The sequence below is a fragment of the Heterocephalus glaber genome, unplaced genomic scaffold (assembly GCF_053883595.1).
Source record: "Heterocephalus glaber isolate CG9 unplaced genomic scaffold, H.glaber_assembly_v1.0 deba00001444, whole genome shotgun sequence".
NCBI classification, from domain to species: Eukaryota; Metazoa; Chordata; class Mammalia; order Rodentia; family Bathyergidae; genus Heterocephalus; species Heterocephalus glaber.
Genome location: NW_028258297.1, coordinates 21,958,199 through 22,479,295, shown reverse-complemented (window position 1 = coordinate 22,479,295; position 521,097 = coordinate 21,958,199). Strand labels below are relative to the sequence as shown.

Below are 521,097 nucleotides of genomic sequence, written 5' to 3'. Positions count from 1 at the left end.
AGGGTAAGATTTAATAAAATATCTATGAATATATGACATATACATATATACACACTATGTATACTATCAATGTAGCATGTTATATCTGTGTACACAGATGATTTAAAAAGTGTAAATAGTATATATCTATATATACAGAATATATCTATATACATAGTACTTATACATTGTGTTTTAAATTGGAATTCCCATTTTATCATTCTTATCAAACAGATATTATTGAAGAGGGAATAACAAGTCACCTCTTCAATAAGGAACAGGTCTTAGGGATCTTATATAGCTAGGGAAGCTGTTTCTCTCTACTTTCCTGGTTAGCCCACATAAGAGGAATGCCAGCCCTCTTCTCTCAAAAGCAGCAAAAGGGACCACTCTCCCTTATGTTACCTTCTTCATGGCTCAATAGCAAGGGCAAAGGACACTTTGCACTTCTGATTCCACAATATATGCCCATTGGACAGAATTCTGGGGAGAAGTTGAATCACACTCCAAGGATTCAGGCTTAAGATAAAACTTCTAACACAAAACTAGTAGATGAGCCAAAGCATATTAAAAACTAAAATTGTGAAGGTGTGTGTTTTTGTGTGTATGGGTAGCTGTTAATCATATTCATTGTAAATAATTTAAACAGTAGAAGAAATGCAAAGAACTAGAAAACTGCCTTAAAATCACACTATCCAGAAATAACCATCATTACCATAAGAGATAACACTGCATCTCAGGCATCATAGAACAGAGACATATTAGCAGATATATGAAATGCCATACAGATATGCTAGTGCTATCATATTGTAAATGTCATTTTAATTTAAAAATACACTTAATTAAGCAGAAGATTGAGAAATCTAAGTGAACCTTAAAAAAAATGGATGGACTTTAGATGTTTACTCACTTTATGAGATATTTCATCCTAATGATTCCTCTAAAGTCAAAATTATTACATGAAACCAGATCTGAATTCATTATGCTTAAACATACGTTTGCTTTATTCAATATCAAATGGATTATTGCTATTTGAAAGAAGAGGAAATGAACTCTCTTATTATACTTCTCATTTTTCCTTCCCACCTCTATATTTTTACTTAAGTATTATTTGCTTATTGTCAAGATTTATAACATTTGCATTTTACTGGTAACTTTTATTCTCAATGTAAATTTAGTTCTACATTTAAATGGAAGTTCATTTAATTAAATCTTTTGCCATGGTTCTTGTATTACTGGTTCTTTATTATGATTCATCCTTTGATTTCTTCATTAAGTAGCATTTCCAAGGAAGCCCTGCAGCTGGCCTGTTGTATAATTGAGAATACCTGTCTTTTCTTTTCTTGTTGGTTTTAATTTATTTTGGTATTAGTCTATTTTTACTTACAATGATCCTTCCCTCCTTTTTTCTTGCATAGCATATTTTCTTATTCATTATGTTATTTCTTTTAAAACCAGACATCATATTTAGTATGATGCATAATAAATGAATTCTACTTGGCTCCAGTCCTATTTTATCTGAGACCTGTTTGCCTTCTCTATGAAGAAATGGTTTGAATGTGAGCACTGCTTTCTGCCTACTGTCCTGGGATGAGAAGAGAAAAGATAAAGGAGGGGTCATTTGAGAATCTGTGTAGGCTGTTAGAAGTTTTGTGCTCTGCTTTTCTTGGGAGGCTGTACTAAAAACCCTGCCTAGGATTTAGTGCGGGCATTCAGCATCAGTTTTTGTGAGAAAGACACAAAGAAATGTTTTTCTCGGGTTTGAGATTGCTTTCTCCATTCATTCTTGGAACCCCCTACTCCCTCTCCTTTGCTGCTTCAACTATGACCATTCATTCCCTTCCTCCCATCAGAGAAAGGGAATGACAGCTCCGCAGCTCCTCTTACTTCAGGTTTGGAGGTTTCAACTGATGAAAGAGAGAATATGCAGGCTGTGATGAGTCATCAATGCTGCTTCTGGAAAGCCAGGGCTCTCTGTACCCCGATCTTCTGTTTCTAAAGATCTGTTTTGAAATTCTGTGGCAAGATATTACATCTCTCTCCTTATTCCTTGCCTTGAGTAGTTATTTTATCATTATTGTTTATTTAGTTAGTTGTTAGCATAGATAAGTTTTGCTTTAACCGTGATTAGACTTCCCTGCTTACTGAGAACAACTGTTTAAAAAAACCAAAATATACATAATAGCTGTTTGGAAGCATTAGTAAACAACCAAGGCAAGGCTTCAAATCTTGATTGTACTTGAATTAGCCCCAGATTCATCCATATTTGCTCCCCGGGGGTGCCACAAGAGCCTTCATCCATGAAAGTACAGCCAAGACCACAGTAAGAAATTATAGTTAAGGATGACCAAGGCAGCTAGGCCTAAAGGGAAAATGCAGAGAGGACAGTCTCAGAGAGACAGCCCTGGATATTTGCGTGCAAATGCCTCTGGGAGCTTGGACAATGCCTGGGGGGCTCTTTGTGCTTCAGAAAGTGGCAAAAACCATAGCGCAAATGTATTCAAAGAGAAGGGGGGCATTTTGATGGAGATATTAATCTCCTAAGTGTCTTTTACTAATCTTTTTTAAAAATACAGTGGACCTTTGACTTAAGGAACTTGATCAGTTCCCAAGGGTTGGTTGTAAGTCAAGTTGGCTGTAAGTCAATACAGCTGAGATCTGGATGTTTACCTGGGTACACGCTATCAACAACAAAGGGCAGATGAATCTTCCATTAATCTAATTAACCCAAGTTGCTTGTATGCCAGACTGATCTTAACTTGAGGGTCCACTGTATTTAGACACACACTGTAATTTTTATCAGCTCTTGTATGTGGCCACACGAACAAGTTTCTTTTTTTTTTAATTCACTATGTGAATTTATTTATAGAGTGAAAAATTCCAGTGTATTAAATTTAGAGCTTTTCCCCATTTTCCTGATCACTTGGAACTATTAAAGAAGATTATGTTAAAAGATTTATTTATTTTTAATTTTATTTTTCTTGGTACCGGGGATTGAACTCAGGACTTTGCCCTTGCCAGGCAGGCATGGTGCCATTGAGCTACATCCCCAGCCCAAGTTAAAAGATTGAAAAGACTATTCTTTTTTTTTTGAACAAGTTTCTAATTGAGTAGATCTTTGAGCCATAATTCTTGCATCAAATTTAGCTATTTAGGAGTCCATCTCTATTTTAACTATTTTTTCCAGATCACTAGAGATTAGATTTTATTAATATTCAATTTCTTATTGAATTCTTAATGTTATTGCTTTTACTAATTTCTCTTTTTGGGACAGAGTCTTGCTATTTCATTCAGGCTGGTCTTGAACTCACTATGGAGCCCAAACTAGCCTCGAACTCACAGTGATCCTCCTGCCTCAGCCTCCCAGGGGCTGAGATTACAGACATGTCCCATCACACCCAGCCCAGTTTTTACGTGTGCAGTAGAACAGTTTTAAAATTACCTGATCACCCCGCTGCAGACAGGCAGGTCTGTGCATGCCCTACTGAGGTGCTGAGTCGCACAGAACACGCCAAATCAGCCTGCTGCAGATAGGCAGGTCTGTGCATGCCCTACCCAGGTCCCCAGTCACATAGAAGACTCCGAGTCGCACAGAAGACTCCGAATCACCCCGCTGCAGACAGGCAGCCACCTGATTCCACACTACAAAGACGCAGAGGACACCAGAGCACCAGACCAAGGTACTGAGTCCCGCTGCTCCTGGTCCAGAGGTAGGGGCTTCTGAGCCGCTGTCCCACTAGTCCTGGTCCAGAGGAAGGGGCTTCCAGGTCACCATCGCTCCTGCTGCTCCCAGCCCACAGGAAAGGACTTTTGGGTCACCATCCCTACCCCTGCTCCGGGCCCCTGTCCCACCTCTCCCAGCTCAGAGGAGGTAATCCATGCAGGTGCTAACAGCCCCCCCCCCGCACCAGTCAAAATAAGAAAACACATAAATAAGTGTCAAAACCAGACTTCCAGATCACCTACAGCAACCCCAAAGGGAAATGAGATGGAACACTCTGATACTCAACCACCTGGACCCACTGAACTGGCAACAAAAGGGGATCTGGAAAAAATGAAATCAGAAATAATTTCTTAGATAACAGGAGAAATTGTGCTCCTAGTACAAGACATGATTAATAAATCTAGAGAGGAGCTCAGGAACATGATGGAATAACAACATAAGAAACAAATGGAATCCATAAAGCGGATGCAAATAGATTCCCAGGAGATTAAAAACTCCATTGAAAGTCTACACAGCAGAATGAGCCAATGTGAGGACAGAATTTCAGATATAGAAGGTAAGATAGCAATTAGTGACCAGGAAAAGAAAAATTCCTTTAAAATTATAAGGGAACGTGAGAAATCAATCCAGCAGCTGCTAGATGATGCAAAGAAGAATAACATAAGACTGATTGGAGTTAATGAAGAAACAGGACAGAGTGGAGATGACACAAAAAATCTCTTCACAGAAATAATGGCAGAAAACTTCCCAAGCAGGGGAAAAGAGCTTGACATACAGATAAGTGAGGCATATAGGACTCCAAATAGCCTTGATCAAAAAAAATCTACACATAGGCATATAATTGTTAAGATTCCAGAAACTCAACAGAAGAACAAAGTTCTACAAGCAGTCAGAGAAAAGAAACAAATCACATACAAAGGAAAGCCCATCAGACTTCTCAACACAAACCATCAAGGCAAGAAGAGCTTGGAGTGACATATTCCAAGCCCTAAAAGAAAACAGCCTCCAACCCAGATTGATGTACCCTGCAAAACTATCTTTCAAAATGGATGGAGAAATGAGATACTTTCATGACAAAGAGCACCTTGGGAACTTTGTGAATACCAAACCAGCACTCCAAAGAATTTTACACAATATCCTAGGAACAGACATTGAGGATCACAACCCCAGGAAGCAAAGCAGAATGAACCCATCTGGCATGACAAGAAATTAAATGGAAAGGGGGAGAACCCAACAAAAAGAAAAAGGCATGGCAATGACAAGTCAATATGTTTCAGTTATAACCATCAATGTTAATGGTCTCAATTCACCAATCAAAAGAAATAGAATGGCAGAATGGGTCAAGAAGCAAAATCCAACAATATGCTGCATACAAGAAACACACTTCATTCAAAATGAAACTCATAGACTGAAAGGTAAAGGGTAGAAAACAATACTCCATGCGAAAGGAACCTGAAAAAAAGCAGGAGTAGCTATCCTCTTTGCAGATCAAGTAGATTTCAAACCAACACTGATTAAGAGAGATGAAGAAGGACACTATATTCTTGTAAAGGGAAGAATCCAAGAGGAAGAGATGACAATCATAAACATCTATGCACCCAACACTAGTGCACCCAACTATATATAACAAATACTAACAGACATGAAAAGTCATATATGCACTAATACAATTGTAGTGGGGGACCTCAACACCCCACTGTCACAAATAGATAGATTAACTAGACAAAAAATAAGTAATGGAGTATTAGAACTCAATCAAACTCTTGAACAAATGAACTTAACAGATGTTTACAGAGTCTTCCACCCCACAAAATCAGAATACACATTCTTCTCAGCTGCACATGGGTCATTCTCCAAAATAGACCACATACGCACACATAAAACATGTTTAAGTAAGTGCAAAGGAACTGAAGTTATCCCCTGTATATTAACAGACCATAGTGCGATGAAACTGGAGATCCATAGCAAAAGAAACTCAAAAAATTTCATAAACACATGGAAATTGAACAACACACTTCTGAATAACCAATGGGTCACAGAGGAAATTAAAGAAGAAATCAGACAGTTCCTTCAATTAAATGACAATGACAATACAACATATCGGAATCTATGGGACACAATGAAAGCAGTCTTACGAGGGAAATTCATAGCAGTTAATACGCATATTAGGAAAACAGAATGAGCCCAATTAAACAACCTCATGCTGAACCTCAAGCTTCTAGAAAAAGAAGAGCAGGACAACCCCCAAAGCACATACAAGGGAGGAAATTATAAAGATCAGAGGAGAAATCAATGCAATGGAGACTAAGAGAATGATACAAAAAATCAATGAAGCCAAGAGTTGGTTCTTCGAAAGAATCAACAAAATTGACAAACCTTTAGCCAACCTTGTCAGAAAAAGGAAAGAAAAGGCTCAAATCCATGCAATTAAGAATGAAAAGGGTGAAATTACAACAGACCCAGCAGAAATCCAGAGGATCATCAATACCTACTTCCAGAACCTATAAGCCAATAAGATGGACAACACAGAAGAAATGGACAGATTCCTAGATACATATGATTTACTAAAGTTGAACAAAGAAGACCTAAAAATTCTGAGCAACCCTATATCAGCCAATGAAATTGAAAACGTAATTAAAAATTTATCAACTAAGAAAAGCCTGGGCCCTGATGGCTTCACTGCTGAATTCTACAAGACATTTAGAGAGGAACTGCTGCCGCTACTGTTTAAACTCTTCAATGAAATTGAAAGGGAAGCAATACTCCCAAATTCATTCCTGGAAGCAAGCATCACCTTGATCCCCAAAGGAGAGAAAGACCCAACCGAAAAGGAGAACTACAGGTCAATCTCACTAATGAACATAGTTGCAAAAATCCTTAATAAGATAATGGCAAACAGAATGCAGAAGATCATCAAGAAGATCATACAGCCTGATCAAGTGGGATTCAGCCCAGGGATGCAGGGATGGCCCAATATATGAAAATCAATCAGTGTAATACACTATATCAATAGAATCAAGGACAAAAACCATATGATTATCTCCATAGACACAGAAAAGGCATTTGACAAAATCCAACATGCATTTATGATAAAAACCCCACAAAAAACTGGAATAGATGGTCTCTATCTCAAACTGATAGAAGCTATCTATGAAAAACCAACAGCCAATATCATACTAAATGGTCAAAAACTGAAATCCTTCACACTAACATCAGGAACAAGACAAAGATGTCCACTATTACCACTCTTGTTCAATATAGTTCTGGAAACATTACCCATGACAATTAGACAAGAGGAGAAAATAAAAGGAATAAAGATAGGAAATGAAGAAGTCAAATTGTCATTATTTGCAGATGACATGATACTCTACATAGAAGACCCCAAGAACTCCACCAAAAGTCTTCTAGACTTAATAACCAAATTCAGTCAAATAGCTGGTTACAAGATCAACACACAAAAATCAATAGCTTTCCTCTACATGAATGACAGACTCACTAAGAGAGAAATAGGGCAAATAATTCCTTTTGCAATAGCATCCAAAAAACTGAAATATCTAGGAATCATCCTAATGAAAGAAATCAAAGACCTCCTCTCTGAAAACTATGGCACTCTGAAAAGAGAGATGGAAGATGATATCAGAAAACAGACAGACATCCCCTGCTCCTGGGTAGGAAGGATTAATATAGTGAAAATGGCCATACTTCCAAAACTACTATATAGATTTAATGCAATTCCAAATGAGATCCCAGCAGCATACTTCCTGGACCTTGAGAAAACAATCCAAAAATTTATTTGGAACAAGAAGAGACCCAGAATAGCAAAAGCAATTTTAGGTAACAGAGACATGGCAGGGGGTATCACAATCCCCAACCTGCAACTCTACTACAAAGCTACTGTGATTAAAAACAGCATGGTACTGGCAAAGAAACAGACCTGAGGACCAGTGGAACAGATTAGAAGATGCAGAAACAACACCAGACACACTCAGCCATCTCATCTTTGATAAAGGAGCCAAACACCCTCACTGGAGGAAAGATAGCTTCTTTAAGAAATGGGGCTGGAAAAATTGGGCTTCAACTTGCCAAAGATTAAAACTAGACCTATATCTCTCACCATGAACTAAACTAAAATCAAAATGGATTAGAGATCTAAATATTAAAATAGAAACTCTGAACCAGTTGGAACAGAGGTTAGGTAGAACCCTTGAAGACATCGGTGTAGGAAAAGATTTTATGAACAAAACCTCAGTTGCCCATGAACTAGCACAAACAATCAACAAGTGGGATCTCTTCTTATTAAAAGGCTTCTGTACAGGAAGAGAAGCCACCAGCAGTGTGAAGAGACAACCCACAATGTGGGCAAAAATCTTCACCTGCTCTTCCTCAGACAAAGGTCTACTATCTCGAATCTATAAAGAACTTAAAAACATCAGACCTTCCAAATTTAAAGACCCAATCCAAAAATGGGCATCTGAAATGAACAGACATTTCTCAGACAAAGAAGTAGAAATAGAAAATAAATACATGAAAAAATGTTCAACATCACTGGTCATTCGAGAGATGCAAATGAAAACAACGCTGAGATTCCACTTCACTCCAGAAAGAATGGCTGCTATCATGAAAACAACCAATAACAAATGCTGATGGAGCTGTGGGGAAAGAGGAACCCTGCTCCACTGCTGATGGGTGTGTAGACTGGTGCAACCACTGTGGAAATTAGTATGGAGATACCTCCAAGAACTAGGACTGGAAGTCCCATTTGACCCCTCTATTCCACTGCTGGGGATCTTCCCCAAAGAATTAAAAGAATCATACCACAGTGATATATGTGTGCCCATGTTCATAGCAGCATATTTTGTAATAGCTAAAACTTGGAAACAGCCCAAATGTCAGTCAACTGGAGACTGGATAAAGAAAATGTGTTTTTTTATAAAATGGAGTACTACTCAGTCATAAAAAATGAGAAATTAGAGACATTTATAGCTAAGTGGATGCACATTGAGGCAATACTCTTAAGTGAAATAAATAGGACACACATGAATAAATTCCGAATAGTTTCTCTGGTGTGAGAAACTGAAAGTGTAAATAAGTACTAAATGTATAATAGGTAATGTGAAATAGGAAGAAAAGGGGCAAAGGGGAAGGAAGCGGGAGGGCTAGAGGAAAGGATAGAAGGGAATGGGATTAATATGAGAAAATGGAAAAATAGGAACAAAATCTTTATAAATAGGGAGGAATGGAGGGGTTGAAGGGAGGGCTGAGCAAGGGTGAAAAATAAGAACCAAGAGAGACTATGTAAAGGTGCAAATTTCCAATGATGAATGTCATTATATTGTATACCTAAAATGTACCAATGTTTAAAATGAATAATTGAAAATGTAAAATAGGAAGAAAAGGTCCAAAAGGGTAGGGGTAGTGGGAGGGGCAGGGCCAAGGAAAGAAGGGAAAGGAAAAATGATGAGAAATGGAAAAACTGGAAATAAAGTCTTTGTAAATAGGGAAGGGTGGAGGGCGTGAAGGGAGGGCTAGGAATGGGGAAAAAATAAGAACCAAGATGCATTATGTAAAGGTACAATTCCCAATGAGAAATGTAATTGTGTTGTATACCTACAATGTACCAATAAAAGAATTTAATAAAAAAAAAATTACCTGTGTGTGTGTGTGTATACATCTGTATGTGTATGTTAGTAGTGTACAAGAAAAAGAGAGTAACAAATTCAGTTTCATAATCGCAATAATTATATAAACACTATAGTTACATAATAGGGAATCTTGAAAAAATTAATTCAAATGGAATTGTAGAAAATTTTATTGGAGTATTCTGCTCAGATGATATTGGATGATCTTTACATAAGAAACTAGGAAACAATCTCAAAGTTTTGACAATTCACAGGACTTGAAATAGTACATTAAAAATAAAATTCAGCCTACCACAGGATCAATATAAAGAACTGAATTTATTTATATAGGAAAGTCTGTGTGCTTTCGCACCTCCTCAACCTGTGCTAATTATATGTGAAAAATATCCCAAATTGGAACTTTTAAAAAAAATTTACAAAATTTGACTTATCTATGGTTTAAAAAAGTTAGGAAATTCTATGAATCAGGGTGATTTCCTAGCTATTCTGTTTCCTATTCAGGATTGAAAGATGTAGGTTTGTTTTGCCGATGAAATGTGATTTAATGATTCCATCTGATATGGTTGTGCAATCAGAAGACAGTGAAGTAGGAGAATGGCTGGGAAGGGGTGGAAGGCTTAAGGCTATTTTCCAGCAAACAGAGACTTTAAAGCTTAATGATGACCACCAACTGATGTGGATCAGCAACAAACTCAGCGAAAACGTCAAGTAGAAATCATTACAGTTTTACTCATAATTTTTTGTCAGAGTGTCTGACACAGAGGTGGAGATCAGTTGGATGTCAGTATTGTTGAATGAAACACAGTAAAAATATGTGTAACCTTTGAATAATTAAACATCAATAAGTACATGATAATTCTAGTTTAATATTTCATCTGCCTGGCTGTCTGTGGTTAAATTTCTCCAAAATGTAACTAAAATACACAAAAGTCTCTTCAAAATGTAATGAAAGTACATGAAAATGCAAACTCAAATCAACCTCCAAATGGAAAGTGGACATTAAAATAAAACCAAGCACTCTAATAGTGTAGGATATACTCATTCACCTTTCCTACATGTTCACACACACACTGTACACTCACACACACACAAACCCATAGACATACTTTGAAAAATTGTTTCATATGTTGGACCATAACCTACAAATTGTTCTTTTTCTCACTCACTATGTTCTAGAGACCTTTTCACTTCACTACCTCTAGATGTAATTCATTGTTTTCAATTATGTTATGGTATTGAGAAGCTATGTATCAGGCACAATTTACTTAATTTTTTAACCATCCAAAGAAGAAGAATAATATATATTATTCATCATTTAAATGCAATAAATCCATACATACTAACATGAAAATATTTCCAACATAAAAACAAGATGAAATACATAAAATCTGATGCCATTTATGTGAAAAAAATCAATATAATTTCTACGTGGAGAAGCATATGACTTCCTAGTAAATGTTTAAAGATACAAAGCAAACGGGAGATGTCTAGGGTTGGTATTAGTTGGTGTGATGAGTGTTGGACTGATCCGTAATGTTTTAGCCTGTGTCACTTAGTTTATCTAATAATGAACACGTGCACTGTGCTTTTTAGAAAATAAGAATCATATTACCCTTGAAAAATAAAAAAATAAACTATAATGTTAATGTATGTATTCTGAAAATGATTGGAAAAGCTTTTCCAGGAAAGTTGACCCATCTGTAGCAAAGGGACAAGTGCAAAAATGTAAAATGGTTGATTCCACAGTGATCTCCTCCAATGAACGATGCCAAGATGCACATACACTTTTCTCTGGTCGTAAATAATATTTTAGCCAGCTTGTTCATGAAGGGTGATGATGGGAAGGCATGAAAGAGAACTAAAAGATGCTGTCACTCATGTCACACTGTGAGACTGAGGATGGAGTCACGCTGCTGTCAAGCTGGTTCGTGGTGTATCTGAGGCATCACAGGGCTGAATGCACAAATGGCTCATCCCACGGAAGCCAGACTCCAGTGCAGTCACTGTCGGGCTGTCTTCCTGTCAATATTCTTCCCAGATTTCACAGGCAGCTTATCTTTATTTGTATTTTCCCTTTAATTTTATTGTTTTCCCTTTTAGCTAGATGATAAAATCAGGAAAGAGTGTTGCTAGAGTTTATTTCAAAGCAAACACAAAAATTTACAATTAACTTTTAAATTTTGCATAGGCAAAACAAACAAAAAGCGATTTCCAGGTTTGTACTGAAACTGTTGAAAGAAATCAATTTCCCTTAGCTTAAATATGCTTCATTAAAGTGAACGCTTAACAAATACAAAACTTGGGGATTCTTCAATGCTGATATGCACAAAAATTGTCAGAGCTGAAAATGGAATAAGGATAACCTTGGACGAGTGAAAAAACACCACTAGAAGCTGGATTGTAGAAGAAAATAAATCTGGAGCCAAAGAGCAGAGAACTCGCTCTCCCTGCCAAACTTCCAGTAAAACTTTTACTGGTTCTCTGGCAGGGTTAACTTGTAAAGAATTGTCAAAGGACTACTGTGCAATATATGCAAATAGTTTGAATTACTCCTGACCTCATAACGTATACAGATTCCATGCTTCTGTTTTCAATACAAAATCTCAAGTTAAAGAATCTCCTCAAAAGATATGGATTAAACTCCACCTATCCATAATGTTAAGATTCTGCAAATCAAGTTAGCAGATCTGTTATTGAAATTATTCTTAAATTTAAAAAATTTTGTATTGTACATTGTATCATCTGCTGAATATACAGAAAAAAAAATCAAATGAGGCTTCCTGTGTGCTGACTGTGGCTTACAGACGAAAAGACTTCATTCCTGATATATTCTTACAGCATACTACAAAAACATATAGAAATACTTGCCTAATATTAACTGACTGTTCACTTCAAGCGGAAAGCTTGGAAAGGACTAGGGTTACATGGTCCTGTCAGGACAAGCCACGTTGAACATACGCAGATATCAAAACCTAGGAAGTTTCCAAGTTGCAAAAGTGCAGAGATGTAGATGTACTGAAAGTCAAAATACAGAAGTAAAACTCTGGAATCAGGAGGCAGGCAGAAGTAAAAGCAGAATGGAACTAGCTAAATAATCAGCTGGACAGTTATTTACTCTAGGAATTCCACTTTCTTTTCTACCTCTTTCTCGATGCCCAAAACCACCATGCTCTCCACTGTAATATCTCAAGCCTACGTCCTCTGGGTAACATGCCATAGCACACATCTCTTTCCACCCTTCCCTGACTATAGCCCTCTACCAAATGTGCCTGTCTGGTGTCACATTCCCTTAGACCATGGCTGAGTGACAGAAACTGTTAAATTAACTTCCAGACATTAATTAAGGTGATAGCATCATGAATAAGATCAGGATCCAGATTTTGCCCCTTAATAGTTCCGTGTCACTGATACAGGTACTTACGCCTGTAAAATGAAGGTAATTATACTTGTTTTATAAAATGACTGTGAGGATTACATTAGGGAAGTTATAAAATGGGACTCTGGGCAGTGATCAGAATGCAGCTTTTTTGAGAGGTAGAAACTGGGGATAACATTTAAAGTTACTGTTTTCTGTTTCCAGAGATGGAAACATCAGTGGATAAATCCCTTCCATTCTTGAAAAAAACTAGTTAAGAGGCCTTTTGGGGATAGTTTGATAGAAACAAAGGCTTGTTTTAGGTAAAGAATATAAGGAGAAGAGTTTGTTGTATGTTTGTCTGGTTCTGCTTGTCAAGAGCCCAAGATTCAGTTATGGTCCTTTGTGAAGAGGATTCTTCCCTCCACGTCTGTTTCTGCACATATGACTAGCAGTAAAGAGGACAGAGAGACCTTCAGGGCAGAGTTGGCAGTATGAACCCAATAACAGTCTTTCCGAAATGCAGTTACTGAGTCTGATGGGTTGGGGTGATCTCGCAGAGACCACCAGATACAAAGGCAAAGAGGAATCATCGGTCTCTTGGGAAGACATGATAAAGGGCGGGAAAAATCAAGTCTAAATCCTGAACTCAAAACTAGCATCTCAGAAACAAAATGAGAAAGTGCTTTAACAGGTGATGAGTGTTATTAAACAAATTCAAGTTTTCAATACACTTTCTCTGTGGCTGGCTGGTTGGCCACAGATACATTGTGACACCGTTCTACTGCCTTCCACGTTCTGCAACATCCTGGCAGACACAGAAACATTCCTCATTAGTTGAGTAGTAACTTCTTTAAGAGAACCAAGGCCCAACTGGGCATGATGATGGATACCTGTAATCTCAAAACTATGCGAGACTGAGGCAGGAAGATGGCAAGTTTGAGCCCAACCTAGGCAACATAAGAGACCCTATGTCAAAATAAAAATATAAAAAATAGTTCAGTGTCAATACTCCAGATTCAATCTCTAGTATTAGAAAAAAACCCAAAAGATTCACTCTGCTCACAAAAAGAATGCCGGTGCTTGGGTTTGTTCAGGAAATAGGGATAAAAATCAAATTTTATAGAGGCTCAGTGAATTGGATAGCTCCTGAGACTGAATGCCAACGAAAAGGCTTAGATAGGAGAATATGAACAAATATACAAGCCTTGAAATTTCCCAGTTCAGAAAAGGGAGGAGTATGTTGTTAGGATGAAAGTCAGGTGTTGGAACAAAGTGTGTAAGTCCCATTCTATTGAAGAGGACAAAGGGTGGCCAAGCCAGAAGCAAATCTCACAATTAATCTCAGAGGACAGTTGTGTGTAGAAGGTGGGTAAGGTGGCAGATACCGTCTTTCAGCGATCACTGAAGATTTCCCTCAATACCTTCTTCAAGGAACTGTATTTTAGGTGGAGAGAATAGTGCCCGTCCAGAATCCATCTCCTTAATGCAACTATGAATCAAGTGGAGAGCCATTTCAAATTTCCAGTGAAATTAGTGGAGACAGCAGAGTTTATTTTTCAAAGACAAAAATCACCTTTTAGGTATGGACTCTACTTTTGTTAGGTGAGTATTTTGCTAACGTAACTGAATAAGAGCTTCAAAAGGCAAGTTGAATAACAACTGGTTGTTGACTAATTTCCCATTAAAGATGGTAGGTTCAGTTAACCTGAGTAGCTCTTCAAGTGGTATCATTTAAGATTTGGATGAATGTGGATTTGTTAGGACAACAGAGACTAATCTAGCAATTTCTGGCAAAAAAAAAAAAAAGAAAATCAAGAAAGTGAAACATCTACCAGCTGGTAGGTAAACAGTCACTCAGGGAAGAAAAAAAGTACAATGGAGATTGTTACTAATTTTTTGTTGTGAAGTATGTAATGAAAATTCACACTTTTATTTCTCCAACTAAAATCTGCAGTTTCCTTAATACTTCTATGACTTACATTGGACTTTGGAGCATGTGACCAAATTCTGAGTTCTCATTAAAGCTGATATAAGAAAAACTATGGGCTATTCATGTAAAGAGCCATGTATAGGTTATAATATAAATGACTATAGATACAACTTGCTATGTCCAGTTGTAGTGAAAATAGACCATCTTTTAGTGCACAACCTGCCCCCAGGTGCTGAATCTGTCCCAGATACTGCATAACAAGATCATTGGTCATTTCTACTGGACAATGTTTACTGAGACCAGCGGAGTTTCCTGATAAGGGTGGGCTGGGAGTGAAGTACACACAAGGTCTCCTAAGGACCCTTCTTGCTTTTGATTCTACTTTTACTGTTTAACACAGTGTCCTCTAAAACCAGCAGCCTACCATAGGGAGTTGGCTGGCAACTTCAGTGGTGCTGGAGCCTGCAAGTCACCTGCTGCTCTGTAAAGAAGCCCTAAAAAACTCGTTTACTCACCAAGCTGGACTTAACCAAATCATTCTTTGTTCTGTCAGCCCCCTTGCAGTTCAGAGGCAAATGTTTCTTTTATAAATCTCTGGAGAATTTATGCAACATATGGAACCCAAACAGGGACCCACAGATCCAGTGATGAATCAGGGAAGGGTGTCTGCAGGGGAAATCCTGGCACGGTCCTCCTCATCCATATGGTATGGGGGAAGCACTTCCTGAATGATTGCGGTCCACCACTGCAGTACAGGAATACATCAAAAATGCCTAACAGACTGAAGAGCATTCTGCAATTCCTAAAGACAGTTTTTTGTGGGATGGGGTTGTAGGAAAGCTGTCACCACTGTGGCACAGCCTCTGTTGTGGGTGGTAAGGTAGACTACTAAATCTGAGTTGTCTGCTCACTGGGAGCTCCTGGGATGGCCATCTACCTTCATGTTTCAAGAGATGATAACTATGAGGGATGTCTGGGATCCACCATTTGAATACAGGGATGCCTTGAAAGCATCACAAGGATTGGAAGAGATATTACCACTTGTTAATGAACAATATGATTTAAGGCGGAAAAGAGAACTGTGTAAGATCACAGCACCATGGGGCAGCTCCTCCTCATGGCAGCAACAGCAGAGGCAGAGCTGGTGCCAAGCAAGTGCAAAAAATAGAAGTGAAATAAACCTGTTTAGGTGCCAGTGATAGTAGCAAATGCCACCAAAAAAGTGGAGATAGCAGAAGACCTAGGCCACCTGACTGAGCTCAAGCTGGAATACAAATCCAAGAAAGAAGGTATGGAGAACAGGTCCAGCCACAAAGCCAGGTATCAAAAGATGAAAACGGCTCTTGGATCATGTTCAGGCTGGATTGAGTACTGGTGGGTAGCAAAGCTGGGGTTGGCTCCTCTCTAGGGATAATAGGGGATGGGGATGAACCTTCCTGGCAACCTGTGAGGAGTCAACAAAAGCCCATGAGCATCTTGGCTGATTGGTAAATTTACTTTTGGATCCCCATTAAAATTGATATTCTTGTTCTCATTGACAGGTCCTTAACATTTCTTGTAGATAGCTTTGGGATGGTTTTCAAATTAAAATTACAGGTAAAAAGACTTTGCTTAGATTAGGGGTGAGCAATTATGCCCCCCAACCTCCCCCAAAGAGAACATACTAAAGGTGAGTGTGTTGTGGGCCCACCCTACACACAACAATAAAAACATTCCATCTGAAAGAACAGACTGGAAAGGAGGTGATGCATGGCTGAACAGAATGAGAGCCAATAAACACTGCTCTGTGCCAGGTAATTAATACCAGACAGTAGAGACTACCAGATGGGCATATAAATTATCTGCCTAGCCCTCAGTCCTTTTAACAGTTCAACAGGGCAAGTAACAAAGCCAGGTGGCTCTTACAAAATAATTGCAGATTACAAAGTGGCAACTAAGGCAGTGTCCCCCTCCCTCAGCTCATGCTGCTGGGCCCACCATTGCTCTCATGACCGAATGGCTGAGGCAGGCTATAGAATCTTAGCATGTTGTTCTGGATCCTTCTAGTGCTTTCTTAGGAATCCCCTAGCTGCTGAGTCCCAGGGTCACTTTACACTCATCTGGAATGGACAGCAACAGACTTTTCAAGAGCTTTCTCAGGGCCTCTTCCACAGACTCATCATTTCCCACAGGAAGGTGGCCCAGATCTTCTTCCATTGCCTCGTCCACCCACTGTAAGAATGTTGCATTGTATAGATGGCACCATGCTAACCTCTGAGTGTCTTACTGATTTAAAAAAAAATTTGGAGTTTATTAAGAAAAAACACCTACAGGGGTAGGTATAGGAAATCAATACCCACAAGGTACAAGGGCTTGAAATACTGTACAGTTTTTGGAGGCTTACAGTTGGATGAAACATACTTGATACTTAAAAAGTTAATTTAAAAAACTTTGACAGCAGCCTGTAGCAGTGAATGCAAGCAATTGCAAGTGTTCTTAGTCCTATTGGGGTATTGGGATAATTTCATACTTCGTTTCCAATAGGCCTTGGTCTCAGTCATATAAAGGGACAGAAACCTGGTACACAGCACTAGAGCAAAAGTTGCTGGCTGTATATGAAGCCCTGCAGCAGGTGGAATCGCCAATGGATCTGCCACAGTGACACTAAAACCAGCACAGTGTATCTAATAAAGGGCTGGGTTGAAGGCCTTTTGGCAAAGACCCTTTCTAGGGTGGTACAAAACTAGACTTTGCAAAACTAGCAGGCACACTTGCAGTATCTTGGAGTCTTCTCTGCTAGCCCTGTGACAAATGCCATGTAAGCCGTGCTGGGGCCAGTGTCATTCCAAGCTACTAAACCACCTCAAGTGAAGTGACTGAACCAAGAGCTTAACCAGATAAGTATCTGAAAAACATAGCGCAGATTCCTGAGGATGCTTGTTACACTGATCACAGTAGTCTGGCACAAATGGACAGCTGTAGCAATTCAGACAAATGCAGGTTCCATATGGGGAAAAAAACAACAAAAAGAAAGCTAAGAGCAGTCAGTAGACTGAGCTAAGAGCAATATAGATGATGATGACTCATAAAAGATAACCACTATCTGCACAGTTACTTGGGTGCTATTTAGAGTTCTAATCTATGAATGATTCAGTAGATAAAGGAACACTTACAGTGCTTGGTAGACAGTATTCAAACAGCATATATGAAAGGAGATATATTAAAAAATACAAAATAAGTCAGAGCCACTAACAATCTTCCTGCAGCTGCCCACAGCCCTCTAAGTCCTCCAGATAATCAAGAAGCTAATTCCTTCACAAGGGTACAATCTGTTTGTCCCCAAACACCTGGAAAAGCAGCCAATTGGGTGCATGTTGAGTCTAGACACAGTGGGACCAACATCAGCTAGACAGTTACAAAAGCTCAGGCATCCCCATAAAGTATCCTGACGATTTTACATGCTACACAGACAGGTGAGGCCTGCTCTCAGTTATGACCTTGAAGGGTGAATGTTATGCCCCATGCACAAGTTAACATTCCCAACACTAGATTGGCAGGTGGATTATATCAGGCCATGCCTGTGAATGAAAGTTATAAATACAGTGGACCCTCGAGTTATGACCAGCCTCACACATGAACAACTTGGGCTATGACCGGAATTTTAGTTTTAACTTACAACCAAAGTTTTGAGTTACGATCTAAATGCCGTTTGAGACCCAGTTAGCCAGAAGCAGGTCCCAGAAGGTGACAGACTCTCCCAAGGAGAGAAAGGGCTTGTCTTAAGAGAGCCAGATTCCTGGTGTTCTTATGGGAGGGGCCTCTCCTTCCAAAGCATAACCACCTTCCATTCATCCTCCCTTCCTGCAAGCCAAAGATGTCCACTTGAATAGTGAGCACAGCATGAAATTGTTGTTTCTGGTAAACGAGGCACATTTTATAACTTCTTGGTTAATACACTAAGAAAATTATTGGTGTTTCTGGCAAATTACACACATTATACAACTCTTTTTTTATTATGAAAATGTTAGTTAAGGGGTGCTTTGGGAGGCTGAGAATGCATTATGAGTATTTCCGTGATTTCTTATGTGAAAAATAGTCTTGACTTACAACCAATTTGAGTTACAACCAGCCACTGCAAAGGAATTGAGTTCATAAGTCAAGAGTCCACTGTATGGGCTGATCTGTGTAGATACTGCCATGGGCCTTTTGCAAACATTCCCAATAAACAGACCACTGAGGAAGCTACTATTAAGGGTGTTACTCGGCTCCGTGTAATGCATGGGTACCCACAAAAAATTTGACAGTGATGGGACAATTATTTCATCAGCACTGAGGTGCAAAACTGACTGAGGATAATCAAGTACATGGGTAATTTCACCTACTTTAGAACCCCAAGAGGTCTAGCTTAATATTTTAAAAAAGGTTGTTATAGCAACAGTTAACAGATTTAAATAAAGTCATTCTACATTAGTAAAAAGTTACTCCAAAAGTCAAAATGTTGTTCAATAAAAACCCCAGTGCCAGTAGTGAGCTGCCTCTCTATGAGGTGCAGACCAGGGAAGCTCTTGAGGCCCCCTGTACCACACAGGTATTTGCTAATGTAGTTGATACACACTAAAACTGGGCAGTAAATCCCTATTGCTAAACATACCACATGCTTGGCTCCAGGTCATAAAAAAATCAAGCTGGAACTAAGCTAGAAACTTCCTCCCTTCTGGCCAGCACTCATAGTACCAGAGGGTACTATGTGAGCTGCTAGAGGAGAATCATCACTAAAGGTCCTGCTTGGCTGTGGGCCTCTATGTTAGACTACTACCACGCCAGGCAAGATGTGCCTGCCAGTGCAGCGGTAACATGATCGGTGTGGGTGCAACCAACCACTTTCTGATTGGACCTTAAGCTTGCTCCGAGTGAGGGAACACACATTTGGTACCACAAACCCAGACAAAAGCATGTGACTGGGGAAGACATAGGCCCCAGAGGAGAAGCCAGTGCTGCTGTTTTGTTAAGTGGATGTGATGTGCCCATGAAACCGCCACCTAAATATTTGTGGCTGCACCCATAGATTACTGCTGTTTTGGGCAACTGCCACGGGGAACCTCTTCTTGCAGTGGGCAGCAACTCACAGTAAGTCCAGCTGCTGGATATGTGGTAAATTTCCCTTCTCCAGGTACTTCCCCTGAAACTGGACTAACTTCATCAGAACCCCACAACCAAGATGGTACACTCCTTTGAGTAACATAGATGAAAGTTAAATGCATACCTTGGCAGTCCTGGTTCAGTGATGAACACTTTGTTGTGGTTACTTTCTCATTGCTGAGATAAAATACGAAACACCCAAAGTTAAAGGAGGAAAGGTTTATTTAGCTCACAGTTTGTAGAGGTTTCAGTCCATAGTTGGCCAGCTCCAAGGCAGAATGGCATAGCAGAGGGGCATCACAGAGAGGCATTACAGAGGAGAAACAGTCCATGACAAAGCAGCAAGAGGGCAGCAAGCAGCAGTCAGTAGCCTGCCTTTCCCTTTTATCCCATTCAGGCTAGATGCCTTAATTCAAATACAAGCTCTTGCCAACTCTATTCCCAAAGCACTAAGCTACACACTTGAGGACAACTTCTTGCTTACGCAGAGCTCAACACAGATACAAAGAGTAATACTGCAAAACAAAATGGCCTTGGACATTAACTGCTAACCCTGTGCCCTCACTGGTAAAGCTTACTGTGCTTCTATCTCAAGTAATGGGGCTAATATAACAGATACTTTAAACCAGAGGATGATTCATATTCATGATGTAGATCACTTAAATATCTATAATGCCTTTACACATCAGGCAGGTTCTCTACCTGGCTACTGGGAACATACACTCTTAATTGCTGTTTTTATCATTCTAGGAGTGAGCATCTGCTGATATATGTACTGTTGTTTTGGCAAAACAGCCCAGTGCTCAGCTTAGTCAAAGAGTTAACACCTCCTCCAAGGCTCAGAAAACATCACAAAGAGGGACAAAAAGATTATAAGAGCAAAAGAAAAAAAAGGGAGGGTGGAATGTGTAGTGAAAATTGTCCTCCGAACCCTAGACAAAGTAACTGCATCTTGTAGTGTACACTGTCCTTCCCCCACCACTGCCAGGTGCTGAGGCTGCAGCAGCTCATTTGTCATTGCAACCGGACAGTGTGTTCTGGGATCAGTGGGATTTCCTGATGAGGAGGTGCTTGGAGTGGAGTACACTCAACACTCAACTTTTCCCCAAGACCTTTCTTACTTCTGCTGTTTTAATCATTGTCCTATAAAACAGTAGCCCAGCCCAGGGGTGCAGCGACATCAGTGGTGCTGCGGCCCTCAAGTCATCCACTTCCCTGTGGGTAGCTCCTAATAAACTCGTTTGTTTACCCCGCTGGACATATCTGAGTTGTTATTAGGTTTGCTGGCCCCTTCGTGGTTCAATGACAGATACTTCTACGTCTCCCTCAGAAATTTATGCAACACTGATCTTTTCTTATATTGTTTTAATTTAATCTTCACCCTAATTATACAGTTTAGTGTATAGTTAGGATTTTAATTGCCTTGGGTTTGAACTGACCCATATTACTACTACATCTCATCTTTCCTTGGTAAAATGTATGGTAACCCTAGGTATAAAGGGATCTTTTAAATATAGTCACTAGCTAGACAGTCTTGCCCTAGAAACAACTCTTCAGGGACAGCTAGCATATTGGCTCTATCAGTAAGGAAGATCATTGATCCCATTATACAGATAAGAAAACTGAGGCTTAGGGAAATCAACTTCCTCAATGCCACACAAATAGTAGTGGAAGGCCCTGCATTGTGATATTTTCTAGATGTTTAATGCATATAATCTAATTTAAATGGAAGCAAAGCTTCTTAAGTGAATGGAATTAGATGAAGTAAGAGTTAAGCTTACAGTTCCAACCACTGGGATGAAAAGTCAATAGAAGCCATTATAAAGAATGTACATGGAGCCAGGGATTTAGCTCAGTGGCACCGCACCTGGCTCACAAGTGAAAGGTCCTGAGTTTGATCCCTGGTACCACAAAAAAAAAAGAAAAAGAAAAAAGAATCTACATGGTCTTTCTGTACTGGTAAGGAATGAACCCAATGACATATTGTTGAATAGCAATGGAGGGAAAAGCTCACATGGTATAATTTGTGTATTTAAAAATTGCACTGACAAACATGCATACATACATACCTACCTACATACATACATACGTACATAGAGCACTCTGGAGGAAAGATACACAGCTGCTGGTCCAGTGAATTCTACTCAGGAAGAGAACTGAGGGCTGGAGAGGGACTTCTCTTTTATCATAGATAGGTCCATTTGTATCTTTTGAATATTTTATTATGTGCTATAACTACTTAGGCAAGCTCTAATATTTAAAACTACAAAAAAGCGACGAGAAGACGTCACAGCTCCTTAAGAATTACCATTCTTTCTCCAGTTTGGAGAGAATTCTTATTACTGACTTTTCTACCCAATTTTTTGGCTCCCATGGAGCCTGCAAGGATGCCATTCCTGATTCCCAAAACTTTAGGCAACACTGACCCTGGTGCCATTGTCAATAAGCAACTGGTCCTGCTCCCCGGTTCCTGGCAACTGAATCCTCTAGGTTAAGCACTAACCATGCCCCGCTTCAAATGTACCACGTGTGCTTGGATCTACTCTCGCAATACTGAAAGTCAGCCAGGTTTTCCGGGTGACTGGCCCCGATGCAACACGCATGTAGAAAATCAGCAAAAAAATCCAAAATGCTTGGTTGCCAAAAGAGGGACTTGAGAACAAAGGATACTAAAATTTTGAATGTGAATTTCCTATGGTTAAGGCTTTGAAAGAAAACAGGAATCATTTTTTTCTGTTCACGTTTATTGAAGCAAATCGCTAGTGATTTTTATACCAGCTATCAAGTTAGGTCAAGCTTTACCATGGCCAGAACTGATTTTCAACAAACACGAAAGCAGGTGCAAAGAAGTTAAAAATAGCCTTGAATGGAAATAATTACTATTTTATCTGATCAAGAAAGCAACTCTTGGTGCCAGAAAGCCCCTTTCCTACTTGGCCAAGTCCTTATTACCGCTGCTCACAGAGTTGATATTTTAGTTGAAATTCCCAGGTGCTAATGTTTAAAATTATTTACTAAAATTTAGAAAATGCTAGAAATTATTTTTCAGTCCAAAGTAGCTTTACTTCACATACAATAATGGTTGTTTCAGTGATGCAAAAAATATTGTTCAGGGTTTTTTTCTTTTTGTCTTACTTTTGAGCCCTTTAAGGGATAAAATGCAATTAAACAAATATGGAAATTAATCCTTAATTTTAACAGCTAAATCTGTCTTTAAAATTATGTATACAATTGTTATACTCACTAGAAGTTAAAACAAATCGGACAGCTACAAATCCACAATAAAACTTATCATTAAAATATTAGTTCATAGCATATGTTAAGCTAAGCTATACCACATTTCATAACTAGAATACAATGCCCTTCCTGGAATGCAGGTGGAAAAATATAGATTTGACTTTTCTACATTCTTAAATTGTTTATGTTGTTTAGGGTACGGGCATATTGCATACATTCCTTAATTTACTTATATATTCACTGATACCAAACAAACATTTCTACGATTATTCATCTTAAACTTATTTGGGCAGTGAAAATGTCAGGATACAATATACTCATTCTACTTCAGCCTAGCAATGGATGTTTCAGCTCAAATGTCAACTTTTAAACCAAATAAAAGAGCCAGCAATGTTGTAACATTTAGATATGAGAGTGCAAATGAATACTGGCTATTCTCCTACTAGTTTTTGTTTTTATTTTCATTTCAGTTCTTCTCCCTGCTCTGAAAACTTTTAAAACTGAAATGTGCCGATTTCCATTTGTAATTCTTTGTTGCTGCTTAACTGATATAAAACAATTTACTTGTATTTAAAAGGTCAGTTCATGGTATTGTGGATCACCAATGTTTTCAATCTCATTATAAAATCATAGTGCATTCCAACACTAACTAATGCATTTACATCTCCCAAGGAGCAATACCTCTCCTCTGGTGGGGAAGACTCTATCACTGTATTGCTTTAATTTTTACTCTTCAAAATGCTGTGATGCCAACCATACATTTCTCTTCTCTTCTTTCCTCTCCTCTTCTCTTCTCTTCTCTGTGATCATCTTTCTTAAACTTCTTTGCAAAGGTCTTCCTGTACTTCCCTTTGAATATTGGACCCCTTGGAGCCACTGGATGTGATATTCTTTCCTTTTTCTCTCTTCCTACATAGTGCTCTCAGTAAGTCCTTTAGCTTAAATGCTATCTCTATGCAGATGATCCCTACATTTACATTAGACTGTGATAACTATGAACTTCCCTGTATTTGGCAGGGGGAGGTTCTAAGGGCTAGCTCAACACAATATACTATGCTAGTGTTATGCCTTGGATCTTAAATGTCTCCCAAAGGCCCATGTGTTAAAGGCTTCACCACTAGCCCATGACCTTACTGGGAGATGGTGGGGCCTAATGAGAAAAAGTTAGGTCATGAGGGACATGTCACTGAAGAGAATATTAGGACTCTGACTCTTTCCCCTCTATTCTTGCTTCCTGTCTGCCATGAGATGAATAGCTTTTGTCTGTCACATTTGGGGGCAAAGTGACCATAGACTGAACTCTCTGAAACTATGAGCCAAATTAAGTTGGTTTTCTCAGGTATTTCTTTCACAGCAATGGAAAACTGACTAAGACAGCTAGTCCCTCCACATGCTAGAGAAGATGCTAACCTGCGTGGATGGGTGGTCACACTAAGGGATCATGAAACCAGCTCTACCAGCATTAGCCATCTCCTGCCTTCAGACTCTACAAAGGAAGTCACAGATCCATTGGGAATTGAAACAGTCCTTATAGGAAGGATTTCCTTGAAGACATTTTCAGTGTACTATTCTCCACCAGACATGGAGGAGGAAAGTGGGTAGTACCCTCGCATCTTAAACCATGCAAGTCCGAATTTGTGAAAATAAGTTATAGTTTAGCCCACAAATTTGAAAGCACACAAACACTGATGCCAAAATCTCCTATAGGCACCTGAAAGTGAGAGTCACCAAAGCATCAGAAACAGAGCAAATGAGGCTATGTTGGGGTGTGCTGCAATGTCACACTGTGAGCGTAAAGTTGTGTGTTTTCTAGTATCTAAGGATGGACTACAAAGAACTACCATGAAAAAGGTCCCTGAGACTTTGTTCTCAGCGAGTCGTCCTGCCAGTGATGAACGACCTCTTTAGGAGCTGGTTAGGAGCACACACGCTGCTCACTTTTGTCCTCATCCCAGGGCACTCATCCCACATTTCAATCATACCAATTACTTCTCTGTTCTTTGCATCCATGGGAGCCTCCAGAGAGTCAGAACAAGCCTGAGGTTCCGGAAGAGTCTCAGAGTCAAACACAGGACAGGCAAAGGAGAGAAGAGGGGAGGCTCTCAAATGGATGGAAGTAATAGTTGGGAACTATAGTGGATTTTTGCTTGCTTGATACTGATTTCAAAAACCACAAAATTTTCTTATTCAAGGGGAGAGAAAGAACAATTCAATGGAGGGCTAGGAATTTAGTTCAGTGGTGCCACACCTGCCTTGCAAGCGCAAGGTCCTGAGTTGGATCCCTGGTACTGGGGGGGGGGGGGAACAGTTCAATGGAAAGAAATTAAAAAATTAAAAGGACAAGTTGGATAAAGTATCAGGCCATTTGCTAATTACAGTTTACTAGATGCAAGTACTCCCAAATAATGGTTGCAATTTCATGTTACACCCAGGATTTTCTCTGAACTCTAAAATGAAAGAGACCACTGAACACTTACTATTTACTTTTAATGCTTTGTAGGCATCTCTCAGTCCAACACTGGATTCAGCGCCTCCCGATGGTGACCTGATTCTTCCTCCAGCCTAACAAGGCCTTTCATCCACTCTTTCTTCCGCAAGGCCACAGCCATCTCCCTGTTTGCTTGGAAGCTGCTGTTCAGCCTGTAATGCAGGACCTGCCAAAGACAGGTGGGGGTGCTCTCCCGGACACTGCCAGTCCCTTTTATCACGCAGCCACATCTTAGAGCTGAGGCCCTGCTGCAGGAGCCCCACACCATTTCCTGATGCCGCATACACTTCCTGTTCTACACCACTGCCCTAACAAGCTTCCAAGTCATCCTTGAAAAACTCTGCAAGGAGAAGCAAGATCCTACTCATCATACCCAGAAACTGTGACTGCCAGGTCCCTGGAGGCCTCAGCACACATTTCTCTCTGAATCTTTCTTTCCTCAGGAGCACAGAGGCAGGCTGAGTGCTGGCCAAGTCCTCACCTATCCAAATCCTGACTGTCAAATTCTCCCTGTTGCACTCACTTTCTCTTTCTGAATAAACTCTAAGCCTTGTTTAGAAAGGATGAGGAAAAGCAAATGGAGATTATGCAATAACCACATTGTCACGTTCTAAGAATCTCTGAAATCTATTTTTCCTGGGGCCTATGTAAACTAATACACTTCCTAATTAAATCAATTTAGTTAGATTTCTATCACCTACAAGGCAGTAAATAGTGACTCCTACTGTATATAAAGCACAAGGATTTATACAAATCCAAACAAAGCCAAGGACCAAGAACAAGAGCAAATTTGGTAGGAACACTTTGTCTTTTAATATGTGGCTTTTCGGGCTCTGTGGCTTATTTTCTGTTGTTTGGTTGCTTTATTTTTTTAATGCATGTTTGAATGGTAGACTGCTATGAAAAGCATAGTGCATGACAAAATAAATACAGAAAGTATATAGAATTGAGAGCAATTTGGCATTGCCATGGCATCCGACCATGTAATTGGCAAACTCATATTACTAAAGAAGGAATAGACTGGTTTGTTTCCTTTTTATGTAATTTTGCTAATAATTCATTCTTATTGATTCCTTTTTCAGAAGAATCACTCTATGATGGAGGTGGGAAAACAAGAAAAAAAGAGAGAATAAGAAAGATGGAAAAAAGCAAATAATTTTAAGAATTACTGCACCAGTTTTTATTATATTTTCTTTGTACACTGCCTAAATTTTTTTTTATATAAAGCGGAGAAGAATCAAATAAGTACATAAACACTCAACTCCACAACTGTGTCTCTCTTTGCTGATAATTTACCTTCCCTCCTACTGATGTTCTCTTTCCCACCCTCACCCCATCTAACTATATGCACCTAATCTTCCCCACCTACCTGGCCGATTTTCTCATCACCACACTTCCAACCACTTCAGTTTTCCTGAATTATAGTGCTTGAAATGCTGTTGGAACTAAAATGAATGTACAATAATGCCTACATGCAAATGCTTTTGTGATCCACAACGGATCGTGATTCTCAACAACTTTTTAATGGCTTATTGATTTGTTCCAAAATTGTTTTATGATTTATAATAAAGTTGCATTCCAATCTTTTCATATTATATACTTCATGGTTCATGTAAGAACTGTCTTCAAAAAATTATTCAGAAAGATTAATGAATCTGTATTAGGAGAGCAAGCATTAAGATGAACAGAAATAAGATATTTTTGTAGTGCTGATATTACATATTTTTCTAAGTGCAATCTAATGTAAACTCTATTGCTAATTAAAAACTAAAGATAAACAAATTAAAATGGGTCAAGATTATCTCAGTTCGATCATTGTGGTTCAATATGTAATAAGAAAATGCTCTCTGTTAAGGTTCAGTTGAGGGACTCTTTCTCAAAATCACATTTGGCTTTATGGCAATGTTAGTTAGGGTTATTTTTCTCCTCAACACGGAGAAAATGGGCCAATTTATATATCTACAGGACAGTAAAACAGAAATCAGACATGTTGAGTCCTTATACCTATTCCAATTGCTTAAATATTTTGTTAGAACAAAATTATAGACTATAGAAAATGTATTTAGAATTCTACAAGCTTAAGAAAATATATATTTTATTTAATGGTAAATATATAACAATGAAAGCAAAATACCTAACCCACATGAGAAGTTCCAGAAATCAGGGGAGATAGAGGCAGCTAACAGTGGAAAAAGGAACATGAGCAAAATTGTGTGTGTGTGTGTGTGTGTGTGTCTACGTGACTTTGTAGGAGACCAAAAAAATAAAGAGAAGAAAGAGAGAAAAATGGGAGCAGGAAGAGGAGGCTACAGAGAGAGACAGCTTGTCATTTTAAAAGTAAGATTTAGAGATCAAAATGTGTTTTTTTCTTTTAAATTCTTTTATTGGTACATTTTAGGTATGCAATACGTTTACATTTATCATTGGGTGCTTGTACCTGTACATGATGTATCTTGATTCTTATTTTTTCCCCATTACCTGTGCGCCCTTCATCCCCTCCACCCTTCCCTATTTACATAGACTTCATTTCCATTTTTTTTCTTTTCTCATAATTTTTCCTTTCCCTTCTTTTCTTTCCCTATCCCTTCCTGCCACCCCTACCCATTTGGACCTTTTAATATTTCAAATTATCAATTATTCATTTTAATCATTTTAATCCTTATTTACTCTTTCACTTTCTCACACTAGAGGAACTATTCAGTATTTACACGTGTGTCCTATTTATTTCATTTAAGAGTATGGCCTCAATATGCATCCATTTAGCTCTAAATGACTCTAGTTTCTCATTCTTTATGGCTGAGTAGTACTCTATTTTATAAAAAAAAACAACAAAAAAAACCCCACATCTTCTTTATCCAGTTTCCAGTTCATGGGTACTTGGGCTGTTTCCAAGCTTTAGCTATTACAAACTGTGCTGCTATAAACATGGGTGCACATATATCGTTGTGGTATGGTTCTTTTAATTCTTTGGGGAAGATACCCAGCAGGGAAGTAGCGGGGTCAAATGGGACCTCTAGCCCTAGTTCTTTGAGGTATCTCCACACTGATTTCCACAGTGGTTGCAGCAGTCTGCACTCCCGCCAACAATGGAGAAGGGTTCTTTTCTCTCCACAGCCCCGCCAGCATTTGTTATTGGTTGATTTCATGACAGCAGCCATTCTTTCTGGGGTGAGGTGGAATCTCAGTGTTGTTTGCATCTACATTTCTCAAATGACCAGTGATGTTGAACATTTTTTCATATATTTATTTTCTGCTTTTACTTCTTTGTCTGAGAAATGTCTGTTCATTTCAGGTGCCCATTTTTTAATTGAGTCTTTGAATTTGGGGGATTTGATTTTTTCAGTTCTTTACAGATTCTAGATAGTAGACCTTTGTCTGCGGTACAGCTGCTAAAATTTTTTTCCCACATTGTAGGTTGTCTCTTAGCTTAGAGATCAAAATATTATCTCCCAGGGTCCTAATTGTATCTTTGCCATTTTCTCCATTTCTCTCTCAATTCTTACTGTTTATCACCTGAAAAGGTAATACTAAAGCAGAAATGCAAGTAAGCTTTCTAAGCTCACTGCCACCACAGTGGACTTCTGAGATTTTGTTAGCACAGTACATAATTTCCAGCCTTCCTCTTCCTTCTCTCAAACTCACTTATGACCTCCTTGCAGTCCTTCCTTTCTGTCTTTCTCCATACTTTATAACCTCCACAAACAAATACACAAACAAACAAACAAAATAAAGCAGACAGTTAAAGAGCCAGCTATAGTAAAAGTCACTATGAAGGGAATTAATAAAAATGAACAAACTTAAAATCATCCAGTCTGGACCTAACTGGTGTAATCTTTTTATTCTCATATTCTAACCAAACCTTTCCGGAGCATCTGATACACTGGACATGCAATATTCTCCTCTTCTCTACCTTAAAACTGTGGCAGTCAGTCTCTCCACCCCCAAGCTGGCAGTTTGTAATTGAACTGTTGGGTGAACTGAGAGAAATCATTCTTGTAATTAAAAAAGCTTCAGCTCATGGAAAAGAACCAGAGCATGCTTCCAGGATGTGGTCAAGAAAGACAGCAAGGGACAGGACACAGCATCTCCTCGGCATGGGAAAAGGGTGGAATACAGCAGGCAAGAGAAACAAAACTCACTGGTTTCCAGCAGTGCGCTGGGGTTGGAAAAAGGACTTTAGCCACCAACAAAGATGAATCTACAAAGGAGCACCAAGCTCCAGAACTCTTCAACTTCAAAGGATTATGAACTCTTGTAAACAACAAGTATCTGAGCAAAGACTAGAGTAGATTCCATACTCGATGAGTCTCCTCAAATATTTACTTTGCATAAAACTGCAGGACCTTTGCACAATCCTGGAGGAATGTTAGGGATTTAGTGTGACAGCCAAGCTTAGAGCTGGACTTAAATTAGTTTCAGTTAATGAAAAACTGTGGTATTTCATGTACTTCCAACTCACTCGCTATCCATATTGCTAATATGAAAAACAGGCAAAAATATAATCATGATGATATATATAATTATGCAGTCATCATAAACATGTATCTGAATATTCCAAGTGAAAATTAAGAAACTTTTAAACAAATACCTCTTTCTCCTTCAAGTGTCATGTGCACCTCATAAGGGAAGAACTTCTTTTTCCTCATTGTTCCCCCACTGAATAGTCCCTTCCTGCAGAAGCCCAGTACCAATGATCCTAATTCTCCAATTAATTAGAAACAAAAGAGAGTTCTTTACTCTCATCTTTATATAGTGGAATTCCATCTAAAAGAGTTGCTACCTTCATTCTCTGGGAAGACTACAAGCCTGTGCAAACCTGATCAGCACCTTAGGGTCTAATTAGTCACATTGCAACAACTGGACAGGTCCTCGATATGTATTTCTCTCTAACTCAATTCTTTATTCTCTTTATGCAGTGGAAATAGCGCACACGCATGTGTGTATGTGTGCGTGAGTGTGTGTCTGATGGAAGGATATTATTGTTATTTTTCTATAGCTTTATCATTTCTCATTTTAAAATATTCCTTCTTGTTACTGACCCCTCCATTCCAAAAATGCATGGCCTGCTCTCTCTGTACCGCAGAAACTTAGTCAGAAATTTATCATGGTGATTGGATGACTCTTACAAATATCTTGTTTATAACCTAGGAACATAAATGTATTTTTATGTATGTCTCTGACAAAATGTCCTTCCCATATCTGATGGCCATTAATTTAGACTTAAGTAGTTTCTTGTAAAGATACATTGTGGGGAAACAGGGAAGAATAGTATGTGTTTGAGAAATATCCTCTGCCTGCTATAAACATTAAATTAAATTTATAATCTAATTGTGGCAATAATGGCCCTTTGGATGATCCTACATTACAAGCATCAAGTGAAATGAAGTCCTTAGTTATCACTGCAAACATCAAAAGGATCTTAGTTTGAGGAGTAAATATGTGATTATAGTGATTATGTGTGAATTGTGATTATATTCTTCAATAAAGAAAACATGCTGAGATATACAGCTTTCCTATGAGAATCAGTCAATGCATTAACATGAATTGAACACCCACAGAGTTCCTGGAGCTGAACAAACAAATTTCTTCATCAACCTGGAAAACATCAGTTGCTGGCCCAAGGTGCACAGACAGCATGGCCGAGCATGGCCCCAAGCAGAACCACTGAGCAGGGGATGAATTTTTATTGTAGATGGTGTCTCCGTTGCACATTCTCATGCACTAAACAGTTTTGATGAGAAATTTAAACTACATTCTGTTCCCAGCTTTGTTGCTGCTCTCTGCATAATAATATGCAAAACACTGCACCCTTCCTGAGTTACAAAATGTAAAACCATTGCTTTGTCTTAAGCAGAGCTTTAAAAGGAACAAGAAAAACCAAGGGGGAATGTACTTTTCAAATCATTAAACGCTCTACAGTCAGACAATACCATTTCTCCTTTTCATTTTCTTCTTGACCCCACCCCCCAGATTTTGTTCTCATGATCTCTAATTCCTTTCCTCTTTTGCCTTCTGAGTCTTCTCTCCAGTACTCTCCCTATTGCCAAATCAAACAACAGCTGATTCTCAGTTTTCATCTTGTTTATTAGCAGCATTTGATACAATTCACAGATTAGTTTATCTTCCCTAAAATACTTTTTTCCACTGGTATTCTGATACACCAACACTTTCTTTCCTCCAAAAAACTCGAGAGGCATATTTTCTCAGAGTGATTCTTCCTCTTGTTCTGAATTTTTACCCTTACAGTCTGTGTTAGTCTTTCCCATGGCTGGAACACAATACCCGACACTCTCAATTTAAAGGAAGAGAGGTTTATTTTGGCTCACTGTTTTCAGAGGATTCAGCTCCTGGTTGGCTGGCTACAAGGCAGGAATAGCATGGCAGAAAGGTGTGGCAGAGGTAAACAGTCCATGGCAGCCAGGAAGCAGAGAGAGAAGGGAGGAGCAAAGGACAAAACACACCCTCCAGGTCACCCCAGTGACTCCCCTGTAACCAGGCCCCACTTCCTGACAGCACATTTAGCCGTGAACTCATCAACAGATTAATCTACTGCCGAGATGAATATAGACCTTCTGTGATCCAATCACTTCCCAAAAATACCGTCTCTGAATACATAAGACTTTGGGAGACACTTTAGATCTAAACCATGACAGTGATGGGATTGAGATCTCAGACCTTCTCTCTTTTCACTAACAAGCAACCTTTCCTTCTCTGTTCTCAGTGCTCTCATCAAGGCCCAGTTCTATAAACCCTATCTATTTTAATTATTCTCTCATTGGTCCAGACCTCCCTTGCAAACTCTAGAATCTGAGGTCATAAGTTTTAATAAAAATGTGTCCAATGTCTACCTACTCATTTCTCCCCCTGTATGTCCTCCACCCACAATCTTCCCTTCCTTATTAGATGACAACATCTTTCCATTCACAGTAGCCAAAATTCTAGTCAACCCTGACTCCTCCCTTTTTCTCATATTCCATAAACAGTTCCTCTCTAACAGACCCCACAGCAATCCTGCTGGCACTGACTCCAATATCTGTCCACCAATTAGCACTTCTTTCACCATGACCCTGGTTTAGATGCCTTAGGTCAGGGATGGTGAACCTTCTAGAGCTTTCAACCATAATAGCCCGCCGTGGCACATGTGCTATAGGTTCACCACCAGGTCATTACAGACCTTCCTAACCATTTTCCTGCCAGCCTATAACTTATTCTCAATAAAGAAGCCAGAGTGGTCCTCCTCAGAACATATCCATGGTGTTGCTTCTTTGTCAAACCCTCCAATGGCTTCCCATCTAACTATGCTAAAACTCGAGATCCTCATAATGATAAACAATCTTACATGATCCAACACACATACATACCCACACAAACACATCATTATCTTTGATCTCATCTCTTACTCATTTTCTTCTCATTCTGCCCTAGGTATCATAGCCTCTGCTCCTTAAAAATTCCGGCTTTCTGCCTCAGGGCCCTTCCTTTATTCGCACTGTGCTGGGAGAAGGTATTTCCCTAAGATAGGTATGACTTGCTCATTCAGCTATTTCAAGTTCTTACCCAAATTTCACTTTCCCATTAAGACATTTTCTGACCTTTCCACTAAGCCATATTTTGTAAGTTCAAAACTATCCTACCACCAATTCTCCACTGTCATTCCAACATACGGTATGTTGTCAACATACGGTATATTGGCATTCTATATATATAGCAATTACTTTTTTATTACTATCTGTGCATTAAAATGTTTGTATGAATCAGTACTTTGTACCCCAAGCAATGAAAACAATACATGTCAGAAAATAAGAAGACTGTAATTTTAAAAGACTGTAAATTTTAAATGTCAATAAATGAACATCATTATCACTCAGTCTGTTTATAAAATTAGCCCTTAAAAACTTCCCATTCTAGAAAAACAGCATTTTAGAAGAAAAGTAATATGACCCCTACTATAGATTGTTTTATAGTGATCAGAATGCACATTTTGATTATTTATGCCTACACTTATTTTTGCAGCTGCGTATCAGTTATTTGTCCACTTGCATATATTTGGAATAACTGCAAGACCCAGATGAAGGAGAATTTGTATGCTAGCTGTTTCCCGTGACCCTCTACTGGGGACTCATAGTGCAGATTAAGGGAAAGAGAAGAAATTGGAAAGAGTCTTTGCTTAGTAACACATGTGTGAGGAGGTGATTGGATACTGGGTGGCTGAGAAAATTATTGCTCACTTTCTTCGAGTCTTCTCTCCCATGAAGCAAAATATTCAAGCCACCAATGAAGGAGTAGAAAATTCTTTTACCTCACGACACAGGAAAAGATTATTATATTCCTCTATAATTGCTTTAATCACATTATTCTTAAATGAGAAAATGCTGCATTTCTAAGAATCCTTTATGCCAGTTTGTGCATAGATTTTTTTGTCACTTTCATTTAACTCCCTCTTAAAGCAGCAGAATGCTATAGCACTTTGTTCAGGATTTCAGCAACTTCAAGGGATAGGCTCCAGTTGCCATCATTTCTAATATTCAGCAGAGAGATTGGATCTATATAAATGAGTCAAATAAGACAGCTGAGTTTTTTTTTCAAGTCATGATTTCAGCGTTGAAGAATTCCTTTGTACAGCAGATCAATAGACTTGAAGAAATAATATGAAAAGAGAAAAAATAATGTCAGTGTACAGATAGCCCAATAAAAATTATCAAAAATAAAATACAGACTGCTAAATGGAAGAAAACAACAAAAAGAAGCACCCAAGAACTGTGAGACATTTATCAGCCTAACATGTATAAAATCGGTGTTCTAGGAAGAGAAAAATGGCACAAAGCAGGAAAACATGAGGTGAAATAATTGCAAAGAATATAAGAAAAATGAAGAAATAAATATATCAAACTATAGACCCAGAAACTCAAAAAATACCAAAGGCAATAATTTTTTTAAAAACACAAACATCTGGATGTATCAATCTGTTCAGAACAAAAATTAAAAATAAAATACCAAAGGCACAAGAAATAAACACTGCAAACAAGAATAAAGATGAGAATTATAGCAAATTCTCATCAGAAATATATTATACTACTCCAGTGTAACTTAATATACTACGTAGTACACCAGAAGACAATGGAGTAACTTTAAAATGCTGTCAAATAAAAATTCTACATTCTGATATTGTATAGAAAAAAATTAAAGTTAAAAATGTTAAAAATGAAAAAAAATGTTAAAAATGAAATAACAGCTTTCAGGGAAATATACTCTTTTATGTTTGTTTGTTTTTTGCAGTACCAGGGATCAAACTCAGGACCTTAGGCTTGTGAGGCAGGTGGTGGCACCACTGAGCTAAATCCCTGGCCCCCAGAAAAATATATTTTTGAAAATTGATTAGCAGTAGAAGAGTATGTTTTTAAAAATGCTAATAGTGAGTCTTAGGCATAAGGACTGTGTAATCAGTTCAAACCTTAGATCTACACTAGAAAATAAAGAGTACAATAAAAGCTAAAACTGAAAATCAATGAGATGTTTTTATTTCACTTTTAATAATATTAAAAGATAATTGAATATTTAAAATATTAGCAATATATTCTGGGGTTTAAAACCCAAATAACATAATTCTTCATCCAAAAATCCCGTTCAGATAATCAAATGGACAAAAATAGTAGAATAAAGGATGAGAGGAAAAAACTGAGATCAAACTATTGTAAGAGTCTTACACATTATGAATGAACAGTTATAATATTAAAAGATGGTCATGTTTATGATTAATCTATAGAGAAAGAACTAAAAGACATATAATTAATACATTAATAGTGAAGAAAAACTAAAATCATTTTAAAATACTCAATCCAAAAGAATCCATAAAAACATAAATGAACAAATGTTTCAATTCATGTGATAGCAAATGTTAATACAATAATATTAAGAATCATATCAAATGCAAATTATCTAAACATTGAGACTAAATGGCAGAGATCAACAGATTAATTCTTTTAAAAATTCAACTGCTGACTCTATAAGAAATTCAATTTAATTATAGAGATGTTATTTAAAGGACAGAAAAGAATATGATATGGAAGCACTAATCAAACATGGCTAGAATTATTACTTATAAAAGGTAAAGCAGATTTCAAAGCAAGGAATAGTGTTGAGGGAAAAAAATAACAATAACATTCAATTCATCAATGAAGGCTAACAACAATTCTATGTGTATTTGAACCAAATTATACAGTTTTTAAATGTGTGGAAGTAAAAATTGATAGAATTGCAAAGAGAGATAGAATGATGCACAATTATATTGGAGACGTCAATAAGCCTATATTAGTAGTTGAAAGAATAAGTTGACAGAAAACTGGTGATGATATAGAAAACTTTGATAAAACTAAAAATAACTTGGCTAAATTAATATAACATGAACCAAATACTTATCTTTTGCATAAGCACATGAAACTTTTCTGAAGATAGACTATGTCTAAGCTATAAAGAAATATCTACAAATTTTTTTAATTGAAATCAGGCAGTATTTGTTATCTGACAAAATGGAAGAAAAGTAAAAATCAATAACAGAAAGAAATTTGGAAATGCCCAAATATTTGAAACTAAATAAAATACTTGAATGGTCCATGGGTCAAAGACCAAGTAGCAATAGAAATTTTCAAATATTCTGTAACAAATGAAAATGAAAACATAACATAAGAATGAAATACTCAAAGCAGTGCTCAGATAGAAATGTCTGTAGTATTAAATGCCAATCCCAGAAAATAAGAATGTTTTAGACAAGAGTGTGAGCTTTTAAGAAAAGGAGTAAGAGAGAAAAGTAAGGTCAAATCAAGCAGACAGAATAAAATAATAAAAATAAAAGTAGAGCTTAATGAAATTTAAAACAGAAAAATAATAGAACTAAAATCAAGTTATTTGAAAACAATTATAAAAATGTGGCAAAAATTCCCAAGGAAAAGTCTAGGACCTGATTGCTTCACAGCTGAATTCTACCAAACATTAAAGAATGAATGCCAATCCTTCTCAAACACTTCCAAAAAATCAAGGAGGAAGGAATAATTCCAAGCTCATTTTACAAGGCCAGCTTTACTCTGGGACTAAAGCCAGAAAAGGATACTATACAAAAAAAAAAAAAAAAAAAAAAAAAAATGCTAGCACACCAAATTCAACAGCACATTAAGAGGATTATCCTCCAAAATTCAGTGAGAGGCATTACCGGGGTATCAAGATGGCCTAACTCATCAATGAATGTAATAAACCACATTAACAAAATGAAAGAGGCAGCTTATTTGATCATATCTCAGTTGATGCCAAAAGTATTTGGCAAAATGCAACACCTTTATACGGTCAAAAAGCTAACCAAATCTCTCTTCTTCTTTTCCACTTCCTGGCCATGAATGAGTAGCTCTGCCTTGCCAAGCATGCCTCTGCCGTGATTTGCTGCCCCATCACAGGCCAGTGGAAACAGAGCCAGTCATGGACTGGAACTTCCCAGCGAGCCAAAAGACACCTTCTCTCTTTCTAAGCTGATTATCCCAAGTATTTTGATACAGTGCCAGAAAGCTGGCTAACACATGCTTGCTTCATGGTCATTCATTGAACCAAACATGCACATTATATCTTCTCAATTTAGTAATTCAGTCATTTCACAATAAAAATTCAAATTATTATTTTTTTATTGGGGGGAAGTTTCACCCAGTGGCTTCAGTCTTTAGTTATAAATGAGTCACTTGGCCTTCCCTAAGTGTACAGGGTCTGGACATAAGAATAATAATGAGGTCCTGTTTAAGAAAGCAGATGACTATGGGGTAAGGACCTAGTAGCATCTGCTGCACAGAATGTAATTCTCTGAGATATTCAAGTATAATTATAATCTCAAAGGTATATATACTTTAATACAACAACATATGTAAATGAAAGAACTACTTCATCTGGATGTCAGGGGAAAAAATAAAGAAAGAAATCTGCTCCATAACTTGAAGTCCACACTTGCTACATTGAACTTATAGAGAATGAGTACGTCCTTTAGCTTGATGCATTTCTAAAGGACTGAAGAGAAAGCCCACAGGCTTGAGAGCTAACCCCCAAGGAGAGAGATGTGAACGTTCCCTCCCCTGCCGATTTGCTTCTTCCTCAACTGACCATCATCTTCTAGAGGTTGACAGGCTCTGAATTACCTACTGGTCCTGCTGAAATTTGAGGGTATGAGCACATAATGTTTTTTAGGGTTCATCATTGCATTTAACTCCCGCTTTGCTCTTCTTTCTGAACTTCAGAGGTTTGGGGTAGCTTCTGGGGGTCGTCTGAGCTACTTTGATTCTCATTCATCTCCTTAGTCCATGGGTTTCCAGCTTTTTGATCAGACTAGGCAACACTGAGTGAAGAGAAAGTCTTGGGCCTTATATAAAATAGATATTATGTAAAATATATATATATATACTATGTATATGATGAGAAAACATCTATAAAAATTTTTGTTATAACTATTAAACTCAGGCTTGTGTAATTTTATAAAATAATTTAATATTTTAAGCATTAAAGCTATCATTTTATAAGATAACATAAGCTTGTTTAATAATTTTAAAAGACTTCTATCTCCTTTAATAACAATAAATATCTGTTTTCACAGAAACACAGTAATCACAACAAGTCACACAAGCACATGTAGCATCTTACACACACAGGTGTGAAACTGCGGGTGGACTCAGGAGGTAGAATTTACATTGCAATGAGCCCTCCCCTGGAGAGCATTCTGTTGTGGTCTGTGTAGTCCGGGCTTGAGCACCTGGCAATAGTCATGAAAAATATCACTAAAATCACATAATGATGTTAAAAGTTTATGACCTTGTAGGTCCACATCACTGGCTGTGCAGGGCTGCATGCAGTCCATGGGCCATGTGTGGGACACATATGCCCCGGTCTTCTATCTAAGAGGCAAGCCCATGTGGGAGAGAGACACAGCAGGTGGGACTTCTTAGAAAGCTTTGGTTTTCTTGATGCGAAGCAACCTCCTCCTTGGACAGACAGATGCTGTCAAGATGCACTCAGCTGTATTCATCCATGGCAGGGCAGCAAGCATGAGAAGAGCCAACACGCTCTGGATCGTGGAGCAGAAACTTGGACAAGATTTGTTTTCCAATCAGCACTGTGACATTAGCCCAAAAATTCCCACCCAGGATTGCTTATAATCCATACTGCTGATCCCAGAGTACCTCCACAACATATTTTCAGAAGTATTAGAGTATCATTATTTTTCACTGCATGCATGCAAACAGATACTGTTATTGTAGAGCCCCTTAGAGAGGTCTAATTCATATAAATCACCAGATGACAGTCATGTGAAATTTGACTTAAAAATCAGTAGAATACCTAGATGAGAAATGATAATTCCTGGTTCTCTACAGGTCCTTGTATACGGGATGCAGGCTTATCACGGGTGCCATCTGCCTTATGAAGGTCCTGGGTTCCAGATCCAGCTCTGCCATTGCCCAGCTGTTTGACTGTCTTCAAGTCAGCTGAGGAGCTACAGATCCTTCTGTGTACAAGCATAAAGTATGAGCTCTAACCTTATTGGTACCAAATAAAAGTCTCCGATATCTATGGTCACAGTGAGCAAATAGGCAATGTGAACATGAATGCAGGAGTAGATTCAAGGTTAAAGGAGTTCATTTGGCTTTCACCACATTCCACAGTCAACTGCTGGGCCTCAACGGACAGGAACAATTTTGATCAAAGGCTCCAATCTGCATAGCTTGACGCTGGTTTCTATTTCAGATGAAGGTGCTTGTCTTGCTCTAGGATAAAAGGAAGTGTCAGGTTGATGTTCATGAGCTGCCTATAAAGTGGAGGTGGTGAGCCATGGATATACAGTGAAGAGATGTAGAGCAGCCCAAGAAAGGTGTTCTGAATCCCATCAAGACCCATGAAGCCTCAGTGAAGAGACAAAATAATCATTACAGAAAACAAGTTGCAAGCACCAGGCCCTAAAAGTTGTCTTTGAATTAGGGGACTGATTACTTAGCAGGAAGGCACTAGGATGCAAACACAGAAGCATAATTAATGAACCATTTAATTTCCAAGGAAAAGATTTTCCAAGGAAAGTTTTAGAAAGGCACTGCTCCCATGGCAGTCAACAATGTGCTTGTGGGAAGAAGCCACATCAGCATGGCCTGCCCAGTCTAGTCAGTGGGGCCCCACTGTTGTGCATGGGGTCTGTGTCACAATCTCAAATGCTTAAGAGAATTTGATCTGCTCTACTTGTAAGTCTGACTTATTTGATTTACAAGACAAGTACTTACCAAGGTGTTATGAGATCTGTGTTTGGATATTTAAAATAAAAACGGTATCTTGGGCATTTAAACATTTGAAATAATACAGATGTCCTAAAATTGTCCCCGTAGTTTTTAAACATTTCGAGTCAATTTGATTAGATATACAATGCTGTCCGTTGTTTGAAAAAAGTTTGATCTGAAATAGTCAATTCAAAAAACTTTTCAAATTACTGAATGAAAAGAATACAATGAGATCTATTAGTTTGAAATTTTAATTTTAAAATTCTAACTTTAATCAAAGAAAAATGGATTAAAACTTAAGTATTACCTAGAATTCCAATTCCAGCACAAAATTCCCACCTATTTTATGACCCCAAGTATGAACCTTTTTTCTGCTCTGGCTAACCCAGGAAAACTGTAGCAGAAGTACGATAATCCCTTCCAGCGTAGGTACAGCTGACAAAAGTCTGTGCTCATGCCTGCGTTTATGGTGCCACCTAGCGTTAGAGAGGGAGAGTGACAGCTTCAGCAGTCTAGCGCAGGAGTGGCGTGAAATTGAAAATATTCAGATATTACTATCAATGTTAAGCGCTTAAAGTGTGAAACATATAGATATCATGGTGTGTGTAGCTTTTGGCTCCCTACTATTTTAAAGCTTTTTGTATTTCCTTTTTTACATAGGTAGTATTCATATTACTGGGTGTATTTCTTGACTTTGGAATTAGAGAAACCTCTGGCTTTTGTAGCATTTCTGTTCCAGCTGGATTTTCACCTCTATCATGGCATTTATCACAGCTATTCAACATCAGATTATTTATATGCATCGGCCTCTCCCACTGCCTGTGAGCAGAACCCCTCTAGGATGCTTCACCACCAAGGAGGGCTTTGCATAATCAGTGTTCAATAAATTATGTGGAATTAAATAGGTATACAAAAATAATGTTGAGCAAAATTTACAAACCAATTTTATAGCTTTAATGTTCCTTTTCTCTTAAGATATTTAGTCCACAATTATTCTCTTTGTCCATTCTGTCCTGGAATTTACAGTGCTGTATACTTTTCTCACTATAATAAGACAATGGAATTTCTTTTCCTTTGCATGAAAACTAGATGCTTATAAAAGAAATTTCAAATGTGTGATTTAAAAAAAGTAATTTAGGTCATCATTTCTATTGCATTCCATTCCTTAAAGTTTAAAATGTTATGCTCCATATGAGAAAAGATATTTAAGTTTCTCCATATGATAAAGTATATTTGTTTTTAGCAAACAACATTGTGCAAAAACATAATCTTGAATTTTTAAAGAGATATATCAATTGATAATCTCAATTCTACACACCTACAGTCCCAAAACTTGTACATGACTATGTTTTACATCTACCTGATAAAAGATGTTTTTCACAATAGCAGCGATTCATATTTTCACTTATTATCTGTTGAAATAAAAGTGAAAAGTGCTACAGGGTAAATGCAGTGAGGAGCAATGTGTTTGAAACATAATTATCTGATACAAGAGAAAAAAGTTAGCCCTTATTTCAGATCATTACTAAATTTGGGACAGTTTAAATGCATATATTGTAGGGCCGGGGATATAGCTCAGCTGTGCAGTGCCTGCCTGGCAAGCATGAGGCTGTGAATTTGATTCCTGGTACCAAGAAAGAAAGAAAGAAAGAAAGAAAGAAAGAAAGAAAGAAAGAAAGAAAGAAAGAAAGAAAGAAAGAAAGCAAGAAAGCCAGTCCTTTGATAGAGAATTAACTTCTTTTATGCCCTCTCATTTAAAAAAACTCTTCTGATAACTTAGTTGATGGATGATTAATCATCAGCAATGACACTGTGAATCTATGAGCTGTTATTGATTTTACTATGAGCCTGAAGTACACGTTTTTACACTTTCATGGCAAGGGGTTGGAAGAGCTTATGTCTTTGCTCATCATCAGTCATTCATAAAGTAGAGTCTTCTTAGTGAGTTAAAATGGAAAGAAACAAACCCTAATAGGATGGATTGGTAGGATTTATTCATTTCAGTTGTTTGGGAAGGTGATTCATATCTGAAATTTTAGATGTAAACCATCAAAAAGGCAATGCCAACACTTTGGTTTCTTCCAATTAATTAGCAGTTATAGAGAAAAGTATTAAAAAGCAATTATTTATGCTTATTATGACTGCACTGAATTTCTTAGTGATGAACTTACCTGAGAGATGATATAAATAGGGGAAATTAAAAATAGAATGTTTATAAAGTTCTCCTTTAAATATAAAACTTATCATTTCAGTTTCTTTAAATTTTGCTTTAATAACTTTTAGCTAAATTATGATTGCTTTTAATTCTGGAAAATTTCTCACTTTCTACTTATCAAATCTTGATCAAGTACAGAGAACTCTAGACTAGGAAAAAAGAAACTTAGCATCAGCTCTGATATCAATTAACTTTGGGACTTGGGCAAAGTTACAAAAACATTGGGGTCTCTGGTCTTATATAAGAAGGAAAGAATAACCCCTGGCTGAACTACCACACAAATTTATACAAAAAAAAAATTAAGCCATCATTTATTGAGTGCCAAAGATTCACAGAACATTTGCTCCTCCCTCTTCCTTTGCGTTGTGTGAAGGACCACGCTGCCCAGGCGGATGAGCAGGGCTGTGTCTGGTAGTAGAGATGGGGCCCCTGGATCCACGTCTGCCGCACACTCGCCTCAGGAACTGTGTAGCTGGCATCTGGACACTTGTCAAGTGTCCTCTGGATTCCAGAGGCTGACACAAGAGTGCTTCCTATGCAACCATGGCCTTCATGTCTTCAGCAACCTCTTTCACATTATTGTTTTGGTCTTTGTCCCACTTAACTGAGGCCACCATTGCCTACAGCCACTGGGATCAGATTTTTAGGGCTTTCATTCCTTGGCTGTCACTAGGATGCAGAAAGGAAGAGATCAATAAGACAGCTTCAACGTTAAATCTGTATCTTATGTTCTTCCCTATGGGAGCATCTTCAAGAATTACAAAGCTTTCATTCTGAATTAGGGATGTTTATTATCCTAGATGGAATTTATTGAGTTTTATTCCAGACAATTTCATTGGAATGTGAGTTCTATGAGAGCAAGGGCTTGTTTACTGTTATTTTCTCAAGAACTTGAACATGGCCTGGCTCGTAGTGGGCATACTATAAATAATGGATTCATGAGTTTTTTGATAGTGAGTTATGTAGTAAGAATTGCTCCTAGAAGAGGGAAGTTTTAATCTTTTGTTATCTATTTTCTGTCCCTGTCAAAGAAAAAAATATGTATATATAGTCCACCAAAAAATATATACACACTTCAGCAGTTCTCTGTACTAATAAACGTCTGGAAATTAATGGCCTTCATTTTGGGCATCTTTTGTAATTGTAGAAGCCAAAGGTAACTTGTAAAAATTAATATTTTAAAACATTTTACCATTTACACTGGGAAACTAACAAGTGAGGACTGGGCCGGCTACTGGGAAAAACCAGATGAGTTAGACCAGGTCATTGACATGTTTAAGGACATGTACCCAGGTGAAATACCATTTCATGCTGCTGAGTGCTACCAGGAAAGGATGTGTTAGCCAGAACTAATATTACTGGAAAATACAAGAGTTTAGCTTCTTCCTGTACGGATCCAAGTGCTCTATATTTGTTTTGATTTTTCTATGTTCACTTTACTTAGACACACATTATCTTTATGGCAACACAATGATTGCCAATAACTTCATGCTTTCAGAAACTACAGCAGGATAAAAAGAATAGACTTTGTAAAATGCTTCAGTAAAAGTCCCCCAATTAGTTCTATTGGCCCTGATTGAATCCTGTGTCCCATTCCTAAAACAATCACTGTGTCCATGGAAATATGAAGCTCTTATTAGACAGCCTGATTCCTACCTCCCTGTGATTAGGGTAGAGTTAACTCCATCATAAATCCATATGGAATAGAGGAAGTTCACTGGTGTCATTGAGAGTGTTATTGGCGTTTATCTTTCTGAAAGGAGAGGATAGACTCCTCACATACCACCACGAGCCCAGTGAGAAGAATCACCAGCGAGGAGAGTGTTTGCAACAAGCCTCCAGCTGGACTCCAGACACCCTGCAAAATCCCAGGCCTGCTTCTGTCTCATACCAGACTGGGGCTTAGTGAGAGAGTTCCTGGGGGAAAATTGGCATTCACGTCCCTGATTATAGGTGACAAAGTGGGTGGGTCCTTCCTCTTGCTCGGAGAAGCTTGAAGCCTGGAGGGTCAGAGATTCCCTCTGATGACAAGGCAGCCCTGTGGGCATCAGCAGATGGTCAAATTGAATTTCAACCTTTTCCCAAGGCTAGGAGGCCATATTTTCCTGTGGATTGATGAGATGCTTTGGAACATTAAACAGAACCCCGCTCAGAAGGACTTTCTCTTAGAATGAAAGAACAGCGGGCGGAGCCAGGCTGAGGATGTCCTGAGGCAGGGGGCTGGGGGCTGGGGACATGCGGAGCATGCATCAGCTCAGTCAGCATCTTCAGAGAATAGTGCTGTTGGAATTATGTACAAAGAGCCTTAAGGCATCCAAAAAATTCACCAAAACCCCACTCAAAAAGGCAGAATTTAGACTTAAAAGGCACAGAGGGCACCATCAGCTAATTCCACTTTTCTGGAAATAAGCCACCCACTTTCCCTCTACTCAGAGGATCCAGAAACAAAAGAGAAAAATGGAAAAGAAGAAATACAAGATCCAGGACAAATAATAACAAGAACCACACTCCAGACGACCGCAAGCAGCTGCATATATTTTTCTGAACAAGGTGCCTGGGCCTGGGGTCCACACAGTGGCAGAAACCCAGCCAACCCTTTTTTTTTTTTTTTCAAAATTATTTTATTGGTACATTATAGGTATACAACACAATTACATTTCTCATTGGGAATTTTACCTTTACATGATACATCTTGGTTCTTATTTTTTCCCCATTTCTAGTCCTCCCTTCACCCCCTCCACCCTTCCCTATTTACAAAGACTTTATTTCCAGTTTTTCCATTTCTCATCATTTTTCCTTTCCCTTCTTTCCTTTCCCCTGCCCCTCCCACTACTCCTACCCCTTTGGACCTTTTCTTCCTATTTTACATTATCGATTATTCATTCTAATAATTGGTACATTTTAGGTATACAATATAATGACATTCATCACTGGAAATTTGCACCTTTACATAGTCTCTCTTGGTTCTTATTTTTCACCCTTGCCCAGCCCTCCCTTCAACCCCTCTATTCCTCCCTATTTACAAAGATTTTGTTCCTATTTTTCCATTTTCTCATATTAATCCCATTCCCTTCTATCCTTTCCCCTAGCCCTCCCACTTCCTTCCCCTTTGCCCCTTTTCTTCCTATTTCACATTACCTATGATACATTTAGTCCTTATTTACACTTTCAGTTTCTCACACCAGAGAAACTATTCGGTATTTATTCATGTGTGTCCTATTTATTTCACTTAAGAGTATGGCCTCAATGTGCATCCACTTAGCTACAAATGTCTCTAATTTCTCATTTTTTATGGCCAAGTAGTACTCCATTTTATTAAAAAACTCACATTTTCTTTATCCAGTCTCCAGTTGATGGGCATTTCCTCTTAGGGGCCTAAAGCTATAAGAGGTCTTTTGGATTAGGTGTGGCTCCAACCACGTGTCCTTCTCCACTGCTTATCGCCATCTCGGGGTAAGTTGAGAGAAGACAAACTTTGACCCGAAAGAATGATTAAAGGGGTTTTTCTTAATAGCTGACTAGGCATTTGAATACATTAAAAATAATAATAGCCTTATAGTAGGTAAAAGCAGTTGGAAAACTTGGGTCAGCCAGGATATATTGAGAGACGAAGAAAGATAAGACACCAAACCTCAAGTTAGTGGTTGGAATGAAAACCTAAAGCTGCATTTAGGTTGGGCCTTTTAAGGTCAGGTCTTTCATTAAGCTGGTTACTTGTAGGCATTGTGGTCTCTTTCGACCTCGCTGGCTTTAAGTAGTTTTGTAAACAATATATTTGTCACCAAGCACGTAATACGGGAAAAGTTTTATTTCTCTCAAAAATTAGAAAAGAAGGCTCAGAGAGGGAGCTAATATTTAGCGATACATAGTATAAATGTGGTACTTTACCTTTTTTTGTCTCCTTTATTGCTCCCATTAGTACTGAGGCATATTTATGTTTTGCAGTTGAGGAAACTGAAGCTTAGATAAGTGGTTTGGCCCAAATCAAAGGAATTGTAAATAGTAGATGGGAGATGCAAATTCAGTCCTATTTTGGCTATGTGACCTCTTAATTTCTGCTGTAATGTGAACCTAGAATGTCCCCCCAAAGGCCCCATGTTAAAACCCCGATCCTCAGCCTAGGGCCATTGGAAGGCGGTAGGACCTTTAGGAGGTGGGATGTATTGGGAGGGCTTCTGGTTCTTGGGAGCAGGCGCATAAAGGCAGGTGATAGTAGGAACCCAGCCCCTTCCTCTATTTTCTTCTAGGACACAAGGTAAGCGGTTTGCTTCACCACATGCTCTAAAGGTTCAAGGGAAAGGGCCAACCAATCGAGAAATGAAACTTCTAAAACAGTAAGCCGAAATAAATCTCTTTTCTATTTTTTTATCTCTTTTCTATATAAGCTGATTATCTCAGATATTTGTTGTAGTGATGTAAGAGTAATAAACACAATTTCTAATTACCTCTTCTGGAAAAGTGATATTGTTGTAGTCAGGGTTTCCAAGGGAATAGATTTAATATGAGACACATAATTTATAGGACTATTTTATAATATTCACCTAAAAAGTCAAATGCAGAGGAGTCAAAGAGATCTATCCAAGCACTAGAGACCTGAAGAATCCAATCGAGGGCCTGGATCTCACGACAATGTCCCGCACAAGTCCAGCTGAAGGGCTAGCTAAGCCCATAGCAAGGTCTCATGCAAGTCTGTACCAAACATCTGCACTGGGAAGGCCCAAAGGCCGGTGGTGGCAGCTACAAAGTCTGCAACAGCGGGGTGAAGGGTCTGCACCACCAAGCTGAGGGATCTGCACAGCAGCCGGGAAGCGATGCTCAAGGCGAAGACCAGGGCTCCTCTGGAAAGAACAATAGCCACCCCCAGCAACAGCAAGAACTCAAGCTCCTCCAACGGTAACAGCCGAGTTTGCATCAGGAAAACCAACAGTATACAATCTTCCCCGCCCGCTCTTCTTTTATGCCATTGGCAACAATCCTCAGGTGGGTCTTCCACGCCCAGAGCCGTGCTGACCCAGTTCCGCTGGACATCCCAAGTTGACTATTAGTTATTGCACCACAGATAGCAACTGAAAAACTGGCCCCATCGAAATCTCCATGCTGGTTTAGCATTTATACTGGAGCACACATGTGGGTTCTTCCAACCTTAATCTGCCTGGAATCACTGTGCAGCTTTGACCTAGGTCAAAGTAAACTAAAACTTTGGGTTTTGTATGGTTCGGTTTCTAATCCAAACAGCTGAAGATTAGAGAATGTGTTTGCTCATTAAACCATAAACCACTGAACTTTACAACAGTTTTAAATGTGGAAGCTGTGAATTTCTTTCATACTTGTGGAGAAAAAAATATTTTCAAGCTAAATCACTGCATGCAAATTCCTTCTTCATTTCTGGGGAATGTGTCCCCAGGTGTAGGCATTCACCTTTCCTCCTTGATCCATTGGAATAATTATGACATGTAAAACAGTGACTCTCCAAAAATCCTCTTTTATTTCCTGTCCCCCTGATAGTTATGGGATATTTCCTAGGAGACAGGAATTACAGTTTTTCAGAGAAAATTTTTTCTTCTCTCACAAGCATTTTGCCAAAAATTCCTCTATTGGGCAATAGGACACTTTACTCAATTCCTAAAGTAACAATATTTTCTCATTTCTATTTTCAGTGAGTTTGATTTTTTAATAATTTGCTTCTATTATTTGAGTTAGAATTATGAGACATTAGGAGTTTAGAAATCTTTTGCACTACCTCAATTAATAGATAAAGAAACAGGAGAGTTAGTGGCTGTACCCATACTGCAGTTAGTAAGTGTCCTTTTAGTGTTGCGTTAAGATTCTGAAGTTATTTGTAGACATCGTGGCTAGGATACCTCAACTTATTGGACATCTGCTGTGAGTGCAGTGCACACAGTGTGAGAGAATATATCCTCACTCTACTATCCTGGCTCCCAAAGCAGTGCTCCCCAAATTTTAACGCACACATATTACAAAATGCGTGATGTGATTCAGTAGGCCTGAACTGGGTCTTAAGACAAGCCTGAGAACAGTAGTCTGCAAAGTCCAGCCTGCAGGACAGACCCAGCCTGCCACCTATTATTGCAAATAATATTTTCTTGGAACAGAGTGTACACCCATTTGTTTACATATGGTCTGTGGCTGCTTTCAAGTTAGCGCAGCACAGCACTTGCTGCAAAGCCTCAATTATTTACTGCCTGGGCTTCATAGGAAAAAATAATCCCAACCCCGGTCCCAGAACATAAGTTGTCAAATGTAGTTGCACATTACAATTGCCTGGGTAATTTTAAAATTCCAGATGTGCAAGCCACATCTAGACCAATTAATTCAGAATCACAAGAAGAGGCACCAGGCATTATTTTGAAAAGATTTCTACAAATGGGAACTGCTTTTCTTGAGCAATGGTTCTCAGAAGTTGGCCTGCCCAAGAATCACCTGATCTGATTTAAGAAGGCAGAGTCCCAGACTGCATTTCCAAAAACTGTGATCTCACTGGACTGGTATGGGGTTTAGGAATCTACATATATACACCTAGCTCCTGATACAGAAGCCCTAGGAGCTTGGTTCAGGAAAAGAAACTGTACTTTTATTAATTTCTTGGAAACATTTTTTATTCTTTTTAAAGACATGGTCTGTTCTGTGTAGTTCAGACTGGCCTTGAACTCATGGCGATACTCCTGCCTCAGCCTCTTGAGTGCTGGGATAACAGACTTGCCCCTCCAGGCCTGGCTGAACTTTATTTCTTGAAAGTTCTGCATCAGCTCAGATGTTTACAGAATTATGATTCCCAAAAATGAATCATGATCACAAAGTACAACCAGTACAGTAACTAGACTCCTTCTAACATCAGACAAGATCTGACTCCTTTGGGATATATGGATGTAGACCAGACTCCTTACCAGTGAAAATGATCTTGCTTGGCACACACAAATCTTCAACCTCCAGGGGTAGTGAGGGATCCCTGTAATTCCAGCACTGTGGGAGGCTGAGGAAGGAGGATTACCAGTTCAAGCCCAGCCTGGGCAATTTAGTGACTTAGACTCTTCTTCTTCTTCTTTGGACAAAACAAAAGGACAAATGGGATTAAAGCAGTAAATGAGATGATCATTAAGCCTGGCTTTCTCTGCTCCTGAGATCAATGATGTATGTAAGTCTCCCGTGGTTCCATTGAAAATCATCATCTCAACACTATTATCTGTCATCTCCCTTCTTTATGCCTGCTAACGGCTCTTTAGGGTCCTGGTTGATGTCTGTGTGCTTGGAAATATGTTCAGACCGAGAGAGCCATCTGGCAGTGGGATGAAAAGTGAAACAAAGTACATGTTAAATACTTGATTGTTTGCTAAAATTCAAAATGACCCAAATATGCAAAGCATTTCTTAAAACAAAATCATAGCACATACTTTCTGGCAGCAGAGTCATTTGGCTACGTGAGTTATAAATCTTACCTTCCACAAGACAAAAGTATTTTTGGAAAGCAGGAACTTTTTTAAAAAGAGGAGATGCTGAGCACTGAAGAGAAGAGTAGAGGAGAGGCGATAGATCAGTTGGTCCCACTGAAGTGAAGAAGGCAGATTCCAAATCAACTTGCAGTTGACCTTTTCGGAGAAGATAGAAAATTAACAAATGTCATGTCTCAGTTGGCCACTAGATGGCAGAACTTCAACAGATTCCTACAGCTAGAGTAATGGCATTCTATCCCGGTTCCAGGGTAAATGGATGGCAGTAATTTAAGTGTTAAACTTGATTATTAAATCTCCTCTCAAGAGACTTCATAAATAAAATACAAATATGACCCGGAGACTTATGTTTTATAGCTTTGAAATATCAAAAGTCAGCCATTCCCATTACATAGTTGGCATCCACAAATACAGTTATGGAACAGGTTCTGGTTTTATTGGCTGAGACCTGGGGAACCACCTTGGCTAAGGGTTTCTGAGAAGGGATAAATAATTCTGCCACTGTGAACCCACAACTTTTGGAACTCCCACAGGCCACTTGAGGAGAAAGCACGGCAAATTTTACAGTACAAATTTGTTTAAAGAGGTTGTGAGGGAGAGTGTTTTAATTTCGAGAGAAAGATGGAAGAAGATCTGTTAAGTAGGGTATAGTCTACTAGTAAACCATAGACAGTGCCCCAGCTTTGTCACGCTCATTTTTCTGTCCAATCCTTTGAGTACTGAATGGTGGCCTCTCAGAATGGAGATATGACCAAAGTATGCCTCTTCCTTCAAAGCACTGGTCTATTCAAATACATCTAGAGATCACTGATAAAAAGAGAATCTCCACAGACAATGACAACAGAACAAAACTACAAGATGATTGGGAACAAATCATCCAAATCACAAAGTCTGTGAAGAACGAAGGGCAGCATGCAGGAATGAAGGAGAAGGGAAAACAGGGCAATGAGATAAGATGGAGGATTAGAAAATGGAGTGATACTGGGAGGAGAACAAACACCTGGGTTTCGACCGTGACTCAGAACTGGTGAACTGTATGATCCTGAACAGTTAGACAACACTTTCCCAGCAGCTTCACTGTGATCATCTGAAAATGGAGGCCACAGTGACTAACAAGGCTGACAAGTGCCTATCAGGGAGTTACTGGGGCTCTCAAAGGGGAAGACATAAGAGAACACAGTTGCTCATTACATAAGGTTGGTTACTTTTCATTCCTGTCACACTGGCTACAAAAGTTATCTGAAAATAGAGAGAGATCAGGGACCTCCCTCAAGCACCCAGACTAGGCACACTATCATCCTAGCTCCTGCTCAGGACTCGTCACACAGGAGGGCAACTATGATACCCCAGGTTCAAAATCCTGAGATAGACATGTGGAAGTCCTAGATAGCTTTTTATCAAGGAGGGATAGCAACAGCTTGGAAAGAGAGTGTAAACTGTGAACCCTTTTTACCTAAGGCAATCTCTCCTCAGATCACACGAGTCTGGGATGTATTCTTCCAGGCTGAGACTGAGGTGTGTACATGTGGGTGGGGTGTGCGTATGCACGTGTGTGTGAGTGTGAATCCCCCTATGTATGTGTCTCTGAATATGTGTACCTATAACTCAGACACTGGCTGTCTGCAGTGACAGCCCCATCTCTTCCCCTTTCCAATCTGGAGGCTGAACATGGTGGTGACATTGTCTGTAGTCTACACAAAGGAAGTTAGTTCTCTGTACCAAGCACTAGGAAGCTATGTAGAGTTTACCAAAAGAGTGCTCACCCAAAGCATTTGTTTCCTCATTGAAGTCTTCTTCCACCACCTCCAGCAGCAACTAGGGGCTCCTTTCCTTAAAACTGTGCTGACCCTGCAGCTGCACTCTCTCCCCATTTATCACACTGAGCAAACCCATGAACTCGACCCCAGGCAACCACATTCTTCAAATGCACAAGCATGTTTTCAAGGCTTCTTTTCAACAGAGATGGTCCTTTCCCACAGAATGATTTTTGTACTAATTATCATGAATATTAATGATTTTCTCCACATTATGTAGATGTGCATATAGACACAACTACACACATAAACGTTTTAAACATAAAATGGAATCATACAATCGTGTTATACATGTTGTCTTGTGATGTTCAGTTGCTTCTCAATTGTGTCTTCTTTCTTTCCAAGTCATTAGAAATAAACCAAACTCATTCTTTTCCATCCCTGCATCTAATTACAACCTAATGTGAGACAATGTAAATTCCTTTGTGCTGTACTTTTGTTATTGGAAAGATAGAACATAATAATTCAGGGTTATGATGAGAATTCATCAGATAAGATAGTGGAGACTTTTCAATTGCTTACAAAAAGAGTGTTACATACATAATACAGTTTTTATTAGCTATATAAATAATGCTAATGAAAATCACTAATCATGCATCAGCAATTTTCTGTGTACCAGAAACTGTTTCTATTCATTCAGATATATGAATGTATTCAGTACTCATATTAATGCTATGGACCAGGTCCTCTTATTATTCCTGTCTTACACATGATTTTTCTGAGGCAGAGAAACTAAATACATTTCTGAAGGAAACTCAGCCCCCAAGTGACGCGAGTTCCAAAATGGCTATGTCACTGATCACTAATCCATGTACCATCATCTCCAGCAGGAACTGCTTTGTATGTGTTTGGTGTCCGGGGACCTGAACTGGCTGTCACTGATCAAATTTAATAAATGGCCTCACTGCAAGGTGAGCTCCAGCTGACCCTGGCATGGGGCTAACTACGTGGCTCTCTATTAGGCACCCATTCCAGAAGACAATACAGGGCACTGACATCCATCAGGAGGAAAGCATGGTGGTCGGCAGAGTAAGTCAGGATTAGAAGGGAAAGGCAGAAGAGCACAGCAGCTAGAAGGGAAAGAATGGAATAATGAAGGGGAACACTGCCAGGCACCTGGCCCGGCTGAGGGAGCCTCTGAGATGAGCATGCCAAACCCCTGCAGCTCCAAGCCCGAGCCCAGAATAGCTGGAAGGAGGCAGGCTGCCAGGAAGTCAATTATTATAGCCGCATTGGAGCACTTAATCAGACACATCCGGTTTGTATTCACATGATATTAGGCAGAAATATGCGGTCAACTGCAATGAATTGGCCTGTCCTGAAGTGGGCCAGCCATCCCGGAAGCCAGGCCTTTTGAAGGTTGAAACCCAATCTCTCTGTCCTCAGAGTGCTTGTTCTACATCTAATTGATTCTGTGTATTTTATCCCTATTTGATATGCTGTCTAATGAAGGAGAACTATTTCTTTATTGCAATGACCAAATAGAAATTGAGTCCAAAACTACAAGAACCAAAGCCCTTGGATACTTGGGGCCTTTACTCATTGTCAAAGCCAGTCCCCAATTACCACATGTTGCTACACTGCTCATGCCATCTGACCCATCAGGCCCAGAGAGGCTGTTCTAGCAACACGACACCAGAATGGAGAAGAGATCAAGATGACCCTGAACATTGATGAGCTTCCTTTCCTGTCCAGAATTCCCATAAATATTGCACTGTCATGGCCGTGAGTTCCATTCCAGGTCTTCCTGGGGTTAGCTTACCAGTTAGCTATCTCAGTGCACTTGAGGTATTTACTACTGTTTTGATCATCTTTTTCTTCTAAGCTTGGTGGCAGATGCCCTTGGTGTCCCATCTAGAGTCCCTTGACCAGGCCAGTGCTCCTACCTGCCAGTTGCTCTACGTTCCTCTTCCTCAAAGGAAATTGTGCTAGTCCCATATCTATGGCCAACAAAATTTCTGGTCAGATCAGTCTGAAGCTAAGATTCTTCTAAAAGTATGATTTGTCCAGTTTTTCTCTTGCCCTACTTTGCTTCCCTTCCTCCTTTAGCCCTTCTGGTAAACACATAGTATCACATAGCATCAAATGGCTTTTGTAAAGCTTTTTGTTTGTTCTCATGGGTGGTTCTGGATTGGAGATCACAGAAACCTGTATGCCTGAAGTATATAGGAAGCAATAAGAAAGACCAGGAAATCACTCCCTCAAGTCTCAGGGCCCCTCAGAAACTTTTCCCCATATTCCAGATGTTTTTGTATGTTTTTAGTGTCATGGTAGAGATTTTAGTTGGAAGAAGAAAGAACTGGAGCAATGAGGCTACTCCATCTTAAACGTAAACGTGCAATGTTCATCAAACATTAGATATTCACATACTGCCTGTGTTATTTTGCATATTTGTGTATTACTGTACTTATGTAACTATTTACCTAATGGTTGTTTAAAATTTTTGAAGCCAATGTTTCTTTCTAAAAAACTAACTTTGCCCTAAATATATTTCTGAGATCACAAGTTTGAGTGGCCAAGTTTTTCAATGCGGAGTAAAATAAATATATGTATGTTTATATATTTGGACCCACCTCTGCTAACTACAAACCTTTCCACCTACAGGGCCAGGGATTTAGCTCAGTGGTGCCACTAACTGTCTCGAAAGAAAAAGGTTTGATCCCCGGTACAAAACAAAAAAATCCTTTCCACCTACTACCTGTTTCATATTTATGTGAACCGTATCTTTCAAAACAGTGTAACACAAGAAATGTGACTGGTAAAATGTTTTATTGCTTTATAGTTCCACTCCAGAACTCTGCTCATATTGGATGTGAAGTTAATTCTTGTTGATATTTTTAAATCCATTAGCACTTTTTTATTTCCTCTTAACTCCTAATCTTGCCAATACTCTTTTTACTCATGGTATGGAGTAAAAAGAGAAGAGAAGTACTAATTTTTTGAATAATTCAGAAATCCTTTGGCATCTGCATTCTTTCTTCAATGTTTAGATTTGGAGAGAATCATCTGTCAATTTGCTTCTGTCACATAGAAACATTTGCTCGATGCTTCAATTGGGGTTTGCTTATAAGGAAAAATGAGCTTCTCCAACCCTTAAACTTGTGTTGCTAAGATGGCTGCCTAACATCATGAAGCTCAGATGTACTTCTCAGAGTCACTGGTGCTCATATGCTCAGATTCCTGGGTAGCACGGGAACTCCTGTCATGATGCCTTCTCCACCATACTGCAGCAGTGAGGTTAGAACACAAGTTGGGTACCGGGATCCTTGAACATGAAGGCTGTTGTCAAGGATACAGTGTTAAGAGAGAGATGGGTATGGATCACTGTATCACAAGTGTGCAGAGAGCAAGACTACACACACAATACAGAGGCTGAAGGAAGTGCAGGAGGTCTTCATCTCTGCTGATGTAGCCCATCTTGACTCTTGGTTTTAGGTTTTTAAATGGCTTCTGTGAAGAAACAAAGAGTTTTTCAGTGTGGAAAGTGGCAAGCCAGTTGTCAACACAATACTTTGGGATCAAGCTCTTATATTTCACCTCTAGCATAATGGTCTTTCTGACTTATTCCACAGCACATTTTTTTCAGGACCAATTTAGTATTGAGGAGATAGAAGTCTGAGGACCACTATATCTTGAAAAGCAAGCTTGGTGCCGCTGCAAAACTTGCCAGAGTGCATTTTGAGCCTTATGGAACAAGTTTATAATTAGAGACTGGAAAAACTAGCACATATAAGACAGATAAATGATTAAAGTCTTGGAAAAAAGTTTCTACCTAAGTCAATCCTAAAATTCTTCCCCAAACTAAAACATACATTTAAAAAGTAATTCTTGGTGTTTTTATACATCTGCACATGGTTAATTGAGTTCTGTTGACATAATTTTAACTCCATTAATATAATGATTAATATCTTTACTTTATACAGTAGTTCTAGTTTGTTTTTGTTTTTGTACCAGGGATCGAACTCAGGACCTTGTGCTTGAGAGGCAGGCAGAGGCGCCACTGAGCTAAATCCCCAGCCCTAGTTTTTTTAAAAAGAAACTTCATGCTGTTTTTATATGGCTGCACTGATTTACATTTCTACCAACCATATATAAAAGTTTCCCTTTCTTCTCATTCTCACCAGTATTTGTTATTTTTTGCCTTTTGCCTGCACTCCAATGTTTATTGCAGCACTATTCACAATTGGCTGGATATAGAGTTAACCTAAATGCCAAACAATGGATAAATAGATAAAGCATGATATATACAAACACAAAAGGATGAAAACTGTAATTTGCCACAGTACAGATGGACCAGAAGGATAGTATGTTAAGTAAAATGTATACATCTCAGAAAAACAAACACATGATTTCACTCATATGTGGATCTCATAGAAGTTGAGAGTACAATTTGAGAGTGTAGAGGAACGAGGGGTATGTGAAGGTTGGTCAATGAATATAGGGTTTTATTGTAGTTAGAGGGAATGAGTTCTGGTGTTATATGGTTAACAATAATGCATGGGTGATCTCAAAACAGTTAGAAGAGAGATTTTGAATGTATTCATCTGATAAAAGTTTAAGGTAAGGGATATGCTAATCACTCTGATTTGATTATTACCCCATTTGAATCAAAGCATCACATTATACCTTGTAAGTGTGTAAGTCAGTATATGTCAACAGAAATAGAATAAAAATTAAATGTGCCTATAACTCTGTACAGGGTTTCCCTGCTGCAGGAGAGTACATCATTTTGGTCTTACTCATAAAGCGGCAAGGAGTCTTCACTTACAAGAGATTTGTTTTTATTTTCCAATAGTTACATAAACTTATTTTTTAGTACTGTCTCTTCATACTCTTTCACTTTCAGAAGTGTCCTCAGGATTAAGGCTTCAGTTCTGGGAAAATTTTTCTTTCTAGGAAATTTTCATTCTCTGCAGGCTCTTATATCATTGCAATCAGTTATTTGAGAGGCCTGTCTTTGCTCTAGAATATCAGTCAATGGTTACAGCCTTGTGAACCAGATTCTTTCCTTTCTAGTGGCCTTCTCATTTGGATGAATATTATCAACAACAGGCGCTGTGCCCTAAAGTCATGCCAGTCCTTTCTGGGTCATGCACTGTGAACTAAAACTCAAGAACTTTTAATTATACATGTTAAATTTTTTAATAGGAAACTAACCCTTACTAACATATCATATATGGATTAATACTGATGTTCTACTTTGCTCTTATGTAAGTAAGACAGGTTATGTGTTGCATATGATAACTGAGTTATCTCAGAGGAAGGCAGAGGTGGAAGAGCAGAGTAAATGACAGTGATGGAAGTTATACTGCAGACCTTAAGCTAGCATTTGAAAGAAAAAGCGAAACAAAAATTTTTAAAAACTAGACTAGGGCCAGGGATTTAGCTCAGTGGTTCTGCCACCTGTCTCACAAGCAAAAGGACCTGAGTTCAATCCCTGGTACCAAAATAAACAAACAAAAAAATAGACTAAACACAAATACCAATTTACAGGCAAACAATGGAAATTGGTGGATGCTGGTCCTAGTTTGAGCCTTTTCTCAAGTACAAGAAGAGATTAAAAAGAATGAAAATATAATTGGATATGGAAGAAGTTAGGCAATATAATCCAAAATTATCTAGGTGTTGGAGTCCTGTGCTAGATGTCTTTTCTGCTCCGGAATGTCAGTCATGTGGAATCATCATAGTGAAACATTTAGAATCTAAACATCCAGAAAACGCAGACAAATCTTTATAATTTTTTTCCAATGAAGTTTCAATCAAATGAAACCCATTTTCTAAACTTTTTGGTGAGAATAGGAGACTCCAGTCATCTGCTACCCAGAAAATATGTCAAAATAAACTATTTTAATCTGGTTCATCAGATTTTAACAAAGACTAAGAACCTAGCCAATTCATTGTCTGCAGAACACATTTTGATAACTGTCATTAGCTAATAGTTGCATTGCTATGTAATTTTATTGGTGAAAATAATACACATGTTACTTTTTTTAAACTGTCATATTTGCACATTTAAAAATATAGCCACAGATTTATTCAACTTGTACAAAAAAATCTAAGGAAATTTTTGATGGATTTTGAATCTTACATTTAAAAATAAAAATGAAACATTTTCATTTTTGAAGAACAATGATTGACATTTGGGAAGATAGAAATAGAATAGCTGCATTTCAATGAAAACCTTTGTTTAATTGTAGGTGAGATAAAAATCAGCACCATGATATAATAAGCATGGATAACTATGCATTTTAATCATTAAAATCTCTGTATATATTTGAAAATATCTTTTCAGATATGACAAGCATTTAAAGAAATATTCAAATTAAATTGAATTTAGAAGCTTCCATTTTTGCTGAGATGAAGTAATAGGAACCATATTTAACCTTTAGCCTGAAGCAGCAAAAATAAAAATTATAAAGTAAGCTGCAATAAATAAAACCATGGTTTTTGTGACCTGGAATATCAGACAACAAAAAACAATGATCCACGACAAATCAGAACAAATAAGATAAGCCTAAGTTTGTTCTAGCTTAGAGAGTTTCCAGGCAGCAGCTCATGGAGGGGAAATCTCAGTAGAGACAAGTGAACTACCCAAGTTGAGGGAAGAAGCTGAGAGTCTAGGGACTAAATGTACAGGACAGACAACCAGAGAAAAGAGAGCTGTTAAGTGAGAGGACATGAGAGATGTATAGAGGATGTATCCTTCATTGATCAATAGAATTACTAATTTGTACATGCATGTGAAGAGACCACCCACTTCCAGCAAAGAACCACTTGAAAGGAATAGAAAGAAAAATAGTTGATGATCACAGGGGGCTGGGAATAGGAATACATCTCACCAGGATGTCTGAAATACCTCACAATTACCAAGATTTTGGGCAGAATATTCATAAAAGTCTTGACTCTAATGGAGAATAAATTAGCCTACCCCAGGTCCTATTTAGAAAAAGCAAAACATTCTCAACAGGATGAAATATTTTCAAGTAACTTAACTGCTTCCTAGAACTAACCTCAAGAATACCTAGAGGGACCTTGCTTCTAAGATGGCAAAAGAAGGAACAATGATCCTGTCAAAAAGAACAATGGCCATGTGCAGCCTACGTGCTGCATGTGCTGCACCTTTGTGCATGCCTGAGGACAAAGCCATTAAGAAATTCATCATCGAAACATAGTCAAGTCTGCAGCCATCAGAGATATTTCCAAAACCAGTGACCTCAAAGCCTGTGTACTTCTTGAGCTCTATGTGAAGCTGCATTGCTGTGTGAATTGTACGATTCATAGGAAGGTGGTTAGCAATAAATCATATGCAGTCCAGAAAGCATGAAGACCTCCTCCCTGATTCAGACCTGTTGGGTGCTGCCCCATGACCTCTTCCAAAGCCCATGTAAGGAGCTGGCTCCTTAAGGACTAAGGAAAACTATCTTCTGGGAAAAGATAATACAATAGAAATTATAATTACAAAAGGAATATCTTTAGAAATATAAAACATAGAGCACCCAGCAATGTAAAATTCAGTTTTTGCACATAATAAAAAATTAACCAGCACAAAAAGAAGCAAGATTCAAACCAAAAAAAAGAAAAAAATAAGATTTACTGAAACTGACCGAGAAGTATGAGAGACGTTAGAGTTGGCAGACAATACCAGTTACTATAACTGTGTTCCATGTACTAAAATGTTAAGAAGCATGGAAGATAAAAATAATAGTCAAACTTTTGGAGATGGAAACAATAACACGTGCAAAGAAAAATAAATATATTGTATAAACAATAAATTATAAATTGCAGAAAAATTGGTCATTTTAAGACATACAACATTGATAAAGCACTTCCCTAGCATACATAAGGCCCTACATTCAATCCTCAATACTAGGATAATAAATAATAAACAGCAATAAAAAGTACATAGCAATAGCAATTACTCAAAATAAAAGACAGTGAGGGGGAGAAAAGCATCTTGATCATCGGACAACTTCAAGTAACCTTATACACATATAGTCCCCATAGGAGATAGGAGGAAGAAGAGAAATAAATATTGTGAAATATTTCTTCCAACTTTGAGAAAAAATAGATATTTGCACATCCATTAATTATCATAAATATGTTTCAGTTATTTTCTGAAAATTATAAAGAAAATCACATCAAGGCATCTCACATTCAAATTGCTCAAAATCAGTGATAGAGTCCTAAAAACAGCTAGAGAAATGATCCAAGTTAGGTAGAAAAAATGAGGACTACAGCCTATCTGTCATTACAGACAGGGTGAGGAGAGAGTGGAACACAACATTTGAAATACTGAAAAAAATCATTACTAGTTTATAATTCCATACTCAGTAGAAACATATTTTGAAAGTGAAGGAAAGATACTTCAGTTATAAAAATAGAAATTATAGCTTCTTAAGATTTAATAAATATTTATGCAAAAGCAAAGTTATACCAGATGACAATGTGGATCTATACAAGGTATAAAGCACATGTACATGGTATTTATATAGGTAAATATGTGTGCTTTTTAAATTTAAATTTCCTTAAAGGATAACAGACTGATAAAAGAAAAATAATAAGAATATAGTATTGGGCTTATAAGAAATGTACAAATAAAATGTATGACAATAATAGCACAAAGAATAGGAGAGGAAAAATGAAAAGTATACAACTGCAGTAAGTTTTTAAAACTATATGTGAAGTTTTCAATATGGGGAAAAGACCATATTAGCATAAAGATGTGTACTATACACTCCAAATCAATGCTTCAAACAACACAAGAGTTACACAGCTAAAAAAAAAAATCAAAAGATAGTTAAACTAAAACTCTAAATACATTTGTGTGGTTTGTCCAAATACACATAGGAAAAGAAAGAAGAAAAAAAACCAAATATGATAAAGAGAAAATAAGATCATATATTAAACCAACCAAATGAATAATCTTATTGAGAATAATATAAATATGGAATTAAAATGCAGAGATTGGCAAGTTAATTAAGTAAGGAAAACCTGTTACATTTCTATGAGAAAATTACTTTTAAAAATAAAGACATAAATAGGTTAAAACTAAAAGGATACAAAAATATAATACTTAAATTCTTTAATCTTCAAAGAAACTGGAATGGCTATGTTACTATCAAACAAATAAGATTTAAGAGAAAAGAATATTACCGGGGATAAAGAGTTCAATTCACTGAGAGCACATAAAAGTCTTAAATCTTTTGCCACTAATAACAGAGCTTTTATATACATAAAGGTAAAAAAGAATAATAGAACTGTAAGGAAAGGTAAACAAACCTATAATTACTATTAGAGATTTCATCACCCTTCTTTCCATAACTGATAGAGGTATATGACAAATCAGTAAGGACATACCCATCACTTTTCCATAAGTCTTTTACATTCCTGCAATTACCATGAGAAAGCCCTGCTAAGTACAGAAGACCTATGAATGTTTTCAATTAGGCTAGTGAGGTGTCATAATAAATACATTTTTGAGCATGGCTATTGGTTCATACAGAATGTTTTACTTGTATTTCATCATTTATGTATTTCACAACATCTTGTAACCTTTTGTTTGTTACAAACAATTTCCAACATTGAATGGCAGTGCTGGCATTCCATCCAATAGGTTTCATCCCTGCCAAGATCCTCACTGTAGTTTCAGACTTAGTTCTAACATTGGATCATTCCATTTTGTTGTGTGACAATTTTGTACCATTTCTACTAGTCAAATATATACTCACATTGCTGGTTTTTTTATCATCTGAATCAAGAAGGTCTGCTTTCCCTGTGCCTGTATTGGTCAATTCTTGCTCCATTTCACTGTCACATTTTGGCTCACATGGCTAAAATCAAAGTCATTATCATCTTCATCATCCATGGATGATGACTCACTTTCAGCCACTTCTAAAACTTGCAAATCTGGTTTTTCATGTGATATTGTACTGAACTGGGCTATTTCTACCAGAAAAAAAAACAAAAGAAAACTTTTTAAAAAGCAAACCCTAAATGCACAGAAATTAGCAATGAGCATGTTGTGGATAAAACTCACCTGTTGCTGCTTTGGAGCTCCTGTACACACCTTGCCATTCATCTCTCAAGTGAACAAATGTACAGATGCATTTTTGCTTTCCCCAGTTGCAGCTACAGTGAGTCATATCCACATTCCATTATGATAAAATATATGTTTTCATAACAGAACAGTGGTGTAGGTGTATTTTACCCCCTGTGATGCTCAGGTAAACATATGAAAAACCTGCTAGATGGAGCATTATGTGGGTGAAAATTCCATGCGCACACCTTGCCATTAATTTTACCAAGTAGGTAAACACAAAGATTGCTTCCTGAATCCCCCAGGCACAGCTATTAAGATGCACAGCCAGCTACTACTGTGCTAAAGTACAAATTTACAGTAGAAAAGTATGGGATGGGTTGTTGTAACCCAATTTAAGAGCCACAAACAGGAACCAATCCATATGTCCCTAGGGGAACTGATAAACAAATTCTATCATATCTATGCAATGGAATTCTATTTAGTAGTGAACTTTTTTTTTATCCTGAGGATTGAACCTAAGGCTTTTCATATGCTAAGCACACACTTACTGCTGACCCATGCCCATCCCCAGCCATGAACTATTGATAGATACAACATTATAGATGAATGTTAAATGATTATTCTGAGTGAAAGAAACTAGACCAAAAAAAAAAAAAAAACACAAGCTATATGATTCCATTTATATAATATTTTAGAAAATGCAAAGGAACCATGACAGTAAACAGACAGTATTTGTTATGGATCCGAGGGAAGGAGAGGAGAAAGAGTTTACAAAGAGGAACATTTCTGTGTGATGCATATCTTTATTATCTTGATTACAGTGATGGTTTCATGAAAAACACACTTGTCAAAACTCAGTATATTGTGTATTTTAAATATTACAATTTATGTATATTAATTATACTCCAATTAAGTATTAAAATACCCTTAAACTAAATCTTAAACTAGACTTTTAATCACTAAGTATAGTAGGCTCTCTTGTTCTGGTTTGAATTTTCCTACGAAAACTCATATTGAAATTTAATCCTCACTGTGAGATATGAATACAGTAGAAAATTAGTCTCACCATAGTTATTTGGAGGTAGGGCCCTTGGGAAGTAATTAAGGCTAAATGAGGCCATAAGGGTGAGGTTCAACTCCATAGGACTGTGGCTTTAAAGAAGAGAGACCTGAGTAGAGACTTTGTCTCACCACATGATGCACTGTGTCACGTTGGGACTCTCTGGAGAACCCCACCAGTAAGAAGACCCTCACCAGGGGTGGCTGCTGTCTGAACTTCCCTTCCTTCAGAACTGTGAGCTGAATAAACCTCAGTTCTTCATAAATTACTCAGTCTGTGGTATTCAGTTATAGTGAAAGAATGTAAACTATGACACCTCTTTCCCCTTTGGGGGTATGTTCCAAGACCCCCAATGCATGCCTGAAGCTTTGCATAGCACCATATATTATTCTTTTTCCTGTCCATACATATGTATGGTAAAATTTGATAAATTAGGCACAATAGTAGATAACAGTGACAACAATAAAACAGAACAATGACTATAATATACAATAATAAAAGTTATATGAATGTGGACTCTCTTTTTCAAAATATCTTGCTGTATTATACTCACCCTTCTGTTGCCTGGGATGCTAGGAGATGATATAATGTCTGTGTGATGACAGTAAGGTGAATGATGGAAACATTGTGACATAGCATTGGGCTGCTACTTCAGGGTTATTTGCACACAAGCACTGTGATACTATGACAGTGGATTTGATAACCCAGATGGCTACTAAGGGACTAGCTCTGAGTATAGTCCAGGTCACCTAAACAGCATAAATATGCCAGGCAAAAGCATGATCCACATCCCTGGTGGGAAGGAGCACAAGATATGAGATTTCATCATGTTACTAGGGATGACACACAATTTAAAGCTTATGAATTGTTTATTTCTGTAATTTGCCATTGAGTACTTTTGGACCATAGTTAACTAGAGGTAACTGACACCATAAAAAGTGAAACGGCAGATAAGGTGACTAAGATTTTTAATGTTAATGAAACTTTTTCATTGGCTTTGTTCTCACTACAAATTATTGTTTGTAATATTTTTCACTGAGCAGTAAAAGTTTTTATTTTGTTAAAAATGAAATTAAATGCTTAAAATATGCTTTCTTTAGCTCTATCTCATCCTTGAAGTGGATGGTAGTATATATTTAATAAAATACATATTGTATTAGTATAATTATACACCTATATAGTTCGTAAATTGGGAAAATGCTCATATATTAGTGTTGCAGCATTTTTTTAACTAGTGAAAGTGAGAATTGAAGAGGTTTAAAGGCTACTGCTTTACCAATGCAAAGTTACTGTATTCAGGCCAGGAAATACATGAGGTTTGAAAGGATGTGCTAGTGGACAAATATGGTCCATAGGCTAGAAACAGGTTTAATGACTGTCAATAGCCAATCTGACTCTAAAAGCAGATGCTTTTTAACACCTACTGCAAGCCAGCCTGTTCCTCATTTTGCTCATCCCCAAAACTCTATATTTTGGTTTAAAGTTACCTGGAAATTTTATGTTCAACCACACAGGGTTTTTTCATTCATTTTGTTTTGCTTTTTACCCAACAAAATCTGTTCCTGGTATAGTTTATATTACATAGTGCTGCTTCTCCTTCTTGTCTTCTATTGTGTTCTCTTTCTTGACTAGGAATCTATCTCTAAAATGTAAACTTAGCTTGGTTTTAAAATAGTTCAGTTTGAGCTAGATATCTTTTATTTGCCTCTTAATTTTTTCTCTCTATTCAGGAAGCTAGCCCATATAGATTATATCACCAAGCTCCTTTTCCTTTGGCTTAGTCTGGAATGAGATCCTTGGAAGCAAACTAAAAGTTATGAGTGAGCTAGAGGTTGTGCTAACATTGAAGGGATCCTTTCATCCTACAGATGCAGATGGATATGGCTAAAGACAAATGTAATGTTTGCAGAATTCAGGCTCTGAGTAAATGTTCATCCATACCACTTCTCTGTAGTTTAAATATGGTGGAAATCAATTTGGGCTTGAGTCATTTGGTTAGATATTTGTATTACACCCGGCAAGAAAGAATCAACCAGAGACTGATATTAAATCCACACAGAAGTTTATTACTCGAGCCCCGACTGGGGGGAAACAAACATGTTTTATACACCTCTGAGGCCAATAGTTTCTAGGCCCCGCCATGGGATAGAACTAGCAAAGCAAAGCAAGTGAAAGGTACAGAAGGGGAGCGTCCTGCCGTTAGAACATTTGTAAAACAATAGTTGATTGTTTCTAAAGACAGTTTCTAAGGGGAGGAGGCTTCTAAACTTCCTCCTTCTGAGTTCATCTAAAGGGCAAGCAGTTGGGTCAAGCAGCAATATGGAGTTTGTTTTGCTAACTAGGGTCCTTCAGTCTGCTCGGTTGGAAAATTGATGCTTGGATTTATCAGTGCTCTACATTTAATGAAATAAAAATGGCAGTAATCTCAAATAAATCTATTAGAATGGATGTTTTGTGTAGGAAAGAATGAAAGGAATGAGTACCCTGATCAGTGGCAACACCCTTGAATAAAAGTGGTCCTCTGAGGGCTAGCATGGTATGAAGAATCAGTGGAAGTCCCTCCAACCAGGCCGACTCTCAGCCTCCTTGCCAAGACAGAAGCAACGCTACATTGCTAGGCTATTATAGAGATCAATGTTACAATCAAAAACCTTAAAGTTTCTGGGGGATAATTTGCACCCTTTAACTTGCCTATTTGGCTGATGCAGAAGCCAGATAGATTCTAACAGAATGAAAGTAAATTATTACAAACTTAACCAGAAGGTAATATTAAACACAGCTTTGGCTTAGAATATTGTCTCTTTATTAGAGAAAACTATTATAGCTATGGGCTTCTAGCATGTTTCTGTTCAGGATATGGAAATGCCTTTCCTGACACTAGGGTATCTATCCAATAACTTGCTAAACTTATAGAAAATCATGTTCACTTTTGTAGTATACTACCCAAAATCGTGTCCATGAGAATGTTTATTGCCTAGAGGGAAAAAAAGCAATTCTCGGGCTGAGAATTTAGCTCAGTGGTTCTGCTGTCTGCCTGGCAACCGCAAGGACCTGAGTTTGATTCTCGGTACCAAACAAACAAAAAAAAAAGCAATTCTCTGATACTTGGTAAATCCCATCACCTAGAAAATCAAGCAGTAGAATAGTACTGAGGACTAATTGTGGTAACAGCTGGCATGCAAAGACCTTATATTTTGCATTGCTCTGCTAATAGATATGGCATATCTCTTTACCCAACCAATGGAGAATATATGGAATAGTTTCCACGTCATAGTTGGAGGGGATTGCTGGCCTCATAACCCAGACATCCCTTCACCATGATTGATCTGGCTATTGCAATACTGAGGACCCAGCCTTCCAATAACCTGAGGACAATTCTGGGTCCCTCAAATGGCACCCTTACTCAATATTTGAGCTTGCTTCCTGGTCGTAATGTTGGTTACATTGGAACTCCCCCATCGTGAAGTAAGGGCAAGTATTTTTTTTTCCAATATTGGCTTTTATTCTGAAATTAATGTTCACTATCTTGTTTTTAAAATTTTCTTCTTTGTATCTTTTCCAGCATCCTTTCTACTTTGTAGAAGGAAGGTTTTCTATAATATTGAAGTGAAGCAGGAACAAATGTGTTTGACTCCTTTTGATGAAAAGGGTAACTTCTTTGGAGATCAGTCGAAAAGCTGGTCCATTTTAGGTGTGTAGCTTCATGCTACATCTTATTATTTTCATTACCTAGCTCCCTAGCAATGGCAGCTTGCGCATTAGTTTAGCTCATACCTGGTAGCCCTGAAAGCAATTTCAAAATAGTAGTACACATAAACATTTTCAGTAAAAAAAACCAAACAAACCTAAGGAAAGGTCTATATTTAAAACCATTCCTGGCATTAGTGGTGATTGCTATTAATTTAAAAAGCACATCACCAGAAAGAGATACCACATGGCACATTCACATCTACAAGCACAAACACCTGTGGGGTTTGAAAATCCTTCAAATCAGACTCCGCAAAGTGGAAGGAGAGAATTTTATCTTTAGGAATTTGTTAAAAATGAATGTTCCCTCCTGCCAGAAGTTTTTAAATGTAGCATATACAGTTCTAACATACTTTTTAATCCTTTTTAAGGAAATTGAACAAAATGGAATAAAAATTTCTGTGTGTTGAGGGCCCAAACAAAACCACACCTATAAAGTGAATATGTATCAGAAACGTTTTATATATGCAAAATATTTCTAATAAAGTATAAATTCTAATCAAGTAGCTGGAGGAAAAACTAAATTACATTTATACTCTAGTGGAAATGATACTGCAATATTGCTTTGGAACAAAGAGGCATTAGAGTACAAACCAAAAATTGAAGGAAAAAATGTATAATAAAGATACAGCACATAAAAATGTCAGTTATTTTCTTAGGTTTTTATGATGTTTGTGGTATTTATTAATTTTTAAAATTTTGCAATTTCTTGTGATTTCTTTTCTCCTTGTAAATAACTATTTGATTCACCACTTAATTTACTATTTTCAGTCTTGTATTCTTGTTTTAAAAGGTCCCTGAAGGTCTGGGATTTATCTCAGTGGCATTGCACCTGCCTCACCAGTGCAAGGTCCTAAGTTCGATGCCCAGTACCAGAAAAAAAAGGTCCGCAAATTGTATAAACTTTAAGGTCCTGGATCTACTTTTGCCCCTGAAGTTGCTTAATATATTTTCCTGGTCATATTAGAAAGGACTAGTGACAAAATAAAATGCTCTAGTATGAAAATGTGTGCCTATTTGAATCAGAAATATGAAAGGCATTTTATTTCTGTATGTTATGAAATCAAGTCATGTGTAGCTTTCGGTGGGTGTATGTGTGCATGTGTGAAAGGAAGTAACCAAAATATATTTCTTATTTTTCTATCATCTTTACATCTACCACAGTAGGTTAATGGAGATATCTTACTGACTCTATTATTTCAATATAGATGTCACTAACTTCTCTCAGACATAGCTTAATGAGTGTTAGTTTCTAATGAAATTTATAATCCTGAGGGAAAGTTAAACTCATTGAAGGATCTTCCTAGCTAGTTGTAGAATACTAAGCAGCACAAATGTCTGACAGTAACATAATTAATAAACCTGAGAAGAAATGTATTCTAAAGAAGTGGAAAATAAAATATTAGGTATTATACTGAATACCTTTTACTAGATTATCACTAATGTAATGTAATATGCTGTAATGATAGTGATTTTTCTCAAAACATGGACTAAGAATAGCTTATTTGAAACTCAAACATTCATAATCATTCCTACAGTTGTATTTTGTCATGGAAATCAAAGTAAAATTTTGCCAACTAAGATGCTGGCATTGTTCTTGGTTAGATGAAACTATTTTGGGTGACTTTTCCAACAGATGCTTATTCTGATAATATAGTAGGTTAATCTTATTCTGTTTCAAATGTATTCCTTGTGCTCCCAGTTATACCACCAATATTTCCAGAGTAAGCATTTCATCATCAATTTTAAATTATTCTATAATATTCTAAGTCTTTTAATTGGTGGGCTTTCTATATATTACAATTTTATGTAATTCTTCATATTCACTAAAGCTCATGGGTTCATCAAACACATTCACAATCTAACTATGTATAACATAAGATGAAAAAACTTCCTTTATTCTCAGGATTATACTGCTCTCTTCCAAGAGTAACACTCTCAGCAATTTTTTTCCATCCATTTATATAGTTGATTTGCAACAAAGATGTCAAGAACATATAGTGGGAAAGGGCAATTTCATCAATAAATGGTATTGGGAAAACTGAACATCCACAAGCAGACAAATGAACTGGACCCTTATCTCATACCATGTATAAAAGCAAACTCAAAATGGATTAACAATTTAGAGATGGACACCCACAACTGTGAAACTACTACAGTAAAGTAAAATGAAAAGCTCAGTGATGATAATGTTCTAGGCCAGTGATGGCAAACTTTTCAGAGCTTTCTCCGATACAACCTGCTGTGGCTGGGTGCCATAGGTTCGCTACCATTCTATGTAGGCAATGGCTTTCTAACACATGATGCTGAAAGCACCAGCAACAGAAGGAACTAGATAAAGGCAATTCTATTAACCTGCAGAACCTCTGCACAGCTAAGGAAACAATCAATATGGCAAAGTGACAACCTGCAGGATGGGAGAAAACATTTTCAAATGATACATCTGTTAGGAAGTTAGTATCCAAACTATGTAAAGACCACAACTAGATAGTAAGAAAATAAATAATCCAACTAAATGACAAACAAATGTCTTCAGTAGACATTTGTCCAAAGAAGATATGCAAATGGGCAACAGATATGCAAAAAGAGTTCAACATCACTAATCATCAGAGAAAAACAAATTAAAACATGGATGAGATACTACTTCACACATGTCAGAATAGCTATTATCAAAAAGCAGAGATAACAAGTGTTGGGGAGGACCAGCAAAAAAGAGAATCTCTGCATGTTAATGATGGAAGTGGAAAACAGTACAGCTATTATGAAAAGCAGTCAGAAGCTTCTCGAAAAAAAATTTAAAGACCTACTATATGATTGGCCAATCTCACTGTGGGCTCTATGCCCCCCAAAATGAAATTGTTGTGTCAGAGACATAGCTACACGTCCATGTTCATTGCAGCAATGTGACATAGAAGCAACTTGAGTGCTCATTAACAGATAAATGGATTAAGAAAATGTGGTGTGCACACAATGGCCTACTACACAGCATAAAAGTGAATGGAATCCTGTCCTAGGCAGATTATGGACAAACCTTGAGGGTATTAGGAAAAATGAAAAAAAGGTAGATACAGAAAGACAAAAACTATATGATCTCCCTTCTATGTGAAATGTAAAAGAATTGATCTCATAGAATCAGAGTAGGATGGTAATTACCAGAGGCTGAGGCTAGGAGTTGAAGTGGGATGAAAGGGATTTTGGTCACAGGATATGAGATTTCAGTTGGACAGAAGGAGCATGTTCAAGAGCTCTACTGTACAACATAGTGACTACAGGGAACAATAGTGTATGGTAGACTTGAAAAAATTACTGAAAGTAGATTTTAAATGTTCTCACCACACTACATATAAAAGTGAGATAATACATATGTACATTAGCTCTACTTAGCCATTTCACAAAGCATTCATATTTGAAAACATGAGATTTTACATAATAAATATATAGTTTTGTCAACTAAATAATAAAATAAATTGTGGGAGATGGTAAATACCTGTAATCCTCACATTCTAGGGGTCTGAGGCAGAGGATCACAAGTTCAAGCCCAGCATGGGCCACTTAACAACTTAGCAAGATTCTGTATCAAAAGTAAAATAAATAGAGCCGTGGATGCAGCTCTGTGTGAAGGCTCTTTGTTCAATTCTCAGTACTAAAAATAATAAACAAACAAATAAATGAGTAAACAGATAATAAATACATTTAGAAAAAATATAATTCACATAAATTCCACAGTCTAAGTCATAAAGAAGATTAGCAATTGTTTTGATTTTAATGATATAACAATTAGTGAAGCACCTTTAAATCAGAGAGAAATTTATAATATAATATGGAAAAATATACCAGAAAATTAAAAGGAAGACAATATTGTATCTAAGTTTTAAAATGGAATATATATTTCTATTATCCTCTATCATTTAAAAAATATAGACATCAAGAACTGTGCCTCATTTTAAAATTTTTTATATTTTTGTCTTCATTTTATTTTAGTACAATTTACAAAATCTTGATTCTTTTATTAGTCCTTTCAAAACATCAGCATGCATCTGGTCAGGTCATGCTATTACGGTATGATTTTTGTGCATAATTTTTGGAACATTAGAGTATATATTTGCTGCTTGTTTGCTTGTTACTTACTATCTTTTTTCAGTTTTCCTTGGTTTTATTTTATTATTTAATTTTGTTATTTTACATTTGCTGACCTTTAAAGTTATACATATTAGTCATTTATTTCCTAAGTTTGTGGAAAAGTTCAGATCAACAAATTCCAGGCCATCCCTTATTTTCTGCAGTGCAGTGGATAGTTGCAAATTTTATGAACTTTCATGGAAAGCTTGACATTTAGTTACTGATCCCTCAGCATTCCTAAGTATGTCTTTCTTGTTGATTGAAGGTAATGACATTTAATTTTTTTTTTTTTTTTTGGTTTGAAGTTGATTTGCATTCTCAGTAGCAGAAATTTCCTATCTTAATACTTTCTAAACTTCATTACTCATAAGCATGAAGCTTCTATTTCTTAGCTGTGCTGCTTTGGCCCTCTCTCAAGGCCTGGCATATGTTGGAACCTTCCTTTGCATATCTGTAAATAGACCAATGTTCTCCATGTTGATATGGATTTGAAACTTTATTCTCTAGTTCTGTTTCATGACTTGGTAACAGGACACAGTTTCATGCCTTGTGAAGAACTTTGAATGGTTTGGGATGTTTTGTTTTTAAGAAATGGAAGTGCAAATTGAGTAGTTGTTACTGTTATAAACATAATGGAACATGCAATTCAAAGTCAACTTAATTTTTCTGCCATTGAAAGTTAAAAGGTGATGAGGGATATTTAAATGGGGCTCATATTACCAAAGCAAATGAGTCACTTTTCATCAGGTCATCATCAACAAGGTTTATTCATTTGCAGAAATCTAGAGTTGAGGAATCCATCTTCTATGGAATTTTTTTCTAGATATTTAACTCATCTTGTTGTTATGATCTGAAAAATTATTCTAACACTAAGGTTTCATATTTAGGCAAATGAAATTAATAAGGATCCTTGATATGAAAGGCAGCATATTTAATTTAGGATCAAAAGCCCAACAGTAGTTGATATAGATCAGTGGAGATCTACAAGAATTGGTAGCTTCAAAAGTAAGCAGGGAGATTCCCAGGACATCCTTCAGTAATTCAAAGTCATTACTTAAAGACCTCATGGTGCTGGTATTTAATTGGCTTCTCAAACTCAAAGTAACTTCATTCACTTTGTTTTATAAAATCCTTCAAAGTCCCACTAGTGAAAATTTCTTAAAATAATTTTCTTATAATAGTTTCTCAACATGAAATTTTGTTGATATTGCTGAGGTTATAAAAAAAGTAGATGTGTGTATTTAATTTTTTTCATATCTAATGTCAACTCTAAAATAGCAATATTCACATGCAATTTTTGCGAAAATAAATCCAAAGGAGAAATGGAAAAATAATAAAATCAACAATGTTTATAGTCACAAGGCTAGCAAAAAACACTTGTCACATATTAATCACTTAAACACTCATCAAGTAAAAGAATATACAAGTGAGAGATTTTGCTGGAGAATTAAGTATTGATAAAAGAAACAAAGACAATAGGACTGAAATACTGTTGACAAAATGTTTGATAAATCATTTATACACATAAAAAGTTTTAGTTTTGGTACTTAGTTATATTTATATAGATTGCTCTGTTAAATTAGATTATGATATTTACTTTATAAGCAGATTATACTATCACAGATATTGAAAAGAAGTCTTGGAGAGACTTCTGTGTAGGAGGACTATTTGTATCATTCAGGGTTCACTAGAGGATACATTTTGAATGGACTCAGGACATCAAGGCAGCCACCCCAACACAACTGAAGACACTCACGAAAAGAGTTCCAGAAGTGCTTCACGAAGTGGCAAGAACGATAGAATAAGTGTGTTGGAAGTGGGTGGGAGAATTCTGAAGGGGATTCATGGCAATGTGTCTTTTACTGTAAGTTTTTTTTTAAATTTAAACATTCACCATATTTTCTCATCACATCTCTTATGATAACTGCTTACCTTATCATTTCAGCTCTTTATCAAATACCAAACAAAGCTGATGGGATCTCACCAGTCCACTTCTCCTAAATTGCTCCTCTTGCAAATATTCACAGTATGCAAGCACACCTAGAAATGTGTAACTAAGCTGTTTTTCCTTTTCTTTTGACATTTTTTATTATGAGACTGTTTTAGTCTTCCTCTGAGTGCTAGAATTTTCTGTAGAATATCCATTCCTTCTGTAAAATTTTCTTCTAGATCCTTCTGCTAAGACAGATAATAACATCAGTGTTTTAGTACCAACCCTTCCTCTCTCTCAGGACAATATATATAGTCATCTATATGTAGATTTGGAAATCTTATTTGCTTTGTAATGAAAGCATAAAAATTAATTTTATGTGGTTGATTTGAAGTATAAATGTCAACACAATATTATTATTCCAATTGGTAAAATCCTCACTAATTAAGGGAGTGCATTTTCAAAATATATGATTAATGGTTTCATAGATTTTTATACAGCATCTAAAATGACAGTCTCCACATTGTTCATAACTACAACTTGCAGTCATTTTTTAAGGTATATACACACACAGACCCTATATGTGTCACAGAGCACACTATAAATTTGGCTTTGCATTTTTAATTTGAAAGGAATTAAGGAAGGAAGGAAGGGAAGGAGTAGCAGAGACCATCTCCACTTAGCAAACAGTATGTCTTGCTTTAGCTATAAATTATATTTAAATTTCATTCTTACTTTTTGCTGAACTAAAATGGATCCTCCATGTAGGATACTTACTAATTAAATTATAATTATTCGAGGATCTTAGGCATGAAGAGAAGCTAAGTGAATAGAAGACAGCATGCCTGGAACGCTCAGAAAAAGCAGTTTAGAAGTTCATGTTTAGAAATATTTAGAAGGCATCACATATAAGCAAAATATAGGTGAAAACATAACAATGCTGTTTAGTGTTTTTTTATTAACAGTTTAGGGTACTTTAATGAAATGTCAACAAACAGAAATCAGTATATGACTGAAAGAAGGATGAGTACCTAAAAAATGACGATCTGCTTTCCTACTTTTAGATTTATTCTGTAGCCTCTAGTTGGTGTCCGATGACACCAAGCAGATAATTTGCTCAAGCAAATGCTCAAGCAGATAATTTTGTGTTATAAGAACTGTACCTTCTAAAATAATATTCTTATTTGGCTCTCTTTAAAACTGTGTAAGAATAGTGTTTTTTTAAAAAAAAAAAAAAAAAGAAAGACGTCATAGGAGTAATTTGGGAAAAACTGGTTAGCAATAGGAAACGAGTCTCCATGTGAACCCACAGATGACCTTCTGTAGTGTATTCCACTGCTTTTCAAGTGAGGCAAGGTAATACATCTTGGGAGTTGGAACATGCTGTTCACCTGAGAGCTGTCAATCATTCTCATTTTGAAAGACACAGGGTTTATGAATTGTCAACACGTCTTTTAGGCGAGAAAGCAGCACTCATCAAGAGGAAAAACTAAAACAAATGCTTGAATAAATTGAAAATCAAAATGCTGCCTGGTGTTCCTAGCTTAACATATTCCACATAATGTGCAGTTCATATGCTGTAAAAATTGGAATATGTGACACATAGGTGCAAACTGAATGACTATTACTGTGCATTTTGAGTGCAATCCAGTCTGGAGAGCAATGATTTCAGGGTGTTTTTTCTTACAATCCATATAAAATAAAATTATTTGTCATTGAGAAGCCCCCATAAATACGGCTATCTAATACCAAAACTGCTAACAGCCTCGCAGGCTATTTCAGTGGTGGAAGCTGGGGCTGAACACACTGCACTGCATTAGAGTCGCTCCCCGGAGGGCAGATCGAGCTTCATTGGCATCGGCACCACAAGAGCTCAATCTGACTGCTCATTAAGCCTCTCCCAGGGATTCCAGCTACTTCTCATTGCTGACCTTACTTCTCTTTCTGTAGAAGAGAAGCGGTACAGGCTGTGGATCTATCCTAGGTAAAGACACATTTCTACGTATTTAGGAAAACATTGTAGCTCCTGACTGAAAACAAAGCAAGTCTCTTACAGACTTAACAAAGATTTTCCTGTTATTCCATCATTAGCCACCTATTATTATTCTCAAAGAAAATAGAGCATTTTGTTTTGACTGGCAAAGCTTCATTTTTAAATGCTTGTCTTAGAGCATTTAACTGTTTTTCCTGTTTATCTTTTCTCTGGGAAAAGCAACATTAGGGGAAAGTAGTTGTCGATAATGATCTCAGCTTTCTTTACCAAACAGTATGGTTGTGATAATGAAACCAAAAAAAAAAAAAATGTTAAAGCAATTGTTGACAAATCGCTATATGCACTATAGTTGCCTATGGCCATTTTTGTTGATTTGGGATTTTGAAAATAGTAAAAAGTGATTTACCATCTGTTGGGGATTCTGCACTGGAAAACCCAGTCAAGAATCCAAGGAACTGCACAACATGCTCGCTGGGGTGATAACCCCACACTGCCAATGACACAGCGCTGGGATTCTTCATAGAAGTCTCCTGTAGGAAATTCATGAGACTCTTATTAAATGCAATGAAACTACTTTATCCTGCAATAAATATATTGAATACTTTGCTCTGGAGAGGAGAAATTTTGGTTATTATGAGATAATACATTTAGTCCTTTGGTCACCTAGTTACAGGGTTGCTAATGGAATATGAATAATGCTTATTTCTAATGCTATGCTGGGTAATGCTTTACTTACTGTTTAATCTTGCTGTTCCCTCAATATGGTGCACGTATATATCTTTCTAAGAGCAGAAAGAGCTGAGAAAAATAGTGATATAAGTGACTAAGAAGAAAATAGAAAGACATAGCAAAATATGATTATTTAATAGTATTCATTATTGTAAAAGTTCTTCTTGCATTTACAAGATGAATGTATGACCAAATTTATTGCTTCTGATGCTGGAGATACAGCAGGCAAGCCTGTCATCATTTGTATATCACACACACACACACACACACACACATACACACACACGGCTTCATGTAAATCCATAATTCACATACAGCCACTTACTTCAAAACCAAACTATTTATAAGCGGTATTGTTGGCATCTTGTGAGTGTAATTTTGCCACTGGCTTAAACATTTTTGTAGTGCTAGAAATTAGATCTACTTTAAATTTTTTTTTTTTTTTGGTACCGGGGATCGAACTTGGGTCCTTGTTAGATCTACTTTAGATCCACTTTGGGAATAAATGGGAATAGAATGCTTCCTTCAGAAGCTTCAAAATAAAAAGAAAATATATATATTTTTTTAAATTTTATTTTATTGGTACATTTTAGTTATACAATATAATGACATTCATCATTGGAATTTTGCACCTTTACATAATCTCTCTTGGTTCTTATTTTTCCCCCTTCCCCTGCCCTCCCTTCAAACCCTTTATCCCTCCCTATTTACGAAGACTTTGTTTCTATTCTTTCTTTTTCTCATATTAATTCCATTCCCTTCTTTCTTTTCCCCTACCCCTCCCACTTCCCCTTTCCCTTTGTTCCTTTTCTTCCTATTTCACATTATCTGTTATGCCTTTTAGTCCTTATCTACACTTTCAGTTTCTCACACTAGAGAAACTACTCAGTATATACACGTGTGTGTCCTATTTATTTCACTTAAGAGTATGGCCTCAATGTGCATACATTCAGCGATAAATATCTCTAATTTCTCATTTTTTATGGCTGAGTAGTACTCCATTTTATAAAAAACTCCACATTTTCTTTATCCAGTCTCCAGTTGATGGGCATTTGGGCTGTTCCCAAGTTTTAGCTATTACAAACTGTGCTGCTATGAACATGGGTGTACATATATCACTGTGGTATGATTCTTTTAATTCTTTGGGGAAGATCCCCAGCAGGGGAATGGCTAGGTCACATGGGAATTCCAGTCCTAGTTCTTTGAGGTATCTCCATACTGATTTCCACAGTGGTTGCACCAGTTTACACTCCCACCAGCAGTGGAGCAGGGTTCCTCTTTCCCCACAGCCCTGCCAGCATTTGTTATTGGTTGATTTCTTGATAGCAGCCATTCTTTCTGGAGTGAAGTGGAATCTCAGCGTTGTTTTCATTTACATCTCTCGAATGACCAGTGATGTTGAACATTTTTTCATGTATTTATTTGCTATTTCTACTTCTTTGTGTGAGAAATGTCTGTTCATTTCAGATGCCCATTTTTGGATTGGGTTTTTAAATTTGGGGGGGGTTGATTTTTTTTAAATTAAAAGAAAATATATTAAGCTAAAGGCTCTACAAGCCCAGGCCTAAAGATAAAACATTCAGAAAGTCCTCAAGTCTAAAATCCAGAAAGAGAGAGAAGTAGCTAATGTTTTCCAAGAGGAAGGAAAGATGCAGGCAGGAGGACACTATTGTGCACTTTTGAGAAGGAGCAAGGTGAAAAGAGAGGAAGCTTCTAAAAGAAGTCCTCCAAATATTCTCACACAAATTCAAGCCATCATTCTATGCTGTACATGTGTGGACGTTGGTACATGAATAGTCATGTAGATATGCTCAATCTAAAACTTTCTTAGAGAATTAGTCTAGGGCCACTGTTCAGTAGCGAAAGACTGGGTAAACATTGCTCCAAGGTCATTATTCCTTCGCTGTGTCTCTGAGCCAAAGCTCGTGCCTGAACTCCGCCTACATATACGACCGAGGTGACCCTTCCTGTCTCCTGGGGCCAAGCCTGTTTTAAGGATAAATAGGAAGTTGGTTTCTTGCTGTCCACAGAAAGGCTACTTTACATGATAATAAGAAAATTGCTTATGTCTGAACATTGCTCACCACAGTTTGTTTTGACAGACTTAGCGTTCAATAAATACACAGAACAACCAAAAGGACTGGTAAGTAGACGGGGCTCACACACCATAGAAGTCGTTGCTTGTTATTCTATAGCGTCTTGGCTTAATTATTCATCGATGAATTTTTAGAAAATATGTACCTTTTTGTCAATGTGGATAAAATATTGTGATTTTTCTCTTCTATATTCAGCTTCAGGTGAGAATAGACTTTGGTAAAGGGGCAGTCTGAAATGCGCAGGAAGTCTTAATTCCAAAAGAAAAGGTACGGAATTGCGTTATTTCCTTCTAGGCGACTACGGGATGGAGAGAATTAAAGCAGGTGGGAAGAGGATGGGATGGGCGAATGCCTTGCCCGCCACACACACACACACACACACACACACACACACACACACACACACACACACACCCCGCCTCATCTCTATCACAAGGCGCCCCAGTGCTACTCTTCCTTTATATTAGGGCACAGGTGGAAAGATTTCGAGGGGACAGGGAAGGCCCCCGGATTTCTCAGAGGAATCAGTGTGGAACCCCAGAGAAGTCCTGACTGGACGGTTGAGGCGGAGCCTGGGCAGGGGGCTGTCCCGCAAGAAGGGGCTGCGGGCGGACCCTGGTGGGAGGGCTGGAGGCTGCAGCCACTCTGTGGCTCCGCGGCCCGGCGCGAGCGTGTCGCCGTGGCTGGAGGGCACGGCCGGCGGGAGGCAGGGCCCCGCCTCTCCCTCGCCAAGCGGACCTCGCGCCTCCCCTGGCAGCGCAGAGCCGAGACGCAGAGCCTCGCCCACCCCAGTCCCCACCCTCTGCATCCTTAGCCGTTAAAGCGCGGCGGCGCCGGGAGGACCCCGGGCGCGGAAGAGGAACGGAGGCAGGCGCGGGGCCGGCAGGCAGCATGCGCCCGCGCGGAGCTGCCTCGGCGGCGCCCGGCGTCTGAGCCGCAGCCCGCTCGCCCGTGTGCGGAGCCCGGGTCCCCGCGCTGCGATGGGGCAGCTGCCCGGGAGGGCGCGCGGGGGCCGCCGCCTGCTGCCTCTGCTCTGGCTCTTTGTGCTGCTCAAGGTAGGGTCCCCGTCCTCGGAGGGCGCGTCCCGGCCGGCGGGGAGCGGCGCGCTGGGCAGCCGCGAAGTTCGCTTCCGCTGCGGCCGCTCTTTGTGCCCTGGGGCCGCTGATGCCCACCCCGAGGCGGGCTCCTGGGACGGAGCTTTCCTGGACACAAGGAGGCCACTTTCCCCCGCTCGCCCGCTCCCCCGGCTCCCTAACCTCTCCGCCCTGCCTCGCGGAGCCGCGGCTGCTTTGTCTAAATTCGCCTTCCGCGGGCCCCGCGCGGGCTGCGGTCCCGGGCCACGCACGCAGCGCAGCGCGGGCCGGGACGATTTGCCTTGAACGTGGGATGGGAGGTTGAGCCCGGCGGTTTCCCTCCCCGTCTGATCTCCACCCTGCGGATTCCTTGCCAAAGCTCTCCAGACTTTCTTCACTGTATTTACAGAGGACCCCAACTCTAATTTTATAAATGGGAGGGGGAAAATGTGTAACTCACTTCTTTTCGGTCCTCTTTGGAAGGAACTGCCTCAGGATTTTACTTTGGGAAAAAGGGAAAGGAAAAGCCTGTTTTGTTTTGTTTTTTTTAAATCTTAGCTTAATACCTTTATCATCTATATCTATATCTATATCTATTAAAAATCAGCTAAATGTTTGCTTGAAAGGTGGTGTGAAGTTAGGAACCAGTTATCTACCGTTCGGGACTTCAGCGGGTGTTCGTAAGCTCTGTCATTAGTCCTTTCTTGGCTTCTCCTTTTTGGAAACGGGATTGTGGACAGGTGAGCGGGAGCTAGCCTTTCAGCACCACAGCGAAGTCAACCCTAGAAACGGATGGCTGCAACACTAGCGGCTGCAAATGTTTTCTTATTAAGGAGTCACTTCTTGCTTGTATGCACCATTAATTATGAATGCCTGACAAGGATATAGTGGAACAAGACCAAAGAAATGAGAATGGCTTTGATTTTCAGTACTCTTTATCTTCATCTATCTTCATGGAAAATAGGGGAAAGTATTTCAAGGAACAATACCAAGAGTATATAAGTAAAACTATAAATTCTATTTAATATGTTTTAAGTATTTTGTTAAGTTGTGGATAAACATTTTATCTTAAAATCTGGCAAATAGTAAGTTCAGTTGTGTTTTCCCTCTAGGAGGTGGCTCTTTACTACACATGACAAATAGACTTGCTAGGGTTTTTATTATTAGTATTTCCCTATGTCAAACTGCCACCAATATTCAATCTATACAACACTCTTTATGAAATTAAATGAGAAAGTGAGCCACCGTAGGTTACTGAATAACAGCTAAGACTTACACATCCACTCTGTAACATAGGTTCCAGACCTCTGGAACAGCTGCAGGTTTTTCCTTGAGTTCTTCGGAATGGATGAGAACTCCAGAAATGGCATGCTTAGTTTTGGAGTAGGGCTTGAGTGCTGCAAAGAAGATGTAGAAAAAAATATGGCAGAAGGTTGAAGTCAAAAGTCAATAATGGAATGAGAAAATGTAGTCATTTATGGCATAATGGTCATCTTAGCGGCTGTAATAAAAGTTCGCCCTGTTTCACATAATGAGTATATTTCTTAAAGTTTGAAGGTAAATGTCAATTATAGTAAACTCCATAATATAGTAAATCCATCAACAGACCTCGTCATCTAAAGAAATGTTACTGTAATTAGACAGTTTTTAAACTTTATTTTATGTAAGTGCAATATTTCTTTCATCTTAATGTAAGATATAGAGGAATGATGTATTTATATATAAATATACAGAATACTCAGTATGTGCCAGTCTTCCAAGTATTTTGTGTTATTTAATTTAGTCTTGTTTTGTTATACTTACCAAGTGATGTTCAAAGTGGTAAACTGTACACATAGTATAACATCTTACATTTTAGAGGTTATTATATTACATGGCGCATTGGACATATAGTAAAACTTTTTATAATTTGGAGATACTTTGGATTTCAAATTCCCTGAATAAGTGCCAGTCAAATAGACCTAACTGTACAAGAACATTTAAAAAGTACAGTATTAAACACCAAATTATCAACTGAATCTCAGTGATAAAAATCTTCCTTAAAGAAGATGTGTGCTGAGTCAGAAACAAGCTATTCCTCAAACTCTCCCTCAGAAATATCCATAGTTTTCATTATGGCCAACCATTTTTTTCATATGGATATCCAGCACTGGATTCCTAAGGATTGTCAGTCAAAGAAATTCAATTCTGGGGTTAACTTATAGTTTTACATTTTCCACGATTCAGAAATGAGCGGCTGGATATAACAGCGAGAAAGTGGAAATGTTTAAATCTGTGAATGGCTAAAACCAGTTTTACTGAGGGAACCTAAATGTCACAGACATAGAAGGTTTTGTGCATCATTCTTCATTCATGGTTTGGTTGTTGCATATTTAGTCACCTTGCATTATCTAATACTATCCGATGTACATTATGAGGCTAATGGCTGCATAATCAAAGTTGCATAGGCACAATGTTGGTGAAGAAACTTTTAATTTCATTTCAATATTGATGGTATATTTATAAAATGAGAAACAAAAATGGAGCCCTATGAAATAGGAGCCTACCAATCTCAGAGTCTTCCATCTAGGAATGCAAATGGAGTATTTATCTACTGAGTCTTTCTCTTGTGCATTTTCTCATAATGCCCAGTGAGAACAAAGTCACCTTCTTTGCCTTTTCTAACTTTACTGACCTCTCCCAGGAAATGGCTTCCTGCATCCATTCACTCAATGCCAGTTCTTTGTCAACTAAGATGGAAGTTGTAAAATATGACATCATAGAAGTCTGCTTTTCCTGAAATGTTAACTATTAATGATGAACTGGAATGTTCCCCAAATTGATAGGCTTGGATGTCATTTGATCTTCTTTCTTTCTTCATCGCCTCTCTGTATTTCCTTATTTCAGCCCTTGCCTAAGATGTCATCAAAGAACATTAACATTGAAAGGGGCCTGAACATTGTATTTTTAAAAAGAGGTTCTTGTTTAAGTCTATAAAGCATGAATGTTATGATACTGGTCATATTACTCTTTTCCTAGGTGAAATATCCACTTTTCAAAGTCTGTCTTTTTTCCGCTTCTTTGGGTTTCTTTCTCCTGTGTGTGTGTTGGGATGGGGGGAGGAGAAAGGTCCCTCTTTCCTTCACATTACAATCCTATACTCAACAGTGATGTCAAATGACCATCATCCTTTGCTTTTTCTGGAGGAACCTAGACTATCTTCCTCCCAATGAAGTTTGCTGCCCATAACTCCTAATCAACCAACTCCATTGATAACTGATGTTGTCAGACTTTTAGAGGAACACTTTTACCTGTGACATCCCCAGGAAATTGGAGAAGGCTCAGTGGCTGTGCTTTTATAACTGCTGGCATGATAATCCTCCCCACTCTGGGCACATATCTGCTTTAGTTCTTTGTTGTAGGAAAGACTATTGTCTTGTGAAAAAAAATTCACACTATCCTTCTGCCTTGCTTTTGCCCAAAGAAAATGCTGATCCAAATGCATAAGTGATAAAAGACAATACAAGATTTGTACTTCAAAATGTAGTACTGTTTCTAGTGTCTAAATATCCAACTTCAAAGTGTTTAAATTTTTAGTATATTGACTCCCAAGTCTTATAAATAACATTCCAGTTTGAGTCTTAAGGGTTTGCAAAGGATCTTGAGTGTTGGATATATTTGGTGCACCTGAATAAAACATTGTAGTTGGTAGCAGAGTGGCACAATAAAAGATCTGACAACAATGACCACACATATCTATTTTTAAGTTTTTTCTCAGTTTACTGGATTCAGGTATAATGTTCTAGTGATGTTCATTCTCAGAACAGCCCAACGCAATGATGAGGTTTACTGTAAAACACTTAGTGTTTTCATTTAATTACTCCAACTATGTCATAAGTATTTTTTGAAGCAAAACATTTACTGGTACATTTTAGATTTACATAATGATAACATTCATCATAGGGAATTTGTGCCTGTACATGGTATATCTTGCTTCTTCTTTTTTCCTATCCCCCCTTCCTTCAACCTCTCTTCCCTTCCTTATTTACAAAAGCTTCGTTTCCATTTTTTCCTTCTATTCAGTTCTTTTGAAGTAAAGAAATGTCTATTATAATTTTATTTCTTGTATTATACCTAGTATCTGGTGTTAGTATTATGTTAAAAATTTAACAAATAGGGTGAAAGTGTCCTGCATTATATTCATAGCTTCTGACTGAGAATTGTGAAATATTGTAATATTGACTTGTGAATATATCTTTAAAGAAAACATGAGGTAACTGTCATTATGTGAGTGTACTCATTATACTAAAACTCATACTCATTATAGTAAAAAAAGTTACCAATTTACACTAATAGCGCATTAACACCATATATCAAAATACTGATGTGTTTCCCCCCGCCAAGATGTAATACTTCCAGTTGTTCATTTCAGTTGTTCATTTATTCATCAATGCTGCCTTATCTGCTGTTTGGTGTCACCAATTAAAAAGTAGCCACTCACATCCTGGGACAAATGATTCCCTTACCGGATCTGTAATCTACAACTTCAGCCAATATCCAGATATGCACAATGTTGTTGGTTTCTCTTTCACATCACTACTGTAAATCCACTATCATCCAGAACTGACCATAATTTCTGCATTCCTAGTGGTAGAAGACCTTCTAATTTTTGCCAGAAATTGCCCTCAAAAGACAATCCCTTTTCTATAATCTGGTCTTGGTTATATTGAGGCTGATGTTTACTCCAGAGTCATAATCCTATGACTTTAAGAACCTTTCTATAGTGCCATAGGAGACCCATTGATTTCAACATTTTCTGCTTAAATAAATGAGAACTTCTTTGTGCAAAAGTGTCATTGATTTCAGGAGCCAAGCCAAAGTAATGTGGCCCGAGTAACTGAACAAGAGTGCAGATGAAGTGGATGAGGCATGAGGCACAGTCTCAACCTGGCACCTGCTGTCATAGCTACCCAGCTGGCTCCGTATGCTTCCTCCTAGCCATGAAGAAGAGTGTGTACAAGAACCTTACATGTCTTTTATGTTATCTGTGGTCACTCTGACTGCTCCCAGTGTTTTCCTTCCCAAGCTTATCCCAGGGCTCCAGAAGACCAGCCTTTACATTTTCTCCCTCTGCCCATAGTAATTTCAAGTTTATTTCTATAAGTTGCACTGTATCTATCCCTAGTCAAAAAATCATCCTCAACACGTTGGAATCTAGTTCTCCAGCAAAAGATTTCTTCTTTCATTAGGCACTGTAGGTGCTTAAAAACCAGCTCCTTTTCCTTCTGTAGTTTAAAACCAAACAAATAGATACTGTTTAAGACATGGTTGAAGAGACTTCTTTCAAAAAAATTAAGTTTATTGGTGCATTTTAGGTATACATTATGATGACATTCATCATTGGGAATTTGTACTGCTACATGATGTATCTTGGTTCTCCTTTTTTCCCCATTCCCCTGCCCTCCCTTCCACCCCACCCCTCCCTATTTGCAAAGACTTTGTTTCCATTTTTTCCTTCTTTTCTCATCATTTTTTTCTTTCCTTTCCTTTCCCCTACCCCCCCCCCCACCACACACACACACTTCCCCTTCCCCTTTGGACTTTTTCTCTTTATTTCACATTATCTATTATATATTTTGGTCCTCATTTACACTTTCAGTTTCTCACACTAGGGAACTATTTGGTATTCACACATGTGTGTCCTATTTATTTCACTTTAGAGTTATGGCCTCAATGTTCATACATTTAGCTATAAATGTCTCTAGGTTATCATTTTTTTATGGCTGAGAAGCACTGCATTTTATGTATTTACTTTTTTATTTTGGTACCAGGGATCAAACTCAGGACCTTGTGCTCATTAGGCAGGTGGTGGCTTAGGTATTACAAGCTGTGCTGCTATGAACATGGGTGCACATATATTGCTGTGGTATGATTCTTTTAATTCTTTGGGGAAGATCCCTAGCAGGGGAATAGTGGGGTCGAATGGGACTTCCAGTCCTAGTTTTTTGAGGTATCTCCATACTGATTTCCACGGTGTTTGCACCAGCCTACACTCCCACCAGCAGTGGAGGAGGATTCTTCTTTCCCCACAGCCCTGCCAGCATTTGTTATTGGTTGACTTCATGATAGCAGCCATTCTTTCTGGAGTGAGGTGGAATCTCAGCATTGTTTTCATTTGCATCTCTCAAATGACCAGTGATGTTGAACATTTTTTCATATGTTTATTTGCTATTTCTACTTCTTTGTGTGAGAAATGTCTGTTCATTTCAGATGCCCATGTTTGGATTGAGTCTTTAAATGTGGGAGGTCTGATTTGTTTAAGTTCTTTATATATTCTAGATAGTAGACCTTTGTCTGAGGAACGGCAGGTGGAAATTTTTCCCACATTGTGGTTTGTCTTTTCACACTGTTGGTGGTTTCTCTTGCTGTGCAGAAGCTTTTTAGTAAGAAGAGACCCCACTTGTTGATTGTTTGTGCTGAAGAGAAATGCTGTGAATTTGCTTCTTTTCTAACAAAACTATTCCTATCTAAAACTAAATTAAAAACAAATGAGCTGGGGATTTAGCTCAGCGGCACAGCGCCTGCCTGGCAAGTGTGAGGTCCTGAGTTCAAGCCCTGGTACCAAAAAAACAAAAACAAAAATTAAACAAATGAACCTATCTTTATACATTTTTATTAGCAAATTTTAAATGTAGGACCACTATTTATCTAAAATGTTGGGTCCAAAATCAGTTCATAATAATATCTATATAAGTTTCTAATGATGCATCTTTCCTTTTGTGTGTTGTCTCATTTAGCTGTTTTCAGGTAACTGACACTCTTGTTTTGTTCTGTTTTTGTCCTTCTGACCACTGATTTTTTTTAAATCAGTGATTTGTACATTGGTAAGAAAATATTATCATGAATCTACAATGCTTTTTAAATACTGTTCCTTCATTATTACCCCCTATATACCAAATTAAGTACAGAGAGATGTCTGTCCTTGGTTCTCTTTACCCTTAACCAAACCAGAAACCAACTATGGGCTGGTATCGTGATCCACATTGTCATTCTCTCTCTATTGTACCACCAGGAGATTGTGGCTGGCATGTACAAACTGTCAGAAAATTCCAAGTTCTAAAGAATTCCAAAGTACCCTTGAAATCTTTGTTCTTATCTGAAGTTTAGCTCCTAACTCCTTGTACTTAATTTCTAAATATAGATTTTATTTTGATTATTTGTAGCATTTCTGCTTTTGGAACCTGGCTTTAATTTCTAGCTAATCTCTCCTTGTTCTTTAGTTTACTTAAAAGAGCATTGTTGGCTGACCAATCTTTTCCCAAAGCCAAGATGGTAACATTGAGAAATTACTTTTTTTCCTCAATACTAAGTCTGTCTTTTGGATTTCAGGATAATGATTTACTGCCCAATACTATTCAGTCAATCAAATATTTATTGAGCATTTATTTATTATGCACCAGGAATTAAACTAGATGTTGCAGGTACATAAATGGATAACATTCAGTTGAATCCTAGCAATAACATAGTGAGAACATAGTCACAGGGAAAAAAAAGTATTAAAATGTGGTCAGATATTTTTAAGTACAAAGAAAATATAAGGGTTTTAGTAGAAAGCACTTAACTACCAAGTGGTTTAAGATAATGCATGATTTCAACCCTAAGCACAGGCATTTCATTTTGCAGCATGGACAGTGCGTTTAACATGCTGAATAACTTTAAAGTCATCACCAAAATGTTAGTATATATGCCCCTAAAGCCTAGATTATCAAGATTTTTTCAAGATTTTTAAATGATTAAAATATGAAAAAAGGCTTAAAATAAATACTATCACTGAGTTGAAAAGTATTACATGATCTTATAATACACTAATCTATTACCATAGTCTATGATTGTAATCAGAATGTGCTGAAGTTTAGGTCAACTGTAATTTTTTTCTACAACTTTATTTCCAAATCAGAGCCAGAAATAGGGGAGAAATTGGGATGAAATTACGTATCCTTTCACATACATGACTGAAAGAAATTTTTCCCACCACTCCATGACTTTATGATAAGGAAAATTCCATCCAAAGAGTTTAAAAGTAATGTTAATAATTCCTCAATGAGTGAATTATTTTATTAAATTTAATAATTTTCTTTATATGAAACCTAAATTTCTGGAAATGCCGGAAAAAAAAAATATATATATATATACACATAAGTCTCTTTCTGTCCCTGGAGTGGTTTCATGTGGATTAATCTTGCCATACACCATTATTTCTCTAAGATAATCCAGAAATTTCCAACTTAAGTTGGTGATTAATAAAGTAGATTTTCTAGTAACATTGCTATGACATTTCAATTTACTTTTATATTTACTGAGAACTAAACTTTAATCACAAAACTGAGTGTTCTTACCAAATACCACAAAGTTGTGTTTACAAGAGTAAGTGCCAATATCAGCAGTAGAAAAAAATACACTTTATTTGAATATATGTAAAATTCTTAGATTTTTCTTTATCTAGGAAGGAAAACTGGTTTCTAAAGTTTCTGAATCTTAACTTGATTAATAAGGTGAATAATGAGAGGCTAAGGGAATTGTATATTGTCTGTAATGAATAAAACATTGAGTTCTGTGGTTCTCCTTCAAAGGATTATAGGGAAAACAGGTAATTATACATTGAAATGCATTGGTACAGTACTGTTATTTACATATAAATATGTGATGCAGTGTGGCCAAGTTTATTTTGAATTATCATTGGGAATTTTCTCTGCTATTTTCCCTAACCATGTTATACTTTTTATTACTGTCTCAGAAATGACTATCAGTCTTACTCAAAATGGTTAGATTCTTGGGATTTGTAATATGGAAATTCTCATATGGTCAGAGCCTTGGTAAAATTATTGCAAGGTTTAAGAACTAAATACTTTGGATTTATTCTGAAAATCACACTTAGGAGGTTTGGTTTGGTTTTGTTTTTAATTAGCAAAATCTGCTCAAACTCAGCCACCCTTTGAGAGCCCAAGGTTGCTTCTTTAGAATCCCTTTTTATGCATTTGGTACTAATAAGAGACACCTGTGTCTTAAAACTTTTTTTTTTCATCTGTGTACAATTACCCTGCTAGTTTCAATTGCTTGATTGATGCAGCTTCTTTCTTTCTGAAGGTTCTTTGAGAACCCAGTAGGAATCTTTCTATTGAAATTCTTGTTACTATACTTGAGGTCTTCACTTAGCCTTTTTGCTCTATGGCTTCTTGTTGTTCTGAAGTAGGAAATTCTTAGATTTGAAATCTATTAAGTCTGAATCAGATGTGCATCTTCTTAAATGATAATTTCACAATAACATATTAAGAGCTGGGAAACTAATGTATGTTTATCATGGAAAAAGTATAAAATGCAATAGATTAAAAAAGAAGAAAGTAGTCTATATTTTATGACACTATGTCATAGGTCTTTGAGTCAGTTGTATGCAATTCCCAGATGAATTTTTATTAATGAAGGACATAGAAAATTATAAATACTGACAATAACCATGAAGTGTATGGGTATGGGAAGCTGCTTACCAAGAGGATCGTCTCCTATATGTGTACCTTCCATTAGTGTGAATAGTTAAGAATGAATCGCATAGAAAGGCTTTAAGATACTGCATTGATAGGTATTTATTTCCAACTTTTCCACAGTTAAATATTATGCATAAGAAACTTGAGAATATGGGATTTCTATCTTTTAAAAAATGACATAGGACTGAATTCTGGCTGTGCTCCTTGCTAGCTGTGAGCTATCTGGCAGTATACTGACCTTTCCATGGAAGACAAATTACAGTGGCTGCCTTCAGTGGCCAAGTTGGCCATTTCTCCATCCCCAGTTGCTTTCCTGCTATCCAGGGAAGAAAATGACTCTTCCTTTTTGATCCAGATGGTTTGAAGGGGGGGATACTGTCCTCCTACTTGACTTCAATGCCCTGAGCAGAGTAATCAGCCTAGGGGTGAAGACCCTGACTAAGCTAAGCTCATTGGAGGACCTCATTCCATTGAGCAATGTCTTGGAGACTGGCATGGTGATCTAAGCCAGAATAGTTAGCTTCTAGCCCTAAATTCTTTTCAAACTATCAGTGGTTGTAGAGCTTTGACATGAGCTCAAACATACAGAGCTTGGAAGTTGTCCTTGGCCATAACACTGACAGGAAGAAAGCAGGAGGCAAGCAGAGTTGAGCTTCAGCTACACTCTCCTTCACTGCAAGAAGACCATCTCATGTCTCAGAGCCACTCACCAGCTGCACAGAACAATCACCAAGCAGCCATCTACTAAACTTCAGCCCCGAAAGAGCTGAATAGGCATGACAGTGACGTTTGGTGTCACTAAGCAATCTGAATGTGATATAAGTTATCATACCAACTCGGATCATTATCCCAGGACAGCAGACACAAATCGACCTGTTCTAGGAAACCCAGGACAGAGAGCTTCTTTTCCTGAATATGCTAACAAACATGTTTTATGCCATGTGTAGTCATCAGCCCCTCACCCATGTCACTCATCTCTGAATCTCTCTTCCCTAAACAAGAACTACCTGTGTAAGGGAAATTGTGTTTATCTTTAGCTAAAACTAAAACCTGTGCACAAATGTTCATAAACATTTACTTCTGTTAACCAGACATGGCAGGCAACCAAAGTGTTCTTCAGTGTGTGAATGGTTCAAAAGCCATGGCACCTCCATACCATGTAATGCTAGTTGGCAATAAGCAGAAGTGAACTCCTGATACTCACAGCAATTTAATTAAACCTTAAGAAAATTATGCTGAATAAACATACAAAAAATGTTCAACGTCACTGGTCATTCAAGAGATTCAAATGAAAACAACACTGAGATTCTACCTCACCCAAGAAAGAATGGCTGCTATCATGAAATCAACCAATAACAAATGCTAGTGGAGCTGTGGGGAAAGAGGAAAACTGCTCCACTGCTGGTGGGAGTGCAGACTGGTGCAACCACTGTGGAAATCAGTATGGAGAAAAAATCTAGAATTAAAGATCCATTTGACCCAGCTATTCCCCTGCTGGGCATCTTCCCCAAAGAATTAAAAGAATCGTACCACAGCGATATATGTGCACCCATGTTCATAGCAGCACAATTTGTAATAGTTAAAACTTGGAAACATCCCAATTGCCCATCAAGTGGAGACTGGATAAAGAAAATGTGGTTTTTAAAAAAATAAAACGGAGTACTACTCAGCCATAAAAAATGAGAAATTAGAGAGATTTATAGCTAAATGGATGCACATTGAGGCAATACTCTTCAGTGAAATAAATAGGACACACTTGTGTAAATACCGAATAGTTTCTCTAGTGTGAGAAACTGAAAGTGTAAATAAGGACTAAAAGGTATAGTAGATAATGTGAAATGGAAGAAAAGGGACAAAGGGAAAGGGGAAGTGGGAGGGGTAGGGGAAAGGAAAGAAAGGAATGGAATTAATAGGAGAAAATGAAAAAATGGAAACAAAGTCTTTGTAAATAGGGAGTGGTGGAGGGTTTGAAGGGAGGGCAGGGGAAGGGGGAAAAAATAAGAACCAAGAGAGATTATGTAAAGGTGCAAATTTCCAATGATGAATGTCATTATATTGCATACCTAAAATGTACCAATAAAATTAATTAAAAAATTATGCTACATGAAAAAGCCAATCTCAAAAGGCTGCATATTATGAGATTCCACTTATATAATATTTTCAAAATAACTAAGTTATAGGGCTGGAGAACAAATTCAGATTCCCTAGGATTAGGGATTGGGGAATGGAAAGGAGATATATGTGGCTATAAAGGGGAAGGACTGGAGATTAGTAATAATAATGTGACACTTATGTATCTTGGTCATAGTAGAAATTACCTTAAGTTTTACTTGTGATAAAATTGTAAGATCTGTATACACACACACACACACACAAACACACAAACAAGCACATATACAATTGGCAAAATCTGAATGAGTTCTATGATCACTTTCAGAGTTTGGGTATTTCCTTGTTTTGATAGGCAAGATTCCAGCATTGAGAAAGGCAAGTTGAAGGGTACATGGACCTTCCTGTACATTTTTTTGCAAATTCCTATCATTTTTCAAAGTCTATAATTACTTCAAAGGAAAAAATTTTAAAATTATTGCTTATTTTATGTTGTTCTCTGTGAGGGGGCACTCTGTGAAGTATTTAAATTATAGTCTGTGGCTTATAAGTATTGTCTCAGAAAGACAATAATTCAGAAACTAAGGATATCTAAGAAAATTGAAATAATTTCAGAAATATACAAAATATACAAAAATCTTAGTAAACCACTAATAGCCACAAACTCAAATTTATTATGTGGCAGGTTATATATTGAGCTCTATTGTTAAGAAATTTATCTCATAAATTCTTTTTTTTTTTCTTTTGGTACCAGGGATCAAACTCGGGTCCTTGTGCTTGCAAGGCAGGCGGCGGAACCACTGAGCTAAATCCCTGGCCTTTATCTCATGAATTCTTAAAGGGACCAAGTGTTAGGCATGCCCATTCATAATCACCACAGAACCAACAATTCAAGACACATCCTAATGAGTTTTGGAAGAATCAGATAAAAATAGAGTCATGGAAATTACCATTGTAGGAGCAAAACACAAAACAAATTATTGATTGAGCAAGCAATATTCTTCCATACTTTTAGTAATTATTAAATAGCATATCTGGAAATAATATGAAATAAATTGGAACAAAATAGTATAAGCCTACAAGTTTTGAGTAAAATGAGGAGGATGGATGGAGGATTTATGAGGATGAGTACGTGCTTAAACATTTCAATCAGTCAATCATCAAATATGGGTTAAATTATACGTATATAAAGAGCAACGTGTTCATCATTTTCAAGAGTGTAACACAAAATTCCGTCCCCTAGAAAGTCCATGATATAAGAGAGAATAATATGAGCACGGCAATATGTGACCTAATATTGTAAGAGAATCCCTGAAGTGGTAACCTATGAATTTTCAAGTAAGTGAGAGACCTAGAGTCAAACAAATGTCTTCGTATTCAGGCAAAGGAGGAAGTAGTTGGGCTTCCAGGTATTAGTTTCATGAAGGAAGACAAATTTTCATTTAAGTCTTATCCAGTAGTCTATAAGACAGATAGAATGAGTTAAGGACAACCTTTTAGATTGGAGGAACCAAGTAACAGTAGCAGAAACATGAGAAAATGTGGATCTTTTAATGAACTTGAGTGAAATATTGTGGATGGATTCGAGTCCTGAGAAGTAGTTGGAAGTGAAATTGTAAAGGTGATTTTGCCTAACCATGAGCTTCTGTTCATAACCTTCTTTTCAATAGTGCAACACAGGCAAACATTAAAATGCACTTTAGCTCAGCAGCAGCAGTGTGCAGGAAAAAAATTATCATACCTCATTTTAGCTTTAATTGCTTTTATAATTCTGAATTTGCTGTTATAGGCAAATGCTTAATTCTAGAGACTCGTGCTCTGTCTTAATTAGATAAAATAATCCTTTGTTGCTTGGGTAGTTCAGTAAATTAGTCCCTAGACTTAAACTCCCCTGGATCCTGTTGTTTATGCCTTAATCTGAATGCACTCTTAGAGATAAATGGAAAATAAATGGATTTTTAAAAAGACAAGTGGTAACTGTCAGCATGCTTTCAAATTTGTAACCTTTGCATGTGACTAAAAATTTCCCATGGTGACTATAATAATTATAATTCACATACATATGCTCTGATACATGCAGAATTCCTTCTATAGGGTATAATTTATTTAAAACTACAAGTTAAAATTACCTTTTATTAGCCTAAACTAAATAGATAATCTAAACCCTGCTATTAGTACTCTATCAGCCTTCTGTATCTGTGGGTTCCAGTCTACGGATTCTACCAACCAAGAGTCAGAAATATTCAGATAAAAAATGTGTGCCCATACTGAACATGTACAGACTTTTTGTCATTATTCCCTAAAACACTTCAGTATAACAAATATTTACATGGCATTTACACTGTGTTAGGAGGTGGTGTGCACATTACATATAGGTACTACACTACTTAATATAAGGGACTTGAGTATTCATGGATTTTGTAACCTTAGGGATTTTGGTGCTAATTTCACTCAGATACCAAGGGGCAACCATGTGCATCAAGGTGCTACCAATCCAACAGTTAAGATCCTGCCACTAGTGCCATATTTGTATGTACCTTACATCCCAAAAGAACCAATCTATATGAGTAACTTGAGAGGAGGTTAGATGATAAATTGTTCGTAACCACACTGTCTTATTGATAATGATGGCAATAATACTGATGGTAACTTCTGTTTATTGAGTGGCTACTGTTTATCAGACACTCTACCAGGAACTTTACATAATCATTCCATCCTTATATAGTTTTGAACATTATTATCAGTATTTCAGTAATGGGGAAACTGAGTTTAGAGGAAACTAAAGCAGTTAGAATGACCTCCTGGACTGTTTGACCATAGAACCTATGCACTCTATACTGTACTGTTTTGTGTGAAAATTCTGACATAGCTTTTATTCTCTCTCTCTCTCTCTCTCTCTCTCTCTCTCTCTCTCTCTGTCTCTGTCTCTATTGAAATATCTCAAGACATAGATTCTTAATCTTTTTTTAAGTCCTTGATTGAGACTGTCAGTTGGAGAAAAGTGAGGTAGAGGTCACTCCTGGAAACAGGTGGTTCCTGCTCATCCAAAACCTTCCTTGCAGTTTCTTCTTTCTGCCAATCAATCTCTCAATCACATGTTCCTAGACTAGTGATGGTGAACCTTTTAGAGATTTCAAGATAACAAAGAGCTCACTGTGGCATACGTGCTGTAGGTTCACCACCACTGTCCTAGACCAAAGCCTCCTGCCAGATTCCTATAAATGAACAAATATTGGATTTATATCTTCATTTATCACCCTCTTCAATTTAATGTATCTGATACTTCTTCACTTTGTTAGATAATTGCATGGAGATGAATGTAAGAATGTGTTTATGTGGAGAACGCATGCTTTCAATTCTTGTATACTCAGAGTTTTGTGGTTAATGATATGAAGACCCAGACAATCTTGTGCTGTGACTTTAGAAGCTCCTGTATTTCCTGGCTTGTTGGTTTTATGCACCTTCAACATCTCAAATGGGCCTTTTCCTTTAAGAAGGATTCCACCTGGACAACAACAATTTTAACACTGATGCCTTCCTTTTGATTGCATTAGATTTGCAAATTAAACACATTAATGGTAGTGTTCTGTGTTTCTCTCAGCTCTTCTGTTTAATACTCTTATCTGACAAAGTGTAAATAGGAGACATAATTAATTACTCATGACTTGCATGTCAAGTTGCATAAAAAGTTACATCCCCGAGAGGCCCATTATTGCATGTCTGACTATTCTGTGAAATTAGTTTTACAAAGAAAAAAAGCATACCTGAAGATAAGGGTTTTGTTTGTTTTTCTTTTCTTTTTATTTAATTTATTAGAGTATCTGCAAAAAGATGTGAAAGAATAACACTAATGGTTAACACAATTGTAAAGTGCTTATTGCATTTGCCCAAGGGCAGTTATTTTTCCTTATTTTTCAATTTATCTATGAGATAGGAAACTCTGTATGTGAAAGTTATAAATTGGTAATGCTTTCACAGGACAGTCCCAGAATATGACCATTGCCTCTTTGGAATATATCCTGCCAGGGAAGCCATTAGCCAAGCATGCTGTGTTGTGCCATCCCCTCTGTAAATTGCCTCAAGTTTGAGCTGGGAAGAGCACTACCATCACTGAAAAAATAAGCCAGATTTTCAGCCATTTCTTCTGTCTCATCTGTCTAGAGTTGATGTGAAAGAAATGAGGTCTCTGCTTAACTGGAGAGCTCTGCATTTCATATATAGCTCTCAAGCTGTTTCATGATAATTTCTGGAGGAACAAAAGGCTTATGGCAAAATGTGCTGTCCTATTATTAAAAGCGCATCGCCTTAGTAGATTTCTGTCACTTTGAAGGAAAGTCATGGCTGGGAAGAATTTTTGAATGAGCATGCCTTCTGAGATTTTAATAGATATTTAATAAAATGTCGTGTGTCCTGCAGGTTAGACAAAAGCAAATACCTGATTTAAAATGAGGGTAGGGTTGTCAGGTCAGCAAGGCAGTGGAAAGGAAGGATGATTCTGCCACAATCACTCAAGTCACTTCACCTCGCACGAAAAATGAAAATCACAATCACTTCTACCTCACGGGATTACTATGAGGTCTAAATGAGATCATCTGTGAAAGCATTTTGTAAACTGTAAAGTGTAATTTATCTTACTAAGGATGATTGCATCACTGTTTCATTGACCTTAATAGAGAGGTGCTGTCTTGCTCACATTTGTGCGTATCCATGCTTATGTGCCGTGAGTGCCATGGAAGTGTATAATTAACATAATGATACATTCTTTTTCTTTGTAAAAAGTTTGCCATACTCAAGTTAACTTTGTGTCACCTGCAGTCACAGCTGAATTATCTGACTGAAATGAATTAATATATAAAAGCTATAAGATATTTTTATCTAGTAGCAATGTATTCATGTCAGCTCTATCTCTTATCTAGTGACTGGGTCATTGCCCACTAAGAGAAGTGTTCACCTTGCTGACTACCTATAATACTGGCAAGAATTCTGTTTGTGCACTTTTGTTGTTATGTGTATGATCACCAGTCATCTTCCGTATGTTATGGTTAACCATAATTCATTCATTCTTTCTATGAACATTTATTGAATACCTATTGTGTGCCAAATACTACTGTGCTAATTATTCAGTTTCCCTAAGCTTCACTTGTCCATGGGTATAAGTGGGCACATGTCTACAATAACAACCCCAGTTACAGAGCAGTTGGTCCCACTAGTACACCTGAGGCATTAACATCTTTCCTATAAAGAGCCCCTTAGATGCTGGTCAGTGTCCAGTGGAGCAGTTGCTATGGAATCTTATGCATCTGGGTACCACCTCTGTTTTTCCAGGCTCTACGTTTTGCTACTAGACAACTCCCCCAGCTCTACCTCTGTCAGTTCAAGCTCCTTTCCTGATACATTCTAAATTTACCCTCCCTTTGAAAGCAAAGTCTTTCTTTCTGGGTCAAGCTTAGGTATTATGTTTTGATTTTCCCATTGGGACTTCTAAAGCTGCAGCTCAATCAGTTCTGTAATTCTTGTGTCTTTGATTATTCAAGCATATCTGAATTCCCTGTAGACAAAAGTTAGGATCTACACCCCGTCTCCCTGCCAACACCCCTCTACATTAACAACGGTAAAAATTACTTATCTTCCTCTTCTTTCATTTTGTCTACTTTCTAGTAGAGTTAAATTAACTAGGGGAGAGTGGAAGAATGAAATGCTTGACAGCATGCGAAAAGATGGAAAAACATGAACATAATTTAAAAACAACAACAACTTTAGCTTCTGCCAAATACATGCTGTTTTGTGGCTTTTGTAAAAGTTTGACATTTTAATTGAATAGATACAAGGTTAGATTTTGTTTATGTTTGATATTCCTCCTCATGTATTCAGTTCCACAGTGGTTCAGCTCTTACATATTTTTGAAAGGCCAATTTATCACAAAAGTATTTGTGACAAATAGGCAGCTATTTAATATGAATCAAAACCTAACATTTTGAAAACTAAGCTTCATTATTCATATGAATACATCCTAAGTTGAAGGAGAATTTTTTATGTGAATCTGTATAAATAATCATTATTGGGGTCTAAATAAAATAGAAAGTAAGTATAAAATCAAGCTTTCTGTTTTATAAAAACAGGAAATAAGAAATATGAATCTTTTCAAAACTCCCATTTTTGAACATCATTAATATTAAAATCCCAGAATTGTGAGAAATATGTCACACTGTGAGAATAATGCTTGCTGATCACATCATTTTCAGAATCAATAGTATCATCCAAATAGTTCTAGAATATATGTTTTCAGAAATTTAAATTCAAAGAGCAGATCATTTGCACATAATATGATGTATTCACAAACATAGTAATGACTCTTCAGAATACTCTTTTCCAAAGGCATAATTCAGGATAGCCAAGTTCTACTAGACCTCCAAATAAATATATCAGAAGTCTGATAAAAGTTGAATAAGTGCTAATAAATAAAAGGAATATCACCGTATTCCTCCTAATTCAACAGCTTCAGGTTAATAGGATGCTTATTAAAAAAGTGGAGGCAACTATGGTGTACATTATTAAAACTGTTCCATATTACATATTAAAACTTTTATATATGACCTTTCAGATTATATAAACCCATATAAAATTTACTTTGTGAAGTTTTCAAAATACTACACAGGAAAAAAAGATTCTAAGTTTGTGATTCATGGCTCTTTTCATATGCTGATCTCGATTCAATATCAAGTCTCTCTCTTTTCACAAACCATCTGGGAAATTGACAAGCTATATCCTACCAGATGGTTTAGCATACCGACCTCTCACTTCTATGGCACCACACCTCCATGATACCTCCTGGAATGCTTTCATACAGTGTTCCTGCTTAGGAAGAGTTCCACAGTGCATGACGCTGAAAACCACTTCATTGTTGTCCACTTCGTTTCCCAAGGTTGAAATTGGTTATTGTTTTCACTGGGAAGGATCAGAGGAATTAAGTGATTCCAACTGAGGAAACCCACCAACTCTTACCATCCTATCTTTGCATAATTTTTTTCTTACTCTGTCTTTCCTTCTCTCCTCTCTGGCCTCTACTTTTCTTATTTCCACTTTATCTGTGGAATATCATCTTCTTTTCTCCTCTTTTTTTCTGATACATAAGTCATTGGGACACATCAGAAGGCAAATATACAATTTTGAGCTCTGCATGGGAAATCATACCTTCCTGATGCTGATGGTTTATATCATGCAACACAAAATTCAATTTCCTGTGTCAATTATTTTGCAGGGTAGCTACATATTTTGAAGTTACTGCCTGTGAAAAGAATCTTAAAGCTTTTGCTTCTTCCTTTTGCCTTTATAAATGTCAAGAAGGCACTTGAAAACTCATGAAGGACAGGGACATGAAAAAGGCCCTTTTCCCCCAGCTCAGAAACAGTTCTAAACTCATTTCCTCTCTTTCCATTCTCTCCTTTCCTGCCCCCTTCTTAACCCCTCTCAGAAATTTTATACATTCTTCTAGTCATTTAGTGTTCAAGAAGAAAATGTGAATCAGAAACTAACAAATATGATTGGCCTTATTTCTCTGGACCCTTGAGCATTTTTCTTTTAACATCTTGAATTTTGTAAGCTTCTGAGTTTCTGCTTTCTTATCTCTTCCTTGACTTTGAAACTTTGGTCCCTCTTGCCAAACATATAATCTCTGCATCTCCTCAAACTCTTGTGTTGAACATCAAGCTAAAGTTCCTGCAAAGTTTTTCTTCTCATTTAGCAGTAACTTGCTGCCATGAAAATGTACTACCGTAGGAAGAACAAGCCATAGTACACAGAACCTTGTTCCAAGAACTTTATTTCAAATTTCCTTTTTACTGACATTTTCAAAAATGCTTCCTTCATTATGTATAATTTTAGTTCTATTGCATCCCCAGGTCGGAGCTGAGAACAGTACACCCGCATCCTCTCTGTACATGGAAGTCCACTTCTGCTTCCCATTCACCCTGATTCAGAGCCAGAGGAAAGTGTCCACAGTTTTCCAGAAACAGGGGAGTGTAGAGGAACACCTTCTGCTCCTTCCAGTGTGACGCTGGTCTCAGAGAGTTCAGCTCCTCCCTCAGGTGTTATTCTGTAGACTGGAAGAGCATCCAGCACTCTTCCCAAGAATCCCGCATGGTCTGTTTGGTGTAGATCAAAAAAGAAATTGGATAATCAATGAAAGAGGCATTTCTTGATATAAAAAGAAAGAAATACTGCTGACTTGGAGGATGAGGACCAGCAGATAATTCAGTTAGCTAAAGGATGATGGAATAGAGCAAGATGAAAGCCTGTCAGCTCACTTCCCTGATTAAAATGCCTAAATGGCTTTGCGTGGTTGTTCTGAAAAGATTCTTTAGCAATCTGGTTTATGCAGGGTTCTCTCCTCCATCCTTCATTATTTATGCTGTAGTCATTTGAAGTTTCCTCAGCTCCTCAATTACTTTTTCCTTTTTCTTTCTTTTCTTTTTGTGGAGATTGAACCCATTGTACTGGGGATTGTACACGCTAGGAATGTGCACTGTCACTGAGCTACATGCGCAGCTCTTTCTTTAAAGATTATTTTATTTTGAGATGGAGTCTTGTTACATTGCCCCGCCTGGCCTTGACCCTGGAATACTGCTGCCTCAGCCTCTCAGGTAGCTGGGGTTACAGATGTGTGCCCCATACCTAGCTCTCATTTCCATTTGCCACCCTCTCTGCCTAGAAAAGTCTTTCTCCTATTCTGCCCCCTTAACCTAACAATTGCCTGTTCATCCCCCAGGTTTTAGCCAAGTGGGCATTATTCACAAATGCATTCCTGATCTCCTCTCCTCTAAATCTGGAAGCACCTAAGTTTCCCACCAAAACGTACTTTTATTCCTCAAGACACAACTTTAAAATCTTCTCTTCTTAGGAATTGTCACACTTTAACTCCATGCTAGCAGATACCTTCCTCTTCCTCCATCAGTGTATCATGAAGATAGGTTTATTAGTTGTTTAGTTATGCTGTGAAGGCAATGTTTGTTTGTGCATGTATTCGAATTCCAGAATAGCCTGTAATAGTAATTCCTTGAAGAAAGAGACTATCTCAGAGTATAACATGTCTTTAATTATCTTTGAATCGCAAAACATGGCCTTTTCTCACAAAAAAAGAACATAATGTAATAAATCCTATCTTAAAACTGCATAAGTTTTACACTTCAAAAAATAGTGATGGAATCAAGAAAGGACTCAAATCCATTTGCAGTGAGATCAGGAAAAATTTCAACATTGAGACAATTTTGAGACTGTTCTTTAGTGATAAATGTTGGTTTTCCACAGGGATAAATGTCTTTGCAAAGAGGAGGAAGAGGAAGAGGAGGAGAGTAATGGAGTAAGGGGGAGAGAGATAGAAAGAGACAGAGAATGAAAGAAAGAAAAAGAAAGCAAGCAAACAATTTAGTACAATGTTGAACTAAGAAGGAGTGATAGGAAATAAATAAGTGAGAGACATAGGAACTGTGTATTATACAAAATATATCTGGACGTAAAATGTAGAAGGAATTATATCTAGTGGCCATGTGTAGTGCAGAGAAAAGGGAAGTCTGGGAATAGGGAGACTCTTGCAGTAGTCAAAGTGAGAAAAGATGAAGTCATTCTACAATAGCTACTTGATTATGGCTCAACAACTATATCAACACTTTGCATATGTTATTTCACTGACCCCCCAATAATCATTAATTCAAAGGAGGTAACATTTCCATTCACATATTAGGAAACTGAAGCTTTGACAGATGTGTCTAAGCTGTGCCCTACAAAAGTCTAACAAAAATAGGATTCAAACCCAGGTGTTGCTGATATTAAAATCTGCACTCTAATCTACTCTATCATGCAGGAGCAGAGGACCCAAATAAGAGGGTGAAATAGAGGAAAAGTCAATTGGGCTTGTTGCTGATTAGATATGCCAAGAAACATGAGGCATTTTGTCTTGTTACTTATTTTCTGCTGTCAGAGATGGTACTGTTAGCTGGGATGGAGACCATGGGAGAATTTTGTGGATTGGAGGAGTGCAGGAAGGAAGACAAGTTTTCTATGAATCTAAGATCTTTATAGCATATGCAGGTAGAGATGTCCCACCACCAGTTAGATATGAGCCTGGAGTTTGAAACCAGGGTATGGATTGACAGATTTGAAAGCCGTCTGCCTATAGGTAACATTCATAATCTGAAACGTTTCATCTGAAAATCACAAAGAAATCTGTTTCTAATGGAAAGTGAGGGTCTACCCGTAACTGTGCTCTAAAGAAACTCTTTGGAGGCTACAGGAAAAGATGGCTTAGCCTGACACTGACATGCTGAGCACCAAACTGGGGCTGCTGGCAGAATGGCAGTCAGTCAAGGATGCGGGGGACCCTACCTGCATCCTGCGGATGGGGTCAGTGCTCAGAAAGACCCACTATGTCATGTAGCCACCTCACATGCAAGCTCTTTGCTTTAGAAACCTTTGTCAAGCCTGTAATTAGTATATAACTTCCAACCCCACTGCCCAGATAGCTGCATATCAGGCAATCAATTAGCAGATTGACAGCTTAGCCAAGGGAACAATGAAAGCTGGTGTCGCCACCAATTGTTAAATCTGGCTTGAGTTTGATATTGGACAGTGGGAGAAGTTTAGACAAATACTGTTCCCAGCACCCCTGAATGAAATCTTTTAGATGAAATAATTACCATCAAATATTCTGAGATAGGATTTCTTAAAATTGTTTAGATACTTTACTGGAGTGAGAAGCAGCCACTAACTGCAAAAGACTACCTCTGTTGTACCAGACGCACAAGAAGAGATTCTCACCATTGCATTGCTATTTATACACAGCCAACTTCTGTCCTCAGTTCACACACACACACACACACACACACACACACACACACACACACACACCCCTCCCATTGATAGCGATGCAAGCTGCCGGCATGTGGCTGAGAACAGAACTTGGCCCGCTGAGCTGCAAGGTTTGGCATTCCTTTCCTCACTGACAACTTCAGAACTGGATCCCTGAGCACATGAGATTTTTTAGAGGAAGAGTTCTTGCTTTAGTTTCTTCTTTCCCCCTTTTTATCTTGGCCTTGAAATACAAAATAGAAACTTGAAAAACTACTGACAGCATTGGGTTGCTTGCATGGAATCAACTGTGTGGGGGATTGGGAAGAACAGATAAATTACATGTTTCTGGATTCAAAAACTTGACAAAATACTTTCATGCAAGTGTGTTGCAGTCCTTAGTGAAGACTAACAGCTTGGCTTCACAATCAAATAGGAAATAAAAGCAAAGGATGCCTTCAGAGCGTCTTCTGAACCTACAAAAATGGGCCAGTCCAGTGTTTAATTTACCAAGGTCCTATTGCAGACAATGTTTGAAATCTTTGTATGTTCAGTTCTGTCTTATATGAGTCATCCTTTCTCCAATCCAAGAGATGCCGGCGGGGCTGTGAGCAAGACTTCCGACTCCTTTGTAAAGGCACATGTCACGCTGTACAATCAGGGTAACGGGGTCCAGCAGCAGGTATATGAACCAAGGAAAGCAAATCAGCATGTGCCATTTCAAAACTTATAAGCGAATGAGGAACTGAGATGATTTTAGTTGTTGAGACCATTTTTCTACCACTTGCAAAAATTGTCAAATAATGAGAGCCAGTAGAAAGGAAAGATTGTAGAAGAAAAAGATTTTGAATGTATTTAAATACCTGAATCCAGCCTTGCTTTACTGCATTTCACTATCATGACAGAAAACAGATCCCTTTCATTCTGAAAATGGTTTGAGTTGAATCTATAAGGACTTATAACTTGTAGAGATTTAACAACAATAACAACAAAACCCTTCATTTTTTCATACACTCTGGAGATTCTCTCCCCCCCAAATATATTTTTTAATACCACATGCAAACACTGCTATTTCACGAACTGTATACATATTGAAACTTTCCTAGATAAATAACCTTGGGGGACACATGTCATTTGCAAATCATTGTGGATTCTTCACATGCTAAAAAGATAGAAAAATTGTTGTAGAGAATGCAAAACATGCAGTGTTTCAAAGTCTGCTCCAGGAGTAGGGGCTCTCTTTGGATATATTTTCAGGGAGAATCCAATTATCTTGGCCCTTGGCTCTTGTCCAGGGAGGCGCCCTGAGGGGATCTAAGCCAGCATGCAGCCCTGGCAATAGATCCGGGGTCCAGTAGAGCATGTTACAGTACTCATTCCCTCGACCAGATGCCACCGCCACTGCAGCTCTCCCCAAGCTCTTTGGGTGCCACGTTTAGGCACTGAGAGGAAGAAGCTGCTCATGGTTGATAGCTATAGAAACTACTATTTTTGAAGAAGCGAGTATCAAGAATGGAGATGTAGGAGGTGGATTTTCAGAAGTCCAACGGCTCAAGCTAATGTTCAGGCCTTCCTAAAGATAGGAGAATGTGATTCAGCATTGATATATGAATTGGAAGGATGACTTACAAAAAATAGATTTATTTGCTTTTATTTAACCTAGCGGTGACTCCACACAAAACTTGAAGGGTTTTGCAGTACTGTACATATCATATCCATCATTCATCCAGAAAATATACATGTTAGGAATAAATAGCTATAGCTGTTATTTACTTGTGGGGAATTTTTTGTGGATGAAATTGTTTGCTGTCATTGTGGTCTAATTTCTGGCATTATTATCAATGTGTATTCTTCTTACAAGTAATAGATCATTTTGTAAACATTCTCCTCAATACTCCTTCTCATGCGTAGCTTACAATATCCATTAGAGGTAGAAGTCCTCTTCCCCACACATGCAAACACACACACACACACACACACACACACCCCATAAAGGTAAAAGTTTAAATAGCTTCACTCATGTAAGAGAATTGCTAAGTATTTACTTTCATAGTACTAAAAAAACATTTTTAATCATTTATTGTTTATTGAGCATGAAAAGAGGAGCCATTTAAAGGGGGCTCCTATATGAGAATAAGCACCTTACATACACTGTCTGGCTGAGAATTCACAGCAGCCCTCTGAGAGAAGGCAGCCCCAATTTTACATGTGAGAAAAATGAGTTTGACTCCACAGACTGTTCTCAAAACTAGTATGCAAATTTCAAGACCTTGTTGCATATTTAGCTGAATTTTATAAGCTTCTCTGAAGACCAAAGTCTTTTGTGCATTCAGGTACGAACACAACCATCCCACCACTCCGCATTTCCCCCTCAATACATTTTTCTTTAGTCCACACTGATCTCAATTTTATTATTTTTGAAATTCTGAGTAGTAAGGAAATTTAGGAGAGGAGGAAGAGAGAAAGGAAGGAAAAACATATGGATTAGAATGAATTCACAAACTTAAGACACCAGGGACTTATGTCAGTGACATTTCCCTCGGCTTCCTTCTAATGTCTCGTCTGAGAGGGGTCTTTTTAAGGTGACCTGAGTACCTGTTCCATAGTTATTGCTGCTTTGTCCCAACTCTTTTACAAAGCATGGAAGACAGTGAGTGGAAATACTCTTTCTCATCATTAGTCACATGTTGCTTTGGGGTTCTTGTAAAAAACCAATTCTATAGTAATACCGTAGTGTCCCTGTCCCACTAATTTCCATGTTCTCCTCATGTCCTTAGTCCAGTGTCTCAGCTGCAAGTGTTCTTCATCCATGAACAACCCAGTATGGAATACAATAACTGCTGAGACCATTCGGAAAGCGTCATTGCTCTTACATAAAAGGAGGGTGTAAGAATTGACTTGTAATCTCTACTCTATTACAAAGGTGAATCAAAGTCCTAATTCCATTTTCTTCTCATCTAAAGTTTTAAAAGCATTTGAAATTTAGCCCGCTCAATAAAACATTTTGCTCAGAACTTTATACTATGATATTCATATATCTTCATTAAGTACTTATGCTTATTAGACAGAAGTCTTAATGGTTATTAGACAGAAGTCTTAGGTTTAAAACTCCTTGTAGTTATAAACTGAAATTCTTATTAGGATATAAAACATAACAAGAAAGTACTTATATTCAGTTGAGGAGGTAGCTGATATTTGCTAGCAAAGGAGAACTGGCATATAATTAACTGTGTCAAAATGTTTTCTTTGTTCACAGTTAAATCTAACTGCAGCTGCTAGGAAGTAGAATGCATAAATATGACTGTGTACTTTTAATTACAGAAAATGACAGGCGTAAGTTGTGACTGGAGCCTTGCCTGAGATTGTTACAGGCAAAAAATGTTGCTCAGAGACTCATTGAATTAATGAGTAGCCTTTTATATTTTTGGAATCATAATTTTATAGATGTTAATAGCCACCAAAATAGAATTAAAAACCAAAGATTTTTCCTGGTACCTAAAAAAACCCCCTAAAAACCAAAGATTTAATCAGCCCAACGAAATTTAAAGTGATGTAGCTTATTTAGAGAAATCATGGTACACAGTACAATTTTATATTGACCACTACAACCACTAATATTTCACACATGTGACTTATCTTAAAGGAAAAAAATGCTTCATGTATGAATTTTCTGTAGATATCCTTAACAATTACATTCTTTCTCCTGACTTTTCTGTTCATTCCCCTTGAAGAAGCCAGTATCAATTTTAATTACTCTCCTACGTGGTCTTTTAATGAGGAGGAAGTGTTTCATATTTGCTGCCATTTATGTCCTCAGTAGTATGTTGTAATGCTTGAAGTTGAGAGATGGTGACCCTGGGTCCTGAGCTGATTCCTTATGCCTGTGAGGTCATAATAGTTTTAAAGAGAAATAAAGCAGCACCTCTTTATTTTGGTCCTTCCATTTTATTTGATCTCTTCTCCTTTTCTCTTCCACTTATGATAACTGAATGGTAGAGCAGAATGTTCACCAGACTTTGTACCAGAGAACAGGTCTCTACTCTTGGTAACACTGAGCAAAGTACTTAGCCTCTCTACCTATCAGTCTACTGCTTTATGAGGATGAACTCGGGTAAGCAATATTGCAATCTTACCTATGTTAATTTTTCTTTTTCGGTTTGTTGTCTCTATGGTTATTTTTAATCACTTATTTTATTCTTGTACATCTTTTATACTGTGCCATGCTAGACATAGAAGCAGTGGGCTTTAGGTTAGAGGTGTTTGAAGGCTCACGGTCAAAGCTGTAGGTAAGTGCTGTCTTCAGCTGCCTGTTTGCCTCCCTTCTAGTGTTTATCACTCTGTGCAGTCACCATGGGGGTGGCTGTCACCTTGGTGACAGCAGTTTTGTGCAGAGCCTGCAGTGCAAAGGCTGGATTAGTGCAGAGAATAAACAGGTCTTGCTGCTCTGAGTAATTCACGGTAACCAGACAGGCTATTCTCTTTGTTCTCTTAGCAACTCTGTGGCTGAAACGCACTAATAATAGAACATGTTAGTTGAAATTGTGCCTCTCTCTCTCTAATTACTGCATGCCAAAGTATTCTGACTGCGAATATCACTCCCCAGCAACTGACGGCTGTGGGTGATTGTTTTAGATTGTGCTCCAGGGAGTTCTTCCTCTCATCCTGCCTTCGTCCCGCTACAGAGTGTGTTCAGTATCTTGACTGATTCATTTCAATATGTTGAGTGGTTTGAACTAAATAGAAATGAACGTCAAGAAAATATTTTCAAATCAGCAGATGTACACTGTGGGCTTGCTTTCGGTAAAGGAAGGTGGAACTGTTATAGAGATTGTTAAGACAATCTAGCAGTTCCTAAGTCCAGCTTTCCTGATCCTGGGGAACAGAACTATTCAACCGCACTCCAAATCCTACCTGACTCCCCTCAAGACTCTACAACAGACCACCCTTAACCCACAATCTGTCTCCTTCCTGCTTCAGACATCTGATTGGTCAGTCGGGTTCTGTATCCTAAAGATTCAAATCTAGTTTTAAATCTTGCAAAATGAAGAAATTCAACCCTAAATGAACTATCCAAGATCTCACAGTAGTTGAAACAAACAGAGCAAGAATAGAGCTTTTCCATCTGTTGATCCTACATGCTTTCTACTTCACTTTGATGTCTGCATCATTTACCTGTTAGTTTATGCAACAGATATTACTGATAAAATGTGAACAGCAGTTGTCAGTGGCAGGTACAAATTCAACGCCAAAATGGAAAGTTTGTCACTGCCAGAAGTTCTGTTTAGTTTTAGTTATATCTGCTAGGGATTCTAATCTCAGTGTACATAAATCTCCCAAAAAGCTCCTGGCATTTGTACAAATATTTCTTTTCTCTTGCCTGATGCATTTTATGGAGTGAGCCCAAAATGACCAAGACATGTACAGTTTACATATTTTTACACTGAAAAATGAATTTTAGATATAGAATTTGATCTAATTCTGTATTAGAAAACCTCAGGTAGAACTAGGTTATACACAAAGCAAGTTTGATATAAGTGAGGTGTAGAATTGCCATCTATTTTTCAGATAATCTAAACTGCTATTTTTGAGAGAGTACATTACCTCCTGGAACCCTGAAGGCAAATTATATTTTGATGCATAGATTTGAAGGAGAAAGTAAAATTAACATCTATAATAATATTGATTCTCACCTCTGCAATAATATAGAAGTGCCTTTTCATTTATTCAGGTATTCTTTTGGTGTTTCACTATTATTTTATTGATTTTTAGTATCCTTGTTAGATTTATTCTCAGATACAATGTTTTAGTTGCTATTATATATGAATAAATTTTTCTATTGTGGTTTTCTAATTTGTTTTTGTGGACTTACTGAAATGGAGTTGATTTTTTTTATGTTGATCATGTATCCAGCACTGGATACAAGAACTTTCTTATTAGTTCAAATAGTTTATCATTCCACTGTCCTAATCTCATCTTGTACAGCCTCCATAGCTTTGCCTCAACCACATTGACCTTCAAAGCAGTCCTAGAATTCTCTTTGTTTTTCTTTTCTTTTTTCCTATATCTCCAATTCTCTTCAGCTCTTTAAGAATTTAGCTCTTTTTCTCTATCTTTCAAGACTCTATGTAAAAAATAAGGGATTTTTCTTTCATTAAGTTTATTGGTACATTTTAGGTATAAAATATAGTTACATTCATCATTGAGATATTGTACCTTCACATGATGTATCTTAGTTCTTATTTTCTTCCCATTTCCCTGGCCTCCCTTCACCCCCTCTACCCTTCCTTATTTACAGAGACTTTGTTTCCATTTTTTCTTTTTCTCATATTTTTTTATTTTCCCTTGTTTCCTTTCCCCAACTCCTTTAGACCTTTTCTTCCTATTTCACATTATCTGTTATACCATTTGAACATTATTTACACTTTTAGTTTTTCACACCAGAGAAACTATTTGGTATTTACACATGTGTGCCCTATTTACTTCACTTAAGAGTATAGCCTCAATGTGCATCCATTTAGCTATAAATGACTCTAGTTTCTCATTCTTTATGGCTGAGTAGTACTCCATTTTATAGAAAAACCACATTTTCTTTATCCAGTCTCCAGTTGATGGGCACTTGGGCTGTTTCCAAGTTATAGCTACTACAAACTGTGCTGCTATAAACATGGGTGCACATATAGAAAGTGTTCCTAAGTATGCTGTCAAATATGGGCTCTCCTCTATTTCACTTTATCAAAATCATCAGCACTGCATTTGTATCCCTCATAAACTTTATCACAAGCAAGAAATATTTTTATTTACTCATATGTTTACTCGAAAGTATGAGATTCATTAGGGAAAGGGCTTATCAGTGTGGTTCTGTGCTATTTTCTCAGCACCATACAACAGCCTGACAAAGAGCAAAAGTTAATAAAATATAGAAATACAAGAAGACTGATCTGAGATTAATGGTTGAAGATCTCTGGTATAGGGTAGAAGATACATTTTCAATGCACAGCATTACATACTTTATCTCTGTTGTAAAAGAACACAAAGAATACATAATCATAAATATACATGCCAAAGAAAAATTTGAGATTTTCTGTTCCAATTACTGTCTCTAAGTGCTATGTAGGAACAGAAAAGAGCAGTATGGTAAGAACCACATGAATATAAGCACATTAGAATTAAGTTAGACATATACATGTCTTTTAACCTATACCATATATGTTGAAAACATAAAAGAATGCAAGAAAAAATACACTAAATATTCAATAAATAGCTCAGGAGTCATTGCTTCAGGGATTCAGAACATGTGTGCAACATCTAGTGCATCAGAAAAACAGAGCTTATTTAGTCAAGAGTCACAGTCAGGTTGTCAATTTGATTGTTTTGGGAGCTGCCTTGGAGATTAGGAAAGCACACTTCTCAGTGTGTTCAGGTGGGTCGTAGAGGTGTGACCTTATGGTTTATATCTGGTCCCTGGCCCCTTCCTCTCTGCTGCTGTTCCCCTGGTCAGCTTCCTGGCCACCATGAACCAAGCCACTTTGCATTGCTACACCGTTCCACCATTTTGTTTCTTCTTTCAAGTCAGCTGACCATGGACTGAAACCTCTGGAACTGTGAGCCAAATGAAATGTCTCCTCCTTTAAGTTACAGGTATCAAGTACTTTATTCCAGAAATCAAAAATCTGGCCAATACAGTCATTCATTGTGTTCTGTTCATGAACCTTACATCAGGCAAAAAAAAAAAGTTATCCTGGCCTATGAGATAAGTGCCAGCAAATATTTAGTATATCCAACAAAACACTTGATTTTATGGAACAGCATGAAAACCACATGAATGAATGAGTTTTAAAGAAATCCTTACAGTTTTGTCGCCACTTGGATGTTATGGTATGTTATAATTTGCTATATAGCCTATAACGTTCAATATTAAATTAAACTAATGTATACAAGGACCTTAAATTTCTTTTAATATGACTTTGATTAATTTTATAAATTATTTGCAATATAAGTCGAGAGTTGTCTTACATTATAAGTTTAGACTGGTCAGCTCTTTGAGATAAATTTGCCCAGTATACTGTAGATGAAGTTCATTTTCTAAATCACGAATCAGAGAGTTTAATCACAAAAACCAATGAGAAATTAATATATGGAAGAAAATATCTTCCCTTTCTCTGTCCCTATTCTCATATCAAGCTCCTCTGAAGCAGGATGGCCTATTAGCATGTTATCCTGTGGCTACCATGGAAAAGAATGTTTTCGTGGTTGTTGCTGTTGAAACCCACACCACAGTGCATCTGCTGTGTATTCCATTGTCCCAGATTCTGAAGCATCCATTCAAATCACTGAGGACTCTGGATTCAGCAGCACTTATGAAAGCCAATAGGAACAACTGAGAAAGAAATGCAAATGGACTATAGTCTTGGCTGGAAAAACAATAAGGAATTTTGTCTTGAGTTCATATGCATTTTTCTTGGTGAAAAACATCAGTATTAGATATCAGGTTTTATGTAGTAGTTGTCATATTGCTTTTATCTTCACAAATGCAATATAGTTCCAATATTACATGTTTGTGTATTCTTAAATATTTTGAAATACATTTTATCTAAGTATCATTGTATATTCAATTTACATTGAATATACCAGGCCTTTATATGGAAAGCAACAAATAAGAAATACATTATATTTACAGAGTATTTTCCAGATCAAGGTATTTTTTTATTACTGCCCTTTCTTCTATGGTATAGATTATGAAGTTAAATTCATTACAAGTGAATTGAGAACTATTAACTTAGTCCAGTAAAATATGAACCAATATACCAAAAAGAATTATCTAATTTAGAAGTGACTTAAACTATAATATAAATCCTCATTCAAAACAATGTAAATCAGGGCTGGGGATTTAGCTCAATGGCACTGCGCCTGCCTTGCAAGTGGCAAGGTCCTGAGTTTGATCCCCGGTACCACAAAAAAAGAAAGAAAAAGAAAAGCAATGTAAATCTGAGTTGTGTTCTATCACAGGCTAAACCACACAAAACTTTCTAGTTCCAAATTGGAAAAGCTAAACCTGTATACTAAAATATGTTCCACTAAGACATTTTAAAGCATTATATTTTTTCTGTTATAACTTAACTTTAAGTTAATCATTGAAACTAATCTTGGAACACTTGCAAAATGTGATTGGGATGAAATACAGAAATATAAGCTATAAATTCAAGATGGCACAAATTTAATTTCTACACTGACCTTGAGAATGTCTAGGGAGGAAAAATGGCACTCTTTTAACAAAACAAACCAGAGGTTAGTTTCTGTATGGAACAAAGTTTGAAATGAGTATGAAATGAAAGTAAATATTTGGAAGATTAATTCCTTGAGCTTCCTCAATATCTTAGTTTTGCAAGAGTTTGAAACCATCTTCTCCAGGGACAAAAGAAAGTAATTACCTCTCCTCCACATGGTGTTTAATCATGCTCTATTTTTCCAAGAACAGCTGTGTGATACTGGCTGGGCTACAAATTAAACATACCTCCTTTGACTTGCCTAGATTTAAAAGATAATGAACATGTTAGGTGACAGAATCTGAATTCGAAAAGATTTTAATAGACTGGGGCTACAGGCTGGAAACAAGATGAAAGTAATCAAAGATAAAGGTGAGGTCTTATACTTGGGTCCAAAAACCAAGCAAGCAAACATAAGACAGAGAAAGATGCGGCAAGACTAACAGAGCAATTAGCACAACACAAAACGTAGAAGCTTCATTTCACAAGAGGCTAAATATGAATGAGTGGCATGATCTAATTAACAAAAAAAAAATGAGTGTGCCACATGCTAGGTCAGTAAGAAAATTCGTGGTTCAAGACCAAACTTAGGTTGACATGATGTAAAATAATTGGAAAGGACATAAGGCTCTTTGTAACCAATTACTCTTTAGTATGTCCAAGCAGAGATCAAATGCCTGATAATGCTCATTTTGCTAGTTTTACTAAAACTCCAGGAGTTTCTACTATGATCAAACTTATAAATGGTTAAATATGGGTATTCTTATAATATTGTCTGTTAATATTATAAGCATATATGTGCACCATACATAACTCAATGAAAGAAGGTATACCCAAATGAGATCACACTTATAAAATATATATTACTTTCATAATTCTAGCAAATACTGACAACTGTCTGTTATACAATGTAGAAGGAAAAATATGATCTACATAAAAATCACAGAGGGTCTGCAAATCTGACTTAGAAAACACTTTGAGGTTCAGACCCGAGTATAAAGAGTGCAACATAGCACATTTACCAGGAAATAAAATAAATCTCTAAACATAAGTAAAAGAGAGAGGTTCTTATTATCTTTGTGAATATTCATTATTGCAGAATTGGTACATTTCCCAGGTGGAAAAGAGTGTTTTCTTGGCTTTTCTTTCTACAAATAAATTACGGCAGTAAAAACTCTCAAAGGAATGTCAGGTGGGTTTTCTGGAAATGTTTACCATAATAGATTGCCATGGATTTCTAAATGTTATAGTCCAAAACCTCATTTATCAACTTTCTGTCTCTTTCATTGTAATTGCAGAGTTTTCTATTACTATATTGTGAAGCAGTGCTGTAACAGGAACCCCTGTGTTAGGAGAGAAGCACATTCCATCATCCAGTCCATTTTAATTCTTGACTGTAATTAGACTCACAGGGGAGTTAGTCTTGTTTGACAAGGAAAGAGTTTAAATGATTTGCAGAACTTATTAAGTCTTAGCAATAAAGCTGTACACTTGCCCCAAAACTTTCTCTGAATTTTTGCAGTGTATATGCACATTTGGCTAAATAAGAAAAAGACTGAATCATTTTGTTATGCAAGAGAATAGTACACATTTATAGAGCTGAGATACACACTGATCATAAAGTCATTGGTCTTATAAAATGAATGATATGAATATGATTCATGAAGAAATTGAGGTGTCAAATTTTGTTGTTCTCATATCAGTTCACTGCAGTCAGAAACTTCTGGCTAGGAATTCAGAAACAATACCATTTTAATGGGTTGGCTGGTAGATTTCTTGCTTTCTGCATTTTGACCCATTCTCTAGATCATCCTTTATCTTTTCTCTTTCTGAACTTGATTCATTTTTCTTTTCGTGATTAAGCTTTGTCCCAATTCTGTAACACTTCATCAGCTTTGACAGTCTTATATTATTGTCAAGAATCCTGAATCTAATTTTGATTGCCCTGATTTTACAATGCTGGACATACAATGCTTGATCTTTCATTCTGTGAAGGTCCTACATTCTGGTTGGCCTGGTTTCTCTCTTCTCTCCACCCACCTGCCTCCCTTTTCCCTTGTAAATCTGGCCAATCCACATGATCATCCAATTTATGTGTGTGAAATTCAAAGAAAAAATATAGAAAACTTTGTTTTTGAAAAATGAAAACCATTCAGTCTTTTAGATGCATTCAGGTTCTTTGGAATTCAAAACTTTATTCATTGCCACATGGCCTTTCTATTGCCTAAGAGGAGGAAGTAGTGATAGAACAGCTGAAAAGCTAGTTTAGTATTTGTCTCTTGCAAAAGTAAGACTTTCCCTTAGGTATACTGGAGCAGATGGAAGTTATATTTTACCTAAATAATACATTTACATTACAGAGAAAGAGCACTTAAGGACAGTTCATTAAGATGAGCTAAATACAACTAAAAGAGCTGCAAGTAGCTGTCCAAATTCTTAGAAAAAAATTCTTAAGTTTGTTGATTGAAATGTTTTATTTTTCACCTTCTATAAATAACTATTTAGTGATCAATTAGAAAATGGTATAAACTAATAAATGTCAAATAAAGGTCAGAAAAGAGACTACATACCCAGTTCAGGTAGTGCCATTTGAATATTTTAGTTAACCAACTACCCATTTATTTCCAATCAACCAAAGATTTTGGAATTAAAAACTAAGGTGATCAAAGGGGTGACAAAGGAAAGATCACTCATTAATGACAAAATATAATGAAGGAAGTAAAAAAAGAACTCCATTCTAGAATACAAACAAGATAGACACTATTACTGTAAGCAGAAGGAAGTGGCAATGACTCATTTTTGAAAAATAGCACAAAAATGTGATCACAGCTAAATTAAATCAGTATGTATTTCTGAGCATCCTTTTTAAGCAAAACAAGGCTCTGACTCCTGAAGGATCAAAATATGTACAACCCTTGGTCTCATCCCTTCAAGAGAGAAAAATCTACAGAGAAATTACTCTAGGGCAAGAATCAAATCACAATGCAAGATAGAAAGCATTGCACAAGGGTTCAAACCCCAGTCTAGGTTGACAGAGGAAATCCTGACATAGAAGGAAGGCGTTCAAAACTGGGTAGGAGTCTGATGAGTAGAAAGAAGAATGAAGAAATTTCTAGAATAGTGTGAGCCAAGTTAGATGCAGTAAAACAGTCTTCAGAACAGTTAATACATCACATTGACAAGTAGTGTTATAAATTTAAGCCAAGGCTAAAATAGGGCCATGTTGAAAGTTATGGGGTTCTTTCTAAGTTAATATTTTCAGGCTTGGACTCTCATGAAACTCTAGATTCACATATACAACTTATATTTAGACTCTCCGACTGGGTGTCTAATAGGTGCCTCTCATGTAACACGCCTGAAGCTAGGCTCCTCATTTTCTCCTCTCAAGCTTGTTCTCTTGCAGTCTTCCCTGTCTCTGATTGAGAGGATTCCACTCTGTCAGCTGATAGGGTCAAAAGCTGTGAATAATCCTGGCACTTTCCTTTCCCTCACACCCATAAGCTTACCCCTAATGAGATGAGGTGGACAGAAGGCCCCTTGAACCTGAAGGGCTGCTGTGGGTCCATCACCATGATTCTGATTTTATCCTACCCTGGGCAACACTGCCTGGCCTTCCTCTCTTTCTGGGTCTAACAATGATGGAGGAGGCAAGAAAGACCACTTGCTTTACTCAGTTAATCAACAATAATGGATCAACCATGTGAATATTTCTCAGTCTTTGGTAGCTTCACTTCTTATTCAGCAGCAAAGTCGTTACAACAAGGTTCCTGGCTTTTCATAGTCTGACTCTGTTTTCCTAGCCTACACCTAATCTACTCTCTTCTAGCCAAAGCCTGACTCTTCTCTCTCTCTGGGCAACTCCTCATGCCCACACCATTCCCAGTATCATTCCCTCACCAAAACTGGCTGTTTACTCAAATGTGACCTTTTCAATGAACTTTTTATACCCGCTTTACATAAAGGTTTAATCAAACTACTCCACATAGCTTGCAACGCTTTCTAGCACCATTTCATGCTTTATTTCCCTCCTCAGCATTTTTTATTATTGAAATACTGTTCATTTGTTTATTTATCTATCCTTGTTGACTATCTTCAACAAAGATACAGTATAAGTAGAGGTTTTGTGCCTGTTCCAAAAATGACTGCATTCTTAACATCTAGGAACTAAACTAAAAAAAAAAATTGACATGTCTATGACAAGTGAAAGGAATAAAAGAGCAATAAGAAGTGTAGATAAATATGAAGTTTATTGATGAACTCTGCATTTATCTTCTAAGCAATTTTCTTAAAAATCTTTACTGTCTGTTTTTTCTGTCTCCCAAATTTCCTTATTAAATTGAGTGCTGAGAAAGCTGTATAATCCATGTTGAGGATCAAATCCAGGACCATACACATGCTATGAAAGTACTCTACTACTAAGTTACATCCCTTGAACCATAGTTGTAAATTAAAATTTTAAAATAATTAAAGGAAACTAAAATTGATCCTTGAATATCTCATGGATTAGGAGCATAGAACACTGTATAGATTAAATTTCGCGTATAACTTTTTTTTCTTTAAGCAGGGTCTTGCTATGTAGTTCAGGCTGGCCTTAAACTCACTATGTAGCTCAGGTTGACCTTGAATTCACAGCAATCCTGCTGACTTAGCCTCCCAAGTGTTTGGATTACAGGCATCCACCACCACACCTGGCTGCATATAACTTTTGACTCCTTTCAAAACTTTACTAGTGGACTGATATTGATGAGAAGCCTTACTGGTAATATAAACAGTTGATTAGCACATATTTTGTATTTTATATGTATTATATATGGAGAAAAATAAGAACTTCAAGAAATGACTTTTTACTGTAGTTCACAATGTTCTAAGGACAGGAATTCCTCACATAGAGATCAATAGGGTCCCACAGCTTTCTAAATAGTAACATTCAACTTTTGATCTCACCCTGATAGAAATAGAAGGTGGCTATAAAACTATTACAGTAGTACAGTATGTATTATAGTTAGTTTTATGCAGTCATGATTTAATACTGGATCTGTGTCTTTATTTCCATTTCTCTAGACAGAGAAGTGTGCCTTGCACAGTCTGTTCATGTGCATTGGATTTTATAAATTTTAGCCTTTTATAATAAGTTCATATGTATTGTGTATTAATCAGTTTCCCACCACTGGGACTAAATACTCATCACCAACAACTTAAGGAGTAGAGGTTTATTTGGCTCATGGTTTCAGAGGGTTCAGTCCATGCATAATAAGCTGGTTCTAAGGTAGAATCAACATCGCAGAAGGGCATGATGAAAGACAACTGCTCAACCCATGGAAGCCAGGAAGCAGAGAGAAGAGGAATGAGCAGGAGTCAAGAATATGCCCTTACAGGTAACACTGTTAGTGACCTATTTCTTCTCACCAGACTCATCTTCTGACAGCATAGTTGTCAGATGATTGTGAATGCATTGTGAATGCATCAATGGATTAATCTACTGATAAATATAGAACTCCATAATCCTACCACTTCCCAAACTCCCCACCACGGAACATATGAGACTTTTGAGGGACATTTTAGATCTAAACCATAACATATTGTATGGTAGACAAGGATAAAGAAGGCTATTATCTACATATATTTCATATACTCCTGACATACCTATAACTTTCCTTATATTTTTCAGTATTTCAAAGCTACCTGGTTCCTTTGCAAGTTTTTTCAAATTTTTATAAATTTACAAAAACATAATTTGTGCATAAGTACATCCATGTTGTTCAAGCTTGTGTTATTTAAAGGTCAACTCTGTTTATGAATATTAATTTTAGTAGGTAGTAATCCTCTACAAGCACAATCTTCTTCATAAAGACATAGAAGTTTAAACTTTTGATTTGTTTTATTCATTTTAAGTAAATTTAAAGTCCATGAAAAAGAAAAAGAAAAAGAAAATTGCAATATATGTATAATAGGTGTTTTGATTATTATACTATTAGTATTCTTAAAATGTAAAGCATTTTTGCAAGTCAATACAAAAGAATACTCAATAGGAAAATAAGCAAGGAAACTCATGAGTAATTCCAAAATAGAAAGTACAAATGGTCAAGAAGCATGAAAAAATCAGTAAATATTATATAAAATAATGAATTTTTTTGCCTTTCAGAATCACAAAAATAAAAATAAAAATAAATCACAATTCTCTTTGTTCAAAGTGATCCAGAAAACTTCCATAAGATTCTCAATAACAATGATATTACAAATTAAAAACCTTGAAAATGTGTATACATTAATCCAATAATTATACTTACAAATCAAAGATGATAAAAAGCTTTTGTAAAGATGAATCCAGTCATATGTATGAGGAAAGTCCATTGAAATATTACTTAGAATATTAAAAAAACTGAAGCAGCCTAAATTACCAATAACTAGAGTTTATAAATTATAAATTATGCACATTTGCACTTTGCAAACCAAAATAATCATGATACATAATATATACAGCAACTTGAAATGTTAGTGATTTATTGCTAAGTAAAAATAAATGGATTGCATAATGTTGTCATGCAAGTTATAATCTGGAAAGATCTTCACCAAACTATTCATGTCAGCTTTTCATAGTTGGTAGAATTAATGATTTTCCAAATTTTTGACAATGAGAAAGTAGTATATTTGTAATTAGAAAAATGAAGATACTTATATGTTACAGAGCTTTACAACCCACAAGTAATCTCTTAATGTCAAATAAATAGCAAAACCTCAGGCTCATATTTTAAATGTAAGCACTAAACACAGGAGAATAATAATCCTTAAGCACTCACAATTGCCATATATGTGTTGTAATTTGCTTATGTATGTATCTTTCTAAAAATATTGTGCAAATTATGATTGTCTTAGTGAAACTGGCAATTTCACTTTGAGAAAGTTTTTAAATTGTGATTTCCTCTAAAACTTCTATTCACTAAATGTTGCCTAAGAATTCTTATGACTACCAACTATTTGTGGTATAGTAATGGTTGTATATATCCCCAATGAATCACTTGTTTATGTATGCCAATAATGTTTTCTGCCTTCATAGCATGTTGAGATGCAATTTAAAACTTGAGATACTTGCTTAATATAAATCTTAGTGGCTAAAGAGTATGAAGTAGGAAGAGCTTTTCTTTAGACTATCTATAATAGGGACAATTTATTTGTTCAATATCTACCACTCTCTAATTCATAAAGCTTCTATCAAAAAGATGCTAAAGTACATTATGAAAATAATTGCAATTCATACAAAATTTAATTTTAATTTTAATTTAATTTGAAAACTCAGACCACACATACTATGTGGCTGTGGAAAGGAAATTTGCCAGTTTCTTGTTTTTCTTAAGAAGAACATCTCTAATTAAAACCACTATGATTTAGTAGGATTTTATTTTTCTTTAAAAGGGAGGACAGTATAATTACACAGACTGGAATGCGGCCAGAACATTAAGGCAAAATTACTTCCTGAAAGTGAAATATCATTCAGGAATAGCCCACATTAATAACCTGTTGGTAGTTTGGTGGGGCCCATAAGAAGGATACCCCAAGGATATTTGGGACACTCCCAGTTTGCTCCTGAATTGAACCAACCACTAAAGAAAAGCTAGATAATGATTTTGAAATGTGGTAATACTCAGTTTTCCTCTGTAATTTAGCCTGAGAAATAAATAGACTGTCTTACTTAGTGCCTAGAATCTTCACAGACAATGCTACTGAGGATGTTGTTTTGTAGTAGGTTCAGATTAAATTGGTGCTGGCAGGTGGACCATCTATATTTGTCTTCTGATTAATTAGAACTTGGTTCTGAGTCAGTTAATGACACAACTGTCACAAGGGCAATTGGGGTGTAGGTTTATAGGACAGGTGGTAATTAGTGCCTCCAGATGTTTTACACGGAATGTAGTTGAAATACATGGAAAAATGAAAGTAGAAGTAATTACAATACCTAAGAGATGCTTTTACCATATCCAGCCATATTTAAAGCACTCATTTAAACTGGGCATAGAGTTTGATGGAAACCAATGTAATTATGGAGTCGCAGAATTACATGTAAGCTTTGGCCTCTTGGTCCATTAATGCTGGGATGCTACTGGTAAAGTGTCCTATGAAACACATAATAGAACAGGAAAAGGAAGCAGTTTGAGTGCTGAGATCGGTATCAAAATTGAGGCCTTTAAGAACAACTGTCCATCAGTTGTTTTATGTAGTTTCATACTGAAGAAACTTTGGGTGAGGCAAATCATAGGACTGGTGGGAATTGAGAGATTGCTTGTTTCCAAATGTCTGTTCTGAATCTATTCTTAATTTCAGCAGTACTTTTTCATCTTTTTCTTCACCCACTCTTGCCTACTATTCTAGTTCTTTATGGAGAGAAAATTTTAACTGTCAAAAGTTAAGAAAATAAAACATGGTCATTGTTTGACTTGATTCCAAACTCAAAAGCCCCATGTCCAAGGCATTTGTTGAAAACAATCAGCAGCAATTATTTAAATCATAGGTGATTAAATACCAGTTGGGATATATACGAGTGCCTGGACAAAAGCTTATCAGGAAGATTTGCCAGTGAGATGTCCATAGGGGTCTTTGAAAGGCTCTGACATATTCTTGGGGATTTAGAAACCACATGTATAGTCATGTGTTGTAAATGTATTCAAAGGACAAGGAGGAATTCTGTCTAAAGAATTAAAGGAATGTATGGTAATGATGCTTCAGCAAATAAAGAATATCAGTAAAGAGTCAGAAATTATTTTTTAAAAAAATAGATGCTGGAGTTGTAAAGCATAAAAACTAAACTGGAAATGTCGCTCGAGAAGCTCAAAAACAGAGCTTGCAGAAAAACCAATGAACTTGAAGATAGGTCAATTGAGATTACCCAGACTAAGAAACAGAAAGAAAAATGTATGGAGACAAAAAGTATCTGAAAGTATTGGGGACCTGTGGGAAGCCATCATGTATGGTATACCAATTCCCAAAATACACTTGATGGAAATGCCAGGAGCAGAGGAGAGAAACAAAAGATCAGAAAAGTATTTGAAGAAATCCTAGCTGTAAAATTTCCAAATATGATAAAGATATTAATTCATACAGGGCCGGGGATTTAGCTCAGTGGTTCTGCTGCCTTCCTTGCAAGTGCAAGGTCCCGAGTTCAATCCCCAGTACCAAAAAACAAACAACAAACAAACAAAAAAGATGTTAATTCATACAACTGAGAGGTTCAATTAACTCAAAGCAAGATTAAGTCAGAAACTCACAGCTACTCAGACTGTCATAGAAAGAAGCTTGTAAATAGCAAATGAAAAATCATCAGTCAAAGGAGATACTAAATGAGGTTAAAATCTATCTCCTCTTCAGAAACCAGGAAGACAAAAGGACAGATGAATAGAATTTCAAAATGCTGACAGAAAATGTTGGTCATCAAGAATTCTGTATCTAGCAAAAACTGTCTTTCAAAAATGAAGACATTGGGAGATAGTCCCAGATAAATAAAAACTGAGAATCTATTATAGTAAATCTTTCCTATAAGACTTTTCTAATGGGATTCTTTTCAGCTGGAATGAAAATATACTTAGCAGTTTCTCTAATATAACAGACTCAAAATATAAATAATTAAAATAGCAAAGGAAAAGAGAGATGGTAGAAAACAGAGAAGTAGACTCTGGGGAAATGAGAAGGTGTCTGGGCAAGAAAGAGGGGAGGACAGTGAAAGGGGAGGGAAAGTAAAAATGATCAAGATACAATATGAATTTCCCAAGATGAATGTCATTATTATGTATCACAAACATATGTTCATAAAAGTAAAAGAAACAGAAAGAAAATACGCTAGTCAGAAACTCAAATACACATGGCAAAATCAAGAGCTTCCATTGAGATAACTATATAGGTGTCTTAGGCCATTCAGAATTCTTTAACAAAAATGTCATAATATTATAAAATTTATCAGTGATTGGGAGTAGGTTATCTAGGATTTACAATCAGTTAATTATGTATCTTTCCAGTTTACACAAATTGAACATTCTAGGATTCATTTACTTAACTTAGTAGCTAAATAATTCATTTGGTTAACTTAGTAATTTAATGGACTGAATACACTCATTGTAACTTTGAAAGAGTTTTGTATCAGGCAGTATGGCAGATTAAAACACCTAGAATCCTCTGATACCATTTGCTTTAGATGTACCATTAAAATAAATGGATGACCTAAGGAAATTACTGGAGTTGAGAAATAAGCAAGTGAGGGAACTGAGAAGAAATGTCACACTGAAGCCTCTTCACAACTTAAGGACAACTATGCATCCAGACACCTGCAATGTGACACCAGCACAGGACACAGAACCAGGTGAGAACCAAGATACACACAGCCAGGACACAGAAAGTGTGCCTTTAAACTTACAAGAAAAAAATAAGCAGGAGTGATGCACAGCATAAGCGCACAGGAGAGAGTTGCCATTATTTTCTCTTAGCCTTGGTTGTGTTTATTCCTTTAAGATTTTGTAAATACAAATAAATCACGTTTAAGAGGTTGAAGCTATGTATTACATTAGAGTTCATAAAATGGCAAAGAGTATTTTGTTCATGGTGAATCTAGATCTCTCAAGTATCTGAAATGACAGATTCTTCACTCAAGTCTTCCAGACTTCATAGATACCAGCTCAACCTGACTCACACAAACAAAGAAATAAGCCTCCAGGTCAAATATTAATTCCTTAACTCAGTGTTCAGAATCTATCTGTGCTTAGCCCTCATTTACAATCTTACACTCTAGTGACTTTACTTCAAAAGCAAATTGGTCTTTGATCTCTTCTAGGAAAAAAAAAGTTATTTTCTGCAGGAAAAAGTCCAAACTCCCTAATACATTGTTTAAACAAAGCAAAAGCGGCAGAAGTGGTGGGTAGGAGAGGGGCAGGGGAACAAATTGCCTAGATATGTTCAGGTGCTCCAGAGCTCCATACTTTCCTTCTTGCTGGTTCTTTGTTTACAAAGCTGTTCTCATGCACCTGTTCTACACCTCCTCAGTGAATCCCTCTGCGTTATTCACCCTTGCATTATTGTAACAACGTGCCTGAGACAATCAACTTATAAGGAAGAAAGGTCTACTTTGGCTCATGATTTCAGAGGTCACTTTCTCCCAATCCTTCTGAGCCTGTGATGAGCCAGCAACCATGGCAGAGAGCATGTGTGGAGAAAGCCACTTAACTATGGCAGCCAAGCAGTAATGAAAGAGGAAAAGCCCAGGGCCCCAAGACCCTTCAAGGGCATGCCTTTGGAGGCCTAATTTCCCTCGTAGGCCCTAGATCCTAAAGACTCCTCCACTCCCAGCAGCACCATATACAGGCCTTCGGTGGACATTTAAGATCCAAAATATAGCACCCTCCCCGAGTGCTGAAGTCCTTGGCAGACTTTAATGCCTTTCCCCTTCCAATCTTGTATTTCCTTATTCATATCTTCTCAATAGACTATAAATTCACTTTTGTCAGGGCCATGCTAACTTAGTACAACATAACCTGGGTGTGTAGATGTCTGCTAACAATGAATGAACTAACAAATAAGTAAAAGGTCAGTAAAGCAAGATATTTAAGTGAGAGAAATAATGTGGGAACACTAATATTTTACTGTACAACAATCTGAAGTGGTGATTTTTGAACTCAAATGTATTTCCCTGATGATCCCAGCCTTAGAACAGTTTTATGTTACTTTTATCATGCCTGAATTCAAAGGATTTTTCTTGGTCCCTACAGAGACTACAGCTGTACATCTACAAAGCTAATTATTCTCTATGGTTTGATTTATGTACATTGTGATATTCTATAAAGAAAGCAAAAAGGAAACCACCTAGCTATAATAATTCTCATTACATAGAGCAACCTCCATCCAGGCCAATGCAGAAGGCTTCAGGAAACACTAAAAGAGACAGCAAATTTCTTCTTAGGGGTACAAATTATTTTACTATAAAAAGTAAGGGCCAGGGATTTAGCTCAGTGGCTCCGCCACCTGCCTCGCCAGTACAAGGACCCGAGTTTGATCCCCGGTACCAAAAAATACTATAAAAAGCAGTGTATAGTTTTGTTTTCTTAGTGAAAGTACAATTAATTCCTGTCATGTTATAAAACAATATATGTATTACCCAAAAATGTTTTGAATTTTTAAAAAATGCCAAGAAAAATTATGCAAATGCAAGAATAATATTTATTGCATATGAATTTTATGTAATTCCTTAGAATAATGTAGAGAAGATAGCCACCCACCCTGTTTTCTTATGAAACTTTGTTTTTGTATTAAAATACAATGAGGTTTTTTCTTTTCATGTTTTAAATTATTCTGAAATTATAAGATTTGAAAGGTCTTTGTGAATAGCCAGAAAGTCCTACCATTACTAATTTCCAAAAGAATAATGAAATACCTAAAATGATAATGTGCTAAGCTGTATAAGTCTTTAATTGGAAAAAAGTTCACCTATTAATATTCAACATTAAGCAGTGACTAATAGATACAGTAGGTGTAATTTTTTTTCAGTAGGATAGATAACAACATGTTTAATTTCGATGTAAATTAAATGGCAATTTTAGTGTGTTACTCTAAAATGTTTCATCTAATTATTTTCAGAAGAATAATAATTTTATTCTCTGAAATTGTTATATTAGCTAGCTGGGAGATTTGTATATTCAGTTACTATATGCTATATCTATTTAGTTTGGTATTGTTTTTTAATTAAATCCAAATAAAGTGTTCTTTTCTCTATTCTACAAAATATCTATCATTGCCTTCTTTCCTTTCTATGACTAATCAAAGAAAGGGGAGCTTTTTTCTATCTTTTTAAAGGAAGATGTATTTTGACAGCATTTTTTCCCTCCAGCGACTCTTTAAATAGCCAGGTAACAAGCACACTCAGAATAAGTGATACATTGAATGTGAATGTGAAGATAATTTTCAGGACAGTTTTTTACTTGTTTTACATACAGACAGTTCAGCTCATTAATGAAGACATTCTGTCTAACCATGTTCCCCAAATATTGCTGTCACATTTAGTAAACTGTTATTGTATGTTTAATATAAAAATCTCATTCTTTGGCACAGCTTTATCTATCAACGAATTCCCTCCTTTCCCCTTAAATCCAGACTTTTAATGCTGAGTATCTGCTAGATGAATTCCAAATTCAACTTCATAATCTGAGATTATATTTCAATCTCTCCAAATCAAGTAACTCCCCTTTTAATGTTGTCTCTGTGTTGGTCAGCTTTTTGTTGCTATAACCAAAATAACTGAGTATGTCAAATTAAAGAAGGAGAGATGTAATTTGGGTTATGGTTTTGGAGGTTTCAGTCCATGGTAAGCTGGCTCCAAAGCAGAAACATCATGACAAAGGGGGCATGGTAGAGGAAAGCTGCTCACCTCATGATGGCCAGGAAGCAGAGAACAGGGAAAGATCCAGAGAGGAAGGGGCCAAAGACTAGATATAGTCACTAAGATCATACCCTCATTACCTACCCAGGAACAACTAAAAGTGTGCTTTACTAATCTGCTAGGCATCTCCAAGCCAAATCAAATTGACCCTCAACCATCACAGCCTGTTTTTCATTAATGCAACCAGCAACTTACCAAGGCTCAACAAACTGAGAGAAAGCCTGGACTTCTTCTCTCCACTTCATGTTTCCATAGAACCTTCAAATAAAAGTTCCTCTCAAAAACTTTCTCGAGCCTTGCATCATACTAGACTACCCCAAAAAGTAGAGCCAGAGACCAAGATTTGAAATAAAGTAGTAGTTTATTTGAGAATATAAGCTTGGAGAACAAGCATATGGAGCAATGATTTTGACCACAGAAAAAGGAAAAGATGAACCAAAAATGTGCTGTAGATGAGCTACTATAAAGGATCTTTCAGTATCTGAGGAGCTTCATGAAACATTCTTGTGAAGTGCTAGCTTGGAACAAATAGGTTAAGCATTTGTCTATTGGTCCACACTCCCATTACTTAAACTTGGAATTTAAGTATCACTCCTGGTTGAGGGCCAGGTGTGGTTCCATGAGTATCCCATACCAAGGTGCCAGAGAATTCCCACAGCACAAAATAAAATTTGAAGAAATCTAGGCCTAACAGTCACACCAGGGTGGAGTTGATTGAAGACTTTAATAAAACTCGACAACATCATAGTGCCTGAGGTTAAAGAAGGGCTGAGAACACTTGAAGGCCTATATAGCCTGTCTTAGCCTGCTCTAGCTGATATAACAAAATACCAAAGACTAGGTGATTTAAATAATAAAAATTTATTTCTCACCATCATGGAGGCTGGGAAGCCCAAGATCAAGGTGCTGGCCAATTCTATTTCTGATAAGGGCCTTTCTGATTTTCTGACATCTATCTTCTAGCTGTATGATGGCAGAGAAAGAGAACAAGCTCTTTAATTTCCTCTTATGAGGTCACCAATCCCATCATGAAGATTCCACCCTCATGATCTTATCTAACCTTAATTACCTCTTGAAGGTACCAACTTCTAAAAGTACTGTATGGTATTTGGGATTAAGATTTAACATACAGATTTTGAGTTCATAGCATTCAATCTGTAGCAGAGGCCAACCTTTGCACTATGGGGACCCAGCATGCTCTTTGTTTAGTGCAACTTGTAACAAGAGTTGCCTTCAAACTAGTGATCAGTCATAATCTCCAGAAAGACTTAAATCAAATGTTATCACAACAAACCCCAGCCTTTACCACTGCAGCTCATCCACAAGTCATAACTGATAGTCATAATCTCCTTGACTGTTCTATTCATTTCTCTCACCCTTGGCAACACTTTGGCTGGCCTATGTTTCTTGTCTGCCAGAGTGACCTAGATTATTACCAATGAGAGATTTGAGCTTTCATCTGGTTTACATTTCCTATAATTCACCTTTCACATTATCCCTGGACCAAGAAATACAAATATCCATTCTTCGTGAATACTATGATTCCACACTTCCCATTCCTATGATGTGTCACCAATCCTAGCTCTCCATAGAAACTAGAATTATTTATTTCCATCAGTGTAAATTACTCCTTACTTTGCCTGCTACAATGGCAATGGCAGCCCAAACACAAATAATAGCTATAATATTAAATCAAAGTGAATTATAGTAAGGGTTCCACTTTGCCTTCTGGTGAAAACAGCTCCTTTCCAGATATCAACACTGCTAATCCTGCAGAACCTGTGTGGGGGGCAGGGAAGGACAAATTCTACACGGAGGCTACAAGGAATTGTGGTGAGTGAGCAATTCCACTTCCATTCCTTGGTTCTGGGACCCATGGTTAGCTACAATAGATAGCACTGTACATCAGCCATTTCATTGCATATACCACATCCTAGAAGACAGCAACCCAACCCAATGAAAGTTACATCTAGGGTTATGTTTTTATTAGGCCTGTAAGTAATCAGTCATTCCACTATCCCACTTCTAGGTGAAATATATATACACACACACACACACACACACACACACATATATTCATTCAAAGTACTTGTATGATTAGGTGCCCATTCTTCAACCTTCTGCATCATAAAGTTAGTCCCTTAGATTAAGACAATTTATGTAAGAAACTATCCTGTAGTTTGAGGTGATGACGATGTTAGAGGTGATGTTTTTATTAGTTATATTCTTATTGCTAAGATACAATACCAGTGTCCACAAGGAGGAAAGGTTTGTTTGGACTCATAGTTTGTAGAGGTTTCAGTTCATAGTCAGCTGGCTCCCAAGCAGGGTGGCATGGCAGAGGAAAAACAGCTCATGGCATGGTGATGGGAAGCAGAGAGAGAGAGATCAAGGGAGGAGAAGTGGAGATGGAGATAAACACTTCCAGGCCATGCCCCTAGTGAACCACCTCCTCCAACCAGGCTTCACCTCCCAATACACATTTAACTATAAATGTGGACTAATTCACTGATGACTATCACATCTCCATGATCCAAGCACCTCCCAAAAGCCCCACCTATGAGTGCATGAGGCTCCAAGGGGGACATCTAGATATAAACCATAACGACGTTAGAGGAACAGAAAACTAATGCATACCCAGAGAAAGTGTCAATTTATGAAAGGGTGAATTTCTGCTCTTTCCAGGGGAACCAAGTCTTGCATAAACAACCTTCTGGAAAATGGCTATGGTCATTCCTTGCAGGATGGAATCATAATGAGGACTCAACATCATTCTGGGCTGCTGGGTAGTTGAGAGTAGCTAAATAACCTTTAAAGAAAAGGAGCATAGCTATATTTCTACCACTGTGGTCACTCAATTCATGGCTTCATGCTACTGGCACCGGAGTTGCAAAGGAAGAGGCCAGTTGACATCCATGGGACAAATCCTACCTTTTTGTTTTTCCTGTGCCTCTTCTGAGGTGTGCTTATTGGTGGATATTGAGATGAACCCACTCGCATAGATCCAATTGCATCTATCTTTCCTTGATTTCATTGATCCTTATCTTCTACCTGTCTTTCTTCTGAGTCTTGGCAACTAGCTAAATTATTCACTCTTCTCAAGAGCCCAAAACTTAATTCATTTTCCTTCCATTCAAAGTGAACTCCTAAATGTTATCTTGGAAGATCTAGCCCCTTCACTGTTTCCTTCAGAGCTTTCCCTAAGTGAACCTGTAATGTAATGATTGTCATGTAAAACTGACATGAATAAACCATGCCAACTTATCTGTGAATCAGGCACCATTTTGTGCCTCTTTTGTCATTTAGTCATAGGAAAACCATGAGGCTGTAGCTATAAGTAGTAGGACAGGGAATGGTAATCCACATGTAGCTTGTAAAATTGCCACCTATTTATTTAGTGTGCTTTTTAGCGTTTCTCGGGCCCAATCCTCAATTGTACATGAATTGGATCTATGAAATACATGCAGTTAGATCCATGCATTTCTCTTTCTGTTCACTTGTGTGATGCAGTGGATTTCACAGTATCCAACTCCAATCCCATAGTCAATTGGTATCCCAAAGCTGGGCATTTAATCTTACTAGGAGCTAGTAGAGTGTCATGAATTATTTTTCTAATATAACATATTATTTCTCTGGTACAGAAGGAATGACCTTGCTCTAGTGTCCCAGGATGTTTTGGTGGGATTCTTGAGGTTTTTCCTCTGTCACATAGACATCTTACTAGGATATATAGAATATTGATCACTTTCTGGCAATTGATCACTTTTTGATAATTACTATTTATGTCACAAATATAATGATCCAACATGATGTGTTGCAGAATATTAAAATGACCAGACCAAGGTCCTGTAGACTATATAATAACAGAGAATGGGAGATTTAACATATCTGCAACAATACAATAAATGTGTACTACTGACTTTTCCACATAAGAGAGAGCTGTTTTTATTTTTCTTACTGAGAAGGAGTCAGGAGAACAACATGCTGTGTGCTGGAGGATGAGTTAATCTGTTGGAGGAGAGTTCACCATCATATGCCCTGATATATTTTTTTCCATTGGCAAGAAAAATTAATTAAATGCCATTATGAGGGAATTTGTAACTTATACCACTATTAATTAGCAACAGATGTTTTAATCTTTGGATTTCCTTTTCCATGAACCTCCTTTTTATTATTAACTGCTGGAAGAAGACAGAGGATGCAGTTTAAAGGTGTTTGTTTTCCCTTTCCTACAGTATTACTGCTGTGTCCTAATTAATTAATGCAAAGACTCTTCCATCTACAGAGTACATATGTATCCAAATCGTACATTCAGGAGCCTAAAAACATAGCTACAGGGTTTGTCCATCCATTAGATTCACTTGAGATAGAAATATTAAAAAAAGAAGCAAAGGAAAATACAAGAGACAATAAATAAAAGAGACAAAGGAAGAGGGATTGGAAAGAAAAGAAAGTGAGAGCAGTCTTCATCAAAACTAGGGAAGAAAATGTTTTAAGGAGAAAGAAATGGTCAATCAAAGTGAAATATTGCTATGTGTCACAAGGGCATAAAGAATGAAAGGGAACAAATAGATATGGAAGAAAGGAAACATTATTTCCCTATGCTAGAGCAACTGAAACAAAAGAGCAAGGGCAGATAACAGACCACAGGAGACTGACAAATGTATGGAAACTGAGGAAATTTAGGCAATGAGTTTTAGCTACTCTTTCACTGTCACTGAACTTTGAGAAAACAGTCTGAGAAAGGTGTTGTTAGGCTGTAATGTACTTACGAAAACAGTGTGATGGTTAAGCTGGTTTGTCAATGTGATTGGATTGGCAGTCACCCAGGAGATTAGTAAAGTGCACTCTGGGTGTGTCTGCATGAGTGACAGGAGTGATTTTAGGATTTAGATCTGGTTCCTGATTCCTTCCTCTCTAGCTCTGTTCTCCTCCTCTACATCCCAGCTACCGTGAAATAAGCAACTTTTCACCATCATACCAGTGTGCCTTGATATTCTTGCCTTGGAGCCCACCAAACATGTACCATAGATTCAGTGAGTCCTCTGAAACTGCAAGGCACATTAATTTGTTCTCCTTTAAGTTGTAGTTGTCCAGCAATAGAAATGACAAATACACACACACACACACACACACACACACACACACACACACACACACAAAGGTACTAAGAGGGGGTGTTTCCAAAGATGATTGGCATGTGGACCAGCAAACCAAGAGGGATGGACCTGCCCTAATTGGGGGTTGGGACCAGCCAATGGGTTTACACCCCTGAGGAATGAAAGGGACAAATTGTGACCATTAATTATGATATGTCAACTTGACTGGATTAAGAAACACCTAAAGGATTAGTAAAGGGCACTTCTGGATGTTCTTGGCTGGGTCCAGGAGCCATGGCACTAGGGATTATATTTGGTCCTCAGTTCTTTCTTCTCTGGCACTGTTCCCCTGCTCTGCTGTCTGGCTGTCATGAAATAAGCAGCTTTGTTCCGCCACAACCTTCCACAATGACATTCCTGCCCTGGACCCTGCCGATCATGAACTGAATCCCTTGAAACCATGAGCCAGAATAAAACTCTCCTCCTTTAAGTTGTGGACATTGGTTATTATGTACCAGTGATGGTAAAGCTGACTAATATGAACAGTGATGACATCTCTAGGCAGTGTCATCTTATGAGCCTATCTTTGGCTGAATAGTCATTTTCTGGTACATAATGTTACCTCAATAAGTAGATCTTTGAAAACAGAGTGAAAAGAAAATGACCTGAAGGGGAGGAAGAAATAGAGCAAGGAAGAAGTGGTTGTAGTTGCTACTGCTGCTTAGGATTAGAACAGAACAAACATTAGATGACAGAGAGAAACCAAAGATATAAAAAGGTTCAAAGATATTCTCCCTCTCTATACTCCCAAAAGCCTGCATTCTTCCACTTCCAATGTAAATAATAAAAAATCTTCCCATAGTCTGCTCATGGAATAGAATCTTTAGGTGCTTATAGTGGCTAATTTTATGACCAACATTTTAATTTTATTTTCTGATTGCTGGTAGCTTAGTGCAGTAAGATTTGCAAAATTATTGAATTCTAGACTACAATATTGAAAGAAGAAGTATTTATATAATTGCCTTGACTAAATTGAAGCTCTCCATACTTGAATTGCTGTGGCTTTTGATGAGATAACAACCTATTTTATTTTATTATCTTTAAGTATGTGACAGCAATGAGGCATTAAAGGTCACATACAATCCAATGATGAAAGTTCTTGTATTGTAATACAAAATATTCTGAGGTGTCTGAAAAGATTGATTAAGCAATGAACCCCAGAACTCCAAACGATGTATGGTTATTTAAAAATAATCAGACCTTTGGGATTACTTAACGTTATAAACAGAAGCAAGTGTCTAATTCCTTATGAGTGCATTTGCCATCGGGAATACAGATTACCCGTGGGTGTGTGAGTGTGTGTGTATGTGTGTGTGAGTGTGTGAATGTGGCACATTTTTAGAAGGTCATATATCTGTAGTAATTCATCTTATTTATTTCTTTTTATATGTATGGTGCCTGTTTAGCTTTCTTTGTAAAGGAATATCTTTGAATATATGTGATGTGCCAAGTACAAATATGTGAGTGAATTTGTACAGAAACACAAAGGCTTAGAAATGCACATGAATGTACTTGGATCTATATATGTGTATTTGCATGTGAAAATTCGACTTAACAATAGGTGTGACACTAGAATCATACTTCTGTCTTCAAATGCAATAAAAATTTTGTTAAAGAGTGGGAAGACAATTCAGGTAGGCATGTAACTTTGAGGAAAAACACAAGTACTACATGTCGCCTTAAAGTTACTGAATTACTTTTTAAAAATTTTAAGTGAGATTATTGGAAAGTGTTTTGAGTTAGCATTCTTTTTAGGGTGAAAAATTAACTATGGAACATTTAGATCCAACATATGATTCTTTTTTTTTTTTTGGTTCTCGGGATCAAACTCAGGTCTTTGTGCTTGCAAGGCAGGTGGCAGAACCACTGAGCTAAATCCCTGGCCTGAACATATGATTCTTAACATGATGTTATAATAATACATGATAATATATAATAATGAAAAAATTAAAAGGAAATTATTCACTAACCAAAAAAGTCCAAAAACAGAAATTCATAGATCCACACTGTCTACAATCTTCTTTTTCCATCTACAAGGCCAGTCTTCAGCATTGTATGAGTTCATAGAGGAAGATTCTGTAGAGGAGAAAACTAAAATGCAAATCAAGGAAGTATTTTATTGGACTCTTAACATAGTCTTTCCCTTTGAGCATTTACTATAAAATGGTCTTAATCTTTTGCTTCCTATGGGAAGTCTAACAGAAGAAAATAAGAAAATGGAATTGTGAAAAAACCACACATAATATAGGCAGAGTATTTTTAGAACATGTTTTCTCAGGAAATGGCTAAGCTCTATGGCTAATACAATTAAGTCAATTTCAGGGATATTCACCACTTTTTGGATATCCAGGAGCTTGGCTTTAGCATCAGTTGTTGGATATTTTTTCTTTGCTTAAGTGTCACTAAAATTCTAAGAGTGTTCAAAATTTGTCCTCAATAAAATGGTACTGTGATACACTGAAATAGTACAACATTTTAGCCATTGGTCTATCATTAAAAAAAACTGTAACTCACAGACTACATATTTTTCTAATTAGATTTCTTTCCCTAGCCACCAAAATTTAAGCAATGAATAATATTTATATCTCTAACAACTGTGTTTTATTTATACAAAGGAACAACAGAAGTAAGCTTTCATCAAACTACAGCTATGTGCCTGACACAATGAAATACGCCTCGTGTGTTTCTTCCATGCAATAACCCTAAAAGATTATTGTCATTATCCTCATTTTATAGCCAATACAACAAAGAATTTAGATTCCAAGCCAAATATTTCTGATAGAAAACCCTCTATATAGGATTGACACAGAAAAGGACTGACACTGACAAGCTTACTTCAGTTAGCTTGTTTTGAATTCATTAGATTATTCAGTTTTCTTCAAAACAGCCAGATTTCAACAAACTCAGATTTCCCAAGCTCATTTCTCCTCTAGCTAAAGGAGAATATGATGATACATAAACCTCAGTCCCCGCCCTTGAGAAGTTCAAATGGCCCACAGAAGGTGGGGTTTGTGGCTTTAATCCTCATCCATTCATCCATCAGCCAACATTTACTGAGCCATCTATTATTTTAGGGGATAGTAATAAAATTGAAAGTTTCAGTCCTTGGGTAGCTTATATTCTATCAGGTTTTTATGTGGTTGGGAGTGAAGAGAGTATGCAGATAAATGTACAAATAATGCTCTGAATATGAATTGACAAATATAACAAAACAAAAAATACCTATTTAAGATATTAAAATTTTCTAAAGTGGATCTTGTTAGAGTTGGGGACATGGATTATTATGGTAAGAGATTAACACTTCCTGTGATTCCAAACCTTTTTTTTAGTTACCTTGAAGAATTTAAGAGTAAAAGGAATATACCTCAAGTCAAATATCCACAGAGCAGGCAGCATGGGGCAAGCAACAGTTTACTGATGGTCCCAACACAATGTTACTCCCATCTTTAAGGTAAAGATAAATATGTGAAAGAAAAGAAGAATTCCATAGTGGTCAACAGGGCAGATTTGAATGAGTGATGAGCCACTGTACATACTAACACCATTAGAGGCAAACAGATGGGCTGTTTATTTTACTGGTGAAATCTATTATTCATAGAAGCACAGTATTGGTCTAATATCCAGAAATAATCTTATAATCCCCCACCCATCTTCTTTCTTGATGTTGTTTACTGTTTTAAAGTTACAATTCTTTGGCACTCTGAATTTAAGACTTGTTTGTGTGTTCATTTTTACTTTCTTGTATTTTTGGCCTTTGATCCTTTGGGTATTGTTATGGTTTGTGTTTAGATGTCCCCTCAAAGCCTCATGCAGATGAGGTGGGACTTTCTTTTTCAGAGGTAGTTGAATCTGGAGTGTGTGATGCTGGGCTTAAAGGTATGTGATTACTAAACCACTGCACATGAGTGATTAGTTTGGCAACTCCCTAATCCCAGTAGTCTGAATAAGATAAAGGAGATGGAAATATGCTGTTAAACTCTCTTGTTGCCATTGCTACTTTGTACACACCATGTTGTTTCTCCTCTGAAATGTTTGTTTGCCATCCCTGTCTTAGAGCCATCCAACTATGGACGGAAACCTCTATGAACTAAGGCAAATAAACCTCTTCCCCTCTAACTTTGGGTGTTGGGTATTTTGTCTCACTAACAAGAGAAAAGTAACTAACACAGAAATTTGGTACCAGGAGTGGGGTCAATGCCATGACATTACCTGGCCATGTGGCTCAAAAGCATTGGAACTGGGTTGTGGGAAGGGGAAGAGCTAGGAAAGATTTGGAGATGTTGGCTACAGAAGTAGCACTGGAACACCTTAGGCTGTTTTGTATGGGAGATTCTGGTCAGAGCTCAAAAGATTAGAAAGCTTATAAAGACCAGGCTAGGGAAGTTTCTGCTAGGCAAAAGGACTGCATTTGCTGTTGGACTCCAGATGATGTATGTTATGACTTGACATAAAGTTTGTCTGCATTTTGTTCATGTCTAGAGACTTTGCCTGAGACTCAGAGTACGGGCTGTGGACTAACTAATCTTGCAGAAGAAATTTCAAGGCAGTCAAATACTGAGGCAGTGGCATGGCTACTGTTGGGGGCTTTTAGTCAGATCTATACTGAGAATCAAGAGCAAAAAGCCCAGCAGAATGATTTAAAACATTTTGAGTTTGGCCAGAAAGGAAGCTCCAGTAAAGCTATGGACTGCAAAGACAGACTAGAGGAGATCTTGATTGCTGAGAAAGAACAGAAGAATAGAAAAGATGGCCTGAAGGCATCACAGGAAGCAGCAGAACTCCACTCTCTGCAGCCTCAGAGTTGTAAAGGTAAAAGATTTTGCTTTGAGGAGAAAGCCCCAGAGCACCATGTTCTAGAATGGTAGCAGCCATACCATGTTTCAGAATGGCAGCAGGCTACAGAAGTTGTTTCAGAATGGCAACAGGCTACAGAAGTTGTTCCAAAGTGGCAATGGCCTAGGGAAGTTGTTCCAAAATGGCAATGGCCTAGGGAAGTTGTTCCAAAATGGTAGTGGCCTAAGGAAGTTGCTCCAAAATGGTGGATTAGGGAAGTTGTTCCTTAGGATTTGGTTCATAGACACTGGACCCCTACACCCAAGAGCAAAGGAAGCCTGGCTAGTGTTCCAGCTGGCAGCAGACCTTGGTATCATCTACTCGGTGCTTGTTTTAGGTGCATGCAGAATGCAAGAGTTGTGGGTCAGGAAGGCTTCTGCCCAGATTTTAGAAGAAGGCCTGGGAGGCCAGGCAGTGTGCCTGAGAGGGCAGTGTGTGAAGCTGTGAGTGTGAAGCCAAACGTGCAGGGGAGACCCGAGAAGTTTGAAACCAGGAGCATGGATCCTCTGAGGAAAACGGTGAGGAGGCAGTAGAGCTTGCCCAAGAAGGAAGCCATGGGAGCTCCAACCACCAGAAGTGCCACAGGGACAGAGCCACATAAGCCCTTTGGAGTTCACAACTTGCCACAGATTGCCTCAAATGCTGGAAGTGGAACTGTGGAATGTAATGTTTGGTTTGCTGGATTTTGGACTTACTTTGGTCCCAATCCTTTGCTTCCTACTGTTTGTATCTTTTGAAATAGTAATGTCTATCTTGTGCCATTGAATGTTGGAAGTGTTTGACTTTCTTTTCGTTTGTACAGGGGCTCACAGCTAACAGTTTGCCTTAAATCTCAGAGAACTTGGGACGGACTTTTTATCAATGCTGAAACAGTTGGGACTTTGGCAACCCTTAGAAAAGGACTAAATGCTTTTTTTGCATAAAGAGATATGCATGAGCCTTTGGGAGGCCAGGGGCAGAATGTTATGGTTTGTGTTTAGATATCTTCCCAAAGCCTCATGTGGATGAGGTGGGACTTTCTTTTTCAGAGGCAGTTGAATCTGAATGTGTGATGCTGGGGTTAAAGGTGTGTGATTACTAAACCACTACGCGTGAGTGATTAGTTTGGCACCACCCTAATCCCAGTAGTTTGAATAAGATAAAAAGGACAGAAATATGCTGTTAAACTCTCTTGTTGCCTTTGTTACCTTTTGCACACCATGTTGTTTCTCCTGTGCAATGTTTGTTTGCCATCCTTGTCTTGAAGTGTAAGACAATAAAGTAACTTCCCAAGATCAAGTAAGTAGGAGAGAGGTGGGACCCATGTCCAGACATTCCAGCCTTAAAGCTTACTGACAAAATACCAAAGGCTTCGTGTCATATGCTTTCATTTCTCATAGATCCAGTTTTTGTCTCTCTAAAATAATACACTCTTGAAGGCAGGATCATTACCAGTTCTTAGACACCACTCTACCTCTAAAATCAGAAGCATACTAGGTAACCAATGAATGATTTTCTAATGTGTAAAGATTATCTGGTTCTTATTTTTCAGGTCTTTCAAAAAGTATTCATAGAAAAGTGAGTTGTGTAGCCTTAATATTAAGATCATTTACTCAGCTAGAGGTAAAACATGGTTCAGAAATGCTTGTTGATTCTACACTTTTATCAAAAACCTTTGAGGTGATACAGCATGAATACATACACATGCCAGGATGACCTAAATCAGGAGTAACAAAAAACAGAAGACAAAAACAATGGCGGAAACATGTCATGGATACAGATTAATACAAATACACATGTTATCCTGTATAGTTCTTTCAAGTGGGTCACACATTTGTCCTGAACTCAGCAGCCACAGGAGAAAAGGAAAATTGATCAACTTCTAGCTTTACCTGTCTATGAAATATTAAAAAAAATGTCTTGGGAGAAGAAAATATATTCTTAGCCAGAAAGAAGCTTCTTCCAAGAATCTTCAAAAGAGACCCTAGAAAATAACCCAAAAAATAGTGTTTGATGCAACATTCTGTGTCCACAATCTTTACACTGTCTCTTTTTGTGAGACCAAGGCATCATACCAAGTGTCATTAGTAAGGAGGGGCACCGCAGTGAACCGGTTCCCCTCTGTTATAAGTCAGTCTTTAATTTTAGCCGGACCATTTGGGGTAAATTGCTAAGCCCCGAATCACCATGTTTAATTTTGAGTTCAAGGTAGCAGTAAGTTGAAACAACACCCTGTATAAAACTATCTGCTCTGTTCTCATCAAAGCAACCTGAGTGCACATGCCAGGCCATTTCCTTGGAACATACTCTCCCCTCCTCTACTGCTATATTTACCTAGTTAATCTCCACTTTCTGACAAGTACATCACTTCTGCTCCCCACAGCCGGACTAGGCTCGTTGCAGCTCCTCATCACACTATTCCACATTTCCATTGTGGGAAGCTTCAGTATTTTAATTAGCTCATTCAATTTCTTATTCATTTTTTCCACAGGATGCTTGTAGATGCCCATATCCTTAGCAATGGATACTTGTTTATTCATAAGGTACAGTCATAAACAAAATACACAGAAATCCCTACCTTCATGTAGTTTTCCTTCTAGTGTGGAACACTAAGTGTCTTCACTAAAATATATACTACCCATGTTCAGTGACATTTTCTGTCTTGTTCGTCTGCACTGCACCTATGACAAAATATTACAGATGATCAATATCAATGAGAAACAACCCAATAATTTTAGTGTCTTAAAGCAACATAGGTTTATCATTGGTCACTCCATATGCCCATCAGGTTAACTGATAACTTTTTCCATCTTTCCATCACAGTTGTTCAGGTCCATGGGCTGATGGAACAGCCATTCAGTCAAAAATGGGCATTTTTGAGTTTCCTTGTAGCACAGAGAGATATTTCTCCAGAGTTTCAACCGGAAGTTAAATGGTTGCCCAGGTTTTTAACCAAAACTTAAACACTATTTGAGAACTGTACAAGACATTTCCACTTACAAATCACTGGCCAAATTGAATCACCTGCCAATACCTAACTACAAGCAGCCACAGGGAAGAACTAGAATTATTTGACATCCATGTTACTGGCTATAACAGAGAAAACTTAACAAATATTTAAGGAAAAGGTAGCTGAATCATCGATGCAGAGCTTGGGCCTGGTGCCTTAGAGTACTGGGCCACACATTGAAGAATAGCTGTGACGTAGATAAAAGCCATGAGTCTTTCTCTGTGAAATATATGTGTTCAGATGATGTGCACCGTGTGTATAGATTAGGCTAAAGACAAAATGGGCTTGCATTGATATAGCTTACTAAATCTACTCATAGCTTGATTACACTCAGTCAGAAATGCCAAATTTGCTGTACAAAATATGAGAAGTAGATGTTCTACAGAAAAATAACTGAAAATTCATTATATATTAAAAATAAATTCCCTAAAATAAACTGCAAAATATTTCACCTATCGGATTTCATTAGACTGGTTTGCATGGCTGTTCAAAGACTGAATCTCCAGGGTTGATTGCAAAAGATTATTTACTGCACATTCTGTTTTTCTTGCTGACTATAATTTTGTGTTTTGCCTGAACATTCAATTTTCTATATTTAATTAAAAATTAATTAAAATCCATTAGAGTGTAAATTGCATCTAGTCATTTCATTGAATTGTAACTGTAGGTCATGCCTCTTAAACATGGAAATGGCCTTGCATTTTATTTCAATACAAAGTGGAAGAATCGTTTGGATTTTTGGTACCCAGAAGGGAACATGAAGTGAATTCTTCTTTAATCTGGGGTAGAAAGAAGCTTCTGGAACTTCACTTGGAAAGTTTAGCCAGAGTAATAAGAAAACCCAAAAAGAATTATTTCTTAAGGGAGAATATTTTTTGTGAAATTTGTTTGGCTCTGCTTGGGATTTTCAACTACAAAATGCTGTTGATAATCAGGTCCTGCAAAAGAAATCTACATCATTGTGCCTTAGGTCAGTGTTCCCATCTAAGTTCCACAGATAGAGTCTCAAGGGTCGGAGAGTTCTCTGTGTAAATTGTTAAATGTTATGTTTCTACTCGATAACAATCTAAATACAAACACACACATGCGCGCGCGCACATACCCACACATACACATTCTGCATAATTAGGATGACAAATGTTGGCATTTGGTTTTTCATATGTGTTATTTCACTGACATTAAGCAGTAGTTTAGTTATGCTAACTATTGACTATATGGGGTACAATATGAAAATAGTAGATTCAAGCTAAGTAACACATAAATAATAAAGCAACTAAAAGTAGTTTCAAAATATCTAAGATAGGAAGGTTGGTGCTAACACAAGTATGTATAACTAAACACAATGTTCACTGTCACAGAGAGTACTAAATATGCTCCTCAAATACAATGAAGTGACAGCAAAGATCATCTGCTATGTGGAATCAACATTAACAATTTAAATCTGTAGTTTTATTTGATTGGTAAAGTTTATATTATATTCTATATGCATAAGAAACATTTGATGACTTATTCATTTAACAGTTTATCTATGATTTGACTTCACTAAGAATAAAATTCATAGCCATTACAATGGTCTCTGAGGCCCTGAATGACCTAGCCTTTTCCCCAGGCCTGTTTCCACATGGCTGTCCTAGCCTTTGACCATTGTGCGGCAAACCCATTGGCATTTCTAGCAGTTCTTTATGTATGTGATGTTTCCTGTCTGAACACTTTCTGGGCCTCTTAACAAAGCTAGTTGTTTCTTAATTGTCCTTCTTCCCTAACCTCCCTACAAAAAGCCCCATCACCACAACCATTATTTTCTAACAGTCTTCTCCTATTAATTTCCTTCATGGTACCTAGTTCAATTTATAATTTTTAAATTTATTTTGATTACCTAATTATTTCTAGATTCCTCCAAATACCAAATACAGATACATTCACAAATGTGTACACACACACACACACACACACACACACACACACAGAGGAATGTAGGGTCCATGAGTACAGTGATCCATCATTTTCTCCTTCATTCTATTACCATTTCTTAAAAGCACATGTTATACACACAGTACATAGTGTTTGATTGAATAATAAAATGTGTCCTTCACTAAAACTTTGCTAATTACACCAGTGGAAAATAGCATATTATTATTCTAGTTTCCCACTGCAATTACTCATGGGATTGGATACTTTTGTGTATTTATTAGCCACAAATACTTTACTTAATAAACTTCATATCCTATATAGTGTCTGTTTGTCTATTAAGAATCTTGTTATTGATTTCTAAATGATATAAATATAATCAGGACATAAATCTTTTAACTAATTTACATATTACAAAAATGTCCCCAGACTGCTGCTAGCTTTCAATATTTTATGAATTTATTTCTTTTTTAAAATTAATTTTATTGGTACATTTTAGGTATACAATATAATGACATTCGTCATTAGAAATTTGCACCTTTACATAATCTCCCTTAGTTCTTATTTTTTTTCCCCTTCCCCTGCCCTCCCTTCAACCCTTCCATCCCTCCCTATTTACAAAGACTTTGTTTCCATTTTTTCATTTTCTCATATTAATTCCATTCCCTTCTTTCTTTTCCCCTACCCCTCCCACTTCCCCTTCCCTTTTGCCCCTTTTTCTTCCTATTTCACATTATCTATTTTGCCTTTTAGTCCTTATTTACACTTTCAGTTTCTCACACTAGAGACATTATTCAGTATTTGCACGTGTCCTATTTATTTCACTGAAGAGTATCGCCTCAATGTGCATCCATTTAGCTGTAAATGTCTCTAATTTCTCATTTTTTATGGCTGAGCAGTACTCCATTTTATGAAAAAAACACATCACATTTTCTTTATCCAGTCACAACTTGTTGGGCAATTGGGCTGCTTCAAAGTTTTAGCTATTGCAAATTGTGCTGCTATGAACGGGGGTGCACATATATCACTGTGGTATGATTCTTTTAATTCTTTGGGGAAGATAGCCAGCAGGGGAATAGCTGGGTCAAATAGAACTTCCAGTCCTAGTTCTTTGAGGTATCTCCATACTGATTTCCACAGTGGTTGCACCAGTCTACACTCCCACCAGCAGTGGAGCAGGGTTCCTCTTTCCCCACAGCCCTGCCAGCCTTTGTTATTGCTTGATTTCATTATAGCAGCCATTCTTTCTGGGGTGAGGTGGAATCTCAATGTTGTCTTCATTTGCATCTCTCGAATGACCAGGGATGTTGAACATATTTTCATATGTTTATTTGCTATTTCTACTTCTTTGTCTGAGAAATGTCTTTTCATTTCAGATGCCCATTTTTGGATTGGGTCTTTAAATGTAGGAGGTCTGATTTTTTTAAAGTTCTTTATAGTTTCTAGATAGTAGACCTTTGTCTGAAGAGCAGTAGGTGAAAATTTTGTCCCACATCACGGGTTGTCTCTTTACACTGTTGGTGGTTTCTCTTGGTGTGCAGAAGCTTTTTAATAAGAAGAGATCCCACTTGTTGATTGTTTGTGCTAGTTCACAGGCAACTGAGGTTTTGTTCATAAAATCTTTTCCTACACCAATGTCTTCAAGAGTTCTACCTAACCTCTGTTCCAGCCGGTTCAGTGTTTCTGTTTTAATATTTATATCTTTAATCCATGTCGATTTTAGTTTAGTTCATGGTGAGAAATATAGGTCTAGTTTTAATCTTTGGCCAGTTGAAACCCAATTTTTCCAGCACCATTTATTAAAGAGGCTATCTTTCCTCCAGTGAGGGTGTTTGGCTCCTTTGTCAAAGATGAGGTGGCTAAGTGTGTGTGGAGTTGTTTCGGCATCTTCTAATCTGTTCCACTGGTCCTCAGGTCTGTTTCTTTGCCAGTACCATGTTGTGTTTATCACAGTAGCTTTGTAGTATAGTTTCAAGTTGGGGGTTGTGATACTCCCTGCTGTGTCTCTGTTGCCTAGAATTGCTTTTTCTATTCTAGACCTTTTTTGTTCCAAATGAATTTTTGGATTGTTTTCTCAAGGTCCATGAAGTACGCTGCTGGAATTTCAATTGGGATTGCATTGAATCTATACAGCAGTTTTGGAAGTATGGCCATTTTCACTATATTAATCCTTCCCAACCAGGAGCAGGGGATGTCTGTCTATTTTCTGATATCATCTTCAATCTCTGTTTTCAGAGTGCTATAGTTTTCAGGGAAGAGGTCTTTGATTTAGTTCATTAGGTTGATTCCTAGGAATTTCAGTTTTTTGGATGCTGCTGTGAACGGAATTGTTTGCCCTATTTCTCTCTCAGTGAGTCTGTTGTTCGTGTAAAGGAAAGCTATTGATTTTTGTGTGTTGACCTTGTATCCAGCTACTTGACTGAATTTGGTTATTAAGTCTAGAAGACTTTGGGGGGAGTTCTTGGGATCTTCTATATAGAGTGTCACGTCATCTACAAATTATGACAATTTGACTTCTTCATTTCCTATCTTTATTCCTTTAATTTCTTTCTCTTGTCTAATTGCTGTGACTAATGTTTCCAACATTATATTGAAGAGGAGTGGTGATAGTGGACATCCTTGTCTTGTTCCTGATTTTAGTGTGAAGGATTTCAGTTTTTAACCATTTACTATGATATTGGCTATTGGTTTTTCATAGATGGCTTTTATCAGATTGAGATAGAGACTGTCTACTCCAATTTTTTGTAGGGTTTTTATCCTAAATACGTGTTTGATTTTGTCAAATGCTTTTTCTGCATCAGTTGAGACGATCATATGGTTTTTGTCCTTGGCTCTATTGATATAGTGTATTACACTTACTGATTTGCATATGTTGAACCATCCCTGCATCCCTGGCATGAATCCCACTTGGTCAGGGTGTATGATCTTCTTGATGATCTTCTGCATTCTATTTGCCAGTATCTTATTAAGGATTTTTGCATCTATGTTCATTAGTGAGATTGGCCTGTAGTTCTCTTTTCAGTTGAGTCTTTCTCTGCTTTGGGGGTCAAGGTGATGCTTGCTTCCAGGAATGAATTTGGGAGTATTGCTTCCCTTTCAATTTCCTTGAAGAGTTTAAACAGTAGTGGTAGTAGTTCCTCTCTAAATGTCTTGTAGAATTCAGCAGTGAAGCCATCAGGGCCCGGGCTTTTCTTGGTAAGTTTTTAATAACATTTTCAATTTCATTGATTGATATTGGGTTTTTTAGAATTTTTAGGTCTTCTTCATTCAATTTTGGTAATTCATACGTATCTAGGAATCTGTACATTTCTTCTGTGTTTTCCATCTTCTCATATAGGTTCTCAATGTAGGTATTTATGATTCTCTGAATTTCTGCTGGGTGCATTGTAATTTCATCCTTTTCATTCCTAATTGCATGGATTTGGGCCTTTTCTGTCATTTTTCTGATAAGGTTGGCTAAGGGTTTGTCAATTTTGTTTATTCTTTCAAGGAACCAACTCTTGGCATCATTGATTTTTTGTATCATTCTCTTATTATCCATTGCATTGATTTCTACTCTGAGTTTTATAATTTCCTCCCTTGTATGAGCTTTGGATGTGTCCTGCTCTTCTTTTTCTAGAAGCTTGAGGTTCAGCATCAGGTTGTTTAACTGGGCTCCGTCTGTTTCCTAATATGATTATTCACTGCTAAGATTTTCCCTTTTAAGACTGCTTTCATTGTGTCCCATAGATTCTGATATGTTGTATTGTTATTGTCATTTAATTGTAGGAACTGTCTGATTTCTTCTTTAATTTCCTCTGTGACCCATTGGTTATTCAGAAGTGTGTTGTACAATTTCCATGTGTGTATGAAATTCTTGTGGTTTCTTTTGCTATTGATCTCCAATTTCATCACCCTATGGTCTGATAATATACAGGGGATAACTTCAATTCCTTTGCACTTACTTAAACATGTTCTATGAGAGAGTATGTTGTATATTTTGGAAAATGACCCATGTGCAGCTGAAAAGAATATATATTCTGATTTTGTGGGGTAGAACACTCTGTAAACATCTGTTAAGTTCATTTGTTCAAGAGTTTGATTGAGTTCTAGTATTTTATTGCTTTTTTTGTCTGGTTGATCTATCTATTTGTGACAGTGGGGTACTGAGTTCCCCCACTACTATTGTAGTAGTGCTTATTTGATTTTTTATGTCCATTAGTATTTGTTTTATATAGTTGGCACACTGTGTTTGGTGCATATGTATTTATGATTTTCATCTCTTTCTCTTGGATTGTTCCCTTTACAAGGATGTAATATCCTTCTTTGTCTCTCTTAATCAGTGTTGGTTTGAAATCCACTTTATCTGCAAAGAGGATAGCTACTCCTGCTTTTTTTCGGGTTCCTGTCACATGGAGTATTGTTTTCCACCCTTTGACTTTCAGTCTATGAGTTTCTTTTTGAATTAAGTATGTTTCTTGTATGCAGCATATTGTTGGGTTTTGCTTCTTGACCCATTCTGCCATTCTATTTCTTTTGATTGGTGAATTGAGACCATTAATGTTGATGGTTATAACTGAAACGTATTGACTTGTCATTGCCATGACTTTTTCTTTTTGTTGGGTTCTCTCCCTTTCCATTTAATTTCTTGTCATGCCAGATGGGTTCATTCTGCTTTGCTTCCTGGGGTTGTGATCCTCAATGTCTGTTCCTAGGATATTGTCTAAAATTCTTTGGAGTGCTGGTTTGGTATTCACGAAGTTCCTAAGGTGCTCTTTGTCATGAAAGTATCTTATTTCTCCATCCATTTTGAAAGATAGTTTTGCAGGGTACATCAATCTGGGTTGGAGGCTGTTTTCCTTTGGGGCTTGGAATATGCCAGTCCATGCTCTTCTTGCCTTGAGGGTTTGTGTTGAGAAGTCTGCTGTGATTCTGATGGGCTTTCCTTTGCATGTGATTTGTTTCTTTTCTCTAACTGCTCGTCAAATTTTGTTCTTCTGTTGGGTTTCTGGAATCTTAACTATTATATGTCTATATGTAGATTTTTTTGACCAAGTCTATTTGGAGTCCTATATGCCTCACTTATCTGTATGTCAAGTTGTTTTCCCCTTCTTGGGAAGTTTTCTTCCATCACTTCTGTGAAAAGATTTTTTTTATGTTGACTCTACTCTCTCCTGTATCTTCACGGACTCCCATCAGTCTTATGTTATTCTTCTTTGTATCATCTGGCAGCTGCTAGATTGATTTCTGATGATCCCTTACTATTTTTTTGAAATTTTTCTTTTCCTGGTTAGCAATTACAATCCCGTCTTCTATGTCTGAAATTCTGTCCTCACATTGGCTCAGTCTGCTGTGTAAACTTTCAGTGGAGTTTTTAAGCTCCTGAAAATCTGTTTCCATCTGTTTTATGGATTCCATTTGTTTCCTATGTTGGGATTCCATCATGTTCCTCAGCTCCTCTATTTTTTTTTTATCTGTGTCTTCCCTGGATTTATTAATCATGTCTTACACTATGGGTACAATCTCTGGTTTTATCTGAGAAATCATTTCTGATTTCATTTTTTCCAGATCTTCTTTTGTTGCCGGTTCAGGGAGTCCAGGTGGTTGATTATCAGATTGTGCCATCTTGTTTCCCTTTGGGGTTTCTTTAGGTGATCTGGAAGTCTGTTTTTGAGACTTGTTTATGTGTCTTCTCCTTTCAATGGGGTGGGGGGTGCTGCTGGGGCCCGAGCAGCTCACCTCCTCATCATGGTGGGCAGCTCTGCTCCTTGGTGCTGGGAGTGGTGGTACATCAGCCCAGAAGGCTCCTCCTCAGCACTGGGGCCAGCTGTGGTCCTTGGTGCTGGGAGCAGTGGTATGGTGGCCCAGGAGGTTCCTCCTCTGTGCTGGCGGTGGCTGTATGAATTTTTTTCATACCCAATCATTTCCTTTTATTACCTGAAAGCTGTTGATATTTTTCCCATGGATGTTATTAGCCATATTTTACAGATGAATGATCTAAGATTAAGAGAAAAATTTACAAATAAGTCATGTTTGCTTAGACCTAACTCCCAAATCCATATTCTTTTTACTCTGTCACCTGGCTGCTTTATCTTCAGAGAGGCACTGTGTCTCCATGCTTGCCAGCAATCAGCTATCTTGATCAGTTTGGTCTGATATGCCAAAAATATCATTGACTGGGTGTCTGAAAGGACAGGTATTTATTACTCACAGTTCTAGAGAATGAGAAGTCAAGGTATGGCAATTTTGGTTCCTGGTGAAGGCTCTTTTCCTGGTTTGCAGATGGATATCTTCTTGCTGTTTCAGATGGGGGGAGAGAGAGAGAGAAAGAAAGTCAGAGAGAGAGAGTCAGAGAGAGAAGATGGATCAGAGAGACAGAGAATGTGAGAGACAGAGTGAGACAGAGAGAAAGAGAGAAATCCTCTCTCATATCTCCTCTTCAAAGGGCACTTACCCCATTCATGAAGGCTCCACTCTCATAACCTAATCACCTCCCAAAGACTCTCACCTCCAAATACTATCACATGGGGGTTAGGCTTCAACATGAATTTTGAATGTCACAAAATCTAGTCCATGCCAAACACAGTAGTCAAGGAAATCTATATTTTAATGTGTATACACTTAAGAGAGAAAGTAACTCTGCCATATTGTCATACTCACATGAATGTATCATGAATGTGATTTAATAAAACTCTTCTAAGGATTTAGGGACCTTGCATTGTAGAAATATTGTCCTGCAGTTTGTAATGGAAATTACTGGTCTGCCTGAATGAAGACTGTGTGAAATAAATAAAATTTTGTTTCTGAGATTTAGAACAAATTTTTATAGTTTTGTGGTTATAATTTCTATCTGGTATGTCATATTAATTTAAACTCTGATAGTTCTGCATTCTTTTGCTTAGGACAATTGGAAAAATATTATTTCCTAGTTATCTATTATCTATTAGATAGATAAAAAGTTATCTATTAGATAGATAAAAATCTTTTGTAATATAGAATCTATGGGAGGAGAATAAATTGATATTTTTTGTGGAAAGAAACATAAGCCATTAGATAAAATTATCTTTATTCTCTTTTATTGTACAAAATCTTAGACTTGAAGAAAATGAAGACTTTTAAATATACATATTAATTTTACATGTTAATTGTATTCAGTGTGATATTTTCGTAGCATACAACTTGTATTGATCAAGTCCAACCACTTTTTTCCCATCCTCTCCCACACCCTTCCCAATCTGTAGTAATCACTTCTATTTTCAGGTCAACATTTTTAGCTTCCCCTTATGATAAAGAACATGCAGTACTTGTCTTTCTGTTTCTGGATTATTTCACTTAACATAATGCCTTCTAGTTCCATTCATTTAGCTGTAAAGGACAGAATTTCAGAAAATGAAGGACTTCAACATAACCAATCGTAATGTATTTGAAATGAATTAATTGTTATGACTCTAAATAATACACCCCAAGCCACAATCTTATTTCATACTAGAAATGCGTTAATAACAAACAACTCTATTTTATCAAGATTGATGGAAGTACATATTGTCTGGAACCAAAGGAGCAAGTCTGAGATACCATGGGAAAAAAGTGAATGATGTATGATATTTGTACTTATAAGGTCAAGTGAAAACTCAAAATATTTTTGTGTTATCGCTAAAGGAAGCTGTGTTTCAGGTTAAGTTGTTTAAGTCATTAAGTTTAACTATATTATCTACTTTAATTATTTTATTTAAATTTGCACTTTGATTAAGTTGTCTTTTGCCTACATACTGTAAGAAATTGTTGGCAGTCTTGGGACCACAATTCAGAGGTCACCTGAATCCATTATGATCCTAGTAATGGGTATTGAAATTATCACAATTATATGCACAATTTATGTTTTGCTGGCCACTGTGTTTCCCGACACTGCACATGGATACTGTTAAAGTACGCAGCACATGTAAAGTTTCATGCAGGGAAATGATTTCTGCAAGCCCAGAGAACACAAAAAAAGTCACAAAAATCACATAGAGACTCACATTTCCAGAGAAGCCATTCATCCATAAACCCAGCTAGAGCATGCTTGGGCCAGCAGCGATCTTTCCTATAGTTTTACATACAATAACCACCTTGAAATATTGCCATTTTAAATTAATCCAATGACTAATTTTAAGCATCTTTTGGTATTGAAAGATTTACTTCTATAATATATAGATTTTTAAAAATTTCTTTCTGATTAGGCTTTTTTATATGCATTTTCCTCTGGTGATCTTGTTTGGCTAAATAAAAATGATGGTCTTTGATTAGGTACATTTATGGCTGTCTCCTCAAGTATCTGAAATCTCGTCACAGAAAAAGATAAATGGTACGAATGCAAAGCATCCTGATATAATTGTGCTTATAAAGAAAGCAAAAAGTGTTAGATAAATAAGGCTCAGAAAGAATCATTATAATATTTTGTTAACTTTCTGACCATCAATTTCCATTGACAAAGTATAAAAAAGACTGTACAACAATGATAGGGGAACAATTTCACATCAAAATGAAGTGCAGTAGGAATTTTCCCAATAATTTTTATCTCAAGTAATATTATGCTGATTAAAATAAAAGTAAAAGCAAAGATATAGAGTCAGTGGTTTTTATAGTATTTATAGCAATAGTTTATTTGCCCTATTTAATTTCTGAAATTCAGTGATTTACCTGAGTTTCAGGATCATAGGAATAAAAATGTCACTGATCCTCTATCTACTTCAAGGCCCCTCCTTTAGAAAATTTACCTCAAGAAAAGCTTCATCACTGTGAAGGTATTAGGTGCTATACACCATTGTATGTACTCTCATTTACCTTAAGAAAAGCTTCACAATGTAGTCTGACTTCCAGTCTACTGCTTTTTTTGACAGCATCATTTAGAAAAACACAAGAAATATCAGTCTGAACCCCACTGTGGCATCTACTTGGAATTCAGTTTAGTAGAAAGCTCATTGAAATTCTTTTTGTACATAAACAAAAAAATACTGGATTTTTTTCCCTGCAAGTCAATTGATCATGAACTCTTAAAGTGATCAATTGAACCCCTGGAATCTAGTGCAGTGCCTAACCTAGAAAGCCCTCCAAAATAATCAGTCTTGTACCAATTCTGGGTCCTGTGAGAGACATTTTATTTTTCCTCTTCAAGTAGCTTACCATTTACTTAGGAGTGCTAAAGCAGAGCAACTAGCTATATAGATATAGTTATAATCTTTATGTCATAGGTAGCTTATGTATTTTGATTCATAAGTAACATGCAACTACAGCTGGGATCTCTAATTTTTTCTCTCACAATAGCCCAAATGTTTATTTCTCTTCATCTTTAATATAATGAAAATTAGACTTAGACAATGTAAGATTTTGAAAATGAGCAGAGAAAGAAAAACTAGAAAGGAGAAGCATACAGATGACAATTCTTTCACATTTTTCTACAATCTCTGTCTGAGAAACTTGAAATAGTTAGGTTCATACAATTGCCTTCCTAGTAATTTCAAAGTTGACTACTTCTACAAGATAAGGAAATTAAATGATGAGAGAGAGAGGAGGCACTGAAGGGATGAGATGGGGATTTGGCTTTAAGGACTGATTTGATCTTCTTAAAATCCTAGGCTGTAGCTCAAGATTATTGTTTTAAATATTCTCTTTCATCATCATTCAATTTTGGTCTCTAGGATTGAAACACTTAGGTTCCAAGAAAGAATACATATTTTCTATTACCATATACACATTCCCTCATTTAGATACTTTTCTCTGAGGTCTACAGGTTGCTTTTCACTGGTCTATTTTACTGGCCTTTGCTAGAATCATCATTTTTCTTTTTAAATTTTTTTCCTATTATGCTACAAAAGTAAAACAAAAGCAACTGAATATTTTAACTTTAACATTCTCTGAATGACTGTATTATGAAGTATCTCCCCAAGTAAGATCAAGGATATGCTGTTTTGATGGAATAGTTGGTCAAATTGGAGAGTGACGTGGTCTTGTGCAATTGCATTTTTCAATGGAATATAATCCTCATATTGTCTCTGATTTACCACAAGGACTCAGGGGGTTATTTTACTTTATGTATCCTAGCCCTACCACAGTTTAAGGGGAAATAAATTATATTGGTCAAGCAGCATGCTTCAAGCAGTCTAAATACAATCTAATTACCACTAAATAAGAAAAAAGAGAGCCATCACACATCACAGTGAGAGGCATGTTGGATAATCTAACAGCCTCATTTACTACTGTATCCATCATTTCTACTCACCCGGGTCCTTCCCACCTCCCTCAGACCAACATGTCAGCAAAATTCTAAAATGTCTTTAAGGTCGTTTATGCATGACTGAAACCATGAAGCTTTAATCTGGAAATTCCAAATTTTCTTGAAAGAAGAGTAGTTTTAGAATGCCTAACAATACTTTAAAATGTACAATGTTTTTATTATTTTCTGCCATAAGAGATGCTGTGCATTTTGAAAACCAATCTTCAGATATTAGAAATTGTTTAAAATTGGTTTAAAGTCCTTAAACCAATATAGTGTCAGCTACAATGTTTTACTTGTATTTCAAGACAGTTAAACTGTTTTATTAGTAGTTCTGTGTCTGGCTCTTAAGATTCTGTAAAATAGGGCCGGGGATTTAGCTCAGTGGTTTTGCCGCCTACTGCGCAAGTGCAAGAACCCGAGTTCGATCCCTGGTATCAAAAAAAAAAAAAGATTCTGTAAAATAAAATGCTTCTGTGAGAAAGTCTATCATGGGATCGCCGAAGCAGTCATCTAAAATGTTTTTCTGTCAAGATATCTTAAGTTTAGCTGCTGCTGCTATTCAAATGAAGAAATCCCTTAACATCCCTGTAACCTGTTTTATCATTATTTATAACTAGCTGAGTCACTAAAAGAAAGCAACTATAATAAACAAACCTGGCAGTTGTTTTAGATAACATTTCATTTTGTGCCTTATAAATGAACATTTGGTATTCTTTAAATTCTTTAAATACCTTACTTAGATTCTCTTGAAAGACTTACAAGTCCTAGCCATTTAGTGGAAGCAGTACAACATAACAACATTTTAGAATGTTGTACTCATAGAAAAATTTGTGCCTCAGTTTGTAATAGCTAAAGTTTGGAAACAGCCCAAGTGCCCATCGACTGGAAACTGGATAAAGAAGATGTGTTTTTTTTATAAAATGGAGTACTACTCAGCCATAAAGGATGAGAAACTAGAGACATTTATAGCTAAATGGATGCATATTGAGGCCATACCCTTAAGTGAAATAAATAGGACACACATGTGTAAATACAGAATAGTTTCTCTAGTGTGAGAAATTGAAAGTGCAAATAAGGATTAAAATGATTAAAATGAATAATTGGTAATTTGAAATAAGAAAAGGCCCAACAGTTTGGGGATGGTGGGAGGGGAAGGGGAAAGGGAAAAAGGGAAAGGAAAAATTATGAGAAAGAAAAAAAAATGGAATCAAACTCTGTAAATAGGGAAGGGTGGAAGGGGTGAAGGGTGCACAGGTAATGGGAGAAAAAAATAAGAACTAAGATACATCATGTTCTGGTACAAACACCTAATGATAAATGTAAATGTATTTTATACCTAAAATGTACCAATAAATATACATAAATTTAAAAAAAGAAAAATTTTTGCTGATAGAGGTTCTCTGCAATTAATAATTGGGTGTGATTTTTTATAATTTATAAAACCATTCTTATTTTTTAAAGCAAAGATGTGAAAGACTCAAAATTTGGTATGTTGTTTACCTTAACAGGTGGAGGAGAAGTGTGTAAGTTAGATTAGACACACAGGTGTTCATTACATTATGATTGATAAATTCATACATGTCATACTGTGTTATTTTGATGTATTCTATATAGGAAACATAATAATGCAAAGAAAAAAGGTCTGAAGGAAAAAAGTCAGAATATTAATATGTAATCACGGGGTTGTATATATATATATATGTATATATGTATACTTTTACTAGTACATGTTTGCAGTACATAATGATTACAGTCACTGTTGGGATTGGTACATGTATAAAACACATTTCAATTCCCTTCTTTACCCCCTTCCTCCACTCCCCTTTTTTCTCCAGCATCAGATTCATTTATTTATCTTATAAGACCTTATAAAATTAATTATCACATACACAAATTGAAAACCAGAGTAATAGGCCAAAGAATATATATTACACATGAGACAGTTGTACTAAGTCAAGGTACACTTTTAGATACATTGTCTACACTGGATTACAATACATTTAAAAAATTTTTATACTGAACGATATGATACTTTAAGAATACACTCAGGTTTTTAAATCACACTATTTTCAAAATTTAAAAAAAGATTTTTAAAGATCAAAATGTTCTTTTAAGTTAAAAAATATTTTATTTGAACACAGGTTTCCATGGCTAAAAAACGAAGTTTTAAACTGGGTGTGGTGATGCATGCCTGTAACCTCAGCACTCCAGCAGTTTAGGCAGGAGGATCACTATGAGTTCAAGGCCAACCCTGGGCTACATAGGGAGCTCAAGGAAAGCCTACACTACAAAGTGAGAGTCTGTCACAAACAAACAAAACCAAAATCCAGTTTTAGAACTTCTGACTTCGGAACAAAGTAAATATATTTATTAAAAATAAAATCTATGTCAATATGCTGAATAAATAAGTGCAAATCATAAATTACAAAGGTATTAGAAGGGAAGCTCTTCATCTTCAGCCCATCTGTGTTTGTACAGATATTTTAGTTCAATATTTACCAGACTTGTCTGATCATAAGAATCTCCTGGGATCTATGTTAGAATAGTGATTCCCAGAAGTAATTTAGCATGTCATGACATCTGTTTAGGAAATACTGATCTCCTGTTTGCATTAGAGGAGTATTCTGAAACTTTAACTTACATATGAATAATAGTCATAACATTTGGGGCCATATTAAAATGCAGATTTAGATTCATTTACCAAAACCTTCTGGGTGATGCTAATATTTCAAGCCACGCCTTGAGGAGCAGAGCATTTGAAAAGCATTTGAGGCCCTAGCACAGGACTCTTCTTGTTGAAGGTCCTCAGTAAATGTTTATTACTCGTTGAAAATCTAGCTGTGTGAATTGGCATAAAGCATCTTGTTTTCTTTCCTCCTTTATTCTCTCTTCCCCACTCAATCTTTTGCATAAAAGCTATTTTCTGTTCCCCTAGTAAATTGATCACTTGTATTTGTTCTGTGGAGGACTGACCTTTCTGCTAAGTGTCATTGTAAAAGTTACTGTGCTCTGATTCATCTTTTAGACAGTACTTCTTTCAAGTTTTAATTTATTTAGCTACTTTGAGCACAATTACAAGCTACCTTTTAGAATGACTTTTCTCCATCACATTTACCTTGCCTATTAACTTAATTAACTGAATATTTGCAAGAGAACTAAGAAAGTATTGACTAACATTTTATTTATTTATTAGTTTGTGTTTTGTTTTGTTTTGTACCGGTGATCAAACTCAGGACCTTGTGCTTGCGAGGAGGCATGGTGCCACTGAGCTAAATCCCCGGCCCTAGAATTTTATTTTTGAAAAGCACAAAGAAGGAAAAAATGGATGTGATTTACTTTTTTTTTGAAAAAAAAGAATTTAATTACCTGATGTAGTTGCTTTAAAAAGTATCATTCCCAAATCTGTAATTAATTTTGAATGCTAAATTGGCCTAAATATACCCAATTATTTTTTAAATCTTTTTGGTTACCATGGAGAGTTATCAGGCCAATATTGTCTATTAATTTGCTCAAGAATAAGCTCAAAAGATAGCTCCACCTAAATGATCTGGAATATAGAAAGCATTTTGTGCATGAGGAGGTCAAGTGAGGAACATGATGAAGAGCTGGTGTAGCTAAGAAGGAGACACAAACAATGAACCAAGGCAGAGAACAGCATGCCAGGCACACTTCCCAAGAAAACACTCAAAAGTTCTGAAAAATCCATAAATAACTAATTTGTTTTCTTTCCCAGTTCATCCAGCTGGCCAAAACCAAAATGCCTACAAGTAGTCTCTTTGCTATGCTATACCCTCTTTCATCAGCATCTCACTGAAGAAAGTATAAATAAATTTTACTCTTTCAAACTCCTCCCAGTTCCCCCTTCTTCCCTGACCCCACTTTCTCATTTATAAACCAGGGACTTTATTAGGCTAAATGCATTTGTTATAAACTGCATTGATAAGATAAGTAATATGTCTTTTGATTATTCCATGAAAAAAAGAAATAAGTAATTAATTATGAGAGCCAGGCTCAACTATTAAAAAAAAAAAAACTATCCTGAGGAGAACAAACATTTTCTTTGTGCTACAGAAAGCCAAAATTATATCAGAAGATAACAGTCTCAAGGACAAACCTCTTTGCCTAACATGATACTGGGTTTTCTTGTGATCAGAATTCCAATAGTTTCCCGTGGAAGTTCAGAGACTGTGTAATTCAGGCGTGGTACCAATAGTACTTCTTGTATATTTTAATCCTTAACTTATTCAGTGGTGCTGAACTTATGGCATGTATGCTATTTGTTTTTCTTTTAAAACAAAATGTTAATATATGAGTTGCTTTCTTCAAACAGAAACCTCAGTATTCAGGTTCAGTTGCAGTGTTGGTGTTTTGCAAGTAAATCGGTTTGGGGTTGCAATTTGGGCACTCATCTCTAAAAGGTTCGCCATCCCTGGTCTGTATGGATCACTTGAGGACAGGGAGTATTTTTTATTTATCAGCTCATACTCACTGAACTAAAAGTTATAGACTGTAGGCTTTGGAGCTTTTCCCAGTGCCACACCCTTGTCATGCTGAATGAATGAATGATGAGTTTCAAGCTTACTTAATGTTAACCCCATGCCATGATTAATGGTTAAGCTAAATCTCCACTGCTCTCTGTTAATTCACCTTCCCAGTGTATTTATTGACTGTCTTCTATTAGGAAATGAGTAGTTTCTTTATGCCCTGGCAGTGGCTTTGCCACTTCCTCTTTTCTTGGCATGATCCTCTCTGTCACTCAGCAGAGCTATGCAGATTTTTCTCTGTGTTGTAAAGAATTTGAGTTCCCTGGCCTTTTCTCCATTACTTTTATGAATTTGCTTTTGTGCCACTGGCTGGACAGAGAAAGATAGTAATAGGAAATCAATATACAGTATGAGGAAAGTTGACAGAGTGACTGGAATCTACACTTTACAATAAGGTTCTATCTATATGCACTTATGCAGTTTGGAATTAATTGAAAGATTCTCTTACTCCTATTTACCCAGACCCTATTTGTGCCTTGAAAGTCCCACACAATTTCAGATTCCTGTGCTTTCTGCAACCATCTGTACACCTTTCTGGGAATGATCAGCTCCTTTATTCCTACACAGACCAACTGTATGCAAAGGCACCCAGCACCTGGCTAAAGAATCATAACTAATCACACCTGTACAAACATAAGATATCAAGACAGAGAGAAGAGTGGATTCTACATGTATTTCTTAGGAGCTTTTAATAATTCTGAACACAAGAATCTTGAAAATGACATTTGGAGGAAAGATCATTAATACATGTCCTTATGAAAATGGCAAAAGAATATATGGAGAACAACAGAAGAAAATTGGGCCTAATGATGCAAGCTGCAAATGCCATGAACACATAGCCTCCTTCTCAATGTGACCCACTGACCAGGAGCCTTGCAGTTAGCAATATAGAAGCTAGGGCCTGCCGCAGAGTTAGTAAATCAGAGTCTGCATTTCTAACAAGATCCCCCAGGAGATCTGTATGCACATGATGTTCGGGAGCGAGCTACTCTAATGCAGTGCACGATACATATTGATCACATTCCAGTTTCTTCTCACAAAGGAACTGATGGGAGAGTGTAACTACTGTGACTAAAGCAGTCATCTCAATTGGGGTCTGTCCTAAGCTCCCCTTTGTATCTGTGCTGTCCCTGAAGTCTACTTTGAACTGGGATTCTTCAGAACCTGGAATGCTAAGATGTAGTCTTTCTTCATGCGTGCACTTAAATGACAGCTTTTGTGAGCTGAACCTATTCTCAGCAAGGATGGGCATATGGCAAAGCAATCCAGTCAAAGGTGAGGTCAGCAGACAGGGTACCCACATGCATATTGTTTGTTACATGTCTGGATAAGACAAAGACCTTGGTAGGATGAGATAAGATGGTAGCAAAATGTTACCAGAATCAGTAAGCACGCTCTTAATTTCAACTGGCATTTTTCTCTACATAGAATGGATCACCATGGAGAAAGCAGTGCACTGATTGCTATTTAGGCACAAGTTTGTTACCTCCTTGTACCTAACAATTTGGAGTAGTATCAGCAAAGAGATTGAAGGCAGCAAGCGGATCTGTGCTTGTTACAATGTGAACATGCCTAGTCATCACTATGCATAGCAGATCTTTATATGAGAACACAAGTAAATTACTACTATTAGTAGTAATTTTGGATTAGTAATTTTGTAAAGACTGTAACTTCTATTATGTCCGCTGCTAGATTCCTGGGACCCAGCGCAGAGATGGCTTTTAATGTCTGTTGAATGAATGAACTGCCCAGCTCAGCTCTTAGGTTGGTGTTATTTTCTTCTTTTCTCTTTCCAACCTGTTCTTCCTGAAGTATGGTAATTTCACTTAAGAGTTTTAGCAGAAGTGAGGGGAGGGAGCAATCACACAGAAACTAGAAATGATGAGGATGGTTTTCTAAAGGAAATGTGATTCCTCCAGAACTTTAAGGAACAAACAGAAATTCTAGGCAAGAAGCACAGTATGCACAAAATCTAAGAGATAGTAATAGGTGATTCAAGAAGTTGGATGCCCAGTGTAGGTCCCCAGAGACATAAGCAAAAGGACACTAGGAGAAAAGTAAGGAGAATTATGGATGGATCAGATTCTCATTTTAACATCTTTGTTCTAAACCTAATGTGCCTCCAATTTTGTCTCTTCCATTAAACAACATTCATACTGACAGCAACATTCAAGTTCTCATCTGTTTCCCATAGACACTCACAATTAAATATTTTAATAAAAGTAGAAAAATTGTGATAATTGTAAAAGCTTCAAGAGTAAGATCTTGCATGTCAGCTGACACATTTTCTACAGTGTAAAATTTAGAGCATCACTAATACATATTAAATATTAAATAAGTCTTTCAAGTTGAACACACAAAAGATCAAAATAGATGCAATTTGGAAAGGACAAAGGTGTTTGATGCATAAAGGGAACAGGCACAGGTCAGCTACAGTTTTAGAACATATTCATGTGCTTGTTGAGAAAAGATTATTTTTCCTTCATTCACACCAACAAGCTCATGTATCCTTTTTAAGATATTGCAGTAATGATAAGGAAAGGGGTTAACTGATATGATCTAATTTTTCAGACTCAGGAGTTTTGGAGAAAGGTTAATGTAACAGTGAAGCTGCCCATTAAAAATAACATCTATAAACTGTCAGGAAAAATAGTAAATTCCAAAGGATGAAGCAATTGAAATTGCTTTCCTCCTTTCCAAACATTCCTGGAAATACATATTTTCTTTGTATATAAGAAGGGTAGTCAAATTTTAGACTACAACTAAAACAAAATCATTTTTTTAATAGTCAGGTGAACCATCAAAGCCATAGAGCAGTGATGACCTCCACATTTGACCTATGGACATTTTTTTCTTCTAATTAATAGACTTCAATAAGAAAATTACTTGGTATATTACATTTACTTAATGCCGTTTGAAAGCATAACATTTAAGTGGAATTGTGCCTGTCAGAAAAATAGCAGAAGATAAAGTGAAGCTGATTTTTTTTTCAGAGAAAAGAGACATAACCCAATGTCGAGTGAAATTTATCAAAATTAATAGCCGTGGGTATAATGCATCCGTTCATCAAACCAATTGAATCAGTTCTGTAGAGGACACTGTCCCCTCTGACTCACACTCTTCAGGCAGGGCCCTTTGAATGCCTTTCTAAAATTTAACCCTAATATTGTCATTTTCTTTCTTACACTAGGTACTGATTCCTAACTTCATGGACAGTGCCCAGTTCCTTAGTCTGGCATGAGAATCTACAGGTCCATGTTCTGCCCAATTAGCCAACCTTATCCAGCTGTCAAACCTACAGTTTTGTGACCCACCCACTTCCATGGCAAGCTGTCTGAACACACCTCACTCTGGCACCTCTGCCATGATTCCCACTGCCTCCGGAAGACAGCCTTTTGGTAACGGAAGCTCAGCCTACTGACCCACACCATTGCTGAATGGATCCCTAAGGCTTACATCCTCTTTTTTTGGAAGATATTAAGAGAAATACTCTATGTAAATTACTTAGCATATCTGAAAGTAGTAGATAACTATCATTATACAATATGTTATAATTACCCTATGCTGAAATACAGCATAATGTTGTGTTTAAACAAATAAAACCTAGAGTCAGACTGCTCAGCTACACTGGTCACTAGTTCCCTGAACCTGGTCAAGTTACCAGATTCCTCTGTGTCAGTTTATTCACCTGGAAAATGTGCATGATCATAGTTGCTACCTCACTGGTGTTTTTGAGAGTTGAATGAGTTATCACAGAAAAAAAGCGTCTAGTACCTACCACATTGTAAGTACTCAGCCAGTGCCAACTATGCTGATATGGCTGGTACATTTTTCAAATAGTTTATGGAAAATTTCAACAATGCACAAAATTAGAGACAACAGTATCATGAAGGCCCATGTCCTGCACACCCAGCCTTAGTAATTATCAAAATTGCATCATTATTGTTTCACTTATCTATTCCTTTTTATCCACTTGTTACTAGAGTATTTCTAGACATCATTATCAGTTTGCTGTTAAATGGTTCAATAAAAACAATGACTTTAAAAATAAAACAACAATCCCTTTTTCCTTATCTATGTATATTTATCTATCTACCTATGACTGGTCTTTGAACTTATTTATTTTCTATCTTTCCTCTTAGGTTCTGAATTTTCTTCAGCAATAGTTGTATTTAACTTGTCTAAACCTCTAGCTTACTGGATAGAGTATGGCAGGAGTATAATAATAGTGTGCTTTTTTATTCCATTAAGTTTATTGGTACAGTTTAGGTATACATTATGATCACATTCGTCATTGGGAATTTGTACCTGTACATGATGTATCTGGGCTCTTCTTTTTTCCCCATTCCCTTTCCTTCTCTTCAACCCCTCCATCCCTCCCTATTTACATGTGTTTCCATTTTTTCCTTCCTTCTTTCCTTTCCCCCACCCCCTCCCTACTTCCCCTTCCCTTTTGGACTTTTTCTTTTTTTTCCTGTTTTACATTAGTTATTATACATTTTGGTCCTCATTTACTCTTGCAATTTCTCACACCAGAGAAACTATTTGGTATCTACACATGTGTGTCCTATTTATTTCACTCGAGTATGGCCTCAATGTGCATCCATATAGCTATAAATGCCTCTAGTTTATAATTCTTTATGGCTGTGAAGTACTCCATTTTATTAAAAAAAAAAAAAAGCCACATCTTCTTTATCCACTCACCAGTTGATGGGGAATTGGGCTATTTTCAAGATTTAGCTATTACAAACTATGCCGCTATAAACATGGGTGGGCATGTATCACTGTGTTATGATGCTTTTAAATCTTTTGGGAAGATAGCAATATAGCACAACTATAAGACAGTTGATAGAATAAGACAATTGGCATTAAAATAAATATAACATACAACTAGTTCCTAAGTGGCAGGAAGGACCAAACAGTGTGATTCTAAAAAGGTAACTTGGAAGCCTATGTTTAGCAGGGATTAATTTGCCAGTAGGTAGATATTTCATTGTCTGTGCCAGGTAGGGAAGAAAACAACAGGAATAAATGAGCGTGTCACTGTCTATCACAGTTGTGTTAATGCTTTCATTTTAAACTCTGTATTGTTTCCCACCCCCAATAGTATAGGATAATATTTATCTTTCTTAAAAGACTGTGATGTTTAAAGCCCAGTGATACCTAAGTGACTGGTTCTCTGCCTGTCAGTTCATCTGTAAAATGCTAGCACCACTCCGTAGAACTGTTGACAGTATTGATGTGCTTAAAGCAATTCCAGATAAATAGAAATTTTTAATGTTGTATCTCTTATTATTATCTAGCAATATGACAGTAAAATAAAACAAGTGTGAAGCTTTTCTATTTAAGGAGAGAGAGAGAGAGAGAGAGAGAGAGTGGTAATAATATTCTCACTTTTCAGAGGGGAAATTAGGGATTAGAGAGATTAGGTGATGCATAAACCACGGGGCTACCAAACAGCAGCATAAGATATGGGCCCAGGTTTTCAGGCTCATCTCATTAGTGGCTAACTCCTTCCTGGTCATGTAAATAATACAGTATGTAAGAAATATTTCCTTTAATAAATAAGAAATTGGACTATAACACAATAAATATTTAAAATAGGGTATTTAATGATTAAGCAAAGGCTTACAACCCATCTGCTGTTTAAGCGGAAGATAGGCATTAAAGCTGCATCCCATAAAACCAGAGAGCACTTGTCTTCCATATAATAGTGAGATAATTGCTGTGTATGAATTTCTGTGCATCCCCTTGTACTTCCCCCCCTCTAAATTCTAAAAAGTTATGATCATACTGATATGCAAAGGGAATTGATTTGCTTAACTTTTAAAGGGAAGATGAGGGGTAGTAGAAATTGCGTATTCAGGGAGAGAATCATTTTGGAGAAATGGAAACAAAGACTGGGAGAAAGACACAGTCACCTGGTAGAAATGCCTCAAGCTGGCAGAGAGGAGAATTGAGCTCATGACCTACTTTCCACTAATTGCTGGGAAACTTGGGTGAATCCCTTACCCTTCCTGGGCCCCAGCTTCCTCGGTGTAAAATGAGATGACTGAGCTAGAGGCTTGCCACTCTTTTTATAATTTATCGATTGCATTGAATTAGACCATTAATTGTCTTTTCAATGTATGTTTTGTCAAATATCAAGGTAGAAGAAATACACTGTCAAAAATATGAAGTAGCTGTAATGGAAAATGTCTTTTTTGGGCCAGGGATTTAGCTCAGTGGTTCTAGTGCCTGCCTCACAAGCACAAGGTCCCAAGTTTGATCCCTGGTACAAAAAAAAAAAAAAAAAAAGTCTTTTTTAAAAGTATAGCATATCTCTCATAAAAGTATAAATGGAGATAAATTATAGTTAAATCAACATTGAGCCAAAATTTGTAAAACCAATAGCTGGAAATTGCTAAGCAATATGCATTGTCAGGTAATTAGATATAATTCACTATTCTGTGTATAAAACAATATTGCTAATCACTTAATCTTAAGATGAATGCACATATTTTAATTCATTCAGATCTAGAAGATAATTTCAGAGACCTAGAATTTTGTTTGTTTTTACATTTGTGCAATTACATTTTAGGATTGTTTGGATTATAGAGCTGCTCCTTTGCTTTCAATGTCTCTGAGAAAAGCACTTGCTTTTCCTGTTACTTAACAAGATAAATCATAGGTTCACTCCAGTCCACTGTTTCTGCCTGTCAATATCCTAATTACTTCTCTAATCCATTTAGATGACTCAGTCAGTGTCATAAATATTGGTGATAAGAGACAATGCAGGGAACAGAACTTACTGTAGTTCCATCCTCTCTTTCTACTTTTACTATCTCTCCAGCTGAGATCTAAGGGCACAAGTTATAGAAGAGTCTGGTCATCAAAAGAAAATTCATTAGCCTTTTAAAATACGGCAGACTAATAAGACAGGCATCCTAGGAGAAGTATCTCTGACACGTAGGACAGCATTTCTAATTATCAGTTTCTTTCCAGCACTTGAAATTATAGCAGAATATTCTCAAGTAAATGTTGCAAACATAGGAAATGTAGCACATGTAAAATATTTTCAGTAAAATATACTCTTTTTTATGTAGACAGAGCACATCCTATTTTAAATCTTGAATTTGTGGAACACCAAAATCCATACATTTTACAAGATTTTTTTTCCCCTGAAGAAGGTTCTCCATAGGAAGATGAAAAGTTTAAAAATGAAATTAGTGAATTCTGAAGATATCCTATAATATTTTAAAATGTATGATTTTGGTTTTAGCCAGAATGTATCTATTAAAGACTGTAGAATCAATTTATAAATTATGCATAAAAACCAAGGGGAGGTATCTTAAAACAAATATTCACCATTCATTTAAAAAGATTCATGAAGTTTACTATGTGCCAGTCCCAGAGAAATAAATGACAGTCTTAGTCCTTAAGAGCTTACAGTCTTTGGGGAGATATAGACCCAGAATGATAAAAACCAATCAAGAGGTGGTGATACCATAGCTGATACATAAAAAAATGAGGGCCTGAAGAGTGGACCTTATCTCTTCTCAGAAGGCAAGGAAGATACCCTAGAAGAGAGCACCTGAGCTGAAAATGGAAGAAACAGAGAATATTTCCAGATGAGGCAGAGGAGCAGGGCATTTCAGGTAGAGGAGATAACGACAGACTTTTAGGAGGTGCAGTGGTCAGGGACTCGTTGCTAGGCTAATGCACCTCAACCATAAATGGTGAAAGTGACTCAGGTGGAATCAAGAAGACCCTTCAGTGAGACGGGAAGATGCTGCCATTGCATCTGGGAGACTGGGCACTGGATCTTTCTTTCCTTGGGGATCCGGTGCTTCCATCCTAAAGCTGCAGTTCATTATTTCACAGGGCTTAAATTTGTGTTTTCCCAATTATTAGAGACCAAAGTAAGATGGAGTGGGAGACTGCCCTGTTGAGTATGCTATCTTGGATTTCAGTTTTCTTTGATTTACCCATTTATATATCTCACCTATTTTCACATAATTTGTTGTTTGCTTTATGACTTTTAGAGGCCTTTCCCACTTACGAGTAGCCATGCTTTGTCAGTTTTTATGCTATGCTTATGCTTCTACAAAATTTTGCTTGTTTCTTTTTCCTAAGATTTGACCCAATGTGAAGCTTTATTTTTTTAAAGTTTCTTTACACCTGCTTGATTCTACTTCATCACTCAGTTTGTTCATTCTTTCACTAACACCACATTATTCTAATTACTATTACTTTATAGCATTGATGTTAATGTTACGATGTTCTCTTTTATTTTTCACAACTCTCATTTATTTGTATGCTTTTCAAAGAAGTAGAGTCATTTTTTCAACTTCTCTAAAGTTGTGGGAGGTTGGTGAGAGTTGAGGATAAAGGTGAATTTTGACTTGGAATAGAATGTGCTTATAAATTAATTTGAATAAAACTGATATCATCAATTGGCTATCTTTATACTATACATCATATATCTTTCCATTTATTTAAATCTTTCTTCTACTTAATTTTCACAGTTTCCTTCTTAAAACTCTTACTTAGTATTTGCTAAGCTTATTAGCATTGTTTTCTACTTCTAATGAGATCTCAAATTCCATTAAAATTTCTAATTGGATCCTGCAAATATACAGAAATTATTAATGTTTACATGTCTATCTGGTGTACATTTGCTTATTAAGGTCTTTATTAGTTCTAGTGGCTGTTTAATTAGTTATCTTGGAATTTTTCTTAGGCAGTAATATCCATGAAAATTGCTAGCTTTATCTCTGCCTTTGCATTGTTTATTTGGTTTAATTATATTATGTCATTCCATATAAATGTACCTATAATGGAAACTATTGGTGATAATATTTTAATTTTCTAGCTGGTTTTAATTAAAATTCTTCCTATATTTCAACACTGAGATTATTCTTACAGAAGTTTGATTTCGGTTCCTAATGTCATTATTTCATCCTTACATTTAAATACCACTTTGGCTAGCACAGGGCTTTAGATCACTATTCCTTTTGTCTCAGAACTTTCTAACATGGGTCCAGAACATCTTGCATTTCAGAGTAGAAGCCTGTTGTCAAATCTAGGAATCATTCGTTGTAATACCTTATTGTCTTCGTCCTTGGAGTCCAAAGAATTCATCTGAATGTATATAAATTTAAAGTTGCCAGGTAAAACTTCAGACACCTAATTAAATCCAATTAAGATAAGCAACAAATAAAAATCATGCCCAATGTGTATTTTTATTTACTAAATCTGATAATCCAAATCAATATTCATTATTGTCATTATCATTTTGACTGCCATTCAGCAGGCTCTTTTGAACTAAAGTCTTTTTTTTTCAGCACAGAGAAATATTTGCTATTTATTTCTTTGACATATCGTACTGGATCTGAAAACTGGATCTTAAAATCATTGGGCATATTGAATATGGTGTCCTTTATCCTTAGGAGAAGCTGTTCTTAAGTTAGTGGTGCACTTTTGGCTTTTCAGCTTTTAGATGTTCATGAGCTAGAAAAGAAAAAAATTGATCATTCTTTTTTTCTCTTTATTCTTGTTTTTTGAAGATAGGTATTGGATAGTCTGAATCTAGTCCCAATATTTCCTAATTTTTCCATTAAATTTATATATTTTTGTCTTTACATTTTGTCTTACATTTTGGGAGTTACTTTCAGACACATTAATTTTATTATTTAGAAAACATTCACTAAAATTAAAATTTTTAGCTATCATGGTTTTAATTTCCAATTTTTTCCAGGTCTCAGGTTATTTCTTTTTCATAGCAACTTTCTAATATAACTTTTAAATTCTTTTCTGGTTTTGAATTTTCTTGGATATCTGTATGAGCTTTCTGATACTATATAGCAAAATACCTAAGATAATCAACTTAAAAAGAGGAAAAGTCTATCTTGCCTTATGGTTCTAGGAGTTTCAGTTCAAGGTTGGTTGTACCCTTTGCTTTGGGCCCGTGGTGAGAGAGAGCACCATGGTGAGAATATGTTGTACAGGTTGCTCATTCACTTCTGGACCAGGAGGTAAGAAGAGAGAGTAGAAGAAGCCAGTCCTCCTAGAGAGCCTTCCCCAAATGACCTAAGATCTCTCAGTAGCTTCCCACCTCTTAAAGGTTGCACCCCCTCCCAAGAGTGCCACAGGTTGGGGACCAAGCCCTTAACACATGGGCTGTGGGGGACATTCAAGATCCATACTATAGCAATTCTTCTAAGATTAGTTCTATTTGCTCAGCTTTCTCCTTTTACATAAAGGGTTTCATTTTCCTAAATACGTGGTTATGCTTGGTTGTCTATTCTTACTTACATATTACAACAAAAGATTGGTTTATGAAAACAGAACTATAGTGCTTTTGTTTTTTAAGCTTTCCTCTACACAGATTTATTGAACATAAAATTCTGTATACAAAGTAACCTGGACCAGTTGCCTCAAAACATGATCTTTTCCTACTAATATCCTGAGAGGTTGGTTTAAAGCAACTTACTCAAAAATAACTAGAAATATGCCCAATGTACATCAGATGAATGGCCTAATAACTGGAACTGTATAGTTTTATAAGATAATTAATAGGTGGGGCTGAATCCCAGTGAAAGGGTGCTGAAAAACTGACAGGAGACATCAAGAGGCCATTTTGTGCACGGCCGCCATGATGCTATCATGTTTTTGGATCATAATGTTCCCATTATCTGATTCTAGACTCACCACAGGGATATCAGTGGGGTCAGAGATCAGTTTAGCTACTTGCTGAGCCAGAACACATATCACTCCTGAATGCTCATCTGATAGAGTCCCACAGCAACCCAGATTAAGTCCTGTGAATCTGTACACAGGACTCCAACAACAGACAACTTCTTCATTCTACCCTCCAAGTATTGCTCTAAAGTCGCCTCCATCCTACCGGCCATCCATCCTAACCCCCAAAATCTATTCTTTTTTAGCAATTTAAAGACAAAAGATACCTTATTATTAACTATGTTTACTATTCAATGTAATATATCACTTATTCCTCCAGTCTCACTGAGACTTCCTACTCTTTTACCAACATCTTCCCTTTCCTCTGCCCTCCTTCCCCAACATTGGTAACTCTGAGGCTGAGTTTTTTAGACTCTGTTTCAAAGTGAAATCATACAGTAGTTGTCTGTGCCTGGATTATTTCGTTTAGCATGAGGTTAATGTTTTTGAAAGTCCTCCATCCTGACTAGGAGAGGAAAATTTGAAGATGCTGGTCCTCTTTTGTTGTACAAGCAAGAAGAGGTAGAAAAGAAGGACACTTTCATGGCTGCCAAAGCAAGTGCTCCCTGGGTAGTGCTGTGAAGATCAAATGCTTTCACAAAGGACGATGTAAAATTTAAATACATCACTCTTTTTAGAATTTGAGTCAGAGCCAATACTACTAATGGTTCCCATACAAGGGTGTTTAATACTTAAAATAATATTATAATTCTTAGCACGCTCACTCTACCGTCAGCATTGTCTGCCAAAAGCAGGGGAAGACGTGTAGATCAGCCATGGTATTATTTTCCAACAGTGGAATGAGACCTTTTTCTTATTTTGATAGTCAACTTCAACTTAGGAGAAATTAGTGATCAAAATTGAAAATTTAGAGGTTTACTGAATTATAGTTTAATTTCTTAAGGTTTGGATATTAAAGTTGACCCAAAGTATTTTGCATTATGCTTGCAGCTTATTTCATAATAGGAGTTTTTGTTTTCCTTTAAAAATCAAGTGCTCTAAAGACAGACTATTTCATTTTGATTTAGGTTTGATTTAAAGTGACAAAAAATGCGAAATACTAGTGCTTCAATAAGATGGGAGTTTATATCTTGCTCAGATAATTTAAAAATGGTCATCCAGGAATAGAATTGTGCTTCTTGGGGCCAGGAACTCGGGCTTCTGTCTTGCTGCTTCTCCATGAAAAGTTCCCATTTTCACAACCATCTCATGGTCTAAGACAAATGCTGGAACTGCAGCATTTCTACCCACATTCCAGCCAGCAGGAAGGAGAAAAGGATTAAAGAAAGGCACATTTCTTTCCTCTAGAAATTCTTTGTAAAAGCCACACTATTTTCTTACATACCAGTTGTTACCAGAGTCCTTGGCCAGAGGCCTGAGCCTAAGAATATCAGATCTGTTCACTTGTCACCTGTAGAGTCTATTTAACAAAGAGAGAGAAATGATGACAGAGCAGGAAGAAATTTATTTTTGGTATAACCAAACAGGGAAGACAGCTAATCTAGAAAACTATCTTCTCTGTACTGATAGCAGCTTTAGGATTACACAGGGAAAGAATGTAGGCAAAGAGCCAAGAGGTTACATATGCATAGCAGTGTTGATCAGGCTGTGGGGCCTATGAGCTGAGAGGTACATATATATGTGTTGTCAGCTTCTGGGGTCTAATGGGGCTAGGGTTTGGTGGTTGGAGGGAGAGTTTCCATTCCCTCCCATGGAATGAAACTGGGAAAGAAAAAAAAACCAGAAAGAGATGGGTTAGAAGGACAAAATGGAGTCAAACAATGACTAGGTGTTTCTTTAAACCCCCCACTGTAAAGGAGGCTTTACCACACAGTGACTAGGGCCTGGTTACATAACCAAATTTAGCTGCAAAGAAAGCTGGTAAATATAATTTTATTGTTGACATTCTTGCACCCATTAAAAATTAAAAATTATCATAAATTGAATATTGAGGACAACAAGAAGTATTTGTAACACCATCTGAACAGAGCAGTGTTTTCTGGATCTCATAAAACTCATACGTATTCACTCATTTCATTTGTTCCAAAGATTCCCTTGAATGTTCACCATTACTAAGCACTCAGGTAGGACTTGAGATTAAAAATGATGAGAACTGCATACATGGTCCCTGTACTGATAGAATTTTAGACCAGTGCATAAGGTAGGTGTTAGTAAAATAATAAAACATATCAGAACATCAATACAAGCTGAATGACTATTATGAGAGAAGACACCAAATGCTAGGGAAATATTTCACAGGACTTTGCCAGGCTAAGGCAGGGTGATAGCAATCTAGGGAAAGCTTCCTGAGGTGGGGATCCATGTACTCATACCCAACGGATGAATGGGAGTCAGCCACTCAAAAGGGCTGCTGGAGCAGGAATATCATTTAGAGAAAAGACAGATAGAAATGCAGAGATGGGAAGGAGATTACTCCACTTAAGAAACTGACAAATCAGCCAATGGCTGGAGTAAAACTTTAACTGATGTATCACTGGAGTAGAAAAAGCAAAAGGGAAAGTGGTGGGAAATGAGACCAGCAAGATTCTCAAGGTTAAAATGATGTGGTACCCAAGGCGGGCACATGAAGTTCTTTGCATCTTTATCCCAAGTGCAACAGGAACAGCTTCCTCAATTGAATGGCTTGAGACAGACAGCAACATGACTAGTTCTGTACATTGAAAAGAACTTCTGAATGCAGTGTGGAAAGCAACTATAAAAAGTAGGAGAGACTGCAGCAGGAGTTCAGACAAGATGGCAGAGAGAGAAATGTGGAGAGGCTCGAGAGACAGTAAGGAGATAAAAAACATTAGGGCTCACTTATTTGTGGCAAGAGAGGGCACAGATGAAAGTGGAGTTGAAGGAGATTCCCATGTTTTCAGGTTGTAGCAATGGATGGAGAGTGGTCTGTCTGCTAACAGAGGAGCATACAAATAATGATATTTAGGGCAAGGTGATGATTTTTTAGTTGATGCTTAAGAGCCTTGAGGGTGAAGTGCCTTTCCAATATTCAAGTGGATATTTTGGCTAAGCAGCTAAATATATAGGTCTGGAGATAAGAGGAACTAGCAGGGCTAGAGATCCAGGGTAGGGAGTTTGTGGCAGGTAGTTGCTAACTACAACACAGTGCCAGACAAGGTCCCCTACAAGGATGGTAGAGATAGACAAGAAAAGATGAGAACATGGGACTTAAATATAAAAGATGAGCAGGAGAAGGCAACAAAGGAGACCGATAGGTCTGGCTAGGAGGGCATGGCCACATGAGAAGGTTTATTGTAATAGAAGCCAAGGGACAAGCATTCAAGATCACCAAACGGAAGACGATTCTACAGGGAAGTCAAAGAAGGGGAAAGCTGGAAGAAAAGCTTGAGACTACAAAGTGTTATGACATGTTATTGCACGGGTGGGGTGTGATAAATACTCTCCAATGTGATGGTGTGTGTGAGGGGGTGTACGGGTGTGTGTATTGTGCATTAGTATTTGGGCCATTTGGGAGATGTTAGTCAAAGGATATAAAATTTTCTTTAGGCAAGAGAAGTAAGCTCAAGAGATCTGTTATACATCATGGTGACCACAGTTAGTAACAGTATATTTTGTACTTGATGTGGATCCTAATCCATAGGATAAATGATGGAGAGAGAGCAGGGTAGAGATAGGTGGGTAGATAGATAGATAGATAGATAGATAGATAGATAGATATAGATAGATAGATAGATATAGATATAGATAGATATAGATAGACAGACAGACAGACAGACGTTTATTAAGAGAATTGGCTCCTGAGATCATGGAGGCTGAGAAGTCCCACCATTACGCATCTGCAAAATGAATCTTCTGAATGGTTTAGTTCATGTCAAAAGCCTCAGAGTCTGGGAAACCAATGGTGAAATTTTCAGCGTAAGGCCAAAGGTCTGAGGACACATGGCCACACTGTTGCAAGGAGTACAAACCTCATAAAACCTGGGGTTTTGATGTCCAAAGGCAGGGGAAGAGTGTCGCAGCTCTAGAAGAGAGATAGAGAGAAGAAACCACCTTTCTGCTGACTTTTTTGCTCTGTCCAGGCCCCTGACCAACTGGCTGCTACTTGCCCACAGGAAGGTGGATCTTCCACACTCTGTCCACTGACTAACACCAGTGCTCTGGATACACCCTGTCAGATACGTCCAGAAGTAAGGCTTTGCCGGTTCTCTTGGCATGCACTAATCCAGAGGAGGTGACACCTACAATTCAAAATCACACTTAAAAATCTCTGAGAGTAGATTTCAAGTGTTCTTGTCCCCAAAATAACCACGTAAGGTAACATATATGTTAAATCACATGATTTAGCCATTCCATACTGCATCCGTGTGTCAAAATATGTTGTATAACATAAATGAGCAAAATGTCAATTTTCAATTAAAAATTAAATTAATAAATTAATTAAAATATTTGAACCAAACTAAAACTGAATTCCCAAACTATGCTAACATGGTTTATCTTTGGTAAGGACATAATTTCAATAGAACATATGGAGACAGTAAAGGTGTTATTTTGATGTTGACCTCATTTTAAAACCAGTAATCAATTTATGAACTTCCAGTCACTCCAAGGACAGAAGTTATTGTTTCCAGTACTAGAGCAAGGGTGCCTAACGGGATTGGCTCGGGAACACCTATTTGGTCTTGGTCCTTGACTGAAAAACTAGGTATTTAAAAAAAAAAAAATAACAGAATTGCAGCCCACTATGACTCTACCTATTTTCCTTGGAAAATAAACCTAAGATTGAGAGAGGATAGAGTGAGTGGAAATTCTCTTCATCTGAGAAAGGAGTAATCAGGTATTTCATGCACTTTTAAAAGAATTTGCCTTCAAACATTGTATCTTTTGAAAAACCAAGCCACATAATAATTTCTATCTCCTTGAAATACCATTATTTAATTTTTCTCTCAGTTCTGTTGTTCATATGCCTCACAAGAAGGGACTATGTTAGATTATCTCCAATTGTAATTAAAGCATCTTAATGGGTAAGCACCCAAATTGTCAAATTAAGACAAACTCAGCTATTTTAAAATAAAATTTTAATTTATTGATTCTAATAACAGTTATAATTCAATGGAATAAATTATTTATGAATCCAATTATCAAAGCAAATGAAAACAATAAAAAACTCATGGTTTATCTATACTGTTGCAAATTTGGATCATTTCAAGGTGATTATTTCTCTTATATTTGACCTTTCACCATGGAAAATGTTAATGTTAGAAAAATTATGTGAAAGGCTTTGAAATCTTAAAAAAATAATAGTTTAATGTAAATAACTATTTATTACTCTTAATCATTTTTTAAAGCATTTTCTCAACATAGAGTTAAGTTTCAAAATCCTTTAAAATTTTCTGTCCTTTTAATGAATATACAGTTAGTCTTTGGGTTACATGCAATAATTGATTCTGTATCTCAGATTATATGTATCAGATATATGTATTAATTACATGTATCAGATATATATAATTAATACCTGTATCTCAGATCCTTTTTCTCCAGTATGCACAGAAATTGGTTCCATGAGAACATGTAGTCTGATGAAATGTCCTTTGTAAATTATTTACTGTTTCTAGTACATATTGTACCAAACGGTCACACAACTTCAAACACTTCAAACCATTTTTAAACTATGGCTTTATTAGTTGAAAGCATATGTAAACCTGGATGAAATACCTTAAGTTCAATTGCTGTGCTAGATTTCCATTTCATATCAAATTTAAAAATACATTGAGGTCTCTATTCATCTCTTTGATTTTGATCCATAAGCAACAAAGTAAATTCATTTTGGCCGCATTCTTCCCATAAAAGTAAATAAAAAGAAGCTGATGGAAAATAAGTGTTTTATGTGCTCTTACAATGAGCAGTAAAACAGTAAAGATGGTTTTTCCTGAAAAGGAAAAATTGAATACCTTTGCCAGGAGCCCACAAATCCATTTAAGCACCAAGCATTATTCACAGATGATATAAAAAGTATCTCACATATATACAGGAGATTTTCTTACACAACTTTTATGCTGTCATGTTTAATTTGTGTTTGTTTGTTTGAGATTACTTACTATGTAATTCAGACTGGCCTTAAACAGACTATGTAGCCCAGGCTAGCCTCAAGGCAATCCTCCTGTCTCACCCTACTGATTACTGGGATTACAGATGTTCACCAACATGCCCACCTTTATCCTGTTTAATAAAATGCAGACCCACTTAAATATCACTTAATTCAAAATAGTCTTTTTGACAAGCTGACCAAATGGGGTTGATTTTTTTCAATAATTACTAACATTTCAATGAAGTGAATGTCTATGAAAGATTTTCAGAGCTATTGAGTGCAAACATTCAGCTACAGAGATGTCCAGCAGTGGAAATATGAAATAGGCTAAACACAAATAGGAATTCGATCAAATAAATTATAATATGTTCATAGTAATTTGGTTATTTTTAATCACAAACACAGTTAGACAATTTCAAAATAATGGATGTTGCTGCAAGGAAGCATTAGTGGCTCTGCCAAAGGACATAGCTCTAGCTCTTATCCCTCTCTTAAAGTGTCTCTGTTGCTGTAATTCCTGGAGATACTGGTATTCCTTATTTCTGTCTAAATCAGCTATTACAATTAAAGACATTCTGTTCAGATTATTTAGTCATTATCATATATGAAGCATCCCCCATTAGCAGAACATGAGCAAGAGGCTGTGATCAGTTAAAAGACTTCCTCATCAAAGGAACAAGGGAAATCTTAATTATAAAAAAGAGGACAGATTTTTAAAATGTGAAATGATTCATTCAAATCATGACACAAATTTTGTGATTTTAGATTATTTGGTAGAGTTTCACAGAACTTGTGTGTGGTCAGCTTTCTTGTTGCTGGGACAAAATACCTAAGATCAGCAATTTAAAGGAGGGGAGGTTTATTTTTGCTCCCAGATTCAGAGGTGTTAGTCCATGGTCGGCTGGCTCCGAGGAGAACGTCATGGTAGAAGGGCCTGGTGGAGCAAAGCTGCTCACCTCACGGTGGTCAGGAATCAGAGCACAGGGGAGGAGCCCTAAAAAGGAAAGGACCAGGAGCCAGATATAATCTGATAATGCCAGATATTGCAGCCCACCCATGTACCATGAAAGTGTGCTTCACTCATCTTCTAAGAATGTCTCATGCCAATCAAGTTGACAGTCAAGTGCAACCATCACAATTCAATTTCTGTATATTAGGAAAACTAAAGAAAAACAAAATGATAAACATCTTTGTGTAACTGAACTGACATGACACATCAGTCAAGAAAGCTGTGCTCGGTTAGCATTTTGTCATTCTTTCAAAATGAATGTAATTTATTAGTGTCAATGCTGGTGCTGCTTTGCATGGAACAGAATATAAATCTGTTGTTCTTTTAGTATTTTGGCTAAGCTTAGCTTTATACTTTAGTAAATGAATTACCAAGGCATCTCTTTTTTTCTTTTTAGCGGTCTCTAATGACTCTCTACTTGTATGTATTTTTTTCTCTCCTCATAATTTCCACTCTGTATCATCACTGTTTCTCCTCTCTATGGATTCAGAATTTCTGAGAAAGGTTGACTTAGTTACTACTAGTTTTTAAAGGTTACAAGAAATAATCAAATCCTAGTGAGAAATGTGGCTCTGTACTATGGATAGCAGGACACTTGTTTCTGGGTTATGTTTCTTAACCTATATGTGGTAAAGGACCCAGGCTTTTCCCCTCCCAATCTCTTCTGAATCAGTCTTTTCATAAAAAATATATTTATGGAAAAATTAAATTTAAAAGGCAAACATACAAAATACGAACACTAATTTTACTATTATTATTATTACATGAAAACAGAGAACTAGAAAAAGTTGGTACTAAGTTTTAAATGATAACCCTCCACTGATACACTCAGTTACCTATAATGCCCTGAACATGTCCCCTGAAAATTTATATGTTGAATCCTATTCCCCACTGTGAGAGGATTTGAAGGCAGAGCCTTTGGGAGGTGATTATATCTGCAGTACTCATAAATAGGATCCGTGCTCTTATAAAAGGTACCCCAGAGAGATCCTTGTCCCCTTCCATCATGTGAAGACACAATGAACTGATGGCCATCTATGAACTAGGACCCTCATCAGACACTGAAGCTGATAGTGTCTTGATCTTTGACTTCCTAGCCTGCAGAAGTGTGAAAAATAAATTTCCATTCTCTATAAGTCACTCTTTCTATAGTATTTTGTTATAGCAGCCTGAGCAGACAACAAAAGATGATGATTAATAAAGTTTTCAGATTGCTCTTGCCCCACAGACCACTCTTTGAATTGTAATACTATGGCTTGAAAGCCCCCTCTGCATCTCATGCCAAAGTTTGATTGTCATTGTAACCATACTGAGAGATGGGATTTTAATGGGCAATTAATTCATAAGGATTCTGCCACCATGAATTGATTAATGATGTTATTGAAGGAGCAGGTAAGTTATTATCTTGGGAATGAGTTCCTGACAAAAAGGATGAACTTGGCCCCATTTCCTCTATTTGTGTGACATGTTCTCCGTCGTCCCTCTGTCATGCTCAGACACAGGAAGGAGGCCCTCACCAGATACGGCTCCTCAGCCTTGGGCTTCCCAATCTCCAGAAATGTGAGCCAAATAAACATCTATTATTTATAATTTTCACAATCTGTGGTAATTTGCACAGCAGAAAATGAGCTAAGACAATTACTAGGAAAAATAGGATTCCTTACTTCACTATGGCCCCTGTAATTGACATATACCATATATTTCAAGTACCCAAAAAGTAGAGTACTGAAGAATCATGTAAAATGAATATAGCCAAAAAGCACTTACAGAGATTTTCCCCCTATATTAATTAAGAAAAGCATGTTAGAAAACAAAATGATCCTATTTTTGTTAAGGAGCAACAGCACATTGAAAGAGCCTGAAAATGTAACTGTGGTTATATCTGGATAATGGGATTATGAAGGATTTTATCCCTTTGTTGTTAATATTTTATAATCCATGTATCCTGATTTTCTACAGTGATCCCATTTGCATTAATATATTATACTCGTGGAAATGGATTCTTATTTTTAAATTGATTATTCAGTCATCAATATTTTTCAATCTATGCTCCATTACTGTGTCCCTTTGTGCCTTGATAAGTGGCCGGATTGTCCCTTCTAAAAACAAAGTACACAGCCAAACAATCTGCTCCAGGCAAGCCATCTATTGGCTTTGGCTACTGTATGAAAATGGAAGAATTAGAATTATTTGGTTTTTCTTTCAAGCTAAAATCAGGAACAAGACAAGGATGCCCACTACCACCACTCCTCTTCAATATAGTTCTGGAAACATTAGCCACAGCAATTAGAAAAAAGAAAGAAAGAAAAGGAATAAAGATAGGAAAGGAAGAAGTTAAACTGTCATTATTTGATGATGATATGATACTTTACATAGAAGACCCAAAAAACTTCGCAAATTGACAGATTCAGTAGAGTAGCTGGATACAAGGTCAACACTCAAAAAACAATAGCTTTCTTGTACACAAATAAGAGACTCACTGAGAGAGAAATTGGGGAAACAATTCCTTTTACAATAGCATCCATAAAAATGAAGTATCTAGGAATCAATCTAACAAAGGAAGCAAAAGACCTCTACACAGAAAACTACAGCACTCTGAAAAAAGACGTTGAAGAGGATATAAGAAAATGGAAAGACATCCCTTGTTCCTGGATAGGAAGAACCAATATAGTGAAAATGGCCATACTTCCAAAACTGCTATATAGATTTCATGCAATGCTGATTGAAATTCCAACAATATATTTCACAGAACTAGAGAAAACAATCCAAAAATTCATTTGGAGCCAGAAGAGACCTAGAATAGCAAATGCAATTCTAGGCAACAGAGACATGGTGGGGGATATCACAATCCCCAACTTGAAACTATACTACAAAGCTACTGTGATAAAAACAGCATGGTACTGGCAAAGAAACAGACCTGAGGATCAGTGGAATAGATTAGAAGATGTAGAAACAACTCCAGACATACTCAGCCACCTCATCTTTGACAAAGGAGCCAACCACCCTCAGTGGAGGAAAGATAGCCTATTTAATAAATGGTGCTGGAAAAACTGGATTTCAACCTGCCAAAGATTAAAACTACACTCATATCTATCACCATGCACTAAACTAAGATCAAAGTGGATTAAAGATCTCAATATTAAGACAGAAACACTAAACTTACTGGAAGATAAGTTAGGTAGAACTCTTGAAGACATTGGCATAGGAAAAGACTTTATGAACAAAACCTCAGTAGTACGGGAACTAGCACAAAGAATAAACAACTGGGATCTCATCTTATTAAAAAGCTTCTGCACTGCAAGAGAAACCACCAACAGAGCAAAGAGACAACCTACAATGTGGGAAAAAAAAATTTATCAGCTGTACCCCAGACAAAGGACTACTATCTAGACTATATAGAGAACTGAAAAATATCAGACCCCCCAAATTTAAAGACCCAATTCAAAAATGGGCATCTGAAATCAACATACATTTTTCAGACAAAGAAGTAAAAGCAGCAAATAAACATATAAAAAAATGTTCAACATCACTGGTCATTCAAGTGATGCAGATGAAAACAACACTGAGATTCTACCTCACCCCAGAAAGAATGGCTGCTATTAAGAAATTGTCCAATAACAAATGCTGGCAGGGGTGTGGGGAGAAAGGAACCTTTCTCCATTGTTGGTGGGAGTGCAGACTGCTGCAACCACTGTGGAAATCAGTATGGAGACACCTCAAAGAGTTAGGACTAGAGGTCCCATTTGACCCAGCTATTCCCCTGCTGGGTATCTTTCCAAAAGAATTAAAAGAATCATACCACAGTGATATATGCTCACCCATGTTTATAGTGGCACAGTTTATAATAGCGAAAGCTTGGAAACAGCCCAAGTGCCCATCAATGGGAAACTGGATAAAGAAGATGTGGTTTTTTTATAAAATGGAGTACTACTCAGCCATAAAGAACAAGAAACTAGAGTCATTTATAGCTAAATGGATGCATATTGAGGCCATACTCTTAAGTGAAATAAATAGGACACACGTGTAAATACTGAATAGTTTCTCTAATGTGAGAAACTGAAAGTGTGAATAAGGATTAAAATGAATAATTGATAATTTGAAATAGGAAGAAAAAGTCCAAAGGGGTAAGGGAAGTGGGAGAGGAAGGAGAAAGGAAAGAAGGGAAAGGAAAAATTATGAGAAAAGGAAAAAATGGAAACAAAGTCTTTGTAAATAGGGAAGGGTGGAGGGGGTGAAGGACGCACAGGGAATGGGGAAAAAATAAGAACCAAGATACATCATGTACAGGTACAAATACCCAATGACAAACGTAAACGTATTGTTTACCTAAAATGTAGCAATAAAAAAATTTAAGCAAAAAAAAAGAGAGAATTATTTGGTTTTTATTTTCAAAGCATTTAGTTTCAAAGATATATTTGGTTGAGTGTCATGAATTCCACGTGACAAAATAATATGAAATGAGGTTATACCTAAGGAAGATTTGCTGTGACAGCTAGCAACAAGTCATACACCCATGACAAATGGGTAATCATTACTTTATTTTACAAAAATTTTTTTTGTATCTCCAGTTAGGGGGAAAAAACCCCCACTTTACTAAAATAAACCAACATGAATTGAGATGAGCTTGTTATTGAAAATTTCTGCTTGATTTTGTATTGTAAATCATTTTCAATAAATTCATCCTTATCTTCCTAAGCCAGGCCTTTAACATGTCTGGAACAAGACTCAGCCAAATATCAAAATAGGAGGATAGAACTAGTTCAAAGGAAACACATTAGCCAAATCTAAATTAGATGCATCTATGCCCTCTGGGATGGAAAGCACTTATAAAATTGTTATTTGTAAAGTATTATTTGCAGCATATTAATAAAAAGTTAAATATGTAAGGTTTTAAAATAGTGTATCACTAGAACTCTAATGCCTCATTAAGATGGTACCAGTCTATTTAGAACAATGCATAATAGCAGTGCATTTCTCCAGTAGATTATTCTATTGTTCTTCAATTTGAAAAGGAATAATTAATCTCAAGCCTTTACCTTAAGTTTTGGGGTTTTATATTTCAAATTATATATTTTACGATACTTGAGGCTTAAGTTGTACTAATATACTCACATCTCTGTAACAAAAATCTCATGGTCACAGGAAATAGAGTCAGTACAGGAGGCTGAATCGGAAGTGCCTGCAAGCGAAGAGGTCCCCATCAGCAGCACAGAGCCACAGTGGATGCAGCAGCTGTATTAAGGGGGCGATCATCCAGACCTCCCTTACTGACCTGGGACCTACGAGAAAAGCAGGAAGTGATAGCTTCACGTGATACCTAGATCCATCTCATTCTGCCAGCAGAGAGTGTTTGAGGAAAGGACTGCCTCAGTTCATAAGCTCTGTAAGGACAGGCCATGTTGTACTTTCCTCTTATTCTTATCACCAGAAAGAGAAAAACAAATCAAGAAAAGAAACTGCTGAAAGCCCACATTCCTTATGTTGGGGACAATTGCCATACCAGGAGCACACCCACTTTCAGTGACTTCTTTGGTATTTAGCCTACTGATACTGACAGTCAATGCATGAATCATCGAGCTCTCCCAGAGGTCTGCCTGGAAAAAGTAGGAATTCAATTAGAAAACCGGCCCTCCCTATGTGCTGACCACTGGGCCTTCTCATGCACATATGTGACAAATGCAAGAGAACAACAAAAGGTCATGATTTTGTCTTTCTTGGATATCAGGGCAGAAAGGAGGTAGAGAGTATAAACGTCATAAAAGAATGAATATTCAGCTCCAACACTGTGCTTAAGTAAATTTGGAAACAAAGAACAGAACAGTTTTTTATTGCTCAATTCCAGCCCATTGGTGGAGAATCAAAAGGTGAAGCAGAGTGGGTGAAAAACAAAAAAGTAAGCCCAGTAGGAACTTGCTGCCTTGGCTTTCAATGCTACTACAATTGTGGTTAACTATTTGTCACCAACCTTCAAGGACCTCAGTCAGTCTAGCATGGTGGTTCATGATTGTAGTCCCAAGACTCTGGGAGGCTGAAGCAGGAGGATTCCAAATTTGAACCCAGCCCAGCCAACCTAGCTACTTAGCAAGACCCTCTCTCAAAATAAAAAATGATAAGGGCTGGGGGTAGAGCTCAATGCAAAGGCTTTGGATTCAATATCAAGTACCAGGAAAAAAAATGGAGATAATTTTGATGATCAAGACAATAATGACACAAAATCAAATCTAGAAATAAGAAAATGCATTCTATGCTCTAAGGAATTACTATACTTAAAGACAATTGATGAATTCCTGGGCAAGTCAGATGGAAGCATATCAAAGTAGATTCTCAAATTTACCACAGACCTGTCTTGTCACTACTACTTTACACCAAGAAGCAAATTTTTGAGAGCCAAATGTCCCAGTTAAATAAGCATCTATTGCCTTCAAACCAAAAGGACTATTACAGGTACATTGAATTGCTGGCTTTGCTTAAAGTATATCTTTCATTCTCTGTAGAAAAATGGTTCAATATCTAATGCTGGACTCGTTTCAAAAAGATTTCCCTTTATAAGTGTAATTGTGGATTTTATGTTAGGCTTCTTAGGAAACATTTATTTTACTTTGAAATATAATTTCAGGTGAGTGCCTGCCTAGCAGGAACAACTGAAAATTGCTTTGTTGTCATTGAGATTGAGTTGTTTCAGTTTTCAGAAATTTCAAATTGTTTTTACTTGTGGTGACTGTAAGAGTAGTTCTGGAAGTCCTCTTTTATTAGTGTCTGTGAGATATGATAAAAAATACAGTGAACACTGCTGCCAAGTACCATCCGAAGGAAGAGCGGGCTTGTAAAAACATGACAGTGGGTCCTCATCCACCTTACTCTTTGGCTCTGGCACGATGTGACTTCTGGCTCTTCCCCAAAGTCAAAATGACTGTGAAAGGCAAACATTGAACACATTCTGGGCAACAAGGCAGCCACAATGAAACAAGAGAGAACTTGCACAACTGCTGCCGGAAGTGGACAGAATGATGTATGTTTGAAGCTAGAGGGAGTTCTTTTGAGGGAAATTAATACCACTGTGTCTTTTTTACTGTGCCAATTTTTTTAAAACTTCAGACATTCATTGTATTCTAATCACACCTCATATGCTGTATATTTCACTTCTTTAACCTATTAGATGGTCAACCATTACAGGTCCAATTCTTTTTAGCACATCCCAAAGAAACTTAATCACAATGTAATTTTAAAGTATTTCTTCTAATACTGGTAACTTTCCCTATGGAAATTTTTCCTAAAGAAACCACTCAGCATCATAGTTTTGCCTGCTTCCATATTTTATCTTTCCCTGCCTAGCAAAAAGGATGGACTGTGAAGGAAAATTGATAGGAATGGCAAATTACATTATCTACCTGCCTGCACTTGCAGAAAAACCTGTACAAATTTGTGTTAGTTACTTTTCTCATTGCTGAGACAAAATACCCAGCACCCAAAGTTAAAGGAAGAAAAGATTATTTGGCTTACAGTTTGTAGAGGTTTCAGTCCATAACTGGCTGGCTCCAAGGCAGGTGACTTGGCAAAGGAGAAACACTTTATGATGGCCAAAAGGTAGCAAAGCAATAGGGACTTTAACAGCTTCTTTCTGCCCCTTTTATCTTTCCCAGCTACTTAGGGCAGGTAACACTCACACCCTTAATCCTAGTGCCCTTGAGCCTAGAATCATAAATCATTTCCAGCATCACACACTCTAGATCCAGCCACCTCTGAGAAAGCATGAGGCTTTGGTAGGGCCATCTAAGCACAAGCCATAACGAATATGCACTCATCAGACATTTGATTAGGATGGCTATTATCAAAATGTCATAAGAAGTATCAGTGATGGTGTGGAGAAAATAAAAGTTTGTACGCTCCTGGTGGGGATGTAAATTGGTACAGGTATTATGGAAAACAGTGTAGAGGTTACTAAAAAGATTAAAACCTAGAGCTGTCTATGACATAACAGCCCCTCTTCTGGATATATTTGCAAAGGACATGAAATCAGTAACTCAGATAACTGCACTCACATGTTCTTGCAGCATTTCATGATAGTTACAGTATGAAACAACCTGTTATGGTTTATATCTAGATGTCCCCTCAAAACCTCATGAAAGCATAGATGGGAGGGAATTGGATCGTGAGGGTGTGATCCACTGATGAATTTATGGCTAAATGTGATGTTAGGAGGTGAAGCCTGGCTGAGGAGGTGGTCACTGGGGGCATGGCTTGGAAGGCTATTTCTCCCTCCTCCTTGGATCCATCTCCACTTCCTGTCTGCCATGTCACGAGCTCTTCTCTTCTGCCATGCACCATTGCTATGCAACCCTGCCTTGGAGCCACCAACTATGGACAAACTACGAGCCAAAATAAATCTCTCCTCCTTTAACTTGTAGGTATCAGGCATTTTATCCCAGCAAGGAGAAAGTAACTAAGACATACTATTGGTAGATAAATGGATAAATCATAGTGTGTATAGACACACACACAATAGAATGTTTATAAGCCTTAAGGAAGAAGGAGATCTTGCCATTTGAGACAACATGGATGAAACTGTAGTACATTATGCTAAGCAAAAAAAGCCAGACACAAAGACATGAGCTCACCTGTGTGTGGAATTTCATATACAAATCCAGTTTTCCCACCACCATTTATTGAAGAGTCTATTTCCTCATTGTGTGGTCTTGGCAGCCTTGTCTATGATAGGTTGACTACGTATACTTGGGCTTCTTTTTGGGCTACTCTCTGTTCTATTTATCTGTATGTCTGTTTTAATTATTATAGCTTTATATTTTGGAGTCAGGAAATACAATGTCTCTAGTTTTGTCTTCTTTCTTAAAATTGGGTTGGCTATTCTTGGCCCTTTGTGATTCCATGGGAGATTTAAGATTTTTTTTTTATTTCTGTAAAAAATGCTGTTAGAATTTTGATAGGAATTATGTTTGAGTCTGTAGAAAAATTTGGTAGTAGGGATATTGTAACAACACTAAGCTTCCAGTTGATGAGCATGGTATGCCTTTCCACTTATTTGTGTCTTTTTTAATTTCTGTAATCAGTTTTGTGTAGGTTTTTTTGTTTTGTTTTGTTTTTGGTACCAGGGATCAAACTCGGGACCTTGCACTTGTGAGGCAGGCGGCAGAACCACTGAGCTAAACCCCCAGCCCTAGTTTTGTATAGTTTTAAGTACATGTAATTCACCTCTTCAGTTTATTCCTAAGAATTTGTTGTTTTTGATGTTGTTGTAAATGGAATTATTTTCTTAATTTCATTTTCAAATATTAACAGTGGTTTATTGTTAGTGTATAAAAATGCAAATGATTTTTGTATGTTGATTTTGTATTCAATGACTTTAGTGAACTCATTTTTCACTACTATCAGTTTGGTGGTTAGAGTCTTTAGGGTTTTCTACATCTACATATAGGATCGTGTCATGTACAAATAGGCTTAATTTTATTTCTTCTTTCATTGAATTTCTTTTGTTTCTTTTTCTTGCTTAATTGCTCTGGCTAGGATTTGTGCTACTATGTTGAATAAAAGTGACAAGAGTTGGCATCCTTGTGCTCCTGATCTCAGAGAAAACGTTTCTTGTTAGCTTCGGGAATTTTGTGTATGACTTTTATTATGTTGAGATCATCTCTTTCTAGTCCTAGTTTGTTCACTGTTTCTCTTCAAAAAGGTGTTGAGGGCCGGGGATTTAGCTGCCTGGCCAGCACAAGGTCCCGAGTTCAGTCCCCAGTATCAAAAAAAAAAAAAAAGGTGTTGAATTGTGTTACGTTCTTTTTCTGTATTTATTGAGATCATCGTGTGGTCTTTATCACTCATTCTGTTAATGTGTATATCACATTAATTGATTTTCATATGTTGAACCACCCTTGCATCCAAAGAATAAATCCCACTTGGTCATGGTATATGATCCTTTTAATGTGCTGTTGATATTTATTTCCTAATATTTTTGAAGGACTTTTGTGTCTACTTTATCAGAGATATTGGCCTGTGGTTTTCCTTCCTGCCCATGTCTTTGTTTGGCTTTGGTATCAGGACAGTACCAGCCTAATAAAATGAGCTTGGGAGAATTCCCCCCTCTTCAATTGTTTGAAAGAGACAAAGAAGGCTTGGAGTTAATTCTTCATTAAATGTTTGGCAGAAGTCACCAGTGCAAGCTCTTGATCCTTGGCTTTTCTTTATTGGAAAGGTTTTGATTACTGATTTAATCTCCTTAGCAGTTACAGGTCTATTCAAATTGCAAGCTTTGATGGGTTGTATATTTTTAGGACTTTTTTCATTTTTTCTAGGTTACTTAACTTATTAGCATAGAATTGTTCATCATAGTCTCATCATTCTTTTTATTTCTGTGGCATCAATAGTAATGTCTCCTGGACTGAGGATTTAGCTCAGTGGCACCATGCCTGCCTTGCAACCGCAAGGTCCCGAGTTCGATCCCCAGTACCAAAAATAATAATAACAATAATAATAATAATAATAATAATAGTGTCTCCTCTTTCAGTTGTTTTCATTTATGTACATTTTCTCCTTTTTCCCTTAGTTATGCTAGTTTTATCTCCAAAAAATACCCCAACTCTTACTTGGGTTTGTAAATAGTTTTTAATGCAATATTTTACTTACTTCTGCTCTGATCTTTATTATTTTATTTCTTCTGCTAATTTTGAGCTAAGTTTGTTATTTTTCTTTTTCCTTGAAATATAAGATTCAGTTGTTTACTTAACATTTTTATTTTTCATTTTCAACATAAGTGTTTCTCACTGTAAGTTTCTCTCAGTATTGTTTTGGTATCATGCAACAAATTTTGGTTGTGTTTTCATTTATCTAAATATCTCTTCTAATTTCTTTTTTGAATTCTTTGACTCTGGTTATTTAAGACTGTATTGTTTAATTTATACAAAATTTTTTTATTTTCCATTTTTTGTGTGTGTGCCGCTGGTATCTAACTTCATTTCACTATGGTCAGATAAGATACCTGTTACTTGAATGATTTAGAAATTCTCAAATTGATTAAGCTTTTCTTTATGAATGAAGATATGTTTTATCCTAGAGGAAGATTCATGTCACTGGAGAAGAAATCATATCCTGCTGTTAAGTGGGAGAATGTTTTGTGTATGTCTGTTAGTTTCATTTGTTCTATAGTGTTATTCATAGCCACTGCTTTTTTATTGATTTTTCTGTCTGGAAGATCTGTCCATTACTGAAGTCCTCAATTATTATTGTATAGCTGCCCATGTTTTATTGCCTCCTGGAAAACAATTACCTTTTTACAAAAATAGCCTCATTAGTCCAACATTTATTCAGGTACGCAGTTTGCCTTGCACCTTTGCAGCATGCACAGAAAATCCTAAGTAAACTTCATTTCTTATGGCAAAGAGGAAAAATACACGAATTGATTTGTAGGTTTGGAAATTGTAACAGAGAATCACTGGACTGAGTTGAAGAAAACCTATAGTTAAGTAGATCTCCCTCTAAAATAGCCTTGGATGGGGTCTTCCCTCCCCTGGGCCTTGGGCTTGCTTGCTTGCACTATTAAGCTTCAATCATATGCTTTCCAAAGCCCCTTCCTGTTCTGAATACTTGTCAGGCCTTTTGATGCTTCCTTAGTACTGTACTCCTCTCACTAATTTCCTTATCACCTTTGCCACTGTGGCTTCCTAGTCTTGCTTCAGTTACTGCTACAGCTGGGCTTTTTAACTGATCTCTTGCTTTCTGCTTTCCCACTCTCCTGCCTTCCCCAATTCAGGCTCCACACTACCATTTGTTCCTTTGTTATCCAGAGAAAGCTGACCGTGTACATCTCATGTGTAGAACATTCTAACAGCCCAGAGAAATGTCCAAATATCTAAACATGACTTGTAAGGCCTTGCCTTTTCCCTAAAAGTGCTGTCCCTAGCACACTGCCATTTCCTTGCCTGAAATATCTACCCACACCACCCTTTTAACCAGCTGAGTCCTGTTCATCTTTCAATTAATAACCATCACTAAACTAATAACGCATTCTTGCTATCACAATAGTCTGTATATCTAGTCATAATACTCATTGTTTATTACTGATGTTGCTTATTTGGAATTAAACCTCGAAAGAGCCAAGACCAGTCTCTTTGGTTCAAATCATGCTCTTGTCGCTAACATCAAATGAGCACTTTAAATTATTGTTTGAATTACTTCTATTTGAATTCCTTGTTTTCTACTTCCCAGTTTTTGATCAGATAATAATAGCTCTAAACATGATTTTTAAGGAAGAGTTATAACTCATCTAGAAACACCTAGAAAAATCTCTGGCATATATTAAGCACATAATATATGCTAGCTATTACTATTGTTAACACTCTTTTCTCTCTTTAATTATAGCAGTCAGTATGGGCTTAATTATAATTACCTGATAGCTAAAAATGTCTTTTACACTTGAATGCTAAATAGAAAACACGAAAAATAGACACATTAATCAACTAAACAAATGCATCAGGCTAATGGTATTTAACGTGCTAATGAAATGGAGAATCATATTGTTATGTGCTAAGTGCATATAATTAATCAGTTTATTACAAATAATGTACCCATATATTTGGAAAATATTAGTTTTAATCATTATAAAGTATTACTAAATTCTGGCAGCAAATGGTCCATGATCGGTTTCCTCATACCTTAAGCTAATGGAAAAGTCTTGGGAGAAATCATCATTTTGAAGAAAACAGATACTGAATACTTATGGCCTAAAAGGAAATCTGGCATGTATCTCTTAATATTCTTAGAAATTACTCATAGGTTTAGCTTTTATTAATTCATAACTCTTCAAAGTTATGAAATGAAAAAGGTCCTAAAGTCCAATTTCCCGTCTAGTATTTGACTTTCCACAGTGCCTTCTCTGCCAGGTGATCGGACAGCCAGTGCGTGGGCAGTTAGATGATTCAATCTCTGTTTGTTTCCATAGTAACATATGATTTATTAATGGTTTACCTATGAGTTTTCAAGGATACAGTCTCCCAACATTATATAGCCGAGGCAAATTACATCTTAGTCAAAGATGATAAAAGGAGAGTGAACAATGGGTAAGAAAACAAGTGAGATATTAATCAATGTTCAGCTGGATTTTCTCTCTGTCAAGTAGTAAATAATAATGCAGATAGGAGTCATGAGTAGCAAAGATAGAGTATCAGTGTTTTTGTCACTGTTTGTGTTCACTATTGCTCTAACTCTTAATTTACAAGCTTTTTTCATTGTCTCCCACCTATCTAGTTATTCATTCATTACATTTCTTTCTTTTTCATATGATTCCCTCTTACACTCCACTTACTTCTGCATTTTCTTATCTTTCTTTGTTTGTCCAAGTATTATTTTATTTCTATGATACAATGATAGTGTTTTCCCTTAATGATCCAGAAATTCAGCTATAATAATAAATACTTTGACACGTGAGGAATATTGCCGGGTAGCAACTTTAAAAAAATGCAGTTAAGGGCTCAATAAGTATAGGGCAGATAGCTTTAATTTTACAAATATTTAAGTTCCAAATAGCAAATCACGATGCCAGATTCTGTGATAGATAATAAGTAAGATCTGGTTCTCTTTCCTTTGAGGTGTAAATGTACCAGGAAATTTATAAGCCAAACTAACCAAAAGTGGCATGAAGCTAACTATGAGAAGCAAATACAGAGAGGAAGGAGTAAGGGAGGGAGAATAGGTGTAGAAAGGAAGAAGGAGAATATTACACAAGGAGAAGTAAATAAAAATAAAGTAGTTAGCAAAGAGAAAATTACTGTTGTTTACAAATGTTATGCTTCAGGGAATTCAAGGGTATTCAAGATACATTTCTGAGATTCTAGGTCCTTGACCCTGGTTTCAGAAATCTGGACTTCAGCTATGGCTGAAAGGATAGTATGTATGACTCTAGCAAGTCCTTATTATGACTTGAATGAAAACTCTGTAAATGGAGATATTTTGTTTCACCTAAATAGTGTAGACTATTATAAATTGGCATAGTCAGCCCAAAAACAGCTGTCTTTATAAACAGAGGCTTTGAAATAATTTTAAAAATGTGTGAAAAGAGATTAAAATATTTCTGTGAAAAAAATTTATCATTTCCACTAGATTTGCTACCATCCAAATACTTAATGGTAAACTATTCTTTTAAATTATTTCAGCAATGCAAAATCTCTAGTTTCCACCTTCTATAATATGTATTATAAGAAAATATTTAATCATGAAATGCAAGTTCAGTGTGTCAAGTAAATGTAATGATATTTTCTTAACACCAAATACACAGAGCATGATTTATATAAATCCTCATCCTTCCAAAGAATGGAATCCTTTCACTTGGTTCAGTAAAGTGCATACTGTCTTTTTACAGCTGTTCCCAAAGACAAAGATATTTTTGAACTTCATTTAGAAAACATAAATATCAGATTGTTGTCCCAGCCCTCTTGTAATTCAAAATAGCATCAGAGCTGGCTAAACATATTACTCGTGCATTGGTGACAATTTAAAGTTAACATTGCAAAATGAAGATGAAAGTGCAAAATGTCCTACTTTTTTATTTGAAAAATGTGAACATATTTCCTCTTTATATATAGATTTAAGTAGATGTTATAAATACCTAACTTGGGGATAAAAGGGTTTCGGTAACAGCAAAAAGACATTTTAAATTCTTTCTACCTCTCACTATAACAGCAATCTGCCTGCTACTAGACTATAAGATCCCACATAGAGAGTAATCTGTCCTGAGACAGGATTCCACAGAGGGCTGTAAGATTCTATAGCAAGTAAAAGGCTGTTTCTTCCTACAGTGTCATGAATGTGGTATAGAGAAGGTGACATTTCAATAGTAACACAGTGTTAGACATTTGAAGTGAGAGAAAGGATATTTCAGTTTGAAGGAACCATGGAGACAGAAGCACCAGGGACATTCAGGAACAGCAAGTTTGGCTGTTTAATGGAGTTCTTGGAGTCTATGACAGAGAAGGAGCCATAGAAAAGATGCAGTGGAACACTGGGGACAAATTGTGACGAATTTTGAGTGACAGTGTAAGGAATGTAGTTTGCATTTGGTAATAAATAAATCTAGGAAGGTCAGATGATCAGAGTTAGGTATTTATTGGATATTTAGGAAATACCCAGCTCTACTAGATAGTTTACAAAAATTATCCACTATAGTTATCATAGTTAGGTTTCTGTTCATGTAACAAAATACTTGAGACTTGACAATTAACAAGGACAAAAGTTTATTTGCCTCTTGTTCTGAAGGCTGGAAGTCCAGGATCAGGTGGCAGAATACTATGTCATAACAAGGCAAGAAAGCAGAGGACCAGTGGGGGGTATGGAAGAGACAGAACAGCCTCCTCTTATGCTCACTCTCCCAGCACAGCGAGTTCTCACTCCCATGAAAAAGCCATTAATCTCTCTTAACGACCTAATCTCCTCTTAAATCACCCCACTTCTGAACACCACCATAATGGCAATTTCAATGTGAGTACTAGAAGAGACAAAATGTATTCAAAACACAGCAGTAGTTGTCACAAAAATATTGTTAAAAGAAATATTCACTTCATTTTCCAGCTGAGAAATCCGAGTCCCCAATAGTCTATAGACTATGCCCCTGTTCTAAGAAGCAAACGAACTTTTTATCAAAAGGGTGATGCTCATTTCCCTTCATAATCCTGTAGCTTTCATAATCCTATTGTTTTCCCAAGATCGTGTTACTTCATAATCCTGTTACTTTTCATAACCTAGTATTTTGAAGAAGGGAGAAAGGCATGAAAGAGAGACTAGTTTAGAGACTATTTTAATGGGAAATAAGAAGTAACATTTCTGATTCAATTATGCTTGTCACTAGTTAAATAACAGCAAATTTGAGCTATCATTGTTCTTTACAAAATGCACATCATAAAATTGCATGATAGTTTAATTTTGGATTCTTTTGCAGGTGAAAATTTAGATTTGTTTTATTGTCTGTTGGATTTCTTTTATGTTATTCAGGAGGGTTTCCAGATGCTTCTAACAAGAGCTTTCCCAGTAAGAGCCATTAAGTCTAATTTCCACTTTTTCAAACCATCAAAATTAAGCACAGTAAGTGCATAGCAAAAAATACGGCAAGCACATTTTCTTTTCATTTTAATCTCACAACAACTTTGTAAGGTAGGCATTCTTTTGCCATAAAGCCTAAAAAGCGCTTAATAAAAGTAGGCTCTTAATAAAAAGGAAGCTCTACCTGCATGCCAGGCTTCAATCTTCTTGATTCCCATAGCTTCAGCCACCTTTAAGTCTAACACTTCCAAATACTAGGCCCAAGTCTCTCTTTTGAATTCAGGATGCATATATTGAACATCCTATTTGGCATCTGCATGTGGATGCCCAGAGGCAAGTCGTACTCCTTATGTATCAAACTGAACAGACTCATGGTACTTGTCACTCTCTTCCTTCCCTGCCAAGTTTGCTTGCCTGCAGCGTTTCCTGTTTTTGATGGTGAAGTGTGTGTGAGTGTGTGTGTGTGCGTGTATGTAAAATCAACCACAACCAGCCCACAACCAATCCATTCTCAAGTCACAAAATTCAGAGCGCTACACCCTCCACATTTCTGCTGACATCACCCTGATTCCAGCACCGTCATTTCCCTCCTAAGCTACTTCCATCATACCCACTTCTGCCCATGCTCCCAACTAGCTCATGTTATAACCGGCAAGATCTGCCTGCCCCTTAAAATCTAAATAAAAAATTGACCTTAAACTCTACTCCACTTTGGTGGAAGTCAAAACCCCTTTGGCAGTTTTGCTAATTTGGCTGAATCTTTCATTCTCACCAATTCCTCTTCCCTCAGGCATCAATTTCCACAAATGCTGCTGCTGTGCCCCAACTTATCAATGTGAAACTCAGTCCCTCCAGCATGTTCCACAGATGATCCAGTCATGCTACACATTTGTGAGGGTAGCAGACTTTAGTAAGGATAGGGATTCCAGGAGAGTGAGAAGTGTTTACTATGAAAAATGCTCATTTCAGATGGAACATTAGGCATTTCCAGTTTCAAATGACCTTGGGCTCCCTCACCGTCTGCATATTTCCATTGGCTGACTGCCTGTCCTAATTCCCAGCATCGCACCATCTTGTAGGCTCTTCTTCATGTTTTCTATTCCTTTCCTTCATATCTTTCCCCATACTTTCTGGAACGAAGCCATTTTGTGTAACTTGAATATTAGTTTGGCTGTTTGTGTTTTGTTTTTGTTTGTTTGCCTAGGATCTTCTACTCACACCATGAGCACATTCCCTTCTATCTCAAGTGGCTCATTACCAAATATTTGCCCAAGAAAGTGCTCCCCCAATAGGAATTCTGAAGCCAGCAGGTAACATCACAAGCTTTTTACTTCTATTACAGAATGCAAATCTGGTTATTTCACTCTTCTGCTTTATAATTTATAAGTAGATTCCTGTTGCACTTAGCAGTACATTTCATGTTGTTTTAGAACATTCTACTGTTTCTCATGTTCTAATTCCACTTTCAGCCATCCTGGTGATTTTTGGTTTCTCAAAAATCTTGTGCTTTCTCCCGGACTCCAGTCTTCATATACATTCTTCTTCATGGATCCTGTTCTTTCTACAATTAATCATCAGATCAACACTTACTGTCCCATAGATTGTAGATCTCAGCTTAAATCCGCCTTAGACTAGATTAGATCTTCATCATGGAACTCTGTCATCACTATGTACTTCTTGAAAATCCTTTTTCCACTTACAAGTATTTAGTTGTTTGAAATACCTTATTTCCTTTCTTCTTCTGTAGATCCCAAATACCCCTAGGACATGGACCAGATTTCTTTTCTTGACCATCCTGTCCTCAGCACCAGTTATCCAGTAGGCACTCAATTTTTAACCATTATCTGTAATTAAGCATTGAGCAAAGCATTTCTTTTAACTTCTGGTCTTTAATTAATCCTGCATGTAGTGACCAGAGCCATGGTGATGGTGGGGGACACATGAAACAGTTTACTTTAAACTTCTGACACTTTTGTTTTGCCCAAAAAAGAGGGTTATTAAAGAGCAGTGCTTACAAAAAATCACAAGGGTCCCATCTAAATATGTTGCAAACTTGGTAAGTAGGCTACACTGTTAGCTATCTTCATGATTTAATTAACTGGAATCACAGTTGCAAAGACATTTTATGCCTGTGGGGAAATTTGACACTAAAATAAATGATTAGCACTGCCATGTTTCACATTACCCTTCAATAACTGGGACAGCTACATTTTTACAAGTGTCTTTCTGAGGTAAAGCCATTTTCAAACTATAAGTATTAGCAAAGATAAAAGGAAGGATGGGGAATTTAAAAGTCAGGCTCAATTTTATAAAAAATAACATTTGCTTCCCTGGCAGAATTAACCTGTCAAGGGCTTCTACTTTCCATAACACATTAAGCCAGAACATTGCATATCCAGTACTAACAATTTGCCTGATGTTTGAACAGTTGATAACAAATGTCCTTTGTGTCTTTCCGGTTTGTGTACCCACCTCCTCCCCGATCTGTCATCAGCCCAGCAGTTTCCAGGTCTCTGAACTTCTCAGCACAGTAGGCTCTAAAACCGTTCCCATGGTTACCCTCTGTCACATAGGTGAGCTTATGCTGTCACGCACAGCATGTGAGAAAAGGAATACTGGCTGCTGTTGTTCACGCTGTCACAAAGGAGTAGAACTGATGATTGAATAAATAGATTAAAAGGCAAAATGATTATTGAGCCACAGGTGACTCGCGGTGTTTGGTTCTGCAAAATGATACAACTTTTAAAATTTATGTGTCCCAAAGAAAATCAAGAAGAAAACAGAACAGAAATTTTGTGATATTGATTAGTATTTGTTTTTGGAAGAGCTACTAGATATCTAGTCTAGGCTAGATAATATGTACATAGAATGTCATTTGTTCTCCTCCCTAAAAGCTAATTGTAATAGATTTTAGTATTTCTATAACTTACCTGACATAACTAAAGCCTAAAGAATTAAAATAAGTGGCTATCAATTAAGTGGAATTTGAACCCAGGTCTGTCTGTCTTTAAAACTTTTTCTTTTTTCATATGACACTTTTGATAACCTAACAAGCATAATTTAGAGGAATAAATCATGATCTGTACCGAGGCAATTCACCACCAATTAAATACAGCTCTGAAAGGTAGTATTTGGGAAATCATTTTGGCTCCAGGATTTCACAGTCTGGGGATGGTAGGATAATAGAGTCACAAAATGTGTAGTTAAAAGAGCTGCCTTGAGTGCCAGCTCCCCCATATAATAATAGAGAAGCCTGAAAAAATCCATTTAAAGTTTCTGAGTCTCAGTGTCGTCACCTGTGAATTGAGATAATAGCCTAATGGGGTGTTTTGAGGATCAAACGAGAAAATGCATTTGAAAGTGCTTTATAAAATGGAAAATGGGGTACATGGTATCATTATTATCCTATATACCCCATAAAATCTTTGCATATCTCTCCAGCATAACAGTTTCTTTACACTTAAAAATGTCAGGCTGAACCCTTTCCACAAATATTTTTCATTTAATCTCCAAAGTTAAGAGGTCTGCAGAGCTTCTCCTCTTAGTCCATGTTGGAAGTCATGAAATAAATTAGCTGCACTATTATATACAATAAACTACCATTTTACACACACACCCTACATGGATGGCAACTTGTGTTTTTTAATTAATGCTTAATGAGCAACACAATTTAATTATCATTATCCACTGAGGTTGGGCAAGGCAAATAGAGTCAGATCAGAAACTAGGGGGCCAAAAGTGGGCAATTATGGGAAACAGCAGAGGGAGAAATTCAGGAGTTGTAATCTGGTAGCCTGTCCTGCATGTATTATCTTTTGCAGGAATAATTTTATTTTATTGTAATTGTGCTTTTGACTGCAGCTCTGAGTGTCCTCAGAGATGAGGCCTCTGTATTTTGAAATCATAAAGAACTGAATGCATCTGAACATGTGAAACTTAAGAAGGAGAAGCAGAGCTGGGGTGAATTTGGGCTCAGGCACAGAAATCCCACCTAAGTAGAGAGCACCAATATGCTTAAGACACGTATCGTGACGTCTGCTACACACAGCAGATTGCAAATATATTCATTCAGTGAGCATTTACTAAGCCACTGCTGTATGGGCTTCGGAACAGGTTCTGATACAAAGAAGCACTGTGCAAGTTAATGCTATTTATTACATTATCACCAACTTCTTTATCATTGTTATTGCTGTTACCAATCAGACACAATTCTAGGAAGGGCAAAGACATAAACCTGTATTCTTTACCTCTAAATATAGTGTTCTCACAGTGTTCTGGTCAGTTTCTAATACATGGTCACTGCTCAAAATATATCTAAAGAATAATTGAATAAATAATGAAATGTTGAGGGAAGGCCACCCTTCATCTTTGAGAATAACATCCAAATGAAAGTCTGAAAATTTCTAACAGAAAGGTGTGAATAATTCTAGGAAAGTGTCAGCGAAGGCCCTGGAAGGGCAGCCCTGAGACTTTGATCTTCCTGAAGAAGCTGAAAGGAAAGTATCTAGCTGGAAAATGTTCCCTAGGAACTGGTCCGGATGTTAAATGGATGGATTACATAATGTACACAGAGAATCATGGCTTAAGTGCTATTAAGCACAGAACATCATTAATGTTACTGTTTAAAAGAGCAGAAAATCCTGTTGCTTTCTAGGTGGTAACCCTAGCACAGCAGAATTTTCCTCTCGGTCTGGTCGTGGATTGGGGTATTGGCTGGACTACCCATCGTGTCCTAGATGCATGTCACGTGGCCAGATGTGGTGCAGCCAGGGCATGCTTGGCTCCTCTTCATGCCTCATCAGAACTGGGGCAACAGAGTCCTTCCTATCCACTGATCTTAGATTGGCCCACGCAACCAGTGATTCCCCATACTTCTGACTTGTGTTGGTCTTTCTGCATTGTGATGCAATCATGTCACTTTTATGCATTAAAACTGTTTGTGATTACCTTTGGCTTAAAAAATATCCAAACTCCTTAGCAAGATGCATCTTGAACTTAGGCTGTCCACCCTCTCTTCTGATTATCCCAGCATCTATGAAGACCCTAAAGGACTTAGGGACCTTTCCACTTCAGCAAAAGGCTTTTCTGAAGTGTGTTCCCCTGATAAACTTCTGAGCCTTTGCAAGCATAACCTCATCCTTGAAGCCTCTCTTTTCTCCCATCTGCAGAAGCCCACACCATGTCTTCCTTGTCTGTATGTCCGTATCACTGAATGATTTTCCTCTATTAACCAGGACATTTGGCTTGCAGTCTTGGGAGTCCAGCTGAAGCAACTTAAGTAACAAACTGGATTTATTCATTCATGTTACCAAACTACATAGTGACTAGGCCTTAGGATGACTGCATTCGAAGTGTCGGACCAAATCAGGAACTCTCTCTCAAGCCACTAGCTTCCTGAGACAGAAACTACAAATGCTGACTTCACCATGTTTGCATCTATATCTACTTGAAACCAGAGAGGGGAAGCAAGCTCTTTCTATTAATCCCAGAAGGAGCATGGCCTGGCTTAGCTCCTCTATGCATCATGGAGACGGGGAGGATACACGGATGTACCCAGGCTGAGTCGAGGCGCCTGCTTGGACCTGAGAGTGGGATGCCATAATTAATGACACTCATCAGCACCTTATTAGCTTTGTAGTGGGAACAAAAACAATGCACCTGAAGAAGAGGATACAACCTAAGAAGGGATTCAAGCCAGCCAGAAAAACAGGTGTTAAGTGCACTGCTTTTTAGTGTGTAACTAATGATGCTTCAGTTAAGATTATAACTGAATTTTATGTACCTCTCATTAGACTTTGAGCTCCTGGAGTTCAAGTACTTGTTTTACTTATTTGCCTATCGAAAGCACCTAGCATGATGCCTGCCGCCAAGTTGGTACTTAGGTAATGTTTGTTTTTGAATGGATAAATGGATGGCTCTCCAGTGCTCTGTGAATAAAACACCCCATGAACACAGTGACAGAATACACTAGTGTTTTGAAGTAAGTTAAACAAATGTTTGTAAAGCCTCTATAATTTGAAGGTCATTGAATGATTCAAAACCAAGCTAAAACACAATGACCTTTGAAATGCAACCAGTATTGAGTTCATAGCATTAATGTTTTTACAAAAGACATGTAATCCTCACAAAAATCCCGTAGTTTTCAGTATTATTCCTAGTTTGGAAATTAAAAAGATGAAGTTAAGAGATCTTGGGGCTTCCCTGAGCTTTCACCGGTGATAAATCACAGAGCAAGAATACAAACTCAAGCCCTCTGATCTCAACTCTAGGCTGTTGTCTTTTTTTCCCCAATTCTCATATGTGTTTTTAAAATTTTATTTCATTTGTACCTGTTTGCAGTTTATGTAGTTTATAGTCGTCATGGTTACATGTACATATTACAGCATATTTCTTTCTTTTTGTTATTCCCCTTCCCTTTCCCTCCCTCCCCCCTCCCTCCAACTCCAGTTCCTCTATCCCGTTTTTCATTCCTGGTAATGTTGTCATAGATTGTGTTATGGCCTATAATCTTTACATTAGTTGGGGTTATTAGGTTCCTGTACATGGCATATCTCTGTCCTTATTTCCCCATCCCCTCCTCCTCTCCCCTTGTCTTGTTCCCTTAGACCACTTCCCTATTGCAAGAGATCCATCACCTTGTACCTTTCTATCCATCCTTTATCACTTTCTTTGGTTGTACTTCGCCTCACTTAAATGACAGATACCAAAAAACAGTAGTTAAATGCCTCCAAGTAGATGGCAGTGCCTTAACTGTATGTGGGTTGTCAGGCCTGAGGGCCTCTTCCATCTTTATCAAGGGAAGTGCTAACCTTCTCTCCTTTCATACAACCCTAGTGCTGTGCTCCTCAGCAAATTATTTAACACCTCCTGGCAAAATAAGGGTAATAACACTTATGTCCAGAGATTGCTATGAGGAGTAAGACCAGGCACAAAGCCTGGTCCAGGTTAGAGACCTGGTGGATAGTAGATGCTACATTTGTCTGCAACAATGAGAGCTGCCTATCTCAGCCAGTCCTTGTCCTTGTCCCAGTCCCACACCCAGGAAATGCTCAGTGTTCTTCTCCTCTCTAGCAGCGGCCCCCACTCTGTCTGCAGCAGCACCTCACCCCCAGAACTAGCTATAAATTGGTTAAGTCTCCTGAGCTCCCCCTTCCTAACTAAAGCCAACCATCCAGGCCCCTCTTGCTGCCTCAGATAGCTGACTTCTAGGAGCATGAGGAGACGTGAATCCTAGAGCTTGCTCCAACATTAGTTAGCATTGTTCTCTAGAGCATAAAATCAGAGTGTTGGGCCAGAGAAATCATTACATTAAATTCTGTGATTGAAATGTCAGCGAAAATATTCTTACTGAAGAGTAAAGCAATACTATTACTCAGTCTCCAAAAACATAAAGGTCATGTACCTTTACAGTCATCATATATACACCAGCATTGGCATTGCCTGAGTTTATCTGATCAATTTCTATTACTTTTCACCATTTCTGCTTGCTCTACTTCTCTGCAGGGATTTCATGCCTGCAGCGTACTTTCAGAATTTTTTCCTGAACATAGATTTTTGGGATGGCTGAGATAGAAGGACAGAGAAGGAAGCAATAGCACAGATGACATTTCTTTTAGGCTTACTGCCTAGATCTCAGTTGGCCCACTGCCACCTTCTCATTAGTGCTACCAACTGAATCTGATTAGCCACTCTGATTTATTTTTGGCAACCTGGAGGAGCAAGGGCCAATGCTTATTTTCATGGCTGATACAGTCATCCCCAAAGCTGTCGTTAGCATTTGGAAGATGAGTCCCTTCTCTGGAACATCTCTCTGTCTTTGAAGCATCATGACATGTTAGACATACACTTCTTACACACTTTACAAAATTGAGTCTGTTTATTCCTATTCTTATTATCACAACCACCTTCAGTTATTGGCTACTAAAGCATACAGTAAAATGTTCTTAATAATTATGAATTTGATGTTTGTAAACTTATGATTTTCTGAGTTAGTGTATCAATTTCTATAATCCTAAAAAAAATTAAAGCCAGATTTCAGTGCTATTGTATATTTATTGCTTGATTTGTCTAGATTTTGGTTAATAGGTTTTTCTGCTAAGTATTAAACACTACGATTTATGTGAAAGGGATGAGTAATAAGGAAAAAGAAACAATATTTTCTTCCAAAAATGAAATTTTTAGATATTGATCCCAATTATCTCATGTGCACAATATATATATTGTGGACTATATATTTGTGGACAATAGGGTTTAATTTTTTTAGGTCACTGGGATACTAAAATTCTGATACTCCAGGTAAATTCTAAAGTATGTTTGTTCTTTACAAAATCATCATGAAAAAAACACATTTTGTCAATTTTTTCAATAAGTTATTTACTCATCACTAGAATTTCCCATTCGATAAGCATTTCATGACCAGCACCAAACTAAAGCTCCTGCTAAGTTGGATTCCTCAGCACTCAGCGCTGTGTGCTTGCTACTTAATGAAAATACCAGTTAATAACCTCTATCGATATGGGTGTTATTACTCTTTCTTTTCCTCTTTCTTGAGTCTTTCCTGTCCAGGAGGACATTCTTGCTATTTCCAGTCAGCTTCTTATAAAGTTTGTCTATAGAGAATTCTAAGGAAAGCAAAACAGATAAAAGTTTTCATCTGCATCTCTCAAATGACCAATGATGTTGAATATTTATTCATATGTTTATTTGCTGCTTTTACTTCTTTGTCTGAGAAATGTCTATTCCACCTCACCCCAGAAAGAATGGCTGCTATCAAGAAATCAACCAACAATGAATAAATCAACCAGTAACAAATTCTGGTGGGGCTGTGGGGAGAAAGGAACCCTTCTCCATTGTTGGTGCGAGTGCAGACTGATGCAACCACTGTGGAAATCAGTATGGAGATACCTCAAAGAACTAGGGTTAGCGGTCCCATTTGACCCAGCTATTCCCCTGCTGGAGATCTTCCCAAAAGAATTAAAAGAACCATACCACAGCGATATATGTACACCCCAGTTTACAGCAGCACAGTCTGTAATAGCAAAAGCTTGGAAACAGCCCAAATGCCCATCAGCTGGAAACTGGATAAAGAAGATGTGGTTTTTTAATAAAATGGAGTAGTACTCAGCCATAAAGAATGAGAAACTAGAGACACTTACAGCTGAATGGATGCATATTGAGGCCATCCTCTTAAGTGAAATAAATAGGACACACATGAGTAAATGCCAAATAGTTTCTCTAGTGTGAGAAACTGAAAGTGTAAATAAGGACTAAAATGTATAATAGATAATGTGAAATAGGAAGAAATGGTTCAAAGGGAAATGGGTAGTAGGAGGGGAAGGGGAAAGGGAAGAAGGGAAAGGAAAAATTATGAGAAAAAATAGGAATGAAGTGTTTGTAAATAGGGAAGGGTGGAGGGGGTGAAGGGCACACAGGTAATGGGGGAAAAAATAAGAACCAAGATACATCATGTACAGGTACAAGCACCCAATGATAAATGTAAACGTATTGTATACCTAAAATGTACCAATAAAAGAATTTAAGCAAAAAAAACAAATAGAAGTTAAAATTTGCAGGGAGTGTCTGGCATGGTGGTGTAGACCTGTAATCTTAGCCCTCTGGAAGGCAGGAGGATCAGGACTTCAAGGCCAGCTGAGACAACTTAGCAACTTAGAGAGACCCTGTCTCAAAATTTTGAATAAACAGAGGGCTTGGAATATAGCTCAGTGTGAAGGCCTCAGGTTCAATCCCCAGTGCCACAAAAAAAAAAAAAGTTAAGGAGAATGTTTTAAAGAGAGAAGGATGCTATGCTTGGCGGGGGTGGGGGGGGTAGTTTAAGAAGTATTGCTTGAGACCCTGGATAAAATAGTTATTTAGGTTTAGTTGTGTTGTTGCTTTAATGCCACAGTCTTAATCAGAAATATGCTAACACTTATTATTTTCTTTAAAAGGAAAGGTAGAGGGTGAGGCAGGAGATGTGGAAGCCAACCTACATATTAGTTGTTTTCCCCCTCTGAAGTCCTAGCAGGAGCAGAAGTGAGAGCTCTTTGTTTTGATCTAAAAATGCAACTTAAGACAAGCCACCAGGACAGGGTGAGGAGGACCCCTCCCCCCAGGCAGGCGCACCAGCTGACGGCTGGGCCAAACGGAGCCAGTGGCGCCAAGTGGGTCCAAACGGAGCCAGTGGCGCCAAGTGGGTCCAAGCGGAGCCAGTGGGGCCAAGTGGGTCCAAGCAGTTGCAGGCTGACCGGGACCTGCTTGCTCTGGCTTGTTCCACCAGCTTTCCAGCAGCCACCAGGACAGGCTACTTGGTTACACACTGCAGAGGCACAGGGGGACAAAAGCCATTGTCCTGAGCTCCAGAAGTGAACAACAGAGAGAGTGCCTGTGTCAGGCTCCCTGATGAAAACAAGCCCACTGGAAAAGTTAAGGGAATCTCTGCAATAAAGGTACACCACCATGATTGGTAAGTTGGAGGGATTATCAGCTCCCATTGGAAACTAGACTTTCTTCAGGGGAAAAGCAGCTGAAACTTGCAGTAGAAACTTGCAGAGTGCAACCCTGCAGGAGAACAGAGAGCTCAGCTTGGGACTTGCAACCAGAAATCTGCCTGAATCTCACGGGTCTGGGACTAGCTTACTGAGACTCATTGACTTATAACTGCACACTGCTGCCCACGTCTATTGTGACAGCAGAGACACACCTTGAAGGAGGCCCTTTATTTTTTAAAGGTGATAGATTAATAACTACCACAGATTGTCATTCTTTAAGAGGTATTTGATGCTATGGTGTTGCTGATTGTATGACTTGGACTAAGGTGTCGTGATTGATCTAAACAGTTTTCCTTCCTGTTATAAAGAAAATGAGATAGCCTCAGAGTCATTAAAGACTCAAAACCTAAAGACCAGCTATATCTGGTAGACACCTCTGAGAAGCAATCATTCCATAAGGGTTTTAAATAGATCAACAAAGATACTTACAATAAACAACTTCATAATATCAACCCAGGAACTAAACCAGGGACAGTACCAAAAACAAAAATGAGAAGGCATTTAAACAAGTCACAAACCTAGACTTCCACCCCACAAAAGGCAATTTCTGGGGAAAATGAGGTGTAAAAGTCTGATAATCAACCACCTGGACACCCTGAACTGACAGCACAGGAAGTAACAAAAGAGATGAATGAGGCTCTAGAAAAATTCAAAGCAGAAATAATCTCCCAGATAACTAGAGAGATGGTGAGCAGAGTGAAAGACATGATTAGAACAGAAACTGATAAAAAAAATAGATGAGCTCAGAAACATGCTGGAAGCCAGGAATGCCCAGCATAAGAAAGAAATGGAAACCATGATTGCCCAACATAAGAAAGAAATGGAATACATGAAACAGATTCAAACAGATATTCAGGAGATTAAAAACTCCATTGAAAGCATGCAGAGCAGATTAAGAGAATCTGAAGATAGAATATCAGATATAGAAGACAGGATTGTGGTGAAGGACCATGAAAACAGGAATTTCTTAAAAATAGTAAGGGACCATGAGTAATCAATTCAACAGCTGCTAGATGATGCAAAGAAGAATAGCATAAGACTGATAGGACTCCACGAAAAAACAGGAGAAAGTACAATTGACATAAAAAAATCTGTTCACAGAAGTAATAATAGAAAACTTCCCAGACAGAGGAGGAGAATTGGACATATAGATAAATGAGACATATAGAACTTTACCCAGCCATGATCAAAAAAAATCTACACCTAGACGTATAATAGTCAAGATCCCAGAAACCCAACAGAAGAACAAAATCCTACAGGCAGTTAGAGAAAAGAAACAAATCACCTATAAAGGAAAGCCCATCAGAATCACGGCAGACTTCTCAACACAAACCCTCAAATCAAGGAGAGCCTGGAGTGAAGTATTTCAAGCCCTAAAAGAAAATAACTTCCAACCTAGACTGTTGTATCCTGCAAAATTATCTTTCAAAATTGATGGGGAAATTAGATACTTCCATGACAAAGAACACCTGAGAAATTTCATGAACACCAAACCAGCACTCCAAACAGTTCTAAGCAATATCCTAGAAAAAGGCAACGAAGGTCACAACTCCATGAGGCTCAACAGAGGGAAGCCACCAGACAAGGTAAGAAACTAAAGGGAAAGGGGGGAAAAGAAATAAGAGCCAACAACAGTAAAACATCATGACAAGGATGAGTCAATATCTCTCAATTATAACTATCAATGTTAATGGCCTCAATTCACCAATCAAAAGAAGTAGACTGGGCCGGGGATTTAGCTCAGTGGTTTCGTCACCTGCTGTGCAAGCACAAGGACCTGAGTTCAATCTCTGGCACCAAAAACAAAAACAAAAGAAGTAGACTGACAGAATGGATTAAGAAGCAAAATCCAGCATTATGCTGTATACAAGAAACACACCTAACTCAAAAAGAAATTCAGGGCCAGGGATTTAGCTCAGTGGTTTCACTGCCTGCTGTGCAAGCTCAAGGACCTGAGTTCGATCCCTGGTACCAAAAAAAAAAAAAAAAGAAAAATTCATAGACTGAAAGTAAAAGGATGGAAAATGACTCTCCATGCAACAGGAACCCAGAAAAAAGCAGAGGTAGCAATCTTATTTGCAGACAAAGTAGATTTCAAACCAAAACTAATTAAGAGAGCCAAAGATGGTCATTACATCCTTGTGAAGGGAACAATCCAAGAGGAAGAGATGACAATCCTAAATATATATGCACCAAATAAGAATGCCCCCAACTATACAAAACAAATATTAATGGACATGAAAAACCAAATAAGCACTAATGCAGTTGTAGTGGGGGACCTCAATACCCCCCTATCACAAATAGACAGATCATCTAGACAAAAAATTAACAACAAAATTCTAGAACTGAACCAAGCTATTGAACAAATGGACTTAATAGATATTTACAGAGTGTTCCACCCACAAAATCAGAATACACATTGTTTTCAGCTGCACACGGGTCATTCACCAAAATAGACCACATGCTAGCTCATAGGACATGTCTAAGTCAATGTAAAAGAATTAAAATTACTCCCTGTATATTATCAGACCACAGTGCAATAAAATTGGAGATCAGTAACATGAGAAACTGCAAAACTCCCACAAACACCTGGAAATTGAATAACACCTTCCTGAACAACCAATAGGTCACAGAGGAAATTAAAGAAGAAATTAGACAGTTTCTACAAGTAAATGATGATGCCAGTACAACAATAAAAGTTGGGACACAATAAAAGCAGTTCTATGCAGGAAATTCATAGCAGTGAATGCCCATATTAGGAAAACAGAGAGAACTCAGATAAATAATCTAATGCAGAACCTCAAACTCCTAGAAAAAGAAGAGAATAACAAACCCAAAGCCCGCATAACAGAGGAAATTATAAAGATCAGAGCAGAAATCAATGCAATGGAGACTAAGAGAATGATACAAAAAATTAATGAATCAAAGAGTTGGTTTTTTGAAAGAATAAATAAAATCGATAAACCTTTAACCAACCTTATCAAAAAAAGGAAAGAAAAGACTCAAATCCATGCAATTAAGAATGAAAAAGGGGAAGTCACAACAGAACCAGCAGAAATCCAGAGGATCATCAATACCTACTTCGAGAACCTCTACTCTAATAAAATGGAAAACACAGAAAAAATGGACAGATTCCTAGATACATATGAAATACCAAAGTTAAATGAAGAAGATATAGAAATTCTAAACACCCCAATTACAATGAGTGAAATTGAAAATGTAATAGAAAATTTACCAACAAAGAAAAGCCCAGGTCCTGATGGCTTCACTGCTAAATTCTACAAGACATTTAAAGAAAAGCTAGTGCCATTACTCTTTAAACTCATCAAGGAAATTGAAAAGGGGCTGGAGATTTAGCTCAGTGGTTCTGCTGCCTGCCTTGCAAGCACAAGGTACTGAGTTTGATCCCCAGTACCAAAAAAAAAAAAAAGGAAAATGAATGGGGCCAGGGATTTAGCTCAGTGGTTTTGCCACCTGCTGCACAAGCGCAAGGACCTGAGTTCGATCCCCAGTGCCAAAAAAAAAAAAGAGAGAGAGAGTACCAAAGGAAATTGAAAGGGAAGCAAGGCTTCCAAACTCATTCCTGGAAGCAAGTGTGACTTTGATTCCAAAACCAGGAAAAGACCCAACCCAAAAAGAGAACTACAGGCCAATCTCCCTAATGAACATGGATGCAAAAATCCTTAACAAGATACTGGCAAACAGAATACAGAGGGTCATCAAGAAGATCATACACCCTAACCAAGTCGGATTTATCCCAGGGATGTAAGGATGGTTCAACATACATAAATCAATAAATGTAATACACTATATTAACAGAATCAAGGTCAAAAACCATATGATCATCTCAATAGATGCAGAAAAGGCATTCCACAAAATCCAATACCCATTCATGATAAAAATCCTACAGAAAATTGGAATAGAAGGTCTTTATCTTAACCTGATTAAGGCTACCTATGAAAAAACCAACAGCCAACATCATACTAAATGGTCAAAAACTGAAAACTTTCACACTAAAATCAGAAACAAGACAAGGATGCTCACTATCACCACTCCCGTTCAATATAGTTCTGGAAACATTAGCCACAGCAATTAGAAAAGAGAAAGAAATAAAAGGAATAAAGATAGGAAAGGAAGAAGTTAAATTGTCATTATTTGCTGATGATATGATACTTTACATAGAAGACCCAAAAAACTCTACCAAAAGACTTCTGGACTTAATTGACAGATTCAGTAGAGTAGCTGGATATAAGGTCAACACTCAAAAAACAATAGCCTTCTTATACACAAATAGCAGACTCATTGAGAAATTAGGGAAACAATTCCTTTTACAATAGCATCCATAAAAATGAAATATCTAGGAATCAATCTAACAAAGGAAGCAAAAAACCTCTACACTGAAAACTACAGCACCCTGAAAGAGGAGATCAAGAAAGATATAAGAAAATGGAACGGCATCCCTTGTTCCTTGGTAGGAAGAATCAATATTGTGAAAATGGCCATACTTCCGAAACTGCTATATAGATTTAATGCAATGCCAATTGAAATTCCAACAATGTACTTCACAGAGCTAGAGAAAACAATCCAAAAATTCCTTTGGAACCATAAGAGACCTAGAATAGCAAAAGCAATTCTGGGCAACAGAGAGACAGCTGGGGGTATCACAATACCCAACTTGAAGCTATACTACAAAGCTACTGTGATAAAAACATCATGGTACTGACAAAGAAACAGACCTGAGGATCAGTAGAATAGATTAGAAGATGCAGAAACAACTCCAGACATACTCAGCCACCTCATCTTTGACAAAGGAGCCAACCACCCTCATTGGTGGAAAGATAGCCTATTTAATAAATGGTGCTGGAAAAACTGGATTTCAACCTGCCAAGATTAAAACTAAACCCATACCTATCACCATGCACTAAACTAAGATCAAAGTGGATTAAAGATCTAAATATTAAAACAGAAACACTAAACTTACTGGAAGATAAGTTAGGTAGAACTCTTGAAGATATTGGCATAGGAAAAGACTTTATGAACAAAACCTCAGTAGCACGGGAACTAGCACAAAGAATCAACAACTGGGATTTCATCTTATTGAAAAGCTTCTGCACTGCAAGAGAAACCACCAACAGAGCTAACAGACAACCTACAATGTGGGAAAAAAATTTTAGCACCTGTAACTCAGACAAAGGGCTACTATCTAGAATATATAAAGAACTGAAAAAAATCAGAGCCCCCAAATTCAAAGACCCAATTCAAAAATGGGCATCTGAAATGAACAGACATTTCTCAGACAAAGAAGTAAAAGCAGCAAATAAACATATGAAAAAATGTTCAACATCACTGGTCATTTGAGAGATGCAGATGAAAACACCACTGAGATTCCACCTCACCCCAGAAAGAATGGCTGCTATCAAGAAATCAACCAATAACAAATGCTGGCGGGGTTGTACGGAGAAAGGAACTCTTCCCCATTGTTGGTGGGAGTGCAGACTGGTGCAGCCACTATGGAAATCAGTGTGGAGATACCTCAAAGAACTAGGGCTGGAGGTCCTATTTGTCCCACCTATTTCCCTGCTGGGTATTTTCCCAAAAGAATTAAAAGAATCATACCACAAAGATATATGTGTACCCATGTTTATGGTGGCACAGTTTGTAATAGCTAAAGCTTGGAAACAGCCTAAGGGCCCAACAACTGGAAACTGGATAAAGAAGATGTGGTTTTTTTATAAAGTGGAGTACTACTCAGCCATAAAGAATGAGAAACTAGGGTCATTTATAGCTAAATGGATGCATATTGAGGCCATACTCTTAAGTGAAATAAATAAGATACACATGTGTAAATATCAAATAGTTTCTCTAGTGTGAGAAACTGAGAGTGTAAATAAGGACTAAAAAGATTAATAACTAATAATTGATACTTTGAAATAGGAAAATGTCCAAAGGGGTAGGGGTGGTAGGAGGGGAAGGGGAAAGGAAAGAATGGAAAGGAAAAATTATGAGAAAAGAAAAAAAAATGGAAACGAAGTATGTAAATAGGGAAGGGTTTAGAGGTGAAGGGCACACAGTTAATGGGGAAAAAATAAGAACCAAGACACATCATGTACAGGTACAAGCACCCAAAGATAAATCTAAATGTATTGTATACCTAAAATGTACCAATAAAATAATTTAAGAAAAAAAATAAAAAATAAACAAAAAATAAAAAATGAAAATGCAACTTAATAATTCACACTAGGAGGTCCTGAGTCATGCGGAAGATGCCGAATCACCCCGCTGCAGACAGGCAGGTCTGTCCATGCCCTGCTGAGGTCCTGAGTCGCACAGAACACACAGAATCAGCCCACTGCAGACAGGCAGGTCTGTGCACGCCCTACTGAGGTCCTGAGTCACGCGGAAGAAGCTGAATCACCCCACTGCAAACAGGCAGATCCACCCATGCCCTGCTGAGGTCCTGAGTCTCACAGAACATGCTGAATCAGCCCGCTGCAGACAAGCAGGTCTGTGCACTCCCTACCGAGGTCCTGAGTTGCACAGAACACACCGAATCAGCCTGCTGCAGACAGGCAGGTCTGCCCACACCTTACCGAGGTCCCCACTCACACGGAATATGCCGAATCAGCCCACTGCACACAGGAAGGTCTGTGCACGACCTGCCGAGGTCCTGAGTCAAGCGGAAGACACCGAGTCACCCCGCTGCAGACAGGAAGCCACCTGGTTCCACACTACAAAGACACAGAAGACATCAGACCACCAGACCAAGGTACTGAGTCCTGCTGTTCCCGGCCCAGAGGGAGGGGCTTCTGAGCCACCATCCCATTGCTCCTGGTCCAGAGGAAGGGGCTTCCCGGCCACCATCCCTCCCGCTGCTCCCAGCCAATAGAAAAGGGCTTTTGGGTCACCATCCCTACCGCTGCTCCCCACCCCTGTCCCACCTCACCCAGCTCAGAGGAGATAATCTGTGCAGGTGCTAACAGCCCCCCGCCCCAATCAAAATGAGAAAACACATAAATAAGTCTCAAAACCAGACTTCCAGATCACCTACAGCAACCACAAAGGGAAATGAGATGGACCATTCTGATACTCAACCACCTGGACCCACTGAACTGGCAACAAAAGGAGATCTGGAAAAATGAAATCAGAAATAATTTCCCAGATAACAGGCGAAATTGTGCCCCTAGTGCAAGACATGATTGATAAATCTAGAGAGGAGCTCAGGAACATGATGGAATCCCAACATAGGAAACAAATGGAAACCATAAAAGAGATGCAAATAGATTTGCAGGAGATGAAAAACTCCATTGAAAGTCTACACAGCAGAATGAGCCAATGTGAGGACAGAATTTCAGATATAGAAGATAAGATTGCAATTAGTGACCAGGAAAAGAAAAATTGCTTCAAAATTATAAGGGAACATGAGAAATCAATCCAGCAGCTGCTAGATGATGCAAAAAAGAATAACATAAGACTGATTGGGCTCAATGAAGAAACAGGACAGAGTGGAGATGACATAAAAAAATCTCTTCACAGAAATAATGGCAGAAAACTTCCCAAGCAGGGGAAAAGAGCTTGACATACAGATAAGTGAGGCATATAGGACTCCAAATAGTCTTGATCAAAAAAAGTCTACACAAAGGCATGTAATTGTTAAGATTCCAGAAACTCAACAGAAGAACAAAGTTCTACAAGCAGTCAGAGAAAAGAAACAAATCACATACAAAGGAAAGCCCATCAGAATCACAGCAGACTTCTCAACACAAACCATCAAGGCAAGAAGAGCTTGGAGTGATGTATTCGAAGCCCTAAAAGAAAACAGCTTCCAACCCAGATTGATGTACCCTGCAAAACTATCTTTCAAAATGGATGGAGAAATAAGATACTTTCATGACAAAGAGCACCTTAGGAAATTTGTGAATACCAAACCAGCACTCCAAAGAATTTTAGACAATATCCTAGGAACAGACATTGAGGATCACAACCCCAGGAAGCAAAGCAGAATGAACCCATCTGGCATGACAAGAAATTAAATGTAAAGGGGGAGAACCCAATAAAAAGAAAAAGTCATGGCAATGACAAGTCAGTACGTTTCAGTTATAACCATCAACGTTAATGGTCTCAATTCACCAATCAAAAGAAATAAACTGGCAGAATGGGTCAAGAAGCAAAACCCAACAATATGCTGCATACAAGAAACACACTTCATTCAAAAAGAAACTCATAGACTGAAAGTTAAAGGGTGGAAAACAATACTCCATGTGACAGGAACCTGAAAAAAAGCAGGAGTAGCTATCCTCTTGGCAGATCAAGTCGATTTCAAACCAACACTGATTAAGAGAGATGAAGAAGGACACTACATCCTTGTAAAGGGAAGAATCCAAGAGGAAGAGATGACAATCATAAATATCCATGCACCAAACACTAGTGCACTCAACTATATAAAACAAATACTAAGGGACATGAAAAGTCATATATACACTCATACAATTGTAGTGGGGGACCTCAACACCCCACTGTCACAAATAGATAGATCAACTAGACTAAAAATAAGTAATGAAATACTAGAACTCAATTGAACTCTTGAACAAATGAACTTAACAGATGTTTCCAGAGTCTTCCACCCCACAAAATCAGAATACACATTCTTCTCAGCTGCACATGGGTCATTCTCCAAAATAGACCATATACTCACACATAGAACATGTTTAAGTAAGTGCAAAGGAATTGAAGTTATCCCCTGTATATTATCAGATCATAGTGCGATGAAATTGGAGATCCATAGCAAAAGAAACTCAAAAAATTTCATAAACACATGGAAATTGAACAACACACTTCTGAATAAACAATGGGTCACGGAGGAAATTAAAGAAGAAATCAGACAGTTCCTTTAATTAAATGACAATGACAATACAACATATCAGAATCTATGGGACACAATGAAAGCAGTCTTATGAGGGAAATTCATAGCAGTGAATACGCATATTAGGAAAACAGAACAAGCCCAATTAAACAACCTGATGCTGAACCTCAAGCTTCTAGAAAAAGAAGAGCAGGACAACCCCAAAGCTCATACAAGGGAGGAAATTATAAAGATCAGAGGCGAAATCAATGCAATGGAGACTAAGAGAACGATACAAAAAATCAATGAAGCCAAGAGTTGGTTCTTCGAAAGAATCAACAAAATTGATAAACCTTTATCCAACCTTGTCAGAAAAAGGAAAGAAAATGCCCAAATCCATGCAATTAGGAATGAAAAGGGTGAAATGACAACAGACCCAGCAGAAATCCAGAGGATCATCAATACCTATTTCCAGAACCCATATGCCAATAAGATGGACAACACAGAAGAAATGGACAGATTCCTAGATACATATGAATTACCAAAGTTGAACAAAGAAGACCTAAAAACTCTGAACAACCCAATATCAACAAATGAAATTGAAAATGTAATTAAAAACTTATCAACTAAGAAAAGCCTGGGCCCTGATGGCTTCACTCCTGAATTCTACAAGACATTTAGAGAGGAACTGCTGCCACTACTGTTTAAACTCTTCAGTGAAATTGAAAGGGAAGCAATACTCCCAAATTCATTCCTGGAAGCAAGCATCACCTTGATCCCCAAAGCAGAGAAAGAGCCAACTGAAAAGAGAACTGTAGGCCAATGTCACTAATGAACATAGATGCAGAAATCCTTAATAAGATACTGGCAAACAGAATGCAGAAGATCATCAAGAAGATCATACACCCTGATCAAGTGGGATTCATCCCAGGGATGCAGGGATGGTTCAATATATGAAAATCAATCAATGTAATACACTATATCAATAGACCCAAGGACAAAAGCCATATGATTCTCTCCATAGATGCAGAAAAAGCATTTGACAAAATCCAACATGAATTTATGATAAAAACCCTACAAAAATTGGAATAGATGGTCTCTACCTCAAACTTATAGAAGCCATCTATGAAAAACCAACAGCCAATATCATACTAAATGGTCAAAAACTGAAATCCTTCACACTAAAATCAGGAACAAGACAAGGATGTCCACTATCACCACTCTTGTTCAATATAGTTTTGGAAACATTAGCCATGGCAATTAGACAAGAGAAAGAAATAAAAGGAATAAAGATAGGTAATAAAGAAGTCAAATTGTCATTATTTGCAGATGACATGATACTCTATATAGAAGACCCCAAGAACTCCACCAAAAGTCTTCTAGACTTAATAACCAAATTCAGTCAAGCAGCTGGTTACAAGGTCAACACACAAAAATCAATAGCTTTCCTCTACACCAATGACAGACTCACTGAGAGAGAAATAGGGCAAATAATTCCTTTTGCAATAGCATCCAAAAAACTGAAATATCTAGGAATCATCCTAATGAAAGAAATCAAAGACCTCTTCTCTGAAAACTATGGCACTCTGAAAAGAGAGATTGAAGATGATATCAGAAAATGGACAGACATCCCCTGCTCCTGGGTAGGAAGGATTAATATAGTGAAAATGGCCATACTTCCAAAATTGCTATATAGATTTAATGCAATTCCAATTGAGATCCCAGCAGCATACTTCATAGACCTCAAGAAAACAATCCAAAAATTCATTTGGAACAGGAAGAGACCCAGAATAGCAAAAGCAATTCTGGGTAACAGAGACATGGCAGGGGGTATCACAATCCCCAACCTGCAACTCTACTACAAAGCTACTGTGATAAAAACAGCATGGTACTCTCAAAGAAACAGACTTGAGGACCAGTGGAACAGATTAGAAGATGCAGAAACAACACCAGACACACTCAGCCATCTCATCTTTGATAAAGGAGCCAAACACCCTCACTGGAGGAAAGATAGCCTCTTTGATAAATGGTGCTGGAAAAATTGGGCTTCAACTTGCCAAAGATTAAAACTAGACCCATACCTCTCACCGTGCACTAAAGTAAAATCAAAATGGATTAAAGATCTAAATATTAAAATAGAAACTCTGAACCAGTTGGAACAGAGGTTAGGTAGAACTCTTGAAGACTTTGGTATAGGAAAAGATTTTATGAACAAAACCTCAGTTGCCCGTGAACTAGCACAAACAATCAACAAGTGGGATCTCTTCTTATTAAAAGGCTTCTGCACAGCAAGAGAAACCACCAGCAGTGTGAAGAGACAACCTACCATGTGGGAAAAAATCTTCACCTGCTCTTCCTCAGACAAAGGTCTACTATCTTGAATCTATGAAGAACTTAAAAAGATGAGACCTCTCAAATTTAAAGACCCAATCCGAAAATGAGCATCTGAAATGAACAGACATTTCTCACACAAAGAAGTAGAAATAGCAAATAAATACATGAAAAAATGTTCAACATCACTGGTCATTTGAGAGATGCAAATGAAAACAATGCTGAGATTCCACCTCACTCCATCAAGAATGGTTGCTATCATGAAATCAACCAATAAGAAATGCTGGCGGGGCTGTGGGGAAAGAGGAACCCTGCTCCACTGCTGGTGGGAGTGTAGACTGGTGCAACCACTGTGGAAATCAGTATGGAGATACCTCAAAGAACTAGGACTGGACATCTCATTTGACCCCGCTATTCCACTGCTGGGGATCTTCCCCAAAGAATTAAAAGAATCATACCACAGTGATATATGTGCACCCATGTTCATAGCAGCGCAGTTTGTAATAGCTAAAACTTGGAAACAGCCCAAATGCCCATCAACTGGAGACTGGATAAAGAAAATGTGGTTTTTTAATAAAATGGAGTACTACTCAGCCATAAAAAATGAGAAATTAGAGACATTTATAGCTAAGTGGATGCACATTGAGGCAATGCTGTTAAGTGAAATAAATAGGACACACATGTGTAAATACCGAATAGTTTGTCTGATGTGAGAAACTGAAAGTGTAAATAAGGACTAAATGTATAATAGGTAATGTGAAATAGGAAGAAAAGGGGCAAAAGGGAAGGAAGTTGGAGGGCTAGGGGAAAGGATAGAAGGGAATGGGATTAATATGAGAAAATGGAAAAATAGGAACAAAATCTTTGTAAATAGGGAGGACTGGAGGGGTTGAAGGGAGAGCTGGGCAAGGGTGAAAAATAAGAACCAAGAGAGAATATGTAAAGGTGCAAATTTCCAATGATGAATGTCATTATATCGTATACCTAAAATGTACCAATGGTTAGAATGAATAATTGATAATGTAAAATAGGAAGAAAAGGTCCAAAAGGGTAGGGGTAATGGGAGGGGCAAGGGAAAGGAAAGAAGGGAAAGGACAAATGATGAGAAATGGAAAAAATGGAAATAAAGTCTTTGTAAATAGGGAAGGGTGGAGGGGGTGACGGGAGGATAGGAATGGGGAAAAAATAAGAACCAAGATGCATTATGTAAAGGTACAATTCCCAATGAGAAATGTAATTGTGTTGTATACCTACAGTGTACCAATAAAAGAATTTAATACATTTAAAAAAAAATAACCCACACTAATGGAGCTGGTACTGCTAGAGGAAGACCCAGTTCCCTGGGTGAAGAAAGGATCTGGCCCTGTAGAGGTAGCAACAGCAGAAGGCAGGAGCAAGAGTTAGTCTTCAGAGTATGGGAGGAAGGAGGAGGTAAGAACAAGTTCAACCTTGGACAAAGGACTCCACCCAGATAGATGCCAAATGACTTCCCCAGAACCCTATCTTCATCTTGGGGCCATGCAGCCTGAGGATAAACTGTGCCAATGCCCTTCATGGCACAATCATAGGATGGGAGGGCATCACCATACTCTTGAGGCCTGGATCTTCTGCTTGTATTTTCATGTCTTGCACATCTGTGATCCACTGCCACTCTATACTTGGGTCAACACATATTCCTTCTACTCACAGCATCCAGGGCTTGGACCTCTGGTGGCCACTGGCACTGTCCTCCACTGAGCAAGGAACTGCCATGACTCAGCTGTTCTAAGAGTCTGATGGCCAAAACATTGTTCCAACACTCTTGACACATTTTGTACACCCACTCTTGATTCAGCAGCACCTCAGGATGCTGACAGAGCCAAGCTGGAGGGCATGGTTACAACGTGGGAGGACACATATGGCTTTTTCATAGAGTCTCAACTGCCTTCATTGAAGGAACCTGGTTCCCTGATATTTCCGTCTTTCATTTCCAACTTTCCCCTAGAAGAAGTGGGGTGGGACCAATGCTAGAGGAAGGAAGGTTAGGTGGGGCAAAGCCAGTCATCCAGTCTTCTAAGTCAGTATATCTGTCCTTCCAAGAGGAACTTTGAAGGGAAGTGCTCTACATTATTGGCAGATTTCTTCCTCCAAAGTAGGGGCAAGATGTAGATAGTTCAGTCCACAATGCAGTGGTCCTGATGGGCAATGCCATTAGTACTCAACAGCAAGGAGGAAGACTTGGAAAGCAGAAAGCTCGAGCATGTCTGAGCTAGCCTGCATTACCCTTCCCTTTGGATAAATATGATTGTCGCCACCCAGCAGTCTTGCTCATGGTCAGTGTGTGTGGACTAGGCACCCACAAAACAAGAATCTTCTGTCCTACATCTGAGAATGACAGACAGGAGGATGAATGGACATTTTAAATTTAATCCATAATGACCATCTCATATTCCAGAACTCCACCCAGGACTGCCCACCTCAAGAAGCACCTAGAGCATGTCAGGCACTGAACCTGGAGCTGCAGGTGAAACAAGATATGGTCCTGATTGGAAAGGACTTATAATCTAGTATGGTTAGAAGCTCAGTACAATTTAGTATGCTTAATGTTACTATAGAATTAAATTTTGATTAATGTCAGGTATTCTTTGTAAGTACAACAATGCATAAACACTAGATTTCTAAAAAATAAAAGAAGAAAAATGAATCAGTACATTTATAGGAATACAAAGCCTCTTTGGGAGGCATTGATGTGTACCGTGTACCTGAACAATATGTCAACCAATAACTAAAATAAGTCTTGAAAGTTGGATGCCCACATGCAATGAACAGATTCAACTGATACTTTTTAGTTAGGTACTATGTGACAGACTCAGTGTTAGGAAAATGAGTCAAGAGGGGAAGACAGACATGTAGAAGCTCATTTTGTTTTTGTTCTCTTGACTTTGGGCAAGTGACCTGTCTTTCTGAACCTCAGTCTTCTCATCTACAAAATTAGGTTAGAAAATAACATGAATTTCACAAGGTCATTTTGAATATTAGGTGAGTTCATTTGCAGATGACTTATAGATAATTTGATTAATGATACACATTTTATTTGAAGAGTGCCTAACACAGTAGCTGGATCTTTGTAGATAGTTTACCATTTCAGCAATTCTTTAGCCCCTCTACTATAAAAGGGGAATCTGAGGCTCCAAGCAGGACACCACGTGCCCAGAAGATAAATTAAAAACAAAACAATAGGTTGTAGAAGCACACGAGTCTTGATTAAGAGTAGAGAGTATTTCTGCATATGGAGTCTGAAACAGAATCCGGAAGAAAGGTTTAAACCTACTTCACAAACACTGCTTATAAACTTTTATCTGGAGACTTGAAGCAAAGTTTTCAGTACACGGACAGCTGGTTTTCCCACAGGTGCCTGATATCTTCATTGTGGTCCATATTCTCTTCTTAGCTTCTCTTCATAAGAGCTGGTTAAACTTTAAAGAATAGGACTTTTACAGGTATCTCGATTCACATGTTTTTCATCACTTTTGTAACTGACAGTTGAAAAGTGAGAGAGGAAATAATTATCTTGAAATGTTCTCCTAGAATTTTCCCAGTGGTGCCACAGCCTCACTCCTAAAGTGGAAGTAGTGGTTGTTCCTTCAAACCATGTCTCTTCTCCAGCATAGCAGAACCCAAGGACTTCCCTGGGTGCGGAGTGTCATGATGATTTCACTCCTTGATATTTCTTTTGTGTCTATCACATGACAGTCTATCAACTAGATGCAGCTTTTCATCTAGTTGAGAAAAATCCTCAACTAAAATCCTGGGAAAATCATTCATCAGAAGACGAATAATCTCTTTTTTCTGATTTTTCTCCTGTTACTAAAATACCTACATAACTCTATTAAAAAAACAATGCTTACCATAAACATTAGTTTTACCATTTTGTTCCTGCTTTCTGCAGTACTGGAGACTGAACCCTGGCCCTTGCACTGAGTTATGTACCAAGTCCCTTTTATATTTTTTAAATTTTGGGACAAGGTCTCACTAAGTTGTCCAGCTGGGCCTGAACTTGCAGTGCTCCTGCCTCAGCTCCTCAAGAGTGCTGGGATTAGGCTGGGGATTTAGCTCAGTGGTTTCACCGCCTGCTGCACAAGCACAAGGACCCAAGTTCTATCCCTGGTACCAAAAAAAAAAACAACAAAAAAAAAGAGTGCTGGGATTACAGGTGTGCGGCGTCCCACCCAGTGAGCCAAAGTTTTAGAAAAATAATCTCAGTATAATTTTACTACTCATAATCTGAATTTGACTTGCATTTCTTTTCTTTCTTTTTTCTTCAACAGAATACTACAACTTTCCATGTGACTGTCCAAGATGATAATAACATCGTTGTCTCTTTGGACACTTCAGATGTTGCCAGTCCTGCATCTGTGTATGTCGTTAAGATAACTGGTGAATCTAAAAATTATTTCTTCGAATTCGAGGAATTCAACAGCACTTTGCCTCCTCCTGTTACCTTTAAAGCCAGTTATCATGGCCTTTATTATATAATCACTCTTGTAGTGGTAAATGGAAATGTGGTCACCAAACCATCCAGATCCATCACCGTGTTAACAAGTAAGCACCGTGTGTGACACTGTGCTCTGCTCCTTCTCTGAATGTGTTCTCCTGGGGTCTCTCATTAGAAGACCATCCCAGAACCCAAATCACTTGCCTTGAAATCAAGTGATATATATTCAAAGTTCTGCAATGTATCAAGAATACAGCTTCTTACCAGAGTTTGGTTATGTTGTCTGTTTAGCTGTTAAAATGTTTTAAACCAAAAACGTCAACCTCATTGAGGTAACGAACTTTGAGACTGAATAACAGTTTCAGATTAATGATTGGGCTGTGTGATTCTCAGCTATTTCACTTAATAGCATGATCATGACTTGTCTGGTTTTCACCAGCATATATATTCTCATATTAAGCAATTTGGGTTTTGAGATAATGAATTTATCATCATATGTAGCCTATTCAAATTTAACTGTATGTTCAAAACTGAGAGAAAGATAAAAAGATATGTTTATCAGCCATTACTGCCCATCTCAGCTTCAAAATTGCTCTGACTTTACCCAAGAAAATAAATACACAGGCATTTTATCTTTCAGTCTTAAAGAGTTAATGCTGGTGTTAGGAAGTCTTTAGGTATATTTCTAACTATAGCTGATTTTTACTCTACTCTCTAACTTTAACATCTAATCTCAAGTGAAATGCAGTGCTTCTGTGTATGTTGCAGAATGTAAGAAAACTCGATATCTGCATGACACAGTTTATCAGTAGAGCAATTTAATGGCTCAGCAAAGTTCTTCTTACTCATATTCTTTGGGAGAAGCTTTCCAGTGGCTATAACCAATAAAAAGCCAGGTGGATGGGATCATTGTGGCCACGATTAAGAAAAAGGGCATGGTGATAGTGTCTATTGAGTTAAATGGAGAAAGAAACAAGAAGCAAGTACTCAGAACCAAGCTAGAGGACATATTCTTACCATGACTGTCAAAAGAATGAAGTACAGTCTCCACTGACAGAGTCCAAGGATTAACAATGAGTCCTAAAAATTAACAATGGCACCAGACTCAAGACCTTCAAAATTTATAGACATAATATCTAGGAACTAGTTGAATTAAAAGATCTCACCTGGGCCGGGTATTTAGCTCAATGGTTCTGTCACCTGCCTTGCAAGTGCAAGGTCCCAAATTCGATCCCCGCTACCAAAAAAAAAAAAGAGTTAGATTCAGGCAATAGGTCTAAACATATAATGCTTACAATATAAACTCTTTGAAATCAAAAGCTCTGGTTCATTTTCATAATTTCATAAGTATCAACCCCAAGTATTATGGTTAATAGTTCTAGTTAATTGAGCAAAAAGACCAGGAAAAAAATACCAAAACATAAAGCAAAGTAAAATATAGAACTGTAATGACTGTTGCTGACCCAACATTTATTAATTTGCCCTGGGCCACTCCTAATCAGACACAGCTGGAACAGGCAGCCCTGTAACCGATGGTTCTTAAGGAAATCTGCTAAGTAAATGCTGAAAGCTTTCTGGACTACCTCACGGATATTTTAACATTTCCAGTGAGCTATGTTCAAAATATCTACTATTTTCTCCTATGAACTCTTCTTTCACCTCTGGGCTTAGAAGTGTGTTGAGTGTCCAAAACTTTGGAAATTTTTAGGAGGTCTTTTCTTTTTATGGATTTCTAGGTAAATGCTGCTGTGATTGTGGAATATATTTCTTATGATCTCAAGTTCTTGAAAATGATTAAGATTTTTTTATGAGCCCAAGTCAGGTCTATCTTGCTATTTATTCTGTGAGCACCTATTGGGTGAAGGTTCAGTAAATAGTAGGTCAAGTCTGTTGCTTTAATTTCAATTTATTCTTACTGATTTTCTTTGTATTTGTTCTGTTAAGAACTGTTAGAGGAGTATAAAATCCTCCACCTATGACTGTAGGTTTGTTTATATCGCCATTCTTTTCTTTTAGTTTATTCTTTGCATGCTTTGAAGCTCCGTTGTTATGCTGCTGGCTGCAAACACTCTTAAGATTTGCAATGTTTTGTTAATGAACTGACCCTTCACCCACTTGTGATGTTCCTTCTTATCCTATTAAGCCTTGTGCTGAAGTCTTTCTTGTCTGATATTAATATGTCAATTTTGGTTTTCTTTTGGTATATATTTACATAGAATATTTGTCCCATCTTTCAACTTTCAATTTCCTTATGCCTTCACATGTAGCTATACTTTCTATAGACAGCATAGAGCTTGATCTTGCTTTTTTTCCTGCCTTTTGAATGTTAACAGCTATACTATCCAATAAAAGTTCACTATTAACCACATTCTATAATATTAAATTTCTTGAAAGAAACAGTAAAAAATATTTGACACAGTGAAAATTAATAGCATGGCTAATCCATTTCATTCAAAACTTATTTCAACATATAATTGATACCAACATTTATGTTACTTTTTACTTTTGAACATAAGCTAATTAAAATTAAATAAAATTTAAAATTCAATCCTTTAGCTTTATTAGCCTCAGTTTTAAGTGCTCAATAGCCATATGTAGTTCATGACTGTCAATTTAGTGAGGTGGAGCCCATTTATACAGAAGTATGATAAAAATACATTGAATTTTTAAATTAAAAAATGTATCACACTGAAAAACACATTGGCATGAATCCCCTTCAAAATATGCCCCTCACTTAGAACTCACTTATCCATCCCATCATTTCTGCCACTTTCTGAGACAGTTCTGGAAGTCCTCTTTTGTGTCTTTACTTGCATTGTGGTTGCCTGAGTGCCCTGAATCAATTCGAAATGTCTAGCTTTCATGGTCTCCTTGACCTTGGGGAAGAGTCCGGGGAAGTCACATGGCACCAGATCCGGTGAATGAGGTCATGATGACACACCATACTTTTAGGACCCTGCCTTCCCCTTGGATGGCATGTGGTGGCAACATTCACCAAACTTTTGAGCACATCTCATATAGACACTCATGAAAGAGGACTTCCGGAAGTGACTGCTTCATAAAGAGTCAGAAATGATGGTTTAAGTATGTTCGTAGCAAAGGGAGTATTTAGGGAGGGGGCCTGTTAATGGCAATGTGTCTTTTACTGTAATAATTTTGTTAATTATACATTTACCATATATTTTGATCATGCCCCATATAATATAATTATATCATTGAATTTAAATTTACCATTTTGCTAGACCATTTGTTGGGGATATGAGCTGGATTTATGGTGTTAGACACCTTTGTTCCATCACAGATTCAGTTCCACTCTCAGGGTTCAGGCCTCCTCAGCAACAGACTGCTGCTGCTTTCTACAGTGTCAAGGTTTGGGGGGGGGGAACATGGAGGGTCCTGGTTGTCCTGGCTCAGCACCAGTCTTAAGCAGACCCTGTCGTCCTAGGTGGGGCATTCTTAACATTCCCACCCCTGGCCATTGATGGCCACATCCTACTTTCAATCTCTGGCTCAGAGAGTCTCTTGCCTTTTTTCTCCAGTGGTAGCAGCACTCTACTTTGTATCAGTGTAGGATCCTGCCCCTCTCACAGGGATCTTTTATTTCTCTCCGTCTCTCAAGGTGAGAGAGGGGGTGGTCCCAAGAATTGGGAAGGAAAGATTTTTCTACTTTGGGCTTCTGCTTTGTATTTAAGAACAAGGTGGGAAAGTAACTTTCCTTGCTGGTCTCTTGGTAGATTAGCTCCAATTCTCATCTGCAACCCAGTGTCCCTAAGAGGGAATTTGGCCCACTACCCAGCCTTCAGTAGTTCTCTTGAGCACCTAGTGGAGACCCAGGAAAGGACCTAGAGGACATTGACCTTGTCTTTGTCTAGGTCTCCCAATAATTCTAGACCAACCCTCTCCCATCAGTTTCAGATGAAGCAAACATTCTGTATCTGCATTGTCCAGTACAGTAGCCACCAATTTTAATTTAATCTCAAATCATTTTTTTATTTGATATAAACAGCTACATGTAGCTAGTAGCTTCCATATTGGACAGAGTAGTTTTAAACTGTCATTTAGACCACACTCCCCCTTCTTGAATTCATTATCATCTTGGCTGCTTTCTCCTTACCTGCTTTCACAGCCACCTCCTCTTTCTGGCACGCTGTGCACAGATGAAACGGTGTCCTCCCTTCCAAGGAGCTTGTCTCTCCTGGAATTTCTTTCAGCTGATGGCTTTATGATCTCACCTTTCCAATGAACATAAGAGAACTCGCTTATGATTTCCTCAAATATGTGGCTTTTTCTTGTTGGAGGTGAAGCTGACAGGGAAGATGTGATGCTATATGAAAGCTTTTTGCATCTTAGGGGAAGAGAAAACTTACACACTGATTTCTAAAGAATAAAATTAATTAGTGACAGTCTGGTGTATCTCATCCTCTATCCCATTTTTAAGGGCTCAAGTACATTATCCCACATTTCAGAAATAATAATAGGTTGAGAATATAAAATCTGAAGATCCAAAAATATTTCTGACATTAGACATGAGATAGCATCAAGTGACATTCGAGTTCCAGCACCTCCTTTAAAAGGAATCAAAGAACACGATAACTGATTAATTTTGAGTCTCAAAACTACCTGAATTTTTCAGTTAGTGGTATATCTTTTCTATCTTTATTTTTCTAGTGGAAAGGTGTTTTTTTTTTTTTAAAGCAAGCAAGCGTTCCTTGCAGTCATTGACTGTCAAATGCTCCTGTTGACAAAATAAGCAATGACAAAGCAGGTGGCCCAGGGGCTGTCCTTTGATTTTTCCCCTGTCATGTTCAGAGCCTGGCACCTCCACAGAAAACTGAGAAACACAGTAAAGAATAAATTCAGCACAACAGAGTCCTTTGGCCAGTTCAAAAGAATTTCACAACCCTCTGACATCTGATTAATATTTAATTGACTGAGAGCCTTCAGTATAATGTGTACTCTTCAGAGGGAACGAGTACTTTCTCTGTAGAGAAAATAATACCTAAGAACGATGGCTTAGAAATTAGGGAAGTGTAACATATACATTGCTCTCTCCATGTCAGTAAACACAGCAGAACACACATGGAGACAAATAACTACAAATATATTGTTCTTTGTAAATTTATTATAAATAATCATGAGCTTTAACATCATTTAGTAGGTACATTCTCTGTGTGATATCCTAGATGCCAGAGAAATAAAGATACATAAAAACACTTCTAATAAGAGATGGAATGCTATACTAGAAAAGAAAAATGAAAGACTCTTACCAAAAAATACGGTAAATGCTACATATAAGAGTGTCTCACCTCCTTAAGAACATTGGGAAGGCACTGCAGAAGAAATAACCAGTAAAAAATTAATGAATATTTGGCAACAGAATAAAGAAGAGAAAGGGTTAAGATCGGTGAAAGGGAATCATATGTGCAAAAGAATGGAGCCATGGGCATCACCACACAAATTGGTTCATACTTGGTTCAACTTTAGGCTGCAAGTGTGGGTTATTTCAGAAAATCTCAGGAAAGGTAGCTAGAGCTATTGGAGGAACTTTAACTACCTTGCAAGGGAATTTAGACCTTAACCTGATGAGCAATGAAGACAGATTAAAGAAATGATATAAGATTGATTGGGGGAAATCTCCCTCTTATAGGAGAGCTGGAAGCCACAGATCCTGAGTCTTGCATTGGAATGGACCAGGTAGCAAGTGTGTACGTGGGGCAGTGGTTCAAAGTCTGAACTTTATAGTCAAAGAAATCTGAAAATCATAGAGGTAGCCTAGTACAGATGATAACTTTCTCTAAATCTTAGTTTTCAGATTTGTAACCTGTTCTGGAAGCTAGCAATTTTTTTTTCTGTAAAGGCCTAGACAATGAATATGTAATGCTTATGGTCACACCATCTATTTTGCAACTACTTTGCAACAAAGTATTTTGCAACTACTTTGTCTGCACTGCAAGACAAAGACAGCCATGGACAATACAAAGCAAATGAGCATGGCTGTGCTCTCATAAAACATTAAAGGCACCAAAACTTGAAATTCATATCATTTTCCTGTGCTATGAAATACTATTCTCCATTCAATTCTTGTCAACACTTAAAAATGCAAAGCCTACTCTCCGCTCGAAAGTCAACCAAAATCAAGTTACAGTGCAGATTTCATGGCATGTAGTTTGCTGAAGTGATCTGTCGTGTAATTATCATGTTGGGATAATTTGTAGTTTCTACTTGGTAGGGGGTGTTATAAAATAATGTAAATATGTTTGTAATATATATAAAACATAACATAAATTCCTTAGCAAAGTGAAAAACATGTAGTATATGGTGAATAAATACAAGTAGTACCATTAGCATTAAATAGGGAATTACCCAGAGCATCAGGGACAGAGGAGCATCGAAACAGATTAGGAAGGGAAACCTCAGTGGGGTGAGGGTGACCGATTCAAGACAAAGATACTGACTAAAGTGATGGTGTCTACAAGCACCCTACAAGTTCAGATGTTTTGACCAGAAACAAGAAAACTGAAGGTGAGATTGGAGGCAGAAAAGTAAAACTTATCTTAAAAACTTTTAAGAGTAAAACTTAAAATGTTCGAGGAAAAAAATAGTGAAGAGAGTCCATGTGAGGGTCAGCACCCCTCCTAAGCTAGGGGTAGCTGCTGCCTGCCCACTTCTGTGGTCTTCTTAAACCTGTGTGGCTATGATGGCAGGTCAGGTCTCAAATCATCTTCTACACGTAAGGCAGTGCTCTGACCTGCATGCAGGACTTTTCCTTTCTTCCTTCTCCTGCCATCAGAACCGAGTGTCTAGGGCCGGGGATTTAGCTCAGTGGTTCCGGCGCCTGCCTCGCAAGTGCAAGGTCCCGAGTTCGATCCCCGGTACCAAAAAAAAAAACCCACCACCAACAACAAAAAAAACCGAGTGTCTAATCTCAAGTTCCCATTCCTCAAAAGAGTTGTGTTGGGAGAGACATATTCTTAGGTCAGTCACAGTAGCAAAGACTGCTGGTTCCTACTCAATTGCTTCTTCAGTTTCTAGTTCAGCAAAGCTGCAGCCTCAGATACATGTCTTAGCAGATACTACCAAATATCAAATATTTCAGCACATGCACGTGCGCATGCTCACACACACACACAAAATGGTGACTCCAAAGGAAAACATAGGACAAGACAGTAAGAATGCAGTTTGTGACAAAGATTGTATCACAAGTTAGCAGGAAAAGGTTGAAAAACAACAAGCAAATAATGAAACAATTCTAAAGAAAGAGAGTCTGAATGGCCAATAAGCATATTAAAAAATCTCATGAGTAGGAAATGAAAATAATGAGACAAAATTTCACACACCTCAGGGTGGCAAAAATAAGAAAAATGAATGTACTGCAGAAAAATATGGAGAAACAAGAACTGTCACATTGCTGAGAGGTATGTGAACTGGAAAATCATTAGGAAACACGTGTCTTGCTTGGTTGAAGAGCTGCATACCCTGCCATACAGGACTTCTAATCTAAGACATGTCACATATATTTATTGTGCAGTACTCATAAGAATGGGTGTTTGAAAGCAACCTCTCTACCAAATGAGTAACAGATAAATTATACAGTTTATATAAGGGTAAAATAGACACTAAAGTTTCCAAAGATGATTGCATCAAGATGGATAAATCTTAAGGCAATATTAGGTTATAAAAGAAAGCTGCAGAATGATATGTGTGATATGACACTATTAACAAAATGTATCAAGCCATGTATACATTTGTATACATATATAAAAAATATATTTGGGACAGGGATTTAGTTCAGTGGTTTCACCACCTGCTGTGCAAGTGCAAGGACCCAAGTTTGATCCCCGGTACCAAAAAAAAAAAAAAAAAAATATATATATATATATATATATATATACATACAAATATTTTTTAAAAACCTAAGAATATGCATGAGAAGTTAACACCAAAGTCAGAATAATAACAGGTCAAATAAGCTGTGTGAAGATGTTTTGACTGTATTTTATCATGTTTTATTTCTTTGAAAAATTTAAAAAAATCCGAGATAAGAGAAAGTAATTAATAAACAATGATAAGTGATTCACATTTTCTAGAAACTTCAGTTCTCTTCCAGTCTGGCTCCCCAAATAAAGACAGAAAATACAATGGGAGTAGCTGGCAGGGAAATAGCATTGAATTTATGTTAGCACTTAACCTTGTCATCATTGAAATATAGGTAGGTAATAACAGCTCTAATTAATGCCACATCTCTTAATTTCTTAAAAGAAAAATAATGAGGCACATAACTGGAGAGCTAGTAGAATATTTTAGACCATTTTTTGCACGTGAGTTTTACTAAAAGTAGTAATTCTTGGATAGAGCAGGCCTCAGTAAAGCCAGCACAGAGTTTAGGATTCATAGCTAGCCTGAGTCATTTACCTTGAGTGGAGAGAAATATATAAAACAAACCTGTGAGCAGGCATTTTAGAAATTCTCTTAGTTTAAAGTTTAAGTAGTTTGTAGCAGAAAAAAAATAAATACTTCCTCATATATGGCTTGAATTTCAAAGTTTGGCTGTGGCTTTGATGTCCAGACTTCAGGCCTCGGGGCAAACTGACTTGTCTTCTAACTTCTCTTTTCAGTCTAGGGAACCCTGGTATTTCCTAGGGTGTGGAACAGGACAGCAGCAGTAAAGACAAAAAGTAACTGCTTTGCTGTTGGCTTTCATTCTCCTTCTCCTACATCCAGAGTCAGTAGCTGGATTTTGTAGTGTCCCCGGATTCGTGATTAGGCTGGTTTGGAAAAAAGACTTTCAAATCATTCCAAACTTAGGGAGATTTGAACTCAAACCTCAGCGTCTTCAGAGTGGACTGGTTTGTTCACGTTGCATATAAGTGAGTTCACTCTGAAATGGGACCTTTCTGTAGGAAGTCCAGTTTGCTGAACCATTATCACATGCTACCATCAGAAGGCCCCCTTAACTTTTTCATAAATTTTGGCTTGGTTTTATCAAAAAATTCCAGAAAAAAAATCAAAGCTTTAACATGTAACTTTATCTCTCATCCAATCTCTTCATCAAAAGCAAAACTAGGTTAGGATGTTGAGAAAGTGAAATACGTTCAGTTACAGATTGAGACAAATTCCGTTGTCAATAATTACTTGTTCAATGGATTAAGTCAAATTTTGATTTTTTACATTAGTGCAACTGAAATTTTAAAAGGTAATATTTAAAGATTTTGCTTTAGTTCAAGCTTAGATGTTGTCCAAGAAAATTCTCCATTTGAAAACTTTGAATCAAAATTATTTTTTCAATAATACAATATTTGACTCCAAGCTAAATTATTTAAAGTATTTTTAATAAAATTAATATAGGTAAAATGTATTCAATTAACATAGGTAAAATTTTATTCAAAATTTATTCAATTAATACAGGTAAAATTTATTCAATTTATTATTAGCTCCTTCAGGAGGGCAGGGAAGTGTGAGTATTTTATAAAAATTTTGCCAAAGGATGGGATGTGCAAGAGATACAGATATATCAATCTTTTGTGAGTGTTTTAAAAATTTTATGGTAAATTAACAACTTGTGCAAATCAGAAATATATTTCTAAGCTTCTGTAGAGTGGTTTGATAACCATATAGACTGTCATTTTCAGAGCCCTGAATGATTTGTAATTTTGTATAGAACATAGGAAATAAATGCTAAGTTTGCATTTATTGGCCAGAGCCAATAAATTGACCAGAGCCAAAGCATATTTTGTTACTGGTTTGTTATTAATAACAAATTTTCTTGGTAAGAGGAAAAGAAAAATGAACTAGGAATCCAAGGATATAGACCCTGCCACAAACTTGTTAAATTGCTCATGTCGAGTAATTTAAAGTCTCTGATTACATCAGGTCTATCTTGACAGGGATTTAATATTTGCTCTTCCTACATCTCAGGGTTGTTGCAAGTGGAAAAATGAATATGAAAGTTCTTAGAAAAGCAGAAAGCACCATAGAAAATGTACTTTATTAGTTATTCCTAAAGAGAACACTCACATCATGAGAACTGACAAGTCTATACTTAGAGAACATTAAAATATGAATAAAGTTTCCTTAGTGAAATGCTTGGTACTTCCAAGAATTGATGATAGCCTTTCTCTCTCTTTTCCTTTTCCCCATTTCTGCATTTTCTTCCCTTCTGTAGAACCTCTGCCTGTGACCAGTGTTTCAATATATGACTACAAACCTTCTCCTGAAACAGGAGTCCTGTTTGAAATTCATTATCCAGAAAAATATAATGTTTTCACAAGAGTAAATATAAGTTACTGGGAAGGTAAAGACTTCCGGACAATGCTTTATAAAGGTAAGAGGCAAAAGGAATGGTGAATAAATGATGATGATTAACTTTTACATGACATTTTCCAAATGATTTCTTCCCTCACTCCAAAGAGATTCTATAATTCACTACTTGACCCGCAAATGAGCCATTAAAAATAGTTACTGATTCATGGAAATCTTGTTATGAGGAGTATTAAAACATCTGGCTCATTAGTTGAGAATCACAAGTCATGCATACCATAAGAGAAATACTCAAATTATTTTCAGTCATACGTTATTTTTGCCAAAGGCAGCATATCTGTTGCAGGAAATAAATTCAAAGAAGTTTAAAAGCAACCTCATCTAGGGCAATAGAAGGACATTTGTAAGATTAGGTATCAAGAGGGCTGCTTCCCACCAAGTTTCTTTTTTTTTCTTAAGTAGGAAGATATTTATGGATAGGAAAGTTCCTGAGGGGGAGGAGCGGTCCCGAGTGGGGAGCCCAAGGACTCCTCTTTACAGAGAAGTTTTATATGGTGAAACCCACATGGGTACAACATGGGCCACAGCCATGAACTTCCAATAAGGTTACAAGTACAGTCATTTAGGTAATGGCGGTCCAGTCGGGAAGCGAATCACGTAACAAGCATAGAAGGACTTTCAGTAAGGGTGGGGGTCAGGGATATTTCCTGGAGAGGCTGGGTTAAGACCTTGACAACTCCCCCACCCAGATGATTGATACCTATTTAGAATATCAATCACTGCTATTTATCCCCAGGGGAAGCATAAGGGTGTATAATTTCTCTCCTTTTACAATTCTTTCTTTTTTTTTTTTTTTTTTTTTTTTTTTTTTTTTGGTACCAGGGATCAAACTTGGGTCCTTGCACTTACGCAGCAGGCAATGAAACCACTGAGCTAAATCCCTGGCCCTCCTTTTATAATTCTGGCCTTCAGTGAATGTGCCTTGGGCCACAATTGTCCTCTGTGCAGAAGGCCCAGCCCTGTATAACCAGCTGTAATATTTATAACTAACTGAGCTGTCTACAATACCAAGAGCCCCCAATAACCTTCCAGCAAATCCCCTTGGCTTAGCTTGGTCTGTCCCTTTCTGTGTGTACAGCCAGGAAGTCTGGTTGATGTGGTGCTGTGATTTGTTTCACCTTTGTCCTGGCCTTCTTGAGAACTTAGCCCTATCTGACTGCCTATAATATTTCTATCTAGCTCATCTATCTACAATATTTCCCCCTCTGAAAAAGTATCCCGAACTGCCATGAGAGGGCAAGGGGTGATGACCGCTCAAGCTACTTCAGGCTGAAGGGGGTTGTAGTTGTGGTTGGCAGTCAGGGATACCCTTCAGATGGTCTATCTAAAGGTCCTCAATAGGCATCATGCGTTTTTATCATGGGCAGGAGTATAGCTTTGAGTCTGGAGGAGACAAGGCCAGAAAGACAGTTAAGCATACATGGGCCAAACAATATGATTAACAGGAATATTATGAGTATAGCCAACAGATATTTCCTCCAGGAAGAGTTAGTAATAGCCTTCCACAGGCAGGATAAGGAGAAGTCTCAGGGAACTTCAGAATCCATCATCAGTTATGAGTTGTTTACAAGGTCAATCTGGTGGATCCTGGGAAAAGAATTCTACCACTTTTGTTGTTGGTTCCATTTGTATGACTGGAGTATGGCAGCCTCTAGGCAAGAAAAAACACAACTTTTAAGAAATTACAGCATATATAATCTAAGCATGAGTACACTAGAATGAAAGGGCAGGTTGGGAAGAAAATCACACTTAGAAATTGAAATAGTGACTGTGACCTACTGGCTCTTATAGATTCTACCATAGTTTTTTCCTAATGATCAATAACTGTGGTCAGCTACTGGTGTAGCTAGAAACTACCAGAAGGGGACAGTGACTGGAGTGACCTTTATTACTATGGCATTATTTTATACCTCTTTTGATTATTCTTTCCTCCTCGGTGTTTAAGACCAAGTTAAAGTGAGACCTGTGTTGATTAATATGAACCTCTTGCTGTCTATCAAGGTCAGTTAAGTCTCCTCAGGCATTACTTTGGAACCATGCATAGAGCTTCTCAGCTCCTGTGTCAGTGTCAGTGGTCAGGATGGGTCACGGCCTTGCTTGACCATGTTGCTTTCAGTGAAAGCATGGGAGCCTTTTCCCTCTTTGTGACCCTCCTATGGCACACGGTACATTTGTCCTCTTGTGCCCAGCAATCTCCTTGCTCAGGAGGTTGAGTGACTTACAAAAGATGTAGGATCCTGTAGGAAAGGCTCCTTTGTATCCTGGATCTTTGTTGACCTTGAGGGACCTGGGCCAAAATATTGGCTGTCCTCTTATCCCAGTTACCTTTTTAGTTTTGGTCTCCAAACTTTAGTTGTTGAACACCCAGAAGAGAAGATCAGTGACATAAGTATTTCAGTAGGAGCAGTGACCGTAACTATTATAATAGTTAAAACCTCAAGCACTTTTGAAGTATAAAGCACAGTTAGAGGGCTGTTATTTCTTACCAACCATGGTTGTTTTAGTAGTTGAATCCCTGCAGAATGTTAACAGACAACAGTTATATATTATAGAGAAACTTAAGAGCAAGAGCTACACATAGTATTTTAGCATGACAGTCATGATGACATTTTCTTTGTAACACATGTCCATCTTAGTATGGAATAGTCTTTTAGTCAAACACCTCCGTCTGATCACAAGACATGAAATGGCATAAATAAAACTCTCACTTGTTATCCTTTACTAGGATGCCATCTAAAGAGAACACAGATATTGGCCTATAAATGTATCTTAGGAGTTCATAATGTCTAGCCTCTAATTTTACTGTGTGACATTGTTTCAGCTGTTTGACCGAACATGCCTGAGTGTGGTGACACATACAACATACATCACTTAAGTTTTTAAGAAGACTATTATTTGACTGGTTATCTCATTTTGGCTTGACATGTACCTCTTATCACAAGTAGCTAGAGTGCTAGGGAAAGGCAGATACCTGAGTCAAAAAAGATCATTACCATAAACAATATCTTAGAGGACCTGTACACCCAGAAGGCATGGATGTATATACCATGAAATAACATAAGTATCAGTTACATGAAACCCTTTGTCCCTTAATTTTGTTTTGTACCAAGAACATTTTAAATAAAACTTTTTTTCCCACAGAAAACTTAGACTAATGTATACATATCACAATAATATGTTTAGCAATGTATTTCCCATGAGGCTATGGAAATTATTGGGGTCCCCTTTGTGAACAAAGGCTGGAATAAATTTTTCCAGGCAGCTGCTCCTTTATTTGCCAAGAGGAGTCCTGTCCAGTAGTTTTCCTAAGCCCAAGAGTCTTTATTTAATTATCTTAAAAAATTTTTAGATGATCTGTGAGAGCCAGATCATAACAATCAACACATTATTTTGACCAATGAAAGATTACCAAATTATACATAGAAAACAATATGTACTGTATTTGTAAAACCAGTTGACATTATTTGGATAATCTGGCAACCTGGGGGAAGCACGTCTTTAATTATATTTATGTATAAACCAACTTGAGTTACAGGCAGACACCCAAAAAGCCAAAAGAAAAAAACTCAAATGTAACACCTGTACTCATTTTAACAAATTGAACAGACAGACAGACAGACAGACACACACACACACACACACACACACACACACACACACATAAGACAATTTGTTTATAAACAAAAGTGCACTCAGATGTATTTGGCCAAGTTGAATTATAATAATTTTTATAATTTTTAGGTTTATAACGATGAATAAGACTAGTCAGAACTTTGTAAATTAACAGAGATCTCTTGCAATAAGAATTAAAAGAAATAAAAATCTTCTACACCTGTGAAAGGAAAAATGGTTTTAAGACAAGCCTGATGCTGGCAGTGTATCCAACTGGAATACCCGGCTACACAGGCTTCTCATTGTTGTTTTTATAGCCATAGTTGTTCGATAGCCACATGTAATTGTTTCCTTTAAAGGGACAAACTGTTAAATATCTCCAGGCAGTGTGCTCAGGCCAGGTTTTGGTGAAGAAGAAATGAGGTGACACTCTTTGAAGCTAAGTATGAATTCTAAACAGTGAGGGAAGAAGGCCTGTCAAGGCTCCAAACTGCTGTTCTGCAGATGTCTACCTATGACAGTTTTTTTTCCATTTTGAAAAAAAAAACAAAGGAAAAGAAGGCATCCCTGCCTATCCCTCTTGTTCTGTGCCCAAACTAAGGTGCTCCTTAGACTTTATCTCATCCAGTGCCAGTGGCAGCTGACTAGAGGTGTGGAAGTGGCCAGAGCCAGGTTAGCTGTTCTTACCATTCTCTAATTTTGCCTAAGGGCTGAAAGGCAGCTAAATCTGGACTAAAACTTTATATTTATTTCTTGAAAGCTTCAGGATTAAACCTAGACCAGTTTTCTATATGGCCCAGAAATAAATGAAGGCCAGCTTTACTCTGGAAAGATTCCAGGGAGGGGAGACTCACAATTCTGGAAGCTTTGTCTTGAAATCCAGCAGCCACAGAAGAGGGAAGTGCCTCAAACCAAACACTGTTGAGAACTGTTATTTCTCAGGGGCAGGGCAGTGGAGAAAGGACAGAAGAGTGCCTTTAAGTATGGCACAAGAACTAAATCTTAACCTTCTCGGGTGTAGAGGACATTTAGGATCAGGAACTTTTCCAGAGTGGATCTGCAATCTTTAGCAAAACATGTCTCTAGAGACAAAAGCTGATTGACTCCAACTGAATTATCAAGCAGGAAAATCAAACCAATAATCAAAGAACTCAAATGGCTGCTTTTTGCCCCTTGAAAGAGAATAAAGGTGTCCTAACTATATTGTTTAGGGATTTTTAAAGTTAATTATTTTGAATCTATAATATCTAATTTATGATTGAAATACCCTACAGGCTGTTGAGCAGCTCCCTGATGTTGTAGAAGCACTCCCAAAGCCATGTCCCACCTTTCATTGACATACAAACTGAAACAGTGTCCTGTAGTTAGGTACTTAGAAGTGCTTGTTTGAACTTCTGGAATGCAGTCTGGGACTGAGGTTCCCAGGTGTTTGTCTGTTGGGTTTCTCTACAAGCTAATAGAGGGGTCACACAATCTCACTATATCCTGCTATCTGAAGGCCACAAAGCCCTGTAATTTCTAGAAATCTCCTTAGCTGTTTTAGAGTCATGGGCTATAGAAAGGAAAGAATTGGCTTAATTCTTTCTTCCCCGAGTCTTTGGGTTCCCTTAGATATAATAAGGCCTAAATATTTTATCTCAAGGCTGCAAAGTTGTGCCTTAGATCTAGAAACATTATAACCCCTGTCAGAAAATTCAGCAGAGCCAAAGTCTTGGCTAGAAAGCTCTTCTGAGGGGGCACATAACAGCATACCATCTACATATTGCAAGACTGATTGGAAAAAACTATAATATTTCCTTTTATCAAATCAGGATCTAGGAATGTCCTCATCTTTTTCCTGATAAAAACAGTTGACATTTTAAAATAATTGAAGGGCTTAGTTCTTATCTTTCTTAGATCTTCCAGAAAACATGCCTGAAAATGTCTTCTATTTTAATTGACAGACCAGTAGGGTCTTGTATAGAAACTGCTTGTGTTCCAGTAGGAACCAGTTGTTTCCTTGGCTGCATGTCTTTTGAGCTTCCAAAATTAAGATAATATTTGTCTCTATATGTAGTAGCAGCTTGTAATACTACTTGTCTCTCAATGTTTGATTTAAGAGCAACATTACATCTTTCTAATCTAGTCCATACGTCTGAGTAAGTTCTTCAAAGACCTCAATGTACATATCAGGGTCATCTGAAAACTTTTAGATCTCATTTGACCTGTCTTAGATCACTGAGAGAAAAAGACACATGAACACAGGTAGTCCCATATTTGCCATTTACTTTCTGGCAGGGATATTGTCTTTGAGGGGTGTGAACAATATTAGCTATGGGTGGATATAGTTCTGTAGAGGTTTTAATAACAGTTGGCTTGGGAATTTCACCCTTAGATTCTAAAGGATAAGGGGGAGGGATCTCAGGCTCTAAAGGGAAAATGGGAAAAACTTCAAGTTTGGCCGGTAGGTGGAGCTTTCGTGGGGATTGCCTCAGAAACTTTGTCCTCAGGGTCCAAAAGGTGAGGGCAGAAAACCTCAGGTTTAGTGACAAGGACCAGGGGAGTCTGGTCTTCCTGCAGCTTATATTTACACTTTGAACACAAATCAGTATTATGTCTTAATGCAAAAAAAAGTTCTGGACATAAGGCAATTCTGACCATCTTCCCTCTTTTTTACAGTATAATTCTAGTTGTGAAATGGCATCATAATTAATACTTCCTTCTACATTCCATCCTGGCTCTAGAGGATAGGCAGGCCATGCATGGGTGCAGAAGAATGTTAGGCTGTTCTTCCTCGGTATGTGAGAATCGAACTTCTGCCAGTGTTTAAGAATATATTCCAAAGGAGTCAGAGACTTTGACTTGGCATTCCCACACTGTGGAAAAAACAAACAGAAACAAGGCATCCCTATGATTCTGATTGATTCCTTATGCTCCTAGAGTGTCCTCTAGGATCACAGCTCCATGGCAGGTGGCTGCTGTCTAGAGAGAGCCCAGAAGATAAATTGGACTGGAGGAGCCACCCTTTACCAAGTGCAATCTTACCTTCCCCAGGGAACTTGTGTTTTTACTCCCATATGAATTTCAAAAGCCCAAGATACAATTGATTTTAGTTGTAAAATCATGTCTTTTTGAAGGAAACATTATTAGCCAAACCAATAATCAAAAGTATCTAAGTCACTGTTTTCTAAATCTTTGAGAGAGAATGAGGCAGATAGATTAAAGGGCTGTGCCTTTTTCCTGCAAAAGAGATCGCTTTTAGAGACAAAAGCAGACCAAAGCCCCAGTGGATCTTCACCCTCACCCTCAAAGGAAATTGCCAAGACAGCTGTGCTGTCTGATCACCTAGGTAACCTCCAGCAGCAAGACAAAGACTACACCTTGTTCAAAGTTCACAAGGCACATTCATCAGGTCTCTATAAGCACATAGAAGAAGAGAAAAGCTGGCTGAGATCCCTTTTATTCCTAGTTAGCAAAGCACAAATGCAAACCATTTCTCTGATAGCTGTTCCATCTAAGGCCTCCTAGAGAGGTGTGGTGTAATAGTCAAGCAGCCAAAGAGTTCTAAAGTTAATTCTCAAGAGCTTCAGAGTTTCTAGCCTATTAAAGATTTGTCAAACAACCTCTACTGAGTTACTGTTTTCTATTTGTGTCTATCTTACTAGCATATAGAGAACAGTCCCATCCTCTAGCTCAACTCTTAGTGGAGGCTTCAGAAAGGGCCCTACCAGAATCGTTTCAGGTCGCTCTGAGACAGAGAATATCTGATGATCACTAAAAGGGTTACCTTTCACCTCACTGAGGAGTCCAGCTAGGGGACAATAGTTATGCAGAGATTTTTCTACTGATTACCCATTTGGGCTGTCAGGATCCAGTTTCCACTGGGGGACCTTCAAGAATCTGCCAGAGAGTGGCCCTGGCCATGACCTCTCAGTTGTCACTCCAGTTTTCACTAGTTCCACACAATCAGAGATCTGTCTCCTGAAAGGAATCTAGCTGCCTGTCTTGCCAGCATTTAGTCTATAATTTATTAGCCCAAGTGTTTTCTCATACATAAATGATAAGATCCAGACCTATGAAGAGAGAGAGAAGATTCTTCCTTAAACTAAATGTGTTTTGGTCCCTTAAGTGTTGTGCTTATGGAAATAGCTCCTTCTGGTTTCACCCAGAAGTCAGTTCTTTCCACGGGGTCTCAGGTGCAGTCTCCCCAGGAAGACTGTTGCCCAGAGCACTAAGCGGGGACATCATGTTCATGTGCTCTCCTGGATGGACAAAACCTCGATGTCTCATCTAACCCAGAGACAGGGTATGATACCTGATCTAAAATGACTTCCCTATCTTTGGCGTTGGGAGGAATGCTCATTTTCTAAGGACTTAACTTGAAGGTTCTTAGGAGAAAGACATTGAGTACTTCAGAGATCCTTTCTGACTTTACATGCCTTTGTAAAGGAGAGTATAAGATTGGCAGGAGAGATTGGAAATGAGACCAGGAAAGGTCTTTTCTTCTCATGCTCTCAGTGAGTTATTGAGACAACTTGCCCCTGAGTCGTCACTCAGCCTGGAAAAGCAAGCGTGGGGAATCTCAGGAGCTAAGACTGCCTCCCCACCAGTGGAAGATCAGACTCAGGTTTTACTTCCTTCCTTTAGTCTCCACTTAGAAAATTAAAACAAAAGCATGTTTAAAAAACAATCCATATCAAAGAAAATGAAGGAAAGAAACTAACAGCACCCTAAGAACTTGACTTGGTTCTTTTGAATACTTTGAATGATTTATTACTATAGGTTCTCTTTGCTTTCTCCTTTCCCCACAGGTTGCCATCAAACCAGTAACAGCAAGAAACCAAAAAATAGTTTTCATTTGCATTTGAAAATAATCTTGAACTATCTTCAAATGAAACTTGGTGGGGCTACCCACTCGGGACCCGAGTCTTGTTGTATATATTTACCTATATGGCCAACTTAACAAGAACATTAAATATACCAGACTTGGTTTCATTATTTTTACTGGTTTGACTCTAAAGTTTTACTTCCTTCTTTGAGCAGGTCCTGTCTGCATTGGCAGATAAAACACTATACTTAAAGTTAGTTTCCATACAGGAAAATATTTCCTGTAAAATTACTATTTCTTATGTCATAAAGTGACACAATACTTTGGTTTTTCATCTTTAAATCAGTGGCTAACATAAACCTAATCTCTATAGTTTCTGTATACACTAAAATTTTTATAATAAAAATGTAACCCCAATGTTGCAATTCCTTTCAAAATTCTAGCAGAAAAAGGGCTTTCAGGATTGAGTGTAAAGATTCAAAATTTCATCTCTAGCTTTCTAATTATTTTTTATGATCATGCTAGAAATTGAAAAAAATATTAATTTATAGATATTTAATTGCAATTGCTTAGAACTTTCTACAAGTGTGTGACATTTAGAAGATCCTTCTTTTAATGTAATTGATTTTTCTCTTCACAGATTTCTTTAAGGGAAAAACAGTATTTAATCATTGGCTGCCAGGAATATGTTACAGTAACATCACCTTTCAGCTGGTGTCGGAGGCAACTTTTAATAAAAGTACCCTCGTGGAATATAGTGGTGTCAGTCACGAACCCAAACAGCACAGAACTGGTAGGTCTTCTGAAAAATTGAATTTAGTGAAAAAAGATAATTAAGTTGTATATTGCCATATTTATCTTCTGTTTTTCTAAAAATATTCTTCAGCAAAGCTAAGAAAAAATAAATACATATTACCAATGATGTAAAAAATAGTTTCTATCACTGTAAGAGGAATGGAGCAAAATATTCAATGAGAAAAATCTAAAATGAATCAGTATAATCAGATGTATAATCTTTGAATTAAAGGGTTTATAATATTAACAAAAGTTGTATTAAGTAGCTTAACTGGATAGATAAGACATTTGTTATTCTATAACCTGACAAATTTCCAATAGCAGAAAAACAGAGAAGAGACATCCTAATACAGGTCATCAGATTATTAAAAGAAAATAGTGGAATTCTGATCTGTCTAAAACGTGCAGCGGTTAATTTTAGTAGCATCATTACTAAGAATTATTATAGTATGGATGGATGCATAAAATAAATATCTACTTACTTAACAGCCATTACCAACATAAGCAACAGTGATTGCTCCAGTGTGCACAACTGTAGATTATGATAGGTCACTCCTGACGCCCTTACCCTTCGAAAGTCTAAATTGTCAAGATTCTCATTCATTAGGCTAAGATGTGGAAATCATTTCAACTAAATAACTAAAGTCATCTCATGCCAACATAGAAGGTTCTATTTGTGCTTTTTCTTACTCAATTCAAGCAAAGACATATTTATTAACTGACACTGGTGAGACACAGGACCTCTGTCCTCAAAAACTGATACAAAAATTGTACAAACAGCAAAAATACAAGGCAGAATAAGATAAATGTGATAAAAGGAGTACAAAGATATTTAACAGTACAAAAGGAGAGATTAATTTTCATTAGAAGTTTGTGGAGAAGCTGGTATTTGAGCTGCTATGTGAAAGACTGTTAGAAACTAGTGCAGGCAGAAATTATTCAGTGTGTACTTGTTTCCATAATTTGTAAATTTGTTTTGTGCTCATAGTTTCATTTTAGAGAAGTGAAGAGTGAAGCCATATTTCCAACATAGATGCTAACATCTCTAAAGGCAATTCATGTCTGTAATGCTTCTAGATGCCCTATGAGCTTGTCACATGAAGTGTTCTTGTCCTTATAGTTAGAACTAAATTATTCGGTGTGCTTTTTTTTTTAAATAAAGATCCAGGGACAGAGACACATTTTTTTAAAAGTGAGATTATGGTAAACTGAAGATTATTTACTTAACTTTGCTTTAGACTTGGTTAAATTGCCACTTCAGCAAGCATAATAAATATCACAGTGGCTGAATGGTGACTGGTATTATGCTAACATGTACTCATCTTCCCCTGAAGTGTATATACTTAAAACCACAGCTGTTCTTCATGTAAATTTCCTATTTATTAAAAGTAAAATTAAACTCTATTTTGTAAACCTGCTTGTGTATTTGACTCTTTGATAGAGTAGTCAATATAATAGTGTTAAAATTATCTAAAAAAAGAAAATTCTCTATTTTACAGCCCCATATCCACCTCGAAATATTTCTGTTCATTTTGTAAACTTGAACAAAAACAACTGGGAAGAACAGAGTGGCAGTTTCCCAGAAGAATCATTCATAAAATCACAAGATTCACCAGGAAAAGACAAACTCTTCCACTTCACAGACGACTCTCCAGAAATTCCCTCCGGCAACACTTCTTCCGGGTGGCCTGATTTTAACAGCAGTGACTATGAGACCACCTCTCAGCCCTATTGGTGGGACAGTGCATCCGCAACTCCTGAAAACAAAGATGAACTTGTGGGCGTCCTGCCCACGGAATATGGAAACCACAGCACACTCAGTGAGATGGAGAAGTTCACATCTGGCTCTTTTGCTTTCTTCCCTGTTCAAATGATACTGAGCTGGTTGCCACCCAAACCGCCAACTGCCTTTGATGGTTTCCATATTCTCATAGAAAGAGAAGGTAAAGCAGTAAGAAATCAGAGGAGATAAGAAATGACACAAAGGAAAGGAAATTCAAGTATTTTAAAATTTGAGTTTGGGAAGGAAGACAGAGTAGACAGTTACTATCTGAAGAAAAATGGTGAGAGAGCGAGAGAGAGAATTTAATTGAATATCCAATGAAGGCTAAGAACAGAAAGCCAAAAGGAAAACGTTAGGTCAGAGTGATTCACCAGTTGCAATTACTGGCAGTTGTACGTATTTCACTGCCCAACATTTCACATACCCAGGCCACTGATGAAAATCTATGTACACTGGTGCCTCGGTTCACAAATGCTTTGATTCACAAATACAAATGTTTGCCAACTTCACAAATGCAAACTCTGCATTGGGTGACAAACACAACTGTTGCCATGTTTCCCACAGAAATACAAGTGTGGTCTTTTCCAAAATCATAGATCGAACTATCATAGAATATTGCTGAATCTGCTGGAGAAATTTTGTTTTTTTATATGCAAATTTGTGAAGCATGCAGCAACAGAATCTCTCTGATAAAGTGATTATTCCTCCAAGGCTCTGAGACCTGCTCTTGCCTCTGCTTGCCTGGCTGTTCTTCATCTCCCTAGGATGCACCCCTTTGCATGCACCCCTCAAATTTTCCCAAAGAGGAGCTGCAAGTAAAATGGAAACTAGGCAGCAACTGATGTTACAGTGGACCTTTGACTTACAAACTTGATCGGATCCCAAGGGTTGGTTGTAACTTAAGTCAGTTGTAAGTCAATACAGTTGAGATCTGGATGTTTACCTGGGTACACACTATAGATAGCTAGAGGCAGATGAATCTTCCATTAACCTAATTAACCTAAGTTGTTCATATGTCAGGCCAATTGTAACTTGAGGGTCCATTGTACTATGATAGCTATTGCATAATAGGTTGTATTCACTTATCCAGCCTTTGAGATTCATTCTTTATGTTTGAGCCCATTAATTCATGAAAACAGAGCCATGCCACACCTTCATTGTTGTTTGGTAGATTTTTATGGTTATATTTGTTTGTTTTGCTTTTACAATAACATACTTCATTTTGTATTTCCCAGTCTAGTAATTTGGGTGCCAAAAGTTGTCAAATTGTCAAAATTTGAAATTAAAATGGCAGCCTTATTTTGATGATAGGACATTAGGATTATATAGTCACATATTTGTTTGCTCTATTTTATTTACTAGAATGAGATACATTTATGGATTCTTTTATACTAGATGATCGAGTAATCAACCATACCCAAATATTATATAAAATTGAAATCCTTTATCATTTCCAATTATCTGAGTAAAAACTCATTTGTGTGAAATTGCTTATTTTTAAAATCTGTCTCATTTGTCTATTCTTCAATTTATTCTATGAAAAATTGTACCTTGTAAGTCAGAATTTTTTTTTACTGCTGTTTTCCATGAAGGTTCAATCATGCTTTTGTCTCACTACAGTGGGTTCTTTCAAATATTCTTACAGTTACCAACTGATAATAATGACTTCAGCTAAAACAATATGCAGCAGGATATAGGCACTGAAGTAATGTAAAAGAAAATAATCCTTATTTTATAAAAGTTCTGGAAGCAAAAAGATAAAGGAAAATATGACATGCCATATTTCTCTGACTAAAAATAATTTGGTATATTTTAAATCATTTCTGAATATTTAACGCTACAACAAAGAGCTCATAAGACATTTGGTGTTAGTTACTTCTTATCTCTTACATTAGATGAAAAAGTTAATAATGGTTACCTTCTCCTAACATTTTATTTCTATCCTACATATAGTTTTATTGGGTAAAAGACATAAGAACATGCAATAGACCCATCCCTAGTTTTGTCGATTTGAATACTATATTTTAGCTTTGATATTTTAAAGTATTTGAGAAGAAGTTTGAACTCTTTTTCATCTTTTTTATACTTGTAGCATCTTTAGTTGATGAGGCTTAATTGAACTTGAAAGAACAAAGGAGCTATTGTGATAAAAACCTATATTTGTAATTAATCAGTTTGTCTATACCCAGGGCCCTCCCAGGTAAGAATTTACATTATATTCTTTTATATTATTTAGAGAACTTTACTGAATATCTGACAGTGGATGAAGAAGCACACGAGTTTATTGCAGAACTGAAGGAGCCTGGGAAATACAAGTTATCTGTGACAACCTTTAGTTCCGCAGGATCTTGTGAAACTCGAAAAAGCCAGTCAGCAAAATCACTCAGCTTTTATATCAGTAAGTAGCAAAGCAATTATTTTGCATTATAGTGGAGCTGGAACAATGAAAGAGGTGAGATTAATGATGCTTGGATGTCAATTATCCACAACCCTTAGGGATCTTGACAATTCTTCGAGGTCAGGAGAGGCCGAGATCCATGAGCTTTTGACAGCAGAAGAAATACATATATATGTTTAATGGTAACAAACTACCCAGGGATTTAACTTGAAGACTTTTTTTTTTGCTATTGTGATAATTGAACATTTATCAAACTGACCTTCCACACTGCCCATAACAAACTCTTCAATAACAAGGACACATAGTTTGGGAAATAGGACTTTTATTTGAGGCCATAATGAAATGTGATATTATAGAACTGTGTGGAAATCTCATTATAGTATTGAACTTGTCGAGCTCAGAAGACAAAGATTTAGGTGTAGTTACACTTGGGTGGTCTCCACGCAATTAACAGAAGAAAAACCTGGAGAATCCTAAAAGCCCCATTGACAAGTCTTAAGATGGCTTCTACTGATTCTATGTGGGGTAATCACAGAACAATGCTCAGCATCTCCAGCCTCAATTTATTTGAGCCTTATATGTCTGTAGCTCAACTCTATTTACTGGAAGTTTAGAGGCTAAATATCAGTGAGCAACTTATCAATAATTCAGTATTCCTCTTGATCAGCAAAGAGAAAAATAAAAAAACAGAAATTTCTCTCAGAAAAATATCTATCTTCTTTAACAGAATGTACCACTGTGCCTCCAGTAATCCTCCAAAGATGGACAGAAGAGGGAAAACAGGGACTGAGACAGATCAGTTTATGAAAAAGCTTAAAATGTTGAAACTGAGCCAAGGGTGATGGAACATGCCTATCATGGAAAGTTCAGGAATGTAGCTCTGTGGTACAGCATTTGCCTAGCATGTGCAAGCTGCTGGATTCAAAACCTAGGACTACCAAAAAGAAAAGGTTGAAAATGTCTCCATATAACATTTTTTCACTTCAAAAACCAAAAACAAATCCAAGTATGATAGTTCGTGCACTCTGGGAGGCTGAAGCAGGAGGATCAAAAGTTCAACCTCAGCCTGGGCACCATAGTAACTTAGCAAGACCTTGTCTGGAAATTAAATATTAAGAGGGGGGAGAGGGATATAGGTCAGTGCAAAGAAGCTAAGTTCAATCCTTAATGCCAGAAAGAAAAAAAGTCACCACTAGTGAAAAGCCTGAAATATCCAGCAGACATACAGAAAGGATTTTGGTAATTACCTTGCATGAATTTCAAGTATGAGAGATCTTTGATGTGAGATCACTTGGAAAAAAAGAACAAAGCTGAATATTCACTTCTTCCCATGAGACTACAAAGGCTTTGCTGACCAAGAAATCTCCTCTTGTTCCAGTGCAGACCAGCTCAAGTTAATGTCTCCCATTAAAACTGCTCTATGAGGGCAGGGATTTAGCTCAGTGGCGCCGCCACCTGCCTCCCAAGCGCAAGGTCCTGAGTTCCATCCCCTAAAACAAAAAAACTTGCTGTATATGGCTTTTCTCTTCTCTGAATTGCATTTCATAGCATAAACACAGAACTTTGTGTGGATTATTTTTCTAGACTTAGTTCATTTGTGTACATCTTGCTTCTCACACCAAATTATGAAATCCTAGGCTGGGGTTATACTATTTGTGTATTTATTCCTTCTTTTATACATTTGACAACTATTTATTGAGTCACTTCTATCTGTCAAACATTCTTCTCTTCTTGAGTATCCAGAGTAACTAGTAAAATTCAGAATATGTCAGAATTGCTCAAATATATGATTATGTTGAAGACATTCATCTTAATATCACCAAGAGAAATACGGGCCACTAGAAATCTTTCTCTGTGCCAATAAAAAAAATGATATTTTAAGTGCTTAAAATATTCCATTCAATGGTAATGAGCTGTCAAGTTTACAATATACATATATTCTTGGTTATAAAAATATGTTGTAGATATGAATGCTTATACTTAACTAGGTAGGTGAGCAACAAATTAGGATGATTTAATTTCATTCTATATAGTGTGGTCATGCAACAGCTAACATTTGCAGCCCCTTTCCTGACCAAGCTCTTTCAGTCAATCCACTGTTGAGTTGCATTACAATTTACGTGTCAAGCATAATGGCGCACGCCTGTAACTCCAGCACTCAGGAGACTGAGGCAGGAGTATTGCCACATGTCCAAAGCCAGCCTGGGCTACATAGTGAGTTCAAGGGCAGCCTGAATCCTCTCTCAAAAAAGAAATGACATGTATGTATTGCACTATAATTTTTAATTACTCAGCATTGAAGTCTTTCCCAGAGATGAGAATTAAGTAGGTACAATAGTCTCAGACAGTCTTATGAATGGAACATTTTATTATCCGCATTTTTAATGTGAAAAAAACTGAGTCACAGAAGATTCAATGGCTTTCCCACATGTGAGAATGGGGAGTAGACTTTAGGAATATTTGACGATGAAGCCCATTCCGATGCACCTTGCCAAGCACTTGTCTTTGTGACAGTGGGCAGGTCACTCAAGTCTCTGAACCTCAGTTTCCTCATCAGTCAAGTTATTTTCTATCCTAAAACCTCATGATTTGTCCATTTGACAGATGCAGTTTCTGAGATTCAGACATTAAATCATTTGACCAAGATTTGCCTATGAGCAAATTTGAGTCTTGAGCCAATTTTTCTATTTCCAAGCCAGTGCTTTTCACTATTTCATCTGCCCCGGGAAGCCCCAGGCAGGCTTGAGAGCATGGATTTTGGAATCAGACTTCCTGTGTGTGTGAATCCCAGCTCTATTTCTCCTAACTGTATTGAGATTTAATAGACTTACAAGACTTAAAGGATTAAAATATGCACATATATATAAATGTAGAGCCTAGTATATAATGCATGCTACATCTCTTTGTCCTCATTGTTAACATTTGTTACTGTTACCCTCTTACACCATTTAGAGCAAACCAGCCTGAGTCTGCTCTCCCCGACCAAAACACTGGCTCCTTTCCTCTCCTGGGTTTGAGAAATGCAGCTTTCTAATAAGGGATGGAAAAATGCGTCCTGAGCAAATAGGAGAAAGTTGTGTGCTTGTATTTCTTGAGTCCTTGCTATACATCAGGCACTGTTCTAAGCAACACTTCAGAAACCTAAGATAACAGGGCCTATAATAAACACTTCTATGGAGATATTAGGAATCCACCTTGTCTCCCAAATATAGCCCAGGTTTTAGCCAGCGTATTTAATTGATCCAGCCTGTTGCCTGGTTCTTGGCTCATGTAGTCACAGCCTACCTCTTTGTTCCCATTGCTACCACCTTTAATTTTTTTCACAGGATTGTAGCAGAGGCTAATTTGACTCTCAAACCCATCATTTCTAGAAACCAAAGCTCCTTATAACAAAGGAGTCAGGAACACCCATGTGCCATACCCACTGTGTTAAAAGAGAAGTAAATGCTCTCTAGTGAAGATTTTACCAGAATACTCCCAGACAGCTGAAGTGGAGCTTGTCTCTCAGCAAAACCATTCCATTGTTGTTGCTGTGGATGCTTCTGTTGTTTTGTTCAATGAGGAGATGTGGGACCGAGTAAGGTAGCTGGGCAGAGGATCAAAGGAGTCACTGGTGTGACACCAGTCTTCCTTTGAATATCTTTGCAAAGACTATCAGAAAACAACACAGCTTTAAAAACTGGACTTTTATCTGAATCAGCTCAGAGTGACCTTCCCTTGTGTTCTGATTGCAAATGTTCAGGTCCTAATGGAGAGTGGATTGAAGAATTGACTGAGAAGCCCCAGCATGTGAGCGTTCATGTTTTAAGTTCCACCACTGCCTTGATGTCCTGGACGTCCCCCCAGGAGAATTACAATAGTACCATTGTGTCTGTGGTGTCCTTGACCTGCCAGAAACAGAAGGAGAGCCAGAGGCTTGAAAAGCAGTACTGCACCCAGGTAAGGGACGACCCCACTGAGTTACAGCCTCCTGGGAGATGCAAGGAGACCACTGCTGAGTACTGAGCAGAAGCTAGATCCTGGTGTCCACTGGACAGGGTCCAAAGGAGGTTTCCCCAACTCAGAGACGGGGAACCCGGATTCATCCTGTCCATAAGGCAGGTTGCAGATTCGCCAACTGTGGTCACAGAAAAAGAATTTTCAGGACACATCTGTCAGAGGCATAAAGGGATTTATTATGCAAAATTTAAAGTACACACTCAGAGAAAATGGTGTGGACCTTTGAGACAGGTACATTATAGTCTGAAGCTAGGAGTATTTATTTATGTGTTTGTGGCAGTAGGAATCTGTTCAATGTGTGAATCTACAGGAAGTCTGGGCGAGGCTAATAAGAGAAAAGCAATGGGCCACCCACAGAAAGATAATGGCTCATTTTAGGGGTGAAAGGATGGTCCATTTTTATAGAAAAAAAGCATGAGCTCAGTCTACTGCTTGGTTTTTTTTTCCATTTAGTTTATTGTTATATTTTAGGTATACAATAGTTACATTCAACATTGGGATCTTGAACCTTTACATGACATATCTTGGTTCTTATTTTTTCCCCATTCTCCTGCCCTCCCTTCACCCCTCCACCATTCCCTATTTACAAAGGTTTTGTTTCCATGTTTTTCCTTTTCTCATATTTTTTCCTTTTCCCTTCTTTCCTTTCCCCTACCCCTCCCACTTCCCCTACTCCTTTAAACATATTCTTCCTATTTCACAATATCAGTTATACGTTTTTATTCTTATTTACACTATTGCTCGTTTACTTTTCTTTTCTTTTTTTTAAGATCAGTGATCTAAGATATTTTGCCTTAAAAAATTCTTTGAAACCTTTGCATGTTTCTCTTAAGGTCCGGTCTCTGCCCTTTATCTTATCAACTAAGCTAGTTTTATCGACTTATACTATCTTTAAGGGATTTTGAATATGATGGTCTTAGAAGAAAGGAGGTATAAACAAGGATGGATAACTTTCTGAGTGTGTCCTGAAGGTGAGATCATATGAGTCCGCAAAAGAAATTGCATAGGGACTGAGGGTGAAGAGGATTTTACAAACTGCCTGGGAAAACTTGCCAGGGGAGGAGAGAGACAACCAAGAAGAGGGTTGAGGTTTTATCTTTTCTATTCTGTTTCTTTTACAAAAAAACAGTTTCCTTTTTAAAAAACTATAAAAGTAATGCATGCTTGCTAAAAAGAATAATTTGGAAGTTAAACCCTTATACAGTAACCCCCCCTCACAAGTGATAAAAGTTTTGAAGGACAATGGGAGTGAACCAATCACAGGGACGACTAGGGGGCAGGTGAAGGAAGACTGTATAAATCAGCAGATAAATCCACAGTGCCTGCCGTGAGGGGCCTGAATGAACGCACACACCCCATCTCCATTCCCGAACCACAGGGTACAAAGTGAGCCGAGAGCAGACCTTAACTTCAGACAGATGCCCTAAGAATGTAGAGCCCAGTCCTATTTTCCTAAAATTTGGTTTTCTTTTTCCATAAAGCAACATTTTTGTGTCTTATAAACACATTGTTGTCTTCCCTAAAGGAAAAAAAACTGAATTATTTATTCATGTGCAGAATGTTTAGATATTTCCATTTCTTCCATGGAAATTAGGCATTGATGATGCTTTTTAGTGAGTGATGTTAAGTCGGTAAGATAGGTGCAGGAATCATGGCCTTTGCAGCAATGAAAACTGTAGAGTGCTGAGATAAACTCTGGCTTGAGGGTGAAGCCACCACCTGACTTGAATGAAATTAAGCAGTAAACACTCTAAATCAATTAACTAATAATCAGTTCATTGTGCAGCTCATTGTCTTCCTGCCCTACCATTCCCAGGATAACTGCCTCATTACACTGACAGAAAAATGTTTGTTGCAGAGACAACGACCCAGAACTGAAATGACCAAGGTTCATGGCTTTCCTGCCCCATCTCATGTACAAAATGTGTATCTTTGGCAGAGAAGCCAAGAGCTACAGGCCCAGCAAGATCTTAAAAATTATATGTGAGCCAGGAAAAGGCTAATCTGTGTTCACTTTATCAATGCCCTCTCAAAATGCAAACATGAAACTGGTAAGGTGTACAGATGGGCAAAGGGGCTAATATTTAAAGTGAATTGTGGGAACTAGAATACCATGAGTGTCATTGCAGTGACCACAACACTTTTTTGAAGATTGTATTATTGCATTATTTTATTGTTATGCTACTCTTACTCATAGCACCACTACACACACACACACACACACACACACACACACACACACTCTTCAAATGTGGAAGAAATGGTTTGAAGGGAAGCAAAGGAAAGGGAAGAAGAAAAGAATCGTGTACAGGTACAAATTCCTTATGATGAATGTCATCACATTGTACATCTAAAATGTACCCAAAAAATTAGTTTGAAAAAATAATAAAATTGCCAGATAAAAAAGAACCAGCCCAGAGTTATGTGCCCATTAAACAAAGAAATGTATAAGATGATCTTGCCAGGATAGCTCAAACTAGAGCTAGGGGACTAAGCCCTAAAGAAATCACTAGCTAACAGGAAAATAATAATGATATTTCTTTAGTTCTATATTCAGTGGTACTGTATTTATATAAAACAGAAAACCCAAAATGTAGCTCTAAAATAAAGGTGATTCTGAAGCCAAATACCTGTTAATACAGGTTGAGCATCCCTTATTGAAAATTGAATTTTTGGGCCCAGGATTTAGCTCAGTGGTTCCACCGCCTGCCTTGCAAGAGTAAGGACCCGAGTTCGATGCCCAGTACCAAAAAAAAAAAAAAAAGAAAAGAAAATTGAATTTTTTGATTTTATAATATTTGAATATTATGACGAGAGAGACAGAGACACAGAAGAGAGCCAGGGATAGAGACTGGGATAGAATGTAAGTTTATAAACAAAATGTATTGATGCTTCTTTTTTAAATCAATTTTGTAGGTACATTTTAGGTATACAATGTGATGACATTCATCATTGGAAATTTGCACCTTTACATAATCTCTCTTGGTTCTTATTTTTTCAACATTCCCTGCCCTCCTTTCAACCTCTCCATCCCTCCCTATTTACAAAGACTTTGTTTCCATTTTTTCATTTTCTCATATTAATTCCATTCCCTTCTTTCCTTTCCCCTACCCCTCCCACGTACCTTCCCCTTTGCCCCTTTTCTTCCTATTTCACATTATCTATTATACTTTTTAGTCATTATTTACACTTTCAGTTTCTCACAGTAGAGAAACTATTTGGTATTTACACGTGTGTCCTATTTATTTCACATAAGAGTATCACCTCAATGTGCATCCATTTAGCTATAAATGTCTCTGATTTCTCATTTTTTATGGCTAAGTAATACTCCATTTTATTAAAAAGAAACACATTTTCTTTATCCAGTCTCCAGTTGATGGGCATTTGGGCTGCCTCCAAGCTTTAGCTATTGCAAATTGTGCTGCCATGAACATGGGTGCACACATATTACTGTGGTATGATTCTTTTAATTCTTTGGGGAAGATACTCAGCAGGGGAATAGCTGGGTCAAATGGGACTTCCAGTCCTAGTTCTTTGAGGTATCTCCATACTGATTTCCACAGTGGTTGAATCAGTCTACAGTCTCAGCAGCAGAGGAGCAGGGTTCCTCTTTCCCCACAGCCCTGCCAGCCTTTGTTATTGGTTGATTTCATGATAGCAGCCATTCTTTCTGGGGTGAGGTGGAATCTCAATGTTGTTTTCATTTACATCTCTAGAATGACCAGTGATGTTGAACATATTTTCACATGTTTATTTGCTATTTCTACTTCTTTGTGTGAGAAATGTCTTCATTTCAGATGCCCATTTTTGGATTGGGTTTTTTAATTTCAGAGGTCTGATTTTTTAAATTCTTTATAGGTTCTAGATAGTAGACCTTTGTCTGAGGAACAGCAGGTGAAAATTTTTTCCCACATTGTGGGTTGTCTCTTCACACTGTTGATGGTTTCTCTTGCTGTGCAGAAGCTTTTTAATAAGAAGAGATCCCACTTGTTGATTGTTTGTGCTAGTTCACAGGCAACTGAGGTTTTGTTCATAAAATCTTTTCCTATGCCAGTGTCTTCAAGAGTTCTACCTAACCTCTGCTCCAGCCAGTTCAGCGTTTCTATTTTAATATTTAGATCTTTCACTCATTTTGATTTTAGTTTAGTGCTTGGTGAGAGATATAGGTGTAGTTTTAATCTTTGGCAAGTTGAAACCCAATTTTTCCAGCACCATTTATTAAAGAGGCTATCTTTCCTCCAGTGAGGGTGGTTGGCTCCTTTGTCAAAGATGAGGTGGCTGAGTGTGTCTGGAGTTGTTTCTGCATCTTCTAATCTGTTCCACTGGTACTCAGGTCTGTTTCTTTGCCAGTACCATGCTGTTTTTATCACAGTAGCTTTGTAGTATAGTTTCAAGTTGGAGGTTGTGATACTCCCTGCCATGTCTCTGTTGCCTAGAATTGCATTTGCTATTCTGGGTCTCTTCTTGTTCCAAATGAATTTTTGGATTGTTTTCTCAAGGTTCAAAAGTATGCTCTTGGGATTTCAGTTGGGATTGCATTGAATCTATATAGCAGTTTTGAAAGTGTGGCCATTTTCACTATGTTGATCCTTCCTACCCAGGAGCAGGGGATGTCTTTCCATTTTCTGATATCATCTTCAATCTCTCTTTTCAGAGTGCTATAGTTTTCAGAGAAAAGGTCTTGGATTTCTTTTGTTAGGTTGATTCCTAGGTATTTCCGTTTTTTGGATGCTATTGTGAAAGGAATTGTTTGCCTTATTTCTCTCTCAGTGAGTCTGTCATTCATGTAGAGGAAAGCTATTGATTTTTGTGTGTTGACCTTGTAAGCAGCTACTTGACTGAATTTGGTTATTAAGTCTAGAAGACTTTTGGTGGAGTTCTTGGGGTCTTCTATATACGGTATCATGTCATCTGCAAATAATGACAATTTGACCTCTTCATTTCCTATCTTTATTCCTTTTATTTCTTTCTCTTATCTAATTGCCGTGGCTAATGTTTCCAAGACTATATTGAACAGGAGTGGTGATAGTGGACATCCTTGTCTTGTTCCTGATGTTAGTGTGAAGGATTTCAGTTTTTGAGCATTTAGTATGATATTGGCTGTTGGTTTTTCATAGATGGCTTTTATCAGATTGAGGTAGAGGCTGTCTATTCCAATTTCTTGTAGGGTTTTTATTATAAATGCCTGTTGGATTTTGTCAAATGCTTTTTTTGAATCTATTGAGAAGATCATATGGTTTTTGTCCTTGGCTCTATTGATATAGTGTATTACATTGATTGATTTGAGTATTTTGAACCATCCCTGCATCCCTGGGATGAATCCCACTTTGTCAAGGGTGTATGAGCTTCTGTATTCTAATTGCCAGTATCTTATTAAAGATTTTTGCATCTATGTTCATTAGTGAGATTGGCCTATAGTTCTTTTTTTCAGTTGGGTCTTTCTCTCCTTTGGGGATCAAGGTGATGCTTGCTTCCAGGAATGAATTTGGGAGTATTGCTTCCCTTTCAATCTCATTGAAGAGTTTAAACAGTAGTGGCAGCAGTTCCTCTCTAAATGTCTTGTAGAATTCAGCAGTGAAGCCATCGGGGCCTGGGCTTTTCTTAGTTGGTAAGTTTTTAATTATGTTTTCAATTTTATTGATTGATATTGGGTAGTTTAGAATTTTTAGGTCTTCTTCTTCTTTCAACTTTGGTAATTCATACGTATCTAGGAATCTGTCCATTTCTTCTGTGTTTTCCATCTTATTGGCATATAGGTTCTGGAAGTAGGTATTGATGATCCTCTGGATTTCTGCTGGGTCCATTGGAATTTCATCCTTTTCATTCTTAATTGCATGGATTTGGGCCTTTTCTTTCCTTTTTCTGATAAGGTTGGCTAAGGGTTTGTCAATTTTGTTGATTCTTTCAAAGAACCAACTCTTGGATTCATTGGTTTTTTTGTGTTGTTCTCTTAGTCTCCATTGCATTGATTTCTGCCCTAATCTAATCTTTATTTCCTCCCTTGTATGAGCTCTGGGCTTTTCCTGCTCTTCTTTTTCTAGAAGCCTGAGGTTCAGCATCAGGTTTTTTAATTGGGCTCTCTTTGTTTTCCTAATATGGGCATTCACTGTGATGAATTACCCTTGTAAGACTGCTTTCATTGTGTCCCATAGATTCTGATATGTTGTATTATCATTGTTATTGAATTGTAGGAACTGTCTGATTTCTTCTTTAATTTCCTCTGTGACCCATTGGTTATTTAGAAGTGTGTTGTTCAATTTCCATGTGTTTATGAAATTCTTGTGGTTTCTTTTGCTATTGATCTCCAATTCCATTGCAATATACAGGGGATAACTTCAATTCCTTTGCACTCACTTAAACATGTTCTATGAGTGAGTATGTGGTCTATTTTGGTGGACAACCTGTGTGCAGCTGAAAAGAATGTGTATTCTGATTTTTGGGGGTGGAACACTCTGTAAACATCTGTTATGTGCATTTGTTCAAGAGTTTGATTGAGTTCTAGTATTTTGTTGCTTTTTTTTTTTGGTCTAGTTGATCTATCTGTTTATGACAGTGGGGTATTGAGGTCCCCCAAGACTATTGTATTAGTACTTTTTTTATTTTTTTCGTGTCTGTTAGTATTTGTTTTATATAGTTGGGCACACTAGTGTTTGGTGCATATATATTTATGATTGTTATCTCTTCCTCTTGGATTGTTCCCTTTACCAAATATAATGTCCTACTTTATCTCTCTTACTCAGTAGTGGTTTAAAATCCACTTGATCTGCAAAGAGGATAGCTATTCTTCCTTTTTTTAGGGTTCCTGTTACATGGAGTATTGTTTTCCACCCTTTAACTTTCAGTCTATGAGTTTCTTTTTTAATTATGTGTGTTTCTTGTATGCAGCATATTGTTGGATCTTGCTTCTTGATTCATTCTGCCAGTCTATTTGTTTTGATTGGTGAATTGAGATCATTAACATTAATGGTTATAACTGATACATATTGACTTATCATTGTCATGACTGTTTCTTTTTGTTGGATTCTCCCTCTTTGCATTTAATTTCTCATCGTACCTGATGGATTCATTCTGCTGGGCTTCCTTGGGTTGTGATCCTCATGGTCTTTTCCTAGGATATTGTCTAAAATTTTTTGGAGTGCTGGTTTGGTATTCATGAAGTTCCTAAGGTGCTCTTTGTCATGAAAGAATCTTATTTCTCCATCAATTTTGAAAGATAGTTTTGCAGGGTACATCAATCTGAGTTGGAGGCTGTTTTCCTTTAAGGCTTGCAATATGTCACTCCAAGCTCTTCTTGCCTTGAGGGTTGTGTTGAGAAGTCTGCTGTGATTCTGATGGGCTTTCCTTTGTATGTTATTTCTTTCTTTCCTCTAACTGCTTGTAGAATTTTGTCCTTCTGCTGGGTTTCTGGAATCTTAACTATTATATGCCTATGTGTAGATTTTTTTGATCAAGGGTAGTTGGTGTCCTATATGTCTCACTTATCTGTATGTCAAGTTCTTTTCTCCTGCTTGGGAAGTTTTGTTTCATCACTTCTCTGAACAGTTTTTTTATGTCATCTGCACTCTCACCTGTTTCTTCATTAACTCTGATCAGTCTTATGTTATTCTTCTTTGCATCATCTAGCAGCTGCTGGGTTGATTTCTTTTCTTTCTTTCTTTTTTTTTTTTTTTTTGGTACCGGGGATCAAACTCGGGTCCTTGCACTTGCACAGCAGGCAGCAAAACCACTGAGCTAAATCTCCAGCCCTGCTGGATTGATTTCTAATGGTCCCTTACTATTTTTTTATTTATTTATTTATTTATTTATTTATTTATTTATTTATTTGTACTGAGGATTGAATTCAAAGGTCCCTTACTATTTTAAAGAAATTTTTCTTTTCCTGGTCACTAATTGCAATCTTATCTTCTATATCTGAAATTCCATCCTCACATTGGTTCATTCTGCTGTGTAGACTTTCAATGGAGTTTTTAATCTCCTGGAAATCTGTTTGCATCTGTTTTATGGATTCCATTTGTTTCCTATGTTGATATTCCATTATGCTCTTCAGAGCCTCTATTTTTTTTTATCTGTGTCTCCTTTAGATTTATTAATCATGTCTTGAACTATGGACACAGTCTCTGGTGATAGCTGAGAAATTATTTCTGATTTCATTTTTTCCAGATCCTCTTTTGTTGCCAGTTCAAGGAGTTCAGTTGGTTGAGTATTAGATTGTTCCATCTTGTTTCCCTTTGGAGTTGCTTTAGATGATCTGGAACTCTGGTTTTGAGACTTGTTTATGTGTCTTCTCATTTCAACAGGGAGGGGGGACGATGTGTGCTGCTGGCACCCATGTGGCTCACCTCCTCAGTGCTGGGCCCAGTGGTATGGTATCCTGGAAGGTTCGTCTCCTCTGGGCTGGGGGCAGCTCTGCTCCTCTGTACTCGGGGCAGTGGTATGGTAGCCCAGAATGTTCACCTCCTCTACCTGAATCTGTTAAAGCTATTTATGACAAAGTGTCTTAATTACTTTTCTCGTTGCTGAGACAAAATACCTGACACCCAAAGTTAGAGGAGGAAAGGTTTATTTTAGCTCAGATTTTATAGAAGTTTCAGTCCATCATTAGTTGGCTCCAAGAGCAGCATGGCAGAGGCCTATTCATGCTTCTTATACATTTACCTCTGAAGGTAATTTTATGTAAGAAATTTAATAGTCATGGAATACAGGAAACAAAGTTTCTTGATGTGAAATTTTCCACTGCAGGCATCACATTGGTGCTCAAAAGTTTCAGATTCTAAGCATTTCAGATTTGGGGCTTTTAGACTAGGGATGCTCATGCCATCACTGATCATAATGATTTCATTGTTCTCTAGTCTCACTCCTTCTACTTGCCTCTATCACTGACTGCGCCATAACATCATCTCTTTATGTTACCTTGATGATCCATGAGAATCACTGCTAATGTCCTAATTTAAATATATCCTCATCATATATAATCATAGATATTGTAATATCGTATATATCATATATATCATATGTATATATATATATATACTCAAGGTATGTTCATAAAATACTGTTCACAGATACATTGCTATTAATCTTCCTCAAAGTAATCCCCCTTTGCTTTGAACACCCTTATCCTATTATTCTTGCCCCTTTCTGAAGCAGCTCTGGAAGTACTCATTTGTGTCTTTAGTTACACCATCAAGGCTGCCCCGATATCCTGAATCAATTCAAAACCTTTACCTCTCATGGTCATTTTGACTTTGGGGAAGAGCCAAAAGTCACACAGTGCCAGATCCTGTGAACAAGGTGTATAAGCACACACCTCAGTGTTTTTATTTGACAGAAATTGATGCAAACAGTTGGTTATTGCAGGGTAATCAAAACATATGGAGAATATTTCTTTAAAATGTATTACAGTAAAAGACATATTGTACTAGTCTCCCTCAAGATACTCATATTACTCCCCCCTCCCTTCAAACACACTTATTTCATAGTTCTTGACAATGTGTCTTTTACTGTAATAAGCTTTATGAATTTATGCAAATGTTCTCGGGAAAGAGTTTTGTAATACATCCCTCCCAATAACCATGGTAGTGCTACTCCTTTATAAACATATGCTGAACATACAATCAGAGTCAAATTGGTGTTATATTTTTTTAAACTCAGATAATTCTTCAAAGTAAATGTGTCCTCAGTATTCTCTCCAAAGATACGCAATCATAAATTTCAGACTTGGAAAGAGTCACATAACATATGCATGTGTATTTGCTCTTATTTGTGATCTGACTTGGTTCCTTTTTCTGACAATGTACTATACATTAGGAATGTATCAGAACTAATTAGCAAAATCAGACAAAGACAAATCAGCCTTTTAGCTTTCAAATGAAGATGTGGTATAACTAAGAGACTGAATATTTAAGGGACCTCCCCAAAGTCACACAACTGGTTAGTATCAGAGCTGTGACCAGGGCCCAAAAATCTGAGTTCCCAGCCAGTGCTATGTCTGTGTATTACATGTGCTGCCCAGCCACCATCCTGACAGAATCCAGATGGTAGTGTCCACCAGCAGACAGCAGACAAATATGGGCTTCAGATATGACCTCAGTAGCTACCAGCTGTGAGAACCTGAGCAACTCTCTCACCTCTGTAAGTTGTAGGGTTTTCGTCTGTGCTATAGGAGAAGCCAAAGCTACCTTAGAGCTGGTAATAAAGACAAAATGACTTGATGTTTAGCGCAATGCCTGGAACATAGTGATAATAAGTGCATTTTTAAATGTGTTAGCTTTTATTATTGTCTCGACTAAGCAGGGTGTTTTTTTGGTTTAAGGGAGAAGGGTAGAGCAGCTCCAGAGGCCCTCCACAGAAAAGCTAAGTAACTAGAGTAAAGGTACAGCAAGAGCTAGTGGAGAAAGGATGACAGAAAGTGGACATAGAAACATTTCAGACTTAAAAAAACCTTCACTATTAGCTTGTTCAACCCGACTATTTCACAGTCTATCTTATATTTCTTTCAGTTCTTCTCTCTGGTACATCTTTGCTCTCACTTCTTTAGCTGAGGTGGGTAGGACTGGCGCTTATTTGGAGTGACAGTGAATTCAATTGAATTCTTGGGATTGAAGATTAAACTAATCAGAAAAAAATATTAGAAAGTTAAAATGAGCAGAAATTGAGAGAAGTGTGGAATGGTCTTGTAGAAAACAAAGCATGTATTACTTAACAAAATGCAGGAGAATGTTTGTCTCACTTTCAAAACATCTGCACAGAACTCAAGAATAAATAAAATGATGTGAATATAGAAGAGACATCTACACCCCTGATGTTCATTTCTGAGGGCAAAATATGGAAGCAACCTAAGTGACCATCAATACCCAAATGCATACATATAATGAAATATGATACACCTTTTTAAAAAAGAAAACTTTGTCATTTGCAACAATATCATTGGACATGGAAGATATTATGCTAAGTTAAATAAGCCAGACACACAAAGACAAATATGGCATTATCTACATATATGTGCAACCTACAAAAGTCAATCTCATAGAAATAGGGAAATGTGGTTACCAGAGGCTGAAACTATAGGAAGAGGAGAGAAAGGAAAGGGATGAGATCAATCAAAGGGTATGGTTTAACTAGAGGGGTGAGTTTTAATGAGCTGTTGGACTACATCATGACCCCAGGTAATAATCATGTGCTATGTATTTCAAAATTGCTAAAACAGACTTTTAATGTTCTCATCACAAAAATAAAATGATAAAATGATGAGATGGCAGATATGTTAATCACCTTGCTGTAATCTTTCTATAATGCATACATAGATCAAATCATCATATTGTACCCCATAAATATACACAGTTATTTGTCATAGACAGACACATAGACAGACAGACAAGCACAGTGGGATGATAGTGTAAATACAATATAAATTGGCAGCTCAGCAGATATTCAGAGATTGAAGGGAAATTGGTGTTCATAATTTGTTGCCAATGCAAGTATTTTGCAATACCATTGCTCTCTTTAAATAATAAATATAGCTGCTTCTTTTAATAAAATTAAAATTTCTCTAATATGAATTTTTAAATTTAGGGTACAGTATTTAAGTGGCTATGATTCCAAGTATTCATGTGAATAGCTAGACTCAACTACTGACTAAAATAGTATAAACTAAAGAAACTTTAACATTATTCTAAAACAATCTATACTCTGTATGCCCTGGGTTATTCTAAATATTCTAAATAGGCAAAATTAGTGGTAGGTGAGTTAAGTTAGCATTTACTGGTATGGTAGGATGTCTGCAAAGTGTTAAGTATTGGTGATCTAAAGCATGTATGGTGAGTAGCATGTTATTTATGTATATCTGTTAGAGGAAGGGCTAGAAGAACTCCCACCAAAATGCCAAGACCTGTGGAAAGAGAACAGAAGACTTCCAGTTTACTTCATTTGCTCTTCTTTTTTGTGAACAATTTTTAAATGACCGTGTGCTAGTTTTGTCACTTAGAATGTATTTTATTTTAGTTACTTTTTGGGAGGTGATAATGGTGGTGAACTGGAGATTTAACCCATGGAGTGCTGAGCTTCAGCCCCAGATATTATTATTATTATTATTATTATTATTATTATTATTGTTTTAAGACAGATTTTTGCTAAGTGCCTAGGTTTGCCTTGAGCTTGCCATCCTCCTGTCTCAGCCTCCCAAGCACACCACTGTACCTGGCTTAGAAAATATTCTAAAAGGATAAGAGGAAGTCCTGCTTAGTTGTGCATAACAAACACATTCACTCAGTTCTCCACTCAGCTTGGGTCTTGAGGGATTCCATCAGAAGAGGATATCTTGTTGACAGTCTTATAAGGATCCTAGTAGAATTAAAAGTGTAAAACTTGGACAAGAAAATCTTATGTGAATGTGTAAATAGAAAAAAAGGAATGGAAATGCTAATTTATTAATTCAATTTAATTTTTACTTTGTTCAAGCCAATGGAAAAGAAATATTGCTATGCTGCTCCTACTTTTACGTAGAGCAAGTTGTAGCAAACAAATTATATAATTCCTATTTGGTATAATCAGTTTAAATCTCATATCATATTACCAGTACTGTTTATCCTTAAAACCTTAGTAACACTTTAAAAAAAAACTTATAGCATAAGTTAATGTCAATAGTATTGTTCTCCATCGATTTGTGTTCCTTCCTGCAACAATTCTGCAATTTTATGTATTCTAGAGGCCAAAATTTGATCAAAGGATTTAACATTTCTTGATACTCAGGTTTTAGGGTTCTCAAAACTCTGTGAGGTATTGTTACTTACATTTTAGCAAGAAGTACACCAAAATAAAATTTTTAAATGAATTATTAATATATCCTCAGTCTTATACAAAGTATACTCAGGATTTGATTTCAGGCAGTTCAAATAAAGAACATGTGTTCTTTCCACTAAGCAAAACTCTTAAATATTAGAAGCACCAAAAGGCAAACCAGCTCACTTCTTAAGCTTTAGCTGTATCATCAATACTTGTGCACACCAACATTCAATTTTAACACATTGTTTTTATTTATCTATATATTCTCACTGTTTCTCTCTATATAGTATTTGTACATAACCTACAGTTTTTTTAAAGAACAGTAAAGAAGAGCTCATCTAAATGAGAAATGTTCTCTCTCACATTAATTTTAAGGTTACAACAGACTTCCAAAAGTGTTTACAGGTGCAGAATATCTTGATGCTTCACTCAGCAACTTGCCCGTAGTAGATTAGAGGTCACAATGCCAGGATTCTAGTCCCAACAGTGAATTTAAATACGTGACCTTGGCTGCTTTCTGGCTTTACTTTCTCAATTTATTAAATGAGAGATTTGAACTAAATAATCTCTGAGGTCATTTCCATCTCTATAATTAGATATTATATGCTTCTAAGTGATGAGAGACTAAAGACATTTCTGCACTGATCTTTGCATGTAATCAGCTGAAACTACAGTTTAGGATGTCAGAGTATCCTTATGGTATTGCTGATTTGATTATGGTTAGAAGCTTATATGTCTCTAGTGTGTGGAGTTACAATTGACGTTGATGCATACAGAGCAGTTCATGGGGCTTATTAAATCAAGCCATAGAATTGAATGCTCTGGGTTCCCTTCAGGGTCCACATAAACTATAATTATTCTTAATTTTAAAATCTGACCTTCCCTAGCATGATTAAAGGCTTCTGGATTTCAAAGTCAACTGTGATTTGACAAAAAAATCCTTGAATACTATGTCAGCCCCTGTCTCCCACTCAGAAAGCCCCACTCTAAATAAAACTTCTTGGGTTTTTGGTTTAAAGGTGAATTCAAGCAAACCTATTATTGAAAATCTAGTTCCTGGTGCCCAGTACCAGGTTGTGGTGTACCTAAGAAAAGGACCTTTGATTGGACCACCTTCAGATCCTGTGACATTCGCCATTGGTAAGTTGCTAGCCATAAAAGGGGTGCTATATACAAGTTCAACTTATTTTCATCTTACGTTCAACTTATTATCATCTTACATGAAAGTGCTATATGAGGTCAACCAGTAGTCTACCTTCAGCATACAGTAGTTTCTTAGGATCCATGAGGGGATTGCTTCCTGGAACCATCCCATAAAAATACACATCCACACATGCGTGCTCTCCCCCCGACAGATATCAAAATCCATGGATGATCTAGTCCCTTAATATAAAATGTCATGGTATATGCACATAATCTTCACACACCATCCCAATGCCTTCAGCCATCACTAGATTAATCATTTATAAAACCTAACACAAATTAAATGCTATGTAAATAGTTGTTATATTATATTATTTAAAGAATAATAACAAGAAAGCAGTATGCACATGTTCAATACATAGGTGGAGAAATATTTTCTATCCACAATTCATTGAGTTCACAGATGTGGAGCTTGCTAATATGAAGGGCTGATTCTAATAAATAACTAGAATTATGTATTTAGGAAACATCCTTAGCATTTCCTACTTGGGAAAAAGGTAGAAGCAAATATATTTACCTTGGTTTCCAATGGTTATATCAGAAGAATGAAAATGGATAATGAAACAGAAGTTTAAAGTCCTTAGTCATTGCTAAGATATTAACCATTGTTTCTTGATTTGTTTTCCTCGATCCCCATCCTTTTCTTTATAGTTCCCACGGGAATAAAGGATTTAATGCTCTATCCCTTGGGTCCAACAGCGGTAGTCCTGAGCTGGACCAGACCTTACTTAGGAGTATTTAGAAAATATGTAGTTGAAATGTTTTATTTCAACCCTGTGACAATGACTTCAGAGTGGACAACCTACTATGAAATAGCAGCAACCGTCTCCTTAACAGCATCCGTGGTAATCCTGCCTCACAAACTGCCTCCTTACCTGTGGAAACTGATGAAATGTCCCTGTTACCAAATGTGTCAGAATAAGTTATCTGTAAATTAAATCATTTTGTAAATACACATATGTAGCTTTCTACTTTCAAGATGTTTTTAGTTACTTTTGCTGTAGTTGTGTTTGGATTTCTTTGCTTCTGATTTTGTCTTTCAAGAGAGAAAGTTGTGAGAAACTAGCTTTCACCCTGAAGTGAAAGTATCTGTTCATCAACCATTTTTTCCTAGTGAATTTCCTCAATGCAGAGTAGAGTTATCAAGTGCTTATTATTCCTCTCAGCCCGGAAGAAAACACAAGGGATTTCCCTTCGGCCTTCAGCAGTGAATTGACACTGTCTCTTGTGGTGATTGATTCTTCTGGATAGCTATAGATCAGTTAAATATCTATATTTTTAGGTCATTACAGTATGGTTTTTAAGGGCATAGATACTGATTGTTCTTTCTGAATCTGGAATAATTTTTAAAAGTGTAGGCCACCCATGGGTTGTATATGAAGTACACAATAGTTCTCTACCCAGTTGGTGAGCCTGGTAATTACTACCCAACATCCCTCCTGCTCACAGTCTATGTTGGAAGAATACAAAGTTGTGAGGGCCACTTGTCATAGAAATAAGGTGATGTATTTCATGTATAGTCACTTAAAAATAACTCCCATTTCATTGTGTAATATAATTTAAGAGCTTACAAAGTGAGGCCAAAATTAGAAATAATTTTTTCTGTATCTTTGAATCATTTTTGAACATTCCATCTTTTGCATTTCATTTTATGGCTTACTTCATTTCAGAAAAAATTGAAATACGAGACATAAAAGAACAAAAATTGTTTATTGATCTTTTGATAACCTCATGAAAGTAAACGCACTGCAAAAATATTATTTTCTCCTTAGTCTTTTGTCTCCTTGCTTTTTTATTTTTTCTTCCCCTCATTCAGAGAATAGCTAATCTGTTGCCAGCCTGGTACTACAACTTTCGGGTAACCATGGTGACGTGGGGAGATCCGGAGTTGAGCTGCTGTGACAGCTCCACCATAAGTTTTATAACAGGTAAGTGGCATGTGGGAATGGTTGAGAGAGAGAACATTCTTTTGAGCAGACACCAAGGAGTTTCATCTCCAGAAAGGACCATTCACCTACCCCTGATCGAGCATTGGTCGTGAAAGATAGGATCATTCATTATTTGTTTAGTGGATAATCTTTAAAAATTAAAATATCATTGTTATTTTAAGTTACTGCCCCTCAGCTTTAACCTGAGTCACTGTCCTTGAGCTCCCCCATTGGGACTGACTGGAATAGAGATGCGGCAGGCTCCATACTTTGGCTCCGTACTGCACACAATTGACTTCACCCGTGTGTTAATTATGTGTGCTAGAGATTCTCCACTTCTGATTCTTTATTAATTAAGCCTTTTCCCTTGTAATAGCGGGGAATGAACCCAGGGCCACATCCCCAGTGCTTTTATTTATTTATTTATTCATTTATATTTTTATTTTGAGACAGGGTCTCAAAAGTGACTAAGTTGCCTAGATTGAGTTCAAACTTCTAATCCTCCTGACTCAGCCTCCCAAAGTGCCGGAATGACAGTCATGCACCACAATGCCCCACTAATTAATAATTTTTAAAGTCACAGGCAGACTGTAATACAGCCTATTGCAGAAGATTTAAAAAAGGCTTTGGAGACAAAAAGACTTAGATCTGAGTCACGACTCTGCCCCAAATCATATCTTTTCTAAAGCTCAGTTTTCTTCATGTGTAAAATGGGGACGAGAATGGTATCAATGATCTACTATTATTATCTATCTTTATTTCTCTATTGAATAAGCTACTTAGCAAAATACATAGCATAGAGTTTAGGTACTTAAATAACTATGGGTCTTAGATCCTCAAGAGCCTCAAATTATGTAATTACATCATCATCTATCAGAGAAAGCGATGAAAAGAGGACATTGATCAAAGAAATACTCACCCTGGTTGTTTGAATAAGATTTTCAAGAACTTTTTGTTAGACAGAGAAAACAGAACAGAAAATATTTTTCAGATGATGAATTATTTTGGCAAAATCCTTTCCTCACTGGTCATCTAGCTTAACTTTGTAGAAATTTATCAATAAAACAAATAAAATTAATCTGAGGTGAATTTTTACACAATTAACTTACATAATATCTCACTTTTCTTTACTAATATCCTGAGCACTTTTGCACTAGAAGTTAACTAGTAAGATTAGAGTAGATAAGTAAAAGAATAGCAGAAGAAGAGAAAATAGCAATCATTTGACATGCACTGCATTAAGCTCTTGGCTATATTAATAATCACATATTTAATTATAATTAAATTTGACTATATCAGTAATTCTTACAGTTTAATTTTATTGAGATTAACTTTAGAGATTATGCTTTCCTTCTCAATCAGGACAGCTCTCTAAAAAAGACATAGCATCTGAGCCTGGATCTGCTCATTGCTAGCTGTGGAATTTTGAGCAAATTATCTTTCTGATCTTGAGTTTCCCTCAACAACAGCACTCTCCAAAATTTTGCCTTTGTCTATTAGCACCCCCAGACCCAGTCTTTGCATGGCCTCAGCATGGGGCCATCAGAGATAAGACATTAAAAGGAGTCAGTGCCCTGGCTGAAGCGGTACAGGTCTTATCCTTCAAGGTGGGAGCTGACTAAAGTGGGATTAAGTGTGTTCAGGGAAACATAGCAAGTCTGGATAACCATGGTTAATAAATGAGCTGTTTGCCTTGGTGAGCAGTCTACTATGTTCAGTTCATCTTCTGTTGACACAGATAGTGTTCATTCCCACTTCTATGGAATGGGTGCAGCAATGCCTCACAGTGCAGTGTCAGAATTAAATTATATAATATAAATAACTGTTAAAATATATGTATTTATGCTTGTTTTTAAAACCACTTGACATTCTAGCTTTTTGGGGGTCTTTCCCACATCATTCCAAGTAAGGATCTTATTTAAAACAAATAAGCATCTCGCACATTCCTTTTCTGTGCTTTGCATCTTAATGCAAATTGCCCAATTGTGTAGTATAAAAGGAAATAGGAACATGGAATTGTGACTTATCGGGATCTCAAGTCTACTATCTTTCTTAGGTGACTTTGCAAACCAAGTTCATAGAAAGTATGCTATATACCAAGTAATGATTAACAAATAGTGACATCTTGTGGCCTTTTAGCAATAAACGAGATTTTTAAAGCGGTAACATGGAGTACAAAAGTCTAAAGACAAGACGTAGTGCTTCTGGGAGGGAGATAAGTACTTCTCGGTTTTTTCATTTTTAAAATGTTTCTTGTCCTTGCTAAAATTAGACGTGAGAAAATATCTTTTGGAGAAATGTATGCATAAGTGGTATGAGAAAGTACATTTGGAATATATTAAGTAATTATAAAGAAACCATAGCTTTTTTTAATTAGAGTATTCCAAAATGTGCTGTCAGCATTGTTGATATTTCAAGGCTTTATTGTAAAACAATGCTAGAAATGTTACTCCTATTTCACACCAACCAGGATGTGCTTTTTACTCTATGTACAGGTATTACAAATTCTTCAGTGAAACATAATCAATTATGAATGTTTGCCATAAATATTAGCAGCAGATTAGAAAAAATAATTCTCTATGATTTATACAAATTTTCTTCCAAATATTTCAGTTAGTTTTGTGGTGCATCTCAGACTCAACTTTAAATTCAATCATGTATTTTTTTTCTTCAGATCTCTAGAATTATCAATTACTTTTAAAAATAAAATATGCTCTCAGAGCTCATGTATTATAAAGCTTGTGATGAACTCTCCTCAGTTAGCAGGATTTTTAAAATTTAAATGTGTTAAATACAAAATAAAGGAATGTGTTCAATGTTAGAATTTAGCTTTGTGGCATGATAAAAAAATCCCTTCTTTCCTTATTACTTCAGCAACATTTAGTAAGAACCTACTTTCTGCAAAGTATGAGGTGTGACACTGTCCATGATATAGTCTTGTTATCTTATGGAAATAACATTTGTCTTCTACTTACGGTGCTATTGTTTTCTATTACCTACCCTATTTCCTAATGAGAGAGATTTAATATTACAGAGCCCCAAGTTTTCCAGTACTGCTTGTACAATAACCTCAGCAATATCTTTAATTATAATTGTTTAATGTACCAAATATGAGATGTGATCAAAAATACAGTGAATGCTAAAATTTTTTAATGTATTACGATAAAAGGAACACTGCCATTAATCCCCCTCAAAGCATTCCCCTCACTTCCCACACACTTATCACATCATTCTTTCTACTTTCTGAAGCACTCTGGAAGTCCCCTCTTGTGAGTAATTTTAATTGTTCCATCATGGCTGCCTGGATGTCCCAAATCCATTCAAGATGTTTCCCTTACACGATAATTTTGACTTTGGTGAAGAACTAGAAGTGACAAGGTGCCAGATCCGGGGAATAGGGTAGGTGAGGATGCACCGCAATGTCTTTATGAACCTGCTTTTCAACTTTTATGAGCAGTAGTCACCATATTCTTTATCATACCTGATAAATATTTTCACTAAAGAGGACTTCCAAAACTACTTCAGAAAGTGGCAAGAATGATGGAATAAGTGTGCCCAAAGCAAGGAAGAAAATGTTGAAGGTGATTAGTATCAACATGTCTTTTACTATAATAAACTTTTAATAAAAGGGGTAGATTTATACGATCTGAAGAGAAAACAGATATATATATAATAAACTTTTTGATTTAAAATACACAATATATTTCAATCACATCTTGAATAACTCAAACCAGCAAATATTTTAGGAATCTTGTTCGCTGTGATTCGTATACAAGAACTTGATATCTTGAGATACAGATGGGTCTGGCTGTCTTGTGTCTGAGATGCACAGTGTGGGGTTCCATGAACTAAGTGCCCATCCTGTGCCCCCCAAGCTCCATTTTGTTCCTAAGGGGTCCAGGCAATCCAGAGCTGCCCTGTGGTGTGAGCTTCAGTTCCTTAAATTAATTCCATATGGGATTCCATGCCCTCCTGATAAAAACTTTAATTCATAGTCTCTTATTCTTTTTTTTTTTGGTACCGGGGTCGAACTCGGGGCATTGCCCTTGCAAAGCAGGCCGTGAAACCACCGAGCTAAATCCCCAGCCCAATAGTCCCTTATTCTAAGTGGTACCTCTTTTCTCCCTTGTAGCCCCTGTGGCTCCAGAAATCACTTCCGTGGAATATTTCAACAGTCTTCTGTACATCAGCTGGACGTATGGGGATGACACAACTGACCTGTCCCACTCGAGAATGTTGCACTGGATGGTTGTCGCGGAAGGAAAGAAGAAAATTAAAAAGAGCGTAAGTGTCTTTGAATCCCAGTATTGGGCATCTGAACATGGAGTTGGATGAACTGTTGAAAACCATTAAGCAAACATTGGTAGAGACATTTAAACAAATGTTGCCGTGTGGCACTAGTTTTGGTTCTGGACATAAATTGACCCCCCGCAAATTAAATTTGTCTTTTCATAGAGCTTACCTTTGAATCTTAAACAGAAAACTCTAATATTTGAAAGTTTGATTTCAGTCATATTTATAGTTGTGATTTGGGGCTTTCCTTCAGGAAGCCAAACACTGTCAAGAAAACTACAATTAACATGTTTCAGTGTTTTCTCCATGTATCACCAGAGTATTACTTTCTTTTTTCCTGGTTCATTAAATTTTTTTTTCCGGTACTGGAGACTGAACCCAGGGTCCCTTGACCACTGAGCTACATCCAAACCCTTTTCATTTTTTATTTTGCGACTCACTAAGTTGCCCAGGGTAACTTTGAACTTTTGATCCTGCTACCTCAGCCTCCTGAGTAGCTAGGATTACAGGCATGTGCCACCATGGGTAGCTTATTAAGCTTTTTAACATTAGGATACAGGCTAAACAACTATAATACAAACAAACAAAAAAAGCATAAATCAAACAATATAGTTTATGTCCTTTTCCTGATATAGGACTAACAGACACATCTGCTGTAAAAGTTATTCAGGTCCTCTCTACTTTCTTGCTTTGTCTGCCTCTATGTAGAGTTCTCATCTGCATAGGGAAAGCTTTAACATCATTACATTAGCACTCCAGCCTGAAGAATGAGAAAAGAAAGCACATGGAAACCCAGTCCTTCCAAGATAGGAACTGAACTGAACTTACCCATGTGACTTCTGCTTAGAATCCATTGGTCAGAGTTGCATCACGTGGTCCCCTCTAGCTGTTGGGAAGATGGGAAATACAGTCTTTCTGTGGAAAGTCAAGTATCTATTAACACAGCTAGGTTTCTTCCGAGTGTCGCAGAATGCATGTAATGTTAATCACCCAGCAATCGTCTTTGTATTTTTAAAATCTGTTGTACATAGGAAAATATAGTAACATCTATTCCAAATAAGGGAACGAATTACAAAATTGTTCTATTTGATATATGTTATGAATTTTTAAGTCACTTTGCATTTGGCCCAGTTGAGGAATTTATGTGATTTTCAGACACTATAACTTATTCATGATCTAATCGATGGATTGCAGCATGGAGCAGAAACAGGACGACAGTCATAGCCCTGTAGTTATGTAAAGTGGTATGCCTGCTCTTTCATTGGAATTTCAAGTCCTCGATTTTGATGATCTTGCAGGTGACACGCAATGTCATGACTGCATTTCTCAGCCTGCCTCCAGGGGACATCTACAATCTCTCAGTCACAGCGTGCACTGAAAGAGGAAGTAACACCTCCTCGCCCCACCTTGTCAAGTTAGGTAAGAAGAATGCACAGATGGGGATGTGCAGACAACTGTGCTGGGAGAACCAGTGTTTGCATCACTTGGTTCAGAAAGGGCTCTTCAGCTTAATGAAATAATAACAGTAAAACAGTTAATTGACCCTTATAAATAGAAAATGGACATTTATACAAAAAGTATATTATACCAAAAGACTACATTTGACTTGGTATAAGTTTTTGTGAGTAGAATGTCTACTGTGTTGGGAGCCACAGGTGTTCGATATTCTTAGTTAAATCAGAGAGACCAAGTAATTTAAGAATTTTAGAGACGGAAGGACCTCAGAGAATACGTAGTACAGTGTTTTAACCCTGTCGGACACCATTTCCTTTGCAAATAAATATTATGTAATACCCTCTTTAGTATCTTAAATAGAAATTCATAGGTAAAATATCTCATTTACTGCTTTTAACATTGGAAGTAACCTCATAACTCTGATATGAAATCAAGATGAAAGAAAAATAATTTATTAAAAAATGATACAGATTCCCTATGTATATGTCAAGACACAACTATTCTGAAAGACATAATGAAATTGCCTGATGCCTATGACATGGCTAAAATGACTAAGTCTGGGTTTATGAGAAATTACTAGATCAATAACCCTTAGGAGTATAAAAATAAATGAAGGAATGAGCAAGTTAAGATTAAATAATAAGGGGCCAGGAATTTAGCTCAGTGGTTCCGACACTTGCCTTGCAAGCGCAAGGTCCTGAGTTCAATCCCCGGTACCAAAAAAAAAAAAAGATTAAATAATAAATAAATGAGCAAGAATAGATACAGTATCTCCTAAAATAGAATTAGAGTTAGGATAAATAATAAGAAAGTAGAAATATCTGCAAATATGATGGTACAATGAGGGAAATGACCTTAATTAATGTAGGGAGAGCATCCCAGGGGAAACAATAGGCTGTGGATGAGGGAAAAAATGAAGAAAGTACTATATTCTTATAAATAAGATGAAAATTATTTGTATAGTATAATGTCAGAATAATTCTTTATGACATGTAATTTGTAAGTGACACTGTGTAACACAAAACATATCTCCTAGAGTAAATTAATGACTTCTACTAGGTGGTAGAAGTCATCATTCCCTAAGGGGGTAGGAATAAAAGAGGTGAGATAATGATACAAGATACAGGTAGATAGGTAGAGTAAGTTCTAGTGTTCTCTACCGTAGTCGGGTGACTATCGTTTGCAATAAGTATTATGTTTGGTCAAAAACTAGAGAAGAGAAGCTCTAAGGCTTTAACATAAAGAAATGATAAGGGGATGGGAATGCTAAGTAGTCCCATTTAATCATTATACATTATATTCAAGTGTTGGAATATAACAGTGTGCTCCATGAATATGTGAAATTAAACTAATAAGTCACGTCTTCAGCATTCAAAAATCTACCGTGCATTAAGGTATACATACGTTTGTTTCTGCTACTTGAAAGGAAGTCTTGGAGATGGTATCCTGTAGTTGGCAGCAGGCATCAGTGGAAGGGTTGGCACAAAGTTGTGTGGTCAGCTTCTTGGAGCAGTACAAATGTAAAAGTATTTACTCAAAAGTAGTATGTAACGCGTCAATATGTAATGTTCACAGCAGTGAGCTCTCATCATTTTCATATCTCAAAAATTAAAATATACGAACAGCATGTTTGCTAATTTATAGCATTTGCTTCAATCTGTTTCTAAGAATCTCATGACATCTCTGTTATTCTGTACTTTCATATGTGCAGCTATGAGTAAAGACTCACACACGGGTGTTTTATTAGTAGCATAAGTACCATTAATAGCATTGCTGCCAGTGAAACACATTTATAAAACACTTCGATAATTTTAAATGAACAAAACACTAGTGCATTCCTCTCCAACTCAATGCACGTGGCACCAAATCTTAAACCCTTTCTGACTCATATTTGCCATGTCAAAAACTAAATTCTTATACTGAAACCCTTCAAAATTATACAGATAGTTGAAAATACATGATATTTTTGAATAGACACTATGGGCTGAGAAAGTAAATTATTGAGTGATTTTTAATGGCTTAATGACCCATTTAAGTATCCTTCTTCATGACAACTTTCTTCTAAATTATTTTACTTAGTTTCTTAAAAAGCTTCCTATATCATGTAAGCGTACATGTAATTTATACTGATGGTGTACTTATCTTTCTGTGATACTTGAAAGTCATGTAGAATGAGAGATACTGAACAATATTTTCTTTGAAATACTTTTGGTCATTATAGGATAGGGAGCATTTTTAACTCCCTCTGTTGTGGCTAAAGTATTCCAGTAAATTTCCAAATACCCTCAAGGGGGCAGTACTGCTTCTGTTGAGAACCAAGGGTAGAGTCCAGTCATTCAGGCACTGTAAATAATCTGCTCTTCTTCTCCAATCTGCCCCTGAGTTCTATGACTATACAAAGCACCAGCTCCCAATGTTGCATCAATCTTTTTATTTGGAAAAAAAATTACCTTCCTGTCATTTCCAGCCAGGATCTCTAATTTTGGCCTTCTTGGGCAAAAAGGTCAGTTTAAACTCTTTTCTTTTAAAGAGTACATTCAACATCTCCAGGAAAAGAAGTCTAAGATTTCTTTTGGAATTACCTTGAGATTACACTGATGTTCTCCACATCTTCCTTTTCCAAAGCAGTGTTATTACATGTAACTCTAAGTGTTCCTCAGGCCCTGACTGCTTTTTTCAACTCATTTGGCTTTTTATTCTCTCCTAAGATGAAGTTCAAAGGTGGTCCTACCATAGAAGCACTTTCAGTGGACTTATTGCCTGTTTCACTGACATTTTATGTGACACTGTGGTTGATTTATGGAGCCTCAGGAATATGGGTTAATGTCTGAATATGTACAAGTACGTCTGCATAGGATTATGAGTTAAAACCCGTCATGGTTTCTCAACATCACAAGGTTTTAAGCCTCCATATTTCCCTGATAAATAGGACTATAAAAACCAGACAAGAAGGTGTCTTTAAACTTTTCAGGATGGAAAGACAAGTTCCCAGAGAAATTATTTCTACTGAATTATTTCCCTTAGAATCAATAAGTTTTACCATATTTGTGTCTTCATATCTAATGGAATAGTCTCTACCTTGTTCCTCCCTGAAAGCAAGACAATCTATATATAATGTGTCTCTCTTTTGTTCCTGACAACTAAATAATCTTTTTATCCTTTAGTTAAAAAGTCTGTTCTAGCTACTGAACATGTTATTGTGTTATACAAATTCTTTCAATTTTCTGTTAACACCACCTATAACTGCTCGATAGAAGTTGTTGAACTGAGTTGGAATCGCAGACTTCAAAGCTGAAAAATAACAATCTAGTTAATATTTTTATCAGTGCATATTTATAATACATAGTGTTTACCTTCAGTTTAGGGATTATACATAATCCCCATCTCTACAGAGTCTATCTCCCTGTTTTTTAACATTGCTCTTTATTTTGTGATTTAAATTGTTTGTGTTTTGGATTTTGCTCTAGTTAGTATATAATCAAGCTAAGTTTCACCTTTAAGAGAAGAGAAATGACATTTTACTTTTGTAATAACTGTATTAGGAGTTATTTTAGTTTCATAAAACTTCCTCTCTGGTCATTTTTTACTTCTTGACAGCATTCATTTCGATGTACACAGAAGTCATATTCATTCTACTTTACCCAAAAATGCACTTTGGTGCATAGATTTACCAGGGCTTATTCAAGTAAGCATGGCATTGTTAAACTCAGTCAAAAACTAGTTGAATAACCTCAGTTCTGCTTCTCTGTGACAGAGGCTTCTGTAAATGGGTCTGTCTGGTGTCATGGAAGGCAGTTTCTAACTCTGGAAAGAAATCAAACTACCAATGAGTCTGGTGTAATAAAAGTTAATCCAAGATAGCATGTGAAGGGTAGAGAAACCTTTTTTAAATGAATTTTTGAGAACATCCACTCAAAGATGTAGATTTTTTTTTTTTTTTTTTTTTTTTTTTTTGGTACCGGGGATCGAACTCAGGACCTTGCGCTTGAGAGGCAGGCGCCGGAACCACTGAGCTAACGAAGATGTAGATTAATAGTGGTCTGTTTGCATGACATTGGCTTAGTCGTTCATCGAGAGTTTTGGTTGCCTTCAGCTCCACGGCACTGGGGTAGTGTGTGATGCCAGGTCCCGTTGGTAGTCAGTACGATCAAATCCATACCCAAGGCTTGTCATCTTACGAGAACTCTTGGTGCGTGTGTGACTGGCTTCAAGCAGTCATATGGTCTAATCTTGGTGAACTGTGGGCCAAGTTAAGGAGAACTTGATAAGTTTATTTCAGAGAATTTGTTTTGGAACCCTAAAATTAAAAGAAAGGAAGAAAGGCAGAAAAAGAAACAGGAATGGGGGTTTTGGTTTTGTTAAATATTTTTGTACCGGGAATCAAACTCAGACCCTAGTGCTTGCCAGGCAGGTGCTGTGCTGCTGAGCTACAGGAATGAGGGTTTGGAGGAATACCACAAAAAATCTCTGTGGTAATAGAGTAGATTAATTTATTTTCCAAATAGATACTGAGGAGTTTCTAAGCACAGCTCAGATGCCAGACCACTCACAGCAATGAACCCAAGGACTGCTTTCATTTCTGCCCATGAGGAGCTTCTGATGAGGGGCGAGAGACTAAAAAGTCCTCACTGAGTTCTGACAGCACTTTGGAGGGATCCAGAATGAGCTCTGAATAACAGAAAAGTCATGGAAAAGATTGGGGAAGCATGCTAGACAGAGGCCAGGGTATGTAGATCTTTTAAGGCATGGAGGTGCGATTTTATTTTTACAGCAATGAGAAATCACTTAGGGAACTTAAAATAATCTGACTTACAGGTTTTTTTTTATCAATTTATTGGTACATTTTAGGTACACAATATAATGACATTTATCATTGGAAATTTGCACCTTTACATAATTTCTCTTGGTTCTTATTTTCCCCCCTTCCCCTGCCCTCCCTTCAACCCTCCATCCCTCCCTATTTACAAAGACTTTGTTTCCTTTTTTCCATTTTCTCATATTAATTCCATTCCCTTCTAGCCTTTCCCCTACCCCTCCCACTTCCCCTTCCCCTTTGCCCCTTTTCTTCCTATTTCACATTATCTATTACACCCCTTAGTCCTTATTTACACTTTCAGTTTCTCACACTAGAGAAACTATTCGGTATTTACACATGTGTGTCCTGTTTATTTCACTGAAGAGTAGCACCTCAATGTGCATCCACTTAGCTATAAATGTCTCTGATTTCTCATGTTTTACCTGACTTACATTTAAAGCAATCCTTATTGTGGCTTGAGGGAGAAAGTGCAATGTGTCAACAATGAAAGAAGGACCAATTATTTGTCAGTTTAAAAAAAACAGCATTCAAATTCAAATAAAACTCATGAGAAATGGTGATAACATTGGACTAAAGTCATTGTAAAGGAGATGAAGAGAACTGGACAGATCCCAGGAGTTATTTTGAAAGTTGTTTGCGTCCTTGGGATTTTTTTATTGGGACAGAGAAGTAAGAAAAAGAGAAATTAAGAATGACTTCTCCTGGTGGTATGAGCCTGTAATCCCAGCACTCAGGGAGGCCAGCAAGTGTGAGCTCAATCTGGGTAATTTAGCAATTTGGCAAGACTTTGTCTCCAAACGAGAGGGGGAGAGGGAGGGGGAGGGGGAGAGGGGAGGAGGAGGGAGAGGGGGAGGGAGAGGGAGAGGATGAATTCAGGGAGGGAGGGGACAAAGGAAGGAAGGAAGGTGTAATCCCACTACCAGAAAAAGAAAAAAACTGACTTGTCACCTTCTCTTTGGCTCTTGAGCAACAAGGGTGGATAGTGGTGCAATTCACTGAGATTGGAAAGACTAGAAAAACTAAAAACTAGAACATAGGAGAGATGGTCAGTCCGGTAGCACGTACTTGTAATCTGTCATTTGGAAGGCTGAAGCAGGAGGATTGCAAGTTCAAAAATAGCCTGGGAAACTTATAGAGACCCTGTTTCAAAATAAAATATAAAGGGCTATGGATGTAGCTCAGGGGTAGGGCACTCCTAGGTTCAATCCCTGGGAAAATACACATGAACAGGAACACACACACAAACTATATACTTCGTTGGGCATAAAAATTTGAGATGACTCTGTGACATCGAAGTACAGATGTCAAGCAAAGCATTTATTGATGTGTCTGAAGATCAAGGGAGAATTTCTGGGCTGGAAATATAAATTTAGGGGTGTCTGGATGAGATCACCAAATAGTAAGTAGAGGTAGAGAAGCCTCAGATCTAGGCCAGAGAAATGCATCAGCATGTAGAATGTGAGCAGAGGAGGAGAAGCCAACAAAAGAGATTGGGTAGGAACAGCCAAGGAGGTGAGAGAAAACCAGAACACAGAATTTGCCCCATGAACCACGGTTGTGAAACTTCCACTTTGTCCTGACCACAGACGTGGCTGGGCAGGTTCAAGGTGAGGAATCATAGAACTTCAGGGCAAGGCAAGTGTTTGGAGACAAAGTAGTACAGTCCTCCTCTGAGCAAGCTGGAGCCTGGAGAGATTGGACTCACTTTGCACGCTCTTGGGCCTGGGTTCAAAAATAGTGATCAGTACTTTTCTCCATCTGCTGCTTATGTTTTCCTGGATTGTGTCTATTTTTCCCTAAAACTTTCATTTTCTTATTAATACATGTAACAGATTGAGTAAGGAGCCTCATACTCTGTGGTTTTTTGTTCCCTTTTTGAAACTAGGATTTTAGGGCATCGGTTACACTTTCTTCATCTCAGTCATGAAAGTTTTCATATAAAGTAAAAATTGTTTAAACATAGCTTGGCCATAGAGAAGAAAGAACCAAAACATTTCGGGATGTTAGGAATTTAGGGAGGATTAGATCTGTATTCTCTCTGCCTTCTCTCTTCAGTAGAGTATAAATAATTACAGACATTGGTAAAATGTGATTTCTGATTTTATAAAGCCCAGCCACTCTGGTCTTATCTCCGTTTGAGAACATTTGTCTATTATTTCTTTGAGTATTTTGGAAATAGTCGCTTAGATGTATGCAGTCCTTATTTATGCTAAGTGAATTCAGTGCTATGAGTCATAGCTTAGTGAAACCTAAAGTACTTTTTCCTACACACCCACCCTTTCTTGGAATCTTCCCCTGGCAGGTGACTAATGTGTTAGCTTCCTTATCCTTCCCTACTCCCCACCAAAAAAGAAAAAGTTCAACAAGATGAGAGTGTGAATAAATGCTGTCAATATAACACAGAAAGAAAAAAATTTTTAAGTTGGATAAATGGATGGAGGAGGAGAGAGGATGAATAGCCATACCACTTCCATGTATACAGGTATAGTACATATGAGATATACATATACGTATAGCACATACATAAATATATATAGCCCTTCAATGAGTATGAAGCTAATAAAATAATTGAGGCTCTATGTTTTTAAAAAAATTCACTCATTCTGTCAGTCAAAAAATATTTATTCAACATTTAAAACATACCATATAGTGTTCTAGCTTCCTAGGATACAAAAAAATAAGAAAACTAACAAAGCATTCTGGCCTTAACCTAGTAGGGAAAAAGACATGGTAAGTATAACTCCAAGGATGTTCAGTAGTGATGTATTATGGAGAAAAACGAAGCAGGAAAGAGGATGGGGCACAGTGAGTTTGGGGGATGGAGGTGGGTAGAGTAAGCATCAGTGTGAAGGTGATATTTGGACTCACACCTGAAGGAGGTGATGAAGTGAAGCAGGATTAAGTAGGAGGTTATTAGGTGGGCAGAGGGAATCTCCGATGAGAAGCTTAGAGGTAGCAGTGTGCCCAGAAATTTTAGACAAAAGTCAGGAAGGCCAGAGTGGAGTAAGAAAGAGGAGTGAGTGGTAGATGCTTGGGCAGAGAGATAACAAGGTAAGAAACTGTGTAGGAGCATTGAAAGGTGTCTTCCTCTGAGGAGATATTCCATCAGATGGGTTAAGAAGAGGAGTCGCATGACTGGCACACTTCACAGGGCCTTACTCGGCGGGAACAGACTATTTGGGGCAAGGACAAAAACAGGTGACAAGTTAGGGAAGATGACCACAGTATCACTTTATACCTGTTGTGGATCAGTTCAAAGCCAGTCATCCTCTTTAGTAATCCTTTTCTTCTCCCAAGTATTCCAACTCGGACACCTTAAAGTGAGGAGACCACTCAACACACAAAAATCAATAGCTTTCCTCTACACCAATGACAGACTCACTGAGAGAGAAATAGGGCAAATAATTCCTTTCACAATAGCATCCAAAAAACTGAAATACCTAGGAATCATCCTAACAAAAGAAATCAAAGACCTCTTCTCTGAAAACTATGGCACTCTGAAAAGAGAGATTGAAGATGATATCAGAAAATGGACAGACATCCCCTGCTCCTGGGTAGGAAGGATTAATATAGTGAAAATGGCCATACTTCCAAAATTGCTATATAGATTTAATGCAATCACAATTGAGATCCCAGCAGCATACTTCATAGACCTCGAGAAAACAATCCAAAAATTCATTTGGAGCAAGAAGAGACCCAGAATAGCAAAAGCAATTCTAGGTAACAGAGACATGGCAGGGGGTATCACAATCCCCAACCTGCAACTCTACTACAAAGCTACTGTGATAAAAACAGCATGGTACTGGCAAAGAAACAGGCTTGAGGACCAGTGGAACAGATTAGAAGATGCAGAAACAACGCCAGACACACTCAGCCATCTCATCTTCGACAAAGGAGCCAAACACCCTCACTGGAGGAAAGATAGCCTCTTTAATAAATGGTGCTGGAAAAATTGGGCTTCAACTTGCCAAAGATTAAAACTAGACCTGTATCTCTCACCATGCACTAAAGTAAAATCAAAATGGATTAAAGATCTAAATATTAAAATAGAAACTCTGAACCAGTTGGAACAGAGGTTAGGTAGAACCCTTGAAGACATCGGTGTAGGAAAAGATTATATGAACAAAACCTCAGTTGCCCGTGAACTAGCACAAACAATCAACAAATGGGATCTCTTTTTATTAAAAAGCTTCTGCACAGCAAGAGAAACCACCAGCAGTGTGAAGAGACAATCCACAATGTGGGAAAAAATCTTCACCTGCTCTTCCTCAGACAAAGGTCTACTATCTCGAATCTATAAAGAACTTAAAAAGATCAGACCTCCCAAATTTAAAGACCCAATCCAAAAATGGGCATCTGAAATGAACAGACATTTCTCACATAAAGAAGTAGAAATAGCAAATAAATACATGAAAAAATGTTCCACGTCACTGGTCATTGGAGAGATGCAAATGAAAACAACATTGAGATTCCACCTCACCCCAGAAAGAATGGCTGCTATCATGAAATCAACCAATAACAAAGGCTGGCAGGGCTGTGGGGAAAGAGGAACCCTGCTCCTCTGCTGCTGAGACTGTAGACTGATTCAACCACTGTGGAAATCAGTATGGAGATACCTGAAAGAACTAGGACTGGAAGTCCCATTTGACCCCGCTATTCCACTGCTGGGGATCTTCCCCAAAGAATTAAAGGAATCATACCACAGTGATATATATGCACCCATGTTCATAGCAGCGCAGTTTGTAATAGCTAAAACTTGGAAACAGCCCAAATGCCCATCAACCGGAGACTGGATAAAGAAAATGTGGTTTTTTAATAAAATGGAGTACTACTCAGCCATAAAAAATGAGAAATTAGAGACATTTATAGCTAAGTGGATGCACATTGAGGCAATACTCTTAAGTGAAATAAATAGGACACAGATGTGTAAATACCGAATAGTTTCTCTGGTGTGAGAAACTGAAAGTGTAAATAAGGACTAAATGTATAATAGGTCATGTGAAATAGGAAGAAAAGGGGCAAAGGGGAAGGAAGTGGGAGGGCTAAGGGAAAGGATAGAAGGGAATGGGATTAATATGAGAAAACGGAAAAATAGGAACAAAATTTTTGTAAATAGGGAGGACTGGAGGGGTTGAAGGGAGGGCTGGGCAAGGGTGAAAAACAAGAACCAAGAGAGACTATGTAAAGGTGCAAATTTCCAATGATCAATGTCATTATATTGTATACCTAAATTGTACCAATGATTAGAATGAATAATCAATAATGTAAAATTGGAATAAAAGGTCCAAAGGGGTAGGGGTAGTGGGAGGCACAGGGGAAAGGAAAGAAGGGAAAGGAAAAAATGATGAGAAATGGAAAAAATGGAAATAAAGCCTTTGTAAATAGGGAAGGGTGGAGGGGTTGAAGGGAGGGCTAGGAATGGGGAAAAAATAAGAACCAAGATGCATTATATAAAGGTACAATTCCCAATGGAAAAAAAAAAAGTGAGGAGACCACTGTGTACCCAGATTAAAAAGTACTTGCCTAGATTAGGCTTGTAGCTGCACAGGTGGTGAAAACTGATCAAATCCAAAATTTATTGTGGACATAGTGCTGATAGAATCTGTTGATGAATCCAGATGCCTTTGAATGAGTAAAAGCAACCTAGGGGGACATCCGAATCTGAGGCCTATGCAACAGAAATATGGTGGTGGAAACTATTATGGAAGAGGCTGGTTTAGAGAAAAGATGGGAAGTTTTGGTTTAGATGTATCAACATTTGAAGGTGCCTCTTAAGTATTAAAGAAGAAATGCTGCGCTGAATAGGTTGTTAGATTAAGGAGCCTGGATTCAGGTCTGTAAAAATAAATGTAGGAATGGGACACAGCTGAGGTTATGAAGGAAAGAATAAAGAAAAAGTAATTATATTCATAGACTAAGCCCTCGGCCACTCCAACTTTAAGGGGAAATCACCCAAAGAGGAGGAGGGGCCCGTGAGTAAGCAGGCACACAAGAAAATGTGAGGTCCTCGGGTCCTAGGATCCAAGTGAAGGAGGAGTCTCGGTGAGTAGATTGACCGCTTTGGCTTGCCACCTGCAGATGAGTCCGGTAGGATGAAGAAGGAGAATTGACCAACAATGATCTGATTGATGTAGAAATCAAATCGCTAGAGATTTTGAGAAACAAATGGTGAGGGGGAAAAACATCTAATTAAAATGTGCTTAAAGAGAGGGCAAGGAGGAAATCTCAAGACAGGTGGAATGGCAAAACTTTCAAGGAGCTGTTGATAAAAGAAAAGAGAAATAGTGAACAGAAGATGAAGGATGCAAGGACCAAGAATCTGTATTTGTTTGTTTCTCTAAGTTTGGGAAAAGACCTTGAATACAGGCTTATCAGATTATACAAAAGACCAGAGAAAACCAATGATGCAGGATGATTAGACATGAAACTGGTTGAAAAGATGTCCTTGTGTGGGCTGGAAGAGGCAGCATGCAAGGGATGGGTTGGTTTCTGCATGAACCTGCAGAAAGCAATGCTGCCACTGCCAGGGTAGTTAGCAGGGTGAAAGGATGAGGCAGCTTGTCAAAGTTCAGGACTTCTTAGAAGAAGAATGCAGACGTGTCACTTTGGTCTGCAGAAGATCAAAATGGCTATGCATAGAACTTCACGACCAGCAGCCTGTGCAAACATTGCTTTCTGGTTTCCGTTTCCAGTGACACCATCCTGTCACTCTGGTCCAAGACTAGACAGTGTCTCTCTTCAAGTCGCCTGTCCCCATTTCTCATCACATTCTTCTGAGTCACTGCAGTGTGGCACATCATAGCCTTGCCACACAACCTTAGTACTTCTTGAAAAATTTTTCTCCTGCATGCCATTCAGTGACTGCATGCTTTCAGGTGCCTTATTCTCTTCACTACATTGGAAGAATTTTTATAGTGGACTAATAGGGCAGTGACTATAAAGTTTAGCACTGATTTAAATACAAAAGCAAGTTCCCACTCTGCAAAAGTGTATCTTCTGGGCAAAGGAAATTTTCAGGATACTTTTCTATCCTAAGTTATATGGAAATGAGTGGAAAAACTCACATTTTTAGAAAGAAGCCTAATGTAGTAAGAGAGATCCTTAACTAGGAGTATGGAGATTTGGATCTCAGATCTCACTGTCATGATTATGTTACCTTAGAAAAGTGACTGAGGTCTTGTGCATTTCAATTTCCAATACCTAAGATGAAAATCTGAACTAGACGGTCTTTATGTTGCATCAAGTTTTAGACTTTAATTCAACCTGAGTTCAGAGTAAAGCCAAGAAGGTTAATGATACAATGAAAGTAGTAGTCTTTTCCTAACAATTTTGTGATCTACATAATTCCTAACCAAATAAAAATGGTAAGTGAAAATATATTCCTGGGAAAATTAAAAAGGGAGAAGTCAGATATTTTGTTTTGAAATTAAGTAATGGTAATGAATGCTTTCTCTGAAAACTCTCATTAGGTTTAGAAGTTACAGTACTTGTGTTGGAAACTATAAACCCAGCTCGTGATTCACAGAAAAGGGATATGATACTCGCTATCAGTAAACCATAATGAATATACTTTAAAACTAATGTAAATGATGTATTTCGAACTCCTACAAAAATTTTTTTGAATATGAAAAAGGCCTAATTATAATTTAATACGTTTTCAAATGCTAAATATTTGCCTAAAGGTTTTTTACATTTCTCAATACTACTTTTAAAACTTCAAATTACTGAATAAATGTATTTAGGAAAAGAAGTCAATGAGAAAAGGCCTAATACATTTTAAATCTGACAAATGCTATGTTATTTAATATAAGTATTCCTCTTCTTAATTTTATTACATTTCAATTTTAATCCACCCCAAATAATTCCAGTAACCTTAACAAAATATATGCAGTTTTCACTGCTTAAAACTTGCAATTGTTTGCCAAGGTGAATATGTTATATGATTTATAGTGCTTAAGGCAGAGCTGTTTAAATTGAGGAAAACGAAAATAAACTTTAAAGACTTACTGTACTACAGATGATAAAGACTTCCAATTCAAATCTTTATAGATGAGGAGTGTAGAAAATTATTGCCAGTGAGGCTGAAGATGAAGAGAGGGAGGAGAGAGGGGACAGAAAGGGGACACAGAAAGAATTAAGGCATGTCATTACAAGTGCCAACTCCCCATGATGAATGCAATCGTGTACTGCAAATATGTATTAATAAAAGTAAAAATTAGAAAGAAAGAGAGGAAGGAAGCAAGGAAGGAAAGAAGGAAAGAAAGACAGACAGGAAGGAAGGAAGAAAGAAAGAAAAAGAAAGAAAGAAAGAAAGAAAGAAAGAAAGAAAGAAAGAAAGAGAAAGAAAGAAGGAAGGAAGGAAGGAAAGACAAGAGAGACAGACTTTTGTCATGTTGGCCATAGATTAAGACGACTTATATAAAAAGGATAGCATAGGTAAAGTGCTAAGTTTGGAAAATGAATGCATTCTTGCTTTTGTTTCAATTTTTATTTTTTATTAATACACGTTTGCAGTACATAATGAGTACACTCCTTGTGGGGAGGTGGTACGTGTACATAACACATCTTCATTCTTTCTTCACCCCTTTCACCTCTCTACATCTCTTGGTCTTCCTCTCTTTTGCAAAGATCCAGCTCACTATTTCCTATTACCTGTCTTTTATTTTGCTCTTTATTTACATTTTGGGTTTCTCATATGAGAGAAACTTTCATACTTAAGCTTGTATTCCGATTTATTTCACTTAACATTATGGTCTCAAGGTGCATCCATTCTTCTGACATATAATGTTTCAGGGTATCTAGGAAAGTTAACAGCAATTCAATCTAATCTAACTTTAGTATGTAATTATGTAAATTTTAAACTAACATAAGTAATCAGGTCTTACTTATATATTTTATTTGGTAGTAGAAAAGACTTTAAATTTGCTAATGTTTGCAAATTAAATATCTATACAGGGCACTTTATCGAGGCTTTTTCTACTTAAGTCTCTATCACAAACATTTCAATAAGTTTCTGCTGAGACCAAATTAAATGCGAATATTTTCAATTTTTAATATAAGGATAAAATGTAAAGTTGATTCTTTAAAAATACAAAAAAGAATCATATGATAAGAAAAGATGACTTTTGCAGTGTTTTTCTACTGAATTTCACTGATTACCAGTGGCCCGCCTTTGTGAAATGATTCACCAAGCTTAGAGATAGAAAATGTAGACAGAATGACACTGACTGGCCCTTGTGGATATAATGGTGGCCTCATAAACATCATTCAATAGGCAGCTAAATCAATGGGTCACATTAAAATAAGAAATAATATAATAAGTAGCAGAGAAAAATGGATTTTAGACAAAAAATTTGTTACATTCTGCTCCAAGGCTAAATATTACACCTGACTATTCCCTTTGAAATTTCTGAGGGAAAAAAAAGATTTGCTGCCAGAGCACAAAATAAGAATCAGACACCAGCTAGTACTTCACAGGTCACTTTCACTCTCCCCAGAGATCTGAGGCAACAGCTGGAGCCTCTCATAATCCGGTCTAAATTAAATGGTAGCACTGCAGCCTTCCATTTTGCTCATGCTCTGTGCATGGTACTTGATTTTCTTATAAAATTAGATTGGATTCCCAAATGGAACCTGAAGTGGGACTGAAGGGGAGAGAAGAGGAAAGAGAGAAGGCCAAATAGCTGAAAACAACACTATTTTTAGAAAGTTTTTAGAGTGTTTAAAAGCATGTAAGCATGTATCTGTATCTTATTTTGTGAAAAAAAGTATGTCTATCTCCTTTCTCCTGTACATACACACTAACGATGAATATCACGGACTCTGAAATTACTTTAAACAAAAGGAAATTTGACATTTTGGACCATAGGGACACTGAAGAAGTTTAAGATTTGCAAAATGATAACTGGAGATGGTCTATAATTATTATCTATAATTATTATCCACTATCTTTTATATTATCAATTATATAAATGTGTGTACATTGTCCTAAACCTTATTTACTCTATACATCATTATTGGAATTATCTTAATCCTTCTGCTTTATGAACTAGACAATATTTGATATTTTTAATAATAAGAGACTGTATTGGTTATCTAAAGTTGTCATAACACAATATGACAGATCAAGTGGTTGAAGCAATAGAAGTTTGTTTTCTCCAGGTTCTGGAGGCTGCAAGTCCGAGATCAAGGTATCTGCAGGGTTGATTTCTCCTGGAGCTTCTCTGCTTGGCTGTCAGATGACCACCTTCTCACTGTGTCCTCACATGGTCTTTGTGTCCCTGGCATCCAAGTTTCCTCTTCTTTTAAGGCTACCAGTCAGATTGGATTTCAGCCCAACCTCATAACATTATTTTAACTTCATTCCTGCTGGGAAAACTCTATCTTGAAATATAGTTGCATTCTGAGGTGCTGGAGGTTAAGAATTCAACATAGGAAATTTGAGGAATGTACATTTCAGATCATAACACACACAGAGATCAATCAAAATGCATGTTGCTGTATTCCCCTTCACATTGCAATGGCCTAACCAATATTTAGCCATTAACCCCTTGAATACAATGCCTGGAGATGGGGAACATAAATCCCCTAAAACAGCATAGGCTGCCTACGGATGGCTAGTTCAAGGTGAAGACAAAGTAATTTATAACACATTGCCCCTGTTCTTAAGAAATCTAGTAGGATCTAGTGGAATCAGGACTTCACTCACAGAGATCAAATAGGTAATAATTAAGAGCAACAGAGGATGTGAAGGGGGACAGATCATCAGAAGACAAAGTCATCAGATAAGGTTTCGGGGAAGAGCTGAGACTTTTTCTTGATCTCAGAGTGTGCAGAATAAAGAAGGGAAATGTGAGTTGAGAAAGCACAGTTTGGTAAAGGTCAGTGGAAAGATTGGCTTTACCAGTGGGAAGCCTGCCTGAGGAAGTAGGGATGTTGGTGAAGCTAGATGCCTGGGGGGCATGTAGCCAATTTGAGTAGATCTTTAAAACGTGGTATATTTAGATAAGATACAACAGACGATGGATAGGATTCACATAAACCAAGTGACAATTTGATCTGACTTAAATTCTCATTAATAAAATGAGAAGCTATTAAGGGCACAGGAAAAGGGCTAAAGGACTTGGTAATGATCAATGTTGTGTGATGACAAAAGTCTGGACAGGCAATATAATTTAAAAATAAATACAAGGAAGCTATGGGAAGACTTGTTAAAAGACATGCCAGGACTGAGAAGTAAGAGCACAGCCTCAAATCTTTTCATTTGGACAACTAAAGAATGTTTATGTTCCTAAAAGCATCAGGAGTAGTTGGAAGGTAAAATAGATTTATGAGATAGTGAGATTGCCAGATTCACCTCTGAACACATGGAGCTTAAGGTAACAGTGAGATATTAGAGTAGGCACAGATGATAAGTGATTGAAAATGCAGGTGAAAAAATTGGATCCAGAGATTAGGATTTGGCAATGTTCTTATTGGATAGCTAAACTTAATCTACTTATCAGAAGGGAAAATATAGACATCCTGATCCTGATCAGGGAGCCTGATCACAGTCTAAGAGACTCACTCTGAGAAGCAATTCTATAATGTGCATTTTAAAAACAGCAAAAGCCCAGCCTCGCCTAACAAATCATTCAACTCTGCCCAACAACCTCATACTTGCTTCCAAAGACCCAGTTCTACACAAGTCAGAACCATTTCCATTTGTGCTGTCTGAAAACTCTAATCCAATTGGCAATAACAATTATGAAGGGTGTGGAGAGTGGAAACTGGCCTGTTCTTTATCAGAAACTCAGTTTTATCAGCTTTTCTTCCTTGGAAGAGAAATGAGATAGCTCAACATCTGAAGGAGGGGATAATTCATTGCACATGAAAAAAAGGGATCCTGACATCAATGGGGAATTTGGCTTCTCCAAGACTAACTTATTTCTTTCTTCCTTTAACTCACCTTCCAGGCTTTGTCAAGTTGCCTCTGGGAAAAAAAAAATATCCTTTTTAGTTAGACTTAATTTTAGATTACCCTCAATAAGTCATATCAAGAATGATTTTGGACATACTTCTGGTTTCTGGACTGAGCCATGATGATGATATTCTAGAAGGAAGTTCAAATTTTCTTGCAAAAGACATATATGCTTATAAAAAGAGTGAACTGATTTATGGAACTTTTTCAACCACTGTTAAAAGCCAGGATCTTGGGTCCAGTCTTGGAAGAGGGGGTGGAAAGTGAACAGAAATCCAAGCAACAGCAGTGGGTAGTTGGTTGACAGAGGCATGCAGGTGGCAGAATCTGCTGTTGTGTGAATGAAGCAACAAGAAACAATATACCCAAGCAAGCCTTGTCAAGGGGGTCTGGCAATAGGTAACAGGGACCCAAGCTTCAGGCCTTGCATTGGAACCAGAGGAAAAGGCCACATCCAAAGGACATGGTCAGAGAAGACAACAGGGGAAATTCAGGAACAGGGGATGGGAGAGCAGATGACTTAATAGAACTGAGAAACAGGCAGGTATTAGTTCCCAGCCAAATGAGCCAGTGACACAGTTCTGGAAATGAGCATGACTTCCTTGAGCATGGCTTCCTTGACTAATGGATTGATTTATTGATCAAGGTAAAATGTCGAGGGTAAAAAAATCATCTCTAATGTTTTATTAATCATCCAGTCCCCTCCCGTCAATTATTTTCTTTAAAGAAATCGCATTATTTGTTTAGGCTTATCCCTCTTAACTGTGACTAACTTTTCATGAAGTAATTCCTCTGACTGAATTATTCCAAATAGTCTCCAGAGAACAAAGACTGATTGCTGGCCAAGAAGCGATCCGAATCTCTTCATTAGAAAGAAGCACACTACTTTCATTTGCCTGGCCTTTTCCGAGTACAGACCCTTGTGTCTCCTCCAAAAGGTCTGTATTATTAGGGCAGTGCTAACTCCAGGAGGGATGACACAAAAACTGTTAATAGATTAGGGTTAAAATAAAGCCGAAGTAGAAAACAGAAGTGTTCCAAAAAAGAGAAGTATAACATAGAAAGCGGAAAAAAGGCAAAGTATTTTGCTTCTGAGTCAGTAACTGTCTTTGTGAAGCATGTATTTCAAAAGCAATGTATGGTAAAACTTTTATGGGCTCTTACTACCTACATGTGGAGTTTTGGGATCTTTTACTGTCTTACTAATAAAAGAAGAAGGAATACATTAAGTCAAATTAATTTTTTACAAAAAAACATTGTATTTCCTCAGAGCCAGCTCCTCCCAAATCACTCTTCGCAGTGAACAAAACGCAGACCTCGGTGACTTTGCTGTGGGTGGAGGAGGGAGTAGCAGATTTCTTCGAAGTCTTCTGTCAACAGATTGGCTCTAGTCAAGGATCCCAACTCCAGGTATGTACAGTTTGACTTTACTTTTCTGGGTTAATTTCAATTAATGCTAAATATCTAAACAAAACAAAGATCTTCTATCTTTGGACTATAAGAAGTGCAAACTGTTTTCTTGTTTGTGTTTCAGTGATAGAAATAATATTGTTCTTAGAATAAGACCGTGACAACTTTTGCATTTGTGTTATCTTTTGCCACTGATCTTTGGCCGCTCTAGGACATACAAAGAAATAAAGAAACTGGTTCACTAAGTTGATCAACAAATGAACCAATATAAAACAAAACTTAACAAATAAATTATATTTTCACTCCCAGCCATACAAAATAAGTATAAAATATAATTGCAAATATAAAGTATAATTTAACAAATATGAGCCAATTGGCACTTTTCTGTAGAACACAAATAGTAGAATCAACATTTGTCTTCAAAATTTTTTGTATAGTTTTTTGTATAGTTGTTTATAAACAAATAAGTAAAGCAAAATAGAAATACCACAAGAAAGAGTCATACTACAAAGAGAAATTAAAGGAAACATACATTTCTAGTTTATAAGGAGAACAATTTTCTTGGCAACGAAGTTTAAGAAATGGTTATTTCTAATGCTTTGGAATCACAAATAGCAAGAAGTGTGAGTATTGTGCTGAGTCATCTTTTTACATTATACAGTAGTATTTATTAGTCTGGCCATTGGTTCACCAAATTAGCAACTTGCTGTTCTCAACAACAACAACAACAACAAAAAACAACCAAAAAAAGAGGCAAATATTAACTGTTTCTGAGCCCACAAAGTTGCTGAAAGCTGAAAATGCAGGTAAAAGATTTTAAGATTTAAATAGCTGCTTCAAGTCAGAAAGATAAAGACCAACAACCTCTAAAAAATATTTCCTGAAAAGATAAATACAAAATATTCTTGAGCACATGAAAAATTGATCAGCTTCACTCATAAGAAATGCAAAATAAAACTACAAGATAAAAGTTTCACTGATACTATTGAAAAAGCTCACCTTGAAAATATACTGTGTTGGGAAAAAAATGTAAGAAAACAGGCACTGTCATACATAGGTAATAGGTGGGTAAATTGAGAAATGTTTGTGGAAGGCTACTTTTAATAGCTTTTGATATTTATTAAAAATGCACCCTTTTTTGAGCAAGCAATTAGCTGCTAATATACAAGTGTGTGTGCACTCGTGTGTGCATATTTACATAGCTTTTATGTGTACCTATGTGTGCATGTATATATATTGTGTATATTTATATAGCTTCTCAACATTTATGAAATGATGTTCACTGTAGCATTGTTTGCAGTAGTACAAAAAATTCAGAGTCCATTTAAACCTTCATCAGTAGGGGCCTAGTGAAATAAATTATCACTATCAATGGGTTTCTGTGCATCCCTTAAAAGGAATAAACCAGTTTAATCTGAACTGACATAGAAATAATGGGAAAATGTATTGATAACAAAGGTTTTTATAAAGGCAGAAAAATGTATGAACTATGGCATCATTTATGATTTTAACTATTTTTTATATGAGTATACACCCATAAAATATACATAGAAAAAAATATCACCTGACCACAGTGGCTGCTCCCATGGTAGAAAATTGGGTAGATGCGGAATAAAGGAAGAAAGAACTATTTTCCACTGCTACTCCTTTTCATCTGACATTTTTTTACTCAGGCTATGTATATTAGCTATGAAAAATAATTTTAAAAGCAAAAGAGATGAAGATGAACATAAACTATGTTTTACTCTCTGCACCTCCAGGAGCCAGTTGCTGTTTCTTCCCATGTTGTCACCATCTCCAGCCTTCTGCCTGCCACCGCCTACAACTGCAGTGTCACCAGCTTCAGCCACGACAGCCCTAGTGCCCCTGCATTCATAGCCGTCTCGACAATGGGTAGTTATACACACCAGTGCAGTCTGGCCTTTGGAATTTATTTCTTTCCACACTGTCTTTCCTTTATGAAGAAATATGTATTATCTTCCTTTTAGTGGAGCCAATGTTCTACTGAAAAAAACTCAAGCTGTGGAATCGGGTACATCTTAAATCCAATCAGATATATGACTCAGGGAAAGCTATTTCCTGTCTCTGAGACTTTTTTTTATCTGTACAGTTAAAATAATAGTATATTACTTTTTGGGTTATTTTGAAGCTCAGAAAGGAAATACAGAGACCTCTAGCGTCTGCTGTTTACATGCTAATGGCCACATCACCAACTTCATTACCATTACCCTCTTCTTCAGCAGTAAGCACAATACCCTGAACAACTAGGGTTCATCTATTGTATCTCTGGACCTCAGCCTTAACACTGATCAAATAATGGCTTACGTAAATTACTGAGTCAAAACAAGAAAGTCTGTAATCCAGCAGAAAGTGTAGGTCTGGAATGATGTTTGCCTCCTTGTTCTTTTCCTGGGTTGTATTGTGCATGTTTGTTGGAGTCTGATTCCACACTCTTAGTCCCTCTATGAAGCTCTTCTTTCTATCACATTATTCCTTCACTGAGTTCTTTCTCATTTCTGTAATATTACTCATATATTTCGCTACCATATTCAGTGATGGCTGGAGTGAGCTTTAGAAAAACATTTTTATTTCTATTTTTCAGAAGAAAGGACAAAAATATTAGCCTGTAAAGATTTTAATGGTATCTTGTTGCTGTATCCTGTTAGATTTTTCTAAGTACACTTTAATGTCTATTATTCCTTGTCTCTCCCTAAAAACCTAGTGTAACAGGTAGTTTTATTAAGCTTATTTGCAAGTGAGAACAATGAGGCCCAGAGTGACAGTCAACAGCCAGGTGACCTTGAATATGCACTTCTCACCAGGAGTCGGCTATTTTGCCTGTGCAGACATTCAGCCTATAAACTAGAGCCAACCTGGCCCAAATGGAAAGTAGCAAATATCCACAGCCTTCAGGATTTCATGACCTGCAATTTCATGACCTGTGTAAAGGATGATATGCTTTTCCTCTGGCCACTTTGAACTGTTTAATAAGGATTTTAACATATGACCATGCTTTTGATATCCTGCTCATCCATGTAGTGTGAAGATCCAGCCATGTACAAGTGCCACAGTAAGCAGGCATTACATAAAGTATATAAAAAGGACACATCCCTTATTCTCGAGGACCCTCCAACTTATTAATAGACTTAATCTCTTGAGTTGTGCAGATGGAAAACCTCTGAACATATGGCTCCAGATCATCAGAATGCTGCCTCGACTAATGTGTTAAGTGCTGCAACAGATGGCAGCTTGCTAATGCCTTTTTCATATACATTATTAGTTGTGCACAAAGTATACAGTTGTGCTTTCTGGCTTTAAAAGCATGGGTGTAAGATACGAACCTGCCACCTTCAAAGCTTCTGAAAATGTTAAGCAATGATAATACATGATAATGACTTCTAGATGTTGAATTTTCAATGAACTTAAGCTATGGCAAGACATTCTTCACATTTTATAGTTACTCTTGATAAGAACACCCTGAATATGGTAAGCCTTTGAGAGAGACTCAGTTCTTCCAGGTACCTGAACACTGTGTATCAGTCTAAGTTATAGTTGAGGACGAGGTCCTGGTTGACTTGGGAAAACATGATTTTTACCTTTATTGTTATCATCCTAAATTCACTGCTCTTAAGATTAGATAAAAGCAACAAATGGTTGGTTTGCGTATAATGGAACATATAATGACCACATATGGCTTCTTAGTTACCCAGATGAATCCTAACGTAGTGGTGATTTCCGTGCTGGCAATCCTTAGCACCCTCTTAATCGGACTGCTGCTTGTCACCCTTGTCATTCTGAGGAAAAAGCATCTGCAGATGGCTAGGTAAGTTAAGTTTTGTTAATATTTTATCCGGCATCTTCACAATGTCTTTACCTGTGTGTGTGTAGCTTTTGTAGACCTAATTTGTCTACTGGTAAATTTGATTTCAGTTTTTATTATTTCTATATTTGTTTTCTGAGTGAACTTTTAAATATTCCTTTAGAAAGTATTGCTTTTGAATTTGCCAAACAAAGGATTGCTTAGTTGCACAAAGCCATACCCCTTGGCATAATCAATTCCAACATTATAAAAGCCCACACGTAGGAATCCTTTACCTTTGAGTACTATTTTACATATTAGGAGTAAAAGAGTGATCTATTCCTGTTCTGTGTAATTGATGAAAGGAGTTAATAAAAGTGGAAACCACAAGAAAAAAAAAGGGAAAAATCCTTTCATTAGTTTTGCTGCATTGTTTTATCAGAAAGTAAAGGTACTGTTTATGATTAAGTCCCTATTAATTTTATGCCCAAGTCAGAAAACATTTACAGATTTAAAGTGCCCTCTTAGTGTTTTACCTATCACTCATCTGCAACCTGTTTAATTTTTCTTGCAATTAGAAAAGATTTTTCCAGTGCTGGGGGTCAAACTCAGAACCTTGGGAACTCTAGGCAAGCACTCTGCCAATGAACTATAGTCCCAGCCCCAGAAGAGAATTTTGACTTATCACTTCAGTGTTTCCCTATTTTTTTTTAATTTTTTGGTCACTGATCCATTGCTCAATAGAACATGTTCTCAAGTACTTTCTGTTGTCCCAGTGTTATCAGAACAATACATCGATTCCCTTAAGCTATTGCTTATTTAAGGACTGCTGGGTTTGGCAAATTTTGTTCAAATTTATATTTACCCAATGTTAGCCTCCTAAATTATGAATCAATATCCTTTCCCTTTCTCAGAGTTTCATCTATTCATAAATAAATCCAGCCATCCTACAGTGATTTAATCAGCACCTTATATGGTACATGTAAAGAAAAGGCAGACATCAAATGTATCCAGTAGGAAATTCAGTACATAAATAACATAGTTGCATGGTATGAGTGAGCATGGTGAGAGGGTGAGCAGGTGTTAAGATAAAAGAATAGAGTTGGGGAGATTAGCAGTACTAGAATGGAGAGAGGAGCCTTGGGAAGTAGATAGGTTTCACTGAAAGGATGACTCTTTTAAGCAAAACCTTGGGAAACATAAAGGAGACAACCGTGTGTTAGTTAGCTGCAGAAAGAGTATGCCTGGTAGCAAGAGCAGCCAGTGCAAAGGCCCTAGGACAGAAACATGACTAACATTTTCAAAGACAAGCAGAGAGGCTTGTATTATGAATGCAGAGGAAGTAATGGAAAGAGTAACAGGAATATCAGATCACAAAGGACTTCATAAGCTATTGTGAGGACCTTGGCTTTTACTCTAAGTTAAATGGCAGCCATGGCACAGTTTGGAGCAGAATTTAACAATATCTGACTCACGTTTTAATATTTTCATGTAGAAAACAAGCTCTACTGAAGCAGGAAAAAAGGGAAGCATACCAACTGGGGGAATGATGACAGTAATCCAGGCAAGACATGGTACTAGCTAGTCCAGAATTGTAGCAGTGGAGGTTGGGAGAAACAACTAAATTCTGCATAGATTTTGAAAGTAGAGGAAACATGGCTTGCAAACAAGTTGAATGTTGAATGGAGATATACAAAGGAATCAAAGGAGTGGAGGACTATGGGTTTTTGTCTCTAGCAACTGAAAGAATGGAGTCACCAAGAATGGAGAGAGGACTCCGAGTAAAAGGATTTGAGAGTTGAGGAAACACCAGACATCAGCTTTGGAAATGCTAAGTTTGAGATGAACTACAAATACAGTTGTGGAATGGACAGCTAAATAAGAAAGTCAGGGGTCTGGGCCAGAAGTTATGCTTGAAGATATAAATCTGAGAGTTGTTAACATACAAATGATATTAAAGCTATTAGGTGAAAGTCAGAAAATAAGTGTAAGCAAGAGCAGAAGACTCTGGCTTAAGCACTGGAACAACCCAATACTAAAATTTCCAGGAAGAAAAGAAAGAAACAGTGTGAGACAGCCAGTGGAGTAAAAAGAAACTAAGAGAATGTGGTGACCTGGAAGCCAGGGAGAAGACACATTGGTAAAGAGTTAGAAGCACTAAAGCAGCAATGTTATAGTATTCCACTTCTAGGAAATATGCTATAAATGTTAGTGCATAACAGTAATAGTAGCAGGGATAATTAGATATAGTAATACTACACCATTTTTGTGGTGCATACAGCAGATTTTTAGGAAAAGTGGTTCTGCTTTGTCCAGCCAATCATTAAACCAGGGACTCATCAATTTTTTTGTAGGATGATCCTCTTTGGTAGTCAAGGAAGCCTGTGGATCACTTTCGAGAATAATGCTTGCTTTGTAGGGGCTGGGGATTTAGCTCAGTGGCACCACACCTGCCTTGCAAGTGCAAGGTCCTGAGTTCGATCCCTGATACTGGGGAAAAAAATAACACTTGCTTTGTAAAAGCATAAAATAAAATACATAGAATAATGTAATTATACTGAACTATGATGATCATAATATTTTAAAAGCAAATGTGTTGTATGCTTTTATTAGCACTTTATATATCCAACATTTAGTAGAGTATCTAATAAATCATCTTTTCAACATAGTGATGAATGAATATTTCAAGATATCTGCCTCAAGTCTATTGTGTAGAAATATCTGAAATTTCTCCTATTAGCCCATGACAGGTATCTATATTATGATGGTTTTATTTCTACTTCAGTAGTAAAAAGAACTGCTAAATTTCAGTTACAGGCTATGAAAACGAAGGTGTGCTTTTTTTCTCACTTATGTTCTTGGTGTCTAAATTCTATCTATGGACCCCATATAAAGAACTCCTGAATTAAAGAGTAAAATAAGTCCCACATGTATGAAATTGACATAGGAAAACATACTAATGACAATTTTATGGTATAATATTATATAACAATATTTTAGTTTGCTTTTCAGAAAAAGAAAATTATTCTTAAAATACATTAATAAGAATAGTACGTAACTAAAGGAATTTGCACATTTGTACCAATTACATCAAAAGCTCTGTTTCAGTTTTTAATACAGGAGAAAGAAGCATGAGCCCCAGTGAGCTTTTCTTTACATGTGATATTAGTCAAAGGTTAGAGAAGGCATGAAAGTATGCCTTCTTTTTTACCCCCATTTCTGGGGAAAAAAATTTTAACAGTGTTTAAAGTAACAGTCTAGTTGAAAACATTCTAGATATTTCAAGGAACCAATGTATTTCAATATAAACCACTCTTATCTCAAGTGATAAATAAGAAGGGCTTCATAGTATAAGAAAATTTTTGGAGAAAATCTTATTCTACTACCACTGCAGGAAAATAAACAAAGTGTGGTAAAACAAATCCCACAAAAATTTTGTTAAATGTGGAAAATACTCAGTTTTCTAGGAGAGCTTCTACACCTTCCTAATGAAGTCTTTGTGAGAAATATCATCCCCTCATATAGTGCAAAGATATATTTTAGGATCTCAAATACCCTTTGGCAAAGATTCTGAGTTAAATCCTTTTGGACTCAAATGGCTTGATTTGCAGCCTTGCAAAAGTCATTTTGTTTTATCTTTCTGTTTTGCATTATATGCAAAAGAATAACATCTGTAGAACTTTTATTAACTTTTTTTTTCATTTAATGCAGTCATGACAAGCCAAGAGTCTCTCTCTACTTTTACATCAGATAAAGAGTGCTTTGTCCAGCAATGACCTTAGTTTTTGTGGCCTCTTTCAGAGAGTGTGGAGCAGGAACATTTGTCAATTTTGCATCCTTAGAGAGGGATGGAAAACTGCCCTACAATTGGTGAGTGTTGTTTTGAAACGAAACTCCAGATAGGTTAGAAATGCCGCATGTGCGCCAAATTCGATTTTACTGTCTTTCCAAGTTAAGTAGTTTTGTCTGTGCCCCGTCATGATTTCACCGGCTAGTTCATCACAGGATATGATGGTTTCTATAATATTAATACAATTCAGAAGTAGGGAATAGTCCCAGTTTGCTCTGTATTACTACATTGCTCAAAGGACTAAAATAGTCATGCAAGGAGCCCCAAACCATGCTGAAGAGGGGCTCAAATGCAGGAGCTGTGCTGGACAAGTGTAGCTGAAGGCCCAAGGGGAGACTGGACTGAAACAGCTTGAGACAGGGCTGCATCACTATGTTACAACTCACATTTCCATGCCTGGAGACATACGCCAGCATTTCTGCTCAACAATTAAGGGAGAACTGTACAGCCCAGGGCAGTACATACAGATTAATAAATATCAAAGCCAGGGATGTCCGAAAACATGGCCTCAGTTTTCTTTACACTTGAGTGTTAAGGACCTAGAGGGAGATGTTTGGGAAATAAAGAAAGCAATGTCTAAAGATTCCATTGGTTGACCTTATACCTAACAATGATAGGCAAAATTAACAGTCCTATCCACTTCAGTCAGAACTGAACTAATTAAGTGAACATTTAACATGAAGTCAGCACTCCTTACTTGACCTAGTTTGTTTCTGTTGCAAGCAACCATGCAAATACATTTTAAAATATATACATATTTTAAATATATTTAAATACATCCATTTCATATAAATCCTTGGTAAGTGATTTTTTTTCTATTTTCTAACACCTCCTGCCCCCCCCCCCCGCCCCGCTGGTTAATCTTAAAGAAATAAGCAGGAGTGAACATAAATTTTACCTCAGAATCAGGGAGGGGAGGGAGGACTTTATTTATTTATATAAATTTCACTTCCCTGAATGTGAAAATCTAATTGAAAAATGATTTTTTAAAAAGACAATATGTTGTGCCACTTTGAAATTTTAACACAAATAGAATTTTGCTTTTAAACTATGATTAAGTGAACTGTAAAGAAAGAGAATCCCATAAATTCTTGATGGTGAAAGTTTAGGAAATGTCACTCGGTTCGTTCAAATACATCAGCATTGAGATTAAGGGCTTGACTCAGTCACGACTGCCTGGGCCAATCTTCAAAAGGCCTAGTCTTGCCTGTAATGCCAGCTACTTGGAAGGTTCAGGCAGGAAGATCCCAAGTTCAAGGCCAAACTGAGCAATTTAGCGAGACTCTGTCTTAAAAATTTTAAAAGGAATCATAATTAAAAGCGTTAGAAATACAGCTCAGCACTTACTAGGGTCAATCCCCAGTACAGAAGGAAGGAAAGAAGAGAGGAAGAGAGGGAGGGAGGGAAGGAAAAACCAGTTCTTGAGAGCAGTGATGCATAGCCCATTTAGGAGCTGATCCACTTACACCTGGGGCTCAAGAGGGCTGTGAATTAACTAACTTTATAATCAGTCACAATTTGTAACCTTTATGGGAGACCAGCTTGGGCAGAACTGAAGCAAGAGAGAGTTCACTTTGGGAACTTTGTAAAGTGAAGCAAATCCTCCTGCAGCCCCTGGCAGAGCCAGTGTTGCCAGCAGTCATGTTTCCTGCCTGGCTGAGAATGCCGCTCTCGGTGGGGATTTGTTTTAACCAAAGTGACAAGGTGACAGCACCTTTTCCTCTAACTCTGAGAATAGATGAAGCCACAGGACATTTTTAAATCTACATGAATGGATGTTCTGTTTTACAAGAGGACTGAATATCTGAAATTGGATTCAAATCAGGCATCTTAAACCAAGGGTATGAATTCGAACTGAAGTAAAACCCAGTGATTTTGCTTCCACTGAACTGAGTGTCAGTGAGGCAACAGACCACAGAATCGATGAGCTGTTTATTTTAAATGAATAATGCCTGAGTATCATATATATCATACCTCCGTTTTCAGGAATATTTTTAGAAATTACAAAACGATTTAAAGCAGATATCATAGAGAAAGTCACATCTAGTAGTGCAGCTTTATAATAATGTTTCCCAAAAGTTTCGCTGTTACCAGAATCAATGTGAGGAACCTGACCATTTATCTCTCCTCACACAAGCTGCTATTTAGCTATGAAATGACATTAGAGAGGTTTCTTAAAATAGGTTTAAGCACTGGAAGGGTAATATCTAAGAATAAGACCTGACATAACTAATGAGGCACTTGAGAGCCTCATCTCACAGAATGCAAAATGTAATCACCTAATAGCAGACTAACTGACACAAAATAAGTTGAAAGAAATGTATCTGATTATAATAAGGTCTTGTGTGAATAAAAACTGATTTTGTCAATATCGTAGCACTCAAGTTCAAATCCCATGGGATGGAGTAATATTTAATTGTAATTAAGGTGCTTGTCATATTAATTGATCCCAGTAGGTAATTTACTGATCTCTGTTCACAGTTTATATTACTAACTCTTGCACTTTTTCATCCTTACATCTGTTATCTATTAATGCTCACAGGCGTAGGAGTATATTTGCTTTCTTAACCCTGTTACCTTCATGTCTTTGGACTGATTACCTTTTGGCATTTTATATTAATCCTTGGTAAGTGATTTTTTTTTTACTGTTTACCTAGCATGTAATCTCTAAAAGTTAGCTTTTAAAAAGTAAACAAAAAGGACAATTTTCTTTTCAATTATTCTATGCATTTGCCAGCATCTGAAATGATTAACCATGTATTGAAATGCAGTAAAACAGTTCCTGGTACCACAATGCCTATAGAGATTTTCTACTTAAATTTTCTCCTTATGACATTCTTGGCAAGTTTTTCTTTATTCACTCCTAGTCATTTGTTTTTTATTGAGTCTCTCTCATGTTTGTAAATGACACTTTCCATTGCCTTCCCATCTCCATCCATGAGAGAGCTCCATATTTCCAAAAAATAAGGTAGAAGAACTAGGGTCTACATTCTGTATTCTGGGGCTTCTTCATTTTTATAATGTTAACTCCCTATGTATTGAATAGCTATGTGCATGCCTCTTTGCATAATTGTCTTATTTAATTCTCCCCCACAATCCTGTAGAGTATTACAGTCTCATTTTAGAGATGTGAAAATAGACGTTTAAGGAGAGTAACTATCTTAATATCGTGTACTACCACATAAGAAATTCAGGTTCCAAATGCAGATCTTTGTTATATTATTGACTTCTGAAATCTTTTATTCAAATCTTGAAATGTATTCTTTTTGGTTTTTCTCAAATATATCATAATAATATCCTTGAATTCTGAGGCTGCAGAATCCAGAAGGATGATTTCTTTCCATAAGCCAGAAGAAAAATGGTAGCAGTTTTTCAGGAGACTAAGAAAGTCATTAATCTTAAATACAAGCACGAATAATGGTGCATAGTACTAAATTGTGTACAGTCAGATCCAGAAATGTGGATAGCTTCAGAACAACTCAGAAGAAAGCAGTAAAAATATCTCATGAACTGGAAAAAATGAACCACAAGAGGGAGAAAGGAATGGGCAGAAATGTGGAGAGTTACTCATTCAAAAAGACTATTATTCAAATGTTCTTCCAATTCTCTAAGGACAGAATAAATACAGGTGGCAGAATGTAGGATTGCAAGCTGCCATGGAATAAAGATATTTTTAAATGACTTCCTCAAAATAGAGATTATTAATCCAGAATTTGTATTTTCTTTTAAAGATTTTGAGAAAAAGTAGATGTGTGTAATGAAGTCAGAGGACTATACTGAAGGATCAGTTTACTTTCACTGTTATTGTTTGTTGTTTTTACAGTGTTTGGTGTAAAGGTTCATTATAATCTCTGTTCTCAACAATTAGATCAGATAGTTTTCAGTTCTGAGTAGTACACACAAGTTCCAATTTAACTTTTGAAATACATATTGACTTTTAACTCAATGCCTACTTACCATATGCAACATTTCTATGCATTCTTAGAATACTTGTAACGAATACCCTTAAAGTAGAAATATGTATGCAATGTTATATTCATTTCCCTTATTGATTCCCTCAGACTTTCTCATTTTCCACAGTTAGTTTTTAAGTTTTTATGAGGTAGACCTGTGAGTGTGTGTGTGTGTGTGTGTGTGTGTGTGTGTGTGTGTGTTTCATGTCTTTCTTAAGGTCCTGTGATGAACACACCTTCAAATTTCAGCAAGCCCTTCGAGGGCTGCCATTTATAGTACTTATCAAATACAACGAGACCTGAAATAGGAAAGGAAAAAACCCTTCAGCAGTTTTTAGAAGAATTGTCTTGAGACTATCTCCAAGTGAAAAGAGAAGGCAAAACATAGAGCCCCATGCTTCCCGCCACTTTCAGAAAAGTTCACACATATCAACCAGTGAAAATGTACAGAATATAAACGATGTTGTCAGCCCCGAGTTTGTGCTATGTCAGATATAAAAGAAAACTTCATGCTTCTGCCCTTCCAGTACAGCTCAGCCTTCCTGCAATCACTTCAATTCCTTACTGTTTGCTTCTCTCATAACTTGTGGCTATTTTCCTCTGCTTTCATTTGCTCCTAGTCCTTATGAACCCTTCCTCCATAGGTGGTTGTCTTTGTCCTTTATCTGCCCTGTGAACTGTGGCCACAAATAACAAAGCTATGCACCCCTACATTTCTGAACACATTGCCTAACTTCCTCTAGAAACAATGTATTTCTTGTAAAGATATGTTCCTAAATTCCTATTGATTTTCTGCAACTTTGTTGTGCCTGTAGTGTTGGTGTGGAAATCCAGAGATACTCTCATAGGACATGTTGCTCAAATCTTTGCCCAGGATGGTAGCAGAATCTGTGCAGCCCAAGTGCTTGATTAAGATAGTCTTGGGATTCTGTTCTTCAGAGATTATGATCTTAGTGCATGTGTCCCTTGAAAGAAATCACCTAATTAGAACTAGCTCTGTCTAGACTCAGTGTTAATACTTGGGTATTGTTGCTAGCACTGCCTGACTCACACTGTGCTTAAGTATTCGTCTGCCTTTTCTAACCCCAGAACAGTTGGTATGTTAAGCACAAAGCTGCCTGTAGTTTAAGGAGCCCAGCTCATGGTCATCGCAAGTTGTATTTGGAGAATGATACTATCTTAAAGAACTTTTATAGATTTTATAATGGTTTCTGTTCAGCTCATGTAAAAGTTGCACTTAGGAAATTGGGAACTTCTTGGGTTTTGTTTTGTTGTGTTTAAACCATTATAAATCCCGTCTCTTCCACAGCCTCGTATTCTTCTTTGGAATGAATTCCAGTGTAGCCGGCTTTCCCAGGCTGCCATAACTATAAAAAACTCGTGAAGAGTGCATCTTAACTTCTTGAAGTCATTGGGGTTTTGAACCTTACCTAATATAGGGGAAGAGAAAAAAAATTAAAGTTCCTGATCCTCTACGAATATATATAGTGGACATCTGAGGGGTATTGTTTATTGATTATTTGGAAAATCTTTTGCTACAAAAAAGTAATACCCTAAACATTGACCGAATTTCCACTATAACATGCACACAAGCTAGCTCTTTACATAATGTGTTAGTGAAGTCTGAACTTACAAATCTCAAGTGAATTTTCCCCTCATTTTTGTCTTGCAATCAGCATAGCAATTGAAAATGTAGGAAAATTCTATCAATATTGTGTAGAATCTCAGAATTCAATTCTGTCATATTCTATAGACTTCATATACAGGAACACTTTGGAATCAGTAAACTCTAAATAGAACAATGAAAGTTGTACATAAATCATGAAATTGTGACTCTATGTCACACAAAATATAAGGTAAATTGCTACATGATATTGAAAGTCCACTCAATAATGAATGGGATTTCAAGAAAAAAAAAGTGTCTCTCCTCCAAGAATCAGCTTCTACACAGCTGTTGAATAGTAGCGGCTTAATATTGCAGCACTGAATTTATTCAGTGTCACCTTCTCACATACATTTGTTTCTTCCTAGTTTCCCTTAAAGTCTGCTTGAATAGGAAAGCATTTTTTGTTTCTCACCAATCTCAAGATATATTAGCAGCCTCTTGACTTTACTAGAGCTGTTAGCCCTCTGTCCTGACCTTCTGCTTTCATAAAACACTAAAATAATTGGCTCTTACTACACAAGGTAAATGTGGAATTCCTAAAAAATCAATAGTTATTTCCTTAGGTTGCTGCATGCCTACAGCTCTGTCCAACACTATGGTGGATTTTTGAAAGGATGAGAAAGAGGCAGAGTTAAAGCTGGCATTCTAGTCTGACTTCTCAGTAAGGAAGACAAAAAGAGTGAGAGAGGGAAAAAAAAAAAAAGCAGGAAAAGAACCGTTGAATGGACTGTCTTCACTTAAGAGTGGGAAAAAATGAAAACTGCCTGAAAACTAGAAACACTCATTTATCTCTATGAATGTTTCCTTACCTTTCCTGACATCCATTACTTCTCCCTTCACAAGTCTTATTTACCCAATCAGGACCTCACAAGCCCATCTAGCATCAAATTCTCTCTCTCTCGTTTTTTTTTTTGTTGTTGTTGTTTTTTTTGGTACCGGGGATTGAACTCGGGTCCTTGTGCTTGCAAGGCAAGCGGCGGAACCACTGAGCTAAATCCCTGGCCCTAGCATCAAATTCTTAATTGAAACAGTAAGTGCAATTGTGAGGTTAACATAGCAAAGATGCTTTGCTTCAGTTCAATTCAATAAGCATTTATTAACCACCTGCTATGTATGCCATTAACAATGCGCAGACCTGCTGGGAGATAATAGTATATCAATGGGTGCATACACACCACACCTAACAATCATATAAGGATCATATAACGTGAAGAATGTTCCCCCTGAAAACTGCTATGAAAGCAGAAAGTAGTGCTTCGTTCAGCTAACGGCTTTCAGGATGTACAGACATCAAAACATTCACAATTTAAAATACAAACAAATATTTTGTTACATGAGGTATTTATATCACAACTGATTATTTCATATGGACGTTTATTTTCTGAATATCTCATCTGCTTCCATGAAAAATACTTAAAGATCTTTGAAAATTACTTATAACAAGATGTTTACTGTCATTTACTATATTTTAATACTTATCATTTTTATAAGACAATAAAGTACAATAAAATGGTTCAATGGATACATCTTAGCCTTAGATAACTTAGTTATCTTAGCCATCACATGAAATCAATACACCTAAGCAAATGTAATTAACCAAAGCATGCATTAGCATTTCCCAGGTTTAAATTTATAGACCATTAATGAGTTAAGAAGCATATAATAGGTCCAATTCTTCAATCTAGTTCAAAAGAAGTGTGAGTCACATACTCACACTGAGAACTCAAATCCATATTCCTTGTGACAATGTCACAAAAGGTCATTTTAGCCTTTAATTAAGGAATATAAACATGAAAAAAAATTTTAAATAGAAACCAATATTGTGCAATCAAGTTCTCCTTTTTATTTCCTGATTCTTCCTTCTCGCCTACAGAACCTGAGTAATCAGGCAACAGATGCTTCTATATATTTACAAAATACTTTAGCAACTTTATCACCAAGAACTTAATATTATATTTATATAACTAAATTTTTTGCAAAAATGAAATATAAAGTGCAGGTATATTCCTGCAACCTAATAGAGTTTTTTTAAATGAATCTGAGGGCCAGGAATTTAGCTCGGTGATTCCACTGCCTGCCTTGCAAGCGGAAGGTCCCATGTTCGGTCCACAGTACCAAAAGAAAAAAAAAAATGAATCTGAAATCATGGTTATTATCTTCTCATTGAAGAAAAAGTAATTTAACAAAGCTGAGGTATGTTTAATAAAAATTAAATAAAATTGAAGTGCCTGATGTAATTATTTAAGGCTCTTTGATTTTAATCATGATAATTAATCAATTCTTTCACCCAGATAAATTTATCGTTTTTTATTTCTCAGGAGTAAAAATGGTTTAAAGAAGAGGAAACTGACTAAGTAAGTTTCTCTTGATGTTTTATTTTAGAAGATTTTTGTCATAAGGATCTTAACTTTCCAAATTAAAAAGGCTGTGTGTCTTCAAATAGAAGTGTGCCTGTGGAAGAGGTAAGTGTGTGTGAAAGGCAGGCATAGTGTATATTGGTGTATCCACATGAGGATGGGTGAACAAGGAAGAAGTTTACCACAGAAGCCATGACAAGAATAAGGCAATTCTCACCTTATGAGATCTGTAAAAAAAATGCATTGTTCAGCATCATGCAAGTCTTGCAAGAGGAAGAAGGATAGATTTCCAAATTTAAAAATCTACTGTTTAGATATATCAAAAGTGTACAAAAACCCTCACCATTTTGCAATTTCAAATCCTGTTTATTTCAGAGAATGGCTTTTACTCTAGTTGATGTTATAATAGATACTTTGTCTCAGAATACCTGTATAATAAATAGGAAAGATTTTTACTCTAGCTAGCCCATGGTCTTATCTACTGAACTGTTAAGTCATCAGAATAAGCCCTCACCTGATTTCAAAAGCCTATTATATGCTCAGCTCCAGGCCTTTTGTTAGCTAGAAGGCTACGTATAAGGAGAACAGTTTTTTTAAAATAGAGTTCATTCCTGATACATTTTTAGGATAAAACATTGGTACATTAGTATTAGGAATGTCTAGGGACTTCAGCCAAGCCTATGACATCCATGCAAATGGGGAAAAAAGTCATGGAGTAATCCGCGATATGATCCAAAAGAAAATTGATGTCAAAATACTTCTATTTAGCCTTGAATGACTTATAATTCTATGGCACATGAGTTGGGGCGGTTTTTCCTAAGCCTGTTTCACATCAGTACGCATTGCACTGGCACAGACCAGTTGGAATAGGAGAGAACAAGAGCGGCCTCTGAAGAGGAAGGGTACTGTCGCCTGTTTCACAGAAACAGAAATGCTTTGTTGCCCAAAGGCTATTGGTTGGGTTCTCAAGAGAGAGGCATAAAATACAGCATCCAGAGGACAGGGTTTGGAGACCAAAATAAAAAAAGGGAGACTAACTTATGAGTTTTCTCTCCCAAGACCCAGGCAGAGACATGCAGAAGCCAGACATAAACAAAAGATTTGCAGTGCTTAGGTGTGGTAGGTCCTGCCTGCTAGCCCCGAACCAGTAACAAACCAGCTTCCTCTTCTCTTCTCATTTTCCACCTAGTCCTCCTTCAGCTCCAGAAGCCATTTCTTAAGAGGACTGCCCCCTCTTTCCCATTTGACTTCTTTCCTTTTCCAAACACCCCACTATCCCCTTGTCCCATGGCTCTCCTTTATTATCTCCACTGATTTTCATCCCATCCCTCTCCTTCTCTTGACCCGTTCTGCAATGCCCACTCTCTCCAGTTTTCCTTCTCTCCTCTTCTCCCCGTGTTCCCATGGGTTCATTCATCCTTCCTGGCCCTTCTTCTGTCTTCTTTTCCCCTCTGAGTCTTGATTTTTGCTTCTACTGACCCAGAAGTATTTTCTCTGATTGGCCCTCTCAATTCATGCTCTCATTTTCCTGATAACAACATGAAAACTGAGAATGTTAAATCCAACTTTAAGATGAGTGCTCTCCCTGGCGAACAACATCACCCCGAGAGTGCAGTTCATTACTAATGGAGTTCATTCTAGGATGGGAGCCTCACCTTCAACCATTCCTTTGGAAAATTAACAAGTTTGAAGTAGGCCCTGCATTCAGTCCCCACCACCAAGGAAGGAAGGAAGGAAGGAAGGAAGGAAGGAAGGAAGGAAGGAAGGAAGGAAGGAAGGAAGGAAAAAAAGAAATCTACTAAAATCTTCATATATTAATCTATCAGATTAGCTACCACTTTAAACAAACATCTACTGAATACTGTGTATTTGCTAACCCATAAGACCACAGATAGATGATATAAATTGAGTAGCATGTCACAAATTTAAGGGCAAATTCAACTGTATGGACCCTGCCAAGGTGGAAAGGCCTGAGTTAGGGGACAGAATATGGCAAATTGGGAGTGGGCTCCAGAAGTGATAAGCAGCCACAGAGAACTACAGAATGCACAATTTAAGACTTATTCACCAAACAGAAGGACAGAGGTGGGTCATTCTGCTACAGATGTAGAAACATACACCTAGGTAGTGTTACTTAGTTGTACCTCTGAGCTATTTCAGTATTTTTATAAACCTGGAAGCCCTGAAATACAGCTCACTCAGAGGAAACCCAGGGAGATTTCTAGACAAGGCCTGTGATGCAGCCAGCACTGCAATTCCTGATACTTGTGAATCTGTTTAAAATCATGAGGCTCTCTATAAACTATATTTCAGTCTTATGAGGTAGATGGGACTATAGTATCTTATTAATGACAATGATAAATCTCTGAAGTGTTAGGTAATTCTCCAGAATCACATTGTAAATAAAGAATGGTAAACCCTAATTCAAACAGGTCTTTGAAATTTAATCCTTTATTTTTCCCAATTGGCAAAGTTTTTTAAAACCATACGCACAGAATCATCTATATCCATATCTATATATTCATATATTGGCATATGTAATATTTTGTTGCTATAATTAAAGTCAAGTATAATTCTAGAAATTTCTCCTATCTTCTGGAAGTTTGATGTATATGCTCCTCTTTTTAATTGCAATATATGAGAAACTGGTAACTTTAACCAAAAACCAAACAAAATTGAGTGTTAACCTTTGAGAAGTAAAACTTCTATTTTCCCCAAGGAACATGTGCATATTTGAGAAGTATGGTGATAAATAATATATAATAGTCATCAATAGGATTTTTAAAACATACATTTCTTTGTGTTTGGCAAAGCCCGGTTCAACTGGATGACTTTGATTCCTACATCAAGGATATGGCCAAAGACTCTGACTATAAATTTTCTCTTCAATTTGAGGTGAGTCGGGTACAGCATTTTCTACCTTCTCTAAAGAGTGGGACATGGACTGGTCGGGTGTGTGTTGGGGTCTTTCCCCTGCTCACCAGGCCGGCTTGTGATGTGGCTCTGTAATAGGTGAGGTCAGTGGTCAGACTTTCAGGGCTAGCTCAAAGCAAGGGTCATGTGCCCTTGGATACCAGGTCAGATCTTGGATGGCAAAAATGAAAGGAAGGAAAGAAGAGATGCAGGTATTGAGGGGACCAGCCCTAGCTGAAGGAGAAGCCATCACTGAAAACCAGGGAAATCAAGAATAAGGACCAAAAAGCAAACTGAGGCCTGAGGACAATTTCCTTTTCCAGAAATTTTTAGTATGACTCTTGGGTGACTTAGGCCAGAGGAGGGGTAGATGGCAACTGAAATTCCCTCCCTTTGTCTCCTGGGCATGTAACAGCCTAGGGTAAAGCTTTCAGAGCTATAATGTTCCTGGCATGCTTCCTAATACTTCTTTGCGCAGTTTTATTTTCTTTCCTTGGAAAAATACTGGAGAGAGAGGGTTATGCATGATTTGTGTTAAAAAAAAAAAAAGGGGAGGGGAGCCAATACCTCAGGTTTTTTTCCTGAAGTATCTTATTGTAGTCAGCTTTCTCATTGCTGGGATACCATACACCACACCCGCAATGTAAGGAGGAGAAGTTTAATTTGTTCATGGTTTCAGTCCATGGTTTCAGTCCTGCTGGCTCCAAATCAGAAGCACCATGGCAGAAGGGTGTGGGGAGCAAAGCTGCTTTCTTCATGACAGCCAGGAAGCAGCGCATGGTAAGAGCACCAGAGGGGAAGGGCTCTTAAAGACACACTGACCCAGCCCACCCAGACACACCCAGGAGTGTACTTTGCTAACCAGCTAGGCGTTTCTTAACCCAGTGAAGTTGACATTTAAGGATTAATGGTCACACATACACACTGCTTTGTGTCTAAGACCATGTGTCAGAGGGACAGAAATGAGAAAGTGGGAAGACTAGCATCTGTCTTCACTGTTCTTCCCATAGAGCTCACAGCTCATCTTCAGATTCCCACCGTGTGGCTCAATTGGTCAGTGATTCAGTATAAGGAACAAGGGAAAGTGATTTTTCTAAATCCTATAGTTTCTTTTTAAACTGCAACTTTTTTGTTTAATTATAACATCTGCTTTTGCTTCATTCTTTTTTGGTTTTTTGCCTCATTCATTTTATTCACTTTTTCTTTCCCCTAATCAGCCAAATACAGCTTTAGACTACAAAAAAGTAACAACAGTCCTGGCGTGGGCATTCTTATGGGGAATTTGACGATGTGAAGAATCTTATACATTATCAAATACAAAACACCCTAATTACCATGCATGTGGTGAGAAATTCCACACACAGCCTGCTCAGTTATCCACTGCCTGCAGGTACATAAGAAATTGTAGATCTACACCAAATATTATTTCTCAAAGAGAGAAATTCCATTTGAATGAGATCTAAAGTGAAGTTGGCATTACAAAAAAGTATATCAATGAAAAAAGAATATTTTTATAAGAAAGCAACAGCTGGATCCAGTGGCACAGTCTGTAATCCTAGCTACTTGGGAAGCTAAGGCAGAAGGAGCACAAGTTTGAGGTCAGCCTGGACAAATTAGTAGATCCTATCTCAAAAACTAAAGAGGGATAGGGATGTAGCATCCCTGAGTTTAGTCCACATACAATCACATACACACACACACACACACACACACACACACACATGCACACACATCAAAATTCTACAATAAACAATTGGGTGATTCTGATAATGGGGATGAAAATGATGGTGTAACTACACTTCCAATCTTATTAAAGCCACATTTTCTTAATTACTTGAGATGATATGCCACTGGTGGCCCAGCTAGGATCATTAACTCCCCTGGGAACTCACGCTTTACGCTATCAAACCCAAATGTAACTATTAAAAACTGTGTTTCTGAATTGCTTCATTGTTTTAAAAATTCAATGTCATTTTCTGGTAAAAAGAAAAAAAAATGTTTTGGTTGTGACAGAAACATGATTCAAATTAGTTTAGAACAAAGGGAAAGGAGATTTATTCAAAGAATAGTCATTTATCTTAGAGAGCCAAAGGAGGGTTTAGTAGCTAAGCCATGGGATAGCAAGGAGCGAGGTGCTGGAACCAGGGCCAGATCCCCATCCGCCATAGGGACCCTGCTTTTCACGTCTCATTTCTGCTCTTCTCTCCATCTTCACTTTCAGTGCAAGCCAACTTCTTTCCTGTAGTAGAAAATGTGGCCACCAACAGCCCCTGAGCATCACATCCTCTTGTTTTCACGGTTTGCAGAGAGAGCTATTGGTTCTCCCATTCATAGTTTGAAAATTGGCAGGGGGTGTTTGGATGAACCTTTCTGGGTCATGGCACCTCCTCAAACCAGCTGTAGCCAAGGAGGGCAGAGCCACATGAGCCGTTACTAGAAGAGTTAATGTGGCTAAATTCACCAAACCAAAAAAGAGGAGAGCATTATTTTCTGGAAAAGAGAGGGCATGGGGAGAACCAAGCAAACGATTTGCATGTGAACTTTACCCTAAAACATCAAAACCAGAATTATAGATGTTAAGTGCTCAGTGTTCAATTTATCATATACGTGAAGACATACATTCTAGACATAAATGAACCCATTTAGTTTTATTTCATAGGATTTGTAAGAAAAGTAGGAATGAACTAAACTAGAAGTCTAAAACCTCGGCCTCATTATCATTTGCCACTAATTAATATAGGGAAAAAATCACACTTTCTCAAAACTTCCATTTCTTTAAATGTAAAATGGGTTTTTTGAACTATATCAGTAGTTCTCAACTGAATGAGTACCCGTCAGTCCCCTAGAGGGAGTTTTGTGTGGTGTGGGTGTATTTTCAGTGTTATAATAGCTGAGCAGAAGGGTACTAATAGTATTTAATGGGAGAAGGACAAGGATGTTCTTCAGTGAGTATGACAATGAACAATTGTCCCTGGCCAATAGTGTTCCATTGAGAAATGTTGGATCAAATGTGGACAGATTCAACAAAGCTTTATTACTCATGTGTATTAGTCAGAGTTCTTCAGAGAAACCAAAAGGATTTGTAAATATTATAATTTATAACACAAAGATAGATATAGATATACAGAGAGAGGAATTGTTTTATGGTTTATATGATAGTGGAAATGGGCAAGTCTGAAATCTGTGAGTCAGGCTAGAGACCCAGGGAAGAGTTGCAATTACAGTCTTGAGTCTGAAGGCAGAGGGAGGCAGTACCTGTCTTTTCTTCTCTTGCATTAACTTTATGGAGGGTAACCTAATCTACTCAAAGTTTTCTGATCAAATGTTCAACACTTTTTAAAAGTAGTGATTTCCAGACTGGTGTCTGACAGCAGGCATTTGGGCACTGTTGCCTAGCCAAGATGGCACATGAGATTAACCATCACTCCTTGGCTTAAAGAAGCATTTAGGATTTTTACTTATTATAAAGCTGTTTTCATAAAGCTTTATTCTTGGGCCATTATTAGTCATATATGTAATTGATTTTGTGCCAAGTTCTTATATTACATGCATGTTCCAGGGTAATGACTACAATTCTCTCTATATAGGCATCTTTTAAGCCACAGGCATAGACCATTTTAGAGCAATATTTGCTCAAGCAGTGACCCACTGGTATCACTTCCCTTTTCACTTGGCAACTCTCACTCACCACATCCTCAGGTTCAGTGTCAGAGTTTCGCATCTATCTTCAAAGGAGCATTGTGCTTGATTTCTGGGTGAATAGCAGACCTTTCACAAGAAAGTCTTCACATATTGATAGATACTAAGGCTTAAGGGAGAAAATGTTTCCAGCTCTAATGGAAACCCAAGAAGGTACAGAGATGGTTGAAGCAGCTGAGCCTGGCTAAATCCAGTAGCTGCACAGATATTTGTTCTGCTTATATGAATATTTACTACTTGCATTCCTTTTGATATTGACATTGAAAGATCACACTTGCATTGAGAAATTGCATCATTTATAAGCATTATGCAAATTGAAACTAATGTCTGTATTTACATATATTACCAATACAGCTATAAGTCATACATGAAGCTATATGGGTTGCTAATTGGTGTTGACTGAATAAATTCCCTTTTCACTCTGCATCTCATTTTGGATCTGCTGGAAAGATTGATTATCCTTCTGACAAAAATATACATATTTTCTTAAGGAAGTTTGAGACACGGGGATTAAAATCAATCAGTTCCTCATTTCTGACATCTCATATGAGAAGGGCTTGGAAGAAACAGACTTCAGAACTTGAAGTGTGAGTGCCCACAAGACATACCACATGTTGCTCTTTCTGCCATTAATTTTGGGGATTCTGACTGACTAGCATGTTAGTAAAGGTCTTCACCATTTTTATTGGGAAATGTGGCTACAAAGGTCCCAGGGCTCCTTGGCTGGTGGCTGCATCACTCCCGTCTCTGCCTTGGTGTCTACATGGCCGTCTCCTCTTCTCCAGGACGATCTCACCTTATGGTCCTGTGTTGATTACTTTCCTCTTGTTGCTAAGACAAAATATCTGACACCCAAAGTTAAAGGGGGGAAGATTTATTCAGCTCGCGTTTTGTAGAGGTTTCAGTCCATAATCAGCTGGCCCCAAGACAGGGATGACAAACAGGCATGCAGAAGAGAAATAACATAGTGAGCACAAAGTAGCAAAAGCAACAAGGCAACCTCAACAGCATCTTTCTCCCCCTTTTATCCCATCCAGACTACCAGGATTAGGGTGGTACCAAACCAATCACTCATGTATAGTGATTTAGTAATCACATGCCCTTAATCCCAGCATCACACATTCCAGATTCAGCCACTTCTGAAAATGACTGCATGAGCTTTAGGGGAACGTCTAGACACAAGCCATAACAGATCCTTAATGACTTAATCTGCAAGGACCCCTCAGAACAAGGTTGCATTCACAGATTCTGGGGCTCAAGATACAAATGTCGTTTAAGGGATCAGCACTCAACCCACTATAGATGACTATGTAGTCTGGAAAAAAATAAAGACGATAGATTACATTAGAAACAAAACTGGCAAAAGGAAATTCAAAAATGATTTATGTTGGTTTCAGGCCATCACTCCAATACTTTGTCTTTATGAAGATTTAAGCCTCTGGTATTTCCATATGGTTGGAAAGAAAATAACTCCAAAGCTACTGAACTGGAAATTTAGTCTTTGATTTTCCACTTAGTGACAGTCTAAATTACAAAGACTGCACAGCACTTTGTGTATGCATGCAGTTCCGGCTTTGCTGCAATTCCCAATTGGCAATTTACATTTATAGTGTTCAGCCAATTAAGCCTCTCTTATCAACTCAGGGCATTTACAGCGGGGAGGCAACACCCAATTAAAGTTCTATCAGTTAGGCAGCTTCCATATGTGAAGCAACTCTCAGCCTCAATCTGTTTCCACCAGTTTTTCTGTATCTAAGGCCTTTTCCTGTGGCTTATCAGTCTGTCCCCAAAGCAGGCAACAGGAGGGGGGCCCTTGCTGCTCTGCTAGCACAAATGGCAAAGAAAGGAGAAATTGTGGAGCCAGAAAAAGCAAAACATGCAAAGAATCATAGCAGAAGCATTTCACAGTCAGTATCAATAGTGCTGCATTAGTATTTGTTGAACGTAACTATTCTATTTAATAGTCACTATAAACCAGTCAGTTGTAGAGTGATTATTCGCCTTATTTACCAAAAATTAAACTGATATTAAGGAGAACTGAGCTACCTTTTCAAGCCCAGACAGTTTAAAATGTGCACCACAATAAGCAAAATAAATTTGACAAATTATCTATAAAGGCACTTTCTAAGAAGATACATTTATTAAAAAATTTAAGCAAAGGAAGCATCTTTAAATAAGCTTGTAGCTGCCTAAACTAACCTAAAAATGACACTATTTTGGCTGAAGTTTGCTATAAGTAAATTGTGTTTCTCACAAAAACAATATAGTCAGCCTTTGGGAACCCTTTAAATTGAAATAGCTATAAAATAAGGGTGACAATTTCTGCTTGAAGGCCCTGGTGTACAAGATTTTTGTTGGAAATGGGGGGGGGATCTAATTTTATGAGTTGATGATCAAACTTGACATCATTTGTCTTTAAGAATGACCTTAACTGTCCAAAAGTGTAGGGGTGGTGAGAGGAGAAGGGGAAAGGAAAGAAGGGAAAAGAAAAATTATGAGAAAAGAAAAAAATGGAAACGAAGTCTATGTAAATAGGGAAAGGTAGAGGGGGTGAAGGGCGCACAGGTAATGGGGAAAAAAATAAGAACCAAGATACATCATGTACAGGTACAAGCACCCAATGATAAATGTAAACGTATTGTATACCTAAAATGTACCAATAAAAGAATTTAAGAAAAAAAAAAAGAATGACCTTAACTTAAGCCAAAAAGCTTGAGATTTGGTGACTTTGTGAAGCTTGTAATGATGTAGGTGAGTGCAACTCCAGTGACTACAGGGCTGTAGCCCAAGGCTATTAGACACAAATGAAGTTGCTAGCAAGAACTTTCTATTTGAAAACTGCAGAAGACAAAAGAACTTGTTTCCTAATTTCTAAGAGTGCTTCACTTGAGATCCAAAGGGCATGAAGCAGATTCTCCTTTTCAGTCTCTCAGAGCATCATTTAATGTCTCCAATTCCATTCCAAAGTCTTTGAAAGACTCCAGAAGTCTTCCCCCAAGGAAGTATTCTTCCAGCTACAGTTCCTGGAATTAACAGTTGGGAGAAATTATGTGAAGTAAAACTTGTGAAGAATATTAACCTTCTATATGAGTGTAAATAAAAATTTATAGCAAGTGGCTTCTCTTACTACCTCACTTAGTAGTTTTATAGAAAGATGCATACTACATAGGTAATCCCATTTTTGTCCCAATTAGATTTATTGTTTACTAATAGTTCTCCAAAATTGGTACCAAAATGTAACTATATGTGCTAGACTGGCTGTACACTGTACAATCCCACTGAGCACCATTCACATAGACTACACTGTGAACAGTGCCTCCCACAAAGGATTGTGATGATTGTCTATTTACAGAAAAATTGTCCTATCACTGCATTTTTTATAATGAGATTTATAAAAATACTTGTAGGCAAATATTTGCACATTCCTACTTTCATTGAAGGGTTTGCCTGAACACTACTGATTCATCTTTAATTTTGAAGTTTCGTTACCAGATAGTTAATGACCATTGACCCTATATTTTCTAACCTGAAGATTGTTCTCCATTCATTAATCCTTACTCTCCTTTATACTACTTTCTCTAAGGCTTATTGTCTACAGGGAAAATGTCTACATTCCCTCACAGAACAGAAAATATTTATGGATCTTGCATTAATTTTAGTTGCCCTATTCTTCTACAAACCTGGAAAGCATTTCTGTTTCTAAACTTTCCACAGCCTGAGTGTTTGTTACATACATCTTCTCTGAATGATCACCTAGCTGCTCAAGGCATTGGTGTGTTGTGCTAGCAGCCCTTACTGCAAGCCTGCTTTGAACAGACAGCCTAAGCATCTCCCAGGCCCGCAGCAACATTTACACATGCAGGACAGCTGGAGCAGCTCTACCTCAGGCAGGGGTCAGAGTGAGATCTGCCCCCTGTGTCTCCTCATTCTGGGACTCGCAGCTTCCATTGGCATGACCTCACAGCAGGAACATAAGTACAAGAGGCCAAAACAAACTAAGCAAGTGCATCAAAAGCTTCTGATTGGACATGAGCTCTACCCAAGTTCCCTGGGAAAGCAGGTTGAGAGCAATGGAGGGCAGGAGCGTTCTCTGCCCCAAAAGAGAGCTACCACAGCAGCATGCAGCAAGGATGTCCTAGGATTCCATTGGATGCAGCAAGTGGGAAATTATTCAGTGTGGACAAAAAATTCACTGTAAACAATAAATCCATGCAAACCTCGCAATGTAGAGAAATCTGAAATCTATTTTCTCTTGTTTGCAGGAGTTAAAGTTGATTGGACTGGATATTCCACACTTTGCTGCGGATCTTCCACTGAACAGATGCAAAAACCGCTACACAAACATCCTACCATGTAAGATGCTCAACAGTGCTGGTTTTAATCGTGTCGCCTAAAGGCCAAAGGATTGTTATTGCAGATTAGTTAGTTTCACCCATGTCCATCAAGGCCCAGCAGCAGTCTGAATCTCAAGGCCATTTCTGCCTTTCCAGTGATCTCACTAGTACTTTGTTGCCATTTATTCCTATCAGATGGAGGAAGATTGAATTACTGTTTTTAAATGACTTGAAAGAAAAAAAAATGACCCTTTGGAGATCAAGTGTTTGCTAAATTAGGAATCAGTAGCAATGGGAAAAGGCAAAGTTTTGTTGTTGCTTGGCATCTTGTAATAAAAAGCAAAGCTCAAGAAAGGAAGGAATATAAAGTAATCACAGGATGATTAAAATCTATTTCCATGTAGATTCATCTTTTCATTCTGCTGCACTCTAAGTGGGCTAAGAATGAGAAAATGGGGAGAGGGAGGCTGACAATCTCTAGAAAGAGAACTCAATCCTTGATATGGCTTCTAGATAGTTAGGTAATATTACAATACTAACATGTCACATGCAAAGTTCAGAATCAACTCTTTGCATTCAAAGTCCATCTTAGAGAGATCTTGTCTCAAAATAAATAGTAGAAAAAGCTAGAAATGTAACTCAGTGCAAAGGCCCTGAATTTAATCTTCAGTACCAAAAAAAATTAATGATCAAATCATTTAAAGAAAGAAATTAACAACAGAATGAACTCAAGGAGAATAATAAGAAGAAAAATAACAAGCTGAAATCTACAAAGTTTAAAATAGATACAATAGAAAAGATAGCCCTTTTCTATTACATGATTTCACTTGTATCTATAATGCACAAAAAACAACTCAAATACAAAAAAACAGAAAAGAGAATAGTGGTTGAGTGGGTGGGGAGATATAGGTCAAGGGCACAAAGTTACAGTTATGTAGAAATGAACAAGTCTAGACAATGTACACCATGGGGACTGTACTTAATAATATTACACGGGATACTGAAAATCTGAGAGCAGATTTTGGGTACTTTTACCCAAAAAACAAAGATGATTATGTGAGATGACCAATACGTTAATTTTCATGGTTGTAGTAATGATATATATATACACATACACACACGCATGCACACACACACATATACATATATATCATGTTGTACATTTAAATGTACAGAATAGAAAATAGGGAAGGCTAGGGTGTAATTCAATGGTAGAATACATGTTTAGCATGTCAATGCCCTATGCTCCATCCTCAACACTAAAAAATAAAATAAATTAATATAAACAAAAATTTATTAAAAGGCCCATGCACCTCTCTAGGTTTACCCAAGGTAGTTCTCTGCATGCCCCTAGGTGAAATGGAAATCAGAGATATTTTAGTTCTAGTAAAAATTCTTTACAACCTCCCCAAAACATGAACATATTTCTTCCAAGAACAGAAGAGCTAATGTAGAGAAAATAGTAGTTGGGAGACACTGATGTATTTGTTGAAAGAAGCAACTAAGATTGATAAATGCCTAAAATACTGAGCAACAATAAATTATCTACCTACTCTGTCACTGACTGATTTGACTTGATTGGGTAGAGAGTCAACATCATTTTTTCTTCCATCCTCATTGTGTTTATATATTCCTTCCTTATCCTTTACAGATGACTTTAGCCGAGTGAGACTAGTGTCCATGAATGAAGAAGAGGGTGCAGACTACATCAATGCCAATTATATTCCTGTAAGTAGCAAAAAACCAGGCATCCAAATGCTGAAAAGCATAGGCCAGCTAGTGGAAGATTATTACAGCTAAATGGATGTGCCAAAGAGTCAAAAAGAGAGCTCTTCATACCAAACTTGAAGAATAGTTTCCATTATTCTGTTTCAGAATAAATAGGGTACAACAACTCATAAATCAGCAATGTTCAGATTTCTTTCCAATGGGATAATGAAAAAGAAGTAGATAATTATGCTAGAGAGCACCTTTCTTGTGCTTACATTTCAGTTACTGCAACCAAACTCAAAGGCCTCCATGCAAACACCTGTGGTTTTAAAATACCCATAAAGATAGGGGTTGTTGTCATAAAAAGGTATGGATATGATTTTATAGGCTCACAGAAAACAGTGCTTAAAACTCACACAGACCTATATAGTCAATTGCTCTGATGGCCTTTTTGATCCAAAAAAGGAAAAACATTACGTAGGTGTGTGGTCCTTTGCCAGTTTTGTCAACCAATTGTCAGTTTTCCCCCCTGGTGTAAAACAACATTTGATGTTGACTGTGGCTGGTTAAATAACTTTATCACTTATCTTTCAGGGATACAACTCGCCCCGAGAGTACATTGCCACCCAGGGGCCACTGCCTGAAACCAGAAATGACTTCTGGAAGATGGTCCTACAGCAGAACTCTCAGATCATTGTCATGCTCACTCAGTGTAATGAGAAAAGAAGGGTGTGTACCTAATCAGACTGTCCCTGCTTCACAGCAACATCTGCCCCAGCTACTGCCACTGACCAAGTGTTCACTGGGCAGCAGAAACTACCATACTGTTTGATTTTCCATTCTCATGATGGTCCTTCAGAAGCAACTGCCTTTGCTTTCCCTAAATGAATTTAAGTTCTTCCCTTGCTTGTTTGTTTTAAAGGCTTGTGTTGTTTTCACTTCAGGTAAAATGTGACCATTACTGGCCTTTCACGGAAGAACCCATAGCTTATGGAGACATCACCGTGGAGATGATCTCAGAGGAAGAACAGGATGACTGGGCCCGTAGACACTTCCGGATCAATTATGTAAGTCTCCCCGTGGGAATACAGGCACATCACTAAGCCCACCCCCACCCTCAATTTCCAGAGACCAACCCACCACCATGTGTGACAAAGAGCACTTCAAACTTTGCGGCTCTGCCTCCTTTGAGAGAAAAATTCCACTTTTAGTGGGTTGTTTCCCATTTTGTAAAGGGTGGTATGGTTGAAGTGGCTGGCCTGGAGGGCCAAGCAGATGAAATAAAGTCTGCACTAGTCCATCTCAAATTAGCCTAGGGTAATAGAAGACTGCTGATCATCGCTTACCAAGCACAATTGAGGACAAAAGGGTTCTCATTATTTATATGAACCATATATACATTAGTGTATACAAGGCACACTTAAATTATAAACACTTAAACCATGATTTGCTAGTCTGGGTTTGGGTTTTTCTTTCCTTATTTTGTTTTGGTTTGGTTTTAATTATTTAGAAGGTACTTCTAGTCCTTATTATTCATAGTTCCATATTGCTCTTGAATGCTATTGATTTCTAATTGTTATAACATCAGAAAAGTCTATTTTTCTTGTCTCTGTTGACAAGTCTTTGAGCCTGCTGAATATTTCTGTGTCAGGCTTAGGTGCTAACTTCAGTCAAGCTACTGTCTACTTATAAACAGTTCATAGAATATAGAGCTTTTATTAGCATTGTCTACTAAAACATGCTGTTGTTGAAGGCAGAATTTAATAGGAGAGCTCTCATTGATGTTGATGTGTTCTTCCCTGAATAGAAACAGCCTTCCTAATGGTATAGACTAGGGACGGCAAACTGCAGTCTGCAGAACAAATTGACCCACAAATGATTTCTATACTTTTTAATAACTGAAAAAATTTAAAGAACATGTCATACATAAATTATGTGAAATTCAAATTTCAGTGTCCATAAAGAATACTTTATTGAAGCACAGGCCTTGTTTATGCATTGGCTATGGCTATTGAGTGACATCAAGCTTGAGTAGCTGCAACCCAAACTGCTCAATTGTGTTAGTTACTTTTCTTGTTGCTGAGACAAAATACCCAACACCCAAAGTTAAAGGAAGAAAGGTTTATTGTTGCTAACAGTTTGTAGAAGTTTCAGTTCATAATTGGCTGTATTCAAGGCACAGAGGCATAGCAGAGAGGCATCACAGAAGAGAAACAGTTCATGGTAGGCAGAAGGCAGCCAAGCAGCAAAATACCAAAGCAGCAGCTGCACCCTGCCTCTCCCTCTTATGCCTTCCAGGCTACCTGCCCTTTGGGTGGTGCCACCCACACCCAGAGTAGGCCTTCCCATTATCCACACCCAGAACTCTGCCAAACTAATCAGTGGACTAAATTAGTAATCACATACCCTTAATCCCAGCATCACACACCTAAGATCCAGCCACCTCAGAAAAGCTTCATCTATGACCACATGAGGCTTTGAAGGAACATCCAGACACAACCCAGAACAATGAGCTTACTATCTGCCTTTCTCCGGAAAGAGCTTGTTGACCCTTGGTATAAATAATGGAAACACTGCCCATATCAGTAACAACGTGAGCATTGATAACTATGCCTTTATTGATGATTACAAAAACTGATCACTTACACTTTTTTTCCCCATTAATTTTATTGGTACATTTTAGGTATAAAATACAGTTACATTCATCATTGGGATCTTGTACCATTACATGAGTATCTTGGTTCTTATTTTTTTTCCCTTCCCTTGCCCTCCCTTCACCCCCTCCACCCTTCCCTATTTGCAAAGACTTTGTTTCCGTTTTTTTTCTCTTCTCATATTTTTTCCTTTCCCTTTTTTCCCTTCCCCTACCCCTCCCACTTCCCCTGCTCTTTAAGACCTTTTCTTCCTGTTACACAATATCAGTTATACATTTTTTAAATTACAATATCAACATCTAGGAGACATTACCACAGATTTTACAGAATTTAAAAGGATATAGAAAGCATATTTCAAAAATCTGTTTTGAAATAAATTTGACAACTTCTAAGAAGTACCTTGGAAGACAAATTAATGAAACTAACTCTGGAGGAAATATAAAATTTGAATAGCACCTATTAAAGAAAGTATATTCCTAGCTTGAAAACCTACCTATATGACAACAGCAGGCTCATAAACATTTTAACTGATAAATTATATCAAACAATTAAAGCAGAAAAAAGAAAGAACATTTCTCCCCTCATTTTAGGAACTCAACATTGTGCTAATCCTAAAACTGGATAAAGATAATAGAAGAAAAAAGTATGAACATAAATAGAAATTTGTTTAACAAAACAAACTATTGGAAGTCAGATCTGGCAGGATGTAGAAAGTGGTTTTGTTATAGGGATGGCAGTGCTGGTTCAGCATTGGAAGATCCACCCCCAAAAGTCATCATTTTAACAGAGGAAAGGAGAAAGCCATATGATCCTGTCACTTGTTGGAGAAAAAGTATTGGACTAAATTCCACAGCTGTTCATGGCAAAAGCTATCAGGAGACTGGAAGTAGAACAGAACCTTCTCAACAGATTAAAGACATGTACTCCATACTTCCAGCGAGAACGCCTTATATGAACGGACAAGATGCAATGCTTTCTCCTTAAGGTGGGGAACAAGGGCAGATATGCTTACTCTTTATCTATCCATTAAACTTTGAAACCTAGTCCCCACCAAAATAGTCTGGCAATAAAATGACACAACTAGGATAGGATTGGCAAGGTAGAAGCAAAATCTTTATATGTAGATGAAATGATCATCTACAGAGAAAATACTAAGAAATCTCTAGGAGCTCCTAGAACTTGTACTTGAATTTAGCAGGATTAGAAAACACAAGGTATATATAAAAATTCAGGTCTATGTATACTTGCTATAAATGAAGAATTGGATATGGAAATTTAAAAGTTATGTAGGAGTACAAAGGTCCTAGAAAAGTTAGAAAGAAAAACAGTGTTGTAAGACATTTAGTACCTAATTTTAAGACGTCTTCTAAAGCTACAGTAATCAAGGCAGTGTTGGTGTAAGGAAAGACATATAGATCATTTGAATGAAACAGAGAATCTAGAAATAGAACCACACATATATGGTCCACTGAAAAACTGATCACTTATTAACCAGTAGCAGTTAGCAACTGTGTTTCATGGTGTTCTGCTCCTTTGAATTGCCCTTTTCTTCCTTGTTCCCCAAGCACATGTCTACTCAAGTACATTTCCCACTCAAATATCCTGTCATTTATGGAGCCTTCCCTGGTCTTAGAAACCATTAGCTCTTTCCTCCCTCTGTAGTCTCATACATACTAATCCATCACAGCACAATATGGTTATCATTGTCTCCTCGTGTCTGCCTCCTCCAGGACACTATGAGTTTTAGAAGCAAGTACTCTATCTTTGTGAAACGAATAAATCAGTAAATGAATTATTTCAAGAATAATAAAGCACCATGTAAGTCAACAGACTTCGCAGAAGAGGAAATAGTTCACAGTCCGAGTGCCATTAGAACTAAGCTTTCTTTTTTGGTTGTTTCAGCCACAAAGCTAGTGCAAACTGCCAAAGAAAATAGAATTGCTCTTTCTTAGGTTTGCACCTGGGAGAAAAAAGTAAGAGTGCAAAAAAGGTCTGTTCCCATGCTTGTTTCCTCAACAGGGAAGAGGCACATAGATCATTGCATGGCCAATAATGCGTTTCTTGTCTTTGGTCATAAATGATGATCTGTTTTTTAATGACAACCATGTGAAGGGCTTAAGCAGCAGGAATAAAACACTGAATAATAATGTTTGCTTATAAGGCATTCATACAGTGGTTACAAACTTCTGGTGCCAGAGTGCCCCCATTTGGCTGTAAGCATGCACAACCTGAATTCTGAGCTCCTAAAATGAGCTACGTCCACCACTGTGCTGTGCTAACAAATATATTTTTCTATTTGTTTCAATTGTGTGTAGCCCTATCTTTATTCATTCCATATTACTATTTGTAAAGTTTCCAAGTATGACAAGATAAAATTCTATAAATAAGGAAATCAGAGTAAGAGAAATGTGGGATTAGCTAAGTAAGAAAAATCCAAAAGGGTTTACCCATTTACAAAGAAAGGAAGGAAATGGCCATAGCACACAACTTGTCACTTTCCAGTGCTTGAAATTTTATATTAATTGACTAAGAGCTGGAGACTCAGATTGCCAAAATCATGTTTGTTTACAGGGACTTTGCATTTTGCTATTCAACTGGAGGGCTGAAAGCAATTCTAAGACTCCTGCCTTGTGGCTGTACAGAGACTTATGACAATTTAGTGAGCTCTGATTTTATGTACCACACACATTTTAGCTGAATACATTTTCAGGTCAACTCTACCAAAATATATATTGTCCAAGTCTTACATGTGATTAGAATGTGGCATTTTTGTGAACCTTTCTGGCAAACCCAAATTATCTAGTGACTGTGTATCCTCAAATCCTCACAGTGTTGAGTGTTTGTTATTTTGGACAATTCACTACACATGCGTTACTTCTTGACATTCTCAAACACAGCAGTGAGTGTAGCCAGCATCTTTGTAGCCTTTGTGCCCTGGGTGTCTAAGAAGCAGCCCTTAAACGGAGACAGAAAGGCACTGCATTCTGTCTCTGGGAATGTGTGGGGACAATTGGTGTATCTGAAGTGATGACATTTTTATTTATACCAATCTTATATTTATTTATGTATTTTACTTATATACTTTATTCATACATTTACTAACTTAAATGTAAATTTTGCTGTGCTCAAGACCATTCAATTTTGCATTTAACAATTTCTCTTTGATGCACAACTGTATGCTTTAACTCTAAAGTCACTGCCAAACTCATCACCAAGCCAAATTCTCCCAAGTTAGGATATAGTATTTCTTCCTCTCAGGGTATTATAGTCCCTTAGCAAGTTTGAGGGGTGAGGGGTCAACCAGACATTTGTAAGCCTTGGTTTAGAATTTTTCTGACAGTTGACAAGAGAAGAATCAATTATTCTTCCAAATTAATGGAGATTAAGAGGAGTTGATCTAGAAGGACTCATGTCCTAATTGATATTTACTCAGGTTAGAGGGAGATAATGTATCTGATGGGTGGGTTAATATGAACAGGATCAATATCTAAAATAGACCTGTTTCCTGAAGATTCTCAGAATCAAGTATGTAAATGACTGGGCGAGTGGTAATAATTGTGCAACAGTAGCAGTAATAGCTAACCAGCACCTTCCTCAGACACAGCCACACTCAGTCTGCACAATGACCCTCGACTCCAGTAACATTAGGCTCGCTGTAGTTATGAGAAAACTGAAGCTCACAAGTCTGTCTTGGATCAGGTCATCTAGTACCAAAACCCAAGACAGAGAATCTCCATAAGTGATTGTTGTCAAGTATATTGTTGGGTAACTTGTAAGGGGTCCAGGGAAGCACAACCAGAGGGAACAGGCCACACAGAGCTAGGGATTCACTGGCGTCTCCCTCAGGCAGATCCCACCGAGACAGCATGAACAACGCCATACTGAGGTCTCATTCTTTTTTTTTTTTTTTTTTTTTTTTGTACAACCAGAACTATGATTCAAAGATTTTTTTCCATTAAGTTTATTGATACATTTTCAGTATAAAATACAGTTACATTCATCATTGGGATCTTGTACCTTTACATGATGTATCTTGGTTCTTATGTTTTTCCCATTCCCTGCCCTCCCCCCTCCACCCTTCCCTATTTACAAAGATTTTGTTTCCATTTTTTCCTTTTCTTATATTTTTTCTTTTCCCTTCTTTCCCTTCCCCTACCCCTCCCACTTCCCCTACTCCTTTAGACCTTTTCTTCCTATTCCACATTATCAATTATACATTTTGATCCTTATTTACACTTTTAGTTTTTCACACCAGAGAAACTATTCAATATTTACAGATGTGTGTCCTATTTATTTGACTTAAGAGTATGGCCTCAATGTGCACTCATTTAGCTATAGATGTCTCTAGTTTCTCAATTCTTTATGGCTGAGTCATACTCCATTTTATTTTTTTAAAACCCCACATCTTCTTTATCCAGTCTCCAGTTGATGGGCAGTTGGGCTGCTTCCAAGTTTTAGCTATTTGAGGTCCCATTATGTAGCCCATAGAGGAGCTTCCTTCTGTGCTGTGGTAGAGGTCAGGTATGATCTGTGGACTGTTTTCAGCAGGAAAATCAACCTCTTGGCATTATCCACCAGGGTAGCTCACTATAGTGGAGAACAACACTCAGAAAAGGGGAACAGATGTGCCATTAGCAGCAGCTGGGGTGCACCAGGCTAGTGAAGGGATCTAAGTAGGGTACCAAGGGTACCTTCCAGAGTGCACATTTCACTGCCAAGAGCTTCTAAATGGCAGAGTCATTATGCAAACCCTGATCTCCTTAAACTCTTGCCCCTAACTATACAGGCACAGATTAGCATATCTGTTCTCCTTTTTGAAGCTTTATCCAATTAGTGTTATTTTTCAAGATCAATTTTATGCCAGCCAGAATTTTATTCCAGCTCTTTCCAGAGATGGAAAGAGAAGTGTACCGACCAGGATGGAATGTGGTCCTTCCATCTTGTCCCATTCACTTGTGGGCTTTAGTGGAGGCCTGGGCAATGCTGACAGAGGACTGAGAGATTAATGCTTGTTTTTGGCTTTTTTCCCCAAAGGCAGATGAGATGCAGAATGTGATGCATTTTAATTACACGGCCTGGCCTGACCACGGAGTACCCACAGCCAATGCTGCCGAGAGCATCCTACACTTCGTACACATGGTCCGCCAGCAGGCAGCCAAGAGCAAAGGCCCCATGATCATTCACTGCAGGTAACCTCATCGGGGCATTTCGTGTCACACTGCAGGTAACCTTATCCGGGACATTTCCTGTCACACATCAAGGGATTTTCTGTCTGTTTTTAAATAAAAGAAATATCCCATTATGCCATAAAACTCTAATAAAATTTAATCATAAATGAATTAGGATTTTTAAAATCTGTGGTTAATTAACATCTTTATTATGTACATGATTTACTTATAATATGAATACTATAACTATAGCTTATGAGATAGGTATTATTTCAATTTGCAGAAGAAAACAAATCTGAGGGGTAGCAAAATTAAGGAATTCACACAGATTCCCACAATTGGAAGATAGAGGAAGTAAGATGCAAAGCTAGGTATGTGGGTCTCCAAGGGCCATGCCTGAACTATTATGTGTTATTATTCTTGTCCATCAAGGATTCTGAACGCTTATAACCTGCATAAATACAAGGTAAAATTATAAATAATTTTCCAGAGCTTAAAATTATATAAGTAGACATAAAAGCAAGATGAAAGAAAAATAAAAATATTCAACATACAAAGAGAAACATGCTTGCCATGGTTGTTCTTCAGTATTGTGTCTAAGTTTTGAGACAGCTAGAAGGAAAGGGGATTAGTGTGGAAGTCCACACTAATTCCATGTAGGAAAGGCACTACCTTTGGATGTAATCTTCCCTTCTCACTAAGTGAACACAGCTCCTTCACAAGCTATCCCTGTGACACAGTGTAACTCAAAAGATCAGGAGACATAAATACTATCTGGCTGCATATCAAAGGGTCCGAGTGGGAGAAAGATGTTAAGGGAAGCATTGGCAGCCAAGCCAACCTGGGCAGATAAATCTATAAAATCTATAATCCAAGATGTAACATGTTGGCCTTAGTGAATTAGAATGGCTAGGTTGTGTGTGTGTGTGAGTGTGAGTGTGTGTTGGGGAAGAGGGGAGCTACACAAGCCAGGTGTCTGCTTAGAGAAGATATCATTGCTGTCAGCTCACCATAGGCTCTCACAGTTTAAAAGCTATGCTTTAGCAACTGAGATTATCTCTTCTCAAAATGATTCTTTCCAAGACAATAAAGGGGCTCAGCCATGGGTCAAACTCTTGCATCCCTTTCACAGCACTTAGCAGTACAGCTCTGGATGAGATTTTACAGGTCCTCACATGGTGGCATCATTTTATCTGAGAAGTTCTGGAAGGGAAGAGTTGTCTAGCAGAAAAAAGCAAACTAGGCTCTGAACGCAAGGATCTTAATGTTGGATTCTTCTCCTAACAAATTCCATATGTAAGGTATGATCGAGATATATGGTGAACGTTTAAATTTCTTTTTTTAAAAAATGTAATATTCCTTCTCTCTTTGAAAACATCCCATCATTCTTGTTACTTTCTAAAGCATCCCTGGAAGTCTTTTATGACTGTCTTTACAAGGTGTGATCAAAAATACAGTGAATGCTGCTGCTGCTGAGTGCTAGCCAACAGAGAGGCAGGCTCATACAAACTTCCACTGTTTCTTCACCCACCTTGTTCACCGGATCTGGCACTATGTGAATTTTGGCTTTTCCCAAAGTCAAAATGATCATGAAAGTTGAATGTTTTCAGTTAATTTAGGACTTTGAGGAAGCTACAACAGGACAACTAAAGACTCAATAAAGAAGAATTCCAGAATGGTCTCAGAAAGGGACGAGAATTATGGATACTTGTGTTTACTGCCATACATTTTTAAAATTTAAATGTCCACTCTATGTTCCAATCATGTCTCATATAAATTGGCTTCAACTTTCTGTTTTTCCCAACGTTTCATATAATTCAGAGTTTGGGATCATTTGGCTCTTCATTCCTGTGGATGATTGGAAGAAAAGAGCTGGCTTTAATGTAGAGCTAGGCGTGGAGTGGGCAGTTAGCTGGCCCGTGTGAGTCCACCTCGACCTGTGGGGACTGGACTTGGGGAACTGGATGAGCCTGGACCCAAGTATTTAATTTGATTACAAAGCAACTAACTACCTAAACGATCTCTGGTAGATTGCAGCAGGCCCAGGACTCATGGGAGGGGGATTTGTGCTGTGATGGTGAACTGTACTTAGGGGTGAAGATACACAGATAGCTATGATCCCAGAGCTAGAGACAGGGTGTGGACATGTCAATTAGACTTCTGAGTGGGTGTGGGGAATGAACTCGGAGGTTTATTCATAAGACAGGACACTGTTATGTGTATCAGCTCTTTGAGGACAGGGACCAACTGTCTAGGACATTCAGTGTGGAGCCATTGCTTTTCTTCAGAGACAGAGAGCCCGGAAGTGTGTGGAGGCTAAGGAGGTGCAGAGCCCTACCCCCCTCAAGGGAAGGAGCAGGGATGGTCAGAAAAGTGACATCAGAAGGGCTCCAACCACAACTGCATTCTAAAACTCAGTTTGGTGGAAAACATCATCAGAAGTTTGGTCCCCTTCACAATGACGCTACCTGCAGTTTTTGTTTTTATTTTTTAAGAAACCCCCAGTTTGCTTTCACCCATCTAACATGCAGTCTGAACCTTCTTCTGCAGCGCTGGTGTCGGGCGAACGGGGACCTTCATAGCCCTAGACAGGCTCTTACAGCACATTCGGGATCACGAGTTTGTGGACATATTAGGGCTGGTATCAGAAATGAGGTCATACCGGATGTCTATGGTACAGACGGAGGTAAGCATGCAATAAATATGTACTTTCACATGCCCCTGACTGAAAAACTTACCATGATTCCACTTCATGACTCAAAACAACTGTCACAATTCATTTTTCATCTGCCTTTCCCATCTTGCCATTATGTGTGTTTAAACTGGTACAAAGTAAAAAAAAAAAAAGATATCAGCCTCTAGAAAGTGCACAGTGATGGTATTTTTGCTGGTGTCGCCTATGCTCTGGTAATCCAGAGCACGTGGATATGAACCAAGGCTAGAGCTAGTTGAAAGTAACAGCCTATTTGAGCCAGCGCCACCAAGTGGACACTGTGTAGAATGAAGGGATTTAATTTATGAAGGAAATGCAGCGCTGCTAGGATTGTTTGCCCTCGTTCTTTCTCCATGTGGCTTCTGTCCTGGTTCATTGTTGATGATGACCCCATAGGCTGAATATATTCCTTTGGACTGATTTTAAAGATTTCCACCCCCCATGACCTCCAAATCTACCAGCACTGCTCATGGATCCCTTCATGCAAAGGAAAGGATGTGTTACTCTAATAACCTGAGGCATCCCCTCCCTGGAGGCCTTGCATCGCACCTGGTCTGGCTGTGCAGCCACAGCCAGCTGTGACAGCACTAGAAGTACAGGCGATTGCTCATAATCCCAGGCACCCAGCAGGGCTTGCGATTTACTGACTTCGTTCAGGCGAACAATAATTCTTATCCTGGAGGAGTGTGTTTGGGAGGAACATTGCAGAACAGAACATACCCTGGCCTGACTTCTTTTACTACAGATTTAAACAATACCTTGAAAACTAGGATTAGAGGTCCCATTTGACCCAGCTATTCCCCTGCTGGGGATCTTCCCAAAGGAATTAAAAGAATCATACCACAGCGATATATGCACACCTATGTATATAGCGGCACAGTTTGTAATAGCCAAAGCTTGGAAACACCCCAATTGCCCATCAACTGGAGACTGGATAAAGAAGAGGTGGTATTTTTATAAAATGGAGTACTACTCAGCCATAAAGAAAGATAAACTAGAGTCATTTGTAGCTAAATGGATGCACATTGAGGCCACACTCTTAAGTGAAATAAACAGGACACACATGTAAATACCGAATTGTCTGGTGTGAGAAACTAAAAGTCCAAATGAGGACCGAAATGTATAATAGATAATATGAAATAGGAAGCAGAGGTACAAAGGGGAATGGGAAGGGGGGGGTGGGGAAAGGAAAGAAGGGAAAGAAGAAATGTGAGAAAATAAGGAAAAAACCGAAACGAACCCTTTGTAAATAGGGAGGAGTGGCGGGGTTGAAAGGAGGGCAGGGGAATGGGGAAAAAACAAGAATTAAGATATATCATGTAGCAGTACAAATTCCCAATGATGAATGTGATCATAATGTATGCCTAAAATGTACCAATTAAGTTAATGGGGGGGGGGGGTGCACCTTGTTCTTTGTCTCTTGCTCTTCCTACCGAGCACCACTAGAGGTCAGCAAAACTCAAAAAGCTTGGAGCTCTGGCTGCTCTCTCTGGCTCCGCTCTTCACTGAGTCTCCTTTATTGCTGTGGACACGCACATCACCTTCTCAACATGAGTTTACAGAGTTTACAGTGGTCTCCCAGGGAAGCCCGGTACCTAGTGATTAAGTAATGTTTTCTTAGTCGGTATTTTTTACTTTCACGTCCATAAATTTATATCCTAATATGTGATTAAGTCTCCCCTTTATGTATATTAATCTCCAGGCTTTCAAGGACCAAAAGCCTTTTCCGTATCTTGGGTTTGATAAATTGTCTGCCCCTTCACTTAACTGATACCTCTTATAACTTTGATTATAGCCTGTTCTCTTTCTTACTTTTCCCAACTTCAGATTCCTAATCCCTCTTTTAAAACTACCTTCTCCCAGCCACTCTACTTCACATTTCCAATTCTATTAATGTTTCTCTTCAGGTCTACAGAGCCAAGAAAATGTTTAGTTTTCTCCTTTTGTTGCCCCAAATTTCAGCTCTCCTGCTTGTTCGTTTATGCCAATATTTCAGATTGACATCTCCACAGAAACACTTTTTAAAGTATGATCTCCCTTCCCTGAACTTCATGGGGGGAATGCAAAGTCAGCAAAGGGCAGAGGCCCCAGACTACTGTTTTTCTCAACTGCTCAGGATTTTGCGATGATGTTTTCCAGTTCTGATTATTTATTTGTGATAATTTTGTTAGAATACCTTGTCCATTTACCTTTATTTTTTCATCACTTATCTGCTCACCATGGTTCAACCTTTATTTTGAATACAGGTTGATTTACCTGACAACACCCTCCAGCCCATTCGCATTCAAATCCTGTTGCCTTCTAATTTACTGAGTTAATAAGTAACAATGAGTAACACATCGTAAGAGGATAGAGTCATGCTGCAGTTGAACTCTGTGTTTTGTATAGAATCTACCACGGGACTCAGTCCCACATTTCTGCCCATCTGTGGTTCTAATTTCCTAATCTTTCCCATGATTCCACCTCAGTCTATAGATGGCAGAAGGGACTGATCGGATCCGCCATGTCCCCGGTGCCTGTGTCCCACATGGTCACCGCAGGCTGTGTGCTCTGTGTCCACCTGCCCTCCTCCACTTTCTCCTGGGACCAGACCAGAGCAGGGGCCGCTTACAGAGCGCCAGACCGGGAGAAAGACTGGGTCTCAGCCTCTCTCTGCTCTGCACGGTGTAGGGTCTGAAACCGGGGAGAGCCATGGGAGATGAAGAAAAGATGATGAAGAGACCAAGGTTATTCTTGAAGTTTGGGACCAGGTGGAGCCATAGCTTGTCGGGAGTAATGACCGCCTGGAGCACCGCACCCTCTTTATTTATAGTGGAAGGCAAACAGGAAGAGAAGGCGGGACAAATAGTGCTACGTGGTTTAGATAGAACGTAGCGTGATTGTTCTGTGCTTGGGGCATGTGCAGGAAGGGAATAGGACGGATACAATGTAAGTGTCTCCTGGGGCTGTGCCGTCCGGGGTCTAATCTATGAAGGAGATGAAGGGCCATCTTCAGGCTCGGCCCTCAACACCCCCTGTTACGTCTCCTCTCCAAGCTCCCGTTTCTCCTCTCTAAAATGTACACCCCAGTTCCCAGGAATGGCAAAGCACTCACAAGCCAAATACCAGCATCTAGAGTTCTTCGGAACTGCAAAATTACCACCTCTGGGTGGCTGTCGCCTCTCTTGGGCTCCCTTCTACCTATGCCAAATATTGTGTTTGGTTTTCCTCTAATAGCCTCTCCCAGGAGGTCAGTTAGGGCTCTGCCTTCCGCAAACTGTCTGCCCCCCGGGCAGCTTCAATTTCCCAGGGACTCTCAGGGATGTGTCCAAAAATAGTCTTTCATTTACTTTTCCTCTGGCCTTTTAAAAATTTGTTTGACACAAGCTTCCTCCACTGGGTGGTTATAAAGTGAGACAGTGTTGGTCTTCTTTATTTCCGGTGCTGCCATAACACCAGAAACAAGGGAGTGGCATGTGAGGACCACAAGGGTCGCTCAGTTATTGGTACAGTGAGTGCTGTCCCAACTCGAGGAAGATGTTTCCTGCCAAGCTTGCAAAAAATATGGAGTAGACAAGTGGATGCACATTGAGGCGATACTCTTAAGTGAAATAAATAGGGCACACATGTGTAAATACCGAATAGTTTCTCTGGTGTAAGAAACTGAAAGTGTAAATAAGGACTAAATGTATAATAGGTCATGTGAAATAGGAAGAAAAGGGGCAAAGGGGAGGAGTGGGAGGGCTAGGGGAAAGGATAGAAGGGAATGGGATTAATATGAGAAAATGGAAATATAGGAACAAAATCTTTGTAAATAGGGAGGACTGGACGGGTTGAAGGGAGGGCTGGGCAAGGGTGAAAAATAAGAACCAAGAGAGACTATGTAAAGGTGCAAATTTCCAATGATGAATGTCATTATATTATATACCTAAAATGTACCAATGATTAGAATGAATAATCGATAATGTAAAATAGGAAGAAAGGCCCAAAGGGGTAGGGGTAGTGGGAGGGGCAGGAGAAAGGAAAGAAGGGAAAGGACAAATGATGAGAAATAGAAAAAATGGAAATAAAGTCTTTGTAAATAGGGAAGGATGGAGGGCGTGAAGGGAGGGCTAGGAATGGGGAAAAAATAAGAACCAAGATGCGTTATGTAAAGGTACAATTCCCAATGAGAAATGTAATTGTGTTGTATACCTACAATGTACCAATAAAAGAATTTAATACAAAAAAATATATATGGAGTAGGTGAGGGGCCAATCTAGTGAGGAGGGTTGAAGTGTTTGTTTTATCCTTTGTACAAAGCTGTTGTATAAAAGCTTTCTTAAAGTCTTTGGGCATCTGGACGGGATCTTATTTGGAGATTACATCTCAGATTATGTCTAATGGTACTACTTATAGAGAAACTGGGAAATAAAAAAAAAGGAGAAAGGGTGTGCAATTACCCTTACTTCATGACACAAGTATCCTTAGTATTTTATTCAAGTGTAACTTTCATACAGTTATACTCATATGTATGTGGCATGTGAGCACAATGTTGTGAAAATCATATAAGTATGCAAATATATACCTATGTGTATGTATTTATATGTGCTAATTTTTCACTTAGTACTTTACTATGTATAAAGAACAAATCTCCTAATGCTTATAAATCTCATTTTAAGGACTAATGTTTCATTATAGACACACCATTGTTTATTTAAACCACTCTCCTTTTTATAGAATATTAAATTGCAGTTTTCCACTTTTTACTATTCTGTGTCCACACCATTTTCAGTGCTCTAATAAACACTTTACCCCCACTAATGATATGAAGTGAAGACTCAACAAACTCAAGTCATCATTGAATGTTATTTTTCCCTTTCTAGCTTTGTGTACTTCATAGATGAAAACTAAGTGTTCATTTTTAGCACATGTTTCAATATTTCCTCACTTTACTGCAAAGTCATTTAATAAGCACAACCTAAGTGCTAGTCGTTAATAATAAAAAAATGGTTCCTTTTCTTTAGGAATATTTGGTCTAGTGGTTGAAGGACTATACTCATTTTGTTTATTTGCATGTGTTACTGACTTGTATGGCTTCTAAAAAATTAAGTTATTGACATTTTGCTATAATTTTGGAAAATATTTTCCCTTCTAGTTCCTGGCTTACCCTTTATTTCATTCTGTTTATGATTTTTTTACACACAGTAGTTTGAATATTTTTATTTATAATCTATTCCTTTGCTTTTAGTTTTAGAAATTCCTTCCTTCAACTAATTAAACCATAATTAACCTATATTTTCCTCTCTGTTTTCATTTAACTTATTAAACTTCCTGAAATTTATTTTGCTCTTTTTCAAAGCACTACTGTGACTTATTAATTCAATATTCGTTGTCTTTAGCATTATGTAGTGATGATCCAATGTATTTCATGGTAACTTTACCTAATCATACTGTATTGTGTGCTTGAAATTTGTTAAGAGAGTAGATCTTAAGTGTTCTCAAATAACAGCTACAAAAAGTAATTGGATCAGATGATGCAGGTGGTAATTAGTCTGTGATAATCATTTCACAATGTATATCAGATCACTACATTATACACCTTAAAAATATACACTTTTTGTTTAATATACTTCAATGAATTTGAGGAAAGACATTCCACTGTAAAACAACAAAAAGTAGTAGTGCTCTAAGCGTTGTTATTAATAACAATCCCTTTACAGTTTGATTATCTTGGATTTTCTAGTTACAGAATAATCTCCATCAGTGATGAAAATGACTTCCTTTTACACCAGCTCCTAGTCATTAAAACTGTCACAGTATTCAAATATTTCATCTTTGCACACACTGTAGCTGCACAAAAGTTGATTACTCTGAAACACGTGTGCCCTTTGTTGCTCCAGGAGCAGTACATTTTCATCCACCAGTGTGTGCAGCTGATGTGGATGAAGAAGAAGCAGCAGTTTTGCATCAGTGATGTGATCTATGAGAACGTCAGCAAGTCCTAGTTTTGAACCCGGAGCGGTAAGTAGAGAAGAGCCCATGCGGGTGTTCTGTCTGAGAACAGCGGGGCATGATGGGACCGTGCAAAGGCTGAGGGAGCCATTTGCATTGGCTTTGCACTCGTCTCTCTGTGCAAACTCTTGACCCCTCAGGGGTGACCGTGGGGGAGAACAATCCCACAGCAGGTCTTGGAGCTTCATATACCTGCTTGGTGGTAGCAATAAGCAGGAGTGCATTAGTTTTCCGTTGCTGTGACATAATAGTCGAAGTAAACTTCTTAAGCGGAGGTAAGATTTCTTTTGGCTCAGGGTTTTGGTCCATGGTTCGCCCAATCACTTTTAGGTCTGTGAGGAGACAGAATACCAAGGAGGGAGGAGCATGTGGGAGAGAAGGCCTCTCATATTATGGAGGTCAGGAAGCAGAGGAAGAGAGAGAGGAAGGGGCTAGCATCCCAGTATACCCTTTAAAAAGCATGTCATCATGACTGTTTCCTCCAACGAACCCACTTCCTAAAGTAATGCCACCTCCTGGGGACCAAGTCTTCAATAAATGAGATTCCAGGGGCCATTCCAGTTTGAAACTATCACAAGTAGCTTCTACAACTCATAATGATTTGACTTCTATTCCCTCTACCCAGAACCTTAAATCATTCTGATATTGGATCTGTGCCTGCACTATAGGGAAACTACTATCCAACACTATCTAGTTAGATATTTTGTGCAAACATTTTACCGATTAAAAGGATCCTAAAGGATTACAGAAGAGACATGACCTGGAGTGGACACTCCAAAAATAATAATAATAATAAACAATGGAATCTCAGAATGGTGGAGTCTAAAAATGCCTTGCTCTCACTCATTTGGGGAGCACATAGTTGAAAATGAAAACATCCAAAGCCCTGTACTCAAATTTTGATTAAGAGATCATATTTTGGAGGAGTAAGTAAGCTTGGCCGAGGTAAGCAAACTAGGCATTTAGCTCCATAAACAAAGTAGCCATTCACAGAGTGGGGAGAAGGCAGTGGTGCATTGTGGGAAGAATAAGACAGAATAGGAAGCATATGAGTCAATAGCAGCTGGATAAGTTGGTAGTGTACATCTCCACCCATCCATTGTACTTCCGCATCGATAAGAAAGACCATCAAAAGTGAGCAGAAAAGGTAAAGGATAAGGAAGCACCGACAGAGAAAAGTTTGCAGGTAGAAGGACATTCAGCCCCACAGAACAGAGTCACACAGCTGATAAATTCCCATCCATAGGAGTTGTGGGGTTGAGTGTAGGGAGAGCAGGTGTTAGAGCAGGAAGAAGGTGGAGGAGACCCCAGCCCACTGACTGTCTTTCTCTCTCTCTCATTCACAGGAGAGGACATGATCTTCACTCATCCGGCCTTGCTTCCAGAATTTGGGGGGCCCCTACTAGTCATTCAGCTAAAATGAGCCCCTGCTTTGTAGTATGTGGCCAAGGAGATAATTTATCTCACAGAAGCACTGGGAAGACTTAGCCTTAAAGAGCCTACAGTGTCTTTTGGACTCTCACTTCTGGACATTTAATGGAGCAAATTCAACAGGACATCAGAAATGTTGGCACGCTCTGTGAAGGGTGGGGAGTACGAAACTTCTGAAGAGTTTGGTTGGCCCTCTGCTGGTTGGGCTGAATTTTTTTGTTTGTTTTGTTTTGTTTTAAGTGCAATAATTTTTGTACATGTGTGATTTTATCAGAAAGTTGAACTGTTTTCTGCCCACACCAATGATCAACCCCATAGCCCAGGAAGGAACAGGCATTGTTAGCGTCAAATTATACCTCATTATTTAAAAGAGGCATGGCCACACACAAGGAAATGATCATTGTACTTCAAAGGAAGTGAAGCAACTATGTATATTCCAACCTTGAAACTACTGGATCAGAAATGGAGGTGGATGGGGAGGAGAGAAGGGCTTTACCCACAGATCAACTGCGTACTCCAAATATGAAAAGCTGTACTTCAAAAGTAGAGTAGAAAAAACATTTGTCTTAATTATTCTAGTTCTTAATGGTTTTCTTCCTTATTACCTGTTGAGTGTTTCTTCTGAGGTCCTTTTGGACTGAATTCAGTGCCCGGGTCCTTTTCAAGAAACCAGATCTGGTTCAGAAGAGTTTCAAGTCTGACCCTAAACTCCGTTGCTGTCTGAGCAGTCTTGGTGCCTAGAGTTTGCATTTCTTTTTCTGTTGACCCACATATGTGTGAGCGCTACTTCTCTGAGAAACTATAGGCTGTGAAAAAGCACTTTCTTTCCTCTGAAGAACTGGGAGTTGGTGAAGTTACAGCAATGAACTTCAGCATGCTGGGACAATTCTTTGGCTACCTTCTTTCGTAATTTTGTCGAGCATCTCTCTGGATTCCCACAGAGATGTCTTATGGGTTTGTTTTCTTTTTGGTTGTCAGTTTCATTTTTAACCTGTGTAAGTAGCAACATTTGATTCTTTGAATTTTGTATAATTACAGTACATGATTGTGTATTGTGACATGAATACTGTCAAAATGGCTATTGGTGGCATTGTGGAGCCTGTGACTTTGTGCCTCTTCCTGAGAAATAAGAGGTGATGGTATAGAAAAACAGAGGAAAACATTCGGAGCTGAAAGTAAACACAAGCTGCTGCCTCCCTGTGGCAATGTGGCTGTCACGGGCTTTCCTGTATCTGCTGCCAGCAGGCTCGGGGCCTCTCTGTGTGTCTGCTCACCACCCCTTCCAGCCTCCCCTGCATCCCCGATCATCTTCACGAAACTGCAGGGGGAAGATCAGTTTCGAATTTCATCAGTGACCTTAGTGATGGTGAAGGATGCCAGGCGAACAGCCCTGCGCCCCACTGACTCATGTCACTGAGAAGGCCTGGCCACAGAGCCCTTGGCAGAGGCCCTCACACGAGCTGGCCAGCAGGGCTCAGTTTCACCTTGCAGGGTGAGTGGCAGAGGACGTCCGCACCCTGCAGGTGAACAGCTTGGGCTCCTGGGGGATTGTCAGTTCCTCCTCACCCCCGTGTTCTACATCTTGTCTCCCTGCTGCCACCTCCTCCTCTTCTCGTCCTATGCTCTTATTTTCCCTCTTGGTCATTTTCATAACACATCATGCCATTCTCAGGAACAAGCACAGTTAAAGGAAAGTGGCAGAGGTTACATGTGACGTCCTTAGGTTCTCAGACATGGATCGGCCAGGGGGAAGTGTGGTGTGGTGGGTGGGCCAGCTGATAACGTGTTTCCAGCACTGCCACAAGGAAGCTTACAGAAGTTTTCTTGCCTGGAACGTGACTTCCCATGAAACAAAGCACTTCATAAATATTTCATGTTTTCCTTGAGCACCCTTTCATGGGAGGGATCGAATAATGCCAGATCAGTTTTCCCAAAAGAAAAGACAAAGTATGTGAGTTTAGACGGAAGACTCAGAGGTTATATCACAGAAAGGTTGCAGAGAAGCGCTTTGCCGGATCACCACTGCAGGGTGTCTGCAGCCATCGCTGCCTTCATCGAAGATCTTTAGTCTGTAGGGGTAGGAGAGGCATGGGTCTAGCAAAAGACTTGGGCTTTAATCCTGATAATGACTTTGGAACTTATCTCTGCTGAGTCTCAGTGTATAGAATGATCCGATCATATCTCCATGTTTCGTAGGTATGAGTGCTGGATGTGATCATTTGCCCAAAGGTACTTTTTAGTATCTTGTTCTCATGTATTCCCAAGGTTACTCCAGCTGGCTCTCTTTCCACTCCAGCACTCAAATTTAGCATCCAGAGGGAGGCTTCCAGGATCTCTGTATTATTAAGTAGTTTTGTGGGGTTTTTTAAAATCATTTGAGTAGTGCTTTGTGCTGAAAGAACACAGAGGCATTAGCACATGCAGTTCAAACAGCCTGTGTAATATACAGGGCTAAAGACTTTAGAATTGCAAAATATTTGCCTTTAAGTGCTATTGAGATCAAATTCCTTGGCTGCAAAAGATAATTTATGAAGTTAGTTGAGAAACTGCCATTAGGGTCTAATTTATAAACTTAATAATTATCACCACTATATCTGTCATTACACATTGTGTGATTTTTTTTAATTAGAAAAGGAAAAAAAGTGACAGCAGCATTTTTTAGTTAGCCTTTCTTTCTAATACATGATCTAAATTATCTCACTTCAAAGACAAAGTTGCCCCTAAAATTTGAATTAGAAACGTTTTTAATATTTTTAATGTCAGATTTTATAAGGCCTCTCCTTTCCTAAAAGTCATTCCCTGTCCCCAAAAGGTTGACATATCTCCCAAGGGGATTGTGGCATCAACATGAGAAGCAGGAGCCTGAGGATTTGCGTCTGAATTTTCTGCAGGCTACATGATATCTGCTTGCTAGAGGATTGGCCTTTAGCCAAGGAGTTAGAATTACTGAGTCCAATTTGTAAGAGCCAAAATTCTCCCTGCTTTCGAGCAAGGAGGTCTTCCTCTGCACCCCGGGAAATGTATGAAGCAATGTGCTTCTAATAGCTGGCTCGCTTCCTAGGTCACAGACCTCTAGGCTGGTATTGGCCCAGGGAAGAGTCCAGGAGCCATGCCTGTGACTGGATACGACATTTGCTTTCGCCAAAGGGGTTACAGAGCAGCAAAAACATAACATGCAAAACTGCAAACTTCTGCCCCTGATTTTCAACAGCCCAGTTCAGATGCACATGAATGCAATTTCAGCCATAACAACTCTGACACCTGGCTTTCAGAACAGGAGGGCTTGTATTTTCAATTTCAGCTGGTGTTTATCAGAAGACTTTATCTTGGTGGGCCACTTGATTACAGACAGAGTATAACATTGAGCTCTGGAAGCTCCATTATAACAGTAGCAGCCTGGAGGTTATCCAGGCAGGTTCACCTGAATCGTTAAGAATATGGAAAAACAACAGGTCATGGTAACAAAACTGGGAAAAATGGGGCTGTTCAATCTGGAGTAGAGATTACTCAATCATTCATTCAACAAACATTTAATCATGTTCAAGGAATCAATCAACGAATGGAAGATTTCTTGGCCACATGCAGCAGTGTGAGGCACTATGATAAGCACAAATGAAGAAACATACTGGGTTTTTTTTAAAAAACATGTTAAGAATCAGCTTCATGGTTCTTGAAAGGGATGAGAAGGAATCAGAAGTTTATCTCAACATTTTTTCCTTTTATGTCCCAAAACTTTGTCAGTCTATCTTCCCACCAGGCATACTCACAAGCCAATATAATGGTAAGGGGTTTTTTTCAGTACTTAGGAATGCACTGAGGGCCTTCACACTGAGCTACATCCCTGACCCGCCTCCTCTTCTCCCTCCCTTCCCCATCCTCCTCTTCCTTCTCCTTCTTCTTACTTACTTTGAGGCAGGATCTCACCAAGTCACCCAGGCTGGGCTCAAACTTGTGATTCTCCTGAATGGATGATAAGCTTTGGCCTCCAGTGGCTTACCTATCAGAAGATCAGATAATCATTGCTTTTGTCACCCACTAGAGACCCTGCCTGGAATGTGACTTCCCTCCTCCTTGATGAGAGTTACCAAGCTAGCCTTCCCCTGACTCACAGCAGGACTCACTCACCTACCTGGCCTTGAATCCTTTTCCCCTGAACACTTTCAGTATGAGGAATAGCTGTCTCCCAAGGCAGCCTATCCCTTATTTTTCAGAAGCCATTTCCTCCTTTTGTTTATATGTCTAAGGATCCTACTAGCTTAAGAATGTATGAGTTGTGCCCCTCAGGGACATAGGCTTGAAGCCCAAGTCCATTTCCCTATGATAGGGAAAATGTGCTGTGTGTGTATCACTGCCCAAGGCTACACTAAAGAGAGAGAAGATGAGCTTCTCTCATAGGCACCAAAGATGGTGTTTGTGAGGTGATCAAAATATATGGTGACTCTTTAAACTTTTATTACAGTAAAAAACACACTACCATTAATCTCCCTTAAAATACTCACTTTAAACACACTTATCCCATTATTCTTACTACTTTCTGAATCAGTTCTGGAATTCATCTTTCGTGAGTGTCTTTAAGAGGTATGATCAAAGCGATGGTAAATGCTGCTGCCGAGTGCCATCCAACAGAAACGCAGGCTCGTAGAACTACTATTACAGACTACTGTGTGTCCTCATCCACCGAGGCACCAGATCCAGCACCGTGCAACTTGTACCTCTTCCCCAAAGCCAAAATGACTATAAAAGACAAATATTCTAAATCAATTCAAGATGTTAAGGTGGCTTTGATGGTACAATTAAAGATGCAAAAGAGGACTTCCAAAACTGCTTTCAAAAGTAGCAAGAATGATGGAATAAGTGTGTTTAGAACAAGGGGTATATTTTGAGGGGGATTCATGACAATGTGTCCTTTACTCTAATAACTTTTTTCAAATTGAAACATTTACCAAATTTTTCAATCGTACATTGTACACCTGACTCTGGGCAATAATGGTAGTTTTCGTTTCTTTCCAATATACATTCTTTACATGTATATTCCCTTCCTTCAAAATATCATAATGAGGTAAGAATACTCACTGACCAGGTAGAAAAGTTTTAAAGAATTATAGATCAAATTATAGTAAGTACTGAGCTACAAAGTAGATGCAGGGTTCCAACCCTACTCTGTCTAGCCCTGAGCACTTTTCCCCCAATACTTTATAATATTTCTCATTCATACTTACTGATGAATTACAATAGAAGAGAATGAATAGATTCATCTCTAGGTAATATATTTAATATAGATCTAGGTAATATATTTAATATAGAGGATAACCTTTCAATTTGAGAAATAGTAAATTTCTAATCCTCTGGTTATCTCATGCCAGGCACTATGGGAGAGGTTGTGACTTTGAAGATGGACTTGACAAGGTCCCTATTTCAAGTTTACATTCCAGTAGGGGAAGTCAGAAGTGCAAGTCGGGGCAATAAAATGTTACAGGCACCATGATAGAATCATATCAAGCATCCAGTGTAGGTCCAAGGGAAGGACAAATAACTTTTTTCTGGGAAAGTCAGAAAAGACTACACTGCCACATTAATGTCTTAAAGATTGCAGGGCCACATGAAATAATATGAATGACACACATTCATTCCTGCATTCAGCAAACATTCATAAAACAGCCACTGTACATCAATTGCTAGGACACCGAAGGGTGACTGATTTTTTTTTTTTTTTGGTACTGGGGATCGAACTCGGGTCCTTGCGCTTGCGCAGCAGGCTCCAAAACCACTGAGCTAAGTCCCTGGCCCAGGGTGACTGATCTTTTAATCCTGCCTCTGAACTATTTTTTTCTCATAGCAAAACTGAAAATCTCTTTCCAGGCCTTGCAGACAGCTCCAGTTCAGTCATTACTTGGCAGAATCCAGTGAGCGTCGTGCTCCTGCAAATGGAAGAGAGCATTTTGGAGCCACCCCATTGCGTTTATGGTGGGGCCATGTGACTAACAGGAGATGATGGGATTAATTCTGTTTCTCATCACTGAAACACAGTACCTGATGCCCACAACTTAAAGGAAGAAGGGCTTAGTTTGGCTCGTGGTTTTGAGGATTTGGGCCACGGTCAGGTGACTCCAAGGCAGAAACATCATGGTTGAAGGGCACAGCAGGCAAAGTGCTTAGTTCATGGTGGCCAGAAAGCAGAGCAGAGGAATAGTGCCAGAAAGGAAGAGGTTGGGACCACATGCATTATCCAAAGTTACACCTCCATGATCCATCCAGACACACTCAGAAGTGTGGACACCAATCCTCCAGGTGGCTCCCATTCCAATCAAGTTGACACAATCAAGTTTAACCATCACAGATTTTTAGCTCCTGGGCCACAAAAATCACCAGATGTAAGTCAAACTCTCATGTCTTTCTCTTCCCCTAATTCAGCCCAGCCATCCTAACAGAGATGGTGATACCAAAAACTGAAAGGCGCTTGGGTTCCTGAATCACCACTTGGAGGAGGGGCTTGTATTGGCCAATTATTTGATCAAGAAAGAGATTGCTATTGTGCAGTCCCTGAGATTCTGGTATTGTCAACCTGTTCTTCATTCCTTTGGCAGCACAAGAACATAACCTTTACAACTATATTTAATCTTAGCTAAAATAGAAGCTTCACAGAACTTTACAGAACTGTAGTGCCTGATACCCAATAAACTCAGTGAGATTCTTAGAAGACAGGTTAGGGATGTAACGAAGAAGCAAGATTAACCTACAATGCAAAACAAGGGCTCAGAGAAAGGTCACAGAAGCACTGATGGATCTTTTCATAAACTTTTTAATGAAAATGCATGCATTCCTCCTCAGAAGTGATTTTCATCCAAGTTATATCTCTCCTAATCTTTTTTAAAAGGTAATTGCTTTACAAATCCCACAACAAGCCCATTACTTAGGAGAGCCATTATAATTTTTTAAATTACATTAGATAAGCTATTGTAGCTGACTCAAAGTCCTATTATTCCTGTTGACAATAGATCCCAGAGTGGTTTCACACCAACACAAGCCACAACACACAGGGATGCATGAGCCTTGTCATGTAGGGTGACACAGGACCACCCTATCCTCTGCACTGTGTCTGTCCCAGAGAGCTCTAGCGTTGTGGGAAGGACTTCAAAGCAAGCCAATAAATAATCTAAACACTAAAAGACCAAACAGCAGCTTAAAGTAGGAAAAATCACCCGCAACTATTACCTCCTTTACAATTAAAAAGCACAGTGCTTTTAGAAGGGTTTGTTTATGTCCCAAACCATAGTAGCTCATGTTGTTCCTTAGCCAGCAAACCTGGGAATAAATACAGGACAGGGCCAGCAGTAGAGCAGAGAACAGTAGTTTAGAAGAAGGGACCATGGGTGGAGAAGGACTTGAGCTAAGTCCCTGCTTCCAATGATGATTCCACTGTCTAATCTATAAAATGCCATAGTTATGGTACCTTTCTCACAGAGCAGGGATGCCGAACCTTTTAGAGACCGAGTGCCCAAACTGCAACCCAAAACCCACTTATTTATTGCAAAGTGCCAACACGGCAACTAGACCTGAATATTAGGTTTTAGTTTTAAAAAAGTGATTGTTATCTGATGCTCGGCTGCTGGGGTGACTTGGCTCATGTACCAACAGAGAAGGCTCTTCGGTGCCCATGCCACCATTGCCCTAGAGCATCTTAATCAGCTCAGGCTGTTACTAAGATCCCATAGACTAAGTGCTTTAAACACAATAGAAACTCATTTCTCAGTTCTGGAGGTTCAAATCTGAGAGCAGAATGGCAGCATGGTCAGTTCTGGGAGGACTTACAGTCTGTCAGCCTCTTGCCTTATCCTCACCAGGCAGAAAGAGAGAGAGAACTGTCTAGGGTCCCTTTCGGAAGCCATTAGTCCATGGAGGAGAGCACCAACATTAATGACCTAATTACTGTCCAGGACCTTACTTCCTAATATGTCACTCTGAGAGTCAGGATTTCAACATAATAGTTGCGGGGGGGGCATCAAGTCGATCACAGAGTCCATCCCATAGGCTAGCCTGGATTCTTTAACAGATTCCCTTGGAGCACCTAGAGCTGGTACCTAACTTGCACTGGCTTCATTTCCCCTGGGTGACACCTGTCCTCCCTTCCCTCCCTGTCTCCCTCAGAGTCCCAGACCTCAGAATATAAATACATCATAGAAATACAGGGCCAAAACCCGAGCCTCTCCGGATGAGAGTACTGGATTGCCCGGGCCTAACTTTGAACTTCAATTCTCTACCAACAAATGCAAGAGCAAGGTGTCCCTTTTATGTGCAGTGTGTGTGACCCCTCAGGGAAGCAGTCTCCTGCAGAGCAATGCCAGGGCCTGGTTCACACTCAGTGGAGACCTCTGTAATTTTTCAGTCTGTGCAGATCCATTGTAACAAAACATTGTCCAAGATGATCAGCACCTCTGAGACAAGGACGCCAATTTGTACAAACTGTAACAGGGAAACATGCCTGGATCAGTTCAGAATAGAGGCATAGAGTAAGCACACACCACTTGTGGCCATCGTTTAATCCCTCTGTGAACTAGTTTCCTTGTTAATGGGAATAAGATCTTCCTCTGCAGAGTTGTGCTGAGGATTAAATGCAAAGCCCTTGGCATGGTGCCTGGTGATTTGGGGCTGCAGAATGGCATAACTGAAAAAGTCCAGTCTTTCGGGTCATACAGCCCTGTGCTTTGACACTTATGAGGAGTGTGACCTTCAGAAGTCAGAAGATGCTTACTATCTCTGAGCCTTAGTGATGACACAAAAAAACCAACGTAATATCTACTTTCTGGAGTTGTGGGAAAACTTATCATTGGTTAAGGCACTAGTCAAGGGCCTTGCAGAATGGGCACTGAATAAATGCTGTGTGATTGTCCAACTCTATGAATCTCTCTCTCTCTCTCTCTCTCTCTCTCTCTCTCTCTCTCTCTCTCTCTCTCTCTCTCTCTCCTCTCTCTCTCTCTCCACATTTAGATCATCAAATCATATTACTGACATGTTCACCTGCCAGAGCCTTCAGGGAAGTGGGAGCCTATGGACTATGGACTGGTGATTTCCAAAGGAGGCTCCGAGCCTCTCTTCTGCAGCATCAACCAGAAGAGATGGTTTTACCTGCTTTACACTGGTGTGTATTAGATAAAATGTCATTAAAACCTTTTTCTCTTTTAAAACCCTTTACGTACTGACCTATGTTTGGGAGAAAAGGTCTGTATGATATGTGACAGTCCAGAAAAGCTGCATCCAAATTTCATTCTTCCTCTTACTGTGTGACCTTTTACGAGCTGCCTAACTTCCCCAAGTTTTGATTTCCCCATTTGTAAAGTGGGGATATATGTGAAATTCTCAGCACACACGAATTCAGTTCATTTCCTTTTCCTTAAGAATAGGCAGGGGGACAGAAGGCCTTACCATATGATAGCAACACAGAGTTAGAAACTATAAAATGGCACAGCCTGAAGGACCTATGAATTTTAATTTATGTGTGTGTGCATGGATGTGTGTGTGTGTGTGTGTGTGTGTGTGTGTGTGTGTACCAGTCCTAGTTTTTCTATAGACTCAAAGAGCCTATGTGTTCACTTTTGGAGATAATGAGAATCATTGAAGCTGGGAAAATCACATTCCACGCCACAGCCAGGTATGGAGGAAAACATTGCTTTAGGGCTTTCCCACCCAGAGAAGCTCAGAGAGGAGGAGGAAGAGCTGGGTCTCGACTACCTGGGTGTCAGGAAGGAAGGAGCCCCTGGCATCAGCTGCACCAGAGCACCTGGGGCTGGAAGATGTCCTGGCTCGTCATCCACCTCCCCCCAACACCACACTAAAGGCCACGCACCTCTGGCTCTTCACGGGAGAGGCCTGTGAAAGGGTCTCAGCACACAGCAATCCAGTCAGGACTTTATTCTCTCAGAGACTCTGAGAGCCACGTCTTTCCCCAGTCCAGCTCAGTGTCGAATTGTGTAGTTCTTACCAATTCTGTTTATCTTAACAGGGTTTTAGCTGACTTTTTCATTTCAAACCTTTCACAAATTCAATGAGATAAACCTGAACGTTTGAGTATGAAAAAAATTTTTTCTTTTCCCTAAACATGGCCACTACCTCCCTGTCTCCCACCCACTCAAAATGAAGACTCTATAAAAATGAGCTCAGAAGGTTGGCTTCCTTCCTGTCCTCATCTCTGAGGGCAGGAAGGATCAGAGAGGCAAGTAAATGATGCTAAGATGTGATGTGGGAGTAGGTCTTGAAAATATGAAAGAGAAAGGAATGGGGGATAAAGAGAATGGAAAGAGAATGGGTAGGACAAAAAGAGACATGGGTGTAAGCTGAAATTCCTGCAGGAGGACCCAGAACTCCAACGCTTCTCTGGGAATCACCTACAGCAAACACAGCTTTATGAGAATTTTATGTTTTGTTTTAAATAAAGAACCAAGAGAAGGGTGGTAAAATGATAAATACTTTCCTTTCTCAATTCATCCCAAAGGGACGTTTAGATAACCTTACGAAGATCTTTCATACAAGAAGCTAAAGTATATCCTTTGGGAAAAGCTAAATGTCACAAACATAAAAGAACAGCCTCTGAGAAATCAGCACTGCTAGTTTTAAGATATAATTTTGCCATAGGAGATCAGTAAGAGTAGCTGCAGGGATAAACTGTAAAACAGTTCTTTAGATGGTATGTTCTTGAAAGGCCGAGACCCTGTCTATTTCTTTTGAATACCCAATTTTTAAAGCAGACACTTACAAAGTGTGTACTGAATGAACATCATCTTCTACTCAGAAACAATCCATCTTCACATAAACTCCTTTATTGTCTACTGCCTTCTAATGTTCCAGCTTCATTATGCAAGCATTGAGAAGGTGGGAAGGCTTGGTCTGGTGCTTTTCCACCTAGCCCAGTGCAGCCTCTATAAGTTTTATTTTAGAAAACAAACAAGTCTCAAAATGTCCTATGAGGTGAAGCTCACCCGGTCCCAGCACCCGGAAGGAAGCTCCCCGCCTCCATCCCAGGCTCCTAGGGCAGTGAAGCTCAGCTGGTCCCAGCACCCAGAAGGAAGCTCCCCGCCTCCATCCCAGGCTCCTAGGGCATTGAAGCTCAGCCAGTCCCAGCACCTGGAAGGAAGCTCCCCTGCTGCCATCTCAAGCTCCTAGGGCACAGAAGGTGAGCCACATGGGCTCCAGAAGCACACACACACCCCCCCCCCGTGGAAATGAGAAGACACATAAACAAGCCTCAAAAACAGACTTCCAGATCACCTACAGCAACCCCAAAGGGAAACGAGATGGAACACTCTGATACTCAACCACCTGGACTCTCTGAACTGGCAACAAAAGAGGATCTGGGAAAAATGAAATCAGAAATAATTACTCAGATAACAGCAAAGATTGTGCTCATGGTGCAAGACATGATTAATAAATCTAGAGAGGACACGGATTAAAAAAAATAGAGGATCTGAGGAACATGATGGAATCGCAACATAGGAAACAAATGGAATCCATAAAACAGATACAAACAGATTTCCAAGAGATTAAAAACTCCATCGAAAGTCTGCACAGCAGAATGAACCAATGTGAGGATAGAATTTCACATATAGAAGATAAGATTGCAATTAGTGAGGAGGAAAAGAAAAATTGCTTTAAAATTGTAAGGGAACATGAGAAATCAATCCAGCAGCTGCTAGATGATGCAAAGAAGAATAACATAAGACTGATTGGAGTCAATGAAGAAAGAGGAGAGAGTGCAGATGACATTAAAAAAACTCTTCACAGAAGTGATGGCAGAAAACTTCCCAAGGAGGGGAAAAGAACTTGACATACAGATAAGTGAGGCATATAGGACTCCAGCTAACCTTAATCAAAAAAAAATCTACACATAGGCATATAATAGTTAGGATTCCAGAAATCCAACAGAAGAACAAAATTTTACAAGCAGTGAGAGAAAAGAAACAAATCACATACAAAGGAAAGCCCATCAGAATCACAGCAGACTTCTCAATGCAAACCCTCAAGGCAAGAAGAGCTTGCAGTGATGTATTTCAAGCCCTAAAGGAAAACAGCCTCCAACCCAGATTAATGTACCCTGCAAAACTATCTTTCAAAATGGATGGAGAAATAAGACACTTTCATGATGAAGAGCACCTCAGGAACTTCATGAATACCAAACCGGCACTCCAAAAAATTTTAGACAATACCCTAGGAAAAGACAATGAGGATCACAACCCCAGGAAACCCAGCAGAATGAATCCACTGGGCATGTCAAATTATACGCAAAGCGGGAGAATCCAACAAAAAGAAAATGTCATAACAAGGCTTTTAAAACCTTTGACTTCATCTCCCTAATGAGTGTATAATTCAATCTTATTATTGTACTGATTAGTATTTTTCTGATTCTAGAATTGCACACCATTCCTTGTGCTATACTGGGTATTTATCATCTTCTTATGTCTACATTTTAATTGGGTTGTCTATTAATGAGCTCTAAGAATTCTTTAGATATTCTGGTCATAGGTTATATGCATTGTAAATATGATCTGTTTAAGGACTACTTTTCATTTTAATGATGTCATTTAAAGTTCTAAATTTTTATGGAATCTCATCAATTTTTTTTCTTTTATACATCATGGTTTTTGTATCCTAGGTAGTTCTTGCCTACCCTGAATTCATAAATATTTTCCCTTATAATTTCTTCTTAAAGTTTTATACCTTTAGGCTTTCTTATTTAGGTTCATAGATCCCTTCAAGTTATTTTCATGTATGGAAAAAAAGGGTTGTTAATTTTTTGTATGCGGATACCAGGTGTTCTAGTGCCATTTGCTGAAGATACTATCTCTTCCTCAGCTCTTGAGTCGAGTTTATATTCTATAAAATACTAATGTTGAATGATCTTTCAAGACTCAGTGGACCATGTATGTGTGGTTCTACTTCTAGATTCTCTGTTTTATTCCAATGATCTATATGTCTTTCCTTACACCAACACTGCCTTGATTACTGTAGCTTTAGAAGAAGTCTTAAAATTGGGTGCTAAACATCTTCCAACACTGTTTTTGTTTTTGTTTTTGACTTTTCTGGGTCCTTTGTACTCCTACATAACTTTAAAATTTCAATATCCAGTTCTTCATTTATACCAAGTATACACAGACCTGAATTTTTAAATATGCCTTGTGTTTTCTAATCCTGCTAAATTCAAGTACAAGTTCTAGGGGCTCCTAGAGATTTCTTAGTATTTTCTCTGTAGATGATCATTTAATCTACATATAAAGATTTTGCTTCTGCCACGCCAATCCTATCCTAGTTGTGTCATTTTAGTGCCAGACTATTTTGGTTTAGACCTATGTTTCAAAGTCTAATGGACAGATGAAGAGTAGGCATATACACCCTTGTTCCCCACTTTAGGGAGAAAGCATTGTATGGTCTCCATTCATAGAAGGAGTTTTTGTTGGAAGTATGGAGTACATGTCTTTGATCTGTTGAGAAGGTTCTGTTCTACTTCTAGTCTCCTGATAGCTTTTACCATGAACAGCTGTAGAATTTAGTCCAATACTTTTTCTCCAACTAGTGACAGGATCATATGGCTTTCTCCTTTCCTCTGTTAAAATGATTACTTTTAGGGGTGGATCTCCCAATGCTGAACCAACACTGCCATCCCTATAACAAAACCACTTTCTACATACTGCCAGATCTGACTTCTAAGAGTTTGTTTTGTTAAACAAATTTCTATCTATGTTCATACTTTTTTCTTCTATTATCTTTATCCAGTTTTAGGATTAGCACAATGTTGAGTTCCTAAAATGAGGGGAGAAATGTTCTTTCTTTTTTTCTGCTTTAATTGTTTGATATAATTTATCAGTTAAAATGTTTATGAGCCTGCTGTTGTCATATAGGTAGGTTTTTCAAGCTAGGAATATACTTTCTTTAATAGGTGCTATTCAAATTTTATATTTCCTCCAGAGTTAGTTTCATTAATTTGTCTTCCAAGGTACTTCTTAGAAGTTGTCAAATTTATTTCAAAACAGATTTTTGAAATATGCTTTCTATATCCTTTTAAATTCTGTAAAATCTGTGGTAATGTCTCCTAGATGTTGATATTGTAATTTAAAAAATGTATAACTGATATTGTGTAACAGGAAGAAAAGGCCTAAAAGAGCAGGGGAAGTGGGAGGGGTAGGGGAAGGGAAAAAAGGGAAAGGAAAAAATATGAGAAGAGGAAAAAAATGGAAACAAGGTCTTTGCAAATGGGGAAGGGTGGAGGGGGTGAAGGGAGGGCAAGGAAAGAGGAAAAAAATAAGAACCAAGAGACTCATGTAATGGTACAAGATCCCAATGATGAATGTAACTGTATTGTATACCTAAAATGTACCAATAAAGTTAATGGGGGGGGGAGAAAAAAAATGTCCTATGAATTTTCTTAGGGTAAAATACGAAAGCATAAGATTTAAATGACTAGGGTACCTCTCCCACTAGCTTTCCATGACACAGTACCTAGTAAGGAAAGGGAGAGAGAAATTCTATTGGCTACTTTTTATAAACAAAACAAGACTACAGTCTTTGGGACAAGGAAACTCATTGGCTCAGTGCCCAGGGACAGCTCCCCAGCTTCAGTGCAGCATGCTAGGACCCAAACAGAACTATTTAGTCCCCCTTAGCTGAGGAGCTAAAGGTGAGAGTTCAGGACTGGAAAAGTGGCTGAAGTTTCCAAGGCCGGGGACCAGGGTAGAGGGTTACGTGCACACAGGGGTTACAGAAATCTGTGAGTCTACCAGGAATCCTCGGCACAGGACAACATAAGCCAAACTTTACCAGAGAGTGACTCCTGCAAGGTTGAGAACAGAATAATAGAGCTACCATAGGTAGTTGTATTGCAGGACACTGGAGATACAACCCAGGAAAATGAGGAGACTTGTTTGACACCTTTAACAACATGGGGATCCAGGTGAGAAACAAAATATCCTGGACATTTATCTGAAACACAAGAAAAGTCATCTTTTAGAACTAAAGATCCTGTACTAAAGGGAAAAGGACTAATGTCTAAAACTACACCCTCACAAGAATTCCAGAGGAGTTTTTAGTTCAAGTTCCATCATGTTAGAGGATCTTGACACACACACACACACACACACACACACACACACACACACACAGAGTTTTCCATGCTCCATTCCAACAAAACATAAAACAGCCTCTACAAGTTTAAAGTGATCAGGCAACATTAATATGCTTGGTAGGACAAGACAATTGTTCTTCCAAGAAAGACAAAATATTCCAGAGCATGTAGAGTATATCATTTACAATGACAAATAAACAATAAGAAATTACATGTGCACAAAAATTAAAAATAAGACCTATATGGCATGGGGAGTGATGTACGGAAACTTAGTAGGTGAAGTCTATAAAGCAGAGTTCATGTGTGACAGAAATAAAATAAAGCACATACAAATAATTAAAGAAAAATATTTTAGTGAGTGAATGTCTCTGCAACGGTGGAAGCTATATTAAAGAACTAAATGCAAATTTTAGAGCTAATGAGGAAAAAGAATTGAACCAAAAAATTCTCTACATTGGCTTAGCAGGAAATCGAAAACTAAAGATTGCAGGGGAAAAAATAACAGCAGCTGAACCTGAATACTAATAGATACTTTGCAATCTGAATGATAAGGGAAATATTTTTTAAAAATTGAGAGCAATAACAAAGTCTCTGTAAATAGGGAGAAATGGAGGGGTTGAAGGGAGGGCAGGGGAAGGGGAAAAAATAAGAACCAAGAGAGATTATGTAAAGGTGCGAATTCCCAATGATGAATGTCATTATATTGTATACCTAAAATGTACCAATAAAATTACTGAAATGCTTGGGAAAAAAATAAATAAAAAATGCCATGAACCAAAAAAAAATTGAGAGCGATTCAAAGATCAGGACTGATGTTAGATTGCCTGGTATATACGAAAAAGTTGTCATGAATGTATGTAAAAGGAAAGGAAAGGAAAAAAAGGGTCAGAAATAACAGTATAAAGAAGAGGGTCTTCATTGATTTATACATCTAGAAATTCACTGACCCCCCAGAAGGATGAATACCAAGAAAACTGTAACTATCACCTTCATAATGAAGCTGCTGAAAAACGAAGATACAGAAAAGGATCTTGAAAGCAGTCAGAGGGGAAAACACGAATGGTGGATTAGTTCTTATCAGGAACAACCATAGAGAAGTGATAACCTACAATTTTATATACACTGAAAATACTGCAGTTTTCTCTTCGTGTACAGTGTTAAGGGTAAAACTTCATTCTCTTGGATGTGTTTTCCAGTATTCCCAGCACGATTTGTTGAAAAGATTGATGATGTCCCCACTGAATGTCCTTCTGGGGTGAATTCTATGCCAATAGTTTATATGTCTGTCTCTATGCCAGTCCCAGGATCTATCTCTGTTATCTCTGTAGTAGGTGTTTGAAATCAAGAATTGTGATTTCAAAAAAGTCCTCCAGCTTTTTAGTTCCTTTCCAGGATCTTTTGTTTGGGCTATTTGAGATCCCCTGAGATACCGTATGAATATTACAATAGGTTTTTCTATCAGTACAAAATGTAATTAGAATCTTCAAAGGAATTGCTTTACATCTGTAGGCTGCTTTAGGCAGTATCAGGATCTTAACAGCACTTAGCCTTCCAACCCATAAACATGAGTCTTTATATTTATTTGTACCTTCTTTCAGAAATAAGTTTATAGTTTTTATTGTGCAAACTTTTCTCCTCCTTGGATTATTCCTATATATATATATATAATTTATTTTGGGGGGGGGACTGGAGATCAAACTCGGGACCTTGTGCTTGCAAGGCAGGTGCTGGAACCATTGAGCTAAATCCCCTACCCTCCTAAATATATTTTTGATGCTACTTTAAATAAACTTTAATTTCTTTTTTTGGACTGTTTGTATTTTTGATAATTAGATTTATAGGAATGTAACTGATTTTTCTGTTTACTTTGTATCACGCTATTTGCTGAAGTTAATAGTCATGACAGTTTGTGTGCGGGAGGTGTGGGTGCGTTGTGTGTGAACTCTTCAGGGTTTTCCACATACAGGTACAGTTGTTTATCTATAGAGATAATTTTCTTTCCCAATTTGGATGTCTTATATTTTTCTTGTCTAATTGCTCTGATTAAGACTTCTAGTACTGCAATTAAACAGTGGTAGCAAAAGCAAGTAACATCTCTTTGATCACTTCCTGATAGAATAAGGAGGGTTTCAGTCTTTCACCCTTGATTGTGAGGTTGTGTTTTTCATATATGGCTTTACTGTGTTGGAATAGCTTCTTTTCATTACTAGTTCACTGTGTGTTTTTAATCTTTGGAGGGTGCTGAATTTTATCAAATGTTTCTTCTGCGTCCACTGACATTGTAGAATTTTTCTTCATTCTGTTAATGTGATGTATTACATTGATAGATTTCCACACAGTGAATTATCCTTGCATACCAGGAATAAGTTGTTCTTGGTCAGAATGTATAATCCTTTTAATAAATGACTAAATTTGCTTTGCTAGAATTTTGTTGAGTTTTGCATCAATATTCATAAGGAATATTGGTCTGTAGTGTCTTTGGCTTTGGTATCATGTGTTATGCCAATCTCTGTCTTTTGACTGGAGACTTTAATTCATTTACAGGGAAAATAATTACTAATAAGGGATTTATTTCTGTTATTTGAAATACTGCTTTTCTGTCTTTCATTTCCTGCATTACTACTTCTTTTTGCCTGATTTTTATAGTAAAACATTTATATTCCTTTCTCATTTAGTTTTGTGCACATTTTAAGATATTTTCTTTGTGATGATCATGGAGTTTACCTTAATATCCTAAAGTTATGGCATTCTATTCCAGCTTAACTTCAACATGCACAAATTCTCCTTTAATAGTTTGTCACCCTCTCAGGTATTGATGTAACAAAAATTACATTTTTATAATCGTTCAAAACCATAAACTAATAATGCTTTAATGAAAATGTTGAGCTACAAGCCAAATTTATAACACTAGCTTTTAGACTAATATTTGTTTTTAAAACATATGTCTCTCAAATCACATAGAAAACTGAGATTACCCATTATCACCATTGTTACAATACCAACATTTGTAATTCACACACACACACACACACACACACACATACACACACGTACACATTTCAACCTGCCATTTTTTGCAGGGAAGATCTAGTAGGAATCCTCAGCTTTGGTTTCTCTGGGAATGCCTTAATTTTTCCTGCAAGTTTAAAGGGCACGTTTCACCAAATGTAGGGATCTTGGTTTGAAGCTTTTTTTTTTTTTAGCACTTCAAATATATCAGTCCCCTGCCTTCTGGCCTCCAGTGTCTGATGAGAAGTCTGATAATCTCCTTGAGGATCTCTTGTCTGGGATGAGTCAGCCCCCCCACCCCGCCTCTTGCTGCTTTCAAGATTCCCTTCGTTTTGGTTTTTTGGATTTTGACAGTACTGCAGACTGAACCCAGGGCCTTTGCACTGAGCTACATTCCTACTTGCCTTTTTATTTTTGAGACAAGGCCACTAAGTTGATAAGCTTCCCATGCTGTGTTCAAACTTGTGATCCTCCTGCCTCAGCCTCCCAGAGTGCTGGAATTACAGGTGTGCACCATTGCACCTGTCTTCATCTTTTGATGGTTTATGTCATGGTGCTGTCTCTGATTTCAAACCATTTGGAAATCATCAAGTTTTTAGGATGTTTACATTCGTATCTTCCATACAGTTTGGTAATTTTTTGATAATTTTTCTTTCAATATTCTTTTTTTGGGGTACCAGGGATCAAACTTGGGACCTTGCCCTTGCGAGGCAGGCAGTGGAACCACTGAATTAAATCCCCGGCCCTAAGAAAAATTTTAGTATACTATCTTTTAAATTATTTTTATTGTAATTTCCTTTTTTTTTTTTTGGCTTTGTTGATTTTATTATTTTTTTTCCCCATTAAGTTTATTGGTACATTTTCAGTATAAAATACAGTTACATACATCACTGGGATCTTGTACCTTTACACGAGTCTCTTGGTTCTTTTTTTTTTTTCCCCTTCCCCTGCCCTCCCTTCACCCCCTCCACCCTTCCCTATTTGCAAAGACATTGTTTCCATTTTTTTCCTTTTCTCATATTTTTTCTTTTCCCTTTTTTCCTTTCCCCTACCCCTCCCACTTCCCCTGCTCCTTTAGACCTTTTCTTCCTGTTACACAATATCAATTATACATTTTTAAAATTACAATATCAAGATCTAGGAGACATTACCACAGATTTTACAGAATTTAAAAGGATATAGAAAGCATATTACAAAAATCTTTTTTGAAATAAATTTGACAACTTCTAAGAAGTACCTTGGAAGACAAATTAATGAAACTAACTCTGGAGGAAATATAAAATTTGAATAGAAATTTTAAAGAAAGTATATTCCTAGTTTAAAAACCTACCTATATGACAACTGCAGGCTCATATACATTTAAACTGATAAATTACATCAAACAAAGCAGAAAAAAGAAGGAACACTTTTCCCCTCATTTTAGGAAATCAACATTTAGTCCAATACTTTTTCTCCAATTAGTGACAGGATCATATGGCTTTCTCCTTTCCTCTGTTAAAATGATGACTTTTGGGGTGGATCTTTCAATGCTGAACCAACACTGCCATCCCTATAATAAAACCACTTTCTACATACTGCCAGATCTGACTTCTAATAGCTTGTTTTGTTAAACAAATTTCTATCTTTGTTCATACTTTTTTCTTCTATTATCTTTATCCAGTTTTAGGATTAGCACAATGTTGATTTCCTATTTTGATTGTAATTTCTATTCTGTCAGTATATTGTTTTCTTGACTTTCTCCATGTCTTCCTTAGTTCTTTGAGTATCTTTAGCTGTTTTAGTCTTTATCTAGTAGGTCCACCACCATTTACACGGATTATTTTGTTTTCTTTCTCCTTTTGACCTTCATTTCTTGTTTCTTTGTATGCCTTGTGTGTGCACTGGTCCAAGAAAAACATGCAGAGCTGCTGAGAGCTGAGATGGCAGGTGGGTACCTGTTCCTGGGGTAAGAGCTAAGTTTGGTTATTAATTTTGGTTATTGAGCAAAATTAATCGCTACTGAACAAACTTTACATCCAAGCCCTCCCTGAGAGTTGCAAATCTTCAAGAGACTTGAGTTCCAAACAGTTGTAACAGACAGATTTGCCCCATGCCATTGGTGTCTAGGCAGGTAGACAGGTTTCTGGTCCTTCCTACTCTGAATTCCCTCTTAAGACTGACATTTTTGTCATTCCCTATGGTTGATAAAGTTGAGGAGATACTGAGCAAGTTAGGTAGAGATGTGGGAGATGTTTTTAGAAAACAAGTTAGATTTTAGAAATTAAAAACTATAATGTCAGATAAAAAATTACAATGCAAGTGATTAAAAAAGGTTAGAAGTTTCACAGAAAAGGCTGGTGAATTTAGAAGATAGCAATGGAAATGACGCAAAGCATCAGTGAGTTTGGGAAAATTTCAACTAACCTAGTATGTATGAAAGTGGAGTTTCCCAAGAGGAAGCAGCAGGAGGGCCAGGAGACAGAGAGGGAGGGAGGGAGGGAGGGAGGGAGGCGGGAGGGCAGGCAGGAAATGATGGCTGAAAATTTTCCAGATGTAATAAAAACTAATCTCACAGTTCCAAGAAACTCAGTGAACACTGAAACAAGAATAAAACTATACGAAGGCATAGCATAATCAGACGGCCTAAAACTATTGAAGAGAACAGATCTTCACTCTGGCAACAACAGCTGAGGCCAGTAACAATAAGGGGTTGCACTTTCCAGGTCTTACTCCTTTATTTTCAGATCAAATAACCGTTGCTCTTCCTCAGAGATCCATGTCAGAGGCCATAATCCCCTCCTCAGGGGTCTCTGCCCCAGCTGTATTGGGGCTTCCTCTCTGGAAGCCTCCTCTTTGGGTCCATGTCCCAGCATCCTGGCATCTTCCTCCCAGGCTTCTAAATGCTGATCAGCACAAACCTCCCTTTTGCTCCCCGTTGCCAGGAGTGGATCTGCTTCCTAGTATCACTCTGTGGTATCTCAGTATTCTCTTTTTGCCTACAACACCAACTATTTGTATTAAATACTGTTACATGCTTTTTAAATAACAGAAAAGAACGATTACATCATATAAGGAAAGATCATAAACTTTTCATTATCATTGTTGCATGAAATTTCAAATACATATCCAAAAGAAGCTAAGCAGTCAATAACTGGAACAGGCTGGTTCCTGATGATTCTCTCAGCTTCAAATCTGCCCCTTCATTCTTACCTTCAGGACTGAGGCCTTTACCAGGTGGGTGCCTGGCAGGATCTGTTCCCTGCAGGTGCTCCAGGTAGATGAAAGGCTGGGGAGTCTCCAAGCCCATTTTACTTCCTGCTCCTATCAGTATCACCCAATATCCAGTCTTCAGCAAATGCTCCCCAGGAGTAGCAGCTGGCTCCCGTTAGCAGGTTGGTTTTCCTCACACTACCAAGGTAGCACTATGAGTTAGATACTCAAGCACCAGCTGGCTGCCATATGCACCTCAGAAGTTCACATCCCAGCACCGTAGATTTTTCTGAACTATTTTTAAGTGAGACCCCCAGTTAGGCTGTGCCTCCTTCTCACAGGTTTGCCAACTGTCTTCACCCAGGTTTTTCAGGTACCACTGACCAAACTCTCCAGATGTCTAGATCCAAGCTAGTGCCTCTCCCTCAAGCTTCTAATTTCATTAATTTTTTCCCTTTGCCTCTACCTAAGTGAGGTAATTGCTTTCTGCAAGTACCACATCTGTGACACATCCCTCTGACATTTTATAACATGAAGATATAAACTACACCAATTCTCTATCAGATATGCTGCTTTGCACACAGCTTCTCTCAATGTTTTAATCTTATTTTCTTTGTCTTACTCCTATGTTGTCAGAGGTTTTGAATAAGAGCTTAGCTATAAATATGTCAGTGCTTATGAAATGTAAAAGATCTAAAGCAAATCTCCTTTATCATCCCAGTGTTTGCTCGACTTTATCCAAGGAGCCATGTGATGGAGAGACAAAGAGAGAAGATGAAAGACTCCCACATTCTTCATCATCTTGGAGAACTTGGTATCCAAGAAGCTAAATCTCTTTATCTATGAAAATACAACTCACAAAGTTACTGTAGAGATGTGGTAAAGCCCTTATGTAGCAGTATTTAGCAACTGCAATTTATGGGTTAAATAAATGTTCACTACTGTTACCAAATTTGCATAGATAGAAGGGAAAGATGATGAAATAAGAGAGGTCTAAAGAGGAGAAACAATTGAAAAAAGCATTACAGAACAGTTTCTACCCACTCAGCAATAGACTGGACCTCTATTTTTTCCCATTTCACTCAATCCTAATACCCTGGGTACAAACCAGACATCTTTTTTGCCAATGAGACCAAAGCCATTTATTAACATACAGCAAATACTGTTTATTGCAGACTTTCCAGCTGACTCATGTGAAAAAGGCACTATGAAAAATTAATGAATCTAGATAATCTCTCTAAATGGATTTATGTTAAAATATACAACATTCTTACATAACATCTGCTTTATATATGTGAAATAATATAACATTTAATGACAAAAATCGTGTTTCAAAAAATAATATTTGTTGAAGGTTAAGTATCTTTCTTTTCGTTATCTAGACTCTTTCACAGGATTAAAGTACATGTAAATTAAGTTCTTATTACCAGAAAGACTTGACACAGATAAATGCATAAAATGGCCCCAATATCCTTTTCACTATTTAGATCAATATTCATAACTGAGGCCTTCATTAAGCAAAATACTGTTGTGCACACCAATGTGGGCTATGTCCTCTGACAGATCTGGGTGCATATGACCTCTTCCACTTGTGCTTTCTATATATAAGAACACAGTATATGTAATAGGCAGGATAGAAAGTAAAGCAAAATACAAGCTATGCAAGGAATTGGAGTCAACAGAGCCATGACAAAGAAAATGCCATGGGAGTGTGTCCTAGGTTCACGTTTGCATGTCCAAGGCCTGGCTATACTTTACAATTCATTCAAACGTTTTAAAGTTTTTAAAACTGTTGGCATGAAGAACTTCCTATCAATTTATCATTGAGTGTATCAGAGAAGAAACCCAAGCAAGCAGAGGCTGGCCTAAGTGAGCTGAATGACAGGCACCATGGTCACAGAAAACTGAAATTGCCGACATTTCGGTTTTCAATAAATTCACTGCTGTCCAAAAACAGAATCAACTTCTACTTATACAATGAGATACGATCAAATAATTAATAAAGGAAATCTCACCTTGGTAAAGTAGAAAAAATTATTTTTAAAGGTCAAAAAATTCAGCCTGAGATTTTTCAGTTTTAATAAAAGTAATGGACCCAGAAGCCAGTTCCCTGCTTACTCAGGTATGAATTGGTTTTTTTATGGCGATAAATTATGTACAGCAAGAAAAATGAATCTGACATCATCATCAAGGTTCTTAAAACAAAGCATGTTGGAATAATGCCAAGAATAATGGAGTTTAAAAAACAAATAAATGACAAATTAGTGACTGCTTCCTTCATCAAAAGATTCCACTCCTGAATCACTAGCAGCAGCACTGATTTTTTCCTGTCGTCTTCGCATAATTTCTTGCAATTCCGAGCTGCCATTGCTGTCCTAGAAAATAAACATGGTACAGACAAGATGATTACTGGCTTGTGTCAACAGCGGCTCATGAAATGAAAAGGCTCAGAGTAAATTTCGATTGTGGTTTTCTTCCAAAATTTCCCCAGGAAAACTAACACCTTCCCCTCATGTGAGTGAAGCTTCTGGACTTTACCAACATTATGATAACTAATAACTATGCATTTTATAAAATGCCTTGAGGCAATTCATTCACTATGCCTTCCATTTGAACTGCATAAAAGATCAATAATGCATGTGGAAAGCTCTAGATTCCCTGAAAGAGTACATGCATATAAATAAGAACAGTATCATGGTAACTTATCAAACACTTCTCAGATCGAGGAAGACACCCATCTTCCTTTAGGAGATTTAGAAACAGGTCAAAGAGTGGGCTCTGAAAGCCAAGTTTTCCTTCAGACATTTCTGACCTGATCGTGCTAGCTCTTCTTACTTCCAAGCCCTAAAATCCCCATGAGCCCTCTGCTTACTCTGTCTCACCAAAAGAAGTTCCCGTCAACACAAGTAAGAAATCTGGAAGATGAACTAGATCTAAGGAAGGGTGAGGTGGGAAGGGGGGAACCCGAAGATGCTTAAGCAGCCATTCTCAGCCTCAAATCACACCCAGAGAACTGGCAGCAAAAGATTAGAAGGAAGTAGGCAGCAAATGTAGGTGACAATGACACGTGGTTCTGGCGTGAAGCAACTCAGAAAATTTAAGAATATGGAATTTTGTAACATACCTTTAAGAAGTAATTTATATACTCTTAACAAAATTAGAATGTATAATGGTAATAAAACAGCTTGAGAAACTCTATAATTCTTATTCATACTCAACCTACTGAAAACAATCATCAAACCCTTCTATTAAACTGCTAAGATCAGTGTTGTAGGAAAAACTTCCAACAGAAATATAATTTCTCTCAATTGAGAAAGGTTACAGGATTATATCCACAAAGCTATTCTACCTTATTTAACTATTGAATTTATACAAAATACCTGCTAGAAATAATTATGTATCAATTTCATGCTAAAACATATCTTTTCATTTGATCCAAGTATAATTTTCATGTAACCGTTAAGAGCTGTGGGATGTAACAACTTGAAACCACTACCCTTACATAGCTTATTGGAAGGACAGCAGGCTAGGGGAAACTTAAGTATATCCAATCTAGAAAATATTTACTCTCCTGCTTTCATACAGATAACTATGACAAAATAATTACCCTTCAGGGTTCTCTATTTTCAATGATCCCTAATATTTCTCCTGAGATTACTTAAATGTATTATTAGCTACACAGATAGGATTTGAAAACTTCACAGCCTATAAAATCTCCAAACTAAATATTAAGAATGAGCAGGGCCGGGGATTTCACTCAGTGGTGCTGCCACCTGCCTAACTAGCACAAGGTCCCGAGTTCGATCTCCGGTACCAAAAAAAAAAAAGAAATGGGCAAAAACTTGTGGCCTCTTAATGCATTCACTCAGATGTGAATTTCCTTTATTTTGTCAAAATTAAAATTCTTATGTGGCAGCGGTTAACACACATGAAGTGAGCACACTGTGATTTTTATTAAAAGTCTCAAAGTACATGCTCAAGCTCCATTATATGACCATTTACAATAAACTAATTTTCCTCTAAATGGTAACTGATGGTTTCCAGTGACAAATTTATAAAAATCAAATTTCATTCAGCTCTGGAAGAAAAGGAAATTGGCCAATTGTTTGCAGAGTTTTTACTTTGCAGTCCCTACTCTTGCCTAGTGTGGGAAACTCCCCCCTTGGGCGCTGAGCCCTACCTCCAGTGCAGCTTTCTGCACCGTGATTTGGCTGAACACTCTGGCCCCTTCAGGGCACACCGTCCGCAGTTCATCTTTGTTCAGAGAGAAAAGTTGTGCACCGTTTAACACTCCAAGACTATTCACTGTCCTGAAAAAGAAAAAGGAAAAAACACCAGAGCATTAAAAATACTGCCCAGAAAAAAACAACAAAACAGAAAATTTTGTTTCTGCTACTGTCCTCTTTTTTTCAAGTGCTCCATACATAGGAACACTTATCAAATGCACTATACACAATAAGTAGTTAATGTTGTGACAAGTGACCATCATAAAGGTGACCCTGTGCGCCCTTTTTTTTATAATTGGTCATGAAGTACCAGAAGATAGTTGGGGCTCGTACCAGTATTGTTCAGTATCAATTCCTTGAAATGTGTGGCCTTTAATGAAAAGAAGAGTTTTGTAAAATCTGGCAACTGGTTAACCACTGCATCTGTTTTTTTAATCATGCTGGATAAATGAAGTTATAATGTGTCAGGATTCCTAGAATATGTACTATTCAAATAGTTCACTGTACCAACTTGCTCACATTGTACCATTGTAGCAAATACAAATAAAATATTTATAGACATTTAGATTATAAACAGGACCTGTATCATGGGCTTACTAAAGGAAAAGCTCTATCAGGGTGATCACTGGTGATAGGCAAAGTTACTTGTTTTCACTGACTTGAGGCACCCTATCTAGTCACAGGAGGCAAGCTTGGGCGTGGAGTCCTGCTAAGATGAGGGTCCTAGCCTGTGTACCTGGATGAGGGCGAAAGCGAGCTGCCAGGCCTTGCAACTGCTGACAACCACCTGAGCAACCGATCATGAACAGGTACTGCGAGCGAGTAAACAGGGGCATCGCGTGAGTTATTCCTGCATCTTCCAGTCCTACAGTCTCTTCCTGAGCATGGGACAGTGGTCCCCAATGTGGTCTGAGCTCTAGTATGTTTAAGACTTATCTATGACATGTAAGTGACCCAGCAAGGAATCAGATGCGCTTCCCGCACGGTCCCGAGGTGGTCGGAGAGACTCACACAGGGCTGAACCCCTTCGACTGCAGCCAGGTCTTCACCTCCTCTGGGGCGGAGTCGTATGTGATGTTGATGACGGGCATGTTCTGCCGTGGCACCTGCAGCTTCTTCTGCGCGGCGCTGCGCCCAATGGTCAGCCTGTGGACCAGCTCGTCCTGTACCTCCTCCATCTGAGACTTCCGCCCTGGACACCAAAAGGGAGCAGGTCACACCTAAAAGTCTTCAACACAGCGGCCCTTGCTAGAACCCCAATCCCAGGGACCCTTCGGTCTAACAAGGCTTACAGTCGAGGGTCCTTCCATCTTCCCCACTTGTCCCAACCCAGTGTTCATTCATGGTGGATGGTTAAAACATCTTCCTGGCTCTTCTCTCCTCTCCTCATTGTGCTTATCTGGCGAAACCTCACCCAGGTTAATCTACTGCGCTTCTTATTCCACCCCTGAGCCCGTGCAGCTGCATGTGACCACCAGAGACGCATGCGTGCGCCTCACACTTATGACACGAGGTGCAGTCGGGCTCCTCCGCTCCGTGACAATCATGCTTTTCCTTGGGGCACTGGTTCTCTGCTGGGGACAGTTCTGATGCCAGGGGACATTGGCAATGTCCAGTTGTTACAGCTGAGACCAGTGAGGAGCAAGTCTGCTACCACCAAGCCACAGGTGGAGGCCTGAGAGCCACAGGCCAGCTCCCATAGCCGCAAGTGATTAAGACACCCAGGTTGAGACTACATGCAGTCATCTGCTAAGACATACTTAATAAGCAATCCTCTCATGATCGCACTTCCGAGTTCCTGAATATCATGGTTCTCCTTCCTGGCACCACTGTCCCACACACTCTGCTCCCCCTCCCTATGACACTGTCATTATGACATATCCTGTGGGCACGAGACCCAAGTTCTCTGCCTATCCAAATAGCTTGGCAGCAACTTCTCCCACATTACCAGACCCGCTCCCCATACTGAATCACTTCATCAGCGTGCCGTATGCAGTGTTTAGGTGTTATTTACCTTGAAATAACCCCTTTCTTACCAGGTACCATTCAGTTCCATGCTCCTTTGTAGGCAAAGCTCCAAGTGGTCTATACTAGCTGATTCCAATTCCTAGTAACCATTTTCTCTTGGATTCACTAAGTTCAATTCATTGGTTCTGTCTCCATCTCTCCACTGTCCTGCTTTAAAACTCCGCCGGTCAGTTCCCTCCCGATCACTATCCCACTTAACTTTTCAGCAATGCTGGCAGCAAGAGGCTCCTTCTGGAAATATTTCCTTTTTGTGCCCCCAGAGCTCCTCACTGCTCTGACTTTCCTGCTATCTCACTGGTTACTCCTCCTTGGTAGTCTTTTCCAAATCTTCTCACCTCTCAGCTTGGCAATGGGAAGGTGCCCCAGTGCACGAACCTCTGCCTCTCCTCTGCCTGCACTCTGTCCAGCAATGATCACTGCGCCTCGCCTTGTGGCCACATAAGCCTGGGGACTCCCAAATTATCCTGCCAGTCCCACAACTCAGGACTCTGAACCCATCTATGTTATCTATCTACCTGGCACATTTATTAGGTATCTATTAGATATCTGAAATACATCTCGAATAAAAAATGTCCAAACCCGAATTCTTGCTCTTCCCAAAGTTTGCTTTTAGGACATTTTTTTATTTGCCTTTAGACTTCTCAGTACAGTTACTGGCAATGGTATCTTCCCGGTTCTTCTGATAAAATACCATGGAGCTATACTTGATTCCCCACTGTATACAATGTATAATTCATGAGAAAACCCTATAAATTTTATGCCTAAAATCCAACTACACCATTCTATTTTTATTGTTGCTGTTACCAGCTTGGTCTAAGCCGTCAGCATATCTAACAGTTTCTGTGCTCCTACTCTCGATCACCCCACCCATTTCTCTTCATTCTCTTCTCAGTGTAACTATAATGACCTTTATAATGCAAGTTGGATGTTGCAGCTCTTCGGCTCAGAGCATTCCCACATGACCCAAATGACCCCCAAGGAAACATCCCATAGGACCACCACCTCTCCAACATGTGACTCTTCTCCTGAACCCCAAACACCAGCTTACTATCACGTCCTTGGTGCTTTTCAAATTTAAGGGCCATCCAGCCTCTTCTGCCTGGAACACTTTCCTCCAAACAGCCACATGACTCCCTATCCTCCCCTTGGAATGACTGAAAATCACATCCCATCCCCACAGCATTCTCTGACCACACAGCTATACTATGCTCCAAGTCACTTACTGCTTTCTAATATTCTCTAGGACTGTAATTGTTTATATATCTGCTTTCATTAAAACAGAAGTGTGAGTGCAAATGGTGTTTTATCTGTTTTGTTTGCTTCTAGATCCCCAGTACCTGGAACTGTAGTGACTGAACAAACACTCACTGGACAAGTGAATGAGTGAGGCACTCTCTTGACTTTCTCTGAGGGAGGCCTCACAAATTATCATGTACAAACCTGTTAAATAACCAAGTTAAAAAATGGAGGCCAAAAGCAAAGAAGTGGTCTGTCAAAGTCATATTATTTATTACAAGTGGAATTTACCTAGCACTGGATGTACTCACTTTCAGCTCAGGGTTATTTTATGGTCAAAATCATGGAAACTACTTTTAATAAACATACCTACTATCCTTCTCCACTATTTATGCTTATGGGAAAGATGATATATACGTGTGTGTGTATATATATATATATATATATATATATATATGGGAAAGATATATATTTATGGGAAAATATTTATTATATATTATATATTTATGTATATTTATATTTATTTTATATATATTATATATTCCTTATTAGAAAATAGAAAAGGTAAGACAGGAAATAATGTGTTTGTGAGCATATTTTTAAAAATATATGTGTATACATAAGTACAGTGTTTATGTATCATTTTCAAGAATTAAGAACAATGAACTAACATAGTAATACAATTAATTAATGAACTTAAAAAGTGGCAATAGCCCAGTCACTAAGGGTGCATTTGTGACCACTGTTTTGATGTAGGTCTATGATTTTTTTTTCTTTTCAGGGGAAGTGTTTTAGAAAGTGTTTGGTGTTCCTGGAAAATAAATGTGAGATAATCAGCTAGTGTTATTTCAGTCTAAATTTTTTTAGTGCTTCAAGTATTTAGGAAACCTTTCGAAGAAGATGTCGGAAGAAAAAGAATGAAGGAGGGAGAGAGGAAGGAAAGAAGAGAGAGAGAAGGGAAAGAAGGAAGGAGGGAAATTAGCTGAGAGAGAATACTATTGTTATATTTAGTAACACAGCACCAGCATTTCATTGCTATATGGCATCAGCATATGAATCCACTCAAAGAAATAAAATATAGCTACATTAAAGGATTTATACTCAAGTATTTATTTTCTTGACCACCAATTTAGCTACTACGCTGATGATCACAAGTCCACAGCGTAGTCTTCTGTGGATACAAAAACCTCTTTCTTACGAGATGCTGGCTTGTGCTTGCATGTTCGATGTTCTAGCACACAACAACAAACCAGACTAACTTCACACCTCTTTCTAAAATAAACTTCTGATCACAAAAGATCAAATTCAAATAAAAGGACTAACATTTCAAAGGAAATCGGAGAAATACAATGCAACTAAAGTGTAGGCATCTTCGAAAGTGTTGAGAACCTTTCTGGATGCTGTAATAAACCAACATGAACAGCCTGTATGACAACAGCTCCACATGGCTAATCTGAACTGATTACACAATCATTCTGCAGCCAAAGGGGTCTTATCCTGGCCAAATGCTGTATTTTAAAAGCAGGTATGTTTTTCTTGCCCTAACATTTTTGAGTTCACTTTCTAGTTCCTTCCATTTTATTTTATCGAAAGTTTAGGCAATGAGCAAAGAATGTACTCTAGATGAATAGGCACATTTTGAGAAAAAATCGGACCCTCAATAAAAACACATTTAGATATTGCATATCTATCTGGTTCTAAGAGACTTTTTAAAAGACCTAATGTTCATTCATGAAAAAAAAAACTGCCCTCAAAAAAGTTCCATAAAGACATACTTGTTTTATAAAGATAAATTTGTTTGATGTCACTATAGTTTTGACAAAGGAATTTGACATAAGTAATTGTGACCTTTTACATTTTAAAGAAACAAGTATATGTGTTAATTTGGGGAGAAATGTTCATATTTTATATGTCCTTTAAAAAAAACAGATTTGAAAACAATGAGTCACAATTATCAGGAGAATTCTCTGCCTTTAAAAGTATCCAAACTATGCCTCTTTCCCATTAGGTTATTTTTAGTTTTTTCAAGTAGGACAAAGAACAAACTGTTCCAACCCACATGCTGTTCCAAATAGGGCCCAGATGCCTATGATCTTTGATCTTAGCCCTGGAAAAGAGTGCCACAGTGTCAAAGATTACTGTGCTGACGTATCAAGGAGGTAAATGATACAAACTTGTGATAAGAATGAAGGAAGGAACAGTACTTCTAAGAGGAGAATTTCCCCTAGGGAAATCAATACACTATTTATAGAACTTATCTTAAAACTATTTCTTTAGTGGCTATGAAAAAAGGATCTTGTTTTTAAAAATCCACATTTATTTATTTATTTATTTATTTATTTATTTATTTATTTTGGTACTGGGGATAGAACTCGGGTCCTTGCGCTTGCGCAGCAGGCAGCGAAACCACTGAGCTAAATCCCTGGCCCTAATCCACATATATTTAAAAACTTAGTTGTATATTATATTTTTATTAGTTATACACAATTACCCACACACACTCACACACACAAGTGTTTCTGATGCACAAAGTTAACTGCCCTTTTAAAATTTTACTTTTCCTTTAGGTTTTTGGTAAGCTCAAGATATAAATAAGAAAGTTATTTCAATCAACTACACTTTGAAGAGAAAGTAATGTATAAAAGCAGCTTTGTATTTATTGCATTTAACTAGAATTGTAGAACAGCTAAACAGTAATAGTTTTAGTGTCTTCTTTTTCATTATTTTTAATTTAGCAAGAATGATCACAACTGAATAGATGTGACTATGACAGACCTGGATGAAAAAGCGAGATGAGAATAAGAGAGAAAGACTCAGGAATTAGGTTTTGAACATGAATCTCGGGCATCAATTTCAGCTATGAAGACTTTGTTCAGTATGTGCACCTGGACGTCAGAGATGGGATTCGGTACAAAGACCAAGTTGGGAACTTTTACATTTCCAGCAATATAAATAGTATGAATGAAATGGGAAGATATTGATCATTTATACCAATAGTGTGTTTACATGGAACAAAGAAAGAAGAACCCTGGGAGAGATCCACATTGACAGAATGATAGAGAAACATTTTACACAAACATACATGCTTGCCCTTCGCATACTTCTATCGTATTGAGGATATATGAAATATCTTCCTGGCTCTAGTTTTTTAGGAGCTTTATATAACAAGCACAGGTTAGGCAAAGTAATTTAGAAATACTTTAAAAACAGAATTTGGACATTAAATTACAAAGATATGTCATGTACTGCAAGGAAAATTTAAAAAACTTAGATTTTCCCTTTAGTTCTCAAAATATCTACAGTCCTTTCTCCCTCAACACTGACAAAGACAACCCAAAGTGGCCATGGCATCTTTTCTTTCAGGTTATTTAAATACAGTTTTCACAGAAACCATTCTAATGAAACTCAAACTTAATTTATCAAAATAGGAAGGTGTAGTCTAACTCACATGAAATCTGAATTTCAAGGGTAAATCTGAGATTGCTATTAGCCAGTGAGTACATTATATTATCCTTATGTGACTATGTGTGTATATTTCACAATAGCAAATATGAAGGAGAGAAGCAGGAAAACCATGGTCATAGCGATGACAATGAGAACAACACCACCAAGTATTTACTGACTGCTTGTAATGTATCAGACATCAATCAAAGTCAATCTGTTCCTTGACTTCAGCACCGACATCCTGGGTGAAATAATGCTGCTGTAGGGCCGTCCTGTGCCTTGTAGGATGATGCTTAACAGATAACCACTGCCCGGTAGATGCCTGTAGCATGCAACTGTGACATCCAAAACAGTGTCTCCAGACAAACATCAAATGTACCCCAGGAGAGCGAGAGGAGGAGAAAATCACCCAGGGTTAAGTACCACTGGACTACATGCTCCCCATGCATTCTCTCACTAAACCTTCACACTTTTCCTATGAAGCAGGTACCATTACCCCCTCCCCCATTTTTCAGATGAAGAACAAAGAGATTTATTAAATTTTTGAAAGTCATGTGGCCAATAAGTGACATTTCCCTGTTCATATTCCATCCAATATGCCTGTCTCTAAAGTCAGCATTCAACCACCAGAATGCAATAGAACATGTGTAGAAATACATACATGAGAGAGGAGGAACTTTCCAGTTTTTTAGAGGACTTACTTAGAGGATATAAAACTAGGTGAAATTTCCTAGTCTTCCTGCAATCTATCAAGTATCATGCAAGTATTGATGACTACTGTTTATATTTGATACTACTTCACACCAGCAGAATCAATAATAAACAATGTTTCATTTGTTCCCATACTTTTTACACACAGAAGAAACGTGCCCCGGGAAACTTACGGTCCACTGGAAGCTGTTTGTGTCTCTGGCCATCTCGTACAATACTGCCACCGCTGTCACTCGAGCCGCTGTTCTGACGAGTGATATTTGCTGGGACCTTTGACATAGGAATGGGTGCTGGTACTGAAGGTGGGAGAGGGGCAGGAATGGGAGCTGGTGTCGGAGGAGGTGATGGGGCAGAAGGGCTCTCAGCTGGCCTTGGGCCGTATTCCATCCTTTGTTTCTATAAAAAGACAAATAATTAATTGGAAATTTACAAATATATAGAGACCTAGGTTAAGAAAACAAATTGCACACTGAAAGGACATGGTTAGCTACTTATTTGTAAAACTGTGTTACAAACCCACAACAGATTTATATGTGTGTATACACACCTTCACCTATCTCATCCAACATGGTATAATAATCATTAAAAAATCACCTTATAAACATTCTATATATTTGTTCAATGTCAATATTTTACAGAGTAGCAAGGATATACCGTGAGCAAATAGTACAGAAAACTAAATTTGGACTTGGAATCATACAAGACCAGAACAGTCAATTTGTGATTATTTTAGCATTTACCTTGGTAATAATTTCTAATAGCATTGGAAGTCAATGTCAATAGCACTAAGCATTACTTCTTTTATATATATGCTATATGCAAAGGTTTTTAATTCTGTTGTCCCCAGGTTATTGTTAAAGGAGCAGTGTTCTAGTAAATAAAGGGCTTAAGCTTTAAAAGAAACAAATACTCTTAAAATGTTGCTATTAATTTTTTCAATGCACAACTCTTTCTGCCATCGGAAAACGGGAATGTGGTGGGGTTCATGGTCGTGAGGATGGGGTTTTAGCCTGGGAGGCGAGCTCAGTGGTAGAGTGCTTCCCTAACATGAGCAACATCCTGAGTTCCATCCCCAGTAATACAAAAAAAGAAAAGGTAAGGTCTTAAATTAAATATTTAGGACTACAACTTACAAATGAGCTAGAAAAAAAGCATATATTTTAAAAAGCAGATGTGATAATATATGCAATGCTTTCAAATAATATTTTAATCATGTATCAGGCAATTATAAAATATTTATGCATATTCTTTATAAAATACACAACAATAAAACTTTAAATCTAAACAAAATAATTGCAACTAACAGATAACTGTATCATAAGAGGCTCCAAATTCTCAAAAGGCACATCAATCATCTTCATAGACTCAAAGACACAGACAGCAATGACTTGCAACCCAGGTAAAGTGTAAATGCTGCTCCAGAACAATTTTAATTATTGTAAAATTTAGGTTTAGCATGTAAAATGCAAAAAAAAAAAAAAGAAAAACAAACAACAGACACAAAAAAACAAACCTTTTGGTAATCTGGTCCTTTGATTATAACAACATTTACTTTTAATTCTAAATTGGCCCAAATATAAGATAATATTGATTTTAAGAGAATGCTCCCCAATTTCCACAGAGATGAAAAACATAAAAATACACACCACGCACACATCATTATTCAAAAAGACAACACACCAACCTTCATCATGTTGCTGTCACAGCAAATGATTACCCCTTGTGGAAGTTGTATGGAGGGAGCCTCTTTCTTTTCTGTTGTTTTTTTTAAAAGCTACTCAGCTAGTGGGGTGGAGAAGGTGGAAGGGATGTAATTCATAGGTGGAAGGAGAGCTGAAAGAGGAGTTTACAGTGCTGCGAGATATTTTCCAGTACTGGAAATTGAACTCAGGACCTTGAGCTTGCCTGGCTGGTGCGGAACCACTGAGCTAAATCCCCAGCCAGTGCTGCTAGACATTGAGGGAGCAAGGGAGAGAGAGAGGCAGGGCACGAGAAGAGGAGGGCGAGCAGGTTAAGAATCTCCCATGAAGTGAGATGGGACAGAAGCAGGTTACTAATCTGCTCAACGCCTAGAAACATTTCTAACATATTCAGTCATATATTAGAATGCATTACTATTATACTTCACAAAATAGTCTTCCTATATTTGGGCCAATAAGCACTTAAAGAAATCAAAATACAGCAAGCATCAAAATACACTTAGCACACACCAAAGTCACCTGATCCATCTATATGCAATGTGCCCTTGACAAGAACGACCTTTGCATGTAATTTCACGCAGGTTAACAAATTCTCACATTAGTGTTTCAAAAGCATCAGTTTAAATTATTGTTTTTAAAAATACTACACACTCTGCATTCCATATGATTCATATTTTCTGCCTTCATAAAAAACAAGAACAGCTAATGTTTTGCTACCTATCAAATAACACTGTGCAAAACTGAATTCACTGTGTGTTACTGCCACAATGAAGCATGGAGACGGCTCACCAAACGTTTGGTGCCTTCCTTCATTCATCTGTTATTGCTATATAATGCGACCTTGTCAGTATGACCTAACAGAACAATAGATTTGAAAAACATAAACCTCTTGTGAAATTTCCAAACCCATGTGAAAGGTGTTCATGCCTTAATGGCATCAACTGTGTTTACTTGCATAGTTTTCTCTTCTCTTAGTCTCTCCTCCCACCGCCTTCTTCCAACCGTGGAAAGTGAGAAAGAGGGCCTTCCCTGAGCAGGCCAGGAGGACAGCACTTCTGTGCGCCAGCTTCCAGGTCCTCATGTGGAGGAAACAGAATCAGTACTGACTGTGGACATCATTCCTCTGTGTCCCTCCCTGTCTTCTCCACACCCACTGCTCACCTTCTGCTCTTCCCTTCATTATTTCTCCCACCCGGTGACCTCCAGTTGGAGGTATGGAATGACTCCCTCACACCCTCAAATTAGGAAAGTCTTGGAGCCTTTTCCCCCTGCACCAAAGGCCCCAAAACACCAATCAAAGGATCCTGACCAACTCTTCCCAGCTAGGACTTACTGGAACTTTCCCAGTAAATGGCACTGAAAATGCCACATTCCCATAAATCCCTCAATTGTGGGGAAGTGAGCAGTTGGGTCAACGTGCTGGGGATCACTTTAGCACCGTAACTGTCAATTCCCAACTCTGGCCTCTTTTCCCTCCCAACGAAAGGTTCTGTCTATAACAATAACTCTTTTTGTCTTTCTCTGAGAGAGCTCAGAATTCCTAGACCTTATAGGAAATTGGCTTTCATATCAATGATTAAATTGGATTGAGTTACCTCTTCTTGGAAACTAAAGCTGAGTACAAATTCTTGTGTAGGGTTAAACAGAGTTATTGAGAGATAAGCTCTCGATTCATGCAAGATACTGCTTCAGAAAGGAAATTATGCAAGTAAGCCCAACAATGCCATTAAAGTTAAATTGTTCTTAAAAACTGTGACCTACTCTGAATTACACATTTGTCTCTAAATTTAGTCTCTCTGGAACGCTGCAATAAAAACTAAGTACAGCTGGAACATTTGGAGGGTGTTAAGTCCAGAGACTGAATCCAAAAAATTATATTAAAAAGAATTGCCAGGAGGGAGCAAGTTGAGTTACCTCAGACAGCTCGCCAAGTAATTGCTAATAGGAAAATGGAGCAAATCACATTAAATGAGAAAATTAAAACAGAATATGGAACTAAAACAATATTAGTTGCAATTTATGTAAAATATGAGAAAACATGAGCAAATCAGTTTTTGACAGCAAAATTACCTACCCAGAAGTCAACCAGTGAAAGACCTTGTAAATATATAATTAATTTCCATCACTCTTACATAGCTATATAAAACTAATCATATAGATTACACTCAAGGATAAACAGTGTAGAGTGTTTCTGCTACAACTATTTGAATCTTAAAGTATCATGTTAAGATATTGATATAGGTTCATTTTCTTACACTTTATAAAGAATGTAATTAAAGTGCATTAAATGGAAATATACTGCTTTTTAATAGCTGATTTTACAAAAGGGAATGTACATTCATGGCATCATTCTAGTGTGCTTTGGTTCTGAACTTGAACACAGTCCAAACAGAACATTTTTATAATTGTGTGCATGTGTATGCTGAGCAGTAATTATATATTTTAGAGTGGTTGTTATTTAACTTTTCACAAAAAATGTTTGGAAGAATATCAGTGCATGAGGCAGAATAAAAAGTATCCATCTTCAAGGTCAAATATATAAAAAATAAAATAGTGTTTACCAGGGGGCCCCACCGGGGCACTATAGAGAGATAAAAGATAAAAATTATATGATAGAAAGTAGCAAATACGCAGGCTGAACAGGTAGAAAGATCTAATATACAACAAGAGTGCTGTAGTTAATAACTGTATCTTGAATTCAGGAGTTTTCCTAAATGAGTAGATCATAGCTATTCCTGCCATGTGGTAGGTAATTATGTGGGATGGCAGCTACACTGACTCCTGCACTTTTTACTGCACTGTACATGTACATCGTGTTGTACATAGAATTTACTTAACCAACAAAACAGGGTGACTATCCTCATCTCAAAACCCTGCCTCTCATTAAAGAGCAGTTTTCTTAGATTAAGTTTAAAAATGCAAATTTTAAAGGATTGAATATTATCAGAAAGTTGGCCTGGCTGGAAGAACATGAAGAAATGATTAATAAAATAGTCACATCCTGGGCAACTGAGCAAGGTCCTGTCTGAAAACAAACTTAAAAAATTCAAAAAAGGCTTGGTATGTACTAGATCAGTGCAAAGGCCCTGAGTTCAATTCTCAGTATGAGAGTGAAAGTGAGAGGGCGAAGGAGAGAGGGAAAGAAAGGGGGGGGGGAGGGAGGAAGAGAGAGAGAGAGAGGGAGGGAGAGGGAGAAAGAGGGAGAGAGAAAGAGGGAGAGAGAGAGGGAGAGGGAGAGACAGAGAGAGAGGGAGAGAGAGAGAGAGAGGGAGAGGGAGACAGAGAGAGGGAGAGAGAAAGACAGAGAGAGAGGGAGAGGGAGAGACGGAGAGAGAGGGAGAGAGAGGGAGAGAGAGAGAGGGAGAGAGAGAGGGAGAGAGGGAGAGAGAGAGGGAGAGAGAGAGGGAGAGAGAGAGAGAGGGAGAGAGGGAGACAGAGAGAGGGAGAGAGAGGGAGAGAGGGAGGGAAGGAGAGAGAGCTCTGTCTCTGTCCAGCACATTTGGGTGTCTGGATTAAGCTTGAAGCATGCATAACATGAGCTGAACTTAGTGTTAGTGGTTTAACAGTCACCTCTAGAAAATACTTCCACCTTTAATCTAGGGTTATTTAAACATGCACACAGAGGATAAGAGAATTTTGCATCTAGAGTGGATTACAGAGACCATGTAACTAGAACCCTTCTATTTCAAAGCCAAACAAACTGGAACACAGAATGATAAAATGCTGTCTGTAAAGCCATGCAGTTGGCTAGTGGCAGAGCCAGGATTAGGATCGTCATCTACCAACGCATAGGCCAGGGCTTTGCCCATAGTGTTATAATTGGGAGGGAACAGATAACATGGAAAACTTAGTGTTGAATTCACAAGACCACAAAGACCGGACACATAATTATTTGTGTCTTGGTACAGTTCATTATAACAAAAATAAACACATTCACTTAATTTTTAATAATCAATAAAAGCCTTCTTTAGGCAACTGGGTCTATCAGAAATAATAGCAGGGGAGGAAGTGGTACAGAACTGCTGGTACAGAGCAAAGGGTAATTCTGGCGATGAACCATCATAGTGTGAGAAGTCGAAGAATCAAGTCGAAAGAAATAAGGGACTGTGTGGTAAGTAGACTGTAGGAAGAGAGAAAGCACCCTGAACGTCCATCTGTTGCCTGATTCTACAACAATTTATTTCCTTCCTTCCTCCCTCCCTCCCTTCCTTCCTTTCTTTGTACTGGGATTGAACCCTGGGCCTCAGCACTGAGCTCTATCCCCAGCTTTTCTTTAACTTTTCAATTGTAAGACAAGGTCTTTCTAACTCACTAATTTGCCCAGGCTGGGCTTGAGTTGCCCAGCCAGAGCTCTTGGAATTATAGGTGTGTGCCATATGCCAGGCTAACAATTTTTTTTTAACCAAAAGACATCATTTCCCCAAAATCTTTCCAGAGCGTTTAGTTCCTTTCCCCTGTGGTTTCATTTAATCTCTCTGTTTTAAAATGTTCCATTATCTTTTATAAATTCTTTAGTACCTTTCTCTTTTTTATTTTTAAAACTTGCTAAACCATGGGGAAACACATTAGGTGGGAATATCTGTCTTTAGTGAGCTGTTAAAAATCACTCCAAATGTGAGGATATTGAATAGCCTGGACTCTCGGGGACATCAGGTGACAATTCAACAACACCTTGTCACTGCTGGTGCCAGGTATGAGAGCCCCTGCCATCTGAAAAGGACCTCTGAGCAAACTGCGAGAACAATTGGCAAGTACTGCCCTTGTGGCCTTCGTCCAGGGACTGCCAGGATCCAGATATAATTCTCTACTGGAAATGTGAATAGATGAAATCAGAATCACTACTCTATTTTTAAAATACTTAGTAACTTACAGAAGTTGCATGGAAATAGTTTACATCTCATTCCTCTATTTCTACCATGTACAAAATGTCCACTTTTTAAATGAATCATATAATTTAGGCTATGCCTAAATGATAAAAAGTGAAAGAATACGTGAGATATAAGAAATGGATACATAAGTCAAGGACTTAATTCTAAAAATTATGACTGATTCAGATCAATGGTTATCATGCATGGTAGAGCTCTTCTGAGAAAATGTCAGTTTAACCATTCATACAGTAAAAACCTGCATGTTTATATAAAAAGAAATGGTTTTTAATTAAAAATAAGCTGTAAAAACTTATTTAAAAACTTAGAAATAAGTTTTCTTATTCTACGCCCTAGGATAGAAGAGCACACCAGAGCATAGGTTGTAAATCCAGAGGGCTGGGTCCCCATCCTGGTTTCGTGCAGTTGTGTCACTGTGGGCAAGTTATAGCTCTGGTTCCTAAGCTGCCTATGTAAAATGTGCCTGTTTCACAAGGTGGCTGTGGGATTTAAGTGAATTAGTATTTGTGAAGTGCTGAGAGAATGTCTGGCACAGCACGAGACTGACCACAGACTCATCTGCTCTGGAGAGCAAGGACCGCTACTCTCTGTGAGTATGCAGCCAGTTTCAGCAGTGAATCACCAGGCATCCTGCTGCGGTACACTACAGGTGTCTGAACATTGTTCTTGGAGGAAGTTTCTGTATATATCTGCAAAATTTTGCTATCAGTGAATGGAAGAGACAGGTGAGAGAGAGAAAAGTGTATGGGTTGTATCTGAAGAGAAAAGCCAAGGTTACTACAGCAGCACAAAGGAAAGTGGGTAGCCAGTGGATGATGTGGAGACTGGATGATGCTACAGCAGATTTTTAGGGGGATCTGCTTAGTGCTATGCTTTCTATAGTTCTGTTAAGTGCAAAATGGTGGCACTCATAAATATTTATATGGTGAATGAGTGAAAAGGTGAATAAGATGAATTTTAACCCAACTGAGTTTTAAAAGGTGAGGCTACTGGGATCTTTTGGAGGCCCCTGCAGTTAGGTTCTAGTCTCTTGCTCATGTATGACACAGGCCTGAGGGAAAAGAAAAACTAACAGAAAGAACTGATAGAGACAGAAAGTGGGGGCCAGGATGACAAATGCTGGTGCAACCGACAAAGGTGCGGCCAGTCCAAGCCACTGATCTTTATTGATAATCAGTTGGGGTAAAGGGAGCTATGTGTAAGGGCAGTACAACGTGGTAGGATGTGCAGTCATGAATTTTCTGTGGAAATTAATGTAAGCAAGGCTTGTAAAGAGAAAGACAAAGCATTCTCGAATTAGGAACAGAGTAGACAAAATATATGCTGGTAATTAGAGCACTGTCCTTCTAATTAAGTTTTAATTGTGGGAATGAAATTTGGGTGCAAGTTACTCTGACCTCGGCAAGTAGGCTTTGGCCAGACTCACTTCTCAAAACTACCCAGTTGTGAGGCTAACTCTTCACAGCCTGCACTGCTTACAGCTTGCTTTGGAGCAATCAATACTGCGGTCCGTGCAGGGATGGCTAGAATCTACCTCAATACGGTGGTGTCTTTATTGTCAGGAGTTTTCTTTAGATATTTTAGATAAAGGTATCTAATGCCACTGTAGATATATAAAAATGGCCAGCATACATTTTCAAGAATGTTTTCTTTTCCATTGCACTCCGTTATTTTTCTTTAAATGTTGTTTTGAGACTAGGAACTCTTTTAGAGCGGGATTTGTGCCAGATAGCAGATAGCAGATTGTCAAGTTTACTTATTAAAATTTTATAAGATCTTGGTGATTTTGTTGGGCTCAGCCCAAAGTTTTTGGGAGGTGTTAAAAAGCAGATTGTTTTTTAAATAACTTTTAAAAGTAGGGCTTTCAATCTAAACACCATATACACACACAGCTGCTAAACACATTTCTATATATATCACTGCATTCATAGTTGCATAGAAAAATTTTTAGAAGACAGTGAGACAGTGTTGAATAGTTTAAAAGGAAGTAGCCACACTAGGCAATCCTCAAAAGGATCACACGTTTCTGTTTACACACAGTAGCAAAACAAACTCCTGAAACTTGTGAGCACTCAAAAAAAAAAAAAATCTTGGTTGTGCTAAAGTTGACAAAAACATAAAATGAGGTTCTGTTAAAGAGAGAAGCAGATTTTACATTCTTCAAAAGTACTTTCTCTGCCTATGATAATGTACTAATTATTTTGGTTCCCTTTTAGACAGATGCAAGCTTTAAACAGAAACGTCAACTTATAGCTCAAGCCAGGAATCTGAATTGGATAGAAAAAATAAAGCCTGAGTAGTAAATGGGAAAACGGAAGAAATACCAGGTTCTTGTCAAGGAAATCTCAGTGAAGGAAAATTATTAGAATTTATGTTATTTGTAAATTTAAGTATCTTTTTTCTTTTTTTTTAGTTTGCCTATTCCTAGAAACTATGCACATAGGCAAAACCAAACTTGGATAATTGTTTTTAACTCTTGGATTCTGCTCACAAGATAGGAATATCTTTTGTGAATAGTGATTATTACAGCTTCTCATGGGTTAAATATTAAAAGCAACCCATATATCCCAAGGATGTATGACACACATTCTGTCACTATGTAAGGATGAGGCCAAAGCTCTTCCAGGAAAAAAAATGAAGAGCTGGCATTCATGAAGCAGACTGAAGCCAACAGTATGATCAGGTCAAACCCAGAAAGTAGGAACTCAGGAAAGAGAATGTTACGAAACCTAAGTTAGAAAATTCACTTCAAATATTCACGGGAAATGGAGCAGGTCATACCTTGAATAACTCAAACTCCTTCTTTGGCATCAACAGCTAATGACAAATGATGAATATGAAATAAGTACACAGTATATACACACATCAGACCCAGCAAAACATAAACACAGCAAACAGAATTTCTGCTGCCATCATTTTCAGTTACCGAGATACAGAAACTAAGCACTGATTCTTTATTTAAATGTTTGCTTGGCTTGTGGGTTCTAACAAGGCCAGGCCTTCTGGATAAGAACAGGATCTCCACTGAGCCCCGGCATCAGGAGGAACCATGAGGATGGCAGCAACTTACCATGGCAGCAGGAGAGTGACTTCAATTCTAGGTATGGACAAGCTAGTATTTTCCAAGTCCAGACCTGGCATAAAAATTAACCGTTTTGCTATATATCCTATGTAGCATCTACACAAATCTATCGAATTATCATTGGGTGTGCTCTTTATCTCAAGACTCTGAAAAATGAAAAGAACTCTTGCTGGGGAGTGAGAAACCATCCCAGGTTCACAGGCTGTGCCCTGGAGATTCCACCCAGTTAGAGGTCTCATTGTTGAGTGCAGATCTCAGGTCTGAAATCCAAAAGGCGTAATGGTAAATGAACTCAGTTGTCACAGGAAATGAGATAACCAGGGTCACTGAAAATGAAAATGTGGCATGGACCTTAAGAACTATTCCATGATCAAGAAGGGAGAGCCTGATCTGGCAAATCTATATAATAAATATATTTTCACCTTAAATTCAAGAGAGGAAAAATATTATAATCCAACTGCACAAATACTCATGTATGAGCATGAGATGAGTGCAAATTCAAATGTCCAGTGGCAGAACATTGAAGAGAATATTAAGGCAAAACTGGTAAAGATGAACAGCAGGACACTCCTGCCACCACTTCACCACTACCCTCTGTCTGGGGAAGGGGATCAGGGCACAGAACCACCATGGGTAAAGAGACGGATATGCAATTTCTGACAAGGTCAGAAATGTTACAGAAAAAAAGCATTCAGAGAAACAGTCAGTGCTAAACATTTTGAACAACTTCTTGAAGAAGTAAATCAGAAAATATGTGTATGATTCTTCACTATGTCTTTCACCACTGGCTCCAGTGGTAAGACCAATTGAATTGCAAAATCATTAACATACAAAAGTTACTTAAATTCTGTTTATGAGTGATGAATTTAAAAATTAATAAATATTAAGTTTTGTTAAGAAACTGCAGTCACCTGTATGGTATGTGTGTAAGGTGGATCAGCACGCCCTAATCCATATTCTGGAGGTCTCACAATGTCCAGAATGTTATTTGGCACAAACCCAGAGTCTCCACTTGCATTTCGAACTTTCCACCATTGCTTCCTATCATCAAGTATCTGCAAGAAAAGAAAGGTATAATTTCCATAAGAAAACCAATCTGTGAAGGAAGCTCAATTTTCATTTGTAGACTTCAATATTTTTTTTTCACTTCTGATGAGTGGACATTGCATCAGTATATTTTTGATTAAATGACTCACAGGAATTACACTAAGAATTACATGTATCACTGCAGTGAATCTACCCAACATCCCTGTCACCTCCCCAGAACATATCTACATTATTTGAGGTATATACAGGGGACTAAGATGACCCTCTTAGAAATATACATTGTTTCTATTTGTGAAATAGAAAAATGTAAAAACAATTTTTTAGCAAAATGTACTGTGATCATTCATCTTCTATATTTAGTAAGATGAACTCTTAGTTATAACCTAAGACAGAGATGTGGGTGTCACGCTAAACCACTCCCAATACCGTTAGCTCACAAAATGCTGAATGCATTTTATGAGCATACTAGAAGGGGAAAAAGTGATTTTTTAAAAAAATTACAATATTGTGGTGCATCCACATCTGAACTGATAACTACCCTTGACTCCAAAATGAATAAATCCCAGAAAAAGGAAGACAATAACATAAGCCAAGAAATCCATCTCACTTTCCCACATATTCTATGCAGCTTCTGCTTGTACCCACGACAGAGTATCTGAGAAAGCAGCTGCCCCTTCTAAATGGAGATACTCATATACTATGTTCTTAGTCATAATATAAAGAATGATTTCTTGACCTCCACATTTCTTTCAGGAAGGTTTTGCAAGAGGAATAAACTAGATTCACTTTTTTAAGAGTATAAAACAGGTGAAATAATTGTGTTACCTCCAAAATATCATCCTTTAGAACTGAGAGCTCACTGTTATTCCTTGCCACAAAGTCGTACTTGGATTTGGCATATTTCTTGGGTTGTGTTTTCAATGGGTCATAATTTCTATAAAAAGAAAGAAGAAGATTATCATTCTGCTAGCTCTTTCTACAGACGGAAAACAAAAGCAAAACATTAAGGCCAGCCAAATTGCATCAGAACATTTTTTGACAAACTGGTTAGATGATAGTTCAGTTTTATTATGTTTTATATAATATGACAAATACAAAGAACTTCAGAGTTTGTACTATTAAAAAGAACAGACTGAGGCTAAGGCAAAAATAAATGACAGGACCAAAGATTTAGCTCAGTGGTTCCACCACCTGCCTCACAAGCACAAGGTCCCAAGTTGGATCCCTGGTACCAAAAATAAATAAATAAATAAATAAATAAATGACAGAAAAATCACAAGGCTGACTGCTACTGAGCCAAATCCAGATTCCAAACACATGAATTCTTTATCTGTTAAATACACATATTGAATATCATTTCATTAATTACCATCTCTACTATAAAATAACAAGAATAAACTTTTTTCGTAAGAATAGGAGACAAAATAATTTTCACAGTGGTAATTTATGTTCTATGTTGATTTTATTAATTCAAGCAATGTCTCTTAACCAAATAAATATATATTTTTGTTGTTGTTGTTGTTGTTGTTGTTTTGTTTTGCTTTGTGTTTTTGAGGCAGGGTCTCCCTTTGTAGTCCAGGCTGGCCTCGAACTCACAGCAATCCTTCTGCCTCAGCCTCCTGAGTGCTGGGATTACAGGCATGCATCACCACGCCTGGCTTATATTTTAAAAATATAACTAGGTGTCCACCTTTAGGAAAGCTCTATCCAATTATATAAATTGCAAGGAAAGGTGTTCATTAAGGACAAGACTAGTAATAACTTGAAATATATATGTAAATGAAAATTTTAATTCATTAGAAACTTTTTAAAATATTAAGAATAGATATGGCCCTATTTTTTTAAAATCAGAACTCTTTTAAAAAAACAACAAATATCAGGATGGGAGTGTAGTTCAACAATGGAACACCTGACTAGTGTGAATGAGGCCTTGGGTTTGATCACCACAAACAAAACAAAACAAAAACTTAAATATCTTTTCTAATTATTAAATTAGTATTAGAAGATTTAATAATATGATTAAAATTTACTTTTATATATAACAATAAAACTTGATGTTTAAAATGTTAATATTTTCTTCATGTAGTTCAATAAAAAATAATTATTTTAATCCTTACTTATTACTTTTACTCCCTAATAGCCTGCATTTACATCCCCACCTTTATTCACACATCTCTACAAGACAAAGAAAACAGATGTTCGGCATCCTTGCCCTGGTCATTCTTCTCACTGCCTATCATGCACTTTGGGATGCTGAGTTACCCTAGGGTCTGTGGAAGGAAAACTGTGGTGTCTTTTATAGATATTACTTATGGATATTCCCTTATAGATATCTGCTGTCTCTTAGATAGCAACTGCACTGGAGAAGAGACAGAAGCAAGAAGCAAAGATGACCTGTGCTGCCTATTAGTTATTTCTGATATATTAAAAAAAAGGTAGGGCCGGGGATTTAGCTCAGTGGTTTTGCCACCTGCTGCACAAGCGCAAGGACCTGAGTTTGATCCCCGATACCAAAAAAAAAAAAAAGGTAGAAAAGTGAAATGATGTCTATTAATAATAAAAATGTAAAACCTGTTCCATGTATTCCCCATCTTTACCAAAATAGTTTTGTTTTATCTTTATATATTTATATAAATAAATAATTTATATATTTACATAGACAAAGGTACCTTGGTTTCTGAATGCATTTTGGGGGGGAAACAATTGGTTCACAAACAGAATCATTTGGGAAAACTTTGTTTTTGTTTGCAGACTCTACATTGGGCCACAAACACAGCCCTGGCCATCTTTCCTGCATGAACAAGAACATGATCATTTTTTCCAAGATTGTAGAACAAATTAAGTTCATGAACCAAGGCACCACTGTAAATTACAAATAATTTACATGCTTATATAAATATTTACATATTTTATCTTTATATATTTATATTTTATTAAGATTTAAGAGATTTAAATTCCACAAAAGTTAGAAAACAGAAATTTCAGTTCTTTCTCTTTTCCTCCATGCTCCTGTCTTCAATGATCTGGAAAATATTCATGAGAGTTGAGTACAGTATATTATAACAAAGAGTAGTGGCCTCCCTGCCACTGAGTATCTGCATCTCAGAGCTAAAAAGTTTGTGGCAGCTGTCTTTGAAGTCTTGGCAATCTTGCATGCTACAGAAATAATCTACCCAGTACACACCTGAGAAGTGTTTCAGAATTTACAGATGTTTGTGCTTTATAATCAATTTCTTATCCTCTATTAAGCCTGGACATGATACTGATTACAGTTATCAACTGGAAAATTACAACTTGCAATTTTTCATATACCAAAGCTTCTTAAGAAATCTAGAATGTATCAAGATGGATGGTCTGATTTAGAATCTGATTTAGATAGCAGATATGGGACTTCATATAAAGCAGATGTACAGACAGCAAAAATCTGAGACTATCTTTAAGACACTAATTATACCTGAATAGCAGTAAACTATAATCTCTCCAAGGTGAGGACTCTAAATTCAACAAATGACATGGTAATTTCACTGAATAATAAATACATTTCATACAGTACCTGTGGAATCTCTGTCATATAGTAGAGAACAAAGTTAATAATAAACAATTATAAAAGTAAATTCCAAACTTCTCTGATTTGATATCCTACCAGAACTTTCAAATAACTTTTGCAATACTGACAAATTTTCTTAGCAACTCTGAACAGTAATGACCCAAATATCAACTCTCCCAGCTTCTGCTAAACCCAGCTGAGAGATGGGATCCACCAGGGCCCTGAGACACACAAGCTACTCACTACTCATCATATTGTTTACAAATTCTTTCTCTGGCTATATTTTGACCACTGTAAATCTACTGTCCCTTCATGGAATTTCCTGTACTCTATTCTATTTACATTTCCTATTTATCAGAGATTACTAAAAAGAGCCTTACAAAATTCAAAACAGTCTTCTCTGAATTTGGGGAAAAGTGTGGCTAAAAATACTATAGTGTCCTCAAGCCAGGGTGTTGGTGCATGCCTGTAACCTCAGTACTGTGGGAGGTTCGGGCAGGAAGCTTGTCAAGTATAAGCCCAGCATGTCTCAGAACAAGAAAATAAAAAAGGGGCTGCTGTTGTAGCTCAGGGAAAAGGCCCTAGGTTTAATTCCCAGTGTCACCAAAAAAAGTGTCCTTCTCATCCCATATAATGTTACATGAGACAAATATTTTTGAGACTTTAGTAGTAGGAAAAGTAGTCTTGATCCTAATGAACTGATCCTAATACACTTTTTTTCTCTAAGGATAGCAAACTATTATATTTCTGTTTTTGTTTTTCTGACAGCCAGGAATCTCAAAGACAGCCCTAAATTCAGTTATAATGTCAACCTTTAAAAGTGACAAATTTTATTTCTTATCCTAACTCTAAATTTCTTAATTTTATATTTCATTTCATAAAGTTTTAATAAAAACACCTTACCTGCATATAATTTAAGTGCGTTGTCTAATTGCATTTTGAACGTTGATAGAGTACAAAGTCACAACTAAGTCATTAAACAAAAAGGTACACTTCCCTAATATTCTACAAAAACCATAAAGGTCAAGGAAAACTTTTAAAAGACATCATGAATAGCTGGCCCAAGTAAATGTTAGAGGTTATTCTCTTTTTTTTTGGTACCGGGGATCGAAGTTGGGACCTTGTGCCTGCAAAGCAGGTGGTGGAACCACTGAGCTAAATCCCCAGCCCAATATAGAATACAACTACCATTTTCACAGTATGTTTGTTTGTTTCTTTCTTTCTTTCTTTTCTTTTCTTTTCTTTCCTTCCTTTCTTTTTCTTTTTTTTGTACCAGAGATCGAACTTGGGACCTTGTGTTTTGAGGCAGGCAGTGGAACCACTGAGCTAAACACCTGGCCCATTAGAGGTTATTCTAACAGTAATACTATACCATGTAAATTTGGAAGTCCTCAAGAAAGTAGTGGCTGAAATGTTGGAGACACCATCACACTCCCACACACTTCTTCAGTCATTCAATCAATTAATCAAATACATTTATTGAGTGACCACAATGTGCTATAAGTGGTCTTAAAATAGAACATGCTAAGTTTTCTACTATCAAAGTATACTGTAACACTGAACACACAACAACTGTAGGTAAGTGGTTTTCTGGCTGTGGAAAACATCCTAACATAACAGAGTGACAGAACAAAAAGAAAAGGTAAGAATTACTAATCTGAAATAATCTCTAGAATATTGAGATCTAAGATGGAAGGAAAGAAAAAATGAAAATATACGATGAGTAGTGAGTCCGTCAAGAATTTCAGTGAAATAATGTTTAAGCTCTAAAGCTGACCTTCACCTATATCTCCTATAATTAATTATATAATTATTTATATGGTGGCATTTTCAAAGCACATAATTCAATGCTGACTTTCTTGTTACTCGATTTAATGTTATTAGTGCCCTTAGAGGAATTGGTGCTGTATAATTTCAGCACCAATAATTTAAGCATTATTTCTTTTGTCACTCATGACCCCCTAAAAATTGTAAATTGCCCCATCCTCAGATTCTAGCCAGAAAAAATTATCCAAAAAGTAAAGGTCATGTAACACTCATGCTACGAGAAGCTTTGAGATTGGAAAGTACTAGGACAAATTCCCTATTCTACTTCATCTTAGTGACTCTCCTATAACTCTGCTACCAATTTTTCACCCTTTCTCTCTCTTTTGCCTATGGGCTGATCTTTACGCAAACCTCCTGCTGGAAAACAAGACCAAAACAAAAGTGAACCCATTTGACTTACTTTATTTTCCATCTCAATTCTCCATCTCTGACTACACTAAATTTTAGTGGTAAAAATATAGGAAAGTAAAAAATATATAATGCTACATAGTAAAGATAATATATAACAAAATGGAAAGACAATAATAACCAGGCATGTAAACACTCAGTTATATCAAATTCAAATATTTCTTTCTAAAGGAAGGTTTGTTTTTGTTGGATGAAGAGAAATACGAAAATTGCTTCCTGTAAAATTTACAGAGCTGGAAAGCTCTTGAGAGTGCATCTGGTGTAAACTAATAAAAAAGTTTCAAGATAATTCTTTCTTCTTAAGATTCACAGATTTTTATCAGAAGTATCTCTTTAAAAAAGGGGAAAGTTATCCAAAGGCACTAAGGGAGAATTACAGACTAGAGGTCCAGACATCTTTTGCATATCAAAGCCAGTTCTGTAAAGGAAAAACTGAAACTTTATCAAATCATGAAAAGACAAAACTTTTAAAGAAGCAGCAGACAATACAGACACTGTTACCCTGTGAGCTCTAAGTCACAGTAGCTTCCCATAGCTTTCCACTAAACATTTACCTTTCTCCATGGCGATTAGGAGTTGGCTTAAAAGCAGCCACACTGTCCACTTGGTCCAAAGGCGGCCCTCTCCCGTAGATGTTGTTACTGAATGCAAACGCGTCAGCCGGGGGATACTCTGACACGCCGGAAGGCTAAAAGATGGGAGGGAGGGTTAAATAACACCAGGCCCACTTACAGAATCACCAGATATGCATGGAACGAGCACTCACATTGGTCAACAAGAATTCTCCACCAAATATGAAAGGTTTTCACTTTCAAATGATTGCCCATTATGTTGGTAAATTATGGAATAGGGGTGATATCTTTTGGACAAAAGATCCTATATAAGAAAAGTAATCAGTGCAAAGGCTAAGTCTTAATTCTAAAAATAATTGGGTATAAAAGCAATAACTTCCTTCATGAGAAATTTCAGCAATACATGATTTAGTATTAGAATACGTGACTTTTTAGTATTAGACTTTACAACACCAATATAAAATAAAATTGGTGGCAGGAAGAAAAACCCTTTAAGTTTTGCTCCACATGTTTAAGAAACACACTTAAAGCACTCTAGTAGAGTGAAGATTGTCACATGAGAATCCTTTGAACTCTATGCGTTAGACTTACAGTAAGTAATTTTTTTCATTTTCAAATTGTACACAGAGCATCATTTACAATTTTCACAAATGGCAGCACTATTATCATATACACTGTTAAGGGAAGGACCAAAAGCCACAAATACATTGATTTTGACAGTGGAGTATCCAGGATACAACACTGTTGGAGTCATGTCTTCTCTACAGTTAAAATTCATACATGGATCTAAGGGGTGCTCCTGAGGGAAGGGGCTGAGATTTGTGGGTTCTTTGAACACCATGGTTTCAAATGTACAGAGGCCATGTGCTCACATTGGGAGAAAAACAAACAAAAATGTCACCTGTAGAATTCATATGGTTTCCTTACATAAAATGAACTACAGGAAAAGCATGGGAGATGCTGAAGCCTTTGAATTCCTTGGTATTTCAATTGTTTATGAATTCCCTGGGGCAAAATATTTAAAATTGGGACTGTTTCAGAAAAGGCTTGGCTAGATAGCTACTATAGCTAATCGTAATGAAAAAGCTGGCAGAAATAGGGCTGAGTTAATCCAGACAGAGTAGACGGTATATCCCCAATGGCTTGGTGTTGATGTCAAAATACTCATATTACACTACAGTAGGATTCTACACTGCCCTTTACACACAAATACAAACAGACTATTTTCAGCCATTTAAATGTCTGAACTTATTTAATTCAGTTTATCATTTACCTTGGAGTGAACACATTAAATTTTGTGAGACAATTTTCTTACTACAATATGTTCTAAAGGGGGCCAAGAAACTATCTGAGTCATTCCCACCTTTTACCTAGTTCTGAACATACCCCAGTGAGGTCACCACTGTGAAATCACCAGGTCCTGAGAGTGACAGGGAGTTCCGGAAGGGAGGGGAGGGGTGGTAGCAGATGACTAAGGCGGTGACTGCTCAGCCTTCCTGAGGGGTGCTGGTTCCAAGAAGTCAGGACACTGAGTATAGCCATCCACGTTTGTCACTACATGTCACCCTGCCTTTAAATTCTAAACAAAATAATGTGATTCTGAGTCAGCCATGCCTTGTCTTAAATGTATTTATTATAGTAGCAATAAAATATAATAAAGTCTCTCTTGTGGGGATGATTGCATTTTAAATTACCATTACATGGTCTCTTTTCCAACCAAATCTCAGGGTCTAAAATCCCTGAGAATGGCTAGCAGGAGTTTTTCATTTCATTTTTTTTTAAAACCTTTGAATAACCACTTTTACCATAAAATGGAAAATAGTTTACAACAGGAAAATGATAACTCATTACAAGGAAGGGCTCTCAATAATTCCTCTTCTAAAATTACTTACTCCATAAGAGTGGACAAACATATTCTGAAAGTCTAGAACACAGTTCTTTCTCTGTACAGACACAAATTGAAAAAACAACTCACAGAAGTAAACTTCTGAGACATACATTATAAAGCAGGCATTTTTAAATTTAAGTATGAATGCTATAAGCTGGGAATTTTTATGACTTGAAAATAGCTGTAACAGCAACAGCAAATATATTAAAATTTCATGATTGCTTACATTTTTTTCTCTAGAAAAGGTGCTCCTCAAATAGGAAGGAAATTCATAGCCGTGAAGTCAACTATAAAGCGCAGTCAAGGACAAACTCTCACCAGCCACGCTCAGAGCAGTGAGGTCATTTTAATTACGCCTTGGGAGGGAAAAGCACCTGTGGGCTCCACCTCTTCCCCTCCACACAGCCACACAGACGCAGGAAAGGGTAATTATGTTAGGAAAGATAATTTCAAAGCACTGTGTTGACTTCTTAAAATTCAGGTTTTAACAAATTGTCTGTATTACTGTCCAAAGAACAGTGCCTCAAGGGGCAGATTATACGAAATTCAATTTACATAAATGCTTCTCCTCAAAAGCGACCACAGGATGTAATCTCCTACGGTTTGCTACATCATTCTTTTGTATCATGTTTGCCACTTTACAAATACTTGTGGCAATATGAGAAAATGAATTTAAGAAATTAAATAAAAGGAATGAATAGAACTTTAGGAGCATAATTTACTGTTTCTTTTTCAAATTAGACCTCATTTATTTAATTCCTCAGATTCTGATCACCCAATCTGTAGTTGGCTCGGCTTTAATTAGTGTTCAATTTTCTTTTCCAGTGCAACAAAGAGTCAAGAAAAGTCATTTTTAGGAAATACGACAAGATAATATACCCAATTTTATTCTTTGAATTTGCTCTCCAAATTAGTTGTACTCTAAACCTTATTAAATATTTCAAAGATACAGTGTATTTTATTATTTTCTCAGGATATAATTTGAGTCTGAAAATGAGTTCAGAAAAAGCTTTTGGTCCTCCAGCTGGGCTGACAAGACTCCAGAGGTTTAGAACTAGATGATGAAGTAGGAAGAGGAAGAGGAGGAGAAGGAGAGGAGAGGAAGAAGAGAAGGAGGAGGACGTGGCCAGAAAACAAGAAAGGAAGGGAGGGGAGGGAAGGGGAGGGGGGAAGGAAAGAGGTAAGAATGAAAAATAGAGGAGAAGGCAGTAAGGGGAGGACAAGCAGGAGGAATGAGTGTTTAGGAAAGCTGCTTGGGGAAGACTTAGAGGATGTACATTCAGAGAACTGTCTGGAAAGTGACAAAAGGAGAGGAAGACAGGAGGAAATAAGCCAAGGGGCAGGAGGACACGTGCCAGACAGGGCGAGAGAGGAATAGACAAAAGGCTGACAGGCGAGGGCAGCCAGGGAAGGCGGGAGGGTGCACAGCCTGCGTGAGAAGGGCACAGGCTGCGGGTGGGGAACGGAGAACTGGAGCAACTGTCAGGAACATGACACAGAGGGAAGAGACAGGTAACTTGGGCAGCAGGAGAGGGTAACCTTCACTTGCTGATTCTAGAACAATCTTCACATCAACCGAACTCTCAATCCAGGGACAAGAGACTGCACATCACTGCACCACCTACAAGAGACAAGCGAAGCAACTGTACCTCTGCGGACAATCTCTTCATGTCCTGTTTGCGCTGATGCTCTGCCACGTTTGCCATCGACTCTGCCAGGTGATACAGGTCTTGTTCCTTCGGTGTCCCCAGAAAGTTCAGCATTGGGGGCTCCCAGCCGTTGCGGAACCGTGGAATGTAGGGCGGAATAAACTGTTCTTTTGGCCACTCTGCTCTGTAAGTTGTGTGAACAATAAAGTTACCTGTGCTCACAATCGTCTTCAGTAAGGCCAGCCGTTAAAAAAAAAATTACACTATAGTCAAAAACAACACATGCCTCATCTGCCCTCTGTTCCCTGAAAACCCATTTGCAAACATATTTCACCCTGACAAAACGCAAGAGAGATTCAGTTCTGCAGCGGGACCTGTTTTCACTACTTGGCCTCAAATCTTCACTAAATTCAACTTTCAACAGGGTCTTTTTACCACCTGTGTGGGACAGAAATAGGATAAGTACTGAAAGCATAAATAGCTTCAGATTCTGATCACTCCTTCTGCCCCCTCAGGTCATTATGAAACCTCCTGATATTAATAGATATCTTTCAAAAGAGAAACAGGCAGACATATTATTAAGGTTCATGATTTTTAAAATTCTGAAGTCCTCTTACATAAAACAGATGACCAATTTTATAAATTAAATGTATCAAGTCAGTTTTAGTCAATCAAGTCAACTAATCTGTAACCATAATCTCTATCTATTCGTCACTTAATGCCCGAGACAGACATTTCTACAAGCTTCTCCTCATTCATGAGCCACAACAATAGCTACAATGGGAATTAAGCCTTCACTTTTGCAACACAGTATACTGCATCGTCTTTCGTACATGATTTAATTCTTCATGTTCTATTTCTACTATGATGAAATGAACCGTTTTATACAGATTATTATGTTATCTTCGTGGTTCTTTTCCTTTCTACACATTTTTAAATCAGTACATTCATGTTATGGCTGTGTCTGGATGTCCCTCAAAGTCTCATGCAGTCATAGCTGGGGCCTTTTTCAGAGGTGGCTGGATCTAGAGTGTGTGACGCTGGGCTTGATTCATGGTGCAGTGCTAGGCTCAAGGCCACTAGAATTAAGGGTGTGAGTGCTGCCCACCCTAAGTAGTCTGGATAAGATATAAGGGATAGAAAGAGATGTGGGTCCTCTCTTGCTTGCTTTTGCTTTGCTACCTTCTGCCCATCATGAACTTTTTCTCCTCTGCGATGCCCCTCTGCCAGGCCACACTGCCTTGGGGCCAGCTGATTATGGACTGAAGCCCCTACAAACTGTGAGCTAAATAAACCTTTCCTCCTTTAACTTTGGGTGTTGGGTATTTGGTCTCAGCAACGAGACAAATAACTAAGACAACTCATTTCCTATACTCTTCATCGGGATCTAAAATGACTCTTTTCTCACATGAAGATAAGATATATTTCCTTTTGAAGTCGTTTTTTAAAAGTTCATTGAGTCTCTTATTTAAGGTAGGACCCAAAACAAAGTAACTAAAGAGCCTAAGCTATTTTTATTCTATGAGACTAGATAAATTTAATAATCTTAATGGAAAAAATTTTATCCCGCCTAGGCTTATTATAATCATAAGTTGCATAAATCTAACATATTTAAGAAATCAGTTTAACATAGTATAACACACAAAACAGTATGATAGAGTACAAAATATAATATATTGATAAGTGAACAATATAAATACATAAATGTATATACTATTTGCAATATAAAAGATGACAACTACAGTGCTTTTACAAAATTTCTGGCTTGGTAAACCATTCAAAGTATAAACTATATTTAAACACAAGCAGTTGTGAAAGCTCAAAACCTAAGTGGAAAATGTTTGTATGTGTTTCAACAGAAGAAAAAAAAAAATATATGAATCAGTCTATAACTTTCAAGTTACCCCATCCAAAAGTCTTAGGAATACAAAGCTCTCTAAGTGACTAGGTGATTATGCTGAGTGATTTACTGTAATTAGTGAGATAAAATATTTGGATAAATGAACAAGTAAAAGTTATTTATTTACCTATGAAATTAGAAATATTTTTATGACTTGACTTGCTAGGTGTCAGCCCCGCACTTGTTAATGATTTGTCTCTCTCAATCACTTTACTGACAAATGCACAATTCTAAAAACTACTCACTCTTCTTTGCCAATGCCGGTGTGACTGTTCCAGCCCTGGTGGACATTGATTAATAAGGAGCCTCTTCTGCATCATTCACACCCCAAGAGACATCACTGCTCTAGTTATTTTTGTCTGTGGCTATGCTGGACCCCGCTACCCACTGACCCTGTAAAGCGTGAATGTGATGTCACGCTCCTGTCCATAAAGCTGCTGGTTCTGCACAGCGTAGACAGACAGGCTCTCACTCCTCAGCATCACCATGGAAGCCTTCAGAACCCTCCTCTCCTCTTCGCCACACACATTCACTACCCAAAGCTCCCACTCCAGCTAAACCCTTATCACACTCCATTCTTTGTATTTTCCCACTTCATATGTTCACTTGCATTTTTTTCTCTCTACCAGGAAGGCTCTCTCCCTGCTCAGTGTTTGTGGAAATCCTATACATCCTGTGGAATGGCAGCTTAGCAAAGGAATTATGAACCCTTGACTCAAGAGCCAATTGGCCTGGTTTCATATCCTTGCTTTGTTACTTGTAAGTCGTGTAACTTTGGGCAAAATACTTAAACTCTCTGGGCTTCACTCTCTTCATCTGTAAAAATAGATATAATAACAGTACCTCTGTAAAGTGCATGAGAGAACATACAGAAAACACTGTGTTAATGCCATAAATATAAATGTATATGTGTATGCAAGTGCATATACACTTGTATCTGCTAGTGGAATTATCTGTTGATTTTGAATACCAGCTCTTCCATAAAGCTTATAAGCTGGCTCTCCACATCTTCCTGGCTGCATTGTCTTGTCAACCAACCTCATTCTGTTCATGACTCATTCTTGGCCCTTGTCATGCATTATACTGCATATATACTTTTACCTCCTTCACTAGACTTCAAGCTTTAGGTTTAGGCTTTTTCATTCTGTAACACCTAGTCCTTCATATATAGAAAGTTAAATAAATGTCTTATTAGATCAATGAAATACACAAAGAACAACACTTACAGCATGTAGGCATTAAGTGCTAAATTCATGTATGCTTACCTGGCTTTCATCCAAGCTTCACCCAGTGACATCCACAGCTGCCGCTCATCGGCACTGACAGTGTAATTCAAGAAATCAATTGTGTCCTTATTCAGTAGGGGACTGAGTACTGAACTGGCCATTTCAGGACCTCCTGTTGCCTGTACCACCTAGGAGGACAATAAATCCTTTTTTTAGCAAGAAGATGACTATTCTTTGTGTATTTTCAAATGGTGTAGACAAAACCCAATGTCAAAAACAAGCACTGTTTTTATATGGTCAAACTAAATTCTGGTGATGTGCGACATACTACCAAATGAGAAAGAGCCTACCTGTCTATCCCAAAAGTGGCTTAAATTCTAAAAATGAAAGTTAATAAACAACATCCACACCATCTACCTATTAGTTGCATATGACTGTTCTGAAAAATATCAATGGCTATGTAGAGTTCCTCATTAGCTGACTTAACTATATTTTCTCTATTTTATATATTTATGAAAATCTACTATGCCAAACTCGAACATATGGTTCCAGAAATCAGACATTAATACTATTGAAAGAAATGAACTTCAAATTAAAGTCCATGGCTGTGCCTATTCAGACATGCAAAACTAAAGGAGTCAGGAGAAAGGGGTCAGAAGAATGTGAATTCTACTCTAAATCTATGGTATTTTCCCCTAAAATTTAATTTCAGGAAATTTCCTTGATTTAGTTGGATGATTTAATGACTTGCAGGTGCAGCTCCCTGATAAGCAAAATGGTTAACTAGATGTCCAAAACCTGCTCTGAATTTGCTCATCAGGAGCTATCTGCTGGCTGAAGAATGGTAGTTATCTCCTGGAGTGGAAACCAGATCCTTTATACAAATCCCACCTTTTCAGAGACATGGCATAAAAAGAAGGGTTATTTTCTGAATGGCTCCAGACCAAGTCAGTTTCTCATGCACCATCTAGGTGCTGTGGGTCACCTGTGTATCTCCAGTGCTGTCCACAGCTCCCAGGAGGCCCTGGCCTCCAGAATCCTACTCAGCTTCCACCTCTTCTGTGACCCTTGATGATACACAGCCTCCCACCCTGCATCCTCAAACAATTTATGCAGACTAGTGACGCATTATATTGCAAGTTATAGCGATTTTTCAGTTTTTCCCTCACTTGAAGATTTGGAGTAAGACTTATTTGACTTTGAATTGCAGAAAAAAAAAGTACTAAGGGAACAAATAAAAACAAATTAAAGAAAAGGTAGTGGTAGGCTGACTCGTTTGAGAGTCAAACCTGCTATCTGGTCCATTAAATTTTAACTTCCAAGTCCTAGAAGCATTTTCAGAAAACATATAGACATGCTGAAGAGGGAAACATAAAAGAGAAAAATAAAGGAATAGAAAAATATCACAATCTTTGGTTTAACAGATGGAAGAGGAAATGAAAGAAAGTAAAAGGCTAAGGGCTATCATTCCCTCTAGAGAGGGAGCAGGCACATACAAACACGTGAGTGCTGAGGCTATGCTTGTGAGCACGCTGCACATACAAGGGAGGGACTCACAAGGTTTAAAATCACCTAAGTTTAAAATCACAAGGTTTAAAATCACCATTGTAGGCCTTCAATAAATGTCCCTTCCCATCTCACCTATCCAAGTCAAATATCTGTGACCCTACAGAAAGACCATTAATTGGAGTAACAGAAGAGTTAGGACTGGGGAGTCAATTAACAAAGAGTCCTTTCTGAGAAAGGCAAAAATAAAATGAATCAATGGTTTTAGATACAAAGCCTGATCATGAAGATTAATTGCAGGTCAGGGAAACAACTCCCATCGTTTTGTATCTCTAGTCTGTGATGACTAGATTTCTACTTATGAAACAGATGTCAAAAACTGCTTTATGAGTAATACTTCCTAATTCTCAAAAATGCCATCTTCTCAGTGAGGTTTCTCTCACTAACCCTATTCAGAAAGTGTGATATTTTATAACAACACACAACCAGGCATGCACGTAACCACCTGGGCTACTCTCTGCTTCCTCTCTCTGCTCTAGCTTCCATGTCATATTTGATTTTTAGAACACTGTACCATTGATACAATTATTTACAATATTGGCTGTCCCTCCCACACTACAATAAAAGTTTCAAGAGGGTAAGAATTTTCACCAGTTTTTTTCCTCCTGAGCTATTATAATGCCAAACACACAGATTTTCAATTACCATTTGTTGAATAAACACATAAAAGAATAAATGGCTCAGAAGACAGAACACCTCAGTGAAAATAATTTGGGTCCTGTGTAACAGCATAGAGCAAAACCATTCATTCAGTATGGATCTTCTTGTGACTAGCCTATTTTGAGATTAGGATAAAAATGTCTACATATTTCAAGCCACTGTATAATACACATTGGCATGTACTGATGAAAAGATCAGTTACTTCATCTCTAAAATATGGTGGGGTTTTTGTCTGTTTGTTTCTTTTCTGTTCTTTTCTTTTCTATGTACTGGGGATCAAACCCTGGGCTTTACACAAACTGGAAAAGTGCTCTACCACTGAACCACATGCTGAGTCCTAAATTAGGTGCTTGAACTGATGATTTCCAAGATTCTTTTAAACTCTCAAATTTCACACTCTCAATGCTTACAAAGGTGGTAGGAGAAACAATACCCATGAAGGTAATGAAGAAACACTAGATAATCCAGACAAACACTTGGGGTTGAACACCATAATAAGAAGGAGTACTTTATTAATAAAATCTCACCATATTTAATGGAGTAAACAAAAAATGAACCAAATCTGAAGCGCTGGGATTCTGGATATGAAATTTCAATTTGGCCTGTAACATTAAGAAAACAAACAAGTATATTACAATGATGTAATAAGCAAAGAATGGAAACTGAAAGAAGTCTAAAGTAGACTGAGGAAGAGCTCTTTATGACCACTTTCACGTTAGTATATTCATTAGCACGGAGAGAATGAGAGATATGAGAAGTTAGCTTTAAAAAAATCGCAAGTCACTATTTTTTTTACTAAGATAAACATCTCTTATAATTTGTTGTTCTAATTAAAAGCTGATCAAAACAAAGATTAAAAAATCAATAAGAACAATTACATCTCTTAATTTCCAGGACATCCTGGCTAGTCTTTGATTTTTAAATTTATTTTATCTAATGATATATACATATATTTTTCACTTACCAGAAGGTTAAATCCATGTTTAAACTTCTGGAAACAGTCGACAAACTCGTCAGGAGGTGGAGGTTTTGCTCTCAGCGTCAAAACACCCTCTAACGAAACAAATAGGAGGAGAAGGAGGTGAGAACAAAATTCCAAGGAAATGTATTACACAAAAACAAAAATCACATTCATATCTGAAAATTTGACGATTACACCAGACTTACCACATAGTTATTCTACTACATCTCATAGCGTGACTGCAACAAATTAAAAAGATTCAAAGTTTGCATGGATTCCTCCAGGCTTAGACCTACCGATGACTTGGTCAATTCCATAAATATGTATTTTAGCCTTTCTAAGTGCTTATCAATGTGTTTATCACTGTGAAGATTTTAAGTAACAAGCCCCTGCTCAGAAGGGTCTTAAAATATAAAAGGATCTCAATCAGATAAATAACAAAGATGTATCGATCAAATGTTATGAAAAGAAACTCCATCTGGTTGGGAGGATGGGAAAATGTATACCTACAAGATGTTTCAGGGAAAAACAACTTTTAACATTTAATTTTTAAAGTTTCTTCTAGGGCTAATTGAGGAAATCATCATGGTTGAATAAAAACAACATATGGAATAAATAAATTGCATGTACGAGAAACAACAAACATGAAACCAGAGAAACGTAAAGAGTGGACAGGTGGATGGAGGTTAGTTTGTGGTCAGTCTTGATTCTCAGTGTGAGAAGCTGGAGAATAGAATGTGGAGCTAACAAGCTTTACAGCAGAGCATGAAGTGGCTGACTTAGAGCTTCAAGGAGATTGTTCTCGGAGCACACGAGAGTAGAGGGTTGAACACTGCTTAGAAAGCTGGGTGAAAAAACAGTAATAGTTTGAACTGATGCTAATTATGAAAATGAAAAAGGAGAAAAGCAGGATGTGGGAGATGTTGATAAAAATAAATCAATGATGGCTATGAGCCAGTGAATAAAGTCAAAGAAGAATCTACGGTTCAGAATCTGGGTGAGCAAGAGAATAATGTATCCTTTATGAAGAACAGAGTAGAATAGTGGGTTGAGATACCATGAAGCAATACTTAATTTCAAAATGTGGAGGTGACATATATCCAGGTAAGCACATCTAGAAGACAACGCTAATGGGTGACATTGCTTCCATATTTACAAATTTATTTATCTTGAGGCTTTTTAAATACTGAACTGCAACATACTTCAAATTTGTTCTAGGTAATTTTGCATATATTGCTTAGAGTTTTGTGATAATAAGTTCAAATCCTTGACATTCTAAAATATTTTAATTAGAAAACTCAACTCTGTTATTTAAAAATAAGGCTTTATGTTTACAATAAAATTAACCCACATAAGAGAACAGAACTGTGACTTTCTTTGATTAACACTAATTTACAATGGCTAATGAAAACCTTAGAGAGATGGGTCACCACCTGAGTCTCAGGATCTCTGATCTAGATAGCGCAACCTAGGATCTGGCTTCACTACAGCCAACTGGGAACCAGAATGAGCTCTTCCCGGGCTCATCTTACTCTGCCTAATCTCTGGTGCTGTCCTCCAACTACGTAAGAGACCTTGGTCCATGGTCAGTGGTGCTGGCTAAGCAGATCACAGGGGTAGAAATTCCACCAGGCACAGCACTACCAAGCGTAGGACTGAACAGTTTTCAGAAGATTAAGAAAACCAACTTACCTCCTGGTCCTTTCCTTTTACCTTTCTTAGTTTTCTTCCTTTTAGAAAGCTCAGAAAATGCTTCAGCAGCTTTTTGGAGTTTTGTGATAAAAAATTCAATGTCATCCAAAATATGGTTTAAGATTTGCTGGAATTAGAAATTGTAGAATGAAATTTAAAAAGTAAAACTATTTTTGCCTTAGGCCTACTCAGTAAACAACAGAAAGTAGAAAAAGAAAAAAAGGAAAAAAGATGAAAGAGAGGGAGAAAATAAGGGAGGGAGGGGAAAAGAACTCCCACATGCAAATTTTAAGTTTGATTGCTAATTCTAAGAAAAAAATTGAACTAAATATACCTATGGCTAAGTTCTGACCCTCACATTTTCTTTAGTTTAATTTTGCTCTATTTTCAATACCATCAGGAAAGCATTCATAATATCTACTCAGATTATTATCTTCAATTACTCATGTTCTCATAGTGTTCTCATCACACATAATATGCGATAGTGTGATGTGAAAATTAAATTTCAAACTCAAATTTCATTAATTATTTACTTCCAAATAAGCAGGAATATGTAAAATATAAAAGTTAATCATATTAACATCATGTTCTATGGGTTTTTCACAGGACATTGTCACTCTCCAAGTAAACTATGGAGAAATTTTAAAAATATAGCACTGTAGGGCTGGGGGTTTAGCTCAGTGGTTCCACCGCCTGCCTCACAAGCACAAGGACCCGAGTTCGATCCCTGGTACCAAAAAAAAAAAAATATAGCACTAATCTATATAAAATATCAAACATATATATATATATCCTTTTAAAATGCCACTTAACTTTTAACTTTCAAGCATTCTAAAATACAATCTTAATAATCCTCAAGAAGACCTATTAAAAAGACACCTTAATTATGAGTTACAAATTATGAGAAAAGAAAAACTGAACCAAAAAAGAAGAAAAAAATAGAAGCAAAGCTTTTGTAAATAAGGGGGAAGGGAAGGTTGAAGGGAGGGGAGGGGAATGGGAGAAAAAGAGGAACCAAGCTGTATCATGTACAGGCATAAACACCCTCTGATGAATGTGATTGTTATGTATATTTAAATTGTACCAATAAAATTAAAAAAAAGAAAAACTGAACCATTCTTCAAATCAATTTCAAGACTTTGTAAAACTATTTAATATGCTAGTTCTTACTAGATAGTGTAAGTCTACCAAATAAATATTTTTAGAAAAGTAAAAACATTTAAAGAAAAACAGCAACTCAAAAGGCATAATTGTCAGTGGAAAGAGAAAATATAATTTCCACAGAACACCTTTTATTTACATAACCTTTATTTCAGGTAATTATTTTTCCTCTTTAAATAAAAGCCAAGGACCTAAGAGGACTGTCACACTCACCACATCCCTGTCGATCCGGGCTGCCACCATCTCAGGAGTCTCTTCCTGCTCCTGGTACTGCCTTGGTTTCTCAACTAAATGAAGGAGAATCATAAGTCTTTCACCCTACTGCTAAGATGAAACCAGTACAGACAATTAAAGCACAAAAACTGACTAGAACAGAATGCCAGTGGCACGGAGGAACTCCATTACGTAAAATCAAAATTGTTCCCATCATTCATGAGATACACATCCTTGCCACCATCAATAGAAGTCCAAGGGAGAGGTGACACCTTAGGCCTTCCCACCTGTAAGACGATCTTTTGTCCTCTCTGTTCTCTCCCTTCCCTAGTGGAACCAACCTGAGGTCCTACCTTAGAACCCTTTAATTTCTATACAAGAAAGAATGTAAGCTAGCATTACAGCTTCAACTTCTCAAGAAGTGGCCAACTAAGAACTAGGCATAGTGGCACACACCTGTAATCACAGCACTCAGGAGGCTGAGGCAGGAGGATCTCAAGTTTGAAGCCACCCTGGGCTACATAGAGTTAAATGCCAGCCTGAACTATATAGTGAGATCCTATCTCAAAAAATAAAAACAAAACAAAGCAAACAACAAGAAAGTGGCCAACTAAGTTCTAATGCAACAAAGTTACTAATTTTTATGTATGCCAAAACTGTGACTGTGATAAAACTTTCTAAATTCTGAAAGTAGAATGTTTCTTAAATTCTAGTTGTAATTAAGCTTAAGTCCCACAATGTTAGGCTCTTAATTTTAAGCTATATGCCTTAAAAGCAGAAATACCTTCAAGAATTTGCAAATTCAAGAACAAATATCTCAAGGGCATGTCTAATGTTAAGGTAGCTCAGGTGGCTATAGCATGGTGTTAATCAGGTCATTATCATGAACTCCTTCCTGATGTCAGTTAACACCACAACGGAACGTAAGTATTTCATAGTAAATTAAATCTAAAATATATGGATGGGCCAAGATCAATAGATCCCAATTAATGAAAATATTACTCATAATACATCATTATGACTCATACAGTTCAATATACAGAACTGCAAAAAAATTGTAGATTCTGTTTTGCTCAGCCTCCTTTGTGCTCACATTACACACAAATGGAACACTTGCCAAAAAAGAAAAAGGAAATCACTCAGCCTTACAACGCTTAATTAGTGGCTGTAACTACTTTAAGATCACTAAAATGTCCACGTATGAGATCTTGCGAGGTAGCTGTTGTTCTGCATGTGGTTGGCTCCTGGCTTGGCTACAGAAAGCAGGAAGCTGAAGGTGAAACAGAGAGCTCCCAGAATATCATCTGGGGGGCAGAGTGAGTGGAAGACACCAGAAATGGAGGACTGGAGGCTCTGAGAGGCCACCGCCACGATTCCACTATGGTCACTTGCGCGAGTGCGAGCAGCCCCCCACGGCCGGGGTGCCAAGCTGGGCAGCCGGGGCAGCCAGAGCCTTCAGAGATCAGAAAGACCCTCCTCTCCTCTCGGGCTTTCCAGCTTAAACCGGCCTCTACCCGACAGACCCCAGGCACCGAGCGTTGTTCTGTTCGGCCTGGTAGGGAACGAGAAGATCTGAAAACCCTATTTCACTGTATTTACAACATGACATTACAGAAACTATTTTAAAGAAAATCGGGTCAGAGTCAGAAACACCTCTGAGATAAATTTTTTGTTTGTTACAAATAATATTAAGTTTGAGGTATGTTTTACAAATTTGTTTGGAATGTCTGGAAATTAAGATGTCAAATCATCCCTCTACCTCAAGGTCACCTTGAGATCTCTCAAAACAGAAAACAAAACAAAAAGCAACAACAACAAAAAATAGATTCTTTCGACCAAAATGATAACAAAAACAGGGTAAGCACACAAAATACAGAAAATATTATACATTCCTAGTATTTTAAGCACAGTATTTCAAGTACAAAGGACATGGATAGAAAATGATACAGTTGCTAAAAATAAACCTGTCATAAAATTGAGAAAATATTTGTTATTTTATTTTTTAAAAAGATATAGCTTAAAATATTTATTTCTCTCATTTATTTTGTAGCTAGGCTTACATGCAAACTTCTGAAAAATTAAAGATTTAAGCAGCTGCGATGAGTAGGAGGCAATGGGAAAGACCTTCTCACAAAGTTGCCCCTGCCGCATCACAGTTTATTCCTCTGGAAAGTGAGCAGACTGAACCAAACACATTTTAAAGCATTTTCTAGTCATAAAAATTAATAGATTTTTAATAAAATGGTATGACAGAAAAAGTTACTCTAAGTTCTACGTTGTAGTTGTTTTGTTTTGTTTTGTTTTTTTAAAAAGCCAAAGTAAAACAATAATATATACATAGGGTCAATGTGACAAGCTTGGCCAGAAGATAAATGCCTTTTCCTCCTCCTCACTGCCAATTCCCTACCACTGTCCTTACATCCTGGGTGTCAGCCACAGCAACTCTGTCCACAATGGGACAGTGCTGAGATAATAATAAATGGAAGGACTGAAATATAATCTGACCACCAACAACAAAAACAAGATGACTTGGTCATCTTTTGTTTGGTGCATATTCTAGTACTATCTATCTATTACATATCTATGACTATTACTATTGCATATTCTAGTACTACGTATGCTTGCATACATAATGTGCATGTACACTCCTTGGGTGGAGGGAGTACATGTGCATAACATATCTTAATCCTTTCTTCATCCCTTTTCCCTCCCCTATCTCCTCCTCCCTCCATCTCTTGGTCTTCCCATTTGAGAAAGATCTACCTTTTATTTTGCTCTTTATTTATATACTATATTTTTAACTGCTCATTAAATGAAACTTGCTCTCAGCATTAAAAGAAAAAAAAGACTCTCATCCTAACACCACGTTTATTAAATAACTTGTGTCTTACAGACAATAATCTCAACAGTACTTACAGCTTAACTTTCCTTTAAGGTTTAATTTTTTAAATTTACTTGAACTTCAGCTCAGAAATTAGCATCAAATTTTGAAAGCAAAAGCTTTCGCAACTCAGAGTGAGTGTTCAGAAAGGGTTAATTCTAGAAATACGTACAATCCCCTTGGTCAGCTGCCCACGCAGACCAGGCTGCCACGCGACTTCTCACGTCCACCTGGGTGACCGTCCCCGGAGGCATGGGGGCAGGGGCTCTGGGTGGGGGCGGTATGCCAGGGTCTGCTTTGGAAATCATCCTAATAGCAATGAAAACAAATCAACATCTTACTATCTCTGTTTTATTACACATCCATTATCACAATATACCGTTAGATCTTCAACTTCAAAAAGAACTATGTTAAGGGATAATAAGGCTTTCCCAGTTTATTCTGTATTTGAGGCTATTTGTAAAGGCATGCAAGGTAGAAAAATACAGAAAAATTAAAATTCAGCTGAAAACTAGGTTGAAATTTTTTCTGCATCTCATGTCATTTGGAAAAGCTGTGAACCAACTGCATGTTTAGTTTACATAACCTCAGGTTATTTTCTCTTCAAATGCCACTTGTCTGTCATGACTCTGTGGGTTCCCCCAAGTGGAAGCTGTATCAGAGACAGACCTGGCCCATGGAGAGGAAAGGAGGAGGAGGAACATACTGAAAAAGCAGAGCAGGCAGATGAGTTGAGACTACAGAGTGTAATCTAGAAAACAGAATAATGTATCTCCATTGAACATAATTTCTCTAAACCTTTAGGAGAAAAAAAGAAAGCAACCAATCCTACCCCTTAATTTCCTTTAATGCTTTTACCTCAGGGCCTCTGGCCGCCTCTTCTGTTTCCCTCCTTTACTGTCGCTGACTGCACTTTCAATATCTTCACTAATTAGGTTTGCCTGCAAGAAGAGACAAGTTACCTGGAGGGCTATAGATTTTCCAAAATCTGCTATGTAGATTCACACAGAAAAAAAAGGATTATATTCATTGTCTAGATCAGTAAGTATCTTGATTCAAAAAGAAAGTCTTTTATCTGTTTTTAAAACATCACTCTTGTGTTTCTTATGGTGAACTTTAAAATGACAATTCAAAAGCTGAAGTAATTTTTAAAGATTAATCTGAAAGTATAAGCATGTGCTTAAAATGAAACTGGCTAAGCATCTTCGCCTGTGAAGAAAGAAAGGGGTTAGAAGAGGATGTGCAAATACAGGTTCCTTCCCTCTCTCACCCCCAAAATCCCCCAAGCATTAAGCCATTAAGCCAAAAACATGGTCACTGGATCCCAGCAGAGCCACTCCTAGCTGAAGGCAAACCCATCTGCTACAGTTCGGGTCTGGAGTGCCTCCCAAAGGTCCATGTTTCCAAAGACCTGGTCCCTAGCCTGTGGTGCTAATGGGAGGTGATGGAAGCTTTAGGAAGGTGGCAAGGTGGAAGGAAGTGATGTCATCGGGGTGAGCCCTTGGGGAAGAGATTGGGGCCCCAGCCTCTTTTTGCTTCCTGGATGCCATGAGTGAGCAGCTCCTCTGCCACATGCCTCCTACCATGATGTGCTGGCGTGTCACAGGCCCAGGCACAACAGGGCCAAGGGATGATCCTGGGCTAAAAGAAACCTCTGCAACTGTGAGCAAAACAAGACCTTCCTCCTTAAAGTTGATTATCTCAGTATCTTGTCACAGTGACAGCTAACATACTACCACGAAGAGTGATGGAAATACATGGTGAATTTTTAAAGTGTTAAAAAGTTTATTACAGTAAAAGACACATTGCCATTAATGTCCCTAAAAGTACTCTCCCTTGTTCTGGACATACTTATCCCATTTTTCTTGCCACTTTCTGAAGAAGTTCTGGAAGTTCTTTCATGAGTGTCCTTATGAGATATGATCAAAATATGGTGAAACCTGGGCTTAGTGCCATCCAAAAGAAAGGCAGACTTGGGAAAATTTTATGATCTGTTTATCTCTTTATTCAGTGGATCTAGCATTATACAACTTCTGGCTCTTCCTCAACCAGGAAAGGTAAACATTTTTTGTCAATTCAGGACAGTAAGGCACCTGTGACAACACAACAAGACACTCATGAAAGAACAATGGGATAAATGTGTTCAAAGTGACAGGTAATATTTTGAGAGGGACTAACAGCACTGTGTCTTACTGTAATAGAAATTTTTAATTTAAACATTTGCCATATTTTTCCATTACACCTTGTACATACATGAGACGAACTTCAACATTAGGTTGCATACTTTTGGATAAGCATTTTGTCATTTTGGGTAAAATTTAACTTCCTACAAATAATGAAGTTCTCTAATATTTTTCTGACAATATTTTCCAGGATTTGATCTTCCTGGGAACCAATGTGAGATTAGCAACAAAACCGTTTGTCTATGAAGTTTATTTATAGCCAGTGGTTATTATGTATATAGGGCTGTGGCTGATGTATTCATTTTCTATTTTTGTGCCTGCTTACTCTCTGTAATTATGTATGTCTTTCTCAAATATGTATGCTGCATATTCTTTTATAGTAAGCATTGATAATCATAAAATTTTAGATCTCAACGGAGATTTCAAGATCTTCTAATCTGTTGTTCTTTTCTAGTTAGAGAAATCAAAATAATTTATGAAATGGCCTGGCCAAGGTCATGTTGACAGTGAAATAAACAGTGCCAATGCCTCCCAAAGCAGTCCATAGGAATGTCTTCATCCCAGTGAGACATGACAAACATCAAGCCAAGGCTTTCTATTATAGGAATATTCAAACTAATCATGCCTACAAATACTGAGCTTCTTAAAGGGAGATTATTTTTCTAAGAGAAATTTTACCACTATGGTGGGAAAGATCTCTGAATGAAGTCTCTCAAAAAAACCCGAAAACTCAAAATTGATATTATAAGACGATCCACATAAAAGAGATTGTAGTATGTTTCACTGCATTTAGATATTTTTAATCAGCCAAGGAAATCAATGTCTTATATAAGGACTATGGCACTAATGAGCAAATGTGTTTAGTGTCACTTAGTGATACAAGAGCTTTAGTTAGAATAAAAGAGTATTCAATAAATCTACTTTGAACCCATCCAATACCAAAGAAGACATTCATTTTATTCCCAAAACTGATATCCAGGAACTTTATTCACATGGTACTGTAGATCTTTGCTCTCAAGAAGACTTTGAGAGTATAAATACAAACATCAAATTTCAAATATCCTTTGACTTAGTACTCTGTTTTGAAAATGTCTGAATTTAATTTCACTATCCTTTCAGAGCAAAATATTCACTGTAATATTTATTGATTTTATAATCTAGTTTTACAAAATTCTTCATATAATTTATGACTTTTAAATGGACTACAGTGTACAAAAACCTTGATGAACATCTAATATACAGATTACTAAAATGCCACTGATCCTTTCAAACAAAAATTTAAACAATCATCTATAATATCAATTGAAAGTAGAAGATATTTATAAAATAAACTGCTTACAGTCAATCTAAATTTATCTATGATTTTTTTTTTTGGTACTGGAGATCAAACTCGGGACCTTGCGCTTGTGAGGCAGGCGCCAGAACCACTGAGCTAAATCCCCAGCCCTACCTATGATATTTTAATGTCGAAGAAATACAAGAAAAATCCAGTATTTCTTTATGTTGGCCTTCCAGAATTTCTTCATAAGAAAAAAGTTACAAGTATATTCTATTACACAATCAAAATGATAAATCACTGCTTTGATAAGGTACCAATCAACACAAAACTATTTCTTTCTTAGAGAAATCAACTCAGGAAATAAAGACATTCAAGGCTGAAGATAACTTCTGAGTTCTAATAAGGCATCACAAATTATAATCATTTGAAAATTATAGCATATTTTGAAATATAAATTTTCAGGATATAGCCTATTATTACTGGCCACTACACACAACTGTTTTCACACAGCACTTAAGGATTGCAAAACCTGTGCAATTATTCAAGTAACACAACTACACGGTGAACTTTAAACCAGTATCATAGGAAATGTCCAAGTGCATCACTGCAATAACCTGTACTATGATCAGTGTGGAACAAAATAGAAAAGTAGCAAGATTATTAACTGTCTACGAAATATGGGTTTTGAAAATTCAAGTTTTAATTATAAGCCCAAGATCCTTGATGAGAATTTAATATATTATCTATACTTTTTAAACAAAATAAACAAAATGCATCTGAATTTTTAATGTCACTCTATTTTCCTCTTTACTTAGCATGGAAACACTCAGGAATATATACTAGTATAGTATATACCCAGTATATTCTAAGGTATTGGTTTTTCACACAAAAGTCTCAGCAATGAAAATGCTAGTACAGGCCGGAGATTTAGCTCAGTGGTTCCACTGCCTGCCTCGCAAGCGCAAGGACCCGAGTTCAATCCCGGGTACTAAAAAAAAAAAAAAGAAAATGCTAGTACAATACAGTACCTAACAGTCATCTAATAAAAATAAATAATTAAGAAGACAGGACAGAACAACTGTTTAGGGGAGAAGAAGTCACCCTTCTTTACCTTAATCTCATCACACTGGAAAAGATGAAGATCTGGCTTGTTCTGAGTCGGCTCTTTGCACACCAGGGCAAGAATTGAATCATAGTTGCAGGAATGCATTACAGCTTGGCAGTGCTGGATTGTGTTTAAAGGAAAATTCTCCAATTCATTCTGTAAGTAAAATAAATATTTTATTTTGTCAAACTTCCACCCACTTTCTTATAATCTGACCTGATGCTACACATGAATATTTGTGGCATTTTCTTGAAAATAAAATTGTGTAACTTTTACAAACTTGCCTTTGACTCTAAATCAATCAGGCTCACGGCTCGGTCATCCACTTGAAGAATCATATCTTGAGTCCATACTTTGCCCTTGGCATCGAGCAATTTCAGCTTCCTTATTCCATCATCAACTGTTATCATAGCATCTTTCCGATCCAGAACAAAGGTAGTCAGGTGCTTGTCAGTAGGAAGAAAGGAAAATATTTATAATACACACACATAAGACCTGTTAATACACAATTTCCAAAAGAAAGCAGAATTAACCTGAGGTCAGATAGCAGAAAAGTGAAGGACAAACATAATGTACTGTACACCTTCATGACTGTTTTACTCAGAGAATGAAGGCAAGCAGGGTTTGTTGAATACGCAGGATAATGTCTGGATTCACAAGATATCTAAATCTATTTCACATTGAGCCATGTTGAGCTGCAATAGTGTGACATAGAAACAAATTCTTAACAGCTTAAATAGATTTCTTTTTAAATAAACCTTCCTCCACTTTATTATGGTTATTTAAGTGCCACACAATGGCAGTCTAGATGGTAGTTACAATGTTCTGGACATGAATACCTCATAGTACCAACAGCAGTCCTATTCTGTATCAACTGTCAGGCTTCTCACTCTACTGATACCACTTTCTGAAACAAAATTAAGTATGCTTGAGGTAAGTAAAAAAATAAAAATAAGAGCAATTTAAAAATTACTTCCCTGCTCAAATATTTTCTATTATAAGCAGAGGTCACCTAGATTCCAATTAAGAGCAAATACTTTAAAAGATAACAACAGAGCAACAATGAAAAAGAAATCATTGTTTAAATAGAACTAGTAATGACTTTAGACTCACTTTATTAAGGTTTAATTTCAAGAAGATTCTAGAGTACAAAATAGAAGCCTTTGTTTTAACTGAAATAGGGCTGGGAGTGATCAATGAGTACTGGTTATGATTTTAATTTATTCATTATGAAAACAGAACTCAGACTAACATAATACTTCTATATGTAACATTCTTGGGTACCAAATCGAAACCAAAGGTCGACACAACTTAAAATACATCATACGAATAAAATAAAACATGATTCTGATTTTACTTCCAATTTTTGTTTCCCTCGAGAATCTTACAACATTACCAAACATCAAAGAGGCTTACTTCAACTCGGTACTGGGATATATCTGACACACTGCTGACACTGTCACGGGCATAATTCTTCCTTTGTTCTGAAACATAAATTTTAAAAGCCATTATTAACCAGTAGCAGGATGAAGTTCATGTATTGGAGTCAGGTGGTCATCTCTAGAACTAGTCTATCTCACATATAAATACAGCTGTTGACAAATCACCATTGTGGGGTGTATCTGAAAACACTCACTGTTCATTGTAAATCCAAAAGCCACAAGAAAGCCTAAATGATATGCAAGAACCCTTTAATCAGAGGTAAATTTTGAGAATTTGAAATGTTAACAAGATTATAAATGTTCTAGGAAAAAAGTTACTTCAGCAAAAGGTTTTATTAATCAGGGACCTACTATTTGTTAAAAGATAATGAAAACCATCCTGCAAATTGCGTTTGTTAATGCACTGAGATAAAAATATAATTGCAAATATTGCCACAGACACTGTATTATATGAGTTAGACTACATTGTTAAATAATAGGCACTAAAAGGAACACTTCCTTTCACAACGCCTAAATGATGGACAGTGTTAGAGGAGATTTAAACCATAATTCAATCATATGATTGCTATTAAACAGTAACGATTTTCACATGTCAATACAACACACAAGTGTGATGCTCAGAATTGTAGAAACAAGCTGCTAGGAAAAATGAGAAAGTCAGCTAGACAGTCACCACACCAAAGTACTTAAAAAAGTAAATGAAATCTTTAATTTTCTAGAATGCTGCAAAACCAAAAAAGAATATTAAAATATAAAATATCCATTGGCGATAGTTGGTACTTGTTACTTTCTATGGAGCAACTTGGTGATTTGTAAATTTAGAGTTGTGCTGGTTCTTCTAAAGCAGAATGCTATGATGAGGAACTCTAAGAGAGGAATTAGATGATTTTTAAATTCTAAGTTTGGTTCTGTTACCGAGTAAGAAACTAAATGTGGTCAAAACACTGAATGGTCTGTCTCAGCATCCTTATTGGGAAATGAAAGGGTCAGACAACATAAAACCTAAAGACCCCTAAGGTCTTAAATTCTGACGTACACACATTACATGTATGTGTGTATATGTACACAAGAGACAGTCCCTGATGACCAAGATTTTCTAAATTTAAACATGTTACTATGCCACTCTTAAACATGCCTATAACAGCATGAAAGTTTTGCTGAACACAAAGGAAAGCAAGTACAAAACATTAATTATATCTGCAGTCTCAAAATGTTAACACAGATTGTTGTGCTTCATAACACATCTCCAAGCAATAAACTTTTCTTGTATATTTACTTATAAAACTTAGATGAAAAGCTTTTGTTTTTGCAGCATTAAAATTACTTAATAAAAAAAATATTTAAAAAATTACTTAATAAAACCAGACACACCACAAAATTCAGACTCTGCTACCTTTCTTTTTTTGTTTCGATGATGACCTGAAGAAGTACGATCCATCTGGTCCTACCAAAATAATGCGGTCAAAAAGAAAGATCCGGTTTCACCTCAATTTTCTACCCCAGTTTAAGAAAACATAAGCCTTTGTTGTGTCACTGTATTTCAACTATCAAAAAAAGTGAACAACCATAACTTTTCTGATTATTAACTGAGGATTAATCAATATGAGATGTTAATAACTGTCCATAGTTGTTTTGGGGGACAGCATTATATCTCTTGAAATAAACTATATAATTCAGGGACATATCTGACAAAAGCACTTCTAGAAATATTTCAAAGTCACTAACTAGTTCTTCATCATCCTATTCTAACTCAGCTTTCCGTGATAGACTCAAAACACGGGAGCACTCCTACCTCTTTTGATCTGATCTGAAAACAGCAGAAGAAATGACGGGGTTGGCATGTTATCAAATTATGAAGTAGTTGCTTTAGGATATTAAAATGCTTTACTGGGTCTTTCAGATAAGTGACTGGCAAACAGCTGAAGGTCCAAATGGCTTGCATTTCCTCATTATGTGGTGGTAAGAATCCATTTCCCCAGATTTCTTAATAGTTATCCTCCCAACATAATTCACCCAAACAGAAAAGGCTATTTGATAGCATTGTGACATCAACCCATCTCTCTGCTGACATACAAAGTAAGGTGTCATTTCTAATATTTTAAGCCAAAAAACTAAAAACCCATTTTAGGAATTCTGCAACTACCTTCTTTCTCATGTTATACAATAAATAAGATGCATATTACAGAAAATTGCTCTTAAAAGATTCTAAAAGTGTATTAATGCCATAAAATGGATTAAAAAATAAACTAGTAGTCTAGTGATTTTAAGTCAATGAATAAAACATTAACATTTTAATAATGATTTCAAAAGAAGAGTCCTAAAATGCAACTGTAGTGCACTTTTCTATGAGAATCATATATACTCACAAGTACAGTTGTAAATAGTAATTATGCTCCTAAACAGAAAGCCTCACCAAAGCCTTAAAATAGTATAAAAATCCTGAATGAAGCTTTCTCTATTACTCAAGATTTAGCGTCCAAAAAAGTTCATCGCTTTCTCTAACACTGGTTCCCAAGCTTGGCTGCCCACAAGAAGGGACGTAAACACACACGGCGTGGGTCTTGTCCCCAGAACTCTCCAAGGATGGGTCTCAGCTGCAGCCCAGGGTATCTGAATGTGCAGCCAAGGCTGAAAACCACTACTCACAATCGGTATCATCATCTACTATATGCTACCCCCTTAAGCAGAACATTTCCCTATCCAAATTAAGAGTGTAAATCATGGTCAAATGACATAGTAGAAAATATGTATAGGAATAAATCTGGTAGTGGAGATTTGGGTTTCTAGTGTGGTAAGCTTCTCAACTCCTAATATAAGAGTAATTCAGTCTTTCCCCATCTACCCCTGCTTCTGTCTCTCTGTCTTTGAGAATCAAATATAATGAGGAATAAACTTTACCTGCTTACAGTAACACTTGCTGTGTTTCGCTATTTTTTTCTATTGGTTTTCATCCTATGAGTAGTACATAAACTCAGTCAAGGTCAACCTTCAGGTCAGAAATATTATATTCAGATTTTAAGTCTTTAATTAGTACAACTATAGCAATATATGGTTCTGCAACTATGAACAAGCATGTAGGTCTCAGTATTTATACTTGATTCCCTTGTATCTGCACTGTTGCTTATGGGTAATAAATACAGCAACATCTGAAACAGGGAACAGTAGAGGTAAAGCTAATATACATAGGCTCACTTTCCCTTTTTGTAAACATGAAGTATTGCTTAGAAAGTAAGGCTCTGTCCATTAAAAAGAAAAAAATGTGGCTCTGTTGTGCATTGGACAGTGCATTGGACTTCTAGCAAGCATTTTTGTTTTGTTTGGTACCAGGGATTGAACTCAGGTCTAAATCCAGGGCCCTAGCAAGCATTTTTGAAAGAAAAAATGTATTAAAAGAAGCTGTTGAACATTTCTCCTTCTAACTAAAACAATGGGTACAACAAACTTTCAACCACAGTGACGAATTCCTTTTTCAATAGTTCAGTGAATAAGTATGGAATTTCTACAGCGGAGAGGTACTGCAATAAGAAGCACTAAGTTATGTTACAAGCTCTCATTATCAGGCAACTACAATCATAGCTTCACAAATCAATATCCAAACCAAAGACCATTTTACAAAAACAAGCAAGAAGCCAGGTATGGTGGCACACGCTTGTAATCCCAGCCTTCTGGGAGGCTAAAGCAGAACGATCTAAAGTTTGAAGACAGCTTGGATAACTGAGCAGCTCCCTATCTTAAAAAAATGTTTAAATGGGCTGGGCATGCAGCTCAGGGCAAGGTCCTGGGGTTCAATTACCAATACTGCATTTAAACAAAAAGATCACTTTTACAAAGTTGCTTAACTTAAGATTTTCAGCCTGTTCAAAAAATAATTAAAAGGGCTTATTTCGTGAGTATAAAATCAACTTTAAAGTTCACAGTGAAGTTGAAAAAGTGCTGAACTGTTTTGGACTCACCTGCTCTGGCACCTTCTACTAAGCTGAACTTTTATGCTAACATTGCCCAATATCCTGATCCATTTACTTCTTTAAAAACACAACATTTTGCTCTTAAAGATTTCAATGTTTTTCTCGTGAAATACACACTCTAAAACAAAAGGATGGGAAAGAGAAAAAAAAAAGCAACGCTTGCACGTGTAAGAAATTGCTTGGCCTTCAATTAGACAGAGTCTAGCTTCAAACAAAAAGCAGGAGACAGAGGCAGGAAAGAAAGATAGCTATAAAAAGAAAACTATGCGAGTCAGGTATTGGCTAAGGAAACAGGCACTTTCAGGACACTGCTATGAGAAAGGTGAGGAAAGCACTGCTGAGAAACACAAGACTGCTCTTAGTAAACCCAAGTGTACAGAAAGTGAGCGGTCTGTAGGTTACTTGGACTCAGTTCTTACCAGAACCTCCCTGACAAAACAAAAGCAGGAAAAATACAATTTTTTTAACTTGTTAGTATTACAAAAAGGTCAAATGTAGGCTAAAGTAAGATTTGGGAGAGTGCTTTTTATATTTATCCAACATTATTCAGCCTTTTGATATAAATATCAATGTGAGTTATTATAACAAAAGATTACTAATTAGTAATTCCATCAAACTGGAGTTCTTCTGGAGAAGATAAGATGGTTTTAAGCATTTATCATAATTGGCCATATTGTAAGTTTTGCAAAATCTAATTCAAAAGAGTTACTTTTCTAGAAAGGTCAGTTATTCAGAACAGCAGAAAACCCATACTTAAATAAATCCTCTGCACAGCCCTTTGAGATCCTGTAATGTAAACTCTGTAATGGGAAAGATTCTCAATTCCACATTCAGGACCTATTTACTAATCAGATTCTGTGTGTACTTTCTCAGCCCACAGTTCCTGGATGCAAAACTAGAGCAGGCATGTTAATAACAGGGAGAGCCAACAGGGTTAGGATCCGGCCTCATGGAAAGAGCAGACCCAAATATCCCAAAAGAATGAAATTTGGAATGAGCTGGTGCAAAGGTAAGTGACATGGCTTCTGAGAACCTCACAGCACACAAGCAGCAGGCACACTCATGACCCTCTGAGTCACCAGCAAGTGTTACCGGCGTCACACCCAGAGAGAAATGAATATTTAATATGCTTGACAACTATTTCCTTTTTAAAAATTTCAAATTTTACTGCTTAAAGACTTTCACAAACATTAGCTGGAGAAATATACATGAAATCTCAGTTCCATAACACCAGTTGCTACATGAAATGTTACTGTCATGAGATAATTAGAAGAGAAAGAAATGAGTACTTATTTTACCAAGTAAGAGATATACTTTGTTGGAGATGTAGTGATGCAGAGCCTTTCACATGCAGGCTTGGAAATTTCTTGTATAATAACAAAGAAATGACAAAATAGTTATTAAGGCTGAAGCATATTTTAACTATTTTCCTTTAACAGTTAACACATCCCCCCAAAAAAGGTTTATTGTCATGTAAGACACAACACAATTTTTTTTTCTAGCATGCTTTATGAGTGATAAGCTTTAAAATATGTGATGAAGGCTATTTCTCAATCTGGTCAAAGTATTGCTACAATTATTTATCTAATAGGGTCTATATATCATCACGTTAATATCAAAATACTAACTTGGAGGGTTTTGATGAATCTGAGAATGCAGAACAGACAGTGACACTCCAGTATCCTTCCCATTCCTATGATAGTCATTATTTCTGTTTTCTCAGACAAACTTGCCATACTGTCACCATCATTTCTATTTTATAGAGGAGGAAACAGGAGCCAATAGGTTAAGTCATTTGTTCAAAACAGCAGCAATTTGGTGGGGTAGCTCTAACCCACAATGCCTTTGTGAGCACACTGACTAGGAGCAATGTGTCCCATCTGGAAAGCGTTTTCATGAAAGAGACAAGCTGCAGGAAACCTCTGTACAGCATCTCATCCAGAGATACTGTGACCTTCATCAGGAAAACTAGACAGTGGCCCCTATCACGTAGGTCATGTGACACCCACAAAGGCATATTAATTCTTAGAAGATTTATTCAACAAGCTTAATACTTGTGAAAGAAGAATTTTTAAAGAAGATTCATGAATTGTAAGGAAATAAACTATCTCTTCATCAAATTTTCAGTTAAAAGTATGTATGTAGACCGGGATGCTAAACAGTCCCAAAGCTAAATAAAAGACTTCATCTAGAATGTACTGCAAAAGTTTGTTCAAGATATGAATATATTTTTCATTGTCACTGAGCAAATCTATCTATATACTCAACAGACACTTACTGTTAACATGTAATGTGTAAGAGAGAAGGCACCTTGTGTATGTGTATGTGTATGTATGTGTGAGTGTGTGCGCGTGTGCCTGCGCATGCATGCATGTGTACAGTAAGTCAGGAGGGAGTGGTGAATGTTAGATACAAACAGGCATGGAATAATAAGCACCACTTCAAGGCACTTGAAGCCATCTTCTAAGCCCAATATATTGTTGTATTTCTATCTCATAAATGCCTCTTTGATTTGCCCCTTTCCACCTCACTCTTTGTATCTTCTGTTTTATGTATACACTGCTCATTTTCATAACACTATACAAAATTTGTCATATTTTCTTATGATTATTTTTCTAAAATTTTTGTGATTTTGATAAATCATTTAACTACAAAAAGGGGCCTCAGATTGCTTTACATATAAAAGGCAGGAAAATAAAAATTTACTACTTAACAGTAAAAATTTTTAATTCTTGGAGCTAAGATTTTATGAAGTTTCACTCAACGCAAAAAAAATAAAATTTATAAGTAAGTTCTATTTTTTATCATCATTTTTTTCTTAGGTTTCCAAAAATAGACTTTTGGACCTGTGCTTTTATGAGAGGATTAATTACTGCTTAAGAAAAAGTCTTAGAAAAAGAAAAGTCTTAGTTATTAGATGACTAAATTTGTCTATATTTCTTAAATCTCTGATTTACCTATTTCCATTTGTACTTATCAAATATATTTTCAATTTTGCTACAAGTGACCCAAGACAAATTTCACTCCCCCGAATAAAATGCATTAAAGGCTGCTCATTACTGATAAATAATGTTTAAATACATTAGTGTGAGTCTCCCTACTATGTTTTGTGTACATTTTTCCAATCTCATTTCCCAGCAGACTGCCTTTTGCTTCCAAGTTAACACCAAAGTGCTTGTAGTTCATGAATTCTTTACATTCATTCTACAAGTGGTTACCTTGCATAAATTACGCATTAGCCATTGTGCTAAAAAGCATAACTAATCCTGAAGTGAACAAGAAAAATGTGGGCCATTTGCATAGGGCCCAGAGTCTAGCTTAAGGAGGCTTCAGGCGCTGCTGGTTACAGCATCCTCCCACCACGTGTCTGGAGAACACAGCTTACCTTTAAGAGCTCAGCTCCAGCCACAGCCCTCTGGGAAATCCCTGCTGCTCACCCTCCCCCCTCTTAAAAGAGCTGCCCACTCCTGCCCAGGTACACACTGCTATGCGAGCATGGTCAGCCCTTTATGACGATAATGTATGTATGTATGTGTAAGCAATGACAATCTCTTATCCAAGAAATTAATGAAAGAACTTGGAAATAGAAACTTGGATGATCACAGCCTAGGGCACTGATACACTTAATAAATATCTGTCCAGAAATGAAGGATGAAGGAAATTATGACTTTATTTTCACAAAAATTTTTTCTTTTTTGATTTTCTTCAAGTCACTGGAGATTATGAGTTCCCTTAAAATTGGGATATTCAAGTTCGGTATTAAATCCATTTCATGGTTTATAAATGTAAAACAGAAAAGGAACCACAGACGTTTAAAATTAATTATTAATCATTCTTATCACAGCCACAAAGTTACAAATCTAGATAACATAACAAAGAATTCCAAAATGTTGTTGGTTCCTATAGTACATAATAATAATCTCAACAAAGACAGTAAATATATACAGTGTGTTCTGCTTGCCAACCACAGTTTTAAAAGAATTTTACATTTACTAACTCTTTTTTTTTTTTTTTGGTACTGGGGATCAAACTTGGGTCCTTGCACTTGCAAGGCAGGCGACAAAACCACTGAGCTAAATCCCTGGCCCTAACATTTACTAACTCTTAATTCTCATATCAATGCTACCAGATAGCACCATTATAGAGATAAGCAAAACCAGGTGAAGTAATTTGTCCAAGACCTAATAAATGGTAGAACTGGATTTAAACCTAGGAAGTCTACTTCTAGACTCTTTTCTGTTACCCATAACATCATCCTAATTCCTTATTGTTCAACAATAATAAAAGGCTATTGAGACCCTGAACAAATGAGTACCTTCTTAAATGTATGTGATATATTCCAAGAGTCCTCAACTTCCTTATACTAACTTCTACCTACTTTATACCTGTATCTGAAGTTTTAAAACTTATGTACAGGGCCGGGGATTTAGCTCAGTGGTTCCGGCGCCTGCCTCGCAAGCTCAAGGTCCCGAGTTCGATCCCCGGTACCAAAAAAAAATTATGTACATATAAGATAAACTTGAGTGAGTACGGGAAGTTAGAGATCGATCAGAGAGAAAGCCTATTTTATGGTACAGAAAGAAATTATACAAAGTGTTTATCATGCTGTAATAATACTTAAAGTTCAAGAGCTATAAGGAAAAAGTTCTGTCATCTGTCAGCCCATAATCAACTGGACCAATCACAAAATCAGCAAACATACTGCAAATAGCAAATGGAAAAACTCACCAAGAGGCACTGATTGGTGCCATGCAAAACAATTCCAAACCACTGCGATACATTTTATCTTCCAAATTATATGACAGAGGCACAGTCCATAACTTTGGAAGCTTCTGTGGAAACTTTTTAAAAATAATCTTTACCTAGCTGTCACTACTTCATTTCAAATAATAAACATAAGGTATGGGTTCAAACTATGATTTTGAAGACATGAATTCATAAAAAGTGGTGGCAAGCAGACATGAAATAAACAGACATACCATAAAGAGCCTTTGCACTTGTCTTTGAACTGTGTTCTCTGTCATTCTGGGAATAGGTGGGTGATGATCCGTAGCCACTGTAATTAAACATGGTCATGTATTGGGTTCAAGTTCAAAAGAGGTAATAAAATTTCAGAATTAGAAAATAAAAATTCCAATGTACTATGAGGTGTGTTTTGAAGAAAACATACTGAGTTTATACTGAGTTTGCCAAAATGAGCAAGATCCTGCTCTGGTGAGTGGAGAATAAATACAAAATAAACCACATGACCCCAGTAAGGTTGGAGGTTGGTGCAAATCACAGAGTCCTCTCCAATGCCAATTCAGGCTATAGCCAAGAGGACTCAGCAAGGTTGGAACTACCCTAGGAAAGTATAAATTTGCCATATCCAATTCTGAGTGACAACACAGGTATAACACATTCCCAGAGATTTAAACTGCAATGTAATCGACATTGTTTACATAAATACCTAATCTAAATATCAATTTTCATTGAATTTGACTCAGTTTACCCTATATCTTTGCCTCCTATTACTAATATGCTATGTAAAGTAAATACTGATACACTTGTCATTTATTAAGCTCTGAAATCTAGAGTAAAGGATATGGGAGCGGGAGACTGTCAATAAGACAAGTAAGCAAAATAGCTACAACAGAATGTGGTATCTGGTAGAAAACTCATGGATAAGACATGTAAGATCAGAGAATATTTTTATCAGCATATCCAAGAAGACTTCACCACCAAGTTGACATTTAAGCAGAATCTAAAAGAATGGAAAGAAGCTCAACAGGCAGGTGGAGAACCAAGTGAGGGAAAGACATGTGAAACTGGCTAGAGATAGTGCACAATATCTGAGGGAAAATACATTTAATGCAAAGTGCCCAGAATTGATGAATGACTAGAGAAGTAGAGGTAGATCAAGGGCTATTCACATGCTTAAGAATTAAATTTTCATTCCCTAAATAGTGAACATTATCTGTCCTGAAAAAATGAGTGAAATGCATGTCACAATGGCCAATATCAAACAAAAGCATTATGCACAATGTAGAAGACACTGGCCACTTGTGTCAGAGTTGTGATTTCAAGCTGTATGTGGAACCATTGGAAATATTGTTTGCCTGATCTTTCTTTTGTTTTGTTTTACAAAATGGTAAATACCTTGAAGGTCCAGACTGACATTTAACCCTTCTCAAATGACAATATTTTACAAACAACATCAGAAACTCAAAGCTCTGAAGTAGAGTATACAACTACAAAAAGCAATAAAATGTAAAATACCAGATTGAAGCATCTTATGAGATTGTATCACAAGGACTGATATTACTTAACCATCTCATTCTTGCCAGACATGGTGAACTTTTAATGATAATATGGATTAATAATAAAAAGGATTAATGAAGAATGAACTCCATAAAGAAATGCAACTCAATCTTTTCATTAAAAATATTAAAAATTGAAACTACCAAATCCAATTCCCTCAAAACAAATTAAATATAAACCTTTCAACTTACTTCATTTGAGATGGGTACGTTCCAAAACCACTGGGATGGTTAGAAATATGTCCATTCATCGTGGCTCACTCTTTTATGCTCTAAAAATAGAAAGACACATAGGTTAAAGGCAATGTAAGGGTCACGATGTCTTTACTCAAAAGTTACTCATTCAATAAATATGAGTCACTGCCATGAACGATGTTAGAAATGCAAACATAAAGATCTCCACCTTCAAAGGGCTCAGGCTCCAGAGGAAGAGATAGACATTGTAAGCAAATTTAGGCGAGCAAAAGAAAAATCTAAAATATAGTCTTGAGTCTTCTAGGTATATAGGTATAATTCTATATCCTGCCAAGGTCATAGTCATCAACTTTATATTATGTTGTCTGTTATTTCATTCTAAAAGTAATATATGCTAAGTTAAAAAAAATTGGCAAATATATAGAAAAGTACAAAGAGAAAATATCATCTAGAACCCTATCACTTAAAGATAAGTATGAGAGAACATGCTTAGCATGTGTGAGGCCCTGGGTTCAAACCCTAGCACCAAAAGACAGAATCAAATAAACATAGACATTTAACAGCCCTGTCAATTGTTTCCAGTCTTTTTTCTCATGTGTAGTTTCCTTTCTTCCTTCCATCTCTCATTTCTTCCCTCCTTCCAAGTATACTTGACAACATCCTCCACACATGCTTGCAGGTCTCTTTTCTTTGAGAAAGTGTTCATTTACACCTTCCTTTTACTTTTCACAAGAAAAGAATTTTTAAAATCCACACCAGATATTTAACTCTGCAGCCATTCTTAAATCCATTTTACAAATGGAATGAATTTCCTTCAGACAGGATGAATGAGTTAGAATGAGTAAGATTTTCCTTTTCCCAAGCAGCCTTTTCTTTCTTTCATCTAGAGAACACTGCTACACCTGATTTATATCAGGTGCATCCAGTCCACCTGAACTCTGTGTCACTAAACTATTTTAGATATTGTCTTTTCTGCCTTTTGAATTACCATATACATGATAACTGAGAGTCAGGACACATTGCATCTTTACTATAAGACAAGGGTAAAGGTAGTAAAGGTTGGACAGCTATTTTGTGGCAGGTACTAAAACAGATGCTGGGACTACTGTGGTGAGCAAAAGAGATACAGCAGCTAGGGATTTAGCTCAGTGGTTCCGATGCCTGCCTCGCAAGCACAAGGTGCCAAGTTCAATCCCCGGTACCATAAAAAATAGATATGGGCCCAGCTATTGGACCAATAGCCTAGTGGGAAAAAATGACATTCAATGCATAAGTGTAAAATAATATACTGCAGTTCATTACAAAGGGAAAATTCAGGGTGGTGTGAGGGCATACAATCAGGAAACAATTCAGACTGAAAGAGCATTACAGAAATGATATTCAAGATCTGGTAGCTTCATGTTCATTCTCACCCCGTAGATCTCACTTCAACTGTAACATCCAGGAACACTTTTCCTGACCTTCCTGAGTAAAACAGTCCCATCCTCAGACACCCTCCGCACTGCAAACAATTTCTTCAAAGCATTTACCAATGATATTTCATTTGTTAATTAATTCCTGACTTACTAGACTATTAGCTCTAAAAAGTGCAGCCACTTTTGTTGGATGGCTCCCTAGCACAGAATAAGTCTTCATTAAATAGTTATCTGAAGAAAGGGAAATCCACATTCCTCTGCCCAAAAGATATATCGCAGCTTTAAAAAGAAAAACTTGGGCCTGGGATTTAGCTCAGTGGTTTCGCCACCTGCTGTGCAAGCGCAAGGACCAGAGTTCGATCCCCACCGTACCAAAAAAAAAAAAAAAAGAAAGAAAACTTAATTCATATAAAACAAGTAGTAAATAATTAAGTCTCAATGTTTGGGGCTCTGATTTAAAGCCCCTAAGAGGTTTAGAGAAGGGAAAAGCCATCCACATTGCTATAACTCTTTGGAAGGGGCTGGTACTACTTGATGTAGTTATTAAAGAATGGTTAGGATTTGTAAAGAACCTTCAAAACACAGCTTTCTTTACAGAGTTCACGTATTAATCTACAACTTAAAAACCAAGTTTCTACACTAAGGAGCCAAAGGAGTTAAAGGCATACAATCTCAAAATATGAGGAACTGGTATATTGAGTACTTCAAGCTGAAATCACTTGATGAACCATAACTTCTGCAAGGGTGGCAGTCTGTCATTTTCTACATCCAAGCCATAAACATTCTTTTGGGAAAGATGTCCTTCACACAACAGGACTAAAAAAAACAGCCTTGATTACCAGAGATGGCTGACTGGGGCCACACTGAACCTGAACAGATAATTCTGAAATCTCCCTTATCTCCCTCTCTCTTTTACACTCCCCATGCCTGATATATCTTAGCAACATCCCCAGAATTTACTCCCCAAGCCCGGATCCATGTGTCCTATCATGCCTCCAGAGATTTACTGTTCTTCTGTCCAAAAAATATAAAAGCAACATGCTTTGGTCATTTCTCCAGACTTTCTGTGAAGATGCTCATGTACCTTCTAATTAAAAAAGCCTGGATGCTTGTCTCTTGTTAATCAGCTCTTGCATTAATTTGGTTCCTAGATTGGGCTAAAAAGCTCAAATAAGAACTAAGGTGTATGTGGCAGGTGGATAGAGGAGGGACTCACTTTCTTACAGAGCAAAGAAATATTGACTTCTGCCCTAGGTAAGTACTGCATTCATAACAGCATGTTAATTACACTGCTGGTTTCTTTTTTTGTGTTTGTATTTCCTTCTTCAATTTATACTTAGAAACAACCAGTAGTATGATGGTAAACCAGTTCTCAGTGGGCAGGCCCACTATTGGATTTCCATAGTTTAACTACTACCATTGTGACAAATTTCAAGCTATTAATGCTTTAATGGCAGCTTACAAAATTCTCAGGTATTTCACAGTGGGCTCTCATGAGTCTATGGGATCCAACTTGGGCACATTACTGCCACATTCTGGAACTGGGACCAGGGCAGAGCTCTGGAATAGCACTCCATAACGGATCTAGAGTACATGGGGCTAAGACACAGACATTCACAGTGAGAAGCCTGAAATTCTAACAATACCTCTGGCACTGACAGGCAAGTCAAGTAAACCTCTGTCTCAATTTTCGCGCCAGGAAAATAATTTTTGGTCTTCCTAGCTCACGGGGCAGTGTAAAGATCAAATGAGTCAGATGTGCAAGTTCGTTCAAAAGTTTTTTTTAAAAGTAGGAAGAAGAAATGTTCTTTCAAAACAAGCTGGTTCATTCAGTATATAAATTAAACCCCCAGGGTTTGTGCTGATTTTGATCATTTTGCATTTTAAAACCACAGCAGCTGGTTTTAATGAAAAGTGATAGCCACAGCATCTCATCTTCATGTTTAATTCTTCAAGACAGGCAAATAAATGCACGGTTTGTGTTTGCTATAAAATAGTGATCTGTTGGACTGGGAACATTAGAAAGGGGAATAGAAAATGTCAACTTGCTAAATTGAATTTTAAATATAGAAACTGGTCTCACTGAGCCATCATGGATTCAGTTGTCACACTGCTCATGTGGCAATAATAAGGGCTTTCAAATACAGTATTTAAATGTAGCAGTTATAAAGCATACCTTGCGAAGGAAACAATCACAAATGTTTGTCTTTTTTCCTTTAGCCTTTTAAAAGATAAAACCAATTTATACCTAGTGTGTGTATGTGTGGGCTTTTTAAAAATCAACTCTTACTAAAAATCTAGGTACTTTCATAACTTATAAAACAGCTTAAAAAAACTGGGACAAAGATTTATCACTTTAAGAAGCCATAAATGTAGTTAATCTTACCAAATTTATTCCTTAATTCTACTAAAAGTATACAATAAAACCACCATAATGTCTTCCAACTATTTGATTTAAAACATGAGCTTCCATTTCCTTATGAAAACACTTTATAAGTCACAGTTATCATAATTTTTCTTATTTTCCACATAAAATAACATTCTTTGGCAATTACAAAGATAAAAATGAGAAATTTAAGATCTAAATTAAACACACCAAAAATGCTAGTCACTGTGCTTTTCAAAGGAAAGTAAATAAATGTGGCAATCACTGTAGGAAGAAATAAATTAAGCTACAATAAAGATATACCAGCAAGTTAAATTTATATTAGAAACTTTTAAGCTTCCCAAAGATAAATAATTAAATGAAATTTTATATTTTCTTTTCTTTGCATCTGATATCAATTCTCAAACTGAAGAATTAGTATACAGTCATGACCAAATGTGAAAATACCACCTACCCAATCTGGTTACCACATGATCAGTAGCTCTGAGCATTTCAAGCTGTCCTCCAAATCTTTTGTTCTCTCAAAAAAAAATACCACAGAGTTTATTTTGTTTATTAAAGTGTTAGTATGGGTTTGACTAAGTCTCTTGAAGTATTCCACTTAGCTTTCAATGTAATTTACATCTTACAATCAAGAAAGTCATTATCGGTATTTAGGGTTTTAGCTTGATTTCTATCAAAATTTTGTGACACTGTATATCAAAGATTTTTGCTTTAAACATTTTTTTAAAATGACTGTAAGCCCCCTCTATTATCACACCATTTTACTTCTTGCAATATAGAATAATCACTTTTTATTTACTCTTGAGACCACTTTCAATAAAGATGTCACTATTTTTCAGTGTCGTTTAGTCTGAATTCATTCATTATTGCATAAAGTTGAAGGCTAATTAAAAGTGTAGCTAAAATCTGTTGTTTTTCCTAATAAAATTTTAAAATTTTTCAGAAAAGTTTTGTAGTATAGAAAGTTCCTACATGCCCCATTCCCTTACTGTTAACATCATACATCTACATCAATCAGTATGGTGTTTTGAAACAACAAATGAACCAATAGTAACATTTTATTATTCACTAAAGTTGATACTTTATTCTGAGTTTTTTACCTAATTTCTTTCTTTCTCTTCCTAATGATTCTATCCACAATACTATATTACATCTAGTCTTTATGTTTCATTATGTTCCTCTAGGCTATGAACACTTCGCAGATTCTCTTCGCTTGTGATGAGTGTAGTAGTTTCCTAGGAGTGCCATAACAACTTATCACTGGTTTAAAACAAGAAAAATAGGAAGGAAGACAAGAGCCGCTCAGCCCCCCGATTTTAACCCAATTCTGTGTCTCTATTTTTCATTCTTGTCACCCAAGGTTTGAACTCGTAGGTTGGTTCCTACAGGTATTTTGATGTTGAACTACATAATTTCTTAATCAGCCCTTGCAAACCTAAACATCCATCATGAGGTGGAAATTGAAGGTGGTACAAGGACCTTTCATCTCCCTCAGGGGTTGCTTGGAATAAACCTCCTGTTCACCGAGCCTCCAGGGGACCTGAAACAACAGTGCTGATGAAAATTCCTGCCCATCATCATTGGGAGATATTTTGGATTGTGTGATGCCTCAAAGGACCAAAACTCTTCTTTGTAGCTCTAAGAAGCTGAGTAGTCAAATGAAGGATTAATTCAGGCTTAAGGGGTCCTCTGAAGAAGAAAGAGGAGAGCCAGGGATGAACCCCTCTCTTTTCTGTTTCCCCTTAGGACCATTAAAACCCATTTGAATTCTAAGCTACTCTGGAAGCCAAGACATTAAAGGGAAGAATGGGCATTTGTCCTGGGAGTATGATCAGATGGTAATGGGAGGATAATTAGGGTCTGTATTCTGTCTAGTAGCTTAGAAACAGCTAAAGTGCATGTGTGTTCTAAGTCTATTGAGAAAGATGAAGCCATTGTGTATGTATTTTTAAATTTACACACAGAGAGGTGATGACTCAGAGGTGAAATACTTGCTTTTTACATAGGATTTTAGTGATTTTTTTTGTAGATATAATACTGCAGTCTGCTTCTATTGTGCAAGTAAATAAATTCTAATGATGTTATAAAAAATAAATGAGCTGCTCCCATCTTAAGAAAAAAATATATATATCCTCTCACTTCCCTGGAAGCTTGAGGTCCACAACTGAAGTGTCAACAGTGCTGAATTCTGTCTGAAAGCTCTGGAGACGCATCCCTTGGCTTCACTGCAGTCTCTGCCTCCTTCTCCTATAGGTGTGTCTCTCTGTGCCCAAATTTCTCTCTTTTTTAGGGAAAACAGTCACTAAATTTGGGGTTCACCTCAATCCAGTATGACCTCATCTTAATTACACCTGCAAAGCCCCTAGTCAAATGGAGTCACATACATAGGTACAAGCGGAAGGGAGTGGTAAGATATGAACATAGCTTATGGGGGCACATAATTCAACCCACAACAACCTTGAACACTCCCCACAAGGAGTACTGCAGAATCTATGTTCTCTAGGATCTCTCTTGACTGAGGCTTAAGCTGATGATTTTCCTCTTGGTAAGAAAGGGCACAGAGGGAATGGATCGAACTCATCATATTTCATATCATATCATATCATATCACATCACATCCAGAGTACATATGATTAGCATGAGCCCTGACTAGGGTGCTATCTGGTCTTCCCATTATGAGGGGCTTCTCTCTCTCCCACACACAGTATCTGGAAGGAGTTAGGCAGAGCCAACTAAGGGTTCAGAGCTATGCTCCACCTCCTGTAGGAAAAAGTCTCTGCTAGGGTTAATTGGAATTCTCTACGTAGAAGATTGGTCTATTCTCCCTCATTTATTCACTTATCTATCCTGTTTTTTAAAATTAAATAGAAATGATGGAAAAGCAAAAAATGATTCAGATTCATCAGATAAAAACTCTCAATTATTTCTCTTCTGTAAAACTCCTATTTCAGACAGTTCACAAAAGAACTAAGCACTATGTATAGAATACTCATTTTAAAAGTAAGAGAGAGAGACAGAGACAGAGAGAGAGAGAGAGCACAAAAGAAATTAGGGCATGAGCAAGACCCAACCTTTAACAAAAAATCTTGGCTAACACCACGAAAAGATGAACAGAATCTTAAAAAGCAAACACCCCCAAAAAGTTCAAATCTTCCTAAAAGTAAAAAGTTGTTGAGTATAAATTTTCAGAAGGTACAGAATATTCACTGTAGGCATTTTCTCCCAAAAGAAGAAGAATACTAGAACTTTTCCGCTAATTCAGTTTTCAGTTGTACACATTTCAGGTAAAAACATTTTGGAAGGAGAAGAAGAGAAAGTTATTCTATCCACTCCACTCCATGCCCTAGTAGCTTTTTTCAAATCTCTACTTTTGGAAATCTCTGATATGTTACAAATCTTAGTGGAAAAGTTCCTAAATTACATTTTGTGTCATTGAGCAGTACATGACAAAAGCCACTGAGAAAGTAAGAATCACAAAAGGTACATTTTTATTGCTTGGTATACTTTTTGTGTAGTAGTGATTTCTACTAAATTAGTACAGTTCAACATTTTTGGTCAATAAAGACAAATAAAGAACTACAGGGCCTGATATGACTCAGCTGGGTAATAAGACAGAAAAACAAGCTGTAAAACCTTCTTTAATGAGTTTGAAACTGCTGAATTCAAATTCCAGTCTGATGTATTAAATGGCCTCTAAAAATAGTAAATCCCAAAAGATTCCAAGTACAGTTAGAAGGATTTTGAACCCACAGGTAAGATGTAACATTTTAATATTTAACCACCCTGTCACCACATGATTACCTCCCCTGCATTACTTAGAGCAAAGGACATTGGCTGGAAACAAAACACTGCAGGTGATTCACTCTGCATTTATAGTACAGCTCCTTACCAGAATCAATGTTTTATAAAATGTATTTTTATAAATGGTTACAAGCTACAGAGATGGAAATGTCATTTTTAAGCAACTGGTGTACTGAATTCTTTCTACTTTTCCAAATCAAATTCCCTCAGGCTGTTCTGAAATAAAAACTTAATTGTTAAAACTAAAGGAGACTTTTTTAACCAATGGCATTGTATTTTTAAAAGACTAAATATGTATTATAATTTAGATGTTTACACCAAACCAAAATCACTTCTTACACATTTTATGAAAAGCTATTTTATATCTCAACTTCATCTTTTCCTGCCCGCCCTAATACTCAAACAATGATTATTTTGATGAGAGCACAAAGGTATCATATCTTATCAAGGATTACTGTTGTAATTTGTCTGTTCTCTTTCAGCAACACCTAGCTTATATATCCAATTGCTATAATGAGTATATGGGGTCTGCTTCTTTAAGGATCAGTGTGTTTGATTCACCATGTATAATTTCATAAATTGGTGGGAAGTTCCTAACTGGATAGATAAGGTAAAGCTCTCAAATCATCTTAACTATTCCTTATTCATATCATTCCAAGCCTCTAAACATTTTGTTCACAAAGATAAAAATGCACCCCTTTCAAAATATGATTTTTCATTCATCTCCAAGAAACGAGGCCGTACTAATACGCTATTAGAAAGCGGTGCAGCAAAGACAAAAGGAAACAAAATAAGAATCAATTCCAGCAATTGTCTCCATGTGGCTAAATATAAAAATAACTGAGATTATCAATAGAGAATCCTGCAAGATGACAGATCTCTGGCATCTTATCCAACTTGCAGAAGAACTAGGACCAATAAAAACGTCTTTCTTGAAAACTTTCCTATCTTCTGCAGAAATCTTAGTGGGGAAAAGACCATCTTACAGGTAGGGCAAGGACAGCAGAGGAGGGCTCCAGTAGAAAGTAGACAAGGGGTGGATCTGGAGAACAAACTCTCCCTCTAAATAAATGATGCAAAGAAAGCCAGTAAAGGATTTTAGAAATGTCTGGAATAGTGAGGGAGAAAGACATCAAAAGGACCAGTTATAGGGCAATGAAGCACTCAGAAAGGCAGAACTGAAGGTGGCCCTGCAGGCTGGGAAGTGGTAGGTGTTGGGACATAAAAGCCCGGTCATAGGCTGTGAGATTTGAGCTGAGTGAGCCGCAGGGAAATCCAGCAAGCAAAGGCAAGGAGGGCTTGGTTCTCGGGAAACCCACCAGCCCTGTGGAATTACTGCAGGATACCTGGAGGGGGAAGAAGGAAGGGAGGAAGGATGAGGTGGGAGATGTAGGGAGTACTCTAGGCAAACCACAGAAATCTCAAATTTTTGTTGAACCAAAATTCAGTGTTTATCTATGTAAATACTATTCACAATATGCTAAGCATGTGTTTCTGTTTGTGTACAACCTTTTGTCTTTTATAATAATTTTTTTCAATACAACTCTTAGTTTTTCTAGGAATACTTAAGCCTTCACTCTACCAGAAGTGGAAGCCTCCTTCCCATACATCTCATGCTACTGCCGTCCTCTCACGTTTCCCTCCCTGGGCCTCCGTCCTAGTCCTAGGTCTGCACACTTGCAGCTGCCTCTGACCTGGTTGCTGGGAGACCTCCTGCGCACCCCTCCGGGTGGGGTCCAAGCCGGTGATGTCTATGCATCCATCACCTTTCTCCTGCCTTGGACCCTTGCTTCCTGCTTCCCTGCTTTTACTTTTCTTTGTTTTGATAGAGCAAGGACTTCAGGACCTTCCTTTAAATGTGATCAAGGCTCTGTCTTGGTTTCAGATTGTAGTTTGGAAATTAGGTTTTTGCCACAGATTTTGAAGCCTTGCTCTTCTGTCTCCAACACTGCTGCTGAATGAATGTCAGCTACCGTTCTGATTCTCAGTCTTTTATACTGGGTTTATTTCCTTCTTTCTGGAGTTTTAGGACCTTCACTCTTCCCCCCGCCACCCCTTGATATTCTGAGGTTTCTACTTATGGAGACGTGTTGTTTTTTTTTTAATCAATATATTAGAAACTCAATGGGCCTTTTCTTATTTGAAAATCTTGTCCTTTAAAGTCCAGAAATTTTTCACGTGTCACTTCTTTGATTCTTTAGGGTTTTTTTTCTCTTTCTAAAAGTTTCAATTGTTCACAGTAAAACTTCCTGGATTACAGGTTTACTTTTCTTGTCTTTTCTGTTTCAATTTTTATCTCCTAGTATTTTTGTTCTACTTTCTGAGTGGTTTCTTCCACTTTATCATTTAAAAAAACAAGCAAACAAACAAAAAACTTCAGGACTTCTAGGTTATTCACATTTATCCATGAGCTTTCCAGTGTTGCTTTGTTCCATGAGTGTCTACATTTCTAAGATCTTTTTACTATTATTTTGTTTGGAGAAAGTAAAATAAATGTATGCGCTTAGTCTGCCATTTTTATGTAGCATATTGTGATTGTCTATGCATTAACTATTTGTTAATGAAAAACCCAGGAGAAAAATTCAGGTCAACTCCAATATGAACTTGAGACTCAAGTGGACTACAAAATATGAGTATCAGTTTAAACTAAAAACTAAAGATACCGTAACAGCCCAAGTAAAAGTAACACAAAAAATGAAGGAAATTTAAAGGTAGGTGATAATGTGGCAGTGCATGTCTGCCTTTTGTGATTTCAACAACAAATGATGTTTTCAATTCCAGAAAAGAAACAGTGCTAAAGGACAAGAAAGGAGGCAAATCCCAGATCAATCAGGCATTACTGTTGATGAAGAAACTCACTGCTTTCCTAGAAATTAAATCATACCTTTAAAATATGACACCTAACAGAGTATGATGCCTAAATGAAACCTGAAATTCACCCTTCTGTAAATAACTGCTGACTTACCTATCTTGACTATTTAGATTATTAAAGAGAAGCCCATTTAAATGAATACAGCTGAGAACACATCCTTTGTGAGCTACCCCAGAACAAAAGTAGACAATTCTCTACATTAGTCTCAAAATTCAAGTTGCCTAAAAGAGCAGTATAAAACTTTCTTGAGTTTTATATACCTCTACTGTCACAAAAATTTAAAAAGGGGAAAAGTTAAGTCCTGTGGTTAAAATTTAAGACCATTAGGGCCGGGGATTTAGCTCAGTGGTGCCGCACCTGCCTCACAAGCACAAGGTCCTGAGTTCCATCCTCAGTACAGGAAAAAAAAAAATTAAAGGCCATTAAATTCATATTCTCAAATACCATTAAAGTTACACATATAGGAACAGGGATAAAATTAAATATATCTTGCTATTTCACTATTGTAAAATAAATAATGTTCATTTATTTTTTTAATTAATTTTATCGGTACATTTTAGGTATGCAATATAATGACAATCATCATTGAGAATTCGCACCTTTACATACTCTCTTGGTTCCCATTTTTTCCCCCTCCCCTGCCCTCCCTGCAACCTCTCCACCTCTCCCTAACTACAAAGACCTTGTTTCCATTTTTTCATTTTCTCATATTAAATCCATTCCCCTTTCCCTTCCCCTTCCGACCCCCCACCTACCCCACCACAACAATATCTATCATGACTTTCAATCCTTATTTACACTTTGAGTCTCTCCACCAGAAAAACTATTCGGTATTTACACGTGTATCCTATTTATTTCACTTAAGAGTATGGCCTCCGAGGCCTGCTGCACAAGCGCAAGGACCAGAGTTTGATCCCCGGTACCAAAAAAACAAAACAAAAAAAAGAAGAGTATTGCTTCAATGTGCATCCATTTAGCTATAAATGTCTCTTAATTTCTCATTCTTTACAGCAGAGTAGTACTCCATTTTATTAAAAACCCAAATTTTCTTTTTTTCTTTTATAAACCCAAATTTTCTTTATCCACTCTCCAGTTGATGGGCATTTGGGCTGCTTCCAAGTTTTAGCTATTACAAACTTGCTATGAACATGGGTGCTATGATTCTTTTAATTCTTTGGGGAAGATACCCAGCAGGGGAATAGCTGGGTCAAATGGGACCTCTAATCCTAGTTCTTTGAGGTATCTCCATACTGATTTCCACAGTGGTTGCACCAGTCTGTACTCCCACCAACAATGGAGAAGGGTTCCTTTCTCCCCACAGCCCCGCCAGCATTTGTTATTGGTTGATTTCATGATAGCAGCGATTCTTTCTGGGGTGAGGTGGAATCTCAGCGTTGTTTTCATTTGCATCTCTTCAATGACCAGTGATGCTGAACATTTTTTTATATGTTTATTTGCTTTTGCTACTTCTTTGCCTGAGAAGTGTCTGCTCATTTCAGATGCCCATTTTGGACTGGATCTATAAATTTGGGCGATCTGATTTTTTTAAGTTCTTTATAGATTCTAGATAGTAGACCTTTGTCTGAGGAACGGCTGGTGAATATTTTCTCCCACATTGTGGGTTGTCTCTTCACACTGTTGGTGGTTTCTCTTGCTGTGCAGAAGCTTTTTAACAAGAAGAGATCCCACTTGTTGAATTTTTGTGCTAGTTCACATGCAACTGAGGTTTTGTTCATGAAATCTTTTCCTAAACTATTGTCAAGACTTCTACCTAACCTCTCTTCCGGCTGGTTTAGTGTTTCTGTTTTAATGTGCAGATTTTTAATCCATTTCAATTTCAGTTTAGTTCATAGTGAGAGATATAGGTCTAGTTTTAATCTTTGGCAAGTTGAAACCCAATTTTTCCAGCTCCAAACACCTCCAGTGAGGGTGTTTGGCTCCTTTGTCAAAGATGAGGTGGCTGAGTGTGTCTGGAGTTGTTTCTGCATCTTCTAATCTGTTCCACTGGTCCTCACTTGGGTCTGTTTCTTTGCCAGGACCACGCTGTTTTTATCACAGCAGCTTTGTAGTATAGTAATAATGTTCATTTATTAAGTATTTCAGTATGTCAGCCCCTGTGCCAAGCATTTTAATGCATTATTTTACTTAATTCTTACCACCTTAGCAGATTATAGAATCTGGGACTTATAAAAGCTATTAGTAAAGGAATTTGGCAATGGCATCAACAGCTAACATACACCATGGCTAAGATCTGACCCCAACTCATGTTATTAACCATTATTATGTATAAGTTTTTTTTCACTAATGATAAATCCAGTATTTTGAAGTTGGTTGGAGAAATGTCAACAATGACAAAAGTCGATATGACCTTTAAAAATGATTCTTCCAAAAAGATTCATTCAAGATTAACTGGCGAGCCCGCTACAGACAGGCAGGTCTGTGCACGCCCTACCCAGGTCCTGAGTCGCACAGAAGACGCCAAATCACCCCACTGCAGACAGGCAGGTCTGCCCATGCCCTACCGAGGTCCTGAGTCGCACAGAACACGCTGAATCAGCCCGCTGCAGACAGGCAGGTCGGCCCATGCCCTACCGAGGTCCCCAGTCCCGTGGAATATGACGAATCATCCCGCTGCACACAGGAAGGTCTGTGCATGTCCTACCTAGGTCCTGAGTCATGCGGAAGACGCCGAATCACCCCGCTGCAGACAGGCAGCCGCCTGGTTCCACACTACAAAGACGCAGAGAACACCAGACCACCAGACCAAGGTACTGAGTCCCGCTGTTCCCGGCCCAGAGGTAGGGGCTTCTGAGCCGTCGTCCCACTGCTCCTGGCCCAGAGGAAGGGGCTTCCAGGCCACCATCCCTCCCACCGCTCCCGGCCCAGAGGGAGGGGCTTCTCAGCCACCATCCCACTGCTCCTGGTCCAGAGGAAGGGGCTTCCCAGCCAAAATCCCTCCCGCTGCTCCCAGCCCACAGGAAAGGGCTTTTGGGTTACCATCCCTACCGTTGCTCCCGGCCCCTGTCCCACCTCACCCAGCTCAGAGGAGGTAATCCGTGCAGGCACTAACAGCCCCCCGCCCCAGTCGAAATGAGAAAACATGTAAATAAGTCTCAAAACCAGACTTCCAGATCACCTACAGCAACCCCAAAGGGAAATGAGACGGAACACTCTGACACTCAACCATCTGGACCCACTGAACTGGCAACAAAGGGGGATTTGGAAAAAATGAAATCAGAAATAATTTCTCAGATAACAGGAGAAATTGTGCCCCTAGTGCAAGACATGATTAATAAATCTAGAGAGGAGCTCAGGAACATGATGGAATAGCAACATAAGAAACAAATGGAATCCATACAACAGATGCAAACAGATTTCCAGGAGATGAAAAACTCCATTGAAAGTCTACACAGCAGAATGAGCCAATGAGAGGACAGAATTTCAGATACAGAAGATAAGATTGCAATTAGTGACCAGGAAAAGAAAAATTGCTTCAAAATTATAAGGGAACATGAGAAATCAATCCAGCAGCTGCTAGATGATGCAAAGAAGAATAACATAAGACTGATTGGGCTCAATGAAGAAACAGGACAGAGTGGAGATGACATAAAAAATATCTTCACAGAAATAATGGTAGAAAACTTCCCAAGCAGGGGAAAAGAGCTTGACATACAGATAAGTGAGGCACATAGGACTCCAAAGAGCCTTGATCAAAAAAAAAATCTACACATAGGCATATAATTGTTAAGATTCCAGAAACACAACAGAAGAACAAAGTTCTCCAAGCAGTCCGAAAAAAGAAACAAATCACATACAAAGGAAATCCCATCAGAATCACAGCAGACTTCTCAACACAAACCATCAAGGCAAGAGGAGCTTGGAGTGACATATTCCAAGCCCTAAAAGAAAACAGCCTCCAACCCAGATTGATGTACCCTGCAAAACTATCTTTCAAAATAGATGGAGAAATCAGATACTTTCATGACAAAGAGCACCTTAGGAACTTCGTGAATACCAAACCAGCACTCCAAAGAATTTTACACAATATCCTAGGAACAGACATTGAGGATCACGACCCCAGGAAGCAAAGCAGAATGAACCCATCTGGCATGACAAGAAATTAAATGTAAAGGGGGAGAACCCAACAAAAAGAAAAAGTCATGGCAATGACAAGTCAATACGTTTCAGTTATAACCATCAACGTTAATGGTCTCAATTCACCAATCAAAAGAAATAGAATGGCAGAATGGGTCAAGAAGCAAAACCCAACAATATGCTGCATACAAGAAACACACTTAATTCAAAAGGAAACTCATAGACTGAAAGTTAAAGGGTGGAAAACAATACTCCATGTGACAGGAACCTGAAAAAAAGCAGGAGTAGCTATCCTCTTTGCAGATCAAGTCGATTTCAAACCAACACTGATTAAGACAGATGAAGAAGGACACTACATCCTTGGAAAGGGAAGAATCCAAGAGGAAGAGATGACAATCATAAATATCTATGCACCAAACACTAGTGCACCCTACTATATAAAACAAATACTAATGGACATGAAAAGTCATATATGCACTAATACAATTGTAGTGGGGGACCTCAACACCCCACTGTCACAAATAGATAGATCAACTAGACTAAAAATAAGTAATGAAATACTAGAACTCAATCGAACTCTTGAACAAATGAACTTAACAGATGTTTCCAGAGTCTTCCACCCCACAAAATCAGAATACACATTCTTCTCAGCTGCACATGGGTCATTCTCCAAAACAGACCATATACTCACACATAGAATATGTTTAAGTAAGTGCAAAGGAATTGAAGTTATCCCCTGTATATTATCAGATCATAGTGCGATGAAATTGGAGATCCATAGCAAAAGAAACTCAAAAAATTTCATAAACATGTGGAAATTGAACAACACACTTCTGAATAACCAATGGGGCACAGAGGAAATTCAAGAAGAAATCAGACAGTTCCTTCAGTTAAATGACAATGACAATACAACATATCAGAATCTATGGGACACAATGAAAGCAGTCTTATGAGGGAAATTCATAGCAGTGAATACGCATATTAGGAAAACAGAACGAGCCCAATTAAACAACCTGATGCTGAACCTCAAGCTTCTAGAAAAAGAAGAGCAGGACAACCCCAAAGCTCATACAAGGGAGGAAATTATAAAGATCAGAGGAGAAATCAATGCAATGGAGACTAAGAGAACGATACAAAAAAATCAATGAAGCCAAGAGTTGGTTCTTCGAAAGAATCAACAAAATTGACAAACCTTTAGCCAACCTTGTCAGAAAAAGGAAAGAAAAGGCCCAAATCCATGCAATTAGGAATGAAAAAGGTGAAATTACAACAGACCCAGCAGAAATCCAGAGGATCATCAATACCTACTTCCAGAACCTATACACCAATAAGATGGACAACACAGAAGAAATGGACAGATTCCTAGATACATATGAATTACCAAAGTTGAATGAAGAAGACATAAAAACTCTGAACAACCCAATATCAACCAAGGAAATTGAAAATGTAATGAAAAACTTATCAACTAAGAAAAGCCCAGGCCCTGATGGCTTCACTGCTGAATTCTACAAGACATTTAGAGAGGAACTGCTGCCACTACTGTTTAAACTCTTCAATGAAATTGAAAGGGAAGCAATACTCCCAAATTCATTCCTGGAAGCAAGCATCACCTTGATCCCCAAAGTAGAGAAAAACCCAACTGAAAAAGAGAACTATAGGCCAATCTCACTAAGGAACATAGATGCAAAAATCCTTCATAAGATACTGGCAAACAGAATGCAGAAGATCATCAAGAAGATCATACACCCTGATCAAGTAGGATTCATCCCAGGGATGCAGGGATGGTTCAATATACGAAAATCAATTAATGCAATACACTATATCAATAGACCCAAGGACAAAAACCATATGATTATCTCCATAGATGCAGAAAAAGCATTTGACAAAATCCAACATGCATTTATGATAAAAACCCTCCAAAAAATTGGAATAGATGGTCTCTACCTCAAACTGATAGAAGCCATCTATGAAAAACCAACAGCCAATATCATACTAAATGGTCAAAAACTGAACTCCTTCACACTAAAATCAGGAACAAGACAAGGATGTCCACTATCACCACTCTTGTTCAATATAGTTCTGGAAACATTAGCCACGGCATTTAGACAAGAGAAAGAAATAAAAGGAATAAAGATAGGTAATGAAGAAGTCAAATTGTCATTATTTTCAGATGACATGATACTCTATAGAGAAGACCCCAAGAACTCCACCAAAAGTCTTCTAGACTTAATAACCAAATTCAGTCGAGTAGCTGGTTACAAGGTCAACACACAAAAATCAATAGCTTTCCTCTACACCAATGACAGACTCACTGAGAGAGAAATAGGGCAAATAATTCCTTTCATAATAGCATCCAAAAAACTGAAATACCTAGGAATCATCCTAACAAAAGAAATCAAAGACCTCTTCTCTGAAAACTATGGCACTCTGAAAAGAGAGATTGAAGATGATATCAGAAAATGGACAGACATCCCCTGCTCCTGGGTAGGAAGGATTAATATAGTGAAAATGGCCATACTTCCAAAACTGCTATATAGATTTAATGCAATTCCAATTGAGATCCCAGCAGCATACTTCATAGACCTCAAGAAAACAATCCAAAAATTCCTTTGGAACAAGAAGAGATCCAGAATAGCAAAAGCAATTCTAGGTAACAGAGACATGGCACGGGGTATCACAATCCCCAACCTGCAACTCTACTACAAAGCTACTGTGATCAAAACAGCATGGTACTGGCAAAGAAACAGGCTTGAGGACCAGTGGAACAGATTAGAAGATGCAGAAACAACGCCAAACACACTCAGCCATCTCATCTTCAATAAAGGAGCCAAACACCCTCACTGGAGGAAAGATAGGCTCTTTAATAAATGGTGCTGGAAAAATTGGGCTTCAACTTGCCAAAGATTAAAAATAGACCTATATCTCTCACCATGCACTAAACTAAAATCAAAATGGATTAAAGATCTAAATATTAAAATAGAAACTCTGAACCAGTTGGAACAGAGGTTAGGTAGAACCCTTGAAGACATCGGTGTAGGAAAAGATTTTATGAACAAAACCTCAGTTGCCTGTGAACTAGCACAAACAATCAACAAATGGGATCTCTTCTTATTAAAAAAGCTTCTGCACAGCAAGAGAAACCAACAGCAGTGTGAAGAGACAACCTACAATGTGGGAAAAAATCTTCACCTGCTCTTCCTCAGACAAAGGTCTACTATCTCGAATCTATAAAGAACTTAAAAAGATCAGACCTCCCAAATTTAAAGACCCAATCCAAAAATGGGCATCTGAAATGAACAGACATTTCTCACACAAAGAAGTAGAAAGAGCAAATAAATACATGAAAAAATGTTCAACATCACTGGTCATTGGAGAGATGCAAATGAAAACAATGCTGAGATTCCACTTCACTCCAGAAAGAATGGCTGCTATCATGAAATCAACCAATAACAAATGCTGGTGGGGCTGTGGGGAAAGAGGAACCCTGCTCCACTGCTGGTGGTAGTGTAGACTGGTGCAACCACTGTGGAAATCAGTATGGAAATACCTCAAAGAACTAGGACTGGAAGTCTCATTTAACCCCACTATTCCACTCCTGGGGATCTTCCCCAAAGAATTAAAAGAATCATACCACAGTGATATATGTGCACCCATGTTCATAGCAGCGCAGTTTGTAATAGCTAAAACTTGGAAACAGCCCAAATGCCCATCAACTGGAGACTGGATAAAGAAAATGTGGGTTTTTTATAAAATGGAGTACTACTCAGCCATCAAAAATGAGAAATTAGAGACATTTATAGCTAAGTGGATGCACATTGAGGCAATACTCTTAAGTGAAATAAATAGGACACACATGTGTAAATACCGAATTGTTTCTCTGGTGTGAGAAACTGAAAGTGTAATTAAGGACTAAATGTATAATAGGTAATGTGAAATAGGAGAAAAGGGGCAAAGGGGAAGGAAGTGGGAGGGCTAGGGGAAAGGATAGAAGGGAATGGGATTAATATGAGAAAATGGAAAAATAGGAACAAAATCTTTGTAAATAGGGAGGAATGGAGGTCGTGAAGGGAGGGCTAGGAATGGGGAAAAAATAAGAACCAAGATGCATTATATAAAGGTACACTTTCCAATGAGAAATGTAATTGTGTTGTATACCTACAATGTACCAATAAAAGAATTTAATAATAAAAAAAAAAGACACAAGCCATAACAAGCAGATATTGACACCTAGCCCCTTCCTGTCTGTCTCTTTACCTCCTGGCTGCCATGAGCATTTTCCTCTGCCAAGGGCTCCCATCCTGATGCCCTGTGCCAACACAGGCCTAAGAGCAACAGAGCCAACCAACTATTGATTTAAAAGCTCTGAAACTGTAGGCCAAAATAAACCTTTCCTCTTTATAAGTTGTTTATGCCAGGTATTTTGTGACAGTGATGGAAAACTGATAAGCACAGTTTTTATCTTCATGGACCTTTAAATGCAGGGTGAGAGCAGCATGAAATACATAAACTCACATAGAATATTATAAATTGTTTTAATTGCTTAGATAAGAAAAATAGAGAAGATAGTAGTTTAAAGGACATATACTCACACTGAGTCAAACCTAGCTAGCTACTGTGTACTTCTGAAATATATGAGACTGAGAGATTCATTGTGAAAACATTATCTCAAGGTTGCTCCATTTAAAACCCACAATAATTACTGCACAATTAAAACAGACACTTTAGCTGGGCATGGAAGCACACCCCTGTAATCCCAGTACTCCAGAGGGTGAGGCAGAACTTCAAGTACAGGCCAATCTGGGCTACACAGTGAGTTCACATTGAGTTCAAGGCCAGCCGGAACTGCATAGCCAGACCCTGTCTCAAAAAAGAGAGCCTTTATGCATTTGTTAAAAAGTGTTTTCAATGTTTCTAGGTTGGTCCATAGAAAAAAACACTTTATTGACAAAGAAATTTATGCAAAAATATTCTAAACAAGAATGCTGTTATTTATCCTATTCTAGGGTAACAGATTGAATATAAACAACAAAATGTAGGCAAATAGAGATGAAGAAGCACCAAGAACGCCAAGTAGCAAAATACATAAAACACTAACTTTAAGTACATCAAGTTTAAGAGCCTGGATCTGATTGATGGGTTCAGAAGTCAGAGAAAAACAACTGAATGCCTGTTCATCTTGGGCAGAAAGAGAACGTTTTATAGTAGGTAGCCTGTCCACTTTAGGGACAGTGTCAACTCATAAACACCCTGAGCCCAATATTGCCAGGGATTACATTCCTGGACTTAATCACCTGGAATCAAAACAGAGCAAAAATATTACACTCTATGCTGAATTGATACGTTTTTTAAAAAGGTGTTTGAAGCACCAGAGGAAGGCAGAATCATCAAAAGCTCAGGTTCCTGGATCATACTGTGTGGACTTTTGTTCAGGAATTTAACATGGATTTGTTTGGGTAAGCAGGCTATTTGAGGTCAAAAGGAAGAGGATATTTGAAGAAGGAATTATCAACAGGGCTGTTAATGCCACATTTGCATTTCCTTCTTTCCATTCCCACTGTTCCTATTTCTTTTTTTTTTTTTTTGGTACCAGGGATTGAACTTGGGTCCTTGTGCTTGCGCAGCAGGTGGTGAAACCACTGAGCTAAATCCTTGGCCCTACTGTTCCTATTTCTAAGCAACTGGGAAAATGGCTATAGAGGGAAGGATGGAAAACTTGGGGAGAAGTGCAATTTGACTGAATTAAAATATGATGCTCATAAGAAAAAGAGGTTTAACTTTTCTAAATAACCCCCTTAAATTCACTCCAGTTCTTGGTTAAATAAATGAGTTATAATTTAGCTAGCAAATCTTCTTTTTTAATTAAATTCTTTTATTGGTACATTTTAGGTATACAACACAATTACATTTCTCATTGGGAATTGTACCTTTACATAATGCACTTGGTTATTTTTTCCCCATTTCTTAGCTAGCAAATCTTAAGCCAAATGATTTTATAAAACTGATACACTAAGAGATCTAAACTACTACTATCATTGCCAATCGCAATGACAGAGGAGGAAGGAGCGGAGGAGCTGCAAAAGCAGCCAACTTCCAGCCAGCCCTGCTTTATGCATAATGTTATCTTTTAATGACACAACAGCCCCAGTAGGTAGGCATATTATATCCCCATCCGCAGATGAGTTAAGCTAGGTCCAGAGTTTAATCACATGTCCCATGCCAAGGAGCTTGTAGTAAGCAGTCAACATGGAATAAAATTCAACCACTTTGTCACACTGCGGAAAACAACCGTGGCAGGGAGGTTTTTCTTTTAACCAAAATCAAATGGTCACATAACATCTTAATAGGGACTTCTTTTCTTATTGATATACCTTGTTACAAGTAACAGCCCATACATCTGCATAGGAAAAAAAAGTGATGATCCAACTTAAAGATAAAAAATAAAAGGACTTGAATTCTGGACATTTATGAAGAAAAGACAACAGAGGACCTAGAAACAGAACCAAGATAACAGCAAAGGCAGCACCAGAATAAAGGAATGGGATTCTAAAAGGACGTGGCACCGTTCTGGCCTCTGCAGCAAAGTTCATGCCTGTGACCGAATGCTTGTCTAAGGGAAGCTATTCCAACTGTGTAACTAGAGCGGACTTTTATACCACCTTTTAGGACAATGTCTTTTACAAAGAACTGGAGACATATGACTATGAACATATATTTTATAAAAGACTTCTTAAAATTGTCTAAATGAGGTAAAAATGGTGTATCTCTAGTTCCAAAAAGGCCTTTAAAATTATTCTTGTATTTCATTAATTGACTAAATGAAAATGCTTATTCCAAATCTTATAGAAAAAGCAGAATAAAGCAATGCTCTACAAACAAGAAAAAGTAAAAGAAAATACATTAACTAGTTAACAACAGAAAATATTTAGCATCTCTGGATTTAACAAAAGCCAGTCAGGAAATGGCAAGAATGTCAGGGCACTTCCCAGCCACCCCTGCTAAGCCACCCTCATCTACATGGGAAACAGGCATCTCTTTTATCACCAGCCAACTTTCTTATTTCCCCCATATGGAGTGGATAAATAAATTCTCATCTAACTGAATCTCCTTGCTTCTGATTCTGCCCACTCTGTGATGGTGAGCATCAGTCCTATCAGAACCTAAACATTCTTCCTGGAATATGAGGAAATACTGCTGGACTTGCCAGGGTGAATGTCTCAGATGTGTCCAATTTATGTTTGTAAGGAGATTACAAAGAATAAGGAAGTCAATGCTATTCCTGGTTTTCTAGTACCATACGTAGCTCTGTGCTCTTGTACATGTCACTTAAACTCATGGGTCTCCAATTACCATGAAGCTGGAAACTACCTAGAAGTGGGTGTTTTGCAGCTTCAAAATCCAGTGCATTGGCTTAGTGACATCTGTGAGAAAAGCCAGCACATAAGCTCAATGACCTGCTTTTTGCATATAAATTTACCTCTCCATACAGACCACCTGTCAGAGCGGAGAGAGAAGAAATAATGAGTAGACTGCTATCTTACTTGCATGTGTGGCTAAAATAAGGTGGCTGCTAAGCAGCCCTGGTACCCACAGATAGCAGCACACAGTAGCACAAACTAGGTTCCCTGCTCTCCTACCAAGTGAGCTGCCCCAATCCAGGGTGAAAAAATGGAAATTTTTCTAGGAAACTTCAAGAGATAGGAGATTCAGTGTTTATAAGAATGGAGCTTAACCAGGGATTTAGCTCAGTGGTGCTGCTGCCTGCCTCACAAGTGCAAGGTCCCAAGTTCAATCCTGGGTACGAAGCAAAAAAAAAAAAAAGAATGGAGGAATGGAGCTTAATCTCAACTGCAACTGCTGAAACCTCAGGGAAGGCCAGGTTCGCCAAGAGCCACATGACTGCTTGCCTACCATGAAAGAAACAGGATAAAACAAAGTAACATTTTCTTGTAATGACTACATGTGCCACACAGAAAAACCAGTAATTCCAAATGATCAGAGCCAAAGTGCTTTAGGTTAAAAGGGCGGGGCGGGGGGCGCCGCAAAAGGACAATCTACTAATAGAAATGAGCAAAGACTTAACATACTAACACCCACAAGCGATCCCCAAAGCTGTCTGTCTGACACTCTTGCAGTCCTTACCCAGGCTCATGAGACAGTAATCTACTCTGGAAAACAAAGATGATTCCATCACTGCTCCAGAGAGAAAGGAGCAAGCCGCTCCCCCAGAGGAGGGGAGAGCAAGCTGGCAGCTCCCCAGCAGCCAAAGCCCACTTCCGCCTTCCTAAGAAAAAGGAATACACTTGCCGAGAAGGAAAACAAGGTTGGGGTTTTTCTGGACAACTGGAATCAATACAAGCTTACTGAGTATATGCCAACACTTTTATTGTGTATAATGCGACAGTGAAAGAACATAGTTTGAAGATGTGCAATCTGAATGTAAATCCTGACTCTGCCATCTAGCTGCAATCTGGGACAAGCTGTTACCATGTCTGGGCCTCAGTTTTCTCATCTGTAAAATGAGAAATACATGCAAAAGGATCCACATATCATTTGAGATAGATTTCTGTAGCTACCTATATACCTATCAATTCTTTTATTTTCCTGATGAATTATAGATTACAGAGAAATAGAAACAATTTCTTTAGAAATCAGTTCATGTGAAGAGAAACACAAAACAGAGTAAATAATGTTACCGATTACATTTTAAGTCATTCCTGGCCAATTCCATGTTAATAACATCCAGTCATTTGGTGTTTATTCATCATGCTTAACATTCCTAAATGGAGCCACAAAGAGCCATTCTAATTTATTCTTTTGTTTCAGCTATACAACTTTGGGGTGTGGCAAACTAGTAGTTTTGCTAAATAATCCCTGTACTGTCACTGTACTATAGACAGTGTCATATACATGTGTTAAAAAACTCAGAACTGTAGTGACCAAAAGGAGTATTATTACCAATATAAATTTCTCCAAAATTTACAATGACCTGACCCTACTCCTTTCTGGAAAAAAAAAAAAAAATGGTGTGCAACAGAAACTAATGTAGAAGTACAGAATTAAATTGAAAAAAAATGTTAAAAGCGCTTATTGATACACTTTCTATAGTCACAATTAGACAAGACCAGTACTAAGTGGAAATGCCAGTGTGACCATGCATCAACCATGATTTTAACATCTGATCTGAAAAGCAGAACTTTGGTAAAAGTAGGCCTATTTACATTGAGGAGGTTCAAAACTGACTCAGAGGAAAAAGTATTATCCTCTGACTCATTAAGACCATTTCCTGAAACACCCAGTGTTTTTCTTGAAAGGAAGTCCATACAAGGGCCATTTCTTCTGAAAACTGATTAGACAAAATTGAACTTTAACACAAAATGGACAAAAGACATACATTTTCCATAGCTAGTCAAGTTACAAAGTAGAAGGGTTTCTATAAACATATATTATCTTGTGGTAAGAGGGAAGAACTTTAAAAAGTCAAAAACTGATCATCTAAGGTATATTACAAAGGATAAGCCATGGACTACCTTCATCTTTACATAAGAATCACTTAGTGATAAAGAAACACCTTTATACTTTTAACCTATGAAAGTAACTAATGTCTTTGGCTTCAAAAGAGTCACTTTTTACTTTTGAAGTAACTCTTTTCTCCTCTCTAAATCAATTGTGTAGTCAATGTTTAATAATAATTTATACACACACACATGCCAAACATCATTATAAATCTTTGAATGCTTCAATTTGATTGATAATTAAACTCCTCTGAGAAGCAAGTACTATTATTGTTTCTGTTTTAGAAATAGATGGGGAAACTGAGGCACGGGAAAAGGCCTTGCCCAGCATAACACAGTGCATGGTAAAACTTCGAATATACACAGGGACCAACACAAGATGTCAAACTGTTTCTGTGGTGTATGACTCCTCATCCCTTTAGAATGCCTATTAATATGCAAAGACACAAAATTACATATGCACAGATATGAATTAACATTTCACATTTACATAAGCCATACCTCGATTCAGGTTTGTTCTCTTGACACTAGTCTATAAACTCAAATGTGACTAGTATGGCAATAGAATTTGAGTACAAACAATAGTCTTCAAACTACAAGAACAACTATTTAAAGATAAGCTTTGAAACATTCCCCTGTACAACTACATTTATGTCGGCCTTGCTTGTTTTTGAGTTCTAAAACACTGGAAATATCTCACAGACCTATTTAAAAAACCTTCAGCATGATACTGCACTCAACATAACTCTTGGGAGAGCAAAATACACATAACATTTCCTTCTTGAAAATAACAAGCAATTAAACGGAATCTCACTGTTTGTTTCCTCTTGAGTAATCTAGCCTGGAAAGACTTCAAATATCTGACTCCTGCAGTATTTTGTTTTCCATAGAAAAACCATCTTTTACACATCAAATCAGTTAATAATTATGCATGCATGTGCATAACTGGCTCATAGGAACTGGCTTAATATTAAGTGACTACCTATTTCTAGTTCTAAACACATGAAAAAAAATTCCTGGGCAGCCAGGGAGGCAGACTAAGCCCTCTGAAGTAAGCAACATCTCTCTGACCTGAAGATGCTAAGGAGCAGTGTAATAGGTGCAAAGTGATCCCACAGGGATTGGGGACATGAGTTTCAGGGAATAAAGCTTCAGACAGCAGCCTAAGAAATAGGCCATCCCCATGGGAGGTGCTCAAGGTTCAGATGTGTTCTTGGAGGCCTGAATGGCCACTTCTGATTTTAGGGCCAAGACAGTCACCCTGCTTCCTTGAAGTACACCATTTACCCAAGTGGCACAGTGAAAGAAAATCAATGCCTGGAAATTAATTCATTGCTTTGAGTTAAACATTTTGTCCCTAGGAACCACTTTTAAACTATAAACATTCTCTGAGTAATAACACATTATGCCACCAACATTTAAGTATGAATTATTACATAGTTTCCCCTGGAATAGGACTCTAGAGTGATATGAGAATGCCTACAAAGTGAGCGTGCCCAGAAATGTAAGAAATTGGCACAGAATTGGAGCAGTAGCAAGCTACTGAAGGGATTAAAAAAAAGCCACCTACATTCAGCACAATTACTGAAATCATGAAAGAAACTTCAGGTTATACATGGAACAATTATTTCAGTAAACATCCTACACAGTGAGCAAAAACACATAAGAAATCCATTCATTATTTTTGAGAAATGCATCACCTACAAGATGCTGTGCTTTGCATGTGGTCACACAACAAATATGGCTCCTCTCTTCCAAGAACACTGGGCTTAGTAAAACAGGCATGTAAACACATAATTGTAACACCTAGTAAATGCTGTCATCATAGTGCCTAGGGGAGCTGTCCATAGGTTTCACAGAGGAAGAGGCAACAGAACCAGATGTTGAAAGACAGCAGAGTGGGCCAACCGGCTTGTGTGTAGGCAGTGAGAGGGCAGACCAGACATATGAAAGACACAGTATATGGAATGAGTTTCAGGAAATACTGAGCTATTTTATTCAGTGGGGCTGCAAGAGAGGGATATAAAAAGAAGACACTGTGGAGAAAAGCTTGATGCCAAATTGTGAGGGGCCTTATAATCACCTAAAGGGACTTTTCTTAAATATGGCAAGCCAAGGGTGGAATAATGATCATATTAACAATGTTTAAGGAAGTAACTAGCCACGGAGGTATCTGGGGGCTTTGCTTTGTGCTGTTTTTGGTGCTGGTGATTGAACCCAGAGTCCCATGCATGCTAAGCATGTGCTCTACCACTGAGCTACACTGCCAGCCCCTTGAGGGTAGTTTGAAAGACAGAGAGGCTCAGGAAGCAAAATTTACTAATTCTGAGATAATTTTCTTTCTTTCTTTCATTCCTATGGAAATTTTTCCAATTGCATTCTTCTCTATTTAAAAAAAAAACAACTGGGACTCACCTGTCATCTCTATAACTTGTTCCAGCTCCATAGTTCTTAAAAGCTGCATAGTTCTAATATTTTAACTAACGAGTTTCAGGGAATAAAGCCTCAGACAGCAGCCTAAGAAATAGGCCATCCCCTTGGGAGATGCTCAAGGTTCAGATGTGTTCTACCAAAAAGATATGCTACTAAAAAGCTATATAAGGATACATCCTATGTATCCTAGAGTTCTTAGTTACACAATAAGTCCAATGGGGCTATTACGTTCATCCTGTTTTAGGAATGTTCATTTTAAAATTCCAGAGAATAAGAAAATAGGAAGTTTTTGTTAATTGCTTTTTTTTTTTTCTTGTCTCCCATTGTGAAACAGCTCTGTAGTGCTGTGGAAAATAGTACAGTGATCCCTCAAAAAATCAAGCACAGAAATGTTAAGGTATATGATCCAGCAATTCCCCTGTGGGTGTACTGAACTGAAAGGACAGATATTTGTACACATGTGCTCATAACAGCATTACTCACAATAGCTAAAGGGTGAAAGAAACCCAAGCCTTGTCCATCCATGAATAAATGGAAAAGCAAACTGTGCCACATACATGCAATGGGGATATCATTTGGCCTCTACAAGGGAAGAGATTCTGACACATGTTACAACATGGATGGACCCTGAAGTCACTGTATTAAGTGAAATAAGGCAGTCACAAAAGGACAAACGGAACACTTAAAATAGTCAAATTCAAGAGACAGAAAGTACAATGGTGGCTGCCAGGGAATGTAGGGTGTAGGTTGTGGGGTAACTGTTTAATGAGTCCACAGTTTCAGTTTCAAAAGATGAAGACGCTCAGGGAAGGATGGTGGGGAGGGCTGGATAATGACACACTTAATGCCAACGAACTGTATATTTAAAATGGATAAAATGCTATATATACAGTATTTTATCACAATAGTTTCCAAAAAAAATCTGAGAAAAAACAAAGCATGGTATGCCTACAAGTCTATCAGATACAGCCTATTTTTTCAGGCTAGTATCTAACTCAGTGACTGTTTTCAGTTTTTATCTTTTTATTAATACATGTTTGTAGTACACAAGGATGGATCGCATTCCTCATGAGTTGGCACACGTACAGGACACATCTTAATTCTTTTTCATCCCCATTCTGACCTCCCAGCCCCTCCCTCCATCTCTTGCAAGAGATCTAGCTCCCTATTTCCTATCTTTTATTTTTCTCTTTACTTATATTTTGGGTTCTGTTAGAAAGAATCCTTTTTAAATAAATACCTAAAAAGATAAAAATAAATGCCTAAGAGTTTTCCCTCTACTTGTACCACTAACCCTCTCCCAACACCTTTTGAAATCCTTTATTTTGGGGGTGGATGGGGGTCTTCTTTCTCACTAATGGAAACAGAAATTCCAACTCTCAGCAAGCACTTAAATTATCAGCTATCCAATATTAGCCTTTTTGTAAGGGGAAGGACTGATGAGAGCTAGTAAGAAAGTCTTCAAACTTCACACTGAATCCGTAATGATCTGACAGCTTTAAAGTTCACTAAAGTTAAACTGCAATTACGTGTACATAGGCATCATTAAATTCTTTTACAATGAGCAACACACATGCTAATGTCACCAAGATATTAGCTTTTTTTTTTTTTTTTTAACCTCAAAGAAGACTAGAATTCGGGAATAACCATGAAGCCATTGAGTGGTGGCGCACACCTCCAGTCCCAGCACTCTGGGAGGCTGGGGCAGAAGGATCGCAAATTTGAGCCCAGCCTGGGCAACTTAGTGACTGTCTCATAAAAACCAAGGGCCAAGATTGTAGCTCTGTGTAAAGGCCCTGGGTTCAATCCCCAGCACTGTAGAAATTAAAAATAAGAAAACAAAAAGAGAGTAACTGAATGCATTCTCTTTCCTCTGTCTCCAATTCCCACTCACCTTCTCACCTAGGGTTACACTCTCTTTCCGTAATTGTGCAAATCTCTACTTCACCTTTTATGGCAAACACCATAATGCAGTGCTTCCTGTGGCTACTGCAATCATACTTCTCTGATCTGGGAAATATGCCACCTCTCTCTTCTCCTTCTACTTCATAAATCCCTCAATGAACCCAAACGTATAAATGAAATGACCTCCATTTAGAAGCTTAAATACGATTTTGAAGAAATAAGCTCTACTAATAGAAGCACTTGAGCGTCCAAGTTCTTGATTAACTCTCTGGGCCTGATTATCATGTGTTATTTTGTTGCGAGGATCACCCAGAGCCCAAGGACCACGGGTTCTGGCACAGAACACCTTCCTCCGCTAGCTGCTTTGGCAAAGCGTCCAGCACTCACCCCCAGCCTCAGACTGATGTTCGTAATGCAAGCTCACTTCTCCTTCTCAGTAGCAGGTCCAGCTGAGCACTTCACATCCACTTTACGGCCTCCTGGGTGACTCTCTTCAAGACAAGCTCCATTCAGGTGCTTGGACAGCAGGAAGGTTAGGGAAAGCTGGGCTGCAAGCGGCCTGGGGTAACCTCCCAGGACTGTCAACAATCTCAGGGGCTTAAAGTAGACTGGCTTCAGGGAGGAGAGGAGGAGTCTTCCCCAAGCAGTCCCTGGACTCGCAAGCACACCACAAAAACCCAGCAAACTGTCCGTGCAGTCTCCTTCCATTTAATAAACCTGTCTGCAGGCTCGCTACTTACAGTAGGCGCTGTATTTACAAATCTGGGTATACAGTAATGAGCCAAACAGGTGTAATTTCTGTCCTTTTACTTTGGGGAGAAACAACAGCCTTCTTTCATGTTTCCTTGAATATCCAAGCCCTGTTCTCTCCTTACATGGTTTCATAGTAACTGGAAATTTTCCTCCTAAAACTTTATAAACACATGGGCAATATGTTTAGTGTCTGCTTTTCAAAAATAAACTGTTACTTTGTATATTTTATACTGAAGCAGAACATATTTACCTATTTTTCACTTTACATTAAAAAATTTTAAGTCGTATATTTCTTTTAGGCAAATTGTTTTTAAAAACTTTTAATATGAGACTTGAATTTTCTGTCCTTTGTATATTCTATCATTTTCTACAATGTCTCTAAGGATATTCCTTAATATGCAAATTATATAATTATACAATTCTGCAACCTGTCTTATTTTGTGAGTATGCCTCTTGTTTATTTTTTATGTTTGAGACACTATAGTAAAAATGTTCATGTTGGATATTTACTTATTTTCAAGTCATAATTTTGAAGTCTACACTCACTTTTACACACAAATTTTCTTTATCACTCTCTTATCTGGAACAAGCCAGATAAACATATATGAAATCTTGGACTTAACCTCTACAGGCCTGGTTTCTTTATTTATAAAGTGGTTATAACATCTCTCCAGGGTGTGAGAAATAAATAGTAGGCAAAGTGCTTAACAAAATATCATCCTAATTACCAGTTCCTTCCTACATGGAGGGGGTAGGGTGTATGTTTGAAAATGTAAGCCCCCCCCCCCAAAAAAAAGAACAAGCCTTTAGGGCTGGAGATTTAGCTCAGTGGTTCCGGCACCTGCCTCAAAAGTGCAAGGTCCTGACTTTGATCCCCGGTACCGAAAAAAAAAAAGAACAAGCTTTTATTACTATTTTTTGCTTCAAGGGCTATACATCAGGACAGGAGATGACAGATTTCTGTAAAGGACTGGACTATAAATATATTAGGCATTGTCTCTGGCAATATGTATTTTGGATTTTGTAATAACCTACTAAATGATTTTGTAATACTTGGCTTGTAGAAAGAAAACAGGCCACTACCTATAGTTTGCTGTGACCTTGTTTTAAATTGATAGATACACATCAATCCTGCCCTTACTTCCTATTACTTGATCTTAATGTATATCCAGTGGAATGCTATCAAACTTTAGTTTAACAAATACACATTTAATATATGCACAAGTATACAATGTTAGGCCTTGTGAGGTAACTCACTACCAAAAGGAAAGAAAGATGCATCCCATGCTACAGAAGGAGTCCAGTCGTGTCACCTAAGCAGCTCTCTGACTGGCTGTGACAGGCATGGCCAGTGGGCTCTGTCTCGGAGTAAACCTGGATGGCACAGCCCACCACAGCTGGCCCACAAACCTGACAGCATGCTACTGGCCTGGACGCTGAAGGGGACGCGAATGCAAAGTATTATGTGTCTAAATGTATCGAAACACAGAGAAAATCTTTCTTCAGTGGGAGTGGCTGTGTAGGGCACTGACCATGAATGGAGCTTGTGGGACTTGGGGCTGCTCTGTGAGTCGGTGAGCGAGTGTGGGTGACCCGAAGGCCTGGGGTGCACCCGCCTGCATTCAGAGAGACTTTTTTCCTTTTCAATAATAAATCAACCTCAGCATATTATAACTGTTTTACTGTATAGACTTTTTCATTTTTTTAACTTGTTGATAGCATTTAGCTTAACACATATAAAACTGTACAAAAACATTTTCTTTATATCATTTCACAAGCTTTTTATTTTTATTTTTCTTCCTTTCGACTTTTAAAAATGTTGTTAACAACTAGAACACACACACACACACAGGAGCTGAGGCCTCCCAGGGTCAGGATGGCCACTGTCACCCTGACGGTGCCCCCCGCGCTCTGGGGGAGCGGAACACACACGGGGCTCTTGCCTGCTGGGACAACAACGCCTTGTTCTGGAATCCTTCGCCAGGGATCTGCCCAAGGCTGTTTCACAGTTCACTTTTTCTTTTTTTTTCTTCCCTTGACACTGGGGATTGAACCCAGGGCCCTTGCACTGAGCTAGAGAACCAGCCCTTTTTATTTTTTATTTTGAGAAAGGGGCTCGCTAAAATGCCAAGGCTGCAACTTAGGAGTGATTGGAAAGTGGCGGAAGAAGAGCTGGCTGAGATCATAGAGGAAGTGGACACATGAAATGGGGCAGGCGTGGCTCATGCTCTGAGGTGAGGCAAGGCTCCTGGGTTACTAAGGTGTGTTCGCGGGCATCTGCGTATTCCTGTGCACTTGTGAGTCAGCAAGGTGAAATATTCTGTGTTCACCTACTATGTCCCAGATGAAATTGTGCATTAGCAGAGGGAAATCCTCATTATGCTCAGATTGATCCCTGACGTAAGAACAAATTCCCATTTTCACAACAAGCATTACAGCAGAACTAACTGTATTTATTCCCAAGCTATGAATTCATGAAAAATATTCTGAGTCAGAACTGTAGTTAGTACCTGTAAAGCCTTTGGTGTTCGTCCACTTCCTACCCACCAGATGTCTTTAACTAGAACAAGTAGTCTTTTCCTGTTAGTACTAAGCCATCATGCAACATTACCTAAAACATATTCTTTCTTATCACTTACCTTTCCTTTTGTTCTGTATTTATACTTTGGATTTTTCATACGAGAGAAATCATGCAATATTTAGCCTTCTGTGTCTGATTTATTTCACTAACATGGTCTCGGGGTGCATCCATTTTCCTACAAATGACTCAAATTGATCCTTCTTTATGGCTGAATACAGTACTCCGCTGTGTACATATACCACACTTTCTTCATCCATTCATCTGTTGTTGAACATCTAGGTCACTTCCAAGATTTAGCTTTTGTGAGTTGTGCTGCTATAAATATAGGTATGCATGTATCGCTGCAATATGAAGTTAACTCTTTTGGGAAGATACTCAGAAGAAGTACAGCTGAGTCAAATGGAGTGTTTATTTCAATTTTACCTAAAACATTTCTAATTGCAGCTTTGTTTCTCCAAATTCCGCAACCTGGGTCATGTCTAATTCAGAAAACCACACCTTATTTCTTTATACCTGCCCTCAAATATCCAGAGAAGCAAAATGTACCACATCATTCCATTTATTAAGTCACCAAATATTTATTTGGTTGGTTGGTTTTTTGAGACAGGGCCTCACTATAGCTCAAACTGGCCTTGAACTCACAGCAATCCTCCTGCCTCAACCTCCCAAGTGCTGGGATTAAAGGCATGCACCACCACGCCCACCCATAAGTCATCAAATATTTATATCAAGCATCTACTAGGCAACATAGGAAAACAAGATAAAATCACCTTCTTCCCATCATGTTAAGAGAAGGTGTTTAAATAATTTAATCATTTAAACTCAGCTAACATCACAGAAGTAAAATATTATAATATGCATAAAAATAAATATAACCCAAGGTAGAACCCAAAGTATGAAAAGAAAATGCAAAAAGCAGAAGATGTTATTTTCAATGCTGGAGAAAAGGACAAGGAAAATTTGATGGTGGTGGTCAGTAGACTTTATGGATGAAGTAAATTCTGGTTATGAAGGAGAGACATCCTAATTACAGTCTAAGCAAAGAACAAGAGGCAGGAAATGGAAACCATAATGGATAAAGAACAAGAAATTGAGGACACAAATTACAAATGATAAACCACACACCACACAATGAATTTTATAAGACTGGAAACAGGAATCCACTAACAACTTCTAGCCAGAAAACTGTGGCATGAGGAAAGAATGGGCAAAATAGAGCTGGCTTTCAGGGACCCACTTTGAATAAGTGAAGAGAATTTATTGAGAGTCTTTGGCACACCGGGCCAGAGAGCAGGACAGCTTCCTTCACCCACACTCCCAGGCTTTGTGCCTGAGATTGATATTCCTGGCTCTATTTAGTAGATAGTAACTATGTCATCTGGTCTGGCAAGTTATATGAAGTAGTGAACTAAACAAAAATTACCTGCACAATGAGGAAAAGCACTTAAAAAAATAATACAATGAAAGTCAGTACAGAGTTGGGCTGGAGAGTTAGCTCAGTGGTGCCACACCTGCCTGGCAAGCGCAATGTCCTGAGTTGGATCCCCAGTTCCACAAAAAAAAAAAAAAAAAAAAAGAATACAACAGAGCATTGTAACCAGACATTTAAATCTAGTGATTAGAACCATACAAATAGTGATGTTAAACACTATTATTCTGATTACATCTAAATATGTTACACAATGTATTTCTAGTAATCAAGAATACATAGGCAAACATTCTTAAAACCAAACCCTTTTTAAATAAATACTCATATGTGGTCTAAAGTAAGCTTAAGAAAATACATTTCATTCTGTTCGGATCTTACACTACCAAGTGCAGAAGGTCAATAATGCGCCAATTGTTTGAAGGTTCTAGACAATATATGGACAATTAAAACTACCACAAGTTTTTCTAATCAAATCCTCAAATCTAATTAATGTATTTTGTAACTAAGATACTGTATACAAAAGACACAAATATAACCAAAAGAATTATAATTTCATCTAGCCAAAAGTTTAATTTTTAAGTACATTCATGTCAAACCAAACAACTGAAAATAATACATAAACCTAAGCTCTACAATAAGAGAAATTTTAAAATACTTAGTTGTTTAATTAAAACTATCCTACAGGGTGAGCATAGGACTATTTGATTATCTACTTCACTCTATCCCTGCCTGATGTTTTTATACAGCTCAACTAACAATAAAAAGGGCTAAAATATAATGAGCTGCTTCCACCACTTTAAAACCTCAAGGCAGCTCCTTCACTAAACTTGCTTACCTTGGTCAATTAGTGACAAATGATGTCACTGAAACGTAAATGAAAAGGGAACCTTCTCTATACAATTTATTTCAGAATTATTTATATAGAAATGAGACTAAACATCTTGACCTCTTTCTCGTCATTTCTTCTTATATACAATTTACTTAGGGTAAACTGAAGAAACTGTTTCCAAATCCAGCTGCTGAAAAACTGAAACCTCTTTTAAACCATTCCAGGTACAGTATACACAAAGATATCCTCCTAAAAATGAGGACATCTAGGTCAAAGAACAAAATATTTCACATTCCATTCTTAGAAATGATATGGAGTTTATAATCCACGTGATGCTGACATTTGCCTTGGAATCCAGCCAATAAAGCTGACCAAAGCTTTACAGCCAGGGTAGGAATAAATCAGGCTATAAACATTTCAAGGAAACTCACCTATTTATGCTACCAAAAGATGGGTATGATGTTCCTATGGGTAAAGTTTATATGATATAGAAGTCTCTTAGGAAATAAGAGACACAATACAAAAAAAATCATCACATGTGAAAATGTATTTCAAAAAAAAAGGATCTATTAGTCATAGCCACGGCACTAAACTGCTGAACACACTACATTTCTCAGCTTACCTTTGCTGTCTATCTAGTACACTCAGAGACAATGTTATCAGCTAATGTTTATTTTTAAATTCTATCAATCTTAGCCTTACATGTAGTAACAGAACAACAACAAAAAGGTTCCTTCTGAGTAAGATTAAATGTGATAAACCAATAAGAGCCATAAAAATAAAAGAAATATAGAGGCCTCCATATCTTAAGAATCATAGGTGTTTGTCACAAAACTCAAATGTGATATTTAAAATATCACAATTATAAACCTGGACTTTTTGAAGTTGTTCTTTAAAAGCTTCCATTATTTGACTAAACATTTACAAGTTCCATTAATATGCATGGATTTTTTTAAAAAAACACTTTCAATAAACACATTCAACTACCTTTTAGGTCCCAAGTAAAATGTTTACACAGAAATTTGGCAGTGTAAGTCTGTGGGCTTAAAGCCAGTAATAACCTAAGAAGGCTAAACTTGGTTAATAAGCAAATTTTCATAGTGCAACTAACACTGTACAAATAATGCAAAGCAGTTAACATTTATAAGATGATCACAGTATTTTATATATGATTAACTACAAAGTCATTGTTAGAAAACTTGATACTATGCCTCTGCATTTCCCACTATTAAGTTAACAGATTTCTTCTTAGCTATTAGATGGAGAGTATTCTTTTAACCACCAACACCCAAAGGAAGGAAAGTCTTTAAACCTCATCTCTGTAAGCAAGAAGACAGGACCGGTCCCTGTGGGGACTGGGGTACAGCCCATTTCACCACGTTCAGATTCCATGTGGAATATCAAAAAGAAATTTTTAAAAAACTGTCAAAGGACTTACTTGGACTAAAAGTATTACTATTTGTTTCAAAATCTACAGACACCTTCTCTAATAATTATGCCTTTGACAGCCCTCCTTAGCAAAGGAAATACTGACAAACTCAAACTTACCTGCCCACACAACTCAGGCAGATCCTCTAGCGATCCTCAGGCAGCAGTGAGGGAATTCCTCCAGGCTCACTTATGTGCCAAGTGACCTTTGGTTTATCCAAAGAAGGGTGGGACTCTAAGCTTAGGTTTCGGTATTGTACTGTACTGAACACAGTTTCTCCTTTGCTTTCTCCAGGGCGTTAACTAAAACTTCCTCTTCTTGTTAAGTAAGTAAACATAGCTACTACTAAGAACTTCTTGCCTAAGGTGGTGGGAAAAAAAAAGTTTAAAATGGTGTAAATAACAATGGCTAGCACTGATTGAGAACTTACTGTATGCTCTAGAATTAACCAAATAGGTAGTTACTATGATTACCTCCCCGTTAAAAGAGTCAGAATCTGAGAGACACAGTGTTAATAGGTAACTTAAAGGAATTGTGGATGTGGCAATATAGTCAAATGAGCTAATAAAGAAGTCTTGAGGGCCAGGGATTTAGCTCAGTGGTTCTGCCGCCTGCCTTGCAAGCGCAAGGACCTGGGTTCGATCCCCGGTACCAAAAAAGAAAAAAAATTTAAAACATAAAGAAGTCTTTGCACTACAAACACTTGGACATAATGAAAATAAGTATAACAATATTAAATACATAGCTTAAATTCCCTGGTGCAAACTAAAGCTAGATCCACAGTGGGCAATCAAAGCAATCACCGACAGCTCTGGCCATGAAGGATGCTCACTGGAGTCTGCAACCCTGAAAGTCTAGGTTCAAACTGATCTCATGGCCTTGCAGGCAGACATGATCAGAAGAAAATGCTGGCTGGAGACAGGAGAACTGTGTTAGATTTCTGGGCCCTGTTTCCCGGAAGCAGGGAACAAGCTGCACAGCTGTACCCAGCAGTCCACATGCTTTGTGAAGAAGGCCTGGCCGTACTCAGACAGGGGCACGGAGTTGGCACTACGGTCCTTCCATAAAACTGCAGTCATCTTCAGAGTGCTGCAGTCAGTTAAAAAGTGATGGGGCACTGAAGAAGTTCACCTGCCTTAGTTATATTTCAAGGGAGCTTGTCTCTGAGAATATGGGGGAGAAGGCAGAGGAATGCTACAGTCAAAAATTAAAATCATAAACCTGTGACACAACTGTTTCAAAGTCAGACTCTTATTTGCATGAGATTATTCAAGCTGAGAAATTGAGAATCTCCAAGCTAAGAAACTGGGTTAGTGATATCCCTGGTGTTTCCAGAAGAGGCATAAAACCACATTAAAAAAGGACAAATCTGCATGTAGAAAAACTGAGCTAACACCCAAACAAAACAATCAAATACTGAAGATGAACTTATGATTTATAAATTCCAAAATATGTGAGAAAGCAATTTACCAATATTAAGCTTCAACAGATATACCAAACAGAAAATTCAGTGCTCATCTATTTTTAAGAAGAAAACTCAAAAATTAAGGCATACTTAAATTATTAAAAATATGAAGGGGGATAATAATATGAAGAAAAGCCATCTATGAAAAACAGGTAACTGGAAAACTAGATAGGTTCTGCAAGAACCACTAGAATGCAGCTCCATAGAGACAGGCACCTACCTCTACACGCAGCACCCGGAGTTTCCATTGGTCTTCTGTAACTTAACAAGAGGATAACAGCGCTGTATGGAGTGTTTAAGGCTGGTTTAGAATCAGGCCTCAAGGTCACAGGCCCCCTGCTGAGCAGCGCCCACCGCACTCCCACTCCTACTCCCCACCACCTCTCGGGCTCCTGGCCACTCTGCTCTGCAACTGCTCATGCCCGGAAGTTCCTCCCATCACCCAGGCCGTTCTTTACCACCTGCAGCCTTGCAGAGAAGATGGATGGAAACTGCCACCTGGCCCCCGAGCCCTCTCCTGACGGGGGCTACTCCCCTGCTTAGGCAATGGTGCCAGTGACAGCCCTCAGCAAGCCGTTCCCTTGACCATGGCTTCCGCGGAAGAATCTCCTCAGCCACATCACAGCATCTGCCAGGGATGGTTCGTCCACCATCCGAAGACTGGCTGACACGTGGAATATGAGGACTCCGTCCCCTCGTTCCAACTGGGGACCATGGTAAGGAACTACCCCAGGTTTAGGGCTCCCCAACAGGTCAGATCTCACTTGAAACTGTGTGGCAGGCCCACGTCGCCCAAGGCTAGTTTGTCCCCTGCTTTCCACAGAGACTATAACAAAGGGTACCTGGGAAAAATGACAGGATACAGATACTCCAGGGAGAGAGAAGAGAGGAATGTTAAAGTAGTGAAACAAATAGGGAGAACAGCAGAAAGTACTAACATAATTTCTCTGGTGAGGAGATCAACATAGTATTAAAAATAAGAAAAGGGGGGCCAGGGATTTAGCTCAGTGGTTTCACCACCTGCTGCGCAAGCGCAAGGACCCGAGTTTGATCCCATGTACCAAAAAAAAAAAAAAAAAAATTAGGAAAAGGGAAGCCTTCAAAATGAATGAGATAACCAAAATAAACAACAGAATCACAAAATTCTACCCCAACATTTCAAAATATCATTTTACTTGAGATCTGAGAGGCTGTCACCATTCCAATGCATGTCATTTTTAAGATAATGTCTCATAGGCCCATGGGTTTGCCAAATACTGTATAAAAAAAAATATACTGCTGCCTCAAAATAGAGTTTGCTAATAATAAATTAATAGGTACAGTTAATACACTGCTCCTAAAGTGACAAAATTGATACACATTTTGCTTCTGAATCATTGATAAAGATATTAATGAAGTTTTATGACAGGCTAATCTGGTTCATTGTTGAGAATACTAGTAAAAAACTTCATGGACTTAAAAATCATGCATATCCACACTCCAAATGCCAAGGAATGGCATACAGCAAATCTTACTAGCAAGGCTCAGGGATATTTGTTGGTTCTCTTAATTTTCTAAGATTGGACAATTGGCCAGAAGCAGCCATATGAAACACTAAACATCTTGAATGTGACAGTTTTAGTTACCACATTTGGAGGAGGCTGTAAATTGCTTATACACATCGCTAATGGTAACCCTGCCTATATCCTATACTTTGCAACCACACAGATAAAGGCAGAGGCGAGAAGCTGTAACATAACCTGCCAAATAAGATCAGCAGATCCAGAATGACAAAAGATCACTCACAGAAAGTGTTGGGACAGCAAAGCAGAATGATCAGCACTGTCATGGCCCATTCATCTTGGAAGTACTTGCAGACTCTCTCGGTTCCTGCATGCTCTGCCCCAGTTCATCATCTGGGTTTCACTTCTTCCTCTCCTGAGAGTTACTAACTGCTTCATCTTCTCAAAAGCAACTCTTCTTGTCCTTCTAACTTTAAAACCTTTTTGATGCAAGTATGCAATTAATGTACTAATAATGTGAGAGAATCTAAAACAAGTTTCCAGGGAAAAGTCTTACTACATATTGTCAAATCTCAATTATGTACAAGCTATCGAAATTTATATGGGTAAAATGATCAATCAAATGTTTTAACAACTTATCTGGAGAAAGGATAGATGTAGTATGGTTATATTTGGGGAGAATGATATCTAACCGCTAATTTTTTCTAGGCATGCAAAAGAACAAACATGCATGGCACTTAACTAAGAGGAAGAACCATTGTGTTTCTATTCAAAAAAATAAATGAGTCACTATGGGTTTTAAACTATTCTTTGGTCACAGAACCTGAATTAAAGGTAATATGTATATGTGTGTGATATAGATACACACACACAATGAAACATATATATATGAAACATATATACACATACATATATATATACACATACATATGTATATATATATACACACACACACACAAATTTTATTGGCTATATGGGCACTTTTTAGAGTAAATATAAACAGCAGGACTAATATAATTCATGCTTTTCATAAGCTATTTAGAAGAGTGAAACAATTAAATATTCAAGTCTATAGATAGCGTAAGTCTCCTTTAAATTTGAAAAATACTGATTTGAGAAAGATAAACTAAAATTATACAACAGGGTATATGTAAATGAACAAAATGGTAGTTTCGGTATGTTTAGGTATACACTGAGGGAAACAGAAAACAAGCTTACTTGATTAAAGATTTTAAATGTCATCTTCAATCTTGGAAGTTACAATAATATAAGCTCTAATTTGGCAATTTCAATCAAAAATTCAACATGTTTTTTGAAAAAACAGTGAAAACAAAACAAAAAAAGTGATTTCTCCTTCTCGTTCATGTGCTATAACCAAAGAGAAGTCGTGAAGCATCAAGACCTCAGCACTAGGAAACCAAAGGCTGTGTTCCAGCACCAGAAATGCTACTTAATCACCCTGTAACCTCAGGTAAGTAAGGTAACCTCTCCCAGCCTCCACTGTCCCACCTGTAAAATGAGACCAGTTTGTAAGGTCTCATTCAGGTTTAATACTCTAGGATATTTTCCAACTTCAAATTTAAAAGAAAACAGTCTACTTAGATTTTTGGCTAAAACACCATCATTTCCAGTTTTACTGCTTTCAACATTAAATGATAAATTTTCAAAAAATGAAATTACCAAATAGAAAACTTAATGATAAATAAGGAAAAATTATGTCACTATGAGGACATCTGTAAATTCACTTCACAAATGATCAAATAACACTTTTACAGAACATTCCATTTCTGCTGAAAATTCCCACTTAAATAGACTGCTGAAATACAACATGCACAAAGAATTTCTGACAGGCAGGAAAATGAAAGCTTTCAGCAAAGCAGTAGCAATATTTCCCACCATTATAGAGCTATCACTTAAACTTTCCTCATTTCACCTGACACGGATGTGTAGCGCTCCACATAATTGGCTTGGTGAATGCATTATCAAAAAGACTGACAGAATGTTCCTTGGAAAATAGCACTTTTCAACTTATAATGTCATCCCCCAAAACCTAATCTTTCCACAAAATGCTAAACCCTAAAAGTGCTAGAATTACTGTGCTTCTTAAATCCACAAGCACCCTAGGCTTCTTATGTGCCATTTGGCAAGCAAAAGGCTTTTCATCCAGAACTATCAATCCTTTCTAGAGTATATTTACCTCAACTCTATAACACAGTCAGGAAATTATCACATTCACTAGATAAAGTGGCTCAACCTCACCTGTCTAGAATCACGTGCTACAGCACTGGGAAGGAAGTGATGGAGGAATAAAGGGACAGGAGCCAATCAGAAAATACAAAAAAGGAATTGTGTGTGCTGATAAGGTTTCATCTTGGCAAAAAAAAACCCTGGAGAAATGGCCACATTTAATTCCAAATCATGGACCTACTGAAGCACTTCAAAATATCATAGACAGAGATATATAGTACTTTAACAAGTTAATTCTGAGCAGGCAGCCTTGAAAAAATAAATCAGGAAGTATAACCAAAAAAAATCAGAATGGAATGTTTGCTTTCAGAGTAGCAGTCAGAAAAAGCTGTGTAAATAATTCCTAGGATGATATAGCTTATGCCATTCTTTGAAAATAAATACTGCAATTAAATTTGCACATCAAATGATCCTTGAAGCCTCTTATGTTACCAATAAACAGGGACAACAGAGGGGGCTTAAATCAGACCAGCTACATGGGTAGCACAAGAACTGCAGTCACATAAAAGAAGACACTACAGTGACACTTCAAACATGCCTGGGGGCTGAATGCCACAGTGAGACACTGATATTATATTGCCAGAAGACACACCAGTTTCAATAGTGGCTTTAATTCTCCAAATATCACTGGACTAGAGTTTGCCCAGGCAGCAGAATTTAGTTATGGCCTTTGGCTGAAAATCTGTTAATATGGTGAAGGCTTACGCTGGCAGGACAAAATATTAAAGGTCACTCTCAAGTTTATATTCAATTTATAAAATGTTGGTTCCCCGATTCAATTCCTAATCTTTGTTTTGCTTGCAGATTCAAGGCTTTGTAATGATAATTCTAACAATAGTATCTCTTGTATTTTTAACTTGGGGCTAAAGGAAATAGATTAAATAAACCTGCACAAAAGGTGGCATGTCTTTGTCAAAAGTGCCATGGATGTGAACCTTAAAGCCTCATTTTTCCTCTGGCTCTATAATTCAGTGTTACATGAGCTTAAATAAATCACTAATGTAGGCACTAGGATTCAGGTGTAAAGAACTTGGGTTCATGCGCAAAACAGGGTCAAATCCCACCTCTGTTATTTATAGGCACATTTACCTCACTAAGTGTCTGCTTATCTATGAAATGAACATAGTATCTTCCCCACAGAGTGGATGAGACAAGGTATGTGAGGAGCATAGCACGGTGCCTGATGAACTGTACATAATAAACGGGAGATTCAGACAACTTCTCTGGGTTTCCTCCTCTAAATAATTCAGACATTTTCTCTTTGCTGGATACTGCTTCAGATCAAATGGGGTAACATAAACATTAACTCTCCAGCTCCAGAGCCACAGAGAACATATTGGTCATACTACGATATAACCAAAGCAGGTGTAAAAGTTGTTCATTGCAGTCACACTCTGGCAATTGTGACAATCATACTATTAATGCTCATAAAACCAGATGCTCCTGACAAGCAAATATGACTGCATCTTGTACCCAGTTAAAATTCTTTATTGTCTGAATGCAGCTATGGACAATCAAAACCTCTTACTGCAGGGTGGGGGTGTATCTCAGGAGCGGAGTACATGCCTAACATTCGCAAGACCCTGGATTCAATCCACCCAACGGTGCAAAACAAAACAAAAGAAATCCTCAAAGGCCTTTCAGGATCTGATTCCTGCCTCATTTTCCAACTTTATGCCATTTCACTTCCTCCTCACTCACTTTGTTCCAGCTTGGGCTCTTCGGGCATGCTGCTCCCTTTGCTTAGAACCAATTTCTCCATCTCTTAGCATTTTTCATCCGCTAAGATGCAGCTTTTCACTTGCTCCAAGAAGCACAACCAGGTATTGAAGTCTAAAAATCACCCGTTCCCCTACACACCCCACCCCTCAGCATCATTCTCTATGCGTTGCTTAATGGAACTGGTGGTTTTGTACATTATTCCCTTGGGCCTGCCTTCCTCATTAGAATGCATGCTTTCCAACGGACAGGGTTAGGCTTTGCCACTGTGTCTGTAACACTGACTTACAATCACTGACACATATGTAATAGGTAAAGGTCATCCAACAGATGCCAATATAAACTCCAAGCAAAAAGAAGAGAACAGCTGTAACTCAAACACACAGAGAAAAATTCGTACTTTCCCCATGCATAGACCACAGAAAACCCACCGAGGTCCAGATCTGTGAGAGCCATTCCCCGGTGAGTCCCCACTCACAATTAACCCAACACAAACCCAAGAGAGATTTTCAAAATGACAAATAAAACCAAATAGCCACATTTTGTTTGTTTTAACCTCCAACAACTTGTCTCTGAACTGTTTTCTTTGGTAGATAGAAACAAACAAAGCAATACTGGAAAAACCAGATTATACTCAGAATAAAAGAACAGAGTCTGTGGGGCTTGATAAAAAGTGGTCGCCTGGAAGCAGCCAGTTCTGTGAACCAACAGACACCACAACTCATCATCCACAGTCCCTGGAAATCTCAGCCCCTTGGTTTTTCTCTTCTGGACTCGTAAATTTTATTTTTACTTTCTTCTGCATAAAACGTCTTTTTTGCCTTTGTGTAGGCATCAGGTTAAAAAGGTTTTCTTGAAAATTTGAAAGTAATCACAGTACACTTTATTTCTACAATAAATTTAAAAGAATAAGTACCTGCATGATTTTCAATATTTCATTCAGCACCAAACATGAAACATTCATCCTTTCATTTTTCATCTATTTTATAAACATTATTTCTGATTAAAAAAAGAAATACATGGCAAGAAACAACCTACATCATCAGTCATACTCTTGGCCAGGAATAACTGCTTCCATCTTGCATGTATTTTTCTAGTATTTTTTATATACATATATACATGGAACTCCTATCTGGACAGTCTTGGAACACTTTAACTTTAAAAACTATCCTTTTGTAAGTCACAGCTAAAAAGAACACCATACTATGAATGGCCTAATTAAAATCTTCTATAGTTTTATTTTTAAAAGGTTATTAAACACCAGCATGCAACCAATCTTTTGTGTGCAATTACAATGTTTCTAATACTTCCTTAGAAACTATCATCTTTGTACCGAAATGTTTATGCACACCCCTGAATGTTTTCTTACAGTCAAATTCTAAAGAAGGAATCGCTGAGTAAAAGGACATGTCCCTTTCTAAAGTCGCTGCTGCACTGTCAAAGTTGCCCTGTAGAGATATGATACCAATTTGCATTCTGTTTAGTCCATTCAAGTTGCTATGACCAAAATGTCTTACACTGAATAATTTGTAACCAACAGGAGTTTATTTCTCATGGTGATGGGGGTGCTAGCAGATTCCGTAGCTGGCGAGGGCTCTGCTTCAGACCCGGAGCCTTCTTCCACCTGCGTCCTCCACAGTGGAAGGGTGAACAGCTCTCCTGGACCTCTTTGCAAGAGTGTAATCCCATTTCACACCTACTGAAGGCCCATCTCTCAGTACTATCACACTGGTGATTAGGTTCCAACCTGGGACTTTGGGGGGACACATTCAGACCACAGTACACTTGTACTAGGAGTTTGTGCAAACATTTTTTGCAGTTATCTCACACTGTCACCAGAACACAGGAAAGTGTTTATTTAAAAAAATTTTTCCAAATAGGAACAAACTCTTTGTAAATAGGGAGGAATGGAGGGGTTGAAGGGAGGGCTGGGCAAGGGTGAAAAATAAGAACCAAGAGAGACTATGTAAAGGTGCAAATTTCCAATGATGAATGTCATTATATTGTATACCTAAAATATACCAATGATTAGAATGAATAATCGATAATGCAAAATAGGAAGAAAAGGTCCAAAGGGGTAGGGGTAGTGGGAGGGGCAGGGGAAAGGAAAGAAGGGAAAGGACAAATGATGAGAAATGGAAAAAATGGAAATAAAGTCTTTGTAAATAGTGAAGGGTGGAGGGGGTGAAGGGAGGGCTAGGAATGGGGAAAAAATAAGAACCAAGATGCATTATGTAAAGGTACAATTCCCAATGAGAAATGTAATTGTGCTGTATACCTACAATGTACCAATAAAAGAATTTAATACAAAAAAATTTTTCCAGTGTGCCAAAGAACATAAAAATGTTTCTTAGTTTACTTATTATGTTAATCTCTCTTTAAAACCATTTCCTCTAAGTTTTTTTATATCTTCTTGCTGATTCTTCACCTTTATTTTTCTTTTACATCTGTAGGAATCACTCTGCTGTCAGCATGAATTTTTCATTATATATGTATAAGGCATAACTATGCATAATATTTTCCCTCTAGACCAAAATAAACATACATTTTGGATTTATGTTGTCAATGTTGAGTTCTGTCTTAAAAATATAATGCAGACCTTTTGTTTACCTGCATTTTTCAAGGTAGTAGATTAGATCTGTTTATATCCTCAGTAACAACAGAAGACATTATTCCTAAATTTTAAAACACACCTATTTATCTTTTTATAATTTTCATGTAAGTGGTAATCTTTTCCAAAATACAAAATCAAAATTGCTTTTCTCACCAACTCCCAAGTAAGGTTGTTTTATACTGAAGACAATGAAGTTTACCTAATATTATCTCTCCAATCCCAAGTTACACCTTAATTTTTACTGCAATACTCAATTAAGTTTTTAAAACATCATTTTTATAAGGATGACTGTAAAGCTGAGTAACGGAAAAGCTCCATGGCTTCTCAAGACAAATTCAAAATATCACCAATGAGTCAATCAGTCAATCCTATGTTATTAACTTTCAGAATTTGATGACAATTTTCATCTCAGACTCTCAGGATAAGCTGTATGTTTTAGGTATATGGTTTGTCTCAAATAACACTAAACAGCCTCCTTTCATTGACATCAACATTAGGTAAATATAAGATGATCTGTAAATAAAAGGACAACAACAAAAAATATATATTTCCATCAACAGATAAGAAAAATGTGGTATTTATACTATTTATATAAAATGGAGTACTACTCTCCCATAAAGAAAGATAAACTTGAAGCACTCGTAGGTAAATGGATGCAACTTGAGAATATAATGTTAAGAGAAATAGGTCAGACATACAAGTGTAAATATCACATGGTTTCTCTTATTTGAGAATCTCTTTCTCTCTCTCTCTCTCTGAGTTACTCTGATAGAGTAAGGAGAAGTTCAAATAATGCCCCAAATTACCTATTCCCTTGTTTCAAAAATATTTTAATATATATGCTAATTTCTTTCATTCATACTACTAGTTTTTCTTCATTGAAAAGTTTCTTGCTAATATCTGTTTCTTCTTTGTAAGAGAGAATCCTTTTTGTCTATGTCTCGTACCCTGTGTAATTTAAAAGATAATGATACACAGTGTATTAACTATTTTTATTCTCTTATCATTGTTATAAAACTTTTATTTTTCATAAAATAAACAAAAACAGATTCAGAAAGAACAAGTTAGCTTTTCTGAATATGAATGCACTTTATCAAAGTTCTCTGTATTTTTAAATAATTTAGAAATTAATTTAAATTAGCTATACTTTATTTTAAAAAGTGGTAGTTGATTGCTATCATGTAAGTACTCATTACATAGCCACAAGACATGGATTTTTGGGTAGATTGTCTACAGGAATCTTTTAAAAAGACATACATATGTACAGCTCCCACGCAAATTCTCTTGCCAATGCTCCATTGTGTAAGGAGGTGTTTACAGAAACCTCAGCAACTGCAAGAGTGGATTCTGCTTCATTAAAAAAAAAAAAAAAAACTATCAATTTTCAAAGTTCTTTTCTCCATAAACTTAACACACAATGCATGTAATAAATCTTCAGTTCACTTCCTGGCATTTTTAAATATATATTTATTGGTACATTTTACGTATACAATACATTTACATTTATCATTGGGTGCTTGTACCTGTACATGACGTATCTTAGTTCTTATTTTTCCCCCATTACCTGTGCGCCCTTCACCCCCACCACCCCTCCCTATTTACATAGACTTTGTTTCCATTTTTTTTTTCTTTCACATAATTTTTCCAAGAGATCAACTTTTTTTTTTTTTGGTACCGGGGATCTAACTTGGGACCTTGCACTTGCAAGGCAGGCACCGGAACCACTGAGCTAAATCCCCAGCCCTCCCATCATTCTTGATAGTTACACATGTGCTGCCTTAACAAAGATTATAGAACAGGGCATTTGATGCCTCTTACTCACCGTATAGTCACTTACTTGGTCACTCCCTATGGAAGACCATGCGTGGACATCAGCCCTATAAAGATCCTATTACAACAGCCCTGATTAATCACCAAGGAAAGGAGAAATAGATGAGGGGGAAACTATGAGTAAGAGAAAAATAAAAATATTTTAAATTCCCAAGCTCTGTCTATCTATATTACATGTAAGTCTTAAGCATTTTTTGAAATTTGTCTCAGGGGGCCGGGGATTTAGCTCAGTGGTTTCGCCGCCTGCTGCGCAAGTGAGAGGACCCCAGTTCGATCCCCTGTACCAAAAGGAAAAAAAAAAAGAAAAAAAAGAAATTTGTCTCATATCAGTAGGTTGATTGCTTTATAAATAAGATGTAGCATTTTCCCTTTTGGTTATTTCACAGTACAAACACAGCAATAGAGGTATACATTAAAAGCATACAAGTAGCACATCTTCACACTGAACAGCAGAAATGGTAAACAAAGCATAAACCTAATAAAATCATACATAAGAATAAGTCAAAGATCAGGCAACTTTAATACGATGGGTAGTAAGTCATAAAAACTGAATAAACAGAAAGGTTTCAGGAAGCAAACTATCACTTCTCTTCCAGTAAGCTAACACTTGCTGGGAAGCTGATATTGAGGATAATTTTACAACAGAAATAAAAGACTTGATAAAGCGAGGAATGGGAGCTTCTTTCATATGAAGGACATACTGAGGAACAAAGATTAAAGCAGGAAGTCAGCAAGAATCAAGAAGGACACTAACGTAGTCAAAATGAGTAAATGAAAGCATTTGGGGAGGAGGCTGAGAATTTCCACCTCATCTGTGGGATATAAAATGCAGTCCCTATGGGCTGGCAGGTAACAACAACAACAAAAAAAAATCTAAAAAACAAATCCCTGGATAAGGTGGCACTGAATCAGTGGAGTTCAAATATGTGCCAAAGTCCATGTGAAAGAACTAGAAGTGAAGTACTGTTGTGTTACATGCCAGGTGGTTTAAGAAAAATGATCAAGAGGGAAGGGCCAGGTTTTGTCAAAAGCCTGGATGACAGGAAAGAATGAAAATACACACAACCAGATACAGACAGACAGAATGTCTTCTTGCCAGACAGAAGTGATATAGCAGGCATTCCTGCCAACAGGACAGCAGTAAGAGGTAGATTTGGAAGTGCCAAATATCTGTTTTTCATAAAAATTTAGTGTGAACTGGTAATGAGTTTTCCTACCCCTTCTTCAGGAAAAAAAAACAAAGAACTACATGAATGAAGAAATACGTACTGATTGTCCTCTCTGTACAGTGTATTATATTAGATATAAATGAAACCATAGTTATCCCAGGAGCAGAAATGATTATTCCAATTTAATGATGTAGAAGTAAAGAAGCGAGAAGAAAATACCTTTAATTCAAACTAATGAACCAGAAAAATATTTTGATTACAGAGTTAGAAGAGATGTATTCTAATCAGAATTGGACTAATCTAAACTTTTTTGCACATTATGACTTAGATTTACACTGTTAAACAAGAGGGGTGAAATTCAGTAAGTGGTATTTCTTCAGAGTTTGAAATTCTCTGGTGATCTTAAGTCATTCCACTTTGGAAATTTTATTAATTTGTTTAGGTGAATCTAGGTTATATGCAAGTAACTACGACTTTACTGCTTGCATTTCTCACTGTGCCTGGTGCACCTAGTGATCTGACACCCGGGCTGATTTCGTATTTACCTAAAGATTTAGGATTTTCCTTAGCTAGATTTGCTTTCTAAGTAATGACCTCAACCAGGCAACTCCTACTATATCCACTTTGGCCATTTGGCATATAGAATATATGTATCTCCAAATCAACTCATTTTATTCTTCTAAATTCATTGTTTTACTTGTGTCCCCCCTTCCTTGTTCTTTTGTTATATTTTAAATCTAACTGAAACATTTTAATAGTTCTTCTGTTTGTTGATACTAATAGATTGTGCTTTAAGACAACCTACCCAAAGCTACAGCTTATACAAATACAGTATAGCAGCATATTTAAAGTGTTAACTCATTAAAATAATTAACCAGTTTCCTTTCCTTTACCAAGATGCTTTTGTTAGTTTTCTTCTGCCTCTCCATAATGCTTTAACAATGATGAAAAATTTATCACTATAGCATAGGCTAATAATCCCCTACCGGTTCTGATTGCAACTGAAAGGTTTAAAACTGCGGGAAATGACTAAAGCTCCCACTCGTGAGAACTGAAAAGAAATAATCCACAAATTAAAAGCACTGATGTAGCTAATGCTACTAAATAACTAGTTTTCCATTCTACCTACTTGCTGTTCAGTGATGGAAATTTAACTGTTGCCCGAAGTGTGGTCAACTGGTAATAAGAAAACACAGGTGACCTAACCCCGAAGAATCATACCAGCCATAAAACTAGGCAGACTATTCATCACCATGGTAATAACTCTCCAAACAGACACAGAAGCCGATTCACAGACTCTATTTTGAAAGCAGGGGGTGCTTCGGGTGTGTGCATATATATAATTTACAGAGTGTCCTGTGCCAAACTAACAGCAATCCAAGAGATGAAGCATAGAGAAACTACAGCAGCGGCCCTTTAACAACAGTGGGTCTTGATGCATTAAAGGTAAGCTGTGTGAGAAACCCAAAGCATAAATAAGGAGCAAAAATAGAGGATAGATGTTAAAAAGTAGGAAGAGCTTTTTCCTAATGGGAAAATGGGAGGGGGAGTGAGAAATGGGGAGGGGGAGGGGAGGAAGGTGAAAGGCACTTAAAGAAAAAAAGAATTGGTGGAAATATAGTTTTTACATATGGGGAGGGGAAAGGGAGTGGAAGAAGCGGAGGGGAATGGGACAAAAAAAAGAAGTGAGATGTTTTATGTACATGTACAAAACCCCCATGATGAATATGATCATTATGTACTGTGCACATGTACTAATAAAACTTTTTTAAAAATTAAAAAAAGTAACCATTTCCTCACCACAAAGAATCTTGAGTTAACAAACATAGTAACAAGTCACTGGGGAAACACCTTCCCCAGCACTGATTGATTACTTGAAGGGTCAGACATTGCACCATACCAAATCTATTTGAGGAGGGTACGTATCTTCTGCGTGAAAATACAAAGTCTGCAAATACAGATTGTGTTACTCACATTTCAGCCCAATATCTATGCTTTGTAACTTTACTTTGAATACAAGAGAACATCGCATACCTGAGATTTCAATAAACAGAATGCATTCACTTCAGAGATGCTATTTCCAAAAATATCTAAAGCACAATATATTTTGATACCAAGCTTTGATAGCAAAATATTCAAGTAAATCAAAATGTGCTAAGAGGCACAATTAAAATAAAAAGAAATGTCACAGACTGGAAGAAAATATTTGCAAGTCATATTTCCTTTACCATCCCTTGCAATATGGTGTACATGGTGTGAACACAAAATAAGGTGAATGGTTCCATTTTTTAAAGAAGTTATTACAGTAAAAGATGCATTGCCCTTAATCCACCTCAAAATATTCCCTTCCCTTCAAACCCACTTCTCCCATCATTCCTGCCGCTTTCTGAAACAGTTCTGGAAGCCCTCTGTCTTGTTTTTATGAGGCATGACAAAAAATACAGTGAATGGCACTGGTTGAGTGAAATCCAGTGGAAAGGCTGGATCACAAAACATCACAGCGAGTGCTCGCCAACCTTATTTCACAGGTCTGGCACCGTGCAACTCCTGGTTCTTTCCCAAAGTCAAAATAACTGTAAAAGGCAAACATTTTGAATGGATTCAAGGTACCAAGGCAGCCAAGAGAGGTAATTAATGACACAAAAAAGAACCTTCACAGCTGTCTCAGAAAGTGGCAAGAAAGATGGGGTGTGTTTGAAGTAGGGGGAATATTTTGAGACGGATTAGTGGCAGTGTGTCTTTTACTATAATAAATTTTAATTTAAATATTCACCATATATTTTGACCATGCCTTCTACCTGTGACAAATTCTCAATTGTGTTGTCATCATCATTGTTTTGTCTGAGAAAGTCTGTGTTTCTCCTTCACTTTTGAATAATAATTTTGCTGGATACAGAATTCTGGTGATTTTCTGCTTTCATCTTCCTACACTTTAAATATTTAACTATAGTCTTTTTTTGGAGGAGGGACAAGGTTCCTGAAGAGATATTCAATATTAATTCTTACCCTTGTTTCTCTAAAAGTAAGAGGACAGTTTCTGTCCCCTCTGGCTTCTTTCAAGATCTTCTCTTGGTCTTTGGACTTCTGTTCTATGAAGAAGATATGTCAGCTACAGATTTGGTGCTCGGTGTCTCTCCTTAATTATGGAAAACACTCAGCCACTTTTATTTCAAATATTTCTTTTAATCCTTTTCTTTTCCTTATGGTATTACAGTCCCATGATGTACACATTATACCCTCTGTGGTTGTGGCTAAGTTCTAACATGCTATGTTGCATTTTTTTTTTCATTCTTCTCTCTCTTTACTTTTTAGTTTGGAAAGCCTCTATTCACCTGTCCCAGAGCTGGAAGATTCTTTCTTTGGCCCCATCGACTGACTGGTGGCTTCAAAGGAATCCAAAGCAACTTGCATTTCTGTTAGAGAGGTTTTCTGTGTATGTGTGTGGGGGTGGGGGGGGGGATCCTTGGTTTTGTTGTTTTATTGTTTTTTCTGAGACTGCTTTAGTTGTGACTCACACGTTTTAGTGTAAGGTTTTAATTTTCACTTGGTTAAATATATTTATTTCTCTTGAGACATCTTCTTTATCCTATGAATTATTTAGAGGCATGCTGGTTACTTTCTAAATGTTTGGAGATTCATTACATTTCTGTTATTGGTTTACAATGCGATTCCATCATGTTCGCAGAGGATTCTGCCTGATTTCCTTCCTTTTAAACGTGTTGAAGTACTCTATACAGCCAACGATATGGTATATTTTGACATGTGTAATACCCTCACTTAATTCTTTACTTAGGTATTATTAACTCTCAAGGATTACCCCTCCCCACATACCTCCTGTCAGTGCCTCTAAATTACTCCTATTTAAACATACATTTCCCTTTAACAATTCACAAAACACTCCCAGGAGTCAAGAACCTAAAATAGTTCCCTACTATCTCAATGCTAAATCTAAGTGTGTCTGCCTAGCTTCTAGTCTAGAGACTGTCATCATCTGGAATCTTCTCTAATTCCCATTCCTATATCTTAGCTCAAGATGATTCCTAGGCCTGAAAAGATCCTGCCTTCCTCTATCCGAAACACTTTCCTTCCATCCTTTTTTCTTCCTTCCAAGCCTAGCTCAAGTTTTACTTCTTCCATGAAAACTTCAATGGCTCTTCTGATGATGCCCAGGGATTTTTTTCCCCTTCCCTGAAATCCCAAGCATATCATATTAGTCACATATATAAGATTCTTTCAACATATATTAAGCTTCTATACTTATCCCTCACACTATTCCAAGAAGACTTAAAACTACTACAATCTATATTCCAGTCACTATTCATTATTTAATAATAGTACATTTTTTGCTTTTACAAATATTTCTCCAAGGGCCAGAGATATAGCTCAGTGGCGTTATGCCTGCCTGGCAAGCGCAAGGTCCTGAGTTTGATCCCCAATAATGGGGAAAAAAAATTTTTTTCTCCAAAATAAAATATAGCAGCATCCATATAGGTTAGTTTTGGTTGGTTTGTTTGTTTGTTTTTGCATTATTTGGGACTGAACTCAAGGCCTCTGCATTGAGCTCTATATTACCAGCTCTTCTTTTGTTTTTTTTCTTTTTGAGACAGTGTCTAACCTAGTTGTCCAGGCTGGGCTTGAACTTGCAATCCTCCTGCCTCAGTTTCCCAGAGTGCTGGGATCACAGAAGTTCTCCACCATACCCAGCTATAAGTTAGATTTATGTAAGTAAAGGCCTATCTATGTTACTGGTATATTCATGACATAATTGGATTTTTCTGGACATTTCAACTTTTGCTTTTCCTTGACAATCATACTGACAATTATAGCAATCATTTAATTAGCACTATTGTAATACACACATATATATATTGTCATTTATCCATTCAACAGCCTTATAAGGGAAATACAATGATCCTGACTTTATAATCAAGGAAATAAAGTTTAGTGTTTGCCTGGGGTCACATAACTGGCACAATCAAGTTCAAATTCAGATCTTATTAACTACAAAATTTCTGCTTTTTAACCACTAGGAAAATAATAAAAGCATTGCTTTTCCTAATAGCACCTGATTCCATGCTGCCAGTTTAATTTAACTAGTATTTTAGAGTATATCCCAGCACCATACTAGGTATTTGAAGATAATCTAAAAAACAGTCAACAAGACAATACTGAGACTATTCATATCTGCAAGCAGCTTAATAAACTAATGTCTGCAAAATAGATAATTCTAATTTATAAATGAAACTGTGAATTCTTTGGGGGTAGGATCCCTAGCTTTAATGTATTGCTACACAATCTTCTCTACATTTGTTTCTTGTGTTACTAAAGAGAATTACAAATGTGACAACAGGGCACACTATAAATTTATATCTGTCAGCAGTCTCTGACCACTGCTCATCAATACTTCATTTTTTTGTTGGTTCCATCATACTTTCCCTATAATAACCATGTTCCCATGTTATAATACAGTCCCTCTTTTTACCCCCTCACAAAATAGCTACACTTCCCATGTGACAAAAATGGAGACAAACCACATGACTCCCCACAGCTACATGAAAATAAGAAAATCTTCAATAGCACAACAAACCTATTAAGAGATTGAGTATCATTTTAAAAATGGATTCACAGATGACATGGTCCCATATGTCATTTACTTAAAGCATTCCATTTACTCATTACAGGAATCTCAGGCAAAAGGTTCTGTCAACAACAAATAATAGCATCTTAAAGTCGTATCTTTACAGAACATGGAAATTAATCCTTTTTGAACAGACTCATCAAAACGTTCTGAGCAATTTTTACATAGTATTTTTTTAGCTGGCCTAACCAAATCTATATAGAACCTTTTCAATCTTGGAAATAACTATTCTCTTTGTAAGGCATTTTTGAAAAGTTAAATTCAAAAACAAAAAATCTCAAAATAATTTTTCTGCCATTAAAAGTGTTTCATTGACGCTGGATGTGGTAAACCATGCCTATAATCCCAGTACTCTGGGAGTCCAATGCAGGGAGAATCACAAACTCAAGCCGAGCCTGGGCAACTCAGCAAGACCTTGCCTTAAAACTAAAAAAAAAAAAAAAAAAAAAAAAAAAAAAAAAAAACCGTTTAAAAGGGGCTGGAGACATAGCTAAGTGCTAAGGCCTTCAGTTCAACCCCCAATACTGGAAGAAGAAAAGAGAAAAAAATTTCACTGGCTCAGAGGTTTTTTGTGGCTTTTTTGGTTCATGTGAACTTCATGCTATTTTTTGTATGAAAACGAGTCAGTGTGTGTGTGTTCTCACACTAAAAAGAGTTCATTTAGTTTTCACGTAAGAGTCAGTAATTTCAATCATTACCCAAACTGACATGAAAAAGGTGCTGGATGTACCATTATCTAACTCCCAAGGCTGTATACTCACTCTCAGAAACAAAAGACAAAATAAAACACACACATACACAGACAAAAGAAAGCTGGATGATTAATCACTGTATACGCCTGAATGGGGTTTTTTGTTGTTGTTACTATCACTCACTGGTTTTTTGAGGAGGTAAACCCAGAGCTACATGCATGCTGTGCTGGTGCTCTATTACTGAGCTACACCCAAGCCCAAAATGTCTGTTCTCTTAAATATGATTTTGTTAATTTATTTTTGAACTACCAACTGTTTTCTACAGTGGCTACATCATTTTAAATTCTCACTAGTACCATAAGGGTTCTAATGCATCCAAACGCAAGCCCAGTTAAATTTTTCTCTCATATATTTTATCAGTGCATGTTAATATTACAAGATTATTTTGGGAAGGTGGTACATTTAACATATGTTAATCAAGTTCAATCCCCTTGCCTTCCTCTCTCTTTCCTCCCCCCTTATCCCTGGTCTTTTTCTTTCTTTCCATATGTTTCTCATATAAAGGAATACATGTGATATTTAACTTTCTGGGTCTGGCTAATTTCAGTCACTGGATGGCTTCTAGCTCCATTAGTTTTACTGTAAATGGCATGATTTTATTGTATATATACCACATTTTCTTTATACATTCATCTCCTGATAAGCATCTAGTCTCTTTCTATAGCTTAGCTATTGTGAATTGTGCTGCTAGAAACATGGGTATGCATATATCAATTGAGTACACAGTCCTTAAGTCTTTCAGGAACATGCCTGCAAGTCATATAACTGGGTCAACTAATATTTCTATGTTTAGTCTTTTGGGGAATCTCTATAACGACTTCCATAGCAGTTTCGCTAGTTTACATTCCCACCAACAATGTACAAGGGTTCCTTTTTCCCTCCACATTCCCTTCAGCATACCCTGTTTTTCTTTTCTTGATGATAGCAGTTCTGACTGTGGTGAGATAGAATCTCAATTTAGCTTTAATCTAACATTACTCTGATCACCAGAGAGGTTGAACATTTTTTTCATATGCTTTTTGGCCATTTGAACTTTTTCCCCATGTTTTTACTGGATTCGCTGTTTTATGGGAGTTAAGTTATTTTTATGTTCCACATATTAATCCTCTATTAGAGGAGTAGCTAGCAAAGATTTTCTCGCATTTAGTGAACTTTTTCACTTACCCATAAAAGAAGAAACACAAACTAAAAGGGCAGATTTTTTCTTTTAAACTGATAATTCATTTGTGTGTGTATGTGTGCAAAGGTAAACAGTTTAAATATAACTGCCTATTCCTGACAGAGGAAGGTCTAAAGTTAAACTGTGAATTTCACAAAATTCTGTCACTGTTCCCAGAAACACTGTGCATTAGTGACCAATTAACCTGTCTCCAAAAATCTACAGTAATCCCAGTCAGAGAAGCTGACACCCCTCTAGGCCTGGGCATTCTCATCCTAACAAATCACACACAGTTTCTCTAGCTGATCTACCGTAATGTGAGATTTTTCATCCACGCCACACTCCATTTTGAGCAAGCCCATCTGGACAGATCTCCCTCTGGGCTTTCCTACATAACCATGGTGATGAAGGCAACAGGAGGAGGAGTAGAAATCAGGAATGACAAGAATTACCCACACACTTGTGCCTGTAGTGCACTAGGCATTTCCTCCATGCTATCTCATTTGATCCTTAAAATTCTATACAGAGGGAATTCTGTGCCATTTTACAGCTAAGAAGTTGGAAGCTTGGAGAAGATGCGTGCCAAAAATGGCATAAATATTACGATGAAAACTATGAACTCAGACCTTTCTCCTACATCCTATATTCACTAAGACAAGCAACTGGGAATTGTCTTGCACAACTAGGTTTTTGGAGTCATCAGTTACTTCTTTGGGAAGCCAAAAAAATGACTTATTATTCACTTATAGCAAAACTAAGTCATCATTAAAATGAAAAAGCCCAGGCCTAGAAATGTGTCAACTTATCTGACTACTTAAGAGACATTTCTTAAAGATTAGAGAAAAGCATCTGATCTGCAATAGTGTAAGAAGTCAAATGTTACCAGATGACTCAGCCAAGGAATCATTTAGAGGATAAAGTGTCCAAAGAATTAAAAATGTTGAACTGGCTTTAAAGATTAAAGGACATGTTAATCAGTGTTAAAGGCCTGGACAACTCCTCAGTCACTAAGAAAGAAACTCAGTAAACTACATGAGAAAAATATAACATTTTCTTCTAGATTAAGACATAGAAATAATCGACAGCTGCAACTTTAGGCCAAAGAAGACCAAAGCATCTAGCTACAAAGTAGTGACCACCACACGGATTGTACAATATGTAATAGCAGAGTTCATGAATAATTTTACCACTAGCAGACTAGTATTTGTCTCTAAAAAGATAGATAATGAAAAGAAATATATTAATCCCATTCACAAAATAGTATCTGGCACTTTTACAAAGCCTGGATATACCTTCAAGGAAACCAAGGACAAGAAACTTTATACAAAAACCTCAGCCCAGAACCAGGACTGCATGTACTTAGTGGAAGGAAGAAGAACTACAACAGAAAAAAAGGAAGTTCAAAAGAAAACCAGCCAACCAAACCTACTGATGGAGACAGAGGAAATACCCGCTTAGCTGTACTCAGTGTCACACCCAGACATTGGGGCATCCAGACAAATGGCTCCCACTCTACACAAGGGACAAAATCAGAAACTGGAGTTTCTTCCATAGCAATGAAAGGGGAAAGAAAAACAAAATAATGTAAGCAGGTTTTTAATGGCTCACTTTTAATAACCTATAGGTTAAAGACTTCTTCAAACGTTTCCTATAAGTAGTGAGGAATGCTAAATCTGTTGGGTGATTTAAAGACCACGTATGTAATTGTTTTGGTTTTCTCTCCTCTGGTGCTGCTTCTTCTCCCTCATTTTGTTTACCAGTTTATTCAGATACAATGTATAAGACAGCCCTGTTCTATTATCATCCCAGTGGCATTAGACCACATTAACATTCAAAACTTTCATCCCTAAAAAGATTCTCCCCATGTAACTGGTAATTCCTATGCAATTTACAGCAACAGTTCACAATATTAATACCTCTACCTCACATTTTCCTAAATGAAACATTTTCATATCCGTGATCACCATTTATGCTCACAACACGTAACCTGGCAGAAGCTGAGAGCAAATGCCCTCTCGCTCCCATGTTAAAAACAGACACAGTGACATCGAAATGTGGAGGAGCCAGGGCCAGGACACCTAAAACACAAACAGGTATGGACAGGGAGCTCCAGCTCCTAGCCCGCATTCCAGATGGACAGCATTTTGCAGGTAACTGTAATATTTCTTCAAACACATGTGAGTGACAAAGTTTCCTAAGAAACAGTGGACTGCTTTAAATATATTACAAATAGACTCACCTCAAAAGTGAAGACAAGATCCAATTCATATGTTTCCACTGCTATAGGGAACAGAGAAAAGCAGTCCAATAAGGGATATATTATAGGTGGCCTGCATGCAAAAATAAATGATAAAGGTGAAATATTCATTTGCATATTCATTTACAACCAACAATTCCTTTTGTGTAATAAGGTTTCGTTTCCTTTTACTTATACTTGTCTTCCTTTTATCTAGATTCAAAATTCTAAGAATGGAAAAGTATTGCTGATTTAATCCTTTCAATAACTTCTTTCACTTTTTTTTTGTTTGAATAGGGATCTCACTATGTAACTCCAGCTGATCTCCAACTAGAGACCTTCTTGCCTCAGCCTCCCAAGTACTGGGACTGGAGCCATGTGCCAACACATCCAGCTCTTTTTAGTTACTCTGAGAAGTATTGAACAAGGTAAAATTCTACGATTTAAAGTAGAATTTGAATCCATATCTAATACTACTTGCCTCAAAGGTTCTTTATTTTGTATCCTTTTAGTAACTTCTTCTAAAGCTGTAGTAACTTCTTTTTCACTTAAGTCTAGTAGCAGTGAAAATGGACTTTGGAATAAAGGGGTTCCAGATTTGAATCCCAACTCTATGTACAGCTGACATAAGGAAATATTTAAGATGAGCATTTCATCCCTCCATATCAGTCTTCACAGAGGAGAACATCACTCGCCTAAAGTGATGTGTGACAACTTCAGCAATGTCACTAAGTAAATTTAAAAGTTATATGGCTAAGTAAGTGTTGCACAGTCTATGTGTTAAACATTTATATTTTACTCAAAAAAATAACCTCAAGCTTGGTTTAGATATTCTTCAATCTTTTTAAAGTTCTAACATGTCAGTAATCAAATCAATCTACTGTAAGTAAAAAGCATTAAACTTGAAGCTAGGAAACCAGAGTTGCTAGATGGAGCAAAAAGAAAGAACAGTACAAAGATGTTGGTAGGTCATAATAACAGGGGAAAAATAAGATGTAAGATGCAAAGAAAAAAATTATAAAGCAACTTGAGAATATACAATATAAAACCATACAACTAAGACTGTCCTTAGCCTCCATGTATACACTGTATTGTTACTCAGGCAAATAGTATGCATAATTATTAATTTATATACTGTTTTAAAAGGCTGGAAAGTACTCGGTGCTTATCAGAAAAATTAAAATCCCAGGCAAGGCTTGTAGCTCAATGGTACTGCATTTGCTTAGCATGCATGAGGACCTGGGTTCAATCCCCAGCACTGTCAAAAAAAAAAAAATCTTATTAACCTAAATCATTAAAAAAATTAAAATCATCATATTTACAGGGATGTACTTTAACCCATGAAGACATAGCTAGGAAATTCACTTGTTGGTGATCCTGAAAAGTATATTACCAGGCAAACCTGAAAAATGAGATATTAGCATATTTAATGGAACAAAAACATCAGAAGCTTAAGCCTAAAAACAGTAGTAGACAGTGTATTAAACACAAAAGTATAAAGTAAGTCTCTTCCTTCAAAGAGCTCACAGCTCAATAGAAAACACTACCATACATAGAAATAAGTGTTAAGACTATTTGGCATTATAAAAGAGGTACCAGCAAAAGAAAAATGTTTCCTTTTTTCTCCTTTTATGGCTTTGTCAGCTACTCACTGCTTAGACATTTCCAGTCAGTAGGGGTTGCAAAATGAGACGCGAAGAAGGCTAAAACACATGAAATAGATGACAGAAATGTACACAAAAAATAGAACTCTGTAACAAGGATAAAAATAAGCATCAGCAGTTTCCTCTCCCCCCTTCCTTTTCTACAAAGAAAGGTAATGACAACAGCGACGGCTCTCTGAGAGTGCCTGATGTATAAGAGCTCCTCTTGGCCTCGAAAAGACCCGAGGGTAGGGGTGGGGATTATTATCCCAATGGGACAGATGAGAAAATGCAGGCACAAGGACATTAAGTAATGTGCCCAAAGTGGCACTAGTACATGAAAACCCAAAGCTTGAAAACAGGGAGTCTGGCTTCAGAGCTCATACTCAGTAGTGCATTCCTAAGGTTTAACTAAATATCTAAGATAACTCAGTATCTAAGAAATATCTAAATAATCAAAAATTTCCCAGTGACTCCTATCACTAAAAACTCAGAAACTGAGACGCAAATGCATACCCAGTCTTCCTTTTTATAAGCTGTACAGTTACCTAACCAAATTGGAAATTAAAGTTAAGGTTTTTTTTTAAGGAAACACTCCATACAGTGAGAGGAGATAAAAATGACAACTACCACACCAGTTTACAACCCCTAGCAGTAGTGGTGAACCTATGGCATGCATGCTGCAGCAGGTTGTTTGTAACACTGAAAGCTCTAAAAGATTCGCCATTACTGCCTTCATAAATCAAAGTATTGAGGCATAATAACAGCTAGCATCAAACAAAGAAAAACACATATTATATGTTTGCTTAGGGAAGAAGAAATACCACCCATATAATTAGGAAGTAAGGAGGCAGAAGGAAAGAAGACAAGAAAGAAGACAAAGAAGGAAAGATAGGGGGAAAAAAACTATAGGTTTCATTTCTCGATATTTCTATCACTTTATTAGAAAGTACACAGTACAGAGGGACATGTTAAGCTGCTACAGAGGTGATCAGCAGTATCTAGCTGTAGGAAACTCCACAGGGCAAATGAACCAGTTTCTTCATCAAATAAACTGCAAGGAGAATAAAAGATGAAAAGGAATGTCTATATATTAAAAGACATTAAAAACATATTAATGAGTCATAGCAAACATTATTTGGACTCTCAAAATGTAAAATGAAAAGATTTTGATGAACTACTGGAAGCTGAACATTAACTGAATACTCAATAATATTAAGAAATTTCTAATGTATAGTTTCAGGTATGATAATGAAATTATGACTAAGCCTCTTAAACATATTTTTATCTTTTACAATAAAATATGGTGACATATTTACCAAAAAATGCTATGTCTGAGATTTGCTTTATTTAACAAGGGAAAAAGGAAAATGAAGATATAAATAAAACATGACTAGCAAAGGGTTAAATACCGTTGTAGCTCAATATGGTTACATGAGAGCTCATTATACTACTTGGTCTACTTTGTATATGTAAAGCTTTCCACAACACAATTTTTTTAAACAAAGAAATAGAGTACATAAAAAATGGTACCTCAAATATTAGAAGCTGCTTTTAAGAACAATTTAAAATTTAACTGCACCTTCCTGTAAGAATTGCTTTGACTAAATAATATTAACTAATGTTTCAACTACTAGATACTTTTCTCAATAGTTACCTAAAATGTTACATTTTATTTGTAAGTAACAGCCAATCTATTATTAAGCAATTCCAGTAGAGTCAAAACAGAATTTCTTTGAAAAGAAAAATGGTGACTATTTAAAACTATTAGCAAGTTGCCAAATTTTAGTGTTTTCATTTTTCTTTACTTTCAAAGTTTTTTATTCACTTTCCACTGACACTGGAAAGACATGATGTGCTAAATGGTAAATTGAGGCTTACGTTTTCAAGTCTGGTAATGTATTTGTAGTTTAAATTATTACATTATGACTGTTACATGAGAATGTTGTATTCATCGCAAAAAGGTGAAGAGAAGAAAGGTTCTGAATTTCAGCTTTGGATCTAACACTTATTAGCTTTTGATTAGCTCAAGAAAGTATTAGTTCCTTCAACTACAAAATAATGAAAAGAGTTTCCTCTACATGATAGTGTCATTATGTACACAGAGATTTCAAAGATTTTAATCTTTTATTTAAACTATGAAGTATATATGTCTCCCAGCATTGCTCCTGGTAAAAGGTATCTAATATATAACAGTAAATATTCTAATTGTCAACATCTATTCATGATTCTGCTAGTTAACATTATTTTTGTGCTAGCTAATATTAGGCTCACTTCTCAAATGCCACCAATATTCCCCATGGGTGTAAATGATCACTTTAAAACAGAACCACTCTAATGGGCTAAGAAGGCCTTTTGTGCATTGCAGCTCTGAATAGACTTTACATAATCACCATTTTGCCTATAACTCCTTTTTCCCTCAGCTGTAAAGTTTGCAAATAAATAATATTCTCAGAAAAGTTCAAAAGTAGAGGGGTTTTTTGGTTCAATATCTAAATTTTCATTTTGAATGCTTGGTATTTGAAGGATCAAACTACACTAAATGATAAGTGCTTCTACTATAAGAAAATTTTACCATTGGCAATAAAGTATCAACAAAGAACAGCCTGCTTCTTTCCAATTCACTTGATGCCCAAGGGCATTTTGCATGTATCTTAAAGCATTTATAGTGTGGTATCAGTCTTCCGCTTACATATTTTGTCTCATAATTGAATATAAGTTCCAAAAGGACAGAGACAGCTTATTTTCTTGAAACATCAACACCTGCAAAGTGCCCAGCAGGAGCAGGTGCTTAATAAATGCCGAATCCAAATGTGAGCACACATCTTCACTCACGGACTTCTGGATCAAACCTGCTATGGACTGGATATCATTCAAGTGCATCCCCCAAAGGTTTGTGGCTTGGGAGCTGGATCCTCAGGGCAGCAGTACTGAGAGGTGGTGAACCTTCAAGAGTGGAAGGTAGTTAGGGCCCAGGGCGGGGGAGCTTCAGAAGGGCTGAGTACTGGTCTACAGAGTGAGCCAGCTGTTCTGACTCTCTCTGGCACCCTGTCTCCAACCAAGGGAGAATGTCATCACTGTCCCACATGCTCCCACCATAGTGATGCCATCTGCCTAGAGCCCTCACTAAAGGCTGAATGTAGAGGCCATTGGATCTTGAACTTTCCACCTCCAAAACTATAAGCTAAATAAACTTCTTTTCTTTACAAAGTATCTAGTCTCGGGTACTTTTTTATAGCGCCAGAAGACAGGGTAATACAAAATCATTACCTACACCACAGTGGAGCCGGGTCTACCAAATCTCAGACCAAAATCTCAAGAGACTTCTACCTGGGCCTTATCCATACTAGTTAGTCACAGAGGGTGCATCTGCAGATCACTCTTACTCAGCTCAGACCATGCCTGGGATACTCTTCAAAGCCTCAATAATAGCTAACACCTGTCAGCACTCTCAGCGCCAAACACATTCTAGACCTTAGTCCATGTGAACGTTAAACTGTCCTCACAGTGTGTGTTACTCCCAGGTATAAGTGAAGAGGCCAAGGCTTAAGGAGGTTATGAAACGTGTTCAAAGTCCCAAAGCCATAGAGCAGAAGCAGGATTCAAGCCAGGGCTGACAGTAAAGTCCACATTCTCCACCCCTGAGTCTCCAAAAACACAGAAAGTGTGAGTGTTAATTTGAGGTGTCAGTTTGACTGCATCAAGGGTCACCTACATAGCAGGTAAAGCATTATTTCTAGGGTGTCCGCAGGGGCCTTTCCAGAGGAGGCAGATGTATGGGTGTGAACTGAGGGAGGATGATGGACACAGCACAATCCAACCAGCTGGGGGCACAGATGGTGCAAAAGAGAAGGAAGGGCAAATTCCTGCTCTCTCTTCCGAAGCCAGGGCACCTACCTCCCTCCTTTGGATGCTAGAACTCCAACATCTCTGGCTTTTGAACTCTGAAACTTACACCAGAGCCCCTATGGCTCCTGAGACATTGTCCTCAGACAGAACTACACCATGGATTCCCTGGCTCTGAGGCTTCTAGACTTGGACTGAGCCAGGCCACCGAAGTCCTCAGTTTACCAGCTTGCAGAGAGCTGACCACGGGACTGCTCAGCCTCCATGAACACGTGAGCCAGTTCCTAAATAACTCCCTTTCATCTATCTATGCATCCTATTGGTTCTGTCCCTGGAGAATCCTAACTACTAGAGAAATCTGCTGGTAAATAAAGCTTTCAAAGAAGCCTCTACAGGTCCCTTGAGGTCACTTTAGATGCTTTTTAATGAGCTTTTAGAAAGCAATGTTAGTGACCTTCTGGGAGTCTATCACTGTTTCTTCTGCTGCTCTCTGACGCACAGAGAATACTATCCAAAAAAATTACTCTGAGATGACAACAAAGTTAAAGATGACAATTATGCTAAAAAAAAAAAAAAAGGAAAGAAAAGAACCTGAGGTCTAGACATCTTGTGAACAAAGACTAAGAAAAAAATCAAACTGGTGGATTCACAGTATTACACAAAGGACCAGATCTCTATTAATGACTAAAGTCTATAGAAGGCTTAAAAACTATACAGCATGTACAAGTACACACACTAAATTGGAAGTTCCTGAGGTACAAAACTGCCACCAGAACATAACATGTCATGACATTAAAACTTTCATGAAAGACAATGGAAACAGTATAAGCTAAAGAATCAGATAGTCTTTGCCAAGTTTGAATCTCAGCTCTGTCAATTACTGCATGACTTTAGGAAAAGTACTTATGACTGAGCCTCAGTTTTCAGGCATGTTAAATAGAAACAATAATACCTCCCTTGTAGGAAAATTAAGAAAAACATAGTTAATGCATGATGATATCCACAACCATTAGGTTAAATACATTTGGACTGGCAATAATAGGAAAAAATGAGCACTCTTATGCAATAACAACACAAAAGCTAATGTCAGAGTCCTGTATGTTCAAAAGTAGCACCAGCAAAGAAACTGAAAAGCAATGGAAAATTGTCCTCCAGCTTAGACTGTCAGACACTACCCATGTAGGGGACCTCAGAGTGGCCATCCTAGACCTGCACCAGTATGAGTGTACAGCATGAGTCTCACACTCAGAAGGGCCAGGCCATGGCACCGTGGCCAGAGTGCCAATTTAGCTTGAAATAATTAATAACTCTCTTTGAATCTGAGTTTCCTACATGAGTCAATGGGATAACAGAGCTTGACTGAGAGCCTTGGCTCATGTACATTTCCATCTCCAGCCACCTCTCTCCAGGGCCAGTAAGGAGGCAAAACAAAGGGACCAGGCTGCAGGGAAGAGGACTGGGAGGCACCAACCAGCGCCATCCTGGGCTGGGGGTGTCACAGCCATCCGGATGGGCAGCTCACTGTAGTCCTCTCGCCCCCAGCCCTGTTCAGGTGTGAAGTATTCTCTAGCATGATCATTTGGAGGCTGACCACCTGCAGTTTGGGGTGGGAGCCTACTGGAAGAGAGATCGACTTTCCTGCCCCTCCTGGAGCCCCCACATTTTCATTTCTCTTCAGCCATGCAAATAATGTGACCTGCCCGTCCTTCACCTTGTGATGGCAACAAAGCTGCCCACGGACGAGAGGAGTTTCGTTAGGAAGTATCAACTTTCAAAATATAAATGTTAGCTACTCCCAACTTAGATTAATCACACTGCTTCCCTTACAACATGGCATTGAGATCAGTAACACAGTGACTTCGTGACTAAGGGAAAAGTTTTTACCTAGAGTAGAGGTAAGGAAAGAGGGAAATATCACTTGTTTAAAGGGAGCGGGGGGGACTGGTCTCTTTCTGTTTCACCCTGTGAAAAGCCTGTAACGCCTTTTCTGCCTTTTCCTCATCCAACTAGTCCTGGAAGGAATTAATGGAACACAAACATGTTCTAGATCCAGACAAAGATGAACCACAAACAACGGAATGAGTAAAATAAGTACGAATAACAACAACTACCGTACTGTTTGAGTGCCTGCTGGCTAATAGTTGATGCTTAGAGCTCTGTTCAAAAGAATTTTCATGCCTCTTTTTAAGTGTCAAGCTCTTAAAAGCCAGGCTGTTTAAGTGTTTTATGTATTTAATAATTTTATTCTTACAAGTGATTGGAGGTAAATAATAACACTGACTTACTTTAGAGATGAAAAACTTGACACACAGAATTTTAATAACTTGCTACTTCATGCAGCTGAGTGGTGAAGGCTGATTTCAGACACATAATTACAATAGTACAACAAACGCAGGAGCACAGGCTGTAGAAAGACCCACAAGCAAAAATTTAAGTAAACTGGATAGTAATAGTGTTAATAAATATTTTTTAAAATCTTTTATGGATCACACTGAAAACTGAACTATCAGCTATTTTAAACATTATTTATAGAGGGAAAACTCTACCTGCTTCAAAGTACTGATTTAAAATGAATACTTTAAAACCCATCTAGTTGCTCATTACAAGCTAAATTAAACTTAGTTAGTTTCCTTATCTGAAAAACAAAAGAACATTAGATGAGTGCAGCAAATACCTGGCATTTGTGCAGCACTCCCCTCTCCGAAAGCCAAAAAAGACATCAATATTGACCATTCCATTCTCTAATGCTGAACTCTGAGGCATGAGAATCCTCAACAGTCCCAGTCACTGCTAACTTATAAAAGAGGACAGCGAAGCAGGAGCCATGCACTACTTGTGAACTAGAGGAGTTCTGTGGTTCCCTCTGAACCCAGAAGACTACATACTCCACCAAAAGATCCTAAAGAAATCACTTTTGTCAGGTGAGTTTAGTAATCACTACTAGCAAAACATAGAGCTTTCACCAATAGGTCAAACCCTTATGAATACACAAAGAGGGGGAAGCAAAGTTATTGTCCCCATTTTAAGATTTTCATGCACCATGTAGATCATAGCTGAGGCTCTCCCCTTAGTAGAAACATCAACAGCTGTTCCATTTGGTTTTACCCAAACATATAGTTTAAAAACAGCAGATGATGAATGAGTAGGTAAATACATTACCCAAATGGAACTAGCTAAAGATATTACACTGAATCACAGTCGTGACAATCAAGGTGATCATGTCATTAAATCTCACGACGCCACAATAGTGATGGCGGAAGGGTGACACCACGTGCTGTAATACGTAGGTTTTACATCATGTTGCACATTCAATGAATATTTTTATTGGAGAAAAAGAAGCATCATACAATTACACAATAGGGCCAATAAAGGTCTTTTTGAGGTGAACATGTCTACACCAGTTTCTTAACTAGATATCTCATTCAGTGACACATCTAATAGATAACTAATTTTTTTATTGAAGCAGCAGTTATAGAGAGACTTTCTGGAATTACATGGGTAATTCCCTGGGAAGCACTGTGAAAGGATTAGCTCCATATTACATGCTATCCTTCTCGTCACTCCTCATTATCTGTAAAGTATAACTGAACATCTACAATATTGGCACCACAGTGCTGTCTGTCTAATAGGACATTTCTTTTTGATGGCCATGTTTATTGAAAATTGAACCTGATCTTCCTCACAAGTTTCCTCTTCAAATTTCCTCATTTATTTCAATGGTGCTTTTCTCTTTGTTACACTAGTGCTACTGGCTCCTACCTCTCAGTATCATCTCATGACTAGGTTATTAAAATCAATTTACCTGGTCTTTCTAGTTTGCAATAACTTTTATTTCTAATTAGTCTTCTTTTTCTAAGACTGAGAGTTTACTCAAAAAGGTCTGCTTTTGCTTTGATGTGCCCTTTCTAGAATCAACCATGGCAAGGTATGGCATCTTCTGATGCCTTAGCTTATTGATCATAAAGCCTGGTTTCAGCCCCCAGTTACTCCACTAACTAATTGAAGTAATTCAATTTGGTTTCCTTAGCTGCAAAATAAGAGTCCTAGATTAGCAGAGCTTGGGAATTCCTATTTTGAATAACAACAAATCTCCTGTCCTAGAATGTGAGATCCATTATAATCTGATTAATCAAACTCACGTAGAAATATCCCCCAAAGCAAACTCTGCCACTCTCAGCTACTGTTGGTCGAATTCCTTCCTCTAAAATGACAGGGCCTTTCTACTCTTACCTAAAAAGTTCTTAAACAGAAGAGTTAACATGGAAATGTTTTCTTCTTCATCTTTTTCTGACATTTTTCAAGTGTTCCACAGTCAATACGTAGGTAGGAAATGTTGAGGGGGGAAAAAAAAGAAACTTCCCAAACCAGAACTACAAAGCAAATTAATAAATGATGCCTAACTTAGTAATCTTCAATAATGCATCCTCTTTCTCTTTAGAGAGATTTTATTTGCTGTACACATATGGGCCCTGTTAACTTTCAAAACTTATTTGATACTCAGCACTGCAAAGTACAAAAACAAAAAAAATTTAAAACTCAACATATATAAGCTGTGGCTCCAACATAAGGATTCAATAGTTACTGGACTGTTTTTATTTTAGTTCTCTCAAGTGTATAGTCTAATTTATTAACATCCAACTGAAGTGGATAATGTATCTAGTTAATGTGTACAGTTAATGTGGTTATGTCAAAGTACTTAACCTTAGTATATTAATATATTCATTCCCTGTTCTCTAGAAGCTCAGCTTGTTTTTAAATATCAAAACGCATTATTTTATGAGTGCCAGGTTAGTGCCTTTAGTGCCAACTCAGGAAGTGGCAAGTGATGAAATACTAACTTGGGGAGAGCCTGCCAAATGTTTTTCCTGTCCTCACTGGTCATTACTCATAGGAAGATGAAATTAATGGTACGCAGATACCATCCATGTCTCCAGAATCTGCAGTGAGCTGACTTTGAATTAAGCAAGATATGTATCATATTTAAAATTTTAAAAAAACAGTAGTTCTTCATATGGACTAAAGAGAGCACAGAATTTCTTACCATAAAAGCCCTGTTTCAAGCCCTACCACTTAATAACTCTAGTCAGAATCAATCTTATTAACTCTCAACTTCAGATTCCTAATCAGTGAAAGGGCAGAGATCCTCAGACCAGCTGTGTCTACTGTGTAAGGCCACTGAGGTTCGAATCATATAATAATGTAAGCCTTTCAAAGACTGCAAAAGCCTTCACAAATATAAATTAAAGTATTATGGAAGCATTATTTATAAGTCAAATGCTCATCAATTTTATCAATTATCAAATAAATATATCTACTGGAAAATTAGCATCCATTTTCTAAGTATGGATTTCTATACATCGAGTTTTTGTCTCTTTTTAAAAAGGAAGATACACAACACTCTATATAATCTCAGGCAGTTACATGTCTGAACATCTCTTCTTAAAGACCTCCTGGGAGAAATATTCCACAGCTCCCTGGGTATTTTTCACTCTGAAACTGAACAACCCAAACAAGGTATAAACAAGAAAGCTCTCATTTCTCCCATCTGGAAAAAAAAAAAAGGAAAATATACCCAGCTGGTTTAAAACACTAGATATACAATTGATTCTGCAACAAGTTTTACAGCAGGTAGAGACAAAATATCTGAGGTAAAATGGACTTTTCCCTTTCATTCCAATTTCCTCCCACCCAGTTTCCTAGTTTTCATTATGGAAACTTGACACCTGCTAATCCAGAGTATGCAAGAGGTGTTTTTCTCTTCCTTCTTACCACAGACCATCAGCACATCAAGCACTTGTCAAATGTTAGGTAAAAGTCCCGATAAAAGCAGACACTAAGACAGCTGATACAGCTTACCCAGCTTTAGTCCAAAATGCTCTGAAATCCATAATTTTCTGAGTACTAACATCATTATACTCAAAAAGTTTTAGACTGTAGTTAATTTCAGATTTTGGAATTTCAGATTAGAGATGCTTCACCTGTAAAATTCATGTAAATATTTCAATATCTGAAAAAGTGTGAAACCTCAAACACTCTGAAAAACTCTGAAATCTGAAATTCGAAGCATTTCAGATAACAGATTCTCAACCTACATTGGAAAATAAGAATTTAAGGCCCATGTAACTAAAATTTTAATATCTATACCAAATGTTGTTTTGGAAGAGCTGAACACAATATGCCTGAATATTACTTTCATTTTTCATAGAATGTACAATATTGATTGGCTATTTGACTATGCCTTAGGCTCTCATTGAAACATAGGAAATGAGTGACTTGAATACTTTTTATTCTGTGTTCCATCACTGTCCAGTCTGTTTTTCCATATATATTTATTACCATATCTTCCCATAGCAGTTATTGTCCGTGGCATTTCATTGACAGTTCATACATTAAATGTGTTGAAATTCTCACTTGTCTACTACCTCCCTGGCACAGTAACCTCAAGGGCGGAAACTACACCTTGTTCAGTATTTCTTCTGAAATGCTGAGCACAGGGCCTGGCACGCAATAAGGCTCAATAATCGTTCGTTGAATGAATAAATCACTTACTATATTTTTTCTCCAGGATATATGTTCAATCGTAAATAGAAAATCATCTCAAAAGAAACTTTATCGTTTCCATTCTGCCTGGAACTGTGCTTTGCTCACAGCAAGGAGTCACTAAATATTTGATGACATAGTGATATTATGATAATGGAAATAGTAAGGAGACAAATTAACCTCCTCAAAACAAGACTGAAAAAAACCTTATTGTTTATCATCAAAAGAACCACAAAATATTGAGGGACTGTTTGAGATTATGGACAGTTATTTCTGTTCATCAGCTTTGGTTAGAAAGTTTTAGCGGTGCTCACATGAACCAGTAAGCCTGAGAAGAATCAGCTCCTTACATAAGCAAAATCTAGCAGGTGACAGTAGCTCATCTAAGAAAAATGAGTCTTCTATACTTACATTTCAGAAACCATAAGGTTCCTGCCTTTGGTCCCCTTCATCCAAGATGTCAGATAATAACTTTGCTCTGTTTCTTCCTGCTGAGGACAACTGCCTCGAGAACTGGTCTATCTTTCTGAGCCTGCTGGGTGTTTGGATGGAGGAGAGAGCAGGGCGCCAAGCCTGACAGTGATCTCCCACCCTGTGGGGGACACACCTGCCACTCCCGTGCTCAGTGTGTACGTGCCATGGCCCTGCCCCAATGCCAGCTCCAGTTTTAGTTCATGTCTGCCAAGGGCAAGTGTCCCTGAGTGGTGAACCTGGATTTACGTTCTGTTCTTGAACAGACATGCATGCACAACAAGAACAATTCCACTTTTATGTGGAGCAATGCTTATCACAACCTGAGTGGGATTTGATCCCATAAGCATTCCAAGCATTCAGTGAAGATAAAACCTAAAGATGAAACTCCTTTACATGGATCTATCAAGACAAACCCCCTCCTTCAATTTGATCAATTAGGTTGTACCCTGGATAGATTTCACTTCCCCAGAGTAGCAAGGTTTGAAAAGTCCCTATCTTTATGGTCTAAAATAGATCTTGCTGGAATCAAGAGGTACAAATACATGAAGAAGTGAATGTGACCCCTAGAAACACACAGTCTGGTGCATAGATTAAAGGAGCCTCAAGCAGTGACTAAATGCTTAACACTACAGGATGCCAAAGTAGACCAGCAAGATTGAAAACTGCAATGCCTTTTATCACCTTGTTCAGTACCTGAAACCACAATTAATTATTCATATGATACTGAATGAAAATATACTGCACTTCTAGTATTGCTGTGTATAAACATACTGACTATCCATATAAGCACTTTTTTTTTTTGGTACCGGGGTTCAAACTCAGGACCTTGCACTTGCAAGGCAGGCAGTGACACCACTGAGCTAAATCCCCAGCCATATAAGCATTTTTAAAGCATGTTTCAGAAACACATCCACCAATTTAGACGTGGACTCATCTTGAAAAAGAGCATCACATGTAAAAATACTCCTTTTCAAAGTCTCAAAATAAATTTCTCTCTGAACCCTGACCCTTCAATGAAAAGAGACTCTAAGAATATACCCCTTATGACATTACAGTAAAAGTAAATAAGACTCAGGTTTCTGCTTGTCTCCTTATGACAAAAAAGAACAAGTCTCACCTCTGCATTATCAATTTCAGCATTCTATCCTCACCTTCAGTAATAGCAATATTCATTTATTCAGCAAGAAAAATAAAAAAGCGCTACAACAATAAACAAAGTTTCAATGAATCCAATCCTTAAAAGCTCACATTAAAGTGCCCTCCAGTCAAACCAGTCTGTTCTCAAACCTGCAATAAGTATTTACTGGACAGGTTCAATCCAGGCACATGCCATATGCTAGGGACACAACAATAAATGATGAGACAAGATTTCCTGTGAATGAAGAAACATACCATCCCTTCTTACTTTTGTTTTCTTCAGGTCATTTCCCTTCTCTACGACATAATTCTTCCATACTTTTCCTCCCCTTCAGTGTCGGTCCAACCAAATTCTACTTACGCCATAGTTCAGATGACACAGAGATATTAACTAGATTGCTGATAAAGAAACTGAGACTCAAGCAGGGATTTAATCTGGAATGTGTGGGAGATGGGGGAGAAAGAGTAGGAAAGCTAACTGTCGTAACATAATCTTAATGACTCTATTTATTGATCACTTAACACCTTGAAAATACTTTAGAATCTGATATCTCATTTTATTATCATAAAAATCTCATGAGGAAAGCTTGCAAGAATCATTACTTCTCTAATGACATCAACCATATTAGCTGCATCATTTTACTTACAGTGGAAGAGGCATTTCTAGGATAAAACATCATTTATCGAGGGCGTTGTGTCTTAGAGAAATGTAACATGGGCAGTAACTGAATCTTTAGGAAATGAGAATATATCCTCAAGCTGTGAATTCAGTGGTGAACAAGGGACCCCAGTTAAGGCCACATGTTTCTCCTTCAACATGCCAAAGTCATTTAGCTTTGTTCGGAAACATTTATGTGTCTAGGAAACATTATCAATGAAGTTGTTGGGCTTTTCTCATAATTTTCCAAAGTATTTTCTAAGCAAAAAGTAAATGCAACTGTAAGAATGCTATTAATAATGCATCATAGTTATAAAAAGCAAAACTAGTGTTGAAATGGAAGATACACAAAGGAAGCCCTGTGAAATAACTATGTCTCTGTTTCTTTTTCAGAAATCTTCCGTAATTTCTTTATATACTTCTAAATACTTTTGGGATGGGAAAATAAATCATATCAGCTATGAATTCTATTGCCATTATTCAGAAAAGGTGTACCTAATGTATAATCCACCATAATTCAGGCACAAAAGCTAAGAACCATCTGATTAACTGGATATGTTCCCACTTGAAAAACATTTTGGATGCTCATTTTCATCTTCTATATGTCAGGCAGTAGCTAAAAGATAAAGGGTACTTAAACTAATTCAGGCAAATCTCAATAAACTTATTCTAGTGATCAAACTATGAGCGATATGAGCTTTATCTGTTCAATCTAATTCAAATGTTCTCACTTCCCCTCATATGGTAACTCCATAAACTCTTTGACACTGATGAGTTGGTGTTAAATGCATTCTATTCCTGAATGTTACCAAGTAACCTAGAGCTTTCATAATGCCAACAAAACCATACTGGTAGTGCAACATTAACAAACTTAAACAAAACTGTGTAAATATTAAGTAACAGCCAGGGCAATTACTGTTTCCACAGACTTGTTCCTGCAGGGGAAGAGACAGCTAGGCATCTTATCCCAGACCTGAGGAGGCTGAAGAAAGACCAGAGCTGATGGGTCACCCGCTAGGTTGCCATCTGGCGTGGGACCAAGCAGAACAACAGAGCTTGGCAAAGGAGTCACTGTGTTGTGCGTCCAACTGGGCATTAGCTTTATCCCAATGGACACTATCTGGTACTCAGTTTCACACCATTCTTCCACTCTGTGAATTCTCTTTCTGTGCCAGGGAGGATGAGGGGAAGATTCTGTCACATTAGGTGTTTGCCTGACCTCAATTAAGATACTTGTTCCATTTGGGAAAGAAGAGTTTAAATGACTCCTATTCTATAAACTCCCAAAGACTTGGCAGGAGAGGGAAAAACTGGAATGGAAATCCTGAATTTCTTCACACTGCACCACTATACATAAATCTGAAGTAGGGGGGAAAAAACTCAAGAAGGATGAGTCACATAATAACATACTCCTATTTTTTTAGTAGCTAATCTGAGGATATATTACTTAGCATGGCTTGGTAGTGAGTTAGGAATAAGTGAACAGGAATTCATCTTTAGACCATCAGCAAACAGTGATAATCATGTATGCTACCAGACATAAAGGGAACCACACAATTCTCAAACACTTTTTTCCATAAATGGAAAGTATTTCTCCTTTCCCTGAAGACTCAAATTCATCTATTCCAAGAAAACTGTCTACATGAGTTAGCTGAACATATAAGCGAAATATGTGAAAGGAACAAAAAGCTGCAAAAATATTAGCTTTCTTTTTCATCAAGTGTTAGAAGGAGGGTTGTAAGCCGGCTGAGCAATGCATAGTATGAAGTGATATGGCAAGGCCAGGGCAGGAATGAACCTCCCTTGATATTCCTATCACTCAGTTCTTTTCTCCTCCACCTCTCCAAGGTGCAAAGGGAGAGGGATGCTGCTCTCCCAGTCTGAACCAAAGTTTAAGCCCTTGGCCTTCAGTTCCTCCCCATCACTACTCTCTACCAAGACATCCCTTAGCCTGATGAGCACAGAGCCAGGAACCCATGCAGACGTTGGGTTGGCATGATCCCAGTGGCTGGAAATGTCAAGAGCAAAGCTGTGTTGAAACTCCTTCCTCAAAGGTATTGCCGATGACCTCACACAGATGGAGATATACTTCCAGAAAATGTTCCAGGACTGTCCGCCATTTCCTTCTGTTTCCAAGTTTTAGAAAATGCAGGCCTTCCTCCGTGGCTCTTAATAGAAGTGATGTTGAAACCACTTGACGCACTCTACTGGGTTCTCTGCTCAGCAAACCCTTAACCTGGCCTCTCTTTCCTAAGCACTCACATCCCCACCTCCACCCCAAGATTTAGCCAGCTTCCCCTCCATGCCCTTGCCTGTCTCCCAGCACTAAAGTCTGACCTAATGATCCTCTTCAGTCTCTCTTTGAACTCCTTATTCTACCGTGTCACTCTGTTTCTTGAATGCAGTCAGACCTCTTCACCCACGGGTTCTACTGTACAGATTTACCCAGCCTTGGATCAGAAATATTTGGGAAACAACTTTGTGTCTGTACTAAAATGGAGAGAGTTTTTTCCTTTCTCACTATTCCCTGAATAATACAGTGTAACAGGTATTTATCCGGCGTTTACATTATATTAGGTATTATAAGTAATCTAGAGGTGATTTCAGGTACACAAGAGGATGTTTGTAGGTTATATGCAAATACAAAACCATTTTATATAAGGTGCCTCATGGATTCTGGAATCCATGAGGGGTCTTGAACCAATCCATGGATACCTGGGAATAGGTGTAGCCTCATATTCCTTTCATATTTACCTCCCTCCTATCACTGCATGCCTTAGGGTACTGCACTTTGCAGAACTCATTTATATTTACACAGCTCATTCTGCAGCTAGATAGCATTACTCTTTTACCTGCCCACAAGTGTGGCTCTGACCACATTTCCCATCTATGTAGAGATACAACACTATTTCACTTAGCAAGAGTCATATTGTGGTTTATTTTACAAAAGTGTTACTTAATCCTTTCAGTCTCTCCTGCAAATTTTCCTATAATCAAAGTTACATAGAAGAAACTATTCCTAAATATTCAGGCAAAAAGCAACTGTTAAGGTTTATATCTAGATGTCTCCGAAAAGCCTCATGCACTCCAAGGTGGGGCTTTTCGGAGTTGGCTGGATCCAGGTGTGCAATACCGGGATTAAGGGTGTGCGTTACTAAGTCCACAGATTGGAATTAGCATAGTTCCAGGTGTGAATAATGGGAAGGTTTATCCTGGGTGTGGGTGGCACCAACCACAATGTTTGTAGCCTGAATGGGATAAAAGGAAAGGGCAAGTTTAATGCTGCTGCTGGTGCTGCTTGCCACACTGTGGACTCTTTCTCCTCTGTGAGGCACCTCTGCCATGTGCCACCCTGCCTTGGAGCAAGCCAACTATGAACTGAAACTTCTACAAACTGTGAGCCAAATAAATCTTTCTTCCTTTAACTTTGGGTGTGAGGTGTTCTCTCTCAGTAATGAGAAAAGTAACTAGGAAAGCAAGTAACATGGGAAACTGTATACCTGACAAAGGAATTGAATACCAAGGGCCACATTAGTGAAGAGGTCTAATCAATAAAGCTTTACCAGAAAGAGACAACAAATGAAATACAAATGGGATCTACTCCTTCTTAATTTGTTTTAACTTATATGTTCTACCAAGAACTTTAACTAGAATTTGGGACAGAAAAATCAAGGTAAATATGCCACTACGAAATTAAAAGAAACCAACAAAAGAAGTGGTTCCTTATTTTTAATCTCAGAAGGAAATAAATAGGTAAACACAAAGAAAACTATGTTTTTATTAGCAAAGCATACTTTAAAGAAATAAAAGGGATACATATAGAAGAGGAAAAAGTCAAACTATCCTTATTCAGGTATTATCCTTTACATAGAAGACCAAAAGAAATCCACTAAAAGATGTGTAGAACTAATAAACAAATTCAGCAACAAAGGAAGACACAAAATCAACACAAAAAACCCAAAACACCAATAGTGAACCCATTGAGAAAGAAATTAGGAAAAGAATACCATTCACAATAGCTTCAAGAAAAATTAAATACTTAGGAATTAACCTAACAAAGAAAGTGAAAGCCCTCTATAATGAAAACTATGGTACTCTAAAGAAGGAAATCAAAACCAGGCATGGTGGCAACACACCTGTAATCTCAGCACTCAGACAGCTGAGGCAGGTCACCATGAGATCAAGGCCAGCCTAGTCTACACAGTGAGTTCAAGGCTAGCCTAAACTAAATAATGAGAGCTTGTCTCAATCAACCAATCAGTCAATCAAAAATAAGATCAAAGAGGACATTAAAAAAGGAAGGATATCCCTTGTTCCCACATAGGCAGAACCAATATTGTCAAAATGGCCTTATTTTCAGAACTGATATATAGATTTAAGGCAATCCCATTCAAAATGCCAACAGCATTCCTCACAGAACTACAAAAAACAATCCTAATTTTTATATGGAACCAGAAGAGAAGTGACTTAGAAAAGCAAAAGCAAAGCAGGAGGCATCACAATCCCAGATTTCAAGTTATACTACAAAGCTGCAGTCATAATGACAACAAAACAAGACAAGACATGTGGATCAATGTTGCAGAATAGAAGATGATAGAAGATGTAGAAACAACCTCAGGCATATTAAATCATCTGATCTTTGACAAAGGGCCAAAAACATATGCTCCAGGAAAGACAGCCTAACAAATAGTGCTGTGACTAGTCCCATATCTATCACCATGCAGCCAAATAAAATTAAAATAGATCCAAAAAATGGATCAAAGGTCAAAGACAATCTAACGGAAAATAAAATAGGTAAAATTCTTGAGGACACAGGCATCAACAAGGACTTTCTGAAAAGAACCCTAATTGTAGAAGAAATACATTAAGAATCAACAAATGGGATTATATACACACACACACACACACACACACACACACACACACACACAACTTTTGCAAAGCAAAGGAAAAACCAATGGAGTGAAGAGACAATCTACAGAATGGGGAAAAAATTGTTTGCCTGCTACTCCTCAGACAGAGAACTAATATCTAGAATACATAAAGGACTCAAAATTAGACCCCCTCTAAAATAAAAGACCCAATCAAAAAATGGGCAACTGAAATGAACAGACACATTTCTCAGGAGTGCAGATGGTCAACATCTATGGCTAGTAGAGAAATTCAAATTAAAATAACACTGAAGTTTCATCTCACTCCAGAAAGAAAGGCTATCACAAAGCATCAAGTAAGAACAAATGCTGGTAGACCACGGGGTGGCAGGGGGAGGAGTAGGTGCCTACACTGTGGATGGGAATGTAAACTAGTACAACCACTATGGAAATCAGTATGGAAATTCCTCAAAAACTAAAACTAAAAATTGCATTCAACCCAGCTATTCCTGAGAGAGTTAAAGACATCATATTACAATGATACATGGATTCCCATGTTTCTAGCAGCACAATTCATAACAGCTAAATCTTGGAAGCAGTCTATATGTCTGTCAACAGATGAATGGGTAAAGAAAATATGGTCTTTATACACAATGGGATACTACTTTGCTATGAAGATAAATCTGAGTTATATGTAGGTTAATGATGTATCTTGAGACCATAATGTCAAGTGAAATAAATCAGACACACAAGCTTAAGTATTGCATGATTTCTCTTATATGAGAAATGCAAAGTTTAAACAATTAAAGAGTAAAATAACAGACAACAGGAAACGGAGATGTATTTTTGGAAATGGGAAGCGGACCAAGAGATGGAGGGAGGTGAGCAGGGGGGGAGGAGAAGGGGGCATAAAAAGAATTAGTATGTGTCAGTACATGTACTGACTCCCTGTGACGAATGTAATCATTCATTACTGCAAATATGTGCCCATAAAAATTAAAATTAAAAAATAAAATTAATTTTTGACCCCTAAAGCCAGCTTTAATGTACTTTATTCATAAGCCAGTAAGAAGGATTGTAAAGCATAGTTCATCTGTATAGAGCCTACTCCTTCAACAGCTACTTAAGGTACAGCGTTACATGCTACAGAGTCCTTAATCAACTGTATCTCAAATGTTTTTAATCGTCTCTTTTCAGTCTTCAATCCATAAGCATTCATTCAGCTCAGTATTTTTTTATTTACATGAAAAGAAATCATGGTAGGAAGTTTTGTTGTAAGTACTAAACGTGAATGTGTTAAATGATGATGTAAAGCACTTCTTAAATGGTCCATCTGTACAAGAAATATAAAACTCTACTTTTTTGGTAGAACCATTCTGGCCAAAAAAAAGAACAGTAAGCTCAATAAATGCAATAATTTCAAGGCAATAATGAGTGAAAACAATATTTTTTAAAACTTGCAAAATTGCAATTCGATATGAAAATCTCTAATTTCTGTTCGTAACCTATCCTGGGATATTGCTGTTGCTACAGTAACATGTTTCCTATATTTGTTATTAAAGGAAATTATGATCAGATGTTGGTGAAAATAAGATAATATTTTTCTATCCAAAAGAAATATACATAAAAAATAGAAAGAAATTTGGGACATGACACACTCTTCTCTCCTTCCCACCTCAGCATGGGAGGAAATTTTAATGCATTTCCTCCATACCATATGCTAGTGTTCTAGGGTCGAGTCAAAGTCAAAAGTTCCAAAATCATTTTGCAGGCAAGACAATACCCCAATGCCTCCTCTGCTCATTTATGTTCCCATAACTTGCTATGAAAGTACACAAAAACTAATTATCTCCCAAGTAGATTTCTTGCTATGGTGAAAACCATGACTTAGTTTTAATTCACAACATGTTCAGCACAGTACCTGTATAAAGTTGGAATATAAAATCTATCACATCAGAAAAGTTAGAAGTAGCTGGATGAGAGGGCAAGGGACAATCTGTTCAGGCCCACAAGGTTCCTGGCAAAAGCAACTTAAGAAATATGTCAAGTTCAGCAGAAAGAGAGCCAAAATATCAGATAGAAACTATCAGAACCAAAGACTGATTTTATGTATAATGTAAAACCAACAGGCTTTTAATGACCTTTTCTATCTATGAGTTTGTGACAATAAATCCTAAATATTGTATTTTATGGGCTTGGCGGTTTAAACTTCAACTAGATAAAGTAGTATCTAAGCCTCAGAAGCAAGACATTATCCTTTGTCAATTTACCTCTTCTTAGTCAACATCCATGTCTAATGACAGCAATTCTGAGGAGCCAGATCCTAGGGAAAGAGGATCCATTTACACGATCTGGCTAAACTCTGACCTCTTTTTTCAAGCTCTCACTTGACATAAGAACATAAGGCCTCAAACTTTCTAAGGAAAGAGGAAATAATATAAGCAACTCCAAAATCAACAATAACAACAAAAAACAGGTCAAATCTATAACCACTACAAGTAAGCATCATCTATTTCAAGTATGAGATCAGTCTCTAAAAACTGTAGACCATTAGTCATTTTCCATTTAATTACTTTACACCAAACATCAGAAATATCCTTTTCTACAAACAGGGCAAGCCACATGATGGGTACCTCTTAGGTTACAGTTAACCTTAGAAACCCTTCAAGCTATGGGGTCACAACCAACTTAGAATTCCCAAAGAAGTCAGGTAAAGCGAACCCCTCTAAAAACACTCACTGCATGTAAGACCCAGAAGCCTACAGGACCAAGCCAGTCTTGGACCACAAGAAGACACTTCATTCCCAACACTATTGCTCTATTCTCCATGAGAGTAAAGTAAACACCCTGTTTTCCAAACACATTAATAAAGGAGGATTGGCACCTGCTTGCCCTAACACTATTTGTCCCAAAAGGTGGTACGTCTGTCTCCTTGTCAGCCACACATGGTTGATATAATCTGGAGATGGAAATGGTCCTACAGCTCTCCTTGCCGAAATGCCCATCAAAATACTCACTAGTCAGTTTTAAGCTATCTGGAAATCTGTTTTCCCACTAGGATTTCCCAAAGTAAAAATAATTCAAGTGGAAAACATATTATAAAATTGTCTTTCCCCTGAGAATAAAAGCTAGGTTTTTTTCCGGATGTTCTTTTACAAATAACATTTTTTACTCAGCTTAGAACACTAAAGAAATGTTGGATTTTACCTTGGAAATTAGTCACAGTCCCGCTCTTCTGCAGATGAGAACTGACCTATGTAAAAATTCAAGTCCTACAGAATATTAGAGTTAGGAGGGTCTTGAAGATAGCCATTTTTTAAAAAAACTGTTCTGGGTAATACAATTAAATACTGAATAATCCCACTAAAAGGGTCAACAAGACTGAGATTTAAGAATGTTAAGAGCAGAGATAACAAGAGTTATATAACAAGGTAGGTGTGTGGTATTTACCAGTTATTAAAAGAATACCACCATAAAAGTTGAGTCCTTGATACTTTAAATGACAGAATTACCAGAATCCAGTTTTTTTTTCCAGAAGAAATTATTTTTTCAATGTTAATCTCAAGCAAATATAACCTCTTTCCAACATAGTAGTGACTTGGCTACCCACCAACATCTATAAAGGATAAACAATGATTTTTCCTAGCTGTGTAAGTGGATGACTAACACTAAACAATATTGACACTGATCTCAAGAAACCATCTTAACGATTCTATCCCAGAAAATGGGACATAACAGGTAGAAAGGACAAAAAGAGTAGTCTGGCACTCAGAAGAGTTTCCAGGTTTATATATCTTTTGATCCAGCTGGGAAAAAAAATATGAAAAAACTAAAAGGACCTAAAACATTTCTTAGACATGTACTATTTTAATTAGATTATTTTAACATTTTATAATGTTTACTGTGTATACTGGTAACTCTATAAATGAAGTTAAAATCTCTAGGGCATATAAAATACAAACATTAGCCACTGCTACAGTTATTCATAATTACAGTGGCAAACAATTTTCTTATAAAATATTTAAATTCTTTGTGAAGAAATACACCCCTTCCTTTTCTATGTACCCCAAGTCAAACCTAATCTCTTTTCCTGTCACTCATAAAAATTTCACTTTATGATCTATTAGCCAAGATTGCACAAAATGAACCGAAAGAATAGACCAGAGTTATCTTTCTATAGATAATGATGGCAAAATAAATTGATGTATGTTTAACAAACAATACATAAGAGACACAATCGGGTAAATGTCATAAGTCATTCTTCTACCATAAACTCAAGTACTAAATTTTACCAACAGGCTCTCATTAAAAGTGACACAAAAAAGAAAAAGAAGAAATGCCACTTTTGGTATATAGCTATAACAAGAACAATGAAGAAATAAATGAAAAATGTATTTTCAAGGACATATTTAAAAGAATAATTCAGAATTTCAAGTAAAATAAGAGAAGTAGCGGTGAAATTATTAGTCAACATCCAAAAGGCTACACAAATAGAGTATAAAACACTAATATGCACTGGCAAATATTAGAATAAAATTTTTGTTAGAAATATCTTAAATATATCTGAAAAGCAAAACATAATTAAGACATTAACATATAAGGTAATTTATGATTTATAACAAGTGCTATAAAATTATCCCATGACATGAGAACATTTAATATTCCATTGAACATCTCCTAGACAATAAACACCACTAAATAATAACCATGCTTTCAATCCTGTCTAATAATAGCATCCACAAGAATCTGATTATGGAGCAAAATAAATTGAATTGAAATTGAATACAGTACAAAAATTTCCTGAACTTTCTGAACAAAGACATATTTTGTTATTTTTCACTTTTCTTACAATTAACTCATTTTATTCTTAGCAGCTGAGTAGTATTCAAAATAGTTTCAGTTATTTGTAATTTTTATATAACTTTATTCATTATGAAAACCTGGAATAAGAATCACCTAGTAAGTAGTGACCTAACAAACAACAGTGGAGGGCCGGGATTTAGCTCAGTGGTTTCTCCGCCTGCTGTGCAAGTGCAAGGACCCAAGTTTGATCCCTGGTACCAAGAAATAAAAATAAATAAATAAAAACAACAGTGGATCTAATACACTATGTCAAAAAAGTGCAAAAAAACTATAGAAAGCCAAGAAAAGAATGGATAACGTTATTAAAATATTATTTTTATATTTTGGTCAGAAGCTGACCAAGATACATAAATTAGAAAATACAAGTATCCATCTAAATTTTTGATATTTCTTTTTTTTCCCACAGAATATTTATTAAGGTTGTTTAATACACAATTTTTCATATGTCATTTTGGAAGTCTTTTTTTTGTGTGTAGTTTTTGGTTTTTGTTTTGAGACAAGGTCTCACTAGTCCAGGCTGGCCTCCAACTCACGGAGTTCCTCTTGCTTCAGCCTCAGTCCTGGGATTATAAGTGTGTGCCACCACATCTTGCTGGAAATCCTTTACTGTAAAGCTAATTCTTTTGTCTGGTGACAAACAGCAGTCACAATCATTATTCTGGACACCCATGCTAGATAAACTCCATTTCTTCTTGAGATGTAAGTTTCCTTTTGTATTTCTGCATAACATTTTTATCATTTCTGCTGTTTCTGGCAAACCCTGCTTCATCACCAAGTCTGGTGATTTATTTCCCTTACATGCTGTGAAATCACAAAAGAGTGAGGTGGTATCCCTGCTGATCTCACAGCTGCTCACACACGGGTTTACAATGGGCTCTTCTGTCGAACAACCTTATTAATGGCACACGTGGCTTGACCACCTGAACCACTGTGCTGGTGGACGCCACCTTGCCGCCCACCATGACCTCGCAAAGGTGCACTAAAAATACTCATAATTACAACGGTGTTTGGAAAAAACTGCACTGAAGCATAGCTTTTGAGGCCCTTTCCATGAGGGTTTAGCTAATGAGACTATCAGAAAGATGTCACTGTCTTACTTTTAAATTGGCTTTTCACAAACCTTGAAAATTGTCCTCAGGGGCCGGGGATTTAGCTCAGTGGTTTCGCCACCTTCTGTGCAAGTGCAAGGACCCGAGTTCGATCCCCGGTGCCAAAAAAAAAAAAAGAAAAGAAAATTGTCCTCCAATGATAAGGTGGAAAAGGAAAGTGTGAGACTGAAATATTCTCACCTTTGTCAGGCTCTTCATCAAGAGTTCAGTTTATTCATAGATTAAGTTACAAAATGCTTTACAATGATGGCTTACTTATGAAATCTGTGAAATGTCAAAAGGGAATTATCATAGTCCATATTGAAAAACAGATGTGCTTGCCAGAATAACAGTGCATTTGTGCCTGTCACCATGATTAAACTTTTTCAGAGTATTTCCATTTAGGTTCAGTAAAACTTGTGGCCTTTTCCCTTTCATACTGTGTTGGGGAGTTACCAGTATGAATCCTCTGATCAATTTGCCAGAAGTTACTTCCTTCATCATTTAACAAGTATTCAGCTCCTCTCATACACAAAAGGAGCATGAGCACAGCCTTTGTGGCTTTTGGAGCCTACCTGCAAAAAGCCTGATAACTGGCAGCCATGAGACACAGAGCTTGCAACACATGACAGAAGTATGTGCCTAACGGATCCCACAAAAGCTTAATGGGAAGGAGGATGTATCAATAAAGATTATTCTATTAGGTCCACAGAAACTGGACCTTCATCAACAGATTAGATTTGTATATGCTGATAAAGTCCAAAAGATATTGCAAGTCAAGAGAGGAATGACACTCAAAGCAAAGAAATTGGGCAGACTTAAGTATTGTAAGGCAAATTATACAGTAAATAAAGACTGGCATCACCTTACCTTTGGCAAGACAGATTTGAAATAAGTGGTTTAAATAAACTGAAGTGGGCAGGTATATCAGATATAGCAAGACACAGACTTAAAGCCAAATAACACAGTGAGGAGACAATAGTTTAAGAAAATGTCATGGAACCCCAAAATAGTGAAAAATTAAGCAGAAGGGGGAAAGGCAAGGGTTAACAGTAGTATTTGGCAACCAACTGGACACAGCAAGTAAAGGAGCAAGGGTCAAAGACATATTCTTCCAATGGGCTAGAAATTGTCCCTAGAACTGAACTATTTCTTTCTTTCTTTTTTTTTTTTTTTGGTACTGGGGATGGAACTCTGGACCTTGCACTTGCACTTGCAAGGCAGGCGGCGGAACCACTAAGCTAAATCCCCAGCCCTAGAACTGAACTATTTCTGAAGGTAACTCATTCTAAAGGATTATATGTGGCCAAATAGTTAATTTTGAAATGCAAAGGGGGAAAAAGCTGTCCTATATAATGTAATCATGAACTCAAGTGAGACATTATAAAGAAATTATCCCATTTTGTTCTTCAGGTGTTCTTTTTTTTTTAAGCTTTGGCAATAAATTGGTGAAAACATGGCTGGCAGTCATCCAAGTGACAAAGCAAACTCGATACTCAAGTGTCATCTGATCATAACTTTCTGCTCAACTCCTGCATGAAGTCACTGACTGTAAGACTAAGCGCTGCTCAAACGTAAAGGTAAAAGTATGCAAGAATGACAAGAGATGGGGACGTGGAACGATACTGTAGACAAACTGCATCTGCCTCACAGTGTCACCTCCAAATGCTCCGGGAAAGAAAACAGGTGTAAAAGTCAAGCTGTGAACACACTACTTCTGTTCAGTTTTTTTACTTTGTTGACATGAAAAGCAGGAATTAGAATCACTAGCACCAAAAATCATTCAGATATTCATTGAATACATTCAAACAAAAATTAAGGACATGGTGTGCACCCAGCATTGTGCTAAAGCACAAAAGAGACCAAAGATTATGCAAGTGTTCACACACTGGCTGGGAAAAGAAATAAGTAAATCACCCATAGATTACAGCATGGTAACTATTTAAAGGAAGTATGTGATGCCACTTGGGCACAACGAGGAGAGGACTAATTTTTCCTGTTAAAGGGATCTTTCAGCTGAATCCAGAACAATGAGTGGTTTTCCATAGACACAGCCGACAAAGAAGAAACTCAAGGCAGAGGGAACAGCACGGTGAGATCATGGAAGAGCAAAACTAAGTGTATTCGGGAAATTTCAATTATTATGCCATCTATGGGGGGTGAACGAGGCCGGAAGGGAAGCAGGGACTGTGTGACACCAAGGACAGGAAAAGAGAGTGAGGTGGGGGAGGCGACACTTTCCTTTTGGGAAATGTGAAGTCTGAGGGGTTTGTGTGTCATCCAGGCAGGCAGAAATGAAGAGTACACGCTCAGGAGAAAGGTACAGGCTGAGGATAAAGAAGGGAGAGCCACGTTCTAATAGACGCTATGTAGTAACCGAGGGCATCCTGAAGGGTAAAGAAACACAGATTGTGTAACACAAAAGGAAACGAGGGCTGGGAAAAGAATTCTGGAAACTCAGAACCTTCTCACCTTGTGTTTTAGGCACACAAAACCATGAACTGGAGGAAGGAAAAAACTGCTCTCACTGCTACCAACAGATGGCGCTAGACTCGAGCAGAGTCCCACTTCCAACAGCTCTTAGATACCTATTCCACCCAAGGAGCACAGCTTCTGAAATAACGTCTGAAAGGAGAGGGACGCACACCAGCAAACAATAGCCCAGGGGAGCCAAAGGAAGGGAAAGTTTCTTCTGAACAAGTGGCAAAGATCATTACAAACACACATTCATTCAACAAACAGACAAATCTGCAAAGTAACTAGAAACTGTGATGAAAATTCAAAGGGGAACAAAACATAGTCCATATCCTCAAATAGTTTACAGGTAAATACTACAGCAAAATGAAGATTTTTTTTTAATTACACATTTTCCTTTTAGTTTTGGAGATATGAGCTCAGACACCAGACCTCAGTTGACTAATACAGAAGCGAAGACAAGGAAACAGTAGGTACACACTTCTCTGCAAAAATCTCAGCAGGAAATAAGGCAACAGCAAGAAGAGGCTAAGAGGATGTTTTCCAGATGTGTAAATTACCACAACAAGAGACACCTAAACTCCAAGGCTTACTATATAAATACTCAGATACAGACATCTGCACATGAGAGAGAGAGAACATTTTAACTGATCCCGTAATACATCTTCTAATAGAGCCCTAAATGTTTAAAATTACATCCCAGTGTTATTAACTTTAATTATTAATGACTCTCTTACGACACTCTGGTTTAAGTCAGGTTGAAAATTAGAAGGCAATCCTGAGGCCACACAACTTTAGTCACCCCCAGAGGAAGCGGAAAATGAATGGAGATACCCTGCCTGCTGCAGTTGATGTTAAAGATATTCATAGGGCCAGGTCCCTACTGAAGGGATACATGAAATATTTTAAAACTGGGTTCACCAGCCCCTTGAAAAGATGCTGAGGAGGGGTAGGAAGTATTGGGAATGAGAAGAAAGATACAATGTGGTAGAGGCAAGTTAAGTATTCTAACTCCAAGTATTTAAATAATGATTTAAACATTTCTAACTGACATAGCCTGTGTGTGTTTTCTCATTCCAGAGAATCATTGCAGTACATTATGTTGACATAGGATGTGAGACATATGAGAAACTCCTGGGTCTAACCAGTCTATAGAGAGACAAGAAGACAATTCAGAGAAGTCGTTGTCTAACTAAACAAAAGTTAATAATTCATATTGGTACCTATAATTTGATCTCATGTTTGGCAGTAGCGATTTATAAAATTTATAACTAAGGCTGGAAATTGTATGTGACTTTAATTAACATAATTAATTACATGTATTCAAAAATATTTGTTATATGAAAGAAAAACAGCTTCATCTTATTTGGATAGCTGAAAAACTGTCAAACTAACTTACTGCAGAAGAAAACAACAGAAATAATTCCACCATCTACAAGTATTTTCAAACACTAACTTCATTTTTTTTCTTTTTAAAATAACTCTTCCAAAATAACTGTTTTAGAATACTACCAAGATCCTCTGCTAATGATTTAAAACACAAGAGGACCAACCACAATGAGAAAATAATGAATTAAGGTTTCTTTTAGAACAAAAGTGGTTGTAGGTTATGGATTTGGCAAAAGTGTAGAGATGAATCTTTGTATCTACTCCTCGTCCTCCCTTCTCCCCACTCCCCCTCAACCTGCACACAGGCCTAGTGTTGCTGAAGCTAACGGCACAGTTATGACTCTCCAGGTAGCCAGACAGAGCCCGGAAAATCAGGTCACAAGGCTGCCATGGGGACTCCGACCATCTGTCTGGCAAGTTTGTATGACTTCCTCCTCCCTGTGATCCTGTGGTTCAGTGCCCAGTAGGCAAGATGAGGGAAAGGTTAGCAGGGCTTTCTATAACTGAGACAAAAATATCTGATTCAGATTGCCAAGAATGTGGGCAGACTCAGGCACTGTGATCCTTCCACGGCCAACGAAGTCATCGATAATGTGATAACCATCTAGAACACTGTGCGCCGAAATTGCTTTTTTTTAAAAGTTCAGTATCAACCATGGCCCAACTCCTACATACTGACAGGATTTAAAACGAATTTTTGATCCTGCTACCACTCTGCAATGCAAATAAAGAAGTTTTTTGAAACAGACAGTTATGAATCTTTCATTCATATTAGCCAACTAGAAACACGGGAGCCAGAGACATTGTAAGGATCATTTCAGTGGTGTGTAATCTGAGAGGTATGTCAGTTAAGGCTGGGCTCTGCTGAAGAAGGAGAAGTACACATTTTTCTTTTTTGCAAGTCAAATGCAAGAGCAATTTCACAACTTTACAATTCATATGACAGTCTTACCCACATTCAAAATTCAAGATAATAGAATTTTCCCATCTCTAAAGTTTAACACTTTGCCACCAACTTGAAGTCTACGGTATGACTTCATTTTATAAATAATGGCTTCTTCATTCCTAAAAGTTCCAGGGAAAAGATATTGAATAGTGTATATAAAAATAACACAAACCAGACTTGTCTGATCCGATCTTAAATTGACCTTAATAGTTGAAAATCTTTCAAAGGGAGGACTGCTATACTGCAATTTTTCCCAAAGCTCATAAATAACAAGTATTCTTTTGTGAAATTATTCTAAAATCATACATAATTTGGAAATAGACTTATTTTATAACCCACAATAACTGTACACATAGAAAAATATAAGAGAAAATATGAATATCTTCACATTAGAATAGGAAAATGTGAATTTTGGAATAGAAAAATGTGAATAGCAATAAAGGAGAAAGAGACAGGTTTTCCTTTACTTTCCATTTTTAAACATTTACCTCCTTTTTTTTCTTCCCAGGACTGGGATGAAACCTAGGGCTTCAAGCACACAATCACTAAGGTACATCTCCCAGCCTCTCTTTTTATGTTGTGACCGGGTCTGGCTCAGCAGCCCAGGCTGACTTCAAACTTGAATCCTCCTTCCTCAGTCTTTAGAGTAGCTAGGATTACAGGCATGCCATGCCTGGCTGATGCTTCTTTAAAGTGTTTATGCTTCTTTTAATTTAACCTAACATTGGGCACTTAGTAAAGATAAGATCCTTGACTGTATTGTTAACTACAATATTCTCATGATTTAGTAATAGAACTAGCATTTAATGGCACTTCTTGAGTACTTCCTTACTGACAGATAAATTTCACTAACTGAAACAAAGCTAGTTTCTACTAAATGAAGCTGTATATGTCCAACACTGTAAGACCTAGACATTAAAATGGGTAGCATTAAGCCAATGGACTCAGCCAACCCTCTACTCCTACATACACTACCTCACAGATGAACATTACAAGAAGGATCACTGAAGAAAGCTATGAGAGCTAACAAAATCTAACACCACTATGACCAACAGAACACCCTCACATACAAAGGAGGGTCATTATATATTTTATTATATTCAATATGCCTTTATGAAATATTTCTCTTCTATAATTTTTCTTTTAAGAGAATTTTTTGTCCGAGTAATATCCCTTCCAGTGGCTGACAGCAGTAATGAAAACTTAGCAACAGTAATTAGATGGGGAGGAAGAGAAAGCTGAAATGATCACAGCTAGAAGCTTTTAAAAATTCTTTCAGAGGGGGGAAAAATACACTTCCGGCTGAATTAGTCCCTCTGGCCTTAAAAGTTAAAGCATGTTCACAATGCAATCTTTGCAAAAATCTACAGACACCATAATTCTTTGGAAGACATAAATATCTGGCAGGCTTGGATTAGCTACCTAATCTGAACAAACCACCCCAAGTTCACATCCAGGGTCTCAGGAACTGACCAAAGCAAGAATCAGCAGGTCCTTACTAAACTAATGCACAAAACCCAATTAATGTCCACTTCAGTCTACTAAAAGCATTGTTAGCTAGAAATACTGCACCTACCTATTAAATCTTATAACAGGAATCTCCATGCTCAGGACCAAAAGCCTTTTATTTTGTCTTTACTGAATATTTACTACATTCTTATAGTACAGAATATATTGTTTCTTGCAACATATGAAGTCCCTTAGCCCATGAACAGCACAGTGCTGACACAAATGGCTATGGCTTCTTAGGAAACTTTAGGGTTTCTACTTTTGATACCAGTGAACTGTTTCTCCACCATGTTCTACCAACACCACTTCTTTTTCCAATCATTTTACCATTTTATTCATCAGTTGGGAACCTTATTTAAAATTTTATATTTCTAGATAACAGTAGCTTGATCTCAATGATGCCTTTGAAAACCATAAATATAACACAAAATGGAATTGATCCACTGGGTTAAATTACTCCTTATCATTAGATCCCCAATCCTGTAGCCCTAGGAGAGCTATAAAACCATACATATTAACTGCCTGGCAGAGAGAAAGTGGAAATAACTATAGATAACAGATACTGGTGGAGGAGGGAAGCCCGACAGGTAAGGTGAGACTCTGATTCCTGTTCAAATGCCATGGAGTATACCATACAAAATTCTTTTAAATAACTTTACTTGACATATTTTAATTCAAATTCTAAAATTCCCTACAGTGATTCCACAAAGCAAAATGTTAGCTTAAAAAAAAAATCAGTAGCATGCATGTATTCTGAAATACCAGTAAAACCACAATGAGTCTTTCTAACTAGTATAAAAACTGAATGGCTTTATTTTGAGATAGGGTCCCATATACTATTATAGTTAAGCACTGCTATCATATTGACCGGACAAGATTTCATGACCTTTATAATGAGATTTTACTATTTTCAAAATAACTTATTACCCAAATAAGATGGAAGGCGATGAGGGCTTCAATACTCCTTTGTTTCAAAATCCTCGAGCTGCCCAAACTTGACCTTCACTGTCATAAGCATTATGAATGTCTTTTATTGAGGCTTCTCTCACCAGCTGAAGAAGAGCTACAACAGTACTCACTGGAAAGACAGCAAAGTTATGAAAGACACACTTTTCAACTGAAGTCATCTGAGGGTTGAAGAAGGCTGCCCAACACCCAGGCCAGGTGACAGGGAAAGCCAAAGGGAGTGAAGCCAGCTGGAGAGGGAGAAGCCCACGAGATCATTTATCTGCTGCAATCTTCTTATAGGGCTGTTTTCTTCATGAGACCACAGAAAGCAGCAAGGCTTAAAGTTGAAAAATGCGGAATGTGGCCATGTACATAGATACTATAGTACTAGTGCTGAAACTTTTGCTTCAATACTTTAAGAAATATAAAAAACTAAAATAACTTAGGAAAGATGCTTCAAACAACTGATTCTGTAATTTTACAAAACAGTAAACACACTAATATGTAAAATATAAATACCTGATTATTCCTAAATTTAAGTTATGATATAATGGGAGGGAGGGAGATGGATAGACAGACGGATAATTTTTTTGAGACGGGGTCTCACTATGTAGTTCAGGTTGGCCTTGAACTCACTATGCAGCCCAGGCTGGCCTTGAACTTGGCAGCTATCCTCCTGCCTCAGCCTCCCAAGTGCTAGGATTACAGGTGTGCACCACCAGACCTGGCCTCATTTTTTAAAATTATTCTCTATACATTGTTGTTCGGGCTTAGCTATCATGAATTATTTATTTTAAAATAGAAGTGCTCAATACTTTGAGCAATCTATGAATTAATGCATATTAAAAACCTTTAGAGGGTTATTTTTCCCAACAATTAAAAACAATCTAACACATATCCTTTGGTCATATACACTAACCCCACACCTTTACATGGGTGAGTATCATGTGAATAATGCTACAAGAATTGGCTCAATGGCCAGATTTTTTATCACAAAAAAATTCCATTGCTTATTCAAAACTTGACAAGGCCCAACAAAAAAGCTAAATGAGAGACTACCGACAAAATTAATATTCTCTCTTGACTTAAAGGATCTTGATGCATAAAAAAATATATAACATTGTAGTAATTCAGCATGGTACTGAAAACCAACTACACTGGAGAAATTCTGATAACATGGATAAACAATAATATAAGGGAAGCTCAACTTACGATAGGGTTTCTAAATCAACATTCCCAGACTAAAGAGTAGTATTTTAAAACTCCCAAATATACAGTTTGTCAGAAAACAGTTAAAGTTCTGAAAACACTAGAAAGAGAAATGGTAGATTTACACACATAAACAGAAGCTAAGCATGCTTTTATGGGGGGAGTGGGGAGTCTACAGAGATAACAGTAATTTCTCCTTTCTTCCCTATATGAAAGAAACAACCAAATGCAGAGCTTGTATGCACTGATTCAAAACAAGTCATTAATATTCCAAGTTGCTCACAAACTGAATTTCAAGAAATCTAGGCCACCTCCCCCAAAAAAGTAACCAAAGCAAGTTTTTAAAAGTTTGACATTCACTAGCTAAGCAGTAGGTGTATCTTCTCTATCATCACAAGTGTATTTTTCTTTAAAATTTAAAACTATCTTATTGTACATTCGTGCTTAAAAGCACTTTTAACCTTGAGGATCAAAATTACTATAGAAAATTAGATCAATTGTATTTTCAAAAGGGACAGATTTTACACTTAATTTTCTTTACAGCTTTATTTTGCCACTTACACTTTTCTCAACATTTTAATTTCTAATGAAGAATATTGCAAATAATTACAATTACAAATATTAGAATCAGCAGGATCAAATTAGTGTTTAATGATCACAAACATATTTCATACACTAGAACCATTTTGTTGTTGTAGGAAACCAATAAATATCCTAGTAATATACACTGAGCTCAAGAGCTAAGGAATAATTTAGGGAGATGACATTCTAATACTACTAACACAAGATTTTCTGAATAAAATGGAATCCAACAGCCTTAGTAAATCTTCTCCCTTTATGTTTAAACTTTGCTTCCATTTATCTTCAGTTTTCATCACCATTTTGCTGTTCTATTTTCTTCTTCCCAATTTTTCAACTGCAGGAGTCTGACCTCTTGTCAAGCCACAATTCATTTAACAAATCATTTCAGTGCACCCTGAAGTACTGTGGTTCAAGGTTCAGCTCAGAACCTGTTTTAAGGCTCAGGGTTCTAGACTGAAGCATATTACATTCCTAAATTGCTGTACTGTTAAACATAATGGTTTGACATAGGACCTCCAATTTTGTCAAAAGCATGCCAGTTCTCTCTCTGAAGTCCCATACATTCACTTAAGACAGGACTCAAGATGTACACCAGCATTTACCTAACAATAAGAGTTGCATTCAGAAACCCATAGGACTGGAGACATTTCCACGATTCTTTAGCGGGTTTGGTATCTTTATTCTCTCCTTCTATGATGTAATGAATAGTCTATTGTTCTGTCACTTATGAAAATGAAAAATAACTGGTTATTCAGTTCTCCAGGAGCTCTGAGTGTGGGAATGGGCAGAATTTCCCAGCACGGCCCTGGTGCCGACCCATTCGGCGCTTGCCAGGCGCCCCTCTCTGCCCAGAACGCCACAGCCAACCTCACACTCTGGGCCTTGAAATTGCTGAACTCTTCTCCTTTTTTTCACTATGTACTAAAAGGTACACACACACACACACACACACACACACACACACACACACTCCTTTTTTCACTTAATTCCTTCCCTCTAGCAACTGTATCGAGAAGACTAAGGCAGATAAAGGCTCTGATTCCAAGGCCCACTGTTTCTAATACACACTTCCTTTAGCGCCACACCACACTGAAATGGTCATCTGTCATCTGACTGTCCCCATTTCTTGGGTCTCCTAATGACAGAAGCCAGAGAGCCTTGTTTTGTTTGTTTGGAGACAGGGTCTTGCTATGTAGCCCAGGCTGGCCTCAAATTTGTGGTGATCCTCTTACCTCAGCCTCCTAAGTTCTAGGACTACACACCACATCCAGCCAGAGATCTTGGCTTATTCATCTTTGTACAATATTCTCAGTGTCTGGCACAGAACAGATGCTCAACTAACGCTCAATCAATGAAGGGTGAATACACAAATGAAATGCAATAATGTTCAACTTTTGAACATTTATGCTGTAAAAAGTAGGCTCACAAGTGCCGATTTTATTCAACAAGGTGTATCATACCTGATGTGCTGTGCTTCCACATGCACCCCATGGGGAATTTCAAGATAACTGAGCATCAGTTCCCTGCTCCTCAGAAACAAAATTCAGTGGAAGAAAAGGGCAAGCAACTAACTAGTGCTAGCATTAATTATTTTTATTTCTCCTAACCCCCCATACTTTCCTCTTTAAAGGAGCCTCATTCTTTATAAATGTGCTCTAACAGTGGTGTTAAATTTATACTAAGTCAGTAGAGTATAAATCAGGCAACAGGGGTGTGTTTACCAACAGGGATTTAGCTCAGTGGTTTCGCCACCTGCTGGGCAAGCAAAAGGACCCGAGTTCGATCCCCGGTACCAAAAAAAAAAAAAAAAAATGTAGGTGCTAAATCAGGCGAGAGGAATGCGTCTTAAATGTATACTCTGTTGAGCCATTTATTTGGCTTGGTGGTCACCCAGGATTAAAAGACAGAATAAAACCAAGGGCTTCTGATACAATCCTTGTGCTTTTTCTGTTGTGAGAGGCAGGAGAGCCAAGTGGAAAGAAGGCAGGTTTGGGAGGAATATCAGGGTTCCCCTCCCAAGCTGTCAGCCACACGCCAAGCCCCTTTGTCTTGCTGATGCTGCTCCTGCTCTCTAGTGTGCAGATAAGGAGACTGACGGGAAGGGGGCACCAGGAATACCAGGCTTAATACCTGCCGCACCTGGCAGCCACTCTAGAAGCTTCTTCATGGCCATGGTTCTAACTCTCATGGAACAATATAAAGACTTCTGTTTCCAGTGTCAGTAACACAAAATATTTGGTAAAAGAGAGGTGCTTGACAAAAGCCACTTGTGACAGGAATGGCATGGGACTCAATTTAAGACCAAGTACTACGGTTGAGTCTCAGGTTTCTAGACGTTGTGGACATCGTCGGCCTCTTCCCAACACACTTCCAACAAATCCCCTACTCTAGATCAGGGACGGCAAACCTTTTAGAGACCGAGTGCCCAAACTGCAACCCCAAACCCCAACTAAACCTAAGTGCTCAGCAGCTGGGGCGATCGATGCTGGGGAAACAAGAGAGGGCTCTACGTGCTACAGGTTCACCACCGCTGCTTTAGATCCTCTTTGTGGAAAAAAATCAAACTTTATTAATTACTTCCCATGTAAGAACTGAAAGGTGTTACTCCATAGTAAAGATTCCATTTTCATACAGAAGAATCTCGAAATGACAAAGAGGGAAATGAATCCTGTACCATGTCTAGGAACCAGTATCAGCACAGAGTGCGAATTATGTTAAATTTTAATTTCCGAGTCATTTCTCAAGCAATTTTGGAGAGCACATTTTAAAAAAAGTTTTCCTTTTCATTCTAAGCCTAATTTATAATATATTAACTTAAAATACATTTACTTGTACTAGTACAACCACATTTACTTGTGCTAGTACAACTGGATATTCACATGAAAAAAAATTTAATCTAGACACAGATCTTACACCTTTTGCAAAAAAAGAACTCTTAAGTGGATCACAGATCTATATGTAAGATGCAAGGCAAGCTTAACAAGTTACTGGATTGTATGCCACTGTCTAAGATTTGTCTCTCAATAGATCTACATCATGAATGTCCAACCTTTGGCTGGCCTGAGCCACCCTGAGTGAAGAGGAACTGTCTTAGGCCACATATAAATTTATAATATAGTTGTATATATATGACAAATAGCAAAATTTCCTTAGTTGTTTAATATTTTAATATAGCAAATTATTTTACAACATAATACAATAAGCTCAAGATTAATAATTGAATAAAAAAAGTGCATGTCTGCTGAGTAGCTCTTCGCAGGCACACACAGGTGTAGGCAGGTTCCAATGCCGTTATCAGTAATCTCTGAGTTTTACTTGCCAAGTTGCTGAAGTCATGTAACATCTTCCTTTCAACTGGTTTCGAATGGACACATCTATGCATGTGGCAGACTTAAACCTGCACTGCATCCTCCCCTACATAGCATCCACTGTCGCCCGTCCAGGCCACGTTGGAGCACTGCACAGTGAAGTCATGAGAAATATCACTGAAAATAGCCAGGTACGGTGGTATACTCCTGTAATACCAGCACTCTGGGAAGCTGAGGCAGGAGGATCATAAGTCCACGCCCTGCCTGGGCAACTTAGCAATTTAGTGAGACCCTGTCTCCAAATAAGAAGTAAGGGTTGGGGGTGAGCCCAGTAGGAAGGCCCTGGGTTCAATGCCCCATGGGCCGGGTGGGATCACATAATAATGCTAAAAGTTTAAGATCCTGTGGAGTGCAGGGTTGTGGGTGGCAGGTTCACCTAATTTGGACCACGCAAGCTGGGACCTCTTCTGAGAGGCCTGCCCTGCTCAAATCGAGTGTCTTTGTTCTTCCTTTGCACTGGACCTGTGACGTTCCTCACTAGCTGTGTTCTCAGGAGTGTGTAATGTACGTAGGACAAGTCATCTCTTCTGCTGTCTTCACTGAAGAATCGAAACTAAATAAGTAAACAGGATAAAACACAGGTGGCCCTGAGTTTGGCAATGGTGTCAAATAGGACACTTGATCATAATGAAATTGATAAGTTTGCCTTATCAAAATTAAAAGCATCTAGCCGGGGATTTAGCTCAGTGGTTTCGCCGCCTGCTGCACAAGCGCAAGGACCCAAGTTCGATCACCGGTACCAAAAAAAAAAAAAAAAATTAAAAGCATCCAGGGCAGGGGATTTAGCTCAGTGGCTCCAGTGCCTGCCTCAAAAGCACAAGGTCTCGAGTTCAATCCCCAGTACCAAAAAAAAAAAAAAAAGAAAGAAATATTAAAAGCATCTGCTCTGATGACACTGTTAAAAGAATAAAAAGACAAGCTAGTCCTGTAGGAAATATTCACAAAACATCTTTTAAAAGGTGCTTATATATAAAGTGTATTTTTAAAAAACTCTTAAGATGCTGAGGCTATATCTCATTGGTAGAGCACATGCTCAGCATGAACAAGGATATTGGCTTGTTCCCTAACACTGAAAAACAAAACATTTTATTTAAAAACTTAAAACTGGACAATAAGAAAACAAATCCATTAAAAGTTAAGCAAATGATCTGAACAGACATCTTACCACAGAAGACACACAGATAAGCACATGAAAAGATGTCAAATGTCATGTCATTGGGGAATTAAAGTCACAAGGAGATACAGTACTGCTTTGCACTTATTAAAGTTAATAAGAGCCAAAGCATTGACAAAATAAATGCTATCAAGAATGTGAACAACAGGAAATCTCATACATCGCTAGTGTGAATGTAAAATGATACAAGTCACTTTGTAAAACAGCCTGGCAGTTTTTTACAAAATTAACCATAATCTTCACATAAGTATTTGCAATCATATGCCTAGCTATTTACCCAACTGATCTGAAAATGTATTTCTACCAAAAACCTGCATAGGAATTTTCATCACAATTTATTCATACTTGTCAAGAACTGGAAGTAACCAAAATATCCTTCTTCAACAGATGAATAAACTATGACACATCCATGCAGTGTAATACTGTTAGGCAATACAAAGAAACGAGCTCTCAAACCCCACAAGACATGGATGACCCTTAAATACATATTGCTGAGTGAAAAGGCCAGTCTGGCAAGGCTGCATGCTTTCAGTCATATGATATCTGGAGAAGGGAAAACTAGAGAGACAATAAAAAGATCATTGGTTATCAGAGGCTGAGAGTAAAGAGGGTTATAGATGGAGCACTTAGAGATTTTAATGTGTTCAAGTTATTCTGTATGATACCATGATGTTGCAATGACAGATACACCGCAACCCATAGAACACTGTAGGACAAAGATCAGACGTTAATGAAAACAAATGTAAGAAAACTATTTTAAAGGTCAAGGAATCCCAAGATAGAATGGAGATTATGACAAAAGAATCTAACTGTATTAGAAACATGTGCAAAGCCAGGCATGGTGATGCACGCCTGTAATCTCAGCAGTCAGGAGGCTGAGGCAGGATTCCCAGAAGTTCAAGGCCAGCCTGCACTACATAGCAAGACACTGTCTCAAAAAATAAAAAATAAGGGGCTGGGAATTTAGCTCAGTGGCACTGTGCCTGCCTTGCAAGTGCAAGGCCCTGAGTTCGATCCCCAGTACCACAAAAAATAAAAATAAAAATAAAAATAAATGTGTGCAACAATCTCACTAAAAGAAGACAGGAGAAAAAGGTGCTTGGCTAACTAACTCTGGAAACTAGTGGAAATTATGAAATTTTTTTTTTTTTTTTTTGGTACCGGGGATCAAACTCGGGTCTTTGCGCTTGCAGAGCAGGCAGTGAAACCACTGAGCTAAATCCCCAGCCAGAAATTAGGAAATTAAAAGCAAAAAGAACCGCATGTAAGTACTGCTCTCTAGTTGATAAAATTGCTTTCCGTGAGTTTCCAATATTGCTATACTTGTGTAATAGAAACGAACGAGTAAGCAAATGGATGACAGATGGTAGGAGCCTGATTTCGTTTCACTCTGGAAGCAAGTTTTTGTGTATGGTACTGGATACAGTTGGAGACATCAGTATGAACTCATCCTGAGTCTAATGTGGATACACACAGTTACACAGAAGTATGTACACATACAAGGGGTGATAAAAGTATACACTGAATGTTTAAATTTATTAAAAATATTACAATAAAAGACACCGCTGTTAATCCTCAAGAGTACTCCTTGCTTTCAACACACTTATCCCATCATTCTTGCCACTTCCTGAAGCAGTCCTGGAAGTCCTCTTTCATAAGTGTCTTTACCAAGAATGATCAAAAACACAAACTATGGTGACCGCTGCTGCTGAGTGCCATCCACCAGAAAGGCAGGCTCACGAAAACACTGCTATGTGTCCTCGTCCACATTATTCAGCGGATATGGCACTGCATGACTTCTGGCTCTTCCTCAAAATCAAAATGGCCATGAAAGACAAATGTTTTGAATCAACTCAGAAGATCAAGGCAGCCACAACTCAAGACACAAAAGAAGACTTCCAGAATTGCTTCAGAACAATGGGATAAGTGTGTTCAAAGCAAAGAGGAATATTTTGTGGATGATTAATGGCAATGTGTCTTTCACTGTAATAATTTTTTAAATTTAAACATTCACTATTTTTTATTACACCGTGCATATAGAAATACGTATAGTTACAGTCATAGCCAGAGGTTTGTGTACACCCAAGCATCTCCTGCCTTTTCAGATTAGAGCCCAAAAGCAACACATATATTTCAGTACCAACAGACACTCTTCACATCCAGACCACAGTTTCTAATACCATTTCCCAACAAATGGAGCCAGATTCCTTGGGCAAAGAGCTGATTCTGAGCCTGGAGCATCTCAGAGTGCCAGACAGTAAAGAAAGGCTGAAAAACAAAATCTCCACTTGGGGTGGAGATAGGGGACACAGAAGCCAAACATAAGAATATGATCAACAAAATAAAGTTGGACTGGATTACGACCCAAAATATAAAAAATATATTTCCGTGAGTTCAGACCTATGTAAATGAGTAGGCAAATAAGTAAGTGAAGGAAAGACAAAAATTCCTACACAGAATTACAAATAAAGTACATATATAGATATTCCACTCTCTGGTGGGGGGTCGGGTGAGGGAACATAACTCTCTACTGCTTCAAGTAGGAGCTGTATACAGAGACTTCCAAGAGTACAAGGGAAAGAAATGAAGAACTTTGCAGTGGAAAAATCTGACAAACAGTTAGGTGTTGTGGTGCATTCCTGTAATCCCAGCACTCAGGAGGCTGAGGTAGGAGGAATGCTTCAAGTTCAAGGCCCACCTGGGCTACACATTGAATTCAAGGCTAGTCTGAACTACATAGCAAGACTCTGTTTCAATAAACATTTTTTTAAAAGGTAACTGACAACCACCTCACCCAGGTAATCAAGATGAATATGAAGACAAATCCTCTTTCGTAAGTGTCTTTACCAAGTATGAGCACATCAAAACCATGTTCCCTTTACATATGATGAAAATTGTACTTTATCTCTGAAATCTCCTGGCCCACAGTCACAGCCTTATCATGAAAAAACATTAAACAAATTCCAAAGGAAGGGCATTCTACAATACGCATGACCAGGACTCCTCAAAACTTTCAACATCATCAAAAACAAGGGACACCTGAGAAACTGTCCTAGTCGAGAAGAGACCAGGAGATGTGACTACTAAATGCAATGATATCCTGGACATTAGGATCCTGAAAAGGGGGGAAAAAAGACATTAAATCACAACTAAGGAGGGGAAGAAAATGTAACTTAGTAGCAGAACACTTTCCCAGCATACGAGTGGACCTGGGTTCAAACCCTCCAACACTAAGGAAATATAAGTGTGAATAGTAATGCACCAACACTGGTTCATTAATTGTAGTACTAATATAAGATGAAAATGAGGGAGAAATAGTACAGGCCTATATGGGAAGTTACTGTACTGTTTCTGCGCTTTTTCTGTAAATCTAAAACTGTTCTAAAAATACATAGTTTACTTTTTAAAATCCCATTTAGAGATGTATCTAGGAAACATTGAAGGCGTTGTAGTATACCAATGAGGAACCACCCACTTTCTTGCATATGTTCAATTTAAAATGTTTGCAACTATTCCACTACAGAATTTTTCTTAAGGAAGTATTTTCAGTCACTAACAGCTGCAAACAATTTCATGCAGCAATTCCCAGCAGGGATGTACTGTAGCTGGAGTACTTTAACTTAAGTTCCATTTCCCCCTTACACACTTCTGCAGATGTCCAAAAGTTTGTAACCTATTGTTGACTGATGTTGTCTTGTGCTGATCAAAAAAGCTACCAAGCATGTTTAATAGGATTCAGAAAAGATAACCTAAACTTTACATATATCACCTTAATACTCAGCCAACAAAACTTCAAGCAAGTAAAGACAACTTGTTTAAAAAGTATCATTTTCTCTTTAGGATCTTAGGTTTTCTTATTCAAAACTTGTTTGACTGACTACTGCAGAATTAAAACAGGTAAATGAAGAGGCTGAGGAAAGAATAAAAAGCAGTGGTGGAATGGATGTGTAACAGTGTTAACAAAAAAGAAAAAAAGGATTCGGATTTGAAATGCGTCAAATGATAACACTAAAAGCAGAAGTAGCAAGCCCTCATCAGAGTATAGCAAAGTACTAATGCCTTATAAATAATCAGCATAGATAAGAGCTTCAAAGCAGGAAAAAGCTAGAAATAAAAACAAAATGAAAATTTACCTTTAATCACAAAGTGTTCAAAATTGAATATTAGGTTCCAGATAGGGAACAAAAGAAACATCATTGTAAATATGATTTCACTTAAAGTATTGCCCGCTATTAATAATATTTAGTGATTTCGGGAAGTGATAAAATTATAAAACACACCAAACATTGTGAACAGTGGTTATCACAGAACAGAATTAAGGGCATATTTTTTCTTTCTTTTTTCCTGCTGTGAAGTGAATGACTTGTGGAATTTTACCAAGCATTAATCTGTGTATTCTGCACTAACGTGGTCTAGGAACACATTATCTTCGTGATACATTCCATTTTACCCTTCATGCACCAAGTCGATAACGTATAAATGTGAACCCATGACCAAAATTTTCCTACACCAGCAACTTAAGAACTATTGTGATTAATCCAGGAAAACTCCAGTCCCAAAGAGAACATCTATACTAGGTGACCGAGGATGATATTGACTCCAATTTCAATAGACTCACTACCACATGATCTAGCTTTCCAAACCCCACGGAGCTGTGGAATGCTATCTTTTCAATGGAAATGAATTAGAAGCAACACACAACGCATTGACTTTGAGGTTGTTTTTATTTAATGCAAGAAATAATTCTGATCCTTCTATCTCCCAAAAAACGACAAAGTCAAACTATCCACACACCTGAAACCAAGTTTTATTTGAACTCATTCCTAAGATATTAGCTATTGCTCTTATTATCAGAGGCAAAAACTGGAACCTTTAGAAGAAAAAGCAATAATACATTTCACTGAAACGTATTTGGTAAAGGAGGATTCCAGACGTCCATGGATTTCAAATCCTAATACACATAGCGTGCGGCGCCCTGCGAGATTCCAGCAGGAATCTGGGTGCTACAGGAAAGGAGGCTTTGGGAAGCCGGGCGCAAGGACACTCGAGGCCAAGACCCTGCGCACAGGTGGTCCTCCAAGGGAGAGGAAAGAGGGAGAGCCTGGGAGAAAGAGAGGGGTCTCGGAGGTGGGGAAACCCACTCCAAACGCCCTCACTGACGACGACCGGGGAAAGCCATCTTCCCCGAAGTGAAACGTGTAAGTCAACTGCGGCGAGCTGAAGAAGGAAAGTCAAGAACCGTTCAGAACCGACACCTAGTCCGAAGCAATGAGCTCCCCCAACCTGACGGCTGAAGGGGACCCTTTCCTGCTGGGTCGCTCGGGAAAGACAACCCCCAACTTGGGGCGGGGCGGGAGGGCGACTCTGCAGCCCCCAGCCCGGGGTGATACAGGGGCGACCGGACCGTGGCTCTGCGGTGGCCCCGCCGACGCCCCGGACCAGGAGCGGGGGACCCCGCGATCTGAGCCCGCCCGGCGCGCCCCGGGCAGCGGCGCCCGCGCACACCTGGCCGCCAACACCAGTTGCAGGCGGTGGGAGCGAAGGCAGGAGCCTGGCAGCGCTCCGACACCGGCCCACCACACAAGGCGGGGCGCTGGCCCGGGAGCCCCGCGCCCGGCCGCGCCCCAGCTCCCACCTCGGACCCGCCCTCCGCGCCCGGCTCCCCGGGGGCGCCGCCAGCCGGAGAGGTGGGAGCGGCCCGAGGGAGACCTCACCTGGCCGGCGCCCTCCCGACCCTGGGCCGGGCCGCAGACCGCCTCTGAGCCCCGCCGGGAAGGGCCCCGCTCCAGGCGAGCGCCGCGTCGCCCGCAGCCCACCTCGCGCCCTGACGAGACCGCCGCGCTCGCCGCTGCCGCGAAGTCTGGAGCTGCCGCCTGCTCGCGGCCACAGCCAGCCGCGCGCCGCGCATGCCCAGAGCGGGCGCCAGGCGCGAGCGGGCAAGCGGGAGGGTGAGCGCGCGCCGGGCGGGGAGCTGCTCCGCGCTCCGGGTCTTGCGGGCAGCCGCACCGCGGAGTTCTGGTCGACCCCGGGCTGAGCGCACCGGGGCCGGCGAGGGCGGGTGACCCGCGGGAGGAAAGGAGGCGGGGCGCCGCAGCGGGTTATCAAGGCCAAGATCAAAGTCACACCGAGGTGCCGCCCGCCCACGGGTTTCCAGAAGTGCCCCAGCAGGACCGACTAGCAGCCGGGTGACTCGAGGAGAGCTGCGGAGGAACTGCGGGGCGGCTCGCCCTGGGCAACGTGGGCGCCTAGGGCCAGACAACCCGGGGCCCTGCTGCTCAGGCTGTGGCCACCATCCCAGGGCAGACAGCGAGCTGCGGCGAGGGACAGCCACCTTTGTCTCCCTTCTGTGGCCCTCTGACCTATTTTCCCTTGTGAGCGCTCTCTGCTCTTTGTATTTTGTTCCCTCAACCCAACCTGTAAACCTGGTACCCGAGGGCATGGGTCTCTAAGTCTCCAAACTGCTGGTCTTTAACTCCATCAGCAAGTCCGGACCCGCCCCACGGTGCTGCCTAGTGTCCCATTTTTCCTGGGGCTCTTGCCAAGAGCCTAGTGTAGTTTGAAGTAGTGGAGGTATGTTTGATTCCCCCCCCCCACTTTTGTCTCTAATACCTTAACCGACCCTTCTAACTTTCGCCTCCTCCCTGAGTAACTCACGGAGCCATAAATGAGAAGTCAACCCACTCCTGAACATTGTCATTTCTTGCTGTTACAGTATCTCAGTTGCCACAGCTATGCCCCTCACACCGTGGCCTTCTAACTTCCAAATCAAATGACTTCCAGAAATCAATGAAAGAGTGTAAATTAAACCTAATTAAAATAGACTGGACCTAGCTGCTTTGTAAGGCAAGTAAACGTCGTGGGGAACAGAGATATCAGGATAAGGCAGAGGGGGGAAATCTTGCCATTGATCCTAGGTTAAATTCAACCCCTCCTCTGTCATATTTCCACCGGACCACCATGCACTTGAACATTTCCAATGTCAGCAATCACTTGTTTTTATCAATAGTATCTATAACCATAATTATTTGATGAATATTTACCTATGCCAGGAGCTAAGCGATTTACATACATTATTACCAACTCATAAAATGAAATGGGCTTTATTAAGCCCATTAGCACATTTCTTAATTTAGCGCATTAAGAAAATGAGGCTCAGAAGTTTCCTTCTTTTTGCCAAAGCCAATTCTGATGTCAGAATTAAAATCCAGACCTGCTTTGCTCCAAAGGCTGTTTCATTTGATTTATGAATGCAAGTCAACTTCCCTTAAGATGTACCACAGTTGTAGTTTTGTCCTTAGGATTCACACAAAATTAATCTTACTCCTTAGAGACATTGCAAGCCTTGAAATAGTAGAATCAAACTATAAAGTAATCACCAGAAGATCTAATTATTTCAATGTTTTCCTTTCATTGGTCCTCAAATGACATAGTGTGCACTCATAACCACTCCTTACCTTCTTTGATTTTTTACTCTCCCCCCAATTTATGGACTCAGAACAGATTACAGCTTTCAAATACAATGAGCAGAAAGTCTGAAGTCATCAGTGGCCCTTTTGATCTAAGCAACTCTTATAGTAAGGCATTCTAAATCTGCATTAAGCTTTTCTTTTAGCAAGCATACTACCTAGAGTCAAATAGAACACTCAAGTCTATGTCTCATAAACTAAAATTAAAGCAAATCTTCCACCCTACAGAATGTAATACTTCTATGATTCTATATGTTTAAACCTTATCTTTCCTTTATCTGTATTAAATTTCATCTTTGTTTTAAGGCATAAATTCAGATAAAGAAATACCAAGAGTCACTTTGAACTTATCTGTAAATCTAACAAATATGTTCTCCTTTGTCTTCATTTAAGTCTAGGTTAAAGTACTTTCCAGTGCTTAAAACCATTATTATCTGATTTATACTTTCGCTAAGAGTCAGTGTCAAACTTACCTGTTTATAAAACCACCATATATGAGTTTTTCTGGTTTGAAAATCTCATTTGTTAATGTTATCATGTGGTACAAAAATTATGTGGAACATGATAAAGACAGATATGTACATGGAGTGAATGGGGTATCCAAAATGTAGATTGAAAATTGGAGTCATTGGTAGGAAAATGGATAGACCTCGAGACCAAAATGCTAAGTGAAATAAGTCAGTCACAAAAGGTGAAATACTTCATGGTTTCTCCAATATGTGAGACCCAAAACAATTTAAAGACCAAAATAAAAAAAACAGAGAAGTAGGCTCTGTAGAGATAGGCACGGGACTCAGAGAAGGAGGCGGAGGTGAGAAAAGGCTCAAGAGGTGATCTATACATGTATTCATCCCCTAAACTTAATGTAATCACTATGTATCACAAACATTGACTGACAAAAATTATTTTAATGGAGATCAAAATCACAATAAAGAATTTTAAAAATAGAAAACAAAATATCAGATAAAACCTATAGCTGAGAGTAAAGACTACATAAAAAAATTTTACTAAATATTTTTAAATAGCTGGAAAAATGTTGAATGTCCTCACCACCAAGAAATAATGAATGAGGTAACAGATCTGCTAAACACCCTGATTTGATTATTATATAACATATACATCTATGAAAACATCACACTGTACACATAAGTAATAAAACAAAATGTTTTAAACATTAAAATAGGTAACAGAAAATATTTTTAATGTGGAGAAACAATGAAGACAGAATTTTGCATGGGGAGTTCTGCTGATTAATCTTGATTGTAAACTTGATCATATCAAGTAACACCTAGGAAGTTAGTAAGGCACCCTGATGGGTGTGTCTGTGGGTGTTTGCAGAGACAACTGGATCGAAAAGACTCTCACCTTACCAGTGGGTTAATCCATCAATGAGATTATAATTTGATGGCATTATTGGGAGGTGATGGAAACCAGAAGTGGCATCTGATTGGAGGAAATAAATCATGGTTCATTGGGGCAAACCACATAGGAAGACTGAGGCCTGATTGGCCCCCTTGGTGAGCACTGAGGAGAAAGGTGGCATGCAAGCATGCTGACATGCTTACACAGAAAAGCACAAACAGCTGAGATCCTGTTGTGTATCTGGACAAGTACCATGGAAGGTGGGAGACAGATGGATCTGGTGTAACTCTAATTGCTCGTACCCGTGTCTGAATGAATAAAGCCTAGGTGTGCCAGTCGCTTGGGGCTCTATGTCGAAAGGAGACATCAGTCCCCTGGTCCTGATTCTGTGTCTCTTTGCTTTTCATCCTCATCGCCCCTTGGTCAGGTTCAAGCTGGCAGGTAAGTTACCACAGCGAATGACCTTGAAGACCATACCTAGTCCCCAGCCTCACGCTCTCAGCCTCTTCCCCTGCTCTGTGCTTCTCCAATGCCATGAGGTGACCTGCTTTGTTCCACCACGATGCTACCTCACCTCAGGCCCACAGCAAAGGAACCAGCCAGCGATAGCTTGAAACATCTGAAACTGTGAGCCACAATAAATCTTTCCTCCTATAAGTTGTTTTCTTGGGTATTTGGTCACAGCAACAAAAAGCTAATAGGGGAGTTTAGAAACTCCCTCAAACTCAAGTATGTTCTTCAAAGTCTGCTCTCCACACCCACTAATCTGATGCATGAATGACACTAAAGACTGCTGTGTGTATCTCTGTAGACTTGTAGTCTTAAAGCCATATAGTGCAAAGCGTATTTGTAGATAAATCTGGAAACGGTATGCTATAGTTTAGGACATTATTATGATGATGATCCCATCTAAATCTTCTAAGGATAACTTGGTAGACAAGTAATTTCTCTTTGACTACCACTGTTATTATTATTATATCTCATTTGGAAGAGCAAGCCAAATTACTTGGATTATTATATTTGCTTTCACTATAAGAGGTGCTTGGGCTTGTTTCTTACTTCCTACTTGATGTTTATATTTCTTGTTTGTTATAGTTCTTTACATTCACTTAGGTTAACAAACTCAGTTTTGGTTGGTCTTCAAATGCTTTGAAGATAATCAAAATGCTATAATTTATTATATAACATATGAATATACATATGTGAGAATTGGGAAGGAATTTACAGGGAATTTTACTACTCTAAATAAATGGGCCAGGCATGGTGGAGCATACTGTAATTCTAGAACTCAGTAGGGTGAGGCAGGATGATCATGAATGTGAGGACAGGCTGGGCTACATAGTGAATTTGAGTCCAGCCTGAACTACATAGTCTCTACACCCCGGCAAAAAATATTATCATGATTTTCAGCAAAATAAATAAAGATGGCTAGATTTATGAGGCAGAAATACCCTAGTTAACCTAGTTGTTACAAGAAATTAAAAAATGAAATCCTAAATAAGACTGGCTAAAATAACTAGACATACACGAAAAGGAATTTTTCAGAATTTTGGGAGGAAAAAAAGTGTAATTATTCAATTGGAAACTCCATGGATGAGTAAGAGTACCTTAACACAGCAGAAAAGAATAATGTAAGGTAGGTGTAAAGAAATTTTCCAGTATGCAACACAAACAGGGGTGGGGAGAAAGCATGGAAAAAAAAGATAAAGAGATATGGAAATAGAATGTTATGATATGTATCTACGGAGAATTCCAGAAGGAGATTTTAGAAAGAGAACAGTAGAGGCAAGGGCTGAATAAAATAGCAGTCTACAAAGAGAAAGAACTGACATATATGTGGACCAAGTAGGACACCTGAAAAGAAAACCAGGCAGAGGAGCACACCATATACATACATCAAGTAAGACAAAGGAAACCAATGTATTCTATTGTGAAACCACCAAATGAGAGGAAAAGGCTATCTGAAAAGCATCAAGGGAGGAAAATAACTGGGCATGGTGGCACATGGCCATAATCTTGTAAGAATTCCAGGAGGCTGAGTCAGGAGGATCACATATTCAAGTCCAGCCTAGGCAAGTTGGCAATTTAGCAAGACCCTGACTCAAAATTTTTAAAAATGCAGAACTGGCTGAGGATGTAGCTCAGTGCAAAGAACCTTGGGTTCAAATCCCAGTGAGAGAGAGAGAGAGAGAGAGACCTACAAGAAAAAGCCAGTAGATTCAAGAATTCTCAATGCTAATAATGATAGCCAAAAAACAATGGAATATATCTTCAAAATGCTGAGTGAACACTGATACCATCTTATGCCAGGAAAAAAAATGATCATCATCAAGAAATCAAAAAGTAACAAATTCTGGCAAAGCTTCAGGGGAAAAAAGAGCACCTCCACATTGTTGGTGGGAATATAAACTAGCACAACCACTGTGAAAATCATTATGGAGGGTACTCAAAAAACTAATACTAGAAATTCCACTTGACCTAGCTATTCCCCTTCTAGGTATCTTCCCAAAAGTGCCAAGGGCCGGGGATTTAGCTCAGTGGTTTCACTGCCTGCCGCGCAAGTGCAAGGACCCAAGTTTGATCCCTGGTACTGGAAAAAAAAAAAAAAAGAAACTGAGGAGCCAGGGATTTAGCTCAGTGGTTCTGCCACCTGCCTTGCAACCACAAGGACCTGAGTTCAATCCCTGGTACCAAAAAAAAAAAAGGGTCAAAGTCATCATATTATAGCCATGCATGTTTAATAGTAGCACAATTTATAATAGCTAAATATTGGAAACAACCTGTATGCCCATTGACAGATGAATGCTAAGAAAATGTGGAATTTATACACAGTGGGGTAATATTCTGCCATAAAGAAAGATAAACTTGAGGCATTCATAGGTAAATGGATGCACCTTGAGACCATAAAGTTAAGTGAATTAGATCAGACACACAAGCTTAAATATCACATGGTTTCTTTTGTATGAGAAACACAAAAATATAAAGAACAAAATAAAATATAATGTCTTAGTTACTTTTCTCATTGCTGAGACAAAATACCTGACACTCAAAGTTAAAGGAGAGAAGCTTTTCTGGCTCACAGTTTGCAGAGGTTTCAATCCATAATTGGCTGGCTCCAAGGCAGAGTAGCAGAAGAGAAACAGTTTGTGGCAAGCAGAAGGTAGCAAAGCAAAATGGGGAGAAGACAAGTCTCTGTCCCTTATATTGCATCCAGGCTACTAGGATTAGGGTGGATGATTTAGTAACCACCCACCCTTAATCTCAGCATCACACACTCTAGATTCAGCCGCCTCTGAAAAAGCCCAATCTATGACCACATGAGGCTTTGGGGGGACATTTAAATCCAAACCCCAACAGATAAATAATAGGAAGTAGGGAAGTCTTTTTCAAATGGGAAGGTGAACAACAGATAGAGGGTGGAGGGAAGGAAGGGAAAGAGGATGGGGGAAAAAAGAGCTGAAGAAAGAAATGGAAATAGAATTTTTACAAATGGGAAGGGGATCGAGAGTTGGAAGTAGCAGGGAGGAAACAGAGATGAAAAAAGAACTTGGATGTGCCGTGTACAAGTAACAACTCATGATAAATGTGATCATTGTGTAATGCAAACAAATACTAATAAAAAATAAATTTTAAAAATGCTGAGTGAAAATAACTGCTAAGATATAATTTTGTATCCAGAAAAATTACATTTCTAGAATAAAAACGGAACTAAGACACATTAGATAAACAAACTGTCCTTTTTACCATGTTGACTCAATAACCTCTGAGGCACACCTGCAGAGGTAGAAAGTGACCCAATAGGAAATACTAGGATGCAGAGAAAAATGGTGAACAAACAAACTGATAACCATTTGGTTTAATCTAAAAAAACCTAGCCTGTGTAAGATAATATGAAATTTGTGAAGTTAGAAAAGGATACAATTAAAATACTGGACATTGATACATAAATCAAGAGGAGGAGGGTCAGAGTTAACCTGTTGTGAGGCTCTGTTGTGAGCCTTAATTTTAAATGAACATTAATTTTAAATGTTCATAAGCAAAACATTTACTAGGCTTCAAGAGAATCTAGCCATAAAGTATTCATAATATCTAAATGCTTTATTTATATGAGTTAATTCATTTAAATCCTCACAGCAATCTTCTGACAACCTCCATTTCATAGGTAAACACACACACTCACTCACACACACACACACACACACAGAGTACAGAAGTCATGGAGCTAGTATGTGAGGAAACTGAGATATGAATTCAAACAACCTGGCTCCAAAGAACATGATTTTGACCATTACCTTCTACAGTATGTCAAAGACTAAAAGGATAGAAATAGGATGTAAAAGTTACAAAACAGTACGTGGAGAGAATGGAAATGAGAAATGAATAAACAAACAAACATTAACAAATGTAGCCCAGTAGTAGAGAGTATTCTTGGTGTGCTTGTGTGGTTTTGATTCCCCAACATCAAAAAAATAAAATAATAAAATAATGCAAAAAAGTCAGTTCTCTATCTATACAAAAACAAAAGGCAAGAGATGTGGAAAAGAGGAGACAAAGAATGTAAAGACCAAAGGGAATACATTCAAATATGCAAATAAACTAATATATATGGTATTTGCAAACAAAAGGATATGGGAAACCTAAAATACAATGAAAAGAGTTAGAATAACTACTGACATTGTACTCAATGGATTAAAGATTTTAAAAAGCATTATTGTTGATAAGTCACACCATTATGATAAAATCTACAAGGAACAATTGATAAATCCACCATCACGGTGAGAATTTTCAATACCCATTTAACGACCAAGTTACTGACAGTTTGCTCTCTCTTTTTCTCTCTCTCTCTTCATATGTATATGTGCATAGCATATAACAATTAGAAAACATATTCTTATCAAACTTATAAGAAATATTTACACAACTAGCACACCTTAACACATTTCAAAGTATTTATATCATCCGGACAAATTTCTTTCTATAAAGGGCCCGATAGTAAATATCTTATTTCTGCAGGTCTGTGGTCTCTGCCAAACCACTAAATTCTGCCACTGTGCAGCTCAAAAGCAGCCATGGATAATACATAAGCAAATGGCCAAGGCTGTATTGAAATAAAACTTTATTTAGAGATGTGAATTTGAATTTTATATAATTCTTACATACTTCCAAGGTTCATACTTCTTTTGTGTTTTTTAACTATGTAATATGTGCCAACCATTCTTAGCCTGCCAGCTCCAGAAAAACAGGGAGTAGTTCACTTACCTCTAATCTACACTCTTCTCAGTCTAGAAGATGATAGAAATCAATAGCAGACTACTTTTTTTAAGACTTCAGTTTAAAATTAACTTACATTTTCCATAAGAAAATGTTTCTAAAGATTAAATAAGAAGAACTTAAAATGACTTCCAAATAACTCATGTATCACAGAAGAAATCAATGAGACTCTAAATGTACTTAGAACTGCAAGAAAAACATTTTAGTATATTTAGATAGTGAAATATTCTACAGCAGTGAACACAAAGAAGAAACTCCTCTGTTCAGCTGCATAGATTATTCTTAGAAAGACTATAAACCTGAGTAAAAATTTAAAGAATATATACAATAAGATGCCCTTTTCACAAAGCCTAGAAATAAGCCAAACTCAATGATATATTAAAGAGCATGCACATTTGTTAATAACTTGTGTGTAGACAAAGGAAGGTTTCACATAAAATTTAGGATAGTGTTTACTTCTGGGTGCCCAGAGAGGGAGGAAATGGAAAGACTAATACAGACAAAGTGCAGCAGTAGGCAGGGCATGGTAGGACACACCTGTTATCCCAGCACTCTGGGAAGCTGAGCCAAGAGGATGCCAAATTCAAGCCCACCCTAGGCAACTGAAAGACACAAGGAGACATTGTCTCAAGGAGGGGGCAGCTGGGGATGTAGCTCAATGCAAAGGCCCTGAGTTCAATCCCCAATGCCACTAAATAAGTAAATAAATAAATAACAAGTAGTGCAATAGTATCATAAGATGGATCAGAATTGTTTACCTCAATTACTACCCTTTTTCCTGCAGGAGAAAAAGATTGTGACATTACAGTCGTCAGGGAGTACCTTAATGCAGGGACACACCCTCTTGCCCAACAAAGCCCCAAAGAGAAGAAGACTAGATGGCTGAAGGGCAAGGTGATTGTTCCTTGAATTTGTGGCAAAAGTGATCCCTTCAGTTCTCTTATCTAGCTGGAGGCAAGTTAGCAGAATGCTTCATTGCCTATTATCCCTGCCCTTTGAATACTGGAAGAAGAGGTCTAGATAAAGCACTGCTTTCCGAACAGGACCACATATAATTTGTTTCTAATTTAAATGTGACTGTGTATTTAAATTTTCACAGTTCTGTATAATTGAGGAAAATTTAATTGTTGACTAAAAGTTACTGATCCGAATACTCATAACATCTTAATGGTTTTTAAAGCGCAAAAGAGGCATCATTTGTTTTTATCTTTTTGAGATAATGGTGCTACGTATTCCACAAAACTGCAAAGTTGCTATTTGAAAGCAGTACTTATCCCATAATTCACAGCTTATTCCAAAAATATTTAGATCCTATTTGTATCTACACTTGATCTTAGCCAAAAGGCAGAGAAGCAATTGATCCTACTTATATCTAACCAAGAAAGCAGATAAGAATCAAAGCAAAATAATAATAATAATAACCATGGATAAAAGAAAAATCCAAAAATCTTACACCTTAAATTACAAAATACCCATAAAATAGAATTTTGACTAACAATTGAAAAGAATGTCATGGTGACATTAGCACTAACCTGATGTATAACAAGATATATAGTTATTAAGTAGCGAGAAAAAATGCAAGTGAGATATACTA

At 37.6% G+C, this 521,097-nt stretch overlaps 3 protein-coding genes, 1 long non-coding RNA gene, 1 other non-coding gene and 4 pseudogenes across 8 annotated transcripts; 2 read left to right on the top strand and 7 right to left on the bottom strand.

The window, feature by feature from the left end:
• Positions 1-46,778: 46,778 nt before the first annotated feature.
• LOC101702513 (small ribosomal subunit protein eS26 pseudogene) lies at positions 46,779-58,635 on the top strand (annotated as a pseudogene).
• Positions 58,636-77,889: 19,254 nt separating this feature from the next.
• Positions 77,890-327,727, top strand: Ptpro (protein tyrosine phosphatase receptor type O). 3 transcript variants are annotated; one of them, XM_004845822.4, is made up of 27 exons: positions 77,890-78,015; positions 212,689-212,962; positions 223,018-223,176; positions 232,232-232,384; positions 233,886-234,329; positions 236,406-236,567; positions 240,310-240,506; positions 254,366-254,486; positions 255,201-255,394; positions 256,366-256,477; positions 260,610-260,761; positions 262,069-262,189; positions 280,271-280,410; positions 282,171-282,303; positions 284,113-284,233; positions 288,011-288,079; positions 290,602-290,685; positions 295,997-296,032; positions 298,849-298,930; positions 306,910-307,000; positions 308,633-308,709; positions 309,286-309,420; positions 309,636-309,758; positions 316,380-316,534; positions 319,064-319,199; positions 325,088-325,208; positions 326,546-327,727. In XM_004845822.4, exons 1-26 carry the CDS (start codon positions 77,941-77,943, stop codon positions 325,190-325,192), a joined length of 3,651 nt encoding a protein of 1,216 aa, XP_004845879.2. In that variant the 5' UTR covers positions 77,890-77,940; the 3' UTR covers positions 325,193-325,208; positions 326,546-327,727. The 3 variants fall into 3 exon arrangements, with proteins under 3 accessions (XP_004845879.2, XP_021114805.1, XP_087070187.1); XM_021259146.2 differs by lacking the exon at positions 290,602-290,685 and having other exon boundaries at positions 77,892-78,015; XM_087214061.1 differs by lacking the exons at positions 288,011-288,079; positions 290,602-290,685 and having other exon boundaries at positions 77,898-78,015.
• On the bottom strand, positions 163,443-163,868 carry LOC147827505 (ragulator complex protein LAMTOR5 pseudogene; annotated as a pseudogene).
• LOC110349424 (uncharacterized) lies at positions 185,830-189,233 on the bottom strand. Its single transcript, XR_002395365.2, has 3 exons — positions 189,137-189,233; positions 188,388-188,508; positions 185,830-188,225 (listed from the first exon to the last, which is right to left on the bottom strand). It is a non-coding gene; the product is annotated as an uncharacterized LOC110349424 (long non-coding RNA).
• On the bottom strand, positions 193,370-193,495 carry LOC147827504 (U6atac minor spliceosomal RNA). Its single transcript, XR_015452388.1, has one exon. It is a non-coding gene; the product is annotated as a U6atac minor spliceosomal RNA (small nuclear RNA).
• A 21,320-nt stretch (positions 327,728-349,047) lies between the features above and the next one.
• Eps8 (EGFR pathway substrate 8, signaling adaptor) lies at positions 349,048-511,242 on the bottom strand. 2 transcript variants are annotated; one of them, XM_087214059.1, is made up of 21 exons: positions 511,221-511,242; positions 408,908-408,987; positions 407,396-407,472; positions 398,426-398,493; positions 397,294-397,455; positions 397,016-397,165; positions 393,301-393,383; positions 392,615-392,751; positions 389,562-389,635; positions 388,188-388,314; positions 386,499-386,587; positions 386,062-386,136; positions 383,348-383,496; positions 380,183-380,366; positions 376,628-376,761; positions 371,117-371,225; positions 370,156-370,299; positions 359,750-359,972; positions 353,169-353,349; positions 352,112-352,241; positions 349,048-350,306 (listed from the first exon to the last, which is right to left on the bottom strand). In XM_087214059.1, exons 2-21 carry the CDS (start codon positions 408,964-408,966, stop codon positions 350,193-350,195), a joined length of 2,469 nt encoding a protein of 822 aa, XP_087070185.1. In that variant the 5' UTR covers positions 408,967-408,987; positions 511,221-511,242; the 3' UTR covers positions 349,048-350,192. The 2 variants fall into 2 exon arrangements, with proteins under 2 accessions (XP_087070185.1, XP_004845876.2); XM_004845819.4 differs by lacking the exon at positions 511,221-511,242 and adding an exon at positions 444,473-444,662.
• Positions 444,531-512,009, bottom strand: LOC110349421 (uncharacterized). Its single transcript, XM_087214060.1, has 3 exons — positions 511,119-512,009; positions 466,688-466,778; positions 444,531-444,713 (listed from the first exon to the last, which is right to left on the bottom strand). Exons 1-3 carry the CDS (start codon positions 511,841-511,843, stop codon positions 444,699-444,701), a joined length of 831 nt encoding a protein of 276 aa, XP_087070186.1. The 5' UTR covers positions 511,844-512,009; the 3' UTR covers positions 444,531-444,698.
• LOC101702168 (alpha-ketoglutarate dehydrogenase component 4 pseudogene) lies at positions 491,388-491,678 on the bottom strand (annotated as a pseudogene).
• An 8,711-nt stretch (positions 512,010-520,720) lies between the features above and the next one.
• Positions 520,721-520,860, bottom strand: LOC147827503 (U2 spliceosomal RNA; annotated as a pseudogene).
• Positions 520,861-521,097: the final 237 nt, after the last annotated feature.

Coding starts and splice junctions, on each gene's coding strand:
- Ptpro (XM_004845822.4), top strand. CDS start 77,941: ATGGGGCAGCTGCCCGGGAGGGCGCGCGGGGGCCGCCGCCTGCTGCCT. Junction 290,686..295,996: donor GCATTTTATATTAATCCTTG/GTAAGTGATTTT, acceptor TTTATTTCTCAG/GAGTAAAAATGGTTTAAAGA. Junction 296,033..298,848: donor AAGAAGAGGAAACTGACTAA/GTAAGTTTCTCT, acceptor TGTTTGGCAAAG/CCCGGTTCAACTGGATGACT.
- Eps8 (XM_087214059.1), bottom strand. CDS start 408,966: ATGAATGGACATATTTCTAACCATCCCAGTGGTTTTGGAACGTACCCA. Junction 393,384..397,015: donor TCCAGTGTGATGAGATTAAG/GTAAAGAAGGGT, acceptor CTCTTCTTGCAG/GCAAACCTAATTAGTGAAGA. Junction 380,367..383,347: donor GAAGCTTGGATGAAAGCCAG/GTAAGCATACAT, acceptor CACAACTTACAG/AGCAGAGTGGCCAAAAGAAC.
- LOC110349421 (XM_087214060.1), bottom strand. CDS start 511,843: ATGCCCTCGGGTACCAGGTTTACAGGTTGGGTTGAGGGAACAAAATAC. Junction 466,779..511,118: donor GTCGGGAGGGCGCCGGCCAG/GTGAGGTCTCCC, acceptor TTTTGCATGCAG/GCCACCTATAATATATCCCT.